Raw genomic sequence first — 575,150 nt, forward strand, 5'->3', positions numbered from 1 at the left:
GTGGAAGATTTCTGAAAACTAGCTTTGATTCCCTTAAAAGTGATCCTAGAAGAGCTATCCTCTAATTTTAAAAACTAAAAAAAGAAAGTGGACACTGGAAAACTTTGTCTTATGAATACTCATTAATGATAAATGTGGTAATGATGTCAGGATCACTGGACTTCAAGTGTTGCTGTGGTTCCATTGCTCTGGAGAAAACGTCTATTGTTTCTCATTTGCGAAAGAATACATTCACAATAATAGGTTAGAGCTGATTGGAGATATTATTTTGAACACATGGATCTTAGGCAAAAATATTCTCTTTGCTAAACTGTAATTCTCAAGAGTTTTGATGTTCTGCACATCCCGTACTGCAACATTCCGTAAACTGTGCATCTGTATTTGCAATTCTAATACTGTATTAGAATGGGTTGATGTTATTACAGAGGGGATATTGCTGGTTAAGCTTTATTTCATTTTGGGAAACTGCTTCTTGAGATCTCAGGTTTTCACTTGTCAGAAACAAATGTAGTACGGAAAACTGCACCTATGGACTTTTGAAAACTAAATGGAATGATCATATTCCGAAATACATGTGTTTATAGTGTAAACGTGATAATACAGAGCGGATTCTAGGTACTGAGGTAAATGTTGAATTTGCCCTATTTCATTAATAGCTATCTCCAAAAATATATTTTGAACTGTTTGATCAGCAATTTAACGCCCCGAAGACCATGCATTAGGACATTTGAAAATCTACAGGAAATCAGAATGACTCATTTTTGAAGAGTGAATTATACAGTATGTGGCTGTAAAACTATCTCTGTGAAAGTTGCTGTTGTAATTGCTTTATTTTTCTTCATCTTTCCCAATGAGAATAGTAGTTTTATCTTTACATTGGCTTCTTTATCCTATCAAGGAAAATGCAGCCTTATAAGAACTTTATTTTGTCTTGTTATGGCTCTTAAGTGCACCAAAATAAATGCAAATGATTTCCCATTGACATAAGAAGTCTTTTCTACTTACTTGTCAAGTAATGTAGAATCACAATCTATTTAAATGTGGTTCTTTCAAATGGTATAAGTTTTGACTCACACACCAAAACAAAATTTCATCCAGTTGGTTATGTGCCATGTCCATACTTTTTAACAAGTGTTGAGCCTGGCACAGATATAATTCATATTTATCCAGGCAGTTACGTTTTTTGCTTCTTCTTATTTTTAATTCCATCTAGATATCACTAAATTAAAATTTAGTTGATTTTGCATGATAACTGTAGAAGAGATAAAGAAATTCTATTATTGTTATGAAATACATGAACAGAAACATTTGCTATTACTCAGTGAAGTCACATAGTTGAACTCTATTACAGTTAATTTTTTGGTTCTTGTAGAATTTTATCTATGGAGCACTAAATCAAGCATTGGACAACTAACTCCTCACACTTGAGTTTTTTAGATCTTCTGGAGGTCAAATTACCCAGAAATTAAGTCCGATTTGACCACAAATAGATATCAGACTCTTACATCATTTCAACATCATAACAATATAGTCAATGTTAGAAATAGAAAAACGTATGCAGGTACCTATATCCTTTATTCTTTAAAAATGCCACTGAATGATATGGGGAGTCTGTATTACCTGATTCAGGGTCCTTTGTGTTTCATGCTAATATTTGTGCTCTCCTGAGAGTTGAGCTCCTTGAACTGGCGGACGTTCTCACAGGTCTTTCCTTTGGGCCCACAGACGCTTTCCTGGTTTACACAGATGCATCATGGCTCAGGGATTTCTCCATTCATCAGCATCTCTTCATCCAGAACATATGCCAGGTGGTGCCCACACTGACTATAGAAATGACTGTTTCTGTCCAAGTCACAGAACTGACCTTCCACATTCCCACATTCTAAGCAGCAACCACATCAATCCAACACGGTCCCAGACAGGCAGTTTGCACGCTGGGAGCAGAGTTCTAAATCACATTTTCCTCAGTCATCACCTGCTTTGAATAACCTCAGCCAGCTGTCATTATGCAAAGTGAGGAGACTTTGCACACCATGCAGCAGGGCTGCAAAGACCACGATGCTCACGAGAGGCTTCATTCAAAGGCAGTGAATGTGAGCCTTGAATGTTTGGTTTTAAGCCAAGAGGGGAAAAAAATCTCAATTTCTTTTTTTCTTTTTTCCTTTTTCCCTCAAAAAAAAAATCAGAAATCTGCCACAGATGATTTCCAGCCAATATTGATATCAGGTTCCAAGTCTAGAGAAGATAAATAGGGTACTTAAAAATCCACAAATACTCTTCTGAGATGCAATTTTGATAAGGACAGCTTTTGGGTTTAAAACAAACTACACTCTTGGCAAAGGAAGTGTAGTTTTTGTCTCCTATTTGTTCTAGAAGCCAAGTCCTGAGACAGTTATTGTATGAGAATAGAATTGTTTTATACCACCTAATATTGAAGCCCAAGAAGTATTAATGAAGAAAAAATTATGTAATGCACAAAGTTTATTATCATGTGTGATTAAAAAAATTTAGGGAAAGACTTTCTACTCTTTCTTTCTTTCCTTCCTTCCTCCCTTCTTTCCTTCTTTCCTTCCATCTTTCCTTCCCTCCTTCCTTCTTTCCCTCCTTCCCTCTTTCCATCCTTCCTTCCTTCTTTCCTTCCCTTTTCTCCTTCCTTCTTTCCTTTCCTCTTTTCTTCCTTCCCTCCTTCCTTCCTTCTTTCCTTCCTTCCCTCCCTTCTTCCTTCCTCCTCCCACCCTCCCTCCCTTCTTTCCTTTCTTCCTTCTGTTCTAGTCATAGGAGTTAGACTAACATGTTCGATACAGCTAGGTTACTATTTTATGAACTACCAGAGAACATCTATGGCCCAGTCTAATTGGCCTTTCTTGATTTGCAGGTCAAATGAGGTTCTAAGCCATTATTTAACTATGTTAAATAATGTTAATCTTTATGTTATATTTTATGTTAATATTTATGTTAATATTTAACAATATTAACTATTATTTAACACTATGATTCTAAAATAACTGCTAAACAAGAATAAAGCAAGGGACTTCTGGTTAAACATGGTAAATGAGTTCTCACATGTATTCCTATTCCTTCTTCAAGTCCCACTAAAAGGATAGTGAATGAATTTGAAAAACACACACTTACAAGGACAGAAGGAACAGAAGAGGGCTCCATAGAAAAGAGGGAAATCAACACAATGTTAAAAGCTAGGAAGCAAATGAACGGGGGGTAACTGATTTAGCAGAGCAGAATAGAAACCTAGATCCCCGTAGTGGGAGAAGGAGATTAGAAGCCAGCCGTATTACGTTGCAGAACTCCAGAACGTCAAGACTTGAAAGCAGTAGGAAACTGTGGAGACAAAGTTGTGGAGTGGGGCTGAAAACAGGGGATGCTTTGAAAGTTAATCTGCAAAACAGTAAGTCCCCTTCCCAAGTACCTGGTTAAAAAAAAACTAGGAGTTTAATTTCTTGTAAAGAGTGCTCAGATGTGGCCAGCAGTGAGATGCTGGACCAGGGGATTTAGTGAAACTCAGCTTACTGAACAGAGAAGCCTCATGCTCATTTTCCCATTGGTCTCCCAGGATGGTGGTGGCCAGGTTTATACCTTCCAAGGAAGAAATAAGAGAATTCTTCTGTGGGGAAACTGACCTACCCAGAAGATATAACCTTTGGATGGTGATTTTGGTTATCAACCAATGAAAAAGCTGACCACGACCTCGTCACCCTTTTATCACTCTCACAAAAAGCTCACCAGTTGGATGTTCTGTCCATGCACAAAGCTTCCTGTGTCATATTTTAGAGTGCCTCAGAGTGATATAGGCTAGAGGAAAGCCTCTAACATGAAAGATGAGAGCCAAATGAATAAATAGAAAAATACTACTTGGAAGAAGTGGAAAATTTAGGGAGCAGAAGAAAACTCTTTTAAAAATATAATTAATATCCTTAGAGAGAGAAAAGAAAAATTTGTGCCCATGGCACAGGCACAGGATGCCATAATAAAGAAATGTTCAGAGAGGAAATAGACGTTGAAAATGAGAAATAAAATACCGCAAATAAAATACCCGTTAGTTGGAAGGAAAAGTTGAAGAAATCACCCAAAATATGAACTAAAAAAGCAAAAAGATTAGCGAGAAAAGATGAGATAGAAGATTTTTTCTGGAGGTCCAACATCTAAATAGTAGGAGTTACAGAAATAGAAAACAGAGAAATCATCAGAGGGAAGGAAATTATCAGAGACACCATATGGAGAACTTTGCAGAACTGAAGGACATGCATCTGTAGGTTGAAAGAGCCTGGTAAGAGCCCAACACAATGAATGAAGCAGGCTTCGAGAGTGATCCATGTGGGTTGGGGCAGTTTAGAGCTCCCGGGTGAATACTGTGGAAAATGATAAATGATAAATCACTTGATGCATTTGACCACACTGAGAGTTTTATGGTTCAGGTAGAGATAGGAAGAGATGGAGATCTGGTAGGGATGAATTAGTTATAGAAACATAAAAATACTAAAGATATGGAATAGTGATGCATTTATTAATTCCAGGAAAAACTGTTGAACAAGAAAAACAAATTATCAAGGTATCCTATTATTGTTGTTCAGCTGTGAATAATATTTGTGTGTCCAAATCAATGTAAACATTGACTATCAATTTAACCAAAAATTCTTATATTTTTATATTGGGAGGAGGGGAGAGAAGAGTTGTGGTGTGGGGAGGGGTGGGGCAAGGCAACCACTGCTGTTAGTTCTAAGTCTTGTGGAACTCTTTAATGTTATGTACACATATTACTTTGCTAAACGTAAATTTTAAGTTAAAAGTAATAGTAACAGAACACAGGTGGATAATCACTTAGGGCTTGGTTTGGATCTTGGCTCTGCCTATCATTAGCTTGTGACTTTGGGCAAGTAATTTCACCAACTTAATCTTAAAATTTCCTCAAAATTGGAAAACCTTTGGCAGAGTTGATGAGGGTGAAATGAGATACAGGTGTAAAAGCTTCTAGGGGGTACAGAAGGCACTTAATAAATAGCAGGGTTTTTTTTTAATTAGTTCATGGCAATCAATAATTATAGAAAAGTAAGTCCTCCTAGAATAATTAATCTACTCTAGCACAGTAACCTTTGGCCGAATATCACTCTGGGCAGAATACTATATTGGCTTTCTTTAGACTCTTGCTAAGTGGCCCGGCTGTTGCCTGAGAAACAGTGAATTAAACTAGGCCTATGGATTTCTGTCTAAGTATGATAGATGAGGTAAGATAACAGCTGGAAAAGGGGGAAGCTCGGGGAAGGGCAGTGGAGGGAATTGATTTTGGTTTTCTTCGAAGGGCTGGTGTCATTTTTCGTAGATTTGTCATGATGTCTTGTTTGATCACTTGAAATGTAGGCATCAAATACCAGTGACATGCTTCACAAAAGCAGCAGGAATTCAAGAGGAATTTGAAAGCTTTGGGAGCTAGAGAGGAAAGGAAGAGATAGTGTCTGATGCCAGTTGCCATCCTGGAGAAGCACCACTATCGTAGGACAGAGGGCATTGAGAGATCCCTAAACAATGAAGTAGGATGACGGGGGCAGCTGGATGTGAGTGTGGAGGGGACTCACATGAAGTGTCCTTTGTTTTCCAAGTCTTGACTAGTCAGCTTACTTTGAAACCTCACAACGCCAACCTTAACCCAATAACTAGCTCATGATATAGCTATTTATGCCCCTCCCCACTGACAAATGAGAAAATTTAAGCAAAGAGGTTAAATAATTTGCCACTGATTGAATATTTAGCAGAGCCAGGATTCGTACCCAGATGAATCTCACTGTAAAGTCCATCTACTTTTTTCACCTATCATTCTCTCTCTCCCCAGATATGAACTGATTTTTTTTTTTTTTTTTTTTTTGGTGAGAAAGATTACCCCTCAGCTAACATCTGTTCCAATCTTCCTCTATTTTGTATGTGGGATCCTGCCACAGCATGGCTTGATACGCGGTGTGTAGGTTTGCACCCAGGATCTGAACTCGCGAACCCCAGGCCACCAAAGCAGAGCACACAAACTTAACCACTATATCACCATGCCAAGCCCCATGAACTGATTTTTATGAAAGAAGTGCATGCAAACGCTTTGTAAGGCATAAAGTATTATATAAATCTGAGACATTTTAGATATTATTTAACATTTGAAAGGCAAAAGACTCCTGAAAATCAGAGAAATGTTTATACTCGTAGAACACTCAGTGTATTTTAGTTTGTGGAACAGGTTGAAAAAAGAGAAGGGAATATGAGGCCAAAAAGGAGAGAAAGTAGAGACAGAGATGAAAAGTGCTGAGTTTTAGTACTTCAAGAGAAAAAGAATACTAAAATTATTTCTGAGTAGTCGAAATTGCTAAGTTTAAACATTTGTTTCTTGCGTGAGAAAATATATAAGTATGATATGAATTTTCTGGGCATAAAAGTAAAGAGGGATTATTTCAAGACTGATCCACAAAATGTTTAGGTTCTTGCTACTCAAAGAGTGGCCTGAGAGCTTGTTGGAAATGCAGAATTTGAGCCCTCCCTGGGGCAGGGCAGGTGTTTTAACAAGATCCCCAAATGATGTGTATGCACATTGTGGTCTCAGAAGTGAAACTGGCAGAGTTAGCCATTGCTGATTAAATATGTAGGTACTAAAGTTTTTTTCCTTTTTGCAACTACTGATTATAGCTTTTAGCTGTTTAACCCACCCATTGTTAACTGTGCCGTTTAGGCAATATGCTATCTGACTCCCACTAGGTTCCTGCAGATAACGTCTCCCTGGAGCCTGGCTTACCATGGTAATGGGTGTGTGAGCTGTTCTTCAGAAATTAGAACCCCTTTGTCCACTCCAGGCTGGTTGAGACCACCAACTCATAACTGGGCCCACGCAGATGTCCAATAGGCTACCTTTTGACATCAAGAGGCCAAAAACTCCACCCTCGGATCACGCTAAGGAAAAGATATCTGGCACCTTGTGAAGAACCCAGCAGTGGGGCAGAAAATGACACTCTTAGGTCTCCTGAGTCCCTTTTGGGGGCTAGATCACATTTCCTGGTAGCCCGTCATCACCATTTATGACCTTTGCACTCTCAGCAGAGCATTATATGGGAGCAACTGGTGGAGGCGAGGCGAGGTGTGAGGCAGGGAGATGGAGATTCAAGGATTCACAGCTATAGCAATGTGTCTCTAACCTAAAGAGAATTACAATCCTTCAGCTCCTCCGGGAGTGAATTAAGAATTTACACTCCTTCAATTAATCAAGGTATTTAGTAAGCACATACTTTGTCAATGCTTCTGTGTAGTATATCAAAGTGCAAGCCATTTTTTTCTAGAATATTTAATTCTCCATGCTGGAAACAGCAGAGTAATTCAGGAAGGGGTGGATGATGCATGTCTGGGTAGGAGGGAGCACTGTAATAATATACTTCCTTTACCTAGGACTTGACAGTGCACAGAGTACATTCAGAATCAGAGGTAATCAGTTTCCCCCTTTTAGAGCTATGGAAACAGGTTTGGAGAGGTTTAATGACCCATCCAAGGTCATTCCCACTGGTAAACTGGCAGAACTGGAAATAAAATCCAGATCTTCCACTGCTCAATTCCATGAGGAAGAATAACCCAGCTGTTGATGGTGATGGTGATGATGATGGTGACAATGATGACAGTGGTGATGATAATGGTGACAATGATGATGATGGTGGTGATCGTGGTGGTGGTGATAGTGGTGGTAAGGAAGGATGAAAGATGAGAAAGGCAATGCTAAGCACTCTCCTCTTTAAACGAAGGGAATGCCAGCTACTCCTTCCACCAATGTTGTTTGTTATGGCTGAAGAGGAAATTTGAGTGGCTTCAAGGGACTGAAACTTAGGACAAAAAGAGGGACTTGGGCATCCCAATGTGATCTTACCACATATGGGGCTTCCCCAAGCTCCAAGAAGTGAATGTAAGTGAATAATCCTCATTGTAACCCACAACTGAGGTTAAAAAAATCAGGAACTTCACTAAATGCATCTGGCAAGCATTTCGTCTTCCCTTAAATAAAATAAATTCCCTTAATAAAGCCAATGGAGGCAGGGTTGGTGGCGGGGGTGGGGGGTGGAGAGGGTGTGTATGATTTATTATGGAGCAAGGAGAGGGCCTTGATGGCTTTGGACTATCTGTTTAGAACTGCTGGCTCTGAAGCCAAGTTGTACATTGGTTTCTCTTTTTGTGCCAATCTTACATTTTTAAAAAAAATATAACTTTTATGAATATCATCATTAGTGCTATAAGCACAGGGAAGTATAAGTTAATTCTACAGTAAAGTGATTATTAAATCCATTAGTCATATACAGGGAATCCATAATTAACTTATTCTCCAGCATCAAGTAAATGATTCTACTGTGTGCTTTAAGAAAGCAATTGTTCACTAATATGCAAAATACAGCAGAACTATTAGATCATAAAGCTATGCAATCTTATAATTAAATTATAAATTTTACATATTTTAATAATGTGCTTTATATACTTTAATTGTTTTCTACTCAAGATTAAAAGGAGATGCCACAGTTTTTTTCAGACACATTATATCTTGACCTGAACCGTGCAATACTTAATAATAACTGATGAGTGTCTACCAGGGATGACAGCAGTCTTTCAGCAGCATCAGATATTTCTTTGGATTATTGCCGAGGACGAAAATGAAGATATGCATTAGTCTTAAGTGGAGTCGCAGCTATACCCTTGGGCTTATCTTTTGTTTTCCCCCTTTTGCTACTATAACAACCACAGGCATCCATGTTCTCTCTTCCCAGGCCACGCGGATGGGCTGGCCCCCATTCCCACTGCCTTTGCTGTATATGTGGATAAAGGCAACACACACATTAAATACTCTGCAGGGGACTTATGGGGTTACATGAGCAATCTATTGTTGTTATTGTATTTTGGATTAAATAATGATGCCATTCTTTTCCACGTGTGCAATTAAATGTGAGTGAAAGACCTGAGCAATACCGTGGATCTGCGCCCTGGGGGTTGTCTCCGTAACTTTCTGTTTCTCCAAATCCTGCTTGCTCCAGTGGGAACTGTAGTGCTGGATTTCTTTATTCTCCCTCAGAGCGAATTAACCTTTCTCTCGGCTGGTTACACCATTCTAGCCCACTTTTCAGTTTTCAGAAGTAAGGTTGTGTTGAAGATGCCTTCCACACGAGCAGAATAAGTGGTTCATTCATTCCTTTGTTCATTCAGAAAACATCTACTGAGAGTTTTCCACAGGCCCAGCCCTGAGCTCAACACTGGAGGTACACAGATAAAAAAAGATGAGGTTTCTTGACTTAGATCCATGAAGCAGGTGTATCAGGCTTACACAGGTTGCTAAGTGTATTCGTTTGCCAGGGCTGCCGTTAACAAAGTGCCACAGACTAAGTGGCTTAAACAATAAAAATTTATTTTTTCCAAGATTTGAAAGCTGGAAGTTCAAGATCAAGGTGTCGGCAGGGTTGGTTTCTTCTGAGACATCTCTCCTTGGCTAGTAGATGGCCACGTTCTGATTGTGTCTTCACATAGTCTTTCTTCTGTGTGTGTCTGTGTCCTAATCTTTTCTTATAAGGATACCAGTCTTATTGGATTAGGGACCACCTAAATGACCTCATTTTAATGTAAGTACCTCTTTAAAGACCCTATCCCGAAATACAGCCCCATTCTGAGGTACCAGGGGTTAGGACTTCAAGATATTAATTTGGGTGGGGGGGACACAATTCAGCCCTTAACATTAAAGGATCATCAAGGGGAAGGACCAAACACAGCCTAGGGTAGGGAAGCCTCCTTGGAGGGTAACTCTAGTCTGAGTGTTGAAAGATAAATAGGAGTTATTCAGGAGAAGTGTGTGAAGGCGGGATAGGCAATCTAGATGGTTAGGGCAACATGAGACAATTCGTCTTGAGTATGGCTGGAGTTGAATGTGAAAGGGGTGGAGGAAGTGATTGACACAATGTTGAATATGGAAGCTAAGCAGAAGGCCAAAGTTGGCGGGCCATGTGAGTCATGCTAAGGGGTTTGGCCTTTATCCTGAAGGCTGAGAGGAACAACTTAAGGATTCTAGGCTGGGGAATGGTGACATCAGTTTTATTTTTCACAAAGAAGATGGTATATTTAGGGGCCCAACAGAAAGGTCACTAATGCCCCCAAATATCTTCCGTATGTGATTTGCCACAGCACTGGAAATGCTCAACACCAAAGAAACATTCCTTTGGGTCATTATCTTATAGATGCAATTCCCTTTATTTTCTTAATGGCACTAATCAGGATCGGTAATTATTTAATTTGTTTACATTTTATCTCTCTGATGGTCTGTTCACTGCATATCCTCTGCACCTAGCACAATGCCTGGCACATAGTGAGTGCTCAGTATATATTCGTTGGAAGAATGAATGAGTCATCCTGGCATGAACAACACATTAAGCTATTAAAGCCAATATATTGACCCAAAGCCCTTGGGAATAAGAAAAGGTCAGACCAGTTTTGGTAGTGGTAAGCAGGGAAGTGTAGGCCAGACCTAGGAGAAGTTAGTAGGGCAGGCCAGCAGGAGGAGCTGGCACACTGGTCACCACCTCACTGTGGGGGCTGAGTGAGTGGGAGACGAGGATTAGTTGAGATAATGTACATGGAAATATTTGCACACTGACTTTGAAGCTGGATGGCCAGTTGGAATTACACCTCCGTCATTAACTAGCCATGTGATCTTGGGTAAGTGGCTTACCCTCTCTGGATCTCCATTTCCTCATCTTGAAATGAGGATAATAATGGTCACCACCTTTTAGAGGATTAAATGAGTTATTATAAGAAGCTTTACAACAAGGCCTAGGACATCATAAGAGTTAGGTCAATCTTGGCTGCTACTATGATATTTTTTTTTAAATTTTAATTAGAGGAGGCCTAATTGGTCCCCTTGACTCTGACCCCTACTCTCTTTTCTCTAGCTTCTAAGTTGCTCCTATTCGTTTTCTAAAACCTGAATTGTGTTACTTCCCTACTTAAAAATCTTAGGCTTGAAAAAAGAATCTTGACTTGAGCCTAGATTCTCATGTGTATTATGTGACTGTCATGTCCCAGGCCTTGGGACACAAGTTGAGAAAAGATAAATGCAGAAGTGCATTCTATTGATGGCTTCACATTGTTTCAAGCAGCGCTTTTCAATACATAGTCCACAGACCTCCCATCAGCGTTTCTGGTACTGAACATTTCTGAACAGAACCACACACTACAGGTGCCTAAGTGCTCAGAGTAGAGTGAGGGCAGAAGTCCAAGGCTTGACACTGTCACAAGGTTATGGAGAAGGTTGTGGAAAAAGAGAGCTAGGAAGTGACACATTGGGAGCTACACTGTTCTTTCTAAAGAATTGGTCGCATCTTTTATATCACCCAAAGAAGAGCTACTGAGCCTGAGAGAGGTCTAAGCTCTTGGCAAAAGGGAAATGCATGAAGAATTCAGACCCTACCAGCCCTCCTTACTCGGACCTCCTACACCGTGGCTACCCAAACCAAACTTGACTCCCTAGAATTGGCTGCCAGAGTAAGAGCCTCTTTAATTTGTGAGTTCTGGACACAAAATCACTCTCTGTGGCAGCTCTGATATTGGCAGATGGGAGATTTAGCTCTGTCCTGTTTATATAACAGCAGTTGATAGATAGTGACTTCATAGTTGGATATTTATGAGAGGTTTCATTTCAAATAATATAGTTTTGGCCTGTGGCAATGCTAAGGCTCTTACCCATTATTACTGAGAAGCTAAATCTTTAGGATATTGTAACTATAACTGCAGGGTCTGTTTGATCTACCCGGAAGAACTGGAGAAGTTAATATTTTTCAAAGCAATGAAAGCTTTATTATAAAACGTCTCATTAGGAAGTTATCTGTCCCTAAAATGCGTCGGCTATCAGAGATCAGGTATAAAAAGAAGAGACTTTTCCTACTTTCCTTTCACCCAGGACTTCTATCACATAACAAGGCAATTAAAAAGAAAAAAATGTCTCCGGCTTTCCATTACAGAAACCAAACACCTTGCCGTGCCCTCCAGCCAGGTCCCAGCTCTGAGGTGAGCTGGTGAAGTCCATTCTTCACTGTTTCAGGACAATGGCCTTTGCTGTGTTAGGTATCGAGGGCTCTGCTGACTTAGTGCTGTCTTTAGCCCTGTAAATTGTCATCAAATCGTGAGTGTCCTCTGTTTCCCCAGTTGTAAAAAAAGACTACCCTCATTTTAACCCACCTGGGCATATCTTCCAGAGTCTGTGGGTTTTAAATCTTTGTAATGTGGTGGGAGGTTGTTGGCAGCTGAGGCAGTGACTGGGTCTGGAAAAGATGGATGGGTAGGGTGGTACAAAGACTTTTTAATGATTGGCACTGGGAGTCATCAGGGAAGCGCCACGTCGCTGCAGCTCTTCTCAAGGACACTGGTTGGCACAAAAGAACCTGAGAAACAGGGCTTCTCTTGGTTTGAGAGTAAGAGCCAAATGGTTGGAGAAAAATTGGGCAAGAAACAAGGGCGATAGATAACTTAGCAGAGGGCTGAAGTGTTTTCTTTTTTGTATTTGTAAGATAGGAAATTGCATAGGACACATAGTACCCCGTCACATTTTTGGAGGCCAGTGAGAGGATTATGCCTGGTGTTATGGGCCAAATTATGTCGCTCCCCAACCCTTGCCCAAAATTCCTATGTTCAAGTCCTAACTCCTCAGTACCTCAGATTGGGACTGTATGTGGAGATAGGGTCTTTAAAGAGATGATTAAGTTAAAATGACGTCATTCAGATGTGTCCTAATCAAGTATGACTGGTGTTTTTATAAGAAGGGGACATAGAAACAGATAGAGGGAAGACATAGGGAGAAGACAGCCACCTGCAAGCCAAGGAGAACCCTGTGGTCACCTTGATTTTGGACTTCCAGCCTCCAGAACCGGAAGAAAATAAATTTCTGTTGTTTAAGCCCCTTAGTCTGTGGCACTTTGTTATGGCAGCCCCAGCAAACTAGTCCAGCTGGGTAAGTCATTTGGGGGAAAAAGGAGAAGGGCAGACTCTAATTTGCAGCTGCATGTCACCATGCACAGTGTGCTTCTTTTCAGAGTGTGAACCACTAAGCAGGCAGCTCTGCCTTTTCTTGCTCCTGGACTCTTCTTCAAGCTGCGCCAGGCTTCAGCTGCAGACTCTGCTCTCAGGTTCTCCAGGGGTCTCTTGCCTTGGCCCAGGTAAAACGTTGGGCTCTAAAAGTTTAATGCTAGATTTTTTTTTCTTGTATTTTATGTCTCATCAATTAGATTTTAAGAAAGAGTAACTTTGTTGCTATAGTCAGTATTTCTTCAATACCTATAGTATCGAAAAATACTTGGTCCCAAATTCTGTTTCTTGCAATTTTGCTACTAAAGAATATAATTCAGCATTTCCCAAAGTGTGTTCCATAGGATATCCATGAGATACTCTAATATATTTTACTCACAAAAAAGATTCTATTGTCAAGTAAAATTTGGAAAACACTGTATATTATGCTCCCCTCTTAGACATTCATGGTGTACACTGGCATATTAAAACCTCTGAGAAGTCCTGCATCAAAGAAAACCCTTTAACTTTATTAATCCAGTATCTTCCAAAATTATTTGACTAAAAATGCCTTTTTATCCCCAGATCATCTAGCCAAAGTGGTGTTTTAAGAAATAGAATAACGGTAGGTTATTTTCACTCAGGCATAGTTATGTGTAGAGCATTGATTTAAGCAATGTGTATATTTTCACTTTATCTTGATAACAACCCAGAGAAGTAAAGACTATTATTATCCCCAATTTGCAGATGAGGCACAAAGAGAAGGGTTAGTTTCATTAAGATCACACAGCTAGTAAATGTCATAGGCAAACTCAAACCCAGTCATTCTGAGGGATGCTTGGGGACATAGTGCTCTAGTCTCCAGGGACAGAAATTGGTTCAATATTTCTGGATTCAGTGAATGTATTCATTCATTCAACAAATGTTCACTGGCACGTTTTATGTGGGAGTTACTCTGGTAGGCACTGTGTTTTCTCAGTAAACAGAAGCAGAATTTTTGCCTGTATGAAATGTAAATCTCATGGAAAGACAGACAGTAACCAATGAATGATTCAAATAGATGTGAAATTACAGCAGCGATCACAGTGATGGGACTTTTAATGAAAGGCATACACGGCTACCGTCTGTGAAACAGGAAGACTTGAGCTGTTCATAGAGGGAGGGAAGGCTTCCCTAGGAAGAGAAAATGAAGCCTACAAGTAACTCTTTAAGGACGCAGCCCTATGGGCGATATTTGGTAAAAACTCCCATAAAGACTTGATTTAGTTTTGCTTATCTGAAACTACGGTTTTCACCTTTACTGCAAAACTTTATGTGGTGCCAGACCTTGGCCAAATGGTCCCATCTGAATCGAAGTCTCACAGCAGTTTCGTTCTCCTTTTCCACTTCCCTGTCCAAGTATCTCCCATCCTGCCCCCATGCTGCGGTACATGATTTAAGGTGCTATCTTCCCAAGGGAACATCTACGTTTTCTTTTGGATTAAGTCATAAGGAATTGGATTAAGCCGTTAAGCAAAAAGACTGGAGTACATCTAGTAAAGAGAGCTTCCTTGAGCAGGACACCTAGCAAGAGGTGGTCCTCATTATTTCAGCTCTATGTGTAGCCAGGCTGCTACTTTATTTTCAGCAATCCTATTTTGGACTTTTTTTTTTTTTTTTTTAGGAGAGAAGAGTTTGGGCATGGTAGAAATGAGAGCTAAAACTTTCTTATGTAAAAATAAGAAAGGATGGGGTGTGCATTTCAGGGACTGTCATATTAACTAGAAAGTCTAGAGACAGTAACTTCACACCCTTAGCAGCATCAATTTCCTGCTTGAACTGGCACGAGAAATCCAATGGGTTCTGTTTTGGGCTGTCTGACTAGACTTCAGTGTTAGCTGAGCTGAAACAAGAGCATCTATTCTTGAAAGTAGTAGAAACCCAGAGCTTGATATCCACTCTTTGTTTTTAAAGCTCTCAGATCAAGAAGTGTAGATTCATTAGTGCCAACAAAAACGAGTTAAACCAGAAACTGTGAATTTTTTTTTTACCAATAATGTATCTTTTATTTTTATACAGCAACCTAACAGCAAAAATTCCGGTAAAAATTAGATAGCATTTATTGAGCATGCGACAATATGCCAGATACTGTGTTAAGCGTACTGCACACTTTGTATTATTCAAGCCTATGAGGATGTTTCCCTATTTTACAGAGAAGGAAATAAGGTTCAAAGAGGTTAAGTGGTCACACAACTAACCAGTAAGCTGCCGAGCCAGGGTTCAAACCCAAGTTGACTCGGGTCAAAGACATAGCCCCTGATCTCTCCAGCGTGCTGCGTGGATTTCTCACGAGGTCAGTCTGCTTCTGATCCTTGTGAGTTACTGGCTTTGGAGATGGAAAGCTCAGTGGATATTTCTAAGGTAAGAAGGTGAAGGAGACGTGTTCTCATTCCTGTGTGTATTTGTTTCTTTCCAATTACTGTCTAACACAGACCCAGATTCTGGAGACTTCTAATAACTTGTTGTAAGAGGGAGGCAGGATGGTGTGGTGGATGAAGCATGGGTCTGGAGACCAAATAGACCCGGATTCAAACCTTAGCTCTGCCACTCACCAGCTGTATAAAGTTGAACCAGCCAGTCAATCTCATTGAACCATTGTTTTTCTCATCTGCAAAACTGGTTGATAGCATTTACCTTAGAGGATTATTTTCAGGATGACAGACAGGATAAGTTAGGTGGTTAGTACACGATTGACACTTAGTAGATCGTAGCTGTTGACTCGCATTTACACACCATGGATTCCTGTCTTTTTATGTGGCTCATAACATCAAGTCTATCTAAAATATCTGGAAGAAGCAAAATGAGAAAACCACTGATAGACTGCATCATGGTGATTATTCTTAATATTTTCCCCCAGAAGACTGAATAAAAGTTATTTTATGCCTATGTTCTATTTGGAAAACATTATAAAACTTTGAGCAGACAACAGTGCTGTGACAGCACAGTGCTTACCGAAGCCCTGTATGCTTTTCTGATAAAGATATAACTTTATTGCCCTTTATGTTCTCTCTTGGTTAATACAGTAGGCAAATGGGAGATAATGTGAAATACATTTACTACCATTCATAGTGTCAGAACATACAACTTACCTTTAAAAAGGCAAAAGATTCATTGCAATGAAAGACATTGCTTATACATACAAATGCATTTTTAAAACAATTCACCTGTGCAGTGCTGAGAGGATTCACAACCTGAGATCTTTCACCTTTGCGGAAATGAAATAGGATTTTCTTGCTAACTGTGTTCCAGGAGCAACTAGCCAGGTCAGATACATTTTGTGGGCAGGATGCCAGCTTTTGTGATCTCTTCTGCAGGGGCTTTTAGAAGGAAATGGTGAAAATCTGGGTCCTGTATGCTAAAAACGACTTTAAAAAGTCCTTTCTGAGGAAGAACAATCTGGTAGCAAAGATTCTGGAGATGCCTGTGCCTCGAATTTCTGGGGGTAGACTAGTCTGGGCAGATTGACAGAGATCTTCAAGATTTCTGCTTTTTGTTTTATTGTAGATGCTGTAACCTTTCAGTGCTGCTTCTGCACAGGCAGAGCACTAAACTGCGTGCACAGAATCCTCTGAGAACATAATGGAATCAGTGAAAAGAACACTGGGCTTGGGAGCCGTGGCTTCTACCCCTGGCTATGTGCTGTGTTTGGTCTCAGATGCATCCTGTGATGCCTCTGACACTTATCTACCATGTCATTGAAGCTGACTGAACTTTGTGATGTCCCAGTTACATCCCAATTCTAATTTTCTAGGCGTATGTAATATGTGCATAGTCATGTATCAAATTAATTAGGACCCTCTTTTATTACATATTTCCAAAATACTTTCACATTTGTAATCTCACTTTTAACCCTATCACAAACCTGTGAGATAGGAAGGGCAAATATTTTTGTTTCATTTGATATATTAGTAAATTTAGGCAAATGGATTTAGTTAATGGCAGAGCCCAGATCTTCCGACTATCGTTCTCGGGCTCCTACACTAAATTAAACTGGATTGACTTTTGGGGCCATGTGTGAAAGGGTATACAACTGGATCCTTTGTAGAAAAAAACAACTAGATAAGTTATGTTAAATTACTGTAGGAGTAGAGAAAAGAAAGTTCTATTTCTCTTGTGGAGAATTTGCCTTTGATTCCCCCTGTGAAACAAATTAGAATGTTTTGTTAGGATTTAAGAAATATACAAACTCAGAAAAGGTACATCTCATATTCTTTTAAATGGATAATTTCTCCTAGGATTTCTTTGCATTCTGAAAATTCACTTCATTATTGCACTCTAAGGTTTGTGGCTTTAAACGCCACAGCATTGGAGTCTAACTTTTATTGGTGATATTTGTGCTTATCACTTTCCGCTGTCATCCTCTCCCATTTCCTTTGTTTTGTTCGACAGATACGATTTGATTTATGAATGAGGGCTTTTTGATGCTTCAAGATATAGTTTGGCGAATTGGTTCAGTAACTCGTTATTGAAAAGCAAAATCCATCAGGGACATATTTGCCTACTTCCCCTACATAGAAATCTCTCATCAAGATCAACTGTTCATTCATCAATCATGTCACGTTTCTGTATGTTAAAAGGACATATCCACATATTTTGTTTGTTAAATATGTCCGTAAAAGTAATCATCCTACAAAGCTAGCTTCAAGACTGCTTCTAAAATTTGGAAATTAAACAAGTGTGTTAATCCATGAGATAATAAGCCCAATGTAATTCAGATTCTGGTTAAACTTGCAAGACCTCTGCCTTTGGTGCAGATGCAGACTAGGTTGGCAGGCTAGACTGAAAGAGGCCCTAAGAATGAGAAAGGAATTTGAGTTTGGAGATGCCCTTTTATGTCACAACTTTGATGATCTCATGCTTCTCAGTAGTCTCCTCCCGCTTCGTCACTTGGAGAGTTCTTAATGAAGCTTTAGGGTCATACCCCTAACCTCCTTGAGAGCTACCTATGAGGCATCATTCAAGCCAAGTGCCCCTCCTACTCATTGCAGAAGCTAAAGTCTTCGGCTGCCTGTAGTCTAACTTTTTGCTTTCCTATGAAGGTTTTTAGTTCCTTTGCATGACTGTTAAGGTTTAGTGTCTCAAGAACTGGGAGTTGCAATGAAGAACTTCTGCATCCTCATACACCTGCCTAACTCTTCATCCACACATTTATCATTGGGTACCTTTCTGTCATGTTGTGGCCATATCAGAAATAGAAGCTGCCCTGTTCCTTCTTGGCACCAACCTAGAAGATTCAATGAGCCAAAGGAAAAAATTTGCTTTGTGTCTGCTGTATACGTTATTCATATTCAATAATCATATTGAATTAGACTCTTTCCTTCTATGTGGCAGACACACCGTGTTATTTGTTCCCCCAGAAAATATAGCTTTCATGCAGCTGTTCTCTTTTTCACCAAGGTATTTGGCAACTGTCTGCCCATTTGTTTTCACATCTGGAGGGCTTTGAAGAATACAGATCTTGAGTCCATAGGTCTAGGGTGAGATTCTGGAATCTGTTGTCTATAAAGCTCAGTGAATCTTATGCTGAGCTGGGTTTGGGATCCACTTTTTGTGGGACACACAAAGCAAGTTTGTCAGGAGTCCCCAAGATTACCCACAGGTTTGATGATTCCCCAGGAGGACTCACAGGGCTCAGCATGTAGTGGTGCTCCTGACTGCGATCTATTACAGCAAAAGGATACAAGGTACAAGCAGCAGAGGGAAGAGTCACATGGGGTGAAGTCTGGAGGAAACCAGGCACGAGCTTCCAAGAATCTTCTCCTGGTGTAGTCGCCCAGTTTGTGCTTAATTCCTCCAGACTGGAATTGTGACAACATGTGTGAAATGTTGTCTACCAAGAAGCTCATTAGAGACTCAGAGTCCAAGACTTTTACTGCAGGCTGATCACAAAGGCACCCTCTGCTTAGCATGATCCAAAAGGCCAGACGCCTAGAAGAGGAGCGAGTGTTCAGCATAAAACACATTGTTTCTACAAACAGTTTAGGCACAGTGAGTCACTCTTACCAATTAGAGAATAATGGGAACTCTCCCCAAATCCAAATCCCCGGATGCCAGCTAAGGGCCAACCTTGCAAACAGACCCCTTTAATGATAGTAGTCTCAGGCCTGTTATGTTAACTTTTTTCTGCATAGTGTGTAATCCAATTTTCTGAGGATTTTAATAAAATTCATGCCCTAACTTGCAGAGGAAGCAGGCCATGAATGCAGGGTATGGACCACCTGACTCTGCAAGACCATTTAGGCCTTGGCTCTAGTCTGGGTTTAGAGAAGAGATAACTGGTTTGTAGATGCAGGTGTCCTGAAAGATCACAGAGACATTGGATCAACATGCAGCTACTCAGTCGCTTTTTATGTTCTATTCCCTCTTTCAGTTTTCCAAATGGGATTGCTTCTTCTCTAATTTCTAGAAAGTCACAATTATAAGTAATGAGATTGGATGATCAAAACCTATTTCACATCCATGTCACTGAAAGCTGTGAATCACATGACTCCCCTTCAAATCCCTAAAAGGAAATCATAATTTTGGAACGCAACCTTGTGGGTCACCAGGAATCTTCTTAGGCATACATTCTTTCTTAGCAATACTTGGTATGACACTTTCATTTTTTGCAGCCAGAGGCATCTCCCAGCATCTACAACCTCCCAAGATTACCTGGCAGAACAGAGCTGTCTGCTTTCGGGCATGTGGATGGCAAAATAAAAGGGGAGAGATGATTGTTTATTCTCATGGGAAATTTCCAGATGGAGACTAGAAGTTCATGTGAGCATTTCATTATTCAGTGGCATTTCATTATTCACCTTGCACATTTTCTTCCTCCTAAACAATTAGACTTTCTTTTAAGTTCGTTCCTGTCGAGTTACTTTTTCAGTTCACTTATTCAGGTGAATAGAGGAACAGCATGTCTCTGTACAAAACCCTTCTTGAGCCTAATAATGACAGTCATTGTCATTCAGCCTTGCTTTTCAAGGTGCAAAAGCTCCTTCTTATTGGACCTGTTTTCCGTGGTTTTAATCACTCTGTCATCTTTCTTTGACTCACTTTCCATTTCTGTACTTACTTCTTAAAAGTGTGGTGGCCAAAATTGGACTTAATGTTTTTCAGCCCAAATATACTATGGTCTGATATATATCTAATTTCTCTACAAAAACCGTTGAAAAGAATGTGTAATACATATGTAATACAATATGTATTATTGTAATATGTACAATAATAAATTGTATATATAGATATTTTTTAATTATTCAAAAAACATGAAACACATATTCAAACATTCTTTCCTTCTTTAAAATCATTGGTACAACATATAAATTACATTAAGTATATATTGGGTATAATTCCCTGTCTGTTAAGACTCACTTTTAAAAATATATATTAAGAAGCAAGGATCTTTGACAGTAAAAGTATTGTAGCCTGATCAAAATTAACTATGTGTCGGGCGCTGAGAAGAACTGCCCTGTTGTGTAAGAGTAACACGCAGTGTTGAAGAAAGACCACGTCTTGATCTTGGTTGTCGAACTCCCCCAAGTACAGATTGTCGCTACACTGGCTTGGCCCTGAAAGGCCACGCAGAACTTTTCTCCTAGCAGTTCTACCCGCGTTGCCAACTCATTTTCAGCTTGGAGTCTAATGTCATCTCTAGCTCTCTTCTGCTGTGCTCATTTCTCCATTCCTCCCTATCTTCCATTTGAAATTAACCCTCTGTCATTTACTTGTTATTGAATGTCTTCACATATATATGACTTCCTATATTGAGAATACTGATATTCTCAATATCAAGGTAATTGAAAATTATATTTGACTTAGTATATTCTCAACTCTACCAAGTCCCTTTGGGAAATTTGATGAGGTGTTAGTCTTGATATTTTCACCCCCAAAACAACTATTTTGAATAAAGTGAGTCCTGGGACTGATCTGGGTAGGTAGGATACACGGGGTAGGTCTAGAACCTTAGGAGGTTTTATTGAGAACGCTAATGTTGTAGCCTACATAAATTTCAGAGTAATACAAAATTCAAGAATTTTTTTCCCAAAGTGTATTCTCAAACTGCAAAAATATCATTTAATGAAAACAAAAGAGAATTCCAAAAACAATAAAGAAGGCTTGGAAGGGGATCCCTGACATTTTCTGAGAACTGGATCTTTGCATATCACCAGGCCCAGCGGCTTAACTGCAAGGAAAGTGTTGAGGTGCAGTGATATCACAGAAAGGCATCAATTGTGTCACCAGTGTTTATCTTCCTTGGCAGGAAACAGTAGCGGGGTGTGTGTGTGTGTGTGTGTGTGTGTGTGTGCACGCATGCGCGCACATATGTATCTGTGTACTGTCTGGGATGGAAGGAGCACAAAGAGTGTGAGCCCACTGAATTTGTACTATGATGTGTATCTTTTCCAAATGGGATCTTACAACCTTCATTCTATAGACGACCACTTGATTTGGTGGGTAGCTAATATGGTATATTTATTTCACAGTTTCACGTCTTTACAGTTTCCTTTATATAATGCTTGAATGGGGCTTCAGAGAACATATTTCATTTTAAATATTTTTTTAAAAATCACAAATATGAATGAAACATACAACCACATTGCATCTTTTTTTTTTTTTTTAAAGATTTTATTTTTTCCTTTTTCTCCCCAAAGCCCCCCGGTACATAGTTGTGTATTCTTCGTTGTGGGTTCTTCTAGTTGTGGCATGTGGGACGCTGCCTCAGCGTGGTCTGATGAGCAGTGCCATGTCCGCGCCCAGGATTCGAACTAACGAAACACTGGGTCGCCTGCAGCGGAGCGTGCGAACTTAACCACTCGGCCACGGGGCCAGCCCCTACATTGCATCTTTTTTAACTCCCCCATTCCCATTAGAAACATTTTGTTAAAAGTTCAGGTGATCAAACCCATAGAAACCGAATTGTGAGAAGTATCATAATGGGAAAAAGAATGAAAGCCTGTAGTACAGGAGTTTACAGAAGAGAGATGATCTTCCAAAGTCATGGTTTATTTCTGAAAGGAAGAGTAAAAGCATACATTTATTAGAAAGGAAGCTAAAGAATTAAAGGTGGCAAGTCTCTTTAAAATGATTGATGCTGAACTGGAAGCATTTATCATGGCACACTTGCAAGTCTCTACCTATGGTGCTGTCGGCTGTGCTTGACCAAGGAGCAGGGAGAGATGCACACTTGTGCTTCTTATGTTAGGGTTAAGAGTGACTGGACGTGGAAAAGGCAGCTCACCTGCAGCCTCAACATACGTTCTGTGACAAGTCCCATGTTACTCAGAAAGTTCAGGACTCAGGGCCAACATTGCCCTGTTCATGCAGGATAAGCCACTCAAAGCAGTCCGGCTAGAAGGATCAGGGATCTGAGCAAAGCCAAGCTTACTTGTGCTAAGCCTCTTGTTTCTGGGTAACGCAGCTCATTGTCTAACAAGCATCATTCCTGGTCATTAGAGCATAGGGATAAAAGCTCCTCTTGGAAAGATGCAGGGGATCTGATGCTGACAAAGCGTCGCTCAGTGTCAGAGCAGCAGATAGAAATGGACTCAGTTCTGCAAGTCTTGATGGCAACAGTCCATATTAAGGCTTCTAGAATAAGTAAAAGAAAAAATTTTCCATTTCCATCCCTGATGTGGAGGAAAGGGCTTTAACATTGTTTAGGACTGGTGCGCATATAACAGCAAAATGATAAGACATGTCAAATGGGAGAATAAAGGCCCAGAGCCCTTCTAGTTTGGGGAATCCATTATATCTCAGAAAAAAGGGATTCATGTTTGAGATTATTGATCTACCAAATTTTTCTTCACTTAAACATTAGATTTTCCAGTGGTAGGACATAATTGGAATTTGGGGACGATTCTGCTCTGGAATGAAACACTGTATTAAAAACTCATCTTGGTATTGAGTTAGTTCAGTGACTTCCAGTGAATTAACTTAGGCCCACATTTTATTTTGATCAAAAGCAAAAAACAGAAAATATTACTCCCTGAATAGGCAACAACACATTTTATAAGCACTGCGAGATTTAGTAAATGGCATGTATGATTAATTTAGAAACAACCCCTAACCCTTGAGGGTTATTCAATACATGTAATGGTCTCTTCACTTGTTATATGAGGTAAATGCAGACCAGGGAGCCACTGTGCAAATAGTCAGCCTTGAGTAAGTTTGTAATCTTGGGCTTCATGGGGATGTCTTTCATAAAGATAAAAAAGGAATGGGCTGATGTTGCTATTACAATTCTCTGTAATGCTAGGACTTCTACACAGCTTAAATAATATCTGAGGGTCCATTCCTTGAGGAGAAATTCTCAAATGTTATTTTAGTCACTTCTAGCACCATGCGGTTAGGGTACACACTCGGCTTAGAATACCATTCACATCATTACCTTGTTGAGTTGAAGACCTATGGCATGCAAACAATTCAACATACTCTCAAAAATACATGTAGTATGCCCAGTAAAATACATTGGCTAGCATAAAAATCAAAGGAAATAGTAGTTTAGAATATCGATCAACATTACTGGGGTTTTGAATTGTGAAATAATCAACAATCCTGCCCATCTTATCTCGGAAGACAAACTTGAACTTGTCACTGGTTTTCATTGTCAGGTCGCTGTAGTCAACATTATCACCAGAAATTTCGATGCTGGCAAAGCTGATCTTCCGTTTAAAGCTGGAGATGGAGCTGTTGATGATGTTAGTAATATTGACTTCTTCCACTTCCTTCGTTGTCCCCTAGTTCATAGACAGTGCAGTTAGTTTGGCAGACTTGATTCAGCACAATAAATGAGTATTTATATACTTAGAGGTCAAAGTATTGAATAATTAGGTTTCATAGAGAGTAGCAGTGAGTGCCTCAGAAATGGGCTGGTAAGCCAGAGTTGGCAGCCCTGTTATCCTGCTTTTAGGCATTCACCCCTAGGCCATCAGCTTGTATAATGGGAAAAATAATCATTGCCCACTCTAGATGTGTAGCGCTGTGTGGTAAATGCTGAATTCTCAGGCTTTGAAGTTAGCTGACCTGGGTTCAAATCCCATTCTGCCTCTCACCATTGTGCAACTCTAGCCATCTTAATCCCTTGAAGACTCGATTTCCTTGCCTGCAAAATCATGATGATATTAATACCTGCCTCATGAGACTCACGGGAAGATTAAATAGTATAAACTATGTAAAGCATTTAGTTGGTGTTTGATGGAATTCCATTCTGTTTCAGGGAGGAGAAAGTAATAGATTATGAAAGTTGACAGAAACCAGCAGTGTCTTAAGGTCTTTGCCACACAAACAGAAATACTGATGCTCCCTGAAATTCCAGAGAGTTGCCATTCTCCAACATGTCTGGGGTGACATAGCATGTGGGGAGTGTAGTGAAGTCAGAGAGAGTGGAGTTTGGATCCTTGACCAGGCCACTTATGAAGTGTGGCATCTTGAATGAGTTACTCACCTTTCTGAGTGGCAGATTCCTCAACAGTAAAATTGGGATAATAATGGTACCCACATGATGGGTTCTTGGGTGGACTAAATGAGATGTCGATAAGTTGTTTAGCACACAGCAAGTACTCTGTAGTGAAGCCATTATTAAACACATGGCAAAATAAGGTCTTTCTGGTGTCTTCAATGAAGGATTTCAGTAAGTCTACAATCCCTTTTTTGCCAATCTACCACATCCAGACTTTTCTTTTCCTTTTTTTTGTAATTAACCATCTTCCCCTTAATGAAGCCCATAGGGAGTAAAATAAATGAAATCCATATTCTTTTTTGGCTAGCACAGATGGACCATTTGCCTTTGGTACTTGGCTAATATGACTGTGTAAAACACTGTTCACAATAGTCAAACACAAGGGAAAAGGCAACTCGACCTCTGGGCTATTCTGATTCCTCATTTCCTCACCATTAAACCCTGTGTAGTCCTGGCATTTTGCTAAAGGTGAGCACCTCTTCTGTGCTGAATCCCTATCATTTTCTTGCTGTTAACATGCGTTTTAGTACATCAAAGTCTATCAAATTGGGCTTCCAAAAACTCCTGGGCTTCCATGGGCCTGTAGAGGATAATAGTAAAGAGCATGGACTATTGCCCACTGCAAGTGGGAATAACAGCTAAGTGTCAGGCTTTGGAGCTAAGCAGATTTAGGTTCAAATCCCAGCTCTACCTCTTACTATCGGTATCACCTGGGATAGGTCATCTACCCTTCCTATACCTCAGATTCCACAACTGCAAAAATGAAGATAGCCTTACTGGGTTGTTATGAGCATTTTAAATGATATAACATTTGCAAAGGGCTTGTGACTGTGTCTGATGCATGTAAATGATCAATAGATAATAACCATTATTATTATTCTGAGAGCTGGACCACAGTGTTTCATGGCTAAATCAGATAATGACAGTCTTTCTCAACTGGCAGAAAAATATGCTCACTGAGAAATTTGCCACAATTTAATTTTGTCCATACATTTTCCAGTAAACCATTATCTGTATAATTTAAGAAAACAAGAATGTAACGAAAGAATTAAATAGTAAAGACATATTAATCTGAAACTTGTAAGCAGCTGATCACATTTGGTTTGATATCGGGTTTTTCAAGCATTAGGTTTTTCTTGTGCTTGCGATTTTATGTTGCTTAACAGATAACGTAGTTATTTTCTGCTGGAAAATTAAACGTATTAATATCTCATTGTATTGGGCAAAAAGAGCAGTCTTCTTCAAAAGACGTCATGACTTCCAGATGCCCTCACCTGAGCAAGAATGAGAATCACTGGAGCGAAGTGAATCACTGTGGGGAAGTTCATCTCTACAGACCAGCACGCGGCACAGGCGATGAATCAAACAGGGCCCTCAAAATTCTTACCCTATCTTTGGCTGCCATCTGCTGTAAGGAGCTGTAGTGGGCAACTGCGTATTCCAGTAGGGCCCCAAACACGAAGCTAAAGCAGATCCCCAGGTACACATCGATGGCCTTTATAAAGCAGTTGGTGTTGGGAAGTGAAGTGCGGGACCCGATCATCAGTGTGGTCATTGACAACACGGTGGTCACTCCTGGGAAAACAGGTAGGCGGTGTTCCCACGTTAGTGGCCAGTGAACCTTCCATCATCATCACCTGGCAGACAGTCTGACTGTCTCCATTCAGGAGTTGGCAGAGTGGGGACACGACTCAGAAATAGAATATAGTTCATTTTGAAAAATCTGTGGTCTTCAGGAACAGGGTGAGTTTGTTCATTTTGTACAGATATGAGTGATACGATGTTCTAAATGTTTTGCTGTCTGTCTTTTTATTGGAGGGGGGTGTTCAGTGCACAGAATAACTGACAACAGGCCATCTAATCACAATTCTCTGTTATCTGTCACTGTGAAACATAAGTATAAAAATGCACTACTCCTGGACCAGTCTCTCTCTATCTCTGTCTATCTCTTTTTCTCTCTCTGTAAAAGAATCTCTCAAGAAACCAACTCCTGGAACTACTCTCTGAATGTCTATGAGAATAATGATTGAAGGAAAAAAAAGGACTTGATAACACAATTCTTAGAAATCTCCTGTTGTTGGGGCTTACCAATGCAGGTTCTTGCAGGAACTGAATCAAGGGAGATCCAAAACGAAACCCAGGATAACACCACCAGGAAAGTGGAAGGAACGTAGGTTTCCAGAATGAAATACAGGACATTCCTCCGAAGTTCAAATTGCAAGACCAATCGCGTATAATTTCCTGATAGGAAAGAGATAGGAAATCCTGTCTGCTCACATAGCAGAGTGGTTTCCCTATGGGAAGTTTAACTTAGCTACATGCACATGAAGCTATCAGTTATTCACCAACACCTAGTTAATCAGGAACTGTCATCACAGTTGCAATGAAAGAAAATGCTTTGCACAGAGCGGGATTTATAGGGGTGCTGATGCCCCCCACCCATGCTCCTTTTCTTCTGCCTTTCTCTTTCACAGTATCGTTGTAGCATTGTAACTGCTGATTTCCTTGGCATCTACCTCACTGGATTGTGAGCCTCTTGAGGACCATTTCGATACTGGGTGTGGAGCGAGTAAATGTGCTGAGTCCAAACTACTGCTCCACCACACTGCGGAGGCATTCCTGGGCCTCGAAGGGATAAAGGGGAGAAAAAAATGGTATTTCGGACTCAGAACGCATCTCGGTTATTTTGCTTTTGTACAGTGTGTCCCATGAGTTACCTGTTTCCTGCTGCGATCTGGTAACTAAGGTGAAATACCGTTGAACGGTGTACTGAGCAAGCCGCAGGTTTTCCAGCCCACGCACAGAATCGTTCCCTCTCAGCCAGGTGAACTCCACGTCATTCCCATCATAGCCCCCTGGCAAATAAAACAGTGCCCTGGTCAGTGCAAGAAGGTTGCAGATTGAACAGGTCTGGAAAATACTACACTATGGAGACAGCATGAGCTTTGTCTTGATGGCGATAAGTCCAAGGATGATTCCATGGAAAACTTGGCATGATTTCTCTGGTGTAATTGCAGTGTCTACTCAGAATGAAGCGACCTGCTGGGGCAATTTGCTGTCAATGGAGAACCAGTTCTATGCCAAGCATTGTATAGAGCTGGTAGATCAGAAGCCTCTAGAAGTGGCTGCTCTCATTATTTAAATGATATTTACTGAACACATATATGTGAACACACAAAGGACTATGCTAGATATTGCCTTTCAGCACAGTCTACCAGCTCTGATGGTGTTCTCAGGGACTTTGCAATTGGTCTGTTCATATTTCCACATTGGCTTAAATGTAAAAACTAAAACAAAACACCTATAGCCAGCCACTTTATTGATGTCTGTAAACATAAGCTTTTGATAAATCTCAAAGCAGTTTTACAAGTATAGTTGATAATAGTAATAATAGCTACCTTTCATTAAATATTTATGTTAAGTCCTTTATATATTGTCTCTAATGTTTTCACAAACTAGCAAGGTGGTTTTTTTTATATTTTCTGAAATTAGGATGGATCTGATAGTTGACTTATATATAGATAAAGTAGAGCTTACATTATTTCCTAAAACATTATTATTCAACAAATGTCCCTTAGAATTGAGGAACTGTAATGTTTTGCCCATTTTATACATGAAAAATCAGATTCAGAGAGGTTACATAACTTTCTCAGGATAACAAAGCAAGTAAGAAACAAAGCCAGGATCGTACCTTAGGAAAGTTTAATCCCAAAGCCCATGGATGATGATAATAATATCTATCATTTAGTTAGTAATTATATTTCTAAGTGCTTTGTAACATTATCATCTCATTTAATCCTCAAAATATCTCTTGGAGAAGAGAGATGAATAGTTAATATGCACATGGAAAGATACTCCATATCATTAGTCATCAGGGAAATGCAAATCAAAGCCACAATAAGATACCACTTCACACCCATAAGAATGGCTATAACAAAAAAGCAGATGATAACAAATGACGAGCATGTGGAGAAGCTGGAACATTGCTGGTGGGGAGGTAAAATGGTACAACCACTTTGGAAAACAGTTTGACAGTTTCTTGAAAACTTAAAAATAAATTTGCCATTTGACCCAGCATTCCACTCCTAAGTATATGCCCAAGAAAAATCAAATTGTGGCCACCAACAGACTTGTACACAAATGCTCACAGCAGCATTATCCATACTAGCTAAAAGGCGGAAACGAGCCCAAGAGACTTGTACTTCTTGTATTCTTTTGTATGGAATCAAAAGGGAGTAAAGCAATAAAAAGGAAGGACGTACTGATACATGCTCCAACATGTATGAACCTCAAAAACATTATGCTAAGTGAAAGAAGCCGGATGCAAAAGACCACATGTTATATTGATCCCATTTATATGAAATATCCAGAAAAGGCCACTGTATAGAGACAGAAAGTAGATTAGTGGTTGCCTGGGGGCTGGCAGTGGCAATGGGAGGTAACTGTAAATGGACAGAGGGGTCTCTTAGGTGCCATGGAAATGTGCTAACGACGGAATGTGGCAACTGTTGTACAACTCGGCAAATTTCCTAAAAATCTTTGAAATGTACAGTTAAAATGGGTGAATTTTATGATATGTAAATTATATCTCAATAAAGCTCTTAAAAAGTAACTCTGAGTCAGGTCCTATTATTTTTCCTACTTCCTTGACGAGGAAACTGAGGTCCAGAGAGGTTAGTTACTCACCCAAAGTCACTCAGCTCGTGACAGGAAAAGCCCAGTGATTCTGGCACCTGTGATCTCAAACCTCTCAGAACTGGGTTGCCTTTGTTTTCAAGGCTGTTGGGGAATGGGGAGCCAGTGCTGGGACTAACATTTTGTTAAGTCCTAGCCTACGGTATCCCCCATCTAGCAGTGGTTATCTTCCGCTTCATGGGGCGGAGAAGCAGTCATGAGCTCTTAGAGGATTTACAGATGACAACTGTCTGCAGGCTTTCCCTTGGAAGCAACGCAAAATTTACTGGACCTAGCTGTCCAAATAGGCCTGGGATCCCAAAGAAATAAAAACTATCCAAAAAAGTGAATAGTACAAGCTCCTACTTGGACATTTTGCTTTTACAGCAAGTAAATGCTCACAATCATGACATTATCACCACTCTGTCCCTGGGTGGATATGTGCAATAATGGGATGGTATCAATTCTTTTCTAGGGACGGTGTTCAGGAAAAAACCCTTGGTGAGGTTTCTGCACCCAAATAAGTGCTAGTAAACATTTCGTGAAGCTTCCTCTGCTCACTGGGGACGGTATCTGTGAAGCAAATGCTGAAGTTTCCAGCAGAATCTCACTCCTGGGATTGAAGATGAGCACAGCCACACAGGGAGGGCAATTACTTTTTTCCATGTGGGACTGAAAATGAGTTCTCTTTTAGATAACTCAAGTTTTATTCTGCCCCCAAACAGCTGTATTGCTTCCAGAAGGTTTCACATGCATTTAATCAATAAGGCAATTAATCTGCCTGTCTGAGTCACTAATTAAATGTCTACCTCTGGAAAATGACTGCTGCCTCATAATGGTTGTGCTTCTTGGATGTTGGCCACTGTGTTCTCCTGTCAGAAGTGCCCACTAGTCTCCAGTGCTTGACTATAGTTTTTCCTCCTCGTATAAGCCATGCTTTCATGCTTTAATGACTCCTATCTGAGGTGTTGTTTTCCCAGGACGCCTATCACACGTGCTACCTCCCCAGGTTTGGTGGGCATTTCGGAGTGGTTTACTAAGGAACGTGGAGATTACTCAACAATACCAGGAATTCATTTGACACACATCAGCTTAGAGTAAATTCTCATTCCTCATCATAAACAACCCCCTAGACTGCAGTTTAGATGCCCTCTTATTGGCATTACTGCATTAAGCTTTATATATATATATCTCTCAAACAATTTTGTTTAGAAGTTGGAAGGAGTCGTGCAATAAATGTCAATGATTGCTTTGTATATTTGCCATTTCTAACCTCTGCTGTGTTCTTTCTGGCTTCCACGCCTTAGCAGATTCTGACTTCCACTCCTAGTCCTATTGACCTTCAATTCCATGGCTGTCTTGTCTACTGTTGGCTGGAAATATCTCGTGCCAATGCACAATGGTCCTCCCCAGAAGATGTAATGTTGGGGGGGCTGGCCCAGTGGTATAGTGGTTAAGTTCATGCACTCCGCTTTGGTGGCCTGGAGTCCCCCAGTTTGTATCCTGGGTGCAGACCTACACACCGCTCATCAAGCCATGTTGTGGCGGCATCCCACATAGAAGAACTACAAGGACTTACAACTACATACTGAGGCTTTGGGGAGAAAAATAAAGAGGAAAGTTGGCAACAGATGTTAGCTCTGGGCCAATCTTCCTCACCAAAACAAAACAAAATAGAACAAAAAAACCGATGTAACGTTGGAAGGTTTGTCTTAGAGCTGTCTCTAAATCTCTCTGTATGTACACTCAGAAGGGCTGAACCCACTGAAATCAACACCAAGAAAAAACAGGACACTCTTCATCAATACACAGCTCTAAGTCACCCAGGAAAATCATCTTAGGGGCCTGTGGGATATATACTCACAGCTTTCCAGTTGCAACTTGCATGTCTGTGTGTCCATGGGGTATTTAGACAGGTCCATATTACATGCAACAGTTGTTGTGATTCTAAGAAAGGAAAAATGCATTCAAAAAGAGTGTTATGAAATGAGATATCACCTTACACCCATCAGAATGGGTTAACAAGACAAGAAGTAACAAACATTGGAGAGGATGTGGAGAAACGGGAACCCTCACACACTGCTGGTGGGAATGCAAACTGGTGCAGCCACTATGGAAAACAGTATGAAGATTTCTCAAAAAATTAAAAATAGAATTACCATATGATTCAGCTATGCTGCTATTGGCTATTTATCCAAAGAACATGAAACCAACAATTCAAAGAGATTTATGCATCCTTATGTTCATTGCAGCATTATTCACAATAGCCAACACATGGAAGCAACCCAAGAGCCCATCAATGGATACATGGATAAAGACGATGTGGTGTATATATCTATATATACACAAAGGAATACTACTCGGCCATAAAAAAGACACAATTGTGCCATTTGTGACAACATAGATGGACCTTGAGGGGATTCTGCCAAGCAAAATAAGCCAGACAGAGAAAGACAAACACAGTATGACTTCACTCATATGTGAAGCACAAACACATGGATAAGGAGAGCAGAATAGTGGTTAGTGGAGGGGAAGGGGGTGGGGGGAGGGTGAAAGGGGTAAAGGAGCACATATGTATAGTGACAGATAAAAACTAGACTATTGGTGGTGAACATGATGCAATCTATACAGAAACTGATATAGAATAATGTACACCTGAAGTTTACATAATGTTACAAGTCAATATGATGTCAATTAAAAAAAAAGAGTGTGGGGTGGCCCAGTGGCACAGCAGTTAAGTTCCCATGTTCCGCTTCGGCAGCCCAGGGTTTGCCAGTTCAGATCCCAGGTGTGGACACGGCACCGCTTGGCACGCCATGCTATGGTAGGCGTCCCACATATAAAGTAGAGGAAGATGGGCATGGATGTTAGCTCAGGGCCAGTCTTCCTCAGCAAAAAGAGGAGGATCGGCAGCATTTAGCTCAGGGTTAATCTTCCTCAAAAAAAAAAAAAAAAAAAAAAAGGAGCGTTATGAGCATGCTATAAAAAATATACATTCTCTTTAAGGGCCACTCCAAGAGGACTTTCACCTTGACTCTTACAGTGAACACATGACTTGGAGCCTGCATTCAAAGCATTCCTGAGGTTTTCTGTGCTAAGCAACAACTGCCAGACTCAGTTAAAGCTGGGATTCAGAGGGGAGGAAGCTGGAATGTTGGCAATTCAGAGGCAAACTTGCAACAGTATTGCAGAACAGAATCACTCATTGGCTTGTTTGTGATGGCTTTGCATCCACTTTTAAAATTTAATCTTCATGACAAAGTCATGAGGAGCCAGAACAGAGATCACTGTCACTACTGTCACCATTTGACAACAGACTTAGGGGCTTGCTTAGGTTCACACAGCTCTTAGTGGCGGAGCTGGGGCTGGAGCCCAGGTCTCCTGGCTGTGCAGGCCAAAAGGCCCCTGCCTCCTGGAGGGGATTGGCATGCAGGGCACGTGGAGGGCATCACAGGGCACTAGGCACTAGGCACTGTGGCTCTTGGGGACCAACACCCAAAGACATTCAATTAAACAGCAGTTAAGCCCTCACAACGGAGATTTCAATTGACAGACATTTATTTTCCTTTTTCTTCAGTGTCACACATTTTTATTAAGCACATTTATTTATTAAGCACTGTGCTGGGTGCTTGGGGCAAGTGGAAATGCTCACAGCACGGTGCCTACTTCGAGGAAGCTCACGCTCCCTTACGGGAGACAGAGACTAACATCAGCTACTCTTTACCGAAGGCTTACCGCTAGCCAGTCCCCATGTGAAGTGCTTCACATACATTATCCCTTTGAATTTCTACAACAGCTTTATGAGGTAGGAAATATTATTCTTCTTTGGCTGCTGAGGAAACTGAGGCTCAGAGAGTTAGGTAATTTGCCTAAGGTCACAGAGCAGGGACTTGCTCCAAACCTGTCTGACTCTAGAGCCAGGCTATTAACCATCATCCATTATTTGTAACCCTTGTACAGGGCAGATTGTGACCTGTGCCATAATACAGACAGACACACACACAGGCACACACACATATGCACCCATACACACATACATGTGCTGTGGGAACACAGGGAAGGAGGACATTAATGTTGACTGGAGTTGGGGGTCAAGGGAGAAGTCTAGTTAGGTTTCTTGAAAGAGGAGTTGGAGTTCTGGTTGGTCTTTGCAAAATTCAGTGCAGCTGAGGAGTGTCAGATGAACAATCCAGAAACTCAGTTTATTGGTTAGCTCAGTCTTTGTTATATAACTTCAGCCTCTAATTTGGGATTAAAGATCAGCTCCATGAATATTTGGTTCCTAGACTTCTCCCCAAGGCTTCTTTGAGCATTAGGTTCGCTCAGTCCTAGCACATCCCTGGCACAGACAGCGCTAAGTCCTCCGCCTGTGGCTGCCTTTCCTGTTCCAGCCAACCTGTGGCTTGATGAACAATTGAGTGGAAGGGATGCTGGGCCTCAGGGATTTGGGGGAGGGGTAGAGGGGAGCCCAAGGCTGCAGGTGGCAGAGGCCTTGGGGCACAGCACTTTGATTCTCTGTACACGCACGGCTCAGACGAGCAGAGAGGCATGGAGCTCCCGCGTGACGGGAAAGCTCCTTGTGCACCTCTGTGTTTGCTCCTGCTATTCCCCTTACTTCTTCCTTTGCTAACTTCCTTCTTCCTCTTTAAAATGCAGCTCAGAGTCCTGTGAAAGCATCTCTAACATCACGCCACACCATTAACCTACTCCCCAACTTGGGCCACCAGCACCCTGAACTTCCTGTGCTTATGTGTCAGGACACCATCTTTTTGGTGTGTGTGCATGAGGAAGATTGGCCCTGAGCTATCATCTGTTGCCAATCTTCCTCTTCTTTTGCTTGAAGAAGATTAGCCCTGAGCTAACATCTGTGCCAAGCTTCCTCTACTTTGTATGTGGGACACTGCCACAGCATGGCTGATGAGTGGAGTAGGTCGGCACCTGGGATCTGAACCCTCAAACCCCAGGCTGAGAAGCAGAGTGCAGGCAACTTTAACCATTTGGCCATGGGGCCGGCCCCAGGACACTGTCTTATTCAGCTGTGTATCCTCATCCTCAGCATCCAGCACGGGCCCATTCACAGAGCAGGCATTCAGTAGGTGCTTGTTGTGCCAAAATGAACTGAGAGAGGGCGCCTCTCCTGTGAGACAAGGACCTGAGAAGGCAGGAGCATGAGAAGGGTGGGACCTCAGTGAGGTTATGAGTGTTCGTCAGAGCTACCCAAGGTGTATCTAGGCCTTTTCTTCCAGCCGTTTCCCCTGGCAGCCTGGGGTTGCAGGTGCCTAGTTACCTGAGAGCATAGAGGACCGTGCCATTGGAGAAGAGGCGGATGAGCCTGTTTCCCACAGTGACTTCGTGGAGGAAGGACTTCTTGGACTCCACGATGTAGGTGTCCGGCACCCAGAGGAACTCCACGAGGCGCGCGTCGAGAGTGAAGCTCGTGTTGCCCTCGAACACCAGCCGCCGGTCCGTCCAGCGCTGTCTGAGGTATATGGTGGCTGTGTAGTCCTGAAGGGGAGCCAGGGCGTGGCAATGGATGAGGGGAGAAAGACTTGAAAACGGAAGGAAGGGGGTCGAGTCTGACTCCCCTCCCCACCTCCACTTAGATCAAGAGCACACGCTACAGTGGACAGTGGTGAGTAGATTTTGTCTTGGGGTGGTGGCCTGTGGCAATGAGAGGACAAAGCAGCTTATTCATTCCAGGTGGTAACTCCCACTGCCAAAAGGGAACCCCATAGGAGCGTGTTCAGCATCTTAACTCACTTGTCCTCCATCACAGAGGCCCCACCAAATTGCGGAAAGGTTTTGGTGAGCTAAGTGCTTAGGCTGTCGAAGATTTCTCCGGAATGCACAGTGGGACCTCTTGGCAAATTGCCATTAGTGTCACCTTGTCTTTAATGTATTGTCTCACGTGAGAGGATGCTTGAGAGCAATGACACGATTGTTGGTTTTCGATGGTGTGTCTCCGGCTCTGTGAGAGGCCGTGTGACCTTCAGCCGTCCCCCCTGCATTTCTGTTCTTTCCCCCATTTCTACCTCTCACCAAGGCACCCACTCCACTCCCTCGTTTCCCACTCCTAGCCTTGGAAGCCACTTTCCTCCTGCTACTCAGAAGATCTGTTTTACGAGAATCTCCCAGGGTCTTGGGTTTCGGGATAGGTGTCCAGCTTCTGGCATTCCCGGTGCAGGAGAGCTGTGAGTCTCTGTTTCTGAGTAGCTAGAAAGCATATCCCCATAAAACACAAGGTGAGGGACTCCTTGGGTGGAGACGAAGGGGCCACACTTACCATGTTACTCTCTGAGATACTAGAAATACTTGCAATGTCCAGAGTCAGTGCTATCTGAACTGGTTCTCCTAAGAATGAAGAAAACATTGGAAAGACTTACATAGAAACACAGACAGAAGGTTTCCTAACATTACATGAGGGCAATTAAAAAATAATCTTAGAAAATTGCAGAAGTAACACTTGCTTGTTGGAACATTTTAAACATTCTAGAAGTATATAAAGTAAAAGGTTCATCTCTATCCTCCCCCTCTCAGGAGGAACCGTCGTGTAGAGCGTGCCTCCCTTTTGCATGAAAAAATGAACAAATATGGAGAGGGGGCGGAGCAAAATGGCGGGGTGAGCTGACCCCAGATTCTCTCCCCTCCAAAATACAACAAAAGATTGGAAGAACTGAATTTCAGAGAACAAAAATAATGCCAGCTCATTAGAGACCTACAATACCAAGAAGGCGGAGATCATAAACTTTGCTTACACCTTCCGAGGCACTGGAACGGTAGGAGAGAACATCGCTCCCTCCCCTAGAGTCTGCGATCGCTGCGGCGCGGGTCGGGAAGGAGCGGGGGAGGGGCCGTGCGACCGGGGGATCATCCAGGACTCCTGCTGCTGACTCAGTGGAGACCCACTGATGGGCGGGGGGGGGGGGGGGGGGGGGGGAGGGGGGGCGGGAAGCTTCCGTCCACGGGGACCCCATAAATCAAGGGCCTTGGGAGACCAGAGAACAGAACTGATCTGAACCCAGACCGGCGCGTGTGAGTAACAGCCCCTCCCCCGCAGCGAAGCCAGTGGGCGCAGCCATCTTGCCCCAAGGCGGAGAGCTCATAACACACCGCTCTCGACCCCCATCTAGTGGCGACAGGCTGTAACTGCAACTGAATTCTACCACCATGAGAAAAAACCGCTCCTCTACCATCCAGCAATTTATAAAAGCCCCAGACCAGAAGGAAAACAATAAAAACACAGAATTAAGTCCTGAGGACTTGGAATTAGGTAAACTAAGTGATAATGAGTTCAGAGCAGCTATAATAAAAAAACTCAATGAGGCAGAGAGAAAGATAGAGAAACAAGCCGAGTTCTGGAGTTACTTCACAAAAGAGATTGAAATCATAAAGAAGAATCAAACAGAATTACTTGAGATGAAAAACACAATGGACCAGATAAAACAGAATACAGATTCCCTGAATGCCGGTGTAGACAACATAGAGGAGAAAATTAGCATAATCGAGGACAGACAGGCTGAATGGCGCCAGACAGAGGAAGAAAGAGAACTAAGAATTTAAAAAAATGAGGAAAATCTCCGAGAGATAATGGATTCAATGAGGAGTAAGAACATAAGGATCATAGGAATTCCCGAGAATATGGAAAAGGAAAATGGAGCAGAAAGTGTGCTTAACGAAATTATTGAAGAGAATTTCCCAAATCTAGGGCTCAATGGAGAAATGTGTGTAGAGGAGGGTTTTAGATCTCCTAGATTTGTCAATGTAAAAAGACCTACTGCAAGGCACATAGTAGTAAAGTTGGCAAATAGGAATGATAAGGAGAGAATACTCAGGGAAGTAAGGAAAAAAAGAGAATAACCTATAAAGGAGCCCCTATCAGACTGTCAGCAGATTTCTCTACAGAAACCCTACAAGCTAGGAGAGAATGGAGTGATATATTCAAAGCTTTAAAGGATAAAAACCTTCAGCCAAGAATACTCTATCCAGCAAGAATTTCCTTCAGATATGAGGGAGAAATTCAATCTTTTCCAGACAAACAAAAGTTAAGGGAATTTGTAACTAAAAGCCCTCCATTACAAGAAAGCCTCAAGAAGGCTCTCATACTTGAAAAAAGAAAAAAGGGAGAGAGGGGACACAAGCCACAGACTAGGGAGACCGATGGATAGAACCAGAACAGGATAGCAAATATTCAATTATAGCATTAGGGTAAAGGTAAGGAAACTACCAAAACAAGGACGATCTTAGCACTCTAACTACAAATGAATAAGACGAGTTGGAATAAAAAATGAAAATAATTATTTAGGAAGGGAAGAGCAAAGGGTCTAAATCAGTATTGGTCAAGTAGGTAAGAGACCACCAGAGAATAGACTATATTATACACGAGATTCTAAATACAAACTTCAAGGCAGACACTAAAATAAAGTACAGAACAGAGTCAGAAATCATAAATAAGGAAAAATCTAAGAAACCCAGCATAAGAAATTGCAGTATTAAATGGGTAGTCTAAAGCACACAGGAAAACAAGATAATGAGTGACTGATTAACAGCACTAAGTCCACATGCATCAATAATCACTCTCAATGTGAACAGATTGAACTCTCCAATAAAAAGACACAGAGTGGCAAAATGGATTAAAGAACAAGATCCAACAATTTGTTGCCTCCAGGAAACACACCTCAGCCCCAAGGACAAACACAGACTCAGGGTGAAGGGGTGGAGGACAATACTTCAAGCAAATAGCAAGGAAAAAAAGGCAGGTGTTGCAATTCTAATATCAGACCAAGTGGATTTCAAAATAAGACAGGTAAAGAGAGACACACAGGGACAATATATAATGATCAAAGGGACACTTCATCAAGAAGAAATAACGCTTATAAATATCTATGCACCCAACACAGGAGCACCAAGATTCATAAAGCAACTGTTAACAGACCTAAAGGAAGATGTTAAAAACAACACAATAATAGTAGGGGACCTCAACACCCCACTCACATCAATGGACAGATCATCCAGACAGAAAATCAACAAGGAAATAGTGGAGCTAAATGAAAAACTAAAACAATTGGACTTAATAGACATATATAGATCACTCCACCCTGAAAGAGCTGAATATACATTCTTCTCAAGTGCACATGGAACATTCTCTAGGATAGACCATATGTTGGGAAACAAGGCAAGCCTCTACAAATTTAAAAAAATTGAAATAATAACAAACATCTTCTCAGATCATAGTGCTATAAGGCTAGAAATTAATTACAAGGAAAAAGCTGAGAAAGGAACAAAGATGTGGAGACTAAACAACACACTACTGAACAAGCAATGGATCACTGAAGAAATTAAAGAAGAAATAAAAAAATACCTGGAAACAAATGAAAATGATAGCATGCCATACCAACTCATATGGGATACAGCAAAAGCTGTTTTAAGAGGAAAATTCATCGCAATACAGGCACATCTTAACAAACAAGAAAAATCCCAAATAAGCAACCTTAAAGCACACCTAACTGAACTAGAGAAAAAAGAACAAATGAAGCCCAAAGTCAGCAGAAGGAGAGAAATAATAAAAATCAGAGCAGAAATAAATACTATTGAAACGAAAAAGGCAGTAGAAAGGATCAATGAGACAAAGAGCTGTTTTTTTTTTTTTAAGATTTTATTTTTTTCCTTTTCCTCCCCAAAGCCCCCCAGTACATAGTTGTATATTCTTTGTTGTTGGTCCTTCTAGTTGTGGCATGTGGGATGCTGCCTCAGCGTGGCTTGATGAGCAGTGCCATGTCCACGCCCAGGATTCGAACCAACGAAACACTGGGCCGCCTGCTGCGGAGCGCACGAACTTAACCACTCAGCCACAGGGCCAGCCCCAAAGAGCTGGTTTTTTGAGAAGATAAATAAAATTGACAAACCACTAGCCAGACTTACAAAGAAAAAAAGGGAGAAAGCTCAAATAAACAAAATCAGAAATGAGCAAGGAGAAATAACAACAGACTCTGCAGAAATACAACAGATTGTAAGAGAATACTACAAAAAACTATATGCCAACAGAATGGATAACCTAGAGGAAATGGATAAATTCCTGGACTCCTACAATCTCCCAAAGCTCACTCAAGAAGAGGCAGACAATTTGAACAGACCAATCACAAGGAAAGAGATTGAAACAGCAATCAAAAACATCCCAAAGAATAAAACCCCAGGACCAGATGGCTTTCCTGGGGAATTCTACCAAACTTTCAGAGAGGATTTAATACCTATCCTTTTCAAGCTATTCCAAAAAATTAGGGAAGATGGAACACTTCCTAACACATTCTATGAGGCCAACATCACGCTGATACCAAAACCTGACAAGGACACCATGAAAAAAGAGAACTACAGGCCAATATCACTGATGAACATAGATGCAAAAATTCTAAACAAAATTTTGGCAACCAGAATTCAGCAATTCATCAAAAGAATCATACATCAGGATCAGGTGGGATTCATACCAGGGACACAGGGATGGTTCAACTCCCACAAATCAATCAACGTGAAACACCACATCAACAAACTGAGGAATAAAAACCACATGATCATCTCAATAGATGCAGAGAAGGCATTTGACAAGATCCAACAGCCATTTATGATAAAAACTCTGAACAAAATGGGCATAGAAGGAAACTACCTCAACATAGTAAAGGCCATATACGACAAACCCATAGCCAACATCATACTCAATGGGCAAAAACTGAACCCCATCCCCCTGAAAACAGGAACGAGACAAGGATGCCCTCTATCACCACTCTTATTTGACATAGTACTGGAGCTCCTGGCCGGAGCAATCAGGCAAGGAAAAGGAATAAAAGGAATCCAAATAGGGAGGGAAGAAGTGAAACTCTCGCTGTTTGCAGATGACATGATCTTATATATAGAAAACCCCAAAGAATCCATTGGAAAACTGTTAGAAGTAATCAACAACTACAGCAAAGTTGCAGGGTATAAAATCAATTTGCATAAATCAGTAGCATTTCTATACTCCAGTAATGAACCAACAGAAAAAGAACTCAAGAATACAATACCATTCACAATCGCAACAAAAAGAATAAAATACCTTGGGGTAAATTTAACTAAGGAAGTGAAGGACCTATATAATGAAAATTACAAGGCCTTTCTGAGAGAATTGTACAACGACATAAGGAGATGGAAAGACATTCCATGTACATGGATTGGAAGAATAAACATAGTTAAAATGTCCATTCTACCTAAAGCAATCTACAGATTTAAGGCTATCCCAATCAGAATCCCAATGACATTCTTTACAGAATTAGAACAAAGAATCCTAAAATTCATATGGGGCAACAAAAGACCCCGAATTGCTAAAGCAATCCTGAGAAAAAAGAACACAACGGGAGGCATCACAATCCCTGACTTCAAAACATACTACAAAGCTACAGTAATCAAAACAGCCTGGTACTGGTACAAAAACAGGTGCACAGATCAATGGAACAGAATTGAAAGCCCAGAAATAAAACCACACATCTATGGACAGCTTATCTTTGACAAAGGAGCTGAGGGCATACAATGGAGAAAAGAAAGTCTTTTCAACAAATGGTGCTGGGAAAACTGGAAAGCCACATGTAAAAGAATGAAAATTGACCATTCTTTTTCACCATTCACCAAAATAAACTCAAAATTGATTAAAGACCTAAAGCTGAGACCTGAAACCATAACGCTTCTGGAAGAAAACGTAGGCAGTACACTCTTTGACATCAGTATTAAAAGGATCTTTTCGGACACCATGCCTTCTCAGAGAAGCGAAACAATAGAAAGAATAAACAAATGGGACTTCATCAGATTAAAGAGCTTCTTTAAGGCAAATGAAAACAGGATTGAAACAAAAAAAACAACCCACTAACTGGGAAAAAATATTTGCAAGTCATATATCTGACAAAAGCTTAATATCCATAATATATAAAGAACTCTCGCAACTCAACAACAAAACATCAAACAACCCAATCAAAAAATGGGCAGGAGACACAAACAGACATTTCTCCAAAGAAGATATACTGATGGCCAATAGGCACATGAAAAGATGCTCATCATCGCTGATCATCAGGGAAACGCAAATCATATCTACACTAAGATATCACCTTACACCTGTTAGAATGACAAAAATATCTAAAACTAATAGCAACAAATGTTGGAGAGGTTGCAGAGAAAAAGGAACCCTCATACACTGCTGGTGGGAATGCAAACTGGTGCAGCCACTATGGAAAACAGTATGGAGATTCCTCAAAAAGTTAAAAATAGAACTACCATACGATCCAGCCATCCCACTACTGGGTATTTATCCAAAGAGCTTGAAGTCAGCAATCCCAAAAGTCCTATGCACCCCAATGTTTATTGCAGCACTGTTTACAATAGCCAAGATGTGGAAGCACCCTAAGTGTCCAGCAACAGACGAATGGATAAAGAAGATGTGGTACATATATACAATGGAATACTACTCAGCTGCAAAACAGAACAAAATCATTCCATTTGCAATAACATGGATGGACCTTGAGAGAATTATGTTAAGTGAAATAAGCCAGCGAGAGAAAGATAATCTGTGTATGACTCCACTCATATGAGGAATTTAAAATTATGGACTAAGAACAGTTTAGTGGATAACAGGGAAAAGGTGGGGTGGGGGGGTGGGCACAAAGGGTGAAGTGGTGCACCTACAACATGACTGACAAACATTAATGTACAAATGAAATTTCACAAGATTGTAACCTGTCAATAACTCAATTAAAAAAAAGAAAAAAAAAAAAGAACAAATATACAGTTAGCTTACTGCCTGAGACAGACCGCGCTATACCCATTAGTCCATGTGATAACGGACGTCATGCATTTGCTATTTCTTACTTGGAGGGTTTTTTCTATGGTGCTTGAAAGGGACTAACTATTTAGAAATGTAATAGACATTTGGGAATTTGTGCACGGATGTCCTTTTAGTTTCTCCCTCAACTAAGTAAATTTACCACAAGATGGCATTCAAGACTGTTCACGTTGAGCTCTTCCCCGCCTCCTGACACTTCCCCTCCTCCCTTTACACTCCAGGAGCCCTGAACTATTTAGAATTCCAGAGCCTTCTCCGCTTGGTCTGGTGTACAGATGTGGGGCCTCAATCCTGGAGTCTCGGCTGACAGGCCACACTCCTGAGAGTGCCAGTCTTACCTCTAGAGACCGAGGCCTCGAGCCACCACTTGCAGAAGCTAGACAAGCCCCGGGACATTTCCCCTCCTTAGACTGCAGATGGGGGAGATAAGCCCAGGCGGCAGAAAGATGTGAGTTTAGATCTGGGAAAAGTTACCACATCTTTCCGAACTGCAGGTTTCTCGCATGCAAGTGGGGATAACGCTAATGACAGCACAGGCTCATGGAGAGGGTTACATGAGATTAGGCGTGTGACAGCTGCTTTGCACGGTGGCAGCAGCAAGAGGGAATGGAAGTGAAGTCCTTGCCCAGACAGAGATCCAGAAGGTGCTCAAAACTAGTCAACTGTACAGAGCTTCTGGCATTGTGTTTGTCACGTAATAACAGGCGCTCAGTAAATAACCTTCCCTTGCCCTCTTCCATAATCCCAGCTAACCGTGGAAAAGGAGCAGCTCCCCTCCCTGGGTTAATAGATGACATAGCATTCTCTTGTGATAAGTAACCAGGGGTGCCTCAGGGGACCGTGACAGTGCATTAACCAGGAAGAGGAGAGGCAGAATTCAAAGGAAGCTTAAAAACATCCACTCGGAAGGAATCAGACAAAGCAACGAATTATTAATCGAAGGAAGCCAAGCCATAGAATATACGTAGGAATTTGGAAATTGAGTTTTAGAGTCAATGCAGTTAAAATAATTAAGTTTATACTTGGTGTTAATACTCGGTGGAAAAAGGGGAGACCTTTGGGGGCAGATCCTGGAAGGTGCTGAAGGGGGCTGGTGATAAGTGCCTTTTGGCCCCTCAAGGCAGCACCGCACAGCGTCAAGAGGAGGAGCTCGGAGTCAGTGTTTGAATTCCATGCTGGCCACTTCATAGCCATGTGACCTTGAGCAAATTGCTAAACCTCTCTGTTCTACAGTTTCTCACCTGTAAAACAGATTGCTAACGCCTACTGTCAAGAGTTGGCCGGGAAGGTCACAGGATCGATTTTAAATGCCTGGAACACAGTGGGCTGTTGGTCAGCGTCAGTTGCCCTCCCTGAGGAATGTGAACAGAAAACACACAAGAGCTCCCATCCTTCTGTGTTTTTTTGTTTAGTTTGTTTCTCGATGGTCTAGTCCAGGCCTTGCCTCAGTCGGCTAATTTATGGACCAGAGCTTGCTCTCTCTTCCCCTCGAGTTATGAAAGTAAGCTGTGCCACCAGAGGGCAGCTTTTTCCTAGGAAAGAGGTCAAAGCCCGTGTTCACTAGGGCCTGCTTACAAACCTGTCTAGCTCAGTCCCTGAAAATCCTGTGGAGGTCTTGTCTCTTAAGGACCTCGAGGTCCTAGGACCTGGGTGGACAGACATTACAGAGAACAATGGCCTCTCCATGGGCCTCCAGGCTGCCACATAAATGTGGGCTTCTTTAGGAGGCAGAGTGCCAAAGCCACATAATAAGAGGTTGTGCGTTGTGCCTTCCCCTCTTTTTGACTGAAGACCCCTTGCCCTATTTTCACTCCAGGTGGTTCTGGGCCTCACGTCCCCTTGGGTCCACCCAGGTTCAGAATGAGCATCTTGCCTGAGGACCCTGCATCTCGTTAGCCAGTGAGCAGGCAACAAGAAGGGCAGTGTCCTGGCTTAACTGTTTGGGATTTCAGAGGCAGAGGAATTGCTGGCTGGACCTAACCAGGGGGTGCAGACTCACATGCCGGTTGTTAGTGTTCAATGAGGCCTGGGGAAACCAGGGGAGGTTGAAGCTCCCTCGGTCCCTTAACATGAGGACCTCAAATCCGAATTGTGTGGCCACAAAAATGCATCTCTCAGATCTCCAACTGAGCGGGTGTGGTTGGCCGAGGGCCCCAGCTGCTATGCTCTGAACTCTGTCATCACACCTGCTCTGGGGCCACACTTCCCATGGCCTGCGCCCTACCAGTGACTGAACACAGCAGGGACACTAAGGCAGGCCTGCTCTTTGGAGGCACAGAGATGAGACACTCCTCTGATGGCAACTTTGGCTCAAGAACTGCTGGTGGCCTTTCCAAACACACTTAGAACTGCGCTGCCCACCAAGCCCTCCACCCAGCCTGCTTTCCTCCCTCTCTCCTTCTCTCTCCTTCCCGGGGCCAGATCTGCATCGCAGTCAGACAGCTCTCCAGCTTCCCTCTTTCCTGCCGCATATCCCTCACATTTACAGCCCCAGTAAAGATATTGCGCAGACAATCCCCTCCCGGTGTCTGCTCCTCAGAGGACCTGGACTAACCCACTGAGCCTCGATCTGACCAGAGACTTTTACCATCTGAAGGGAGGAGCAGGAAGGAAGAAGGATTAAAATGGACTGAACCCTGAGGATGTGGCAGGCACCACGCTTCACGTCTACATACTTCACCTCATTCGGTCTTCCCTGTGAGTTAGACAACATGTCCCCATTTTACAGAAAGGGGAAATGAGGCTCAGAAGCCAGCATGCCTGTCAGGCAGTAGAGTCAGGAGCCAAACTCAGGTTTGCTTAGCTCCAAGGCTCCTTCTACTACTTTCTGCTCTGTGTAAGGGGATGTCAGAGACCACCTGGGTTCAATCTTACGTTTTACAAAGAGAGAGACTGAGACTCGGTGAAGAAGTACATAGTGGTCTCATTCCTTCCCTTCTTACCTTGTTCTTTCAACAAATATTAATTGACAACTTGCTAGATGTCAAGCACTGAGCTGCTGCTGGGGTTAGTGAGGCAAATAAGGCAAGACTGCCCCAAGAGGCTGCAGCCGAGAGCTGAGACAGACAGAAAATCAGTGACAGTGATGGGATCACCAGGTGATGGCTGTGTTTTGGAGTTGTGCTTAAAATAAAGTGTGAAGTGGGGCTGGCCCCGTGGCCGAGTGGTTAAGTTCTCGCGCTCCACTGCAGGCGGCCCAGTGTTTCGTTAGTTCGAATCCTGGGCGCGGACATGGCACTGCTCATCAGACCACGCTGAGGCAGCGTCCCACATGCCACAACTAGAAGAACCCACAACGAAGAATACACAACTACGTACCGGGGGGCTTTGGGGAGAAAAAGGAAAAAATAAAATCTTTAAAAAAAATAATAATAAAAAATAAAGTGTGAAGAAGGGGATGGGGCCTGGAGGAATCAGGGAAGGCTGCTCAGAGGAAGAAGCCTTGGATCTGAAACATGAAGGGAAACTGGCATTTTGTCAGGGAATCAAGTTGGAGGAAGCCATTCTTTGCAGGTAAACAATCTCAGCAAAGGCCTGGAGGCCAGAGAAGCCAAGGAGGTCAGGGAGCGTTCGGGGCACACTTGCTGGAGGGCACGGGGGAGAGCTGGGGCGGGTGAGACGGGCAGACAGATAGAGGCTGGGCTGGGCAGGGCCTGGCATGCCATGCAAGGGGCTCTGGACTCTATGCTGAGGATGCTGGGATGCAGGCAGGTATTTTGAGCAGGCAAAGGACCCAGACGGGTCACCCAGGTGGGGGAGTGGGGCTTAGCTTTCAGGGTGCAGGCTGGAGGCGGGAAGACCAGATGGACTAGAGCTGGTGAGACATGGTGAGTTCCTTGAACTATGACACTGGCAGCGGAGGCGGATGGAAGACAGCGTGTGAGAGGTTGTCTGGGGGCCCTGGTAACCATTTCAATGGGGAAGAGTGTTTATTTACAGAGAAAGGTGGAGAAGGAAAGGGCTTTCTCCAAGGCAGCATGAAAAACCATTGCCAGCAGTCCCCATCCATCATCGCCAATCCATAACAGGCTGCAGATCAGAAAATGGGGTCCACTCAAACCTCCTGAAACCCTCCTCTGCACGTTGCCTCTGTTCCTGTCCTTTTCAACTGATGTCCTGGACAAAAAGGATGACCTACCACCAAAATTGGGCCGGAGAAATTTGTTATATCCTGCTGTGAGATTCTCAAAGCCAGGCAGGGAGAGCTTGTCGCTTCTGCCGACCTCGATGTTGAACCGATTCCCCTGGACGCACATCCTGGAAAAGAAAATGGATTTTGGTGCCCATGCTTGTTTACGTGTGAATAAATGTGTGCGCATAAACTTGAGCTTGTGTTTGCATGCATGCGTGTGTGTGCCCACATACCAGTGATGACTTTCCCAAGAACAAACCTCTAATTTTCAGCTGCTGAATTAGTAGATCCCTATCCCACTCCATTTTATTACTCATTCGCCATACATCAGAATGTGGTAATTTGGACTCTCCAAGTGTCTTCCCAAAAAACACATGGGGTTCATCCACCTATGACCATTTTGGAAGCTTGAGTCGTCCAGATAGAATAAATGGCAGGAAGTTGCATTGTCCGGGTGTGCCAGGGAGGTGAATGGACTAGGTTTTGCCTCCCCACTGTGAGCAGGAAGAGCTGCCTGCCTCCCACCGCATGCGCATGCACAAAGCAGTTCAGACCAGGGCCCTTGTCGGGTAGCAGAGCTCACCTTCCAGTGAAGAGACCCAGACACATGAAGGTCAAGTGGAGACTGTATCTCATGCTGAGGAGCTGCTTGCGCAGAGAGGGGCCGACGTAGGAATCGGGCACCTGGGGAAACAGATGGGGCAGGTGGGAGGCAGACAACCCAGAAGGCTCCCCTCCTCCCAGCCCAGCTTCTCTGTCCTGGGGGTCATCAGTCGCAGCATGTTCTCAAAAGGCATGAGGAGCAGCCTCCTTCCACACCTTCCGGTTACTGCTCCTGCTCTCTGCATGCCATCCAGAAGGACTTCATTTTGGGAGATCACATTTTAAATCCAACCCAAATAAAGGCCGAGACTTTGTTTAGAGAGTGGCTCACCAGCACCAGAAATGCAGCTGGTCCATCCTGGGCTGCGTATTTGGAGAACCCCAAGACTATTCTCACCCTGTCCTTGACCTGACTTTGCCAGGAAGGACACCCCCAACTATACACTCACCCGACCGTGCCATTTATCAGAGGGTGTAGCCCACTAAGCAGGTCTTCTAGACAAGAAATGAAAACTTCCTGAGAACCTTCCATGTATCAGGGAATGTGTTAGGTGCTTTCCCACAGATCTTCTCATTCGAGCCGCACGATGCCCTTGAGGTGGGCGGGTTAATCCCTGTACTGCGATGAGAAAGTAGAGGCTAGAGGCTCCTGGGAAGGTCATCGTGCTAGTGAATGTCAGAGGAGACTTTGGATGCAGGGCTGGCAGCCTCGCCACCCAGTGACACTGGCTGCTCTCCCAACCTCCCAGACCTGCTCCCTGGGGCTCCCAGACATTCAGCTGGTGTGAGTGAGCATCGTGTATGCATGAGGACTGTCAGGATAGGCACAGCCCTGGGGCCCTCCTCAGGTTTGGGAGCTGTTGTTGGCCTGCCCTTTGAGAGAACAGCAGGCAGGCAGGCTGGCGAGCCTGTGACTGCAGAGTAGGTCACACTGACAGCAGAGTAGGATTTCTTGGGCGGGCCTCATCAGGGCCCCAACCCTACCCAGGTAGGCCCAGGACACACTATACCCGCCTCTGTGAACCAGGCCACTTTCTACAGTGTAAACATTCTGGGGCTTAGGGTGCGATTCAGCCATTAATTAGCTAATATTACTTTACTTACAAAACAACAAATGCTCATTGTAGAAATGAAAACAAGATAGAAATGTATAAAGTTAAAAGTGTAAGTCCCAGCGAGGTGTCAGTGTAGGTTCATCGACTTAACAAATGTACCACTCTGGTGGGGGCTGTACCCTATGCGTGGGGGAATCAATTTTGCTGTGAACTTAAAACTTCTCTAAAAAATAAAGTCTATTAAAAAAAAGTGCAGGGGCCGGCCCTGTGGCTGAGTGGGTAAGTTTGAATGCTCCACTTCAGTGGCCCAGGGTTTCACTGGTTTGGATCCTGGGCGCAGACACGGCACCACTCATCAAGCCATGCTGAGGTGGCATCCCATGTAGCATAACCAGAAGGACCTACAACTAGAATACACAACTACGTACCAGGGGGCTTTGAGGAGAAGGAGAAAAATAAAGAAGACGATTGGCAACAGATGTTAGCTCAGGTGCCAATCTTTAAAAAAAAGTCTAAAGTCTTCCCTCACTTCTCTCCAGCCTCCTGCCTCTGAGAGAACAATGGTTAACAGTTGTTTCCACACATGCACACATATAATTGTATACACATACATCTTTGAATGAAGAAAAAGATTTAAAAGCAAAATTGGGGTGATAGCATGCATATCTTTTTGCTATTTACATTTTTTCACTTAACAATAATAATAGCAAATATTTATTGAATACTTAATGCATGCTTGCACTGTGCTAAGAACCTCTGGAATCCTCACAACTTTTCGAAGTAGTTACTACCATTCTCCTCATTTTACAAATGAAAAATTCTGAGGCTTAGAGAGGATAAGAAACAGTCCCAAGGTTACATAGCGAGTGAGTGGCAGAATCGAATCCAGACAAGCTGACCCAAGCACTTTTAATCACTGCACCATGACACATGCTCTCCCAATGTCAGTGACACCTTTCCATGTCACTTCCTATAGATGTGCCTCATTCTTTCTAATGGCTGCAAGATATTTCATAAGATCAATGTACCAACATTTATGTAATATGTGTCCAATTTATGGACACTAAGTTATTCCTAAAACCTTTTTTTTTTTTTTGGTGAGGAAGACTGGTCCTGAGCTAACATCTGTTGCCAATCTTCCTCTTTTTGCTCCAGGAAGATTGTCCCTGAGCTAACATCTGTGGCAATCTTCCTCTATTCATTTATTTTTTTTTTTGAGGAAGATTAGCCCTGAGCTAACATCTGTGCCCATCTTCCTCTACTTTATATGTGGGATGCCTGCCACAGCATGGCTTGACAAGTGGTGCATAGGTCTGCACCTGGGATCTGAACTGGTGACCCCCGGGCCACCGAAGCAGAATGTGTGAACTTAACGGTTGCACCATTGGGCCGGCCCCTTCAATCTTACTCTATTTTGTATGTGGGACGCCACCACAGCATGGCTTGATGAGTGATGTGTAGGTCTGTGCCTGGGATCTGAACCTGTGAACCCTGGGCCATCAAAGCAGAGCACGTGAACTTTAACCACTACGCCACTGGGCTGGCCCCTCCAAATTTTTACTGTTACAAAATCAGCAATGAGCAGCTTTGCACACATATAAGCTCCTGTAATTCTGCACTCTGCCATTTGTCTCTACTTCAGCCCTTCCTTCTCACTCATCAAAAATACCAGCTATGAAATCAGCATTATCAATTCACTAACGATCACATACAAACTTTCTCCCTTTAGTCCATCTCCCCAGTCTCTGTCCTTCCCCCTGTCCCCAGCATCAAGTTTAAGAGGGTCCCTGGAGTGACTCCCATGCGCTCCATCCCTTCATTCAATTTCCCCAAGGCTTCACGAGCTCCTGCTATGAGTCAGACATGTGTGAGGCATCCCCAGAGCACCGATCTAGTAGGGGAGAGAGGAGTGTAAGCAGTGAAAGAACACAATGTTCCCTGTGACTATTCTACGGCAGGGGCCAAGGTAAAGGGCACACGGTGTGCAAAGGCAGTGAGTGGTCAGCTCCATTGCGGAAGGGTGGGACACGGCCAAGAGGAACAGCATTGAGAAGGTCTTCGGATTCTTGAAGAGTGTTTTTGCATTTGCCAAGTGAACAAAGGAGGGCAGGACCTTCTAGATGTTGCACAAAGACGTGGAGGCTTGCCTATGGACGCTCTGCCACCCACTCTGCTTAGTCTCTCCCCCAGCCCATGGCCATCTGTGACTTCTTCCTAGTTTGGCCTGAATCAGCTCCATTCTCATTTTGGGATATTCCTCAATTCTTCCCCCTCCTATAGGAAACTGCCCTTGATGAAGTAAGCTGGGGAACAATCTAGTCTTCAGTTCTGAGACTCCTACTGAATTGTGTTTTCCCTGTGGCCAACCCCATGTTAAAAAGTGGGCACATCTGGGCTCTGGACCTCTGAATCTTCTCCAAGGAAGAAGCTTTGCCTGGGCTAGACCTGGAAATGCGATCCCATCCCAGGCTGCTTGCTCTGCTTAGGTTGCTGAGACATCTCATCTTATAATGAAAGAAAAGATAAGTGGAGAAATCCCTCTAAATGCCTCCTGGGTGCTAGGTGCCATGCTAAGTGCTTCATCTCATTTAATTCTCATGACCAGCTGGCCCGGTAGGTGTTAATGTCTAGGGCTGACTCTCAGATTGGCGGAGAGATTTGGCTGAGGCCACATAGCGATTCAGTGCTCGTGATCTGAAACTAGGTCTTCCAAGCCCCTGTTCTTTGCACTGCGTCTGGGAAGAGGGCCTCCAGCTCCACAAGCTGAACTGGACTCCACTGGGCTCTGGTCCTTCTTACACCAAAGCCATCCCTGGGATGCAGTGCTGCATCCGTGTACCAAGCAGCAAGTGCAGCTGGTGCCTTCTCCCCATGCGGCAGAGGAGCCAACCATTAAGTGATGACTTGTGTATCCACCTGCCTGAATAGCGGCTCTGGCCACATGAATATAAACACTGATGCAAACACTGGGAATCGCATTAGGCAGAGCCGTGCACTGAGCCACCAGAGGGCAGTGCCCTGACGGTTGTCCCTGCAGCCACAACTCAGATTCTGGCTGGAACCATCCAGCCTTTTGCACCTGCAGGAACATGTTTCTCAGGAGGTCCCTGGAGCCTCCTGAGCAGGGCAGCCTATGGAATCTTACCCTTCTCTGAAGGGACCTCTGCCATGATCCCCCCATTTACCGGTGGAAGAGAGCTTGAAATTTAGATTCAGACACACTTGGGTCATTTATGCTCTCAGAGCCTCAGTTTTCCATCTGACAAATGGGAGTAGAAAGCACTCCGTAAACAGTTTTCACTGACCTGTCCCTTCTGTGTCTTCCATGGGGACTTCAGTGATCCCACTATGACTATGAGAACCCAAAGCTCAAGCTCTTTCTAGTACACCCCATGCTGCCACCCAGGGTGTGCACGGACCACGGTGTCATTTTGAGGGCATCAGTTTGGCACCGCCTCAGGAAGGACAGGGTCAGACACAGGATCATCTTTTTCTGGACTCGCTCTGAGAAGCAGAGGTAATTCCAATACATGTGGGTTTCCACTCCTGTTGCCAGAATCTCCATCACATAAATACTGTGACCCCCAAACTTGTCCCACTCTACTCCTTCCTCCTTAGGCACTGTTTCCCCCTCACCAGTCACTTCTGCATCATTTGCTGGGAAGCAGGAGAGGAGCCAGAATTACGCTGAGGTGGGGGAGGCATGATCGCCATGGGTCCTCCTTAAAAAAATCACAGAAAATGAAGTTGTGCGGTGTGAGCCCTGCTTGGCAGCACAGAGAGGAATACCTGTGGCTCTAGTGTCAGACGGGAGCTCTAATCTTGGCTCTGCACTTGCTCTGAGACAGGGTTACTTCTCCCTGAGGTTTAGTTTTCTCCACTGTAAAATGGGACAGTAATCCACAGCTCTTCAGACAAGGGTGAGACCTGATACAAAGAAGGTGCTCAGCAATTCAGGCCCCGTGCCCTTCTCGCAGTCCCAGCAGGGCTTGTACCTGCCACTCTGCTTCCCTCTCCTCCCTCCAAGCGCTAGGAGGCACCAGCAATTCCCTTACCAGACGGCTGCCGAGGCTCTGTTACAGCAGGTTCTTCGGGCCTTCAGGCCGGGCTTTCAGGCTGGGCATGGGCTTCTGGGTCCTGGAGATTCTCCCCATCCTCAGCCCTGAGCCCTCGGATGCCAGCACGGCCACTCTCTCATGGAGCGGCTCTCTCTGTGGGGAAGACGGAGCTGCAGGACCGGCTAAGCAGACTGGTGGGCGGAGCCTCTCGCAGCTCCACCTCTGGGTGGAGCTCCGGCCTGGTCCGGTGTGTCTGTGGGAATCGCCCGGCTCCTACCATGGCTCTCGGCTGCCAGGGGTTTGAGTCTGAGTTGCAGTCTCAGTCATGCTCCTGAACCCAGCCAGAAAACACTCTTGAGATCAAAGACCTATTAAAGTCAAACAAAGCTGGTGACCCACCCATCACACCTGGAAGATGACTCTCAGGTTCTGAATTTGGAGGACACCCCTCTATCCTGGTATAATGGAAGGGGAGTTAGCAGTATGTATGACCTTGGGCAAGCCACTTCACTCACCTCCCTAGTCCTCAGCTTCCCATCCATAAGATAGAACTTGACCATTTCTAAAATCCTGATTCCTGGTTGTGCATTTTAACAGCATCTTTGGGATCAACAGAAAGCCAAACTATGTAAAAGGAGACTTGCAGATCCCGGGATATCGTGCTTCCTTCTGGGCTGGGAAGTTTCAAAAAGAGACCTAGGAGCCAGGAGAATGGAGGATAGAGGCTGAGCAGGCCAACCTAGGAAGAGGTGGGAGAGACTCTGGGAGAAATTTGGCTGGATTTCTAGATTCGCCTCCTTCCCCATCCCTAATCCCCACTCTCACATGCAGCGTTCTTTAACTCCCTGCAAAGGCCCTTTAGGAGCATCCTTCCAGCATGGCCAGTCCAACCTCCTAACAGAAGTGCTTCAACAGTGTTTGCTGAGCCCTGAGTCCTCCCTGTCACCAAAGCCAGGGGACCGAAACTCACTCCTGGCTCCCGCTCCATGGGAGGGCACGAGGAATTCCCTGGAGGCTTGTCTTTGCACCCTGGGAGAGCTGGGAGCCAGGGAGGGAGTCCGATGGAGGGGCCCAGGAGAGAGCTGTGTCTGTGACAATACGCTCCAAGGCACCTTCTACCCTCCTGACATCATGGCCAAGCTCCCACCCAGCCTCCCACCAGTCTTGGAGGTGGGAACGGGGGAGACAGGGAGAGAAGTAGGAGAGGGAGTGAATGGAGCTGCAGAAAGTAAAAGGGGGTAGGAAGGAGGTGTGGGCCTCAGTGTACAATGCCCCACAGATGCCTTTGTCTCCCAACTGGTTTCCTTAGTGTGCCCCTGGAGCCTGGCCAGCCTTGGAAACATTTCTGTGCTGGTTGGTAGGGAGTAGGCGCCTGAAGAGAAAGCTCTATGATTTCTCCTGAGAGGCCTCACTTTCACCTGGGAACCTTGAGGGCGGCTGGAACAGGAATGGCTGAGGAGCCGGTTTCAGGTTCTCAACGAATGGAAAGTGGTTTGGGGCTTTTCTCAGAATTTCCAAGATGTTCTCACATAAAACAAAGGCTCCAAAGTAACAAAGACAATTCAGAGCTGGGGAGTGGGGGTGGGAGAGGGCCGTGTCCTCTGACTCAGGTACAGTGAGACAAAGAACACAGGCCGGCTAGCTGGGTGACTTTGGGCAAGTTACTCAGCCTCTCTGGATCTCAGGTTTCTTTATCTGACAAATGGGGATGATCATTCCTCACAGCATTGCTGCAAGAATTCAGCAATGACAGGTGCGATAGCATATCTGAAACCATCTGGCATATTGCTCCTGGCACATTGTAGGTGCTCAATAAAATGTTCTTTTTATCCTGATGTTGTTACTATTTTCTCCTGTTTGTACTTATCTGTCCAATCCTCCATCCATGTAAAGTACCTATCTATCTATCTATCATCTGTATTTGTCATTAATCTATCATCTCTATCTCTATCATTAATCCATCGTCTATTATCTATCATCTATCTACCTACCTACCCATCTATCCTGTATTTAATCTTCCCAGTCAGATGGTTAGTGCTTTCGCTGCATGTGTTTATATTGTATTCTGTGTAAGCATTCAGTAGATATGTTAATAGACTGATTTTACTGTGGGTCAGGGCAAGCCCGACCTCAAGTTAATAAAGTAGGTAGGATAAGGCATCTTATCTACAACCTTCAAACAGTGCTTCAATCCAGTGCCAACTTTTTCTTTGATTTCTTTCAGATCAATTAAAGAAATGCCCACAGTGAGGAGTTTCAGGGAAGGCGGGCTCTTCTCCAGTGGTCCTGGACAGCCTTGCTCCTTGGCTCCAGAACCCCCAGGGCTTCTGCACCATCCCGACCACCTAATTTCCACGCGTGACCTCTAGTCTCAGGATGCCTGAGGTCAGTGGTATTTCAGGATGCTCAGCTATGCGGACACACTGCCCACGCGTTACTCATCTTGGAGTCCACCTCCTACACCACACGGCTACACACCCTCCTAGAATGTGTCCCAGAAAAACACAAGCCAGAGTGAGTGAGTAAGCTCTGCCCGGTGCCTCGATCACCGTGCATACAGGACACTAAGAAGTCATAATGATACTATGCATTTATACAGTGATTTGAAGTTTTCAGAGCCTTTTCACGTGCCTGTGCCTTGTCTTATTTGAGCCACATAATGATCCTGTGAAGCAGGCAGGATTTGTTCCTTTGTTCTCATTTTGCAGATGAGGAAGCTGTGCCCACAGTCATACAGCTGCTTGGAAGTAGAGCGAGTGTGGACTGGAACCCAGGTCTTAGGATTCCAAGTCAGCTGCTTACCTCACATGTTCATTTACTACTGGTGAGGAGTACAGAGGAACAGAGGTCAAGTGACACAGGGGACAGAGACAGCCTTTGGAGCTTCCCTAGCCTGGGAGGCCATGGTGGGACACAGCCACCCAGCACCTGAGCTTCCCAGAAAATGCTTTCTTTCAGACTGGATACCCCGGGGACCTGCAATCCCAGCTGGAAACTCTAGGTAACCTTGACCCCCTAATTCTCCCTCCCTCCCATCAATATCTGATGCACCGCCACCCCAGACACCTTCTCATTCATTTCATCTGCCAGTGCCTGACTCAGCATCTCCTCATCTCGGAGACCTGGGCCTCCAAAAAGAGGAGATGTGCCAGGCCCTGTGCAAGGTGAGGATCTGGGGTGTGGGAAGAAAATATGAGAACTTCTATGGCTTCGAACAATAGGAAAGATGTTGCACTTTCCTAGTATTTGCTACGTGGATGGATACTGGCCGCTCACTGCTCTGTTGGTGAGACCGTCCAAGGTCACATATGGAGGTCACGTACGGACAGGCCGGGCCACATTAGCCTGAGGATGGAGCAGGGGCTTTAAACAGAGAGGGCTTCCCCCCACTCCTTTGCTTTCAGTGTAACTTGACCTTCTGCAGTGCATGTGAGCCAGGTTAAATGGATTTATGATTTGTTTTCACTACATTAACCATAAAGAAATGGACACATGGCTTAAAAATGAGCCCTGCAAAAAGAAACCACTGGGAAAAGATAGCACTAATAACGGGAACAGAAACAAACAAGAAAATGGTAGTGTTGACCCTTCACCTATCTCAAGCCTAACCTATATAAACATCTTTCAAATGAAGAGTTTTAGTGGTTTTCAAAGCTTTTAGTTAAAACCATAAAAAATGTAATTGACGAGCTTGTAAGAATAATTGACTGACATCAGAGAAGATGGAAAGTTACCAGCTGCATTTAAACAAAAGCCTTTGTACAATTGGTAAGACTGAAAAATTAATATTTTAGTAAGCACAGCCAATGTAGCTCTTTTTCCGTTTGGATCTGTGCACCTAGTGAGGTCTTTTTTTTCCAATTCTGAAAGCTATTAGAACCAAGTATCAAAATAATTTGAACTTAAACCCAGACCTTCTAAATATTGAACTGCAAAATGTTAGTATGAAGATAACACAAACATAATAAAACGTATCAACCACATTGGAATCACAACAAATATCAGTATTCATAATAATTCCTTTCAGCGAAAGTTTTTTTTTGTATGGTTAAGGAAAACAAAAGCTTAAAAAGTAGTGTTATTTCATCTTTATCTCATCCATTTAAATGCCTCTTTTTGTCTGTGTCTTCCCATGATATTGTGATTTATAATAAGAAATACATATTTGATCTTCATGCTTGTTCCGGGTACAAGGTTCCTAAAACCCTTGGAATTTCCTAAGTGACAAGAGCGATCAAGGTGTTTTTTGTTATGTTAATGAGGTAACTTTGGAAAGCCCCAGGGAGGGCAGAGGGGCTGGAGGTTGAATCAGTCATCAACGGCTAACGCTTTAATCAATCATGCTTAAGTAATAAAGCCTCCATAAAACCCAAAAGGACGGGGTTCAGAGAGCTTCTGGGGTGGTGCACACACGGAGAGTGCATGAAGCTCCGCGCCCTTTCCCCACACCTTGCCCTCTGCGTCTCTTCCAAATCTGGCTGTTCCTGACTTATATCCCTTTATAATAAACTGGTAATCTAGTAAGGAAAATGTTCCTCTGAGGCCTGTGAGCGGCTCTAGCAAATTAATTGAACCCAAAGAGGTGGTTGTTGGAACCTATGATCTTTGTGATTGGCATCTGAAGTGTGTGTGTTGGGGGGCAGTCTTGTAGGACTGAGCCGTAGCTGTAACCGTGGGATCTGGTGCTGTGTCCAGGTAGATAGTGTCAGAACTGAGTTGAATTGTAGGACATCCAGCTGGCATCAGAGTTGCTTGTTGGTGTGGGGAAAAAACCCACACATCGGAATTGGGTGCAGAATTGTTACTTACACACATACTATATTAGGATATAAGACATGTATAAGTTTCTAAGCAAATAAATGTATGTATATTAGGCTATGGGATCAAAAAAGTGTGGAGACGGCGGGACAGGCTACTGAGGAAGTTCCTGGCTGTCCTTTCAGCTTCCAGTTGTATTTTGTCTACCACACGTTACCAGACTGATCTTTGTAAAGACCCAGAGGGGAACAAATGACAACTCTGATTTCTGCTCTCTGTTGAGCCCCCAACTCCTACAAAGACTGTCAGCCCTAAATGCCTTCAGGGGCATTTACCTTGCTGTTAAGGTAGGTGGGTAGGTAACGACGTAAGAAGAGGGCTGAGTGTAAGGCACAGTGGAACCATGGCAAACAGGAGAGTTCTTTGCCTAAAAACATAACAATTTTAAAATTTTAAACCCTAGACAGGCAAAAGAATGCTGTGGCCTGGATCCCACTTGTGGGCTGTGATGGGGTTCAGGGCAGGCCGCCCCAAGATGCACCACTCTGGCATGTGGACTATTTCGAGCTGCAGACAATAAAGGCTCAGACTCAGCAAGAAATTTGACCTTTCCCCCCAACTGCCTAAAAGAAATTTGAAATAAAGGCCTGTCCCCAGACGGGTCATCACCATAGATAACTTTGGGTTCCGGTAGACTGGGAGGATCCTTGCTAAGCCCACTCTTATCAAAGTTCTATTTACCAAACATTTGCTTTTCCATTTCCATGTGAGTTGCCTTCCTCCCCTTTGAAGACCCAAACCATGACCCTAAATGTCCTCCTTGTCTGTAGCTGGAGATGCTTAACGAGGCAGCCTCGGCCAGTTGGCTGAGTTGCTCAGTTTGCCTGAGCCTCTCCCATGTATACATGCTGTAAAGCTTTGTTTAATTTTCTCCTGTTATTCTGTCTCATGTGAATTTAATTCGTTGTCCAGCAGAAGGACCCAGAGCGGGTAAAGGAAATGTCTTCCTCCCCTTCAGCTGGCACTTGTAACCCCTGAACAGGTCAAGGCTGACCTTGGGAAACACCATCTACCTCTCCAGAGATGTCTCTTGCTGCTTCCTCCCCAACGCTGCCTACATTGTGGTCATGGCTGATTTGCGCTGAGCTTTGCCTTCTGCTATTCTCTCTTCCTGGCCAAGGAAACCTGATTTAAACAAGCCCAATCCTGATGCCAGCTCCTCTGTGGAGCTCCTCGACTCTCCCTTCCCGGAGCTGCCCTGACACGTTGCTCTCCTTGGGTTTTAATGTTCTCAACACGTCACTGACCTGCCTGTCTCCACCACTAAGCTGAGTGTTCCCGGAGGTCAGATCCTTTGTCTTATTAATTGGCGCTTCCCCAACACCAAGGTCAGTGCCTTGGTCACCAAGTGGGTTCTCAGAAAGTCTGCTGAACCGATGAATGAATGCAAACAGTGGCACCTGCACACTGGTAACAGTGGGGTATTATTAGCTTTAGTATTTGCTTCTAATTTCTAATAATAATATAGACAGACCTTCTCCTGTCACTCCTTTGCCCTCTCTGCAACCCCCTCAGCTTCAAGGCATAAACTTTCAGACTTTTATGCTTAAAGGACTGGAAGAAAAAGAAATGGCAAGTGGTGAAAGTTCCTTTCCTGGCCATGTCTCTGCAGCAGAGACAGCATGTGGCTAAGGCAGGGGCTCCCACAGCGTGCCTGCATCAGGACCACCAGAGGTGCTTGTTAAAAATGCACATTCCCGGGCCTCTTTCCTGACCGACTGAATCAGTCTCAAGAAGTGAGGCCTAGGAATCTGAATTTTGATAAGCTCCCCCAGGTAGTTCTTATTCATTCTAACATTTGAGGACTCTTGCTGTAAGGTAGAGCTCCCATTTCATTCATTCATTGATTCAGTGAATCAATATTACTGAATATCTACCCATCCTGCGCCAGGCACGTGCTCCGTGCTACGTGCTGGTGGGATATTGCTGACTCACTCACTGGTCCTTCCTCTTTTAAAGCTCACAGTTTAGAGGTGGAGACAGACAATAAATAAACTTATTCAACTACAACTTGTGATGAGAGCTCTGAAGGAAATAAACAGGCTGTAAAAACAGAGATTAAGAAGGAGGGCTGGCCATCTTAGATAGAGTGACCCTGGAATGTCCCTTTGAGAGGTGATCCCTGGAGGATGGGAAGGAGTTGGCCCTGTGTCAGGAGGGCTGGGGAGGCAGGGTGGGGGTCGGGGAAGAATGCTCGGGGGCTTGGGAACGCTGTGGGAGCCCCTGGTCCGGGGAAGTGAGTCTTGACCACATGAGGAGCTGAGAGCCGGCCTCGTGCCTCCTCAGGAGGCTTTTCATCACCAACTCTTGGAAACTGTAATGTCTGCAGTAACATAAACCCTAGGTTAGACTCGGACCCTTCACGTCTCCTGGGTTTCAGCCAGACTCCCACAGTCTGAGAATCCTGGAAGCCGGGGGAGGTCTGCACGCACCCGCCAGCCCTTACTCCTTTGTTCTTGTTCTCTCAATCAGCCTTTTCTTCTGAGCTGCTAAGTCACCGGCACCTTTAGAAGATTGTGCCAGAAAGCTGAGAGTATTAAAGATGTTAGACATTCCTCCCAAGCCGCAAACACAATCACTGGCACTGTGGGTTCCAGGGCAGGTGAAGGAAGGTGGGCTGGACTGACCGGGAAACAGGCTGAGTCCCTCCTGAGGGCAGAGCATCCACACCCCTTCCTGTGGACTGGGAACCTGCTCCCAGGAAGGCGGCTGGGTGACGGATTTGTTGCAGAGGGTGTGCTATACCAGCAACGGAGCTTCAGAGCCAGAGGAGGGCAAGCGCCTCACCAGGCCTCCGCCCTCACTTTCCTGGAAAGAACTCATGTCCAGCATCCCCAACCTTACCATATTCCCTCCACTCAAAACAGAAACAAAAACAAAGCCTCAACGTCATTGCCAGAGGGTCGGGCTATACACATTACCTTTATTTGTCAAATGATTCCCCGGTCAGTTTCGGGCACTCCTTGAATCCAGATATTCCTCTGCATTCTCAGCAACGTTGCCTTTGTTCCAGAGCCCGGTGGGGCCTCTCATTGCTCTGAAGGGACCCAGAATACGGTGCTGTGGCACAAAAATTATTTTGAACAGAAGGCATTTGAGTTCTTGAAATCGCTTACCTGCCTAAAAGCGTTGCTTCCCAAAAGAACTAAAAAACTCAGTTGTCATAAAGCCCTTCCCACCCCCCCAGCCCCCACAACAATCAGGAAAGACTGATTCTTATCACCAGAGATGAGAAGTCTCCACCTCGCACCTAAACAGACACTGTCACCAAAACTATCATCTCTCCCATCTGTTCTCCTAGGGGTCATTTGTCTGTCCTAAAACTCACTTGTTTTCCCATAAGTGCCCCCCCTCCGGCCCCCACTTCTAAGAAGTTACTGGTTTTTGTAAGTGCCTTTCTCCCTGTCCCCTCCCCCATTAAGACGGTATATAAGCCTCCAATTTTCACTGCCCCTTCATGTCCCATTTCTTTGTGAACTCTCTACGTACTCGAGGAAAATGTGTCTTTTCTCTTGTTAATCTGTCTTTTGCCAGTTTAATTCGAAGACCCTCAAACTCTTACTTAAGAGGGTAGAATAAAAGTTTTTTCTCCTCAACAGCTTCATTTCATTTCCCAAGTTGCCCCTGCCCAGCTGGATCCCTGGCCTCTTCCTCAGGAGTCAGGAGGCACCTCTGGCTGAGCGGGCTGAGGTCTGCTTGTCGCCAGGCGATGAAACGTCTCTGGGGAGACCAGCAGAGCTCAGGGCCCCGGGTCTGGTTCTGGATTAGAAGTTTCAGTTGGAGGCTGAGGAGAATGGAGCACAGGTACTGGCGTCAAAGCTGGCTTCCAGTATCTTGGCTCTGACGATTCCTACTCTGCGATCTTGGCAATCATCTCAGCACTTTGAGCTTCAGTTTTTCATCTGTAAAATGGGGATAACAGTATCTCCTTTGTGGCGTTAGCATACATAGAGTACCTTGTACTATGCCTGGCACACAGGTGGTGCTTAATAAATATTTTTTATCTGTGATTTCAGACCCAGGGCCCTGAATGGCTGGTTGTACCCTCCCTGGAAGCATTTGGTGTTGTAAGATGCTGGCATGGCATCTGGCGCCAGAAACCTACCAGCCTGCGCCTTTAAGGCTGGCGTCCGTGGATGGATTGGCGCAGGGCCGCATTCTCAGAGTCTGCAGCTTCGTGGGCTGGGCTGCTGGGATGGCTCCAGAGCCTTGGAGTACAGACCTCACGTGCTTGGGGTTCACCGTCCCATTCTGGCTTGCCCCCCTCCAGTTTCATTCCCTCTTGTCAATACTCTTCCTGAAATTCTCATACAACCAGATGACTTCTCTGCTTAAAGATCCTTCAGTGGATTTTTTAAAAATAAACCCTTTCAGCATGGCGTTCAAGAGCCTTCCGGATCTGGCCTCAGAGATACCCACTTTCCATCACCCCTCACTCTGCAATCATCCATCCACACTGAACTGCTCACAGTTCTCCAAACGCCCCCAAGTTCCCAATCTCCCCCTCCCTCTCTCCCCCCCGACTCCACCTGTCTTTGCACATGCTGTTCCCCTGGCTGGAAAGTCTTTTGTCTTCTCCCTAGTATCCATAGGCCAACCCCAACAGGTCCCTCAGAAGCCTTCCTGTCCCCACAAAGCTTTTTCTCCTCTTCTCTGCTGACCTGTCTCATAGCATCTACCACACCATAAACCACAGAATACATAGTTTGTATTCTTGCCTGCCCCCCATGCCAGAAGATGAGCTGCCAGAGAAATTATTTGCGTCCATCCTTAATGCCCAGCATAGAACTGGATACTTAGCAGGTGTTGAATGAATTAATGAATAGGCGAAAAAATCTGTTCTGCTGGTTCTCTGTCTCCTTGTTGAGCCCTTTCCGGCATGGCTTATTTTATTTAGTAAGAAAACCAAATCTGTCCTTCTTCTCCCAAGCAGTGTCTTTTTCTTCCATCTGTCTCCTTAGGGATCCTCTCCACTGTTCTGCCCTTGTTCTCCTACCTTGTGCTGTCTGTCTCCTTTCCTGACTTCTCTGTAGGCCTGTGCCTCCAGTTGCGGCTCTGGGCCTCGGCTCACACACCCACAGCCCTGCTCAGAGTCCTCCCAGCTGACCCAGACCTTTTTTCTGATGACCTAGAGTTCCCCTGGGGTCCCCGGTTTGAGATGGGCTGTGGGTCCTGGTTGGCTAGAACTGAGGCCATTGTAAGTTAGGAGGCATTTGCTAGGCCAGGTGGAGCCGACTTGGAGGCCACCCCAGGCCCACGGACAAAAGCAGACTATGGAGCTTTCCATGTGGCCACGACCCCAGATCCTAAAGAGTCATCTCCATTGACCACACTGACTGGAGACTAGAGGAGCCCTCGGGGATTCCCTGGGCATCCCCTTAAATATGTGACCCTGCTCCACCTTCTGCTGGTATCCATTTTGGACTTGAACTTTAGGAACTCAAACTCTCTGACCTCATGTTTGCTTAATTCACTACTTTCCTTGAACCTGGCGACCAGACTGTCTGACGTCTGTCATTCTCTCAGTGAGAGACCATATTCTCACGCATGCTTTCAGTCATTCAACACACACGTTGGGTTGGGCCCTTTGCTAGGTTCTAGATTAGGAGTCAGCAAATGTCTTCAGTAAGGGGCTGATAGTTCATATTTAAGGCTTTGTGACCACATGGCAATTCCTCTGCCCTGATGCTCCAGCACAGAGGAGCCGTAGATAGTACCTGAAATGAATGGGTGAGGTGATGTTCCAGTGAAACCTGATTTACAAAAACTGGCGTTGGGCAGGATTTGGCCCACGGCCTGGAGTTCGCTGACCTCTGCCTTAGACAGTTGGTAACTCACGAACCGAGTGTGTACCCGGAGCACTGCCCACTGCAGGGACTGGGCCCCTTTGAAAATAAGTGTTTTTAAACTAAATTCATTTCTGTAACTTCCCCCACTGAATCAACACCTGTTTCCTCTTTCTAACTTTCTCTTAAATATAAATTCCCATTAGACTTGTTCCCCAAGAACTTCCAATCAACTTTCCTTATTTCTTTCCTTTACCCCCCTCCCTGCCTCCCTGAGGATACGGTCTCAGGGTTGTTACTTCTCTATTCCATGGACAACCCCTTGCTGGGGCCCTCAGAACTGCCTGCTGGAGTTACTGCAGCTGTGGGGTCCTAACCGGGGCAGTTGGACTTCACCCCTGGGCTCTCAAAGTTGGCCCACCCAAGATGGATGGCAAACCTGAACTGGCTTGAGGGGGGAGGAGGCTGTTCCCCTCTTCCCTGGATGTAGATGCCATCGCCTTTTTGAGGCCAAGCAACCACTCTTCTCCCATCAGAGAGGCAGAAGATAGCATTGGGCTAATCCATGGTCCCCCCTCTCACAGCACACACCTCCAAACCCTCCCGCTCCCGCCTGAAACCCGCATCCTGTGCTTTGCCTTTGCTTCCGCCGCTGTTTTGGAAGGTGTTCATCATTAATTTATTCAAGAGTATTTATCAGGTGACTCTTATGTTCCACGTGCAAAACAGACATGGTCCTTGCCCTTGTGAATATCCAGGTCAGCAGAAGTTTTCTGCAAAAGGACAGATAGTAAATATTTTCAGCTTTGTGGGCCTCATGGTCTCTCTTACAACTACTCAACTCTGCTGCTGTAATGCAAAAGAAGTCACAGACACTACATAAACAAACGCTCATGGATGTGTTCCAATAAAACTTTATCAAAACCAGACAGTGGGCCGGATTTGATACCACAGGTTGTAGTTTGCCAGCTGTGTCTGTTGTACATTTTGCAACTGTTTCATCCCTGTGCTGTCTAAAAACTATGATTCTGTGAAACATTGACACATGAGAACTAAGTACATGATTCCTTCTGAAAACAAAGTAGCACAACACCTTAGGAAAGTATATTTGATGAATAAAAACTAAAATGTTACCCAGTTCAACCAAAACAGAGGTTGGAAGTTTGAGTGGTAGGAGCGAAGGCAGTGGGGGCATGAGTAGGGAAGCACTGCTGGAGTCTATGTGGGATGGGAGCTGGGGTCCAGGGAAGTTTATAGAAGAGGAGACTTGAGCTGAATCTGAAAGGTAAGTAGGTGTCTGAGGGAGGAAGGGCAATCCCAGGGGAGGGAGCAGTTTGACTATTGGCCTGGGGGCTTGACCCTATAGTCTAGCCTGGCATGGGCAAGCTTGGAGAAATAGGCAGGGTGCTTCAGGGTCGTCTAAATGCTGTGCCCAGGAGTTTGGACTTTATTTTACGGGATCTAGGCAGTGAACACAGGGAAACGGCATGATCAAATCTGTGCTGTAGAAAGATCACTCTGGCAGCTGTTGGGTGGAAAGGTTGGAGTTGGAGAAACCAATGGCAGCGGGCTCAGCTAGGAAACCAGGGCAGCGGTCCAGGCAAGCACTGATGTGGGCCTGAGCGAGTGAGTCTGACCTGGGCCAGAAACTTCCCCATCTGTCCCTCAGCTGTTGAGTATATGATCTCTAAGCCTTGTTTGCTTTGCCCAGGATCCTGGGGAGGGTTCATCTTCCTCAGGGGCCTCAAGATACTGGGAGGACACAACATGAAGTCAGGGCTGGGTTAGAGGAGCACCATATTCCTAGGGGGTAATGCTGGGAAATGACTGGAGAGCAGTCAGTCTCCAGGAGGGTTATAGGGTGGCTGGAGACACTGAACAGGTCCCCATGGGCAGAGGGTCCCGTGAGACCTGCATCCTGTCCCTGAGACACTGAGCCAGGCTGGGAGCCTGACCAGCCAGTTAGAACGAGGGTCACTGTTTGAAACTACACAGAACCCTCTGAGTGCCAGGTGCAGCCGTCCCGTGGAATCACTGGATGTCACTCCCGGTCTCAGCCACACCGTCTCCTGCCTGGTTTATGTCAACGTCTTGCTGACTGCTTCTGCCCTGACAGCCATGTTTCATATCACAGTGCTCACCTCCCCAGGCTTTCCACCCCCTACCCTGCTCTTTTCTCTTCTCCATATCTTATCTCCTTCTGTCACCCTCCATAATTCAGTCATTTACTGTATTTATCGTTTATTATCTATTGGGCTCCTCCCTATACAACGTAAGCTCCACACAGGCAGAGGTCTTCATCTACTTTGTTCCCTGATATATGCAAGGGCCTGGCACATAGTATTATGCAAATTTGTTGAATGAACCACAGCGACTCAATGTTGTTGGCATTTTAGGATTCCTGTCTTAGGAAACAGAGAGTCGGGGAGCTGGAATGCCCTGCCCGTGGACACACAGCCAGTGAGTGGCTGACGGCCAAGTCTGTGTCCCCTTCGCCAGGTCCAGCTAAGCCCGGAGCTGAAGTGAGCCGTGTGAGATGGTCTCGGTCTCCCGGCTCCTACTGTCCCTTCCCTCAACTGAACTCCCCTTCTCAGTGTCCTGTTCAGCCTCCCCTCCTCCAGACCAAGGAGGGAGAATCCCTGGCTAAGGAGATCTGCCCTAGTTAGAGCCTGGAGCAAGAAGATGCTGTACTTGGCCATGGTGGTGGGGTTTGGCTGAATTTCTCATGCTCAAGAATATAGAGGTTAGAGACTATTGACCTCGGGTGGGGGTAGTGGAGGTGGGTGGCAGCCAGGGAGGTGATTTGGCAGAGAAGTGAGGTTTGCACAGAGCAGCTGATTCTGGAGGTGCCTTGAAGACCAGGCCCATGAGATTAGAGAAACCAACCCAGCTCATTTTTGCCACAGGCTTCTGGCTTCCTCCCACCCGCCTCTTTCCCTGAATATTGTCAACATGTCACTGCACATGAAGCCTCAGAACGTGGCTTTCTAATCCCTCTACTATGCATTATGCTTTGTGAACATTTGTGCAGCCAGTTCAGGTGTGGCCTTGGTGTGGCCTTGCCAGACCTCCTCCTGGGCCCTCCCAGAGGTGCGAGCCCATTACTGTTGCCATCTCTCCAAAGGCTGGGGCCCCCACCTGGAATCCTGAGAGTGCCGAGCCTCCAGGAAGGCCCTTCTAGTGTGGCCCCAATCAACTCCTCATCTTCTCCCCTTCTCCCTTCTCTGCGCTGCTGCCACCACGCCCTAAACACGCCATGCTCAGTCACATCTCTCTGCCTTTGCACATGCCGTTGTTCCCTCTTCCTGGAACCCTTGCCCTGCTCTCCCCACCCTCTGAACTGAACTGCTCCTCATTCTTCAAGAGCCAGACCCAGGGCTGGCCTCTCGAGGAAGTCTTCCTGCTCGCTGACCCTCTACACAAATACACGGTCACACACACTCTGTACACAAACATATATATATATATACATACCTTCCATATACACACATGCACCCACACAGTCTGTACACAGGTGCATACATACACACTTCCCACACACACAGACACAGACACACAGGTACACACAAAGACATAACATGCTTTACACACACACACACATGCACATACACTGTTCACACATAGACACACACATACGCTTAATAGATACATATATGTCCATAATCCCCTTCCCCTCCATGTGTACACACACCCATATTCCCTCCAAATGTCCCCACTCACACATACACAGACGTAGCCCCCCTCCCCTCCTTCCCACACACATTCCTACAGCCCCAGTTCCCTCTGTCCCCTCCCCCAGACACACACAGCCCCTGCCACGCCCTTCTCTATGCTCTGTGGCACGTTGGGCAGGGCTCTGCTTCAGCAGGTCTTGCGCTGTGCTGTGGTGTGTTCATTCCCCACTCCTCACTCCTTGACGGAGCCCTGTGGGAGCCCCCGTCCCTATGGCGGCGTCTGGCACTCAGCAGGGACTGGGGTTGGCAGTGACTGATGGGGAGGCGCTGAAAGAATCGAAGTGAGCTCCTGGAGGAAGGCGAGGTAGACAGGGGCCCTAGAAATGATTCAGGCCAAGTATTCTTAACCAGGAGCCTTCAACCTGGCTTCAGTCAAGCTGGGTAGGACAAGGGCATCTTTACTTTGAAAAATAAAATAACAGATACTTTGAAAAAAAATCAACAAACATAAAAGAAACAAAACAATACAACAACTCCTCGGTGAGCACCTTGGTTAAGAGCATCTGGTCAAGACCACTAGCACTCTCATTTTCAGAGAATGTGAAGCAATGGCCCCGGGTCAGGCAGCAGGGTGAGGACCTGAGCTCCGGCTTCGTGGTATTGACTGAGCCAGCTTCACAGAGATATGCAAACAAGGTGGAGCTGAGAAAGTGTGCAGGCTCCCGGGATGACAGCTCCATGTCAGTTACTCCGCAAGCACTGTGCATTTGTGGGGATGGGAACCAGTCAAACCTTTGTCTGGGGAGACGGCCTGGTGTGTAGCGGTGCTTCTCAACCAAGGGCGATTGTGGCCCTGCCATGGACATGTGGCAATCAATGTCTGGACACACTGTCACAACTGGGGGAGAGGTGCTACTGGTACCTCCTGGGTAGAGGCCAGGGATGCTGCTGAACATCCTACAATGCACGGGCAGCCCCTCCCGACAAAGAATGATCCAGCCTAAAATGTCAATAGTGCCACTCTTGAGAAACGCTGGTGTAGAGAAAAGAACATGGGGTTTTGAAAGAAGTCTGGATCCCAACTCTGCCACTTCCCGACCACGTGACTGGGGACAAGTCATGTGCCCACTGCTTCTGATGCGCAGTTCTCTCATTTATAAAAGGGGATGATTATGCCTGTGACAAAGGGTTATTGTGAGGATCAGAAGTACACGAAGCTCTTTCCTAGCAGAATTCCGGGGCACAGGGCAGGTGTGTGGTAAGTGATGGCCTCCATTCTCCAGCCACGTGGCCTTCCCAAGCCGGCCTCCTGAACTCACAGGAAACGATTTTACCTTTTCCTCTGCCAGGACCTTTCAGGATCTTGCTCCTAGTGTCTCCCTGATCTCTTGCCTTCACAAGTGTCCCTGTCCTCTTACTGGCCTTCCTCTCTTTGAACTCTGGCATGAGATGGGGTTCTGAGCCCATCATCTTCTTCGGGCCCCCACCTTGAATACGCATACATCTCTGCTTGGGTGGCTGTGTTAGCTCTAGATATCAGCTCGTTCCTTAGATATAAGGTGTAGGGCGTGTGTATGTGTGTGCATGTTGGTGTGCACCTGTACTCTTTCCTTTGTTTTTTGAAAGATTGGCCCTGAGCTACCATCTGTCGCCAACTTTCCTTTTTTTTTCTTCTTCTCCCCAAAGCCCCCCAGTACATACTTGTATATTCTAGTTGTACATCCTTCTGGTTCTGCTATGTGGCACGCTGCCTCAGCATGGCTTGATGAGCGGTGCTAGGTCCACGCCCAGGATCCGAACTGGTGACACCTTGGGCCACTGAAGCAGAGCGCACAAACTTAACCACTCGGCCATCGGGCTGGCCCCTGTACTCTTTCCTAGCTTCTCCTCTAGTGTGATTTTTAGAAAGAAGATGGTAGGGCACGGCATTCGGAGGCACGGCATTCGGCGGCACAGCATTTCATCTCTAAACATGTGTGAATCCACGTCCTTAAGTATGCTCATGATCTAAAAATAATAAGAAAGTCCAAAACAGTAAGTGAAGCTTCCCCGACTTCCCCGAGAATTGCTCGGCCCGGCTTTAGCTTTGAGAGGAATCCGTCATCCTGTTTGGACAGAGAAATGTCAAGGAACTCCAGGAGGGGGCTATAGGGATGCTTACCAGTCCTGAGCTTCTCAGACATTGACACTTTTTTCCCCACAAATATTTAGTCCATAGCACATATTTTATTTAAAAATAATAAACTTGCCTTTTGGTCTCTAAGTCATTTTATGCAGGTATTTTAACTACATGAGTCAGTCACTTATAGATTTATCTTCTCCATACATTGAAAACAGTAACCAAACAGACTTTCTGAAAGGAGATCCAGACTCTTCAACTCAGGATCTAGTAGATATCTCATTTCTCTGTTGAAAGTATTCGCTCAAATGGAACAACTGCTGTCTTTCATCTCTCGTTCCATCGTCTCATCTCTGGGCATTGACACCGTCCTGCCTGCGTCAGGAGTTTCAGACACCCGTGAGGGCTGCCCAGACAGCCTGCCAAACAGCCCAGGTCAGAAGGGAGGTGGATGGAGAGTTGCCCAGCCCAGCTTTCCTCTTCTCCCCTGGAATGAGCTGATCTCTCCCTTGAAGGCACAAACCCACAGCAGGGGTCCCCTTGACCCAGACCCTGCCTGGGGCTGCTCAGAGCACAGCTCTCGTTCAGAAAACTGCCGGCGTCTGCTGAGACTGGACGATCCAGTCCTGGCCATCGTGCTCTGCCTCATCCTCCTGCTCTGGAGCACCACTTCTTGCCCTCGGTTGGCAGAACTTCTGGTTGGAAGTCAGCTGCTGGAGGCAGGCTGGCCACATCCGCCTCCCTCCCCATAGCCCTTCAGCGCCTGGGTGAGGCTGGATGGCAGGGGCCTTGGTGCACACCCTGCCTGCCCGTTAGCTCCTGTCTTCCCTCCACCTGCACAAGATAAATCCTTCCATCACTCACCCTGGGATGCCTCCAGGCCAAAGAGCCCAGCCAGCTCCTACTGCTCCCTTGTCTGGCCAGTGGGCAGGCTGCTTCAGAAAATACTTTAAGGCAAAACCAGAAATGCCCAGAGCCAGCCCTGATGGCCTAGAGGTTAAAGTTCAGCACACTCCCCTTTGGCAGGCCAGGTTCAGCTCCCGGGTGGGGAACCACACCACCCTTCTGTGAGTTGCCATGCTGTGGCAAGCGGCTCACATAGAGAACTAGAAGGACTTACAACTAGGATAGACAGCTATGTACTGGGGCTTTGGGGAGAAAAAAAAGAAGGGGAAGATTGGCAACAGATGTTAGCTCAGGGTGAGTCTTTCCCAGCAAAAAGAAGTTAAATCTAATTTAATTTAATTAAAAAATAAATAAATAAAAATCAAAAACCAGAAATGCCCAGGGAAAATAATTTACCAGAAATATCCTGGCTCAATCTGTCCTCAAGGCATAATGGACACTAAATGAACTTGGATGGATGGATGAAAACCTCTCTTATCCTCAAAGGTCACTTGTATGAGGTCACCAACGTGTTCACTAATTCAAATCCCTACTTCTCCCTGTTGGAGTCTTTCCATAGCTTCCACGTTGATCCTCTTGCCTCCACTTGCTCCCATCTACCACACACGCCCCAGCCCTCTTTCTAAAATGCAGATCTGATTGTCACTCCCTTCCTGAAGAGCTGTCAATGGCTCCCCATTGCCTCTAGCAGAAAGTTCTAGATTCCATACTATGGCATTTCAGGTCCTCCATGGTCTCTCCCAACTGATTTCCCTAGCCTCTGCTCCCACTACAACCTTGATCTCAACACACTGGCTGCACCCTATGTCCCAGCCGCACCAAACACATTCTGCCTTTTCCTCACTCCACTCCGCAGTTTTGCTTTTCTGCTTCCTTCACCTGGAATACCATTCCTTTTCCATTTCACCCTCCGGAAAGCTTATTCCTCCTTTAAGACGCACCTCAAGAGCCAGCCCTGATGGCCTCGTGGTTAAAGTTCAGCGCTCTCACTGCTGCGGTGGCCTGGGTTCGACCACACCTCCCATCTGTCAGTTGCATGATGTGGAAGCAGCTCACGTGGAACTAGAAGGACTTACATCCAGGATGTACAACCATGTACCGGGGCTTTGGGGGGGGGGGTGTGGCGGAGAGGAAGATTGTCACCAGATGTTAGCTCAGGCCAAATTCTTCCCTGAGAAAAAAAAGACACCCCTCAAATGCCTCTCCTTTTCGGGAAACTCCTGGTTGGAGTGAATCTCTCTGTGCCACAGATTCGTCCCTATAATATCATGAAGTGCTGGGTCGATTGGATGCCCGTCTATCTTCCCCAGAATTGAAAGCTCTTTGAAGTCAAGGACTGTGTGTCATTAATCGTGGTGGCAGCCCCCTCCTCCTTCCCTTAGACTAGGAACTAAATAAATGGTGGAATTGAAAGTTTTCCTACAAGCTCTTTTAAGAACCATTGATGCCGACAGATGTGGGTGGGGGCTTGATGACTGCTGGAAATCCCCCCCAGCCAGGCAAACAGGGGCATGGCAGAGCAGTCAGCTTGGAGACCAACCAGGAAAGAGGCTGAGATTTCCTGGAGAACGTGCTCCCATAGTTAGGAACCCGCTCCAGCTGATGCCATATTGTTTCCCATTTGTAAGAGCCAGGAGGCCCCTTTCCTTCCTTAGCCTCCTCCTCTTCTCTCCAGCTCCCATCTCTGGCTGTTCTCCAGGGGGAATTTATGTCTGTAATGGTGGAATAATTAGCTCCCAGTCCTGGCATGCATTAACCTTGAATTGACGGTGTCAGCTAATGCAAGAGGGAGCAGGAGGGCTGGGGCGTTATGGCGCCTCTAACTGTATTCCTTTCTCTGGGGCCTGGCTAATCAGCTCCCAAGCCCTGGGAGAGTCCTCGCACATTTTTTCACTTCCAAGTAAGAGAGATCATTACAGTTTTCCCTCGCTCTACATCCAACATTGGTAATCTCCGTTTTAGTCAAATCTTCACCACTTCCCCAAATAAACTATATAGCATATTTCTTCCCTCAAAGATACCTTTACCTGTGGACTTCTGGTTGCCCTGGCCCAGGGAGATGCAAGCCAAAACCCTTGCTTATTAACTGTGTGACCCTGGACATGCTGCTTGGCTTATTTGAGTGTTTCCTTATTGACAAGATGGAGATAATCATCGAATCGACCTCATGGGGTTGTTGTATGGATTAAACGACCTCATGCCTGCGGGTGCTCTGTCATGGGGCTGCACTCAACAATGTGAGCTCCTGAGATTATTTCTCCGTCTGGGTGAGCACTGGGACCCTGTTCCCTCTCTGGGCCATTCCAGCTCTCAAGCGGAATGGTCAGATGGCGTAGTTCTTAGGTTTCCCCACCACCCTGACTTTTTATAAACCCAATCCTGCTGCTATTTCTTATCACTTAAAGTCTTGCTTGATTTCTTCCACTCACTTCTGTAGAAGACTTCTCCAATAATAATCGTCATAATCCTAGTACCACAACAGTGAAGAGAAGTGACTTATTTTTGCAAGGAAAGATTCGCCCTGAGCTAACATTTGTTGCCAATCTTCCTCTTTTTTTTTTTTTCTCCCCAAAGCCCCAGTGCATGGTTGTATATCCTAGTTGTGAGTGCTTCTAATTCTATGTGAGCCACCGCCACCGCATGGCTACTGACAGATGGGTGGTGTGGTTCTTCATCTGGGAAAGGAACCTGGTCCACCAAAGCAGAATGTGCTGAAGTTTAACCACCAGGCCATCAGGGCTGGCGAGAGAAGTGACTTTCTTAAGAGCTTCAATTAGAGCTGCTCCCTGCAGTTGGCTGGAGCCACTGTACCTCACCAACTTTTTCCTCAGTGGATTTTGTCTCTGGCCACCAATTGCATCAGTTTACTTAACAATCTCTATATCTGTTTAACGTTTCACAGTTACAGAGTTTTCCACCCCAATGGCCTCAAGTCACCCTCCCAATAATCCCATGGGACAGCTGAAGAAAATATTATCAACCCCATTTTATAGATGGGGATGCTCATATATTCGATGAACATGTGTGGAGCACATTCTGTACTAGCTGCCCCAGCTCAGATGATTGGTGTGTGTGGCTGAGGTGACATTGCTCTAAGTAGTGGCTTTGGGTCAGGATTCCAGGGTTCTTGTGCTGGGTCAAGTGTACACTGCACCCGCCCCTCATCCCTCTCCTGGAGTCAGCCCAGTCGCTATCCTGATTCCTGGCACTGAAGCCCTCATGCAATGGTCTCTTCCGAGGGAGTGTTTCAGCCCAGGCAGCCAACCCTACGCCACCTGGTGAATTGCTCTCACCCTCTAAGTTCCAGCTCCTCTTCTGTGGAAACTTCCCCGACTCTGCCCTTCTTCTCCCCTCCCTCCTTTGTGCCAGCATGGATTCAGCTCCATTACCACAGGTATCACATTACAATGTAATGACTTGTGTACACCCTACATGTCTGTACCTGCACCCCACCCCCTCCACATACATCCCCACCCACACACAGAGCCACTCGATGGGCATTCGGGAGGTCAGGGACCCTCCTATCATCCCTGAATCCCCAGAGTCAGGCCCAGCGCCTGGCACAGGCTCAGAAAGTGTTTGTTGAATGCATGGGGTAACTCTGAATGGGTTACTCCTTCCCTGAGTAATCTCAGTATCTTACACCCTCTGGGTGTAGCTGAGTGAGGAAGGAGAGAGGGAGGGGAGGTGGAGAGGACAGAAGTTATTAAAGACAGAAGTAGGACACCAGGCCTGGCACCTCTGTGCTTCTCGGGGTGGATTGTTTTAATATGGGAAGCCTCTTGTTTATAGATGTTAAGTAGCCATTAAAGGCACGTGTGTAAGTATCCCTCCCACTCTGGCCATGCTCTTTCCTCCCACAGATCCTGGATCAGGAAATTAGAGAGGCAAAAAGCAGCCAGGCAACTTGCTTAGAGGAAATGAAAGAGAATTTATGCAGCAGGTCTCCCAAGTGCCAGGCTTTCTTGTTACTCAGTAATATCATCCCCCTTCTGCAGGTGAGCCAATAGCACCAGAGTTCAAGTAACTTACCCAAGTTCACGCGGCAGGTCCCAGGCCAAGGTGAGAATTGATCTGAGAACTCCTGGCCCCCTCTGAAGTCCATGCTTTTCTCCACCCCATGCTGAGAGAGTTTGGAGAAAGATCCAGAGGGAAATGACCCTGTGAGGTGGTGAAGTGAGGGAGCTGAAGGTGTGTGTCCAGCCAAGAACACTGTGAGCGGCTCCAGGCTCCACTGGGGGCCAGGCAGAGGGTCTTAGATAAAAAATAGGTCAGTTGGTGGGAAAGGTCTGGAGCAGGTTGTGTCTACCTGGGAATTCGTTGATGTCTCCATAGGTGGACTCTGCTTTGTGTCTATCTGGTCTTATCTTACCTGTAAACAGTTACTGAGCTGCCGAAAACGGCCAGGAGGTGGGGGCAGTCAGGGTCACTTATCCTGAAGGGACCACCACAAAGGGGCAGATGGAAACTGGTGGCAGTCCTCTGGAGAGAGCCTGATGCCAGAGCCCCGAAGCTCTGGTGAGGGAGACGGCTTCCCTCCCGGGTATGTATGTGTGTGCGTGTGTGTGTGTGTGGACTCTCAGGAGCATAAACTGAGCCCTGTTTGGTGTGGTTCTCTGGGCTGTTGTTCCTGGCATCCCTGAATGTGCCATCCTCAGTAAATCTGCCTCCACCTCAGCTGACTCCTGCTCCCCAGGACCATTTGGGCCACATCCCCCTACTCCACAGGGGCCCCTGTTTGACCAGCTCTCGGGCAAGGTGATTAATTCCATTTTTTCAAAAGTCATGTTGTCCAGAGAAGCAGCTCTGGTTTTTGGGAAAGTGACAGACCTGGGATCTGGTAAAAGGCCACTGGACAGGGATAGTCACCTGAGCACATAGGATGCCAGCTCCCTCCCTCACCTTCTCTGTGCTCAGAAGCTGGATGTGGGCTTAGATGGAGGTTCAGAGCAATGAAATGACCCTCCTGGTCTAGTCCCGTTTCCCCAGCCTCCCAGGATGACTCTAGCACCGCGGGTCCTGGGGCCGGGACTCTGAGGGTGGGACTCTGGGTCTGAGCCTAGAACTGGAGCAGGTTCCCTGCCTGTGTCTCACCGCACTAGGTAGTGTTGACATCGTCCTGCAATTGTACTCTGCTGTGACTTTCTTGTCCCTTCTAACCATTAAGATAATGGTGCCTGTAGGACTCTTCATAGATTATGAACTGCCTCATCCAACAGTTAACTTACAGGCTAGGAAAGACATTATTTGAATTATCTGTGATTTCTTCATTCACTGATTCAGTCAACATTTGCTGGCACCTGCCCGGGCCAAGTGCTGGGGAGGTGCAGATGTATAAGACGTGGTATGTCCCTTGAGGGGTTCACAGTCAGCTGGAGGAGAGGAAGTTCTAAACACACAGCCCCCTCTGCAGGACAGGAAGCGCCATTACAGAGAGAAGAGCCGGATGAGGTGGCAGAAGAGAAGAGAGAGAGTGAGACCGTCTGGGGACTCTAGGAAGACGCCCCCCGGGGAGTGACAACTGAACTGGTTCTTGAAGGCTGAGGAGCAGTTAGCCAGGTGAAAAAGACGAGCAAGGCCCTTCTGGGCAGAGGGAGCAGTTTGTACAAAAGACCAGGGTTGCGCGGGGAAGAGTGCGTCCCAGGAAGACACCCAGAGTAGGGGACGTGAAGGGGAGCATCACACAAGGGGTCTGGGACCTGTTTGAGAAGCCAAGAAGTTTGGACTTTATCAGACAGACAACCAGGAGACAACAGAGGATTAATCCGAGCCACCCACTTGGCATATATGGCACGGGAATATGGCGCGTGCGTTAGAGATGCCCAGAAAGGCAGGGAAACAGGTCTGGAAAACCTCTGCTGGGGCTACAGACTGGTGACTGCTGCCTCGCTCATCACCTCTGCAGATCTGGCGAGAAAGTGTAGATGACAGCAAACTTTGGTCTCTGCAGCTGCAAGGAGAGCGGCGCAGAACGCACATCTTGTTCCATGAAGGACAGCACGGAATAATTAACAGGATAGAGCCTTCATTCTCCAGCCAAAGTGAAAATGCAGACGTGCACTCGTCCAAGCTAGAGTGGGAAGGTCCTCAAACCATCTCTTCGATACATTATATTTTTCTGGTGGGTTTCTGGACTAAAACCCTCCTCCTCTTCCTCCTTCTCATCTAATGATCAAAGACCTTTCTTTGTTTTAAAGGTGGGAAAACTGAGACCCTGAGACTGTAAGTGAATTGCTCCAGATCCCACTTGTGGCCAGTGGCAGAGCAAGTGTTGGAACTCATGGGGTGGTGGGGGTGGAGGCTGTGATTCCCATGAGTATGAAATGACCTATCTATGAAGTACTTAGAGGTGAGGACCCACTGATGCAGTTGCCTAGAGATTGTTTTTGAAACAAGTCAACAAACAAAAGCCAACACCTTTTATCTTCCACTTGAATTATCTGGATCCCAACCTATTAATTTGCCACCCATGTTCCCCAGCTTCTGCAAGATTGGTTTTCACATCCCAGGAGGAGATCACAGCACAGTGGGAGGAGTGGAGAAAGCATCTCCAGTCTTGCCTTGCTGCCTGCACCATCCCAGGAGCCAGGCGAGGCCCCAGGGCAGGCTCTTTGCTCAGAGCATCTTAGCAGAGGTCTCCGTGGAGGGCAGCATAATAAATAATCCAGCCCCTCCCTTTGCTGCCGTTCCATGCCAGAGGGGTTTGCAACGTAGGGGCAGCGATCCCTGCGCCTCATTCCTGACATTCCCTCCTCTGGCTGCCGGCTGCTGCCTCAGTGTGAAGCTTTTGCTATCATCTTGGGGACGTCTCTGTAGATGTGTTTTATATGTAACTCACTAAGAAGGATGAATCAAAAATTTTCTCTTTCACTCCTGTGTAGAGTTTCCAGATTTGGCAAATAAAAATATAGGGTTCCCAGTTAAATTTGAATTCCAGATAAACAATGAATACATTTTTAGTATAAGTGTGTCCCAAACATCACATTATTTGGTGCTTACCTGAAATTTAAGTTTAACTGGGCACCCTGTTATTTTATGTGGCAACTCTACTCCTACCACAAGGAAAATGGCCCCATATCCATTTTCTCTGACCAGAGAGCGATTGCTTACACTTGTTTTTGCCATGGTGATCTGCTTTGAGCTTGTTAAAATAATTGGTCAAAATATACATGCGCCTGGGGAGCTCAGATGTCTGCACTTCCAGAAGAGAGTGGGAAATTGAATCCAAATATTGATATTTCTGATGATTAATCATTAGCGGTGTTTGTGCCTCATGCCGGCTCCTTCTTTTGACTGAACTGATGGATCAGATTAACAACAGTCAGTCACTTGCTTCTACCTGAGCCCACATCATTCAGCATCTCCACTTTTCCACGGGTTGTTTTGGTGTTTGTAACTATTATGGTTAGTGTGTAATGAAACCGCGGAAAATACCCACTTGAGGCCAGAGCCTGTCTCGCTCTGTAAACAGTATCTTTACTGATTGAGCCAAGAAACTGTTCATACCTGAAAGAGGGGCTGTTGCCCTACCCCCACCCCCCGACAATAATTTAGAACTAAGGTAGCCCTTTAAGAGTTACAGAATAAAATGCATGCAAAATAAATGAAAGAAATCATTTATAGACGTTATCCGAAAGGATGACAGCATGTTTTTGGAAAGCTCGAGCTCCAGTCCGGGGACCTGGGGAAAGTCCTGCCGTGGCGTTGTAGCAGAGGAGGCTGACGGTCTCCAGGAGAATCACCTGCTTTCAGAAGGGCATCAGCGTTACCCAGAGCAGAGGGGCAGCCTGGGGCCTTGAAAGAAGGAGCTCACAGAACAAGCACTCAGCAGAGGTTATCCAGGACCTGCCGAGGGAGAGAGGCTGGAATCTGCCAGAAGTGTTTTCAGGTCACTGGAAGGGTGTTATTCTTTGTAGGGGAAGGACAGTTCTTGAGGCCTCAGCGCAGCTCTGGGTGACAACCTTCCCCACCCCACCTCCTTTCTCTTGGCTTTGATTTCAGCCCAAGAAGTGATGTTCTGTTTATAATTTGGTTTCCCTTTTGGCTTTTCTCACAGGGATACCAACACTGACCATGTAGCACAACTATTGTGGCTTCCTTCTTCCCTCCCTCCCTCTCTCTTCCTTCCTTCCCTTCTCTCTCTCTTTTCTTTTTCTCCTTCCTTCTCCTCTCCCTATCTTGCTCTTGTTTTTCTTGTAGAGCTATTTCTCACAATAAGTTAGTAAAGTGGAGTGGCTTCTGGTTTGCACGTGAGCCTCTTCTGAGTGTGGTAATATGCATTGGTTTTGCCAATGCCTGGTCAACTCTCAGCGAATCAGCAAAATCAAGTTGCTAGACTTGTAATGCTGAGGATGAGGCCTCAGAACAAGGCCACCACACCAGGCCCTTCCCCTCGGGGCTCCACTCAACAGTCCACTACCCTTGTCCCTGAGCTCTCTTGAATGGCAACGTCCTTGGGCTAAATATGTTGTCCGTTTTGCTGTTTATAAACAATCCTGACTTTGTTTTCCTTGTGTAAATACTGCCTGTGTTTTTCAAGAGCCTTTTTTATCTTATAGTATGAATTCTTGTAGACAGACACAGCTCTCTTCTGAAGTGGGGGGAGGTATAAACAAACAATGCATCCATGCAACATTGACTGCTAGGCATGGAATGGTGGAAAATATCCAGTTAAATACTATTCTTTAAGGAAACAAAAAAAGGCTAGTCTTTCTCAGGTGAACTGAGGTGACGGAAACAGATGTGACATACAAGGCGATGTTCCCGTGGCTGAAGAATCCAGGCCCCCTGAGCCCTAGAGTTAGCACTGCTGTATGCCAGCTGACTGTTGTCCGTCATGGGAAAAGTGGCCCCCAGGCCTTTACTGTCAGTAGCTATTCACTGCCGCCTTCCCTTGGCCAGAGGCGACCTGGCTGACGTTTCTGCGTTGCTGTGGGAAAGGGGAGCAGCTGTTTGCAGCTGCAAGTGCGTATAGAGCAGGTGCACTTTTGTCATCAGGGTGGACATGGTGTACAGTGTACATAGTGTGTGAGGAAGCTGTCCACGGAGGTGGGGGTTCTCACGGCGGGGGAGGGCTGGTTGTCAGGTCAAACGCCATGGCTCTCCATTCTGGAGATTGCGTTTGCCATGCGGACTCTGAACCAAAAGGAATGTCCAGAGCGACAGTTCAGGGTCCTCTCCTTTCGGCTCTAATTTTGAGTCCTATTGCTCAGAAGGCTGACAATTTAAGAAGGAGGCAATTAATTTAATTTAATTTGTTAAATAAATATTAACAAAGCACCTGCTATGTACCCAGTGCTATGACCCCCTTTCAGTCTAACAGCGGTGAACCTGAGAACAAACGTCTTGTTTGCTGGTTCAGTAGTGACCAGCCATGTGTGGTTTGGTGGCCCGGGCCTATGTCTAGTTGTGCACATTAGAACTACAGGTCACCACTCGGTCAGGAAGATGGGAATGGAGGTGAGGATAGGACAAAGCTGGGAGGGCCGAGCAGGGCTGGTCTGAGAGATGTCCAGACCCAGGCAAGGATCCAAAGTCTCCCAACACTCAAATCCAAGGCCCCAAGACAGAGAGTTTAGGTCTTATTATCTACATCTGATGGTTTCAGCCAGGGAAATAGCTGGCAAGGTAAGTGGTTAAAATATTGGATATGCTATCAGGAGCTGGAGAAGCTGTAAGAAGGGGAGGGGCCATGCTGAGTAAAATTGCCAGGATAACAGAAGAGAAACATCTCTCCATCCCTCCGTTCATTCACTCATTAATTCACTCAGCAAACATTTATTAGGACCTGTTCTGTGAAATACAAGGGTGTATAAAACATGCTGTCTACCCTCAAGGAGCTTAGAACCTCATGGAAAAGAAAGATGAGTAATCATGGTTAGAAATACTAACTGAGCCTTGCTATGTTTTGTGCCAACCCCTAATTTCCTCAGGGTGACAGAAAGAGGTCCAAGTGTCACCAGTACATGCTATGGATTGCCTTACAGGAGAGGAACCCTGAGCTTAAGAAACCTGAAGCTTTTATAGTGGATAGTAAGCCTGCCTGACCTTGGCTTTGGAGGGGTCAGTATCTGTCTTCGTAGGTCATTTGCTGTGCAAACATTTTTGAAAAGAGTCTGTAAGCAAGGCAGTGCCCCTGCTCACAAGGCGTGCAGGAACACGAGAGAGTCTTGGGAAACTGCTTCCCAAGGGTGATCAGCTTCATTTTTTCAGGATGACAGCTTTTATGGAAGCAGCGAGAAGGAGATGCTGAAGGGAGTCCTCAGCCTCGGGATCAAGGCAGACTTTCACCCTCCTCCTGCAGGACTCAGTCCTGGGGTACGGCCATGCTAGACCGAGGGTGGAACAGGTAAACGGGGTCACTAGAAGAAATGGGAAGGGGGTGGTAGAATCGAACACTCTCTCCAATTGGCCAATGGTAAAGGCTTTGCTTTATGAAAAACAAGTGAATTTGTCTTATTAGCGTCACACAGCAGATCTCTAAAGAGAAAGGCAATCTACCCTGGGTAGCCGTGGGGGGACACATTGTATACAAGTCAATGTGATGTTCTGAAGGAAGGAAGGAAATTAAAATCTGTTGAGGATCCAGTGTGTACAGGCTCTGTGATCAACATTCCTATGAGCTTCATTTCATTATAACCTTTTTTCCTTTTTTATTGTGGCAAAATACATATAACATACAATTTACCATTGTAACCTCTTAAAAGTGTACAATTCAGTGGCATTAAGTTCAATCTCAAGGTTGTGCAACCATCACCACTACCTAGGTCCAAAATATTTCCTCACCCCAAACAGAAACCCCAGGCCCATTAAGCGGTCGCTCTCCATTTCTCCCCTCCCCCTCAGCTCCTGGCAGTCATTAGTCTGCTTTCTGCCTCTATGGATTTGCCTACTCTGGACATTTGTAACAACTATTTTTTTTTTTTTTAAAGATTTTATTTTTCCTTTTTCTCCCCAAAGCCCCCTGGTACATAGTTGTGTATTTTCAGTTGTGGGTCCTTCTAGCTGTGGCATGTGGGATGCTGCCTCAGCATGGCTTGATGAGTGGTGCCATGTTGGCGCCCAGGATTTGAACTGGCGAAACCCTGGGCTGCTGTAGCACAGCTTGCGAACTTAACCACTTGGCCACAGGGCCAGCCCCACAACTTTTTGATATAAGTATTGTTATTGCCATTATACAAATGAGGAAGCTGTAGCTCAGAGAAGCTCATATCCCGTCCAAACTCACAGAGCTGGTAGGTGATGGATGTGATTGGTTCTGTATTGAATTCCCCAGGGGGAGGAGAAAGGTCAGTCACTCACATGGCCCTTGGACTCTGCTTAGAAAGGCCCTCAGGAGCATGCCCTCTTAGTGTGTCCGGGGCATAGAGCTGGGCAGAGGGAGGGGAGCAGGAATCCTGCACGCGGGGCCTGAGTCAGAAGGGAGGCAGCAAGGAGAGGCCCTCCAGGTTGATGGAGGAAGGGTCCAAGATGTTGATGTGGGCTGACCAGCCAGCCAATTGAGCTGTGGTAGGAGGCTCTCTCTTGCTAAGGTGGTGTCTGGGGCAAGGGCAGCACCCCTAATTGCAGGGGAACTTCTAGCACAGCAGGCTATGGTCCTCATACTTCAGATCTCACAGCCTTGTCCACTTGGGGGAGCCCAGCAAGAGAGCGCTCAGAGTTCTTTTTCTCCAGGGAAGTGCAGACCTGTCATTGGGTGAAAGTCTCTCTCGTCAGCCGCCAATACCCCCAGGCCATCTGGGGGGCTGAGTGACTGAGCAGGAGTTTATGAACAGCCTCTGGTCAGAGGCAGCTGCCAACTGCCGCCTCCCGGATGGCTGTGTGAGCCTTTTGTTCATTCCCTGGGAACCCATGAGGAGCGGGATCAGGGTGCTGCACACCCACGGCCCCTTTTGCCTCTTCCTTCAGCCTTATGGGGCCACTTTGCGGGCCTTCACCGAAGCCTCTGGGACTCAGGGAGCCCCTTTTCTTGCGTGGAGGTGTATGGCAGGTGTTTGGGTGTGTTCCTTCATTGGTTCCTAAAACTCCAGAGACTCATAGTCTCTCCCTCTGAGGAATGCTGTCCTCCCGCCTTCCCAGTGCTGCCTTCCCCGCCCTGTCACCCTGGCAAGCAGAAGGGGGTAGGGAAAAGTGGGGTTCCTCTAGAGTGCTCTGACTCATCCTCTGTGGAGGGGACCCTCTTCTCTTAAATATCTCTCTCGGGGGTTATGGGATCCGTTGGCCCTGAGAGTCCTCAGAAGCGTTAAGTGTTCAGCAAAAAGAGCCCTTCCAGATGGGCTGCCCTGTAGCAGCTGTCATGAAGGGCCTCTGCCAGCCCCCGAGGGCTTTTGGGACACAATTGTGACTGCATCTGGCTGTGTCTGACTCCAATCAGATGAGCTGGGAGGTGAGGCATGTGGCTTGCTTCTGGCGATGATCTGTCTGTCTGTGAAAGTGATCCAGCAGATGTGGATCTGTCTGCTTCCCTCACCCTGCGCCTCTCTCGAAGGAATTTCCAACAGCAACTTAACCCCGTGGGTGAGCCTGCTCCGTGGAGTTCGGGATGATGACCCTACAGGGCCTGGTTGGGGCTAGTGGGAATGAAGGGGGAAGGGTGGGCACAGGAGACAGCTGGCTGCCCACAAAGATGGATCCTGGGGTGAGTATCCTGGCAGAGCAGGCATGGCGGCAGAACTGACCTGAGTTCACCCAACTCTGCCAAGTGCGGCCACATGAACTTGGGTGAATGCTTCTGCCTCAATGAGCCTTCACCTGCTCATCGGTAAAAGGGGAACACCTACCTCATTGGGTTGGTGTAAGGCTTAAATGAGAGAACTCATGCGAAGTACCCAGTACTTTGGGGGTACTTGGGAAATAAGGTAAGTTTATTTAAGTCTAGTCATTTGAGACTTTGACCTTTCCATTTAGCATTAATGTATCCTAAAAGAATGAGCAGTTTTGCTCAGGACCCCATATCTCTGGGAGAGCCCTGGACCCGTCCCAGCCTTTTCTGGGACATTTCTCTGATCCTCATCGGTATTGACCAGAAAATTCCAGACTGGTTGATTAAGATTACATTTCTGGGGAGGGTCAAAAGTGCAGTTAGGTCAGGTATTAAATCTAGGTTTGGTGTCATGGGCTTTAGCACAAAGGACACCATCTTGGGCCTGTGGGTTTTCTCTTTAACACTGTGCATGCTTTGGAGCCAGATGGCTTGGATTCAAATGCTGGCTCTACTACTGTCTACTGTCTAGGTGACTTTGGGCGAGCATCTTCACCTCTCTCTGCTTAATCTCACCCTTTCTCAGATGCAGATATGGTCATTTACAGATCCACCTCGGGGCTACTGGGAAGATTGGATGAGCTAATACACACACAGGCACTTAGGACAAATCATGGCAGAGGGAAAGGGCTCCCCAGCTTTTTGTTGGTATCAAGACCTTAATTTCTGTGGGTTTGCCCAGAAACCACCTGGGCTCTGGGCCAAGCATGGCTGAGGGGGTCTGCAGCATGTTCTATTCTCTAGTTACGAGAAATAGGGTGATGGTAGAGAGGGAGGAAGAAAAAGATAATCTCTTGGTGCCTGCTGGGTGTCAGCCTGCATCCTCAGTGTCTGTCCTTGTTTATTTACCCTGATAAGAACCCTGAGAGGCAGGGGTCTGTTTCAGTTTGCAGCCCAGGAAGCAGGTCAAGGGAGGCCCAGCACCTTGCCCAGATGTCAGTGAGCGATGAGTCAGGGTTCAACCCCAGGTCTGTCTGAAAAGGGCATTATTCCCCGTTCCCTCTCACCCCTCCCTATTGGCTGAAAGGGACAGTTCCTAAACAGAAGGAGGACTGTTATTTAGGACCTATTCATTGTGCCCCTGCTTGGATATATTTTAAGAGCTGCCATAAGTGATGGTGTGGCAGTCTATAAAGATTAAATACAAATTCGTCATCGCAAGCTGCCCCGGAAGCTTTCAGGTCAAGTTGCCGACATGCTGACACCTACCATCAATCTGTCCCTCTGTTGACCAGGGGATTTGGTTGCACATGGTCATCATTTATGACCACAATGAAGTTAGAAAGATTCACAGCTGGCTCTACGGCATTTGTCACTTAATGTTAACTTCCTTTCATTAAGTGTTACTTTCACCAGACTAAAGTGGAGGCTGTTTCTTTCACGTTACAAGCCATCTAGAATGTTCTTGTGTTTTCTGGGAGCTAAAATCTGCAGAAACAATTAGCACTGCTGTTTTCCTGAACAGCACTTCCACGGAAGTGGGCAGACAAAGCCTCCGTAGTTGAAGCTGTAGAAATGGGAGCTCGGGAGGCAGAGAGGTGGTCCAGGCTGTAAATGGGAGGTGCCATTGGGGTGGGCGCCTTCCTCTATCAGTGATGAGAGTAAGTCCCAGAAGATGGGCAGAGTGGGACAGTCTAGCAGAGTGGTCCGAGTCGGGGGGCTGAGCCAGGAGTCCCTCAGGCTTGAAGACAGGAGTGTTAGGTGGTGGACACTTGGCACAGTTGTCTAGAGCAAGCTGCTTCTGTGAGCAGGGAATCCACATTTTGGGAGCAGAGAGATTCAGAGGAAGGCATAGACCCAGTCCCCTCTCTTGCGAAGCCCCCTGGAAGTGCTGATGTCAGGGAATGGCACTGGAAGGTGAACTACTGTGCTTGGGCCCGCCTGAGCACCCTCTAGGTCAGCAATGCTTACTCTGGAGGAGAGGAGAGGAATAAGAAGGATAACCTTCTATCAGAATGGGGAAGCTTTCCCAGTGCTCATCATAGAAATTACAAGGCCAAAGTAGGTGGAAATGCCTTGCCTTATCCTCCCTCTACAAGCCATCCTTCCAGCCCTTACTCCTAGGTCTGTGCACTGTCATCCCCAGACAACAGAAAGAGAGGCTGGGCCCAGCCCTGACTGACCTTGTGGCCTTCACACACCCAGGTGCCACCTCTCTCAGAGCAGAGCGGGTAACAAGGAAAGACACAGCTGGGGAGTAGGGGGCTGTGTCTGAGGCGAGAGACAGAGGCAAACAGACGTCCTCTCACTAGAATGCTACATTTGGGAGGAACCAAAGAGATCCCCAACCCCCCATTGCCCAAAATCCAGAGAGGAAAATGATCAGACTTGGGTGGGGCTGTCCAATTCTTTGATTCATCAGGGAAGCTAATGTCTCTTTGAACAAGGGTGTGAGCTAATCCTTCAATAAATTCTCTCTGACTTGCAAATATTTGCTGAGGGAGGTCATTTTGGTAGTCTGGCTGAAACTGGCTTAAGGAGAATGAGAAACACCACCTTTGGCCAAGACGACATTTTCTTTGGGCCTGAAAGGGAGCACCACAGGACTGTGCCGTCAGACAGACCTGGGAGTGGAGGGCGTTTGTAGCGACGGGACAGCTAACACTTATGTTGTGCTCACCGTTCTGAGCAGTTTACACAGAGTAACGTGTCAACTCCTCACAACAGCTCTACAAAGTAGGTACTGTTGCCACTTCCTGTGCGGGTTAGGGTCCTTCAAGAAGCAGACACCAAGAAGGGACTAAATGTGGTAGAATGTCTGTGAAGGATAAAGAGGGAGGGTCGAGGTAGGTCTGACAGCTCCAGAGGAGAGAGGGCGGGAAAGCCTGGGCAGGAGTCTTTCAAACAGCGAACAGCAGTGCAGTGCTGAGAACCCCTCAGCCAGGCTGCTGGGAGTCTCTGTGCCGAGGCCATTCCTTGGAAGGATCTGGTGTTCTGCAGGAACAGGTCGTCACCAGTCCCTCCTCCGTGCTCACTGGCTGGCACGGCCTGGAGGATCGTGTGGCCCAGCACAGAAACGGCCATCCCCAGGCCCCTCCTCTCCTGAGGTGGAGTGGATTGGTCACATTCCCATCATTGTCCCCTACTCTGAACACTTACTCATGGGGCGCTAAGGTAGGTTCTCATGAAGGAGCTGTGAAGCAGATGTCCATGGCCACCACACCCCTATTTTACAGATGAGGAAACTGAGGCACAGAAAGACTAAGTCACTTGTCCACCCTCTCACGACTAATATATGGCAGAGCTGGCACCGAAGCTGGCTTGGTGCCAAAGTCCACTCTGTTAACCACCAGGTCATACTGTGGGCTGTAAGATTACTTGTAGGTTTTTAGAGGAAAGTATTATAGTGTAAACCTTGGATTCGGGCAGCCCCGCGTGCACCTTCCCCCTCTGGTATGCGTTAGCTGTGGGCAAACTGAGACTGCAGTTTCTAAAGTGCCTGAACAGTGGCTAGCACACAGTAGGTCTCAGTAAAGATTAACTCTTTACCTCATTCTACCTCCTAGGGGAGGCCACCAGAGGTCACACAATATAAAAAGGGCCGGAAAGAACAAGCAAGTCCCAAAACAGGGTGGTGGTGTTTTCAGTGGAGTTGTTTCCTAGAACTGTCCACCGTTCCCCAGGCTGTCCCCACCTTTTCGCCCAACACCAAACACCTTGGGGTCAGGGCTGGTGTGCTCCGTGTACAAAACTCGGTTATAAACCAAGACTTCCCCGCGCCCCCGTCTGATCTCAGCCCCAGGCTCTAACTCCGTGCTGGGGATGGGGGTGTCAAGATCCAGCTCTCTGGGTTATTGCTGGGAGTCCCAGAAAGACCCAGCGCAGAATCCAGGACCACGACCAGCAGGAAGCGGAAGCTCTTCTGGATGGTTACAAAGACCTGCTTCCTGCCGGCCCTCGTGTGCATGGACTGAAGCCTGGGGGCAGCGGGCTCTGGGGAAGGCCCAGTCATCGACCTGCAGGAGGGAGAGCTGCCAGGTGCTGGCTGTTCAGGTCAACTTTGCAGCGATGTCCATGGTAAGTGCACTTCTCCATGTTGTCCAAACCTCAGTGATGCTGGTGAGAGATGCTCATCCAGCTCATCCGGCAAAGAGTTGCCAAGTGCCTGCTACATGCAGCTGCTGTGTGAGGTGCTGGGCACGTAGGGGAGGCAGATGTGATGTGGGCCTCCCCCTTCAGGAGCCTGCGATCCTGGGGGACGTGGACACAGCGGAGCAGGTGTTCTGATTCGGAACGCTCAATGAAAGGGAAGTCAGGAGTGGGGAAGGCATCTCAGAAGGGGCAACAATTCTATGAGGTCTTGAAGGGCGAGGTGAGGTTTGCCCATGGTCTAGGTGGAAGGAGCATTCTAAGAAGAGGGACAGCACGTGCGACGCCACGGACGCAAGGAAAACTACAGGGGGTGGCTGCCTGGGGTTTAGTTCAGCTGAATATAGAGTCCTGGGAAAGAGGTGTCAGCAGATGGAGGTGGGCAGGAGGTGGGGAGCAGCCGTGAACGGCCTCGTAGGCCTTGCTACGTGGGCGAGATTTTGTTATACACACCGTGTGGGAGCCTTCTTATGGGGCACAACAGAACAGCACCAACAACAATGATAGTAATGACTATTACAGAGATATAATAATAATTATAATTATTATTCTGTGTTTTATAACTGAGTGTTTACTATATGCCAGACCGCTTCTAAGGGTTTTACCTGAGTTAACGTGTTAATCCTTAAATTTGACTCGTAACACTGTGATAGATGTTCTTATTAGCCCCACTTTACTGATGAGGAAACGAAGGCACAGGAAGAGAGTAAGCGGCTGGGTTTGAACCCAGGCCGCCTGACTCCAGGGTACACATTTGCCATTGCTTTTTGCGTGGGAAGAAAAGCAATTGCACGAAGCCCGGAAACGGGATCGATGCACTCCTCACTCCAGCAATTCACAATTCCTGTCCAAGCCTCGCTCCGAGATTTGGTTTACTCCATGTTTTGGTGTCAGGCTGTTGTGAGGAGGAATAAAGGAGCATTTCGAAGGTTCTGAGGTCTTGAGATGAAAGGTTTCTGTCTCTAAGATGCAGATTTCAAATAATTCAGTCTTTCCATTGTTGGTGTCGCCTGGTTAATGTCCCACTCTCTGCATGTCAGCTCTCACGCCCAGAAGGCTGCCCGCTGACAGCAGGAATGCTTCTGAGCTGACTGCTCTGTGGGCATCAGATCTGCCCGGGGCTCTGGGTGGACAGCTGCTGGGGCAGGCCTGGTCCTGGAGAGGCTCTGAGTGGCTCTGTGGCGAAATGCAGCAGCAGCCACCCAGCCTCTCTCTCTCCTGGGGAGATTGACCTCACTATAGACAGGAAGGGTGTCTATTATTTCACTTAATCCCTACAACCTGGGCAGGAGGTCTTAACATCCCCATTTTTCGGAAGAGGAAATTGAGGCTTATGGAAGTGAAGACTCTTGCTCAAGATCATGCAGCCAATAAATGACAGAGCTGGAATGGAACCCAATCCGACTGACTGAAAACTCACTTGCTTTCCCCCACATCATTCTAATCTTGTGAGCTAAGTATTATCATCTTCACTTTATAAATGAGGAAACAGAGGCTCAGAGAAGTGGAGTCACTTACCTGAGGTCACACAGCAAGTTCATGGCAGCAGTGGGGTTGGAGTCCAAGCCTGTCTGATTCCAAAGGCTCTAGGACAAGCTTTCATCCTGGTTTAGCCTGGAATCTCAGGAGGGCACAAGCCCTGGAATTAGGAGACTCTGTTGTTCTCCAGTCCCCAACCCCAGCACCTACTTCTAGCTTTGTGGGTCTGGTAGACCAAGAAACAAAGAGGGTTGTTCAGCCTTTTCTGCCCTTCACCCTGTGGTCCAGGGGCCCTGACTGCAGTGCCCGGGGGAACGCTGAATCCAAAATCAGAAGACTGGGTCAAGTCCTTGTGTCACCCTCTTGATATTGAGCAAGTCACTCATTTGCGAAGTGGGGTTGTGTGTCCTGTTGGCTTCTCAGGGGAGCTGGGAGGAGAATAAAGCAATGTGAAGGACCAGAAAAGTCTCTGAAGCCAGCCCAGGGTTGTATGACCAGATGGGGGCAGCGTGAGTATTATCATCAATTCGTTGTTCTCCTCCTTCCCTCTACCCTCCTGAGTCCCGCAGCCTCTACCAGCACAGAAGGCATCTGCAGGCCTCTCTCCAGACCCACGGCCAGTCGCTCCCCTACGTCTGGCCTGTCCCCTAGTCTGACCTGTTGGACCACATTTCTCACATTTTGCCCGCCCTCCTCCCGCCAACCCTCTCGGAGACCTCTGCCTCCCACCCGGAAGAGCGCTTAATTCCCCAAGGGGGAGATTCCAGAGTGGGTAACCAGATGCTTTTGTGACAAAACCCAAAAGTAAATAAAGGAACATTTACTGGGTGTCTGCAACTCTCCAGGCACTTGAAGTATTTAATCCTCCTAGCAACCCTGAGAATTTTTTCCCTTTTGCTTTTGATGAAAGGGAGGCTCAGAGGGGCCACCTGCTCAGGGGCACCCCACTGGGAAGAAGGGGGGCAGGATTCCACCTCTGGCTGTCCCGTTCCCTGGGAAACCTGACCCTTTCCTCCCTTCCCTTCTGCACACCCCGCTGATGGGCAGGTCCTGCAGATGGCCCAAGTCTGGACTGTCTGTCTGTCTGTCTAGGAGGCAGAAGCCAGGCCAAATGACTTGGGCTAGGAGGGCTGCCTCTTCCTCCAGGCTGCCCCGGATTTTTCAGTCACCAGAAGAAATGGAGACTCAGGGGCAGCTCTGCCCTGGGCCGCTTCACCCCAGCCCTATTCCAGCCTTTGAGCACCAGGCAGGCCTGAAGGAGGCTGCCTGCTGGGCACTGGGAGAGGCCTTTTTCTAGGCCTGCGCGGGGCCCTCACTGTGTGGACAGACCCTGATGTGGGCAGGAAAGGCCGCTGAATGTGGGGTCACAGATGCCGCTTCCAGCGGGCTCCATCAGCAACCAGCGTGCGATCTTAGACAGGTGTCGCACCTCTCTGAGCCTCGGTTTCTTGGTCTATAAAATGGGACCACGTCCTCACCCCGTTGCGGTGTGAGAGGGATAAATGGATCACGGTGTGAAAGCGCTCTAAACAGAAGGCTCTAGGTAGGACCTGCTGCATCACTCGCAGGGCACGGCGCAAAAATGATGTGGGTTCCCTTGTTCGCAAATCAAGAATTTCAAGGCAGTGGTAGCAGAGCATGACACCGGGCGCCGGGCCCTTGGAAGCAGCGGGGCGCTGTGCGTGGGCAGGTGGCGCGCCCCGAAGCCGGCCCCGGCCCTGGGGTCGGGCAGCCGGGCGCTCCCGGCGGCAGCGGCTCGCTCCCGGGCTCTGTCGCGGGCCCGAGCGGCGGGCCGCCTGCTCCATCTAGCGGCGCCGCGGCGAGCAGCACCGCCGTCCCGGCGGGGGCGCGCGGGGGCTTCCGGGGCACGGTCGCCCGCTCCGTTTCATCCTTCATCTCCAATCGTCCACTCTGTCCTCTACATTGTCCTCCAGGGTCTCTCCCATGGGTCTAACCCCGTCCTTAGTTCCCTGGTCCACTCACCCGCCCACTCGCTCCCCATGTTTTGGGGAGGTTCATTGAGGTGCCCACCATCCCTCCCGGAGCAGGTCCCTCTTCGGGCCTCTCCAGGCACCCTCCCTGCACCTCCATTTCAGCCTGCAGCTCCGTCTTTCTTCGCCATCTCTGCCACCTGCAGGGAAAGCCCATGTCCTTAGCCTGGCATTCAAGGACGAGTTCCGTCCCCTCTCCCCGCCTCCTCTAGGCACAGCCTGCCTCTTGCTCACCTCTGTCCTGGCCTGCCCCTTAGCCTTCAGACACATGTCCCTTCCTGACACTGTTTCCCCACTTGGGGCCTCCTCCTGCCTGTCAGTCTCTCCAGGTCCCACCTCAGACGGGAAGCCTTCTAGGACTCCTGGAATCCACAGCGATGCCATCCTCTTTGTGTGAATAGCGGTACGGAGGTGTCGTGGAGACAAACGCTTCTGCCAGAGTCAGAGGCTGCCAGGTCAGGGGGCTCGTAGACTGGTTTTCTGTTGTGAGGACTGCATGAAATGACTTATAGTAGGCATTCAGGATGGCGTCTGTCTCATTATAGGCACTGAGTAAATATTGTTACTGTCATTATTAAACTCTGAATCCATCGGTTAGTAGCAGTGACATTGGGCACGTGATTTCACCTCATTGAACTCCCCCTGTCTGGAAAATGGGAATATGATTTACATTCCTACCCCAGAGGATTGCTATGGTACTAAAGGAGGTGCTGTACAGAAGGTGCTAGGCGTGTAGGAGATGTTTGAAAGAGGCTAGACCTCTCCCTTCCTTCCATGCTCTGGATGCTCGTCAGATAGTCCCCTTTCATGGTTCCTTCTTAGCTATGCAAAATGATTTAACTTTGGTACACTCTCGAGGCAGAACTCCTCCTTCCCAAGGGACTTGAGTCTTTTCTCTTAAGGCCTTCAACTGATTGGATGGGGCCCACCACATTATGGAGAATAATCTGCTTTGCTCAAAGTCTACTGATTTAAATGTTAATCTCATCTATAAAATACCTTCACAACAACATCTAGACTGGCATTTCACCAAAAACTGGGTACCATGGCCTAGCAAGTTAACACATAAAATTAACCATCACGATGGGCTAACATTTATCATGTAAGCACTTCAGAAGCTCACCCATCTTGTTCCTCCTCTGCCTCCCCCCACATCCCCCTGCTTCCTTTTCTCCCTCTTTTACTTTCTTTCTCGATCAGTAGCAAGTTTAGTGCCCTCTGTTGCTCTCCTTGATGGAATCCACAATAGCATATTTTTCTCCATCTCTCCCTAAGCATTCACCTATTCTGCGTCAGCATCGACAGAGAGGGCTTTGGCCCCTTGGAGTGGGCAGGGATCGGGGGGTTAGGTGATGAGAGGACTGGATACTCTTAGTTCCCACCCCCTGCCACAAAACCCTTGCCCCTCTTCCGGTGTTCTAGTCTGGATGAGGGGCCCTGACTGGGCTCTGGGAGGAGGGCAGGAAGGGTGGGACTGAATTTGAAGGGAGTGGTGTGGTGTGGCTGGAGAAACCTGGCTGGGAATGAACTGGCCAGGAGAAACACCAGGGAAGGTAAGATGATGAGGCTTATTAATGGGAAGTGCTTCTTGGGGAGGGGGAGGGCCCAGAAGGGTAGGTAGCCCATGAAAGGTGTTGGCGATGTGCCCTGGGATCCCGGACCAAAATTTTTAACAGCTTTAAGGTATAATTGACATGCAACAAACTACACATGTTTAAAGTGTATAATTTAATATTTTTGACATGAGTATACACTCATGAAACCATCACACAATCAAGATGATAAACACATCCATCACCCCCCAAAGTCTCCTCTTGCCCCTTGTTTATCTTTCTCACCCCTTCTCTCTGCCCTGACCCTCCCATCCCCAGGCAACCAGTGATCTGCTTCCTGTCACTAGAGATTAGTTTGCATTTTCTAGAATTTTATATTAATGGAAATATACAGTATGTCCTATTTTTTGGTCTGGCTTTTTCCATCAACGTGATTAATTTTGAGAGTCACTCATGTCGTGTGTATGGAGAATTCATTCCTCTGTATTGCTGAATTGCGTACTGTGGCGTGGATGTACCACAGTTGGTTTCTCCACCACCTGTTGATGACGATTGACGTTACCCTGATACATTAGCACCACTTGGTAGTATGTAATAGAACGTCGTGCAGGGCTTGCAAATTGATGACCCCGGGCCAAATTCAGCTCTTATACTTGTTAGTTTGGTTTGTCTGGTGTCTTTTAAATATTGAAGTAGTTGTCAGAATGTAAAAATTGGGGGATTTTAGATATAAGTCCAGATTTTCAACTTTACTTGAAAAGTTGTTAGGTCTACCAGCCCTGGACCCACGTTCCAACAACATGGCAGTGATCCCCAGAGCTGGGACAGAGTTGCCCCCTTTACCCTGGACATATATTCTTTGGTTTGCCACTCATTTCTTATCTCTGCGTGGCACCATAAATGCACTGAAGCTGGCAGTTTATGGGTAAGCGATTCAGTGCCACAGTCAGAAAGTCCTAGGGGCAAATCACTCTGCCGCCTATTAGGTATTTGATCACGGTCAAATTCCTTCACCTCTCTGAGCCCCAGTTCCCTCCTTAGCAAATGGGGTTAATAACAGAACCAACCCCAGGATAGTGAAGATTGAATACGTGAGAGCTATTAGCACGCAATAAGTGCTCAGCGAATGATATTAATATTATTATATTATGGTTGCAAAGTACATGGCAGAGCAGTCTAGTGGACATGACGTTAGACTGGATTTCTCACTCACCTCCACCACCACCCAGCTGCTACCACCCCATCTTTCATAGGAAGGAGTGGGGGTGGGGTCAGTTAGCAAGTGTCAAGTTGCAAGTTACAGAAAGTTCAATTCTAACTGCCTTAAATAATAAAAAATTAACTTATTGATACATGCAACCCAAACCACTTGAGGTACATGTAGTTTCAGGTAAAGCTTAATCCAGCAGTTCAAGGAAATCATCAAGAAGTCCATTTGTCTTCATCTCTCTGCCTTGTCTTCTGTGATATTATGTTCATCTATAACTTGGTTTCCTTGCAGGCTACAAAGTGATTGCCTGTATGTCCCATGGCTATGTGCTTTTTCATTCACGTCCAGGAGGAAAATGAACAACTTTGTTTCATTGTCCTCAGTAAAAGCCCTAAAATTCATGCTGTTTGCATTGGCTTAGGTCTTAAGCTTACCCCTAGACCAATCACTACGGCCAGGGGCATGGGAGGTAATGATTAGCCTAGACTAGGTCGTGTGCTCCATTTCTAGAACTGCGAGTGCAGTTAGCTCCCCAGAATCTCATGTGTCTTTGAAAGTCCACTTAGAGGGGCTGGCTCCCCCTGTGGTTTTGCCCTGCTCTTCAACATCTGAGTTTTTTGGTCCCCAGTTAGTCACTGGACCAGGGTGCAGAGGTCTGCCAATTAGATTGGGCCTTATTTTGATGGGGAGGGACATGTTTATTTCAGCTCCTCCAGGAAACCATATGGACATCTTTGCACATGTCCTTGGCATTCTTCCCTTTGGAGGAAGAGTAATTTGGCTTGGATTCATGGACTTGTTTTCATTGCTCTTTACTAATAGTTTTCTTGGCAGCTGTTTTCCAACACCTTCTGGTGTTTGTGTATCATTAGAGCTGGTTTTAGGAATAAGTGGAGGATGGTCTTCGTCTTCTCTAAGAAGTGGGGCTGGGCATGGATTTTGGAGCTTGGCAGGCTTTTAAGCCCATTTCCAGCCACATGTCAAGCTCCCTCCGTGTCTGTGGGCATCCTTTTTTCATCTGAAAAACAGGTGCGTGGGGTACCTACTTCACAGGACTGTTGTGAGATTCAAGTAGGAGGTCACCCATAGAGAAGCTGGCACCGAGCAGGGTCCCCAGTCCCATCTTCCTCCTGGGAGCCTCTCCAGGGGACCTTTCTGGCCTCTGCTCAGAGGATTAATTCAGAGATGTGATATTAGAGAACCACAGGCTTGGTCACCGTGGGCTTCTCCATCTCTATGCCAGATACGATTTCCTTATTGGAATACGAGATGGAATCTCAGATGGCTGACCAAGAAGCGACAGCAGGCCTAGGCCCAGATTTTCTATAAATGCCTGGTGAACCCCCCACCCCTAAGATCACATCAAGCTCGGCTCACAGGAGCCTCCCCAGCCACCCTTCCCTCTCTATCATGTCGCACTTTTTTCCTCTTCCTGCCACTTTAACTATCTAAAATAGTTTTATTTGTTGTCTGTTTCCTCCCACTAGAATGTCAGATTCATGAGAGCAGGACATATGTCTGTCGTATTCGTTGTCTGTTTTAGGTTGGGTTCCTCCAGAGGCAGCCCTGTGACATGGCTGTGGGGTCCAGGAGCTTATCTGGGGAGTGACCCAGGAAGCAATGGTAGGGGCGTGCAGGAAAGAGACAGGGACGGAAAGGAGGTCACTAAGGGTACACTTTAGAGCAGGTTACTGCTGTGGGCGATTGGGGCTCAATCCTACTGGGGAAGTTTGGGAGACAGAAGAGAAGATGCCCCAGAGCCCTTCCTACCTAGAGGAGAGGGGTTTGGGGTACTTGTTCACTGCTCTCGCTAGTCATTGGCTGAGGGCTACTCCAGGCAGGTGTTAGCTAACTGGCTCTTCCTGCCGGTCCTGCCCACAGGCAGAGTGGGGCTGTCCTGGCCAGACTGTCTGTGACAGCCGGAGTCACAGACAAAAAGTCGCAGGCATTTGCAGCTGGCACAGTTGAGTCCACCTGTGCGGTAATGGTGAGGGCCTTCTCAGGAAGGGCAGCCACGGCCTCTGCTACATGGTTGAATTGCCATTGGCAGATGGTGGCAAATGGTGGCATTTGTTGGCTGATTCAGGAGGACAAGTTGGAGATGGTTGTTGCAAGTGGAGAGCCTTGTTTCACCTCTACCCTGGCTGCTGAGAGGTGCATGGATTCACAGAGGCACAGGCCTCTCTCTTTCTCTGCTGCTGTGGAAACACCAGCTTTGATCTTTTCCTTGGTCCTTATTAAAAGCTTTGATGAATGGTGAATTGCTGCAAGAGGTTGTCCTTTTCCCCCACCCCCACGGGACAACCAACTCTCTTTCTGTTGATTATTCATGTTAGAACTGGTTTTGAATCTTCCTTCCATTCTGTCTTCTCTCTGAATATCTCCAGATGCTGATTTTCCCCTCAGTATTGGGCACTCAGGACTGAATTGGGCTTCTCCTTGTGGTCTGGCCAGCAGAGGGAGAAGGGTGCCAGCCTTTCCCCTCTTCCACAACGGGGGCTCCGTGCCCTAGGTGTACACTGGAAATCACCTGGAGAGCTTTTAAAGCCTCCTGATGCTCAGGGCTCCATCTCTAGAGATTCTGATTCAGAACCTGGGATAAGGCCAAAGCATTTGGCACTTTAAAAAATGTCCCCAAATGCTGCTCCCCAGTGATTCTGATATGTAGCCAGGGTGGGAAACACTGGTCTAAACCTTATGTAGGCATTTGACCAAGGCATCTGAAAAGGTCAGCGGTGTGTGTGGCTTCAGGGATGGCTTGATCTAGCAGCTCAATGATCTCATCAAGGGCCCGATTTCTGGTTTATCTTTTAATTTTTTTAAAAAAGCTGTCTGCCTTGCCTTTTGTGGTTCTGGTTTATCTGCCCTTCAGTTCTTGGATAACCTGTCAGAATTCCTAAATTGCTGCCACCATGTCCTAGGACTATATGCTCTCTCATTCATGTCCAGTAGGAGAGAGAACCTTTTGTCCCATTGTTCCCAGCATAAGTCTGGAGATTCATGCCGTGTGGACTGGCTTAGGAAGCAAGCCCAGCTCTGCACCAATCATTGTGGCCAGGGGAATGGCTCGGATCATGGCTCCATTCTTAGCACTGGGTGTGGTAAGTTGCCCATCTTAGCTCTGGGTGCACATTACAACCCCCTGGACAGCTTCTAAAGAATCTCATATCCCGACTCCACCCTCAGAGATTCTACTTCCATTGGTCTGGGGTGGGGTCCAGAACTGGCGTTTTTCAAAGTTCTCCAGTTGATTGTGATGTGTAGCCAGCGTGGCGAACCACGGGCTGGGCATCGTACAGCCTCATGATGCAGGTTCAGACAGCACATGGGAAAGGTCTGCTTGGGGCTAAATGTATGCCTTGCTGGGCGCCGGCCGCATGTCCAGCAGCCTTAGATGGCCACACGGCTGCGCTCGGGAAGCCCAAATAGAGAAACAGAGCTGTGGTCCCTACAATTTCCAACCATGCCAGGCGGCGGCCGATGGGGATCAGATCCGGAGCACTTCATGCATGCACCAGATGTCGTGGCCTGCTCTTGCTAGTGCTCCACAGGTCCTGAGGCTTCCCCCTTCTCTGCGTTTGTGTCCTCATCTGCTGTTTGGATTCAAAGAATTCCTGTGTCTTTCTGACTACAGAGGAATGAGATTCGTGTGAGGTCCCTCAGTTCCTTGGGGCGAGTTCCTTCCTAGTAGGAAGGCTCTAGGGTAGAGAGGGGAGAGTTAACGCGCTCTATGCAGCTGTGCTACCTCAGGCAGATCCCCTTACCTCCCTGAGCTTCAGTGTCCTCACCAGTAAAACTAAGACTCTACCTTCCAGAGTGCTCTACCGTGAGCATGAAATAAGATAATGTATATAAAGCCCCTAGTGCAACACCTGGCACATAAGAGGGGTTCAATAAAGCGCTTTCCTTCACAAATGTCACTGTTAGCTCTTCATCTTTGTCATGTGATGTCAAATGGAGAAACTAAGACTTGTAGTGTCCAACATAAATAATCATTTGCTGCTTATAGGCTGAAGCCGCTTGATCAACCCCTGGACTCCAAGTCCCTCAGCAGGAGGTCCTGACCACCTCTTTATCTCTGTATCCTCAGCCACACCACATGAGGCTCCAGATGTCCACATGACAGGGTCTTGGGAGTGGCGGTCTTGTTGCAAGAGAGGTGTTGTGAAGAGTCTCGTCTTTAAGCTGCATTTCATAAGGTCACAGTATTTGCATTTGAATTGGATGTTTGCTTGGGGGCGGGTGAGGACGATGCACTGCCTGGCACAGGGCCTGGCACCAAGTGAGTACTTAACTGGATGCCAAGTGAATGGACTAGCCTCCCTTTTTCACAATTTACCTCTCCTGCCTAATGGAGTCATGGAAGAAATGACGATTAAGAGTGTAAGAAATAGTTCTGTTTATTGATTAGAACATGGTATAAAATTACAGCAATTTGCAGGCATTCTGGGCTTTCTGGGAGGGACATGCAGTGCTGGGCTCTAGCAGGAGATGGAATGGAGGCATGGACTGCTGGGCATTGGCTCCTTTCCTGGGCATGTTAAGGGACTTGTACTACCAGCACGGATGCTAGTGTGAGAGAGAATTATTGGTCCTTCCCTCTGGAAACAAAGGACATGGGCAGTCTGGGTCATCAGACAATGCCATGCTTAATAATTCAGTCCTATCCTACATATGTTAGGTGCTGACCCTCCCAACCTAGTCATGGTAGATTCTAGTTGTTCTGTATAATGCTCATTCTTCCCACCAAAGGAAGGGCAACAGGCACATTGGTTTGGGAGGCCATCAGAGGATGGTGTGCATTTGGCTCAGGTTGTCTTGCTTCCAGATACATCAAAGTCTGCTGGACTTGGAGGCAGTGGACTGGGGCACGCAAGCAGAAAAGTGTGCACTACTGTTTAAGCTCGAGCAGAGGGACCTTCCATATGGCAGCAGTGTGAAGAGATGAGCATGCTTCCAAAATAAACCCAATTTCTTCTAGTCCCTCTCAAGAAGGGGGACGAGAAAGAGCTGGCAATCAGAGACTGAGCCACGTGATGCTGGGTTCTGTAGAAAGTCTTCAGCAGAGAATTCTTCCAAAGTGTAAAAGGTGTTTCTGTCCCAAGAGTCGGTGTGTAAAATCAGAACGAGGGCAGATCAAGGTGTTAAGGTGTTTAGTACAACGTCTCTGAGAGCCAGATGGCTATGTCCACAGTTACATGACATTTTGAAATAGCTGGAGGGACCTCATGATGTTGTCATCCTGGGAAAGGAGGAGAGAGAAAAGAGAGGACGGTCAGAACTCTGAGGCTCCTCCATGAGAAGCTCTGTGACTGGTGAGCTGACCTCCAGCATGGGTTTCCTATGCAGAGAGAATCTGGCAAGGATGTGAGAAACAGGGAGTAAGGGATGGAGACGTGGAAAGTGGGCAACACAAGGCAAGAAGCACCTTTCCTGACTTTAGAGAGAAATTTGGAAGAAGCACATTATCCAGTAAAACAGTGAGTACTGTATTTTATCAAACAACTTTTCTACATCTACTGAAATGATCACATGATTTTTCTTCTTTATTCTATTATGCCATTAATCACATTCACTAGTTCTTGAATGTTAAGCTAATCTAGCATTCCTGTAATAAGCCCTATCTATTCATGATGTATTATGCTTTCTACCTATGGCTGGATTCGATTTTTGCATCTATGTCCAGGAGGAATATATTAGCCTGAAAAGTTTTTTGTCTTGTAATGCCTTGTCCAGCTTGCATGTTAGGGTCATGATAGCCTCATCAATCAAGCTAAGTTTTCCCTCTTTCTCTGTTCTCTGCTTTTGTATAAGATTAGCGTCATTTTTGTTCTTAAATGTTTGGAATAGTTTACCAGTGAAGACATCTTTGCCTGCCATTTTCTCTGTGGGAAAGTTTTAAATTACAGATTCAGTTTCTTTAACAAACATAGGACTACTCAGACTTTCCATTTCCTTTTGTGTTAGTTTTGATAAATTGTATTTTGCAGGAAATTTGTAGATTTTATATGTTGTCAAATTTTTTGGATAATGAACTAATATCTTTTTAACATCTGTAAAGCCTGCGATTTTTCTCCCCAGCTAGTCCCCTGTAGTCTGGGGAGTGGGTCATCCAGCCAGAGGCAGGTTGAAAATGACGGTGTTGCTGACTTGGGATGTCTGTGGTTTCACAGAGACCCTCTCTGGCTGTGTGAACACCCCCAACACCTCTTCTTAGGCATCTGGCTCAGTCCTGTGCTTGGCCGAGCCCAACCACAGGCCAGTCTGGGGAGTGGAGATAGCTGGACTTTGGAGTTGTTGCTGGTGGTGATGGCTCTCATCTGAGGGGTTGCAGGTTTCTCACTCTCTTCTTTCAGGTCTCCAAGCCCCAGATTTCCTTCCCCAGATTTAGAGGTTTTGTGCCCTCGGATCTCTCCTTACCTCCTGACAGGATTCAAGAAATTCGTCTAAAGTCACGATGCCATCTTTATTTTTGTCCATTTTCTGAAAGACACAACAGGAAGCACTATGAAAGCACTTTAAAGAATCTGGAATCTGCATTCCAAAACTTGCTTTTTGCTAACCAACTTGCCCCAAAATTAGGGTGGTCTTTCGCTGGCCACACACCTCTGCCTAGGCCCTGGTTACAGCTCTCTGACCCCTGTGAGCTTCCTTAAAATTGAAAGACTTGCTGCAGACCCTGATCACCTCATCTCCCGATTGTTCTGCTCACACCCTACGTGTCCTCTGCAGACTCTCTTCTAACCTGTCTCTCTGGCGGAAAGAATACCGGACGTGAGAGGTTCTAGTTCTGTCTCCGTCACTTACTGAGTGCCCTTGAGTGAGTCTTTAAGCCTCTCTGAGCCTCTGCTTTTCCCATCTGCAAAGTGAGAGGATTGGACCAGAATGAGCTCTGACATTCTTTGAAACTCTGCTGTTAGGTTAACTTTTTACTAAAACACCACTATGACCACACCACTCTTCTACTCACAGACGAATAGAAGCCACTCGTCCTTCACCAGAGCGAGGCCAAACTCTTCAGTGTCAAGATCTCACAATCCCCCCACCCTAGTTTCCAGCCTTCTTTCCCCTTCATCCCCAGACATAAATGCTCAACACCCACACAAATGTGCTTAATGCCGTCTTCTCTGTTTACTCTGATCCCCCAAGAATTTTTATGGAACTTAGAGTCCATACTATATCGCTTATATTTAATAATATACTTCCCTGTTCTCTTCTGTAGTGTATGCTTGTCTGCTTAATGAGATCATCTATTCCTAGAGCACAATACATCTCATAATTCTTTTCTGTTTCCCGCAATACTTAGTTCAGGGTTGGACACAAATCACTTGCTCTGATGCTTGTGCGCTGACTGGTCTAAATTGGGCTCAGAGCTCACACACAGGGCGTATGCTCTTACCTGGAAGAAAACATCCACGTGCTGCCTTGGAGTGTCTTCCTTGAGCACAGGATATGTGTATTTCCCCATCATGTCATAGATGGCTTTGACAATGTCCATCATCTCCTGGGAGGGGACATGGAAGCACACAGTGTGGGGACCATGAGGTCAAGCTCTTCTTAGGTGACAGTTTGAGGCTCCTTGTCCCCCTTGCTAATGAAAGTGATTAAAAGGACCCTCTTCAGCTGATGAGAGGGATTTAGAAAACAAGCTGAGGGGGTTATATTCTGGGAGCTTCCTTCTAGAGAGAGGACAGTGGAAAGTTCTCTTTGCCTTCGGAAGCTCTTAGGTAGGTTACCTCTTCTTGAGCATTGTCCGTGAGGGTTATGTGTGGGATCAGGGTGGACATGGCTGTGCCCTGATCAGCCGCCACCCCGGGTTGGAAGACCCTCTCCCCACTCCATAATTCCTTTGAGACGTTGGGCCGGGGTGGCTGTGTTTGTACCACATGACCTGTCCCTGTGACCACAAGTGATGGGAACAAAGGTGGACATCTGACTAAAGCTGAGCTACTCAGTATTTCCCTCTTGAGAGGTTTGAATGAAGAGGCACAGCAACTGTAGGCAGAAGCAGTAGAACCCTGGAGCTCGAAAGTCGTGTGGATTTGGGCCCAGGGCCACGAGAGAGCCATTTCCAGGTTTTAGCTGAGGTGAAGGATAAGCAGAAACCAAAAACCTCTGCAGAAGAGTAGAACTTCTGTAAGGAGTAGAATGAGCAGATGCACAGGAAGTAGAGCGGATGAGAGAAATGCTGGGAGAAAGGGAGAGAAAGAAGAGAAGAGAGGAGAACAGAGGAGCAGAGCGGGGAGAAGGAAGGAGGGGATGGGGGAAAAACAGAAATGTTCACAGGAGCGTGTGAATTTGTGCACACACACACACAGGCTCTCTGAGAAAAGCAACTGAAGAAGAAAGAGGTGTAACACAGACCAAGAGAAGCCACGGAGAGGCGGTGTCTGAGAATGGCTACCCTATAAACTAAAACCTCCTTTTGGGCTTCCCCCACCCCTAGGTTGCTGGCAATTTGAAGCTGTCATTCCTGCAGGGAGAGCGTGGCCATCTTGATCTCAGACAATGCTGGAGTTGGGGGTGGGGTTGTGGGGGCGTGGCAAAGAGAGGAGAAAGAAGAGGAGACACAGAGAGAGAGAGAGAGAGGCTAACAACTTTGTAGTTCCAATGGGGATTAAGTGTGTTCCATCAGACTCCCTATATCCTTACAGGAAATCTCTTTCAACTCAAGCTAGTTTATGTTGATGATTTTCTAGTCTGTAACCAAAAGATCCTTTTCTACAAAGACAATAACTACCCTTCTTGGTTGTTGGGGGTTGATAGATGTTACAAATCCTACCATATTTCTTTCCAATCTGTCGATGCTTCCTGATATAGAGTAAGTGCTTAGTAGATACAAGTTTCCCTTGCTATCCGAAAGTAGAGTGCTTCTTATGAAAAGTCAACACACAGTAAAGTGAAGAAGGAATTACCATTAATTTATATGGGAAAACTTTGGAGCTTTCTTTGACCCCCAAAATAACTTACCAAAATAAATGGAGATAAAGCACAGATGCTTTATCTTAATCACAGACACAGTTCAAGGCCATGGCAGCTTGATGATGAGACGCCGAGTGTAGTTCCCAGGAAAGAGCTTGGCGGGTGGGGGCTGCCTCTGTAATGGCTCGCTGCAAAACGAATGCTGCTACTAATGTAGGTCTTTCATAAAACGGAACTTCCAGATAGTGAGGGAAACCTGTGCTTGTTTAAATAATTAAGTTGTTCCTAATATTAGTTTACAGCTCTGTTTCCCTGAGACTGTGAGCTCTGTGAGGACACGTGTTGGGTCCTTCAGTGCTAAGGCCTCTGCACCTGGCACAGTGCCTACCACGGGCAAAGAGGCCAGCAATAGCTGAGTGGCTCTGTGTTCTTCTCCTATCACACTGGCCGGGCATGGTGTTCTGTGGCTTATCCCGATCCCTGCTCTGCATGGGGGAGAAGAGTGGACGAAGACAGCCTTCTCTGCGGGATGTTTGAAGTAGTGTCTACAGAGACCCAGCCTCTCTCCTGGGTTCTTTGCCTGCTCCTCCTCATTCCATGTGCTTATTTAATTTTTTATTCTGTTTTCAACCTATTATTAATAATTTTAGACTTACACAAAAGTTTCAAAAATACTACAGAGCGTTCATATATAACTTTGACCAAGCTTCCCCTGATGTTAACAACTTAGGACAACGATGAAAACCTGGAAATTGACAATGCTACAATGCTATTAACTAAACTAAGAGCTTATTCAAATTTCATCAGCTTTTTCCCTCGTGTCTTTTTTCTGTTCTAAGTTCCCACATTGCATTTACTTATTGTGTCTCCTTAAGTCTCCTCTAATCTGTGACAGTTTCTCTTTTCTTTTTGTCTTTCAAGATCATGATACTTTTGATATGAGTACTGGTCAGTTATTTTGAAGAATGTCTCTCAGTTTGAGGTGGCCCCTGGTTTTCTTATGATTAAATTGAAGTAATGAATTTCTGACAAGACTATCAGAGAGGTGATGTTATATCCTTCTTGGTGCATCATATCAGAGACGGACATGGTGTTGCTATCTCTTATTACTGGCCACGTTAACCTTGGTCACTGGATTAGGGTGGTGTCTGTCAAGCTTCTCCACTGATTTTAGTATGTGTCAGTGGATATTGCCTGCAAAAAGGATCACTGTGGTGTTTGTCTATTGGTGATTTTGTATTTCCTTTATTTTCCTACATTTATTAATTGGAATTCTTCTTTAAGGAAAAATTGTTACCCCTCCCCATTTATCTGTGTATCCAATTATTTATTTGAATACATAATACATTATTTGAATAGATATATTATTCAGTATGGACTCATGGATATTTAGCGTGTAGGTCATGATCCAATACTATCATTTTTTATTTTTTCCCTCAAATTGTTCTAGCGTTGGCTATTGGCAACTCCTTCAGGTTGACTCCCATAGTGTTTTGACATGCCTCCATCTTTTTTCTTTTTTAGGACTCCCATACTTTTTAAGTACAAGATGCTCCAGGCTCATCTTGCATTTTCTCTTTCCCAGTCCTGGAATCAACCAGTTCTCCAAGGAGACTGGTTCCTTGTCCTGGAGAATGGTATTTAGAAAGCAAGGTCTGGGTGCTGGGTGTGCTCATTGCTACAGGAGTGTTGCTGCTCCTAGGCCCTGTCACTGGATAGAACTAGGGAACATATGTCTCTAGCCACGTGTCTGTTTTAAAATGTGTGCTTTACAAGTCCTTTGCATCTGCCAGCTGTAGGTTTGTTTCCTGAGTATCTTTTATCAGAGAATGGACTTAAAGACCAATTTTGATTGCTGTCTCAGGATTTTCATTGCCCACAATTTTGATGAGCTTATCTCCAAATGACCATCAGGGGAAGATGCAGCTCTGTTTTCTAGGAAGCTGTTTATCTTCACTTTTCTTTTACTTTTAAACTGCCATCCAGAGTGGTCTGACGGGTATTAATGGAGACAATTTTGTCTAGTTTCAAATAAGAAAAAGGGAACCGGAGTTAGTAAAATGATTTAGTGATGAAACAATGGTTGAATTCAGGTTGCAGACCAGTGTTATAAGTCCCATTTTATGGAGTCCTTTCTTTATATATTTTGTGAAGTAGTATGTGAATATTTTGGAGTATCGTATATTTGAGTATGTACAGAAGCATTTAATTATTTACAAAATTGAGATAATATTACATATACTACTTTCTAAAGTGGTTTTTAAAATATAGTATATTATACTAATTTTTACGTCTTATTACTCTTGCATGATTTTAGATGACCAGCTGTTATTCCATTATATGTATTTACTGGAATTCATTTAATGAATCTGCTACTAGTGGATATTAGGATTTTCACACTTTTTGGGATTGTTCACCACTTTATCTTTAGCACCAAGAGCACCTAATTAGCTCTCAAATATGTGTTGAGCAAACACACGACTGAATGAATGAGGAATGGAAGCTGGAGAGAGCCTTTTGGGGTCGAGGTGAAGACTGGAGATGCTATTTGTAACTTCAGGCACTCTGCCTGGCGCGTAGGAGCTCAGGAAGTGGGATGTTCAGGATGCTAGATCCAAGCTTCCACCGAGATACCAGGAGACAGGAGATATCAAAGTGAGTTTTGAGACAGACCTGTGGGCATCTCGCTGCTGGACACCATATGTACTCTAAGATTCTGCAAGTGTCAAGCGGTGAAGATTCAGAAATTACTTGTGATGATTTCTTTAAGGACGGCTGCACCTTCCATCACTTCCTTCTCTGGTTTTATTAGTAGGCAAAGAGGTGTGGCCAATGTGATCCCTTTGGGGTCCCTTCCTCCTCAGAGACACCCTCTTCTCTTCTAGGAGATGCCTGCAATTCTACCATTCCAATTTTGACCTTTAACTCATGGCTGTTAACCTGTTCAAATGCAAGCTCCCCTGGGGGGGGGGGGTAACTCTACACTGATATAAATCACTTATACCTCCTTTGACATGTGCATTGATTACGTGGGACCCAGTGAGAGAGAATGAATCTGCTTAATCCTCTCTTGAATGCCTGAGAACAGGACAGGGTAGGGCAATGGGGGAGGTCAAAGGCCACGACTTTCTTCATTTTGCCAGGAACCAGCTCTGTTAACCCCAAGCCGATCTCTCCTCCTCACTCAGGCAATTTCATTATCACGACTGGGGCTGTTTGCTACTTAATTAGGTGCCTTCATTGCAGATTTCTCATGCCCCTGCCTCAGCTCACTTACCTCTTTGTTTATGTATCCGTCTTTGTTGATGTCATACAAGTTAAATGTCCACCTCAGTTTCTCATGGACGGTTCCTCTCAGCAAGATCGACAGAGCGGTTACAAAGTCCTGAGAAGTGGAAGAGGCATGAGCAGCGTTAACCATCAAGCCATCGGGAAGGGCGGAGCTCTGACCTGGGGTCAGCCTTTGTGACTGCTTTTACAGGATGGCATCTCCCATGTCCTCAGTCCCCTGCAGGCTATGGCCACGCTCAGGGAAGAGCAGCCCCCCTTCCATTCTGTGCCCTGTCCCATTTTGGGGAGGAGCCTCCTTGAAGAAGAATCGAGCTCTGTGTGTGCTGACACCTCCAGACACAGGGGAACACAGCCTCCTCTGGTATTGCCTGATCCCATGGCTGCAGTTTTCATACTGGTGGCAGTACAGTCTAGTGGCTAAGAACGTGGACTCTGGAAACATGGTACCTGAGTTCAAATCCCTCCTGTTCCTCTCACTAGTGTTTGACCTGGGAAAACCACTCAGTCTCTTTGCTTACTTTCCTCTTCTGTAAACTGGTAATAAATAATAGAACCCTACGTTGTAGGGTTATTGTGAGGATTAAATGAGTCAATACGTGCAAAGCACTAAGTACAGACCCTGCCACAAGGAAAGCTCGGAGTGCCTGTGAGCTGTTAAACCATTGTCATTTGTCCCCTCAGGCCCTGAGTTCCGGGAAGGCAGGGGCATTTGTCTTCTCTCTATCTTCAGGAAATGCTTGTTAATGGATAAAAGTTTCTTTGTCTTGACGGAAGCATTTGATGATCCAACCCTTCCCCCCCACCCCCAACGCCCCATGGGTTAGAGGAAGAGGTGATGGGGAGCAGGGGCTCCTGAGACACGCGTACCTCGAACTTCACGGAGCCTGTCTGGGTGGTGTCGAAGGCGTGGAAGAGGTAATGGGCATACGTGCTGGCATCTGCAAGGCAGAGAGGGAAGGCAGGTGACGGGAGCAGGGCCCCGCAGAGGAAGTGAAGTCACTTAAAAACAATGACAAAGAGACGGTGATGCTGGGTGACAGGAAGGTGAAGATGGTGGAGTGGGAAACGCCGCTGGTGTGAATCGGGCCCAGTGTGGCCCTCCTGGAGTTTAGGTGAGAAGTTCTACTAAGAGCCCAGACAGGCCCTTTCTGCCTCCAGCCAGCCATCCCCGGAGAAAGACCCACCTGCCTGTCTGTGTGTATAATTCTTGGTGGATGAATGACACAGTGACTGTGTGAAGATGTTCTTCCGAGTGACAGTGCAGTGCTGTGGAATGAGCACTCACTAGAGAGCACAAACACCTGGGCTTAGATAGCAGCTGTGCCACTGCACAGCTGTGTGACTGCAGGCATCTAACACAACCTCTCTGAGCTTCACTTTCCCGTCTTTGTACAATGGGATGTAGCAAGACCTATTTCTTGACTTTCTTTTTTCTTTTAACTTAATAATGACAAATATGAACATGTGTTTGACCCTCAAGAAACTGTCATAATGTAAAGGGAAGGGTGTGCCACCGCTGGAAGGAGTGTGTGTGCTTAGGGATGAATGGCCTGCTGTTTCTGGATCCAGCCGATATTCAAATATTTCACAGCAACAGATAACAGTAGTCATTTGAATAATTGGAACTTCTTCAAGTACTGGGTCATTTCTTCCTAGGGTAGGGCCAGAAAGCAATGCAAATGGCGATACTCTCTGCCTCTCTGCTGCCTCAGCCACAGCATGTGGTCCATGTTCTGTTGCAGGGTCTCAGCCAGCTCCTTTAGGGGCATCTCCTCTGGGGTCTCGAGGACCACCTTGTGCATGTGCTCTGGCTCCCGGTGGGATAGGCAGCTGTGTGCGGGTGCCTGCAGTGGCTGTGTGACAAGCCTGCTCTACCAACATGTATTTCTTGACATTTTTGAAAAAGCATGTTAAACTTTTCACATAGTCACATCATTGAAACCATCATCAAGGCTCCCACATAGTCAAAACTCAATGAAGAGTGCCCAATAGAACTCGACAAACAGCCAGTCAGGGGCTTGCATGGGACAAAGCTGCCCCGGCTTGGGTAGGGGCCCTGTACTGGATCCCACACCTGGGAAGGCTCCTGTCTGCTGCTGAAGAGGCCCATGGAAATAGAGCCCCAGAGGTGTTTAGTACACTTGCATCTGCATTTCGTCAGGACCCAGGGAACGGATCCTGCAGGAGTTAGCTCCTGAGGACAGGAAGAAGGGTAGCATGTGACACATGGAAGCCACAGGGAAAGCCACTGATGTCACAGGCCCATGGGCCAGACTGGGTTCCTGCAGGAGTCAGGCAGGGCAACAGAGGAGCCGTGGGCCTGGCACACTTGCCAACCTGGATGTATAAGCACAATTTTACGTTCCCTGCATCTTTTTGGATTAGTTTATTTTGATAGTTTCTGATATTTACTAAAGTTCTTTGTCAAAATTCTAGCTTGCCTCAGCTGTTGTAGGGAAAAGAATGGAGAGTGTGTGGCACGATGGTGGGACGAACATGGCAGAGCTTTACATCAGATACTTATGGGGTCTAATCCTGGTCAGCTACTCACTGGCTGTGTGATATTGAGTGAATTGTTTAACCTCTCTGAAACTTAGCTGCCCCATCTGGGATAAAAATATCTGCTTTCTAGAGCTATTATGAGATTTTATGATACTGCTTTATCAATCTCTCCTTCTCTCCTAGCGAGGGTCCATTTTCAGAGCTCTTTTCTGCTAAGGTTTTGGTGAATTCCATGTGTTGTAATAAGGGAGAAATCCTGCTCTGAGTTCTCCCCGACCTTGAGGAGGAGCTGGATTACAAGGGAGTGTGAACTTGGAGGAAGGAAGGCTGCTCACAAGAGGGGGAGCCGGGCAGGATCTTTCTCAAGGTTGGACTCACCTCCATGAGGGAAAAACTGGGCGTAGATCTGCTTGAAGGTTTCCTCGTTGACCACACCGCTGGGGCACTCCTGCGTGAAGGGCGAGAATGGTGGGAGGTGTCTGAGGGCTGCCCCAGGAGGAGCAGATGGGCCCAGCCCTGGGGTCTAGGGTTCCCTGTGATCCCTGGTGGCAGGGACGGGGCAACCACCTGCGCACTTCCATGTCTCCAAGGTGAGTGGTCTGGAGGTATTCCCACCTTAGGACCGAAGCTGCTTTGTAAAATGATGAGACATCATCAGAGGATGGGCACTGTGAGGTAGAAAGAGTTTGGCTTTGGGACTAGAAAGACCTGGGTTTGGATTGTGACTCAGCCCCTTCTAAGACTTGTGATTTTGTGCAAGTGAGCCTGGTTACAGAAGACCCAAATGGCACCAATAAGATCAAGAGTGTGCACGTGTTATGCTAAGGCTGGAACCTGGGTCGGGGTGAATTCTCCAAGGGTATGTCAACCTGTGAAGTGCCTGGGCTGTCAGCACATTTCCCGTCCACTGAGATTGCCTCATCTTTGCCTGGAGTCTTTCTTTCTAGCCTTATGGTCTTGCTTTCATGTCCCCTTGATAGCCTTGGCCTTCCTTTGACAGCTACACATCTGGGAAAGCCCCCTGACGGGCCCCTGTGGCATCTGGCAGAGCTTAGCCCCAAGTGGGAAATCCTGCCTCTGCCTTCGGAGGCCGTGGGGTCTTACGTTTTTGAAGCCTCGATAAAGGACTTGCAGCTCCCTCTTGGTGAAGTTCGTCTGGGCCTCAAGCTGCTCCAACCCCTCAGGCCGATGGCAAACCATAGTCATCTCCAACTCGTCTTCAATCTTATCTGGAACCAGAGGAGATGGATGGAGTGGCTCACCTTGGTGGTCACTTGTCAGACCACAGTCTGGGCTGTTGGAAGAGTGACGTCATGACCTGGGACATAGGGCTTGGGCTGGGGGTCACACTGCAGACGACCTTCCTGTCTTGAACCCTGCATCCCTGCCTGGTCACTGTCTGTCTTACAGTCAGTCCAGCGTCGGACACCACACAGGGAGGGAGTTTTGGCTTTGGAGGTCAACACATTCCAAGTGGAGATGAGGGCAGAAGTGCTAAAAATAAGACCATATGAAAACTTTTCCCTTTCTTTCCAAATAACTTCTTTACATACTCAATTTGCTGCCCACTGAACTATCTGAATATTCCAGAGACACAGGTAAGTGAGTGGAACGTGTAACAGCCTCCAAACAGCAAAGGGAAACAAATCTGTTTAAAAAAACAGAGTTAACTCTCACCATTTGGGACAATTAGAGGAAGGCTAGCATCATTTATCAAAAAGTTCAAATGGTAGCATGTTAAATATTAATTTTAAAAATATGGATGTATTTTTCAGTACTGTTTTGTAATGTTTACTAGATACCCTTAAATAATAGGAAATGACTTAAATGGGAACTACTTTATATAAGAGAAAGCTTCTGAAGCATTTGAGGGGCTCTAAAAGCCATTGTCTTTAGTCGTCTCTCTACCATTCCTCCTATATGTACTACAATGGACTATAATTTTGCAATAGTTGTTTAGAACGCGTCAGTCAATTAAAGTGAGAGATCAGCCTGTCTCCTAGTGAAGGATCACAAACTCCAAATAAGTGGAACTTCCAACGTGTTACCATCACAGAAGGGTCAGTGAGTGTTTTCCTCTGGGCCCTGCCACAATGCTTTCTATAAATTTACTCCAATCAATGGGGCCGGCCCGGTGGTGCAGCGGTTGGGTGCACACGTTCCACTTCTCGGCGGCCCAGGGTTCGCCGATTCGGATCCTGGGTGTGGACATGGCACCGCTTGGCAAGCCATGCTGTGGCAGGCATCCCACATATAAAGTAGAGGAAGATGGGCACTGATGTTAGTTCAGGGCCAGGCTTCCTCAGCAAAAAGAGGAGGACTGGCAGTAGTTAGCTCAGGGCTGATCTTCCTCAAAAAAATAAAATAAAATAGCGTTAAAAAAAATTTACTCCAATCAAGAATCAGTTGCCATCTAACCTTCTCTGCCCATTGTCCCATTGTTGTCACGCAGACATTACCAAATCCATATATTGAACAACTGTAAATCGGGGCTGGCGAGAATAGCAATGAGGGGGACAGGCTGCTGGGAGCGTGCACACCCCCCGTCACACCCAGGATTATGGACTGGGAGGACAGGTGAGTTTCTGTCTGAGAGAACAGGGTGAGCAGGACCATTGCATTGGGTGCATTTCTCTAGTCAGTCCCTTTGCACCAGATTCTCTCTCCAATTGTCACTTTTCCTTTTGAGACTTTGATCTTAATACAAAATAAATCCATCAAAGTGAGTTTTTGTTTTGTACATCTTCCCTAAAGTAGTGGACGTTTGGGTAAGTTTCCAAAGGAGAAGCAGAACTTGGTAACAATTCCCAGTTGTCATCTGCCTTACGTGCTGGGAAACAGGGATCACCTTATCTTGCTGGGAGGAAGGCAGAGCATTCAATATAAATAAGATACTCTGTTTATAAGACATTGCTGCAAGTGGCCAGTTTCCGTATAATTCTTACAGAGCCTTTGATTATTGTTATGTTTGTAGCTAACAAGTGAAGTAGCAATTACCTAAACACTGCAGTGTTTCCATGTAAATCAAAGGGCCCATTCTCAAACAAACAACCCCCACGTAAGTCAGTCTAATTCAGAATACTTACATATCTTTTTAACTCATTTTAAAATGGAAATAAAATTGTTGGTTTAAATCTCCTAGCACTAGATTGAATAACAATTTTATTTGAAAAAAATGCATACATATTTAAAACTGTGAAAAGAGGTGAAAGCCATATTAAAATGTAAATAAGGAAGATGCAAATGTATTTTTGGAGGAAATGATGTCTTTTTGGAGGCATCTAGTATACCTTTCCAAGTTTATCTTACCTAGAAGCTTAAAGGTTTCTTTTGCAGTATTGCCTTATTCTGTTAATCCTCCTGTGACTAAATTCCTCAAAAGCTCAGGGCAATCTCTTTGCAGAAGCTTGAGATAATCTTTCTGATTCAGAAACTATACTTGCTTACCATTTCCTTTACTATAAATGCACTGAGCAATTATTGAAACATCAAGTCTTAAACCCACTTCATTAAGGTAGAACTGAACTTTATTAATAAATGAATTGTTTTGCTGTCTGGGCAGCAGGATCAATTTCCGTATCAAACAGATATTGTAACAGCTGAGTATGTGGATATTGACAGCTGAGATTTTGTTTTGTTTTGCTTTTTCATCACCTTCTAATTCTCACGCCGTGGTAATGTCAGCTTCTGAAGGGAATGCATGTCTTTGGGGCTCAAGGTGCCGGGAAGTCGCCGCATGTGTGCGGTAGGGGCCGAAGCCAGTGGTTCTTGATTTCTTTTTATTAAGTGTGTTTCACAGTAAGAACTACAGTTTTCATCACAATCCAGTATACACATGCAGATAAGCAAAAATTTCACAAAATAATACTCTCTCACTAATTTGGGATGTACTCTATTCTCCATTTTAATCTGTTCCTTTCTAAAAATGTGCTGACTGAGTCCCTGGGCGTTATCCAGGCGGTCTCAGGAATGGGAGGAGGGTGCGCCCGTTCCCTGGTTGGAGAAAGAGGAAGCAGCGTTAACAGGTGGGGAGGCTCCTTGACGGTTTCTTTTGAGGTTTGTTAAGAGTCTCCAAGGCCAAATGTTACTTGTTATTATTATTTTTGTCATTAAAAAGAATAATGAGCCACTCGCCAAATCAGATTAAGTTTGGATGGCAGAGATCAAAATTAACGCAGAGATTTAATACTATGGCAATAACTACATAACAAGAATAAATTAGGTACTTCTGCTTGAAAAGTACTTTTAATCTGTAAAGTGTCTTCATGCCCATGGTCCCACTACAACCTTGCATGTGGCTGGGAGTGGGGGGACTGTTATCCTCTCCATCAGAATATTAGGAAGATGAGTGTCCTAACAGATAAAGAGGTTTTCTAACTGTAAGTACTTTTAAAAGCAATGAACTGTCTCTTACTGGGGGTAGTTAAAGCGAGACAGAATAACCAACTGTTGCGGATGCTACACAGGAAATTCTCAGATTGAAGGGGAGTTGGAGAAGATGATCCAGATTAAGTGGTCCTTGATGTTTTGGGGTCAGAGACTCTACTGAGTGGGGAATGGAAGTTTTAGACCTTGGAAAAGGAAAATGCACCTAATCGTGGCATTTTGCCTGTCCGTTCAGTGAGGTCCTGTTTCTCTGAAACACGTGGAGCCCATGTTACGGGCTTCTACACAGTGCATCTCTTCCAACCTCTGTCACCAACTGACTTTGCCTGAGTCCTAGGTCGCATAGCCAGTTGGTGACAGAACTGGACCTAGAATGCAGCCAATCCAGGGCCTCTTTCATAGATCTGGCTCCCGTGTGCCCCGACAATGGTTTCTGCTTCCCTCAGCACAAATTGCACTTTGGTTTGTAATTAGTCTTGCAATGGTTCTGCTCCTAACATGCTCTGTGCCTGTGTACAAGTTAGACCCTCAGACTACGAATGGTAGGAAGACCCAAGCCTTTGGTCTTTTCCCTAGCAAGGTGTCTCCTCTGTTAGGTCGATGACAATGACCACGACCATGACCAAAGACCATGGTCATGACCATCTCCTTCTTCCTGGACTGGAGAGTACTTTCTCCATCATGGAATCTCTGAGTTGGACTTTACACCCAGCCATCTAGTTTTGAGGTTACAAAATCATGGCCCTGGGCATGAACACAGCCCAAAGATAGGTCTTGTTTGGCCTATAAAATGTGTTTTCATTTTCTTGGGGAATTAATTGCCAGTATTCAAAGACGGGGGATTCACATACAAGTTTGGCTTCCTGTCTTGGAAAATGGGATTATCTGACAACTTTGGTCTCAAATTCTCACAAGGCAACAATGTACTAGAGCTGAGCAGTGGCTGTTCCCTCTGGGCTGTGCTCCCTTCCTGCTCCTCTGGCTCACTGAATGCTTTCGCGCTCCCTGCCTGGCCCTGCAGGCATTTGAGTTTTTGGTTCCTGATCTATGCCTGCTGACTTCTCACCTGTCCTTCTCCTACCTCTCACCAGACAGTCTACCACCCTCTCTCTCCCACTATTTGTTTATTTAAACACATTCAACTTTGTTTCGCAAAGAACTTGAAGCTGGTTGTGTGAAATGAATAGAAAAATAAAAAGAGATAAAGTAAGAAGAAAAACTGCCTCAGAAGATGGTGATTAGATTAGGAGGTCAAGACCACAGGGAAAAGGCGAACAGAGAAATTCAGGCCATTTATTCTAAGCGGTTACTACACTTGAGCCACAAATTGGCTCTGAGCTTTTACATGTATCTTGTTGCCCACAAGAGGAAAACATACCAGTTTCTTCGGGGGAGCAAAGCTCTGCCTATAACTTGTCTCTGAAAGAATGTTCCCAACTGTTTTTGTGTAGGTTGGGTTTGCTAACAAGGGGCACAGAACGTCAGGGCTTGAGAGGACTAATCACAAAGCATATACTTAAGAAGCTCTCCTTTTGAAAGGCATGTGACCACAGTAGTCAAGTCATTTTAAACTTTTTACCTCTCTGATACTGGTAATACCACCAGGCGATGTCTAGGAAAAAGTAAGAAGACATTTTACCAAATCCATTCATCAAAAAAGCAAAACACACTTTTATCTCCATGGAGATTTCACTCTGAGGTGTCCAGGTCACCGTCCAGCTCCACATATGTGAAGAGGTCTCGTAGCAGAGCTGGGGCTGACCTTCTCCCTGTCCTTTTCCCAGGTCAGAACAGGCAAGAGCAATGGGTCACCTCACAGTGCCCACGGCTCCCAGCAGGGGGCTCATTGAGCATGCCCACAGCCATGCAGCCATGCAGCCTGAAGAGAGATGGGATGGCATGGGCAGAGGATGCACAGATGGGCGTGGGCCTTGGACATACCCGCAGGTTTGGTTCAAGAGTGGCTTATAAGATACCCTCCACAATAGAAGTCCCTGCCCCTCTCTGCTACTTTGTGATCTGAAGCTGCACATCTTGTAGGATTCTTTATTTGCTCACTCAACAACTATCAGTGAAGTGTCTACTATGCGTATACGCGTGAATGAAACAGCTCTGGTTCCTGCTCTCCTGGAGCTTACAATCTACAAGTCTTTGCTTCTCTCTTCCCTTCTCAAGCTTAAGAAGTAACACAGATGCAGAAAAGGAAAACGGCTGTCGAAACACTAATTAGCACATTAGGACGCGTGGGCAGAGTGGATGCAGGTGAAGTCCTCTGTTATGCTAAATAGAAAACATAAGACAAAACATCAGACCTGGGAAATCCTCCCTGGCATGGTGGAGCTGCGAGACACAGGTCCCAGAGAGTGGGAGACAGGGGCCCTCTTTGCCGCTCTCCTGCTGGCCTTTTGAGTCTGTTTGGGGGTCAGCCTGGTCTTCCTCTGAGGCTATTATTTGAACTTCCTCCTGTCTTTCCAGTACCCCTGACCAGGAGCGTGTCAGGCAGACCAGCTACCACTCTAAGTGTGTTTTGGTCACTCCCCACTCCCAACCCCAGGCAGGAGGGGTTTATTTTCCTGCCGCCCCTACAGGTGGCGGTATAGGTGGGTATCCATTGGTGTTTTTGCTCTTGTCTCCTGACCTGAATCCCATGGAGAAACTTATTTTGCTGGATTTAGTTGCCCTCTTTTATTACTCTAAGTAGCATTTATATCTATGCATTTTTTTCTAATAGACTTTATTTTTAGAGCAGTTTTAGATTTACAGAAAAATTGCACAAAAAATACAAAGTTTCCGTATACCTCACCCTCACAGTTTTCCCTATTATTAACATCTTGCTTTGATGTGGTATACTGTTACAAGTGACCAACCAACATTCATATACGACTTTTAACTAAAGTCCATAGTTTAAAGTTCACTCTTTGTGTGGTACAGTTCTGTGGGCTGTGACAAATGTATAACATCATGTACCCACCATTACAGTATCCTACAGAATAGTTTCAGTGCCCTGATAATGCTTAGGTAGCATTTTTGTAGAGATATATCTACAAATATGGATTGACCTTCTCTGTCATGCCAGGAATGTGATAAGTATTGGGAGAGAGATGAAAAGATATAAGGTCTGTTCATACGGAGTTCTCACACTGGTAGGGAGACATGCACGTGGACCAGGATTACAAACTCACATGCCAATAGTAGTTGGCAGGTAATTTAGATGAGGCAGGTGATGGGCGTACAACACAGAGAGTGGTGGGGACTGAGAACTGGAGAGTCATTATTGCCCCATGAGAATGAAACATCCAGCTGATGTCATGTAGAATTTAGGCCCAGTGAGTCCAGATCCTTAGATTTTTCAAGAGATACTACAATTAGAAATTGTTTGTGTCCTGATTCTTAGCTGTTATCAATGAGTTTACTGTTTAAAACATACAGTATGGGCCAAATATAATATTCCTGTTTGTAGGATGTTGTGGATTGCTGGTCTGGAACTCTTCACTAGCGAATCTTTTCAATCAAGGTAGACACGGCTGAGACCCTGGGAGCCAAGAGGAAGAAGCCCTCAGCTAATGCGCCTGGATGAGAAGGAACTGGAAGGGGTGGCAGGGATGGCTTCAAGGGGAAGTGATAATTTATTTGAGTCTTGAAGGAAGAGGCGACAAGGGAACAGCATGTGCAAAGACACAGAAACCGAAAAGCCTGAGAATGGTGAGCTTTCTGGTAGCAGAGCTGACCTCTCACTGAGAACAACTAGAAAAGGAGAAATTAAAAGAAAAAAACCCTTGCATCTGTTTGAAGGCATTGGAGAGCTACTAAGGTGGCCTACGCTTTGGAAGCCATGATTCTGGAGGGAAGAAAAACTCATGAAGGTGAGCCTGACAGTTAGTGCTGCTTTTCAACTCACAGTCTATGCGGGTTTATAAGTGCTGGGGGTGATGAGGCTGAGAAACTGAGCAGAAGGCATCTGCTAGAGCAAAGAACATACGCAGAACTTCCAGCAATCTGGGAAGACAAACGTGGGACCAGTCCTACTAAGACATTCAGGACTTGAGGGTGCAGACCAGAGGCCACAGAGAAAGGGAGCACAGAGAAATGAAACTGATCGCCTGAGCTGCTTATTCCCTCAAGGCTTTCGATGATTCCTGAGTGACAGGTCAAGGGAAACTAAGCGACAGCCACAGACAGAAGGCTGCAGAGCAAATCGGAGCTTCTGGCAGGCTCACGGTGCGTGGGGGTGACTCAGGCGCTCAGGCCCTTCAAGGAGGAGAGCTCTGGGGAAACACTCAGGCTACATTCTAGGAGTGAGGGCAAACTAGAAATAGATCGGACCATGCAAACACTGAAATGCAGCCTCCAAACAGCTCACTCCCTATTTGGATTAAGTTTATCTGCCTCTACTCTATTAACTTCCAGAAGCTGAAGGCTCAGCCAGATAGTTTACAAATTTTTTATCCTAATGTCTACCACTGACTGAAAATTTGCCAGGCATATTGAGAGATGGACCAAGAGAAAAAGCTAGAATATGGTGATATAGTAATCGACCTATAGGTGAGTTAGATATTGGACTTATCAAGCATGGACTTTAAATTAATGGTGAAATAGGGGCCAGCCCAATGGCACAGCAGTTAAATTCACACGTTCCGCTTCGGCGGCCCAGGGTTCACCAGTTTGGATCCCGGGTGCGGACCTACACACTGCTTGTCAAGCCATGCTGTGGCAGGTGTCCCACATATAAAGTAGAGGAAGATGGGCATGGATGTTAGCTCAGGGCCAGTCTTCCTCAGCAAAAAGAGGAGGATTGGTGGTAGACGTTAGCTCAGGGATAATCTTCCTCAAAAAAAACAAAAAAAAGGTGAAATATGCTCAAGACAATAGGTAAAAAGATGAATTCCACCACAGAACTAGAATATACATAAAAAATAAGCTAAAAATTCTAGAACTGAAAAATATATTGTTGAAAACTAACAACCAAATAGATCAATTTAACAGCAGGTTAGGCAGAGATGAAGACAAAATAATGATTTGGTAGATAGATCAATAGAAAAATATGCACATGAATGCACAGAGAGAAAAAAATGGAAAATATGGACAAGAGCATAAGAGATATATTGGACATGATGAAAAGTTCTCACACATGTGTAATTGGAGTCCCCAAAAGGGAGGAGACAAAGAATGATGCTGACGCGATATTTGAAGAGATAACAAATGCTAATTTAAGAAACTGGATGAATATATCAAGCCACAGATACCAAGTTCCAGATTCAAGAAGCACTAAAAACCCCAAGCAGATAAACACAAAGAAAATCACATTTAGGAACATCACAGTAAAACTGCTGAAACACAAGACAAATAGAAAATCTTTGACACAAGGGAACAATCTTTAGACAAAAACCAGGCCCTAACTAAATCCCGCTTGCAAACGTAAGGACACAGCAAAGGGAAAAATGAAAGGCTGGAAGAGGCTATAGCAGGCAAACCCGAATCAAGAAAAGCTGGCATGGCTATTTTCACATTGGATAGAGTCAACTGTAAGACAAGAAGCTATGCTGGAGAGAGAGTTTTCATAATGAAAAGGGCCATCTACTAGGAAGATACAACAATTCTAAATTAGGATGCACTAATAATATAGTGTTGAAATACATACAAAACAAAGGCAGACAGAACTAAGAGGAGAAATAGAAAATTCACAATCATACTTGGAGAATTTAGAAATACCTCTCTCAGGAGCTGATAAAACAAAGAATCAATAAAGGAAGAGAAGATACGAGCAATGCAGTTAACAAACTTGGCCTTGTTGACACACAGAGGGCTCTTTACCCAACAATCATAGACTACCACACATTCTTTTCAAGTGCACATAGAACATTGACCAAAATCAACCATTTCTTTGGTCAGAAAGCCAATCTCAACAAAGTTCAAAGAATTGAAATGATTCAGAATGTTTTCTGTCCAGAGTGGACGAAAGCAAGAAATCAAGAGCAAAACGAAAATGAGGAAATCTCCAAATGTTTGGAAATCAAGCAATATGGTTCTAATTCCTAAGGGAGACATGTGTCAGAGAAGAATCTTATGGAAGTTAGAAAGTATTTTGAACTAAATGATAATGAAAACATGACATATCAAAATTTATGGGATGATGTTAAAACTGTACCCAGAGGGAAGTTTAAAAGAGCATGACATCCTGGAACTGCAAATGGCTTACGTGACAGTGTGCCTAAAATCGGATGTGGTGCTTCCTCCTGAAATCGTATTTCTAGTGTTTCCAGTGGTTCATTTTCTTTTTTTTTTTTTTAAAGATTGGCACCTGGGCTAACAACTGTTGCCAACCCTTTTTTTTCTCCCCTGCTTTATCTTCCCAACTCCCCCCGTACATAGTTGTATATCTTAGTTGCAGGTCCTTTTAGTTGTGGGATGTGGGGACCCCGCCTCAACGTGGCCTGATGAGCGGTGCCATGTCCGTGCCCAGGATCTGAACCCTGGGCTGCTGCAGCAGAGCGCGTGAACTCAACCACTTGGCCATGGAGCCGGCCCCATTTAAAAAAAATTTTTTTTTTTTTGAGGAAGATTCGCTCTGAGCTAACAGCTGTGGCCAATCCTCCTCTTTTTGCTGAGGAAGACTGGCCCTGAGCTAACATCTGTGCCCATCTTCCTCTACTTTATATGTGGGATGCCTACCACAGCATGGTTTGACAGGCAGTTTGTGGGTCCACACCCAGGATCCGAACTGGTGAACCCTGGGCCACCAAAGTGGAATGTGTGAACTTAACCGCTGCGCCACTGGGCTGGCCCCTCCAGTGGTTCATTTTCAATGTTGCCTAAGCTATGCTGGTTATGTTAGAGACTATATTAGTGATGGCCTGCAGGCATTGGAAACGTACTCTCTTCTCTCCCCTAACCATGCCCGGTTGGTTTATTCTGGATGAGTTTAGCACCATCTTTCTGATTGACAACCCACCCCATCATGGGTGAAGACCCTTGCCGGTGCCTGCACGGAGCAGAGGGGGAGACAAGTTCCCTTTGGTCCTGACAGGTAATCCTGGAGGCTGGGATTCTCACAGCCGAGGCGTGGAGGTGAGTCATAAACTCGCTCAGACACACAACTCCCCAGCTCTGAATTTTTATAAACTTCCCAATGGGTCCCAGGAGTGCTGGCTGAGGCTTGATAAAGATTTTCTGAGTGTTCCAGACACTTTTTCAGTCTTCTTGGTTCAATAAAACTCAAATCATGTTTTGCTCCAAGCATTTGTTCTCTTAATCTTGAAACCCTCCTGCCCCTTTTAAGCAAGATTGAATTTAGATATTTCTCATTCATTTACACTGCAGTCCTGAAAATGTCCTGAAAAACAGAGTCCTACAAAAAAAAAAAAATCTTTGAGTATTTCTACTTCCATTAGGTGAGAGAGTTTCCAGATCAAATGACTTAGAAAATCGTCCATATGCAATGTATTTCAGCTCTCTGACCTTTCTCCCAAAGGGAGGGTGTTTTAAGCGTGGCCTTCGTTCGTATGGGCACACTGGGAGGGGTGTGGGGGAAAAGAAGTGTCAGGTGCACCTTGCAAGTGCTTGGGAGGGTGGTGGTGGTAGAAATTAACTGTCAGAAATGTAATGCAATTACTAAAAGTCCACAGAGTCACTACACAGATTGTGACATGTCACAATTGTGTTGGTTGTGTGATTGTGTAACATTCACACATTCTTCACCAAGATTGAAAAAACAAAGCAACTCCTGGGAAAGAAATGAATCAGCTAGATCTCAGGGTTGGCAGAAAAAAGGAGCCGTAAACAGTGTTTTGGGACAAAAAGCAAGGCCACATACAGTAGGGACTCTTCTGTCCCCTCACCCTCAAAGCAACATTTCAGTCCAGCTAAGCCCCTGGCCAGGCTGCAAAGGAGAGATGTCAGGTGGACTGTAGTGTCCCTAACAGAGGCAGAAGTCTCTCGATGATGTTTTAAGTGGCCCTGTTTGGAAAAAGTGCCCCGGGATGAAACTCTTGGTGGTAGCTCCAGCAGTCTCCTCAGCGCTAGGGGGCAAATAGACAAAAGAGGCCCCAAATCCTGCCTCCAGCTGGCATTCAGGAGGCTGTGGGAAAACCTCCCACCGTCTCTCCTTTGGTCTCAGCTGTACACTGCCCTGAAGTTCCTGCACATGGAGAGAGCCGGTTAATGAGCGGTGGCAGCCCTGTGTTGGGGACAGAGGGCACGTTGCCCAGGGTGAGTAAGTCTGGAATATTTCTGCAGGAAATAATTGCACGGGTGGGATGTTATTACCCCTCTTGACTGAGAAGCTAAGATGATGACTCACTGGGAACGAAGAGGAGGAGGGGAATTAAGGCCCAGGGAGAAAGGGGGCTTTTAGTTTTGAGATGGAAAAACGAAGGTGTGGGGACAGGTTGAAGAAACTACTCAAAGGAAAAATAGAATTGCCCTGTGAATAGCACTTATCTCTGGTTGGTATAGAATTTTCTCATCCATGGAAACTCATTGGCTCAACGTCAGGCTAAGATGTGGAAAGCCTGTTTTTCCGTCTCCTTTTTGAAGAGTAGGTCACTGCTATCCACTTAAGATAACTTAGCAGATAACTTGCTAAGTGATGGTTTCCAAGCAGAGGGCTTGCTTTCGTGGGCTGGTAAATGTTTAATGACTGGCTCTCGGGGAGGGGAGAAAAGCCTGATTGGTACCATTTCCCACTTTCCCTGGTGTAAACGTCCCTGCCATGGCCGAGTTCAGGCTGTCAGCATGAAGTCACCGAATGTGGATTTGGGAAGTGGAGCACACCACGTGCCAGCATGGCCCGGCTCTATCACGTTACTACTGCTATTGTAGAATAGTGTAAGCATCTCAAACCAGTGTGCTGAAGGCCTGAAAACCAAATTCATAAAGTAGGCTTAGCCCCTGTAATCCAACCAAATAAACACTTTCTTTGTTGTTAGTGTGAAAACAAACTTCTGTACATCATATAGAATTGTCACAAGCTGGGAAATAATGGAGACTGGCCAAGCGAGCTTTTGCTGGAATTCAGCATTAACGTAGCCTCATAGTAAGTGCCTGGCTTGGTGAGCTCAGGGAGCATGGTAATAGTTTTAGAACTGATCTAATCATCTCACTGTCCCCAGGCGGTGTGTGGCTATTAGACTAATTGGAGCTATAATCATACCCTCCTCGTAGCTGTGGGTCTAAAGGAGAGAAGGTATGTAAAGTGCTCTATGCACACAGTAGGTGCTCAAGGCCGAAGTCCCATCTCATAGTGTCTTATGACTGGGATTTTAAGGGTCATTCTCAACAGCAGAACCCAACAATCATGTCGGTTAGACACCTTCTAGGTCGTGATTATGCCTTTTCAGATGGATCTAGTTAATTCAGTGTGCTTTTCTGCGATATAGGAAGATTTTCTTGTTCTGTGATTGACTTTGTCAGAGACGTACTGAATTGCCAGTTCAGGTTGGGCATTAACTGGCTAAAGTGAATATTATCATTCTATATTAACGGCAACGGACATAGACAAACACAAAACCCTGGATGAAAGAGCATCAAGCACCTCGGTCTGCAGGTTGCCACGGCACAGGGCAGAGTGTCTGTGGGGGTGGACGCCAGAAACAGGACCCGGAGTGTCAGTAAGTAGACATAATAACTGACGGTCACTGAACATTTCCTGCCTCTTCTCCCCTGGAGTTATTACATGGCTCCATGTCCTCTGCCCTTAATAATCCAGACAGTCAACGTGTGTATTATTTTGGTCCATTTCTTAGCCGGAGAAGAGAATTGGACATTACCCTCAACTGGAATATGAACTGCCAAATGCAAAGACTGCAGCCAGTTCATCTGAGAATGGATGTCTGCCTGCCCAGAGGCAGGGAGAAGATGGCAAGGTGTCATCTCCAGGACTCAGCTCGGAAGCCTCTTAACTGTGCACTTAATAAATGAGGCCTTGGCAGACACACCTTGAATTATTAATGAAGTTATTCAGCTTTGATTGTTTCCTTCTTTTGGGGAAAGGTTATTCACTCAAATGCCTTTGATTAGACTATACAATACATCACAATTGGGCATATTTTATGTGCAGCTTTATGGTGATAATAGTTCTGTCTCATTTGGAAGCAAATCAGACATTATGAACTTCGTGATTTATTAATGTATTGATTTCTATAAATGTCAGCGCCTCTCACCTCCCATCACAGAGCCCGGGAGCCATCAGTGGAGGGCCAATAAAAATGTAAAATGAAACCATCATAAAAAAGGAAATACTGCCTGTTTCAAAGCCCTGCTGCCTCTCTGAATTGTTTCAGGATCTGGATCATTACCATGAAGGCATCCCCCGACCCCAAAGGAAACACAGCCTGCATGAGGCTGTCTGAGGATGCTCTGTCCCGCTTGTCTATTCTGTGTGGACTGAAATAAACAAGAGGTGAGAGTCGGATCTGGAGTGGCCCGCGGAGCCGGTGCCAGAGAAGGCAGGAGGATGAGGGGGTCCCTCTCCATCAGATTCGCCCCCACTACAACCCAGCCCCTCCCTGCTGAGGAATCTTCAGGATAAAGTCCAGATTCTCCAGCTGACATTGAAGGGTCTACACTGGGGGCCCAGTTTGCCCTTCCATCACTATTTCCCACAAATACTCGGCATGGGTCTTCTGCAGTAGCCGAAGAGTCTACTGGTGTGTGAACGACTGTCTCTGCCACAGCATGAGATCAGCTGACCCCAATCCCGGCCACCCTTTAAACCTGGCTTAAGCGCCATCTCCTCTGGGGAGCTCTTGCAGACCACAATACAGACTGCTCTCTCTCTGTCCAAACCACAGAAGGGCTTATGGTGTCTCACAATCACCCAGCAGATATTAAAGTCTGACTTTGGGTGTTGCAGTTTCCATATACAGGAGTGGGGGTAGGGGGAGGCTCTGTCTATCTATGTTTTTGTTTTGTTTTTATTTTTGGCATCCCACTCAATCCCGCCATGTTGTCTAGTATCCACTCTGCACACAGTAGGTGCTTAGTAAGTGCTCATTATTTGCTAAAAGTGCGTAGAGCTACAAGGAGCTAAATAGGAAACACATTGAGAATCCTGAGACAGCAGCCAAGAGAACATCTGGAAAGTATTTGGCTAATTTAGTGGCTAATTCTGTCGTTTGACAGTTTAGTTCAGAAATCACAATTTGGCAGCCCACAGGGTACAGCTGTCATCTCACTTCTTTCAAATGTGAATTTTACCAACATTTATTTCACATAAAATATGGATTTTGGGTTTCTCTTTAGAAATCTAAAGTTATGGCTATGCAGGCCAGCATTATCACATGGCAACAATTGGCTGGAGCTGAGGAGCAGTTGCTCGCTTTAGACAGGGTGTTTGCTCCCTAGTAAACCACAGCCCCCACCACTCCCTGTTACCTCTCCAACACTAAGACCAAGGGACAGTTGTTATCCATCATCACTCATTTACATTACCTGCTTGAGTCTGTGATCCCTGTTTAACACTCCCTCTCCCCTACCCCATATCATGTTTTTCCAAGTGACTTTTGTGTGTTTTGTGATAGTCTAGAAACATTGTCAATCTGGAAATGACAGAATTTCACTTTGGGGTCCCAAGCAACATGGAGAAAAAAGGATGCCGTGTGATTAGAGAAGAACTCTGTACAGATTCAGGCTCTGTCCTTACACATAGGCTTCTGTGCTGCTGCTATCATGTTATCAAGAATGGGGTAGACTTAACTTACAGATTCTGGTTCAGGACATTTCAGCCTTATGTTTTACAGAGCACTTTTCACATCTCTTAGCTCATTGTGTGATTGACAGATGCTTTCTGGCATAACGGACCATCCAATGGGTCTCTCCTGGGCCAACTCCTGTGTCTTTGTCTTAGTAAAGTCAGGGACCGAATTTCTCTATTCAAGCTTCTCACACTTTCTCCACTTGAGAATTTGCAGAGCCCACTTCAAGGCAGCAGGAGGAGAGACATCAAATAGTTTCAGGGGTCCCTCCCTACCTCCTCCCCTGCCTCAAGCTCCCTGCCATCTCTTTAGCATTTGCAATTTTGTTTCCCTTTTCTGAGCATGAAAGCAGCCTTCGCTCTGGGTGACGATTTGTATAAGTCAGAGAGCGTACCAGTTACAGAGAGATGCTTTTATCCTGCCCTCTAACTTCACAGATACAGCTCCAGGGCCTAGAGAGGGAATCAGATTATCCAGGGTCTCACACTGGATTCCTGGCAGTGTGGCATTAAACTCGGGTCAGTCCTTCCTTCCATCCAGTGTTCTTTTCACAGCACCATTCACTCCTTCATCAAATAATTACTGCATGCCTACTAGGTGCCAGCCACTCTTCCAGGCACTGGGGATGAAGTGGTGAACAGAGGTGGTGACGTGTGCTATGAATGAAAATAAAGCTGGGTTACGGGATGAGAGAGACACAGGCCATGGAAGGCACTATTTTATCCAGTGTGGCCAGGGAAGGCAGTATCCCAATTCAGCACCAGCAAGAAGGGAATGATGGTGAGTTCTGCGGTCAAAATAGTCAGGCTCAAATCCCAGCTCTGCCGCTTAACTGCTGGTGAGCCTGAGTAAGTTGCCTCCAACCTCCAAGACTCAGTGCTCTCCACAGCAAAACGGGCACAGTGGTCCCCATCTCCCAGTCAGTTAGGCTCAAAGGAACCACTGCATAGAGAGCGCCTGGCATGTAGAAGGCACTCAATCAAGTCCCTTCCTCACTTGGTGAGGAGTGCTGGGCTCAGCTTCCTGATGGGTGTCTTTGCTTGGCTGCGAGTGGGTGCAACCTATGGAGAGCCCACACAACACTCCATTAGCCAGGGCAGCAAGCTGGAAGACTTTCGTAGTTTAAGCGGGTGAATGAGCCAGGATTAATTAGCTGAATTAGTTTGTGAATACATTAGCGGGTCACAGGGCTCTGAAACTATTTAATCTGAGGAGTGGTGGGTGGCAATCGCTAAGCCTGGAGTGATGGTTTGATGGAACTTTCCAGATGAGAGCTCTGGCTTCAATTCCCAGGCCTTCTGAATTCTTCACTGTGAGACAGAAGTATTTCTCATCATTTAAGCCTCCCAGTGGCTTACCATAAAGCCTAAGTCGGATCATAGGAGTCTTTGAAAATTAAATATTGTGTATAAGAAACCCAAACAGCTTCCAGTCATGCCTTCTCTGTGAAGACTTCCCAGACCCCTCCAATCTGCGTCTCAAGCTCGTCTATAGTGATCACTTTTGTGGGACGATGGCACGGGGAGATTGGGCGAGGAGGCACGCCTCCCTTTTCACCTTATACCCTTGTATAACTATTGGAAATATTTTTAAAGCTACGTGTATGGATTGCTTTCGTAATTCTAATGTTTCAGTAAAAACATTACATTTTGAGTGGGATAATGTTAGGTAGATCCATGTGTTTCAATATGAAGATGGTCCCAGTAAGTCTGGTCTGGTGTAATTGGTGTTTAGTTGTGTTTGTTTTCTGGAATAAAACTTTTTTCAAACAAAATACAATATTGCGGTGATCATTAGTGCTCGTCACCAACTATTCCCGGTTCTCTTCCTTCCAGGCACGTGCTTGGATGCTCTTCCTGCCCCTTTGAAGTGAGGTGCGATCATGTGACTGGTGCTGGCCAATCAAATGGGAACGGCAGTGATGTGTGTCCCCTGGGGGAGGCAGATGTTATGTGAATATTTTTTGAATTATAATTGAGCAAAGTGCTATGGAGGCAGGGTATGGGTTGCCGTGGGAACTTAAACAGGAAGACCTAACTGTAACACAAGGCTTCTCTGTGGCAGGCCGGAGGCCGAGCCAGAGGGAGGAGAAGGTGCTGGGCAGGTGGAGAGTGAGGGAGAGCCCAATGGGCAGGGGAGGGGACAGCCTTTCCAAGGACCCTGGGGTGGGAAGAGAGGCCGGCTCTCGGAGACGAGAGAAGGCCAGGCTGTCTGGAGTCTAGGACGTGGGCAGAGTGTTAGGCACTTAGGCTCTGTTAACAGCTTTAGGGATGGCAAACAGCAAAACAGGTACAGTACAGAGGGCTTAATTTTTGTGAGAGCCAGTGGAGACTTATGAGTTATAATAAGAATCACCCGAGGAGGTCTGACATTAATCATAAGAGAACTGAGACATACTCGGCCCTTCCCCACCTGTCGGGGTGCATACAGAAGGGTTTTGCAGGGCCAGCTCTCTGCCTGAAGGCTTTCCGTCCCTTCTCTCCTTGCTGGCTCATTGCGGTACAGAGTTTCCAGGAATCAGACAGGCCTGAGACCTTAGCCTCGGTCCCAGGTCTCTGCAAGTGAGGGCAAGGGAAGAAAGTCTATTTCTCCTTCTCGGGTAAAATAACGTACAATTTGAGATATTTGAAGTTTCAGCTGGGATACCGAAGGGCCTGGTGATTCCTAGTTAGAATGCCAAAGGCTGAGTCAGGTTTGGCTGGAGACCTGACACCACCTCCATGGCAGCAAGAACATCATAAGGCGGGCCGGCCTGTGGCGCAATGGTTGTGGTTGCACCTTCCGCTTCAGCGGCCTGGGGTTCGCCAGTTCGGATCCCGGGTGCGGACCTGGCACTGCTTGGTACACCGTGCTGTGGTAGGCATCCCACATGTAGGGTGGAGGAGGATGGGCGTGGATGTTGGCTCGGGGCCAGTCTTCCTCAGCAAAAAAAGAGGAGGATTGGCAGCAGTTAGCTCAGGGCTAATCTTCCTCCAAAAATAAAAATAAAAATAAAAATACCATAAGGCTGGAGAAAATTTCTTGGGACTGTAAGATTTTTTTCTAGCTAATCAGTAACTTCCTCCTCTATCCTTATTTCAGGTAGCCCAGGATTGGCAGGAGGAAACAGATCCTGGTAGTTGTAATTGAAAGGGAGAGATTAAATATGCAAAATAGGCGTGATAATTTTTGAAGGAAAATCTAGGAAGGTGGGAATCAGTAGCATCAGGAGCAGGGATGTGGGTAAACCTGTATGCATTTCAGATTATTTCTCAGAAAAATTCCCAGAAGTGGAAAAAAGCAGGTTTTGTAAAATTTCTATCGATTTGTCTATCTATCTGTCCATCTATCTATCATCTATCTATCTATCTATCTATCTCCAGGATTTCATATACAAAAATTTTAGCAGTGGTTATCTCTGAGGGTTGGGCTTATCAATGGCTGTTATGTTCTTCTTGCTTATGTGTATTTTCTATGTTTTCTGCAATGAGTAAGTACACATTTCTAATAAGAAGAAATCCATAAAGGTTATTTTAAAGTCAACTTAAAGGACAAATGTGGAGCACCTCAGAGGCCCTGCGGTTAGGGGTGGGTGGAGCCCAGAGCCCAGCGGGGCCGTGGGGGCCACCTCCTCTGAGGTGGCGGAGCCTGAAACGCCAGGCAGGTGAGGGTGGAGCGCCTCCCGCTCGGAGATCTTCGTGTAGCCTCGGCAACACGTTATGTTTATCGGTGTTAATTTCAACACTGGGAAATGGTGGGAATAATCCCGACTTTGCAGGGCCTCTTGTGAGATTTAAACAAGATAATAAATGGAAGTGCAACTGGCACGAATTATACGCTCAATAAATGTTAACAATTCCTCATAACTCTCCTCTGACCTGTGAAGAAAAAGAGACACAGCCTGGCTAGAGGCAGTGGGTTAGACAGGATGCCCTCCATCCTGGGGGAGGCATTTCTGAGATGTTGGAGGCTGGGGGTGGGGATGTTGGGGGGTCTTCCACTGATCAGAACAGTAGCTGACGCCGTGGAAGCATTTCCTAGGTCCCAGGCCTGCATCTTGTGCTCCATGTCCCTTATCTCAGGTGACCCTCCGCAGACCCTGTGAGCTCCACACCGCCGCCCTTTAAAGCCAGAGAACCTGAGACTAGCAGGTGTGAGGTAAGCTGCCCAAGGCCGCACAGGTAGTAAACAGACCTGGGACTCAGATCCAGGACTGCCTGACGCCAAAGCCCCTGGTCTTACCGGCTGCATTTTATCACAGGAGCTTTATAACCACGGAGAACTGGATTCAAATTCCACTTGACACCTGGATGCGACCTCACCCACGTCCCATGGGCCTCATGAGGACCAAAGGTGACAAGGCACGTGAAGCGCCTGTAACTTGGCCTAAACCCGTCAGTGCTTGTCACGTGCTGCTTCTCTTGCTCCCTCACCTGATCCCCGAGAGGGCATTCCCACAGCACCTGGGTCTTCTGAGGAAGTGTCTGAAAGCCACGCTGCTGAAAAAGCAATTTTTCGCTGTAGCTGTGTGGATAGATTTTTAATATTTAATTAGGGAGACCTTCCGCTTGGAGAGAGGGCAGGACTTGTTATTAAATTCCTGCTGCTTGGTCTCCCTCACATGCCCCTGGGATTATTCATTCATTTCCAGTCACACAATTTAATATCGCAACAGCTAATGGGGAGATGTTGATAATTTGTAAAACTGGTTGGTCCCGAGGCCATTGGAGAAGCTCCACGCCCGGGCCTGAGGTGGGGCTAAAGCAGATTCTTGGGAGATGACGGCTCCCGAGAGCTTCTTGTTCATTATCTGCAAACATTCATGCACCTTCTCAGTGCCGGATGCCGCGTTGGGAGCCACAAGGATCAGAAAGGCATTCACTGCACATTTGCATCCTCGAGGAGTTAGGACTCTGGGACACCTGAATGCGTTAAAGGGTTTTTGTGTTAAAATTTGTACCTGGGATTTGTTTTAATCAGACAGAGTAAGACATGCAGACCTGGAAATGACTGCCTTGAAGGAAGACGTTTATCCTCACAGATTCCTAGAAACGGGAGGCATTGCATGCTGTGCAGAGCCACACAGGGAAGCACCAGGGTTGGTCAAGAGACAGAGAATGGAGAGGGGACAGCATGGCCCAGAGCCTTTATTGGGGTTTTCATGGGAAGGAATGAGTGAGGCAGGATAGGCATGTTGAGGAAGCTTAGGATTGGAATGCTCGAATAATTTTGGCAACCTCTGGGCTATAGGATTGGTCCCTAGTTGTCTGGTCCCTGGCCCTGGGATGATTTAGGGCAGAGGGAATATTGGCTTGCTGTGCGAGAGTCAGATAGAGGAGATGGTTGGGGTGTGGGCTCTGGATTGGTTGGTTGGTTGATTAAGGCACACTTGCAGGGCAGTCATTTGCTATCCTTAGGAATTAGCTAGCTCTGGGAAGGGCAGTCTCTCCAGGATCAAGGCCCCAGATGCCAGAGCATCAAGAATACAGTAAACAAGAAAATACAGCCAATAGAGTTTGGTTCTGCAGTCAGACAGATGTGGGTTCAAATGCCCACTTTAACATTTCCTGGCTTGGGTATCGGGCACTAACACCCCTGGGACTCAATTTCACATGTTCAGCATCTCTCCCCAAGACTCTGCAAAGCTCCAGCCCCCACCCTGTAGGCTCAACCCTACCGATGGGTTCCCGGTATGAACAGGCAGAAGGACCTTTGTAAAACAGTCATTCTGAGAGCACATAACTATGGAGCATCTAGTACAAGCCAGGCGCTTTGAGACTATGGTTTGGTTCATGAAGGACTTAACCTAAGAATCACAGACACAAATATAAATTTAGACCTGTGAGAAGTGCTGCAGGGGGCAGCCAGTTGGTGCTGTGGGAGGGAGTCACAGGGGGCGCTGGTGTAATGCAGGCTGTCAGGGAAGGCGTCCCTGAGGGAGTGGGGGGGGGGCTGCAATCTAAGGGAGTGGGAGCTTACTAGATGGGGAGGATGGGTGTGTGTGTATGACATTCCAAGTGGGGAGGGAAGACGAGGTGAAGCTTTCCAGGAACCTCCTGTGTAGAGGCTCTGGGGAAGGAGCTAACAAGGTCTTCAAAGGAAATCCATCTGAATATGTCCCTCACTTTAAAGCCTTCCATGGCCCCCCACTGCCTGCAGGAGAAAGGCCATGGTCTTTAAGAAGCATTCAAGGGCTTTCATGAGCTACCCCCTGCTTAGCTTTCAGGTTTTGTCTGTTGCTTCTCTCCTACCCACTGTCACCCTGCTGCACACACACACTCACTCTCTGCAAGTACTTGCTCCTCCCCCAACACGACTTCCTGGGTGACACTTTCATACCTGTGTACATGCTCCTGCCTTCATCTGGGCCCTGATTCCTTCCCTCTCTGCTGGGTCATTTCCTGGGTTTCCTTCAACCCTATCCCATTGCATTGTACACCTCCAGGGGGCACTATTTAGATTACAGTGTGAATGGTGCCTGCTGGAGTTGTACATTGTGCAGCCCTCTATTAAATGTCATTTCAAGAGCTACTTCCTCTGAAAGGGAAGTTTTTCTGTCTTCCACAGACAGCGTCAGTACGACAAGATCCCTCTCCTGCAGCGTCCATCACTTTGCATGGTAGGATACAGAAAGGCTTTTCTGTCTCTCCTGACCATGGGCTCCTTGAGGGTATGGGACGTTCTGTCACTCATTTAACAACTAGATATTGAGCTCCTATTCTGTTCCAGGTGCCAGTAACATGGTCACAAATAAGTTAGGCAAGTCCTCCATTCAGCAAGACTGACACGTTAAACAAATAATTGCACAAAATGAATATGCAGTTATGAATATTCTTAAGTGTCGTGAAGGAAAAGAATGAGGGCAGCATGAAGAAGGAAAATAAGAAGGAATCTAATTTAAGTTCGGGGGGAGGAGAGTTTGCAGACATGTGAGCTGAAGCATAAGGATGAGAAAGAGTGGTAGGGAAGGAGTCTCAGGGAGAGGGAACAGCAGGTGCGAGTATCATGAGAGGAGAGCAAGCTAGCCTTTCGAGGAACCAAGTGGTGGAGCAGAACCCCCAACGGAGGAAGTGTTGTCAGGGAAGATGGTGACAATCAGATCAGTCAAGTTCAGATTTTTATCTTTAAAGCAACAGGAAGCAGAGGTATCAAGTTTATAATTCCCCAAACCCGAAACTCACCCCAGTGTCCATCAACAGTAAAATAAACAACAAATTGTTAGCATATTCATACAATGAAATACTACACAGTGACATGAATGAATTGACTACAAGAGCATCCAACAATATAGACGAATATAGAGTGCAGAACCAAGTAAGATTAATCTGTGCTGTTACAAGTCAGGACAGAAGTTATCCTTGGCAAGGAGTGACTGGAACGCAGCAAACAGGGGGCCTCTGGGATGCTGTCATGGTCGTCCTCTTTTTTTTTTTTTTAATATCTGGGTGTTAGTTACATGGGTTCTGGTGCTTATTATATTTCAATAAGAGTTTTTTGTTTTGTTTTATTTTGTTTTTAGTAGATGCGGAAGAAAGACCTGCTAGAAGAGTGTTGCAACTGGCTGAGCGATGATGTTGACGTTGAGGGAGACAGATGAGAGGCAGATTGTGAATCTGGCAGAGAGAATCCACCAGACTTGCTGACGTAGGGGAGGAGGTGTGAGGGGAAGGAACCGAGAGGTGAGAAGGAAGATTTTCTAGACTTGAGCAGTTGAGTGGATGGGGGAACCGTGTCCTATGGTGGAGAAGGACGAGACACCTGTGTCACACATCTTTCTGTACCCCTGGAACCAGCAATGGGGCTGTTATGGAGAATGAGTTTAGTGAATGCTGACTTACCTTTGGCTATTGTAAGTCAACAACCTGATTATCAGTGCTGGAAGAAGAGCTAGTTACCACCCTTGTAGTCTACACATTTCATCTTCTTAGCATAGTTCAGAATTATTTGTTCTCCAAACTCAGCAGCTTTTTACGGGAGGGCTCGTGGATGTTCGTCAAATGGACAGAACATATTTGTTCTCTTTGTGTGTACAATGCCAGGTTATGTGCATGGGCACGTGTGTGTAACAGCTTCAGACGTTCCTCATGGTTCTAGCTGTTGACAGGAGAGGAAGGGACATCTAAAGAGCCTCTCGGGGCAAGCTGCTGTGTCCAATGCATTTCACACCCTCAGTTACACCCTCCTTAAACAACCTCATGAGGATTATTTTATAAATGCCCATTTGCTAGGCCATTAGGGCTTGGTTATGAGTTTCAAGTGACACAGTTGGAATTTGAACTGTGTTTGGTTTTGATTTTGCCACACGCTTCTGTCTGATCAGGGGTGAAGGTCTGAGGATGAGGAGTGTGTTAGAGGCTGATAGGGGCCATCTCTCCATCTCAGGCTCTGTGATGACAGGAGGAAGTCCTGATGCTCAGAGAGTGCTTGGAGATCTCCAAAAGAGAGCAGTTCTAAGGTTCTGGTTTGCCATTTAAAAAAAAAGCTTACCCATAATGTCTCTTTATGGATAATAAAAATGAACCATCGGTGGTTCATAGGGAAACATGGCTCAGGCTTATTAAAAATATATGATTTTTTTACTTTAAGATGGGATGGCCATATTATTCAAAATGTAAGCCAAAATGTATTATCTATTATTAATTTATTTTTAATAGACATCTTTCTTATAGATTAGCATTCTAATTACTTCTGAAAAAGTGGGCAGCAGCGAGGCGAGGTTTCCAATTAAAATTGTCCTGAAGATAAATTGAGGTCTTTGGCTGAGAGCACTTCAGCCTTTTCCCCATCCGAGAGCAACAGCATCTGTCATCCCGGAGGGGCCAGGCTGGGATTCTTGTTAGTGTTAGATCTGCCCCAAGAGTCTGAAGTTCTCCTCGGGAGTGAACTGGGGTGCTTCCAGCTGTGGTTCCTGCAAAGGCACCAGCCAAGAGCCACACGGTGAAGGTGAAAACCAGCGGGGCAGGACTGGCTCCAGCCTGTCCCCGCCGCCTTCCCTCTTCGCAGCTGCCTGCCCTTCCTAAGGCCCCCTAATTTTCTGCTTGCTAATCCCTCCCCCAAGCAAAAATCAAAAGTGCCCGCTGCAGTCACTGTAACTAGCTGTATATGACAGGAGAATTTATGGGGTCTTTCAAATACTTTATGTAATTGAAAAATCTCAGCATTTATAGTTTGATTGAAGCTCATTCATGTCAATTAAAATCTGGTCATGTTAACTGAGAGCCTTCTGTGGTTAGATGTTTGCATCTGTACAGCTGGGGAAGTGGAAAGATGCAGATGTTTGCATCTGTACAGCTGGAAAAGTAGAAAGATGCAGTTGTTTGTCTGTACAGCTGGAGAAGTGGAAAGATGCAGATGTTTGCATCTGTACAGCTGGAGAAGTAGAAAGAGTTGAATGCTGTGCCCAGGGGGTTTGGCTTGAATTCTATACCAGTCACACAATCGTTGTGTGGCTTCTGTAATTATGTCACTTGCCCAATGTCATTTCCTCGTATGAGAAGGATACCCTTCTCAGGGTCTTCCTGAGGATTAGGTGGACACTCAGGACAAGGCACATAGTAGGTGTGCAGCAGACGTGGCTCCTTTCCTTTCCCCTCCCATGTATTCCTGTGTGAGGATGGTGGGGTGGTCAACTGAGCTCTGGGTCACCTGCCTGGGTGTCAATCTGGCACCATCTTTAAGGGACAATGTGTAGGAGGGCTGGCCTGTCCTCCGGGAGGCCAGTGCAAGGGCAAGAACACTGAGCCGCATCCCTCAAGCCTTGGTTCAGTGTTCTTTGCTGGGCTGGGCATTTCCCTTCTCTGGGCTTCTAGTCTTTCTGCAGGAAAAAGTGGGTGGGAGCAGGGGCACTGGATTTCTGCTTTTTTAGCCTTCGGCAATTCTCTCTGTATTTTTAGTTTATTAATCAATTATGGATCTAGTCTCTAGAAATTTCTCTAAAGCTACCTTGAACCTATGCTATTTTCAATTTATATTAATTTCCTCTTGAGATACCAAGTTTCATTAAGTTTATTAGTTTTGGGTAAGTCAAACTTCTTTTAATTGATCTTCCTTTACTCCTTTTAATTTTCTAATTTCAGTATGTTTAGGATTGGCTCAACATTCATCTTTTTGTTTAACGAGCATATAAGGATGTCCAAGGCCTGCATATTCAGGCAAGAGAAGATTTATAGAAAGAAAGTTTAACGAATTCCTACTATGTAAAGATATGCTAAGTGCTTTCGCATTTGTTAATCTCCGTTTATCTTCCCAGCAAACCCCGGAGGTGGAGGTGGAGGTGATATTAGCATACCCAGTTGGCATCAGACAGGCCGAGTCTCAGAAAGCTTATGCCCCTCTGCTGGGGTCCCACAGAGAGTGAGCGCTTGTCCCGCCGCCCTGGATCTGGACCCAGACCTCCCTTTCTGGAATGCAGTGCTGCTTACATAATGTTGCAACACAATGTTGCAATGTTGCAATGTTGCGCCTGGCTCCTTTCTGCCTTCTCTCTCCCCTTTACATGGCAGAGAGATGGAAGTCATTATTCCTGGAGCTGCTGAGGGTTGATTCTTTGCTTCTTCAGACCTGGAGGGTTTTTAAAAGCCTCCTGGCCTTGTCTGGAAAGGCTTGGAGTGGACACTCGAGAGGAGGGGTCCTCCAAGGCTTCCTCCCAGCAGCCTGCTTCTTTCCTGCTGCACTTGGCCTCGGGGGGCTCCGAGTATAAAGTGCCCTGACCGCTGCAGCTTACTGCAGACCTGGCTGAGCTGCAGCCGGTACCTTTAATACCATGCATGTTTAATTGCATCTGGCCACTGAGTGCGTTGCATGTTTGGGGATCTTTACTTAGGTGGTTCTTGGGGAAAATTGAGGGCATGTATATCAAGCAATTTTTGAATTATGTCTCTATTAGCATCTGTGAATGTCTCCCTCGGGGAAGCCAAGAAAGCTCTATTAGAGGAGCAGTTTAAAACAGGATTGGAGGAAGCAGTGGGGGAATATCCCGTAGGGAGCAATAATTATAAACAGCACTTCCATGTAAACAGGTCTTAATGTGTTTTCTATATTGAATTCCTGCGAGCGAGACTCTCGGGTGGTGTCTCAGCGCCCCCTCCAGGACCGCACCCCTGAAGCACTGGGAACCGAGGCAGAAGCCTCGGGGGCCCCGCTGGCTCCCCAGGCACCAGCGGCCTCTCAGCCCATAGCAGTGCTGAGCTGAGGATAACAGAAGGATAAGGGCACTGGTGTGTGACCTCGTGGAATATTTATAGTGTTGGCTCTGAGCCAAATGCTCTCACAAAATTTCTTTCAACAAATCCTCCCGCATCCTGCAAGGGGGGGTCACATAACCCCATTTTACAGATTAGGAGACTCAGACTCATGGGAGTTAAGTACCTTGCCCAAAGTCATTAGTCAAAAAATGGCAGAGCTGAGGTTTAAATTCTGGCCTGTGACTCCGTTTCCAGGGCTACTTCCATGACACTAGATCACTTCCAAGCCCTTTGAGGTCCTATCCAGCTAAACATTTTATGAAATATGCCTTTTTGATGCCAGGTGCGTGGTGACCTCATCTTGGCTTTTGCGACACATCCTCCACTTACTTAGACTCTAGCAGCCACGTGAACAGGACCATTGCTCGTTAGTTCTATGTTTTATGGCTGCTGCTGGCTCCAGTGTTCTGGGGGTTGTGGCTCAGGACCAGTGCACACATAAGGCCTCTTAACTGATGGTTGGTTGTCATGGTGATGGTGCCATAGAGAAATGCTGTGGCCCTGGCTGGGTCATATCCCTTCTGTCCACCTTGGAAGCAAGTACATCCTAGGTCTTCTTACGTAAAGTGGAATCATGGGATCATGAAAACTTCAAGTCTGGACAGACCTTAGATATCATCCAGTGGTTTTCGAATTTCTATAAAGGCAAGGAATTCTTTAGTCAAGGAAAATTTTGCATGGAGGCTAAGTATGGAAAACAGATGAAAGCAATCAGACGCTGGGGTTAAACTGGGAGGTGAGAAGAATGTCATTTTCCTTTCCAAATCCCATACAGTGGTCCTTAAGGGGATTCTGTAGATCACCATTTGGAAACCACTGATCTAATTCAACTTGCTCATCTCTGGGCCAGAGTGAGCCCAGAGAGGGACGCGGAGGGACTGGCTGAGGCTGGAGTCTAGGTCTGTGGGCATACCTCCCCGGCTCTTTTCCTAACCTCACAGAAATAGCAATGGGGGTGCCCCAGGGTTGGGCTTGAAAGGATGCTCAGGTCCTTTGCTATGAAAAGGATGGTAATTAATTTGTGCATTAATCCATTCACCAGCTTTTGCCGAGTATGTATTTGTTAAGTAGGAGAACTTGCTCTATTCTTGGAATATTCTCTGAAATATCAGGGGATAACCCCAGGGCAGGCCAGAGGGGACGAGCAAGCTTCTGTAAATAATTAGGATGTGTATTAGGAAGGGAGTAGAGAGGTTTGGAGAAGGAGCCTGCTTTGGAGGAAACAAAGGCCCACTGGAGAGGAGCGAGAAGTAACTGTGTGTGAAGCGTGGCATGTGGGTCTTTGCCAGGGATGTGGGAAGTCTTTGTCTTGGGCCCCAAATGCATTCTGCGTTGTCAGGAGGCTTTGGAGATAAACTCCTGGGCCTGTCATTCATTAGTTACTTGTTTATTCATTTGACACTTACTGAGCATCTACCCCCCGCTGGGCATGTGCTGAGCAGAAGGAATCTGTGGTGAACAGGGCAGACACAATCACTGTCTTAGCCCCTCCCCAAGTTTCCACCTTGTCTGCAGGATAAAGGCATTCCTGGATTCATTCGTTCATTCATTCAACAAATGTTTGTTCTTGGGGCCAGAACCAACTCTTCTCTTAAAGTTGATTCCCTCGGGAGGCACAGTTTACAGCGACCCAAGGGGATCACCTCAACCATCTTCTCTCTAGTTTTTAAAATAAGCGAACGTGACAGCAGCTAAGAGTTGAAAGCCAGTATACTATGTTAGCACCATAATTTAAAAAAAGAAGATTTTACTCAGGCTCTTCACACCCCAATTCACTGACAAAATGATTGCCTAAGCAGGGTCTGCTTTCCGGGAGTAAGTTGAGGTCAGTCAGCGTGCAGAAGGAATGGAACACAGGCCGGGTAAGCTTTGATGGAGATGGGTTAAAAGCAGGAAAGTCAGGGAGAGTATTAAGGGGAGGACGAGCTGAGCGGGCATCACAGACAAGGCCTTGAGGAGTGTGAGGGAGGTCTGGGGCCCCGGGGCTGGACAGAGAGAAGACGAGCGGCACGGAGAGAGAAGGTGAGGGTGGGGATGAGGAATCCAGGGACAGCTTTGACTTTTCAATCTTTAAATGTTGCCTTGAGAGCAATACAGGAACAAGACTGCAGTGCTTATGCATTTCAAGGGCATTGGCTCAACGGAGGACTGAACTGACTATGCTAAACAAAACACTGAGCTCTTTATTCTAGAAAACCTCAGACGCCCAGCCCGAGAGATGCCTGAGGAAGTAACCAGACAGACTGTTCTTTACAGCCAGGTTCACGGACCTTGGAGACAAAGGCTGGGTTCCTCCCTGGGGCTGGTTTTGTCTGCAGGGATGGTGTTCTGGCCACAGCTCAAGGGGAGGCAGGCTGCTGTGACTGGCTTTGCGGCATAGAGTGTCTGGAGGCTGAACCACAAAGAGCACTTGGTAAGCTGTTAATTAGCTAAGTCAACTGCAAAGGCCAGCGATTATAGGGTGCAACTCACTGGACACCCAAGTGACCTGGAGAATCAGAACTGGCTGAATGTCCTCCTGTTAGTGCCCCTCTCTGTCCCCATCCCCTCACTGCCACTTCCGTCCATCTCTCTCTTCTCTCCTCTCTTTTTTCCCATCTCTCTCCTTTCTATCTTATTTCTCCTCTTCTCCTTTCTCTCCAGTTTCTTCTATAGTTGAAAATATCATGGACATTCTAAGCAGGTTTATTTTATTCCTTAAATACATTTTGTATTCATGTTTCTTAATATAAAAATTGGGTGGTGATCCTTCTGTGTCAGGACTCGGGAATCTGCATCGTTATCTTTAGCCTCTGAGCACCAGCTCACAGGAGCACATAGCACTGGGGATGAAAGTGGGCAGTCAGCGCAGGCTGCGGGCACTTCACTTCATCTGTATTGTAAGCCACTATTTAAAAAGCAAGCATCCGCTCACGGATTACTTGTGTAATTGAGTGAAAATAAATAGGAAACACGTTTTTACGAATCAGGTGAGTTGATCATTTTGTTTTTCTTCCTCTGAAGAACCTCAAACTAATCATAGACAGTTGCTTTGACTTGTATGTGGGCCTGACTTTTTCTCAGAATCTATGATCTTGGATAGAAAAATAAATTTTTAGAAGTTTATCATGCTTACTATAACAGACTGCAAAATCCTAGCCATGCGACGCCAGCAAATCTGGCCTGCCTTTTGCGCTGGATGGGTTTGGGGAAGGTGGGTAGGGAGCAGAGGGGCCCTGAAGTCAGTGTCCTTTTGTTGATCAGGTTGGGAGCCTTCAGGCTGTGGCTGAGAGAAGGGGTGGCTGCCTAGACCTGGGCACTCTGGATATCCCTTTGAGATCCAAAGGACCGGGAAAGCTTCTCAACACAGAAGCACTCGCCTGGCTGGAGGAGGGGAAACCTGGCTGTCTTCTTGCTGCTCAAACACGTAGAGAAGCTTTAGAGACAGAACTGGGAGCCCACCTGGAGCAGGAGATGGGGTTGTCCTCATGGGGGCTGAGAGATCCGAGGAAACCCCTCCCATCAGCCTGAAAGAGGTGTGTTCCGGGAGCATGATAAACCTTGACGATGTGGAAATGATAAGATAATGAGCAGATTTGGTAGGTGGAGGAAAAGATGAGAGAAGTAGATGAAGTAAAAGTGTCCTTGTCTTCTGATTTTCAGAGAAAGTGGGCAAGAGACACTGCTAAAAGCCAATATTTAAGTAATCAAGGATTAAGGGTACGATTTCAAGTGTATCTACAGAAGAATTACAAATAACTAACCAAATCTGGAGGTAGAAAGAGGAAAAAGAAAAAAGAAACTTTAGGGCTAAGGTTATAGAGGAGTAATCCACCCAGGTTACTTTGTTTATTCAGTGGTGGAAAGGTATATAAACTCTGGAGATTCATATATATACACACACACCACGCACGCATGCACCCACACACACATTTATCAGCAAGGCCATACTCCTCTTCAAGGCGCTAGGGGAGAATCCATTCTTTGCCTCTTCCAGCTTCTGGTGCTGCTAGCACTCCTTGACTTGTGGCCACATCACTCCAATCCCTGCCTCTATCTTCATATCGCCTTCTCCTCTTCTGTCTCTGTCTTATCACTGCCTGCCTGTCTTTTATGATGCTTATGATGGCATACAGGACCCACCCACATAATTCAGGATAATCTCCTCATCTCAAGATCTTTAACTTTATCACACCTGCAAAGAACCTTTTCTTTATAAGGTGGCATTTACAGGTTACAGGATTTAGGACCTGATACCATTGGATGGCCATGATTCAGCCCACGGCAGCCTAACTGTATGAGGTTATGTGTATTTCACCAAGAGGAATAACACAAATATTCAATGAGTAGAAACAGTGATATTCTGATGTTCCAGGCACAGTTTAAGTGCAAGTTTTGCTGCAATTGGACATTGGAAAGTGCTCTGGGGTGGGACTCAGAGGACTTGAATTGAGTCCTGAAATTGTTACTTCCTAGCCATGTGGCCTTGAAGTCAAAGCTCCAGAGCCGCAGTTTTTTTAAAACTATAAAATTAGTTCAATAATAAATAAGCTCTTATATCTCACAAGATTTCTCTGCTGTTCAAGTCAAACACTGGATGGGCAACGGTTTCTTAAACTATAAAGTACTAGACAGGCACTAAGCCCATAAGAAATGCTTAAAGCTGGTTATGTCTGGGTAGTTGGCTTCATATGAACCATATTCCAAATATTTTGCCATCAATTGGATCCAGCAAACCTCCAGAGTAATATCACATGTTTCATACAATTTAGAATACGTAGAAAATTGACTCTCTCTAAAGACCCCCAAAAACACACCTGAATTCTCATGGTTCCCCCAAGAGCTTGTCAAGTTATTATTATTGCTATTATTTTTGGCTGTGGTTCTGGCATAGCCTGTGATATTCCTGATTTTGTGAACATTTTGTGGTCAGAGACATAGCAAAATGACCCTATGTTTAGACAGATATAAGATACGGCAGCAGGAGAACCCACTTTGTGAAATGCTGATGTGTGCCTCGCTGCTTCAGTCGATGCTTGACCTGGAAGAGTGAATCACATCTGAAGTTACCATGGCAGAGCCAGTAGACATGATGCTTTGGGGAAAGAGGACTCTTATCTAATGAGGGTAAAGTTGTATAAGGCTGGCTCAAGAGCAGCAGCTGAGAAGAGAGGTAGAGAATTAACTGGTAATGGTCCCTGAACCTTCTAGGGGGCATTACCTGTGTGTCTCCTCCACGCCCCTGCCTTGATCTTCTCCTCTGTGCAGGCTCTGCTGTCCTTACTTTGGTGGAAGTGGTGATGAGCTCGACTGACTAGCAGGCCCTGGCAGTGAAGGCTGGGTATGTGCGGTGACATAGCATAATGGAGAAAAGCCATCCCAGCCTTCCTAATCTGGAAGTTTCCCTGGCAACTTCCAAATCCAAAGGGAAGGATTATACTGCCCAAGAGGACTGATGGTCTTAAACCAAAGACATAAAGCATGGGTTTTGTCTTTTTTTCCCTGAGGAGTAGTGTATTCATTTGATTGGCATGCTCTAAGGCTGAAAAAGAATTAAGCATTTATGAAGTACCCACTATGCGACAGATAATAAGCTTGGTACTTCCTCATGTGACACTTCATTTAATCCTTACAACAACAACATGCAGCACTACCACTACTGTTATGGGTTGAATTACGTCATCCAAAAAGATAGGTTGAAGTTCTAACCCCTGGTACCTGTGAATGTGACCTTATTGGAAATAGAGGCTTTGCAGATAGAATCAAGTTAAGATGAGGTCATTAAGGTGGGCTTTAATACAATATGACTAGTGTCCTTATAAGAAGAGGGAAATACCGTGTGAAGACAGAGACAGCAGGGAGAAGATGGTCATGTGAAGATGGAGACAGAGGTTGGAGTGATGCTGTCACAAGCCAAGGAACACCTGGGGTTACCAGAAACTGGAAGAGACAAGGAAGGATTCTCCTCTACAGGCTTCGGAGGGAGGATGGCCCTGCCAACACCTTGCTTTTGGACTTCTAGCCTCCAGAGTTGTGAGAGAATAAATTTATGTTGTTTTGAGTCAACCAATTTGAAGTAATTTGTTACAGCATCTCTAGGAGATTGACACAACCATCATTCATATTTCTTTATTTTTACAAATGAGGAAAGTGAAAGCTAGAGAAAAAATGAGACTTGCCCAAGGTTGCACAACTGATAAATGGCACATCCAGGATTGGACCCAGCTCTTTTGACTCTAGGCTCAATATCTATGCTATTTCTAAATTACCACTAAAAGATAAAATAAGAACAAGACAAAAGGCCTAAGAAAGACTACTGATGGGTTCTTCAGAGATGGTCTACCACTCTCTTTAAATTGACCACATCACATTGGTCCCAGCGTATTTAGTAGGAGATAGTATTCTCCCCTTAATAATCAAATGGGTAAACAGAGTTTCCCATATCACATACACATTAAAAATGGCACTTTATATGGTGAGGGCTCTAGCATTAGAGCTTATTTGTGGTATAGACTTAATGACAGACCACAGACCCTATCTGGGTTGGCTTATTGAGGCACTTGGTGTCGAGAACAGAGGGCAAAATTTCAGAGGGAAATACCTCCTTGTTGCTATCGCTGTATCTTTGGAAATTTTATGTAACTCTTCTAAACCTGTCTTCTTCCTTATATAAAAGGAACAATGACATCTACTTTCCAGTGTTGTGTAATTTTCTTCCTTAGAGTGTTATTTTGAGGGTTACATTAGCTCATGTATATAAAAGGACCTAGAAGACTATACCTGGGAAATTGTAGGTGCTGAATAGATATTAATTCCTTCCTTCACCAGGGGTTCCTGGAGGTAGTCTTAAACATACGTTCTTTACATTTCACCTTAACACTCTCATCATTATAATGTCGGATGAATAACTGATATCTTCTGTGGTGATAAAACCAAAAGCTGTAAGTTTGAGAAGATAAAGCAGAGAAGAGAGATGGATACCTCTGAAGATGGAAAGGAAGAGCAGGGTCGTATTTCCACTGCATCTTTAGCCATATAAAGAAGGCGGAAGCTCTTGCATTAATTTGTAATCTCAGTGGGTATCTGCTCTGAAGCTCTGAGCAGGGATGCAACATCATCTCTTGGGATCTGGTGGAAAGCGGGGCTTTGCTCAACTGTGATGGACTGGCAAGCTGAGTTTGGAGTTTTAGAAGGGCACGTCTAAGAGAGTGAGGGCCGGAAAAAGTCTGTATGTGTGCACAGAACTATTCTTCCAGATTGTAGATTTCAGGTGGTTTTTAAGAAAGAAGTTTTCTGAATGTGCTTCCACTTTCAAAATCTCAAGGAAACACGATCATAGACTCATAGATTCACTAAATTTTAGCTGAAGCTTAAAAAGTTCTTACATACAGTGCTAACACATAGAACAGATAAAGTGGAAGTGGTTTTGTTGAAGCAGGGATGAAGCCCTCAGTGACTGCCTTACCACCCCATCACAAAACTGAATATAAAGAAACTTTTGGGTCACTCTAGAATTGCAGGAGGCAGAGATAAAAAATCATCAATATTCTCCTAGGAAACTGAGATCCAGATTAAAAAAATGACTTGGCCAAGGTTAAACAGAGACAGATCATTGATAGAAACCAGGTCTCTTGACTCCTAGTTCAGAGCTCACCCAACAACATCATTCTGCAGTTTAATCTGGTCTAGCTCAGCTTTGGTTGGTACTTTAGCCAGTCTTTTGTCTACTAATGTATTTCATTATGATGTATGGTTACGGCATGTGATACCTCTTGGAAGAGAAATTCTGTCTACGCCATACAGTTATGAAAGAATATACATTGAATGTACATTGTATATACATTGAATATATGTCGTTGGAGGCTGGTCTTGTTTAATGCATGGCTCATCAAAAGTGGAATCTTTCCAGGAGCCTAATTTTATGTGAGAAGAATCATATAGAAAAACTATGTTCTATTTGGAACAAAATCTCACGAGGGGGAAGAAAATACTCTTCATTTCTTGAGCCCTTTTAACTTTGGAAACCAAACCACTAACTTTTTAGTCATAAACAACATAGTTACTCTAAATTTTTAACTGCATTCTTACTAAGGAATGGAAGCTAAAGTCACAGGTGATGAGGTTGTTTTAGAGTATGGGTTCTTAGGAGGGAGGAGGTTAAGGGTTGGGGAAAGGAACTGAGATTTGTTAAATGTCTTCTAATTGTCAGGCACAATGATTAGCATCTTACAAACATTTTTACCACCATAATCTTCCCAGCTACGTCTTAAAGTTAATCAACATAATGTCTTGTAAAAGTCATTGGCTCCTACGAACAATATAAATAGTTATCAGACACTTCGAGAGAGGATTGTGACATATTGTGCTAGTTTCACACAGCTAGTAATCCATCAAGACTCACGCGCACGTAGAGCCGGAAGAGAAGATCCTAACTCCCCTCGCGCTCCCCAACTCTCCAGGAGCCACGTTTCAGAACCACGGACAGCGCACCACTGGGGCGATGTGAGGAGGGCGGGGATCCATATCGCTCTGCTCTAGCCGGGCTTTTTCAAATCTCTCGGGTCTCCGCGCTACTTTACGTGCATTTTCTAAACTACTTTCACAACAACCTAAGCTGAAAAACACGCTAATATAAGACAGGGAAGCTCGAGGGTCCGCTTACCGTCTGACAAGTCAATCAGCCCGAGGTAGTGCAAAAGTTTCAGAGAGGAGCACAGGACCACCACTATTCCCAGTGTTTGCAGCCCCTCGGACTGGCCCTCCGCCCACATCCTCACGGAGCACTGGAGCACCAGCCAGACGCCAGGCGGACATTTAAAGCCAGAAAACCCCGCTTCCAAGCCTCCCTTCCCGCTGTCGTCCTAAGTGCACGGTTTATTTTCCCCAGTCTGTCTTCCTCGCACTCTCTCTCTCCCTGCCTCCCTGCCTTCCACTCCTCCCATCTCCCTCCGCCTTTCTCCTCCTCCTGGCTGGCAATCTCCACGTCGTTCATAGGAATCTTTGCTTTTACTTCCTCTCCTCTCAAGGCAATTTCCCCAAAGATTAACCAGCCCCTAAACATCTGCTACCTGAGTGTAACCATAATTTGGCAACATCTGAGGACATATTCTCTCTGTGACCCAGAGGGAATGTGTGTGAGTGTAGACTATTTGAAAGACATACAGGAAAAGACAAGCTTTCTATCTGAGATAGACTTGGAGGCAAAGGCTATTTTTCAAAAGGACAGCAATTTGTTTTGAATTCTCCAGTGAAAAACCAATCAAGCTCATTTTGGAATACAGGTGGTCCCTGCTTTGATGTCACAAAATGTCCCTGGAAACCATATCACCAAGAAGGTAACTGTACACTGGGCTGAGTCCAAAGTTATGTTTGTGTTTGGGCTCGTTTTGTATCAGTAGCAGAAATTATTAAAAGGGTGGTCAGGCTGACTGAGTGATCATTGGGCAGCACTGAATGAGCAAAACTTCTGGAAATAAAGCAAAAAACAGGGAAGCAAAAGAGAGATGCTGGGGCTGTGTCCTAGGCTTTTGGGCTCTGTGGGGAACTTTACACTCTTCCTGCGCTGGACTGACAGCAGTGAGCCTGGAGCGGATAGGCAGTCAACATGGTAAAGAGGGAGGAGTGGAGACAGGTCACAGAGACCTGTCCTGGGGCAAGTTGCTAGGTCTCCATGAGGCCCAGTTTCCTCTTCTGTGAATAAACCTGCCTGAAATAAGAGAACTCATGCCAAGTATGAGAACAGAGTATGCCCTTAACAAATGCTGGTCTCAGATTTTGAGAATACACTGTGTTGGCACCAATGTGGGGAAAAGACACTCTCATGACTTGTTGGTGGGAATGTAAATTCATATAACCTCTTGGGAGGGAAAAAATCCATCAGAAACAAAAAGGGTATATACCATTTGATCATGAAATTTCACTTATAGGAATGCCTACATGTGTGCACAAATGTATATATACAAGGATATTCATCACATCATTTGTTTATAACAGAAAAGACTGAAAAAACTTACATGCTCATCAGTGAGGAAACTGTTAAAGTATAGCACATACATAGAAGGAACACTATACAGCCATTAAAAGTACATAACGCATTTATGTATCTTTTCCTGGAAGAATAATGTAAATATATTATTAAATGAAAAAGTAAGTTGTTCAGTATATTACCATTTAGTTTTGAAAAGGGACATGCACACACACACACGCTGGCATATACAGAATATATTTCTAAAAGGATACAGTGGTAATTGAGAATTTTAGTTGCTTCTGGAGAGGAGAACTGAGGATCTGGTGTCAGAGGGGGACACGCTGAAATTTTCTCCCATGTATGTGTGTAATTGATTGGAAACAACAATACCTAAATGTGAATGCTGGTCTCTCCTTCCTTTGCTTCTTTGTGAAAGGGGAAAAATATTCTACATATCTGAGTGAGACTCAGGAAACTCTTGCCTTCTCTGCCCTGCACCTCCCTTCTTGGTTCTGTATGTCAATCTCCATTCTCCCTTCTGCCTGGGTAGTGGTGTCCTGGAGTTAGGCCACTCTAGCTTGTGACAGCTGATTGTAAAATTTTCAGGAAATCAGCCAGGCAGGTGTTAAAACTTTGGTGGCTTGAAATCATCCAAAGCAGGAGTATTTACACCATGGAAAGTGGCAAACACTCTAAATGAGTGCTTTCTACCCTCCGTGCCATCACAGGTTTACCAGGACACCACTCTGCCATTCCAGATCCCACCTGCCCCAAGGGAAACCTGACAAATTCACCTGCCCAGAGCTTTTCCTGACTTACTGTGTTTCCTCTCCTCTGGAACCATAGCAAGTGTAACTCTTAACCCAGTGGGCTTAGCGGGATTTTAGGCATTAGCGCAGCCAGACATGAGGAACTAAATTAGGAGCAGAGAGACTTCCAAGTTTCTGGTAAGTCACTACTTTGTTCTCTTGGCTTCTGTAGCCTGTACCTCTCCTGATTTCTACCTGCGCCTTCCTCTCTCTCTACTGCTTCCTTTCCAACAACTCTCTGCCTTGTAAGACTCGTGCTCTCGCTGACTCTGTCTCACCTCTTCATTCTCCCCTTTTGGGAGCTTCCGCATGCTCACAGCTCCAGATGTCAGCTCTGGGGAGAGGCTCTGGTCTCAGCACTTCTCTGTCCCACATTTTCACCTATTGCCCTATTTTACCTCACACACAGCATTCCAAGATCAGTTCCACCAACAGGTATCACTGAGCACCTGTGGGAGGCAAGGCCAGGTGCCAGGAACTAGACTTAGTTCCTTGCCATTTTCTGGCATTTCTGGGAATGAATGACATGAGGAGGAGGAGCAGTAGTTCCCACTTTCTGCCTTGCGGTTGCCATGTAAAGACTGAAATTCTTCCAGAATTCTGGCTTCAAAGACAAGTCCCCTCCTGATTGTCTCCTAACCTTGAACTTCGGGAACACCTGCCCCTCTGGTGAATTATCTCAATGGCAACTAGGCAGACTTAACTACTATTTTCTAGAAATTGTGGGGTACTTTACACAGGCTGTCCCCCTAGATTCTCACAATGTATCTTTGGGGGTATTGCCATTTTTCATCCCCAAGAAGATCAGAGACAAATTCAGGTCTTATAGGTAGTGGGTGTCTGAGTATCAAACCCAGGTCTACCTGTGTCGGAAGTCCATGCTCTCCTGTACATCCAGCTAATGAAAGGCGTATCTGTGGTTTGGTATTTGTGAGAGATACATGAATTATTTATTAGAGAACCTGCCTTTTCCTCACATCACATTTCCATCCAGCATCATGTGGTGTCTGTACAAATCTTTCCTCTACATGTAACCTCCTTTTAAATTTTTATTGAAGTTGCATCTTTCAGGTGATGAAAAATTTTTGCCCAAACTGGAGCTCCTGCAGAATCCATTTCACAAATTGCTCTTCCTTATTTCCATATAGATTGTAAGGTGAATATGTTTGCATTGTAGATATGAGCTTGTACAGAACTGGACACTTCTCTTGCTAATTTGTACCAAATTACTGTTTTTTGGCCAAGAATCTTCATTTTGTTGGCCCTCTTCAATTCTTTATCAGCACTAGCAGGCATTTTTTTCCTCCAAGCTGTTTGCCATAAAGGAACAAAGGTTTGATCATTCATGAGACGTTCTCTCTGGGTGAGGATGGCAGGGGTTGGGGTGGGGTGTGAGGGAGGACGGAGGGTTGAGGGTGGGTGAGTGGTGATCCAACCTCATGTACCAGACACCTGACGTTTGTTCTGACTCACACACCACAAAAGACTGGATTCCAATTCAGACCTTCACATCCTGACAAATGAATACTGGCAATGGTCTTCAAGGTTCCTTGGGAATCTTGGGAACCAAGATGGTCCCACTCACAAATGCCTAGGGTTTTGGTCAGGCTGATATAATCAAATACCATAGACTAGGTGGCTTAAACAACAGGTATTTACTTCTCATGATTCTGGAGGCTGGGAAGTCTGAGATCCTGGTACTAGCACAGTCAGGTTCTGGTGAGAGCCCTCTTTCTGCCTTGTAGATGGTTGCCTTCTTGCTATATCCTTACATGGTGGAAAGAGAGAGAGCTCTAGTCTCCTCCTCTTCTTATAAGGACACTAGTCCAATCTTGAGGGCTCCACCCTCATGACCCATCTAAACCTAATTACCTCCCAAAGGCCCCACCTCCAAATGCCATCGCATTTGGAATTAGGGCTTCAACATATAAATTTTGGGGGGCACACAAACATCAGTCCGTAGGACCTAGTTTCTGCCAAACAATTGCAGGATCACAGAATCTCTGGATTTCAACTTTAGCTCTGCCACCTACTAGCTGTGTGACCTGTGAGGAAGCATTTAAACTTTTGGAGCCAGTTTCCTCATCTGTAAAATGGAGATAATATTGGTATCATAGGATTGTTGCAATAATGAAGTGCAATAATGCCATAACTGCTCAGCATGGTCCCTGACATCCAGGGAATGGCAGTGCAGCACAGAGATTCAGAGCACAGCTTCTGGGGCCAAACTGCCTGCATTGACTCTTAACTCTACTTCTTACATAGCTCTGTGACTACTGGTGAGTTACTTAACTTCTCTGTGCCCGAGTTTTTTCACCTGTAAACAAAGATAATCATAATATCTGCTTAAAAGAGTTGTTGTAAAGATTGAGTTGGCTTAGCAATTATGCTGGAAAGAACTATATTAGTATCATTATCATTATTATTATCCACATGCTCAAGGAGATAATAATGAGCTGGTCCCAAGGAGAAGTCACAGGTTAAGTGTCTATGTTTGGAGGTTTGGATGGGGAGAGGAAGGAACGCTAGAGGAATCAGACTTCTTCTAGAAATTTCTGCCTGTTTCATCTTCGGTTCTTCAGCCACAAATCTTCCTTCCAGACAAATGGTTTCAGCCGAGTATGGTTTGTCGTTGCTTGAACTTGACTTGAGTGTCCGCCCCCAGTGTAAAGAAAATAAAAATCTATTTTAGCTAGCTACTTCTGCTGCTCTCAGCTTGCTCATTGCTGCAGAACCTGAAGTCAGCAGAGGTGTCCTGTGGTGCAGTGTCCCACAAGACCGGAGCTGTCCACTTGTTAACTGAAAACACATGTGCGATGCCATGTCCACATTCACTTGTCTCAGTAGGGCTTGCTGTCGGTGTCTGAGTGGTTCTCCTGGTCAGGTACTGTTTAAATCTCATTTTTATAAACTAATTTGGTAGGAGCCTCATCTTCCAAAATGTTCTGCTGCAGTTAGTATAAAAATAATGCCAATAATTGCATTTAGAGTTTTCTTTTCTTTAAAAGGTGGGAAAGAAATAAAAGAATTCCTCAGAGCACCATCTCCAGGCTCTTGATTCTACCAGAAAGGAAATTATTCAACTGCAAGATGGTTATGGTTCAGAGAGAAAATCATTACTATTCCCATCATTGGTCAAAATGGGGAAATTATTCCTGTTTTCTTTATCCTAGCCCTTATCTTGGTGCCCTTTTGGGGGCACTGGCTGGATTTGTTTAAATTAGTTTTATAATGGTGATGATAATTGTACAATAATAAATGACATATGCTTGCCTTCCTTCTTTCCTTCCTCCCTCCCTTCTTGCCTTTCTTTCTGCCTTCCCTCCCTCTTTTCCTTTTTCTCTCCTTTCTCAGATATTTATTGGGCACGGCTTAGACACTGCGCATAGATGAAAAGAAAAGCCTTTCCCTTTAGGAAGTTCACAGCGTCTAACAAGTCCTCTAGGATTTTTAATTTGCAAAGCTCTTTGTAACCTTTTAAGTCACTTTGCCTATTGCGGTTTCTCAACAAATGCTTATTGAAAAAGTACTATGCCACTCTTCTTGATAAACTTTTAAATTAAGGTACAGCATTATTTTTGTTTTACAGATAAGAGAACACAGGCCAAGAGAGGGAAACCAAATGCTATTAGCATTTTCACCGGCAGGCACTGTGCTGGCCTTTCACGCAGGTTTTTTCCTTTATCTTGATGGCCACAACAGTGGGTACCAACTGACAGAGGAAGCTCAGACAGGGCCAGGTGTCTCCCAGGAGGGGACATAGCTAGTTGGTGGCAGAGCCAAGCCTGGCGTTCGGGTCTCTGTGTTCTTTCATTCAGGACATTCTCTGGCTGCCCAAGGCTCAGATTCCCTGGTCAGGAGTGGTGGGCAATTAGGGATAAGGTTCAGGGTTGGTCCTGGTCCACAATTTTTCTGTTTCTGCTCAGTTCTTTCCTCAGGCTCTCTGCTCTCTCCTCAATAATAGTTACTGCAGTAATAATAGCCACCCCACTCTGCTTTAGATATTTTACAGGTTATCTCATTTAGTCCCAACAGCGATCTGACTTCTTTGCTACTCTTATTGCCCCTGATAGGATATTTACGGGATGGGGCACATGCTGAAAGGCAAACACCTCTCTGCATCTAGCTGGGAGCCCTTCTCTCATAAACACGTCACTGGGAAGAGGTGTACTGCTTCAAGCAGCTTCCTGTGGAACCCAACCTCTGCTGGCTCTCCACTTCCCCGGCCCCAGACCCTCAGCAGTCAGTTCTCAAAGCCAGATCTGTTTATTTGATTTTGATTTACCATCAGCTCCATGGAAACTGGGGGCAAGGGAGACAATGGGAGAGAAGTTTCCTAGTTTTCTTGCTGGATTTTAGAAAACCCTCTGGAAAGATCATCCCACGCACCTTAGGAGGTCAATTTTGTGAGGATCTTGAATGCTGCTTCAAGAATTCTGTGTCCTTTGGCATGAACTTCAGGCCCCCCCTCCTCAAACTTTCAGCCTGCGGGACTCGTTCCTCATGCTCCATCTCACCAACATTCCCCTCCCTTCCCCAGCCACAGTCCCAGGCTGAGGAGGTGGAGATGTGGGTCTCTAGCTTAAAACAGGCTAGAATGCGGGAGTTGACGCTTCCTGGCAGGGATGAGTAACGAGAACATTCATTAATGAGTGCACAATATTTGTGTCGATTGTCAGTGCACATCATTTCTTGGTATGAGCAAAACTTAACGTTGTCAGTGGAAAGTCATTTGTAAACAAAGACAGTGAGTCATGGCATTTATACATCCACTGACGAGTTTCAGTTTTGACTCCCTTTGCTTTCTCAGGAGGGATCCAGGCTCTGCTGGAATTTTAATGGAAATCCTAATTCAATACACACGTTCTTTCCTTCCTTCCCTCCTTGCCTTCACTGCTTTCTTCCTTCCTGCTTTTATACCTTCATCTCTCCATCCCTGTGATGTCGTGTTTCCTGTCTAGCATGCCCCAGCCACCGGGGATTCAACAGTGACCAGGATCAATCTCAGCCCCCCCAGGAGCCTCTGGTCCAGTGACTGTCCTCACAAACAGAACTGCAGACAGGGCACCAGTTCTAAGCAGCTATGTTCCAAACAGAATGCGTTTGATATTGCCTTCCTGCCTCTCAGAATCGGGCTTGCACTGCCCTCCGCCCATTCCCTTGTCTGTTTCCCCACATGGAACACTCTCTTCTTTTCTCTGCTTGGCTAAAACTAACTCAGTCATTTTTCAGGGATTCAGCTCAAGTCTTGACTTTTCACAGCCTTATAACCTGCTCTCCTTTCTCCGAATGCAGAGCACGTATTTGTTTGTCAATCATGTGCTTTTTGGGGAAATCTCTTGCTTTAATTTCTTGCACTGCTAATTAACTCTCAGCTACACCGATGAGAGTTATTATTACTGTAGGAAGGCAGCATGGCATAAACACAAAGAGAGGGGATTTGAAGGCCAACTTGGTTCCATTCACGTCTCTGACACTCACTAGCTGGATGACCTTCAAATGACTTGACCTTGCTGAGCCGTCATTTTTCTATCTGCGAAATGAAGACAGTGGTGCTTCTTGAGTCCCAGGACACCCTTGTTGGCCATGAATACAAGGATGGTTTCAAACACTCTGGTAGGAGCATCTGCTTTCCTCCAGGAAGGTATTCTCCTCCTACCCCCCAGGGATGTGTCTGTGGGGCCCTGTGTAGGGCCCAACATGGGACAGTCCATGGGCTGAACTTTGAAAACTGGAGGGCGGGGGGTGTTTGCTTATGTGTTTATCTGCCTAGTAGACCCCAAATTCATTTCTTTTATGAGATCATGGAATATTAGAGGAGAAGAATAAGTCTGAGGAAGCATCCTCAAGAATTCCGCAGTGCCAGTGATTCTCAGCCCTGCGACACCTGAGGGATGACACATTCCCACGGGGACAGCGGTTGAGGCAGTAGTTCCTGCCTGATGATGTGGGGGGTGGCGAATGGAGAGAGGATTTCAGAATCTCCAAGGGGCAGATTGTGTAATCGGAAGTTCCCCACGTGATTCTTCTGCACGTTCCCCCCCATTAGAACCTGTTCACTCTAACTCCTTTAAAAAGCATTGCGAAATATTTCAGACATAGAAAGAGGTATAAAAATAATCTATGAATACTCATATACCCATCTTAGGAAATAAGGTTATACCAACAGAGGGGAAGCCCATGTGCCCCGCTCTGATTGCACACCCCCTCCCCCAAATAGCCATATCCCGAATTAGGTGATTTCCACTTCCATGCATTTCTTTTTAGTTTTACTACCTATTCATATCTATGTATATTCCGTAAGTAGTATATGGCATCATTTTACACGTCATCACACTTTATATAGATAGAATCATACCACATGTAGGCTTCTGCAATTTGCTTTTACTTTTTTTGCTCAAACCTATGTTTATGAAATTCATCCATGTCGACATATGTAGCTGCAGTTCCTTTATTTTCGGGGTTGTGTTATATTCCATTTGGTGGCTATGCCATGATAAACACACCATTCAGCTCTTGTAGATAGTTAGGTGGTTACCACTTTTCTGCTATTGCCAACTCCATGGCCTGATCATTGTGAATCGTGTCCCTGATGCACATCTGCAGGAGCCCCGTTAGGGCAGTGGTTTTCAATGGCCATTTTTCCCCCCAGGGGACACTTGGCAATATCTGGAGACATTTTTGGTGTCACAACTGGGGGATGCTACTGGAATCTAGTGGATAGAGGCCAGAGATGCTGCTAAATGTCCTAAAATGGGTAGAACATCCCCCACAACAAAGAAATCTCCGCTCCAAAATGTCAAGAGTGTGTAGGTGGAAAAACCCTGCTTTAGGGTAGGAGTGGAATTACTGTATCACAGGATTTGTGCATGTTTCATGTTACTAAGTATTGCTGAGTTGTCTTCCAAGGTGGTTGTACTGATTTATACCCCAACCAGTAGAATGTGTAAGACTCCCATCCACCCCCATTTTACAGATTAAAAACCTGAGGCCTGGGAGGGGTGTGGACTGACTTGAACAAGGTTAGAGAATGACAAGGACATTAATAACATGTTGACAAAGACATAGATGTTATATCCTCCCAGAGAGGACACAGCAAAGGAAGATAAATCTAGATGTCAATCCAAGAGGCATTTACAAAGTGTCTATTACGTGCGAGGAACTATACTTTATACACATTGCCTCTAATCTTCTCACACTGCAGAACTTAGTATCACAGATAGCACAGCTCGCTTAATAGCAGGGGCTTTCAAAACAGATAGACTTGGTGTTGAGTTCCAGAACAATTATTTACTAGCCCTGGGCCTTGGGAAAATTACTTGACGACTCTAAGCTTCAGTTTTTCTCATCTGTAAATGGGACTCATAACAGTATCTACATCATAGTGTTGCTGTGACAGAGATAATGCAACAGGTGATCCACAAATATTACCTGTCATTGTCATCATCGTCACTCTCATTTAATAGATCAGGAATACAGCCTCAAAGTTTCACTAAATTGTAATCATGGCTGGTAAGTGGCAGAACTAGAATTTGAACTCAAGTCTGTCTGATTCCAAAGTTCATCTCATTTTGACTGTGTCATGTTGCCTCCCTGGGAGGGGAGAAGCCATAGCCCCATTCCACTAATTTAGACTTTTTTGCAAGGGGCGGGGGGTGCAGTCAACATAAATTACTAAAAGTCAGACTTCATCAAATGCTTTTAAATAACAAAGTTTAATGGTTTCATGAATATTTAGCACCTCAACTAAGTAAAACAAATGCTTCCAAGCCATCAGTCCCCTGGGGAGCTGCTGTAATAGACAGACAAGAATGATCTGTAATTAGAATATGGACTGCATGCAAATGACGATTCTATAGAGTAGGAAACAACTTACTCTCTTACAAATTATGAATATCTCCTTTGCCATATTACTGCTATTAACCTGCCTCATCCCTGAAGACAAACCAACTAAAACCTACCGCCTCTGCAAAGGATCACAAATTTCGAATTAGTGGTGTCAGAATGAAGGATGCTGGCCTTCCTACACCATGTTTGCAATCATGTCCTCCAATTTCTCCTCCATTTCCCGCCCCCCTCTTTCCTCCTGGGAAGACATTTGTCTTCAGAGGCTGGCAATGAGGTATTTGCCATTATACATATTATGACATATTTTACATATGCTCCAAGAAGCTGGGGCTAAATTACACTGGTGAGTTATTAAAAACAGCTCTCAATGCTATTATTATTTATTGCATTTCCAACTCTCTGCAGCAGCTGATTACACTGCTTAATCTTGTATTTTTTTTTTAATTCCCCACCCTGAAATTAATTCTCCCTGCAATGAATAAGCAAGGTTGGCCACACTGAGCACCCTTTGGAAAGAAAGTTTGGATTCTGGAAAGGAGTTTGATTGACAGCTCTGGGACTGCGCCTCTGTTTCCCCAGAGGAGGAAATCTCTCACTTGAACTAGGAGCACCTCTTCAAAGTGCTTCCAGAGGGAGTTTAAATCACAGGGCTCAGCAGGCCAGTCCCTTCCATTCGGTGTCTGCTGCTATCTTTGGCCTTATTGAAGGCCCTTGATGATCTGTGCCTGCGTACCTCCCAGCCCCACCACTCCCAGCCCCGCCTCTCCATCCAAGGCCTGGGCATCACAGGGACATGGATTTCCTCCAGTGCCAGGCTCCGCCTTCTGAGCCTTCCTACCTCCCAGTCCTTTCACCTCAAATTCTGCCACCACCCTTCTTTCCTTGGCCAACACCTCTTCCTTTCAGACTCGGCTCTGGAACTATCTCCTTTGGGAAGCCTCCCTGGTGGGGAACAGGAGGGTTTCTTTGCTGCTTCTGTGAAACCCTGTGCTTCCATCAGTTGTAGCACTTGACACTCTGTATCGTCACTGTGTATTTATGCATCTGTTTCTTGTCACACTGTGACCTGCTTGAGAGCAAGGGTAGATCTTAGTTGTTTAAGCTCCCAGCATAAGGCCTAGCACAAGTAGGTGCTATAGAAATTAGGAAATCCAAAAGTGGAAGCAGTGTAGTGGAGTCAAAAGAGCCAAAGCTCTTGAATTAGGTGTTTATTCATTCAATTCAACAAGTATTTATTGAGCATCTGTTATGAGCCAGGCACTGTGCTAAGCACTGAAGATACAATGATTAGACATCAATGGTTACAGTGCTAATGACCTAATGAGGGAGAGATACATGACTCAGATAATAGCATAAGCATGTGGGGGCAGCCTGGTGGCACAGCGGTTAAGTTCGCACGTTCTGCTTTGGCGGCCCAGGGTTCGCGGGTTCAGATCCTGGGTGTGGACATGGCACCGCTTGGCAAGCCATGCTGTGGTAGGTATCCCACATATAAAGTAGAGAAAGATGGGCACGGATGTTAGCTCAGGGCCAGTCTTCCTCAGCAAAAAGAGGAGGATTGGCAGCAGATGTTAGCTCAGGGCTAATCTTCCTCAAAAATAAAAAATAAATTAAAATACATAAATAGCATAAGCATATAAGCTGTGACAAGTGCTATAAGGGAAAAATACTCAGGGCTATAACAACATAAACATAGGGCCCAACCCAGGCCAGAATTGGGGTAGGGAGTTTCATCAGGGTTGCCTTCCTTGGGGAAGTGATGCTTGAGCTAAGAGCTGAAGGATGGATAGGTATCAACTAGATGACAGGTGAGGCAAGAGTGTTTAAGGAAAAAGGGACAGCATATGCAAAGATCCTGAGGTGAGTGGGAACCTGAGTGTTGAAGAGGTGTCTGGGAACTGAGTGAAGGCCAGTGCTAGAGCCAGGGAATGGACAGAGTGGAGGGGGCATGGTGACAGATACGCCTGGAAGACACTCAGGGGTCAGGCCATGTAGAATCTTATAGACCACGTTAAGGATTTGTCTAGCCTGGGCACAATGAGTTTTAAGCAAAGGAACAACATTGTGTGTGTGTGTGTGTGTGTGTGTTATGTGTTTTAAAATGTCAGCAATGTAGAGACCAGAATGGAAGGTGAAAAAGGACCCAGAGATTGTGGGGTATATACCCACAGACTGCGTCAGTGGCCAGGGGAGTTAATGACTGAAGCACCACATGGAGGTGGGAAGCCTTCTAGAGGTTCTCGTGGAGACAGCCGGACTGTACGTCACGGTCATAGGCGGGCTCCAGGATGTCCTTCTTCTTCTTTTTGTTTTTTTTTAAAGATTTTATTTTTTTCCTTTTTCTCCACAAAGCCCCCCGGTACATAGTTGTATATTCTCCATTGTGGGTCTTTCTAGTTGTGGCATGTGGGACGCCGCCTCAACGTGGTTTGATGACCAGTGCCATGTCCGCGCCCAGGATTCCAACTGACGAAACACTGGGCCGCCTGCAGCGGAGTGCGCGAACTTCACCACTCGGCCACGGGGCCAGCCCCCAGGATGTCCTTCTTCTAATGCAGAAGCTCATACTGGGGAGGGCACAGCCTTCCCTGGGGTTTGCTGGTTTTGGGGCCTCTGCTTTAGAGTTGAGCTCCCAGGGGCTATCACACCTGAGCTTAGGCTAGCTTTACTAATTAATAGTTTATGCCTCCAGGGTAAATAGGTCAGAGAACTAGACTTTACCCACAAGTTCCACCTCTAACTTCTAGGTCTTGGAAGGGTTAGATCAGCTCCAGACTAGACATAACTTGCTACTTTAGGAAGAATGGGACATTGGGATGTCATCTGGTTCATCTTTCCATTCCATCCATCCATCCCTCCATCCCTCCATCCATCCATCCATCCACCCATCCATATCCAACCATTCATATCCATGCATCCAATATCCATCCATCCATTATCCACCCATCTATCCATCCATCCATTATCCATCCATTCATCCATCCATCCACTATCCATACATCCATGTCCATCCATCCACCATCCATCTATCCATCCATCCATCCATCCATCCATATCCATCCATCTATCTATCCATCTCCATTCATCCATTGTCTATCATCCATCCATCATTTATCCATTCATCCAACAAATATTCACTGAGAAAATGCTGGAGGAGAGTCTAGAACCCGGCCTCCCAATCCCTAATACGGTCCTTGGTCTGCCCTGGTCCACACCTGTCATTATGAGTTAGTGTCTCTCAGCTGTAGCAACGCAGATGGAGTCTGGCCCAGAGGCTGTCACAGAATTTTGTTCTTTCAGTTCTTTGGTTGCTGAATTGGAGCTCCAGGCAAACCCTGCATTCTGCTCTCTTGATTTAATTGGCCCATTATTTTAAACTTTCGTAGATAGGGGAATAAAAAAGTCAGCGGAATATTGTATTCATCACATTCAAATTAATATGCTTCATTATCATAAAGACAAGGAGTGTAGTTGCAATATTTTCTCCAAACTTTTAATTGAACAGAGCATGGGAGGGGGAAAAGCGAGAATGGAAACCACCAAGCTCAGATGTTGTTTTTCACTTTCTCAGAATGTGTGCTGTTGGTGATCCACTCATCTCATTAGTGTTAATTGTGAACTAAAATAAAATGGCATTTAACACTGTGCTGAGACTTTAATTAAAGCCAAACCTTCATACTCAGGGACTCTCTGAAGTCCAAGGTGGTTATTCTAAAATGTATAAATTTCTTCTGAGCCAGTGGTACCCCTAAACCCACTCCATCCCCTGCTGCTGGAAGGCCACTGCTTGTGGAAACCAGCTATCCATCCATCCATCCATCCATCCCTTCAAGAAATAAAGTTTAACTTCAACATTTAGACTTTACTGTAGCTCTGGAAGAAGGAAAACGAATATTTGTCAAGTACAACTGTATATATCACTTCAAATACATTACTTGAAACCTAATACACCACCAGGAACACAGGAACTGTAAGGGTAGTTAGTAGTGCTGTATACATTATCTCATTTAATCACCAAAACAGTCCCACGAGGTGGGGACAGATTATTATTATATTTATTTTACAGAAAGTAAAACTGAGGTCCAGAGAGATCAGATGACTTGCCCAAAGGCATATTCACTTCATGTTTTCCTGCTTTACAATGCTGAACTAGAAAGAGTATTCTGGATTATCTATATTCATTCATTCATTCAACAAACATAGATCACCTCCTATGTGCCAGGGTCTGTGCTAGGGGCTGGGGAGAGCTTAATCCCATTGCTCACAGGTTCAGTGGGGTGGCAGACAATTGGGTGGTGATGACGAGTCAATGTGATGGGTGCAGAGAAAGAGAAGCAGAAGGACTATAGGGGCACCAAGTGCCGCCTGGGAATCTGGGAAGTGTTCTTCAAGGAGGTCAGATTAGTGGAACAATTTCACCCAGGATTCCTACAGAAGGATCAAGTCAGAAGAGTGGCCTAATGGCTTCTCTTCCAGAGACTCTGGCAAACCCAAGCCCAGCTGCCCAGCGGCAAATAGGGCACAGCGCGGACCCAGCCAGACTGCAAGAGGACCTCCACGAAACACCTGGAAATCATCCCCATGTAGCAGGCCACTGACTGACCACAATCATCTGGGCGGCCTGGCATCAGGGTCCATGGATAATGTTGAATCATCAGTGCCTGGTACAGACAAGGCACTAATGCATATTTGCATTCCCTTCCTCACCCGTTATGACTCCCCAACTCTGTCTGCTTACTGGGTTCTGATACCATGATTGTGTTCCTCCTCTGCATGCCTACATTCTTTTTATTTAACGAAAAAATCACTACAAGAGAGCAATCACTGATATGGTCAGGAATTCAGGGACTTCTAGGGCTGCCCATTGACAAGGGAAGAGATGGTGGCCCGCACCAGGGAAGGGCACCTGCCCCACGTCATACAGCATAGCCAGGACTTAGAGCCAGGACTCTTGACCTTACTTTGGTGATATTTTCCTTATCCTGGCCCCGCGCAGTGGGGGACCTTTTAGGAGATGCTCCTGTACCGGTGGGAGGTCAGGATGCTGTAGAAAGTGATTCTTGCCCACAGAGCTTAGCTTCCTGTTTGCCCAAGTCCCCTCCCCTGGCCGGGAGCCTCACTGCACAGGGACCCTGCCTGTCTGTGACCTGTCCTGCCAGCTCAATACCTAACCCCTCACAGGTTTCTCCTCTTAAGCTTCATATTCAGGGAAGAGTGAAGCAGTTTCAAGGAAAAGCACACATTGCTTTTGGCCTCTCCACATCTGTTCCCTGAGATTTCCTTTAGGAGTGAAATCTGTGACTCAAAGTGGCAGTCGGGTCCTAGGATCCCTTCAGTCACAGTCATTAGTTTAAGGATGGGCACACGACTCAATCAGAACCAATGACATCTTATGAAACTTTGGAGTTTGGTTACTTGAATCAACAAATTCCCTTTAGCCTTAGCAACCTGGGGATGGTTTTTCTGTTACCTGCAACCTAAAGAGTCCTGAATGATGAAATCCTGAAAATAGTAACGAATATGAATTGAGTGCTTACTCTGTGCGAGTTACTGTTTTGCATTCTTAATTTTGTGAGGTTATTCAGTACTCACGGGAACCTTACAGACACACAGCACTATCATCGGGGTGAGGTTAAATGTAAGTGAGGGGGCTGGCATTTGAACATTGGCGGCCCAGCTCTGGAGCCTGTGTTCTTGGCAACAAGGCAGTTCTGCCCCTCGGTCTGTCCCCTTTTCAGTTAAAGCCCAAAGGCCCTCTTTTCCATTTGCTGGTCCTGTGGAGAGACAGCTCCTCACCCAGCCTACCCCAATTCTTGGGAAGTGCCTGAGCAATTTTATGAGGTCCCTGTGGGGGAGCAGTTTGCTTGTGCAAACACGTCCCTCCCAGAGGCCCGCCTTCCACGCTAAGCCTGCACTTCTGTCATTGGGACCGTGTTTCTTTGGATTATTAATAATAATTGTAATTATAATAATAGTTTTTACTTGTTTAATATCTGCTAGGCCCTCTTTTAAACACTTCGTACACATTATCTCTTTTGATCCTTAGAAAAGAGGAAAGTAAAGTCAACTCTCAAGCCCAAGGCCACAGAACTAGGAAGCGTTCTCGTCCTCAGAGCCTGCTGGAGGACACAGCCTGACCCCTAGGCCCTCTGCACCTGTGACCACTCAGAGGGAGGAGTGGGCAGGGGCCAGTGAACAGACAGCTCAAGAAAGGCTGGAATGACTGTGTGCTCCAACACAGCTGTGAGCAGCAAGCAACCCAGTTCCTCCCCCGCTGGCAGTAAGAGCCTTTGGTCTGTTGGAGAAGATCAGAGTAAAAGTACAGAAAGGACTTCTCCAGAGCCAGCAATCAGCAAAACGACTAAGTGGAAATGCCCCAAAACATTAACTGTGGCTCTCTCTGCTGTTGAGTTATTAGGGATACTTATCTTCATCCCTATTTTTTCACACAGTTGCTAAATTTTCCACAACGAGCATGACTTATTTTTATACTCATAAAGAAAATGAAACAAACAACAGCCCATTATGAAAATTAACATAGGATTTTCCAATAATAGAAATCAAGATTCCTTAGAGAAATGGATGATCCCAGGGTTGAGGCAGGAAATACACAAAATAAGCCTCGAGCATCTTGTAACACCAGAAAGCAAGGAAGTGCTCAAAAAATGAACAAAACCCCTAAATGATGGGGGCATGTCAAAGAGACACAGACATCAACTGAAAGGGCTCCCAAAGGCCAAGGGTGGAACAATGTGAACAATAAGGAAGAATTCCACACAATTTATGTAGATACTTCTTCACCCTCCAGGAGGTGGAGCGGAACTCCCCACTCCCCAGGTGTGAGCTGTGCACAGTGACTTCCTTCCAAAGTGGACAGGATGGAAAGGGCAAGGGAGAGAAGCTTTACGAAGGAGAAATCTGACGGACCCCACCTCAGCCGGGCCATCAAGGTCAACATCACAGTGAGAAGCCCTGTGGATTGTACGATTCTCGACACGATGTGACGTGGCTGGCTTTACCTCTGTGGTTTTCCTCCCCAGATCCATATCCCTGGTCTAAGCATGAGAAGAACTTTAGCTAAAACCCAACTAAGGGACATTCTACAAAACGTCTTCACAGCAATGCCTCAAGACTGTCTAGGTCATCAACATGGAGGAAAGTCTGAGAAACTGTCACAGCGCAGAGGCGCCCAAGGAGACAGCTGACGGAATATAGTGGGGGTCTTGGATGGAAACTTGGAACAGAACAAGGAATTAGTTAAAAAGCAAAGAAATCTGAATTAAGTCTGGACTTTAGTTAACAATCATGTAGCAACATTGGTTCATTAATTGTGGCAATGCTAAGGTAAGACATTAATAATAAGGGAGCTGGGTGAGGGGTATACGGGAACTCTGTACTATTGTCGCAATTTTTCTCTAAATCTAAATCTATTCTCAAACAAAAAGTTCATTTTAAAAGTTAGATAGGAAAAATAAAAAGGAACAGGGAGAGCCAGAGGTGGCCGATGTATGTCAGAGATGCTTGGATGATCACTCACACCCAGCGGCCACTCGGCTGGAAGGAGAAACGGTTTAACTCCCAGTGACTCTTACTTTGCCTTTTTTGTCTTATAAAAACATAGACTTCTGGAAATAAGTCTGTTTGCTGGACTGGAAGGGAACAAGGTTCTTGCATCTCGCTGGCCTTCCCGGAGTCCCACAGGGTCTCCTAGCAGTTAGATTTATTAACTTGGTATTTTCTAATGATTAACACGGATCAATAATCTGCTGAGTCTGGCCTTAAATCAATTGCCCCATTAATGAGAATGAAAGCACCATTTTATTATCAAGCCCTGGACCTTTCGCAGAAAAGGCTTCTGGGGTTTTGGGCTTCCATTCCCTCTGCTGCATGTCGGGTTAATTAAAACTCCCTCTCAGGTCCCGCACGCCTCATGCTTGGGACTCGGAACAGAATTAGCTGGAGGGAAAGACTTCTGGACAAACAGGTTAGAGTCTTTCACTCAGTCAGACACTCAGTTGGTGAGTCCAACTAAATTTTACTAAGGACCTACTAAGTGCTCAGGTTTCTGCTCAAATGCCGCCTCCTTTGAGAGCCACCCCCCACCCGCCACCCTTACCACCATATCTAAAGTATCAGGGTCCACATGCTCTCTGGCCACTGCTTTAGTTTTCTTCAGAACATTGATTATTACTTGATATTATATTTAATATGTTTGCTTATTGTTTTACTCCCCTACGAAACCGAAACTCCTACGAGGTGCTTGATGCTGAAGGTGATAGTGGGCCACGGAGAGAAGTGGTACAGTGGGACTCATGTTTTGGAGATGACCCTGCCCGGAGAGTGTGGAGGACTGGAGGGTGTGAGGTTGGCTGGTGCTGGTTGGGCGTGGACGGAATGGGCACAGTTGGGGGAGGGTGCTCCGGCTGGTCAGGAGCAGGAAGCCCACCTTGGTGGGACTCGGGGGCCATTTGAGGAGGAAGCAGGAAGACTGATGTCCGCGTGCGTGTGGAACAGGAAAGCTGCAGCCCTGGGGCTGGAGTCCCGACCTCTCCTCACGCTGGGTGTTCAGCTGCCACCCAGCTAGGCTGGGAGGGACATAACGACAAGTGTTCATTAACTGGGCTTCTTGTTACAGCAACTATAACCAAAAGTGTGGCGCTCTGAGCCCCAGCTGGCACGGCCCTGTGATTTACTTTAAGCAGACAAATTAGCGCTTTGTGTAAAAGTCATTCTCCTTTAAATATTAAGAGGAAAAAGTTTTTCATTTTCTTTGGTGTGTTTTTTATTACATCTTGAGGGCAAAGGCTTCCAATTTCAAAATGGAAATCAATGAGAAACATGATTGAATTTCCGGGAACTTGGTATTGCAGCCAACAGTTTTGGACTGGGTCAAAGTTCTGAAGGCTATCATTAGATCAATAATTCATACTAAGAATTGGGGGGTTTGAAAAGTGACTGGGTCTCGCTTTCCAGTGAAGTGAACTTAGAATCCAGTGTCACTTCAAGTCCATAATGTTCTACGTTCTTTTGGGGCTGGTGACATCTTGAGATAAGCTTTCTGCTTCGTACATTTCTCCACACTCCTCCCACCTCAGTGGGTCAGAGTAAGGATTAAATGGGCATGTGCATCAGGAAACTGGCCGGAGCGGGCAGTAATAGTTGGTCTTATAACCATTCTAACCTTGGGAGCCCAAAGGGGCCAAGAAGAAATCCAGGGGGTTGTTAGGAGGTGAACAGTGGAGCTGTGATGAAACGGAAGTTAATTCCAATAGTAAAAGCTCTTCTCTCGAGGTTAAAGTTCTGAAAGGAGATTGAAACACAGAACAATAAGGCAAGGAGCCTGGTCCAGAGCCTGGCTCAGACCCAATGCGGAACGTTCCCTGTGCTGTGTGCGTTAGTTCTTCACTACCCTCCACGCATTTTTGGAATATGCAAGATATTTTCAGACATGCAAGATTCTGAATGAGCCTTCAGAAAAGAACTCTCTAGAGACACAAGGAGAACGGAAGAAGGGAACCCCCCAAGAGTGTCAACAGTGCTTCTCTCTGGGTGTAGAATTCAGGTGGCTTCGTCTTTCTTCTTTCTAGTCCTCTGTATTTCCCACGTTCTCCACAATGAGCAGATATGGCATTCACAGTGAAATCCAGTGTCCCGCACTCTCTCTGTGTCTCCCCTACATCCTCCCACACCTTTGTCATGAGTCCCTTTGAAGTATCTCAATTCAGATGTCCATCTGTTTCTTGTTGGGATCCTGGCGCAGACTCACAGAGAAGGAATTGTAACCATGAAGAAACGAAGGTGAGGCAATGCCATGAAATTCCAGGGGGAGGTGGCTGCTTGCCAAGTGCTAAGATCCCTGCCTGCCTTCTTGTGGTTTTTTAAAAAAAGTGGATGGGGGAAGACTAGCTTACATTTGCGAAGTGTTAAAGGCATGTCGACAAGAAATACAACTTTGTCTTTGAAGTTCACAGAAAGGAAAGAGAACAGAAAAAGAGTAACTTTCTCATCACATGTCCTGATGTTTTTGATGCTGGGCCTGGGCACCACCGAAATGATCTCGTGCCCCACCGGCCCTGTGTTTTTGGAAACCTTGGCTTACGTGGCTGCTTCTGTTCTGTCTGCTGTGAGATTGCTGGAGTTTCTGGGCTCCCAGGGCCCAAACAAGAACATGAGAACTGTCATACCTTCAGACACACCGTGGGGGACATTGTTGGATTGGGAACTGGGGACTGATGCAGCCTTTGCGGTGACCCTGCTCACATGCAAATCTGATCAAGTCACAGCTCCATTCATTTCTTCCTCCATTCACTCACTCACTCATCTAATGTTTCCCACGTGCCCGCTGTGGCCTGGGCGCTAGACTTTGTGGTCTCAGTGGGGCACAAGACAGTCCCTTCCTCAGCATCCCACCACCAACAAGAAGAGAAGGTCTTTATACATGCAGGAGGTCCTCCGTGATCTGCCCCTCCCCACTGCCTCTAAAACCTATCTCCTGACATTTCTAGAAAAGTGATGGCTGGTATGACACCCCATACTCCTTTGACTTCTGTAGAATCCCCCTCCTAGTTTTTTTTTGTCTCTGTGCCTTTGCTTACACTGATCCTTTTGCCTGCAATGCCATTCCTCTAGGCCCAGCTTGGGGGTTACCTCCTCTATCAAGAGCCTCCTTAGAGACCTCTTAGCTGGCCCCTGTGAGGACTCCTATCCCAGCTGTTACAGCATCTGAGGCCCCATCTGTTTCCTTCCTGGGCTGTGAACACTTTGAGGCCAGAGCCTGGGTATCATTCACTTCTCAGGATGTCTGGGGTCTGTCAGAGGGTCTGGCACCCAGTTGGTGTGCAGTAAAGGTTTGCTGAATAACTGAGTGACTGGGAAGAGATGCAGGGCTGCTGCCCAACCTGGAGGGAAAGCCACCCAATTTCTTCCGGTCTGCAGGTGTGCTCTTGCACTCCTGGAGCGGCTGGTTTTGCACGAGTGCTTAAGTCTCTCTCCCTGTTTTTTTTTTTTTTTTTTTAAGATTTTATTTTTTTTCCTTTTTCTCCCCAAAGCCCCCCGGTACATAGTTGTGGGTCCTTCTAGTTGTGGCATGTGGGACGCTGCCCCAGCGTGGTTTGATGAGCAGTGCCATGTCCGCGCCCAGGATCCGAACCAACGAAACACTGGGCCGCCGGCAGCGGAGTGCGCGGACTAAACCACTCGGCCACGGGGCCAGCCCCTCTCTCTCCCTGTTTTTAACTCTGAGTTCCCACCAGCAGTCAGGAGGCTTAGGTGATGCGGCTGGTGGTTTCTGTAAGAGCTGGGAAAGCATGAGGGCTAGAATGATGTGGGGGGACTTGTCTGTCCTTGGGAAGTGGTTAATCTCAGGTGTGGTCAAGGGCATTCGACATGGAGCCACAGAGCTGGAGGACCCATAGAGGCCCACTAATCAACCCCTCACCTTCCATATGGAACCTGAGGCCTGGGTGAGGAGAGGGCCTGGTCCTAAGGAGTGGGTGGCAGAGCTGGGACTCAAATCCAGGCCTCTTACCTTCCACCGCCACCCCCATTTTCCAGGACTCCAGAGCACTGTCCTCGGGTCTCTGCTCTTACTTGAACGTAACTGAAATTGTGGCTGGGGTCCTTTGGGAGACGCCTGTTTAAAACTTTGGGTGTGTGAGTGTCTGTGCTTGTGGATAAGCAGAGGAGTGACGCTGGAGGTGTCCATCATGGGGGACAGGGATGTGGGTGAGCACGTGTGTGGGCTACACTCAGATCTGGGGGCCATCCTTGCCCTTGGCCCTAGGCCCGGGATGGCAGTGGTCTCTGCTCTTGTCAGTCCTGGGGCATTTCCTCTTCCCTTGTCGCCTCTCTTCACCCACTTGCCCCTCTTAAACAACCCCTGCATAAAACTCCCTTGAATTGCCTTTTGATACCTATTTCCTCCCAGGGCCCTGACTGCCACAGAGTCATCTTTTCTACTTGTTTTTCCCCCTCTCCACCTGCCCCGGCTCAAAACACAGAGTTCTCACAGGAGGAGGTATATCAGGGTAGAATGCACGGACATCAGCAATTCTGTCTGGTTGGGTTTTCAAAGGTCCCAAAGCCCCAGATCAGAGAAGGGCATGGAGCTGAGACAAGGCGTCTCAAGCAGAGGCGGGGAGGCCAGAGGCTTGTGTCCCTCCTCCCCTGACAAAGAGAGTCGCTGGGCTTAGGGAAGGAGAGAAAGAGGGAGGAGAAGTTCAGTGGGCTTCCTAGGGTCCTGCGAGAGAACTGCTAGGACCTCAGGGCGAAAATGGTGACATTGTGTGTTCAGGGGCTGGGGACCCAGAGAGGTCCTGTGCTTCACGGAGGGGACAGAAGAGCAGAGAGCGGCCAGCTCAGATGGGAAGCTGATGGGATGGCAGGCATCTTAGCAGAGGTGGGTAACTCAGGATTGGATGAACTCCCAAATGGCTGGGCTCTGTGTGAGCATCCTGGGACCCTGACATCACCCCGAGGGGTGTTTCATGCCCAGGGACTGGGTCACTTGGAGGAAGTCACAACCATGACTGGAGACACTGGGGCCATGAAATGACACAGCTGCTGTCAGATCTGCTGCTCCAGGCAGAGAGGTGAGGGCAAAGAGACCACCTTCTCCCTTCCTCTTACTCTCCCGTATCCCGCCTGAGCCTCTGTGGTAGAATAAAGGTGGCCGCAGACTCAGCAGTCGGGTCTGTGTCCCCTCCCCTTGAATCTGGGCTGCCTGTGACTGCTCTGACCAGTAGGATGCAGTGAAAGTGCCGCTATGCGCATTCTGGGCGTAAGAAGACTTGTAGCTTCTGCCTTGGTCATGGGAAACTTGAGCTGCTCTGTAAGAAGGACTGCTTGACTTGGGGGACTGTTTGGAGCGCCCCTGCCACTATGCAGAGAGGGAGTGGGGTTCAGCTGTGTCTAGCCTCCCAGCCATCCCTGCCCAGGCATTGGATGTGTGAGTAAGCCATCTTGGACTGTCCAGTCTAGACCAAGCACAGCTGAATGCCATCGTGTGACCCTGGTCACCACCGTGCAGAGCAGAAGAATCACTCAGCTGTGTCCTGTGTAAATTCGTGACCTGCAGAACTGAGAGGTGACAATATGATGGTTGCTGTTTCAGTCTGCCTTTGGGGGGTGGCCAGCTAGGCAGCAACAAGATAAGTGGGACAGCTTCCCACAGGGGGACCCCTGGCAGAAGCCAGCTGACAGGGACCCTCAGAAATGCAGGCTGCAGGGTCAGGGCCAGGATTGTCACCAGGACTCAAAATAGAAGTTAATTCTATATTTCTAGCACACCTGAAGCTGTGCACTGGGCCTCATTCCTGGAAGACTGGAAGGCAGCTTTCCACAGGACCCGGCCCACATGCATGCTGCATAAATTGAAGATATTGCCTATTATTAGGACAGGGTTGCAAGGGACTGGGAGAGGCTAATAGGTCGTGTCCTCCCTGGGCACACCACTGAGAGCCTCTCACCTCTGGCTGCTTCAGGAAGGCAGGAAGGCAGGAAGGCCAGAGGCAGAGCTCTGAGCCTTGAGAGCGGGAAAGGACGCTCGGGTCGGTGCCAGGCCTGATCTGCACTCCCTCTTCTCAGCCCCCCAACACCAGCCCTTTGGGGGCCCAAGGCCTTTCCAGGGCCATTGTTCCAACCACCCACAAGCTTTCCCCCAAATGCAGATCTTTTCTCATTTCCTGCCCTGTGGCAGGACCATCGGTCAATGAGCAAGATGACTGATGGGTCTGAGAGGGACTTGCTTCCAGAACAAGATTTTCCCCCACAGCAGGAACGTGGTAATTAAACTTTGCTGTAGCTGGGAGAACCAAGCTTCCCCAAGCAGAACGTCAATTCTCAGAGCACAATGCAAATCAGAGGTGGAGTGGAAACAGGGTTGAGATCCCAGCCATGGAATGTGCTGTTCTTATCACGCTGAGGGCCGGCTTCCTCTTACTCTGACACACCAAGCAGGGCAAAGGCAGTGTGTGTGCCTGAAACCGGGGGAAGAGCCAGCTCTGTAGATCCCTCCACACGCCCACCGGCCATGGGCACACCTGGGAGCTGCTCAGCAAGGGTGGGCTCAGTGACTGTGGTTGGCCTGTCTGGGTGGGGCCACCTCAGACTCTGGTTTTGGTTAGATGCATGGGAATTTAACTAAGTGGGGGTGAAAGTTTTTTAGATGAGAGAGAGAAGTAAAATGGGAGTGGAGAAGAAGAAACTCGGTCTTGCCAGCTAGAGCCACACTCCACAGTGCGTTATGACCTCTCCTGGCTGTGGTCTCCCAAAGGCGCCTCTCCTAGAGAGCATCTCCGCAGGTTCGGCGTGACCTGCACATTAACATACCTCAAATGTGCAATTTTCACATGACACGGCCCTGGATACACGCCAACCTCTTCATCTAATGCACCACTAAACAAAGAGAAATTTCTCCTAATGTTGGAGGAAAAAAAGGGTTTTCTTGGAGGTTGGTCTATTTTCAAATATTATATTTTAATTTCCATATATTACATTATGATTTAGGGAATTTCAAGTGCAATTTTGACTACACCCAATTTTTGTCTTTTGTGCTGACTCCAGAGCCACTGAAGTCATTATTTTATATTCTTCTCTATCTGCTTAACTTGCCAATCCTTATTTTTATAAGTGGTAATGATGCAAACTTGATCCTGGCTCATTTTTGCGTTGTTCCAAATTTCAGATTAGCATGCTCCAAAATAATGCTGTGATAACACACATTATAAACAGAGTTCTGAACCAGATAGTGTTAATATCAACTGACTGTATTTCAAAAAGTCATAAAGAAAATCTCTGTTTGAACCATTAACCAGATAATGTTAGTGCAAGTCATGTGCCTAAATGTGAAACTACTGGCTCCAACAATACTCTGGAAATGAGTTAACATTGTAATTTTTGCCGACAAGTGGCTAACCTAATTTAGACACAGGTAGACTTGAGCTGTATCCAGACGCTTGATATACAGGTAAACCATGGAAAATGTCCACGTAAGAGAGAGGAATGAGCAAATCCAACAGTAGCTGGAACGAGCACTTTGTTTTAAATATGCCTTACCCTCATTAAATGCATTAACATTCACGAGCAAATGATTATATAAACGAATTTCCTATGGTAATGACGCAGATTCAGCCAAACTTCCCCCTTGTTAAATGGATACCCAGATCAAAGTACAGCACAATTTTATTGCAATGAGAGTAATATATACAATTTTAGGAATTTATTACCAATTTGTCGACATGACTGGGAAGTGAGGTCATTCAAGGTTTCAATTGCAATTTACCCTTTGGGGTGTCCCCATGGCAGAGAGCACGGAGCCTGGCACATGGTAGGCACTCGGCAGCATCTGACAAATGGAACAACAGGTGCCCAGGTGAACGGCATGGGTCCTCCACGGCAGAAGAACACAGAGAAAGGCAGGTCAAGGCGGCCACAGGGACCAGGGCAGCCTTCTTGGAGGAGGTGGGACAGAGCTGAACCCCAGAGAAGGGGAGCCCTGGGGATTGGTGGAAAGTTGCTCAGAGGACGTTTCAGAACAAGAGAGGGTGGGGAGACAGACAGAGGTGATGGTGCAGGAAGAGTGAACCGGCGTAGGAAAGTGACAAGGATGGGGCGACTGTTGGAGAAGGTGAATTGTCGGGTAAAGGGGTCACCTGTCAGCTGGTCAGAGCAGCACCCTCTTTCTTAGGAGATGTTCTCCCCCAGTTCAAATGTTTTTAGTGAAAATGGCAATATTCTTACAATATGAGCTGGCTCCCTGGCCACCAGCTATTTGATGGATGGGACTCCTCAGTCTTCTTGCTGGAATGTTGGAGCGGGGATAAGGCTATCAGTTCACTCTCTCTGGGAGGCCAAGCTTTTGATATAAACCCGGAGCTGTTGGGGGATGGCTATACTCTGCCACGTATATTGGAAAAATGACAGCAGGTAAAGAGTCTGTAGGTAAAGAGAGGCAGAGATGAGAGAGACAGAGAGAAGCAGAGGGAGAGAGAGAGAGAGAGAGAAAGAAAGAGAGAGAGAGAGAGAGAGAGAGAGAGAGAGAGAGAGCAAGCTGCCTGGGGATGCTGTGCATTCCAGACCCTGGTTTCACCTGAGGCCCAATTACCACCCTCCATCAGGATGCCTCTGAGAAGCCCTTCCCTTGGCTGAAGATAAATGGAATTACTTTCTGTTACTTGGCACTAAATTAGGGACTTTTATGTGCATCCATAGCGTGAGTCTGGATTGGGCAGAGAGGGCCTCGCAAATTATGGCACAAAATCCCGTCTCAAACCCAGAGGTAGTCTCACAGATCCATATTTTATGACGATGAAGGGGGAGGAGGAAGAAGCAGAGGAGAGGATACGCTCATTTCACTGCTTCCTGCTCTTTGCCAAGGTCATCGGGCTGATCACTTCTGGGCAGCAAAAATACCTCTCCCACTGCCCATGTGCACACAACAAGATGTGAAATTCTCGATCCAGAAAACTCTGACAGATGCCATCCCCCTTGACAGAACAGGGGTCCAGAGCTGGGCTGTCTTTCCTCCACTTACTCCACGGTGGTTCTTCTTCCTGCCCCACACCCCTGTCCTGGCTGCCTGGGACTCTTGCCTCTGACACCCGGCAGTCTCACTTCCTACTCCTCTCCTGGGGAAGGCAGGGGGCACTGAGCACTCTGGATCAGGCCTTCATCCCTGTCAGGTGTGTTTTCTCTCATCCCAAACAAGCAAAACTAAGAATGAAAAGCCGGGCATATTAACTTCCAGAACAAACCTAAATGGCTGTAAGCTTCCGGAAGGAAGGGACTGTGCCTTAGTGTTTTGGGTTTTGGTTTTTCGCAGGGTGTGGAGGGAGAGCCACAGTGATGTCAGAGAACACACTCAGGCTTTACTTAACCACTCTGACCTTCAGCTTCCCCATCTGTAAAATGGGAAAGCAGTGACTATCTTTCCACAGGGATGTTTTAATGATAAAAAGAAAGATGATGTATGCAGAGGCACTAGTGCATGCCTGGCGTGTCATGGGCATATAAATAAATGGAGCCCCTCCCTGCCCCAGCAGGTACCCTCGAGTCTGACATCTAACGTCACTCAGACAAGCACATGTGGCAATCTGAAGCCTTCTCCAATCCAGCCCTCTGCTTTTCATGCTAAGTGGGCAACACCCCTTTCCTCTGTGTCTGGCTACCTCAGATGAGACCCGGTGACTTCAGGCCTTCTATTCACGGCCCCTGGGAGCGCCCTGCCCCCAACACGACTACCTGGCAACCAGGCCCTGCAGCTCTTCCCTGCTCTTTGTCTCCTGAGCTCGCTCCTCCTCCCCCACAGCCAGCCAGCTCCCCCATCACTCACCCTGACAGCCACAAACGCCTATTTATTTGCCGACTAACTTCCTGGTGGTTTAATATCCCCTTGAATTACTGTAAGATCTCTTTCAAGTTATATTTGATTATTTTTCACATTTAAAAACATGAACACAATTACCCAACAATGGCACGTGCCCTTACAGTCAGAAGTAAAATAGCATTGCAATACTATCTATGCATCTTAGACAAGTAGTCAGTCCCTGGAAATTATGTCTCCAGCATGGAGCAAGATCTGCAGTGAGAGGTACCATATAAATGCATATGAGACCATAAACAGTCACAAAGGGAGAGGATGCTGAATAATTAATCCAGCCGCCTCTCCAGGAACGTTCTTTATAAATCTGTCCCAGGCGTTCATTTATTTTTTCTTTACAGAAGCAAATATTTAAAAGTAAAGAATAAGTAATGTCCAGGAAGGAGAGACATAAAAAGAAAAAACCAGTGGGAGGGAGATAGAAGATTATAGATGGTGAGAGTTCCAAGATTGCTGCAACATCGACCTGATGGTGATGTTCAGGAGATAGATGAGCGAGGATAGGATGCGGTTGGTCCATGGGGAGACGAGATTGGTTTGGGTCAGATCTAAGCATTAGGTATTCATGCTGGATGAATGTCATGAACTTTTTACCTGGGTCCAAGCCCATGCATAGTCGGAAAAGGAAAAACCCACAGGGACACGTTTAGAAGGTTCTAGAACTCTCCTCCCTTCCCATGATACCGCTGGATCTCCAAGAGTCTCAGGAGAAGCAAAGGATTTTATGTGACCCAATCCATACTTGGCTTTGATTTGCATCCCTCTATTGAGGGGTGTCTGCTACCTCTCAAGGTGACTTGTCTCATCTCTGGCAGCCCTGACTCTTAGAAAGTTCTTCCTGCGGAGTCCAGAGGCATCTCTCCGAGACCCGCCTTTCCCTAGTTGTCCCGCCAAGAGCCAAGAAGAGCCCAAGCCATTTGGCCCTTCAGATATATTACCAGAAATCAAGTCCCACCCACCCTTCCCCTGGCTACTGGCCCTAAAATTCCTCTGACCTGAGATTCCCTTGGGTTCAGAAGCTCCCTTTTAAAACGTGCTCGTTGTACCTACTATTCATACCTCAGTGGAAAACATGATTGTTGCTCTCTTGGCATATTTCAGATCTACGTTCTTGATCAGATATATGCTTGGCAAATATTTTCTCTCACCCTGTTGCTTGCCTTTTCCTTTTCTTAACAATATCTTTTGGAGCAGAAGTTATGAATTTTGATGAAGTCCAATTTACTAATAGAGTAATGGTAGAATGTAAAATGGTATAACGCCTTTGAAAAATCCCAAGTTGGCAATTTCTTAAAAAGTTTAGCATTCAGCTATGATATGATCCAACAATTCCACTTCTAGCAATTTACCCAAGAGGAATGAAAGCATATGTCCATATAAAGACTTGTACATGAATATCAGAGCAGCTTTATTTGAAATATCCAAAAATTGGAAATTACTCAAATGTCCATCAACAGGTGAATGGATAAACAAACTATGGTGTACCCATACAATGGAACACTACAATACTCTTAGGAATAAAAGGGAACGAAGTATTCAGGTATGCAGCAACATGAGTGAATCTCAAAATAATCACGCTGTGTCAAAGAAGGCAGATAAGAAAGAATACACACTGTATGATTCCATTTCTATGAAACTGTCAAAAATGCAAACTACTCTAGAGTAACAGAAAGCAGATCAGTGTTTGCCTGAGGTGGAGGATGGTAGGGAGGGAGGGACGGAAGAAGGGCGTTACAAAGGGCCGTGGGGGAGCTTTTGTGGGGGATGGCTATATTTACGTCTCAATCGCGGTGGTTTCACAGGTGTAGTCAAAACCAATAACATTTTTCCCTTTAAATATGTACAGTTTTGGGGCTGGCCTGGTCGTGTAGTGGTTAAGTTCGTGTGCTCTGCTTCAGCAGCCCAGGGCTCACTGATTCCGATCCCAGGCACGGCTCTATGCAATGCTTATCAAGCCATGCTGCGGCAGGTGTCCCACATATAAAATAGAGGAAGATGTTGGCTCAGGGCCAATCTTCCTCAGCAAAAAGAAGAGGATTGGCAGTAGCTGTTAGCTCAGGGCGAATCTTCCTCAAAACAAACAAAACTGGAAACTGTTGAAAATAAATAAATAAATATGTACAGTTTCTTGTATTTTGATTATACCTCAATATATCTGTTTTTTTAAAAATAGACTTGAGTCTTTACGTTAAAGGGTATCCAACTTCTAACCTCAGCAATACTTCTTAAAATCCCCTTTTGCCTCCTCTCTTGTTTTCTTCCTTCTCTCAGCTGCTTGGGAGCCTCTCATCGTTAAGCACAGAAAGTGCTCCAGGGCGTGCATCCTCTGTACTTTTCTGGCTCTTTCCTTACTCACCCCTACCTCCTCTTTACTGTGAAGACCAGCGGTGCCTGTCTGGCTTTGTTTTCAGCATTCTTTCACTGCATGGTCCCTTACTTGAATTTTTCAAGACAAAGGAAAGACCAGGAATCCCCTTGCCTTCCTCCTGCCTCTGTCCCTATTTCCCTTGTTGCAGTAACAAGCCTGGGGACCTGCCTAGGCAGGACAGGATTGTACTGAATGGAAAGGGTGGTGAACGGGGCAGGGCTCCTACTGACCTAAAAAGGGTCTTTGTTTGAATTTGAAAACGATGTTCCCTATGAGTGGATAAATTTGAAAAATGTCCTCCACTGGGCAGACCTAGGCTTGTAAGAACCTGGTTTGCAGAACAGACGACACGCTGTGTGAAGTAAAAGGTGCCCCCTTTCTCTGGATAGACATAGCCCTGAACCAGGGTGCATGGCTTGGGGAAAAGAGAATGGCTGATTTCAGTTTCTGCTCACTCCCTCATCAAGATTTTTGTTCAGTGCACAAACTAAACAACAGATAGTGGCAGCTCTGGCAGAGAAGATGCTTTGATAGCAGGCAAAGCCAAAGAGACTTGACAGGTGGGGAAGCTTGAGAACATCACTTGATAATAAATCTTACCCCTATGTGCATTTTTATTTTTTTGCATAAAATGAATTTATTCACTCAACCATTGAGGGACATTTAAGTTGTATCCAGTTTTTGCTGTTGTAAAAGATGCTGCAACAAATATTCTCGCATATGTCTCTTAAATGGCTTGTTCAAGAGTTTCTATAGGGTAAATACCCAATTGTAGCATTTTTGGGTATTTTTGGGGTCATGTTCAATTCTTCAAGGCATTGCCAAACTATTTGACAAAGTGGGTCTACTAATTTACTTTCCCACCAGAAATGTATCAGAGTTCCTGTTGCCCCATGTTCTCACCAATTCTTTATTACATTTCTCAGTTTTTGTCAACCTAGTGGTTATGAAATTGTCTCACTGTGTTTTAATCTGCATTTTTCTGATTACTAATGAGGTTGAGCAACTTTGCATAAAATTGTGGGCCTTTACATACTTTCTCTTCTGTGAAATTCCTTTCTATATCTTTCGCTCATTTTTAGGTTGGGGTGTTTGTATTTTCGACTTAGCTCCTAGACCTCTGTATTTTCTGGATGCTGGTTTTCTCTTGGTGTTATGTGCTGCAAACATCCTCTCCTACTCCGCGGCTTGTACCTTTACCTTCTTTAAAGTGTCTTGTGGTGGACAGACCTCTTAATTTTAATGAAGTCAAGTTCGTTCATCTTTTCCTTTATGGTTTGTAATTTTTGTGTCTTGTGGAAGAAATTCTGTCCTAACTCGAGGCCAAAAATATATTTTCCTACGTCGTCTTCTGAACACTTTAACATTTTTCTTTTCATATTTAGGTATTTAATCCACCTGGAATTGATTTTTATGTAGGGCATGAAGTTGGAGTTCAATTGCATTTTTTTCCATTATAGATTACCAATAGTTCCAGCACAATTATTTAAGTCTGTTATTTTCTCTACTGCTTTGCACGCCATCTCCTCACATATCAAGTATCGATACTCGGGAGTCCCTATACATGGGTGTCTTGTTCTGAGCCCTCTATGTGTGTGTTTCCCTGCTCAACCACATGTCCTCATCACGCTTGCTTCATCCTGAGTCTTCCTGGTTGGTTGGATCAGTCTTCTCATCTCGTTCTTCTCCTGTGAAAGTATTGTCATTCTCGATCATTTGCAGTTTCATAAATATTTTGGGAGTAGCTTTTAAAGTTCTCAAAATGTTGGAATTTTGATCAGAGTTGCATCAAATTCCTCGTTCATTTTGGGATGAATTGACATCTTCACCATGTCGAGTGTTCCAATCCAGGCTCATGGCACACACTTTCCATCTATGGAGGTCTTCTTTAATGCCTTCAGGACGGTTTTATTAATTCCTTCTCACATGTCTGGCATGACTTCTGTGAGATTATTCCTAGATATTTGCAGAAAGAATGGGAGAAGTGTGGCATTCAAGGCCCTTCATCATCTGGCCCCCCTTACTTTTCCCAAGACTCCTCTTCCTTTCCCAGGACTCTCCATGGACTTTCTCCTGTAGCCAAACTTCTCCACAAGGAGAGAGGCAGTGGCCCTGTGCTGGGTCAGCCCTGCCAGATAAAGTTTAGCGCTGATGGTTTAGTGCAGGCGAGGGAGGCAAGGCTCAGAGAAGTTCAGCGACCCATCCAGGGGGCTGGTGAGTGCTGTGTTACCTCCTACACCTCACCTCCCTTTATTCCCAGAACAATTCCAGGAGGGGCTGCTCACGTCCCATTTAGCAGGTGAATGCACAGGGTCCCAGGGGTTGAAGGCCTGGCCCACAGCCACTCAGGCAGCAGGGATCTGACTCCAAAATTGGACTGCAAATCCTGTGCCTCCTACGTGACCACTTTTTCCTACCATGCGGTGGGGGGCGAAGAACATACAGCAGCCACACACTGGAGAGAGTTACATAGGTGGCACCCCTGTCCCAGAGAGGCTGAGAATCTGATGGAAAACTCCCAGCAGTCATGAATGGTTTGGTTCTTAATGCCCCTTCCTGGCATCATGCCAGCCTCTTGCTCCCTTCATTCCGACTCCTCCTCCTCTGTGTCTGATCTCCTTCTGCCTCCCTCTCACGAGGACACTCGTGATGACATTTAGGGCCCACCTTGATGACCCAGGATCATCTGCCCATCTCAAGATCCTGAACTTGATTATATCTGCAAAGTCCCTTTTGTCACATCAGGTAACATTTTGGGGGCCATTATTCAGCCCACCCCACCCGGATCAATCACTCCTTAACCGCTGATCCTGGGTAAGTCCCTTCATCTCTCAGAGCCTCGGTTTCCTCCGGGTTAAATGGAGATAATAATCCCAAATTGCAAGAAGGTCGTGGGTTTGAAAATTAAGTGGATGATATGAGCAAGTAACATGGCATGATGTGCAATATTGCTTGTAATAATTGTATTTGAATTCACGTCGCTCAGATCCACCCTCAGCCCCGCCCCCCGACGGGTTTGAGGCGGACACAGGTAGACATGTTTACAAACAAAATGGAGGGGCCTTGAAGTAAATTCCTTTGAAACTCCCCCAATGGGTCCTCTACACCTGCTGTGGGGCAGGACAACACTGCCCTGTGGGCCCCGAGGCTTCGCCCTGATGACAGTATTTGGAAAGCAGGATCGGAGGCTGATGGAGGCGCCTGCTGCCCCATGTTTATTCAGTGAGCTGGGGCCCTCTAATGACAGTGCCCGTTGGGAGAGGGGCCGGTGGAGGGAGGGGGCATTCCATCCACTTCCACAGGTTTTGGGCAGCTGTGTCACTAGAGATAATGACTGTGAAGTTCCTGGCACTGTGTGTACACAGCGCTCAATACATGCAGGTCCCCTCCCCTTTGTCTTCTCTGTGCTCCCCTGCTTCTTGAGGGCAGCTCCTGGGCTCTTGATGCCCCTTCCCTTCTTAGGTCTAGAAAGCTATGAGCATCAGCCAGGGGTCACCTGCAGCTCTGCCACCTGCTAACCAGTGACCTGGGGCAAGGATGGAGGGAGATGGGGCTGCTCAGCACCCCGGGGCAGCAGGAGGGGAGGCGGGGTAAAGACCCTGCCAGAGGGAGGACGGTCGGAAAGAGGGACCCTTCAGGCATCGGGGAAGACAGAGATGCTTGGGGATGGGGGCTGTGTGACTCAGTGGCGCGCAGAGGACCTGTGAGTCACCTCTTGCAATGGGCACCCTCGTCTGATCTGAGGAGGATCGTCATTCATCCCCACGTCATGGACGGAAGGAGCGGTTCCGGTTCCGGGAGGGTGGAGTGAGCCCGGGGTGGCTGGCGTGGCTTGGAGGGGGAGGGTCCGTGCAGCGGGTGGGGCTGGGTCCTGAAAGAGGCGACACCTTTGAGTGCCTGCTCTGCCTCTTGCTGTGCTGATGTCCCCCTGCCTCTCCTGATGGCTTTTCATCTTAAACATCACAACAATGGATCGCCTTACAATTATTTTAAGAGACTTAGGAAGTGTTTAAAAATGAGCCAGACTTATGCTCACGTGGCTTTCCTGCGAGTGTGGGAACAACGTGAACCCTGAGGAACACCGGGCTCCTGTTATAAGACATGGAGCATTTCCATTACCTGGTTACTCCCTTCCTTCCTCCAAAGGCCTCCTTTATGCCAGAAAAGATTCTGTCCTGGGGAGAGTGGAACGGTTTATGAGCAGAAACATTCCATCCGTTTGATTTTGGGAAAACAAAGCTGATTAGAAGGCTGAAACGTCCCCAAGAAAATGATATTGCTTTGGGGCTCTGAGACAAGGCTGGGACCCAGAGGAGCAGGGCCCCCATCCGGCAGACATGAGGGTCCAGGGTCAGGGATGAGGTGGCCTGGGCCTTAAGGCGAGGGCATGGGGTCTCCCCGGGGAGAGACCAGTGCCGTCTCAGGCGGATCGCTGGCTGAAGTTCGGGGCTGTGTCCTGGAGCTACAGCACCTGTCTGGTCTCAGGAAGGTTTCCCTTACTTCTCAGAGAGGGCAGTCTGGGGCCAAACCCTGGGTTTCCTGCCCCAGACTTCCTTTCTTAAAGCTGAGGGTTTGAAGGCATCTATCCCTTCACCCCTTATTCCCAGTGGATACGGGGCCCCGGGAGTAGCCAGCCCAAAGCACCTTAGGAGCAATTATCTGCAAGTCCCTTGGGAGCACCTCGTCCTGAAGTGTCCTAGGAATAGGAATTTGCATGTTGCTGGCATGTCCCTTTCCCTTAAAATCCAGAGAAAATGAATTTGCATAGCACAACAGTTGGAGAAACTGTCCCAAACTCCCTTCCAGGCAAGAGATGGCCCTGTCCAAATGACCCTGTCATAACAGGGTCCCGAGGCCTGGAAGCATGGGGAAGGTGAAGGGGGTCAGGAGGAGGGCTGCCCACCACGTCCTGGGCTGTGCACACAGGCAGGTGCCCCTCGCACTGCCTTGCACGTGCCTCAGCGGCCTTTGACGTTTCAGTGCCGGAAATCAAACGTCACTTCAGAAACCCAGCCCTACAGATACGTCACAATCCAACCTCCCACACTCGCAGGTGGGTAATTGAAGCCTAAAACTAGCTCCCACTGGCTGCAACCTTGCCGTGAGGTGATGGGTGGGAGACAGTGAGAGGAAGAGGCACAGAGCCAATGGTGAGTGACATGGCTGGTGGGATGCCATGGGTTTGGAAATGGCTGAGGCTGCATGCCACCGCAGATGAGGGTCTTCTGCAGCATCCAGGTGGAATTGATGAGGTCCCGGAAAGCTCCTTGCACCCCTCCATCTCATGCCAGTGGGTCTCAGCCATCTGAAGCTGCCAGAAGAAGCTCCTCAGAGCCAATGTCATAGATCACGGTGGGGTGTCCCCCTTGGAGCAGGCAGCCCAGTGCTAGCCACATGCACAGACCACGGGCCAGGTCCTGGCCTGATGGTACCCAGAAGCCACCATCCCCTCTGCCTCCCCCAACCAAGGTAGGGGTCCTCAGTGGGCCCCCAAGGTTCCGCATCCGTTTTGCAGACCAGAGAAGTCACCTTTGAGAAAGGAGACATCTACATATCAAAGTCCATCCCAGCTGAGAATCGAGAAGCAATGAATCAACTGTGTCTTACTGTGGACGCTTTTGCTCCCAAACTGCCAAATGTGTCATCGCACAGCCCTCCCAGCTGCTCGAGCCAGACTTACCTGCAAGAGAGAACACAGATGGGGATGACAGACACCTTCCCTTGGGATCAGCACGGCCCCCAGGACTGGGCCAGTGCAGCCCCGCACACCAAGGAGAGTCAGCTCTGAGAGAGCCTCCCCAGCAGGGCAGAGCCACCAGGGTAACTGGCAGCTTCTCTTCATGCCTTGACCTTGACCAGTCGACAGCCTGAGAGAAACGTGGTGAGGCACAGAGGTGGGGTCTGCAAAGAGGCTCTTCCTAGGGACCCAGGGTGCCCAGCTGGCCTCACCCACAGGCCTCAAGGAGCACGAATGCATGTCTGGAGGTGACGAAAGAGATCTGCTTTCTGGGCTGCGAGGTGGGGACTCATTTTCTTGAGTCATTTCCTTGTGGAAGGGAACAGTCAATACCAAGATATATTCTTTTTACTTGGCAACCAAGGGCTTTGTGGTCCACTGCAAGCCAAAAGGAATGCACAGCTCTGGGGGATGGGGGGAGTTTGGATTCTCCTTTAAGGATGATGCCACCCATGCCCTGCAGGGAAGCCCACATCCTGGTCATCCCAGGCCAAGCTGCCTTTCCCTGTGTTTCCCTTGCAAGATATCCCCCAGCTTTATAGTTCTCCAGCCTGTGAGGCGTGTTGGGGTCTCAGGCAATGGCAAGACAGGGCTGAGAGTTTAACTCCTGAGGCTTCGCCCCAAACATATATGAACACACCTTGCACACACGAGGAGACTTTAGTAAACATGGTTTATCCCCCCTCAGGTCATGCTCCATTTCTGAGTTTATGTCCTGGTGCGTGGGGAGGAATGGACACTCCTCTGCTGTCAAAAGCCCGAAGAACCAGTCAAACACTTTCACTGTTAGTTTTTCCCTTAACATGATCAGTTTTAACCCAACTCTGGATATCTCCCTGCGGTTTGGGAGCCCCATCATGCAGAGACACACGGCCCAAACCAGAAGGCAAACCTTCACCTGAATCCAAGATGGCAGCTCCAGGCTCAAGCTCACATAGATTTAATTGACTTTCCCCACCTGGCTAATGTCTTTCTAGCACCACCTCCCATAGACAGCTTTCTTCCCTGCATGCTCCTCCCAGCATTGATATGCTAATATACATTGTGACTCTCTGGTGCCTACACCTTCCTGGCCATTGGACCAGTATCCCTGACTCAGGAGACGGGAACAACATCCATCTGGTACTCACATCAGCTGCTCAGGAGTCACCTTTAGCACCTTCTTGGTTCCCATTTCCAAAGTGAATCCATTACCAAGTCCTGTTGACTCTACTCTCTAAATCTGTCTGGAATCCACTGGCGTCATCTTAGACCAAGCCACCACCATCTGTGGAACTGATGGCTGGTGCTTAAGCAGCCATTTTGGACCATGAAGTAGCAGCCACGGACTGATATTAGCACAACAGGAAGACAGAAGGAGCCCGAGTTCCTCATGATTCCTTGAACCTGTCGTACCAGCCCTGCACTAACCACCTCCTGCCTTCTTTGATGTGTGAAAGAAATAAAAGTCATGGTCAAACATAATGTTACTTTGGAATTTGATCACACACAGCTGAACCTAGTTCAACTGAATCACTGAGGAGGAGAGAGGGGATCTGAACAGGTGTACACCAGGTGGAACGTGCATGACTCTTGAATCAGAAGGTTCTTGGAGGGGCAGAGGGGAGGAGAGGAAGGTTCCACAGGTGAGAGTGGGCCAAGAGGACGTGTGAGGGAAGTTACGGCAACCACAGGCAGTTGGGCAATTACTGGGCACTGTGCGTGCACCCGTATCACTTCACTGTCCTCACAGCACACAACCCTGTGAGGCTGGCTCCCCTGTCATTTCCATCTCACAAATGAGAAAAGTGAGTTCAGGGAGTCGAGGCCACAGTCAGTGGTGCACGCGGATTTAATCCCAGGAAGCCGGGCGCCAGCCAGGCCCTCAACCACTGCCTTCTGGTGGGGCGTTTGTTTTACTTAAATAGCCAACAGATGGGTGCTTTTTAAAGGATACACCATTTTTTTGAATTGCTGAACTACAAACAGAATTGACTGGCAGTCTGGAAGGAAACTTAAAGATCATCTAACTAGAAGTCTTTCAGCTTATTATTATTACTAATCAGTACAGAATCTCGTGTGGAACCTTATGAAGAAATAAAAGGTAGGCTGCCCCAGGTGAAGCAGGGTGTTCGAGCCCACAGAAACACCGCTTGCTCTCCCCGTCCCTAGGTCTTGCGGAGGAAACGACTCCCCGCGTGGTGACACCAACGCGCTCTCGGCAGCCCGGGCCTCCTGCCTTCGCCAGGCTGCTGCTGCCCTCTGCTGGCCACATCTGGGATTGGCGGGCATCCCCCAGCGCTGGGGCGGGGCGGGTCCTGCTGAGGCTTCCTCAGGGGCCCGCGGCGCTCCCTCCGCCCCGCCATGATTGTGTGGCGAACGTCCACACGACGTGTCAGGAGCTGAAGGAACAGACCGCTTTCTGTGGAGCCTGGCTGCCCCCAGGAACTGCCCCCAGGAGCTGCCCCCAGGGCTGCTCTGGGCACCTGGACCAGGATGGAGAGGAGGATGAGAGGACCTGGAGTGGGGTGGGGGCCAGGAGGAGGAGAGAGAGGAGGAGGGTTGCCCTCAACTGGAAGGGCTGGGACAACCTCATTATGGCCTTTAAGTGACACTCCTCCAGCCTGGGTTCAGCAATTACTACTCTTATTTTCAGAAACTGCTGCTCCGAATGGTAAAGGAACCTGTGTTCCATAGCTGTGGAGACCTTAGACTATGGGGTCGAACAGTCTGGGTTCAAGTCTGAGACGCCAGCTGTGTGAGCCCTCCAGGGCCGGCCAGGTCTCTGGTGGGGAACTGGGGATGCTGCCGGCTGGAGAGAGGTGGTGAGGGCAAGCCCCGAGCGGATGCAGGCCGAGAGCCAGCACATGCGGGTGCAGGGTGAGGCTCAAAGACACTGAGGGAATACGGTCACTGTCCAGGACACACCGCGACAACAGTGGCGGGGGTTTGAACCTGGTCTGGCTGCTCCTCCCCAGGGCAGACAGCCCTGAGCGGACTGCTGCAGCACACAGGGGCTAAGGTTAGGGTGGTGCTGTCCTTCTCTGAAAGGCAGACTGTCAATCTGGCGACACCAGGGCCCTTGGCAGCCGTCTCAACTCTTGCCTAAAATCCAGGTCTTGGTCATCTCTGAGCATTTCCCCACCTCCGGAGCCACTTTCTTCTTCCTTTGGGCACCTCTGGCTTCTCTCTGCTTTGAGCTGAACACAGAGGGTAGGGAATCGACAAATCTTTCTCCCAGAGTCCTTGCACCATGTTATAATGGGACATTCTTTTATTCAATAAATATTTACTGAATGCCTTCTCTGGGCCCACCACCATTCTGGGGGGAGGGGGATGAGCAGTGAACAAAATGGATGATCACCCGCCCTCATCTATGTGCCCGTACACTTAAGTAGAGGTAAAGGGAGATAGGCAATTGACATGTAAAGAAGTACGACATGTAGTGTGATACAGAACAAAAATGTCAGGAAGAAACAAGAAAGCAGGGGAGGGGGGAGTGTTGTGATCTGAAATGGGGGGGGGGTCAGGGAAGGTTTCCCCAAGGGGACATTTGAACAGAAGAAGGTGAGAGACTGAACCTTGTGGATGTCTGGGGGGAGGAGGCTCCAGACAACAGGAGCAAAGGCCCTGAGGCAGGAGCATGGGTGCCATGTTCATGGAACACCAACGAGGCCCGAGTGGCAGAGGCAGAGGGAGGGAGGGAGGAGGGTAGAGGAACAGAGGTGGCTGGGAATAGTTAGGATTTTGTAGGACCTGCCCTTATCTGGAGTGAGATGGAAAGTACTGGAGGGGTTCTGAGCAGAGGAGGGACATGGGCTGACTTATTTTGTAGAGTATCCCTCTGTCTACTGGCTGAAGAATGGACCACAAGAGTGGGGGCCAAGGGCAGAAGTGGGGAGACCAGCGAGGAGGCTCCCACAACAATCCAGGCCAGAGAGGTGGGGGTGGTGGCTTCCCAATGAGGTTTGAGGAGAAGGGGGCACAGGGCTGCTACAGGGAGGACTGGGCCAGTGCCCCCTGGCCTGTGGGTCTCCAAGGGGGCCAGGGAACAGATGGACAGGACAGAAGAATCCATATTCCCACCAAGTACACACACACACAGGATGTGCCTAGAATACATGATTGTGTCTCTATTCTAATATATGTGGAGGCTGTCGTCATAAAAGTAACGTTCATTGTAAAATGTTGCTGACCTGTTGGTGTTTTGAATGCACTCGTGTTTTCATTTCGTGGCTCCTATTATTCTGTTGCTGGTGTGGATGGGCGGGGGTGGGGGCCAGCCCAGTGCAGACATGGAGCTGGACTTTGGGGTCAGACAGCATGGTTTGCAGGCCTGGCTCTGCCTCTTAAAAGCCGTGACCTCGGGCAGGTCGTTTCACACCTCGGAGCCTCTGCTGGTCCATCTGTGAAGTGAGGACGATGGGACCTGCCTCACAGGGGCAACAATGCGGTCGCGTGCCGTGTGTGTAGGTGTTTACAGGAGGTGCTCCATAGACGCTGGCTCCCATCGCATGTTCTGCCCCGCCTCCTGTCCCCCCAAAGCCAGCCTCTGTTCTTGCTTTAACACTGGCTTGCTGGGTGACCGCGGGGGACCTGTCCATCTCTTTGGCCATTTCCACCATTTCCTCCCCTTTCCAACAGGGATAAATCCAGGATGGAGAATTCCTGTTCAGAGGGCCGGGGCCAGGAAGTGTGACCGTCGTGTTAGTTGAACCGTCGGTCCCCGCATGCAGAAGGTGCTCAATCAACGTTCTCCCCATGGATGAGTGGAGGCTGCTGGCGCAGGGGAGCAGGCGCAGGAGACCTCGTTCCAAGGCCTCAGGCCTCTCCGCATAATCCCCCGAGGTCGGAGCTCTGACCCTAGGAGCAGCTGTCCACTGGCCCTCTGCCCTCTGCCTCCATTGTCCCTCTGTGCGCTTGCTGTCCCCGCAGGGTGACGGGCCGGCCTCCAGGGCTCAGGCCTTCTCCTGCTCCTCTCTGACTCTCACTCCCCCAGGAGGTCCAGCAGCCGCACAGCTTCACCCACCGTCTCTGTGCCAGGACTGATTCCACGATTTCTATCCGCCGCCAGCTCCCCTGCCCTCCAGCCCCGTTTCCAGCTGCTCTCTTCCCCTGTCCACTTTGGGATCTAACGGACCCTCAGACTTCCTAAAACAAGGCTCCTGATAGTCCCCAGCCTGCCCTGCGTCCTCGCAGGGCCTTTGATGGCAACTCTTCCGCAGTCTCTTAGACGGAACTTCCGGGACGTCCCCCCTGGTCCAGCGCATCACTGTCCTGCGGGCCCTCCCTCCAGACCACCCGGGCCCCTCACTCCCGCCCCCCCCCCCCCCCCCGAGGCCGGAGCTGGGAGCTGCGGGGGCTCCCGGCGGCCCCTGCCCCCTCGGCCTGGGCCCCTCACTGCAGCCAGGCATCCTTTATCCTTTCGTAACCCGGAGGCAGAGCGCTTCACAGATCTGATAAACTAAGCCCGCAGGTGTCTGCCCCGAACCCTCAACCGCTCCGACTTCTCGTCAGAATTGCAGAACTGGGCCGGGACAGAGCCCAGACAAGGCGGAGCATTGCCCTCAGAGCTCAGCGCAGGCACAGCTGGAGGCAGGATGAGCCGGGGCGGAGAGCGCGACTGTGATGATCTGGGAAAACCCTGCCCACTCAGCGGAGGGAGACCTTGTCCGGGGTTCAGGGAAGGCCTTGTTTACGATATCAAAGGGACTTAGAGCTGAAAGGGACTTCTAAGACATCTAGTTTAGTAAGTCCTCCTGCCCCATTTGTATGTGGAGGAAAAAGAAGCCCAGAGAGGTGAAGGGACCTGCTCAAGGCCACACAGCATATTACGTACAGAGCTAGAATTCCAAGGCAGGCCTCCTGCCGTCCCCGTCTGTGGTTTATGATTGCTGGCCTCAAGCTGCAATTCCTAACAGGGATGTCTGGGAATGCTATGAGATATTAAACTCCTCTTAAAAGAATGTATATCTTATATTTTTATTGTATTTATTTATATTTATTATATATATTTCATATATTTTTATTATATTATGCATATTTATTTTTAATATATCTCTATATTATTTAAATAATATATATTATACAGTATATAATATAAATATATATTTATTTATTATATAAAATATATAAAATAAGATATATAATATCAGATATATAATATATATTATATTTATAATATAATATATAACATTACTATCATGTATTAATTTACAATATTAATATTTAATATTAACCAATACAATATATATTATATTGTGTAATATAATTATACTATATATTATATAATTACAATATATAATATAGAGATACAGGTAATATACAGCATATAATGTATATCTCCCTTTATTTTTGGATGAGAAAAGAATGACAGAACACATGGTGTTAACTATGAGGCCTGTGACTGAATCCATCGGCCTCATCCGCAGGTGGGACACCACCATCACTCTTCCTTCCTGAAGCCCCTTCTCCTTTGGCTCCCAGGGCACCACCTGGGCCTGGTTTTCCTCCCACTCCACTGGTCTCCTTTGCTGATCCCTCCTCATCTCCCTGAACTCCTACCACTAGAGGCCCAGGGCTCGGACTCGACACCCTTTTCTCTTCCCTCTCTGCACACGCTCCCTTGGAGAGCTCATCCACTCTTGTGGTTTTAAGTGCCAACGACTCCAAAATCCTGTCTCCTGCCAGTATCTCTCTCCTGAACACCAGACTATTTATCCAGTGGCCACAAAGTGTGGTCTGTAGTCCGGCAGCATCAGCACCACTTGGGAACTTGTTAGGAATGCAGAATCTTGGGCCCCAGTCAGACCTCCTGAATCAGCAGCTCGGAGGAGGGCCAGGGGAGTGTCCAGCGTCTGGTTAACACGCTCTCCAGGGGACACCATGCACGCTGAAGTCTGGGAGCATTTTCCTTCTTGACCACTCCACTTGGACGCCTGATAGGCAGCTCACACTTAGCATGTCCAAACCTGAGCTCCTGCCATCTCCTCCCCGTGAGTCCTCCACCAGCCGACCCGCCCAAGCTGATGGTGACTCGGTCCTGCCCTTTGCTCAGATCCAAACCCATGCAGTCATCTGGCCGTCCCTCTGTCCCACCCCCACACCCGGTCTGTCAACTAATCCTGTTGGCTCTGTATCAACACACACCCAGAATCTGACGCCCTCTCACCAGCTTCCCTGCCACCTCCCTGGCGGACCCTCCATCACCCGCACTAGGTCCCTCCCGGGGGCTCCCCTGCTTCCGCCGTGACCCCGACAGTGTGTCCACACATAGCAGCCCAGGGGCCTGTTAAAATGCAGTCAGATCTTGTCTCTTTTTCACTCCAAACCCTCCACCCGCTCCCCTTCTCGTGCAGAAGAAAAGCCACAGCCCTGCCCATGACCTGCAGGCCACACACCTTTGTCCTCTTGTCACCTCCCAGGCCACATCGCCTCTGCTCTCCCTTGGCTCTCTGACGCTGGCACATTCCTGGCCTCGCACTGGCTGTTTCTTCTGCCTGAGCAGCTCTCGTCCTGACGCTGCACTTGGGGCCCTCTCCTCAGGGCACACTGTCGCTCTCAGGCCGACCTCCCCGGGGGAAATGTCAGTTTGCTCTCAGGACTGGCTGCCCTACTTATTTTTCTTATCTTGTCTGTCGTTTGTATCTTCCACAGGCCCTGCGCTCCCCAGAGCGGGGCTTGGGGGCCGCCTCGCTGCCAGAGAACCCGCGCCCCTAAACTGCGCCTGGCTCCCTGTACCGCTCCGCGCACATTCCCCCTCGGGCCTGCCTTGCCCCCTTTGGACACCAGGTGGCGCCCCACACCGCTCCACTCTCCTGGCCTCCCCGCTCCTGCAGGAACGAGACCCTGAGAACCTGCCCGGGGGAGGCCTGGGGCCCCATCCCGCCAGCGACCTCCCCCTGGAAGGAGGATGCTTTTTCTGACTCCACGGTGAGGATGGCTCCTCTTAGACCGGGGGATTCACAATCCTTCCCGGTGGAGGAGGTAGAGGAATGGCCGCTTCCAGGTTCGGTCTGGGCTCAATTGCCCGTCCCCAACCCTGCCAGGAACACGTGTGCCCGGCCCCGTGCTGACTGCTGTGCCTGGTTGTCCCGCTGAATCCTTGCCAGAGCGCTGCAACATCAACGTCATCATCTCCAATTTTTAGACCTTGTAGAGGAGGAAACTGAGACTCAAAGAGGACAATTTCTAGCCTGAGGTCACACAGCTGGTAAGTGCAGAGCTGGGATTCCACCCAGGCCCCGCTGACTCAAAGTCCTGGTTCTTCCACAGTATCACATGTCCCCCCACTGGGCAGGGACTGGTCTGGAGAGAAGCCAAAGCGGGAGGCTGGTCCATCCCGGGGTCATCGCATTTCAGGAGCTAGGGGAGGCAAACGACACTTGTTCGCGCTGGCTACTGTCTTTCGTTTCCTCTTTCCACATCCCTGTGCAAACTGAACCCAGAGAGGTTAGGCAGTCGTCCAGGGTCACGCAGCAGAACTGTGTGCTTTTCCTCGCCTCCCTGTCCGCGGGGCCCGTGCAGGGACGCTGGGGGTGGGGGGCGGGGCTCTGCAGCCTGTGCCTCAGGAGACCGCCCCGCGGAGACTGGCGGCTTCTCTTCAAAGGGTTCTTCAAAGCCTGGCAGGGACGCCGCGGGGCGGGGTGAAGCCCAGCAGGGGCCTCCTTTGGTGGAAAGAGACACAAGATTCAAGGAAAGAATCATAATTACGATTCTTACGTAATTATGTAAATAGAAAGAATTAATAATCCAGCAATCCGCGGGGCTTAGGTGGGCAGGGCTTAAGGTCAGGGGTCTCCTAGTGTTTCTGAGTCTCCTCCACGCCCTGCCCCAGGGTATTTATTTTCCCTCACTACTTTAAGCCTTGATTGAGATGCTTGTTTTTCTGCTCCCCGAATCCAGATGTGCCTGGGCTAGGAAACAGGCAGAAGGACAGAAGGACAGGGGCGGACGAAGGACCTCTGTGCAGGCAGGGCTCAGAGTTGACTGGGCAAACTGCTGTGTGGCAGTCCTGGGCCTGAGGGTGGGCTGTGAAGGGGGGCATGCCGGCCGGGCTGGGACTGTCCCTGTGAGGTGCTGCGTGTGGTCCTAGGACCCGCTGAGGCCATCGTGGCGCCTGCCATCACTGAGATGTGTGGGCAGGCACTGGGCGATGCTACCCTTCCCCTGTTCCCCTGGTCCGGACTCAGGCTGTGAGTGACAGGCCCCGGTCACCAGCTAGACTGGGGTGGAGCTGGGATACCTCCACCCTCTGTGGCCTCGCTGGCCCCCAGGGGTTAGAGCTGGGGAAAGAGGGGTTGGTGGGGAGGGAGACCCCTGGAGAGGAGGCAGGGAGCACCAGTGGCCCCAGCTCCAGCGGGGCATCTGGAGGGGGATGTGCGAGGGGCCGAGCCCCCACTAGAGAGACTTTTCCTCTGCTCCTGATGAACAAGGAAAAGTAAGCAAATAAGTCAGTGAGCAGCTGGGGACGTGGCGGCTCCGTGCTGGGGAAAACGGCTCTCCCTCTGTGCAGGGAGAGAATTCTGTTTTTTTTCTATTTTTTAAAAATTTCATCTGTGAAAGCTCCTGCGTTTCTTATGCCTCCTCTTTGGGTCTCCAGCTGCTGTGGAGAATGGTAGAGACCAGTCGCCAAGGCTCAGACTTGCCCTTGATTCCTGAAGCCTGTTCCCAGGTCCCAGGGGCCACGCAAGAAGATGGCAGCAGCATGCCCTGTGTTTCCTGAGCACCAGGAACTGTGTGCAGGCTGTCACAGCTGCCCTGGGAGGGAGGGATTAGAATGCCTGTCTCACAGATGAGGAAACCGCTTGTCCAGTGTGCTACTGACAGTGAGGCTGGGTACGTCAATAAGAACGTGGTGACCCTTCAGTCTAGTTTCCAGCACAGACAGAGGAAGAGAAGTTCATCTTGTCAATTTGCTATTTTCTGGTTTTACTCTGAGGAGTGACTCAAGAGTCACAAGGATTTATGAGCTTGTTTGCACAAGAAAGAGAATGCCTTCAAGGAAGTTACATCACCAGACAACCAGCTCCCAGCTGCCATTGTCGCTCAGGGGCTTATCTGGAGTGAAAGAAACAAGGGTTACCCCTTTGTTTCTCTGAGACTCCCCAGGCCAAGCCCCTTAGCTCTATAAAGATCCCCTACTTTCTTCTCTTGCTGAGGTGGATTTGAGAGAACCTATCCTCCTGCCTTCTCATTTTGGCCAATTCGAATAAACCTTTCTCCATCTCTGAGCACCAATGTCTCAGTGACTGGCTTATTGTGCCTCAGGCACATGAACTTGAGACTAAGAGGTTCAGTATCAACAGGAGATGCTCTCTCCTGTACAAGGCAATTTCATAGCCATTATCTCACAGAGCTGATTGTCCCCATTCACAGAAGAGGAAACAAGCTCAGAGAGGGATGTCAATTGTCCAAGGTCACAGCAAGTCACTGACAATCTGTACTTGAGCCCCGTCTCCTAATTCCTAACACAATGTTCCCTCCACTGTCCCACACTCAAAGCTGTTCTCAGTTGCTTATACCCTGGTGTGAATGGAAGATGGAGGTAGCCTTGAAGATACTATTATCTGGACCCAGCACCAATTAGAATGGCTCCCTCTGAGCCTCAGTTTTTGGACCTGTAAAATGGGAGTCACGTTGCACTCTGGAATTGTATCTTTAAGATATGGTCTTGCAATCTGTTTCTTTTCTTCCAACCTTCCTCCCCAGGCATTTCCTTCTAGATCACAAGGCTGTGCTTGCTCCCCTGGGAAAAATCATCTCCCCTCTCCCCCCACCCATGATGGTCTCACCATTTCTCACATATGCTGTCCCCATTCAAACCCAGGCTGGTGCTTGCCTAGAGTGTCCTTTTCTTTTCCTGGGCCACATCTCTCCCTTGTTTCAAAACTTACAGTGGCTCCAAATTAGCTGGCGAGGCCCTTTTCTTCTGCCCTCCCCCAAGTCCCAGTGCGCCTGCTCTGTGCCAGTCATACAGGGAACCACACTCTAGATCCCCAGGTGGGCCGGGCTCTTCTTGTCTCTGCCTTTGCACATGCTGCCCCTCTGCTGGGACGGTCTGCTCCCCTTGTGCACTAGATGAACTCCTACTCATCCGTGAGACCCAGCCCAAACATCCCCTCCTTTGGGAAGTCGTCCCTGGTCCTCTGCCCCCCGGTGGTAGAGGTAATTGGGACAGTGACACCTGGATCATTCCTTGTGTTCACTGGCACATAAGAGGAACACGAATCATATGTTGATCGAGTCCTAGCACTCAGCACAGTGAATTATCAGTGTCTGTCCACGGGTCTGTCATCCGTTCACTCGCTCACTAAGTAAACACATATTGAGCCGTCCTGCATGCCTGGTCCTACCTTTAGCCTCTTTTTCTGACACGGCTGTGAGTTTCCTGGGGGAGGGACTGTGCCTGGATCACCTCTGCATCCCCAGAGTTGGCATCTGGCCTCAAAATGGTCAGATACTGTTTATCTAAGGATCGCATTGGACTCATTCCTGCTCTTCACCAGAGGAGCCCAGCTGACCCCTGACCCCAGCTCCCTACCCACCCTCCCCAGGCCCAGACTGGCCCAGGAAGCGGATTCCCCACCTGCAGCCTGGGGAGAGCCAACTCTCAGCACTTGCCTGCCTCCCCTCCTCAGCACCAGCCCCTTTGGAGGGACAGACCCAAGGGCTTACCCTGGGGTGGGGCTGCGTTGGGGACGGTTCATGTCCTTTCACAAAACCTACTGTTTGTGGGGGATCTGAACTGTCTAGTGTTCCTTTTTCAGGTTTAGGTTTAATTCGTTTCACAGATAAGTTTGTGTGTGCATTTGGTGCCCCTACTGGCTGCCCCTGGGCTGGGGATGTGGTGGACCGTGGAGGGTGGGCACTGAATGTGGCAGCCCCGAATGTTCATGTAATCTTGCAGGGAGGGCCAGCCAAGGCCCCGGAGTGGGTGAGCCTGACGTGGCTGTGCAGGCCCCCTCTCAGGACAGAGCATGTTCCTGGGGATGACCCTTGGCCTTCCGAGTTTTGGCCTTACTCATCTCATCTATCTCTTTCCTTCTGGCCTGACCTGGGGCCTCAGCCAGGAGGTCCCTGCCTGGGCAAGTGTCCTCCCCACCCCAGTGACTCCTCCTGTCAGAACCCCAGGCCCGCCTGCACCCTGTCCCTCACAGGCCCTCAACAGGTGCGGGTCAGGAACAGGTGTCTGTTTCCCGGGGCCGTGAGTTTAAGTAGCCAGACTAGCATGACATCGATGCATATATCGGGGCGAAGGAGGGAACAGATGTCTTCTGAACAGCAAATCCACAGATGCCAGAGGTGGGGGAGAGGAAGGAGGGACAGAGTGGCTTTGCGTGCCGGGGTCAGCCTGCGGCGTGACTGATGGACAGAAGTGCTCAGCAGGGGCTGGGAGTGAGGGTAGCTGTTGGAAGGACTGGGTGGTCTGAGTCCAGAGGCCAGAGGCCAGAGCTTCCCCCGGTGCTATGGGCGGCCAGCCTGGGAGGAGGAGAGGCCGGGGGCGGTTTCCATCTGACCCTCAGTGCATGGCCAGAGCTCCCCGCGGGCAGCTGGGGGCCAACCTACTCAGAGATCCCAAACAGAAATCCTGCAAATTAACCTTGGGCTCCCCTTCCTGAGAAACTGCATCACCAGAAATGCAGGCACCGCAGCCGTGTGTGTGTGTGTGTGTGTGTGTGTGTGTATTCGTACATTCATGGGTGTCAGTGGGACAACCAGGCCTGAAGCGAGATCATTAAATCATAGCTTTAGATCTCAGATCCTGGGCATGAAAAATACCCCATGTTGCTTTTTATGACAGTTATGAAGAAATAAGTGCCTTTTTCTTTATTACATATTTTACTGATTCCCTCCCCCCCCCAAAGTTCCCAGCAGTTTCCTCAGAGGGTCTGTGGGGAGCATTATGGCTAGGAAGAAAAAACCCCAAACCTTTGGAGTCAGAGAGCCTGAAGTTGAAATTCCAGCTCTAATACCTGTCCTCAAGCCATTCTGGGGATCGTGGCCTCCGCAGTCTCAGTTTCCCTGCTTGTGACACTGGGGACAGTAATGGGCCTTTTGGCGATGAAGGAGGCAGTGTGCGCGTTTGGGAGGAGGCTGAGGGGAGTGGCTGGCCGTGGGGCCTCACAGATAGGCTGCTTGGGAAGTCGCTGGCCCACACACCCCCGCAGAGACCCTTTGGGCTGCATTCTCATTTCCAGATGCCATCTCTGTGGTGGCGGTGATCCCAGAGGCAGGAAATCCCCACGTGCTTCTCCGCAAAGGCGCAGAGGGAGGAAGAGTGGCCAGGCCAGGGTCCTCGACACCCATGAGATTAGATCCTGCGTGGCGTCCGGAGGAAGACTTTTTAATTAAAGGTTCTGACATTCACTGGAGAGAGAGGCCAGCTGACACTCTCACATGGCTGGCCGGCAGAGCCGAGCTGTTTCCTGGGGCCTCTGGGCTCTGGAACAAGGGGAGCCCCCAGGCCCTTCCTCTCCCACACCATCCCTCCTGCCTGGGTCTCGGGGCTGGGCTGGGAGGGCAGGGGGCTGGCGGGGCTCCCACAAGCTCAGCCTTTTTGTGTCTCCCAGGAACAGCTACGTGCCACAGGCTGGTTCAAAACAGACCCTCCAAGCATGGCCTTCAAGTCAGACTGTGGTGCTGTGGGCTTTGGCAGAGGCTGGGGGCCATGAGTGGCCCCCTGCTCAGGCACCCGGGGCCACGGGGTCAGCTGGGCTCTTGGCAGTGGCAGGAGGACCCGGAGCTTCGCCGTTGTTTCTGGGACTTGCAGTGACCTTAGCCCCTTCCCAGAGCAGTTTGGCATCATGCAAAGCAATAGCCGACTCCTTGGGGGTTGGGGGCAGCAGCCTGGACCACTCCCACCCCAGCCTGAGGCAGACCCGGTGCTGGTTCTGGTGGGGAGTGCAGGGGGTTTGTTGCTGGCAGAGGACATCTGCTAGAGGGAGCTCAAGAAGCAGGGCGAGCTCACGCTTGGAGGCACGGAAGCAGGCAGGCTGCCCCAGGAGGCTTCATCCCCCAGGGCTGGAGGCTGCGAGGACTGGCTGGGGCCCTCAGCCCGGTCTCGGGCTGCTGAAGCAGAAAGGGGATTAATGAACAGCCCTGCGAGGCCCGAGAGCCAGGCCTGGAGACAGATATATTCTCTCTCAATTACAAAATAAATTATTTTCTTTTTTCTCATACTGTTCAGGGCCATGCCAATAACAGCTTGGTCTCAGGTACTATTCTCTGAGAGCCACTGAACAAATGCTGATGGGTTCTGGGGAAGTGCTGGAGACCCAGGTCCTGTTCCTATCTTCCCTGTGAAGTCCAGGACACAAACAAAAACAAGCCATGTCAGACCCCAGGGAGGACCCTGGCCACAGCTCCTGCTGCAGCCACCAGGTCACTGCTTCCCCAGGCAGGTCATCTGCTCTCTGTCTCTGGCTTCCAAGCCCATTGGGTGGAGAACACGCTCACACCCTAGCTGCAAGGGAGGCTGGGAAGGTGAACATCTGACTTTTTGGGCTTCTCGAGAGGCAGGTGGACCCCACCTCCCACCCAACTCATAAGGTGGGGCAGTTTCTTAGACCTGGGAGGGGTTTTCAAATGCTCAAGTAGCCATGCCCAAAAGACAAATGTCACTACATGTACCTTGTGTGACGGCCTCACTGAAGAGGCCCCCAGGCTTCCCAGGCTGTGGCCCTGAGAGGTCCAGCTCCCGACTCCTGCCTGAGCAGCAGCAGAGCGGGGAGCTGGTGGAGGGCTCCTTAGGGCTGTGGAGTCAGCAACAGTGGGCAGCAGACCCGCCCCACTCGGGCCCATTTCTAAGTTGGTGTCCCTGCCCCTGGTCCAGCTGGACATGGAGCTTCTCGTCACCTTGAGCAGTCGCTCAGATCTTCCCTGCCAGCAGCACGAACTCTTTCTCATTTGGTTTCCAGGCCTCCTGGCTGGAGCAGTGACATGGGCACAGCGTGGTGTGGAGGGGGCGGGGCCCTCTCCACCCCCATCAGGAAGCCCGCATGCTCTAACTGGAAGAGCCAAGAGCTAGGAGTCTAAAAGCCTTGGGCTTGAATCTCAGCCTCAGCTTCCCCTTTGTTGAATGCAGGTGCTCAGACCTGGATGACAGGGTTATTCTGAGGACTAAGGGACGTACTGACTCTGACAAGCCTAGCGTGGGGTCCGGCGTGCATACAGCCCCTCCTCCACAACAGCGGCAGGAGTGGCTGCATCCCTCCTCTGCTCCAAACCTTCCAGTGACTTCCAGGGCCTGCAAGGCCCTGAGGCTCGGGGTCCAGCCTCCTCTCCGGCCTTCTCCCATTCCACTCACCCCACCATCACTACACCTCGGGCCCCTTTCATTGGGTTGTGCCCAGTGAGGTGGTTCCCACGTCAGGGCTCTGCCCTCGCTCTCCCAGGTCTGCAAGGCTTGTGCCCAGTCGTGGCCCTGTGGCTCCTTGTCACTCAGGTCTCGCCTCCTCTGTGAGGCCCCGGCACTGGGTCCAGAGGGCGCTGCTGCCCAGTTCCCCTCCCAGCCATGCTCTAACGTGGTATATTTTTATTATATATTACATATTATCATATATTATACTTATGTAATATCAACATTATATATTGATATGTCTTACTGCCTTTTGAAAGCTTTGTGCTCTCTGAAATCATTGTAACAGAAGGTAGAATGAGACATCCTGTTGTCTAGGATTTTGGCTAAAGTTTAAAATCTGGGGACAATGGCTGGGAAGTAGCGCTAGAGAAATAAATAGAACAAAGAAAGAAACAAATAAAGAGATTTTCCAGATGCATGGTAGACTTGCCAGAGACAGTGGGGTTGGTTCTGTGACCACCATCCCATCCCAGAGCCACAAGGGCAGGCTGGAAATCCCCAGGGAGGTGGGTGGAAGGAGATTTATGGCGTAGCGAGCACTCGGGATTTTTCTCCTTCCCTTCTCTGGAGAGGTCTCCCCGGTCACAGCCCAGTGACCGGGAGCCGGGAGCACTCTCCCAGAGAGGAGGGTGCCATGTGAAGGGGAGGCTGGCAGCTCATGCCACAGCCAGGGGTCCTGAGCTGCAGACACACAGTGCAGCCACAGGCCTGAAGCTTGGTGACAGAGCCCTTGAGAGAGAGAGACAGAGAGAGAGAGAGAGAGTGAGCGAGCCTCCTGTGTCCCCGGGCACTCGGGTGGATGTGAGCATAGAGACTGCAGGCTGAATGCCCCTTGAGATTCAGGAGGCTGGGGCTGGCCCGCAGCAGCCTCAGGTGGCCAACGAAAGGGAGAAGCCAGCTGGGCACGCTGCACTTCTGCCATTTGGTCAGGCCAGGTGGGCTCTGAGGAAGGGAAGCAGGCTTGAGGCGTCTGCGTGAGAAATCCTCCCCTCCCTGCTGGGGGGAAGGGGGCCCAGGAGCTGGGGACGCCGCGATGCTGACAACAGCTCAGCTGACAAGGGCACCTGTCTACAAGAGAGGGCAAGGGCCCTCCAGGGAAGAGCCAGCACCCGGCTGCTCACAGCACGCCACGTTGCAGAACATCACACTCGGCCCACGTTGGCCAGGAGAACATCACCAACAGCACCAGCCAAGCCCAAAGACCTTTGTGTCTCTTGTGCCAGGCCTCCCGTGCCCTGGGCCAGAGCAGGAAGGTCAGGACATGGAGGAAAGTGTGGAAGTGCAGGCTGTGACCCCCGTCCCCCCCAGATCTGAGCGCTCAGGCAGGCGAGAAATATTAAACTGTGTGAGATTGAAGCTCTAATTGGATGGCCTTTCTGACACTTGAAAACTGAAATCATGACTGGGATGAGAGCTGAAATGACTGCAAGAGAGGGGGGCCAGGGGAGACCAGAGGGCTGAAGACAGTTTGGAAAAGTGAAGCTCTTTGTTGTCTGTGCCCTTGTTGCGTTTAGCCCAGTCAAGGAGTCTGTTACCTTCTGCCTCACTCATTCCTTCATTTCCTGCCTCCCCATCCTCCTTGGCTCAGGGCTCTTCTCGGTCAGGGTCACTGCCGTGTCCCCAGTACCTACAGCAGTGGCTGGCACATAGCAGATGTTCAGTAAATGCATTTGAATGAGTGAAGAACACAAAGTAGGTACTCAAATACGTTTGTCAATTTTGCTCTGACCTATTTTCCGTTGCTGTTTCATTAAGTTGTTGAATCTATTATTCCATATTGAGTACTGAGTTTGCCGCAGCCAAAGCAGCCCTGAGTCCCCGGGCCCGGAGGGCTGAGAGGTGGGCAAGGGACTGTCCGCCCAGGCCAGGGACCATGACGCTGGAGGCAGGAGGCCCAGAGCTTGGGAGAATCTGGGGTGTGGCCTGAAGGCTCGGCCCGGCCTCAGCTCTGGGGCACGGGTGTCACTCAGCTCCTGCTGAGAATGGCTCTGCGGGGGCTGGTGGCTCAGAGCCCCCAACTGGAGCCCTCCTAATGCAGGAACAAAAACCTTTCCCAAAGCACTAACGTGGGCCTGCACTTGGCTCACCCATCCTGTCAGTGCGCAAGCCACCGCCAGAGGGCGGACTATCACCCAGGTCCTGAGGTCAGCCCCTCCCCGCCGCGCTACCGCCCCTTGCGGGCACACTGCCTGACCTGGGCTTCACGAAGCGGTGTTCACAGCTGTTGCATTTAAGGGGCAGGGTTGGAGCAAGGAGGCTGTTTTCGTTTCCTGAGGCTGCCGTAACAAAGTACCAAGAGCCGGTGGCCTAACACCACAGACGTCTATTCTCTCCCCGTTGTCGAGGCTGGAAGTCTCCAGTCGAGGCGTCAGCAGGGCCGCGCTCCCCGTGAAGGATCTAGGGAAGCATCCTTGCTCGCCTCGTCCAGCTCCTGGTGGCCCTGGGCGTCCCGCGGCTTGTGGCAGCCGAACTCCATCTCTGCCTCTGTCTTCACATGGCCGTCTTCGCTGTGTCTCTCTGTGTCCTCTCTTCTTATGAGGACACCAGCCATTGGACTTAGGGCCCACCCCTAAATCCAGGGGGGATTTCATCTCGGGATCCTTAACTGATTAAATCTGCAAAGACCCTATTTCCAAATGAGGCCACATTCTGAGGTTCCAGGTGGACATGAATTTTGGGAGGCTATCACTCAACCCAACACAGAGGGAGTCTTGATGAAGACCCACTTTGCCCCGGGGACTGTGCAAGCCACTTTCTCTCTTTCTCATTATGTTCAGCAAACTGGGAGAGATGTGTTATTGCTTCCGCTTTTTTCCCAGACAAGGAGGCTGAGGCTCAGGCAGGTTCAATGTTTTACTACAAGTCACACGGCTGCTTAGCAGGGGACCAGGATTGAACTCAGGGCCTCCAGACTCCAAAGCCATCTACACTGGTTTATAAGCAGCTGGAGGACAGGGGTTGTGGTCTTATTCGTGTTTCCATCTCTCTTCTCCCATCATTTCTGGACCTAGTGCTCTGCACATTGATAGCTCTGGAAACTGATAAAAGCAAGGGGGACCATTGACCTTGAGAAAGACCTGGAGTGAGCATGTCACTGACTTGGGTGCTAACCAATGGCTGCTGGGCTGTGTGGCTAACCATCCTCCACTGACATCCCCCAAGCTACGCTCCGTGGTGACAAGCGATGATGCCATCTCTCATTACCTAGCTGCCTCTGCTCCAGCGAGAAGTCTCGCAGCCCCTGTAATCTTAGCTCTACGCTAGCCCTGGACCATGGAAGGGCAGCCATAACGACGACACAAATCTGAACAACAGCGACAAGTGATCAAATGCCTACCACCTTGCAGGCTCTCAGCCAGGCATTCATCCTCGTGAAGTCCTGAAATCTTCGCAACAGTCAGCTACGTGTGTGGCATTCTCCTTTTGCAGATGGGAAAACCGAGGTCAGAGAGGGAATGTGACTTGGAAGCTTGGGAGAATCAGAGCCTGGACTCTGATCTGTGGCTCCCTGACTCTGAAGTTCTTACTGCAGCCCTGTCTTGCTTCTTTCCAGCTTCCCTGCCACTGCCTCCCAGTGTGACCAGAAGACAGACACCTCTGTCCTACAGCAGATTCCCTCTGGAAAGGGAAGAAGCAGAAAGAGGCAAGGAGCAGAGGTCTAGCTTGTCAGTCAAGAGGATTCCTTGGCCCATGAGGAGGGCCCCTCTACTTCTCTGCATTTTAAATGACTTAAGACAGAGCAGAAACCATTCCCTGGGGAGACAATTAGTGCAAGTGAATTGCATATCTAAATTGATTCTTGAAAACTGTGACAAGCTCCCAGTGGAACTGGGGATGGGTTCAGGGGTGTTGAATTTCTGAAGAAGATTTTTGTATTAGTTAAGATGCTTTTTGTTTTATTTCTCCAAAAATTGACTTGATCTGACCTAAAAAAAAAAAAAAAAAAAAAAAAAGAGGGACTTCGCTAGCTTATGGATCCAGACTTCAGGCATAGTTTGATCAAGATGCCAGCATCATTTTCCATGATGCTTGCCCCATCCCCAAGTTAGTTTTGTTGTCATGGCTAATTCCTTCATGGTAGCAAAATGACTGTTAACAGCCCCAGCTCTCACTTTTGCACCAAACTCCTTGCAGAGAAAGCTTTTCTCTTTCTAATCAACAAACTAGATTTCTGAGCTTAAATCTTATTGAACCAACTTAGGTCAGGCCTTCCCTGCACCAGTGGTTAAGGCCAAGGGAACTAATGGGATTAAACTGCTGGGTTCAAGCCCCTTGGAATCCACTCCCAGAGCTGGAGGTGGGATGAGTCCATCTCCGTGGCTACAGGACAGGGGAAGGGAGGGGTGGGTGATGGGAACACAGCCCAACCTCCACTACCAAGGTCTCCAGGGGGAAGGAAGACGGAGCTGACATTCTTCGAGCACCTGCTATGACCCAGGCTGTATGTCAGTTTTAAAGACACACTGCATAGTAGGTGTTTTTATTTTCATTTTCAAGATGACCAAACAGATTCAGAGGTTTGTAGTTCATAACACTCCTATGTTAGTAAGTGGGGGACTTTGGGTCGGAACCTCAGGCTACTTGCCCTTGCTCCTGCCATCTACTGAGGGGGTTCTGGCTCTGTTGCCTCCCCTTCTTCCATCTCCTTCTTCAGACCCCTTCCCTTCCTCCCAGCTGGAGCTCTGTGACTGGGGATGCTGGCACAGAGCTCTGAAGATTCCTAACTGAAAGGTGGACAAAATCCAGCGTTAACAGTGCCAGGAACTTGCAGAATCTTCTAATTTTCCTTCCAGGTATCAACATGCCCATTCTCAGATTATTAGGTAAAGGTGCAGAGAGGGCTAGAGGTTTTATAAAGGTCACACAGCAACTAATGAAGGGGCAAGAACAACAAGAGCCAGAAGGTCTGTGTTCCAATCATCTCGTCTCTCAATTGCAGGCAATTGCTGGTTGGGGCACTAGGAAAAGATTTGAAGGGGAGGTGGCATTTCCTCTGTGCTCTGAAGGATGAGGGTAAAGTTAAGCCATTGAAAGTTCCCCTCATTGGTACAGGGCTTTTCAGATTAGTGTGTTATTGCCCATAGAATCACTCACTCATTCATTCATTCATTTAATCATGCAACCATCCCTTCCACAACGATTTCTTGGGCATCTACTATGTGCCAGGCTCTGTTCCAGTTCCAAGTATGCAGTGATGGCCACGACAGGGTCTCTACCCTACGAGGCTTCTGGTCACGTGATGTCTCAGCCACAGGGAGAGGCAGCCAGATGTCAAATCATCATCCCCATTTGACAGATTAGGAAACTGAGGCTTACCCCAATGATGCGACTGGTCAAGTTCACACACATCAAGCAAGTGACATTACCAGGATTTGAACCCCTCCATTACATTGCCCTGCACACCCATGAGATGGCAAAGGGGAAAATGTCAGTTTTCTTCCTTTTCCTCTCTCGCTCTTTCTCTCTCTCTCTCTCTTTCCCGCGCTTGCTCCCTTCCTTCCTTTCTTGGCATAAAAAGAGAGAACACAGTGCGCTCTTACCAGGCTGTATGTGGAGAGCTGCAGTCACGGGGGACACTGTCGAGGCCTGGGGACCTCCCTGAGCTCCCAGAACTTTGGGACCAAGGTCCTTATAGGAAACTGTTAGCATATGCATGCGAGTCATCGCAGCCAAGCCGGGTTTAATCAGGCAGCATTTCAACTGTCCCATTCGGTCTGTGATTACGCCGGATGTTTACATCATTTGTAATGAGACAAATTGGGACAAATTGCCAAGGACACTTATGTAAATGAAGCCAACAGAAATGCTCCCATCTCCAGTGGCCAGCCAGAGGGCGTCTTTCACTTTCTCTTTCCTTTCTCCTGGGGGATGTTGTGGGGAAGAAATGGTACTTTATATTCCGAAAACCTTCTCCCTGGGCAAACAGCATATTCCCTGTAAGCCAACTGCTTTACATCTGGGGTGTAATTCTCTCCTTCATCTGATTTACTCTCTTGCCCACCTCGAAGGAGAAGTCACTGCGCAGCAAACGGGATGACCTTACTTTCTCTGTCACTCCCTCCCTGCACCAAGGCGGGTAGGTCTGCGCTTCCCTGGGGATCATCTGCAGGACGTCTGGCGAGTCATGAACAGGAAGGCTCATTCAATGACATTTAGGGAGCAGGGCTTAACTAAAGTTAACCAGGGTCTTTCCTGCAGGACTTTTCAGAGCCTTTGATATGCTGACGAGCTATGAGCCTCTCCAAGAGCAGATGTGGCTTGTAGGACCTGGAGGCCCCACGGCAGGAGACCTTTCTGGAATTGGTCAGGAGCAGAAGCAGCTTTGGAGAGAGTCATGGGAACACTGTCTCCAGAAGGGCCTGATAAGAGAGCCTGTCTGGCGGTAGCCCACACCCTCTCTGACCTATTATAATCTGTTTAATTGGGTTTATCATAGCCCAGATTTGGGAGGGTGGGGTCCCAACCGGGCCGGTAGCCTGACTGGGATATATGGGAGCCAGAGGATTGTGGGGGATGGGGCTGGAGGAGCAAATCCTACCCGTGGTCACTTCCAGCCATCTTTACCTGCTGGCCTCAACAAGGATCTGCGCATTCTGGCCTCCTGCCCTTTGCTCTTGCTGGATCCTCTGGCCTATATGCTTTTCTCCTCCCCCCACACTTTGTAGTGAAGGCACATTATTCTGTAACTTCATCTTGTGTTCCCTCCAGACCTGGGGCTGTCAGGGCAGGGACTCTGTGTTCCTGTCTTGAGAGCCTCAATCTCCAGCTCAGGGCAAATATTTGTTATATGCTCACTAGGTATCAGATCCTGGGCCCTGGAGATTCTGAGACAAATAAGATGTGGACCCTGCCCAGAAAGATCATGCTGCTTTGTGGATGCGACAGACAGGAAACCACAGCTCCAACCAGTGTGACCACTGGAGTGATGGGGACAACCAAAGGGTGGAGGCAGGGCAGAGGGGACCCTCCCCAGCTTGGGGTCATCCAGGAACCCTGGATTCCTGAGGACGTTTCATCGAAGCACTGACACAAGGGATAAGTAGGAATTAGTCAAGTGAAGACAGGTGTATGGAAGTATGTTCCAGGCAGATGGAACAGGCTGCTCTAAGGCTCAGAGGCAAGAGACAGCATACTGACTTAAGGAACTGGACAAAGGTCGGTGTGGCTCTGGGGGAGCATGAGAGATGCAGAGACTGATGAATGATGGATAAGGTGTCTCAGGAGGAGAGGCTGAAAAGGGAGCGCCAAACCCTACCTCTTTCACATACAGAGGGAAGCTTGGGGGCAGAGGAAGCACTGGCTTTCAAAGCGAATGCACAGATATGAAAATATAGACCACCGCCCCTTACCCAGCCTCTATCTGGGTACCAGACACAGCAAGGGCCTCCCTCTCATTGGCTCTGGGAAGGAAATTATTTGAAATTACAAAAAAAAAAATGTCAGTGGTGGAAGCATGCTCGAGCTTTCGTACTTGCCGTTCCCTCCCCCTAGAACTCTTCCTAGGATCATCACGTAATGATGGGCTGGCCGTCCCACTAGTAAAACCTCTCCTCGGATGCTCAAGAGACCCTCTCTGCAGAGCCCTTCCAGAAGGCAGCCCAGCCTCCCACCTCCTCACCCACTTTGTTTTCTCTGCACGGTGCTGTCCATCCATCACCGTGGTCGTCGTCTATCTGAGCTACACGGGGCAAAGCTCCACAAAGATGGGGGGCTTTCTGTCTATCCTCTGCTGAGCCCCAGTGCTTAGCTCAGTCCTGGCCCCCAGCAGGTGCTCAATGAAATTTGTTGACTGAATAAATAAACGAAAGCACCTTTCTGAGCGCCAGGTGCTTCCACACGTACGGTCTCTCACTCTCAAAGCTACCCTACAGAATCAAAGATTTCATCCTCTTCTGGGGGCGGGCTTGGAGGGTGGGACTTGTGTAGGGTCCACGATCCGTCACGGTGGAGCCAGAAGGTGGATCCAACTCTGCAGATTTCCACTACTCCAAACCTGATCAAGCCCTATTAAGCAGACTGCTGCCCCTACCGAAAGTCACCCTCTTGCCAAACATCCTAGTTCAGTCTCTTCCAAGGTGATGCGACCCCTGAACTTTTCTGCAGGAGGAATAATAGAACAACCGGATTAAATAAATAATAGGCACTATTTATTGAGCACTTACTACGTGCCGGACGCTGTACTTGCAGTGACTCAATTAATCCTCACAACAACCTCATTTGCTAAATAAAGAAACTGAGGCAGCTGAAGTAGGCCAAGGCCCCAGCAGTAAAGGGTGAGGTCTGGATTCAAGTTCGGGCACAGAGCTGGCTCTCCTGCGTCACCACAGCTGTGCAGGGACCAGGTGTCACAGAACTCCCCCTCTGCCCTTCAGCAACTCTACCCTGGTGGAAAACCCCGGCCGCGGGGATGCTCCCTGCCAGAACTGGCGAGATTGTGATTGTGATGGCGATGGTTTTTTTCCTAGGACAGACAATTAATCAGGAGTATTAATGAAAATGCCAGCTCCATTATTGCAGAAACTTAAGTAATTTATTGGAAATTCAACTCAGACTATTAAAATGTTATTACAGGCTTGTCAGTCGGTGCTCTGTGTGCTTCTGCTAAGGAACCACCGCCTTAATGAAATTGTCTGACGCTCCCAACTCAGACCTGATGCCTCGGCCCTGCTGTGCCAGAGTCAGTGCCAGGCCACAGTGCACCCGGTCTCGAGCCCCCAGGCTGCGGCAAAGCGACTTTCATGTTCGGTCTTGCTTTAACCACGTAAAGCTCCTTCTATTCACCAGGCCCGGAGACGGGGAGTAAACAACAGAAACACAGACTCTGCCCTGAAGTAGCTTGTAAACTCAGGAGGAGAGCATGTATGCAAAGATGGTGGTACGAATGTGCAGGAAAACGGCACCTGCGGTGACCTTAGAGAGCTCAATGGAGGCTCGAGGGGGATGGGAGGCTTCCTGGAAGAGGCGTCACTATGCTAAAAGCATTTCTTTCCTGGTGAGTTGCTTTTCTCCCCTAAAATCTGAGGGGCCTGATTGCAGAAATTGGTTATCTGAGGGTTTAGTGTACAATATGCATCTCTGTGGGGGGGATGCATGAAGAAAAGCTTACTGTTTTTATGTTTAAAGCACAGATATACACATAGTATATAAACAGGCAGAGAGTATATTTCTGGTATTAAAATTTCCTAGTGATTGACACTAATCAGGTGGGAGGGCAGGTGGGGGTCAGAGTGAGGGACAGAGAAGGCTCATGAGAGGGGGAGAGGTTTTGAGAAAAGCAGCTGTTTGCCAGGTGGACACGGGGGAAGAGCACTGAGGACCAAGGGATCAGATGCGAAGTCACGGCAATGTGAGACGTCAGCACAGGTTGGGGAGGAGCGGGGAGCAGGAGAGAGTCATGTTCAAGTGCGAGTTCCAGAAAAATCTCTTTGCTGTGTGAAGAGTGGACGGGACAGGACTCAGCCCAGGACCACGAGGGGGCTGGTGCAAGAATCCAGGGGAGACAGGGGGGACCTTCAGGAGGAAGAACCAGCAGGACCTGCAGCTTGATTGGCCCTAGGGGGCCGGGGAGGGGTCAGCCACAGGTTTCTAGCCCAGCTGGTGGGTAGGGCAGGGACATAGCCATTATCCGAGAGAGGATGCACCATGGGTCAAATCGAGTTCCCTGAATTACGCCAGCCACATTCGCTAAAAGCCAAACCTAATATCCTTAGTCTAGGGCAGGGCAATCCATCTGTTCTCCTCCTGCCACCATGACAACGAGACTCCACTCCATTAAACCAATTTACTCCAGCTCCTTAGACTCAGGAAAATGGGAGCACTCTCTTGGGAGGACCGTCTGATCCCTGACCTCCGGCTCACCCTGGGAAGCAGCGCATTTTCAGCCCTGTAGGCAGGGGGCCTGTTTGTTGTCACTCATGTACGCTGCTATGGAGCTTCCTGGGATGTGTGATTCAGCCTGGGATCTGTATCCTCCTCTCCAGTCACCCCCATTCGTCTCAGAAAGGGAGAGCAAGCACTTCTTACTCTTGAGGGCTTAGTTTTGCTAATTGCACTTAATTCCTCTGCGCTGTGCCCAGCAGGGGCCTGCTGAGGGCTCCTGGCATTCTGCAAGACGGGCTGGCCCGCCCAGGCCACTTGAAAACGAGCCTGTAGCTGTGAAGGAGATCTGCCAAAGGGAAGGGAGGGGAGAGTGGCCCAGGGTTGGGGTACCCTATGTGCCAGGTGTTTTCTGGGGCTCACACGTGCTTTTTCCCTCTTGCCCCGTCTGTGTGGTAACTGGGTGTCTGTGCGTCTGATTTCCCCGTGGGCTGTGAGCTTGCTGAGGGCAGGGATTCTGCTGTGGACCTCTTTGTCTCCAACGCCCATCCAAACCACGCATAAACACCTGTGGATAAATCAGGGGGGTTATTTGCTGGAATGCCAGCTCCGTGAGGCCAGGGGTTGGTGTCTACTTTGGTCACTGCACCAGAGCCAGTATCCAGCATGATGCCTGCCAAGTGTTCAATAAACACACGCTGAACCAATCCGTGAGCAAGTGCTCCCTCCCGACAACACTGCAAGGCGGGTGTGGTAGCTGTCCCACTGGGCTGCAGTCCTTCCCTCCCCCTGCCCTTCCCGGCCCCCAGACCGTGGGCCTGCCGCGTCACTTGTTCTTACATGTTCTTACAATATAATGATTGGGAACCGGGCCTGACTCCAGAGTTGCTGCTAATTCCTCTGAAAACCGTGAGGTCAGGAAGGGGTTACCCTGGGAGGGAGGGTGAGCTGGGCTTGGGAGGCGGCTGCGCCAGGTTCCGGGAAGGCAGCTGTGGCCGTGGACTGCAGGAGGGAAGAGAGACTGGACAGACAGAGGTTCTCTGTGGCTCTGCCCTGAGTGGGTTTATGTGACTCCTCCCCAAAGGGGCGACGTGGATGCTTCCACATCTTCTGACCATTCCTTGCTCTGAGCAGCTGGCCCTGAACTCTCTGCCCTGACACCTCGGACTCTTGCTATACTCTGTTACTCTGTTGTGCAGTGCTTTTCATGGAATTAACTCACCCTTCAAAGATGCTGTGAGGCATGGGGGCAGAGACCTGAGCACCAGACATGGCTGGCTGGAGCACTGGCTCTGCTGAGCACTCACTCAGGGACACCGGGCAAGGGAAGCCCCTTCATAGCTTGGACTTTCACAAGCTTAAACCAGGGGCTCGAACCAGATACGCCCTAAGGCCCAGTCCTGCTCCAGTTCTAAAAAATGCCTCCCTCCCCCCGCCCCCAGCTGGGGCTGAGAGCCATGTGTCCCAGAATCAAAGTTGACTAGCACTGCCATCAGAGAAAGCATGTCAGAGAGCCTCAAGAAATGACTGAAGAATCTCAGTCAAACTGTCAAGTCAGAAGACCTGGAATCAAATCTTACCTTCAGCACTTCTACCTGTATGACTTCAGGAAAGTCAGCCCACTTTGGGGACCTCAGTTTCCTGATGCAGAAAATGGGTTATTATAGCTACAGTGCGGAGCTGCTGAAAAGATGGAAGGATATAATATAAGTGAGAGAACTCTGCACGTGCTATGAGCTCAATAAGTTTGGAATAATGCCTCTAGAATAATCCTCCCGGGGTGGGATGGGGCATGTATCAGGGTTGATGGTGGCAGGAGACATGGATATGGGCTGGTGGCTTGCACGATCACCTGTAAGAAATACACTCTTTCATTTTATACTGACTGCATCATTTATTAAGGACTCAGTAATATATTAATGGTCATACTGAGTATATTGCCCATTGAATTTTTAGAACTCTACAGAATAGGTAGAACAGTTATTCTCATTTTACGCATGAAGAAACTGAGGCATGGGGAGAGAGTTAAGGGAAGTGGCCCAGATCACTCAGTTAATGAAAGGCACAGCCAGGATTCAAATCCGGGTCGGCCTGGCTCCAGAGTCCTGACTCCTAAGGGCTGTGCAAGGATCCTCTCCAGGCTTCCCCCTGCTCGGAGCTGTGAGCCAGTGTGAAGCTAGGCTGTCGGGCTGTGTCTGATGACCCTGCTCGGCCCCTCTGGAAGTGCTCTCATTAAACTGTGCCTTGATAAGATTCCACGGGTCCGTGCTGAGGGGAAACAAGAAGCAGCCCTCCAAAGCTCACGACGGGGTTTACAATAGGGATTTGGCTAAAACCACACCTCACTCCCTCACGCAGGGCTCAGGGGAGATATTTCTCTCAGATTTCACCGTTAGGAGCTGTGTGTTCTCATTCCGAGGTAAGTGGCCCTCAAACTTGCGGGAGGGTCATCATCACCTGGAGGGCTTGTTACAACACAGATGGCTGGGCCTCACCCCCCAATTCTGGGCTGGGGCTGGAGGATTTGTATATCTCACAGGTTTCCAGATGACGCTGAACCTACTGGTCTGGGGACCACATGTTGAGAACTATTCCCGTGGAGATTTGCATAACAGATCAGGTTTCCTTCTTTGCAGGGGCTGCTAGGAAGATTAGAGAAAGATGAGGAACCACTCCAGGAAAAGTTCATGCATTTCCCATTCTAACACAATGCCCAGCTTCTTTTTTTTCCTCACTTGCATTCTCCCATTTGTCACAATTTCCTCACTCCCATAAATGAGCAAGCCAGCATTGGAAAAAATTTGTTCACTTGTGTCTATATACATCACCAAAAAACCCTGTGAAATACACAAAAAATAATTAAGCAAAAGGCTCAATGAAATGGCTAAGTGCTTAGATTCCAGAGTTAGGCTAACGTGGGGTTCAAATTCAACCTCTCTATGCATCAGTGTCCCCAACTGTAAAACAGTAACTCCTGCTTCATGAGTCCTTTGGAAAGATCGCACGCGAGAACGCACGCCAGGAAGTGCTTAGCGTGGAGCCTGACACGCACAGCTCGATAAATGCGAGTGATCATTATAATTAAAATCAGGCAGAAGAATAAATAAATAGCCTTGTGGCTGTCGTTGCTCTCTGCTGACTCTCTCCCACGTGACTGGAAGGAGCGAGGAAGAGCTTTCTCATTCTGTGTGATAAGAAGCCACCGTGGGAAGACAGCTATCTCTTTCCCGTCTTTGCTGTATGTGTTCTGCAGGAGACCCAGTGAACAACACACATCACGGTGAACAGCTTTCCCCGCCCAGAGCGTGACATTGTGGGGAGCACCAGGGGCCCCATTATATTGCTGTCACACTGGGGGAAGCAGACTCTCCCTGCTGGAGAGTGATGAACGGAAATGTTACAGCACAGAATCCAAGGATTTGGAGCCCAGCCCCCGGCCAGAGCAGCCTTCCCCGCCTCCACCCGGATCGTGCTTCCAACCAGGCCCCTAATCCTGAGTTTTCAGCTTTTCCTCCAGCAGAGAAGATTTTACGCAGCACGGAAGGAACAGGATGGCCTTGGGGCTGTCATTTCTCTGAGCCAAGAGCTTTCACATACTAATTTCTCCTTCGAGCTAATTTCATCTCCATTGTGAGTCTACCAGGTATACAGAGTTCTTCCCATTTTAATGGTAGGTAAACTGAGGTTCAGAGAAGCAAAATGCACTGCTGAGGAGGCACGACTGACTGGAGCAACCACTCCACAAAACTACAAGGTGAAACCTGGCAGACTTTCTGCCTCAGGGTTTGAAGCTCCTTCAGCAGGACCTTCCCTTCACTGCTCTTCGTTCTTTTTTATGCATTACCAGCTCCATCAACCTCCGGATTGCTGATCACCACGGATGACAGGTGGTGGACGAGATGGGGTCTCACCTGGAATGACCTTGATGGTGTCCACATTCCTGGAGGGCCTAGGGCCTGGGAGACGGCTGTGGGAGACGGAGGAAGGTGGCAGGATATGGGGTGTGTGTCAAGCAAACAGGCATTGGTGTCAAGTTTGGTGCCCACACTCTCCCTGTCCCCACTGCCCCGGCCCTGGCACGGGCCTTGAGGGGAAAGCCTTTCAGATGGGATCCAGGTGACCCAGACAGGCCCCAAGTCAGGGGCCATTACAGTGGAAGACCCAGGCAGATAAGGGGTGGAAGTGGTGTATTGTGGTGGAGCAAGCTTTGGAGTCGGGTCAAGAGAGCCAGGTTCTAGCCTTCGCTCTGCCATTTGCTGGAGGTAATGTGATCCTGTGTGTGACCTGAGTGTGAAGTCCCTCCCAAGAGCCTGACCTCCAGCTTCACACCCATCTTGAGGCCATACTCCTTCCTTCCATCCTCCCTATAGAGTGCTGAACAAGGCCCCCAGGGTGTCCAAATGCTAATATCTAGAACCTGCAAATGTTACCTTATATGGCAAAGACTTTGCCGATGTGACTAAGTTATGGGTCTTGAGATGGGGACATCATCCAGGATTAGCCAGGGGGGCCCCTAAATGAAATCCCATGTAGTCTTAAAAGAAGGAGGCAGAGCAAGATTTGACAAAGACAAAAGAGGAGAAGGTGATGCGACCAAGCAGGCAGAGATTAGAGGGATGTGGCCACAAGCCGAAGAGTGCTGACAGCACCAGAAGCTGGTAGAGGCGAGGGGCAGACTCTCCCGCAGAGCCTCTGGAGGGAGGGTGGCCATGGCAACACCTCGATTTCCACCCAGTGATACTGATTTTGGACTTCTGACCTTCAGAGTGGTGAGAGAATAAATTTCTGTTGTTTTTAGCCCACCAAGTTGGTGGTAATTTGTTATAACAGCCACAGGAAACTAATATACCCCAAACAAACTCCACTCTAAAAGCACTGGCAAGTCATTAACCAGGCTCTGCATTCAAGATCTCTGTCCTCCAGGATCCCTCCCCCTCAGCTGAGACCCTCATCTTGTCTTCATATAATCCTTCTGCGACCCCAGAGTGTCCTGGGCAGCTCGTGCACCGCCCCCTTGGGCAAACAGAAGGACCCGCCTTGGAACAGAGCCCTCCGGAAATGGAGATGGACCGTACATAAGCAGACATAGTCTTTTGTTTGCCATGAGTGGAACGGCCGTGGACTTTAGAGTCAGCCCCAGCTGGAGTCCTTCCCAGGCTGTCAAGCACTGCTGGGAGATCTTGACCTCTCGGTGCGTGCTCGTGACCTCACTCACTGAGCAGGGGTTGGAATACCTACCTCTTAGGGTAGGAAAGGCACCCAGCCCTGGGTTTGGCACAAAGGCATCACTCAGTAAGTGACCATTTATTTTAGATAATGATGCTTAGATTAATTGAGCACTTCCGTAGGTCAGGCATTATTCTAAGCTTTTTACAGGGATTAACTCATTTATTCCTCACTTCTGCTCTATGAAATAGGAATTATCATCATCCTGTTTCATCCATGAGAAAACGGAGTCACAAGAGGGTCACTCACAAGCTCAAAGTGACTGTGGCTGATAAGTGGATCCAAAAGGCCAGTCCCACTCGAGAGCCACACCCTTAGTTTTTTAGGACCCCAGACGTGAGGTGGATGAGGGTGTCTTGCTGAGAGTCGAGGAGTCCAGTAGATTTGGCATGTCTGGTCGTGCTGGTGAACCAGGACGGTCCATCCACGGGCCATGGCAAGGGGACCGGAGTGTTTCCTGTGAGAGAACACATCCCAGGGATTGCAGCTCGTGGGAGCAGCTGGGCAGTGAGAGGGCAGCCTGGGGCTGACGCTGGCCTCTGGCCCCAGCCTAGGGTGCTGCCTGGTGGGAGGGGGCAGTTTCTCGGACAAAGCTGTGCCTCGGGGAGGGGCGCTGGAGCAGCAGGAGAAAGAAGCAGCCGATGTGGCATTTGCAGCTGAGGTTCTACGAAGAATGAGCAGGAGTATGAGGCAGGCACTTTTGAGTTATAACTGTGAATGTGGCCTCATCGACACTGGCTGGTGAGGCAACAGTTAGTAATTTTAATAAAGTGTTGTTGTGAAGACTAAATGAAGTCATGCATGTGTCCTAGACATGTCTCATGGCCTGCTATGCCTAGGTCCCCAGACTCCCCAATCTACGGCCCCAGAAGAAAGAAAAAAACCCCGAGACGGCCAAGCAGAGGCCGTGGGACTCCAGGCTCCTCCCACCCTGCTGTTCGCCAGCAAGCTGATTGGCCACCAAAGGTTGTCAGTCATTTCATAGGCTGTGGAGAGATTGCTGCCTGGTGAGGTTTAAAAAAATAACAAGATAGACTTCACCCCATGAAGATGGCCATAACTTTAAAAAAAGGAGAATAGCAAGTGTTGGCAAGGATGTGGAGATACTGGTACCCTTGTACATTGCTGGTGGGAATATAAAATGGTGCAGCTGCTGTGGAAAACAGTTTGGTAGTTCCTCAATAAGTTAAACACAGAATTACCATATGACCCAGCAATTCCACTCTTAGGCACATACTCAAAAGAACTGAAAATAACCGTTCAAACAAAAACTTGTACATGAAAGTTCATAGCAGCATTATTCATAATAGTGAAAAGGTGGAAAAATCCCAAAGGTCCATGAATTGATGATTGGGTAAACAAAATGTGGTCTATCCATACCATGGAATATTAGTCAGCCATAAAAAGGAATGAAGAACTGACACGTGCCACAACTTAGAGGACCCTTGAAAGCATGATGCTAAGTGAAAGAAGCCAGACAGGAAAGATCACATATTGCATTATTCCACTGATGTGAAATCTCCAGAGCACGTAAATCTGGAGATAGAAAGCAGACAGGTGGTTGCCAGGGGCTGGGTGGAGGGGGAGAGCGGGAAGTGACTGCTCAATGGGTACTGGGCTTCCATTTGGGGTGATGAAAAGGTGTGGGAACTAGATAGCGGTGAGGATCGGCACAGCATTGTGAACACAATGCCATTGAATTGTACACTTTACAATGGTTGAAATAGTAAATTTTAACCATTATGTGTATTTTGATACAATAAAAAAAAAAATAAAGATGGGCTGGGTCTAACTGATTCTCCCCCTATCTCTCCCAGAAATTGTCAGTGGGAAATAGCAAGAAAATGTGGAAGCTGGAGCAGAGGCTAAAAGATCTTAAGGAAGAAGAGGCCCAGAGGGTTCCTGCGCCTGTTGTAATGAGGAGGACGCAGGGACAGGCTGAGTGGGGACAGGACAGAGAAGGGGGTGGGCGGGCTGGTGCAGAGGGCGTGGCGGAGCACCTGGAATGACCTGTAGCTCCCGCTGCTGTGGCGGCTCACCCCACTCTACGACTTGGGGGAACTCGGGCTCAGAGAGGTGAGCCCACCCCACGCTGCCCACTGACACACAGTAGCGACTCAAACCCAGGGCTTTAAATGCTGCACACCACACTGCGCCCAGGTTGGGTTGACATCCTGCCCAAGTCATTTCCTGAGTTGGAGGAGGGAGACCCACGGCCCAGAGAACCTGTCTGCTCAGGAAAGAGGCACTGCAGGCCCAATGCCAGTGGCCTTTAGTTTTTCTGCTGAAAAACTGTTTGCAAGTTCCGTCCTTGGCTCTGTGGTGCATGTGGAGACATGCCCTGGCCACTCTTCTCCAGGGGGGTGGAACTCATTTGGGGTGCAATTCTTAGTCATTCCAGCTGAATGAGACCCTGAGTCAGTTCCAGGGCAGGGCAGAGCTGAGAAATGCCTAGAAGGACCCCACAGGCAGCACCTGTGGGAGGGTCTCCAACCTCTATTAAGAACCAGAATGCGCAGAGAACGGGTACTTATTTTTCTGTGGCTTCCTCTCCTTAATCCTCTCATCAGGCTGACCATCACCCCTAGGCTTCTTGGGGGCAAACACACTTGCACAAAGCCTTGCCATTCCCAACTTCTCTTTGGTTTCTCCATACAAGTGTGACATGAGTTACTATGAAGGTCAAGATGGGCTCTGGCCCAAGGGTCCTAAGCATCCTGCTCAGCCTCAGTGTGACACGGGCTGTTTCTCCTTCTGCTGCTGCAGACCCTCCAGTGGACTGACTCTGTCCAGCCTGAACTGCTGCCCCCAGGCTTTGGTGTTAGAGAGGGCACCAAGGCCCCAGTGCACCCTACCCCACCTTCCCCAAACGTCATGACTCAACACGCTTCCCAAGCTCCTTCCAGCTGGCTTTCTGTCACTGGCAACAAAAAAATCCTGGTGGATAGAACCCGTGGAAGTTTCCCTAAAATCAGACCCGCCCTTCATCCCACCCTCCCCATTGCAGCAAGTGGCGCACCTGTTGGTCAAGTCACACACTGTGAGGCCCCTCCTGTCCCTCACCCTACAGCCCATCAGTCGCCATGCCCGGTTGATTTCACTTCCCAACATTTCTTGAACTTTTTCCTTTCCTGCCACCTTAGTTCAGGTCTCATCGCCTCTTGCCTTTAGCTGTTTTCTTTAGCAGTTTCCCAGTTGACTTCTGAACCCTCAGTCTCTTCCCCTCCACCTCCTGTGTCCCCTCCAGTCTACCCCCCGACAGTAAAGCCAGAGTGGTTTTCCTGAAGCACAAATCTCATCCCGTCTTCCCTGTCAATAACACCCATGGTCCCTACACTGAAGTCCAGATGCTTCTGCTTGGCACTCAAGACTTTGCCTGCCTGGGCTCCACTTACCCTGCAGCCCTCCAGGAGCCCTTACCCAACCAGACAGGATTCTTGAGTGTGCCAGGCTCTCACCCCTCTGCCCTTGCTCATGCTGGCCCCTCACTGGGACACCCTCCGTCCTCCTCTGTCGGCTGACTGGTCACCTCACATGCCCCCATGGTATCAGTTGCCCTCCTTGGGGCTCCCACCCAGACTCCTGTGCGTACCCTATCCTGTCACATGTCTCTGTTTACTTGTCTGCCTCTGTGAGTTCCCTGCATCTAGAGACGGCATCTGTCTTGTCTCACTGTGTGCCTGGCTCCCAGCACAGGACCTGCCACGTAGTAGGGGCTCAATATTGAATCAGTAAATAAGCTAATGGAAAATGGAAAATGCTCAATGAGCCCAGCTCAAGGCCCTTGACTCTTAGGCGAGGCAAGTGGAAGCTTTCCTTTGGCTCCTCCTTCCCGCCAAAGATGTGATCTGGGCTCCTCTTTGCACCAATTCGGCTCAGCAGAACCTCCAGCGACACTTTGAATTCCTGTAAATTACTTCCCTGCTACGACTTGCAAAGCTGGGTTGCCAAGCAACGAGAGGGGATTTAGTCCTTATCAAAGGGCCTCATCCGCACACTATGCACTTGAAAGATGTCTTAGAGCAGGTCGGGGGCGGCATAGCCCCACTCCCTCAGCCCCTCTGTCCTGCCGGGTACGCCGGCCTCCGCCGGGGTCTCACCCTGGCCCTGAAAGGAGTCAGCCATGTTGGGGGTGCCTGAGACATCTCTTTCTGAGATGCTACCCTGACTGGCTCACTCTGGGGTCAGGAGAGGAGAGAGAGTCGTGAGCTGTGTGACCTGGGGTGAACCCTGAGACCACACGCTCTGAAGTCAGGAAGCTCATGGTTTGTAGCCTAGAACTGGCACTTAGCCATGTGCCCTTGGGAAGGTCCTTCTCCTTGCTGAGTCTGGTTCGCTCATCGGGTCAGTGTAAACATTAAGATCCACTTGCCAGGGCTGTGGGAGGATCAAATGAGATGATATGGCGAGAGCCTGCGGCGATGGCCAGACTGAGTCACAGCACTAGAATGGCCGCTATTGTTCTTGTCCTCGAGGTCTGATGCCCTCCTGGGCTCTAGGAAACCATGGCACTGGGTTGTCAGGCCTCGAGTGAGAGCCACTACTTGTGCCCAGCACTGAGAGAGGGAGCCGCCAGAGGGAACAAAAGAGAAATCGAAGTTGCTGTTGTGGCCCTTTGGGAACATTCTGTCACGCACCCCAAACCGCAGACGGGTGGGTGCTCAAGCTCCGAATTTCCTTTCAGCACTGAGGGTTTTTTCAACTGCCATTTACTGGGCTTCTGCTACAGCCAGGAAGCAGGCCGGGCGCCCCTCCTCACCCTCCCAAAGAGCCTGTGATGAGGTTGTTACCGTCTCCACCTGCATCAGGGCTCGGCTGCGGGGTTTGAATCCAGGCATATCTAGTCTGAAAGTCCTCGTGGCTGAGGAGCAGAGGGGCAGGTGCCGAGTGGTGGAGAGGCGTGAGGCCAGAAGGGAGGGCCCCTTCTGTGCGCCTGGACTTGTGCCAGGGCACAGGGCCCCTCAATAAATATTTGTTGCTCAACTGGCCTTAAAAGCAGAGGATATGCGGGGCTGGCCCCGTGGCCGAGTGGTTAAGTTCGCGCGCTCCGCTGCAGGCGGCCCAGTGTTTCGTTGGTTAGAATCCTGGGCGCGGACATGGCGCTGCTCATCAAACCACGCTGAGGCAGCATCCCACATGCCACAACTAGAAGGACCCACAACGAAGAATATACAACTATGTACCGGGGGGCTTTGGGGAGAAAAAGGAAAAAAATAAAATCTTTAAAAAAAAAAAAAAAAAAGCAGAGGATATGCATGCATTGTGCAGGGGCTGATCTTAAACTTCTCTCAGAGTTCTGTGAATTAAGGGCATGATAGGAAGGTTTGTGTGCGGTGCAGGGTGAGGGCACCTGGCCTTCTAGGGTCTCTGAGTCAGACACACAGGCAGCTGCCTGCCTCACCCAAGAGGGGATAGTCCTGTGTGGGGTCATTTGATGCTGACGTCAGCTTAGTCCTCTGGGAACTAGCTCAGCCTTGGTGTAGCTATTGTCTCCTGCTGCCCGCTTCGCTGCCTTCTGCCAGGGCCAAGGCCCAGGTTAACTTCAGACAGGCTCCACCTCTTCAAGGACACTCTCCCGGATGTCCACAGGCGTTACGATGGTCCATGACTTTGCTGCAATGCCTCCATCACAGCGCAAAGCACGTGTTCCAATTGCTGTCTCCCCCCAGCCTGGCCTGTGAGTTTCCTGAGCACGGGAGCCAGGTCTGCACCGTCTCTGGTCGGCAGCACCCAGCACGGGGCTGGGCACAGAGCAGGTGTCCAGTAGAATTGCTGAGAGGTGGAATGAGTGCAATCTTTTTTTTCCGCTTTCTCCACCACTAACATATTCCTTGTTTCTGCCCCTACCTGCCCTCGAAGTTCATTCCATTTCCTTCTTTCATTTCTCATGATTTTTTAATACAACTTGTGTCCTACTGGAATTAACAACTAAGAGAAGCCCTGGACAGCCAAACTGCCTCATCCTAAGAGAGGGCAGTGGAGCTGCAGCCCTGGGTTTTCAGGGCAGAGCTGAAACCAGGCTGAAGTCTCACAGGATGCTCTAGTCCGGCTCCCAGGCGAGCTCCCATCTTCTGCCTCCATCTCCCCTTCTGTCTCTGGGGATGGCTGGGAGCTGACTGTGGTTTGGATCCATTGCTCCCATAATTACTTCCAAATGTTATTTTCATGAAGCCATATTCTCCTGCACAATGCTGTGACTCTCAGCAGTCCCCGTCACGTGCCCCATGAGCTTCAAACCCAGAGCTGGTATATTTAAAGGGCACTGCAGCCCAGCCTGCAGCCCTGGAATACAAACTGGGTCAGGGCTGCTCTGGAGAGAGAGGGCAGGACACCTATGAAGCATCTTGAACTTGGCCATGACAGGTGTGCTCTTTGCAATGACCTGTGGTGTTGATACTGCATTTACAATCCCTGTTTTAAAGATGGAGGAAGCCGAGGTTCCAAGAGGGGACAACCTGTCCAAGGCCATAAATCAGGTCTGTGGCAGACTTGGGCTTGGCACACGGCTATCTGGTCCCGAGTCTGTGCTTCATCCTCTGCCCACACCTCCTCCCACCTTCCCGTTCAGAAAAGCCCAGGTGACCTGGGATCACCTCTTGGGAAAGGCAGATGTGTAAAACCAAAAGCCCCAGGGGACAGAGGCCCCTTCTTGTCCAGGCAGCTCTGCCCCCTCCCTCCATCCTCACAGAGCCTGCTTTCCCTTTGACTCCTGTAGCTGGGAGCCTGACCCCCCAACAATCTTGTTCTGGGATGGCCCCAGGTCAGCCTCCCTGGTGAAACCTCATGTCACTAAATGTAGAGGTGTGTACCCAGTGCCAAACTCATGGTGGACCTAATTAAAGAGACATGCACGTGTTTGTTTGTTTGGACAATAAACAGGGAACACTGAGCGCTCACTGTGTGCTGGGCACCATGCTAAGCACGAAGCCTCACAGTGGTCTCCTGATTTAAGCCCTAACATTAAGTAAGCCCATTTTCTAGATGAGGAAGCAAAGGCAAGGAGGCTGGCTGACTTGTCCCAGGTCACAAAGACGGAAAGTGGTGGAGCTGGGAAAACTAAGTCTGTCTAATCCCAGCCCAGTTTTGAAGCTTGGTGTTTCCCCACCCTGATTGGCCATCTGCTCACTGCATGCCAGGCTCTATGCTAGTCAATTTACATGAGCCATCTCATTGAACAGGCACAGTGACATTGGAGGCGCATCCCATTTATTATTAAATTGAGGGTATAGAAGGGGAAACTGAGGCTCTGGGCAGCTGGCTGACTTGCCTGGGGTCACACAGCTAACAAATGGTGGAGTGGAGATTTGGCTCAGGCCCTTTTAGTTCCAGAGTTTAAGCTGTAACCATTTGCTGTCCTGCTGCTACAAATAGTACATGCCTACTGAATGCAGGGCACCAAGCTAGGCCCTTGGCAGACAGCAGTGAACCAGACATGCTCCAGGGAAGACAGCAAGGAAGTCCTCAGTTGCCGTGCAGGGTGAGCAGTGTGGTCTGAGGTGTCTCTCCAGGGTGAGGGAGGTGGTGGGGAGGCGTATGGACACACGGAGGTCAAAAACAGCTCCCAAAAGTAGGGGAACCTTAAGCTGGATCTTAAAGGACAAGCAGGATTTGAGCAGGGAAAAAAAAAAACAAAAAAAGAAAGGAATTCCAGGCAGAGAGAACAGCCTGTGCTAAGGCCAATGCCACATGGAATGACCTGCATCTCCCTGAGCACATCACGCTGTATTTTGTGTTCTGCGCCCTCTGTTTCCCTCTTGACCTCCCCCACCACACACACACACACACACACACACGGGTGGGGGGGTCCTGGAGGGAGCACATCAGACATGGTTCTGGCCAGTCTGCACTCTCAATATCTCGTTTCAGCTTTGGCATCTATGATGGCAGGAAGCCCCTTCCCCTTTGGGGCCTCAGCTGACTCATGTCCTCTTGTCCCATGCAGAGCAGGATGGCCCCTTGTTCCTGTGGAGGGGACTTCAGAGGTGTGAAGGGGCCCCCTTGGGAACCTCCCAAGCTCCCATCTCTGGGAAAGACTGGGATCTCTTCTGCAACCTGCGAGCCACCTCACTTCTCGTCTGTGGGTGTCGTTGGCAGTGGCGGTGACTGGGCTGGCAGCGGGCTCTAAGTGTGCATGGTTTTAGTCAGACAAGCTCACCGGATCCCAGGGCCTAGGTATTTACGAGGTTCCTAGTGCTGAAATAACTCTCTGCCTCCCACTTCTAAAACCCCAAGTGTATCCATCTCTCTTGCTCCTTCGAGACTCATAAAACCCTGTGAGGGAGGTCAAGCAGGTATTGCTACCTCTGCTCTACAGATAAGTATTACTGTCCCCATTTTACAGATTGGAAAAATGAGGCTCGGAGAAGTGAAGTGACTTGCTCCCCAAGTGCTGGAGTGAGAAACAGAAGGCAGGTCCGCCTGAGTCCTGGTTCTCCGCTTCTTTCACTCATCATTTCTGTGGTTTGCTTCTACACTCACAGAGATGGGTAACTTGTCTGCGGTCACATGGCTGGGAAACAGCAGTGACGGAATTTGAATGCAGAGACCACGTCAGGTGTCTGGCGCAGGGCAGGCGTTCACCAAACGTGGAATCGGATGACCTCCGTGAGCACCTGTCCAGCCAACCGCCTCCTCCCCTGCAGGTTCCTGCTGGTCCAGGCTCCCCCTGGCAACCTAGCAGGCAGGGGGAGGGCTGGCAACTCCTTCCTTCTCCCAGCTTCCCCCGGTGCCAGAGAGGCAGGTGGCTTCCCCTCCTCTCCCATTCAAAGGGCGTCGAGCTTGCAGAAGGCAGATGAATGAGCTGCTCAGCCAGGCAAGATTCTGTTGCTAAAATACACGGTCTGATTACGAGTGATTGAGGAGCTGGAGAGAGGGAGACAGTGGTTGGCTGTGATTTGTTCTGATTTGAAGTAGTTCTAAACAAGTCACCGTGAGGCGGGAGCGGGGGCCGCAGAGTTCAGGACGCAGGGCACTGGCAACGATGCACTTCCCATGGACGCCAGGGCCCTTTCCGACAATTCCAGACAGGGTTTTCAAACAGTTCTTGAAATCAGATTCAGTACATTTATCTTGTCTCCTTTCCATTTGGCATGAAACCTTCCCCATTTTGTCTTTCTCTCCTCTCTTCCTTCTTTATATATATATTTTTTTCTTTTATTTTTTCTTTTACTTTTTTCCTCTCCAGCATTGAAAGTGAGTGGCAAATTAAGTGCAGGTGGCTTGGGAAACCAAAACCAGCCTGGTGTGGAATAATGATGTTACCTGTGGCCCGAGATCTGTTGCGGCACTGCCTCCCATGTCTGTCTGACAAGGAGACTCTGCTTGTGGGAATTCATCCTGTCAGGACTGAAGGCAGTAATTGGGGCCAGTGATTCATGACCCCTTTATGGGCTCATGAATACATTCATCTTCCAGATTTATCTCATTTCTAAAATCCATGATCATCTGTTTTAGCAGAAGGTGGTGGAGGGGGGGTGTGGTGGTGGGGGTGGGGAAAGCAGCCTCTTTGCCGACAAAGATAAAGGGGGACACTCCGTGTGACGGGAAATGTGGCTCAGTGAAGAGGGTTCAATTAGCTGGTTTGTGAGATGACTGACTCAACCCCGCAATAAGGCCTGACAGCTCTTCCCTCACTGGAGGAGAGGACGAGAGAGTCAGGCCTCCCATTTGTCACTTCTGCCTTGGTTTGAGTCACAGGATTGCCACAGCTGCAAGTGACTGTCCTGCTCTTGTCCCTTAACCAGACTGAGCCAGCCACCCACCATCCGTGGACTCTCTGGGACCTAAATGCTTGTTCAGGGGTGATGGCTTTGGATCGACCCAAACAGAGGCAGGATGACCAGTGGTGAGGAGCATAGTGAGTGAGGAGTTAGGTCAGTCAGTTCAAATCCTGGCTTTTCCCTTTAGTAGCTGCTGCATGAGCTTGAGCATGCTACCTAATTCTCTGTGCCTCAGTTTCCCCATGAAATCCGCCTACTGCCTGACTATGAGGCTGAAAGGAGGGAATATATATTAAACACTGACCACTGCCTGGTACATAGCAAGTGCTCAAGCAGTCTTGGCTAACCCCATGCACTCTCCCTTGCTTTGCCTGCCTGCTTCCCAGAAGCTCTGATCGACATCTGCTTGCAGTCCCATTGGTGGGCGACCCTTGGGGCTTCTAGCATCCCCATTTCCTGTATACATTTCGGCCTTGATCACAGCTCCAGCTCTGGCCCCCCAGAATCCCACTGACTAAGCAGGCCCCAAACTGGAGGGGTGTTCAGACAAGATGAGAGCTTTGAGACTGTTGTCCGAGGGATCTGTTTGCAGGTGGCTGAGGCCCAGAGGGAGGAAGGAAGGCACTTGCCTGGGGTTGCGAATCCAGGGACTGTCAGAGCTGGCAGTACTGGCTCCTAGTCCAGTGCTCTCTCCACTGTTCTATGCTGCTTCTGATGGTGTTTTTTCTGCGATGCTATTTCTCTTATCCCTGGTTCCCAGATACCATCCTGCTCGCAGACCTCCGGAACACACCTCAGAGTCTCTCAGTGACACGTTGGTTGGCATGGATCTCTAAGCAAGGGCTTTCTCCCCCAGCTCTTGGTTCAAGAGGCAGCTGCAAATGGTGACAGGATCTCCACGTGGCAGCTGTGGCCTCACAGCCAGCACCGTGGGTTCGATGGGTGGGCGTGGCACAGGGCGCCAGTATTTGCAGAGCAATGTGCTAACTTACAAACGAACAGATGAGCCTGCCTGTGTGGGGGTGGGGGGCTAGGGGATTCTCATTTTCTAGAACACCTTGTTTGGATTACTGGCTCTTTCTTGTGTACAAGAGAATAAACAAACTCTTTGCATGTTGCTTCCTTTCTCTGCTTTCAAAGCCGTGTTTAAAAGCCTTGAAGCTTCAGAATAACTTTTTGGGTCCCTGCATCTTAACACTGAGAAGGAACCTCGAGTAGCTTGGTATCAGCCCCGCTGGCAGCCCTGTTGTCTGGGCAGGTCTGGAACGAGCTCGGATGAAGCCCACTCATCCCCACACGCCTCCCCTCCCCCACTCCTTCCTTAAGCCTGAGACAGACAACGGCACGTCACCTGTGTTGTCTACTCCTATGATGCAAACTTGTACAGTGTAAAGGGGGGATGGATTGGCTGTAAAGAGTCTGGCTCTTGGGAATCAAAGTACTGGGTTCATAACCAGCCATTTGCTAAGAGTTTGCCCTTGGCAAAATTATCTTTGGACTCTAAGTCTCAGCTTCCCCTTCTGTAAAATGAGATAAAAATACTTATCCTGCAGAGTTCTCCTGAAGATGGACTGAGCTAACACAGGTGCTTAATAGGTGCTGGTTCCTTCTCCTCTCCCCCTCTCTCAACATCCCAAAGCCTGGGCACTCAAGCCCCCCACAGATCACACCCCAGACAGTCAGTTCCAGAGAGGGGCGGGGAATCAGCCCTGAGGGCCGGCAGGGGGAGATGCAGGAGCCTCCCTTCCATAGTCTTGGAGCCCCTATCGGAGCCCTTCCAGGCAAAGTGCTGAGTGCACACACAATGCCCCCTTCTCAGGAGGTCTCGAGCTTTCCCTGGGGGGAGAGCTCAGCTTCTGAAATGGCTCAGGGTGGAGTCTGGGTCCTGTGGGCAGCATGCTGGGTTCTCTGCTTCTTCAGCCAGTCGCACTTGCATGTGTTATTTTTACCGATTCCCCTACTGATGAAATTGCATGGTCCTCTCAGCCACAGCTCCCTGCTCCGAGGGGCCATCCTTGTTGGCTCTGCTTCAGAGCAGACATACGACGGTGGCATCATTGCCTCCCCTTTGACTGCTCCCCTCCTACACTCCATCTCCATCCTTGCCGCCACCCCTCACCCCTCCTATCCCCAGCCCAGCCAAGCCCCACCACAACCAATGAACACCTGTCGCTCAGGACTCTTGGAAAGAGCCAGGCCTGCAGAGCTGCTTGGCAGGATTTTGGTGGCCTTGAAGAGGACTTTTACACGTGCTGCAAGGGAGATAGACTAGGAGACCTGTCTGAAGAAAGGGTGACTCTGTTGCAAAGACGTCATGTTCCCGCCCATCCAGCTGTACACATAGCACTTAAAACCACGTGGTCAAGGGGTACCTGCTGCACTCTCATGAGAAACCCTAGGTGGACAATGGCTAACATTTACCACATGTGAACACCGTGTCTGGCATTGCTTTTCATAACTCACTGAGGAGACTACTGTTATTTCCAATTTATAGAAGGAAACTGCAGTTAGAGAGAGTCTACAGCACACCCAACCCCACAGTAGGGGAGGCTGTCTTTGAACCCTGGCGTTCTGACTTCAAAGTGCTGTTCTCTTAACCACCTAGCTGGACCCCTCTCTTGGAGGGGGAAGAGCCAAAAGCCATCTCTTTCTACCCAAGGCAAGAGCTGATCCAGGATGCTTCCCCAGGTGTCCAGCACACTGTGGCTGGCTCTGTGTATCCTATATAATCCCAATGCCTGTGATTTATTATGAAAGAGGAGGCACCAACAAAAGCAAGGACAGACAGGAACGTTCGCGGACTTCCTACTATATGCTTCATACTATGTTGGGTATTGTTGAGTATTCAAAGATCTTGGTGCAAAGATCAAGACCAAATGTGTCATGTGTCCTTTCTAGCTGTGTCATGAAGGGGAAGTCACCCTTTTGGAGTCTTGGATCCTTTGTCCATGAAATGGCGAGCTCCTCAAACGATGTCAAATGATTCCTCATTGAGCGAGAATTCTATCTTGACTCAATCTCTCAAGAGTAATCTTGTATTTTCTTATACCACAGAGGTCCAGAAAGGTTAATTGACTTGTCTGAGCGCACATCCCTGATGAAGCTGGAGCCCATGTTTGTCTCACCATCTCCAGCCTCCTCTCCTTTTTCTACAGTAATGGCTGGGAAGGGACGGCCCCCACACACGTTCCCAAACTCCAGCCCTCTAGAGGCCCATGCTGCTGCCACAACCCTTTCGTCTCCTTCCACTCTGGGAGACAGTGACTGAGAGTGCCAGGAAGAGGGACCCCCCAGCAGGGGATGATGTCTTGCTTAATGAGGGATTGTGGGAGGGTGGAAAATCACCCGATTTATCTTTGTTGCCTAAATACCTCTTAAATTCTTCCTTGAACACTTCTAATTCAGCAGAATGTGAACAATTATAGCAGGAAGCTATTCATAGGTGGAAGGGGGCTGATGGAATTATTTATCAAAGTGACATTTTAATTATAGTGAAGAATGAGTTTGTTGTCACCGAGATGGAAGGCGGTGTTACCAGGCCTCCACACACCCCTCCAAGAGTAAATTAAAAAAGCTCCCCTCTTCATGATAACTCCATTAGGTCCTGGAGACACAGGAAGCAAATGGCAGGTTCTTTCCGGTAAACATTTCTGGGCGCTGGTGAGGTAAATTCCTGTGAGGGGTTCTGCATCACGCTGGGATGTGTGGGGCTTTTGGACACAGGGGGGTGGCGGGTAGAAGCCAGATGGATTCAGAAAAGTCCCTCTCTGCTCTCATGGGTCCCTTCTGCTCCTACCCTCCTGTGGACTGGGCCCCTTGCCCACACTATCCTGGTGTACACACTGTCTTCCGAAAGGTAGTATATAGTATATGCATGGTAAATCCCAACTGTCCAAAGCGTATAAAAATTAAGCCCCTGGAAGTAAATCAGCCAATTTCCTTACCCTCCCTGACTCCTGGCTCCCCTCCTCTGAGGCGACCAGTGTGCCCAGATCCTCTTGAATTGGTCCTGAGATAATCTACACGTATTCGAGCACAGTTGTAGTCTGTGCTGGCTTCGATTCCCTCCTTTAGTTGTAACTGAGCTATTTTATCTCCCCAACTGGGAGGAAGGCAGGGAGAAGGCTGGAATTATGTGCTAGGCGCCTCTTGAGTTTGCCCAGCCCTCACAGCAGAGCGGTGTTAATGATTTCTACCATTTACTCAGCACCTGGGACACACCAGCCATCATGCTCAGTACTGTGCAGAGTACAAAGTTCAAATCTTCCAAATAGGCCACTGAGGATGGAATTTCTATCCCCACTTTGTCAATGAGGAAACCTTGGTTTGGAGCGGCTGACTTGCATCCCAAGTCACGCTGTGCCACGCTGTCGGGTGGGGCCGTAGGCCTGCATCTACTCGTTCAACACTTCATAGATCCTTACCTGTGCCAGCCATGTGTCAGAGACGGTCCCTGATCTCCAGGCACTCACAGTCTACATGTGGGTGGGACAGAGAGGGGAGCAGGGAAGTAAAGCAACATGATATTATGGTGTGTAATAGTCGGCTTAATGGAACGTGCTTAGTGTGTGAAAAGAGGAATACTGATGCTTAAATACAAGCTCTGTCACCTTCTAGGTCATACATGACCTTGGATAAGTCATTTAGGTTTTTTAGGGCTTCGTTTGTTTAAATATAAAATGATTATAATAATGCCCACTTCACGGGGCTGTTACAAGGATTAGGAATAATATTATGAAGAAGTGGGGGGACTTAAGAGGCATTTCTCCAAACAAGATATACAGGTGGCCAATAAGCACATGTCAAGATGCTCAGCATCACTAATCATTAGGGAAATGCACATCAAAACCACAGTGAGATACCACCTCACATCCATTTAGATGGTTGTTGTCAAAAACCAGAAAATAACTAGCGTTGGCACAGACGTAGAGAAACTGGAACCCTTGTGCACTGGTGGTGGGAATGTAAAATGGTGCAGCTGCTACGGAGAACAGAACGGAGGTTCCTCAAAAAACTAAAAATAGAACTACCATATGATCCAGCAATTCCACTTCTGGGTATCTACCCCAAAGAATTAAACACAGGGACTCAAACAGAGATTTGTACACCCATGTTCATAGCAGCATTATTTACAATGGCCAAAAGGTGGAAGCAACCCAAGCATCCATCCACAGACGAACCGGTAAACAAAATGTGATATATACATACAATGGAATATATTTAGCCCTAAAAAAGAGGGAAATTCTGACCCATGCTACAACACGGATGAATCACGTTAACATTATGCTGAGTGAGTAAGCCAGTCACAAAAAGACAAACATTGTGTGATTCCACTTAGATGAAGTCTCTAAAATCAGCGAAATTCATGGAGAGAGAAAGTAGAAGGATAATTTCCTGGAGCTGGGTGGAGAGCAGAGTGTGGAGTTCTTGCTTAACGGGTTTCAGTTTGAGTTTTGCAAGATGAAAAACGTTCTGGAGATGGATGGTGGGGATGGTTGCCCAACAACGTGAATGTATTTAGTGGCACTGAAAAGTATACTTAAAAATGGTTAAGATGGTAAATTTTATGTTATGTATATTTTACCACAATCAAAAAAAAATTGAGAGACCTCAAAAAGCGTTAATTCTATCTCCTCTTTTCTTTCCCATTTCCGCTTCAACAAACTCAATGGAGCGTCCAGAACAGTCCAGATCCTGGGAACACAGCCCACAGCTCCTGCCTCCACATGGCTCAGACTTTAACGGGAAGAAGGACACAGAGTCAGGCAATTATTACTCCCCGTGATATGTGCTATGCTAGAGGTTAGCACACACACGCGCACACACACGCACGCGCGCGCACACACACACACACGCACCTCTGGTTATCTTGGGAAGGTAGAGGGGCAGAGAAGTCTTCCTAAGAGGTGACAGTTTAGCACACGTTCCATGGATGCGGAGGTCAGCATGACACAGCTGGTAAAGCTCCTCTGCATCCATGTTGTCTTCTATTTCCAGGGTGGGTGCACCCACTTCCAAGCCCGTCCCATACAAATCTCAGGCTCAGTCGAGGCCTTCTTTTCCCATCCAGCAGCAAACGGGAGAGGACTTCGAGGACACGGAAGAAGGAGGAGCCGCAAGATAGAAGGCCTGCATGGAGCAAAGGGCCAGACGCCCCTGTCCACTCCAAGCTGCACTGGCGACAAATAAACTATTACTATCTTCAGTCACTGAAACTTTGGAGCTGTTCATTAGAGCATTTTTACTGTTTTGACTAATACAGTCCAGCAGGGGACCCAATTATTTAAAGCAGAGATGGTCTCAGGAACGGTCAGCATAATAGTGAATCCTTCCGGGTTGGGTTGGGTTGTTGATGTAGGTGGTGGCAGGTGGAGGCACAGGCAGTTCAGTGTGACACTGGAACCTCCCCCATCTCTCCCATCATCTTCCGACCCAGTGACCCCCCAACACTGACCATCACTAAACCATAAACCAGAGCCTAGCCACTAGGCCACTGACAATTGGATGGGAACGTTTCAGCCAGTCAACCACTTCCTTGTCGGATCTTATTTCCGGCTGCAGACGTGCTTGCCGCACTCCCTTTGCCTGCCTCCTGGCCCTCGGGTTTGATGAGCAGGATGTGGCTCCCTGGTCCCCAAGACTTCCTGCTGAGGAGCTCTGCCTGGCAGCTATCACCGTGGTTGATGAAGGCATGGCTAGGAGTGGCCTGGGCCCAAACCAGGTACCAGGATGCTCTGGGACAAGAGTTCCCCTGGTCTCTCTCAGGCAGCCCAGGGAAGTGTGAAAGTTTCCAGCTGCTTCCTCTTCACATTCAAGAGCATCCCTACTTGCTCCAAGTTGCCAAACTGCATCTAATAAAATGAGTATCAGTACTTGCCAGTTATAGAGTATGTGCTCTGTGCCAGCTACTCTGCTCATGCCTCACGTGGCATCTCTTCTAATCCCCAAGCCATTCCTGGGAGTTCTGGGCCATCGCCATCCCCACCCCCAAGTTGCAGAGGAGGAAAGAGACACTCAGAGAGGCAAGGGCACCTTCTCAAAGCCATGCATCTCGAGAGTGGCAGAGCTCAGATTTGGACCCTCAGTTGTGACTGTAAAGCCTGCCACTCTGGGCCAGACTTCAGGACTGATCTGGAGGCCAGTGGGCTCCCAGGCTAGAGTTAGCCCACAAAAGAGAACAATGTATGTCCAGTCATCCAGCACCTACACACGCTCCTCTCATTTGGGTCTGTGCTCCCACGTCACCTCCTCCGAGGGGCCTTCCCTGGACACCTCTTCTAAAATAAACCTACCCCCAGTCCCCAGGCACGATCCACCCTAACTCTGTTTCATTTTCCTTCAGAGCACTTATATGTCTGAACTTATGTTTATCTGTGTCTTGGTCTCTCTGCCACACTAGAATGTGAGCTCCAGGAGGACAGCGATATTGTCTGATTCCCTGCTGAACTCCCAGCGCCTCAGAGTGCCTGGCACAGCATAGGGCCTCACTAAGTATGAAAGTTAATTAACTTGAGACTCTGAATACTTAATTAAATTAGGTCATAACAAATATACTTATTTGGTACCTTTCAGGTGTTGGGAACTGTGCCGATGCTAATATGAAGGTATTATCTCATTTTGTCTGCTGTAGGATGTTGTAGGCCTGAAGAGGTAGACACCACCATTATACTCATCTTATCGGATGAGGAACCTGAGGGTCAGAGAGGAGAAGTGACGTGCCCCAGGCCATCGGCAGAGACAGAACAGGGTGCTGAGCCCTGGCCTGCCCACCTCCCGGGCCTGGATGCTGAGCCTCTGCACTTTACATCCTTCTCCCTTTGGGCTGACCTTGGCCCTCACCTGTGGCCTTTCGCAGGCAGACAGAGGCACAGGAAACAGCCTAGGGAAGTGAAGACTTAGAACAGGTATGGTTTGCTCTGCACAGCTACCGCGCTCCCTTGGCAATGTCTTGCAGCTGCACTCCAGGAGCCGGAGGATTTGGGGAGGAGGTGTGGGGGGCGGGGCTCTCCCTTGGCTCTGCTCTCAGGTGGCCTTTCCCCTGACTCCACTTTGTTAAACAATGACAGGGCATCCCCACAGGCACAAGGGAGTGACAGGCATGACCACAAGCTGATATCTGCTTTTTTAAATCTTGCAAGACTACAAATCATACATAAAATCCAGCAGGGAAATAGGGACTTCCCTTGAGGATAAAGCTGGGCGGCCCCAGGAGCAGGTTTATTAAATGCGTGGGATGGAAATAAGAGGGCTGGCCCCGCAGCCAGGCAGCTGTTGTTGTCTCAGTGGATCTGCACTCACTAGCTGTGTGGCCTCAGGTGAGTGACTGCACCTCTCTGTGCCTCAGCCCTTCATCTGAGGAATGGAGACAACAATGGCTGTTGGAACAGAGGACTGTGGATTAGATAAAGCACCCTGCGTGGGGTCTCAGCACCTGGTTGGTTTCTTAGGTCCCTCCTTGACTTTTGGCTCCAGGGCACCGAGTTTTTTACATTATGAACCTGAAGGGTTTAACTCTCCAGTGGATCTGACCTTTGATGACTGAGGGCGTATCAATGAGCAAAGTAACAGGTTCTCAGGGGAACATTGAGAGCCCAGTTCAAGTCTGGACTGCTTAGGGCAGGCTGGCCTTGTCTCCCTCCCTCTCTCTTTCTTTGCTGTTCATTCGTTTGTTCATTCATTCATTCATTCATGGCGTCTGCTGTACAAAGCACCGAGCTTGGTGATGGTAAGAATGATGCTCCCCAAGGTAGATTTCCCCTGTGCTGGGCTGAATAATGGCCCCCTACAGATGTCCACATCCTACTCTCTGGAACCTGTCAATCTGTTACCTTACCTGGTAAAAGGGACTTTGCAAATATGATTAAGGATTTTGAGATGGGGAGGTTATCTGGAATTATCCGGGTGGGCCCAGCGTAATCAATGGTCCTTCTCAGAGGCAAGAGGATGAGAGTCAGAGAAAGGCGATGTGGTGACAGAAGCAGAGGTTGGAGTGATGCACTTGGAGGACGGAGGAAGGAGCCATGGGACAAGGAATGCAGGCGGCACCCAGAGGCTGGAAAAGGCCAGGAAACACGTTCTCCCCGGAGCCTCCAGAAGGAGCGCAACCCTACAACACTGTGACTTTAGCCCCTAAGACTCACTTCTGATTTCTAACCTCCAGAACTGTAAAATAATAAATGTGTTGTTTTAAGCTACTAAATTAGTGATAATTTGTTACAGCAGCCATAGGAAACTAATACCCGTGCCCCATCCCACACTATTCCCTATCAGGCGACTTGCTGGTTTTCTTCAGAGCATTCATCTCCACTTGTAATTACAAACTTGTCACCCGTCTGTCTTCCCCACTGGACCGTGAGCTCCACGAGGGCAAAGATTCCGTCTGTTCGGTTCCCCAGTGTGTGGCCAGAACTGAGCACGTGGCAGGCAACGAACAGCCATTGGATAAATGCATGGATGGTCTGTCCCTGCCCTCAAGGAGCATGTACACAGCAGTATGCAGCCCTGCTCTCAGGGGAGTGCTGATACCCGGGCTGGGGAGACCCGGAACATACTGACAAGAATAACAGCAGCGCCTACTACAAACTGAGTGTCTGCTAGGCCAGGTACTGCGCTAAGCACTTTATGAGCACGGCTTCATTTACTCCTGCCAACAGCCTGACAGAAGATGAGGGATGGAGGCCCGGACTAAGAGAGATGGAGTAACTTCCCCCGGTCACACAGATGGGTAATAAATTTAAGCACAACTGTCTGGCTCCGAAGTTCATTCCATTTCTATTGTGACAAACTGCTGTTCTGTGATTTCTAAGCCCATTAGGGCTTTTACATTCTCCCCTCTTCTCCTCCTCCCCACTCCACCATCATCATTCTCATCATCACCATCTTAATCACAGCATCTTACTACAGCACCTTATATATGCAAGGCACTGTGAAGGTTACAAAGAAGAAAGCTTTATTATATCATTATTGCTATTATTACTATCGCTTACTGAACACCCACTATGCACCAGGGACCACACCACTCACATACATGATCACATTTAATTCACATGACCCCACCATGGGATAGGTATTAACTATTTCCATTTTACAGATGAGGACACTGAGACTCAGAGAGGTTGACCAGCTTGCTCAGCAGTGAGGGGGTAAGTTGGAACTTGAAAGCAGATTCATTTGACATCAAAGCCTGTGCAATTAACCACGGTGCTCTCCGCCCTCCCCAACGGCAGGGTCAAGGTCGTGTAGTTGAGAGGTGCTGTAGGAGACATGCAGAAACACCAGCTCCTCCCAGGCAGGGCTCAGGAGGGCCAGAGTCTAGGGATGGAGAGCTCTCTGAAGTATGGCTAGACTGGCAGACAGCTCTGCTCCTGAGAGGTGTGAAGGTGGCCCTGCAAGTGGGTTCCCTGTGAACATCTCTCACGGGCCACCCAGTGAATGACTCCATCTACCCTGGGAGGAATATGCGCTGTGAATGCATTCAGCTCTAATTTCCTCCATTCACCATGCCATTATGAGCCAAATTCTAGATACCACTGGGTGCACGGACGGCTCTAGTAATAACAGAACCATCTCTGCACTGGGGATGAGAGGCAGGGCTGATATGCTCACAAGTATCCTGAGCCTGGTAATGGGCAGAAATGGCACGCCTGGGAGACTTGCAGGTGGAGCAGAAGGTCTCTGAGCGAGGGGATGGGAGTCACGGTGGCTGCGGGGCTGGAGACAAGTCATGAATTCAGCCTCGTTAAGGCCTTGTTGAGGAGCTAGGTGTCAGGATGTCAGAATGCACCTGGTCAATACTCAGTGGGGTGAAAGATGGGGGAACGTGCAAGAGGATGTCGACAAGCAACACACAGTAAGTTCTGTGGACTCACGCTTTCTCCTACTGTCGGGTTCAAGTCTCAGCTTATTTTCTAAATCACTGGTGACCTTGGACAAAACACGTCCCCTCTCTGGGCCTCAGATTCCCTAGCTGGAAAGGAAGGGAGTCATTGGATGAGATGTTCTCTAAGGATACTCCCACTTGTGAAATTTTATGGCTTAATTAGGCCAGAGGCGTATAGTTAGAGAGCAAGCTTCCAACTCAGACTTTATTAAAAAATGACTTTTGTTTCTGGATTTACCACTTATTATCAGTGTGAGCTTAGGCAAGTTACTTTGTCTTTCTGAATCTGTTTTTCCACTTGTAAAATATAGACACCAGTAGTTCCTATCTCACAGGGCGGTTGGAGGGTAGAGGGGACAATGCCTGTGAAGGGTCAACCCCGTGCTGGATGCTGAGAGCGCTCAGTAAATGGGGGCCACCCTGATGAAGGTCACGAAGCCCAGGCCCGCTCTGCTCTGGGCTGTCAATTTCTTCTCTCTGGAGTGGGGGGAACATTAGGCTCTGGGAGACCGCAGAGAAGGACGTGGAGCAAGGGAGAGAAAGCACCTGGATTTCTCTATTACCACTGATTGAGCTGAAAATAAAACTGAAATTCAGCTAGACAGGAAGGAGCGTGTGAGTCACTAGGGAAAAGAGCCCTCTGCCAGCCGCCAAGCCCTGTGAGTTGTCCCTCCACGTCTTCCCGTCCTTGTCACTGCGACCTTCCTCTCCTGCGGGCTGGGCACCTCCCCCCACCTCGCACTGATTGCAAAGCTCTTCAGGTTGGTCCTTCAGTTTCCTCAACTCTTTGCTACCAGATCCTGGTGTTAAATGTGGCTTTTCTTACATTATTCCCCTGAGCCAAACCTTTTGTGACTCACAGCTTCCAAGTTTGGTGTTCCAAGCTCTTTCAAGCTCAGGTCCCAATGTCCCCTGCCGTTCTCTCTAACCGTCTAGCCTAGCCTCCCAAGGCTGCTGTGACTGGGGCCATGAGCAGCCTCTCTCACTTCCTGCCGCCAATCCCTTCTTTAAACCCAGCATTAATGAACTGGTTCATGTGTTCATTAATTTATCGAGGCAACAGACGAGAATCAGAATTTCTAAGAAGCACTGTCTAGGGCTTAGCATTGTGTCTATGGCATAGCACTGGTGGCCCATGGGCGGCTGCTCTCCCCTCTGGTGCCCGTGGCAGACATAACTAGTAGATCACAACACTTTTTACTCAGCAGGTGCAGATGCAGCCTCAGAATTCTCCAAGCAAATCCTCAGGCAGCCTCTACTCATCAACTGAGTGGGCCCAACTCATATTCCATCTTCAGGTAGTGGAGTCAGACAGATGGGGGCTCTGGCCCCCTCCCAGTGCCACCACTTAATCCTGGGCGACCTCAGATGAGGCGAATGTCCATTCTGAGCATCCATATCCTCAGTGTTAAATATAGACAATTAGTTTTACCTCACAGGGCTGCTGGGGGATAAGAGCTCATGAATACTGCATGACATCATTACGGGGTTTTCTCTCAGCGACATTCATTGCCCCCGGGGTGGGAAGAGGAGACAGGAGAGCTGAGAAAGACGTTCGGTTTATTGAGCCTCAAGAGCCTAAACCCTGAAGACTATTTTGTGAACCAAACAATAGATTTTGAACAACAGAGGAAGAGGCAGGCTAGTCTGCCCTCAGGCCAGATAAAGCTTCTCCACCAGCGCAAGGAGGAGAAGGAAGAAGAGAACAAAGATGCTGGCAGTCACTGAGAGGGTGGAGAGAAAAAGAGAACTCCCAAATTAGTTTGGAGGTGAGCACACAACTGAAAAACAGGCTGTGCACTGGTTTCTCTGTGTATGGCACGGCCTGGGAGCAGGAGACGTGTCCAGGAAGATGGGCTGAGACAGCACCCTGGTGCCCATGCCCAGGAGTGCTGCCCAGAGTGGCAAACAGCTCCTGCGAGCCATCTGGGGGTGGCCTGGGGAGCAGGCAGCTCTGATGAGGCTTTGCGGGGGCCAGGGAGGAGGCAGTGGTGGCTGCCCAGGAGAATGGGAATGAGGAGGTCTCCACATTCTCTGAGACAGATGAGGACAACTGAGAGCTGGGTATCCTTAATCCCTGCTGATGCATTGACCCCAAATGAGCTCCCCCAGTTCCCTCCCCTTCAGCCCCTGCCCAAAGCTGAGATGCAGCTGCTGGAAAAGAAGTTGGGAGAGAAACTGAAAGGACGGAGATTAAGGTCCTGCTAGCCAAAGGGATGGGGGCTCCAAAGGGAGATGAAATTCAGTGATAGAAAAACAAGTTGACATTTCTTCCACCCCTAAATTTGAGGGCTGCAATTTGTACTCACCATGTATCCAATGCACCTGGTAGCTGTTAGTATTGCAAATTTCACTGCTAATTATTACTGCAAAATGGAAGTATTATTAGTGTCATGGTTGTGAGGATTAAATGAACCAGTGTTATGTAAACCACGTGACACGCAGTAGGTGCTCAGGAAACCCTAGCTCCCTTCCTTCCCCTTCCCCATTAAATCCCTCCACCCACGGATTCTGAGAACCTCCATTTTCGTCCGCGTAGGCACGGTCTCAGGGGCTAGGAGGACTTACGACCTGACCGGCCTGCTGGCTCTGTTGTCAAGTACATTTAATCAGTTCATCAAACGGTCTTTAAAAAACGCTTTGCACTTTGATAAATTTGGGCATAGCAGGCCTGGGAGAGAATGCGCAATCCATCAACATCAAGTTCTCGGTAAACTTCACCTTCATTGTCTCCAGTTCTTCCCCAATTTTTAGGACCGTGGCTGTGGACTTTGAGAACCCCCATGAAGGAGGGCTAGAGGGTGAAGGGTGTTAAGGAGGTAAGAGGGCTACCCTTAGCTTCTCTGGCCTTCCCTCCTGGCTTCCCCTTCTCGGTCAGCTGGAAAGTTGGTTCCAGGATCTCTTTGGGAACATAGGATTCCAAAAACCTGCCCCAGACCAACAATCTGGAGTCGGTGACCTATGTGTCCCTGGCAATCCGTTTCTGAGTGGCCATTGCTGCTGACCCTGTAACAGCCTGGAAAAATGCTAACACAGAGCAGAGAGGAGGGCAGCCGCAATATTATAATGCTAGTACTTGCTACCATTCACTGAGCAACTTTGAAGTGTTAGGTTGTGCTAAGTACTTATATTTTCTCTGTTCCTCATGGCAACCCTATGAGGGAGACCTTACCCTCATTTTAGCAACTAGCAAAACATCTTGGAGAAATACCTGCTCACAACCAACCAACACGTAAGGGGTGGAGCCACCTGTCACCCAGGGCAAAGCACCTTAGTGAGGATGAACTAGTTGTTATTTAGACCATCCACATATCATCTATCATCTGTTGTTGGGGCTTAAGGCAACTGTGCAGCTTTTTCATTCCATAGTTGGGTTTAATCATCATACCAGGATCCTTGAATCATTTTCATGAAAGAGGTGGCTAAGGTGTTATCTCACCTCATAATCTCTTCTGCAATATTCATGTCACTTCTAGAGAGCTCAGTTTGCATATCCTGAAAGTCATCGAGATGGACTAGCTCAAGGATACCAAAACCTTGCCATGCAGGTTGTTACTTCCCCAAGTGTGCCCAAGGCAGCCATCATAAATGATTCACAGATCTCATTTCCACTGAACCCAGATGTGGCCCCAGAATCCTTTTGAAACAGCTTTTCAAGAAACCATGACCAATGAATTAAAAGGTGGTACAGGAAGTGAATCCTACTCGCCTTCGCTGGATGAGAAGATTGCCAAGGATCCTTCACGCTCTGACACTTCATGAGGCTGTGTGGAGTGGGAGTGAACTAGCAGGTGTGAACTGTGGGGAGTGTGGGCTCGTTAGGGAGCCCTGAGTCTGACCCAGCTCGACCACTCGCCAGCTCTGTGACCTGGGGCAGGTTAGCTATTGTCCCCAGGCCTCAGTTTCTTCATCTGTATCATTTAGCTCTGTGGTCCCATCTAGTTCCAATAAACTGTGATTCATGGCAGATCACCTGATGGGGATTGGCTGGGAAGTGATCCCACCGAATTTGCATCCCAGGCCAAGAAGACATCATCTGAGAGTGATAACACCTACCTTGAGGCATATTAAGAAGGTGTCTGTGCTAGGCCTTTTAACGACAGCATGAAGTACTGTTCAGATGGGGCTCCAGTGCATCACAACAGAATCACATATACTCAGGATCAAAAGTGCCTTAAAAGTTATTTGGGTCATTTGTGTCTGACACTTGAGACCCCTTTATACCATGACCAATGAGATGTTGCCAAGTCTCTGCTTTTATGCCTCCTGTGACAGGGAGATTCCTACTTCTCAAGGCAGCCTGACCCTCTTTTGGACACTTCTGAGTATTTGAAGGCTTTTCCTTATGTGCTGGCATTACATCACCTCATTGGACCTTGTGACCCTTGGGCTCATACAAGGCCATCTAATCCTTTTGCCTCTTGATAGATCTTCAGGTATTTGAAGTTAGTTCTCATGTCTTGTGCCTCTTTTCCCCTGCTCAACCTCTGCCAGGAGACTAACTTGTCTTCATGCGATAACATCCTAAGTCCTGCCACTGTTCCTTAGGCAACGCGGTTCTGAGTATCCATGCCCTGGTTATGCCCAGGCTTGTCTACATCAGCAACCAGCCTGAACGCGGCCACGCACGGGTGGTCTGCTCAACGCAGCATGAAGCGGGAGGTGGTGAGGTGGCTGAGGGTTTGGCTCCTGGGGTCAAAGGACTTCGATTTGGACCTCAACTCTGTGTGACCCTGCACAGAGGATTTCTCAGAACCTCAGTTGCTTCATCTAGGGGAAGGGGGTGAGGGGAGGGTGAAAAAAAAGAACCTCAATTGCTTCATCTAGAAGAGTGATAACACTACTTGGCTCACCAAGTTATAAGAGCTAAGTTGGCTAATGCATGCAAAGTACACACAGGAAATGCTCAATTAATATTAGTTATTACCACCCCATCTTTATAGAGATGGTATTTCTGTTCACATAGACTAAAGAAATAATTTTCCAGCAGAGATTCTAAGAAAGCACAGATCCCTGGGAGCAGTTCTGTCATTCTTAGAGTGGGACATGGACGAGTGAGTGTGATGGAGGAGTGGGAGGAGGTTAGCACACCTAAGCAATTAACAGCCAGGAGACCAAGAGCCGTCTCTCCTTAAAGACTCAGAAAATCAAATGTAGAGCAGCGAAGGCTAAACCCTGGCCCGAGAGGAAGCACCAGGCCTATCTGTGAACTTGCAAGAAGCTTGTCATTTTATTTTTTTTCTTTTCTGCTTAAGGCTGTTCATCCCAGGGTTGAACGGCGTTTAAGAGCAGATTCAGGGCAAAGCACGTGAGCCGTTAATGAGCTTTCGGAATGCCTCCTCACACTCAGGCGGGGATCAGAGCAGACGCGGCCGCTCGGGAAAGGCGGAGCGCACCCGCTTTGATTCCCCATGAGCCGCTCTAAGTCCTGGCCCGGTAGGTCTTCCCGCCTCCAAGCAAGGAGCCAAATCCAGCCCTGAGCAGGGGATAAGGAGCCTTCGAATCCCAAGAAATCTCTCAGGGCTGTTTGAAGAACCTCTGACTTCACTTTGTAATGCCAGAGGATCCTGCAGAGTTCAGTGGGGAACAGAGAGCCCTGGGGGAGCTTTGTTACACCCAGCAGATGCCATTAACTCATGATTTTCCCGGCTGCGCCAGCAAGATGGCATCTCAGCCAAGAGATGTGCTTGCTACAAATGCCCAAGTGCACTTCGTAACATTGGCAACTGGGGCAGTCGGGGCCAGTTTCTTATCCCTGAAGGTAAACAGGCAGGGCCATTTTTCTGGCCTGCCTGGGGCTGTCCTTGGTAAGTTTTCCATCAATTTTCCAAGTGTGGTCCATGGACCACCTTCATCATAATTACTTGGAGTGATTATTTTTTCTTTTTAAAGATTGGCCCTGAGCTAACATCTGTCACCAATCTTCTTTTTCCTTTTTTCTTCTTCTTCTCCCCAAAGCCCCCCAGTACATAGTTGTATACTCTAGTGGTAGATCCTTCTGGTTGTGCTATGTGGGACACTGCCTCAGCATGGCTGGATGAGCGGTGCCATGTTTGTGCCCAGGATCCAAACTGGTGAAACCCTGGGCCACCGAAGTTGAGCACATGAACTCAACCACTCAGCCATGGGGCCGGCCCCACTTGGAGTGATTTTTTAAAATGCAGATTCCTGGGGCCTTCCCCAGGCCTGGTAAATCAGACCCTTTGGGGGCGAGGCCTCAGATATTATATTCTTAACCAGCTCAATAGGTATTTCTCAGGCTCATTGGGGTTTGAGAGGCAGTGCATCTAGATGTAGGACTAATTCTTATGTATTCAATCCCTTCTGAGACTGCTGTGGTTTTCAGAGCAGAGAGGTTGTACATAGGGAGGTAGTGAATACGGATGGAAAGGGAATAGAATTTGGAGAGATTCATACCTGCTTTCTAGTCTCAGCTAGGTGTTGTGTGCTGCTGAGTTTTGGGGCAGTTTGTTACACAGCATTACAGTGAGAGTTGCTGACTGATACACTTACTCTGGCCATTTTCAACTTACCTCACAAGCCTCCACTCATGGCTTTCTTTCTGTTCCTCAAACATACCAAGCTTATTCCCACCTCAGGGCGTTTGTTCTTGCTCTTCCTTCTGCCTGGAATCTCACTCTCCCAGTTTATTCACAACTATCTCGTTCTCAGTATTCACATTTTAGTTGAAATATACTCTCCTCAGAGAGATTCTCCTTGACCAGTCTATTTAGTAGACTCCCTTCCCAACTCTCTTTATTTCCTCCATAGCATTGATCTCTTTTTGAAATGTATTTGTATGTTTATTGTCCAACTTCTTCTACTTTAAGGTACCTTATCAGCTATGTTCATTGCTGGGTCCTCATTGCCTGAAACACAGCCTGACACATAAGGTAGGCATTCAATAGATATTTGGTGAATGAGTAAATGTACCACTTTTCCCAGCACCACATGTCTTAGGTAACCGCTGCTAGCCCCAGGGTCACTTTTTCAATGTCCTCCGAACTATGGCACTCAGAGATCCTTGTTTAGCTTTTCCACTGTTCTCAGCCCCCTCCTTAGCATGCACTGCTGTCTGCAACGTTCCTCTAGTTTCCTTTCTTCCCTTTTCACTCTGTTGGCTCCATGAAGGTGGGAACCTCTTTGTCCACCACTGGGCCCCCAGTGTGTGCAGCAGCGCCTGCCTAGCACACAGTGGGCACTCAAGACACTGCTGACTGAGTGAATAAACAATTCCACATCTACCAATCTACCCTAAAGACGTAATCAAACCTGTACGGAACTGTTCACTGAAACATTTTTTTGGATAGCGTTAAACCGTAAACAATTTAAAGTCTATCAAGAGGGAACTGATTAAACAAGTTGTGATGCGGGATAACATGGAACTGGCAGCCGATAAAAATGAAGCTCTGGACATACATGCATTTAGGTGACTTTCAACTTTTTTTTGCTGTTATGAGTAACATGGCATTGAACATTCTTGTTCTCAAACACATGTGCTCATCTCTGATACGTCCTTGGGATAGGTCCCTAGAATCTGAATTATTGGGTCATTTGGTATGAACTTTCTTTTTAAAGTCCTACTCTTTCTGAATTCATCATGCCGTCTCCAAGACGTAATCAACAAAATTACTTAGAGCACCTGAGGGAACACTGTTTCTTCAACCCTTTTTAATCAAACGAAAACAGTATTGGCCTGGAGTCAGAATTAACAAGTGAGACATTCCATATTAAAATATTCAGTTAGAATGAAGACAAAAGCATCATATGAGCTCTGACATTCACATGCAACAGACACATAAATGGATTTCTCATCGGCTCCAGCTTTTGACTCAATGTATCCAGGCAACAGAAGTCTGGATTTAATAACAGATGTTCGCTGCATAGCAATCACCATATAATGCCAGGGTAGACTAAAACAGCATTTTATCAACCAATAAATGTGCTGTTTGCTTTATTTTACCATGTTGTTCTTCAGTTCCCTTCAAAACCGAGAGGACAGATTGAGTCACTCGGCATCTGCTGGGAGCAATATGCTTGGCTTCATTTAAAATGAAAAATCAGATCTGTGTTTACATTTTTCACCAAAGCATGGGATCTGACGTGCTAACACTCCCAACTGGGCTAGCCGGAAGGGCTTTCAGGAAAATCTCAAGAGAACTGGGATCGAAGCGGGGAGTCAGTCACCCTTCTGGGAAAGACATATGGCGGCCCTTCCTTCAATCAGCCCCACCAGAGGGAGGTCCGGATTCCTGCCACCCATAGACTGAGTGTTGGCAAAAGGACCCCTGCTGGGTTCCTGCTCACAGGCAGCAGCTTTGAAAACAAGAGTCTACTTTGAAAAGGCCAATCAGCCAGAAATGTTTGAGTAATGATCTCTGTGTGACCTGTAAGTCTATGAATACACACACATAATTTCCAGAGTGAAAATGCTTCTAAGAGGGTAGCCAAGAAGAATGCCATTTTGAGTCTGTACAGGTTGATTGAGATGAAGTTGGGGAAGAGAGAAAGAAGCTAACATTTGTTATGTGTGAACTGTGCGCCAGGCACCAGGCTAACTTTTTACATATTATCTCATTTAATGATCATAGCATTGCCCTGAGGTAATGCTCATTTGTCTTCACTTTAGTGGAGGAGACACAGGCTTAGAGAGTTGAAGTCACTTGCCCAAGCAGCTAATACATGATGAGGAATGATGGCAGGGTGGAAGGTCAATCCTCTGCTAGCCTTGGGTGTGACTGACTGTGTTTTCCAAAGATGCTTGCAACAATAGCTTCCATCCCACACGCTCTTTTAGAACCTTGCCACTTCTCCATTGAGAGATGGAGTCTATGGCCCCATCTGTGAAACTGAGTGGGATTTCGTTACAATACCAGCCAACAGGGTATGATGGAGGTGACACTATGTGACTTCTGAGGCTAGATCATAAAAGGCAATACAGCTGCTACCTTGCTTGCTGGAATACTTGTTCTTGAAGCCTTTGGCTACCATTTAAGCAGTCTGGATGTCCTGAAGTCACCATCTACTGTGAGGCCCAAACGAGAAGCCTATGGAGAAGCTTATGTAGAAAGGAAACAAGGCCCCTGCCTGTAGCTCCCAGATGACAGCCAGCACCAATTTGCCAGCCATGTGAGTGAGCCATCTTGAAAGTGAATCCTTTCAGGCCCCAGTTGAATTATCCCAGCTGACTCCCCTGGAACAGAGACAAGCCATCCTGGCCAAGCTCTGCACAAATTGCAGACTTGTGAACAAAATAAATAATTTTTATTGTTTTAAAGTATTACATTTGGAGTGATTTGTTACACAGCAATAGCTAACTGATACACTGGGGAACTCAGAAGATGATTAAAAGGGCTCCATTCACACTCTAATCTTCAGTGCCTGGGTAAAACTTTTCAGTAAAAGAAAAAGATGTTTTCTATATCAGTTGTAATAAAGTGAATTATTAAGAAGAAAGACCACCTATTGTTAGTGGTCCTCTCCCACACCACCTCCCAACCCCACACAGGAAAGTCAAGCTAGCATTACATTTCTAAAAGCCTACTGAGAAAAACTGTGCTCCCTTTGTCCAGAAGGAAAGAGGATGAAGGGAAAGTGGGCTGAGTGGTCATAAAGGAAGCAAGTGGGAGGACTAAGCGAGGTGCAATTCTGAGCCACTCTGAGCAGCAGAGCCTAAGGGATGGACAGCGGGGATCAGCACACACAAACGCAGTATCGACAAGGATGCAATATTAAAAAGTGGTCACCTCCCTAACATGAGAACCTGGCTCCAACTTGAGCTTAGGGTTCTTTTCTGAAACTCCCCTCTTCCCTCAGACTGGAGTGGGGACCTCCCAAAATAACTGAGATTGAATTTTCTGCCAGGGTGGCAGGTGGTGACTTAGAGCAGATTACACTGATGTAAAGATATAATGTAACTGATATTTCTTGCATCCATTTTTCCTGCTTAAACTTGACTACCATATGCCCTATTAAGGGGGAAAAAATTTCAAAAAGTGTTGACTTCAATTATTTTTATCATAATGTTACTTAAATAGACAAGCATAAAGCTAGGTATAAAGTCCTTATGCTGATAGCTCTTAGTGAGCTATAAAATGGAAAGAAATTTCCAAATTAAACACAAATAAGACTGCAAAACCAATAAACTTCAAATTAGCAACATTTGCCGAATGTGAGGTGGTTTGGTTGAAAGGGAATCGCAGCTTGCAGCGTGACTGGTGTGGAGCTGACCTTTTTTTACATTTTCCTGTGGCCTGCCTGTCCACCTGGTGCTCTGAAGGTGCCAGTCTCTCACAGCTCCTTGCTCCTGGAAACTACTAGAACATTGTATTCATTCACGTACAGGTGCTCCAGGTACCTAAGTCCTTCTCTATTTTTTCCCTTTATTTGCTCAAGACAATAAAAATAAAAACAAAAAGACAAAATAAACAGGATGTCCAACTCAGTGGGAAACAAATGTAAATACGGACTCTCAAATCACACTGCAAAGATCAGGGGTCAGTGAACTTTTCCTGTCAAGGGCCACATAGTAAATGCTTTTGCTGTGCCGGGCCATATGGTCACTGTGGCAGCTGCTCAATCCTGCTGTCTTATTGCAAAGGCAGCTATAGATAACATGCTGTGTTTCAATAAAACCTTAGTTACAGACATTGAACCTGGAATATCATAAAATTTTCCAGTGTCATGAAATCTTCTTCTTCTTTTGATTTGTTTTCCCCCAATGATTTGAAACTAAAAATCATCCTTAGTTCGCAGGGCGTACAAAAACAGGCTGGGTGTTGATTTGGTCCACAGCTGCAGTTTCAGGACTCCTCACATAGACTGTTACAAGGTGGTTACACCAGATGATCTAGAATATTAAATTGAGGTTTAAATTATTATTATTTAAATGACAAATTTTAAGTTAAAGAAAGAAGTTACCCTTGAGAATTCACAAATCCTGAGAACAGCTCCAAGGATCTGAGCTGGAGAAGCCCTGCTTGGAACATTCCCAGAGAGCAAGCCCAGGCACGTGCAACGGGAAATGGAGAAATGAGAAAGCCGCGGGAGTGGATCTCCACGGTCCTCCACAGCATCTCCCGCCCCAACTCACAAGCAGCGGCAACACATTAGGAGCAAAATAAAAGTACCAGCAGCAGCCCGAGACCATCCACAGAAGCACTGTAGTAATTAGAGTTTCTACAAAAAATTGTTCCTTCCCAGCCAGTTTGGAAAAGATGATGTGGGTCCGTGTGGGGGCTGGGGTAAGACAGCAATGCAGGGGTCTGGACATGGAGCCGGCCTCTGCTCTACTGCTTACCTGCTGTGTGACCTTGGGCTTAACCTCTCTCTGCCTCATTTACTTTGTGTGTAAAATAGTCAAGCTGCCACCACGGTGTCTTGCCCTCTCCCTCTGCAAGTACATTACAAGGTGTTATGCGGCTTCAATAAGATAGTGCATGTGATGTGTTTGGCATGATACCTGGAGTATAGTAATCATTCGGTAGATACTAGCCATGAGTCAAGTCACAGCAGTGATCGTTGTTAGATAGTTGTTTGAGCTTCCCTGAGTCCCGCTGGTAAATGGAGGGGTCTGGGGTGGTCTCACTTAGTCTCAGGGCTGGGCTGAATCCGCCAGCATAAAACCCTGTGCAGCACACATGTGCCACAGGCAATCATCAGCCCCTCCCAGGACTTGCATTTGTTCCAGAAGCAAAGCCTCGAAATGAATATTTCTGTTCCAGTCAATAACATTGTACAATTTGTGGTGAAAACTGAGAGGCGATTCATCACTGAAACTGGAAGCATTTGATCCTCTGGCAGAGAGGAAACAGGAACAATGTGCGGGTGATTTCAGCACTCCGCGAACGCCTTGATCTCTTAAGCGCTGCCTGGTTGGGTTATAAATATTTTTTCTTTGGTGTTGGGCTTTGCTGACACTTCAAGACAGCTCTGTGAGCAGAAGAAGGGACTGTTTTGGGTGCACACAACCATAGGCATTTGGTGGCTTCTGGGTGTCAGGGGTCCCACTTAGGTACATCTGCAAGGAGCTTTTTTCTTCGCAGGAGAAAAAATGTATGCGAAGCAATCTGAGAATCAAAACCTCTCAGCAGGCGTTTTATTTGGCTTGTTTATTTTGCTTCTGTTTGTGCACGCATGTGTGTTCGTGTGTGTTTAATTGAGGCAACTCTTAAAAATTGGGACATTATGCATACAGTCTATTTCCAGTTTCTTTTGAAGTCAGGAGCTCTGGCCACATTCCCTTGGGCAATGACAGACGGGGGGTGAGAAGAAGCTGTCCTTTCAGACGGATCCGAGCCCTCTGTTCACTACAGCCCCCACCACTTCCTTTCATCTTTGCGACAAGCAGATGACTTGGGTCGTCATTTATTACCGTGTGTGGGGTGCTATTTGTCTTATAGCAGAGACATAGTGCTCTGTATTCACATCTCTATTAAATGTGAGGAAATGAAAGATAGATCAAGAGGGATGCATTTTTCAACGAAAATGATGGAAAACATATTTTCTTGTGACGTTGAAGAATACTCTTCCATATTTTGTATGCAAATAGCCAGCTTGGCTCACATGCATGCCTCATCTGGCCCAGAGCTTGCAGAGTCTGCCCTATTCCCTAAGCCTCCAGAAATGCCCACCTTTAAGTACAGTCTCATTATTCACAGAACTCACTCAGCTGGTGTCTACCGAGTGCCTGCTCTGCACTGAGCACCAGGCTTGGCCCTGGACTGCTGCGGTGAATCAGGCAGACATGCCCTCTGTCCTCTTCCAGTGTGGCCAGCCAAAGGAATCCCAGCAATGCAAACAAGCCATCCCAATGAAGGGCTGGTTGCTGTAACAGGAGGAAAGCCATAGCAGTATCAATGGGGGTGGGGGGTGGGGAAGACCTAATAAGGAGTCAGCAATCTTTCCAGGAAGCACTGATGGTCCAGCAGAGACCTGGAGAGAGAGACAGAGTGAGTTGTTTCAGGCAGGGGAAAGCATGTGCACAGGCAAGAGAGAAAGGTGTCTGAGAACTGGAGGCAGCTAAGTCTCCCCGGGGTACGTAGCATGGAGGTCAATGGGTCGGGGGACTGCTCAGAAATGAGTCTGGTGGGGTGAGCGACAGCTGGGATGTGATGCACAGGCCATTGGAAACAGTTCGAGGCTCACTCAGGGTCCGAAATGCACGGATGAATTCCAGTAGCCAGAGGAGAGCAAGAGCCAGCCAGAGGCCACAAGATAACTCTGGGGGGTGGGGGTAGGTGAGCAGACCGCATAGACGGTGGGGGCTGGTGAAGGGAGGCAAGGTTTCTAGGGTTGCAGCCCCTCAGATATCTTTGCAGCAGGCCCTGAGCCCGAGGGAAATGGAAGCACAGAGGACACAGTGCAGGCTTCAGAGCTGGAAAGACTGGTCGTGACAATTGCTGATGGGTCTTGGGACACAACTTAACATTTTTAGCCTCAGTTTCCTCACTTATAAATTGGGATAATGATAAATACCTCCCTGAGTTGCTGTGAGGGTTAAATGAGGCTAAAAGCATCTGGCACTTAAGGAGAACGTAATAAAAGTAAGTTGATTTTCAATTGATTTTGGTGTGCATTTTAAAACCTGATGCCTAACCTGGGCTGACTTAGCTTTATTTCCTCCCAGGAGGCATCTCCTGTTCAGCGCCCCCACCTGGGAGAAGCCCTCGTCAATGCCTGCCATCTGGCGCTGGCACTCCAGTGCTGACCTGGAGCCTGGCACAGGGCCGCGTGGGTAATTACCACTTCTGAATCGATCCTGTTGAGCCCTTTTGAGCGGGCTGAGGAATGCTGTGATTAAAATGATTAAAAACCTGCCTCCTATTTCACAGCTTTTAATATTTGATAAGATTTTGGAGAGAGGGATAAGAGCAAGGCATGAGATCTGGCAGTTTACATTTTCAGCTTCCAGCTCTCTCAGGAACCTACCAGGGCACTCAAACAGGGAGAGTGAGAATGAGAGCCAGGGGGAGAGTGAGAATGAGGGAGGGAGAGAGGGAGAGAGAGAGAGGAGAGAATATACTTTCCCTTTTCCAAGGGGAAAAGCATAGAAAGAAAAGGAGATGAGTTTCTCCTTCTTCCAGACAGTTCATGGTTTGAATACCAGTAATAATTAAGTTAGTAATTGACAAAAATAATGATAAGAAGACTATAGCAGCTATCATTTATCAGGTACCCAATATATGCCAGGCATGTGTGTAAGGAATACATCTCCTTCAGTTTTCCAACGATCTTATACGGGGATATATTTCTTCTTTATTTTATAGAAAATAAAGGTTCAGAGAGATGAAGTGACTTTTTGGGTATCACTCAGCCAGTTAGTGGGAGAGCTGACAGCCACACTGGGTGATCGGACCCTGCACTCCACCATGCACATCAGAGGGGAATCAGGCGCTGCCAATATGCAGACCTTGGACCCCTCCTGTCCCCATCCACCACAGTAGCTCCCTTTGGAGAGAGCCACTCCAATGTCAGCTATCAAATGCCCACAAGTTTTGCTGTTACTGCAGCTCATTCTTAGCCTCTCTTCATGCTAATTTCTTTCCTCTCACCCTAATTTTGATGACTCTGCTGGAGCGTAAATTCACTGAGGACTGCTTCTCTGTCTGGATTAAAATAACCCTAACAAAGCTAACTCTGATCCAGCGCTCTCTAACTGCGAGGCACCATTCCATCTCTTTTCCTGGCTTTTATCTCATTATGCACAACAACCTGACGAGTTAAGGACTATTATTATCTTTATTTGACAGATGAGGAAACTGAGGCTCAGAGGTATTGGAGAGCTTATTCAAATAACCATGATACAAACCTGGACTGCCCCTCTGGTGTGGAAAAGACAGCCTGAGGCTTTCCAGAGCGAGGTATGGGAGGGTCCCACAATGTCAACCAAAAGCGTCAAAGAGTTCTCGTTCTAGAAAAGCTAGTGAAAGGCTCTCTCCTGCTGTGCTGGGGGCAGATTTCTGGGAGTTCAATCAAGCTGGGTCAGAACAGGCTCCTTAGAGAGAGCTTAGGAAGTCACTTTGTTCTCCCTGTTTCAGGAAAGTAAGAGAATGTTGCAGGTTGCTGCTAAAGAGCTCTCCGCATCTGTCTTTCTTTCTGAGGTCTCCTCAGTCCCCTGGAGGCCATGACTGTTGGGGGAAGGGTGCCAGGACCGCAGCCATTGTGTGCTTTCTACCTTGAGAGGGAAGGGATACACTGGAGCCCATTCTGGGGAGGGTCACTCAACATTGTGGGGTCTAAAAACCATACTGATCCAGCAGAGGAGGCTGAGGGGGAGTACGCCAGCCTTTGAGAACTCTGAAGGGGATGCAATGTGGGAAGGGAAATGAGTCCCCGAATCCTAAACCAATTTCTTTTTCTGAATATCCGGTTGGTTGCCACAGACTTTTTGTTCTGCATACTCCATGCCACAGATTCCTTCTCCTTGATTCTTTGTGTTGTTTTCCTCTTTCTCCTGGTTTATGATTTTGCATTTTAATAACCCATTCAATTTCTCAGGTGCTTTGGGTAGGTCATTAATTTCATGGTGCTCCACTCTTGTTAACAGCATTGCCCCTGACAACCAGGGACCCATTTAACCTTCATCCTCTCTCCACTCTGCCTTGTTTTTTGCTTTGATCCAAGCCTTCCTCACTGGTCTAGTCTCTAAGAGAGAAACCAACACTGGCTCAATTATTAATGTAGACAATGAGGTCTCTTAATCATTGCAAATCTGTTTCCTGAGAGGGATGAGGCAGCATAGTGTATGGGGAGAGCATGGGTATTGAAGACAGACAGTTCTGAGCCCTGTCTTGGACCCTCCAATCTTTGTGTGACCTTAGTCCATTCACTGAATCTCTCAAAGGATCAGTTTAAGCCAATCCCTTTTTCTTTAAAAGCATAAATGAAAATACGTAATAATACGGATAGCTCAGGAATGAGAACAGGACAAGTTTCTTCCCATAACTGTCTTCTTTCAGTCTTTATCCTTATACATACATTATTTCCATGTTGTTGCTGACATATATCATGCATCTGTCTCATTTTCTTACAAATTAGGCATCTTAACACTTTGCTATGTCGTGTGGAGATGAGGCACTTGGACATAAATACATTGTCTAACTACTCCTCTCCACAATCCTAGGAGACAGATATTATTTCCTCCCATTTTGTGGATGAAGAATTTGAGGTCACAAGGTCCCACAGGCAGAAAGTGGCAGGGCCAGGATTGAAATCATAGTTTTCCCTACTTAAAACACATGCTTTGAAACAAATAGCACATTTCTTCCCACGTAAAATTAATGGATTTGAATGAGATCATGTGTACGAAATACCTCACTGCCTGGCACACAGTAGGTACTTATCAAATATTAATTCCTTTTCTTACCTATTTTTCAGGGGGAGGTGATAAATAGAAACTATGAGTATTTCAAAAAGAGCAAAGGACATTTGTAAGTTCTTTCCTCTCCCTGGCGACACTCTCCACTGGGCTCCAGGTTCCTTTGGCAGACATAGTGTGTGTCTGTGCTTCCTGCAGCACCTTGGACAAGGCTTAACAAATAGTTATTGATTCAACCATTGACTAAAGCAGCACGGGGGGTGCCAAGTCACCTCCATGGTGGCTCTCTGGGGAGAGGAGGGGCTGGCGTGCTGGCCCATGGCTGCTTTGAGACAGGGGTGTTTGCATAACTGGAACATGCTGTCCCCATCTTTAATAAAGATCCGAATGTCACTAATTGGCAGGCAGTGGCTGTGTTCTCTCTGTGGGAATCAGAAGGGAGCAGAACGTGCCCTGAATGTTAATTTCCTCCGCAGCATGCACTTGGGGGTGGGGGACAAGAAGGGGAGAGGAAAAAGGGCCAAGGGGCACAATACACTCCATACACAGAGCTCTGGTCTCATGGCCATTTCATTAAAATGCCTTGAAGTAAAATTAAAAGGACACAGGATTTGGAGCCAGGTAACTTGAGTTGAGTTTCTGAATCTATTTCTTACAAGCTCTCAGTCTCTCTGGGCCTCAGTTTCTGTATCTTTCAAATGAAAATAAAATGATAATAAGTGTAACTGGTAAAAACATTTATTGAATGAATGAATGAAACCTGATAGATTTTTCAAAGGGATGAGTCATCAGCAATATAAATTGTCTGTTTGTTCTACAAGAGTGTAAACAGGAAAAAAGTCTCATAAAAATAAAACATAATGACAAATCCCCTGCAGGCTTCTGGGTGAGGCTGGACAAGTCACCTGCCTCTCGTGGCAAGGAGCAACACCATTTGTCATGTGGTGCCCACGCCTGGGGTTGGGCCATTACTTGAGGTGTTTTAAAGAGACACTTTCACAGACCACATTGCGAAGAGAGTGTGGCTCAACAGGTCTGGGAGGGCAGGGAGAATCCAGGAATCTGAATTTTTATCTGTGCACCCAGCAATTCACCCTAGAGGCAATGCTGATTCAGGACCATGGTCAGCGCCACCTCACCATGCTTTCTCCTACTACCAACAACTTCTACCATTGGAAAGACCAAATGAGGTATTATAGGAAAGATGCTGTTCAAATAAGTGTTGGTGTCTCCAATTTACCCTCCAGGACCCTTGGGGACATTTTAAGGACATCTGAGCAAGAGTGGGATAATAAGAAGACTACAGCGCTATTTTGAACACCCCCGGAACATGAGTACACTTTTTAATATATTATTAGCATCGGCTACTGTGCTAATATACAGCGTACATTATAAAACATACATAATTATAAAATTAAAATGATAACATAAAAATTTTCAGTGGAAGGCCCAATGGTTTCCTCCTGCATCTGTGATGTGATTTTGTGTACCCCTAGGGTGTGGGCTCCTCATTCTGATGAAGACTGCTGTCAATGATTCAGCAGACCTTTATTGTGTATCCACTCCTTGATGGTTCATGGCAATGGAGGCAGGAGGATAGAGCGTGACGCTGTGTGTGTGGGTATAAGAGTAGGGTTTGGGGGCAGGGATGTGTTGGGATGGGAATCTCCCTGAATATGTCCAAAATCATAAAACCCCTTCTAAACCATGTGGGTATGCCTTCATATTCCTTTACAAGTAAGATATAGGAAAGAGGGAGACGAAGAAAAACTCTTACTGCATGACTTCTGCCAAATATTTAGTGCAGATCTCCTTGCCTTAGAAATCTCAGGCCAGAGTGTGAGATGTTGGAGGAAGAACAGGCTAGAAAGCCCTGTACGTGGGCAGCTGATATCAGGGCTATAAAAATTGAATGTAGGATCATGAGCCTGTGTCCAGCAGGCTCTGGCTACCCCTCCATGTAGTCCCATCAATAGCAGCCACTGGGATCTAAATCCAATAAACTGAGCAACCAATTGATCCAAAGTCAGAACAATCACTAGACTCACTCCTTTCATTGCTGTGCCTGCACGGTTGGGCAGTGTGAACTGTGTCCCAGACAAGGTGGAGAGGAGCAGCGCCTGGCAAATCAATAGGCGAGACAGTCACCTGTGCTCTAGGGGAAGCTTCTAACCTGGAATGGGATGAGTGAATGATAGACTGGTGGATGGAAGATGGGGGAGCTCTGATTTCTTAGGCTTTCCTAGCAAGTCTCCAGCAGTGTCCAAGACAGAAAGGGCAGATGACGAAGGGAACTAGATCTGGGTGTGGAGGGGTGTGGAGGGGGTGAGAAAGGCCTCTAGATACCAAACCAACCGTCTAGAAACTTGGTGCCTCAGGCTGTGGGCTCCCTTCCTAGAGTGGAGGAGAAGATGAACACCTGCCTTGGGGCTGGAGGCTGCAGGGAGCCACAGGACTAGATCTGGTCGCATATGTTATTCTAGGGCATGAATCCCATTCTAGGTACACGTCCTACTTGCTGTGTTTCATTCTCCAGCTGCAGCTTAGAGCCCTGGGCTTGGGTAGACAGATTTGTCTGTACTACAATTCCAGAAACTTCAAATGCAAATTTGCCTCTTGTTGAAAGGACTTTTTTGAGAAAATGGAGCATGTTGTTCTCAGACACGGCAGCTCAGGTGCTGGGAGATGGCATGCAGGGGATGAGGGAATGGGGTTCCCACAGGATGCTAAGCACTGAGAGGGGCTTTTGCAAAATAAATGCACTTGGAGGGACCCACAGGGGTTGGGGAACTGAACAGGGAGAGGGAGACCAGAGAGGAGAGCATTTATTTATTCATCTAACGAATGTGTATCAAGTTCCTGCTATGTGTCCAGCGCTCTTCCTGACACTGGGAATACTGTAGTGAACCAGACAGATGAGGTCCCTGCTCTCACAGAGCTCGTGTGCTGGTGGCAGGCCCCAGGAAGTCACGTGGTCCCTGCACATGGATTTTACAATGAAGCTGTTGTGTCCCTGTCACTGTCCACTCAGTCATCCCTTGCCACAGAACCCTCCTAGGCTCACCCCTGCCTCCACACTTATGCTGGGCCCTCTGCCTAGAATTCTCTCTGCCTCCTACCACCTTGCAAATGCATATTTGTTCTTTGGGTCTCAGCTTTACTGGAGCTCCCCCAGGAAGCGCTCCCTGTCCTCCTTGCTGGGCCAGCTGTCTCTCCTCTTTGCTTCCATCCATCTTTGCATTTGCCTTTGGTGTTTCTCTTTGAAAACATAATACACTCCTTGGGGCCAGGTCTGAGTCCTAATGATTTTTGTAGCCTCAGTTCCTAGGCTAAGGCCTCCTACCCAGTGGGAACTCAATAAGTAAGTATTGCAATGAACTGAATAGACCACTCTTGTGTATCTACTGTGTGCCACGCACTGTGTGCCCTAAGCATCACGGAGAGTGGAGAGATGAATCAGACATGGACCTCAGCTTCAAGAATATCCCAGTCTAGCAGTGGGTGATCAACCGCAGAGGCAGAGACTTCGCACCTAAACAGTCAGTGCACAAGTGAGCTTCAGACAACGCCCTGAAGGGACTGGGAAAAGAGGGGAAGAAGGCAAATGCAGCCTCTGATCGCGCCTCCCACCAGTGCCCTTCATACACACGCCCCAGCCAACCTCCTGCACAGTCCTGTTCCCGGCCTGGCCTCTTTTCTTGCTGTCCTCCATGCCTGGAATGTTCTCGTAGCCACCTCAGTCTGTTCAGACTCTGCCCACCCAAGCTGTCACAGTCACTGTGGCCATGCCATCCACATGCCAATAGCCCCTAGTGGGGTTGGCGACGCAGGCAGGGAGCAATGTTCATCTGAGGATCTAGGGGCCAGCGAAGCAGAACGGGGACTTTTTTATTGACATTTAAATGTCATTGCGCCACATTAAATGTTATGGGTGTTTCATTGCAGCCCGCGAGGAGCATAAACACATCTCCAGCTCCTTAATCACTGCCCACACTAATTACGGATGCCCTTTGGTAAGCAGAAACAAACCCACTGCAGATGCTACACTCCAGCCAGGAGGCTGGGCTCCTGCCTGCCGAAGGGCAAGATGTCCATCTTGTAGTGCTCGGCCTGGACACTGGGCCCCAGAGGGACCTCTTCTTAGCAGAAGGATGGACAGTTAGAGATCTGTAGAGAAGGAGAAGCAGGGGAGTAGGAGTGGGAGAGGTGGAGGGAGAAGCAGGGAAGGGAGAAAGGTGAGCAGTAGAAGGAGGTGGAGAGGAAGAAACACACAGAGTGAAACCCACTGAGAGGAAGTGTGTCAGGGACGGGGGAAACAAGGTGAAGGCAAGAGACAGCTTAGGACAGAAAGAGACAAAGAGAAAGCACAAACGCAGGTAGAGAGGGACCCAGAGAAACTAAGAGAGAGGGAGAAAAAGAGACCATACTGAGATGCATTAACCTGTAAACGGCATTCTAAGAGATGGTCCCAGGAACTTGAATCTCTGGGATACGCACAAGCTGCCTGGTCCTCTCCCAAGACGGAACCCCCTGATCCCTGAAGGTAGGTGGGGGAGACACAACTACTGGCCATCATGACATGGTCCTGGGAGGGAGAGTGTCAGCGAACTCACAACACTGCTGTGTACCGGGGAAGTCCCACGGCTCCCAAGGGACAACGGAGAGCCTAGGCCCAAAGTCATAGGGTGAGATGCCCAAGGTCACAGGCAGAATTGAGCATACAACCCAGGTCTTATTTTTGCCATGAGCCATGAGCCATGCGCCTGTCCAGACATTCTGGTTCTCTCCCTCCATCAGCTCTGAAGCCTGACCCAGTGCTTTTATATGTTTAGCCCAGATCCAGGCTGGGTAACAGGTCTTAGGCCATGCACAGCTTGCTACGTCAAGTCACTGAGAGGAGAACAGAGAATTCTCTTGTGATGCTTTCTGCTGGAAGCCCCGAGGCTGAGAGGGAGAACTGGAGGGTGGGCGATGGGTTGGTTTAATGAGTCTGCCCCACAGAGAGCTTACTGCCCCAAAACCTTGGCTCCTTTGGAGAGTTCCCCACGTGCTGCAGAGCTGGCTCCACAGAAACAGTTTAGGGAACTTCCGGAACCTGTTTTACACTGACCATCTGCTTTATTTATTGATTTTTAAATTTTGTCTCATAATTTTTTTTGTTATAAAGCACAATTGTTCCACAAAATGAACCAATGTAACGCATGCCCGTGTTGCAAAGCATACTACTGAATATCACCGATGCTCCCTACCCTCTCCCCACCCCGGCTTAAGAACAGAACCGTGACCAAGTAGCCAGATGCCTCCTGGGAGATACGGTGGGCCTTATTTATACGGGTGAGGGATAAGGAGGAGGGAACAGGGAGTGAGAAAGGTGTCGGGCTGGAATGGCAATGAAGACCCTGTCTAGGGCTCAGGCTGAGGAGTCCACAGTTCTGGGGTCTTGCTGGCTTGTGGGCATCTGTCCATGTTTAGGTGGTTTTAGTCAGACCCCTGACACACCTGTGTAACAGCCTCGACACTGTCAGGCAATTAAGTTCAGTTTCCCTAATTTGCAGCAAGGCCGTCTCAGATCCTGGCCAAGAACCCTGGGGATGCAGAGGAGAACGTCCAGGGGCCCTTCTTTGAGGAGCTACCGCCTAGAGGGGAGGACTGACAGTGGAGATCCTGGCAGTATACAACGTCCTGGACAGTAGAAAAGGATGGGATGAAGGACCCAAAAGTAAGACTGAGCCTGGAGGAGGCAGAGTTTAACAGGGGAGGGGATTTTTGAATCGGACTTTGAAGGATGAAAAGGAGTCTGCCTAGAGGTCAAGGGGAGGGGAGGGCCATCCCAAACAGTAGCTAGAGAAGATGTGAAGTTACAATTTGAGGAACTAAGACATGTTTGCAAAAGTTCCTATGCTAAGTACTGGGGAGGAAGCCGAAAATAAATAATGTGTGTCCCTGTTTTGTAGGTAATTTGACACATATGCAAATAACTGTGTGTTTATTGTGATAGCTTAAATAAAAATGATATAAACAATGCTTTATACTGTAGAAGTAGAATTTTGAAAACAATGCATTTATCTTTATCAAGTTTGCAAAAGGACTTTAGGTAGTCAGAGAGAAGAATTAATTTCATCTAGAGTGATAGTGGATGCCGCCTTGAGGAGTGATGTTTAAGCTGCAATTGGGAAGAGGATTCTCAAGAGCAGATCAGATAAGATGTCAAATAAAGATACCAGATAGGACTACCACATGATCCAGCTATTCCACTGCTGGGTATTTATCCAAAGAACATGAAAACTCTAAGTCAAAAAGATACTTGCACCCCTATGTTCACTGCAGCATTATTCACAATAGCCAAGACTTGGGTATTGTGAATAATAAGTGTCCATCAATGGAAGAATGGATAAAGAAGATGTGGTATATATGTATGTGTATATATACATACACACACACACACACACACACACACACAATGGAATACTACTCAGCCATAAAGAAAGATGAAGTCTTGTCATTTGCGACAATGTGGCTGGAACTCAAGGGTATTACACTAAGCAAAATAACTCAGATGGAGAAAGACAAATACCATATGATTTCACTCAGATGTGGAAGATAAACAACAACAACAAACACATAGATACAGAGGTTAGATTGGTGGTTACCAGAGGGGAAGGGGGAGGGAAGAAGGAGAAAGGGGTAATAGGGCACATGTGTGTGGTGATGGATGGTAATCAGTCTTGGGGTGGTGAACATGATGTAGTCTACACAGAAATCAAAATTTAATGATGTGCACCTGAAATCTATATAATGTTATAAACCAATGTTAGCACAATTAAAAAAACCCCAAAGATACTTGGTAGCCCAGGGTAGATTTGCACTAAGAAATATTTAGGATCACAGCCTGTCTGCGATGGAAGAGAACATAGGGATCATTGTCTTTTTTAAAATTCTTATATTTTACAGATGGAGGAACTGAGGCTGAGAGGAGATGAGACTTGTTCAAGTTCACACAGCTTATTAGGGGCTAACAAGATACAGCTCCATATGTCGATCTGCAATTTCTGGGTTTTAAACAACTCTTGGTTTTACAAGCACTTTGTTTTATTTTATTAGATTTGTGTGTCACAGCCGATGCCCTTAAGGATTTCTGTTTGTGCTTTTCCAGCTCATTTAAACATAATAATAGACTTGGGGACGATTAGAGTTTCAATTCCCTGAATCGGCACTCGGCTGCCTCTTTCTGGAAAATGCACAGGTGAGTTGCATGGCAGTACTCAGGGTCGTTCCCAGCTGCCCCAGGGGCTGGTCAAGGTGCTGGGGAGGCAGCTTCCCTGACAGCGTGGTCAGGGTCACTCTGAGAGTCCTGCTGTGACCTTGAATGGAGTTGCTCTGTCCACACTGGTCTTTCTCTACAGGTGAGCTCGGTGCCCCATCTGTCCAATGATGCAGCTGGAAGGGATTTTTCCCCGAGGTCCCAGCCACCTTGAGCCTTCTCATCTTAGACAGCAAGAGCAGCTTAGATAACAAGCATCTTTGACTGCGGCACTTTACCTAAGTTCATCGTCACAGCCACTTGGGGCGGGGATGTGGTTTTTATAAAAGCTTAGGGAAGGAAGGGGGCTTGGCTGAGTCACACAGCCAGGGAGCGGCAGAAGTGAGGCTGGCCACCCAAGTCCATGCAGCTTTAAGAAGAGTGCTCTTTCCTAAACCAGAATGTCTGTAATCTGCTGACAGACAAGAGACAGCCTCAGTACTGAGTGTGGAAAGAGGAGGAGCAGCCATAGCAAAGGCTAATAATTATTTAAGGCCTCACTATGCCAGATGCTGTTCCAAGCACTGTACCTGACTCCTCTCACTTAACCTTCATAACAACTTTATACGAGAAAACTCACGTTAAGCCCAAACTTCTCACTGTGGCTGTGAAACCCTCTATAATATGACCCCTGGCTACTTCTCCAACCTTGTTCCTACCTGTCTTCTCTCCCTCACTCCAGCACAGCCACTGTGGCCTCCTTCCTTTCCTCAAATATGTTCCTATCCCAGGGCCTTTGCACAAGCTATTCCCACTGCCTGGAAATGCTCTTCCTTCTAATGGTCATATGGCTCAAACATTACATTCTCAAAGAGGCCTTCCCTGATCCCCAGCAGCACTACCTCACAATCCTGTGATTGTTTGTCCCTGAGAGGACAGGACCCACATTGTCCATTGCCAGGTGCTAACACCACACGCAGGGCTTGGCACACACCAGGGGCCTCAGTAAATGCTGACAGCATGAGCTGCATGAAGAATGCCAGGAGCAGGCAGGAGAGGAGGAAGTAAGAGAAAGAAGGAACAGGTACCAGAACCACCTGCCTGCTGTCACTCCTCCAGGCCACATCTCTTTGAGATGGCTTCACAATGGACTCATCTTCCAGAGAGAAAAGTGTTGAGTGAAGTTTATCCATATTCATTCCAGAAAATGTTTGCCCTGCCCTAATGGTGGCTAACACGTTTGAGTACTTACTATGTGCCAAGTCCTTTCAATGCATGTTTGTTTCATCCTTTGACACCTCCACATGGCGGATATCTGTGGAATCCTATCTTACAGCTCAGGAGAGGGGCCCAAGGGTGTTGAGTCACTTGGCCAAAGTCATACAGTTAGCAAGGGGATTGCACACAGAGCTGGGATGAGAGCTTCAGCAGGCTTGGCTCAGGAGTCTATGCACTTAACTTCTACACTCCACTGCCTCTTAAGGAGGGCGGAGGGACCTGTTCAAGGTCACACAGCTAGTATACAGTAACGCTGGGATATAAATCCGGGTCTGTCCAACTCCTAAGGCAGGACAGCCCAGGAAATCTTTAACAGGCAGCCTCAGCAATTGGAATCCAGACTGCAGATCAGCTAGAATTCCCAGACGTGGCGGTTGAAGTCGACTGCAAGAGGAGGGTCTAGAAATATTTTGGTACATTGAGGGGTGGGTTCCCTAAGTGTCCCTGCCTTTCCTAATCACAGCTCAGATCCTGGAATGAACGCCCAGGGCCTCCCTCACAAAATGAGCCATCCGCACATGGGGCTGAATGGAGACAGTCGGAAGAGAGGCTTCAGCTTGTCAGAGCTGGGCAGCTGGCTCCAGCCTGCTTCCGGGCCCATCTGCCACACACCCCACCCCTCCTGTCCCCTCCCTGTCCCTCTGTCCCTCTTCCCTGCTGACACCAGGCCCTCCCCTGCCTCTGCCCTTGCCTGGGGAGGAGACTCCATCCACAGGGAGCAGGGTCCTGACTGCTGAGGGGAAGGGAAGTGTAGACAGCACCCGAAGGTGCTCAAAAGGGTGAGGCCACCTGGCAGTGAAGCCAGGGCCTGGGTGACAGACGGCACATGGTGCAGGACTTCAGGAATTCTGCGAGCTCAGAGGCATCTTCCCTGCTCTCACCCCCAAACCGTTCCCTGCAGCTCTTCCAAGAAGACCTCTGGCTTTGGGGCCTTCTGGAACACAAGCGGTGTGGAGGCAGCTTTTGTAGCACAGTGGTTTAGACAAGCTGTGAGGCCTGCCGGAGCTTCCCCTCTCATTTGCTGTTTGACTTGGATGAAGTGACTTGCTGAGTCTCACTTTGCTTGTCCATCAAATGGGGATAACAACGCCTGCTTCGTAGGGCCTTGAGAATTAAGTGCATTGATGTATTTCACGTACATAATGCTAAGCGTAGTATGTATTTTTTGCTCAAGAAGCAGTCAAGTTGTTGCTATCGTTACTGAGAGGGCTGAAGGTTCCCAGCAGGCTGGTCTACACTGACACAGCCTTGCCCCAAGCCGGGGCAGGAGGCTGGGGCACAGGGTACCTGGAAGCTGGGCTGGGCTTGAGTGGTGGTGTCATCTCATGAGCCTTTCCTCAGCGACTTCCTTCCCCTGCCTTGTAACCCTTTTGCCCCCAAATTATGGGACAGGCTCAATAACTTGATTCTTCCCAACGCATAAGGCCTTCTGGATCCTCCCAAGACTTTCAAAGATGCCGTCCAAGTTCCTCTCACGAGGACCCTCTGAGGCCCCGTATGACAAGCGAGGACAGCCTCACTACATAACCACTGGGCAGCGTGCCCCTGGGGAAGCATGTGCTCCTGACACGGCTAGAGCTCTCCAGCACCCACCCAAGACTCGTTTGGGGTGGAGCCTGCAGGGGTGGGCGGCATCCCTGGGACACAATGCCATAAAGTAGAAAAAGCAGGAGCTGTGGGGTCAGGGGGCCCTTGGTTAGAGTCCTACGGTCATCACAACTGACTGTGTGGTTTTCCCTTTCAGAGCCTCAGTTTCCCCATCTATAATATGAGATGATAACACCAAGCTGGCAGAGCTGTTGAGAAGGTTAAATTAAACACCAGACAGGCACATAGTGGGTGTTCCACACGTGTTAGCTCCTGGATGGCTAACCTCTGTTCTTTTGGAGGGCACGGTCCCCACCTCAATCCTCCTGCCCCAAAAGACCCTCCTCAGGAGCGGTTTCCCCAGCGCACGGAGCAGGTGCTCCTGGTCACCACGTGGACGCTGTTGACAGTCTTGTCTGCGTGAACCTGAGTGATGGCTGAGCTCCGTCTCGGCCTAACTGGTGAACCTAGGCACGCAGGTGGTCTATTGGTGGAGCAACAAGGAGACTGCGTACTCTTGTTCTAAGAAGATGGGGCTGGAAGGAAAGCCATTCTGCCTCTGCCAGCCAGCGATGCGGCATAATTACAGCGCTTGTCAAAGTAAGAGTGGAGATGGAGCCCATTCCCCGCCAGCCGGCTTCTCCGATCCCCTGGGAATCCCTGGTTTAATTAAATACCTGGTGCAAACGGGCTCAGCGCTGGGTGTCGGCAGCACGCCTGGATTAAAAGTCCACCCCAAACGGAGCCAGGGTGAGCAGGCTCCCCTCCCCTCCTCACAGGCTCCCAGGGGGGCAGAGGAAGGCGGTGGGGGACAAGAAAGAGAAGAGGAGATGGGGAAGGAGACGACGACAAACACGGGAAAGAAACAGATAAAGAGTCTAAGGAAGCTCTGGCTGCAGCAGAAGCGATTAAATGGGACATAAAAAGAATTTCCCAGCTGGGAAGTGTGCCTGCAAAGAAATCTTCTGTCTTGACTAAGAAAACAAAACTCACATCCTTGAGTTTGGCCATGGGTGGGGAACCTCTGTTGGGGAAGGGCAGCTGGGCTGTCAGCCCTGAACCTGGCCTCTAAGACGCCGCAGCGTCGTGAGATTCATCCTCCCATCAAGCCACCTTCCACCATTCCTCTGGCCTCCAAAGCTGCCGCCCTCTCTTTACCACCCTGGCCCAGTTTTGTACACAAGACTCATCCTTTAATCCTCTACAGAGTAGCTGAATTTGGCTGCAACATTAGACAAGACTTAACTAAAATCCTGGGATGACAACCGGAAAATAAACACTGATCATATTTTGAATCTGGATAAGCAGGCATGCAAAATGCAACTTCCTCTCTAGGCTCCTGGGACCCTCTCAGCCTTCTTAATGGTCGCCAACCCAGAGCCCATTCTAGCCCACGCCCTACCAATTATAGACTGGGGGTCTCAAACTAGTGGCCAGTGGGCTTGATCTAGTTAGCACTTAGATATGTTTTCTTTGGGACACACAGTCTTTGAAAAATCAGGTAACTTTTCATGACAACTGTATATCCAGGTTGTCATGAAAAATCAGAAGACTCGGTCAGCCAGGGCCACATTCCCACAGGCTTGAACCATCAGCTGGAGTCGAGGAGCAGCTGTTCCCCTTAGACAGGACACGCCCTTGCAAGCATCTGACATTGTCACACTGGTCTAGAGCCCGGAATGTGAGGGCAAGAGCCATGACATTGCCCACGTGCATTGGAGGAGGTTTAGAGTTGGGTGTCAAAACCTCACAGACTTTCTCACAGGAAGGGTAAGCCTGTGTTCGCGCATTCATCTATCCATCCACTCACTCATCAGGCATTATTGAGCACTTCCTCTGCTCTGGGTACTGTGCCAAGCCTGGAGATAGAGGAGTAGACAAGACAGGTGTCCTGGGGCCGCCTTCTCACTCCGTATTTCCTGTCTGAGGCCTCTCCTTACTTCTAAGGAACCGTAACCGGGAATGACCTCCCCTTCGAGACAGGCCAGCCTTCCTACGAGATATCCTCATCCTCACAGACCCCATCCTCACAAGATGATAACTGTGTCACTGAACAGCTCGGCCACACCACCATGTGTACAGGACATGTGTTAGCCCACTGGGGGTGAGGCGCTGGGGGAAGATACTTCTATTGTGCTAGCTCATGGACGACAGATGCGAGGTGGTATCACGCAGAGTTAAAAAGAATGTGGATTCTGGATTTAAACACTGGCTCAGTGCTACCTTGGGTGAGCGTCTCTGGGCCTCAGTTTTCCTCACCTGTGAAGTGGGGATAAGGATAGTTCCTACCTCATGAAGTTGTTATGAGAATTAATATTTGCTAAGAGATTGGAACATAGGAAGAGTTCTAGTTAAGGGTATGATTAATAAATACATGAGAAACAGGGATACACACAAGTTCTGCGGTAGGAGGACAGTCACATGATTTCCAGGCATCCTTCCCAGTCCAGGATTTAAGGATTCATTTGCAAAACAGAGGTGTCCCTCATGATGCTGCTGTGAGTATTATCCAGAAAGTGCCTATGCTGTTCCACCTGGTGTCTGGGCCACAGGAGGGCTCACTGGGGTGAAGTTTCTTCCTTCCTCTCTCCCTGAGTTGACAGCTCCATGCCGGGTATGTGGCCTCAGCACACCCTTGCAGGAGTTCCCTGCACATCAAGCAGCCCAGAGCTGAGGGTGACGTCATTCCCTGGGAGCCCTCCAGGGCGGCTGGGTTTCGAGGAAGGGGAGGAGGGGGCGGAGGGCTGGCCCCTGCTTCTCACCAGCACCAGCCCTGGGCTGGACAGCTCCTGACTGCCTCTCTGGTCCACCCACCCCCTCTGCAATTCCTTCCCCACACCTAAGCTTTGAAAAGCATAATGGGAGATGTCATTCCTGCTTAAAGCCTTCTAGTGGCCTCCCGTTGCACCTGGAATAAAACCCCAGCTCCTTAGCATGGCCCACAAGGCCCTGCATGGCTTGGTCCTTGCTCATCGTTTAATTGCTTCTTCTGCCACCCTCCCCTCTCAATTACTGTGATCCAATCACAGCTGCCATCCTACTCTTCTCTCTGCCTGGCCTGAAATGGCCTTCCACCTCCTCCCAGACATTTACATATCCGGCCCCTTCCTGTTATTGAAGCCTGAGCACAAACGCTACCTCCTCAGGGAGTCCTCCGGATTTCCACTTTTAAAGCAGCTTTCCACTCCGGCTGCGTTACCCTCCTCCTGTCCTCCTGTTTATTTCCTTTGCAGCCAATTATCTTATTACTTTGTTTCCTTGATTGTTGTCTGCCTCCACCCCCACTAGGAGAGCAGTAGATCTATAAATCTCATGGAAAAAAGCACTTGGTTCTGCTCTTCTTTGTTCGGCTCTGCAACCTCAGCTCCCAGCATGGCGCTTGGTACACAGCAGACTCTCAATAAATATTTGTGGAATCAGTGTGTGAATAAATGGATTCATTCCGTTCAGAGGCCAAGAGATGTATCCTGGTCCCTCCCAGGGTCTGATGCTGCACTGAGACCTCCCGTGTCAAATGGTGCTAATTTTAATAACTTCCTAAAAGCTGAGAGAATGCAGTGTCCTTGATCTACAGAGCAGAGGACTGGTTCTCCCTCCAGCCTATCCTTGACTTTACCATGAACACACACACATATACACACACAAACACCACCTTCATGAGAACAATGATACTGTGTGAATGAAGGGAATGAGAATGGGTTTGGTCTCAGACTCCTCTGGATTCCTAACCTGGTAAAGCCCTGGCCCAACACTGTCAGCAGAAAAGTGTGGGCAACTCAGAACCTGTGAGAAGGCAGGATCCGGTTCTGCACAGTTGTCACTCCGTGGGGGTGCATCTACCCTACACTTTTGCGATGGCTACCCAAGTCTCTCTGGTGTTCTACCCTGTGAGGGGCTAGAATGTACTGCGAGTAGGTGTGGTACATGCCCTCAAGTGGCACCTCCAGAGGTGGACACAGATAAATTACATGGCTCTGGATACAGTGAAGTCATAGAGATAAATGCACAAAGCATTGCAGGAAGCCAGGCAAAGGAACATTTCAGTCCATTCCAGGGTGGAGATCAGACAAAGCCCCGGAGAGGCTCTGACTGTTGAGCCGGACCCTGAAAGATGAGGATGTGTTTTGCTAAAAGACAAGAAGGAGAAAAGACAAAGGGAGGAGCACGAGAAAGGCATGAAAGTATCAACGTGTGCAGTGTGCCTGGGGTGCCATGGGTTGAGTGTGGCTGAGCAGAGGATATACGGTGGTGGGGGGGGACGAGATATGACTAGGGAAGAAGGCTGTGGAGAGCCTTTAATCCCTGCTAAACTTCCTAGGCACCTTCAGTGTAGGCCTTGAGGAAACTTTGGAGGCTGCTTGGCAAGGGACAGCTGTGGTCAGACTTAAGCTTTAGGAAGATTACACTGGTACAGTGTAGGGTATGGACTGGAAGAATGGTAGTTAGGGGTAGGGAAATGAGATAAGGGAGCTGTTGAGAAAGAATCAAGGTCTGTTCCAAGGAAATGGAATTTCAGAGAGAAATGAGAGGATGGATTTAAGAGTTATTTAAGAAGTAGACTCACAGTTCTTAGCGACCAACTGAACACAGTATTGAGTGAAAGGAGTTGAAGATTACTACTATAATCATCATCATTATCATCAACACCATCACTACCATTACCATCATTATCACCATCACCATCAACATGACCATCACTGTCATTACCATTACCATCACTACCATCATCATCACCATCAACATCATTGCCATTGTGATCACCATCATTATCATCATCACCGTCATCGTCACCATCATCATCATCATTACTATCATCGTCACCATCATTTTCATCACCCTCACCACCATCATGATTCCAGCTAACATTTACTTAACTTCAACTATGAATCAGACACTGTTACAGGGCTTATTTTGGGAAGAATCCTCAGATCCATCAGAGATTCCGCAAGCCTTACAACTAGCTACCTGCTTACCTGTCTTTCCTGAACTTCCTTTCCTAGATAAATTCTTCCTGCTGCTCCAGAACCAAGTGTGTTTGTGCTTAGTCTTCCTTATGGTTCTCTTGAGTGGTACAATTATGTCAGTAAGTTTTGCAACTTCTAGGCTAGATGCAATAGCCAAATGCCTGGCCAACTGCCCAGCTCATGGGTGTTTCTATGGCTAGGGTCCAATAACTTAAGGAACAACTGGGTTCTAACCACTTGATATTTCTTTTTTAATGCTTCTCATGACAGCCCAGTGCTCCTATAAACTCCGCAAGATAGAGAACATCTTTGTTTTACTCACCAATGTATACCCACAGTGATAGATATAGTGGACATTCAACAAATATTATTGAATAAATGTTACTTATCTCTATAACTTACTTTTCAATGTTCATTGATGGCCTAGAAATTTCTGTAGCAGAAGTGAATTCTACTAAAAAATGAATTATCACTGTTCCAAGTTCCTTATATTTCTATGGTCAATTACGACTTGAAAACATTGAAAGAACAAACTTTTTTTTTTATTGTAGGACTTCTCAGATCCTTTAATCTTCTTAACATATGCTGTCAATCTCCAACAGAAGATTCAAGTACACAACATTTCTTAAGCTTATTTAAACATAGAGACCCTTGTCATGGTCTAATGTTTCAAGAAACAAGTTTTCAGAAATGCTGGAGTTAAATTAAGTATTCAGTGGTTTCATCAGCAGTAAACCAGCTATCATTATCCCAGATTTCCTTAACTATATTCTTAACATGGTTAAGAGACAGATAATCGATTTTATCAACTAGTTGCATGAATGTCGGTTCCTTAAAACAGGGCAGGTTTTCTTAGCCAAGAACATCATCATGGTCTAAGGTTGGGACTAAAAGTATCTTTGCTTTGATAAGAATCCAGGAATTCAATATTTGAAACTGTCAATGAAAGTCTAGATTAACCAAGCCTGGTATATGGCATATACTCTGTCAGCCCAGGTGAGAGTTCTTTCCATTAAAGTGAATGTAGATTCTGAAGATAGGATCCCTGGCTCTGGGGGACTTACAGTGGACACAGAAGGGCTTACTTTTGGCTGTGCAGAAACAAAGCAGGGACCCCTGTCCCTCATAGTGACCAGGAGTTCCTTAGTGCACTGGCCAGCTTCTCCAGCCTCAGTCCCCATGAGAGGTCCCAGCATTAAGATTCCCCCACCTAGAGAGGGACAGGATGGTTTAGCTCAGGGCAACTGTGAAATCAGTGACTCTGAAAGCAGGTTCATTGCCATTAAATGAGTGATAAAAGAACTAGTTATGTGCTCATGGGCCACTCCTAGCCCCTGAGGTTAACCTCAAACCTTGCTTAGAAACCAGGTGGTAAAACCAAGTAGGTAGAGGCCTCCACATAAAACTTGGAACTCAAAGGGCTAGGCCTTTAATATAAAGGAGAATGAGTGAATTTTTGTGTATAGTGTAAGATAGGGGTCCAGCTTCATTTTCCTGCATGTGGCTGTCCAGTTTTCCCAACATCATTTATTGAGGAGATTGCTCTTTCCCCATTGTATATTCTTCACTCCTCTGTCATAAAACAATTGACCATACATGCGTGGATTTATTTCTGGGCTCTCTATTCTGTTCCATGGATCTGTGTGTGTTTTTATGCCAGTATTACACTGTTTTAATCACTATAGCTTTGTAATATAGTTTGAAATCAGGGATTGTGATGCCTCCAGGTGTGTTCTTCTTTCTCAAGATTGCTTTGACTATTTGGGGTCTTTTATGAATCCATACAAATTTTAGGACTGCTCTATTTCTGTGAAAAATGCAATTGGAATTTTGATAGGGGTTGAATTGAATCTGCATATTGCTCTGAGTAGTATGGATATTTTAACAATATTAATTCTTCCAATCCATGAGCTTGGGATATCTTTCCATTTATTTGTGTCTTCTTCAATTTTTTTTTCATTAATGTCTTGTAGTTTTCATCACCTTGGTTAAATTTATTCCTAGGTATTTTATTCTTTCGATGCAATTGTAAATGGGATTGTTTTCTTATTTTCTCTTTCTGATAGCTTATTATTAGTGTATAGAAATGCAACAGATTTTTGTATCCTGCAACTTTACCGAATTTGTTTATTAGTTCTAATAGTTTTCTGACGGAATCTTCAGGGTTTTCTATATATAGTATCATGTCAGCTGCAAATAGTCACAGTTTTACTTCTTCCTTTCCAATTTGGATAGCTTTATTCATTTTTCTGGCCTAACTGCTCTGACTAGGACTTACAATACAATGCTGGATAAAAGTGGTGAGAGTGGGCATTCTTGTCTTGTTCCTTTCAGCTTTTTAACATGGAGTATGATCTTAGCTGTGGGATTGTCACATATGGCCTTTATTATGTTTAGGTACATACCCTCTACATCCACTTTGTTGAGAATTTTTATCCTAAGTGGATGTTGAATTCTGTTAAATGGTTTTTCTGCATCTATTGAGATGATCATATGATTTTTATCCCCTTTTGGTTAATGCATTGTATTACATTGACTGACTTGAGGATGTTGAGCTATCCTTGCATCCCTGGAATAAATCTCACTTGATCATGGTGTATGATCCTTTTAATGTATTGCTGAATTAAGTTGGCTAATATTTTGCTGAGAACTTTTGCATCTACATTCATCAGGGATATTGGCCTGTAATTTTCTTTTCTTGTGGTGTCCTTGTCTGGTTTTGGTATCAGGGTAATGCTGGCCTCATAAAATGAGTTTGGAAGCGTTCCTTCCTCTTCTATTTTTTGGAAGAGTTTGAGAAGATGGGTATTAATTCTTCTTTGAATGAATGTTTGGTAGAATTCATCAGTGAAGCCACCTGATCCTGGACTTTTGTTTATTGGGAGGTTTTTGATTACTGATTCAATCTCCTGACAACTAATTGGTCTGTTTAGAGTTTCTATTTTATCATTATTCAGTCCTGGTAGGTTGTATTGTATGTTTCTAGGAATTTATCCATTTCTTCTAGGTTGTCCAATTTGTGAGCACATAAGTTTTCATAGTAGTCTCTTATGATTCTTTGTATTTCTGTGGAATCAGTTGTAACATCTCCTCTTCCATTTCTGATTTTATTTATTTGAGTCCTCTCTCTTTTTCTTGATTAGTATAGCTAAAGGTTTGTCAATTTTGTTCATCTTTTCAAAGAACCAGCTTTTAGCTTCATTGACCTTTTGTCTTTTTAGTCTCTTTCATTTATTTCTCCTCTAATATTTCTTACTTCCTTCTTTCTAACTTTGGGCTTCATTTGCTCTTTTTTTCCTAGTTGCTTGATGTGTAAAGTTAGGCTGTTTATTTGAGACTTTTCTTGTTTCTTGGGGTAGGCGTTTATTGCTATGAACTTCTCTCTTAGGCCTGTTTTTGCTGTATCCCATAAGTTTTGACACGTTACATTTCCATTTTCATTTATCTCAAGGTATTTTTTGATATCTCTTTTGATTTCTTCTTTGACCCATTGATTGTTCAGCAGCATGTTGTTTAATTGTCATATATTTGAATTTTCCAGTTTTCTTCCTGTAATTAATTTCTAGTTTCATACTACTGTGATCAGAAAACATGCCTGATAGGATTTCAATCCTCTTAAATTTATTCAGACTTGTTTTGTGGGCTGACATGTGACCTATCTTGGAAAATGTTCTACGTGCACTTGAGAAGAATGTATATTCTGTTGCCTTTGGATGGAAAGTTCTGTAAATATCTGTGAAGTCCATCTGGCCTAAATGTTTCATTTAAGGCCAATGTTTCCTAACTGACTTTCTGTCCAGATGATCTACCCATCGATGTAAGTGGGGTCCTATCATTAATGTATTGCTGTCTATTTCTCCCTTCAGGTCTGTTAATATTTGCCTTATACATTTAGGTGCTCCTATGTTGGGTACATAAATATACAAATGTTCTATCTTCTTGTTGGATGGACCTCTTTATCATTATGTAATGCCCATCTTTGTCTCTTATTACTGTCTTTGTTTCAAAGTCTGTTTTGTCAGACATAAGTGGAGCTACTCTAGCTTTCTTTTGGTTTCCATTTGCATGGAATATCTTTTTCCACCCTTTCACTTTCAGTCTTTGTGTGTCTTTACATCTAAAATGTGTCTCCTGTAGGCAGAATATAGATGGGCCTTGTTTTTATTAACACATTTAGTCACTCCATGTCTTTCGATTAGAGAATTTAGTCTGTGCTTATTGCCATTTTGTTAATTGTTTTCTGGCTGTTTTTGTAGTTCCTCTCTATTCCTTTCCTCTTCTCTTGTTCTTTTCCTTTGTGGTTTGATGACTTTCTTTAGTAGTATGCTTATATTCCTTTTTCTTTATCTTTTGTGTATTTACTACAGGTTTTTGCTTGGTGGTTACACAAGGCTTACACATAACAACTTATATCTATAATAGTTTATTTTAGGGGGCCGGCCCTGAGGTGTAGTGGTTAAGTTCAGCATGCTCCACTTCAGTGGCCCAGGTTCATGGGTTTGGATCCTAGGCACAGACCTACAGTACTTGTCAGCTATGCTGTGGTGGTGATCCACATACAAAGTGGGGGAAGACTGGCAGAGATGTTAGCTCAGGGCTAATCTTCCTCAAGAGAAAAAAGAGGAAGATTGGCAACAGATGTTAGCTTAGGGTTAATCTTCCTCAGCAAAAAGAAAATTATAATACTCTATTTTGAGTTGGTAACAACTTAAGTTTGATCTCATTGTAAAGCTCAACTGTATTACTCCCTTCACCCCCACAGTTTTTGATGTCACATTTTACATCTTTTTATCTTGTGTATCTCTTCACTAATTGTTGTAATCATAGTTATTTTTTACTACTTCTGCCTTTTAATCTTTATGCTAGCTTTATAAGTTGTTAATCCACTACCTTTACTATATATTTACCTTTCCAGTGAGATTTATTATTCCCTTTAACATTTCTTGTAAGGCTGGTTAGTGGTGGTGAACTCCTTTAGCTTTTGCTTGTCTGGAAAACTCTTTATCTCTTCTTCACTTCTGAATTATAACTTTGGTGGGTAGAGTATTCTTGGCTGGCAGTTTTTTTCTTTCAGCACTTTGAATATATCGTGCCAATCCCCTCTGGCCTGTAAAGTTTCTTTTGAAAAATCTGCTCATAGTCTTCAGCGGCAGGAGGCGGGGGGTGGGGGGGGGTTGGTCCCTTGTATGTAACAAGTTATTTTTCTCTTGCTGCTTTCAATACTCTTTCTTTATTTTTTTATTTTTTTTAAAGATTTTATTTTTTTCCTTTTTCTCCCCAAAGCCCCTCTGGTACATAGTTGTATATTCTTCGTTGTGGGTCCTTCTAGTTGTGGTATGTGGGACGCTGCCTCAGCGTGGTTTGATGAGCAATGCCATGTCCACGCCCAGGATTCGAACCAACGAAACACTGGGCCGCCTGCAGCAGAGCGCGTGAACTTAACCACTCGGCCACGGGGCCAGCCCCTCTTTCTTTATTTTTAACTTTTGACATTTTAATTATAATGTGTCTTGGTGTAGTATCTTACACCATACAAAAAAATTAACTCAAAGTAGATTAAAAACTTGAACATAAGACCTGAAACCATAAAACTCCTGGAAGAAAACACAGACAGTAAGCTTCCTGACATAGGTCTTGGTGATGACTGTTTGAAACTGATAGCAAAAGCAACAAAAGCAAAAATAAACAAGTGAGACTACATCTAACTAAAAAGCTTCTACATAACAAAGGAAACCATCAACAGAATGAAAAGGCAACCTCCTGAATGACAAAATATTTGCAAATCAAATATCTGATAAGGGGCTGACATTCCAAATATATAAAGAACTCGTACAACTCAACAACAAAAAAGCACACAACCCAATTAAAGAAATGGGCAGAGGATCTGAATAGACATGCTTTCAAAGAAGACATATGGATGGCCAGCAGGTACATGAAAAGATGCTCATCATTAATCATCAGGAAATACAAATCAAAACCACAATGAGGAGGCTGGCCAGTGGCATAGTGGTTAAGTTCACACACTCTGCTTCTGCAGCCGTAGGTTTGTATCTCAGGTATGGACCTACACACTGCTAGTCAAGCCATGCTGTGGCAGTGTCCCACATATAAAATAGAGGAAGACTGGCACAGATGTTAGCTCAGGGACAATCTTCCTCAATCAAAAAAGAAGACTGGCAACAGATGTTAGCTCAGGGACAATCTTCCTCACCAAACAAAAACAAAAACAAAAAAACCCCACAATGAGATATCACCTCATACCTGTCAGAATGGCTATTATTAAAAAGACTAGAAATAACAAGTGTTGGCAAGGATGTGAAGAAAAGGGAACTTTTATGCCCTGTTGGTGGGAATGCAAATTGTTGCAGCCTCTATGGAAAACAGTATGGAGGTTCTTCAAAAAATTAAAAAATGGAACTACCATTATGATCCAGCACTTGCTTCTGGGTATTTAGCCTAAGAAAATGAAAACTAACTTAAAAAGATATCTACACCCCCATGTTCATTGCAGCATTATTTATAATAGGCAAGATATGGGAACAACCTAGGTGGCCATCAGTGGATGAATGGACCAAGAAATTGTGATATATAGAGATATACATATATATCTCTATATATGTGTACACACATAATGGAATATCTTTTTAATCACTTTTTTTCTTCTCCCCAAAGCCCCCCATTACCTAGTTGTATGTTCTAGTTGTGAGTGCCTCTGGTTGTGCTGTGTGGGATGCCATCTTAGCATGGCTTGAGTGGTGCCATGTCCACACCCAGGATCCAAACCACAGAAACCCCAGGCCACCAAAGTGGAATATGCAAACTTAATCACTTGGCCACATAGTCAGCCCCTGGAATATTATTCAGCCATAAAAAAGAATGAAATCTTGCCATTTGTGACAACCTGGATGGACCTTGAGAGCACTATGCTAAGTGAAATAAGTCAGATAGAGAAAGACAAATACTGTACGATCTCTCTTATATGTGGAATATAAGCACGTGCAGTCATGCTTTGCTTTGCTTAGCAACTAGGATATGTTCTGAGAAATGTGTCATTAGGTGATTTTTTTCATTATGTGAACGAGTGTACTTACCCCCAACCTAGATGGTATAGCCTACCACACACCTAGGCTATCTAGTACTCATGTTATGGGACCACCATCATATATGTGGTCCATCGTTGACTGAAATGTTGTTATGCAGCACGACTGTATATTAAAAAAAAACCAACCAAGCTTATAGAGGCAGAGAACAGACTGGTGGTTGCCAGAGGTGGGGTGTCCTAGAAGTGGATGAATTGTTTCTGTTTTTTTAAGTATAAAAAAAATGAACAATTTTTTTAAAATTAAAAAAAAATAAAAGTGAAGAAGGTGGGGAAAAAAAAGGAGAATGAGGAATTATATCTTAAATATAAAGGTAAATGAGAAAAGAACTAACCCAGAAAAATCTGCCTGCCTTGACTTTGATGCTGGGGTGGAGACGTGAAGGGAGAGGACTCATTTTCCCTGAGAATTTATCACCATCCACTAGCCCTCACTTGCATTTGTGGTCTGAAAAACGTCAAGTAGAAAATTTAATTTAAAGTGATCGTGGATTGGTGGTTCTCCCAGATGAGCAGAAGAAGCAAACATAGTCCTTTCAGGAGAAGTGAAACTTCAATTCAATCTTCAAAGAATTCTCAAAGATAAAGTTGCAAAGAACATTCCCTGTTAAAAACTTATAAAAGGTGCAAGGAAACAAGGCACTATGCGAGACAGCCAGCAGAAAGAACAGACAGCAAAAGCAGATCAGAAAAGCTTCAGCCATTAGAATTTTTATTAGACACAGAATATAAGATGGCAAGGTTTATATGTTTAAAGAAATAAAAGAGAGGCTTGAAAATATGAGCAAGTAATAAGATACTATAAAAATATCTTAGATTTGAGAAAGAATCATATAGAAATGAAAACTATGTTAATTAAAAAATTAAAAGTCTCAATAGATGGATATACATATATATGGGTTAAAGGAGAAATCAGACATAATTAAAGATAGAATTCATAAATAATTAGATAGATATAAATAAAAATTTTCCAGAATTCAGGCTGGAAAGATAAAGATGGAAAAAATGAAGGATGCTTACAAGACATGGAGATAGAACAAGATCTAACACAGAGCCACTGCTCATGGCTATTCGGATAGTATACAGCACAATTCTAGAAGGTGCAGGTAACATTACAACCTATGACAGAGAAATACGAAAAGCAGCCAGGGAGAAAAGTTACACCATCTGCAAATAAACAGCCATTAGGCTAACAGCCATCTTTTCAACAATGACAACGGAAACCAGAATGGAGTGGAATGATGTTTTCAGTGCGTCAAGAGAAAATAATTGACCACCTGCAAATGTATATGCAGAGAAATTGCATTTCAAGAATGACAGCAAACTAACAACATTTTTGGACAAAGAAAAACTGCGAGTTTACCCCCAACAGATACTCACCAAAGGAAATGCTAAAAGATGTAGATTAGTCAGAAGGAATGTTAACCCAAATAGAAGGTTTGAGATTCAAAAAGGAATACTAAGCAAATGTGTGGCTAATATAGGGTAAATTTAAACGAACATTACTGTATAATATAATTAGAATAATGTTTAATTTATTGACTTGAAAATAACAAGATAAAGTACTGCTTTCAGGTAAAATGTAGTAGATCGTGGCAGGCAACTCCCCCATGGCAACAACTATAAAGAAAAAAAAAGCTGCAAAAATAGAAGTTTTGAAGACATCAAAGAGCCATGGAAATGAGGACTAAATGGACCAAAATTGTAGGAAAGGAAGAGCTCTTCCTAGGTAAGCTGATAACTGCTGACAGCTTTCTTCCCTAGGGGCATCTGCGATTCTGGATGTGGGTTGAGGCTTGGCCTTGGCCCAAGCAGAGGCTGTCTACTGGAGAACAAGGAAACCAGCAGAGCTTTGTGCAGTTGTGCAGGGCTGGCAAGATGGACTGGAAACCAGAGGGGCCAGAAGTATAATGCTGAGTGCTAAGGCAGCAGAAGTAACATGGAAGCTGGGATGTAAGGCTGGAAGAAAATTTCTTATAATCTCGGTATTTAGGAGCCAGAGTTCTGCTAGACATAAATGCCTGACTGTTTCCCCTTTTAGGGATGAGGAGACAGAGACCAACTAGGTTCACATTCAACAGCCTTGGAGGGCCAACCAGAGGTGGAAGACTCAGTCTGTTAAAAATTGCAACCCACTGATGATCCACCTCGATTACCGACTGGACTGAGGGAATCAGCCTTTCACCCGGTCCCCCTAACAGAGAAAAGGGGGAAACTCTGACGGAACACACCAGCTGGAGCCTCCACAGTTCTTTAGTCTATGATGTACAGCATGCAGTCAAAGTTACGAGTATGTAAAGAGGCAGGGAGAGGAAGAGGAAATGAAGCAAACAGCAAAAACAGATCACGGGTGGTCCAGATATCGTAGTCATGAGACAAGGATAATTACTATGTCAAAAAAAATAGAGAAAATGATGGACAAAATGGATGAAAATATGTAGCCTTCTGAAGTCTACCATCTGTCAACAGTTACTTGGAATCCATAAAAAGGTACAAACTTAGTGGATAGCTTTAACAGCAGGCAAGACACAACAGAACATAGGATCAGTGATTTAAAGACAGAACAACAGGTAACGGTCAAACTCAAATCAGAGAGAAAAAAGAAGGAAATGTTACAAAACAACACAATATAAGCATCATGTGGGTCACTGTCAAAGGTCTAAAATATACAGAATTGGAGTCCCAGAAGCAAGGAGAGAAAGTGGGGACACCCAATCTTTGGAAAGATAATAGTCAAGAGTTTCCAGAACTGATGAAAGATACCAGCTCACCAATTCAGGAAGCCCAGTAAACCCCCAAAAGGATAAACAAAAAGAAAATCACATCTCCATGCTTCACACACTGCTGAAAACCAAAGACAAAGAGAAATTCTCAAAAGCAATCACAGAGAAAAAAGTCGAATTATCTTCAAAGAAAAACTAATGAATCTGTTAGCTGACTTTTCAACAAAAATGGATGAGCTCTAGAAAACATCTTTAAAGTGCTGAAATTTAAAACATAACAAAACTGCCACTCTAGTATTACATACACAGCAAAAAGTCCTGCCAAAATGACACAAAATAAAGACATTTTCAGATAAACGAAAGCTAAAAATCAGCAAAAATGGAACACCATCAGATCGGCAGGAGAAGATACGTTAAAGCAAGTTTTTCAGACTGAAGGAAATGATTCCAGCCAGAAACACACAATTGTAAGAGGGAATGAAGAACACTACAAAGAAAATATCTGCGTTAATGTGAAAGAATGCTGACTATTTAAAATGACAATATTAATAATGTCTTGTGGAATTTACAACATATGTAGAAGTCAGGCATTTAACAACAATAGAACAAAAATCAAGAAGGAAGTAACAGAGTTCAACAGTCATAAAGTTCTTGCATTGTTCAGGAAGTAGTAAAAGTCCTAACAGAAATAAACTGTCACAGGCTAAGGACGCATGTTGAAATTTGTGGGTTAACTACTGAAAAATGATTCCAGAATGTGAAACAAAAAGCCAGTACAAGAAAAAAATAGCATAATAAAAATATTTCATTTCAAAAAAAGACAGGAAAGAAGAAATAAAGGAGGAAAGAAAAGAAATGACAAATAGAAAACAAATAGCAAGGTGGTAGAATTGAACCCACCATATCAGTAAGTACGTTAAATGTAAATGGACTAAAAATAATAAGACAGAACTGAAAATAATGAACCACAGCATATAAGTTGGGAAGGAGGTAATCAGAGTCCAAACATTATAAGGCCATTATTGCTCAGGAGAAGGGTTCAATGAGATTCAGACTTTGTTAACAGTACACGTTAAAATATCTCGGGTACCCACTTAAAGAACCAACCTACTCTGAGTTCCTATTCTCTATTCTGAATTCCTTTAGAAATTCTTGTCAGTTACTCTGAATTTGACAATTAAGTCATTATTCAAGTCTGCACGGTTACTAACGAGCTGGCCCCTTAAATATTTAGTTCACACTCAAGTATTCCTTCCCATTAACACTATTTTCTATCCTGACTCCTCTCACCTATGTCTGTTGGTTGTTGCAAATGTCTGAAGATAAAATGGAAATGCAAAGATGAAGAGAAAAAGTGCAAATCTCACAACAGATCAGGATTTCAAGAAGTTAGCAAAAGAGTTGGATTCACTCCGTTCACATTTAAATTACAAATGAAATGACAGAGTTAAACTAGTTAACAATCAAAGAAGAGAAAATGGACCAAGATGCCAGATATATCAAAAGAGAATAATTTGATCTTCTAATAATTGGAAGATGCCTTTGGGAAAACTGATAAATCTCTGAAATATCTGCACAAAATGACACTCTTTATTATCAGGCTGTGGAAGTCAAACATAAAATGAAGAATGTTGTATTGTGCTAAGATATAACACTGTCTAAAAATTTATCCCCCGCCCCAGAAAAGACCCAATCAACGTGGTAATTCTTATTTTTAAAGGAAAAAATCAGCACATTCGACATTATAACCTACATTTTGTTAACAGAAGATAAAAAAAGACTTGTTTTCATCCTTTCAGTTTGTTTTACAAGGTATGGCCCCATTCAAAGCTTTTTCCTTCACTATTTACAATGAATACTTTGACCCTTGTCTTAAGCAGATTCTCTTTAAGTGGCATTTTACGGGTACCAATTATCCTTAGAGAAACAGGGACTGCCCGTGTCTACTTCCTTTTTACCCGATGAGCATCTTTTTGTGTATTTATATAGGTACATGCATCTTATTTTCTTTTCCATGAAGGATTGAGTCTTGACCCTTTCTGGTTTTGGACAGTCACCAGGAGCCAGGCACTTTGCTAAGTACATGCCCCATGGGATCCTCCCAGCAACTCCCCGAGACATTTTAGATTTAGAATCTGAGTTCTGGAGAGCCAAAGTGATGAACCTGCCCAGTGCCGCACAGGGAGTTTATGACTCAGTCCAGATCTCCAACCCAGATGTGCCTGACACCCAAACCAAGCTTTCAATTTTGATGCTACCCTTTCTTATCCATCTTCCTCTCTAGGGGCCATCACAGAGCCAGCCACACAGTAGGTGCTTAATGAACGGTGGCACATCTGAATTGTGCCTTAACTCAGGTCCTCAGTTCAGCGTGACATGGCTGAATAACTATTTTTACCATTGTTCAGTTTGACTTCAGGTGTATGGCTAGGAGCCCAGGTGCTATAAATGGGGATGTGTCTTTAGAACAGGAGCTGACAGTGGAGCATCTTTTTCTCATCTCGCTTTAAAAATGATGTCACTGGGGGTTGGCCCCGTGGCCGAGTGGTTGGGTTCGTGCGCTCTGCTGCAGGTGGCCCAGTGTTTCGTTGGTTCGAATCCTGGGCGCGGACATGGCACTGCTCATCAAACCACGCTGAGGCGGGGTCCCACATGCCACAACTAGAAGGACCCACAACTAAAAAAATATACAACTATGTACCAGGGGGGCTTTGGGGAAAAAAAGGAAAAAATAAAATCTAAAAAAAAAAAAAAAAATGATGTCACTGGGATGGAAGAACTGGAAGGGCATCAGCAGGTCTTAAGCTTCTACAAAGTGCCAGGTGTTGTCTGGGATGTTTCAAATTTGTTATCTGAGTCTCCTAAGAACTCTGTGGTAGGTATTAGGGTCTCATTTTTGCAGATGCACAAACTGGACCTCAGAGAGGTGAAGGGACATGCTAAGGCTGCACAGCCTGAAAGTGGCAGAGCCAGGGTTTGAGCTGTCTGACTGCAAACCTCTTTCCCTCGTCACAGCACTACTTGACCATTACGGTTTGGAGCATCTAAACTGCGTCACAAAGTGGAGGGGGGAGCTTTGCTTGGCGGTTCTGCCACTGCTGAGAAGAAGGACAGCAAGGTTCTCAGTGACTTGGGGGGCTGGAGGGTGAGGTCTCAGGCAGAGAGCTCGCTGGTGACAAGGACTGAACAGTCCAGCCCAAGTTTCTGGGGCAAGCCTGAGACTATCATTCATCCAGCCGAGAAAGGGGCGTCCCCCCCCAGGGGGGTCAAAGGAGCCCATAGCACCTGCTGCCTGGGACGGGCTGAAAGCTTGTTCTGAGGTCAGACAGAAGCCTCACCAACAGGGGAACTGAGCAACGATCGTAGCAGACTCAACGGGTCAGGGTGAGTACTGGGGGATGCTTCGGGCCTGGCACATGGAACAGAGGTGGCCACGGCGACCTGCGGAACCTGAGGTCACTTGCAGTGTAGAATCGTATGTAGCAGTAGAAAGGGGTCTCATAAATGGTAAAATTAAGAAGAAAAACAGAGGAATACAGCTGGGAAAGGGAGTGGAAGGAAGGAAGGTACTGGAATATTCTGTTTTCAGCAAGGTAGAGTGTATATAGTGTATTTCTTTTTTATTGCTCTCTAAGCCCATATTCTATAGCTGGAGAAACTGGAATTCAGAAAAGAGAAGCCACTTGCCTAAGCTCACCCTATGAGATCATCTATCCCTATACCCCCATTCTATAGATGGGATCACTGAGGCAGAGATGACACATTTCAGGTCCAGTGCAGAACAGCACAGCGAGTGGCATCAGATCTGCCAGCTTCCACCCACCTTTGGGTGTGGCCACCGAGACCTTCTCCACCAGGGACAGCCAGACGTGTCTGGGGTTCTTATTCCACTGACCACACACTTCAGCCCTGATGCCTGCCAGTGCAGCTGGGGCCTTTCTGGGACCCCATCTCCTGCAGTTGAAGGAGGGTTGGTTTGAAGAAAGAGCTGCTGTCATGCAGCCATTTGGGCAGGCCTGGGAACAGGTAACGGTGTCAGTGTTTTTGGTCTTTCAGATGCCTCAGGGCCTTGTCAGGAGTGGGTCACCATGAGTATCTTATTACTGAGGAGGGGACTGCTCCATCTTCTCAAGCTCTAGTCATCGTGCTGTGCTAAGGAAAGGGCAGGTCTTTGTCACCTAGTGGGTTCTGGGAACGTTCCCGCTGTTATCTGAAACCACTACGGCTGCCAGCGTAACTGTGGATAAACCATAGTCCCCGTGACCCGCACAGCAGCGCCAGGCAATGGTTGTTGCAGCAATAACTCATCACAGGCATGCTGTGTGAGGACCGTGGGTTCATCTTCTACTTGCCAAACCCAGGGCTGTAAGCATGCCTGGGCTCCGGCAGCCTCCTCGCTGTGCCTCAACATACCTTTTGAGACTTTTGCAGGGTGGAGTGAGGGGTGGCTTCTGGGGCGGAGCTCCCTCCAGGAAGCCCAGCTGGTCTCCCTGCAGGAGGTGGGCTGTGGAAGCCACGCCCCGAGAAAGCTCCTGCACCAATTTCCTTGCCCAGAAATCTTGGTTGTCTCACAGGTGAGTTTCCCTGGGCCTGTTGTGAGGCTCGAATTCCTTGGGATCTAGAAGGGAAGCCGCGTGCATCGGAGCTCCATCTTACACAGGAAGAGCCCAGGCCCGGAGAGCGAGAGCCAGCAGGTCAGATCCACACAGCGGAGCCACCGAACCCAGAGTCCAGGTTGAGGGATGATTCCTTTATTGTTATTATTATTTTAAAAATCAAATCTCTTCTCATTTCAGCTCGGTCATGAAGTCACCGGGGAGGATAAACTTTTATTCACCCTGAGTCCTTGATACGCAAGATACTCACCCTGAGAGCGGAGAGACCTGCATTTAGAAGCTGCACTTAAACTTGTAGTGATCGCTGGGACAGTAACCAACAATCTGGCTAAGGGCTTGGCATTTGCTGAGTGCCTGTGCTGTGCCAGGCCCTGTTCCAGGCGCTGGAGACAGCGGCCAACAGGCGGACTAGGTCCCTGCTCTCCTGGGGCCTGAAGTCTAATGGGGGCGACAGACAACAGACAAGCAAACAAACAAATTCACCAGATATGTTCAGTTGGGATAGGCGCTACTGGGGACATAAAATAGGGCGATGAGAGGAGACACTCGGTGAAGGCAGGGGCTACTTCTGACAGAGTGTCAAGGAGGCTCCCACTTTTACTGAGACCCAAATGCCGAGAAGGAGCCGCCAGCCCCTTCTTCCCCTCAGAAGGTCTGGGGCTGAAGGCAGGAAGGAGCCTGGTGTTTGCAGAAGCCCAGGGAAGCCACAGCGGGGGGGGGGGGGGATGGGTTCGGGAGGTCAGCAGGGGCCAGAGCAGGTGCAGTCTTGAGGGCCTGAGTCAGGAGCGTGGTTTTTACTCCAAGTGCCAAAGGAAACCACTGGAAGCTTTTTACACCAGGGAGTGACAACCTGACATATGAATTGACCGTGACTCATAGGAAGCAATCCAGAAACTATCGCAATAGTCCAGGCTAGAGATGAGGTTGGCTTGGACGAGGGAGGCAGGAGAGGAGAGGAAGAGAAGTGGAAGAGTTGAGACATATTTTGGAGGTCACGACCACAGGAACTGCAAATTGCACATGGTGATGTTTAAGGCTAGTAGAAGGGGTAAAGCCACAGTGAGAGGGACAGGGAGGCAGCCCAGAGCCCCAGGGCCAGCCACCAGTTAGTGTGTACCAGTGGAGGAGAATCCACTGAAGGAGGTGAGAAAGAGGGGCCGGAAACTGACTTACTGAATAATATTGGCTAAATGAACGAATGCGTGAAGGGACATGGGCCAAGTGTTGGCTTGCCTTAGAGGAACACTCCGTGAAGGATTGCTCCCTCTGGGCTCCTAGGAAGGAGCACACTGCAGTCATTGCCGCAGGACCATCTCCTCCGTGGACTGGGAGCTTCTGGGGGCAGGACCTGGGTGTCATTTATGCATCTCCTAAGCTAAGGATATGGCTTGGTGCAAAGGAGGCTTTTGAAACTAGGACTGGAGGACACAGCCATGTATGTCATAGGATATGAAGCACTCAGGGCCACCTATCCTAAAAGAGTGTCTCCTACACCCCTCAACTACCCTCACACCTGGTAGCAAGGCCTGAACCTCCAGCATTGAGCTCTCTCCAGGCCTGAGTCTTTCACCCTGAGCAGATGCCCTGTTTCTAAATTAAGTTTTACATCCCCAGAGGGAAGGGGTGGGTGTGCTTTCTCCCACCTCCCTAGGCTTCATGCAGAGGAGGAGAGAAGCAGGAGGTGACAGAGGGTCTCGGAGGCAGGCCTGAGGAAGGGGAGGAACGGAGATGGGAGTGAAAGAGGACCAACAACTGTGTGTGGACAGACGCTCCCTGTGGCCCCCAACCCAACAGGTCCAAAGTCAAAGAGATCCGACTGGTGTGATGAGAACAGGAGCTGGAAAGGCCGTGAGGAAGGAACTGACCTTAGGGGGACTTCCTGCCCCACCCTATTGTAAAAGGGTTTCGGAACAATAATAATAATAGAATATTTACCGTCTATTGTGTATCTTCTTTGTCAGGCCACAGGGGGCTCAAATCACCCCTGCTTAATTATCAGCCTGGATTCCAGACCAGCATGTTCCCCGGGTGATGGGGAGGACACGTCTACTCGAGAGCATGCCTTGGAAGATCGAGCTACACGCTCTCAGAGCTCGTCTGTCTGTGCTACGGGGGTTGTGCAGGATAGTCGTGAAAGGCTCTAGACTTAGCCCCGGCTGAGAACAATTCTTGGAGCCTCAGTCCCATCCCTTGGGATCCCTTCCCATCTGCAAAATGGGAAGAACCATAGGAGCTTCCTCGCAGGGCTATTTGAAAGATTAGGTGATGTTTTGCATGTAAAGGGCGCAGCACAGAGCTGAACTCGGCTGTGTTAATTATTCTTGCTTTCAAAGCCCGAAGGGAAATGGTGCCAGGTCTGTGGCCGGAGGGGCAGCTGCTCAGTCGGGCGGCTCAGCAGGACACAATGGCCCACTCACATTGGTAATTTGAGGGCCCTATAACAAGGCGACTGTTGACAGTGTTCTGAGAAGGCAGGGTGTGGGAAAGCACAGGAAGAGGGCAGGAGCTGGGCCAGGAACACGGGGCCTCTAACACCCGATGTAAAGAGTGGAGGGCAGCTGTCAGCCCCAGAGACAGAAAGATGTGTGTGGGGAGGGCTGTCTGAGGGAGACTTGACCCCCTCTGGAGGGCCAAGCAGCCTACCATAACCCCATGCGGACGGAGCCTGGGAGGAGATACCTTCATGTCACTCTCCTCTTGCCCTCAGACTCCTGCTGGGCCTAGGTTTAGAACAGCCAGAAGCTTCACTGATAGGACCCTCCCACAGGAAGGAGCAGGCAGAGACAGGGACTATCCAGCACAAGGGTCTGCATAAGTGGGAAAAGGAGAAAGCAGACACCCACCCAAGCCCATTACAGACAGAGAAAGTGAGGCTCAGAGGGGTGACATCACTGGCCCAGAATCGCAGAACCGGGGCCACCTGACCCCCAAGTCCCAGCTCTGAACCATTATCCCACATGGCTCCACTCATCAATACCCTGAGTTGGGGGTTACTATCTTCATTTTACAGTTAAAGTAATATGTGCTCAGACAGGTCAGGTGACTAGTCCAAGGTCACACAGCAGAGTCAGGATGGTAGAAACCAGGCCTGAGGGCCCCAATGTCAGGCTGCTTTCATCACTCAGCACAATCCCACCTTGGCAGGAGGAAAGAAGGTTCTGGAAGCAACGTTCAGATCAGAGCTGCTACCTCTCTAAGTCACCAACCCCAAGTGAGGTAGCCAGTGCCAAAGGATGGCTGAAGGTGGCTATCTGGGGAGAGTTGGTTGTTCCTCCATCTCACTTTGCGAAGCCCCATTCTGGTGAAGCCGCAGAGTGTAATCTCCTCAGCAACAGTTTTCCCAGAGCAGAGCTTCACAGGTTTGACTCTCCTCTCCTCACTCCATCTTGTCTAACACCCTGGAGACACTTCCTGCCATCCCGCCCCCCTCCTTTCCTTCCCTCCTTTCCTTCCCTCTCCCTCTTCCCGCCAACAGCAGGTCTCCAGACTTCTGAGTGGGTTTTCTTTGACTTTGTTCTCTGCACTAGACAGATAATACATAAGGCTGTTTGCCAAGGTCATTTTAACTCCGGTGCACGGCAGGTGAGGGCGAGTTCAATCACAGAGAGCCGCCCAGGGCAGCTCCACTTTCCTTAAGGTCTCAGCAGGTACGGAGGGGGGACTCTGGTCCTCCCTCCCCTCACTCTAACTTGACTCAGTGGGCCTGGGCTGGTGGCAGGGAAATGTCTGCCTTCCATCACTTCATCCTCGGAGGGTGGAGAGAGAAGGTCAGAGGAGGAGAGGGTGACTTTGATGACAACAGAGAAAAGTTTCTGGGAATGGTCTGGACAGAAAGTCGTCAGCTCTTGGGGGACGGGGGGCCAGGGCTCTGCCTCTTTCCTAAGGTGGAGGCCTCTCTCTCTTTCTCTCTGATAATACACACATTCTGCTGCTGGGAAAGCTGAGGTCCAGGTGCCCAAGGACACGCAGACAGCAGTAACTGGCAGAATGAGATACAAACCTCATCTGCCCTGGGCTGGTGGAAGGAGCTTCAGGTTGGGACCCAGGAGTCCTCAGTTCGAGTCTGGACTCTGCTCTGACTCGCTGTGTGAGCCGGGCAAGCCGCTGCTGCTCTCTGGGTTTGAGAGTTTGATGGTTTTGTTCTTATTAAGCACCCACCACATGTGAGGCACTGGGACACTGTAGGGAACAAACAAAATCCTGCCTTTATGAGCCTACAGACTGGAGCACACTCTCAGCTGGGCCCTCGGCGGGCAACCTCTCTCACCCTCACGACAACCACCTGAGATGGGTATTAATCCACTACACAGGCGGGAAGACTGACTGCATCTCCACACTGGTGGGACGCAAGGGGACGGCTCCTCAGACAACTCTTTCTCACGCTGACGTCCTCTGGCAGAGAGAAGCAGAGCCCAGTTCACATGGAGCTGCAGATTGTGGAGACTCGGAATTTCATTTATTTGGTCTGGAGATGAGCAATCAGATTCTTTTTCAAAAGTAGATTTACCTTGTTAATTATGTTTGAGTTAGATTTACAAGGATATTAATTTCCACTCCCTGAGTAAACACAGAGGCAAGTGTTTACTTAGGGAAAGGCCTCAGCAAGGTGACGGGCAAGGGGTTGGGCGGGTGGGCTGGGATTTTAGGATTCCTGCAGGTTTTCAGAGGATGACCATTCACGCAGGAGAACAGTGGGGGTTGGGGCCGGGTTTACAAGGAGTTTGGGGCTAAGCAGGAGGGAGCCTCTCAAGGCAGTGCCTTCCCATCTTTTCTCTGGTCCTTTATCAACAGGAGCTGGGTGTTCATTGTGCACCTGCTAGAGGCTGTAGGGGAAGCAAAGAAATGTGGAAAACCCAGTTCCCTATTGCTATGGTCTGAATGTTTGTGTTCCCCCCAAATTCCTATGTTGAAACCTAACCCCCACTGTGATGGTATTAGGAGGTGGGGCCTTTGGGAGGGGATTGGGTCCTGAGGGGGGAGCCCTCCTGAAGGGGATTAGTGCCCTCAAAGAGGAGGCCTCTGAGAGCTCTCCTGTCCCTCCCACTAAGTGAGGACACGGTAAGAAGACAGCCATCCACAAACTAGGAAGTGGGCTGTCACCAAACATCGAATCTGCCGGAGCCTTGATCTTGGGCTTCCCAGCCTCCAGATCTGTGAGAAGGAAATGTTTGCTGTTTACAAGCCACCCATTCCACGGCATTTTGTTATAGCAGCCGGAATGGACTAAGACACCTATCTTTTGGCTTTTTCTGTCCCACAAAAGCTTCCGGCCTCTCTTGGTGGCCTCCAGCTCAGAGTAGCGACATTAAAGAAAGCTCGTGTCATCCCTCCTCTTCCTCTCACCCCCGGGCAGCCCACCACGTTCCACTGAGTTACGAGGCCAGAGGTCAAGGAGAATTTCCACCCCTGCATCCAGTCAGGGAGTGGAGGACACGGCCTCCCCCCCAGAAGTCTCCAAGGACAGGAGCTGACCTGGTCTACGCCCTCCGGACAGAGCCTGGCAGGCACCGCCGCTCCTGACCTCTCCCAGGTCCTTGGGAGGGTGCTGGCACTGCAGCCCGCAGCCCCTGCAGCCCCCACAGCCCCCGTAGCCCCCACAGCCCCGGCTGGCTGAGTCAGCCATCAGAGGGACGATTTAGCAGCTAGTGAGAAATGGAAACTTCGAGAACAAGCAAAGGAAGCAGCTACCGCTGTGGGGGAAACGCGTTCATCAGACTCTCCGAGAAACCGAGGCAGCCGGCACAGGCCACTGCACAGAGGGCGAGGCTTCTGCATCTAACGGACCGTCCTGGGCTGGGAGGCGGCTGCCAAGGCCTGATTCCCCAAAGGCCCGCATCACCCCGGAGGCTCACGTCTCCCAGGCCTCACTCCTGGGCCAGGCAGCCAGTCTCGTCTGGAGCTTCTGCAGGACAGAGACTGCCTGGAGGGATGGGGCTGGGCACATTGTGGGGCCACAGTGAACCGATCCATAGACAGCTACCGTGGAAAACATTTGAGGGCCTGACCCCAGCTAGCCATCCAGTCTACACCATAGCCCTCCTGCCCCCACTCCCTGCTGGAACCAACATTTATTTACCACTTATCAGAGATGTTGGCTATGCCCATTTTATACATCAAGAGATTGGCATTTGGGGAGGGGACCATAACTTCCCTCTCTGGAAGGGCTGTAATCCAGAAGATGAAATTTGATGGGATGCAAAGTTGGAGCCCTCTCCATCAAACAACTTCAACCCAAGCCACTTAGTGTCACAGCAGCCCTTCTGCCAACGGGCGTATTGCTCCCATTTCAAAGATTAGGAAAGTGAGGCTTAGAGGTGTTGAGCCACAGATCCTATGCCCACAACTAGGAAATTACAGAGCCAAGTTCCATGCACTGGGCCCTACCAAGTTCCAGGCACTGTGCCAAGCACTGGGCATATGAGGCAGTACACCCAAGTGGTTAAGGCTCCAGAGGCTTACACAGTCTGGGAGGACTGTAGACCCTGGCGGCACGGCCTCGGGCAAGCTACCCAACGCTCTGTGTTAATTTCCTCAGCTGAAGAATTAAGATAAAAATAGGATTGTGAGATAGTGCGAGAAGAGCAGTGCCGTGCTCACCAGAAACACCCCAGGAAAGTGGGCTGGTACTGAGCCTCACTGCACTACGCCTGGTTTCAGGGATGGAGAGATGAGGGAGGTGTTGCCTTTCCACTCTCTGAGCTCTCTGAGTCTGAGTGTTCTACTTTCTTGCTGTTCTCAACACCCAGAGACCCCCTCCCCAATTCAGGGTGCAGGCAGGGTGCTCCACACGGACCGCCCCCAGAAAGCAGAGAACAAAGAAGCCCTGCTTGACTTCTGGGTCTCTAAACACACTTTGACAACTGCAGTTGTGAGAGAAAAGGCTTTTGATTTCTTGGGCTCTCTGAATTCCAAAGCCTAGAGCCGTGAAGGACTCCTGGAGACAACAGATCTGCAAGGCTGCATGCTCCATCGGAGAAAGCTCTGCCTCAACCCTCCCTCCCCTGCCCTACATCACATGTGCCTGCCCGGAGCGGGGGTGGGGAGGGAATGGAAAGGGAAGCAAGACTAGGTGCTATTGGTGGTCACCTGAAAAGGGACTGTGACCCTCTCCCCCAGCTGAGTCCCCTGGGCAGGGAGGCAGACACTCCCTACTGTCACGGGGGGCTGGTCTGAGAGCAGAGGGCAGCCCCACAGCCTCGTGGCCTGTGATCTGTGTACCACGACACCTTCATGGGTGTCCAGGACAATGTGTCTGAGGTGGTGTCAGAGGACCTCATCCCAGAAAGCCCAATACCTCCATCTGCCCAAGAGGGTCTCAGGAGTATCACAGAGAGAAAGAGAGCGAATGACAGAGCAGGGACTGGACTCAAGAGGCCTTGAGGCTCCGAGGAGGAGAATACCCCAGCATCAGCATGGACCTGTGATCTGAGGCAAGACGGATGAAGGACATACGGGTGGGTGCCAGCACAGACAGAAGACTGAGGTCCAAATGCCCCCGACCCTGCTCCATGCTTTGCCACCCTACCCAAGATGGCAGAAACTGCCTGACATGGAAATTGCAACTCCAGAGAAGCTGGTGGGGAACCTAAGCTAACTAAGATTTCACTTCTTTCATTTGGCAGGATGGGGGCTTGAAGTAAAAAATAAGTTCCAGTACCAAACAATAGAGAAAGCAACATGTCTTGCATACCCAAATCTGTGGTCTGAGTTTGCTGCAGGCCAAGAAAAAGCTTTAAAATGAAGTTCTGATCTCTAGGATTTAGGTCAGTTTAAGGATTAGACTAGAAAGAAGAAAGTCAAGGAAGGCTTCCTAGAGGAGGTGACCCAGGAACTGGGTTTTGAAGGTCATGGAGGAGTTGGCCAGATGGATAAGGGTGGTAGCGGTGAGGGCGTTCTAGGCTTGGGAACTGCCTATGCTAAGGCCAGGCAGAGAGAGACGGCTGTCCTCTTTAGGTAGTTAAGAGTGGCCTGAGGCCACGTGACCAGGGAAAATAGTGTGAGTTGGGTTTGCAAGGAGATGGGGCCAGGTCTTGGATGTGCGTAGCTGGTGAAGAGTTCAGAGGCCATGCTGGCTGCTTCAAGGGCCTGCTCCCCCTGGGTTGGGGGTCTGGGACTCCTGCAGTGCCTCACACACTGTTGGCACTCCCTGGGCTGAGTTAGAGGTAAAAATAGCAAACCACGTTCCTATCATGCTGCACTGTGTGGTAAAGGACCCAATCCTGTAACTTCAACAAAGCAAATTATTAAAATGTCCTCATTAGAAGCAGGAGCGGCATAACAAAGCATGCTAATTATGAGATTTGAGCTCCTGGTGCCTTAGGACTGATATTACCAAAGACAGGAATAATCTTTAGTGGTGGACCTGCCAGGGGAGGAATTGATCTCATTACTTCATGAAATTGAAGTCAGCACTCGTAATGTGCGACATTTGCCTGAGGCCTAAGGGTCACAAGAACCTCACCACCTACTGGTGGTCCTTGGACTACCAGCATCAGAAAACATGGTGGGCAGAGAGGGTGGGTGTTGGAAACGCAGGATCCCAGGTCCCGGCCCAGGCCTCCGGAATCAGAATTTGCATGTTAACAACATCCCCAGGTGATCTGTGCACAAAAGTTTGAAAGCACTGACCAAGAAGGCAAAGGCTTACAACGGCCCATCAGTGTAACAATCCCCCTCTTTAATTTCCCACCCATCTGTCTGTTGTCACATCCTCACCTGGTTCTATAGATAGTCCACAGCTCATGCTGCCTTCCTGCAGGGTCATCCCTAAAACCCACACGCTCCATTGTAGGGGCGTGGGTCCATCTGGCAGTTTTCTTGGTTGCAAACTACAGTATCCACGCTAGTTGGTTTATTCAGAGAAGGAATTTATTAAAATGTATTTGGTAATTCAGAGACTCTCCAAGGAGGTCAAAGTGTTAGGGTTGGAGGCCACTCTACCCAGAACAATATTCAAGCCCTGGCAGGAGGGCCTCTTGAGGAAAGACCCCAACTGCTCTCCTCACTGCTCAACATGGATGCCACGGCCACACTTGGAAGGAGTCACCAGAACGTCCCCACCACTGCCTCCAGAGAGCTGTTTGCCTCCTCTGCCACCCTCGCCAGAAATGGCTTGCGTACTTCATCCACTTCCTCAGGTGGAGCTCTTCCAAATAAAGCCTCAGGTGGCTCCCTTTGTTAACTAAGCCCTCCTGCAAGGGTGGTGGGAAGTCTGAGTGCGAGCTCTTGCCTTGGGGAAGGAGAACTTCTAATGTCAAGAATTCTTCAAACATAGGAAAAGCGTTCACTAGATCCTGGAAAGCCACAAACTGCCTAGAGGCCAGTCCTGCGGGCAGCTCCCTGGGTACGATAGGCAGAAGGGTGTGAGGGAGTCAGGCAGCCCCATCCTTGTCCTTGAAACTCAGCTACATGATGTGCTAAACTTTGGGCAAGTCATCTCACCAACTTGAGCCCCAGTATCCTCACCTACACAATAAGAAGAGTAATATCAGCATCACTGTATTGTTGGGAGGATTAAAAGGAACAGTTTGCAAAGCCCCTGATATAGTCTCTACACATTAGCTATCATTAATATAATACTCACGAGCCAATGAGGTCATCACCAACAATAATGACCCTATCCTGAAGTCCCAGCAAACCTCTGTGCTTTGAGTGTAGCTATTTATGTTGCCATCTCAACAAATATTTGACAAGCACCTACTGTGTGCCAGGCACTATACTAGGCCCTGAAGTGGTAAATGAGAGAGATGGTCTCTGCCTTCCAGAAGTTGGCCATCCAGGAGGAACAAATACATGCAGAGTATTCCGCAATGGGTGACCAGGGTTGTGTAGGAAAGGGTCTCGCCCAGCATTAATTCCAGGGGAAACTATTTGGAAGAGAGCATTCAAGGATGGGTTTGGCAAGTGAGCAAGGAGTGGGAGAAGGGCCTTTACAGTCTAGAGACCGACAAGAACCAAGGCATGGAAGGGCAGAGTTGGAGGCACTTTTGGGAAGACTCTACGACCTCGTGACTAAGAGCCTACACTCTGGAGTCAGACTGTCTAATGTGGGTTCAAATCGTAACTCTGCCATTTATAAACTCTTACCCTGGGCAACTTTGTTACTCTACCCCTAAGTCTGTAGTTTGCCATCTGTTCAATGGGAGTAATGAAAATAGAACCATCTCAGAGGCTCACAAGAAGGTGTATGTTCAGCAGTAAGCGCAGAGACTAAGGTGAAGCAGGCGCCTGGCAAACAAAGGTGACAAGGATTTACGATTATTCAGGCCAGAGCTTAGGGTGAACGGTGCCTCGGCACGAGATTAGTCTTTACCAAAACCTTGCATCCTTTAACAAGGCATCCTAAAACATCTAGCGTCTCTGGTGACCCAGCAGCCATTCCTCTTCTAGGAAGAGCTCCTTGGTTTTCTTACTCCTCCAAATACAGTCCACTTGGTTGTTAAGGCAGAATTCTCCTTCCTCCCAGATCCTAGCCAATCAGAGCATAGCACACGGCCAGTCTAGGCCAATGAGAGCCAGCCCTGGGACTTTTCCTGGAACTACTGAGGAGAAGTCCTTTCCCACCGAGGTTGCAGAGCTGGCAGAGCGCAAATCTGGGGCTGCTGGTGGCTACTCATGGCACCTCAAGGTTAGAGCTCTCCTGAGAATGAAGCCAAAAGAGACAGCAGACCTGAGAAGTGGGAATCAACAGATTCTTGCTGACATTTTCCTTGAGCACTTGGATTCAGCTGTGACTGAAGTTAACCCTCCATTGGCCTTTTTACTAGATGAATCAAGAAACCCCCTTTTTTCCTTAAACACTTGGGTTTCTGTTGTTTGAAGCTGAATCCTGACTGCTGTAGATTATATGCCCACTCACTCTTCATCCTGCAAAGGGGCCACGGGCCATCTCTGAAGCTAACGATTGTCTCCTATTTGCTAGGACTGCCCGGCTCTGTTGAATAGTTGAATGGAGCCCAGTGGGCTCCTTTCTCAAATTCAGAGCATTACCCTGCATGAATGCCATTCCCACATGCCTTCAGAGATGGCATCAGTGAAACCCCTGGGACAAGTTTCCTCCCTCCCACATGAAAAACGGCCCAAAGGCCTTTTAGACCCTTGGATTTCTCTGACTGGGTGTCTATGACCCTGTGACATCTTGAAGTCCCAGATTTCCTGCCTATAAACAGAGAAGGGGTGTGGAGGGTAATGGGCCCTATTAGCTCTGACCTCTCCAAATAGGCCTGGCACAGGCCCCAGCAGCATCCTTACACCCTTAGACAATTGTTTCCAATCATCTTCCAGACCCCTTGGGAGGATGAACTAAGTTTTCTGGAGCTCCTTTTGTGCCCAGACACTAGACACAACACTTCTCATTTATTCCTCATGTGGCCGTATAGGGCAGCCCATTCTACAGATAAGGAAGGTCACCCTGCTAGCAAATAACACAGCAGAACCATCGTCCGGCCTGCAGCTCTTTGCACTAGCCCACACAGTGCCAGGTGGGTCTAACAGGCCTTTGAAACAGCTGTGGATACCCAGAGACAGCCCACTTGCCGCTTACTCCTGAAAAACAGGCCTGCTGTCTGGGCAGGGTACTGGGAGAGCTGCGGGGGCCTGGGGACCAGGGAGCCGCAGCAGCCTCGGTTCCAGAGCAGCTGGCATGCTGAGCCAGAGCAGCTCAGGTGGGACGGGCTGCTGAGATACAGGCTTCCTCCAGGGCAGGTCCCGGGCAGAATTCATCGAGTTCCTACTGGAGTCAATCCTGGATGTTCAGGAAGAGCTCCTGAGGCCTTCCCGAGTTCTCCAGCTCACAAATGCCACCGCGGCATGCCATCTCCCCTGCAAGATGCAGGAAAGGGGAACTGAAAAATAAAGTGACCCCTTTAGAACTGTTGTGTTTGTATAAGCACAGGACAATAGCAGTTTTTGAAACTATTACGATAAACTCTGTCCCCCAAATAAATGCTATGTGGCACTAGACGACATCATTATTTTCAAATCAAAGGTGTTTTATTTTGTTTTTTAAACACTTTCGCTATTACTGAGAACCCACGGACAGACAGAGGAAAATGCAGCTGTTCTGAGATGTACGTGCTGGGTTGGGCACGTTAGTGAGTAAGAACGTGTGCAACCTCCAGCTCATGACCCTCCCACACCTCCAGGCCTCCACGGAGCACCATTCAAGTCTGTACTTTCACAAAACAACCAGTGACCACCTACCATGGGTCTTCAAATCCTTCATGAATAGTTTAAAAAGGCCCACGTCACACTCACGTGCCCGGTTCTCCCACGGCTCTGAGCCGCTGACCTCGGCACGTGGGCTCACACGGCTCCTTACGACATTCGTAGCCCCATTTTATGGGTGAGCTAACTGAGGTTCCGGGAGGTAAAGTGACTTTTCCAAAGTTGTATGGAAGCCACAGGGACAGAGTCAGAATCCTCACCCAGGTCTTCCTAATGTGACACTCACAGAGTTTCTCCTGGGCCAGCACCCTGCCTCAGTCTACTTCAGCCCTGCAAACATTCATTCATTCAGTTGTCTCAAATCTCTTTTGTCATAGGGCCAAATACTAGCAACACAGCCTGGAAAGAGCAGAAAAGCCCAGGCTGGGAGCCCGACAGCCTAGGTTCGAATCTCCCCTGAGCAGTTCTTGACTTCACAGACCTCCCTTTCTCTGCCGGCAGAGATGGGCTACCACGGAATGTCAATGACGACAGTACAGGTGACTTTTACTGAGCGTGTACTACGGGCCAGGCACTGTTCTAAGCACTGCAGACTCGGTTCTCACTTTATAGTCACAACATATACAGTGACTTTTACAAATGACGAACCTGGATTGCCAGGAAGGTGACAGGGGCATGGAAGTTCACCCAGCTGGAAGGTGGAGAAGGCGGGTATTGAACCAACCACAGGTGAACGTGCCTAATGAAGCCAGGCATTACAGTGGGAACCAGGAAGGTGAGACCCAGCAGGGCTGAGCCGGGCCTGGCGCCTGGTAGAAATTCCAAGGGTGGTTGTAAGATGGAATTGCACGGAGCCCCAGGAGAGCAGCCTGGTTGGCTCTGGCAGTCTCAGCAGCCCCGTTTCCCTGGTGACTCTGACACAAGCCCTGTGAGAGATGAGGCAGGACGCGAGGCAGGAGGCACAGCCAACACCCCTGAACTCACCCTCTCCCCCTCGCTGAGGGGACATCAGAGACACTGTTACTGGAATGACTCCCTTCAACCAGGTGGACCCCAGGGAGTCAGATGACTCGCCCCAGCCCCCCACTCTCGTCCTAGGAGAAGCTTCCAGAACACTCCTGCCTCTCCTCAGTTGCCTGGGAAAGGGCTTGTCACCACGTTTGGCTGTCATTGCAATACTGCAGTCTGAGTCAGAGACACACACGGCAGGAAAGGTCAAGGCTCCCGAATTAACTCGAGGAAAAACTGCCAATCAGCGAAGATCCATGTAAGGTTTTCACTGAGGTCCTCCTTCCTCTGCGTTCCAGGGAGGGAATGCACACTGACCATGTGCAGAGATGGGCGCTCTCAGACCCCGGCAGGCTCGGCCGTTCCCACTGGAGATGTGTGCTGACTCTCTGCAAAGTCTCTAGGGGCTTTTACACAGATTACATCCTTTATCCTCAAGACAACCCGATGAGGCAGCTGTTATTATGATCCCCCGTTTTACAGAAAAGCAAACTGAGGCTCAGGGAGGTTAAGTCACTTGCCTGAGGTCACCCAACTGGTAAGTGCTGGAGTCGGGGTTAGGACCCAGGCAGCTTGCAGAGTCCAGGCTCAGCCATCAGAGACCGCAGACAAGATCCCCGCACCGCCCCCCCACAAACACAGCTGCTTCCCAAGCCCCGGCCAGCCTGGCTCTCCGGTGGGGGCTCTTCCCGCCGCCCCTGGGCACACAGGGAGGCCCGGTAACTGGGGCACCTCAGACTGAGCCCAGAGCCTCGTTAAGACTATAATGTCTCGGACAAAGTTCCCCAGGCCTTGGAAGGAAGCCCACCCCTAACCGTACGGCAACCAGATGTCCCCTTATCTGTTTAACCTGGAACAAAACTGATGTGCATGCTTTTCCTCCCACCCCAACCCACTTCTCAGAGGCAGGGGTTCTGCAGGAAGGAAGCCCTCTCATGCCTGGCGAGCCCTCGGAGAACTCCGAGAACTTGACGTCAGAGGGAGCTGTCTGGTCCACACAGGTGGGCCGGGCCTTGGAACAGAGGGCTCCAGGCTGGGCTTCAGGAGTCAGGCTCCTGGGGCCACTGCAGGCAAGGCCCCTCCCCTCTCAGGACCTCAGTTTCTCCCTCTGTAAGATGAAGGTATGGAGTAGTTGCAATCTTTTTTTTTTTCGATGTGCTATTTTGAGAGTCCACCTTGGGACATACAGCAAACACCTGATAAAATAGCTGCTGTGCACTAATTATATTCTGAGTGCTCTACATGAATTACCTAACTGAGTCCTCCTAAGAACCCCATGGCATAGGCTCTATTGTTACTATTATTGCTATGTTATAGATGGGAAGAAAGAAGCACAGAGGGGTCAAGTCACTTGCCCAAAGTCACACAGCTAGCAGGTGATGGAGCCAAGATTCAAACCCAGACAGGCTAGCTCCAGAGCCTGGAACATTCACCATTACATTCTCCCATTCCATACTTATATTTTCAGGCACAGTAAAGACACCTTCGAGGAACCAGAAGTGCACAGTCACATCCAGTAGCACTGGTTGTCATGGGAGTGGCAGAAGATGCAGTGCTGGAGCATGGCCAGATTGGGAAGGGCCTTGAGCACAGCCTTAAGGGGTAAAGTTAGCACTGAGGGTGATGGGAAACCATCGAAGGGCATTAGGCATGGGAAGGTGTAACCAGATTTACATTAAGAGAGACGGATCTGGAGGCAGTGGAAGGATGGTTTCGGGGAGGTGAGGGTGGAGGTAGGCAGGCCAGTGAGGAGGCCACTATCAGAAAGCCAGAGACGACCATGGAACCTGGACCTGGGCTGTGCAAATGGGGCGGGAGAAGACGCAGAAGGCAAGAGACATGTCCGCTGTACAGCTGGCGTGACTTGGCCTCAGAGGACATGAGGATGCTGGAGGAGAAGGGGAGGGTTAGAAGACTCTTGGGCTTCTAGCTGGGGGTCTGGTCTGGGAGGATGGGGTGCTGCTGGCCGAGAGGAGAATATGGGCTGAGGCGCAGGCTGGAGTAAGAGGGCAGAGCTCAGCGTGGAGCGTGATGAGTGGCAGGAGCATCTGAAGTAGAGGCCCAGCAGTATTTGGCGATGCACGGCTGAGGCTCAGAGGGTGACATGGGCGCTGGAAAACGTGACGTCATCGGCATGTAGGTGCTCGTGGGAGGGGATGGGCTCTCCCAGGGAGGCAATGCTTGGAGGGAGTACACAAGAGGGCCTAGGTTAGAACTCTGGGGACCCCCTTGTTGCAGAGGGTGGGCAGAGGAAGAGAGAACTCATCAACTTCCTACCTCTCCTGGCTTTAGGTTTGCCAAGTCCTGGCCCTGCCAGGTAGGATTCTTAGGAAGCCGAATGATTACCCTCCTCTGTCAAACTCAGCTCTGGGAAGCAGTAAGCGGCCACAGTCCCAGAACCCTGCCTCCTTGCTCTGGCACCAGCCCAGGATTCTCCAGCAGGCTCTGAATCGTGTAATTATCCATGCAATAATTATGCCTGGCAGAAAGCTTTGGCTTTCCTGGGGGAAGGCTTCCCAGAGCATCACCTAAGATTCCAATCACTGTCAGCCTGCTCTGAGGATGCTCGCTGCAGCCCAAGCAAGCCCTGCCCAAGATCCGTGCTCAGCCCCTAGCCCGAGGGGGCTGAGACATCCCATGCAGGAGCAGTGGGCACCTGTCAGTCTGCCTCTCTGGGAAAACCAGTCAGCAGCCTCGGTGTGGCTTCCTGGATGTACGTAGCTCCATCTCAGACTGCTCCCACCCAGCGAGCTTCCATCATCTCCCACGGCCCTATTTATGACCCAGAGGGAAAAAAATCTATCAACTTGGAGCAAGCTGCTAATCAGTTTACTCGGTTGCCTCGGGTCTTCCAATGTAATTATAATTCTTACTAAGGCACTGGCGAGTGTCAGACTCATTTCAACTGCTGCAGACACGATCACCAAAGCGCCAGGATTCCTTTGTTCCAAACCCTGTACAGACGAGGCTCACAAGGTATGCTTTGGAGGGAAAACGAAGCATGGGATTTTTTTTTCTCACCTCCTCTCCTTCCTGCTTCCTTCCTTACAGAGATCAGGGAGAAGCTGCCAGAATGTCCCACATGCAGCTGAAAACAGACCCAGACCTATGGGGCTGTGAATGTGGCTCCCACATGCTCACACAGGCCGGCCAGAGAAGCCTCGTGATGAGGCAGGAGTGATGCCCAGGGGAGGCTGCTGGCTGCATCCCAGAGACCTCACAAGGTGGCATTTCCCTTGGCGTATTCCCCAGCCTCTGGTCCCCAGCCTTGGAGACTCGGAAACCTGATTTTGCTGGCACACCCAGAAGGGACCCATCTGTCAGGAGAACACTCCCATTAACCCAGATCATGAGACCAAAATATAAACCACACTGAGAAATGGAACTGCCATGCAGAACAGGACTGCTGAAGTTGTCGTGACCAGCATTCTCTCTCCTTGGAGGCAGAGCTGCTTGGGGAGGCACTTTATAATAATAAAGTTTCCTGGGGAATCTAGAATCATCCAGGATGCCGGCTGAACCACTCGAATATTTAATGGCATCAGGCTCCAACTGTCTGCTGCATCTTCTTCCAAGGAGGGAGACGGTTGATACCAGCATCACTCAGGCCACGCCCCTGGTCAGAGCAGGACTTCCTTGGATAGGTTTGCTGTGGACCTTGCCAGCTGACCTCCGGTCCTTGAGTGCCCTTCTCCACGCCCAAGATGACCAAACAGCAGCTGGACTGAGACTCCTTCCCCAGGCAGGACCCCACCCAGCCAACCTTGTGCTCATCCCTGAACTGCCGTCTGTGGCAGGCCTGGCTGTGGTCTTTTCACTACCCCCATCTTGGGCTTCCCCAAGAGTATAAAGTTGTTGCTGAGCCAGCTGGAGACCATATTTTCTGCCTCCCATCTACCTGTGCATCTGTGTGGTGTTAGAAGCAAGCTTTCCCCAATGAAATTTGAGCATAAGTGATGTTTGTCATGGCTGGGTCACAGTGTTTAAGAAGCAGGGAGTCATCTCTACGCCCTTCACCTGGATGTAAAGAAGGCCCTGGGGTTGGTGGAGTGACAAGACGGAAGGAGGCTGGATCCCTGACCGACGACATAGAAGAGAGCTACTTGCTCACCAGGAACACCCACATTCAACCACTGTATGAATGATAAATAAAATTCTGCGTGTTAAACCATTGAAATATCGGGGTCTGTTTGTTACAGCAGCTAGCATTTCCCTAAAGAATAGGTTGTTCTATTCTAGGCCAACCTCCCTGAGATTACACTCATACGCCAATGGAGTGTTAAGTGTGCTGAGACTTCAGGTTCACGTTCAGCCACCCACTCTTGTGTCACTCCTAAAGGTGGCTGATGGTGAGAGCTGCGTGTGGATTGTCCTTCCCTGAGTTCTAACTTGATTCCCACAAACTTCCCTCCCAGATATGAGCTGATGTTACTTGCAGATCCCAAGCCACAGGCAGGACATGGCAAGTGGGATTCTGAAAGTACAGAGATTTGTACAAATAAACCAACAACAAATTACTGTAATGTTCTTTCAGCCTGGAAGAGCACATACACACACACACACACACACACACACACACACACACAGAAAAATAAACTCATAAAAGCAGACCGGAGACAGACAGCCTGGGCTGTACAGCGGGAACAAAAAATGTGAATTTGGTTAGAAGTGGGATGCAAATAAACTTCATCTATCTCCCACACCAACTGTAATCAATTGGTAGTGACTGCATGGAGTGTTGTGTTAAGAAGGATTCTGAGGTCACATTCTAGCTCACAAGGAAAAAGTACTGTGATGGATGGTCAATGTCTGCCACGCATAGTGGACAAGGGAAAGACAGCACATGCCAGGAATTGTCATACTTGTAGTAGGGACTAGGACTGTGGTGGCAGAGGAGGCTTTATTTATCAAGCCTAAAGCCAGAAACTCACTGGGTCACACCATAACAACCCAAACTGCATCAACCCTCAAATGAGTGCCTATTACGTAGCAGGCATTTTACACAAGCCTTTTCAATTAATCCTCACAGCAACCCTAGAAGGGACCTATTATTTTATTTTACAAAGGATCTGAGGCTCAGAGAGAGTAGGTGACTTACCCAAGATCACACAGCTGAAGAAAGGCAACGCCAGGTTCCAAACCAGGCCTGCCTGGCTTCTAAGTCTGTGCATTAAACCATTACATGGAGCACGCTGAATTAAGTGGGATCTGGATTGAGAGGGGGCAAGTCAGGCGTTTAGTGTGGCTGCTGCCCACTGACATATTAGAGCAACGTGGGGAGGGGGCCATCTCCCAGGCAGCTCAGATGGAAGTGGTATAAAGACTAAATGGGGTTTGGGTTTGAGCTTCCTACAGCCTTTCTCTGTCTCTTGAGTTAGTTTATTCTCCCTCAGAGTTTTGGAAGAAGGCCAAGAAAGGCAAGAAAGAAGGAGAAGGGATGAAATTCTTGTGTTGTCAGTTCCAATGACGTGTGAGCCACCAGGGAGAGACTGCGGAGCTGGCAGGCAGGAGGACGAGGATTTCGTCTTGGGTTGCTTTGAGTTGGCTCTGCCAACTGTGGGAAGCAGCTTCCCTGAGCCTCAACTTCCCCAGATATCAAGTGGAGCTAACACTAGGCAGCAGGTGTAGAATCTGAGGGATGCCACCACAGAGACCTCAGGACAGACTGGCCTGGGTTCAAGGCTGGACCTGCATCTACCACCTGGTGACCTTGGGCCAGTCTCTTCTCCTCTCTGAGCCTCAGCTTTCTCACCTCTAAAACAGAGATAATACCAGTACCTACCTGCTAGGATTGTGTGACAATTAATGAAAGAATTTCGGGGATGTGCCCAGCACAGTGTCTGATGTCTACACAGGGCAACAACACTTTCTCTCTCTCCACAAGTGCGCACACACCAAACGCCCTTCAAAGAGCTCCCCCTGATTGGCGCGTAGAGCAGAGTCGCTGGGTGGTATGAGAAGTTTTAGGAGGCCAGCCTGCCTCAGTTTCCCCCCTTTGCAGATTGCATGTGGTACTTTGTACCCTTGAGCAAATTCACCCGGGTTCTGTCCACCCTCCACGCTCTGGCTCACCCCACGTCTTTGCTTGAGTTCGCTTTCTACCTGGATTCCCTTCTACACCTTTTAACAACAATGACAATTGCAACAATAAAAATGACAACGACCGAAGCATTCTCCCCGCATCGCTGCTTGCTATGGGCAGGCGGCCTCTGCCCGCACTCTACACGTTAACCTTTTCTTCCAGGCTGTTGTTGCCCCCTCCCACCCTTCCTTCATCCCCTTCTTGACTTCGTTCCAGGATTTGGGGGAACAATAAATCAATTCCAGAGCCAGGTAAAGGCTGCAGACAGCTCTAATCTCAAAACCACTTTGGTCTTCCCATTACCTCTTGTCCTGAGCTGCCCAGGAGACAAATCCCGACCTTCACTCCACCTACACTTTATTGTCCACACTCTTCCCAAGGAGCCGATGTGGTCAGTATTACTAACCGGACATATGAAGAAACTAAGGCTCACCTAGTAACTTACACACGGTCACGCAGCCAAAGAGAGACAAGTCTGGGGTTTAAGTCCAAGACTACCTGATTTCCAAATTGTATTCCTTATTCAATGGAACAGCACTTGGACCCAAATGCCTACAGGTCTTCCCCATCTTTCTCGGCAACCCCACCAACAATTTCTGATCCATTCAGGAGACCCCCTCAGGCTCAGAGTTCCAGATCAGGGTATTGAAGGTGGAGCCAAGCCACTTGTGATCCACCAACGTGAGACACACAAAGTCTCTGGTCTATTACTATTCACCCCTTATTATATTCTCTCTCCACTAGTGATAGAAATAATAAATGATACTGACATTAAGAACTGCTACCATGTATTAAGCCCTTACTATGTGTCACATACCTAAGAGCCACAGGAATCCTACAATGTTGGTGTGTGAGCATTTCTTTTCCACAATGAACGGCGGCCCTACAGTTTCCTCTAATGTGCCCTGGGCAGAAGGAGGGCTGTGGAAGCAGTGGACCCGAAGCCACTTGTGTAATCCCTCCCGGGATCAGGGGGAGGACTTGCTGCCAAGAAGAACATCTCCAGAGGCAGGACGTGCCTCTCATTCCCGCTGCACAGAAAGGGTGCTGAGAAGGGAGGTATGGACACTTCAGAAGCAGCTAGTGGGAGATGCCATTTTCTCCACTGGTCCTTGTGCTCAGTGAGTGCAGAATCAGGGCAGAACACGGTCGACCAGGCTGACATCCAGGGGCCCCTGGGTAGTGTAGGTGCTGAGTCTTCCCAGCTCCAGATAAGAAGGGGTGCTGAGATGTCCATGCTGGTCACCGTGTGAGTGCAGGCACATTCTGACGTGATGGAGAGCTGGTGCCTGATAACCCCATATACTTTCAGAGAAGAGACATTTAACTCTGATGAGTCCATTCAAGAGCACAGTCTGTGTCCTTCTGCACGGCTATTCTTTCATTCCACAAATATTTATTGAAGACTGACTATGTACCAGGCACAGCACTATGCAAATGTCAAGAAGGCAGCTTTGTATGAAAATGATTCTGAAAGTACCAACCATGAATAAGAGAAGAAATCTAGAGGCCTGGGCTGATTTGTCTTATTCTTTCCTACTGTTAACAAATACATCTGGGGGATTCAAATTCTGGGGGTTGGAAATCCTTCTGTGTAGCCTAGTCAAAGAAGATGGATTGGACAAAGGGAATGATGGCCTCAAATCCACCAGTGCCACCACCACCATTACCACCATTACCCCACCACCAACACTACTACTAACACCCCTCTATCACCACCACCATCACTAGCATCATCCCTACCATTACCCCACCATCACTAATACCGTCCCTCACTGCACCACCACCATCGCACCTTCATCGCGACCACCACCACCCCTATCATCAACGTTATCCCTACTATAATCATCACCATTACCACTAACATCATCATGCTCCAACACTATGATGAATGGCACCTATCGTCACCGCCATTACTACCATTAACACCCCTAGTATCTTCATTGTCACCCACACCTCTGCCATCATCATTATCCCTACTATAATCATCACTACCACCAATAGCATCGTTCCCTATCACCACCATCATCACTACCACCAACACCACCATCACCACCATGAGTATCATCACCACCACCACCAAAATCATTACTACCACGAAGATGATGATCATCATCTACATATTGATACCCACCATTTATGCATTGCCTTACAGTTTACTAAACACTTAGATTCACGTTATCTCATTTAATCCCCATGATGATCCAATGAGTTGATTTCATGACTGTTGCTATTTAACAGATGAGGAAACTGACATGCAGACAAGGGTTAAACAATTTGCTTAAACCGCACAGCTTGTAAGTGGTAAGCTGGGACTGGCCCTCGGTTCTATTTCACCCAACACTCACACCTTTTTCTCTCCACCAACTCTAAGTAAGCCGTTATGGAATGATCTCTAATGCTCTATGTTTTTGCACTAAACCGTAGTTTCTGACATTCACATCCTGTGGCTATGCTGTGGGGGCCTCAAAGCTGTGCCCAAGCTTCTTTGCTACATTATCCCAATTAGGGCACCCCAAATCCTTGTGCATCTCTGTGAAATGTCAGTTTAAGTCACCAAGCACCAATCCTGTGCCCAGAACTGTGTATGGCTCCTCGGAGGAGCTCAGCAGGGCAGAAAGAAAGGTCCCGGTCCTTGAGGAAAGCGTACTCTTACTGGAGAGTCGGGGACTGTTTACAGGGAGTGATTATGGAGCCATTCAAGGCAATCAATTGCTCAGTCATGCAAGACAAACAGGGAGTGCGCTGGAGAAGGATGGGCAGGGAGTGGAGGTGGGCTGAAGTGATCACTGGAGACTTTTTGGGAGACAGCGGGGGTGAGAGGGGATAGTCCTGCTCCCTACTCACTTCTTCCTTTCCTCATCCTTGCTACCTACTACCTTCCAGGACCTTTCCTCACCTTCCTGTATGTGCACAGCCTGACTGTCTCCGCCTCTGTTCTGTCCCCTCCCATTTCTGATGACAGCCTTCCTATCGATATCCTCCAAGTCACAAAAGTGCAAAACATCACTGTTGTCTTTATTCCCTTTCCTTTGTCTTTATCACCTTCAGTGACCTTGCTCAAGCTATTCCTTCTGCCTGGAACTTCATTAGCCTACAATCCTGCATGGGCCAAGCCCCAGCTCTTTTATCAACCTCAAATACCAGCTCCTTCAGGCATCCTATCGAATTCCCCAGCCCCATCCCTCAGTGAGAGATGCTCTCTCCCTCCCCCGACTCCCCACAGAGCAACACAGTCTGCAGTCTAGTGAAGTTAGGTGCCCAGACACAGGCTAGCCTGGTGACCGAGCGTGCAGGTGCTGGAGTCTCACCATCTGGGTTCAAATCCTGGCTCGGCCACCCACAAGAGGTGAGACACTGCACATTTCCTACAGCCCCTGTTCTTCAGTTTCCTTATCTGTAAAGGGTCTGGTAATAGTGCTGACTTCCTCGCGATGCTGTAAAGCTTAAATAAAACCAAGCTGCTAAAGTGTCCAGCACATACAGCTCTATTGATTTGCTGCCAATATCATTATTGATGTAAAAGTGAAGCACCCAGAGGGCAAAGACAGTGTCCTACATACTTTAATCTCCTTCCAGCAGCTGCTTTTTCGGGGGAAGGCAGATGGGAGCCTAACTTGGCTTCAGTACAGGCTACACGATGTGGATCAATGCACAAAGTGACCACTCTGGAAGGTCAGAAAGAACCACGCACGGCAGGATGGTAGCACAAGCCGAGGACGGACGGAACAGGCAATGGGGAGGGACAGGGTGCCCCCGAAAAAGTCGGGGCAGCATTCAATACTCAACCTTTAGGCCCAGGCCTTCCCACTCCTCCTTATAACGCACCCTGGGGGTATAGCCAATAACAAGGCACTTCTAGGAAATGAGGGGTGCCTGCCTTCGGAGCCAGTCAGAGCTGGTGCGAAGCCTGGTTCTCCCACCAGCCAGCTGGGGGGACTTGGGCAAGTCCTGTCTTCCTGAGCCTCAGTTTCCTCATCTATAAAATGGAAGCTCAGGGCCTGCTTCTTGTAGTGTGAGAGTTCACCCGTGAAATGGGAATAGTCACAGTGCCTACTGCATAGGGTTGTTGTGAGGATTAAATTAGTATAACCTATCAAAAGCACTTAGAATAGTACTTGGCACAAATGCTATTTAAACGTTTCATGTTACTATTCTCCTTCTTATCGCTATTTTAAGAGCTTTGGAAATATGATTTGTGTCACTATTTGTCAACACCTTGCACCATGCCTGGCACACAGTAGGTGCTCAATACAGAAGAGATTTTTCTTTTTCCTGTCCTGTTCCAACTCGTGTTGAAATACTCAACAGGCACACTTAAGAGATGCTTAGAGCATCAGCAAAGTAGAGGCAACAAAATGGTGAAAAAACATGTTTGGAAAGTAGATTATATTTCAAAAAAGATCATCAAAGTAGTCATCATGGGAAAAATCCAAATTTTACCAGACTTCCTTAGACTTATTTTACTGTTTTTGTTTTGACTTGCCTAAGTAGCAATTAGTGGGGCTGGGATGGGGGCGCCTCATCATTTTAGCCTTAGGGCCTTTAGGGCTTAGAGTCCTGCTCCAGCCCAGTGTTGGCCTGGGGGAAAGGAACAGAAGCGAGCCCCCTGCTGCCCACACTAGGTGAGCAGGGAAGCCTTTGTGAGAGGACCCCCTTGCGTGTGCAGTTGGGCCAGTTGGGAGAGTCCTACATGAGTGAGTCCCAGGGACGGAGAGGAAGTGCCGCCTCAGCCACACACAGATGCCAACGCACTGGCTCCCTCATGGCAGCTGTGTGCCATGTGGCCTCCAAACCCTCCTTCAGCCGCTGGCAGAGCGCTCCTCTCGCTGGGGCCCAGGGTCAGCATGGGTGAGGTGCTGACGGGGCCAAGAGGAGGCCAGTGCTGTCATTTTCGGTTCCGGGAGCTCCAATGCAGCAGCAGTGGTTCAGCCTCTTCTTGGGGATGGGAGGGCTGCGTGTCCTGGACGTGCCCTCAGGCTGGAGAGGAGGCCACGTGGCGGGCTGCCTTGGAATCAGACACACTTCAAATCCTTGCTCTCTACTCAGCAGACAATCACAGAACCTCCCAGAACCTCGGTATCCCACTTTGCAAAGTGGGAGTAACGATACAACCACCCCAGGAGGACTGTAAAAATGAAAGGAGATTAGGCAGGCAGAGGGTCTGCGACAGAGCAGGCTCTCAAAAACTCCGCATCCCTCCTCCTCAAGCAATATTTCCCCATCTCTCCAATTTCCGCCCCAAACAAGCCTGGCGACCCTGGATGAGTCCTGCTTAATCGCTTAGTGCAGGAAGCTTTCTACAACAACCAGGAGGATCATTTGATTTTCAACAGAGAGGTCTTCTCGTGTACCCTAAAAAAGGCGTTTGACTCTCATGCTTTAGGCCCTTCCTTCGTCCATTAGATTCCTACTAACTCCTGTCAAATCTTCTGCCTTCAAATCCCACACAAAGGCTTTGCCCATAAACCAGGCTGCCAGGCTGCTCTGGGATTCTGAGCACCATCGGTGCAATCGCTCCTGGAGAGAGGTGTCTGGCCCCCAAGCCTCTGTCCTGCACCCCGTCCCGGCCTATGGTCGTGGAAGCAACTTAGACGAAGACCCAGAATGCCTCCTCATCATATCTTCGGGCAGCATAGGACCTGGAGGGATAGCTCAGGTGACGGCTGGAGGAGTGAAGGGTTAGGATCTCACTCGGCTGGGATAACACTTAAAATTAGTAGATTACACCTTAATGGGCATTTATAGTCCCACACTTTAGTTTTAATGAAAAAAAGAAAGAAAAGCTCAGTTGCAGAAATGCTAATCTGGAGAAATCTGATTTCATAGCAACTCAGATGAAGACAAGCAGGGCTGGGGAGACCTAGAGTTCAGATCCCAGGCCTGACACTCAAGCTGTGTGACTGTGGCCCAACCACTCACCTTCTCTGGACTCCATTTTGTTATCATAAATGAGACTTGAACCAAAAGGCTTTGAAGGTCCCTTCCAGCTTGCTATATAATCTTACAACTATGTGGGTGTATATATATATATATATATATATATATACACACACACACATATATATGTGTGTATATATATATTACATTACGTATTACATTATAATTTAATATTATATTAAATAAATTTAATTTAATGTAATATTACATTATAATTTAATAGGTAATTATAACATCTTATAATTACAAACATATACACACACACACACTATAATCTGTGCTCTAGGTCAGTGCTTCTCAAACTTCAGTGGGCATACAAGCCACCTGGAGTCTAATAAATTGCAGTTTCTGATTCGATGGAGGTCTGAGACTGTGTTTCTAACAAGCTCCCAGGTGATGCCAAGGCTGCTGGTCTGAGGACCGCACTTTGAGTAGCGTGGTTCCAGACGGTAATAACTTACCGCTGGCGCATTCTTGAGGTCTTCTGACCCCTGTACCCTTACATGCCTTATTGCATTTAATCCTCATGACAACCTTGGAGGTAATCGCTATCAATATCCTAATTTTCTAGATGTGGAAATGAAGGTTCATAGAGGCAAGGTGACCTGCCTGAGGTCTCATAGCTAATAAGGTACAGAGCCAGGTTCTGCATCCAGGTATAAGAGCATATGCCCATAACCGCCACACCACATACAGATGTGTACTATGGATTTAGGCCAATGTGTGGCTAAGGACCGAGGGAACTAATAAGAGAGTGGGAGAAAATAACCAGCAAGTTCTTGGTTTGTTTCCTTTGCCGTGATGACCACTCATCCCCTGACTGACCCCTCCCTGCCCCTATGGACCATGTGAAAACACTGACGGATTCTGGTGCCTGATTCCGAAGGTTTGAAATTCTAACATGCTTGGAGATATCTAAGCGCTCGATCCTTCACTGACAGGCAACGATGGCTGTAACAAAGGGAGAAGAATTTAGTTCACAAAGATGATTAGAGCAGAGGAGAGATGTTTAATCCTATTAATGAATTTGCTAATTGGCCTTCTGCCCCCAATCATTTCCTATTCAGGCTTTTGCAGTGACAGATTAAATGGAAACAGATCCAGGGGCAGTTTGAGATGGGGCTGAACGCATTTGCTCAAGGCCTGCAGATGGCTTGGTTGTTCCGTGTGGCTAATGAGGTGCTTCAGTCTATCCCTGAATGCCTTCTCCCCACCCTCCACACTCCCCTTTCAGTTTTATCCTGAGGGGAGGCCAGGAGAGGAAGGGGCTGGTGTGGTGCTTAAGAGCTCAGGCTCTGGGATCAGCCAGAACCAGGTGCTGCTATCTACAAGCTGTGTGACCCTGGGCAAGGCACTTCCCTTCTTAGGGCCTCAGGTTCCACATCTGCAAAATGGGAACTGTAACAGAGTCTGTTCTCCAAGGCTGGGAGGAGGTTAATAAAATAACAGGGGAAAAAAAGCAGAGCAAGGTGCCTGGCACAGAGCGAGGCCAGAGCAATGTCAGTTATTGTTATTACGAACGCTGGCAGATGAGCCATGCTTTCCTATCTCACCACTGGGAATTTCTTTCATCATCTAACATTGACAGCTTCCTATAGGAGTTATCAGAGAAACTGCTGTGGGTTCCAGTGGCCATGGTTGTGATGGCTCTGGGCCTCAGGAGAGAACCAGAGGCCACAGCTCAAAAGGACAGAGATCACCAAGGACCACCCAGTCATTGCAGAGATGGAGCAAGAGAGGAGGGAGGGACCTGCCCTGAGATGGGAAAAACGCAGCAGCAAAGCCAGTCCTACCCGGGGTGCTAAAATCATCTCCCCTATGTGCACGCAGCGCTCGCTGCTTCCTTGACCCCTGACACGGCCCTCTAAGGGAAACACTGTCATTGTCCCCACCTCACAGAGGAGAAAACTGAGGCTCAGAGAGAGCCAGCTAAGAAGTCACAGAGCCAGAGTTCAAACCCAAGTCTGTTACTTTAACTCCGTCGTCCTAAGCATTACACAACGTTACTGCTAGCCCCCAGATTCGAGTCGAGGGCAGGTCCCATTTCCCCACACTGCCTCAGTGAGGTTTTCAGTTTGGCCTGGAATAACAAGAATTAATCCAAAATCCTGCTCCCACGGCTAGAGTATTGGAAGCTAGCGATATCCCAACTGATTACAGCTACTCACCGAAGGTGACCTATTTAAAATACTACCCAGAGGGAGGGAAACATTCAAAGACAAGTCAAGTTTCTCCGGAGGTCCCAGGACCCTGAGTCTCTCCTCTCTCTCTCTCTGCCCCTAGCACTGCTCCCTCTCTGCCTGATGAATGGCAGCATCAGCTCCAGGGCCATTATGTAGAACCATGCAGCTCTTCTTTCCATGAGCAGACCTGAATTTCTTGTCTGCGCCGCTGTGTTCCTGCACTACTCAGAGCCAACAAGAACACACGGCCTGGTCCATCCATCCTTACCTCCGACTCAGCCGACATCCATCAAGTCTAGACCCAAGATCAGGCCTGACAGAGGCCCTGGAATAAGACTCATTCTCTGAGAGCTAATCAGACAGATATATGTGTAAATCCATAACCACATCATGTTCAGGATTGTAGCAAGGGGAACCAGCACCAGCCGTAGGGGAACAGGGGAGGGAGAGATGTGCTCTGCCTGCAGGAGCATGGGAGGGGGTGACACTGAATGAGGTCTTGCAGCACATGTAGGAGTTCACCAGGTGAATGGGGAGGGGGAGGTGGAGGCAGAGTGGGCAAGCCAGAGTGGATCTTGGGCAGAGAGAACATCAGAGAAACAATGTTAAAGGGCACTGAAGCGATTCCTCAGGAAGAAATAAATGCGCAGACAAATACACAGGTTCTTGATCCACCCAGACAAGGTAAAGCTGAACCTGAAATACAAGGAGGCCATTCTGGCTCAGTCCTTGCTTTACTTTCTTGAATGAATCAACAAAAGGGTAAAAGCTTAGAGATACTTTCCATCTTCCCACCTTCCCCAAGGATACCGCACACCTGCTGGCATCCAAAAAGTTACAGGACTCTTCTTGACTGAATTTATCATTTTCAGCTTTTGAAGAAGTATTTGATATAAGTTTACTACTGATTATCTGTACCAGGGCTTCCCATACTGACTCCTTCCAAGTTTGACCGTGAGGGGCTTAGGTCTGGGATTTGCGTAGCATGACGATTAATGCCCTTCATGCAAAGACAGGCTTTCACTACAGCCTTTCTAAGACTTCGTTACTCATTCATTAATTTATGGACATAATCATTCATTCATGCACTCTTTTCTTCACACATTCCTTCTGTCATTTGACACTTCCTTTGCTTCCTTTCAGTCACTCATTTTATCCCCCTACTTACTCACTCCTTCATTCTTCCACTCCCCTGTTAATGTATGCACTCACTTGTTCACATGCATATTTATGAAGCATTCAATGAGCAAAACCCTCCTAGGTACACAAAGAGGGCCGGCCCCTTTCCAGGCACCAGGCGGAAAACCCCACGGATTTTAGCAGTAGTCCCTTTACTTCCATCTTTCTGTCTTTCCATCTCCCTCTTTCTGTTTGCCTTGAGCTCCACTGAGTTCCTTCTGGGACTGAGGGACCAGAACTGTGCCTGGCGCTGGGAGTGGGCTCCCCATGCTTTTTCGACTTCCAGGGGGCTGGGGAGTGGGAACGCTGTCTCTGCACTTGCTTGCTAAACGGTAAACAGATTCAGCACATTTAGTGGACGAAGCCAATTCAAAGCCAGCAGACCAAATAACAGAACCCATTCCAGGCAGAGGGCTGGGAACTGAGATTCCAGCAGGAAGCTAACTTTTCCGCAGGGTCCGCAATTCTAGGAAATAACAGAGAGTGGCCAACCATTCTATTATTTATAATTTCCTCCAGAAAAGATTTACCGAGTACCTACTAAGTACGAGAAACCAAGCTGAGGACTGTGAAGAATGATTCAGACAAGCTCCCCTCCGAGAAGCTGACACTCTGGGGGTGGGGGGAGGGCGTCAACATCTCCATCAATTGCCTAATTCAAAGCATGACTTGAGAGTCATGAGAGTGTACACCTGAAAAGATTTAGGAATTTAAATGGGAGAAGTCACTTCTTTCCAGGCCTTGGGGAAGCCTTCCTGAATGTGGAAACAGTTCAGTGAAGTCTTGGAATGTGGGTAGAATTTTAACTGTTAGACAAGGAGGTGGGAGGAAGGGTAATACAGAGTGAAAAGGCTGGACAAAGACACAGACACAGGTAACGCCCAAGGCACGCACAGCTCTGTAAATCAGTATTCCTCTTTTAGAGATAAGGAAACTGGCATCTCCAAGGTGAAAAGACTTGCCAAAGGTCCCTTGGGCCCAGGCTCTGTGGAGGCAGAGCCACTGCTTCTGTACGCCTCGCTGCCTCTCGTTGGTCTCCCAGATGTCTCTCAGTTGAACAAGCTGCCCCAAGCAACAAACCCCAAAACAGCCTCAACAGGAACCCTCTGCCTCCATCGGTTCCCCAAGGTGCTCACTGATCTAGGAGTCAGGGGACCGGTCCCATTTGTCTCTAACTTGCCATGTGGTCTTAGAAAATGCATCCAATAGCTGTGGGATTTGGTTTGCTCATCTATTCAATGAGCACTCTGGAGATACCAAGGTCGGCCCTTCCTGAAGGTTCTGAATGCCTTCTCTCGGTCATGGAGGACTGATAATCCAGGCACCCGTGCAACAGGGGCTTATTTGCTTATAGGCGATCTCCATGGAGACGGCCTTGGCCCAGTGACGTCTCCCTAAATTCTCTTGCCCTCCACAGGCCCAGCCGCTGCACCTGCATGATCCCCCTGGTAACCCCCACACCTCAACCCCTCTCATTTACCCATTCAAGCCCAGAGCAGTGTCCTTGGCAAAAGGAGCACATGCAGATGACTGGAGCCTGGGGCTGGCACGCAGAGGCTGAATCCCCGGGGCAGGCTCTTCCCTTTCTTACTTAGAGACTAATAAGGATCCCAAACAGAGACGAGGACAGGAAAGGAATGTGACTGTTTTTATTCTGTGACACAGCTCTTAAATTACTTTGGATTTCTGCTGCCCTCAGGAAGCTCTCCCCGCACACCCAGGTTGGGCTAGGGACGTCCCTCTTTCAGCACCAATCATGCGGAGCTTTTGCTCTATTTAAAACATATGTATGTGTTTCCAAATTATATTTTCGAAACGTGCAGGGTATTCGTGGAGCAAGATACGATGTTTTCAGGACCAACCACAAAGCAGAGGTCAGCGGGGCCTGCAGCAACAAGACCAGCATCTGCGCACTTGGGTTTTGGGTCCTAGTTACGTGGGCAGGGCTGGAAGAGGGCTCCAGAAATGAGTGGTTAGGGCTCCCAGAGGCACTGACCACTGCCAGGACGGCCTTACTCTAGGCATTTGGAAGGCCCAAACAGTAGAGCCATGAATTGAATAGCAGCTAAAATGTGCTGACCACTTATTACGGAGCAGAGCTTGTGCTAAGCGTTTGACTTGCATTATCCCTGGAATCCACACAACACAACAGCTATTTTCAGATGGCAACTACTACCGTCCCTGTTTTATAGTTGAGGAAAACAAGGCTTAGTCATCCAGCTAGCAAGTGGTAGAGCCTGGATTTGAACCCGGCAGGGAGACTGACTCCTGAGTCAAAGATGTGCACCACTCTTCTGACTGCTTCTAATTAGATCTGAGCCTGATGCCCCAAAGATCACAGCAGCAGCTCTAGTAAGAGCATCAGCAATAAAAATCTTCCAGTTTGAGAACTGGGTGGAAGCTGAAGAAATGTCTAATGTAACTTCTTCCTTTTGCAAAGGAGAAACTGAGGTCCTGAGATAGGAAGGGACCTGGCCAGGAGGTGATCCCTGACCATTAGCCTCCCCGTCCAGTTTCCAAGCTGCCTCTCTCTGCAAGAAGAATCTTCTGCTGTTTAGCATGCCGTGGAAGAAGCCAGTAAGATAAGACTCTGCTCTGGAGCACATACCTGGAGGAACGTACACAGCCAAAGCGCTGGACAATTCCAGCCAATGTGGTGGGACTCTGTGCAAGAGGGATGACCACTTGGTGCTGGGCAGCTTGTCCTGGCAGCCCGCCCCAAAGCCCTGGACCCACTATGAGCTTCAAGCAGGCACTGTTGTGAGAGTTAAATGAGAGAACGCAGAAAAAGCTCCCAGCACTGCGTCAGGCACACAGTAGGGGTTCACTGAATGCAGGCACCCCCCTCTTCTCTAGAATCCTGGGAGAGAGAAGCAAAGAGCTTTGGCCTCTGGGAATCCTGTGGGAATTCATCCAGGGTGACCTGGAGTTTTGTGTAGGAGAAGGGAATGGTAGACAGTAACGTCTGAGTAATGTCTGAGCTCTTAATCTTTGCCCAGCCCTATGCAAGGAGCTCCATATTCATCGTTCATTTGATCTTTACATCCTTACAACAATCTTCCCTGGGTCCTTGGTGGCTGCAGCCAACACAGTATACGAACTGAGATCTTCCCTCCCTCCACTTCTCACACATCCAGTTTCCAGTGTGAGGTAGTATTCCCAAACATTTTATGGATAAGATAACTGAGGCTTAGAGAGGTGAAGGCACTTGATTGAGGTCACAGAGGGAGGGGGTGATGGAGCCGGAATTCACACCCAGACTCCACTGGACTCTAGAGTCCAAGATCTTTCTGTGACACCTCGCTGCAGGAGTGCCACAGGCACTGAAAATATTTTAAAACAAACTCCTGAGTTTCTTGTTGCCATTGTCCCCTGGCCTCTGGGACTTCATGGTGGTCAGAGAGATGATGGAGGAGAAGACAGGGATTTGGTGCTGAGCTCTGTCCCCAGGCAAGCAGTATCTGAGGAGCTGTGAGAAGCAGGGTTCTGAATGTCAAGGTCCGGGACCAAGGCCTGCAGACCTGTCCTGCCCAGGACTGGTAAAAGGGCAGCCAGTCCCTTCCCTGCCAGAGGATGTGTAACTCAGCTGGACAAATGGGTCAAAGCCTCTTCCCATGTTCTAGGCCATAAACGCCAACCCAGCCTCATCCCCCAGGGTCTCCATCCAGAGATCTCGCTCCTCAGTGTTCAGCCAGCCTGATGTCTCTAGGGGTTGGACCAGACGCCCAGAGCTCTTGAGGACAGGTTACTCATGGGCAACTCTGCGATGCAGACTTCCCCAATGAGTCAGGCGAGACCAACCAAGTCCTAAGAGTAGACTCACTGAGCCCCCTCGGGTCCCACCATCATCCTAAAATAGTTCTAACGACCATCCAGGATAAGGGGTGGGAGCTGCAACCCCCACGGGTAACCTGAACTTGGGCTCCAACGGCCGAACTTGAAGGTTTAAGTGGCAGGTTACTTAAAATTCTTCCACTACTCACAATAATGTTTGAGCATTAAACAAAACAAAACAAAACGAAACCCATCATTTTCTTTTTCCTAACTGCATCCAGTCTCTTTATTCCAACAATCAACTTTGTAACTGCTGGACAGGAGGCCCGCATGGTCCCCCACGGTGCAACACATTTGCCCCAAATTCATATGGACCCATGTGACAGCTGTCCCACTGGTGAGATCCGGCAGGTCTCAGCTGGGGACCAGGCAGGAGGGACTCCAGGATATTATGCTTTCTAATCCTTGCTGTAAGCTCACGTCTCTGCCACACCTTGACAGTGCCCTCAGCTCCTCAGTGGTTCCCAGAGCAGGGCAGCACCCTATGTGAGGCCCTGGCTGCTGAATCCCTGAGACCCCAGGACGTGAGCCCTGGGACTGTTACCACCGGGCACGAGCTGATTCCTTTTGGCTTGCAGAGGTGTACTGGGGTGGGCAGACGGAGCACTCTTTGCCTGAAGATGGGCTCCCAGGTCTGCACCAGCATCGCCGCCCGGGAGGAGTGTGAGAATGTGTGAGCACCCTCGCTAGGTGCCCACAGTTGCACAAATGCCAGCCGTCATGAGAATGAGAAGAGCTTCCCAACATTTCCACCCAGACAATCTAGTCACCCCCACCTGTGAATCTGCCTCTTCCTTCTGCTCCCAGAGATCTCCCTGGGGGGAGGGTCCTGGCATCTGGTGCCCCAGAAGGGTCCGGTTGCCCTTGGGGCCAGAGCCCACTCTGGCTCCCTCCTCTGCATGCTCACACTAACCCTCCCGCCGGTTTGTTACTCCTTTGGATACAGGAATCTGAATCCGCTCCTCATGGAGAGGAGGGCCGGGCCAAGGCAGGCAGGTGGCACACCCCAGCTCAGCACCGAGCACCCCCAAACCCAGCCAGGGGAACAAAAGGAAGAAGGAGATGGCTTACCTTTCGAGGGTCGCCTTTGTTTGGTTTGCAGAGACGAGAAGGTGCCCATGACGGCCCCCATGGCAGCAAAGACTTGTATGCGACTTGGGACCCCGCGCCTTGCCCCTCCCCTCCCCTGGAAAGAAATCAGTGTGTATCGTCTACTCCGAATTGGAGGAGGAAAAAAGCACCGGCAGCTCGTCTGCAGCTTGGTATTCAGCGAGCGTGGAGCTGGGGCGCTGGGAGCCTTTTCTTTCCCTCTTCAGCCCGGCACATGCCCTGACTCACGGGGCCAGCCGCTTCTGGCGAGCTTTCGGAACCCGGCCCGGCGGCTGCCCTCGCCAAGGGCCGAGGACGATGTCCCGCAGGCTGCCTGGCGCTGGACACGGGGCCGGTGCGCTCGGCGGCCGAAGCTCCCGAGGCAGCGCCGCGCGGTGCGGGAGCCGCTCCGCCCGCCCCTCCTGCCGCACGCTCTCCCGCCTCCCCTCCCGGCGCTCGGGCTGGGTCTCGGGGGGCCGAGTACCAATCATGAATGAACAGAGCCGGGCGGCGTGGAGGGAGCCGCGCGCCTGCCTGCCGCCTGCCCGCGCTCGAGGGAGTCGCAGCGGCTCGGAGAGCGGCGGGCGGCCAGCCCGGGAGAGGCGAAGAGGGGCGGGCGGGGCGGGGGCCGGGGCGCGCGGGGGGTGCCTGGCTCTGCCCCCGCCCCCGCGCGCCCCCACGGGCGCGGGCGTGCGGGCTCCGGAAGCTGCGCTCCTGGGCACGCGGACCCGGGGCCCGGCACCGGGCTGATGGGTGGGGTTCCGGGGTAGCAGATTGCTCCCCGGGAGAACGTGTGTGTCCCTGTATGTGGTGCAGTATTTCGTTTGACTTCCAGGGAAATCTTATTTAACCCACCGCCTGAATTCATGGGGTGGGGAAAAAGTCTGCCCCACCCACGGAGGGATGAAAAATATACATCCAACTGGGTCGTCGTGGGAGGGGGGGACTCTCCTGCTCCTCAACGTCAGGGCCCCCTTCTAACGACAGGGAATTGGGGAGGGCAAAGGAGCCCTGTGCCCCTCTGGGCCCTTGCTTTCTCTTTTTTCTGTTTCTCCCCTCCCTCTCTCTCTCCTTCATTCCTCCTCCCCGAAAAAAAATTTATTAACCATCCGCTCTGGGGCGGACTGTGCTGAGGGGTAATGGCTGGATTCAAGAAGCATTCTCCCTGCTGTGAGTTCTCACTCCAGATTACACAGACACCCCACCCCTATCTCCGCTTCTCGTGCAGAAGGGCAAAGTTTGGGTCCACCCCTGGGGATTCTCTTCTGCTCTCAGGGATGCTGAAATGCAAGGTTTGCTTCCTGGAAGCCTGAGGAGCAGCTACCTCTCCCCGAAATCTGAGCCGCTTGGGTTCCCACTATACACCGTGTTTGCAGGACACAGGTCCCCCAACATATGGCCTCATAAACATGCACATGCACATCATCACACAGACATATGGGCCCAGGTCCCTCAAGCCCACATAGACGTTGCTGTTGTACACAAAGACAGACTCATAACCCATCATACACCCATAGGTGCATCCAAAGGTCCCCACACAAGACACAAACACACACACAGTCAGTGTAAACAGCATCGCAGTCACTCACATTCACACAGACTCAAAGCCACAAGCATACAGTCGTACCCCAGGGATACAAGACCCCTCCAGAGCTGCTTCCCCTCATTCCAGCCCATTAGCTGCCCTTTCAGGGACGCAGGTGGCCTGCAACTTGGCCAGGGATCTCGAATAGTTTTGTTCACCTATGCAGCATTCCATGCTTTCTCGAATCCCAGCCCATGTCCTGTTTTGTGCAATGGGCAAGGTGCACTCAATAAGATGCATCCCTTCATTTGCATTGCCCATTGCTGTATAACCTGCATCTCCCACACCCTGCGAGTTAGGCAGGCCAAGTCTAATCATGACCACAGAGAGAAATGGAGGCTTAGCGAGGGTAAGAGATTTGCCTGAAGTGACCCAGCCAAGCTGTGGGAGTCCAGGGATCTGTCATCACCTCCTGGGGATCCTCCTGTTGGCAAATGAGGACACTGGGAGCCACTGAGCTCCAGAGATCTCCTCTGAGTCCCACTGGATTGAAAGCCTCAGGTCTAACTGCCAGTTAAGGGCTTGTCTGTCTGTGTCCTTGAGGCCTGGGATCCTGGTTGATGGAGCAGGACTGGCAGGGGCTGGCCCCTACCTCCCTCCTGACTTCCCTAATAGGGCAGAAGGGCAGGGGGGAGCTGAAGCCCAGGGTCACCCCTTAGCATGGCCAGGACTCAAGGAACAGAGGGGTCTTTGCAGGGGAGAGGGTGGTACAGCTGCCAGCCTTCTCAGACCTCACTGGACGGAGCCCCAGGCCACTTCACACTCTGGCCTCTGCCCATCTCCACACTACCTGAATGACCAGGAGCAGCACTTGAGAGTTTGCAAAAGGCTAGGATGCCATTCTCTCATCTCCCCCTCCCCACAACCATGTGAAGAAGCAGAGTACAGACGAATTGCTCCATTTTACAGATCAGAAACAGTCAAGCGCCTCTGGAGGAGTTCATGACTGGCTGCTTCGGAGCAGTGGCAATAAAACAAAGTCGCCAAGATAAAGTCCAAACTGCTGAGCGGGAATTAGGAGGCCCTTTTGTGGCCTGGCTCCATCTGCCAATCGCCCTGCTCCCTGAAGCTCCTTCTGGGGCTCCCGTCACACAGACCCTCACTAGTCCCCAAATGTGCCCTCCATGGTTGTGTTTCAGGGCCTTTGCAAATGCTGTTCACTCTGCCTTTCTCCATCTGCCAACATGCTGCTCATCCTTAAAGATCTACTTCAAGTATCATTTCCTCCAGGAACCTCTCCCGGGCCCCAAGTTGGTGCCTCGCTTGGGGTTCCCTCAGCGCTTGGGGCCTCTTTCCCATGAGAGCACTCATTTCCTTGGTTTTCATTGTCCCTTTCCTTGTCTGTCTCTCCCTCTGGACTGCAAGTTTCTTAAGAGAAGGGACCACTCCTGATTTAGCTCTACACTGTCTGCTTAACCCCTGGTTTCTGACAGGGGTGCAGTCAGAATGAATGAAAGAATGACTGGATGAATGAGCAAATTAATTTTCTTTGCTCAGTGACCCAATCAGTAAGTAAAAACTGACAAGTACCAGATCATCCTTGCCCTTCAAAGGAAGAAGCACGCTCTCCCAAGTAAAGATTCATTTATTGATTCATTCACAGGTATTTATTCATCTGTCCATCTGCCATGTACCAGATATTTATGTGTACAATAGCTCATTTATTCCTGATGATGCCCTGGGGGGTAGGTATTATCTATAGATAGTACGTGCATGCATTGCACGACGCAGCAGACCCGTGAGGTGCTCACAAAGAACGCACCTAAGTGGGATACACGGTGAGTGTAAGGGGCCAGAGAGAAGGAATACAGCAGACCCATTCCTCACCCCTTGGGGACTTGCAACAGAGGACAGAGAAATGCGTGGGGAGAGAGGAGCCAGTCACCTGGCTCCGGGGCCATTTGTCCTGCTGTTCCAGATGTGATTACCCCCTAAAGCCGTCTTGCCAGCCGCAACCAACCCCGGCTTCCATGGCTGTGGCTCCTTCTACTTTGGAAGGTGAGCTAGCTCATATGCTCTCTCCAGCTCTGACCCCTCCCTCATCCACCTCGTTATGGACTGAATGTTTGCGTCTCCCGCAAATTAGTATGTTGAAGTCCTAAACCCCAGTGGGACTGTATTTGGAGATGGAGCCTCTAAGGAAGTAATTAAGGTTAAATGAGGTCATAAGGGTGGGGCCCTGATCCCATGGGATTGGTGTTCTTAATGTCCTTATAAGAACTGACAGCAGAGAGGTCCCCTGACGCCTGCACACATGAAGAGGCAAGGCCTGTGCGCACACAGGAGCACGGATAAGGCAGCCATCTGCAAACCAGGGGGAGAGTTCTCAGCAGACACCAGCCCTGCTGGCACCTTGATGCAGGAATTTCAGTCTCCAGACTGAGAAAATGAATTTCTGTTGTTAAGCCACCCAGTCTGTGGCATTTTGTTACAGCAGCCTGAGCAGACTCATACACACCCACAGCGCCCATCCATGCCCTCAGAAGGCTCTGGGGGCATGGCCTTCCCTTCCCAGGGACATGGGCGCCCATAGAGGACTCCTTAGGCTACCTCTGGCAGGCTGTTCAGGGGCTAGAGTGAGCTGTCAGCCACCTGCGGGGATCCTGTTAGCGCGTGCACATGTCTGTGTTCATGTCACACACAAACCGTGTTTGCTCCCTCCCTCCCTCCCTCATGATGGCTCACTCGGCCGTGTTTCTTCCCATCCTTTGGGCAAGAGCGGGTCACTGAGGTCCCACTGCACACGGAGGCAGCAGTGTCAGATTAAGGGCTGCTAGATCTGGTTTCAAATCCTAAGGCTGCCCCTTGTTAGCTGTGCGACTTTTGGGCCTGATGAGTACGTTTTCTGAACCCTATTTTCACCTTCTGCGGACGGCATTAGGACCTACCTCGTGTTGCTGTGAGGAGTGGTGAGGTGATGTTCGTGAGGCCCGGCACTAGTGTGGCTGCTGATAGAGGGTGGGCCCCTACTACCACTGTCGCTGAGGGCCAGGCGTGGTGCCGTGCTCGAGCTGTGCAAAAACAAGGAAGCCACAGCCTTCCCCTTGGCTTCCATCTTTGCTCTTCATCTGTTTTATAGGAAATCTATTCTCAGGGTCCCCATCTGGTATTAAAAGACTCAGATTAGTTAAGGAAGGGAATGTGGTTGGCACCTGGTTATGTGCAATTCAGCACTATGCTAGCTGCTGTCTTGTACCATTTCCCAAATGTTCTGCATGCATAACTCTGGCCTCCTCAAATAGACTGTGAGCTTTTAGAAAGCAAAGCATACACCTCCCTCCCCTGCCCCCATCCACCACGGCTCAGCCTGGCCCGGGACATCCTAAGTGTTCCACAAATACTCTCTCTAAGACCATTCGGGGCAGAGGAAAGGGCTCCATCCTTTAGGCCTGGGCTCAAGTCTCACTTCTCTTATTAAATGTGCATCTCGCCCTCAGCTTCCTCATCTTTGAAATGCGAGCAGGACCGCTTCAAGGGTTAGTGTGAGGACTGGGTCAGATAAAGTAAAGGGAAAAGGCTTGGTCCCTCGGTAAAGTGCTCTGCAAATGTCCTTTACCGTTATTTGCTTTGGGGGCTCATTTAGTCATTTCATTCATTCAGTGAATATTTAAGTACCATCTACCTGCCAGGCACTATTCTAGGTATAGGCATCAGTCATGAACAAGAAGAGACGTAGTCCCTGCCCTCAGGCAGCCGGCGGTCCAGGACTGAAGACAGTCAGATCCTCTTACCACCACAAACTGTGATCAGGAAAGCGGGGAGATGAGTTTGGGCGAGGTGGAGGAGGGTGCTCAGAGAAGCCAGGGAGGATAACCTGTTGCAAACTGACATGGAGTCCCAAGTCCACACAGACCCTCGGAGCCCAGGGAGTGGATACAGCTTTTAAGTCAGAGAGATAAGTTTTCGAATGCGGGCTTTGTTCTGTGAACTTGGGCAAGTCATTTGACCTTTGAGAGCCTCAATTTCCCCACATGTGCCAGCAGAACAACCCACCATTGTTGGTTGCAGGGTCAGGCTGAAAGTGATCATGAACAGAAAAGTGCCTGAAACAGGATACCCCTGGCTGGAACATTCCTGGCTCAGCAAATGTTAACTCCATTCCTCAGTTTCCTCTTTGAGTCTGCTTTGCAAGCACCTTCTTTCCCATCTCCCCAGGAGGAAGAAAAGACCTTGGACTAGCACTGTGGCTTGGGAAGAGCCTCCCCTGGGCCACATCCTTGTGCATCAAGCGTGGCCTCATCTGTCGAGGCTGATCATGCCTCTTGAGGAAGCAGGACTGATGCGGGCTTTGGGGGAGGTAGCGAAAGCCAGGACACAGGCTCTGCCTTTCACGTCCTGACGGCTGCACGGCCCCAAGGGTTCCCCCTTCATGCTTCAGCGCTGGAACAGTCTCCACCAGGGGCTGAGATGAGTTCAGACAGAGTGCAGCCACCCACGCAGCCCAGAGGCTGGCAGCAAAGCCACTGCGAGTTACCCAGATGCAGGAAGCGGGGAGTGACATCCCAGAGCACCTCCACTTCCATCATCGGAAGCAATGTTATGGGTCATGGAGACCAGAGAAGTCGTGAGTGCCTCACTAGACCAGGCACAAGGCAGGCACTTCGTGAAACTGACCACAGGGCTCCCTGGGGATGGAGGGAGAGTGTGGGGAGGGAGGAAGGGTGGAGAGGTGGGTGGATTCGAATGTGCTCCAATATTTAAGTATCTGATGACACCTGTGATCCCCTCCTCCAAAATAACCACGCGGGCATGGGCACACATTCATACTTTGCATACAATTTTATGAAGTTCACGACTTCATAAAGCACATCCATGGACACTTGGTTAAGAAAGGAGGGAGGGTTATAGTAAGGGATTTGATCCAGCCGTTTCTTAGCTTGTGACTTCAACTTCTCTGAGTCTTAGTTGTAATATCTGTAAAATGGATGTAATAGTTGTGCCTTTTCTTAGAGTTGTTGTGAGAATTAAATGAGAAGAAGCTTTCAAGTGCTTTCGTGTAGAGCCTGGCCGGTTGCAAGTCTCAGTGAAAGGTCGTTTATTAACCTTCATTCACTCATTCATTCAGTCACAATTTAACGAGTGCATTTAATGAGTGCCTCCTGTTTACCACACCCTGAGCTAGTCTTTGGGGTTGCAGAAGTTTATGCTCACTGGCTCAGGAGCTCACAGTCTAAGGGGCAAAGGGCAGATGAACAACTCACTCTACGACTGCAGACTTCACGAAAAAACAGCGGGCATGACCTCTCCAGCCCTGCAACTGAGGAAACCAACCTCTGACTCTGGCCAGGCTGGGCAGTCCCACCCAAAGTCCTGCGGAGAAATCAAAGTTTGGACTCAGAGAGGTCAGGGGCCTAGGTCAGCTTAGGAGGGCAAAGGTCAGGGTGGAGAGAAAGGGATGGGGCTGGAGGGAGTGAAAGCAAAAGCCAGGGGCAGAGCGGGGCTGAGGTGCGGTGGGGTGGCCCTGGACAATTGCCTTCACAGCGTGGCAGGATGGACAGGTGGTGCTGAAATGGCTGGGACAATGGGGACAGAAACCAGGGGAAGACTTTCCTGTCTTTCTAAAGTGTGTGCAAAATATAGATCTATGACCTCCCTGGGTAAATGTCCAGGAATCAGTCGTGTTCAGTCCTCTCCTTTATTCTCCTTAGGTTATATAATAACTACGTTAACAATGGTAGCCGCCTTTCATGGAGTTCTTTCTATGTGCCAGTCTTGTGCCTGATCTACTTAATCATTTCAATATCCCTAATGCAGATACTCTCATTATCCCCCATTCTATATATGAAGCAACCAAAGCACAGAGAGGTTAAGTGATCTGTCCAAAGCCACTCAGCAATTAAGTGGTGGAGGTGGCCTTAAACTTAGATGATCTGACTCCAGAGCCCACACTCCCCATCTAGCCCCACGTCTTCCTGCTGCTGTTGCAACTGATTTCTTCCAGCGCTATTTCTCTGGGGAGGTAGCAGTTCACTGGGGACTCGTAAGCGCAGGCGTGGTGTGGCTTCTGGGAGCCGAGGGACAGAGCAGAGGGGAGGTGTGAGTCCTGGCCCTCTGAGTGGCAGGTGCTGCTCTCACCCATACCCGTAGTCCCTGCAGGGCTGCACTCAGGGTCTGTTTTCCCTCCGTCACTTCTACAGACCAAAGACCCTGGAGGGAGCAAGCAGGGATGGGAAGAGGGAACAGCGGCCGATCTGTGTGCTGATTAGTAATAATGCCAGCCGTGAGTGTGCCCCTGGTCCTGCACGGCCCACTGAGCCTGTCAGCACAGGCTCCCACACCAGTGCACCACTGCTGCCACAAAGGGAGCCTGCAGTGGGAAGACACCCGGAGCAGGAGGGCGGAGGGCAGGAAGGGGGAACGGGTGGTGGTTGCCATCATGCTGAGGGCTGACTCTGAGACAGGGCTGCAGAAATGGGACAACTTAAAACTACAAGGTATCAATAGATGTTTCTTCTGTTTTTTCCTGTGACCGTGTACCCTGCCCTGCATGCATGCATCTGAGACCTGTGGCATTCACTGCCTGGGGCAAAGATGCCACAGAGACAATGGGGTCACCTTCTTGGATTTTGACTTACAAAGGCGCTGGCTTAAGATCAAACACCTGGAAGAACACGGGCTCAGAGAGAGAGCTGGAGAGGGGTTTGTGTCTGACCCACTTCAGGGAGCACTGTTCAGCACTGAAGCCCCAGACTTTGGGGGAATCTGGGGGCCGAGGAGATCCTGCCCCTTTCCTAAGTAGAGCTGGGAGAGTGGACACAGCCCTCAGTGCCCCTCCTAACCCCGCCAGCCCTCTATGTGGCAGGAATGTTGCACTCTCCACTAGCCTGTCTATCTTTTCTAGGAGTAGAGCTCTGACCAGAATCTCCTGGCCGAGTCTGGCAAGGAGAAAAATCTTGTCCCTGCACCCAGGAGGGGCATGGCCCAGAAAGCCCCAGAGAGCCAGCAAACCTTGGTTCTAGGCTGGGGAGCCCCAGCTGTGACCTGGATGGCACAGTGACCACAGAATGCACAGGAGCCAGGACATCTGGAGGCTGCCTGCCTGGAGAGGTGATAGGCTGCACTCCAGAGGTCGAGCCCACCCCGCACCTCAATGCTTCATAAGCCCCCAGAATATTCAGGCAATGCTGGGGGGATGGGGCATTCTGAGTTTTTTGAGATTTCATTTCTGCCCCCCAAGAAGAATGGGAACTTGGAATAGAATTTAAGTTCAGCGCTTACCCTCATACACTGCTGGTGGGAATGCAAACTGGTGCAGCCACTATGGAAAACAGTATGGAGATTCCTCAAAAAACTAAAAATAGAACTACCATACGATCCAGCCATCCCACTACTGGGTATTTATCCAAAGAGCTTGAAGTCAGCAATCCCAAAAGTCCTGTGCACGGCAATGTTTATTGCAGCCCTGTTTACAATAGCCAAGACGTGGAAGCAACCTAAGTGTCCAGCAACAGACGAATGGATAAAGAAGATGTGGTACATATATACAATGGAATACTACTCAGCTGCAAAACAGAACAAAATCATTCCATTTGCAATAACATGGATGGACCTTGAGAGAATTATGTTAAGTGAAATAAGCCAGCGAGAGAAAGATCATCTGTGTATGACTCCACTCATATGAGGAATTTAAAACTATGGACCAAGAACAGTTTAGTGGATACCAGAGGAAAGGTGGGGTGGGGGGTGGGCACAAAGGGTGAAGTGGTGCACCTACAACACGACTGACAAACATTAATGTACAACTGAAATTTCACAAGATTGTAACCTATCAATAACTCAATAAAAAAAAAAAAGAATTTAAGTTCAGCGCTTAAAGAAACATGCAAAGTAACGTTTCTGGTACACCAAAGGAAGTTGCCTGAAATTCTTAGCTACTCATAAAATGATCCTCACAAACCTCTACGGCAGGTACTGCCCTCTTTTCCATTTTACAGATTAGCAAACTGAGGTCCAAAGAAGTGATGTGATTTGCCCAAGGCCACAAAGCTGGAGTGAGCCTAGAGTGAAGGTTTGAAGCCAGCTCTGTCTGTCTTCAAAGCCCAAGCCTTTACCCACCCAGTGGAGGGAGTGGGGAAGGGAAGGGAAGGAAGTGGGAGGAAACAGAGCAGCGCCAGGAAGAAGAGGCAAAGTGATGGAGAGCCCTCCACTTGTCCCCCTCCTGGGGTGACTGCCCCAGGTCAGAGGAAAGAGGCTGCGAAGAGCCTTTGTCTTGGCACATGGGACATGTGCACCAAAGCTGGCACCCAGGAGGCCTAGCACACAGGTGGTGGGGTGGAGGGGAGGGCTGATGCAACACCTCCAAGATCAGGGACACTGGCCTTCTTCCCAAGCACCCCTAGAATCCCCCTTCCTGAGAGGCCAGGCTGGCCCTCCCCTCCCCCTCACTGTGTGGAGGCTCCCTTCCTGAGCCACCACGAGACACTGCCTTGACAACAGTGGCACTTCAAGATGGTTTCTGTTTCTGTTGTCCCTTCTTGCACTGGGCTGGCCCCTAGTGAGCGAGGGGGTTGGGCACTCCAGCCAGTGCTGGAGGAGCTAATTGACAGTCCAGGGCTCTCTTTCCCTGGGCTGGCATTTGCATGGTACATTAGTATTCGTGCCCACGACTCAGGGCTGTTCTGAATGGAGGATGCTATGCAGATGAGCATCAAGCCTGGTGTGTGATGAGCGCTGGATGCAGTTTGCCAGGAACCAAGGCTCTGAGTTAGAGGATGCTGAGGGAGGCTGCAGGCCAGAGGGGCTCCTCGCCGGGTTCCCACTCTGCCCGCCTGAGAATCTGCTCTCCAGTGCTCCAATGATGTAGCCAGCATCCACTAGCCCTTGCTCTGCCCCCTGTCCCGTGATGGTGCCAGAGATGCAGAGAGAAGTAAGGTGGGCTGGTCCTGGCCCTCAGAAAGCTTCTAGTCCTGTGGGAACAGTGGCACATAAACTACTGGAAGATAAGGAATGGGCCTATGGCAGTCAGCTCCGAGGCCACACCAGCTCAGAGGAGAGACATCAAATTTGACCTGGGGAAGAAGAGTAGTGGAGGGCAGTCAGGGCTTTTCAAAAGAGGAGATGCTGGCGCTGGGTCTTAAAAGACGAATAGGAATTTGCCAGCCAAACACCACTGTAAACACATGGCTTTGTTTGGGGACCTCCTCTTTAACCTGTGGAGTCACAGTCGTGCCCCAAAGGGCAGAGCAACAATGCCTCACCAACCCCATTTATGGATTTCCCAAACCTGCAGCTGGACGAACTTTGAGAAAATAGGTCCAGGCACCATGGGTGGCTTGACTTGATAAAACCTGTGACAGATGATTGAAGTGAGTGACTGAGTCATCCAGAAACAATCGGATCTTCCTAAAGATGCCAAGGGATGGAAATTTCCTGGCTTCTAGGTGCAAACTGATCTAGCATTTTACCATGCCCAGAGCTAGTCTCACCAATGTCTGCTAAAATGAAGAGCACTTACTCTTAATACTCCAGGAAGCAAGGAATGGAATGCTTTGCCCAAGAATGCTTCATGCAAGCTGCCGGAGCCACACGAAGCCCTGAGCGTCCCAAGCTAAGCTCCCAGGTGGGACGCGGAGCTCACGCTGCTGGGGAATACAGGTACTTTCTACAGTGGAAACTGAATGGCTGCAGGGAGGGTTGGGGGGAGCTGAGGGGCCTGACCTGCACCCCAGGCTTTGATTCTGAAGGCGCATCATCTCAAAAACTCAGAGAGATTCTCCCCGGAAAACAAGGTATCTCTTAGAGTTACACTACTCAAAGCTAGAGAGGACTTTATATGCCATATGGCTGGGCCCTCATTTTACAGGTGGCCCAGGGAGGAAAAGAGGTTTGCTCAGGGACACACAGGGAAAAAGCAACAGAGCTGAGACTGTAACCCAGGGCTGCAGAAAGGGTCTTGCATATTTTAAGATGCCAAATTTCTTCTTAACTGTCACAACCTCCCCTCCAGAACCAGGTCCAAAGTTACTCTTGGCTTCCTATGAGGCACAACAACAGGGACACAGGAAGACGCCTCTGTCCCAAAATGTATCTTCCTCTCTTTTACTGAAATTCCCTCAAGATGAAGTAATATCAAATAAAGTTTAAATTACAAATGTCTGGAGGAAGGTGGTACTGATCTGGAATTTAGACTAAAGTATAAATGACTGATATTGTATCCTGAGCCACATGTAGTAGTTTAGTGATGAGGAGGAAATAAGGCAATGGGAGACTTGAACTAACTGGAGGGGTGAGAGATGGGACTAGGAGAGTAGCCTAGGGTCTTCAGTCAATCAGGGAGATGGGGGTGTGTTTAAATAATGGTATGAGTCCTGGCAGAGAACCTCTGCACTAGGTGACTTTCTCTTTACCTCTGCTCAAGTGCTATCTTGTGTGATGCATCCATCCACCCATCCATCTGTCCGTCCATCCGTCCATCTGTCTATTCATTCATTCATCCATCCGTCCATCCATCCATCAATTTATCCATCCATCCATCCATCTACCATTAATTACTTTTCAGTACCCATCTTCACATACCTATCCCTGTTGTAGGTATCAGGATACACCAGTGACCAAGATGGACATTTTTCCTGCCCTCTGGAGCTTCTATTCTCATAGGGAGGGGAGGTCAGGACAGAGCTCACTAGATAAGCAGACCAACATAAGGTCATGTCTGATGATGGTGGGCACTGTGAGGACACTAGATGGGCTCCCCATGGAAAAGCTGGCGGGGTCAACCTGAGACAGAAGGCCTTGATTAGAAAGGGAGATTTATTCTGAAATTTGAATGATATGCAGGAATTACTCATGCTTAGGACTTGGAGTGAGAGAGCTTGAGTTGAAGGAAACAGCAAGGCCAAGGCCCTGCAGAGGGAGTGTGATAGGTGGGCTTGAGGCCCAGAGAGAAGGGCGGTGGGGCTGGGCCGCACAGAGCAGGGGAGGGATCCCAGAGAAGGCCGGAGGCCAGGCTGCACAGGGTCTGTGGTCCTCGCTGCAGAGTTTGGATTTCATTCTAAGAGCAATGAGAGGCTGCAGGAGAATTTGTTTTTCACTTTTTTATTTTGAAAAGATTATAGACCCACAAGAAGTTGCAAAAATAATACAGAAAGGTCCTGTGTACCCTCATCCAGTGACCCCCAATGGTGTCACCTTATGTAACTATAGGCCAATACCCAAACCAGGGGACTGACATCGGTACCATCCCCAGACTGTGTTCAGATTTTACCAGTTTTACAGGCACTCACTTGTGCGTGCATCTGTGTGTGTATGTGTTTCTATGCCGTTCCATCACGTGTACATTGGCATAACTACCACCACAGTCAAGGTACCAAACTGTTCCATTACCACAAAGCAGCTCCCTCGTGCTCCCCCTTTATAGTTGTCCCATCCGCCTGCATCCCACCCCATAGGAGAATTTTAAGGAGGTGAGTGGGAGGACGTGAGAGGTGTCAGCTGGGTCAAGGACATGGCTTATCCAACTCTCAATGCCCTAGAGGCCTCTGGACAAAGCCGGTTTACCGTGAATATAGATTGCTTTGAATGCCTTCACTTTGCACTTGAAGAGCAAGAACAGAAAGCTTAAGCAACTCAAACTATGTCACACAGCACTTCTCATGGCTTGCTGGCTGTCTCTATTTAAACTCTTTGCAGAGCTTGGTGTGTTGATCGCTGGGGGACCATGTGTCGTGGAGAAGAGAGGCCAGGCCTCTGGGTCGAGGTGCTGTGTAGAACCCCGGCCTGCCACTTCAGGGCCTCGTCCCTTAATCTCTTTGCACTTCCCTATCCCCATAAGTGGAATGGCCCATCACCTACCGCAAGCAGTCACAGGAATTGATTAAAAAATACTTAGGAAGTGCCAAGCATAAGGAAAAAACATTTCTGCTCCCAGCATTGACCCAAAAAGTACTGGAGAGAAACTGCTATCCTTTCTCACTCCTGTTTCATCGAGGAAGGTGGAGATGATCTCATTTGGGGATTGGCAAATGACCCTCAGATCTGTAGCTCAGCCCTTCTTAGAGTTGCTGGCTTACGGGTCTCAGCTCATGCCCTGCACGTGGCAGACGTCCCAGGGCCCGCCTGCATGGCTGTGGGGGGAGAGGGACATGTGGGAGATCACCTGCTCTCTGCTTGGGCCCTGGTGGCTAAGTTCACTTTCTGAGGCTAGACACTGGGCATACAATTTGGGTTCGGGCTCCATCCTCCAATGTGGCTCCCAGCAATTACAAAGGAAGTACCTTCACTCACATTCAACATGTCTCCCTATTTCTCAAGTGGTCCACAGGAAACAAGTGGGATTGATGGTTAGCCTTCAAACTGCAAAACCAAGCACAGTTGTGGGCAGAGTCCCTGCCCCAAACAATGCCATGATCTTCTTAACAGCGGTCTGCTCAGAGCTGCCTTCGCTGTGGGTGTGTTTGGAAACCCAGAGGGCAGGGGTTGAAGAGGAGAGGGTTGGGCAACATGGAGAGAGGGTAGGGGTTGGGGTGGCTCTGAGGCCTTCACAGGGCCCTGAGGGACGTTAGAGTGGTCAGCCCCTGCCCTGGGGCCCTCCTGCAGGAGGCTGTCAGCCCAGGTCAGCACCCCCGTCTGCGCTGGCCCAGCGCCTGTCAGCCGGCAGACACTCATTCCTTCTCTGCCCACAACGGCGCAGTCTTGACTTCCTGTAGCTTGGCTTCTCCTCTCTCGAGGGGCACTTCTGCCTGTTTCTGGCAGCCGTTCTCCATCTTTCCGGCTAAGTGCCGAGGTAATGAATGGAGTCCTGTTCTCCTTCCCGCTTCCTTTAGTGCCGGCAGCCTCCCAGGCTCCTCTATCACCACTAAGGGGCCACGGGGTCAGCCTCCCTGCCTGGCCAGCCTCCTGCCCGCCAGCCTCCTGGGGAGCAGGCATATCCTTTCTCTCAACACTAATGAAATCCACCTTTTGCTCGGTGCCCAGCTGGGCTCAGGGTCAGTATTCTCATCCGCTCAGCTCGGCTCTGTGCTCCAGCTCAGTCATTCCACTACACACCTCATCATAGACAGGCCCGGCAGGGCGCAGACCCGGCTTCCCTGCACATCACCTCCCGCAGGCTCAGACAGTCCTCTCTGGGCTGCAGGGAGTGGTGGTGTGTGAATCCTCTCCCTTATCCAGGTCCTTGGTCGGCCTGGGATCTGCTCATAACCATGTCCCCCAACACACATACTCAGGGCACCCTTCCCAGGTCTCTGTTCCATCTGTCCAAATCCTATTCCTCGCTCCTGGCTTCACTCATGTCGCATCTCCCCCAGAAAGCCTTCCCTGATTTTACCACATCGCTGCCTTCTACATCCAGAGGCCCCGGGTACTCACAGTGACTGTTTGCTTCTCTGGGCACTGAATACCTGGCACTGAGCGTGGCTCCTTGTAGGTGCCTAAAGTAAATTGTGAATGGATGGGTGGATGAATGAGTGGATGGATGAATGAACGAGTGTGCGCTTACATGTCTACCCTCCTCCCCTGACGCTTAGCTATATGTATTTTGGTTTTGTTTTTTAACTGCTCCACAGAGAATGATGATGGAAAACCCTTGAAGGAAAGGACCTTTTCCTGGATGTTATTCATTCACAGCTCAGGCACGGCTCGTAAACCTCCTACTGTGCACCAGGCCCAAGGCTGCGGAGGAACCAGTAAAGTGTGTCTGTGCCCTTGAGAAGCTCTGCCTACTGTCATGCTCCTGACTTTCTGGGAGACGTTTGAAAAGCTAATGGAGGGGGCTGGCTCCCTGGCCGAGTGGTTAAGTTCGCACACTCTGCTGCGGCAGCCCAGGGTTTGGATTCTGGGCGCGGACAGGGCACCGCTCGTCAGGCCACGTTGAGGCGGCGTCCCACATGCCACAACTAGAAGGACCTACAACTAGAATATACAACTGTGTACGGGGGGTTTGGGGAGATAAGGCAGAAAAAAAAAAAAAAAAAAGAAAAGAAAAGCTAATGGAATCTGTGGACCCTCTCCTCCAACAGACACACACACACACACACACGCAAATGGGTAAATTATGGGTCAATTTCAAGAACTCCTGAAATCCCTGGCCACAGTTTAATAATCCCTCATAATAATCCCTCCTCTGGTGATAAAGAGAAACAAGTTAGCAGACAATTTTAATATTTTCCGCTGAAGGCTCTGCCAGGAGGCCTGAACAGCTTCTGCTGGGGACCACAGAAGATGAAGCGATTAACTCACCGTGAGTGGGATGAGGTGTCTCAGGGAGGCGGGAATCAAGGAAGAGATTTCAGAAGGGCTGGCTTTTGAGCATCGAATAGAAATTTACTGTGCAGGCAAAGGTGGGGGAGAAGGAAGGTGAACCAGCATGTGCAGAATGTAAGAGCACGTAGCTGCTGCCGGGAGCTGGGGGAGGGAGGACTGCAGAGTGACTGCTAAAGGGTCAGCGTTTCCGTCCGGGGAGATGGCATGTTCTGTGATTAGATAGAAGTGATAGTTGAGCAACTTTGTGAATATGCTAAAAACTACTGAATTGTGGTTTAAAAAGGCTAATTTTATGGTACGTGAATTTCGATGGTTAAATTTACATGCCAATGTGGCTAGGCCATGGTGCCCAGTTGTTTGGTCAAATGCCAGTCTAGATGTTGCTGAAGGCATTTTTTAGATGAGATTAATATTTAAATCAGGAGACTGTGAGTAAAGCAGATTACCCTCTGTAATGTTGGTGGGTCTCATTCAATCAGTTGAAGGTTGTTAAAGAATGAGGTCCCTGGGAAGAGGGAATTCCACCTCCAGACTGCCTTGGAACTCTCTCTTTCCTGAGTCTCCAGCCTCCCCTGCAGATTTCAGACTCGCCAGCTCTCACAGTCATCTGCACGAATTCCTTACAATAAATCACTCTCTTTCTCTCTCTCTCCACATATACACATCCTATTGGTTCTGTTTCCCTGGAGAATCCTGACTAATAGATGAATTACATCTCAATTTAAAAATGTTTGGGGCTGGCCTGGTGGTGTAGTGGTTAGGGTCTCACACTCCCCTTGGCAGCCCAGGGTTTACAGGTTCGGATCCTGGGCATGGACCTGTGTATCACTCATCAAGCCATGCTGTGGTGGTGTTCCACATACAAAAAATAGAGGAAGCTTGGCACAGATGTTAACTCAGCAACTATCTTCCTCAGGCAAAAAGAGGAAGACTGGCAACAGATGTAGCTCAGGGCGAATCCTCCTCTCTCTCTCTCACACACGCACACACACACACACACAAAGTTTGTTAGTAGGGGGCTGATTCAATAAATGATAGCAAAACCATGAAATACTGATGCACAGGCATGAACCAGTGTGGGACACTCGGGGTGGAGCGAGACAGCTCAGCGTGGCAGGCATGGACAAGAGGAAGCTGGTTGGGGCAGGCTAAGGCAGGCCCTGTGGTGGGTGGCATCGATTATCATGCTACAGCTCCCTGTTGCCTGCAGGGTAGTGATATGTTAATTAGGGTTATTTTTGGTTGCGAGCAACAGAAACTGACAACTGGCCAACTTCAGCAAAAAGAAGAAATTATGAGAAGAGTTTGGGAGCTCACACACCTGGAAAATGCTTAGCATCCTAATCCAGGAACTGCGAGGGACCAAGGCAGTTAACAGAAGTCTTGGCAACAAGAACTCACGAGTAGGATTCATTCAGGAGAGATCAATTGCCACAGGTTTTTTGTTCTAGCTTACTCTGCTCAAAAAGCACAGTCTCTGGAAAGAGAAGCCGACTGGCCATGCTTGAGTCCTGTGCCCAACTCTTAAACTGGGAAGGTGAGACCCCTCCTCTGTCCTTCCTGCAGTTGGGTGGTATCTGGGAAGCAGAGTCAGGGTGCTGCTGGTGGAAAAAATGGGGAGCTGGTGCTGGCAGGGAGGTCAGCGGGAGTGCACAGGGCAGGCAGCCAACAAATGGGAGCAGCAGCCTGATGTTCACTGAACCAAATTACTGGGTCTTCATTCCAGCAGTGACATTGCCCCTACCTCTGGCTGTGTCAGTACCATAGACTGCCTGTTGCCAGGGAACAGAGCTATTTAGTGGGAGGATTGGAGCTGGACAGGGACCTGAAGCTTCCAGCTGTGTGGCCTTGGTCGAGTCACTTAGCCTCTCTGAAACACAACAGTCTCATCAGTTTGGGGCAGGCCATTGTACCCACCTTCTAGGCTTCTTAGGAGTAAATGAGAAGCCACATGAAACAAAGCCTGGCCCAGGGTCTGACATATTCCAAGGGCTCTGTTCTTCCTTCCTTCAGGGATGGTCTCCAGTCTTGACAATGATGCTGAGTCTAGAAGAATGACCCAGGGGACCTTGTCTAGTCAGTTTTCAATTAAATTGTGACCAGTCATGATCTGAGGAGGAGCCTGAGGCAAAGATGTGGGTCCTGGGACACGACTCAGTTGTTCTATCTTTGGGCTCCCTGCTGTCTCCTCTTTCACAGGCCAGGTCCAGCGGCAGCCTGGAAGCTGCCCACCTTCATCTGAGGCTGTGTCCTCAGCAGCCGCCTCTCGTCAGCCCCTTAGGGAAGGGAATGAAGGGCGGGGCCTGAGGAGACTCAGACCTGCCCCAGCTCCTTCAAAGATTCCTGGAGGTGGTGCCCAGAATATTCCCTGCAAATCCCACATGGCCCTGAAGGTGGTGTGTGTGGTGGGTGCTGTTGACCCACGGGGCTCAGCTCTGGGCCATCAGCCACCTTCTTTGTTCAGACCCTGGGCCCAGAGCTGGGCCCCTTGAGTTGGGGAGATGTGGTGAGGGAGGAACAAAGCCACCAGCTGGGAGGAGGATGAGATTCTTTTCTAGGCCCAAGGCCAGAGGCCCCGCCCAGGCCAGGAGCTATGCAGGGGTGTGGAGAGTCAGCCCTGTCCCCCACTGGGTATGACTGGAGATGCGGGGTGGGTTGCAAATGGAAGAAGACATGGAGGAAGCAGGAAAGAGAGCCAGAGCCAGGGGGATGGATGGAAAAGGAGACTGAGAGAAGGAGAGAGGAAGGGAGTGCAGACAGCGGGTGGAGACAGAGGAGACAGCTAGAGAGAAGATCCCACTGAGAGAGATTTGAGAGAGGCAGGTAAAGGGAGGGAAGGACAGAGGAGAGAGAGGGAGGGCCAGAAAGGGCAGGAGGGAGAGAGAAAGAAGGAGAGGCATAGAGAAAAAGAGACTGAGAGAAAGAGAAGAGGAAAAGATGACAAGAGAAAGAAGAGGAGAAACAGGTAGACAGATGCAGAACAGAGAGATGGAATGAAGGAAGGAGAGACAGAGAGAAGGGGAAGGAGAGAAGAGGGGGAGAGGGAGAGACACTCAGAGACGGAGCGAGAGAGAAGGAGCACCTTGGAGGAGAGATGGGGCAGGAAGGAGACTCTGTGGCCTCCCGGTTCTCGCCAGCCTCCCCCAGACACGCGGGGCAGAGGGGTGCGCAGGCTGGGACTCCCCAGCCAAGGCTCAAGGCGGGCCGAGTGCTGGCTGGCTTGTTTTCGCTCACAGATATATGACATGCTCTAAATGATCTATTAAAGCAGAGTGCGCTCTACACATGCTTCCACCCACCGCCGCCCCCTGGGGAAACGCACTATATTTGTGGAGGTGACTCATCCTGCTGCCACAACCCCTGGGGATCCGAGGCAGAATGCTCAGCATGAGTTCACCTTCAAAAGGCCACAGGGACAGCGGGGATGAGCCTAGAAAGGGTGACTATTTGTGGAAGGAGAGACTTGGATGAGTGAGTTTGTCGATCCAGTCAGGGCTGATGTTAATTCAAACGACCAGGAAGGCAGGCCAGTGATGGTGGGATTTCGCTGACATGTCTGTGGATGGCTTGAAGTGACTGCTTCCCTGTTGCCTCCTTTAGGCTGAATCCCACCGAGGGACCAGAGAACTTGTTTAGGAGCTTCCTGTTTCTCTTGGAAGCAGAGCGAGGGGGTGGAAAATACCTAATCTTCCTTCCGGTCATAGCTCAACCCCCATTGCATGCTTTGTACCACCTCCCTCTACTTGATGGCGTTTCCCAGAGTCGTGATATGATACATGTTGGTGAGGTATTCTCATGATGCCCAGTAGACTGAAAGCTCCCTGAGAGTACGGATGGTGATGGCCTTGGCTCTGTGTTGTGTCCTCAGCATCGTGGTACCCTCTCAAGAAACACTTACAGAATGAATGGACACAAACGGGCCTATTTTGGAATCTACTGATGCTGAGTTTTCATTCCACGGAGTACTTTTTACAATCCTTTTGCAAATTAGGAAGGTGAAGCTCAGAGACAGGTAGTAGCTGACTTGAGAGACAAAGTAGAAAGAGGAAGAGTGTGGATTTCACCCAAGACTGCCTTATTCCAGAAGCATCCTAGCCATCACTCCAGAACCTTGCGGCCCTGCACATCACCACAGACGGACACTCGCCTGAGTTGTCAGTGATATGTACTCTCCCCTGCATGCTAAATCCGTAAAACAAGGTTGATGACTTTAAAGAAAGGGAAGCGAAAGGGACTGTGGCAGACGGGAGAGGAGGTCTTAAAATGGAGACACTGGTTCAGCCCATTTTACAGGGCCTCGGAAGCTTACCTCATGCAGATCTGGGCCATACCCCAGAGATGGTCACAAGAAAGTGCGACAGTTGCTTTTCCTCCTGGGGCCGAGATTTTGGCTTTTATCCTTTTAGTCAGAAGGCCCCCGGCCTTGGGTCACCCTGGGTTGTTCCCACCACAGCCCAAGTGGCTCCCACCCCACAACCACCTGTCATTTGTGAGTCTGGGTAAGTGAAGCTCTGAATAAACACCTGGCTCGACAGCCTGCAAATGAGCTCTCGCACTGCCCACAGTGTCCAGATTTACAGGCAGGAGACCGGCTTCTGACCCCATTCATCCTTGGAAACAAGACCAGAGCAGACAAAAGTGAACAAAGGCTATTTCTCCCATCTGGTATTTTAAATTTAGATTTTAGGCTTAAGTCTGCCAGGGGACACATGGAATCTAGTTATGGCCTATTTGAAATTCTGTAAGACCAGATAAAACTCAGGACAAAGGGACCGGGACAGCAGTAGCAAAATGCTTCTCTTGATAAATATCTCGAACACGTGGCTGTCAAGGTGACCAGGGCTGGCTGGGTGGGGGCCAGGTGGAAGAGGACTTTGGAAGCTGTTATAATTGGGGAGTTAATAAATCTCTCTCTCCGTCTCCCTCTACCGCTCCTCTCTCGCTCTCTCTCTCTAACAGGCTTAGCCGTGGACGTTGCTTGACTCCCACAGCACACCAGGTAAAGTCTTCCATAATTCTGTCGGGATTCTGGAGGCCTTTAAAATATCACAAAGACAAATTACATCAGAATCTCTGGGGGCTATGGCTCTTGGTAGGGGGCGTGGTTCCTCAAAACACCAACATCACGTACACCTGGTTCTGTTGCTCTTCTTACTAACAAACATTGACTAATCCCCACTAAAAATCCACCCTTCCTTGAACCCTGGGAAAAGTACATGGACTTGACCAGAGTTACAGCAGGTGGGGCAATGCCGGGGGAAGATTAACGGGGTTACACAGGAAGGGTCTTGCTTTCTCTAGTTGGTGGATCTTTGCTCAGAGTGGATTCCAAACAGACAGTGTCTTTTCCTGCTAACAACTCTTTTAAAAGTATTACTGTGTCCTATTTCTCAATTGGCCTCATACCCCGCTGCTAGAGGGAGTGCCAATATGTCATGCTTGGTGGAAGATATAGATTGCAAAGCATAACCACAGCCAACATTCTGCCAACCATGTTGGAGTGAAGCGAAACGCCTTAGCAGCCGAAAAAGGACTGGGCTTCAAAATTTCGCTTTCCTATCTATGTAAACAAAGAATAAGACTCCTAAATAAGGGCTCAGAGGCAAGAAGTGGCAATTGTATTTCAGATATGACCATGGGGACCCCTCAGAAAAGAGCCCACCATGGATTAGGCCCTTCTTTCCGCTACAAAATGAACCCTAAATAGCTATCGTTGTAGAAGGTGGGTAGGGTTATCCTCAAAGTTTCTTTCTGTGATGGTAATAAATCTCATATAAATAAGCCTCTTTAGAAACAGTTGGATGTAGACCTTTGCTACAGCGGACCTGACCTCACTCCTACATTTTACAATCAACCGACTGCAGGTGAAGGAGAAACATCGAGGGTTTTATAAAGGTCAAACAAAAGAAAAACGAGGTACAATTTACAACTTGCGCGAGAGGTTGAACTGTTCAGTATGCCATTGAGAAAATATATTTGGAATTTTTATACGAGAATAACATAATTGAGCAAAGCTAAAGTTAAATTAGAATCACTAATGTGAACTCCTCAACCTGAAGTAAATATTTTCCCACCTCTGCCACTGAAAGTGACCACAGCAAAGCAGCATTTACATCCAACCACCAATGCTCCCTCGTGCCCTGAGGCCTGGGCTGTATCTCGAACACTTTTCTCCACTGGAAGGAGCCAGGGCTCTTTGGAGGGTAGCCTCAGGCAGGAAGGAAGTTCCTTTTGTGGTGAGAAAGCAAGGATGCTCCCTAGAATGTCACTGGATTAGAGAGGCTTGCACCTGTCAAGCTCTGACAATTTGAGTATCAAATGAGACTGATATCTATAATTAATTAAAACCCATGGAATCTGCGAAGGGCCATAAGTTCCTAATGAAGCTCGAAAGAGAAAAGTTGATATAAATTGTACAAAAAGGGTGAACTTGATACAGTTCCATTTTATATTATTTTCAATAGCTGCCTTATCTTATGTATGAGTGATTTACTTTTTCTATTAAATATATGTTGGTTTATTAAGCAGACAGGTACTTTTCTCTATCGTTGTAAGGAGGAAAGAGTGGATTTTGAATACATCTAATAGTCTTGGGGAAAAAATAGAAATCAGTAGTCATGCATGACAATAAGAGGGAACCGATAATGTGGTAGGAGATGCTGAATTGGCCAAATGTCTTCATGAAGACAGCAAACTGCTGATTTTCGATCCCCGGTTTCCTAGGAGATGAAACACTTCACTTTAGGAAAACCCTCTGGTCGCAGAAAAGAAGATCTCTGTGAAAGGAGTGGACTTTCAAATTCTTAGTGAGGCCACATTTAATAATGTGTTATAAGAAGTATAGTAACGTTGGAGGACCCTATTGAGGTCCCAAATAAGAATGAGTAACTCCAAAACTGCTGGCCCGAGATAATATTATTTTTTTTTCGGTTCTGGAAGACGTCTATAATCCTGGGGGAAATTGGATCTTTTTTCTTTTTTATCCTAAGCCTAAGAAACTATTGTAGTAATTCTAAAGAAATTAACTCTGGGAAAGTATGAGTATAAAATAATGAAAAATCTGACATATATGCCTATGATCTTTATACTTTTGTAACCAGTTTAAGGGTAATTATAAGTATCTATTTTTCAATCCTCGTGATGTTTTGTGTGCATTTTGGCTGACTTTTCAGGTATTTAAAGCGTTTAGGAGAGTGACGCATCAAACTTACAGTTTTGTTTTTTTTTTAATTGAGTTATTGATAGGTTACAATCTTGTGAAATTTCAGTTGTACATTAATGTTTGTCAGTCGTGTTGTAGGTGCACCACTTCACCCTTTGTGCCCACCCCCCACCCCACCTTTCCCCTGGTATCCACTAAACTGTTCTTGGTCCATAGTTTTAAATTCCTCATATGAGTGGAGTCATACACAGATGATCTTTCTCTCGCTGGCTTATTTCACTTAACATAATTCTCTCAAGGTCCATCCATGTTATTGCAAATGGAATGATTTGCAGCTGAGTAGTATTCCATTGTATATATGTACCACATCTTCTTTATCCATTCGTCTGTCGATGGGCACTTAGGTTGCTTCCACGTCTTGGCTATTGTAAACAGTGCTGCAATAAACATTGGGGTGCACAGGACTTTTGGGATTGCTGACTTCAGGCTCTTTGGATAAATTAAACTTACAGTTTTAATGAAAAGTTTTGGAGAGTGTGGTTAAATAATTTTGTAACCAACGCTTATAAGTTTGAGAAATTCTAATTTGTTCGATTTTTAATAAGTTTTCGTTTATCAAATATGCAAATAGTGTTTGAATGTCAAGAGAAAAATCGTTTAATAGATTCATAAGGTTGGGAAGTTGAACATTCAACACAGCGCAAATCGGCGTGCGTGTTCCTGCCAGTGACAAATGTCCCACAGGCACTGAGGGACCTATCAATGCATCACAACCAAAATTTCAGAGCCGCTGAGCGGGCCAAAAAACGAGATACTATCCTTACGGAGCTGCACGAAGAACAGAGGGCCGATGACTATTTTTGCCTTGGGGTGTGCCATGCTATGCTTGCATTTTAATGTGGAGATTCTTAGAAACGGAGAAATCAAATCCACAGGAATTGCTTGAATGGAGCTTTTCCAGGTCCTATGCAGAAGGTGAGAGGGGTCTTTTGGGCGGGGGCCCTAACCTCTCACCCAAATGCCTCCAGTGTTTTCTGCCAGCGCCCACCCCACGCCCCTGCTCCCCTCACCTGAAATTCATTTCTTTTTCCCCAGCACTCTGGTATTATTATTATTATTATTTTTTAACCCATAAAAGCAGTATTTTATCATATAGGTAACAATAGACCATAGCCTGCTCAGTGCCTCTAGCTGGTGACTTCTTCAAAATGCCCCCAGGCAACAAGCCAGGCTCTCTTAGCAGCCAAGGGAGAGGGGTCCTCCCGGGAGGCCTGCCCGCTGTGTGGCAGCACCACACATTTTTGGATTCCTCTGGTTTGATGCTTCTGTGACAGATTACTTGCAATCCTCCTTTTCAAAGTCCAAAGAATACGGGACTGAGACATTTAGGGACAAATGCCCTGAAAACATTGCTGGCCCGTTGTTTTCCTTTAAATTTTACTAACTGCCTGGAGAGTCATGCATGAAACTCAGACGCATATCACTGTTTCGTCTGCAAGGCGTATTCAGCTGTCTGGGTCATTTGTATTCACCTAAGCACCTTGAAAGTCCCACTGAACCGTAATCTGGAGAGCTACCGCCTCACAAGAACTTTTTCTTTTTCACTTTAGAGCTCAGAAGTGTGTCCTATTTAAAAGGAACTCAAGATGCCAAAATTCTTACCTAGAATCTCGGAAATGCAGGCATTTGTTCTGACAATGGAAAACCAACCGGGCTTGGTAGGGACATGGATTCTGGGAAACTGTGCATGGGAAACTGGCCTTGGAGTTGCACCGTCTTGCACTAAACTGTCAGGCAAGGGCTGAGACTGGAGTTCCCAAGGTCGTCATGAGTGCCCAGGAGGTAAGACATCCTCCTGAGGACGGTGGAGGGAGCATCCCACAGGCCTGAAGGATTCACACCCTCATCAAGACTGTCATCAACAGGTACCCTCATGGGACTTGAAGGCCAGAGAAGCTTTCCTCCCACCTCGCGTGCCGCTGCATCTCCTAGTCCACTGAAGGAGTCAAATGAGAGGAACTCACAGCCTCTGCCTGTGTCTGTGATATCTTTATGGCCATCATGCCACCAAACTTTATGACAGCTACTGTAAAGTCTATTTGGATAAAGCCGCCATTGTTACCTGCCCAGACCTTGATCATTTAACCCCTGCTGCCTTTCTGGCCATGTCTTCAGCAGCTTCAGGATGCAGGTGACCTGGGTTCAGCCCACTGCTCCAAACCTCCAGGAGGCATGATGACCCAAGCTCCACCCGGAGGACTCTTCTTCTAGGAAGCCCTCCCTGACCCTTCCCCACCAAAAGTTGACTTGTTCCCTCCTCCTTGAATGCATGCTTATTGGAGTTTTTCCCATACTCTATTGCGAATATTAATTGCAAGTCTTTGAAGATGTGAACTCTGAGAACAGAGCCATGCTGGGCTCATCTCTATCTTTCCAGTGGCCTGCTGAGGGCCTGCACACAGCAACACTCAAACACATTTGTTCAATGATTGGACAGTGACTGATAGCTACTAATGACTGCAAACCAGCATATTAGGTAAATAGTTAAGAGCCAACCCATGAAATAAATGTCTTTCGAAGGTGGTTATATCTTAGACTTGTAAAAAGAAATATTTATTTTCCAACAGGCATAAAATACCAGCATGAATTCACATTTCTGGTAACATAGGAAACGTCTTCATCTCTGGGCCCAAGGGACGGCCATTGATAATAAAATATTTTGCATTTCAAAACTGTCTTTGTGCTTTGTAATTTATGTTGAGCATTGCTGCCAGGACATGGTGAGGATATTTTCATTTTTCCTGAATCTGAGGAATTTGAGACTCTTTGCTGCATAGTAGGGAGTACTGTGTTAGCTTGTGGGATAATATTGCTGTTCCCTGAGAACGAATCTCCAAAGCAGAAGTCAGCAGAAACAGCTTATTTTGTTTACTGAAATTTGCTTTACAATAAAGCATTTCAGTGAGTCATATCACTATCCCAAAACTGTAACTTAGAAATAAGACATTATTGAAAGGTCAAAATTCAAGACAAATTGTAACGTAGCTATTTTTTAAAGCTATACATGAATCTTTTCTACTCATTCTGTTTATCAACAGTTTGTCTTTTATGAATTAGCCGTGAGGAGGGAGAAAAGCCCAGAGTGATTGGAACAGAAGAGAAGTCTCCATCTAACATATGACAGTAAGACAGTTATGTCAGAATGTAGAGAAACAGAATCTGTTGGCTCCTGCGGGAATCGACAGGGCCGCTCTGCTCTCTGATATGTCATCTTCTGTTACTGTAATTAATCAAAGATACAAGTGTCGAAAATTTTGGAACTGCAAATTAGAAACAGGTTTAAACCACAACCATCCCAGTGATCAGGAACTCATCTCCTTGACCACAGAAAACACGAGCCACACGACACCTTTAAACCTATCACTGAAAAGATGGGATATGGATCCTTTAGGATTTTGCCCCGAGCTGGGTATAGGGTCAGCTTCCCTCGGGGGTGGACTCCTGAACAAAACAGGTTCTATTAGCAAGGAAGTAGGAGGAGTGGGAGGGAGAAAACGGAAGTGGGGTAGATAATCGATGTCTGTTCCAGCGTTCTTTTAGGGCCCTTGGAACTCTGCGGTTAGAACTCCCCAAAGGGGCCCTTGTCCCACTTGTGTTAGGAGAAGTACACAGAACAGAAAGATATTTTGAGACTTCTTGTAACTTTGTGACTTTCTCCTTTTGTTTTGTTATTTTTATCTCCTCTGTTTCCTTGTCTTACCAGCAGCGAGAGCCCTTAACTTAGAAAAACCTAAGAAAAGCTTCCTGCTTATTCCTGGACGGCAGCGTGGGAGACCGCCTCTCTGGGTCTGAGACGGGAAGCGGGGAGCCCATCCCTGCAGAGACCCTCCTCTTCCTGGAGAGAAGTGAGCAGACCTGCTAGTGAAGACATGTTCAAACAGCACTTTGGCCAGTGCCTCGCACACAGTAGGTGGTCAATATGGTGCTGGAATGAATGTGAAGGAGAAAGGCTTTGAGGTCGGTCAGAGCTGGGTTTGACCTTCAGCACCACTATCACCTGGTTGTGTGACCTTGGGCAAGTCATTTATGCTCTCTGAGCCTCGGTTTCTCCATCAGCAAAACAGAGATAATACCGCTGACCACGGAGGAGTCTTGTGAGAATCAGAAATGACGTATGTAAAGCATCCAGCAGGACAGGCTGGCACTAAATAGGTGCTCAAAAATGGAAGCTGACTTCTCTCCTTCTGGACCTATGTCCTGTAATTATTTTCAAAATTAATACGCCACATCCCAGCCCTGGGTCAGCTGTACCAACACCTCCCTGTCTCCTTGTTCACCCCGATGTGGGGCTGGGAACAAAGAATTGGGAAAGATGCGGGACCATGTTGCTATCATGGGATTTGTGGATGAAGTGTCAAGAGTTGAATCCATCTCACCTGTAAGCACCACAGGTGCCCACATCCCCCACACTGAGCTGCCAGGGCCCCTGGTGCTCAGCTGAACCTCTGCCTCAGGGCGTGAGGTCGCCCTGATTGTAAAAACTCCTGGCCCCTCCCTGATTTCTCCCAGGGCGTTGACCTCATTGGTAAGAAAGGGGACTCTCCTGGCTCCACCATTGACTAGCTTTGTAACTTTGGACACATTGCTTTTGCCTCCCTGTGCCTCAGTTTTCCCATCTGTACAATAGGGATAATACTAATACCAACTTTACAATCCTAGTAACAGTTAGGGCTGGTGTGAAAATTCAGCGAGCTTGTGCACATAAAGCCCTTGGCACAGGGCCTGGAATATACAAAACACTTAATAAACGTCAGCTATCGCTGTGACTTGTGGGGACCCCCAATTTCACTTGGTTCCTTAGCCACACAGGCTGCTGGGGGCGGGTGCCACCATGGTCAGCTTCCACACCTGCAGTCTGGCCTCCATCAGCCTGAGGATGCCTCTCATTCCAAGACCTTACTTCTGACTCACAATGGCCCGGTCAGGTTTGGGTTGAAACTATTTCCATTTTGCAGATGAGAAAGTTGAGGCCCAGAGAGACAGTATACGTCCCTTGAGATCTGTCTGGAAGTCCGTTAACTGAAGCAAGACTTAATCCTAAATCGCCTAAGATTCCATGTCTGATGCTCTTTCTGCCCCACCTCTTGGGTGTGAAGAGTAAAGGAGGTGGGCTGGCAAAGAAATAAAAAAGGTCAGGGACCTTCTCCCCCCCCACCCCCACTCCAGCTCCTGCAGGGCCAGAAAGGCTCTGACACTTCCCGCCCCGCAGCCTCCTCTCCTCCCACCTGGCTGCCAGGAGGCCTCCAACGGAGAAGTGAAAAATGAACCACTAAATGTATTATGACTTGTGAGGCTGTCTTAATAATTAAGTTTTATTAAAACGAACACCAAGAAATTTCCTGACGTGGCCTGCCTGGCGGAGCTCATCAAAAAGTGATAAATGAGTGGGTTCTGGGGAAAGCCAGATATAGAGGGAGAAGCAGGGACGCAGAGAGAGGCCTCAGGGTGGAGGAGCGGGAGGAAGGAGGCGGGAGCACCCTGCCCTGGGTGGGGCAGGGCCAGGCCTGCTTCGTCCCTGCTTCTGTCTGGATTCCTGCCCTGGCTGTGGGCGGACTGGCAGGGTGGCATGGTGAGCGGAGGTTCTCCATCAGAACAGACTTCAAATCGCAGCTGGGCCACTTCTAACCATGGCAGCTAGTCTCTTGGAGACTCCCTTCCTCCCTGAGCCATAAAAGAGGGAGTCGAGTAAACTACTCTCATCTCTAAAGAGAGGTGGGCAGCCATCCATTGTGGGAAAGTTGGCCAACTCTTCCGCAGACATTTGCCAAGATACTCACCAAACTGTGGTTTCTTCTGCAAAAGGCATTGGGGTTAGGGGATGGGGTTATTTAGAGCAATTCTATTATCTGGATCTTCTACAATAAGCATGTATCGCTTTTATACAGAAAACCAACAAACACCTCCATCCCACATACATCCTAGAGAGCCAGGCTGAGATGGGTGCAATGTGGAGGACACAAGACAATCCAGACCTGGGTCCTGCCCTGGGGAAGCCCACAGTGGTGTGGGGAGAGGGGGTAGAGAGGCAAGATGAGATTTACTCATAGACTGCGTGTGCTGGGGCTATGGCAGTGGTGAACCCAGGAGAGCAGGGCAGAGAGGAGCCCAGGAGAGGTTATTTTTCCTGGGCAATGGGACACCTGAGCTGAGTTCAGAGACCTGGACTGTTTAGCAGAAGAAAGGAGGCAGTGGGGGAGGGAAGGGCTCAAGCAAAAGCCCGCAGGTATGAACACACTGGAAATCCAAAGACTTGCAGCTCACTCCGCAGGCATGGGGACGCATCTCTGACGGGCTCTTCAGTGTCCACACAAGGATATCAATTCTCCCATCTGCTTGGCTGATAACTCTGTCCTCAATCAATAGCCCAGAGTAATGGCATTCTGCACCTCACTAGAAAATATAGTCTTGAACCTCTGTTATCCCATCTCTTATTAAGAAAGAAAGGAAAAAGCCCTGTGAAAGGAATTGTCATTTATGGAGGATTGAGTGAAGGACATTCATGCCTCAGAAGAGTCTAGGTTTTATCCTTGAATCAAATCAGGCCATCAGAAAACTTGTACTCAAGGAAAGAGAGCTCAATGGAGCAAAATGAAAAGGCCAGAAATAAACCCCAACGCAAATGGGAATTCAGGGCCAGATAAAGGTGACTTTGCAGTTCAGAGAGGAAGACGGCTCAGCTAGGGGACCCGTCAGGAGAGCTGACTAGGCATCTGGAAATAAAACAAAGCTGGAGCCTCGCACCTCACGACCAAACATTGATCAAACATTTATATGTAAAAAAAAAACAAATGAGAGTACAAAATATAGGAAGAAAACGTGGTAATGTTTCTGTGATATTGGAGTAGGGAAAAATCATTCTTAGAAGAAGACCACTCTCAAAAGCCACAAAAGAAAAAATTGGCCAATTGGATTACAAAAACATAAAAGTGTCTCTACGCTAAAAATAATGTGCAAAATGTAATAAAAAAAAAAAAGATAGCACGGGAAAGAGATTTTCAATGGGGAGGGGCTAAAGGGTTTTAAGCAAAGGACTGTAGGGTAGAGGATGAGGTACGGCATGAGTTATCATAGTTGGGTTTATATTTGGAAGAAATGGCCCTTCTGGCCATATTGGGGATCATAGACAGATGGATGTGGAGAGAAAGGTGGTGTGGGGATCAGAGAGAAAGCTGTTACAATAGGTCAGCTAAGAGATAATGGCCGCTTGTGGTAGGCTGGAGGGGATGGCCCACAGTGGGAGTGGAAATGTACAAGGGGGCTTGGTGGTACACTGGATAAAGGGGCTGTGGGGGAGAGGGAGCATCAAGGATGACTCCCCAGTTTCCAGGCCTGCAAGATGGTGGGGGTGCCATCCACTGAGACAGGAAAGACAAGAAAGGACAGATTTGGTGGTGGGGTAGAAGATGTATGCTTTTTCTTTAGACTTGAATTTGAAATACCTTTCAGCAGGGCCAACAACATGGGTGCAGTCACGTAAGGCCCCACACTTGGTCTAATGCTTTTCCATCAAACTTCATGAAATCCTTAATACATTTTTAACAAGGGAACCTACATTTCCATTTTGCCGTGCACCCAGAGGACTGGGTGCTCCCTTTGAGCCAGCTGGGAGCAGGTGTCCAGATCTCTGAAGATCTTGGAGGGGGCTTCTGGGCTGGACTTGTACAAATGAGTGAGTCAGCTGCACATGGGTGGGAATGGAAGCCCTCAGTGGGGATGCAATCACTTCTGGAAAAGATGTAGGATGGGTGACCAGAGGACACCTAAGGACCAGGTTTTGAAGTACTCGTAGATGCAACGTCTAGGTAGGAGAAGATGTGAGACTAGAAGGAGGCGATGGAGAGGGCAGGAGACTGTGAGAAGCCCAGTAAGGGAGAAGAAAGAGAGGGCAAATCCCAAAAGCCACAGACCAGGACAAAGGAGAGCAGCCCTCTCTGGTGGGTTTGGTAACCTGGAAGCTCTTGGTGCCCTGGATAAGTGCCATTTTTTGTGCACCAAGGGGGTTTGTAGAGTGAGTGGAGAGGGGCTGGAGATGATGAGAGCACCAGCTCTGAGGGAGAACTTTGGCCGTGACCTGGAGAAGAGAGATGAAGCCACAACCCAATAAAGGGGTGAGGGGTGAAGGGAGCCATTTTTATAAGAAGTACGAATATGTTTCTAAGATATATTATTAAACAAAAAAACAGAGCAGAATATTAGACAGAATAAGCCTCTTTTTGTAAAATGGTAGGGTGGGTGGATTACATGTGCACACAAAGAAAATTTCGGGGAGGATACACAAGAAACTCTTAGTAATGGTTACCTAGGGGGAAGGGTCTAGGGACTTCACCTTTTCTCTTCTATTTTGGATGAATTTTTACCGTAACCATATTTTTTAATAATGAAAAACTATTAATTTGATACCTTCAAGGGAAGCTCTTGGGCACTAAAAATATTACTCAAAGGTTTCTTTGGTTTTCAAAATTAATGTTCAATTTATTAAAGTTACTAATTCATACAGACCCAAGTTCTTTCATAAACTTTAAAGTTCAGTGTACAAATCTTATTATTTATTTATAAGTCTGGCAAATTTTAACAATCGCTTTTAAGGGGACCTTTGAGAAATGTTTCTTCTCATTTACTATTTAATGAGTTTAATTAAATTGCTCTAAACATTGTAGACTGCATTTACAGATTTAATGTATTTGAATCTCTCTTTAAACACTTCCATTGTCTAACTAACCTCAACTATTTAAGTAACTATTATAAATCTAATTAATTAAACTTATAAATACAGCAAAGCTTATATTCTTTCACAGGTTCCAATATTTATTTAAATTTAATAAGATTTCCACTTAAAATCTGAAGTCTAAATCAATTGTTCAATTAAACATTTTATATTAGATTGGAAAAGTTAATCCATGACTCTAAAAGTCCACGTGTTCTTAAACATTACAAGTACATAAACACAGCTATTTCAAAAGCATAAATATTTTGATGCAAAGGGCTTGATTCTCTTCTATATTTCTATCCTTAATTCTAAATATTCCCAGGGTTAGAAGATGCTGACCTCCTGTGGGCTGAAGCTCCTACCCCACCACAAACTCTTCTTCCAGTGTCAGTTGGACTACATTTCCCAGGCTCCCTTGCACTTAGGTGTGACCTTGTGACTGAGTTCGAAGCAATTTGAATGTTAAGAGGAAGTGATGTAAGCACCTTCCAAGTCAGGCCCCATAAAAACCTCCCATGTACACGTGTTCCCCTAGAAGTGCAAACCGGCTCAGTCTTTTTTGTCTTTTGCTAGTCCCATTGTTAACAAGCCTAAGAAAACTTAGACTTATGCTCAAGATCAATTCATCTGAGAACTTGACTTCACATATTAAATTTAAAAAGGTAGGTTAAGAGGAGCCGTACTAGCACGTCTAGGATAATCTCTCTCGGGTGTGGTGATTTTCACTTTGCACTTTACACCCTTCTGAATTGTTTTTTCTACATTTTAAATATGAACATGAATTACTTTTATATAAGAAAAACTATGTAACTAAAATATTTTGCCATCGAAACCCTGAAACCCTGGCACTCACTGAATTGTCTGAGGATTATACTCCTGACTTTCATCACTTCCTGAAACCTATCATTACCTTGCACCTTCCTGTCTCCCAAACCCTCCTTCTCCCACTTCTGAAATTGCTGCTCTAAGATCCCAATTTCTCCTGTATTCTCAGCATTTACTCATATGCATTCTCTCCAGCTCCATGCCTTATATTAATTCAAGTTGTCCCGTCAGTAACCACTTCAGCTGTGGCTGAAATCTACGACCCCGCCACTGTCGCTTCCCTCATTCTAAGAAGATGCCCTCCTCGCCTGGACGGTGGGTAGGCTCTCCCTCTGCTCGCTGCCACTGCACCTGCCTACCTGCCCGAGTCTGCACCTGCCTCTCCTTTCTTCCTGTTGGAGTATGGAAGCTGGCCCTCCTCCCAGCGAAGGCCCAAACCGTTGCCTTGTTGTCTCCCAAATCTTGTACTTTCTGAAGTGCCAAATATTCGTCATTTCTCTCTCTCTCCTATTGTGTTCACAGTTCCCTCTCCTCCTGGATACTTCTCACTAGCATTTGAAACATGCTCAAGTCTATCTCAAAAAAAATGAATAAGTGAGAGAACTTTGACTCCCTTGCCCTGCTAGCTACCTTCCTCTACATCTCTTCTAGTTCACAGCCAAACTGCTTTCAGGAGTTGTCTACACGGGGCGGACATCCTCACGTCCTCACCTTCGTCCCGCCCTTAGCACACTCCAGTCAGCCTCTGCCCCATAGCTCTACCACAACTTCTCTCCCGAAGGTTACCAATGACATCCACGTCACCACATCCAGTGGCCATTTTTCTGTCTTGTTTTACTTGACTTCTTAGTAATGTATGACTCAAGACTGTCTTTATTTGAAACATTGTACTCCCTTCCCTTCCATGACATCATCCTTGTCTGATTTTCATCCATCCTTCCTGGCTACTCCTTCTCTGTGTCTAATATTGGATTTTCTTTAAGATTTTCTTGGCCATAGATCATTCACTCTCCTCAATCTTAACTCTTGCCCTGGCCAATTTCATCCTTTCTTTTGATTTCAATCCCATCTTTTTGCAGGTGACTCCCAGGTTATAGCTTCACTCCAGACGTGTCCTCTAAACTCTGGCCTCACGTATTTACCTTCTGACTGGACATATCCACTTGGATATATATCCTTGAGCTCATGCCCTCTCCCCTGCCGACTGCATCCTCCTCTGGGGTGTCCTCTCTCAGGGAATGACACCACCCAAGCCAGATTTGGGTGTCATTCTTAACATGGACTTCTCTCTCCCACTCCATACTTTAGCCATCACTACGCCGTGTCCATTTGCAACTCATAAATATCTCTTAACCCTTCCCACTTGTCTCTATTTCAATTTGGACCACCCTAGTGCCAGCTCCTGTTATCTCCTTCCTGGACCACCACAAGAGCCTACTCGTTGGTCTCCCACGTCTGTCCTGCAAACCCCTTGATTGTCCAAACCACAGTCCATAAAACGCAAGGCTTGTCACTCTATCCACCCCTTCTAAAACCCCTCAGTGCTCTTACATGACTTTTAGGGTAAAATCCAAAATTCACAATGTGACCTTCCTGACCCGCCCCTTCCTGATTCTCCTGCTACTTCCTCCTACTCCTTGTGCCCTGGAGACACTGGTCTTCTTTCGATGGCAGGAATGGACCCTCTCCATCCCTCTAGGGACTTTGCACACATTCTATAACGTTCTCCTGATGGTCCCTCACACCTGACTGTCCAGCAAATTCCTACGCATTTCTCAGATCCCAGTTCAGAAAGCCTTTTTTGTGCTCTGGTCCAGGTGAGATTCAGAGCAGTATCTCCATTTCCAGTTACACACGTATTAGCGTGGTGATTTGATCAAAGTCTGTCTTTCCCAGTGAGCTGTAAGCCCCTCGAGGTCAAGAACCCTACGTTTCTTGTTACTTCAGTATCCCCAGACCTAGCACAGTGCTTGGTACATAGTAGGGGCTCAATAAATAGTGGTTGAGTGGTGAATGCTATGGAGGCTAGTGTTCCTTGTGTCCTTTGGTGCCCTTGAATGAAGAAATTTCTTTGAGAAATAAGAGCTTGGAGAAGTTCCATTTCCTCTGAAGAACTGATATGTGAGAAGGAAGCAGAGGAAGAGGAAGAGAAGAATGGCTGGGGGTGGTTTATGGACTCAAACCAGAGGCAGGCTGGTTTTTTCCCAGGAATTTGCAAAATCGAGTTTACATCCTAGTGAGAACTAATGGGAGTGTCGGATCTACAGTGAAGGTTTGTTGCACAGAAAAATGTCATCCCCTGTCCTCCTCCCAACAAGCCATGTAGCCCGTTAGCTCAGCCGGCTCTGGGGGGCTGCTTGTCTCTCCAGTGCCCAGCATGCCCCAATACTCACGTGCCACAGAGGTCACTCACGTGGCTGGGCACTTGGAAGACTACATGGCAGATGACCAGAAAGGGTGGAGCATGTGTGTGGAGCACTCATGGGCACTCATGTGGCGGCAGAGGTGACTCAAAGATGGCAGCCCTGGGGTTTGCCTCCTGACTACCTGGGCACCCTCACCCACACGGGTGGGATAGGGACAAGAAGGAAGACCATCTGTTGGGTGACACCTCCAGAAATGGGGACTAGGGTGACACATCTTTTCAGGTGACTGCATGAGGTCCCTGCAGGGAGGCGAGGGTGAGGTGAAGACCATGCTATGGCCCCTTTGGGGGTTAGGACTCCGTGACTCCCAAGCTTCACAGGCTGCCTGTCCACAGGTCTTGTGGTAGAGAAGCTTAGGAGTGGCCTGACTGGTGGCTAAGAGAATGAAAAGACTTTACACTCGGGGAAGACCCGAGTGTGCACCCCCATTTGTTGCTTCTCAGCTCTCTGACCTTGGGCAAGTCCCCATACTTCTTTGAGCCTGGGTTCTGCATCTGATATGCCAGGATGGTGATTCCACCTGACTGTGTCCTTGTGAGGTTTCAAGGTGATGAACACACTGCACTCAGCCCAATGCCTATCACATTAAGTGGAAGTTGTCTCTTCCTGAAGATCAGGCTCCATTCCCCAGGTGTCACGCCATCCTCACCTCCTTGACTTCCCCTTTCGAGGGTTTGCAGAGTTTTGTTCTGCACCCTCTCTTTTCTTCAGTCTGTTTTGTGCTGACATCCATGCTATCCTCTCCCCTCTTCTGACTCTGAAAACCCCCAAACTAAAGCTGTCAAATTTGAGTCACAAGTTCATATCGTGTATTAGGCAGAGTATAGATCTGGGAACCAGACAGATCTAGCTGTAAATTCTGTACCTTCCACTGCCTGCTCAGAGACATTGACGAGCGGCTTAACTTTCTAAGCCTCCATTTCCTCATCTGTGCAATGGGGATAACAGTAGATGTTGGGGAGGGAATTTCAGGCAGAGAGGGTAGCATGGGCAGAGGCACAGAGGTTGGGAACGCAGGGAATGCTAGGAAAGCTGGTGTAGTCGAGTGCAGCGGGAATGGAGAGAATGAGTGACACATGGGAGTGACTGGGGTCAGGTGAGTCAGGCAGGTAATGCAGGACCATATAAAGTTGGGCTATATCTTGAGGTCAAGGAGGAGTAAGGGAGTGACATGGTCAGATATGAGTCTGGCAATTCGACAGATGTTTACTGAGTGTCTACTATGTGCCAGGTGTTTGGGATAAATCAGTGAACAAAATAGATTTAAAAACTCCTTCTCCTGTGGAGGTTATATTCCAGTAGAAGGAGATAGACTGCAAACAGACAATCCAAAAATTAATTAAAGAGAATGTTGAAAGAGGTTAAGTGCTAGGGGAAAAGTATAAATAGAGCAAGAAAAGGGGAATTGAGAGTTCCTGGGGTGGGGTGGGGGAGATGGGCACAAGTTATAATTTTAATCAGTGTCCTCAGGGTGAGGCCTTGTTGAGAAGTTGACTTTTGAGCAAAAACTTGAAAGAATGAGGGAATGGAGCACATAGTTATTTGAGGAAGAGGTGGGCCAGGCAGAGGGAAGAGTTAAAGCAAATGTCCTGAGGCAGGAACATGCCTGGTGTGTTGGAGGAAGAGCAAAGGGCCCAGTGTGGCTGGAGTGAAGCAAGCAAGGAGGAGAGAGGAAAGAGATGAGGTCAGAAGTAAAAGGGCCCGATCATGCACAGCCATTGTAATGAAGTTGACTTTGGGGTGAAATGGGGAGGGATGGAGAATTTGGAGCAGAGGAAGGATGTGACCTGCTTTATTGGTTGATTGATTGATGCTTCAGTTACTCTGGTGTGTCCAGAGAGGAGATTGAGGGGGGCAGCTGTAGGCAGGGTGACTGGTGGGGATCCTAGGGATTGATAGTATAGGTTTTCATATAACAGATTTTAAGACATGATTCACCTGCTATACAATTCACCCATTTAAGATGTATAATTCAATGTTTTTTAGTATATTCGCAGAGTTCTGCAACCATTAACACAATCACTTTTAGAACATTTTTTTCACCTCCAAAAGAAATCTGTTCCCACTAGTAGCTGCTCCCCATTTCCCCCCAAACCCTATCCACAGTCCTAGATAACCACTAAATCTACTTTCTCACCACAGATTTGCCTCTTCTAGGCATTTCATGTAAATGGAATCATATTATATGTAGTCTGTTTTCACTTAGCATGTTTGTAAGGTTCATCCATGTTGCAGCATGTATCAGCACTTCATTTTCTTTTTCGTGGATGAGTAATATTCCATTGTAAAGATACATAACTTTTGTTTACCTATTCACTATTTGATGGACATGAGTTGTTTATACCTATTGGCTATTATGAATAGTGCTGTTGTAAATATTCATGTACAGGTTTTTGTTTAGATATCTGTTTTCCAATCTTTTGGGTATATACCCAGGAGAGGGATTGCTGGGCTATATAGTAATTCTATATTTAACCTACTGAGGAACCACCAAACTGTTTTTCATAGAAGCTGCGCTGTTTTACATTTCCATCAGAAGTGTATGAGGGTTCCAGTTTCTCCAGCCTTGCCAACACTTATTATTTCCCATCTTCTAAATAAAATTATAGCTATTCAAGTGGGAGTGAAATGGTATCTCATTGTGATTTGGATTGCATTTTCCCAATTACTGGTGATGTCGAACATCTTTTCATGTGCTTCCTGGCCATTTGTATATTTTCTTTGGAAAAATGTCTATTCAAGTCCTTTGCCCATTTTTAAATTGGGTTATTTGCCTTTTTGTTGTTGTGTTGTAAGAATTCTTTATATATTCTGGATACTAGATCTTTATCAGATGCATGACTTGAAAATATTTTCTCCCAGTCTATGAATTGTCTTTTCTTGCTAATGTCCTTTGATGCACAAAAGTTTTTAATTGTGATGAAGTCCACTTTACCTATTTTGTTTCTTTTGTAGCTTGTGATTTTTGCTGGTATTTAAAAAACCATTACCAAATCTAAGGCCGTGAAGATTTATCCCTATGTTTTCTTGTAAGAGGTTTATTGTGTAAGCTCTAATACTTAGGCCTTTGATCCGTTTTGCATTAATTTTTGTATATGGTGTGAGGTAAGGGTCCAGCTTCATTCGTTTGCGTATGGATGTTCAGTTGTTCCAGTACCATTTGTGGAAGAGACAATTTTTCCCACATTGAGTGATATATGCACCCTTGTCAAAAATCATTTGACCATAGATATATGGGTTTATTTCTGGACATTCAACTCTATTCCATTGGTCTGTATGTCTATCCTTATGCCAGTACCACACTGTTTTGATTACTGTAGCTCTGTAGGAAGATTTGAAATCAGAGAGTGTGAGACTTTGTTCAGATGTGAACTTTGTCCAACTTTATTCTTCTTTATTAAGATTATTTTGGCCATTCAGGGTCCCATGCAATCCATATGAATTTTATGAACAACTTTTCCGTTTCTGCAAACAAAGCCACAGGATTTTGATGGGGATTCCATTGAATTTGTAAACCACTTTGAAGAGTATTACCATCCTAATGTGTCCTCTGATCATGAACATGGACTATCTTTCCATTTACTTAGATCTTCTTTAATTTTTCAACAATGTTTTGTCATTTTTAGAGTATAAATTTTGTACTTCTGTTAAATTTATTCTTAAAGATTTTATCCTTTTGATACTATTGTAAATGAAATTATTTTATTAACTCCATTTTGGGATTGTTCATTACTAGTATATAGAAATACAATTGATTTTGAATATTAATCTTATATCCTGTGACCTTGCTAAACTCATTTTTTAGTTCTGATAGTTCTAATACTGGATTCCTCAGGCTTTTCTGTATATAAGATCAGGTCATCTGAAAATAGAGATAGTTTTACTTCTTTCTTTATAATTGGAATGCCTTTTATTTAGTTTTCTTTAACTGCCCTGGAGAGAACCTCTAATACAATGCTTAACAGAAGTGTTCATAGTGGGCATCCTTGTCTTGTTCCTGATCTTAGGGGGAAAGAATTAAGTCTTTCATCATTATGTACGATATTAGCTTTGTGTTTTTGTAGATGCTTTTTATCAGATTAAGGAAGTTGGTGAAAGTTAAGGAGGAAGGTGCCCTTTCAATCCTAATTTGTTGAATGTTTTTATCATGAAGCGTTGTTGGATTTTGTCAAATGCTTTTTCTGTGACTGTTAAGATGATCATGTGTTTTTTGTCATCTTTTCTATTGAATAATGCATTACATTAATTTTCAGATAATAAACTACCTTGCATTTATGGAATAAGTCCCAATAGGTTACATTGTTAATCTTTTTAATATGCTGCTGGATTTGGTTTGCTGGTATTTCATTAATGATTTTTGTGTCCATACTTATGAGCAATATTGGTCTGCGGTTTTCTTTTCTTGCAATGACTTCATCTGGTTTTGGTATCAGGGTGATGCTGGCCTCATAAAATAAGTTGAGAAGTGTTCCCTCTTGTATTTTTTTGAAGAGTTTTGTGCTCTTTTCTCTTTCTCCTTTCCTTCGGGTACTCCCGTTATATGTATACTGATGTGTTTAGTGATGTCCCACATTGCTCTGAAGCTCTTCATTTCCTTAATTATTTTCCTCACTGTTCTTTGAGCTGTATAATCTCTACTAATCTATTTTCAAATTCACAGATTCTTTCTTCTGCTAGTTGGAATTTACTGTTAAGTTTCTTTAGTAAATTTTTCATTTCAGTTATTCTACTTTTCCAGTCCAGAATTTCCATTTGATTCTTCTTTTAAAAATAATTTTTATCTCTTTATTGATATTCTCTATTTGAAGAGATATTGGGATCATATCTTCTTTTACTTCTTTAATCATGGTTTCCTTTTGTCCTTTGAATATATAATGGCTACTTTGAGGTCTTTGTCTATTAAGTCTGAGATCTGTGTCCTCTCACAGGTAATTTCTGTGTCCTGCTTTATTTTCCTGTGTATGGGTCACACTTTCATGTTTCTTTGCTTATCTTATAATTTTTATTGGAAACTACACATTTCAGGTAATATATTGTAGCAACTCTGGATACTGATTCCCCACTCCATCTCTGCCCCCGTGGCTTGCTTGTTTATTTGTTTGGTGACTTGGCTGGACTATTGTAGTGAAGTCTGTTTCCCCACAGCGTGAAGTCTTTGATATCACTTCTCAGAAGGCTCAGGCTTGGGTGCACATATGGTCACCCTTGGATGATAGTGGTTTTAGAAGGATTCTCTTTGTCTCTTTCCCTGATCTCCCTGTTAAACTGTTTGCCTCTGTTGATATCATACTGTTAGTCTCCAGTAATTGCTCAATAATGGGGCATATATTGATTAACAGTCTGATCGGATTAAATTTGAGCCCCTTGATTCTAAACTGTCTTCTTCCTTCATTATCTCTGGCAAACAGGGTAGCCTGCAGTTTAGCTTGTTGCTCTCAGAAAGCTCCCAACTTCCTCTTAATTGCTTACCACCCAAATCTCCATTGTTTTGGAGTGTCCTTGAGTCTTGAATTTCCACACACTCTGTTCCAAAAACATCAGTTTCTCGGAGAAGTGCTTTGGAGCTCTCCGCCCTTATGGCTGCTTTTCTCCTGGAGCAAAATCTGGCTGCTTCTCTAAGAGTGACGTCCCTGTTTTCTGAGCAGAGTGCTTCGTGGGGCAGTCGTCTCTGGTCATCTTGTTTGCTCCTCCCAGCATGAAACCTCCACCATAGGAGCATGCAGGGGTAAGGCGATCAAGGCCCTCATATTACTGGCCTGCTGACCCTGGAGGAGAGCCTCGCCTGAGGAGCAGAGACTGGGTGGAAGAAGGGAGCCCAATCCTCTCATTCACATGTGCCTGGAACTTAGCTTGGGAGTGGGGGTGCGGTGAGAAATGTTGCTGGCCTGCCCCTCCAGGGGAGATTCCATAGCCTCGAGCCCTTAATCTGGATCTGTGGTGGTGGAGAGCTCCATCTTTTTGGCCACACCCACCTGGTGTGGAGCTTCCATCACACTGAGCTAGGGCAAGGGAGGGAGAGAGTTGGCCAAGGCTTGAGTGCCACGGACTCTCACTGTTCTTATCTAGATATACCAGATTTTCTTGAATAAATGTTTCTTCATTTTCTGTACATCCTTAGGACAATTTCCAAAGACTTTAATTTTTAAAAACATAATTTTCACTGGCTATGGTTGTTTCGCTGTGCAAGGGTCTGCAGAACTACCTCATGCTGACAATCCTGAAGTGGATCTCTGAGGATAGTTAGTGTTTATTAAATCATATATGTCGGGCACTATTCTAATTACTTTCTATAACTGTCTCGTTTAATCCTCATAATTACTTTATGAGCAGGTACTATTATAACCCTGTTTTAAAGATGAGAAGATTGAGGCTCAGAGAGTTGCAGAGACCTGCCCAAGGTCACACAGTGGTGAGTGGTAGGATGAGAGACAGATGAGGACGGTGAGAACTAAGGAAGAAAAGAAGGACATGACTTCCCAGAATTTACACCATAGTGGACCACCCTTCTCCCTGTTCCCGTCATCAACACTAAAATTAGTGGCTTAAAATAACGGCATTTATTTTATTATCTCTCATAGTTACAGTGGGTCAGGAATTCACGGAAGGCTTGTCTGGATGCTGGCTCAGCGTCTCATGCAGTTGCAGTCAGACAGGGGCTGGAGCATTCCAGTGAGCCAAGTGGATGCGGAGTCACCTTCGATGACCTAGCCTTGGGGAATCACACGGGGTCATTTCTGCTGAACTCTATTGGCCAAACAGTCAAGGATGGCCTAGATTTCAGGGGAGGGTACATTCTCCCTGGGAGGACTTCCTGTATGACATTGTAGATGAGGATACGGGATGCAGTCACCCTGGGCAGTACAAGCTGCCACACCCACCCTCAGAGGGGGAGGGCCCCAGGGCCCAGCCTGAGATGGGAGAGGGCACTGTGACCCTGCACTGTACTGTAGGATTTCCTCTGCTCACCTCCTGCCTCCACCCTCCATGCCATCCCAGAGACTAGACCCTGAGGCCCCTGCCAGGCCTCTCCCTGGAGGTCAAGGGTGCAGGAGGCCAGGCTTTGGCCTAAGCTGCTTTGCATGGGACTGGCATCTGGGCAGTTTCTGAGCTCAGTTCCTTTCTGGGGAGTGGACCCGGCTCCAAGAGACATTACATGAAGCTGAGAATGATGGCTAAGTAGAATTCCACTGGCTAATGAGCATCAGGGGAGAAAATTCACAGACATGATCCCCTCGGTGCAACAGGTAGACCCCCCCCAAAGTGAGATCCAGACTGGACTAGATGGTGGTTGCAGAGGGTGAGGAGGGCGGCAGAGAGAAACACATTTATTGGACCTCATTTACAGGCAACACATCATGTAGGCACACCATAGGGATTTATCTCGAGTCACCATCCCAGCAACTTCACGGGACAGGTACTCTGTACTTGTAGAAATGAGGACACAGGCTCAGAGAGGTGAAATAATATCAAAGTCACACAGCTGATAGGAGGCTGAGCCAGGACTGCAAGGAAATCCTTCCAACTTTTGTTGGAGTGCTCCTCGAGAGACATGCCCCAAAGTTACTTTTAGATCCTTTGAAAAGCAAATTGGAATCAGAACGTGGTTCCCTTCTGTGTGGTGCCTGGGAGTGTACCTCCTGTCAGGGGGTGGTATGGTGGCTGCAGATATCCGCAAACTGCCTTCTCGGGTCCTTCAGCACTGATCCAGGATATTGAAAAACACAACAAAGCCCATTATAGTGAAATAGGGGCCACTTCCCCTAATACAGTAACTTTCTTTTAAAGTTAAATTGAGAAACTAAGTGACCGTGCAATATCCTTTTAATGGCTGCTGAGTGTAAATGCATTTTGAGAGCAAATGCTCCTTCAGAAAAGATCATTTCTAATGTTCTTTCAAATTGTCAATTTGGAGGGTGAAAGAGAATGTGATTAGAAGACCAAAAGAATAAAGAATTTTGAGACCAGCAAAAACGTTGACTGCACGAATGTGTAATTTAAACTGCCAAAGCGCGAGCGCATTTTTGATGCCAAATATACTTAATCGGTAATAATCCTGTCCCTCAAGAAAGCTCCTAATTTGCTTTATTGGCTTTTTAGATTTGTCCCCTTTCATTTTCTAAAATATAATCATAGTTCAGCAACTGCATCTGTGAGAGATCCGGCAATGAATTCTGGGTGGTAATGATGTACAACCAACGAATAACAATTCCTTAATCACGCCGTTTCCTCCATTGTTGCCTCATTTGAATTCCTGGTTTTCAGAAAATTCAATTATATTTGCAATTTCATCAAGAAATTACTCAGATAAGTAACTGACAGAGTAACAGTTCACTTATTTGTCAGGAACGAAGCGAAAGTGGGGGCGGGGAGACAAAAACACGGCATAAGACAAATTTCATAAAAAGCATCATAAAGAAGTTTTGCCTTCCTGAGAGGCAAAGGGGAAGGGTGGCAATTTTGCAGCTGCAGATGTCAGCTCGGCCTGGGCGTGGGATGTGACGGGAGCCCGGAAAGGAAACGTCCTCTCAGAGCAGGCCTTGCCTAACGTCCCTCTCTGGAGCTGTCACTGGCTTTTGCTGGCATTTGTGACACCCTGGCCCTCATTGCAAGTAGAAATTTATGATGGGAACTTGTGACCCCCTTGCCACATTTATCATCTGAGTTCCATGTTGGATTTCTACTGCCACGCACTCCAGGTGCTTTCTGAATACTGAGGAGAGGCCTTACCTTGACTTTAGTCTTGTCCATCAAGAGCCTCTGAGTTTCTAAGAAGAAAATTAACCATCATCCACAAGGCAGACCAACATCTGTCGGCTTTCTGCTTCTGTCAGGGTGATTCGGCCCATTACCCGTCTGCTGTCACAGGAGTTCCAATTGCCACATAGTATGGCTCTGACCTGCTCTCAAAGCCCAAATCTGTTCTGTTCTCGCTCCCAGGTGCTACGAGCCAGGCATCTCTCTGGATGTCTCCACTGGGGAATGGAAATGGAGCCACAATGGTGTCTGTTGGATTGTAGTGATGTCACCAGGCATTTTTGAGGCTGGCCTTGCAGACAGTAACCAACCCATGACAAGAGCCACCAGCTCAGGCCCTCCGCAGGGCGGTTCCTGGGACGGAGCGTCTGCTGCGTGGTCTCCTGGAAGCAGGTGCAATCACCCGATGACCATATTCCTTTTTCCAAGGGATGTTGGCTGACGTTCTTCCAGAGGAGTCACACCCCGTCAAAGACACCCAGGGCAGCACGGCTTCGTTCTCCTCCCGCCACATACACGGGGGAGGGGAAGCTGAGGCAACTGCAGAAATGACATATTATATTCAAAGTTCTCTGCTCCGGTGTGTGCTCCCCGTCAGAAATATATTTCTTACCATCAATTAGTTTGCAGATATTTTTAAATTACAATAAGATTTGTCTTTTTAAATAAATTCAGAGTAATAGGAACTAGGTGACGCCAATGCCCTTTAGTCAAAGACTGCCGGGGACACACCTTGCTTGAACAGTTGGGTGTGTTGACTCATTGCAGGGAGGCGGAGCGTGCTCCATGGGGAGCAGTGAGGTGCCTGAGCAAGGGGTGTTAGCAGAGACTCCTTACAGGCCTAGGCTTGTGCTGGGAGATTTTAGGGAGGGTTCGAGGAAGTGGGGCTGTGCTCCGATTGGATGCTGCCAGGCGGCAAGGATAATTCTGCTGTTGGGGAGGTTATGAATCTTCTCCGTAAGGCAGAAGGAATGATACCATCATTGGTAGACACGCAGCAGTCACTCAGGTTAGCCAGAAAAGGGGACTTTGGTCATTTTTAAGGATTGGACAATGTTCTGTTTTTGTGTGTGTTCAGACATGATTATGAAGTGACTTTATTTGTGTCTTGCTTGTCCTGGTCAGCATACTCTTGCCTGATGTCCAAGTTCATGAAATTGTTTATGTTCTGCAGGTGAACACCAGGGCCCAGCTGTGGGTGCCAGGCCGGCTCCTGCCTACCGGGGCTGCTTGTCTCTGTCTCGGTGATACTTTATACCTATGTTCTCGGTGATTTCACACATTCTTCTAAACGTTATCAAGCACCTCCTGTATTGTAAGTGTCAGGTGCCGGGACTGTAGATGCACACAAGTGAGCCACAGCTCAGCCCGCCCAGGTCCTGCAGAGGCGACACTCACAGTGGAGTGTAGCGAGTGCCCTGCTTGAGATTCACAAGGACGTCATCAGCAACGGAATGGAAGGCACCCTGCACAGCCAGGGGACACTTCCTGCAAGAGCTGAGCCTTTGAGGAGCCTTAAAAACAAATAGCAGTTGACCGGGGACAGAGGGAAAAGGAGTTTCTAGTGGGGGAACAGCTGGGCCAAAGCTTAGATCCTTGAGATCTGAGAGCTACAAGTGGCTTAGTGGGGCAGGAGTGAGGGTGAAGCTGGACGGTAGGTGGAGCTGGACCAGGGGAGGCCTCCCAAGCCCTTCAGTGGAGTCTGAGCATCACAGAGCCATGGAAAGTTTTCAGCTGGGAGAGGCGTGGTCCTGTTTATGTTTACTTGAGGAGCTGCTCACAGAGGCACTGGAGAAAGGAAGACAGGCACCAATGGCTGAACCAGGCATCTTGATTTGTGAGTAGAGTCCCCAGGCCCCGTACAGCTGCTTCTAGCCATCAGAACAGAGAGGAAACTGTATGGGCAGGTGGGCCTGAAGGTCAAGTGGAGAGAACTGGCCCATGACTGAGCACTTGGCACCGCTGCTGTTTCTAACACTGGCTCAAGTTCACTTGGCACTTAACACACCTGTATGGCGTTGTTCAAAGCCCCTTCCGTGGATAATTTTATTTTATCCTCACCATGACCCTATGGGGAAGGTGTGTTTTTTTCATCCTAAGTTATAGGTGAGGAAACTGTAGCACAGAGAGGTTAAGCAATTTGCTCAAGATCATCCAGCTACTAAGTGGTTGCTCAAGATCATCCAGCTACTAAGTGATGGAGCTGGAGTTCAACCCTGAGCAGCCATTTCAGGATCTGTGTTCAACTTTCCTCCAGGCTCCCCCAAGCGCTCCCAGTGCCAGGCTCTGCTTTGTGTTCTTTGCCTGCTGTGGCAATCTGGGACTTACAAAACTGGGCACCAAGGGTGTGTGGAGCTCGGGATGGTGAAGTCAGGGCCCGAAGTGCAGCTTGGAAAGGGAAGGCTAACCTCAGGAGTGGAAAAAGGGACTGGAAGCCCAGCAATTATGGAGAAGCTTTTTTGTTTATTTTGCTGAAGAAGATTCACCCTGACCTAACATCTGTGACAATATTCCTCTATTTGTATGTGGGTCGCTGCCACATCATGGCCACCGAGAAGTGGTATAGATCTGTGCCTGGGAACTGAACCTGAGTCACTGAAGCAGAGCGCACAAAACTTAGCCACTAGGCCACAGGGCCGGCCCCTGAGAAGCTTTTTTTAACTTAGCAAGTGTGCCAACATTGGGTCCAAAGTGCCCAGCACAGGGCTTGCTCGTTTTGCACTAAAAGTTTGAAATCATTATATATGTATGAATGAATGAATAAAGAATAAATGAATGAAACAGCCAATAGCCTATCTTTGAAACAGTTGGCAATAGAACACGGTGGAGATAACACTGGAGCCTCATTTCTGAGGAGCTTTCTCATGGAGATGCTGTGACAGTACTAACAGCACAAGGAGGGTTCGCTGCCTTGAATCAGCAGGAACCGAAACGCTGCCTCTGCACTTCCCAGCTGTGCGACCCTGGACAGGTCACTCAAACTCTGAGCCTCAGTTTCCTCATCTGTAAGATGAGAATAATGGCGCTCACTTTGTAAGACTGTTTCCAGGATTAGAAAGTATATTTTAAGTGTCGCTTAGGGTATGTGGCACACAATGGGTGCCATGCAAATGACAGTAAGAATTAAAAACAGTAACTTGATAGCAGTGTTGTAGATTACTGAAAAGTACAGCTTTATTTCTCTGTGATGGGAGTGGAGGAGGAATGAGGGCCAGGCCTTGAATTGGGTGCAGACCAGCTCATGCACTGTCATTTGACTGCAGTGTCTTTTCACTTGTGGCTTTATATCTTGCCCATTCTTGAAAACCGCTCAATAAATAGATGCTTCTTTGGTAACTGTTCCCTTTGGTGGTCAGTGTTCCTCAAGCAACTCTCTCCATTAAAGAGTCACCGTGGCAACCTGCCCACTAGGAGGCTTGCGGCTGGCCCATTCTTCTCCCAGGGAGCAAGCAGCTGCTCCTCCCAGTCCTGGGGCTGGCACAGCTGGGCAGAGGAGGAAGGAGAGTGGCACTGTAAGTGCTCCCACCTGCAGGATCTGAAAGTGGGCGTAAGAGGACACGGGGCCTGGTACACAGTAGATATCCAGGAAATGCCGGTGGAAGTGAAATGAGGCAACCCTTTGGGGGTAGGGGAGGCTCTGGAACAGGGCATTTGCTCTGAGTCCAAAAATTTAAGATGCCCCATGTTGCTAGGAAGTGAAGGTGGGGGCTCCACTGGGAATTATTCTGGCTCCGGATAGTGCCATTGATTCACTCATTCGTTCATTCACTCAACAATATTAATAGGCCAGGCACTATTATACAATGAAACAGGTGCAGTTTCCAGCCTCACAGAGCTCAGAGTAGTGGGGGAGGCAGAGAAATAAAGAGACAAATGCAGTGGGGCAAGGGCTACCAGGAGGAGCATACGAGGTGCTGTGGGAGCCCAGACTTGGGTGATCTTGGAGGGCTTCACAGAGGAAGAGCCATCACGCCTGGCTCTTGGATGGATTTACCAGTCATCCTGAAGCACAGGGTGTGGATGACTGTTCCAGGTGGAAGAGATGACATGTACAAAGGCTTTGGGCTGAGAGGAATCTGGATGACTCTGATTGGAAACTAAAGACCACCTGTCTCAGTCAGGGTCTCATTTGTAAGCAAAAAATGCTAAGCATGGCTCATCTAAGTTGAAAGGGGGTTGATTAAGTGACATTAGTTGGCTCAATGAATCTCTGAGAGACACTAAAATCAACTTGGTGGCTTGGAGGCAGGAGCGACCCCCAGATGATATTGAAGATGCCCCATCCTGGCAGCTGGCACTGAGGTGGTGGCCTGTGTGGCCAACATCACTGAGGCTGAATTCTGGATGCTGCCCCTGGAAACTAGATGTGGCGACTCCTCTGCTACCCCTTCACAAATGGGTCCTGTGTGCTTCCTGGTTCTTCCAGTCCCAGCTTCCAGTTCAGACCTTGGGGCAGGAGGGTTTGATTGACTGGGCCCAGGATGATTGTGCTCACAACAGCTGCAAGGGAAGCTGGGGCAGAGGCTCTATGGCATTCCCAGCTTGGTGGTGGGAGCTGGGCTCTGTCTCATAAGGTGGAGGGGGGGTTTCCAAATGTGATGTGGAGGGATAAGCAATGGCGGTGAACTGATGAGGAAAGCCTCATCATGGAAGACACTGGGCCCAGAGAGGCGAGTAAGACATGCTAATTATCTTCAACCTAATGGAAGTGACAGTCCTCTCCATAAATTACACAAGAGAATGGAGAACGTGCAGGGAAGGAGCAGTGCTGAAGACGGGCAAGGAATAGAATGAGTCAACATCAGGGTTCCGAATGGAAATCTTGGGATTGTGATGTGGTAGGAGCAACTTTGACACCCCGCATGAGTGAAGCCGACCGTGAACCATTCTGCCCTCAACATCCGAGTCCGTGGGACCGGAAGAACACAGTGGCCCTCCAAAAACAGGGCTGTCCTCCAAACATCTCCTTTCCCTTCATCAGCCGTTAATTCTACCCTTCCAGAAACAACTTCTGTTTCCTATTTGTAATGACAAACTCGTGTTGGATACTTGAACCTGGAAGGCTGCAATTTCACACCTGAGTTCCCCGCAAACATCCACTTGAATCTTTGGGCTATTGCCTAACGAATATGGCATAAATCCTTCAAAGTCCCGATGGATTTGGGAGGTTTTCAGCCCTCCGAGGATAGGAGAAAGTGCTGAGGGAGTCCGAGGAGACAATCTCAGTACCTCAGTGGAGGTGGAGAGCTGTCCTGGAGCCTTACACAAAGGATGGAGCGTCTGGCTTCCTATCTCTTTGGACAGGATCTCTGTCCTCCAGGATTGGACAGGCCAAATCCCTTTAAGTCCCTTACCTCTTAATTAGGACCACTGGGGAACATCCGTATTTCTTTTTGTCCTAGAATGTTTTAGTTCCATCTCACCTTTCTCCTTTTAGATAGAATTTATTATGTAGTTATGTAATCCTGCTGCTCTTCTGACTCACTGATGCTGGCCAGGGGTTGAAGAGAAAGTCTACATTCGCCTAGAATTCTTTCAGTGCTTGTAGCTGGTGGAATGATGGCCACCTCAGACATACCCGTGTCCTAATCCTAGAACCTGTGAATATGTTATGTTACACTGCTAGGGCGACTTAAAGTTGCCGGTGGAATTAAGGCTGCTCATCAGCTGACTGTGAAATGAGGAGATTATTCTGGATTATCCAGGTGGACCCAATGCAATTACAAGGGTCTTTTATATGTGGAAGAAGGAACCAGAAGAGTGAGACTCACAAAGAGATTTGAAGATTCTGTGCTGGCTTTTAAGATGGAGGAAGGCAGCCAGGAGCCAAGGAATGAAGGCAACCTTGGGAGATGGGAAAGGCAAGGGAATGGTCCTTAGAGCTTCCAGAAGGAACCCAGCCCTGGTGAAACCTTCCTTTTAGCTTGGTGAGACCTACTTTGGACTTCTGACCTCTGGAACTCTAAGAGAGTAAATGTGTGCTGTTTTAAGCCCCTGAGTGATTGACGTTCGGTTGTTACAGCAGCAATAGGTAGCGGATAAGCGCTTGTTGTCAGGGCTTGACTATCAGGCAGGAAGCCACCGAGAGAAAGCAAGGACAAGACCCTTGAGGGCATAGAGTTCTGAATAAGGAACAAATGCCACTTTTGTAGACTTGCTCCTTCTGAGAAAGGATGATCCCAATTTCTTGTCATGGGATATTCGATTGTTATGGCGATGGGAAGAAGTTAGTCTAAACTGAAAGGAGCTATTTTCATTGTGTGGGGAGCTTAATCTTTAAAAAGGTCCTCCTTTGAACTGGTCCTCAGATGCTACATTACCTATTAGCCTTCATGATGTCAAAATATTCCGTGAGACTTTTGTCAGCCAGATGGGTTTCTGTTTTCTCTCCTCAAGGGGTCATGCCCACTGGTGGGGGTAACGGAACTGACTGGCAGTGGGAAATGGAGGCGAGCTAATGGGGAGGGAGGACTTCTCCACATCTTAATGGAATACTCGGGGTAGGTGCAGCCTGTGGGAGTGGAGAGGCTCCCGCGATTACAGGGGCTCCTCCCAGCTGGGGCCTGTGGGCTGAGCATAGACGAGGGTGGGACTCAGAGGTTAAAATAGACCCTGAGTGAAAATGCAGGGGAATCTGGAGTAAGGAAGCCATTCATAGACATTTGATGAGAACCTAACTGGTAGCAAATGTGGCTATTTTGACAGAAACCAAGAGACTGGAGCAGACACCTTGCTGTTGCATTCCGAGCGTCCATTATTCCCCTTTCTGCTAAGAAATATTTTCCCACTCTCCCTTTGAGAAACTACCCCTCTCCTACTCAGTTTTTTTGATTAAGACGGGGTTAAATGCAGCCCCTACTCCAGGGGCACATGACCTAGAACTGGCCAGTCACAGAATTCCATTCCCCTGGCCACAGTGCTGGGTTCATTGTTGGGCACGTGGCCCAAGCTGGCCAATGACAGCCCTCCTCGCGACTGTTGGGATTGATAAACGAACAGGAGGTAATTTGGGTGCTGCTAACGACTGTCTTGTTACCACAGAGAGGAGAGCCTTCTGGACAGTGACAGCAACTTAGTGGAAAGCAGCCACAGGGAAGGAAAAGGTTCCTGAAGACATGGCTTGAACATCTTGCTCTAGCTGTGCCTGAAGCCCCGTCTAGTCAGTCGTTTGAGTCAATAAACGCATCCCTTCCCTTCCCCTTAGTCCAGTTGGAGGTGGGTTCATCTCCCTTGCGGTAGGAAGCTTTCCCAGATTGGAGCCCAGACACAGTCTCTTCTCTGTGTGCAAGGCATTATGCTAGGCACTGAGGAGTATTCCAACGACTGAGAAGATGGGTCTTCACCTGGACTTCAGGGGTGAAACATCACACGGGAGACACAGCCATCTAAAGAATAAAACTAGACCCAAATTACACCATTGTTAACGCAGGAACACAAATTATGCCTTGGGCACCTAGAGAAAGGAAACGATTCAGTCAGGATCTGGAGCGCTTCACATGTCTTGTCACTGGATCCCAGTGGCGGATGTGAGGGCCTGGCTGGACCCCTTGGTAGAGTGCTGAGGATGAGAAGCAGAGCTCTGGATGTGCCGCGGCTCCTGCCTCCCTAGAACCGGGGCTAGGATAGAAGTGGGAGCGGTGGGATGTCGGAAGCTGCAGCTCAGAACTGCTGCGATTTCTTGGCAGTCAGGTCAAAGGCTGGAGCTCAGATAACTTGCAACAAGACTTGAGCTCAGAGGATGTAATTGCCCAAGCTCACATATCTCTTGGGGGAGTCAACTGACTCCAAACCCAGTGCTCAGTGCACTGCTCCACAGCGGCAGCTGTCAGATATGGATTGTTCCAGCCACGGAGTTTTCTAAGCCTCTCCAAATGAAACAGAAGGGGAGCAAATTCCTGGTTCTCCATCCCCTCTGCCAGTAAAGGTACCCGGACAGCCGCATGGCAGGGACACTTGCTTGGGCTTACTGTAAGGGCTGGCTCCCGCTCAGGGTAATAACGGGGGAGGCGGGAGCTGCTCAGTGCATTTTGATCTGTCAATCTCTAGGTCATGTCGCATGCTTATGGAGGATTGAATGCAACAGACGGTGGGTGGCAATTTTCCTGCTCTTGGTACAAATTTCCTGGAAGCTGCACAAATCAAGCGGTTCTGTCTTTGCTCAGGGAAGGCAGCAGAGTGATGGAGGGAACCGAGTTGGGAGTAAAGGACCTGAATAGCATCACCCCAGCACAGCCCTTTCACATGTCACCCCCCGCAGCGTAGCCTGGCCTTGAGGCCCCCGTAATTCAGGCGCAATGAGATCTCTGGAGACGGGAAGGGACAGGGGTAGTGGGAAGGGAGAGACTAATAGCTACCGGGTGGGATCTGGGGAGACCATATATGTGCCTGTGAGGGAAGGAGGCAAGCTGCTCTCCTCAGTGAGGGCTCGGGTTCAAATCCCGGCTCCCGCGCTCACTCACTGTGTGGTCTTAAGCACGTTTCTCCTTAGTAACTCAGCTTCATTTGTGGAGTGGGAATGATACTAGTTGTCAGCTCATAGGTGGCTGTGTGGATTAATAAAGTCCAGCAAATGCTTTGTAAGCAGCAGTGGGGATCCACCCCAGAACTCCTCCTCCACCCTCTCCCCATGTTCTCTTTCAAGGCCATGGTTACACACCTCGGCCAGTTGTCCCCTTGGCTGGCTCTCTGTTTTTCTGGTTGACCTGGTACAGTCATTAACTGTCAGATCAGGAAGGGCCATTCAGTCACTCAACAAACATTTACTGGACATCTACTATGTTCAAGGCTTTGGGAGAGACAGCAGTGAATAGGAGACGCGAGGGCCCTGTTCTCATAACGGGGCTCTCTATGGGCCATCTGGGCGCTCATGAGATTGATAAGAAAACCGAGACCCCCAGGGAGGAAGGCCTCTGCCCACAGTGAGAGAGTCAGCCAATGAGGGTGGGACACGTGTATTTACTGCCTCTGTCTCCAGCTCCAAGCACCAGGCCTGGCAAGGGTAGGTGTGAAATCAGTGTCAGCTGAACTGGTGAGCATGTGTCAATAACTCCCAGTCTAGTGCCCTTTCTATGTCCTGTCTCCAAATAATTGGGCAGTGAGTGTGTGTAGGGAGGGTAAGGGTTAGTACCCTCCTCTGTGTGGCCCTAGTTTCCTTCTCCCTCTGCAAAGGGTGGGCTGAGAGAGTTGGAGGGGCTTTATCTCTGCTCTTAGGGCATTGCATCAGGAGCTAAAGCAACATAATGATGTCGATCAGAAATGTGGAGCCCATGCCTGGGCCTGCAAGTTGTGTCAGGTGTATAGCCCTGAGGCTAAAGGAAATCAGACTTTGAGGAGAATCGTATTTTTTTAAAAAGAAAGTAATTCTCAGGCTGTAATACTATTCTTTCAGGATTCAACAAATCGTACCCCAAACTTCAGAAGAGTGTGGGACAAGAATACAAATGGAGTCTGTGGTGGACACAATAATGGCCTCTGAAGATGCCCACATCCTAATTCCTAGAAATTGAAATAGGTTAGGTTACATGATAAAGGGGCATTAAGGTTGCTAATCAGCTGACTTCAAGATGGGGAGATTATCCTGGGTTACCTGGGTGGGCCCAAGCAATCCCAAGGGTCCTCATAAGCGGAAGATGGAGGCAGAAGTGAGAGAACCAGAGAGATGGCAGTGTGAGAAAGACTTGGCTGGCTGTTGCTGGCTTTGAAGAGGGAGGAAGGGGCCACGAGCCAAGGAATGCAAGCAGACTAGGAGCTGGAAAAGACAAGGGAGCAGATTCTCCCCTGGAGTTTCCAGCAGGAACGTAGCCCTGCAGACACCTTGATTTTAGCCCAGTGAGACCCATTTGGGCTTCTAACCTCCAGAACTGTAAGATAAGACATTTGCATTGTTTTTGGTCACTAAGTTTGTGGTGCTTTGTTGTAGTAGCAATAGAAAACGAAGGTGGGGGCCCATTACCTTATGTCTAAATAGTTAAAGCTATAAGTCAAGTCAATTACTTCCTAAGTAAAATGTGTTCTATCTTCCTATGTTAACAAATATTCTTCTTAACCTCTAGGTTTGCAGGTTTGAAACTTGTTGGTGCTCCTCCCAGCACGTGGCTGTGCAGGGAAAGCAGGCCCTCGCCCCGACTCCAGACCCGTGGCCTGACCCACTCTCTCTCCCCTCCACTTCTCACCCATACCAGGAGGGTCCTTCTGCTCGTGCATGAGGGCACCCCAGCCTGCTGTCCAAGGCCCTCTGCAGCTCCTACAAACAGCTTCGTCTCAGGAAGACCCACCCAGGAACCAGGCCTGTGCAGGCCCTGTAGGAGTCTCAGGGCCATTTGGACAGGGAAGTGCAGGGTCCTGGGACCCAAGGCATGGTCTAGCTGGAAGGAAGGGTGCATGCTTGGTGGGCAACAACCCCATGACCTTTCTGTCTCCTCTCCCTGTGGGGAGGGCACAGCTTGAGGAGGATCAGGGTGTCCTCCAAACAGGGGTCCCAAGGCAGTCACCTCTCTTGTCCAGACCTAAGGGTGGTCCTGATCCTCAATAAACCTTTATAAACCCAGAGGAATTAGAAGGATAAGTTGAGGGGCAGCTGAGTTTCGTTGCCACTCAAAAATAATTCATTCTTTTCCCCCAAACAATTCTTTCTGGATTGAAATTTCCTTTACCAACAGAGTAAACCACACTGAACTGAGTCCTGCTGTTTCACATTATAGTTCAAGTCTGTGGTGAGGCCTTGAAAACCAGACGGGTCATGGGAGAGGGGACTGCAGAGTCCACGATCAGGACCAATCCACGAAGGGGGAAGAAGGCAGGACTGGCCTCAACCTGAGGCCAATTGGTCTCAATTGGTCTCGACTTTTCAAGAGCCTGCCTTGTAAAGTAGTGAAGCTCTCATGGAAGGGAGCAGTCAAGAGCAGATCAAATGGCTATTTCTCTGGGTTTCATAGAAGGGATTCCTGCACACAAAGGCACAGGATTCTATGCCCCCTGGAGCGTAACCCCATCAGAAATCCTGTTCTAACAGATCGAGTCCCTACCTCCACCCCTTTCCCGTGTTCTGGGCTCTCCTCTGTTACGAAAGATGTCTGGGCTGACATTATTCTATATATGCCGTCGCCTGACAGAGCCCAGAGATCTCCACCCCAGAAGGTGTTGATGAGGACGTGCAATGGCTCAAAGTGGCGATGTGGAGATGCACTTGGCAGAATCGGGAACTGTTCCGAGTGCAGAGCCTGAGTGCCTTAAGAGCCTGGTGTGGACGCTGCAGCCAGACCCGGCAGGGCCGGTGGGGTGAGATATCCTTGGAGACACTCATCCTGCACGCTGAGAGAGGACCGGTCTCCAGTTAACCCAGGGTCGCAGCCCAGGCTCAGGCTGGGTCCTAGAAGGTCAGGTCCAGAGCCCTTTGCCGGCGAGCACAGTGCAGCTGAGAATGGGGGAGGACTGGGCCACGGGCGCCTGTCCAGTTAGCGCCAGAGTTCTTAGCAGGGCTGTGGGCCCCTGAAGATCCGGCTGGCCAGCCTCTCTGACTGCACAGAGGCTCTCAGCCATGTGGCCTCCTCTGTGGCCTCTGAGAGGACCCTGCTTACTCAGCCCCATAGTCCGCAGTGCTGTCTCCCAACAAGGAGCTGCCGGAAGGGAAAGGGACTTACCAAACATCACAGAGCTCGTCAGTGGCCAAGCCGGATGTGACTCCAGCATCCACCCCACTGCACAGGCCTGCAGGTGACAGGGTTTCATAGCAGTTCAGGGATGGGACCCGGGCTCCAGCACCCATGGGTTGCTTCCTCTTGCTAGAGGGGCAGCTGTGCTTACTGTAGAGGACAGGGTCGGCGCTTGCTCGTTCATTAAAGGGCTTCTCATTTGCTCCCAGGAACCAAGCACTGTGATGAGTCCAGGGGTACGGCTCCTGGGGCAGGGCCGGGTGTCTCAGGGCTGCAGACGCCTCTTGCCTCCCGGACGCCTCCATCTCCCACCAGACTCCCTGGCTGGGACAGACACACACAGAGGTGCAAAGTGTGTGCACAGATGCGCTCAAACCCATGCACGTGGACACACCTGCCCCGGAAGCTCACAGGCAGGGAACCTGGTCCCATTATGAGTGTGTGTGTGCGCGCGTGCGTGCGCAGGCTCTGAGGTGTCTCTCCCCACGGGGGATCCTTTGTCCTTGGCTCCCTGGAGCTAGCCCTGTTATCTGAGTCACAAAGGCTTACTACAAAAGCCCTGTGTTCTCTGTGCTTCCAACCAGACAGATTTCAGACAGGGCCGCTGCATGGTATTGGCCTCAGATGAACAAAAGGGGCTTCACATTCTGATCCCACCACTGCAAACGTCCTGTGGCCCTCGGCCCTGCAGAGGCCTGGCTGGCCTGGGATGGTACCTGGAGGAACATTAGCGCAAACTAAAGTTTACTTATGGGATGTACAGGAAGTCACATTTCTTGCACACCTGAGGCTGCAGAATGGAATCCATATCTGTCACACATGCGCAAACTGATTACTGATGAGGAGGGGAAAGCAGGTGGAGAGAGGGAAGCAAGAGCACAGGCCCAGAGAGGAGCTGCTGGGTGCTGGGCTGGCACAGGGAATTGCACTGGGGCGAGAGGGAGAGAGAGACAGAGAGAATGCCCACAGGCCAGCCGCCCTGCCCGCCTGAGAGATTTCCACCTCAGCCTGGCAGACACGTGTCCTCAGCTATGGATGTCTGCCTGATCTTGCTGTCACTGATCTTGCCATGGCCACTGCTCTTTGTCAAGACACCTGATGTTCTTGGGCTAAAATTCCATTCACATTTCTAGGTAGCCCCATCTCTGCCCAAAACTCAGATCACAAAGCCATAGCCACACACACTGGAGAACCCATGAGCTCCCACCCTGGAGAGAGACAGGTTTAGTGGGGATCCTTGGGCCCTGGCTGGGGCAGGGGGAACAGGTACCAGGAACTCCACTCTAGATGCCCAAGACCCCAGGGCCTGACTCTCAGGCCCTCTGTACCATCCCGGGCAGAGGCTCTATCAGGACAAGCTCTTCTCTTGTCCATTGTCTTAGAGTTTAACGAGGGTTTGTGTGTCACCATATCATTCAGTCCTGCCAGCTCCCCTTGGAGGTAGGTACAGTGAATTTCTCTGAGGAGCAAGGTGAGGCTCAGGGTCACACCATATATCTGTGGTCCCGGCATGATTTGAACTCTGGCCCTCCATGTTCTTCCTTTAATACCTTTAATACCACCATCAAGAGGGATTACATATCATATTTCAGTCTGGCTTCTACCCCCATTATTCAACCAAATAAAGCCTTCCTAAGGTCCTGGGTGAGCTCTGTGGTGCTGAATACACTGACTCACGTGGCCTTCGTTTGGTTGGCCTCTCAGCTATGAGACACTCTTGGCCACTTCCTTCTCCTTGAAACACTCATCTTTGGCTTCCATGGCACCACACTTGGGCTGGTTTTTCTCCATTTCCTCCCCTCCCTGATCTATTCTCTGCCTTTTCCTGCCCTGCTCCGGCCCCATGGTCTGCATCCCCCTGGCTGCCTTGCCCTCTGACTCTGGCTGGGTTTGGTCAAGAAGAGAGAGGCACCAGTAGATTGGAGACTGGGAGGAAGAGAGGTCCAGCATTTGCTGCCAACTCCCTCCCTATGCATCTGAGTTCTGGTGGTGGTTGCATCCCTGAGGCCACAACTCCACCCTCACTGGGCTCCAGGAACACTCCCTGCTCCTTGCTCCTTCAGGCCCAGGGATGCCAACAACTCCCTCTGTTGCTGGTCCCTCTGTATGTCCTCACTCCTGCGGTTTCCCTTAACGTTGCCCATGCCTCTATGCATAGTCCTTCATTAAACTCTCTGTCATTAGACTCATTGAGTGTGCCATCTCTTTTCTGCAGGGACCCTGAATGGTACAACAGTCCCAATTTTCCTTCTACTTCTCTGGCCATTCCTGCTCTGCCCTCTTTTAAGGCCCACACCCTTTCTCTGGCTATTAGACTCTGATGATTCTCAAGGCTTGGCCCAAGATACTCTTCTTTTGTCTTTCTATACCATCAACCTGGGGAATCTCATCTGCTCCCAGTGCTGCAATTGCCACCCACCCAGATGACTCGTCAAGGACCCTCTCCAGTCCAGGCTCTTCTGAGCTCCAGCCTGGATAATCCAACTGCCTCCTTGACGTTTCCCCTTGCCTCTCCCCGAGGCATCTCCAACCCAACGTCTTCCAGCCTTCCCTTTCTTAATGAACGATGCCACCATTGACCTAGTTGTGCAAGCTGGCAACTCAGAGGTCACCCTTGACTCCTCCTTCTCACACCCCTCCCACACCTAATCCGTCATCACGTTCTGTCCACCTCTCTCCACCTCCACAGGCACCTGGTCCAGGCAACATCCAAGTCTGTCTTGGTGTTTGCTCCACCCACACTCTTGTTGCCTCTTCTCACTTTTGGCAGCTGCTCTTTGCAGTGTAGTCAGAGAGACCTTCTTACAAGGCAGATTTTGTCACCCCACCCCACTGCTTAAAACCTTTAGTGGCTCCTGGGGGCCCTTCGGTCTTGCATGGTCCTACTCACTGGGCACCCTCCCTCCACAGTGGCATCTTCATGAGTCATTCTTTGCCCCCATCCTCTTCAATTTTTTACCTTCTCCTCATCCTAAAGCTCTCATCTCAGTGGCCACAGTTTCAATCAGCTTCTCTGATCTCCCTGACCAGCCAAATTCCTATTGTGCTGGGCACCTCTCCTGTGCCACTTACTGCAGTCTCAGTTTTATACCTATTTGTATGTTTTATAAATATCTGTTTCCCCACCTATCTTAAGCCCATGAGGGTGGAGGCCACCTGCCCATCTGTCTTGTTATTCACCTGTGTATCCCCATCACCTAGTCCAGTGCCTGGCGCATAGTGGGAACTCAGTATGTGTTGAATGAACGAATGGATAGATGAATGAAAGAAAGCACAGGGGAGTAAAGGGCCAGTTCTACTAAGGCTTCCTTTAAGAGGTGTTCTTTAGGGGCCAGCCCCGTGGCGCAGGGGTTAAGGGCACACTTTCCGTTTTGGTGGCCCGGGGTTCTCAGATTCGGATCCCAGGTGTGGACATGGCACCTCTTGTCAAGCCATGTGGTGGTAGGCTTCCCGCATATAAAGTAGAGGAAGATGGGCATGGATGTTAGCTCAGGGCCAGCCTTCCTCAGCAAAAAGAGGAGGATTGGCAGCAGTTAGCTCAGGGCTAATCTTCCTGAATAAAAAAAAAAAAAAAAGAAAGAGGTGTTTTTTGCACTGTACTGGGCTTTGGAGGATGTATAGGAGTTTTCCATTTGGAGAAGAAGGAAAGGATGTTCTTGTAGAGAAAGACCCTAAGTCATTGGTTGTGCAAGGAAATTTGGTCGGAATTACTTTAGGCAGCGGAACATCTGAGTTTGTCATGACAGATATTTAAATTCACTTTCCTGGTAGATCTTCCAATGCTACAGCCTGGCTCCTAGTGACTCCTCACAAACAGCTCCTTTCTAAGACACCTGTCATGGAATGGAGTCCCATCCTCAGGGTCCTCTGGTCTCAGCTCTGAGCCAGAGAAGGAGGCTCTGCATTGAGACCCCTGGGTCAACCGTGCATGTGTGCCTCCCGCGTATCCATCCTCCCTTCTTGCTGCAGCAGTCTTATGTCAGTGTCTTCCTTTCCCCCATATCTGTTGGCCAGATGTGGAGGGGCTTCACCCCCATTGCAGGGGTGGCCACACGGCCCAGGCCAAAGCCAATCGGTGCGTCTCACTCCCCTGGCCTTAGTAATTAGTTTGAGGTGGACACATGACATAAGCTGTTTGATCAGCGATAAGTCCAGGATGTTTTCAGGAGCTACTGCCAAAGACTCTTGCTTTTTCCCCTGGGACTTGAACCTGATAAGATGTGAGGCTGAGCTGAGAGGCCAGTTTAACCATCTGGAGGGAAAGAGACAGCCAGGAGCCATCATATGAACAAGAAACCCACCCAGGAAAGCAGAGCCAAGAAATGGAGAGAAACCAGTCCTGTCGACATCCTTGGACTTCTGGATCCAGCAGTACCCGAAGTCCTCTCTACCTCTAAACTTTTTAATTACGTGAACCATTAAATCTCTGTGTTACTTATGCCAATTTGAGTTGGAGTTTTCATCACTTGAACACAACAGAGTCCTCCTTGAAACAATCTCTATCTGTCCTCTCAGCAGGCTGATGCCCCCAGAAGCCCCCCAAAGTCTCACGGGAAGGTGTCAGGCAAGGTCCTCACCTGGAATCAGTCTGCTTTGTTTCCTCTTTGCCTCTAATTTGCTGTGTGACCTCAGGTAGGGCCCTTCCCTGGGCCTCAGTTTCCTGATCTGTGAAATAACTGAGCCCCTGCTCTGGGATCTGTGGTACCCTGTGCTTTTTCTTCCAGGGCCTCGTCATTGTTTTCTATTTAATTATTGGAGCCCCCCTGGCAACCTGTGGACAGTCAGGCAGAGCCATGGTTGTAGGAAGGGAGGGATGGACCATGCCTTTGGGCTCTGAGTCCTCTAAGGTTTGCAGGCCTGTCTGCTCTCAAGAGCTCCTAAGCTGCCTGCCTGCCAGGGGCAAAACCACCCCTGCACACCATCCCATGCTGCACTGGGGGCAGGAGCTGCAGGGCCTGGGGAAGGAGAAGGTTGCAGAAGTCTTAAGTGTTCGCCAGGCCCCTGCGGTCTCAGCCTGGAAATACTGAGGCAGAAGTTTCCTCAGGTTAGAACATCCCTCCTAAGGCTAGCTCAGAGGGCCCTGAAAAGTGCTGGAACTCCACACACCCCTCTCCTGCCACAGCAGGCATCAAGTCTCCTTCTTGAGAGGCACCGGAAAGTGACAGAGGGACAGATGCCAAGCTCAGCCTCTCCCCCACCCCATCACGCCTGGCTCTCTTGACACATTTTAGGAATGAGCTGCAGTGGCAGGTGGCAAGGGGACCTTCCTGGAAGGCAGCCTGGGGCCCTGGTGCTCAGCTGAGCCTGCACACTCTTCCTCAGCTGCCCCGCCTGCCAGTTACCCTGTCGAGCTTCACGAACGCTGCAATTTGTGAAATCGAAATGTCCTTCGTATTTGCATCTGGCAGGATGGGAGCAGGGAGCAGAGGAAGGGGTAGGTGGAGGCTAAAGGCTTCCGGCTGGTTCCTGGGCCTGCAGTGGAGATGCTAAATGCCACGGGTCCCTCCTGCCCACCCAACTCCAAGAACAGGGAGCGTCCATGGACCAGGAGGCTCCTCCCAGGGACGGAGGCAGGGGGTGGACACGGGTGAGGAAGGGGGCCGAGGAGCACAGGCTGCAGAGATGGGATGGCAGTGGGAGGAGGCGCCGCACGACAGGAGCTGTTAGAACCACCTCCTCACCGGCCTGGCTTGCTGCCCTCCAGCCATCTCACGTGGCCGGCCAGAGGCAAATTCAGTCCTGACGCTCCCTTTGTCTTAGACCAAGTTTCCCAAAGCAGACCCTGTGATGAGAGGTTGTGTGCAAGAGATTTATCAAGGGAGCGCTTCCAGAGAAACCAGCAAAGGACAGGGAAGAAGACACGTAAGAGGAGGGCAAGGTGCTGGGTGAGGCTGCGCTCAGGCCTAACCCTGTGGGACTCCGGAGGGTCACTCGCACGCCAGGCCAGGGCGCTGGGCTTCCCCACTGCTGCCAACACTGGCCAAGGTCCTGGGGAACGATGGGAGGGAGTGGGACACAAGCTCCCACGTACTTCAGGCTCTGGGCAAGTGAAAAAGCAGCTCCAGCAGCCGGGGACAGAGCTCAGAAGGATGTGACAGTTACGGGCTTGGTGGGACTAGTAACCCGCTAGAATGGCAAGGAGGCAGCCTGGGTCTGAGGCCAAAAGGTAGACCAAGAATTTGAGTACAAGAGTCTTGTCTCCTGTGACCAAAGGTGCTGGAAGGAAGAGCTCAGCGCTGGCTGGGGGAGGGAGGCAAGGGAGAAGGGCCCGGGCCCCCCAGGGACGGAGGGAGAAGCTGGCCAAGTGGGGGCAGGGCGAAAGGGCCCAAGTAATACCCAGAGGAACCAGGAAAGTCACACGATTCTGTGGTGTCCCCTGAGCCTGCTGGGGACCTGTTGGTGGAGCTTGTACCCTGAACAACGAGGCCCTCTGCATTTCTGGAAACACTGAAACTGGTGCCAGGAAGGACCACAGAGGCCTCTTGGAGGGAGCAAGTCCAGGGACGACCAGATGGCGCGGTGCCGGGACATCAGCCTCAGGGTCAGCTCTAGGGAACGGCTTTTCTCAGTGACCCAAGGTTGGCCTGGTCACAAGCTGATGGCACAGGGCTGAGGCACCCAGGGAATCCACTAGGGGGCAGGGTGGCTCTGAAGACTGTGCAAAGGGCCGGAGGTGAGGAAAAACCTGGGTGATTTTGGGTTTTCATCAGTTCCATCAAAGAGTGGCAAGAGGTGAGAGAAAACATGGGGGGGTGGTGGTGGGACCTGCCTGCCTTGGACCCTGTCCAGAGTGGCTGCTCAGGACTCGTGGACTCAGTCCAGCTTTGGAGGGGGATTCGATTCTGCTCATCACTCCATGGCCTCTCTCTGCACTTGCTAATGACACTTGTCCTGCCCTGGGTTCCAAGCCCTGCTTCTCAGACCAGACTGCCCAGGTTCGAATCTCGGCCCGCTTCCTTGGGCAGTTTCCTCGTCTCTCTGAGATGGGCGAGCATAGGTTTGCAGGTTTGCTCTGAGGACAGCGGCAGGTGTACAGAAAGCACACAGATGCATTTTTAACCAGCCCAGCAGGGTTGTTGTGAGGCCTGGAGACAATGGCCTTGAGGGGATTTGTGGATCCTAAGGAGCTGGGCCAGCAGTCACTATTGTTGGTCTAGCCTTGGACTCTGTGGCTGAGAATGGGGCCTATAGGTTGGTTCCCAGTCAGGAAGTCTGAGCTAAAACACTCCAGAAAGCAGAAGAAAACACACACACACACACACACACACACACACACATCCCCTCCCCGCCCTGGGCACTCGTCAGGGCCCCACTGCGGACCTGCTGCATCAGGAGCTCCGGGGGTGAGGCCCAGCCATCAGGGTTTCAGTGAGCCCTCCCAGGGAGATTCTGATGCTTCCTCTAGGTTGAGACCCCTGAGCAGGACAGGTGGACTTCCTGGTCCTGGCCTCATGCCTAGCGGCTGTTCCCTGTTCCCCAGCATGAGGCCTGTCACCCTTGCGGTGGTTGCTGAGAGCTTTCTGTTCTCTGGGTGGAGCAGGAATTGGCCCTGTGGGCGCCACCTCCTGTCTCTGCCTGATATTGCAGGCATTCTTCACCTGGACCCATGTTCTGTCCTGGAAATGAACAGACTCAAATGGCCACATATTTGCATAATGGCTCTCCTGTCCCCTTTGCTAGCCTCAATTAATTGTTTTGGAATACTATTTCCCAACCCATTGCCCAGAACAGGGGTTCTTTACTCTGTGGGTCTCAGAATCCCCTGGGCAGCCTGCAGATGCCCCCCCCCCCACCCCTTCCTGCTTCCAGAATCCTGGGGAGTAGCTGGAAGTGCGTTTGCAGTTTCCATAAAATTGACACCAGGCCAGGTCTAGGCCAGTGAAGGGGTGTGGGGTGGCGGGTGCAGGGCTGTGGTCTGACTGAGTTGAGGCAGCAACCCTACAGAAGCCTGCAGGCACTGGGGGTGTTGGGGCCGCTCAGAGAGTGGGGGCTCCCTGGGCTGGAGACAGGAAGGTGATGGAGGGAAGTGAGAGAAATTGGGTGCTTGGGGACTGGCCCTGTGGCTAAGTGGTTAAGTTCGCGCGATCTGCTTCGGCAGCCCAGGGTTTCACCAGTTTGGATCTTGGGCGTCGACCTGGCACCGCTCATCAGGCCATGCTGAGGCGGCGTCCCACACGCCACAACCAGAAGAACCTACAACTGGGATATACAACTATGTACTGGGTGTCTTTGGGGAGAAACAAAAAAGATTGGCAACAGATGTTAGCTCAGGTGCCGACCTTAAAAAATAAATAAATAAAAAATTGGGTACTGGTACTTGGAGCATCCTCCGGTGGTTGCCCGGGACAGACCCCAAAGAGCGGGAGTTTCCTAAGCGCCGTGCACAAGGTTTCCCATTTGATTCTCCCGTCACCCCCGGGGTAGGGTGGCTAGGGATTTATCTCAGATTTCACAGAGGTAAGTGCTTGTCTGTAATCACACCACTGGTCAGAATTAAGCACAGCCTGGTCCTGTCCCAAGCCTGTGGCTTCAGCACCGGCTTGTACTTCCTTCTCCCGGGAGAGAACATCAAGGACACAGCTCAGTGCCGGCAGAGCGAGCCTGCAGAAAAAGCCAGATTGGCAAACAACCCCTTCCAGTGTCACTTTACAGCGGGAAAGCTGACACTGAGGTTGAGCTGTCTGCACCTGCAGGTGCCGGGCCCTCCGCCCTGGAATGAGAGCTCGAGGACTCGCTCCCTGTGGGTGGTGAGACTGCTCAGCAGGCTAACAGAGTCCAGGAGACTCTGACTTTGGGGATTGCGAGGAGGGCGGTGGGTACCTCCAGCCTGTGAGGAGCATCCAGGACTCCTGCAGCCTGGAGGCAAGAGAAGAGAGACACTGCACCCAAGAGGCTGGACTTTGTACTAAAAGCTCACAGGGAAAAAGCCTGGCTGGTGGGCAGGAGCTGGCCAGCCTGCGGCCTGTGCCGCCCTCTGCTGGTCACTGGTGGTACTGGCCACAGCTGGGGCCGTGTGGGCCTCAGGCCGGGGCCCCAGGGCGAATTCTCTGAGCCCTGACTCTGGCCACTTCCATCCCGGCTCAAGCACGCCCACATGAGCTATGTCCAAGGCCCGGGTTCCATCTTGTTCTCCGAGTGATGGAATGACGGTCATTCTCCTTCCTCGTCAACCCAGGTCCCTGGAGTTGCTCCTCCTGTCAACTGGGGACGGCAAAGATAGTGGCTTCCTGCCTGTACTTCTGTGGTGCACATCCTACTTGAACCAGAATTCTGGGATCTCCTAAAACTGTCCATCCTGGCCTCCTAGGAGGGCTTGATAGCACCCAGGATGCCCCTGATTTGGGCCCTGGGGAAAGCCCCAGGGGCCTGCTCACTTCAGCCCCTGGGATAATATTAACAGTCACTGAGCACTGACTATATTCAGGCGCTTTTCTAAAGAGAATGATATACATATATTCATATACTTAGTTCTCACAACAAACTTGTGAAGGCAGGACTAATATTACCCCCATACTATAGAAGACAAAAACTGAGATGCGAAAAAACTCCACCAACAGCTTGAGGTCCCACAGCCAGCAAGCAGCAGAGCAGGATTTGAACCCAGGATTTGGACCGAGGATTTGGTTTCTCAGTCTTTGCTCTTAAGCATGGCACTGCCCTGCTCAAGGTGGGCATAATCCAGAGGCCCCTCTGTGGCCAGACCCAAGAAGGCAGCCCAAGGCAACCATCCAGGCTGGGGAATGAGAGCTGAAGTGAGCAGAGGCACCTCTGGATGGATGGAGATGCAGAAGTCAGAGGAATGAGTATGATGTCTGTAGCCAGATGGGCCTGGAGAGGGTCCCAGAGCTGCTCTTGATGAGCTGGGAGACTCTGGGCAAATTGGTGCCCTGCTCTGAGCTCAATTTTTTCATCTGTAAAATAGTAATAACATTCCCTTCTCTGAGGGTTTTGGTAAATGTTAAATGGAATAATGTGAAGCATTTAGCAGAGTGCATGGCACACAGTAAGCTCTCAACACAGGTGGTTTCCTTTCTTCCTTTGGAATTGGAGGTAGACTGCCAAGCCATCAGAAGGAGGCAGGGGTGGTAACGATGATAGTGATGACTCTACCTTATAACCACTAACGGCTATCGTCAGTGAGTGTATGAGCTTTGGACTTACTTTTGCTCCATATCAATGGTTCATCCATGAAACTTTTAAAAACACGGGTCCCTGGGTCCCACTGATTTAATTGGATGGGCACAGTATTACGTCATGCTGCTTTCTTCTATGGCTCCCCCAAGTGGTTCAAATTATGCATCTGAGATTAAGAGCCACTGAGAACATTTTCCTCCTGCCTGCTCTTCTCCCATTTAATGCTCACTTACCATTCACGTCTCAGCTCAGATGTCACCTCTTTAAAGAACATTGCTTGACTGCTGAGACCAGGCCCATTTTTTCTATTTGATAGTATCATAAATCCCCATTCCTTTCCTTCAGAGAGAATTTATTTCATTTATGCTTATTTGTGTGGCCATTTCAATAATGTCTGTCTCCCTCACTAGACTGTTTTCCCATCTGTGAAATGGGGAGATTAATTCCCACCTCACAGGGTTGTTGTGAAGATCTAATGACAAAATGCAGGTAAAGAGCCCGAAGTCTAGGTGGCCCCTATGAATGGGGGCTCACTGCACGTTATCCAGGGGTCCCTTGGGGTAATGCTTTGCCATCTTCTAATTTCCAAAAATGAACACTTGCCAGCTTCAGAGCATCGACCTGGCCCACATCTCTCTGGGTTTAGGCCACCAGGTGGTCCTCATGTCACCTGAACTCCCCTGATGATACAAGCTCATATCATAGCTCCCTCAGCCATGAAATTCCATAAGTAACTGAGCCCTCAAGTGCCAGCTCTGAACTACTATTCTCATTTTGTGTGCCCAGCTGGTCTGTCTTTTTAATAATCAGATTATTCACTCGACAAATATTTAACGAGGGCCCAGTTAGGTGCCAGGCCCCACTCCAAATGCTTCACACATAGGATCACATTTCAGCAGTTTTGCTGTTTAAACAAAGCCAGTCCCCCTGCTTCCGGCTGAAACCTGAAATAAATGTCTGCAGGCACAGGAGGTGACGTAACGAGCGCAGGGAGGGTTTGGGGATGTGGGAAGGGTGGCCGTTGGCTGCTGGAAGCCCAGGCCTTATTGAAAGATCCCACTATTCAGCTCCATCTACACAAGCCCAGAACCACCAGTTAGATTGCCCTACTTTTAAAGAGAAACCAGCAGCCTGCATTTTTGTTTGAAAACCTTAGCTTTTAAAAAAATGGGTCAATTTGAAAAAAAAGAAGACAAAACACTGTTGAGGCCAAACGAAACCCAGCTGTCAGATAGGATCGCCCTTGGGGGGCCTTGGGCCTATGATATCCCGGGCACAGGCAGGGCAGGAGCAGGGGCAGCTTGGGGGGAACGGGAGAAAAAAGAGACTGATCTCCATCCGTCCAGCAAGGTGCTGAGCATGCGGCTCCTGCAGGGCAGCTGGCAGAGGCTTGGTGGGGGGACGCTAATTTCACCTGCCACCTTGACTGGCTGGGGTGCTCAGATCGCTGGTAAACATTATTTCCAGGTGTGTCTGTGAGAGAATTTCTAGAAGAGATGAGCATTTGTATTGGTAGACTGACTCAGGAAGATGCCTTCACCAGTGCGGGTGGGCATCATCCAGTCTGTTGAGGGCCTGAATAGGACAAAAAGGCAGAGAAAGGGCGAATTCGCTCTTTTCTCGAATGGGGACTTCTATCTTCCCCTGCCCTGAGACACGGACGCTCCTAGTTCTGGAGCCTTCAAACTCTGACCGAATTACACCCCCGGTTTTCCTGTTTCTCCAGCCTGCAGATATGCAAGATGATGGGAATTCTTGGCCTCCGTCATCACGTGAGCTGATTTCTTATAAGCCTGCTCTTATAGATCTCCATGTGTATCCTACTGGCTCTTTTCCTCTGGAGAACCTGACTAACCAGTGGGAATGCCTGGCCCCAGTGCACGAGGTCCCAGGAGGCCAGTTTCAGCAGAGCCTCGGTGCCCCGCTGACCCCAAACAGCAGAGCCGTGGCTCCCAGGCCCCGGGGGCTGGGACAGCGGGGATCTTGGTGGTGGGCAGGAGGTGTACGGACTGCCGCCCTCTGCCTGTTTTCCCAGCACCACCTAAGTCTCCCAGACTCTTATGAGATGCTACAGAAGACGCAGTGCAAATGCGAGGGAGGAGAGCCCACACCTGCAGGGTCGCATACTTGGTTTTGAGAACAAAAGACCAGCGAGCAGATGGATGACAGACAAACAGACGCGCATTTCTTCCACCGCTGAATTCTGGGTGATTCGTGCACATTCCTCGCTGCTCCACAGACAGCGGTGGGTCGAGCAAAGGAAGGAGATGCCGCACCGCAAGGCTGCAGGCAGCGCTCGGCCTGGGAGGAGGAGCAGCCAGACCGCCTGGTTTCTGCCGAGCTTGTAAACTCCAGGTCGCTTAGATTCACGACCCAATTGCCTGTAAAATGAGGCCGCTGTCGGCAGGTCCCGTAATTGGAATCCATTTCTCTAACTCGGAGCCGAGGCTGACCTGCTCGCCAGCAGCTGTTCAGGGAGAGAGAGGGAGAGTCTGCCCGCAGGGGGCGGGACTCGCAGGCTCGCAGCCCTCCCGCCCCTCCCTCCAGCGGCCGGATCCGCCCCTGTGTTTTCAGCTTGAAGACGAGAGGGCAGTGAGCAAATTCCGGGCGCCAGGAGGCAGGCTGGCCCTGTTCCTTTTGGGACTTGTGAAGACGACTGTTCAAGGGAGGGCTGAGGTCCAGTACGAACAGGACCACGCAGGGCAGCCGTCCTCGCTGCAGCTGCCATTTTCTGGGTCTCTTGTCATGAACTAGGAAACTGCACATCGTCTCACATAAGCCCTGCGACAACTCTTTTCCAGCTCCGTCCTTCACTGGTCCCTGGAAAGGGAAGGGGGCTCCCAAAGCGAGCCTTTGGTTTAGGCAGCATTTACTGAGGGCTTGCTTTAGGCTCAGGACTACAAAGGTGCTTGCCTTACAACTTTCCAGTCCTCAGGTAGACACGAGTATTTAGGAAAGTCACCAAGTACCAAATAATGCTGAGTGCTGCATTAGCCATACACAGTATGACAGGAGCCCAGGAAGTAACATAATCTCATTCAGGTAGAATTATTGCCAGAGAGGGGACAAATGAACTGGGCTTTGAAGGGTGTGTAGGAGTTTGCCAACTAGAGAAAGTAGAAGGGAGTGCTGGGCAAATAGAACAACTTGAATAAAAACATAGAAGCATTGGGGGTATAACAAGCACTTCAGTGTGCTATTACCTCGGGTATAAGAATATATGTGCTGGAGGGAGAAGAATAAGGAAGACAGATGAGGCTGGAGTTGGACAGTAATGAGCCTCTGATGGCACGCCATGAAGGTGGATTTTATCCTATAGGCACTGGGGACTCACTGCAGGGTTTTAGCAAGGAGAATGACATATCCAGGCCAGCTCTGCGTTTTAGAATGTTCCCTCTGGTGGCCGATGTGGAGAATGGGCTGCTGAGGGAAGATGGATGAGGCAGGACTGGGGCTAGGAGGAGAAGCTACCAGGAAATCACACTGGGTCCAGCGGAAGGAGCCTCCTAGCACTTAAGCTGTCACAGGATGGGAAAGGGCGGTGTCCAGAGGTAACAAGCTCCCCGTCAGTGGAGGGATCCAAGCAAGGGGGAGGCCTCCTTCATTGCCTTCTCATCCTGAGACGCCAGAACTGCATGGACCTGAGAAGGACCTTCGTGGCTGGGGTGCGTAGAGAAGCCCCTCTCTGCTCGCTCCCCACCCACTGCCTTGTCACCAGAGGATGCAACCCCTCGGCTGCCCTGCTGCAGGGAGCTCCCTCAGCAGCCACCCCTGCCCCCTGGAGCCGGCAACCCCGACACTTCCTTTCCCACGCTCCCAGCAGGTGGGCAGCAGCCTAGACTCCAAGTCTGATCAGAGGGAAATCAAGGAGAAGAAATTTTTCCTCCGAGTATAAAGGGGAGAAGTTGCAGGAGATACACGCCTTTCCCCTGCCTGACTGTGGATGGGGCTGGTTGTGAGCCTGTGACGCCAGAGCAGATGCGGCCAGCCTGTGACTATTGACGGGACGGCAGAGTCCTAGCAGCCACCCAGAGCTTGGTGTGATGGACCTGCTGACTCAGTGGCCCTAGAATTGTCCACACCCAGACCCCTGCTCCGTAAGACAATAAATATCGGGGCTTAAGCCGTTTTCAAGTCAGATATTGTGTTCCTTGCTGCTAAATTCAGTCCATCAGGAACACTGTTTTCATCGGAAACAGTACAGAATTGCACACGGGTCCAGGTCTGAAAGCACTGATGAGGCCTGTAGATTTTTTTTTTTTTTAAAGATTTTATTTTTTCCTTTTTCTCCCCAAAGCCCCCCAGAACATAGTTGTGTATTCTTCGTTGTGGGTCCTTCTAGTTGTAGCGTGTGGGACGCTGCCTCAGCGTGGTTTGATGAGCAGTGCCATGTCCGTGCCCAGGATTCGAACCAACGAAACACTGGGCCTCCTGCAGCGGAGTGCACAGACTTAACCACTCGGCCACGGGGCCAGCCCCTGAGGCCTGTAGATTTTGACCTGCATTGTGGTGGAGACTGAAGAGGGCCTTGTCTCCTACAGTCTGCACTTTGGAAAAACACCTTGACCGTTTCTGCCCTTTCTCTCAAGTCAAGTCTTTCCCAGCCTCCTCCTGTTTCTGGATTTCCTTTTCATTCTTTTTTCTTATGCAAGCAATTTAGACTTCTCTCGACTTCTCCACTGAGGAAAACAGAGGTTCTCCCAGGACACACCCATGTCAGAAGGAGGGCACGGGAGGGAACGAGTGGGAAGGGAGCGTCTGAGCGTGGCGTTGAAGTATAAATAGGAGTTCACCAGGTGGAAGCGGGAGGAAGGCATTCTGGAAAGGGGGGGCCCACTTCTAATCTAAGAAGACTCTTTTCTTTCTATCATATGCTGAAACTGCTGACTCTGAAGTCAACAGTCTGCCTCATCGGGGGGGGGGCCTGGGCAGCTGGCCAGCTCCAGAGCTGGGGACTAGAGCAGATGCCACAGGGCATGTGGAGGGAGGAGTCGTCTCTGGGCCATCTGGCCCCAGCAGCCTGGCAGCACCCTCTCCCTGGGGAGGAGGACTGGGGAGGTGGTGGCAGACCCCACGGGCGCAGCCTGAGAACAGCCCTGGGGCCTGCAGCAGGCTGGTGAGGTGGAGCCCAGAGGCCTGGCACAGAGGAGGCTGCTCACGTCCCTGTCTACACTGGCTAGGAGCTCCGGGCCTTGGGAGGAGTTCCCTTCCAGACCCCACAGTAGCTGTGCTTATTGGGGTCCAGGTCTTACCAGATACTGGCTGTGCGAGCCTGAGAAGCCATTTTACCTCTCTGTGCCTTTCTCAAAACTGGGGAGGAAGAATGTCTGCTTCACAGGGGCAGCAGTGAGGATTGAGGGAGGTGGTTGTGGCGATAGCGCTCGTGTCAGACTCAAGAAGAGGGTGGCCGCGAGCTACCAGCGCCACTGCTGTCTTCCTTGCACAGTCTGTGGAGGCCACAGGGAGGCTGTGCGTGGAGGGGCCTGGCTGATCACCCTGACGCACCAGAAATACCTGCCTTGGACGTGCGAACGGGTGACTCTCAGCACCTCCTTAAGGTCATGGCTTGGAGAGCAAGGTGATGCCTCCATCTTCCGGTGAACCCACCCAAGCTCTAGGAGGCCACCACCCGCCCTCCCCCCTCCACTGCCGTGGCAGCAGGAAGTGCAGACCCCGCTGTCCTCTCTCGGCCTCTCCCCTGAGGGGAGCCCTCGTCCTCTCAGCCTGGAGATGGCCCTGCGCTCAGTACAAAGCCTGCTTCCTCCTCGCTGAGGCCACCCCACTCTCTGCCTTCATGCAGGGCAGGCTGGTGGGAGAGACCGGCTCTCAGCTGGACCCTCTACCAACCCCTCCTGGGAGCCGGATGGAAGGAGATGCATCCTCAGGAGCGCTCGTGGCTCCTGCAGTGGGAATCAGGTGAGTGTGAAATGCTCCTTCGGGTAAATCAGGCTGCATGGACACTACCTGCTGTGCATTGAGCACCTGCACGCACAGGTGCTGTGTGAGTCTCTGTGCATACTGCCACCCATCCTCACAACGACTCTGGGGTCGAAGCAGTTAACAGTTCCATTTCAGAGATTGTACAACTGAGCCTGAGAGCGCTAATTGGCCTGACTTTGTGACCCGGGTCCATGCCCTTTACTCTGTCCCGCTATCAGCTGCCAGTGGGAGGCACAGCAAGAGAAAGTCAGGCTTCCAAATGAGCTGGAGAATGGAACAAACAAGACATGTGTTTTGTTTTGTTTTGTTTTTTAAAGATTTTGTTTTTTCCTTTTTCTCCCCAAAGCCCCCCGGTACATGGTTGTATATTCTTCGTTGTGGGTCCTTCTAGTTGTGGCATGTGGGATGCTGCCTCAGCGTGGTTTGATGGGCAGTGCCATGTCCGCGCCCAGGATTCAAACCAACGAAACACTGGGCCGCCTGCAGCGGGGAGCGCGAACTTAACCACTCTGCCATGGGGCCAGCCCCACAAGACGCGTGTTTTAACATGGTTGGTCTGGGACAGAGCAGCTGCCCCATTGGGCTGAGGCACCTGATAATGTTAAAAAACTGTGTGTGCGTGTGCGTGTGCCTGTGTGTGTGTGGGGGGGGTGCCTTTTCAGTCACACAGCATTAACAAACACCTCCTCAGGAGTGCTTGCCAGCCCCTGGGGACACAGAGACCAGAGATGGACAAGAACAATTTCCCCCACCTCCCCCCCCCGCCCCCACCCCGGCTGCAGCTCTGCAGCAGAGTCAGAGCAAGAGAGAGGAGCCGCCCAGATGTTTTAAGGAGGAAGGGACTTGCTGAAGGAAGTCGGGGGCCTATGAAAGAACTGGAAGGGCCGGAGAAACGGTTCCAGGGATGACCCCTGGACGCTGCAGAGCTGACCTGCCAGGGGGCCCTGCTCTGAGGCTGCGGCTGAGATTGCTGAGCCCAGGAGCGCGCTGTTGGGGCTGTGGTGCAGGAACTAGGAGCTGCCCCTGCTGCTGCCGCCAGCACAGCAAGCTTCTCTGGCAGCCGGGAAGCTGCAGGACAGACAGTGGACCGGCGCCTCGGGATACCTGTGTCTCCAGGCCTCGCCTACCACAGAAAGCTCCAAGAGGAGTGGGAAGATGGCTTCCGCCCTCGGAATCTTGCTCGAGCTCATCTGATGGACATCCAGAGTCCTCACTCCCAAGGTCTGGGACCGGCTGTGGGCCCCCACTGCAGAGGAAGGGGCATGCCTGGGAGGGAGGGCGGAGTGTGAGCCAACTCAGGGACGTGGCTGAGTCCCTCTCCAGCCAAAATGGGGCGTGGATTCAGGGACACTGGTGCCCCTCCTTCCTGTGCATACAGGGAACCCCAAAGGGCCTCCCAGATTTTCTTCACCAGCTCTCTGCCTTGCCCCATGACCAACATCACCTGCATGGCTGGGATACCTGGAGAGAGGCCAGTTCAGCCCTGCAGGGAGCGTGGGGCCTGGAGGCGACGGCTGGTTTTCAGAATGAGGTTCTCACTGTCTCGGGGCCGGGCTAGGATTAGCCCAGTCTAGACGCAGGGGAAATGGATATGGCAGGTGAATGTGTTTATTCGACTAATATATATTGGGCACCTGCTACGTTCCAGACATTCTTCTAGGGCTGAAGAAACAGGGGTGAACATCTCTCGTGGAGCTTACATTCTAGTGAAGCAGAAAATAGTAAGCAAGTCAGGAAATTGAGAAAGTCATGAGTGCTGTGAAGAAAATGAACAGAGCTGTGGAATGGAAAGGGTCCAGGGTGAGGGGGGTGCAGCTTTCAATGGAGGGCGCAGTGAGGGCCTTTCTGGGGAGGTGACTTTGAGCTTGGGTCTGAATGACAGATTAGAATCAGCCGTGGGAAGATCCGGGGGAAGAGGTTTCTAGTATGTGCAAAGGTCCTGAGGCAGGCATGAGCCTAGTATGTCTGAGGGACAGAAAGAGCCAGGGTGTCCCGACACAGGATAGCGGTAGAGAAGAACAAGCAAATGTCAGCAGAGCTTGTATCATACTGGGCCTTGAGGACCATGGGAGGAGGCTGGGCTTTGTTCCAAGGGTGAGAGGAAGCCATTGGAGGCTTTAACATAGGAGAATGGCATGATCTGATTTATGCTTTTAGAAGCTGACTCAGGCTGCTGGGTGAATGATGGATTGAAGTGGGCAAGAATGGAGGCAGGGAGGCAAGAAGGAGGCTGTCATAGCCAACAGGTGAGAGATGATGAGCACTTGGACTAGGTTGCTGGCCCAGGAAATGGATCAGAATCTCTCCCCTATCACCCCCCCAGCCCTAACCCAAAGGAGTCCCTGGTTCTTTGAGCCCTGCTCTGGACTTCGTTGGTCTTATCGTTACCAAGAGGTGTGAGGTATGTGGAGTCTGAGGGGTGACGCGCCCTTTGTTTTTAGCCTTGTGTGATACGCTGGGGCTCAGACAGACTGATTTCAAATACAGGCCCTACTACTTACTATGGAAACGTGGAGAGGTCCGTCATTTCCATAGGCCTCAATATCCCCATCTATGAAGTGGGAATAATAATGCCTTCTTGTGGGGAGGATGGACGGTGAACATGCCAGCCCAGTGGTACACCCACAAAGCAGGCCTTCATGCCTGCATTTCATTCCACGTCCCCTCACTCAGGCTCCTGCCACCCAGCACATGGAGAAGGAGGGGACCCAAACGGCCTGGCGGAGAAGCCCGCATAATGCAACTGTCAGCAGCAGAAGGAAAGGCGCCTGGAACCGCTCTGACGGCGGAGATGGCAATGAATGATTTATGTCCAGGGTAATGGTTACATAAGCAGCTGTTACATTCTAAGAGCATCATGCAAACAATATGAAACATTTATTTAAGTGGTTCTACACTATGGGGAATTTGATTTAATCAGCCTTTATTTCTGTTCTCATTAGAATGAAGTCTGGCAACTCTAGTAGAAAGCCCTACCTCCGTTCGGTAGCTTCCAGCTACTGAAAGCAAATATTTCGACTGTGCCACAATTAAACATTTATACAGCACCCGGCTCCCCATCTGGCCTGCGGATGGGAGGGGAGGCGCGGGGAACTCACGCCACGAAAGTCTTGCACAGAATGAAGCAAGAAGCACCCTCACGTCTAATGGAGAGTTAATAAACCACATGAAGAGCCCATTTGCAAGTAAAAACAGTTCACCGATTCCTAAGACTTCTCTGATGTGCTGGGGGCCATAGGTAGCTAATCTGAGCTTTCTCTGGGTGGGCCTTGAATCTCTGCTGTTCCAGGCCAGGTGGGACATTTTGCTTTTGTTTTTATTTCTAAGACCATCACAACTTACAAATCACGGAAGATGCTAAGAGGATCCTCTGAAGATGATGTGATTTATTTAAAATTCCAGCAAGATTTCCGTGAATTATGTTACTAAATTCAGGATAGGGGTTCCCCTGGGGAGAGATTCCGGAGGGGTGCCCGAGGGGTCTTTTACCATAGGGGCGATGCTGTATTTCTTAAGCTGGGTGGTGGCACAGCGATATCTCCTGTAATTCTGCAGATCATTTTGTATGTCTTATAGAGTGTTTAGTACAAATAGAAAAAGAGAAAAAGGAATGCACTGGGTATTGGAGTAAAAAAACTGAAATTCCAGTCTTGGCTATGCCACTGTTTTTGTGAACCTTGGACTTGCCTCCTGCCTTTTCTGGGCCTCAGTTTCCCTATCTATACAAAGGCAGAGGTGGATTAGAGCAGTGTTTCTCGAAGTGTGTTCCCTGGATCACTTCTCAAGTGATGTCCCTTTAAAATAAAGGATTCCAAGTTAGTGAAGTCTGGGAAATGCTGTGTACTCCTTACCCTCTGGGAAAATCATAGAATGGTAGAGGTTCTGAGAAATCCTGTGCAAAGAAGTCTGTTCTGTGAAATATCGAATACCACCATGAGGTACCAGCATTCTGTACAACAGTCTTTGGGACCTGTTATTCTGGATTAGTTCAAAGATCCTTTTAAATTCTAGATTCTTTAAGTTAACAATTCAGGCCAGCTTCCTGTCCCAGGACAGGACAACCTCTAACCATCCCAGGAACAGAGAAACCAGACATCCCGGCTCATCGCTTTCCTCTCGGTGAGCCCCTGAGCATCCTTTCTCTCTGCTCCAAGTCTCTCTGTTCCTGCTCCTGGCCTCACCCCCTCCCGCTGCTGGGAAACTCCTCGTCAGCCATTCGCTGGAATTCCTGGGTGTCTGTCTTTCCTTTCTCCTTGGCTGCCCGCCCTAGGGGTATAAACTGTCCAGGCTGTCCATTGCTTCGTATGAGATGATAAAGCTGAGGACCAGAGAGCCGTTGTGTGACTGAGACGTGGTCACACAGCCAGGGGGTGGCAGGGCTGAGACCAGAACCAAGTTCCCTTCTCACTTCCTCAAATGCTCTGCTTTATATCCACTTTACCTGCCACCTTGTGCTGCCATTTAAGCACGTATGTCATTGCGCACTATCACGATGCTGTTTTTCTTATCGTTTATCTCTGATGGTTTTGCACGTCTCCCCAGGGAAGACTATAATCTCCTTACAGGCGGAAGTCACGTACACATCTTCACAAAACCCAGTGCTTTCCCCAGGACAGCGTGGTGTGGAAATGCTCCCAACGCCAAGTCAGCAAGCGCTTCTCCTGCTGCTTCTACCCCTGCCACGCCAGCTCAGCTCCAACCGCTCCACTCTTGAGTCATGTACTACAGTATTTTGTTCACACAAAGCCATGTTTAAAGCTCCACCTCGACCATAGGGTAATTCGGAAGGCTAGGACCACATCAGCCCTTGTCACGGGCTCTTGATCAATTACCTACAATGGTTAACTGGAATCTTCAAATAACCACACACAATGTGAATGAGAAAGGTACAACTTGGAAGAAACCAAGTTTTTACCTTGGATTAAAAGAGAAGCTGTATAATTTCTAAAGAGAAGCCCTTTACACAATTGTACAGTGAAATTAGGCATGAAAGGGAGGACATCTGCTTTTTTGAAGAATTGTTTGTTTGGTTTTGTTTTCTGTGTAAAGAAGATTTGCCCTGAGCTAACATCTGTTGCCAATCCTCCTCTTTTTCTTTTTTTTTTTGCTTGAGGAAGATTAGCCCTGAGCTAACATCTGTGCCAATCCTCCCCTACTTTGTACATAGGATGCCTCCCCAACATGGCTGATGCGTGGAGTGGGTCCCACCTGGGATCCAAACCTGTGAACCCCGGGCCACGGAAGCGGAGAACTTTAACCACTTGGCCACGGGGCCGGCCCCTTGAAGGATTGTTTTAAACATGCATTCTGGAAAACAATATCATTTTCTGCTAAATCATTACGTGACTAGGAAACAGAAAGGAAGCGTGGCTGAGGGTTGCCGGTAGCGTGGTGGCTTGAGTTCGCTTCATGGCTGCGTATCTGCCCTGGGGCCCCACTCAGCAACGACACCCTCTCCCCTACAAGGTCTCGTTTTTGGGGAGCTAATCACCAGGCCGATTGTGCTGTTACCCTAGATGCACACAGTTTTGTTCTAGATGTTTTTGCAGGCGAGGACCATCCGTCCACTAGATGGCAGTGTGCCTGCGATGCGGTCTCGGGGGCCTGCCCCTCAGGCTGTCCACAGGGTGGCCGCCAGCCACATGTGGCACTGAGCCCTTGAAGGGTGGCTAGTGGGAACTGAGATAGGCTGTAAGGGGAAAATGGCCACCAATCTCAAAGACTTAACAGCAAAAAAAAAAAAAAAGTACAATATCTCGTAAATAATTGTTTTCTGTGGATTACATGTTGAATGATACTATTTTAGATGTAGTGGGTTAAATATAATATTAAAATCAATTTTGTCTGTTTCCATTTACTTTTTAATGTGACTACTAGAAAACTTAAAATTACGTATGTGGTCTCGTTATGTTTCTGTCGGCCAGAGAAGAGAGAGCAACGTGTGTAGGAAGGCGGTGACGGGGCGACGGGGCACCTGGGCGGAGCGGGAGTAACGTCTGTGCCAAGTGGAAGCACGTGGGCTTCGGCAGTGCCCGCCCGGGCTCCAGCTGTGGCTCCCTCGCTTATTTTGGTCTCACGACCTACCCATTTGGCCTCCCCATCTACTAAGGGGCACACAAATGTTCCTTCCTCATACGGATGTTGAAGGGGTGAGCTGTAGGACAGCCATGGGTCATGGTTCACTCAGGCCTGCATCCCAGGGCAATTATTAACAGCCCCCCTTCAGTCAGTCCCTAGTTAAATGAGATCACGCATATTGAGCATCTGGCACACTGTAAATGCACAATTTTATGTATGTAAATAGATCACACAACTCAGATATTTAACACAGTGACTTTCTTTTCTATTATTCCATGTTATTTCTGACTCCAAGTCCCACTTCTGCTTGAAGCAGAAACTCAGCCTAGTCATTTTCAGGTAAATTTGGTTATTTCAGAATTATACTTGAATCCAGAGCTCTGTCTCCTTCCTTCTTCCAGGGGTAGCATCTACGTTGGGGGTGGGGAACTAATGGAGGTGTAGGGCGTCGGGCAGGAGGGGATATTGGCTCTTTACTTGCTTTCTTCACCCAACTTTGTCCCTCCACCTCTCTGGTCCCTTCCTCTATGGCTGATGACGCCATGGTCCTTCTGTCGCCCACAGGTGTGCATCCAACTGTGGAACCCCCAAGCCCCTCTGAGGTCTCTGCCTCCACACCCTCCTGGGGCCTGGCCATGGCTGGCCTTTGCAGAGGTTGGCACTGGAGGCTGCCTCTGTCCTGCCCTCTCTGAGTCTGCTCCCTTCCTTCCATTCATTCAGACAATGACTTTACAGTGTAGAGTGGGAAGATCCGTTCGTTCAGTAACCACCTAGACGGCTCTGACCCAGGTGTTTGGCAGAGCTCGTGGGATACAGAGACAAACAAGAAAGGCTGCCAGCCTCAAGGACAGCACAGTCTTAAGCAAGACACTCACCCGAATCACAAGTGGAAAACGATCACTTCCAGAAAAGATGTGCAAATAGAGGACTGTGGGATGGGAGCGGAGGAGCTGGCTCCTTGTGGGAAGGAAAACCAGGGTCGGGAGACATGTCTGGATGAGTTGATGTTGAACAGTCTTTGAAGAACACCTGGAAGAGTGGAGGGACCGTGACCCAGCAGAGGGCCCAGCACGAGCCAAGGCTTGGGGAGGGGACGGCCTTTTTGTGTAAAGACTTGGTGGTTCAGTTTGACTGAAGGGAAGGCTGTTAACGGTGGGGGGAGGGTGAGAAATCAGGCTGAGGTGTTTGGGTTTGGTCCCGTTAGCGCTGGTTTTTGAATTGGGGAGTGGGTAGGATGGGAACTGTATTTCAAGGACGCAGAAGTCACACAGAACACAGACAGAGTGGAGAAGTTGGGGAGGAGATGGGAGGCAAGGGGACCCCGTCAGGAGGCCTGGATGAGGGAGGGGCTGGAGATACGGTGTGAAGGGTTCATTTGAAAAATGCATTGCTGAGGCTGATTTCATAGGCTTTGGGCACTGATAAGATGTGAAAATTTGAAGGAGGGGCAGATAAGATCATTTTGAGGTTTGGAGTGGGTGGGGAGTGAAAGGGCAGGGCTCACAGAAAAGAGAGGATTTAGTTTGGGAATAAAAGTTAAAGTCTTGCTATGGGCATAATGAGTTTACGGGTTTGGTTCCCCAAATGAAGACGTCTGCTGGGCAAGACCAGACATTAGGAGAGAAGATCAAGTTGGACAGGTCAATTTGAGTCAGTTTATTTTAGAGAATTAGGACTGAGGAAAGGAAGAAAAAGCAAATGGGATAAGCCTGTCAGTCAGACTCTCAACCAGAAACAGATGCCACACTAAATTCGGGTAATTCGAGGAGAGTTTATTTACAAAAAGATCAATGATGGAGGTGTCAGTGGGGTGTAGAGAAAGCACAAGAGACGATTCAAGACCAGGGCAAGAGCAGCAGAACTTTCTTTCGCTCTCCCTACACCTGGAGGGAAAGTTTACTAGAACTCAGAAAACAGGAGTGTGTGTGGAGCCAGACTCCTGGAAAGTGCCCTTCTGTCCAGGTGACCTCACAGAGAGGGAACCAGGTGAAAATACACCCGTACCTCTGCTCCCTGCTCCTCTGATCACCTGTGTCATCTCCCCACTGGCCGAGAGGGGATCCTGGGAGACACGGAAGGTTCCGGCAAAGCAGCCATTGCCCCATTGTCAGGGAAGAGGATGCTCACTAATTCCTCAGGAGGGAAAGATGCCTGGCTGTTTATTCTTTTATTCAATAACTTTTATTGGATTTCTTTCTTATTACAGATGTAGTGCATGTTCGTTGTAGGAAAATTAGAGACTATAGACTAGCAAAAAGGGGAAATTAAAAATCATTATGGATCCCACTGCTCAGACAAAATCACTGTTTACAAAAACGCAATTTTTCTGGACTTTCCTGTTAAAATATATAGTGTAAATGTCTTCCTCTGTTGGCACACACGAATGATGTCGTTTTAAACAGCACCTTTTATATGGTGGCACCACCGTGCATTTCAATAACCCCTCTCGATGGCGATGCAGTTGACACATTTTAAGCAATACTCCATCTCTGTAGCTAAAGGCTTGTTCCTCCTAGACTCAGTTCCCAGAAGTGGAATTGCTGAGGCAGAAACACGTATTCATTTAAAAGGATATTGTGACATTTTCTGATACTAATTTAAAAAAGAGAATATAATTTAAGGGTTAGAGTGCAGTTTCTTGGCCAAATCTGGTTTAGAATCCTTAGTGAATCTGGGCAAATTACTCAACACTCTGGGGCTCAGTTTCCTCATCTGTGCAGTGGGGATGATGATCACAGGAGGGGGGGCCGACTTGACGGCACGTAACAAGTGAGGGTCCTCCCCGCCGGCTGTGGTGAGGACCCTGAGAGTCACTGAGCATGACACGCCAAGGATAGAGCTCAGGACATGGCAAGTACTCCAAACAAAGTCAGCTGCAGTTGTTATCAAAAGTCTTCGGACACCGGAGAGACCAAGTGGCCTCAAGTCGTTCATGTTAAATGCGGAAATGCAGCTTTTCCCTTGACGACCTTCGAGCCCAGCCTGGTCACAGCATTGCCACGCAAAGCGGGGAGGGCAGCTCTGACGGGGCGGAGTCAATGCCACCCCAGGGCTCCAGAGGGTTTATCTGCGTGTCATGAGTCCCTTCAACGCTCTTTCCTCAACATCGCTTCTTTAAGCTGAGTTTTGTGAGGAGCCAGAAGGGAGAATCCAGGCCTTGCTTGCCAGGGCCTGGATCTGCGATTTCCCCTGTAGGCGACGCAGGGCAGGCCCGCGGGGTTCTGAGGGTGGCCAGCTTTTGATGAGGGCAGAGCTGTCTAGGCGGCTCGGCCTTGGGGAGGGAAGGGCTGACTCTCTCCCACCCTGAGATGTGGCGTGCGGCCATGGCAGCTCTCACTTCAGCCTCAAGAGTTCAGGCCCGATTTAGGAATCCTCCCAACCTGCCCATCGTGAGGGGGCAGGACAGCGAGAGAGGGGAACGAGGCCGTAGGCCATAGCAGAATTTGGGGGCAACTATGGGGCTCGCACCTTGGCCTCCCAAGCCTCTTAATCAGGCTTTCTTTTTTTTTTTAAAGATTTTGTTTTCTCCTTTTTCTCCCCAAAGCCCCCCGGTACATAGTTGTATATTCCCGTTGTGGCATATGGGACACTGCCTCAGCGTGGTTTGATGAGCAGTGCCGTGTCCGCGCCCAGGATTCGAACAAATGAAACACTGGGCCGCCTGGAGCAGAGCGCGCGAACTTAACCACTCGGCCACGGGGCCAGCCCCAGGCTTTGTTTTTTTTTTTCCTCTCTTTTTGGCTCTTGGCTCTGCCCCTCCTCTCCCCCACTCCCTCTCCTCTCTAACAACCTTCCACGTACCAAGTCTATTCCCATCTATGAGGTTTGCAACCGCTCTTCCCTCTGCTTGGAATGCTCTTCCTCAAACTTCCTGTGGTTGGCAACTTCTTGTCACAGAGATGTCACCTCCAAAGAGAGCCTTCTCTGATCACCTCCTCCTTGCCTTCCTCCATTCAACAAAACTTATTGAGAACTACTAGCGTCAGGCACTGCTAGGCTCCGGGGATAGAGAGGCCATCGAGATAGGCAGGGTCCCTCGTGGAGCTCACATTCCAGGGGGCCCAGGGAGACCGCGAGTAAACCTAGTCTCTGCCAGGAGATTATCAGAGAGATAAGGGTTCAGCAGAGAGATGAACAGGGTGTAGGACGGCGAGTCTCCGGGCTGGTTTGGATCGAGCGAGCGGTCAGAGGGCTCTCTGAGGTGACATTAATGCTGAAATCACTCAAAAAAGAAGAAACCGGCCATGTTCCTGGAGACGCTACAGCAGCGGTTCTTATCTGGGAAGTTTTGTCCCCCTCGAGCCATATGGCAATGTCTGGAGACACTTTTGGTTGTCACAACTTGAGGTGGGGCTGTTGCTACTGGCCTCTAGTGGGTGGAGGTGAGGGATACTGCTCAATGTCACACGATGCGCAGGGCAGTCCCATGACAGAGAAGTACCCCGCCCCAAATGTCGGTCGTGCTGAGGCTGAGAGTCCGGGGCTGGAAGGTTAGGGACCCAAGGATGAGGAACATTCGAGGGGAACCAAGAGGGAGAGGCAGGCAACGGGCAAGCCAATACAACAGTACAAAGGCGGGAACAACTAGCAGGGAAGTCGCTCCATCTGTCCTCCATCCAGCCCATCCCCTCACTCAGAAGAACAAGGAAGCAACGTCCACATGGGCGAGCCTGATTAACAACCATCGCGTCTGCTCACGGAGAAAGTGAAAAATATGACAGTAGCTGACATGCTACATTCCAATTCAGATAAGTGACATTTATGATTCATAAATGAGGAATGAGTTGACACTAGGAGAGGACACTGAATGATACGAGGCCCCCACCCTCTCACTCCACTTCTGCCGTTCGGGGCCAGTTTCTGGCTCCTGTGTGGATGGTTCTAGTGGCCTAAAGCCATGGAGTAGGGCTGGAAACTCTTTTCCACAGGCCCCTCCCAAAAAATGCAAAACGTTGAGAAGGTTTTACTCCCCCCAGGAGATCTGAAGCAGTTCAGCTCTCTGCCTGCACTCAGACCCTGCAGACAAAAACGACGAGGTCAGAGGACTGCCCCTGGCCTGGGTGACTGTGGCCTGGCCAGGCCTGAGGTCGAGAAGCCTCACTCCCTTCCCCCTGCCCCGTCTTCCACTCTCCCCTCACTTTCATCGGTGCCAAACATCCCCTCGTTCCTAGGAGAATCATGGTCAAACCTGTCCTCATTCATACTATAATCATATAATAATTATTTGTGTAACATCGGGTTATGTCTATGTGGTGTTTTTCTGTTTATAAAAATCTCCCATTTTGGTTAATTTGTTGATCTTCACGACACCCTGTGACATAGCTACTATTATTATTCCCGTCTCACAGATGAGGAAACTGAGGCTCAGAGAAGGGCAGGGCCTTGCCCAAGGCAGAGATACACATAGATACTTGGGATGTGAGTCCATCTCTCCGACTTGAGGCCTTGAGTCCTTTCTAGCACAACACAGCTGCTGTGCGAGCTCTGTGACATTTAATTGCGTGTAGCTATGTTTAGAAAGGTTTCATTATGACAGGAAGGGACCCCTGGAGTGCCACGGCCAGGTGTGACACTCTGAAATTGTCCATTGCAGCCCTGCCTCCTGACCCCAGCCCCTGGGCGCTGAGGCTCCCAGGCGCCGCCAGCTGCCGCGCCCCTGTAGTCTGCACGCAGCAAGGTGCTACCCTGGTGCTCAAGCTGCTAGCACGTGTGGGCCACACACCCGCAGATCTGCCCCCATCCTTCATGCATTCACTCAACAAATCCTCACTGAACACTCAGCACGTGCCGGATGCTGCTCTGGCGCTGGGGATCCAGCTGTGTGGCAAACAGACAGCAATCCCACCCGTGTGCCATGTACACATTGATGTCCTTGTGGGTAGGGGATGGTGGAGACAGATAAACAAGGCAAGTAAAATACAGAGTATGTCAGATGCTAAAGCAGGGGTCACGGGGTGGCACGTGTTAGTATTAATGGGCGGTGTGGGAAAATTTAATAGGAGGGTCAAAGAAGGTCTCACTGAGAAGGGGGCATCTGAGCAGAGATGGGAAGGAGTGAGTCACGTAACATGATGAGGGAAGAGCACCGAGACAGAGGGAACAGCTGGTGCGGGGGCCCCAAGGTAGGAGCCAGAGGAGAAAAAGCCAGATTGGGCGGCAGAGCCGCCCACCACTCAATGCTGGAACCTTGGAGAGGGCTGCGTCCTGCTCTTCTCTGTCCTGTGCAGCACTGCCAGAGTCTCTGGAACTTGGTTTTGGCTGCACTTGTTCAGTGATCTCCTTGGGGCAAATGTGCAGAGGTCACATTTCTGGATCAAAGGGTTTGCACGTTCTAAGTGGTCGGAGTTGCTCCCTGAAGCCCTCTCTTACAGCGTTTTTGCTCTTTCCTCCTCCCCGCTTGGTGCACTGTGCTGAGAGAGCTGGATGGATCTTCCCCCAAATGCCTTATCTCCTGCTCCTTGAATGTTCCGAGACCTCGACGCTCCTGCTTGCCACAGGAAAGGCTCACCTTTTGGGCCTGGCCTTCAAGGCTTCCTCTGTCTGCCCGTAGCAGACTTCTCCCACCTTCTCTCCCACTGCTCCCTGCAGAGTCTACTCCCTCTCCAGCAGACATTGCCTCAGGGCCCAGTGTGTGCCTGGCCCTGGAAAAACTGAGAAGCTGAAAACCAAAGGGAGTTCATCTGACTGGTGGGTCCCGAGTCAATTACACTGTGCGCGGTGGGCCGCAGAGGCTCGTGGCCAGCTGTCCCTGCACCCTACAGTCCCTCAGTCCCACTTACCTCTCAACCGTGTATCCTTTATTTCCACCAGACCCAACGCTCATTCATTCAACAAGCACAGGTCACCACCTGCCATAGACAGGCTCTCTGCCAAGTACTGGGGTCCCCAAAATGGGAATGACGAGGCCCAAGCTCTGGTAACTTTCCCTCTGAATTCCTCCAACCCTGCTGGGATTCCACCCACCCTCGGAGTCTCCTCGACCCCCCAGAGCCCAGGCAGCTCCCTCCTCTGACCTCCCACAGGAGGTGGTCTCTGCCTTCCGTTTGGCAAGAGTTTATAGACACTGTCACTAACTGTTTTTTAATAGTTCTGTGTTTCATCTCTCCAACTAGAGTGAAGTTAGGAGAGGCCAAAGACTACATCTTATTTTAGATTTTTGCAATCTTCTCTGCCTAAAAGATTATCTGGCACATAGTACTTGCATTTTAAACATTGGTTTTGAGGGGATATGATCATGCCTCACCTCTGTTTGAAAAACATTTGATAAAATCCAAATTCCTTAGCCTGGCACTCAAGGCCTTTCTTTTAGGACTCCGCTAGACATCACCTCCTCCAGGAAGTTTTCCAGGAATGCTTATCTCAGGTTGATATAGAGCCATTGACGTACATACATGCACGCACGTACACTTAGAGACACACACACATGCACATTCCTCTGCTGTCCTCTATCAGAACAGCTGTCTTCAAGATGGATGAGAATTAGGTCTTCAAAGGTACAGACCCCTGGTTCTAATGTTGGCTCTGCCACGTGTTGGCTGTGTGGCAGTTCCCTTACCTCTTTGGGGTCTAAAATAGGCATTGTAATCACCTTTGCCTCCTGGCACCACAGGCCCATGGAGAGCCGCGGGAAACCAGCATCAGCTTCTCACTGGTCTGCCTGCTCCCCGAGGAAGCCCACAGCTGGCTTTGTCCCCCTCTAAATAGCCAGTGCATGTGGGGGCCCAGGACAGAGAAGATGCTTAATTACTGTGTGTCAGGTGGGTGATCCTGCACGTTCGCCCTGAGAGAAAGTCTGACAGATACAACGGTCTGTCATCCCAGGAAAGCAGCACAAAAGCCACTGACAGGGAGTTGATAAGAGGAACAGGCCCAAGCCAGAGGCTGAACATGCCTCTGTTTGGGGCCCTATTTCATGCCCCTCCCAGGGGTCTTTGTGCAGCTGAGCTATGCCAACCTCAGCATCCTTCTGGCAGATCCGTTCAGACTCCGTTGAGTTCTTCTCTTGTATCCTCATTCGAATAATGTATATTTTCCCATTATGATTTAATTTTCTCCCTTCCTCCCACCCAGAGCGCTTTGCCCACACAGATATGGGCCACAGCTTGCATTTATAGCATCCTTGTTAATCCTGCCCTGACCTCTGGGCTCGGTGCTCAGTCTGGGGAAACCACTTCAGCTCCCTTTCCACAGGGCCTATTAAAACGCCTTTCTTTTAATTGGTCCACAACAGAAGATGAGCTATAAAAAACTTGAAACGCCAGCTTTCCGTTTCCATTTCAGGGTGTAGGAAGGACATGTGGGTGCACCTGTGGTGTGTCTGCAATGTCCTGTGTGAAGGCCTTGGGGGCCTGCCTGGAGCAGGCTGACGAGCCAGGACGGCTGGCAGGGGCTCATGGGCCCTCTGAAGGTTTTTCTGGGTTTCTGATGGTTACACGGAGCTTAGAACAACAACAACAAAATGTAAAATTGGATAAAATCGTAGATTCAAATTTGGCCATCAGCAAAACTGTCCTGTAAAAATGCTGGTCAGACACTATTAAACTTAAAATACTCTTAATCTTAAAAGTTAATCTTTCAGATGCTTACTACATGCCCTTGTGCATTTATTATACTTTAGACACGATTCTAAGTACTTTCCAGGAATTCACCCCTCAAACATGCACAACAACACATTTGAGAAATATATGATTTTTTCCTTTTTTCAGTTGAAGATATTGAGGCATAAGGAGGGCATGCAATTCAACCAAATAACCTAGTGACAAATAGAAATGGCAAGCAATAGGATATGTTGGAGTATATGAGGAAGCCATTTGTTGTAAACCTAATGTGGCCTGACTTTGTTTTTTTCCAAAAGGGCCTGACATGGCCATTGAGTGTGTGTTGTATATCTGCTTTAAACATTTCCCACGGCAAGAACAAATGGCCTTAAGATGAAGGTGCAACTTCCCCCCAACATTGGCATTCCCTTAAGGATAAGCATCTTTCCTTAGGCTAGGAACTGATTGCTGTGCTCACTTGTGACCACCCAGCTCGAGACAACAGACCTGCCACCCTGCTGTGTCCACCGAGACAGCAGACCTACTACCTGCTGTGTGCATCAATCGCTGTGCTGACAGAGCAGTCTCGTGACTACTGTAAAATTCAATCATATCTGAAACATCCTCTTCAAGGATATATAACCACTCTGTACACCCCACTTCTTTGGTGCCCTTTCTTCCTTCAGGAAGAAAGGCCCCGGGCCACAGTCCTCACGTTTTAGCTCAGAATAAACTCACCCAAATTTTCATTTATAGATTGGTTATGGATTATTTTCATTGACGCTAGCTCTAAGCATCGGATGGCCATGGCTAGCATGTGTGTGTCCCTTCAGAAACTGGTGTAAGACACCCTGTTCTCTGGGTGGAGGCCCAGGGACCACAGCGTGGTCACAGGAGCACTGGGGGCCAGCCCCCCTTGCCCTCTTGTATAGGAGCCCTTGCACAGGGCATAACCTACACGGTAACCCTGGTGGCAGAAGTGGGATCTGAACCCAGACTGGCTCTGGAGTCTGTGTGCTAACTCTGGCACAACCTTGCCTCTGCCGAGCTTACTCCTCAGGGCTCTTTTGTCCCTGAGTTACTGACTCTGAGAGCAAGGCTGGGGGCTGGTGAAGTAACTCAGTCTTGTTGGTGTGCTAAGAGCAACTGGTGAGACAAGTTCATGAACGTGTCTAAGTTCACTGCCCTGAGGGCAACTCTTTGGGGTCTGAAGACCCTGAAGGAGTTCCTAGGAGAGTCTCTGTATGGACCCGTGTGGGTTAGGAACACACTCTCACTCAGCCAATCAGGGCAGTGGCTGATGCCGTCAAGTTTGAGATTGCAGCTGGAGGAGATGACCTGGTGGAAAAGGAGATGCATGGTCTTGAGCATGGGACAGACCGGAGTTTCTGTCCGGCTCTGTGTCTCCCTGCCCGAGTGAGCTGGGGTGCATTAGTCACTGCCTGAGTCTGCACATGAGCAGAGTTGTCATTACCGGGTGCCTAGAAAAGAGTCTGTCCCTGCTATGGCTCACACCTCAAAACCTACCTATCTACCTCACCAGCCACCCCTCCTGGCCCCTAGGCCCGCAGCCTCTCATCCGCATGAATGAAAGGGGCTCCCTGAGGCGTTCGTGCACGCCCAAGGCAGCACGTGCTGTTAGCGAGGACAGGCTCGCAGCCTTCCAGCGCCCGCCCTGGTGCTCCAGGAGTGAACGCTTCCAGGCTGCCAGACTCCCCCATCACCTTCCTTTTTATTTAAAACACTCACGCAGAGAGCCCCAGGCTGAATGAAGCGTGGCTCTGCTTCTCTTTTTCTGTATCTTCCTTTTTTCTTTTCAAAGGAAACTTTTTGACAAGGGCTGGGTAACGGCCAAGAAAGCCTTCTCCAGGACGCCAGAGGGCATTTAAAATACAGTTTTTCCTTTGCTCCAGTAAGAGCTATCAAAACAAAACGTTTGGAATTTGACTCCTTCCTCCTTGTCTGGCACACACTGCAGGGCCCTGAGGAAGGGCTAGGGACAAATGTGGTTCTGATGGGGGCGGTTTCTACCCTCCAAGTGTGGGTGCAGAATCATTCTGCTCACACCCGGCTCCTACGGAGTTACATTGCAAAGAGCCCCTTCAGTCAGCAGTTGAGAGCAGGTTACAGGGCGGCCTGGCTGAGCCCTGGAGGGGCCCTGAGGGGTGATGAATGTGCTCACACTCCAGTGACTCATCTCCTTCCTATGGCCCTGCCTTGCCTAGGGAGGCCCCCATAGCCAGCGACTGTCTATGAGCAGTTCTCACCAGCCAATGATTCTAATCTCCTTCCATCATCCGCTGGCCATCAAGGATGAACAATTTCCTCCTCCAATTAACGCTGTCCACCACTGACTACTGGGGGATTTCAAAATGGCAAAGCAACAAAATGACACCAACAGTTGGCATTTGGGTTCTTACCTCACGAATTGTTCTAAGTGCTCTACTCATATGATCTCCCTTGATCTATCTCAGAAGCTAGAATCTGTTATTCTTCCAGTTTATAGATGGGAAAACGGAGGCTCAGAATAATTAAGCCACTTGCCTTAAGTTACGCAGCTGAACAGCTTGGGAGCCAACAGAGCCCGCACCTTTGAGGTGCTACCTCCCAAACTAAGATGCCACCCGTGGAGGTCACTCTCCCCCACCCCGCTGAGGACAAGACAGTGTCCCGAGCAGCAGTGCAGTTTGTATCCTTCAATCCACTACTCTTGAGCAAGAATACGGCCCATTTTCAGAGCGGACTCTCGTCCTGTCAGGGATTTCTGTGAGGTTTACCCTGCCTTCAGGAAGCATGTGCTCTAGGTGAGAAGGCAAGATTAGCAAAAATGAAATGATGAGGGAAACAACACAAGGTGCATCCTGAAATACGTTCCATAAATTATGAATATTATGGGGCCTTCTTTCCAAAATGCATTTTATAGGAATGCAGTTGCTTGGAGTGTTAATATGTCTTCTAAAACACATTCAGGGGTCAGAGTTCATTTGGGAGGCATTGGGCTAAGAACTGTCCATTTTATTTTTCTACTGCAGGACTTCTCAGGACCTTTACTCTCCTAACCTGTGTGAGACTCTCCACACTGCATTTCCTTAATAACGAGACACCATCGGTTCTAAGAGGCACCATTTATTCAGTAACCACTTTCCTAGGAAATAAACATTTCGTGTTTGATAGATATCAACTATAAGACACGTGCTGATTTCCAAAGCATTAATGTGTGGAAATCAAAGAAATGTGTTCTCAGGCAGGTCTTTCCCAAGGCTTTGGAAAGAAATCATCTTATGCAGAATGAGTACTCCTCAGAAAAGGCTTTGGGAACCACAGGATGGAGGCGAGAACTGCCTCTGAGGTTGGGTAGCCATGGAGACATCAGGGGAGGCAACACTGAAGTGGGTCTCAAAACCTGGGCAGGAGGGATGGAGGGGAAAGGGGCAGGCAGGACGGGGAGGGTGCTGGGGCAATAAAAAGCCGCCTCCTCCCGGCATGATGGGGCCCGCAGGGACGAGGAGGATGTTCTCAGGATGTGCCCCACCGCCAGCCGGCCACGCCTGCTGATAGTACAGGACAAGCGGCCGTGGACCCCGCCCTGGGGACCTCAGTGAAACCAACAGCTTCAGCCCTGGCAGGCAGGGCTGTGGCAGGGAAATGCGGGTGCTGAGAGCCCAGAGAGGGGCCCTCCTGGCTGAGGAGTGGTCAAGAAGGCTTTGGGGAGGAAGTAGCCTTTAAGGGGAGGCCTGAAGGGTAGGGAGAGGTGAACAATGTTAGTAACAGCAGCCTAGACGCTGGGGTAGAGAAAAGGGCACTGAACGGCGTCAGGTCAGGCAGTGCCTTGACAACCCTGGGAGGACACATGGATCTCACCTTGCAGGCAGTGGAGACATGGCATGGGGTTAAAGCCCAAGGGCTCTGCAGACAGGCCACACTGAGTGCAAATCCTGCTACAAGCTTCCCAACTGTGTGACCTCGGGCAAGGTGCTTTCCAGCGCTGAGCCTCAGCTTTGTGATCTGTAAAATGGGGAGAGCGACTGTACCTATGGCAGAGTTGTTGTGGATTATATAGGAAAGTGTATGCCAAGTGCCTGGTGTAGAGCAAACTATCGCTATTAATCGGCGTTGGCCCTGGTCCGAGAGTTTGAGTCTGGCTCCATCACATGTTAGTTGGGGGCCTGCTCACCTCACTGCGCCTCCCTTTTCCACCTGTTCAAAGCAGAAGATGATATCTGTTCAACCTCCCAATCTGGGATTTTTAAAAACTAACTTTTCGGTTACACTCAGTACTAAGAGACAAAAAAAGGTGTCAGTCAACGCAGGCATTATCCTGACTCTTTCTTTCTAAATTCCTCCTCTTTCCTAGATCTACAAACCTTCCATCCATTAACATCAATTGTACCCTCCTTAGTTCGGGGAAGCACTTGCAAACCCCATCCTTCTCATCACACAACATGATGGGGAGACAGATGCTGCCCTGGGGTCCTTACCCGCAGTGCCTACGCATCCCCGTCAGCAACACGCGGTCCCGCCCGCGCTCCACCACTATGAGCTGGTCTGTGGTGTGACCACAGGGCAGAGGGCTGCTGCCCTCCAACACAACCTCAGACCCCAGGCCACCTCCCAGCTTCAGCCCCTCAAATTCGTCTCCATGCTCCACGCTGCTCTCAGGACTCCATCAACTGATTATTTCATAGGCTGAGCACCTCGTGAGCAAGAGGAGAACAGCATGAGCTGTTTTTTCTTGAAAAGTCAATGAATTGTTTAAAATACTGCTAGGCTTAGGCGAGTAAGCTGATGGCACTGCCTCACTTGGGGCTTTTATTTGGGGTCTCCAGTCCTGGGACCTCCTGCTGTCGCTCTCTGTAGAGAATCATGGCACAGACTTGGGCACGTGGCCTTCCCTCCTTTCTGGCCTTGGACCTCACAAATGTGGAAGGCCTGGGGTTCTCCAAGCTCTAGCAGGGTCCTCTCTGTCAGGGTCCTCCTGGCTACAGGGGAGGTCCTGGAATCGGAAGGAGGAAGAAGCCTGAGAAAGAGAGAGAGTGAACCCTCTGTTTTCACCCAGCTGGGCCAACAGGAAGAAGAAAGAGATGACGTGTGGGGCTATGGAGCAGGCTTCTCTGCATCTGTGGCCAGCTCGCTGGCTCCGGTCCTCACTGAACACCTTCCAGGCCATGCTGTCTGGGACACGTCACTTCTCTCTTTGTGTCTGAGTCACTTTGTAAACTCAGTACGTGCAATTATTACTCCCTGCCATTTATTGCCAAAATCCTCACAATAACCCTTACGGATTGCTATGTCTATTTTTGAGATGGGAAAACTCAAGCATGGAGAGGTGAAGTGACTTGGCCACATTTACAAGACCAGTAATGGGTGGAGTGGAGATCTGAGCCTGGGTGTGCAAACTCCAGAGCCTGTGAGCTCAGACATGATGCACACAACCTCTCCCACTTACTCCTCCCTGCCTCATCCCAAGGGCCGGTCCCTTTGAGCTCCAGAGAGCCCTTTCAATGTCTAGACCCACATATCTGTGATTTCCCACGAACATACCCCAAATCTCTCTTCCACCAACTCATTAGTCATGGTATCCCAAACTCCCCTAGGTTACGCCCATGTGTTTTAGAAGTCTTCAGTGAAGCTGTAAGTCTGTTATCTCGAGGAAAGCGTTAGTAACCATGAATACACTCATTTATCTGATCAGTTAGCTGGTATTTTAAAAGCACAAGGAACTGAGGAAATAGCAGAGGAGGCAAATAAGTTTTGAGGAAGTGAAAGAGGGTGTCCCTGGCTGAGAGGTTAAGCCCAAGGGAAACGAGGATGGAGGGCGCTTGAACCCCGAGGCTCCAACCGGAAGTAGGACCGACCTCAGTGTTGCCAATGGCTTGGGGTTTCCATGAGGATCACTCGGATTCATGGTTGAGCAGGGGCTTTGTACACAGTTGTGGAAGGGGTTGCCGGAGCCAGGCTGGCACGGGAGCTCGTCTGTGGTCCCACCTGCTGCCCAGCCCAGGTGCAGCTGGTGCAGCTGGTTAGAATTGCTTGTCCAGGAGACACGTTATTCAGTCTCTCGTAGACAACGGAGATTGCAGGGGCCTGACTCAATTGTTATCTGCCACAAGGTTGACCCTCACACTCATTGCGGATGCTAATGTTGCCCAAAGGAGAGCATGCCCAGCCTGTGCTTCGCTCCAGCTCCTTGGCTAATGAACTGGGAAACAAGTGGATCCTAGGGAAGCCAGAATTATACTTTTATATATTTATACTTTTTTGGCTCCATTTCTGGGAGCCTATTCCAATGAAACAATAAAAATTACAGCAATAACTACGAGCATAAAGATGTTCTGTGCAGCCTTATTTATCCCCAAGAGAACTGGAAGTAATCTTGATGTCCAACAATTGAGAGATAGTTGAGTACACTGTAGTCTATCTACCTTCAACCACTATGCAGGCAATATAAACAATGTCACGAAGACTTTGTATGAATAAGGGAAAATGATTATAATGTAATAATAAATTAAAAAATAGAAGAGCACAAAACTTTATGCAATCATGGTAGATTGCAAAAATGGCCACAGTATTTTGTAGATCCTTCATCAAGAGATGACCTTTCCTTACCCCTTGAATCTGGGCTGGCCTCTGGTCAGCTTGGACTGATGGAATATGGTGTCAATGACATGGTACAAGTGCCACACCTGGGCCTTGAGAGGATTTGCAGCTTCCGCTTCTCCTACGGCTCTTGGAACCAGCACCATGAGAACAGACTCACCTAGTCTGCTGAGAAATATATCGTACAGTCACCCCTGTGACCCCAGCTGATGGCCAGCCAAGCATAGGACATGCATGAGTCTTCCAGGGCTAACTGACTTCAGGAAATGAGTGAGCTCAGCTGAGATCAGCCAAGTCCAGATCAGACAGAAAGACCACCTGGCAGAATCACGAGCCATTGTTGTTGCTAGATTTGGGGGTGGTTTGTTACACAGCAATGGAGAACTTGTATACCAGTCTATGATGGTAATTACGTACAGAAAAACCATTTATAATGGGGGAAAAAAAACCCTGGAAGAAAAGATTCCAAAATGCGAATAGTGGGTATATTAAATAGTAGAGTTACAGAAGAATTTTTAAAAAATTATTTCAAATTTTTAAGATTATGCTTAAGCTATTTACAGTGAAAAATACACACACCTTTTAAAACCTGAAAGCAGGAGCTGAATTTTCCTCTGTGGAGGGTTCTAATTCCAACCTCCCTGGCGTGTTTGTATTTAGAGCTGGGACCCCATCATCAGTCTGCCTACACCAGACATAGGAGGAGACTTGAGCTGTGTCCTCCACTGTAGGGCCAGGACAGTGGGCTCCAGAGGGCTGTCCCCAGGCCCACTCGGACTCTCCCTCAGGGGCTCTGCAGTGGGAGCTTGGGAATGGTTCTCTGGTGTTTTCAGCAGCATACGCAGCTGCCCTCTCTGCATCCCTGTGGCACTCAGGGTCCATACAGTGCAGTCAGGCCCACACCCCGGGCAGCCTTTACTTGTTTCACTGAGCTGGCCGAGGAGGATGAGCCTGGCATTAGAGTGTGGAGGCCAGGACCCAAACTACAGCTCCGTTCTTCCTGGTTGCTGCATTCATTTCTTGGTGCCTACTATGCTTCCGGGCCTGCACTGGGCCTGGACATTCAGAGATGAACCAGCCACCGTCTCTGCCCTAAGACAGGACTTAGTCTTGTGGGTGAGACCGGCATGCTCAAAAGCCAAAGTTAGGGTAACCACACAACTTACTGTTTAAACTGGGGCATTTGGGGAGTGAAAGGGTGACGGGAGTAAACAGGGGCTGTCCGGGGCTAACAGGGACCTGGGGTCACATTCCCCAGACTCCAGTCTCCCCACACGGAGTTGCAGTCAAGAAGTGCAGTCCAGCAAACAAAAGGAACTTAAACAAATTCAAAAGAAAATCGCTGCTTTCCTTTCAATGCATGAAAGTGGATAACATTCATAATTCACAGTTATGCTTCTCTGCTTTTCCTCTGCTCCTGAATTTCTCCTAACCAAAGCTGCTCCCAAACCCCTCACACGTCTAGCCGGAGAACATTTTCTAGGACAACAGGCCACGTGGATTTTCTCTCTTTCCGCCACCTCCTCCCTTGTCAGCTCTTGGCTCTCTGTTACCTCTCTGCCTCCTGCCTCTGCAAAGGCAGCCCCCCCACCCTCCAGAGGGACGTGGGGAGGGGGAGGAGGAAAGAGTCAAGGACAAAGGACTGTCTCTTTAGGAGTGGGGAAGGAACAGGGAGGCCCAGGTAGATAAATCTTGTTAATCTTATTCCTGGCACACACACAGACAAATGACATGTAGGTGCCAAGTTCAATGGCAGAACAGGCCCACAAGAATCCAGCTGACCCTTAAGAAATATTTAATGAATGCTCTGTGACTTTAGTCAAATTGCTTCACTCTTCTGAGCCTCAAATTCCTCTTCTGAAAAATAGGTAAATGAAAGAATGAATTTATGTGAGTGAGTGAGTGAGGAATAAATGAATGAATGATACATCCATGTATCCAATGATACAGCAGTCATGGTCTGCTGACCAACAAAGTTTGATGCTTCCACGCTTACCCACCCAACACAATGTGATATTCAGGCCGAGAACCATCTCCTCATCCAGGACTACATTTCCCAGGATCCCTTGCAGCTGGGTGGGACCATGTGACTAATCCTCAATAATGGAATGTGAGGATAGTTGTGCATGTTACTTCCAGGCCAAAGTGGTTAAGTTCGATCATCTATATTCTCTCTCTGCAACCACTCCTTCCCCACATCTACCACCTGGATGACTCTGGGGTGAGCTCAAGGCCACAAGAGAGTGGAGCCACAAGAGGCAAGCAGCCTGATTTCCCTAGCAACCGCCTAATGGAGAGCCGTCCAACCAGAAGCATACATCCTGGACTTCCCACGCGTAAGAAATGCATTGTTACTGGGGAAAGCCATTAAAATCTTGAGGTTGTTGCAGCAGTTAATCCATCCTGGCCGATTCACCTCCTTCTCAGTGTTGTTACTTAGATTAAATAAAGTGAGCGTGGTGGCTTGAGTGGTGGCCCTCCAAAAGATATGTCCATGTCCAAACCCCTGGGACCTGTGAACGTGGCCTTATTAGGAAAAAGGGTCTTTGCAGACGAAATTAGGTTAAGGATCTCAAGATCCTCCTGGATTACCTGGGTGAACCTAAATCCAATGATAACTGTCTTTATGAGACAGAAGAGTGGAAGACACAGGCAAAAGAGGAGAAGGCCATGTGAAGACAGAGCAGAAAGGGGCGGGATGCAGCCAAGCCGAGGAATGCCTGGGGCCACCAGACGCTGGAGGAGGCCAGGGAGGACCCTCTTCTAGAGACTTCATAGGAAACGTGGCCTGCTGACTCCTTGATTTCAGACTTCTGGCCTCTAGAACTGTGAGAGGATGAATTTCTGCTGCTTTAAGCTGCACAGATTGAGGTAGCTTGTTACGGCAGCCACAGGAAGCTCATGCAGTGCGGTCTGTAGGGGGCCTGCTCCGTGCCTGGCTTGAAGAAAATGCTCCGTCAATGTGAGTTAAAAAAACCCACCCTTGACCGCCTCTATGGTTTTCTCCTTGGGGACAGGGTCTTCTGGGAGATGGTGTCCCCTGAGAGCAGGACAGTCCAAATCAATCTTGTCGGCTCCCAGAGAAGGTTCTAGTGAAGCTCATGATGGTATTTGCACTGAGAATAAACATAGATCTTGAGCTTGTGGGAGCAATGTTCTTCTTTATGGAAGACAGACATACATTTTCATTAATTTGTAACAACGGGGATTAAAACGCCTCTCTCTGCAGCAGCGCTTTGTAAACGTGTGCAGGAAGCGGTTGCTGGGACGCCCTCCCTGCGGGCAGCCCAGGAACCAGCCTCAGGTGCAAGGGGCGGCTTCCCCCTGGAGTCCTGGCTCCGAGGGAGTCACTGGCTGAGGCTTGGCCAGGAGCTTCCAGAAGGCCGTTCTGAGTTCCTCCCCAGGCTGAGGAGAAGGTGTCAGGTAAGCCCTCCCAGGACCTGATTCAGAGAGGCCATGACACAGCAAACAGAAGTCACCCCGGGGCAGCAGAGTGGCAAAGGAGTGGGAACACTGCAGCCTCAAAGCCCCTGTCGTGCAGGGAGGTGGAAGCGGGTGGGCCAGGGAAGCTCATTCAGCCCTTGGACCCCGTCCTGATCACTCCAGGGCATCACAGAGCAGCCGATGCAGATTGGGGCCCTGCATCTTGCCAGAGAAAAAGGAGAATCAAAAAGTCCTTAGCAGGGACTTCTCATTCGCTCCTGTTCACACACAGGAGACATGCAATGGACATGCGCCGAATGGCCGGCGAAGGAAGGGATGGATGGAAACCAAGCGCTCGCTATGTGCAGGCACTGGGCGACTTGCTTTCATTGGCTTTCTTCCTTTAAATCTTTAAAAAAGGAAATTTGGGACAAATAAGATGTTTTGCTTCCAATAAGCATATGAAGAACTGTTCAATCTTTGCTGGTAATATAGGCAAAGCAAATTAAAACTGGGACTAAAGATTTTTCACCTAGCCATAGTCAACTATTTCTAAATTTAACAGAGTTAAGTATTGGTGAAGATGTGTGGAATCAACTATCTTATGTACTGGCTGTGTACATATATTTACCGATTGGTATAAATGTTCTGGAAAAAAGTGTACAATAAGAATCAAAATCTTAAAAACTTAGAAACCCTATGCTCTAGAGTTTTTGCTTGAAGCTCTGGTCTTTATTCTAAGGGAATAGTCAGAAATGGGGTAAAATTGCCTGTGAAGAGTACTGAATGCAGCACTGTTTATGTCACCTGAGTTTCCTCAGCTGGAGGCTACAAATGAGCAACATTTATTTTGTTATACGAACGTTTGGGCTCAGAGGCCCCCTCTGTGCAGCTTTAAGATCCCACCGATACTTCTGGGGGTTTGCAGGGAGCCCCCCGTACACTCAAGCACTCTTTGCTGTGACCTACTTGTTGGTTCTCCTGCCCAAAAACCACCTAAGGGAGATGGACTCACGTCTTCCTGTGCGCCCCTCTAGACCTGCTGCCCGCTCTTCTCCAGACTGTTCTCGGGCCTGGAGGCTGACCACACGGACTACAGCAACAGCGTCCCTCCACCAGGTGGATTCAGCCATTGGGGGTCAGGAGATCAGAAGAGGGTCCCCGGACAGTGAGGTCAGCTCTCCATTCTCCAGCTCCCCGGCTGAAGGTCTCCGGCTGGAGGCACCCCCTCTCAAGGAGACTCTCTTTCTCATGGGGGACACAGCTCCCTTTCCTCTCCCACAGCCCAACATTGCTAGCTCCCGGGGTACTACTCTATTCCCTGTTCTTTCCTACTCCCGGTCCACGGCTTTGTCAATAGTTTCTAAAACTTCCTCGATTTTCCCAATTTGAGTGTGCCCTCTGAAGTGGTGTGCTGGACAACCAGCTCTCCAAAAAGCAAAAGCCCTGATTTGCAGTGTTTGTAGGTTTCCGTGGTATAAATACTCCCATTGTGGCCGATTTCCAGCTCCCAGTGGTTTAACGACGGGCTGGCCAAGGCTCTCACAGAGCTGGTGGGAGCAGCTCCAGCTCACCGTGGCCCTGCCTTTCCTGCAGGACCTTCACTGGTGCGGCAGAGTCGGGCCACTGCCTCTGCTGCAGCTGCCCTAAAGGCAGATGCGGACTCCCCTTCTTGGGGACCACTGCGTGGCTGTGAGCCCTCCCTTCTCATCACCCCAGAGTCTGAGTCCCTCAGACTACGGTGTGAAAAGAGCTCCATGAGCTGACATCTACATCTCCCCAGTGCCATCCCCCTCACCCCCTCAAGGCTCAAATCAGGCCCGGGCACGGCTAGGAAACTGACACCTGCTGCCATCTTCCACTTCTACAGTTCTCTCAGCTCTATCCCCAGGTTCTGGCCATCACTTGTGTCCTTATAGATCCGACCTCCCCCGTGCCTGTCAGTTCATGGAAAATAACATGTGGTGCGAGTGAGGGCGAGGATGGGAACGAAACAGGTCTGCTGACAGGCAGAGGGCGACTCTGAGTTCCATCAAACACAAGCAAACAAGCAGGCAGCGTTCCCAAATCTCCAACAACGGGGCTTCAATTAAAGATGTTATGGTTTACTCACACCGTGGAATACTGTACAACCTTTCTGAAAAATGTTTTATGGTATGAGAAAACGATTAACAATATTCTGTTATATTAAAAAGCAGGAGATTTTTTTCTAGTCAAATGCTACAACATCCATGAACCTTGAGGACGTTATGCTAAGTGAAATAAGTCAGTGATAAAAGGACAATTACTGTGTGGTTCCATCTATATGAGGTATCTGAAAGAGCCAGACTCACAGAAACAGAAGGTGGAATGGTGGTTTCCAGGGGCTGGGGGAGGGGAAACGGGGAGATGTCATTTAATGGGTATAAAGTCTCAGTTTTGCAAGATGAAAAAGTTCTAGAGATCTGTTGCACGACGATGTGACTGGAGTTCACTCTACTGAACTGTACACTTAAAAATGGTTAAGGTGGCAGAAATCATTCTAAAAAGCAAGTTTTTTTTAAAATAGCAAACAGCAAAACCCTAATATTCTCTGTTGATTCCTTTGGTGCTAGAGATGCGACAGTGAAGAGGAACAGCTCTCGCCCCGGATCTCAGGGAGCTGTTCTCCAGCGGGGAGACCTGTTGAGGGAGAGCGCACAGGAGTAAGTGTAAAATTACAGAGAGAGGAAGTGCTCTGAGCGTGTGGCATCAGAGCCCTGCCCTGGCCCAGGAGGCGAGGAGAGTGGCTGAGGGAACAGGAAGTGAGGCAGGGCCCCCAGGACTGAGTCCTGTGGAAGGGGAAGAGCTCACTAGCCCTGGGGACAGACGAGGCATGCCCTCTGGAAGGAGAGAACTGGAGCATCCTTTTCGGAGTGTCTGCAAGCACACGTGCCCCTCCCCTTACCAACAATTCCCTCCAAGTGGTGAGGTTATCGTTGTGCCCTGTCTTCCTCCTGCACGTCCCTGTCGTCCAACTTTTCCACGGTGAACTGGATGATTTTGCAGTAAGGAAAAGGCATGAAAACCCCAACTTAGCGCACAGATGGACAGCAGCACTCTTTATTTATTTATGCTCTTCATTGTTTCAAAGACGATTTCAAGCCACTTAGAGTTATGTTAACAATATAGCAGGCTAAAATACCTTGGCACTAAGTAAAAAAAAATGAAGAAAAGAGCCGGAAAAAGGCGCCAGATATCTCTTCACTCACAGCCAGCAACCTCGCTCTGTTCCTCGTCAGCTCTCATCTTGCTGTTTAACTCAAATATTGTCATTTAATTGTCCTGTTTTATACTTTGTCTTCTTAATTCTGTTAAAAAATCTTTCATTGTCATTTCCTCTGCCCTTTATTATTCTCTCTCCCTTAAAATATATCTTTTTGTTTCTTCCCTTGTGCCTTTTTGCAGTTTTACAAATCCATCCTGCCTTCCCCACAGGGAAGGGGCCACGTCTGATCCACCTCAGCACAGTGACATAGTCAGAGCCACCGCACAGTAGGTCCTCAAATGTCTGTGAATGAATGGCTTAGCCAGGACCGAGGGTGACTCACACCAGCTTCCAACCACACACAGGAGGTGACACACCCTCAGCACGGCTCAGGATATGGTTGCCAATTTGATTTATGGGACTTATTATCCAAAGCGGTGGCAGAGAATAGATATTGATTCAAAAGAGTTTAAATAAATAAGTGGATGCACAATCCAGAAAACACTATAGACCGAGGAAAGGGGGTTTGTAAGGCAGCTGAAGCAGATGTCATAAAGAAATGTTGGTCCTCTTGAAAATTGCCTAGGGCAGTCATGGAGGGACAGGATGGGCTATGGAGTCAGCAAGCACGGGTTGACATCCAGGCTCCATCACTTCACATGCCAGGGGAGTGACCTTGGGCAAATGACAGACATAAGAAGATCTCTTATGAGGATTGTGGAGAGGAATGTATGTGCGTATGTGTATGCATACGTGTGAGTATATACACAGGCGTATGTGCATTCATATATGTGTATGTGCACACGTAAATGCGTATGTCTGTGTAAATGCATGTATGCATGTGTGCATGCATATATGTATATATGCACGGTGTACGTATATGCATGCATATGTGCGTGTGCATATGCGGGTGTACATGTGTATGCATATGTGTGCATATGTGTATCTGTGTTTGCATGTATATGCATAAGTGTGTATGTGTATGCATGTGTATATGTATATGTACCTGCACATGCATATGGCTCATGTCCTGGCACACAGTAGATGCTTGATAAAGGAAAATGCCCTTCTCTATCACTGCCCTTCTAGTCCATTGGTACAGCAGTGAGCAACCTGATGTAAAAGTATGTAAAGCATTTCTAAAGCTTCCCACACAACACTTCATATGGTAATCTCAGGCTTTTTAATTCCCACTGATTCAATACTGCCACTATCACCAGCAACAAATACAGTTTCCATTTTAAATCACTTACAACGTGTTCCAGTTTCTATGGCCGCATAGCAAATTCCCCCAGAAGATAGTGGCATAAAACAGCCATATAATTTGCTCATGGATTTTGCAGATGGGGAATTTGGAGAGAGCACATAGTGGGTGCCTGGTGTCTGCTGCGTGATGTCTCAGGCCTCAGCTAGGGGCCTAAAGACCAGGGGCTGGAATCATCTGCAGGTGCCTTTGCTCACACGTCTGGTGGGAGATGCTGGTTGTGGGCTGAGAACTGAGCTGGGCTGTCAGCTGGAACACCCACATTTGGCCTCTTGGCTTCTTCACAGTATGGTGACTGGCTCCAAGGGCAGTGTCCTCAGAGAGGGTGCCCCGTGAAAGCTGTATCACTGATTATCACCTAGCCTTGGAGATCCCCCAGTGTCACTTCCACCACATTCTATCATCAAGGCAGTAACAAAGCTTTGCCCAGGTTGAAGGGGAGAGGACATAGACGCCTGTTCCCAACGGAGGAGTGTTGGTGTCACATAGAAAGAAGAGCACGTGGGATGGGAGGCAGGTTGGTGTGGCCATCTTTGGAAAATACACCCCGCCACACTATGCGTCAGGCAGCTGATGTGATCTCTTCTTCCTCACAAAACACCGAGGGTCTGGGTATAATCATCTCCATTCTAGAGATGGACAAACTGAGGCTCCGGGAGGCAAAGTGACTTGCCTTGGGCAATTTATTTAACCTCTCTGAAACTCGGTTACTCCCTCTGCAAGATGGGTAGAAAAATCTCTCCTGGAGCGGTTGACCGTGAGTCTGCGGGGCCTCTTCCTTGTGGGGTCGTTGGAAGTCTGAAGGAGGGAGGTGTTTTGTGATCACTAACACCTTGTGCTAAAGCAAAGCCCCAGTCTTTATCATCAGAGCATCATTATTCCCTGGTCCTCCATCTACAACCACCTGTCACACACAACCCCACCGCCAGCCGGGTTTTTATTCATGTACCTTCCAGAAAAGAGCTCGTCAAAGAGCTTGGTGGGGCTCACTTGGTGGAGCAGGAGAGCTCACAGGCCCCTTCCCTGCTCTTCCCATCTTCCAAGAGGAAGAGTACCTCAGGAAGAATGCTAGTGTTTGTTTATAAATTCCAAACGTGTGACTCTCAATAACTCATTTAGTCGATTATGAGCAAGTAGCCCCTTGGTCATACTTAATGGCCGGCTGTTGCACCGGGCATCTCGCCCCCAGGGGTGCAGGCGGAAGGACTGGCATTTTTGCATTAGCTCCTGGGCCCCAGCAGGACTCTCCTGGCTCCTGAATGGACCAAGGACCATCTTGGAAAATCACTCCTCTGGGGATTCATTCCAAGCCCTGTGTCCCCCATTGTCAACCCGCCTGCGTGCCCAAGGCTGTGACGATGCCCATTAAACAGACGATTTACTCCACTGTTAGTATGATTCGATTAGAAAAGAAGGGGGAACGGGACTGAGTGCAGGGGAGAGTGTCGAGGAGGCCTGGACAGCTGGCTGGCTGCCTCAATGCAGCGGGAGTTGGGGGGGCGTGGCACTCCAGCAGGCACGGCCCAGCTGCCCCCACCTCCCTGGGGACGGGGGCCCTCGGGGTGACTCCAGATCCTCGGATGGCAGGAGACTGTATAACGGAGGGGAGGTTTTATGTCTCAGAGCAGCACCGGGCTCAGCAGAGACAGTGGGGCTGCGCAACCTGGAAGGGCCAGCTTTGGATCCTGCTCCAGGCCTTGGAGCAGGGCAGCTGCGGACCAGTTACTTAAGGCCTCCGAGCCTCAGTTTCAGTTTCTGCATCTGCCCATCGGGTAAAAGAGAACGGTAGAGACAGGCTAACTGCCAGCATCATGCCTGATGCCCAGGAGAGGCCCAATAGATAGGGTTTGTTGTTGTTGCTGACTTTCAATCCTTACAACAACCACTTTGCAGACGAGGAAACAGAGGGAGATCTAGAAACATGTTTTTACTTGCAAATGCTGATGTTCACTCGCCTTATTAATGGGAACAAATCTCTGCTCATGAGCCCAAACCATACTTCGACAGTCTCTGGCTGGCTGGAAGCAGCCGTGGAGCTCTCACTGCTCCCACCTTCTGCTTGGTTGGTCTTAAAAGGTGGGTTCTCTTCCCCTGCCCCAAATCTCCACCGTCTCTAAGCCTCATCACTACCCGGAACAAAGTAAATTTGAAAAATGCCAATAGCACAGATGAGAAAACCAAGGCTCAGAGACGTGCTGTGACCTACCCAGAGTCACAGAGCATGGAAGTAAGGGCAGGAGAGGTTAGCCGCTCCAGTGGGGATGTGCCAGACTTCAGAGGCTGACAACCCCAACCTCTCAAGCTTCAACTCCTCCTCCCTCCCCCACATCAACAAAAGAAAAAGCATTTCACATTCCTGGCATCTCTGCCAGCCCAGAGAGACTGAGTGAAGAAGAAACGTTTCTAAATATTCCAGGATGGTCTTTCCCGGCTTCTCAGTTTTACTGTCGGTTGCTGTTTGAAGCCTGTTTCCCATGAGACTCTGGAAGATGCAGGTGCAGGGGCCCGGGCAGCAGCTGCCATCCTCTGTCCTCCGGGCTGGGTACCTGCTCCCCCGAGTTTTGTCCCCGGCTGTGTGCTCAGACTTGACCATGTTTGGGCATGGAGACTCGTCCCGGATGGAGACCAAAGGCCGCTTCCCTGGAGACTGGAGACGGGCGGGAGCCCAAGCTTCCTGCTGGAGCTCAGGCGGCCTCTTTTAGGGTGGGGACTGGGGGCCAGGCAAAAGGAAAGTGTCTGCCTGTGGAAGACTCGGGGGCACCCACTGGGGAGACCGTGAGTACTGAGCGGAGAGCACTGGCAAGTGGTTTCTCCAAAGACGGGCTGGAGGGGAGATCTTTGCGTGGGAGGCCATAGCGGGAACTCCCTTCCTCTAGAGGCTGCGTGTCAGGATTCTGGGCTCCAGGGGGGCAGATGTCAGTGTCGCTTGGGACTGGAGATCCTGGTCTCTGGGCCTGTGGTCTGGTGGCCAGCTGGGAGGGGGCCTCTGTGGCTGGGTCGTTCTAGGAACTCCCTGTCTGGCCCTCAGGTCCCAGCTTCCAGAGCAGCCAGAGGGCAGCATCCTGGACATCAGGACCAGTCCTGGCACTTGTCACCTGGCGGGGGCGGGGGAGGGGGTGGAATGGGACAAAAACAGGCTCAACAAGACCACTGGAAACTTCTGCTCCAAACTTTGAGGGATCCCTTTGTTAATAGTAATAGCTAATATTTATTGAGGGTTTGTGCTGGACCAGGCACTGCCGTAAACACATCATATCTAGTACATCACTTGATCTGTCTCAGAACTCTCTGCAGCAGGTACTATTATTCCCGTCTTACAGTCACGTGCTTGTTAAGTGACAAAGCCAGGATTTGATCCCATGTCTGATGACCTCAGAATCCTGCTCCACACACCCTCAAATCCTTAAACACTGTACTCTATGCCCTGCCCTTCTAAGCAAAAGGACGTCAACCCAAATACCAGGTCACACGGTATCTTCCAAAATCCTGCCTTCCTTCACCTTTCTTTGTCTTTTCTGAATCCACCACAGACCCCAAGTGACTTTTCTAAATGGGCTGATATGTCCCAAAAGTCCAGAGATATTTAGCAACTCTCAAAACTGGGAAGTCCTTCTTAGAGTCTAACTGAAATCTCTCCTGCTGTAGTTGCAGCTCATCTCTTCCTGTGTAGGCCTGGGGGGATACCAGCAGTTCCTACCCTTCCTCCTGTGTGAAGGCTCTCACTGCGGATGTTGAATCCCAACTTCTTGCCCAAATCTTTTGTTTAAATAGGACCCCTGGCGTGATCTTAGGGGGATTTATTATGACTCTACAACCCACTCACTTGGTGTAGACAACAACCTCACCAGAGCATTGCAGATGAGTGAGATCTGCCTAAGCTGCAGGTTACAGACTTCTCTGTGACCAGGGAGCGTCTCTTCTCCTTCCCTCCTGAGTTCCCAGACCTGGTGACACCGGGGCCCTGCCTGTTCCAGTCTCGGGAGTGCCGGGGCTGGGAGCAGAGAAGGCAGTGCCCCTGGGACGTGGGGCTGATTAGCCCAGGAGGTAGGAGATGCGCCAAGGGCGACGCCCCGAGTATGCCTGACTCTCCCGGGAGGAGCTGGTTTTGTTGTGGGTACTCAGCCTGCATCCTCCAAGGCGGGATTCCCTGTTGGCCCCAAGTGACTTGTGTTCCTTGTCCCTGGGGTGAGGCCAGCTGCCAGTGACCCTTGGACGGCCCTGAGGAGGCAGGCCACTGGGGCTTTTTGCCCATCTCCAGGTGGTCATGCTCCTTTGCCTGCGAATCTGTGGGTGAGCTTGGTCAGGGGCACCAGGTAAACCATGATGTGGGCTGCCCTGTTCCCGCAGATCAGAGGACAGAGGGAATAGGATGGAAAGGAAAGGAACAGAACGGCCTTCTCCGCCAAGGGAAGATGTTGCTCCCTTGTGGTGTTGTAATGTCTCAGTCAGAAGGTAAAGGAACCCCACTTCTCAGTGCCCCAAATGGGGGAGGAGAAGTTTCATCGAGTATTGAGCCTGTCAGTCATCTTGGAGGGAGTGACAGGATTGTGTCCTTGGTGCCTGACCCTGGACGGGGTGGACAGGGTGGGGCAAGGATCTCTATTGGCCACTTGAAACTGTTCAAAAGTTAGGAGAGAAGCCTGAGAAGAACACAGGCACCTTTTCTGGAAACCCCTTGGGACTAACGGCTCTCTCCTGGACATTCACTAGTTTATAAAGATAACGTGTATGTTACTTTGGGGACCTGGCAGGGAAAATAAAGCCCTCCCTGATAGCTGGCTAAAATTTCTTTAAAACAGGGTATCCTAGAGAAGGAGCCTCCTGGCCCTAGTGTCTTTGGTAGACATGGACTATGGTGACATTAAACAAACCGATAGAAACAACCACAGAGAAATTTACTAGAAGGCAATGGGGCAACTCACAGAAGGGGAGGGGAGACCCACACAAGGGACGGAGGCCCCGCAGCCCTGTGGCTCCGGGCGGCACACAGGGCTCAAGAGTCACGCTCGTAGAGGGCATCTGGGGCGCCAAGCAGGGGCCGCAGGGCTCTGCTTGCGCTGGGTGAGGCAGATCCCCGGGGATAAACTGAGGGGCTGCTGTTGGAAGAAGCAGGAGAGAGGAACTTGCCAGCTACTTCCCCCCATGCTGCTTTGATCTGGGGCGGCCGGGGTGGCCCAAGCCCCCACATCAGAGAGCAGTTGCTGAGGCCACTTGATGCCTCTGCCCTCACTTGAGAGGGAGACGGCCCTTACAGGACCCCAACTGTGGAGACCTCCTGCCACCCCAGTGCCTGTGGCTGCCTTCTGGAGGCCCCGCTGCCCCTCTCTGCACGCTGCCCCCGGCCCAGCCAGCCCTGCCGTGGGACTGTTCCGGCAGAACTGTGAAACGCTCCAAGTTTTTCTGAGACAAGTGTCCCGGGAGAAGGTGCAGGACGTCCCACCTCTGCGGCTTGCTGTCTTAGTTTATCTCGTGGCATTAATGCCCTATTGCTGCGGGAACAACTCACCACAAACTTGGGGGCCCCGAACAACAGAAATCGGCTCCCACACAGTTCTGGAAGCCAGAAGTCCAGAATCAGCGAGGCATTGGCAGGGCTGAAATGAGCGCCAGCCTGCGGACGATAATCCATTGATTCTTGCCTCCTCTGGCTTCTGGTGGCTGCCTGCACTCCCTGGCTTGTGGCCGCATCACTCCAGTCTCTGCCTCCCTGGTCATGTCACCTTCTCTTCCGTGTCTAGTCCCCGTTTGCCTCTCTCTTATAAGGACTCTTATGACTACATTTAGGGTCTATGTGGATAATCCAGGATAGTCTCCTCATCTCAAGATCCTTAACTTAAAGTCTTTGCCACATAGAGCAACTTTCACAGATTCCAGCGCTGAGAACATGGACCTGTTGGGGGCCATTGTTGAGCCTATCATACTCTGCACGATCTTGGGCAAGTCGCTTCATCTCTCTGAGCCACAGGGCCTTCACCTATGAGTGGGGAAGGTAATGCTCGCCTCCTGGAGCTGGTGGGAGGCTTCCGTGGGGTCAAAGACGCCTTCTGAGGCTCAAAGCTCCAGATAAAAACAGGTGATGTTAGTATTTGAGCACCCTGCCCTCTCCTCTGCCCTCCCTTCCATGGATTACCTGTCACCTGTGCCGATCTCACATGTTTGTCTCTGTGGCCCTAGAAATGACTGCTGTCCCCAGCGGACATGGGGAAGAAGCTGGTGATGGCCCAGAAGCGGGGAGAGACTCGAGCCCTCTGCCTGGGGGTGGCCATGGTGGTGTGTGCCGTCATCACCTACTACATCCTGGGCACCACCGTGCTGCCCCTCTACCAGAAAAGGTACCGGGCCCTCCCAGCCTGCCTCCATCCTCTAGCCTCTCTCTAAAGGGTCTGGTCTGTGGGAAACCTCAGCTCTCTTCCTACCCCGCCCCTTGACCCTCACACCAGGAAGGAAGGTCTGGACAGTCCTCATTCTGAGGGTCAAGGGTTCGCGTGCAGCGAGGGTCAGCTGGACCCGGCCCTGCTGGTCTGGGATTCTGGGACTCAGGGGCAACAGACATGGGAGGCCCTTATCACAAGAAACAGCAAAGGATCAGAGCAAATGCTCCCTCCAGTGCGAGCCTGATCCCAGGAGGAATCAGAGTCACGGGGTTTTGTAGCTCATCTGCACATCTGACTCCCCCTCTGAAACCTCCTGGTCAGGTGGGCTTCTAGCCCCCTGTCGAATATCTCAAGTGACGGAGAGCTCACTGCCTCACTGCACACACCATTTCACTTTTGGGCTTTTCTAATGAGTAGGAAGTGTCTGCATTGAGCCAAAATCTGCTCCCCTGGAGCTCTGCTCTGGAATCTCAGAGAATGTTCCATGCCCTTGCTCCCTGACATGTCAACCACTTGAGCTTTTAAAAGAAAAGCTGTGAAATTCCTGATCTCTGTTCTGTTTGGAACAAGCACACTCAGTTCCCTCAGCCTGTTCTTAGGATGAGTCTCAGACCCTTGCCTCTGGGCACGTTCCATCTGCTGACGGCCGCCTCCATATGGCAATGTGTCTCCCACCTGACAAATGGGGGATGGGTTACAATTGTTGGCTTCTGTGTTGAGGAGCCTTTTAGCCAATCCTGGGCCTGCTCCCTTCTTACTTTTCACAAGTCTGGAGCGATTCCAGGCTGGAATCTTACCCGAGTGAGGTACCGCTCAGACGGGCCATGTCCCTCCAACACATTATCTCCAGCTTAGCGCCGTCCCCATCAACTTCCCCACCCTGGCACAGATCAAGCCCCTCATCCATCTATTCTTTTTAGGGAAAAAGGCACAGATTCTGAAGCCACTTAGACCTGGCTTTAGGTCCTGCATGACCTCGGAAAAGCCACTTGACTTTTCTGAGCTTCTCTTCCACCCTCTGCAAGATGAAGATGATATGGATAAGGGGTCTCAGGCCTGGCTGCTCATCAGAATCACTGTGGGGAGCTTTTTAAAACAGACCAGGGCCTGGGCCTGACTCACCTTAGAAATTCTGACTCACTTGTTCTGGAGTGTGGCTTGGACACGGGAATCTTTTTAGAAGCTCCCCATTGTCTTGGGTGAGCAGCGTGTGAACAATTTACATAAATGATGTTCAAGAGGCCAACAAGCCTTGATATTCTGATTCTATGATTCCTCCCCAGGCCCAGGGACGCTGGGGTTGCACTCCTTTAGAGCTGGATGCTTATGGCAAGATAAGGGTACCAGCCCTGGGTCTCTCAAAGGGGTTCAAACTGGGTGCTCTGTGCCACAGCTTCTGAGACGTGTATGTGTGTGCGTGGTCTCCCCAGTGTGTGGACCCAGGAATCCACGTGCTACCTGATTGAGACCAACATCAGGGACCAGGAGGAGCTGGAGGGAAAGAAGGTGCCCCAGTACCCATGCCTGTGGGTCAATGTGTCAGCCGTGGGCCGGTGGGCTGTGCTGTACCACACAGAGGACACTCGGGACCAGAACCAGCAGGTACTGACTGGGGGCATGGGCACGCATCTCCTTAGCCCTGGCAGGTGTGTGGGACTGCAACTAACTGGCTCCCTATCCTCACTCTGGAGAGCAGAGGCTGAGAAAGGTGAGCCCACTTGACCAGGGTCCATAGCTGGCATGGGGTCCAGCCAGACTTAGCTCTTCCATGTTGGAGTCAGACAGACCTGGGTTTGAATCCCTGTTCTGCCGCTAACTGCTACGTGGCCTGGGGCAGGCCATGTAGCCCATCTAAGACTCAGTTTCCCCCTTTGGTGAAGTGCTATTGTGAAGTCAGAGACTGTATACCATGTGCCAATCTTGATGTCGGGTGGATAATGGGCGCTCAAAAAGCAGCAGTTGTTAGTGTCATTACTTCTTTCCATAAAGTGAGTCAGATGAGAGGCCAGACCCAGAGCTGACCCCACAGAGGGGAACCCTGTGACCTTCAAGAACCCAGGCACCCAGGCTGGAGCAACCTCTGGAGGCCAACGCTGGAGGATTTTCCCATCACTGCCTCCCAGCAGCCCCTCTCCAAGCCCACCATGGTTGCTCCTCCTATAGGAAATACTAGTTGGCCCGTATTCATTCACTCATCCACTCATTCATTTGATGGTCATTGAACACTTCCTGTGTCAGGCTTTGGACTCAAGAGGAGAGAGCTCATACATGACAAGTACCTGGTAGGGAGGATTGGTGCCCTAGAGAGGAACAGGGAAAGTTGTGGGGTTAAAGGAAGAAGTGACATTTTCCAGCCAACAGTGAGGTGAGGGTATCAGAAAGGCATTCGGGTCAGGCTTTAAAAATCAGGCAGGTACTGGGGACACAGAAACACGGAGGGGGCATCCGTATCGAGGGCAGGGGGCATAGAATAAGGCACAGCAGAGGGAAGGGCAGGGTAGTGACGTGGATTCGGAGAGCCGCTGCAGAAACTGAGAGGTGGTGGAGCGTGGTGGGGAAAGGCTGCAGAAAGGCACCAAGGTCTGTTCCCAGAAGACCTCCACACTCCCAAAGGGTGCGATTAAAATGCTTTTTTATGGTTGTCTTTTGGCTTTTTGTTTTTTGAGAGAAGCAAAACTTTAATGAAGAATGCTACAAGTTACGAATAATAGTTTCTATATTTTAAAAAAAGATTATGGAAAACACTTCACTGAAGTTCTTTTGCTAAAAACACAGTCTTTAGGGATGTCTGGGAGAGACAGCAACGTAAGAGTAAGAAAGGAGAAGGGATGTTGAATTCCAGTGCAAGACACTAACAGCACACGGCACACCTAGGGAGCAGGGGAAGCAAGCCCACAGACAATGGAGTGAGGCATCTCGATTCAATCAGGATTTTTCTTTTACGCTTTAAAAGTCCAGCATTAGGAAGGGAATTGGAGGAAGGGCTAAGCTTATCTACAATCACCATTTTACCAAAAAACATGTGGCTTCAACCACATGAGACGCAGAGGTTAATCCTGCCGATTCAACAAACATGGAGAGCAGAGGCTGGGGCTGTCAGTCTCTGATTCCACAGGTCTGGTCTCGTCAGAGGGCTCGTGGTGGACAAGTTCATTTGCATCTGCATCGGAAGGCCGGAGCTCTCCCTGGAACAAGTTCATTCTAAACAACGCTCAGTGCTCTCGGTGCTGGTTTTAACAGGGAGCGGAGTCATAACAGGCTCCTAACCGACTCCACCGTTTCCTAGGAGAGGGTTCAACTGATTACCAGGGATTTAAATTCAAGCAAGCCATAAAGAAGGGAAACACTAATGATATTCTGACGCTGTGCAAGCTCCACGCCTGTTGTCTCTGCCAAGAACTACTGAGCTAGGGAGTTAAAATGTGATCGGGAAGCTGGGGCTCCTTGACTCTGGCTGTGCATTAGAACCCCCGGGGACTTAACACAAGCAGGGTCCTATGCCAGACCACCCAAGGCAGGATCTCAGGGCTCTCCAGGAGACTCCAAGGCTGGGAATTACTGCAGCGGGCGGCTGGGAGTCTTTAAAGTGTTCGGGGTCCCGGAAGCATGATTGAGCGGTGCAGAGGCATGTGGGGTTCAGTCACTGGGCGGAGAGGCGGGGCCACTGCAAACCCCCGGGAGGGAGATGGGGCCTGCAGCAGAGACGGGTGCTGACAATCAGTAGTGGGTGGCCGAGCAGAAAGAAAGTCACAGGGTGGGCTCACTGACAGTGCAGGGGGGTCCTGGAGAAGTGGGTCTGGACGTGCAACGTGGCTCAGAGCTGTTCTGTCACCACTAACATGACTCTGCCCCACCATGTGGAGACAGAGCCTCCAAGCCCCCTGCAGTGACCACTGGTGTGAGGGGGATCGGAGCAGGCTGGCGGGCAGGCTGCCGCCCTGATCCTGAGGGTGCCAGCTTGGAGGAGCAAGAGGCCAGATCTTGCCCTGAAATGAGCTGTCCACAGCTTGTGAGATGTGCCTCTGCTGGGCCCTAGGAGGACAGTGCCGGCTGGTAACTGCCAGCTGTGCTATCTTCTCTCCCATCGCACCCTGGCATTGCCAGGAGCAGTGCTAAGGGCAGGCTGCGCTCTAGTGGGACAATGGAAGTGTCCTTTGTGTTTTTACCATGCACTGCACCTTCTACCTGCATTCAGCTCTGGGGTGCAGGGGAGCCCGTGCTCTGGCCAGCTGGGTGTCCTTTGGATTCACGTGTGAAAGGCCAGGCAAGGCTCTTCCCCACCACTACTCACAGGCAGGGGGGCTCCAGTCTGCTCTCAGGTTTTCCCATAAGCCTTAGTCTGAGGCGGTTCTAAGCCCCTTCCCATGGGCTGTGCTGGGGATGGTGATGCCACGGGGCTTGGGGGTGAGGTTCGGTCATTTCAGACCTTTCAGACACTCGGGGGTAGCTTGATCCAAAGCAGGGGAGAGAGGTGCAAACAGGCCCCAGGCTTGTGGGGTTGGCCCTGCAGAGTGAACTCTTGTCCAGTGTCTTGCCAAAAGGCCAGCCAAAAGGATCCAGAGTAACCCCAAGCTGGCAAAAGATACAGTGGGGCCCAGGATGGGCACAAGCCCCCACCTGAGAGCTGGTCCATGGGCCCCTCCTTAAGGACGGAAAGATGGAGCCGTTGTTGCAATTTTATAGCTAAGTCACAATATTATTATTATTAATAATAACAGCATCTCTCATTTATTGAGCACTTACTATGTTCTGGTTTCTGTGCTAAGTACTTCACACGCACCATCTCTTCTAATCGCCGTGATGATTCAACTAGGCAGTCACCATCACAAATCCATTCTCCAAGGCTCAGACAGTCTGTGGTGTGCCAACGTCACACAACTTGGAACTGGTGGTTGAACCCAGGCCTATCTGGCTCCATAGCCACCCACACCTTTGCTCAGTGGGTTAGTTTACCCAAGATCATAGTCAGAGGCATGGGAGAGACTTGGGTGAGGCCCTCAGCTCAGGATTCTGAATCCACCTGCTCCTGGGACCCTGTAGTGTCCAACAACTCTGAATGCCAGGTTCTTTAGGAGCCAGCTTCTCCCCAGCCTCAGCTGCTCCCCGGCTGGCTGGGGCCCTACTTCTGCATGCAGCTCGCCCACTTCTCACGCTGTCAGAACTCTGATGCAACCATCCTTTGCTCTGCTGTACTGAACCCTGACAGGGCAGGCAGCTTTGGGGGCAGGGCCTCATTCAAATCCACGGAGTAGCTGAGGCCTGGGGAGAAGCTGGCTCAACACGTTTATACATTTTAACCTTGGACATGATGCCCTAGGCTAGTGGTCTCAAACTTTCGTGCGTGAAGGAATCGCCTGATTGCTGGGCCCCACCCTCAGTGATTCAGAATGAATAGGAAGCTGTGCTTATGGTCAGCCCTCCAGGTAGTTTCTGCAGATGCTGTGGGGGGACTGCACTTGCAGAACATCTCCCAGGGGTTCACATAAACAACATTCAGACCTCCCGGCACAGAACAGAGATAAACCAGGGTCTCCAGCTTGTGCCTTCTCTGCGGCTCTTTCCAGCTGGACCTCATCTGACCAGGCCAGAAAGTTCCTAATAACAATGATCAGTGTCAGAATTAAATGTTTCCCGTGTTCTGCCTGCACAAAGCTCTTTTAAATGCATTCTCTCTTTCCTTTGAGCCCCAGTGTCAAATACCGGCTTGCCAACATCTTTTGTATGCCTCACACAGGGTTAGATCTCAAAGGGTTTTCAATTAGAACTTTTGCCAATATTTTTAAATTGCGAGTTCACATTAAAATGTGGTTTTCTGGCTTCTCTTGAAATGTCAGAGGTCTGGCTGCACCAGGTCCTCTGGATCGCACGGCGTCCACTGTTGAGAAGGAGCGATGACTGCTAGTCTGGAAGCGTCTGGCTCCCTCCGTTCCCCCACGCCCCACCGCTCCCTCGCAGTTCTCCCTGGCACCAAGACAAGGGTCAGTTGGCACCGGTCATCTATTCCCTCGCCCGCTTCGCTCTGGATGTTACCTGCAGGAGCCCTGTGGGTAACTGAGCAGTGATCTCTACCCTGAATCCTAACACAGAGCCTGGGTCACTCAGCCTGGGTCACTCATGGATCTCCTTAGACAGTTGAGTTTGAAGTCCTTCTTTAACAAATATCCTTTCAAAATCATATTGCTGTTAACCTATTTAAGCGATGACGATATCAAGGCTCAGAAAGGGCTGGCAATTTGCCTAAGGTTTTACAGCCAATGGGAGCAGAGTCAGGACACCAGCTGTGGCCCCTGCCTCCAGGTGTGCAGCGTGGACCCTGAGCAGCTCCAGGGCCACCATCCTACAAAAGACGCTGGGAAGGCACCCTCTAGAACCGTGCAGTGCACAGCCTGCCAAGCTTTAGACAGACTCCTGACTCCCACCCAGGGGCCTGACTCTACAGCAGGCCCTAGGAAACAGGGATTTCCAACCCCATGGGTGCTCTTGCCTCTCCCCCACAGTGCTCCTACATCCCAGGCAGCTTGGACAACTACCAGACGGCCCGGGCCGACGTGGAGAAGGTCAGAGCCAAGTTCCACGAGCACCGGGTTTTCTACTGCTTCTCGACAACTCGGGAGAACGAGAGCAGCGTCCTGTACCGGCGCCTCTACGGGCCACAGACCCTCCTCTTCTCCCTCTTCTGGCCGACGTTCCTGTTGACAGGGGGCCTCCTCGTCATCGCCATGGTGAAGGTCAACCAGTCTCTCTCCATCCTGGCAGCGCAGAAGTAGACCTGTCGATGCCATTTACCTTTCCTGGGCCGTCTTTTAAAATAACCACTTAGAGTTAAGCCCACAAAAAGCTACTTGACCTTCGCCCAACCACCTTATAAGTAATAGGTGCTTGCTACCCTGCTCTCTATCTCCTGCTCCCTTGTGACCTGGGATGGAGGACTGCCCCAGGGACAGAGGACTGCCCTTCTCCTGGCTAATCACCCCTCTCTCCATCCCGTTTCTGGGATCTGTAAGTAATAAATCTTGTGAGTCTGCTTCCTTTGTGTGGGTGTATTGAAACTACAATTCAATCAAAACGACCCCACGGGTTTCACTTCCCCATAGCGGGAGCTCGCATGCGGGGGGAGCCACCACCACCCCTATACCTCCCTCAGCATGTTCTTAATTCAGTCATCAGCTCGGCTTCTCAACACACTAGCGTATCCAGAGGCAGGGTCTCTGTTCTTCCCACACCACACCCTGTGGACATGCAAAGCTCTCCCAGGTTCCATCAGATCCCCACTGGGGCCAAGAGGAGAGCCTGAGCTTTCCCAGTCTCCCCTGGCGCCCAGTTCCCTCTTCCACAGATGGGTTAGTTTATGGAGTATCTTCCTATCCACAGGGGCTTTCTTGGGTCTTCGTTACGTCAATTCAGACACGGAGCCCAGCTTCTCTCTAGACTCCCCAACTCATGTAAGGCACACGTTCATCAGCTGGCTTCCTTGAAGTCTTCAGGAGACAGAGAAGGGACGGATGCAGATGCAGAGCAAACAGCTCCCAAATGAATGTGGACAGAGGTGGTGATGCGTCCCCAGGCTTGCACCTGTGCCCTCAGTTGCAGAGTCAAGGGTGACTTAGAGAGACTTGAATCACCCATAATCTCTGTCATCCCACACCAAGCTCCCGCATTCCTGGTATACATAACAGGAACGGGGGCTTGCTGAGCACATGCCTCCCCACTTCCCATGAGACTGTTGCATGAGCCAACATGCAATTCTGGAGCCTCTGCTATCCGACTCCCTGTTGCTTTCTCATCTTCAATTAAAAGCTCATGTTCTCTGCGGGTCAGCAGTTCTTTAAAGATCATCTAGGGCTGCGCCACTTTCTAATCCAGTGCTTGAATCCTCCCTACAACTGTCCACCTTACTGACAATCTGATGAATAACTCACTGCACCGGGAGGTAGCCACTTCCATTTTGGGATGTATTTCGCGAATCACTGCCCATACAAGAATCTGTCATCCCTGACAGCAAGAAGAACTAACATTTGTTGAGCACCTGTATGCCTGGGTCTGGGCTAAGCTTTTACATATACAGCACACTTAAGCCTAACAATATCTTTCAGGTTACTATTACTATCTGCATTTCGTAGAAAAATCACAGGGGAGGGATTTGACTTGCCCCAGGTCACAAGTTAGTAAATAGCAGAGCTGGAAGCCAAACCTGGACAACATCATTTCAGACTCTATTCTCTAACCACTGTGCATCCTGCCCCTTAGTTCTGGCCCATATCAAAAATGGAAAATGCCGTGCAGGGCAAGGTGGGTCCTGCGAGCCTGTTGGATGCCTTTATGTACCTTCCCACAGAGCCCAGGCTCTCAGGTGGCTCCCTGGAGCCACACCTCTGAAGTCAACAGATGTAGGGTGAGGCTGAAGCTTATGTATCTGAAAAAGCCCTGCAAAGGTTCTGATGAGGGCACTGCCCAGCCTGACGGGGTATGGGGTCAGCTACCATCTGCCTGACTCCACTATCACCCAGCCCACAGCCCATCAGATACCCAGCAGGAACTCAGGCATGCTATGGCCACAGCTATCCTGCGCTGTTACACTATAAGGAAGCAGAACGAAGAGAGGCTGCTCTGACATGGCTGCTTCTCAGGGACCTCACACTTGTCAGTGATCTCTGCTCTTTTTGCCATGTGTTCTCAAACCACTGGTTTAACAGTCCACTCCAGAACCTGTCCGGGAGTTGCTAGCATGCTCACTAATATAGACTTTATAGTCTTCTTTCACTGCCATTAATAAAAACTGACACCTCTTTGGTATCGAACTAATTTTTCTGTGATTTCGTTGGCTATGCAAGTAGTATTTCTAGCAACATCTAGTATACATGAGTCTTTAAACACTGTTTATATGCCCTCTGTTGGTTCCTTCCAACCCCTGGAATTAAAATTCTCTGAGCCACAAGCCCGAAGCTCATTATCTGGAGCAACCAGAGTCCTCTGAGTCCCTGATCCCAGGCAAGCCTCTTAGCCACTGTGGGCCATCACGCCCAGTCCTCAGATCTCGCTTCATGAGGGGAAATGTGAGCGACCCAAAGAGAAGTGGGTGTTGTTTTCTCCAAGCAGACTCAGCCATCAGTTACTCTCACTCTCTCTCAGAATGTGTTTTAAAGGCTTTTTTCCTCATTCTTATGATTTTTGGGGTAAGTTTCAGCTCAGTATGACATTCTTCTTATGGTCTTATACTATGTTTTCGTATTTATCTTTGGAGAAGGAACCTGCATGGAGGAAATCTCAGAAAAGCGAGGATCTGAATCTGGCTTGTCTATGACCTTGGGCGTTTTGTGTAATCTCCCTGGATCTCAGTGTCCTCAGGTGGAGAAGGAGCGCAGCATCGTTGGTTTTATAGGACGCTTGTGATGATTCAGTGCAATCACAAATGTGAAGCGCTCGCCTGGTACCTCAAAGATGCTGCCCAAATGTTCATTCTCTCTGAGCAAACGTGCCTCCGTCCTCTCATTAACAGATTCTCCTCTCTTCGAGCTCAGAGAACTTCCTACTGCCGCCTTTTTCTCATTAGCAACTTCTCACTTCTCTTTCTTGTGAGCATCGTTAAGGATTATTTTTCCTCTCTCTCTTTCAATCCATTTCTAGCTGTATCGCCTCTTAAAAATTTCAGCCACAGATGGCCTGCCTGACTTTGCCTTGAACCTTCTTAAGTCTACTTGCATAAACTTCGTTCCTGAGGAAAAGTGGTACCTGCCCACAGGGGCCACATCCCTGCCTGGCTGAACCATCCAAGAGTCAGAGGACCAGTTTCCTTGAGAGTCCACTTCATGGGAGAACCGTCATCATTGACGACACAGGTCTGGCCAGAATAATCGTCCCAGGGCGAGGCAGGCAAATCCTGCAGCCCAGAAATCAGATTAATTGGAAATTAAATTGCATTTCCATGCCAACTGCAGGATGCCTGTATCCACAGCTAACTTATCAAGGTGATGCCTCATCTCCAGGAAGCCCGTGGGAAGAGAGCAGCTGCATCAGCAAAATTACAAGCTTGTATCTGAGGAGAAGAACTTTATTTGAAGTGCAACTTGAACCCTTCAGTTCCTCATTTTGGATTTGCGCACTTCCTGGCTGCCCCCTCTGCCCCAGGCACTGTGCCAGAGTCTGGAGATATGGTGCCCCTGGGACCCAGCACTAGCTGCTCCAGGGCCAGCAGCAGAAGGAGAATCCTGCAAGCAAAATGTCCCAAGTCCCAGCACTTTACTTGGCCATCCAGGGTTGAGCAGCTCTGGGAGGTAGAGAGTATTGTAAATAACTTCTTGGATAAGAATTGGATTTCTCTAACACTATACTAATCGATCACAGGGGTTGACATGTGCCACACTCTTTGCCAAACCCTTTACGTACATTCAGTCTATCCTCCAGGTGGCTGTAGGAAATATATACACTCTGATTTTCATTATCCTCATTTCACTGATGAATAAACGGAGACCTAGAAAGTCAGTAACTTGCCTACAGTTGTTACTGCTCAATGAACAGGCAGAACCGGGATTTGAACTAAAGTCATTTCATACAGAGCCTATGTCTTTTTTTTTTTTTCTTTTCTGAGGAAGATTAGTACTGAGCTAACTGCTGCCAATCCTCCTCTTTTTGCTGAGGAAGACTGGCCCTGAGCTAACATCCGTGCCCTTTTCCTCTACTTTATATGTGGGATGCCTACCACAGCATGGTGTGCCAAGTGGTGCCATGTCTGCACCCGGGATCCAAACCAGTGAACCCCAGGCCACCAAATAGGAATGTGCGCACTTAACCGCTGAGCCACCGGGCCAGCCCCGAGCCTATGTCATTAAACAGTCTATGATAATGCTCCTTTATCTCCTCCACCTTTTTATTTTGAAAATGTCCAACTACAAAAGAGTTTCAAAATTAGTTCTAGGAGCACACATATTCTTAACCTTAATTCACAAATTATCATCAATATTTTACCATATTTGCACTACTCTCTCTGTCTGTCCCTCCGTGCGTGTGTGTCCTGTCGGTACCTGTGTGTGTTTCTGAACCATTTGAGTGGTAGGTTGAGGGACTTTAAACACAAGGCTGGTTTAGAAACCATGTGGTAACAAGTTTGGCTGGAGGAGAGTGTGCACGTTGGGGAGGGTTGGGGGGTGACCCCAGCAGGAAGTGGGTAGAGACGGCGGGTGCAGCTGTGAGGGCAGGCCTAGCAGTCTGGGGTGTGTGCTAATGTGGACTGGACAGGCAGTGACATAGTGACAGTGAAAGCACAACTTTTATTGAAAGTATTGAGAAGAATTAAAAAATTGAAGATGTGTTTTCAGCAAATGATATGTTTATGGTCTCATTAAACATACACGCTTATTCAAGACGATGCAGACAAGACAGATACGAATCAAGAAGAACTTTAAAAAATAACCCTTACCCCCAACTAACATTCATGCTACTATTAAGCTTATTTCTTTCCTATTTTACTTTTCTCTGTTCACACACCTATTCACAGACTGCAACCTCATTGGACATACAGTTTGTATCTTTCTTTTTTACCCAATAACATGTCGGTAGCATTTCTGCATGTTATTAAGCAGTCCTCAAAACAATTTTTCAAAAATTTAATATTATTCCATTAGATAAATAAACCAAAATTTATTTCACCCACTATTTTTGGAGCAAAGTTAGATCATCTTCAGTTTTTCACTGTTATAGTGTGATTCCATGATGAGCACCCTGAACAAACGTCTTCGTGCACATCTCTGATCATCTGCTTAGAGCAGATTTCTAGAAGCTGGGCTCCCGGGTCAAAGGGCTGGGTGGGCGATCTCTTTGTCTGGCCTCAGTGTGGAGGAGACAGGACGGGAGAAACGGGAAGAGCGCCGCCTGTGCCTGCGGAGCAGGTGCACCGGGTAAGGGCTTGGACTCCAGGGACAGCGCTGAGAAGGGAAGGAGAGTGACAGACAGGAGAAACAATCAAGAGGACTTAGTGAGCAAGACACCTGAAGGGCTCAACACAGGGGCGTATGAAGAGGAACAGCGAAGTCAGGAGAGAGATTTGCTGTGTTGTTCCAAGGGCTGAGTAGAGGCCACAGGAAGACATTCACATAGAAGCGTTTATGATCCCTCCACTCTCCCTCTCTCCTGCCTCCCCCCTCCCTCCCTTCCCTGCTTTATCCGTTCATCCATCCATTGAGCCCCTTCTCTGTACCAGGCTCGTGAGGGGTGCTGGGCATTCTTACACGCATAAAATGTGGCCCCTGTCTCCCATGAGCTCACAGTCCAGCCAGGACTCATCTGTGGGTCTGGAGCCTGAGAGACAAGCTGAGGCAAGGGAGAGAGACGTGGAAGGCCCGCTGGAGGGAGAGTCATGAGGACAGGAGCTCAGGGACACAGATGAAGAAGTGAGGGGCCTTGCCCGGTCTCAGCCTGAGTCGCTGACTGTGTGGACTTGCAGAGGCGTCTGCTGGGTGGCCACAGCTCCAGGAGGGGCCCGACTCACCCTCCATCCCTGTGTGGCCCAGCCCCCCACCGCCAGCCAGAGGAGGCTCTGACTCAAGGTATCTAGTTCAAGGGACTTGCTCGCTCTGGCCTCAGTCTCCCCACCTGTACACTGAGGAGGCTGGGGATGGAGTGTTAGGAGGAGTCTCACGTCAGCGGTCACCTCTGGGCTCTCAGCAGCTCACTTGGGCAGACATCAAAGTCCAAGGCACGATGCATAGGCGCCAGATAATGCTGGGGACTCCCACGTCTGCTTTCTTTCTTTCTTTCTACATCATGGCACCAAGTGAGACAGAGGCCAGCAGGCAGGGGCAGATCCTTTTTAGTTTTTGGCCTTTAGTTCACCAAATGTGGTTCAGTGTCCTGCCAGAACTCACCTGCTCTGGTGGCTTTGTGATTTGGGGCCTGGATCTCCTTCCCGGGGTGGAGGTGCCCTCAGGGGACTCTGACTCAGGACACAGAAGATGTCTGGTCTGCTCATTCCCAGGCGGGCTGTAAGGCTAAGCTTTTACTGCCCCTCTTCCTATTTTTCACCAGGGAGGGAACATTTGCTGTGAACGGGGCTGGGATGGGTGGACTGGAGTGAGTGGTGTGCAGAAGGTTTTGGAGGCTCTGGGCGCTGAGCTCATTCTCTGAACAGAGTGTTTGCCCTCCCATGCCACCTGCCTAGAATAAGACCCTTTGTCACAGACACTCTGACTCCAGGTAGGAAAAGGGAAGCTAAAGAGAATGTTGGAGAAGTCTCTGACTCTTTTCTGGCCTACGTAGGTGATGGCAGTCAATCAGCCACTTTCTGAGACCTGAGAGGTCCCTGGTTTGACTAAAATGCAAATGAGAGGAGATGTAAGCTCAGTCCTTATAGACAGCAATAGCAAATAAAAGCAAAAACACCACATCGTTTGTTGTGCCCTTAATGGGACACAAGCAAAGCACTGCACTGAACACTTTAAGTGCATTCATTCAATAGACCTGCAAGATGGACATTATTATGTCTATTTTCCAGACAGAAAGCAGGGCTCAGAAGAGTGAGGGACCTTCTCAAGTTCATATAGCTTATAAAGAGTGGTGGTTGGCTTTGGGGTAGGATGAACTCCAAAAGTCATGTGTCCAGAAGGTCCTGAATCCTCAAGAGCTAACACACAGGCAGGGGGAGCCAGCAGTGTCCACAGCCCCCAGAGACCATCGCTGGTGAATGGTTGCTTCACACCCTCACAGAGGAGCCTCTTAGCTGAATGCAGCTGAGGGCAGAATGGGAAAGATTGCCAGTCCTTTCCCCCATCTGTGGCAGGATTCTGCTCCCTGCACAGTAACACTAAATCACAGATTAGCCAAATGGTCCACAGCTGCAGTGACTGAGGAGGGGGCCATTCTCAGGATAGGGGACTGATAGATGACTGGCTCAAACCTTCATGTCCAGGATGCAGAGACATCCGTGGCCTTGCCAAGGGTAAGTGTGGATGGACAGATGGACCTGGTAAGGCAGGATACAGAGCCAGGGCCTTTAAAAGGCACACAGGACAGAACCTTCAGGGATGAAAAGAGGATTCGGAGACCCAGGGTCAAAGGCCAGCTTTGCCTGCTGGGTGGTCTTCCTTGGGCCATGGGTTTCTCATCTGCCTGGTTGACCTCTCAGCTTCCACTATGTGTTAGCTCCTGTGCCAGGTTCTGGGAAAGTGGCAATGGCCAGGATAGTCCCTGCCTTTGTTGAGCTCTTAGTGGGAAAGCTGGACCAGAAACGAGTGAATAAATGTGTGATGTAGGTGCTGTGCAGAAAACAAGGCGGCCTCAGGGGGTAGGAAGTACCTGACGTGTGGGGAGGTGAGGGGCTACTGTAGACAGGAGGGGATTTGAATTAAGTGGACAGAGAGCCAGAGGAGAACTGGCAGAAAGTGTCTAGACGGAGGCAGCAATACTGTGAGGACCCTCAGGCAGATGGAGCTGGTGTTCCAGCAAGAGCAACATGGCCTGGTGGCTCGGGTGCACCACTGGGAGAGGATGAGGCCAGAGGAGGCAGACAGAAATGCGGAGCCTGTAGGCCACCGAGAAAAGCCTGCATTGGACTCTCAATGTGTCAAGAAACCCCTGGAGGCAGACTCGTGAGCAAGGGGATTATATGATCCCTGTGTACATTAAAAATATGGGAACAGATGAATAGTGATAGATGAATAAATAAGAAATTATGGTGTATCCATTCAATGGAATGACTCGGCCTTTTAAAAGGAATGAAATTCTGACACAGGCTGCAACATGGATGAACCTTCAGAGATTGTGCTAAGCCAAACACACAAGGACTAATACTGTATGACTCCATGACGTGGGGTACCTAGAATAGTCAAATTCAGAGAGACAGAAAATAGAATGGCGGCTGCCAGTGGCTGGGGGTGGGCAGTGGGGGATTACTGGTAGTGGGTAGGGAGTTTGAGTTTGGGATGATGAAAAGTTCCGTGGATGGATGGAGGTAAGGATTGTGCCACAGTGTGAATGTTCCCAATGCCAGTGAATTGAATTGTACACTTAAAAATGGTTAAAAAGGTAAATTTTATGTTATGCATATTTACTACAATAAAAAAATATGGCAAAGGATGCTATACAGTGAATTGTCTGTGCAGGTGAGTTACTTTCCTAGGGCCTCCATAACAAGATACCACTGTTGGGTGACTTCAACAGCAGACATTTATTTTCTCACATTTCTGAAGGCTGGAAGGCTGAGATCAAGGTGCTGGCAGGGCTGGTTTCTGTGAGGGCTCTGTCTTCAGCTTGCAGAGGCCACTGTGCTCTTCTCAGCACATCCTTGCGTGGCCTCTCCTCTGCTTGAGTGCTCTCCTGGAGTCTCCTCCTCGTCTTTTAAGGACAACAGTCTATCGGATTAGGGCCCCATCTTTATGACCTCATTCTGTCTTCTTTATCTCTCTTAAGGCCTTATCTCCAAACGCAGTCACATCGGGAGTTAGGGCTTCAACATACAAATTGAGGTGGGGGGCACAACCCAGGCCATAGCAGGGGGCAGGGTGCTGAGGGATTTGACTGAGAGCCTTCCTTCAGCTCTGCCTGGGATCCTCAGAGGCACAGTTCTGACTCAGTGACCTCAGGCAAGTTATTCAACCTCTTCCAGCCTCAGCGGGGGAATGGTAAGAGTAGATAACTCATGGGGCTAGGGCTGGATTGAATGCGGGGACCCTTGAAAAGACTCAGCAAGTAAATAGCACTCAACGACGGCGGCGATTATTATTTCTTACTTGGTGCCTGTTGAGTTCAGAATGACAGGCCGCTGTTTCTGGACTTGTGAGGCACGGGTAGGGTTAGCCAGCGCAAGGGTGCTGGGAGCACAGTGCAGCCCAATATGTCTCGTGGCTCAGGAGCATCCCAGGCTCCTGGTGACAGCTGGTTCCCAGCTGATGTTTGCAGATAGCAAGCAGCAAGCCTGGGCTCGGCTCTGCCTGCCAAGCCCAGATGGTTTGAAAAATGTCATCCAAACTGGCCCAGAGTTAATCGAAAGATTACAGAAAGAAAATTGGGGTAGGCTGACCCCAGCCTCTCAGATACAAGCCTCAGAATCACATCTCCCTCCTTGACTCCTGCCTGATTCTCTGCCTCTGCCTCCAACCCACAACGTTGCAGGAAGAGGTGACAACTGGCCAAACTGGAATTCCAATGAGGATGCTGGCTGGGTGACGCTCCCTTTCTTTCCCGTCCCTGTGGTCTTGGCTGTCCGGCCAGCTCTTCCATATGCTTTGCTGTCTGAGTGGAAAAGGTGACCTGTGGATGATGGTTTGCGGTGTAGACTCGGGGGCTCAGGTCTCAGGGGAATTCTCTCGAATTGTGCTGTTCAGTTAGAACGGAGGCCTTGAAAACTTGGTTTCTGAAACAAGAGTACGTGTGGCCTCTTGGCCTAACTGGGCAGTGGTCAGTCTCGTCTCCATTGCTTTCCTATCTTGGATCTGAGTTTAGAAACGGAGGGAGCGTAATGTGGGGGTCCAACCGGAACTTGGAGACAGACAGCTCAGCTTCCAGTTCTAGCTCTGTCCCAGGCCGGCTGTGTGACGCTGAGCCCAGGCCCTGGGCCCTTCGGCCCTTCCCCTTTCTGAAGCTCCGGTCTCCTCATCTGTGATTGGGGTTAACTACTGCCGTCCAGCCCCTGGGGTGCTCGTGTGCACAGTGCTTAGAGCAATGTCGGGCACACCGCAGGTGCTATGGGTAGTGCTGTTACTATTGTTAGTGAATCTGAAAATTCCAAAGCTGAAAGGGAACTTTGAGAACAGCCGCTCCCTCATTTTAGAGATGAAGAAACTGAGGGCCAGAGAAGGCAAGCCACCTGCTCAGTGAGCAAATGTGAGGATTTGGATTCGAACCCAGGCCTGGCCCTAAAGCTGTTGCTCCATGTAGCTCTAAGGACACAAAATGGAAACAGGACCCCCTCATCCAGGGTGGGCTTTTTGTTCACGGGCCTCCCGCCCTCACCCGAGCAGGAGGAAAGCTTTCTTCTGCCTCCAGACCGGGGATCTGCGGGCAGGACAGGGAGAGTGGTCACGGCGGAGGTGAACGCCTTCCCTCGAGTCTTTTCCTGGAGTCCTGGCTTCCCTTTCCTTTCAGGTGACCCAGGGTCCTGTGCCATCTCCTCATCTCTGCTTCCTCTCCCCAGCTCTTTGCCCTCCTGGAGGGCCCTCAGAGGCTGGGTCCTCCCTCCTGCCCTTCCGGTTGGGGTGCAGATGGACGCTGGCCAGCTGTAGGGGACGGGAGATGTGGGCCTGCTGCTGAGAGGGCAATGCCGCAGAGCATGCGGGAACTGGAATGGAAGGGGGACCAGGCGCCTGGTCTTGCTTTCACTGACCCTCCATCTCACCGAGTTCATTCTGGCTGGTCGCTTCTGTCAAATTCTAGCACAGAAATTCAGAATAGGGAGATGGAGAGTGGGAGGCCTCTGAACTAGCCTGACAAAGACCGGGCCTCAAAAAGGGACTCCAGGTGCCAGCCTCATGGCATAGCGGTTGAGTTTGACATGCTCCGCTTCGGTGGCCCAGGTTCACAGGTTCGGATCCCAGGCGTGGACCTACATCACTTGTCAGCTTTGCTGTAGCGGTGACCCACATATAACGTGGAGGAATCTTGGCACAAATGTTAGCTCAGGGCTAATCTTCCTCAGCAAAAAATAAATAAAGGGACTCCAGGTCACACAGCCTGACGTTGCGGGGCTGGGAAAGCCTTTAGCCATCACTTATTCAATGTCCATCAGGGGCTTGGGTCACCAAAAACAAGCCCCACGGTGAATGCTTTTGTAGGGCTCATGTTCTCACGGGGGCCAGAAGGGTGGCCAATAAATATGCAAACCACCAAATAAAAAGGATAATTTCAGCTATTCGCAAGCTCTTGATTACCAAGCTTGCAATGGAGAGTCACCAGGGACAGAGGTGGCCACTCTGGAGGACCAGCACATCTAGAAAGGAGCTGGAAGAAGACTTGCCCCAGGGCCTGTTTCTCCCAGCTCTGCCTCCTTTCTCCTGGCTTCAAGTCCAAGGTTTAATCACAAGAGAAGAGAAGGGCAGAGAACTTGACCTTTATGGGGCAGCTTTTATGTGCTGGGTGCTGTCACATGCACCATCTCTTGGTAGCCCCGTGAAGTGGGAATTACTGGCCCCATTTTCCAGGAAAGGACGTAGATTCAGAATGGAAAATGGCTTGCCCAAGGCTGTCCTGCTAGGAAGTGGCAGGATTTGAACCTAGGACCGTCTGGCTCCAGAGCTGCGCTCTTTCTTTTCCTGCATCCTGCTGCCTTCCGTGGCTACTTCACACGACCACCTCCGTACTTGGGAATCAACAGCTCTCAGGGACTAGGGACCCAGGGTCTGGTGAGAGAGGTAGCCCAGGGGAGATTCTGTGCCTGGAAGATTCTGTAACCCTAAGAGGACTGGGGCAGGTGAGGGTCACACTGGCATGGCAAGAGATCTCTGGGCCTCCGAAGGATGTATAAGACCTGACTTGATCCACTCCACTCATGTCCTGGCGTAGCCCACGGCACCCTCCTGCCTGCCAGAGGGCCCCATTTGCAGCTACTTTTAATTTGGAACAAACTAGCCACTCCCCCGTGGTCCTGAAGTTAATAGGATGTCTGTGGAGCTGTGCCAGGAAAAGCAGCCCTGAGCAAATTACTCTTGCCTAGCATTGGGGTTATCTGGAAGAGGGGCCTGGTGGCCCCAGAGAGGGACAGCCTTAGCAGGTGGGAGCTCCCACTTTCCTCTCTCCCCTCTGTCATGGGACTACAGGGCCCCCAGCGAGCATCTGGCCAGCAAAAACGGATCAGGGAGTGATAGGCCTTCCACAGAGGGGGAGGGGTAAGAGACCTGTAGGCTGGGAAGAGGGCTACTGGGCATCAGGAGAACCAAGGCAAGCACACTCCCCACCCTGGCAGACCCTGGCTTGGGCTGGAGAGGCAGGCAATGCCCCAGAACCCTGGGTAAGTGAACTTTCTGTGACACAGCAGGAGCAGGCAGAGGTGCCTGGACGCAATCAGGGTGTGGGGCTGTCCTAACACGACCCCGGCGCTCGACTGTGCTGCCAGGACAGTGAGCTAGCTGGGGACCTGGGGTGATGCAGACTCTTTCTTCCTCCAGCAAGGGGAAGCTCACGTAAGCTGAGCTTCTCATGGGACAGGTGGCATCCTCCTTTTCTCAGGGGGCACTGGCACGTCTCACAGGTCCCAAGGTCTCCAGTGTCAAGGCTGTTGCTTTCTCAGAGATTTCTAGTAAACAGGTGGTATCTCAATTCCAGACCGGCTGGTGCCTGAAAGCTTGTGTATTTCCCCACTGACAGACCACTTCTCAAGCTCGTCCTATAAGAATGCAGCACAGTGCGGGAGGGTCCCTCATGGGCGCCAAGCCCACTCAGCATCCGGCAGGTGCCCTGGCCCCAGTGCACTGTCCGAGAGATGATCGTGATGCTGGGAGAGCAAGCATGTGGCTGTCTTGTTGACCTTGGCCTGCTGAGTGCTCTCTTTCCCCATAAAGCTTATTCCTCAATCCAGGCCATGCAACACTATGGAATTTGTCACAACCCCTAGCAAGGTGGGTGGCTTCCCTGAAGAGATGCAGCTGGTACAATACTTCTTGACAAACCTACCTATAAAATTAGAGGGAAGCTGGGGGCATTCCCTGCTGGTGACAAGGTGGGGAGCAATGCCTGCAGGGGCGTCTTCTCCAGGCTGTGGAGTGGAGAGGCAAGTGCCTGGTCAGGGCCCAGCGGGACCTGGGTTCTAATCTCAGCTCTGCCACTTGCTACTGGCTGGGCCACCTGGAATAACTAAAGGTCAGTATCTGTTAAAATGATGATTGCTCTTACTTCCAGGGTCGGGACTGGGGCGAGACAAGAGAGGTGCCTAGGGCACACAGTTTCAGGAGGGACTCACCTCAGCTCCCTGCAAGGGCAGGGTTGGCACAGCCTTGCTAGCTGCCAGCCTGTTCCATGTACGATCTTCATTAAATTAAAAAACAGCCTTGTGCAGTTGATGTTATTATTATCTCCAATTAAAAGTGAAGAACCTTGGCTTAGGGAGGTTGTGCAGCTCACCCAAGCTCACACAGCTGGTAGACAACAGAATTGGGACTCAAGCCCAGGCTCATCCTCAAGTTCAAGGTCAGTTTTTGGAGGATCCTGAACAGCAGTGTGGGGGAGGCGAGAGGAACAGCGTGTCTCTGATGGGTCTGAAGCTGAGCACAGAGACAAATAACCAAGGCCGGAGTGGGAGTGGGGCGCTGGGGCTCTAGGACATTGAGATAAATCTTATAAAGTCAGCCCCACACCCACCCTGCAGCCACGCAGGTGGCCAGGACAACTAGAAGCACTCCTGGATTAGATTCCTTTGCCATCTGTGCCTGGGGTGACAGATGGGTTCCCAAAGTGCAGAAGGAAACCGGCTGAGACCTCCCCAGCCAGAGAGGAGCCTGCGTAACGCCTGGCTCCCGTCAGCGGCCCTGGGGTCTCCGTGAGGGGGCTGAGGAGCTGGCTGTGCAGGAAGAGGAAGAGGCAGGTTCCCCAGACCCTGGTTTAACTAGGCATCCAAGCCAGGAGCTGGGCTTCTGCTAAGCTAAAGAGCAGGGGAGGGCCTGGCTCTAGGAGTCGTGCTAATAATTCCTGATAAGGTAATCAGGTGTGGAAAATGGATCACGTGTCAGTCTCAGCACCGGGTGGGGCCTTAGGAAAGCAAACTCAGGATAGGGAAGCAGTGAATGTTCTAGCGACTAGAGAAGCCACTCTCAGAGTCTGTGCCAGGCACTGAAGAAACAAGCAGGGAGGGAGGAGTCCTGCCCTGAGGTGCTCACAGCCTTGAGAGAAGCAGCTAATAACTGCAGCGGCAGCAAGGAACATTTCCTGAGTACTTATGATGCAGGGAGCTTTGTAGACACAATCTCCTTTGATCCTACAAAGAGGGCACTGTGACTCCAGATGAGGACACTGAGGCCAGGGGGTGGGGGACCCAGCATGAGGCTTCCCGGCCAGGGTGCAGAGGACCCAAGGATGTCTCAGTCTGGCAACCACTTGCCCTTTCCACAGCATAATTAGTTTGCCAACTCTTTTTTTTTTTTAAAGCAAAAGAGAATCATTCTTTGAATTTCAGAGAAAGCCAGTATATAAAACACATCAAAGAAGAGCTGAAGGGACAAGAATGAGGGCGCTAGAACTCTCCCCGCCCCACACAGCCTCCCCTTCTGGGGACGATTTAAATGCCCTTCCTGAGACACCAAGAAAGCTCGGGCACAGTTCTGAAAGATTTGTCTGGCACTCTGGCCGCAGACTCAGGTCCTGCAGCTGGACAGAGCTCAGTTCACTGAGCGCCTCCAGGACTGGGCATGCGCGGTGTATCCTAGAAAGCTCCTACCGGAAGCATCATCCAGGGGCCCCTGGCTGGTGTCTGTGGTGGGCAGCGCTGCTTCATTCATTTAATACTAGTGAAGCACCCACTCTGGGCTGGGCACCAGACAGTAGCTCTGGCTAGAGTGCGAGTAGAAATGCATGTGGTCCCTGCCTTCCTAGAGCTTAAGTCTAGTGGGGAAGACAGCCTGTAGCAGACATGTTCCTAAAAGGAACTTGGATCACAGATTGTGAGCAGGGCAACGAAGGAAAAGCTCAAGGTCAAGCAGATGTGAGCAGGAGGACCTGATGAGTTCATCTCTGAACAGGGCACCGATGAGAAATCTGGGCCACCCAGCAGCTTCGACCAATGGGAAAGGGGATTGCTGGCTTCAGGGAGGTGGCCAAGGCCCAGGAATGGACAGGACAGGGAAGGGTGGTCTTGGGCTCTCCCTGTCCCCCAGGTATTCCCAAGGCAGGTCAAAAATAATAAGTTGTGCCCAAACCAGCAGGGGGTACTTGGTCCTATAGCATCTTTATGTTCCTCAATCCTGAAAGTGACAAAGAAAAATCCTTCCAAGGGTTGGATTATTGCAAATCCAGGACTCAGTGCAATGAATAATGAATAAGTGAAATCACAATTAAAACCGGGAATCATTAAGCAGATATAACATGTCCACGTAGGTTCTAATCTAAATTCACCTAGGGCCGGTCCATACACCAGAAAGGGTCTGCTACCCTCCTCCAGGCCTGGCCCGGCTCCCACAGTCATTTATTTAACAAATATTTAGCAAACACCTGGTTTGGGCAGAACACCAGTTTCCCGGCACATGCCTGGCAGAGAGCCAGGGCTGTGTACACACTTGCTGCTCTCTGTGGAGAGGAGAGACGCCATCCCACACCGGTCCTACTGTGGGCCGCCTTGCCGAGCCCCTGCTGTAGAAAACTCACACTGAAGCAGGTCGGAGGAAGGCCAGGCGGCCACTTGGTCCCCAGTGCTGGTCCCTGTGGAGCCCTTTCCTGGGTCACATGGATCCTAGTCTCTGGGATTCTGAGCAGAGAGAGGGGGCTGTCCTGAGCTTCTGGCTGGCTTCTCTGCAGAGGCTGACACCCCAGCGCTGCTCCCTCTGCCTGCCCCAACCTCTCTCCACCTGCCCAGCCCCACCCCTCCTCATCTCAGTCGACACCACTTTCGGAGGAGCCTCTTAATCTGCTCCCAGCTTCTCTTCTCTGTGCTCTTTGGGCCCCATGGCCCCTATCTCAGCACTCAGCGTGGTGTCTTGGGTCTGTGACCCTCCCCCAGAATGCATGTTTCTTGACGGACAGCTTGTGTCTTATTCGTCCATGTAGCCTGTGTCTAGCGATGAGTGTGCAACAGAGGAGGAGCTCAATAAATAAATATTGAGCAAATAATCGTAGGCAGATATGCAGAAGACGATATCTTCATGCTCATCTATTCAAATAGCTGTCTATCCTCTCTTTCTCACACACACACGCACATGCACACACACCTTTGCACACACTCTCTCTCCCTGTCTGATGTACTTTCTCACACTCACCCCTCTAGCTGCATGATGTCCTTCTGTGATCTCTCTCCCCATCTGATGCTGCCTGGGGTGCACAGACCCACCTGCAATCAGCTAAATTAAAGAGCTTTTGACACTGGTCCTGCAGAGGCGATGGCCTGGTCACCCTCTCCAGACACATACCCATCTCGGTCTCTGACCGCTTCTTCACATCTGGTCACTGCAACACATCCTGAAAAGGGACCCCACATCTCAGCGTCCCTGGGTCCTTGTGGCAATGCTGGGAGGTGAACAGGGTCGAAGCAATGGACTCATTTTACAGATGAGGAAACTGAGGCTCAAAGAGGCTGTGGCTTGCAAAGGGACCAAAGCCGGAATTGGGACCTAGGTTCCCTAAGGCCAGGCCAAAGCTCTGGTTGCTGCATTCTGGGAAAGCAGAGCCTGCAATAGGATGCTGCGCCTCACCCACCACCCCAAGATCCCAGTATCCCTGCTGCGGGAAGAAAACCTCAGTTTCTCTCGGAGGATTGAACGGAGGAACTTTGCACGATCCTCTAAGCCCTCTGCTCTCTCCCCATCACCTCAGTCCAGCCCACTAAGGACCCCCAGTGATTCTGCCAGCAGCCCGGCCCTCAGCATTTGGTGTTCGTCCACCTGGGCTTCCCGGGGGGCAGTGCCCTATTTCAGTAGTGGAGTGGGGACAGAACAAGAGTGACGAAAAGGCATGAGAAAGGAGGCAGGCAAAATCTCACCGTTCGCTGTCCCACGCCCACCTTACAATTTGCACCAGGCTGGACCTGCTGGGTAGCCGGGGGACCAGAGCCACTTCATTACAGCTGGCCACACACAGCCTTTATCTTCTCTCACTGTCATTTTAAAAATCCCGATCAAGGGTTTGTGAGCCTCCCTCCTTCGCTGCATACCCTGCCTGCTGTTTCCAGTGCGTCTCCCCCAAAGACTCTTTCCACCTGAACAGAAGCATAAATATTTAAAGACGTTTTTTTTTCAGCCAGTGAAACCACATCATGGTGCTGCTTTCTTTTCAAATTTTATCTCTGGAAAGTTTGCCAGAATGTCTCCGAGCACCTCCCTGTCCCTGGTCCAGAGTGCAATGGGGGCTCCAGAGACAGGGACAGCCCCGGGAAGTTAGCCTCCACTCTGCATTGTGAGGCTGAGCCATGGACACGCAGTCCTATGGCTGGTCCACAACCTCCTTCTGGGCTGCAGAGGGAGTTAAACCTGCCAACTCCCTCCAACCCAGTTCTTGGAGAAGTAAAGAAGACAGACATCAACACAGGCAGGAGATGCGGAGAGACAGGGATACAAGACAGCAGAGTGATGAACCAAGCCGCAGAAATGGAATCCAATGAGAGGAAGCTCTTGCACATCAGACCCAGAGCTGATACGCATCCCGTATTCACCAGCGCACGATGGATTCCAGCCCCGTTGCCACCTCCTGCTGGCCCTCGCAAGCGTCTCTGTTCTGCAGAATTGCTCACAGCCCACCGCATCAAATCTCTCTTATCAACAAGACACAACACTCCGCGGATAACTTCTTGAAACTCTAGTCACGCTCAGCCTCTTCCAGTGCCCTGGGAAGGGTTCTGTTCCTCTGCCCGCCTGTAACCAGTCAGCCACACACCACCAAATCCATTTCCAAAGTTCCAGGCAATTACAGCCGGCTGAGCTCCCTGGCGTAGTGCCCGTCTGCTCAGAGCCAGGACCCAGGTTATCAGCAGCCCTGAATCCCAGGCACCAATTTCCCCCCAGCCTCCTCTGAGACCCAGGTGCACCAGAACGGCCACGCTTGCCACACCAAGGCGCTGTAACCAGCCAGGCCACATCAAGACAGAAAAGGAGGATCAAGGCCAGACTCCCTACCTTTGCTGAGGGTCCCAGTGATGAGCTTAAAGATGGTCTGGGCAAATTTCACGAACCCAAGCTTGCATCTTTTGGAGCAGCCGCTCATGGTGGCAGAGGGAAGGCAGGCTCTGCCGTCAGCGCCCAGAAAGGAAGGCTTCCACCTTGCGTGCCCCCGGAACTTGGAGACTGCCTGGGCAAACCCTGAGAGATGGACGCACCCCAGAAGCTCCGGGAACAGCACAGCTGCCTCTGCAGTGAGTCCGACTTCTGCATCCAGAGAGCCTGCAGGGCAAGATGCTTGCTCCCTTCCCCCTCCCTCCCTCTGCCCCCTCCTGCTGTCCACTCAAGTCCTCGCCACAGGAGGACCTCGGGATGCCAGGGCTGGGCCGGCACTGCCAGGGCACGGGGCGCTCCGAGGGAACGGAGGAGGAGAGCGAAGCTGAACGGAGCGGGGAGGGAGGAGCAGGAGCTCTCCCAGGCTTTGCTGACTGTCTTTCTTACATGGCAGTGGTAATGTAGCAATTAATACTCGAGTCAGAAGGGAGGGGACTGCTACGCAAAACTCTGCTCCGCAGCCTCACGGCTCGCTCTCCCGCTCTTTCCTTCCTGGTTCATCTAACAGATCAATTCTCCGTGCCTTGACCGGGCGCTGGGAGAACTCCCCACAGAGCAGGAGCCGGCCGCTCTGCGCTCAGTGGAAAGTTTGCAGGCAGCTTCTGAGTGGCCTGGTTTGCCTCACGGAGAAGTGGGCTGAGTGGGGAGCCCCGGGGGAGCTGGCCTGGGCAGCTCCCTTGGCACCAGTAGCAGGGGCTGTCTGCCTTCATGACATGGGAGGTTAATACCTCTGATCGCCTCCTGGCTCCAGCTGCCCCTGACTCAAAACCAGCTGTTCCATCCAGCTTCCACCCCGGGAGAGCAGGCAAGGGTCTGTGCTGTCTCATCAGGATAGGAGAGCAAGGCAATTAGGGTTTTTCTCGATGAAGAAAGTATTCCTCAGAAGTGCCACAAAGGAATGACTGAACTTCACACAATTTGACTACAGTTCAATACTCTTTGAAGTAAAACTGCAAGGCAGAATGCAAAGATGAAGTTATTGCTTAATGATGAACGTGTTGCTTAATGAAACACCTGGCTGCCATTCAGTACCATAGACTGTGCGATTGTAAGGGACCTCAGGGGACATCTCCTCCCACCCTGTACACAGGGCATGAACCTCCCCTACGACATCCCTGCTTTGCTCTCCTTCATGATTCAAGAGCTCCTCATGGACCACCACCACGGGCACCACCTGCCAGTGTGCTGCCGCTACAGGGGAGCAGCAGATGTGAAATCCACCTTCAGCTGAACTAAGCTATGCCCTGGGAGAGTCTTTCTCTTCCTCTCCATCAGCCTGTCTCCCTATTATCTGTTTCTCTGGGATGTGTGAGAGGAATAGGTTGCTTAAGACCCAGGGAATGGAGACTACCAGTTGATAAAATGCCAGAGAAGCCAGAAGCCACGCTCCACGTCTGGTTTCTTCCCCATCTTCTGTGAGTCATGTGGAAACGAATCTTCAAATAAACCTCAGCCCTTAGAATGAATGGTCACCAACAAGTTTTAGATCCAAGAGCAGACTCAGAGACAGCCCACAAGCACAGAGCCTTTCGCCAAGCCCCAAAGTGGCCTGAGCTCACCACTGTAGTATGAGTCACAACATGTCCCATGGAAAGGAGCCCTGGCAGAAAACACTCCATTGTGCTTGATGTCTTAGGGCTTGAAATTGCCACACTGTTCACTCTTTGTCTTAAGGCATGGAAGGTCCTGGTCGGAACGCGCATGGTATCTGGGAAGGGCAATGGCACTTAGTTCTTCATTTGCTTATTCGAGTATCCAGTACTTACTGAGCGCCCAGTGTGCAGAAAAGAGCTGAGCAGCCAGGCTGTAGGAAGCACTGAGTGCCCAGGATGCAGAAAATACCGAGCTAGGCAAACTAGACAGACACGGAAAATGCTCCCCTTGACCTTCTGGTGCAATGGAGTCACCAGCAGACACTAAGGGCTTGTTGAGAATCCGTTTATCTGATGAACTTCGTGCACTTTGCAGAATCTTAGTGGGATGGAGACACAGGGCAGGCAGGTGTGAAAAAGAAGCAAAGAATGAGAGCCTGCAACACTACCTGGCAGGCAGGGAGCGGGCAAAGGACAGCACTACCTGGGCACCGAGGGGGAGGGGAAATGTTAGAGAAAGCCTAAAGGAGGCTGTGGTACCCACCTGACTGCTTACCAAGGAGAGTTTGCCCTCGGAATGGAGAATTCACTCCACAGCTCACAGAAACATCAGCGAGGCCCAGTTGCTTCTCTCTTCCATCCCCCATGAAAAAGAGGGATGTGGAGATTGAGAAGCCAGAAGAAACATGGCTCTGACTTTAGCGACATCAGCTGACCCAGAACTGAGTCTCCCGGGCCTGGAAACCTGGCCAGGAAACCTGCTTCAGGAGTGACTCCCAGAAGGCGATCGGGACATCTGTAGGAGATGTGTGGGAGGATTTGCATCTGGGCTCCAGCTCGGGAATCTGGAATCCCAACCTTTGAACACGTTGCGGGAAGAAAGCAACGGCACCCGCTGTTGGAAGGATCTGGCAAATCCAGTGAACCAGTGTGTCACAACTCCTCCAAGAAAGACAGGGACTGGCGAAGAGGGGATCTTTGCACCAGGTATTTAATCACTCATTCATCTATTTCACTCAGATGTGTGTTGAAAACAGGCTGTTACCATGGCCTCTGCTCCAGGCTCTGAGTATACAGTTGTGGGCGAAACAAAGTCCCTGGGCTTATTGAATTCACATCCATGTGGTGCAAGGATGGACACAGTCAATACACGTGTCTATGTACAGGAATGTGCTTTGGAGGAAAAGGAAGCTGAGTGGGTGGAGAGTACCAGGAGCTCCGGATTTACAGGATCATCGAGGAAGGCTTCTCCCTATTGAAATGACATTCAAGCAGCTCCCCCAAACCAGCCATGCAGCATCTGGGGTAGGAACTGTTGGGGCTGAGGGAACAGCAAGCACAGAGCCCAAAGACAGACCTGAGATTCTGGGGTCTGGAACTTAGCAGCTGTTGAGCAAGCAGGCGAGCTCAGTTTTTCTTCTTGAAAATGGCAATAATAATTCTAACCTTATAGGCTTTGGAGGAGTTTTAAATGAAATCAATGTGCTTAATATGGTGTGCGTCATAATGAGCCACCTCGTCTGTGGCAAAGGTCATTATCACCACTCCTACTGCTGCCACTGTTGGTGGTGGTGCCATCACTCCTGGCCCTGTCCCCTAAACCACTCCATAAGTAAGTAGAGGCTGTGTAGGTAAAGCTTCATTATCACCGGAAATCCTGGAGCCAGGCCCCCCTAATAGTAACTCAAACACTGAGCATTTCAGATTCTCCTCTGATCTCAGCAAGGCATCAAGTTTTGAACTCTCAGTCTTAGATAAACGAGGCAGGCCCAGGGAAGGTCAGCAGCATCAAAACCTCACACAGCAAAATCCCCAGAAATGTGGGCAAGGTGTTTAGTGTGCCAAGAACATTCCCAATGAAGGAAGGCAAGTGGTGCCAGGATTAAATTCAAGACAGGAGAGAATCCGTTTCTGCTCAAGGAACACGCTCTTCTGCAAATAAAGAACAGGAGAGGCCACATGGTCACGAAGTCTTCAGGTGGCACCAGGGAAATCAGACCATCAGCGGGTTTGTAATTAGCCAGCCTCCCTGTCACAGATGTGAATTAGCTGAAGGAACTTGGGAAGGCAGAGTTCTCTGCACCTGAACCGTTTACGGGAATCTTCACACGCCAGTCCAGGGGGAAGGAGGAGAGGCAGACGGGGCCCCATACGGCGTCTGGGCCCAGAAGCATGCGCCAACCTCTCTGCATGCAAGGCTAGGAGAGCGAAGTCCCCTAGAAGGTTGACAGGCTGTCCTCACGGTGATAACAGTGGCTGCAGCATTCCCTGAGGGCCATCCACATGCAGGTGGCTGCTCTGAGGACTTCCTTTCCACATATCTAAGCCTCACAATAACCCCACGAGGCAGAGACTATTATGTGACCCATTCTATAGATGGGGAAACAGGCCCAGAGAGAGTAAGTTACTTGTTGATGGCCACACAACCGAGACAGAATTTGAGTCCAAGACCATTTGACGTTTGACTCTAAAATTCATGGAAACATCTCATCCCTCGTGTGGGTTCAAAATTAACGTGATGGGCAGTTTGAGGGAGACATATTTTGCCTCAGTATTGAAAGAAACAAGCAGCTGTCCATTACAGTCAAGCTCCCCGTGCTCGGAAGCCTGGAGAGAGGATGGTAACATCGTCCTGAAAGGAATTCCCTCTACGCCGTGGTTGTGGGGGTGCGAAGGGAGATGGAGAGCAGCACGGTGAGGTGCAGATTCAGTCGCTGTGCAGCCAGGGGACACCAGCCACATCACAAAGGGGGAGAGCGGACAGTGAGGAATTGTGGAGATGGGAACTGTGGGAAGCAGCTGCCAGCTCTAGCACTGGGGGTGAGAGTGGGGGACTGGAGACCAAGGAAAGAACTGGGATCATCAGAACCGAGAAGCCTGGAGGAGGGACCCCAGGAGGCTGAGACCCACACCTCTGAGGAGCAGCTGTGGCTGGCTGGTGCTGGTGTCTCTGAGTGAGAGCTATGAGCGTGATTCTGGGACTTCAAAAATATACATCAGAAACTGGCACCAATTGCTGTGACTGGAGCCTACTGCCACTGCTAGGGTAAAGAGCCGTTGTGGTGAGGACACAGGCAGGAGCGAGAAGCTGCCTGGAAGGAATAAGGCCCCCTCTCCAGCCTGCAGCCTCCCTCTCTCCCTACCAGCAGAGGCTGCTGGCAAAGCAGACACGTGGCTTGCAGAGTCCCAGCCCAGCATCCTTGAGCAGGGCGGAGAGGGGCGCCCTTGAAGCTGGCGGTCAGTACGTTAATAACCAGCCTAGTCTAGGTGTCCTCTCTTCCAAAATTCTAGAGTCCTACTATGTGCCAGACATTAGGGATACATCAGTAAATAAGACAAACTCCCTTCTCACATGGAAATTGCATTTTAGAGATGGAGTGAGGAGGGGTGCTCGTACCATAAACAAGCAAAGAAATTTGTAAGGTGGAGAATTTCAGGGTGTGAAAACAACTCTGCAGCAACTGAGTGACCAGTCTGTGTTTTCTAACCAGCAGGATGGAGCCCTCTCAGACCTCACTGAATAGTTCATAACAGAACAACCACTAAGAGGAAAAGGGCAGACTCCATGGGGGTCATGATCGTTACACAAATAATCACCGTGATTGTTACCCTGTTAGTAGACTCTGTGAAGGGTATTATATTTGGATTATTTGGGGGTTGTAAGAAACTCATCGGGTCGGTATTATTATTTCTTAAACCCATTTCACAGATGGGGAAGTGGAGGCTCAGTCAGATTTGCTGGTTTGTCCCACGGGAGGAGGTCGGGTCAGGGGGACTGATGACTGACTGGAGGAAAGTCTGTGGGATCAGAGGGAGTCAAAGTCGCCAGGAGTTCTAGAAACAGAAACAAGAAAGGTATAAAGAGGACCAGGTCTGAGGAGGGAGATGGTTACAGATTTCGGATGTCTTGCGGAGAGAAACGTCCAGCTGGTAGATGGAAATGAAAGTGAGGAACTCAGGGGAGAGGGTAGGAGCTAGAATCCTCATAAATAAATGATTCTTGCTGCTGCTCAGGAAGAAAATAAATGTGGGATCCCAGCAGGCCAAAAATATTAGCATTTAAATACAGGCTTACACAGGTGGGTAAAAAGGCAATTTCCTAAGAATTAAATCAGATTTTATTTTTCCTCTAAGTCTCAAAAAAATCTGTTCTGCTCAAGTGTGGTCCCCAGAGAGGGATTTGCCTTGCTCTGGTGGCACGCTGGCTCCGAGTCCTCAGTGGGACTGTGTGTCTCCGCCCCCGCTATGAGTATGAGAAAATGATGCTGAAGAGCTGTGGGACATTCATTGGCTCTGTTGACCGGGGGTCCTCAGGCTCATCTGTGTGGAAGACGGGGAGCCTCGTGTTGGGGTCTCAAGGCCCTCCGCACTCAGCTGTGTCGGCAGGTCCACAGGGGACGGCCGGAGGCTGGAGGAACCGCGGATTTCTGCAGAACTGTCAAGAAGAGGGAGTGCGCGGCTGTGGGTGCTTCTAGGGCAAAGATGAGGAGGGACCCAGCTGGTCCTTGAAGCTGCCCCTTTACCCCTGGTGCCTCCAGATACTGCCCCATTGTATCTATTGTCACGTCCTGCCCAATGCTGTCTGCTCCTGCCCCCTTCCACGCTGCTCAGAATGGGGCTCCATCCTGGAGGACCATAGGGCCCCCTTCATTGCGTTGGCTGCTCCAGGCTGGCAGAGAGCCTGCAAGGCAGGCTGGCTAACTTACATCTCAGGCTCCTTCCCCCTCTGCCTCCCAGAGTCACTGAAAGCAAATCACAGCCCCACAAAGGGCAGCGGTTAGGGCTGAGATCACAATTGCCAGATGCAGTTGATTCTGGGTGCTTCTTTTCTCTCACTTTCCCATCAAAATATACACGTCCTGTGTCTTGGGTCCTCAGGGCCCTGCTCTTTGCAAATAGCCCAGACGGCTTCTCCCATCTTCTCTAGCTCAACAAACCACATCAACAGCCTCTCAGAGCACCCAAGTCATGACGCTGGGAGTTTGTCTTGACTCCTTCAGCCTCTCCCTCTCTGTATTAGTTTCTTGTGGCTGCTGTAAAAATTGCTTCAAACTGGATGGCTTAAAGCAACAGAAATTTAGTGTCTCACAGTTCTGGGGGCCAGAAGGCTGAGATCAAGGTGTTGTTAGGGTTGGTTCCTTCTCGTGGCTCTGGGGAGACGTCTTTCCTAGCCTGCGGAGCTAGCCGGCAATCCTTGCATTCCTTGGTTTGTAGACTCGTCACTCCCACCTCTCCTTGATCTGCACTTGGCCCTCTCTCTGCGTCTGTTTCTGTTTTCTTATAAGGACAGCAGTCCTTGGAATAGAGCCCATCCTAATCCAGCACGATCTCAGTTTAACTAACTGTGTCTGCAAAGACCCTATTTCCAAAGTGGGTCACATTCTGAGGTTCTGGGGGGACTTGAATTTTGGGGGTAAAGTATTCATTCAACTTTCCCTCTAGCCAAGCCATCACCAGCCCCTGTCACTTCTACTTCCTTAGTATCTCTCAGACGGACCCATTTCTTGCAGTGAATCTACTTTGTCAGTCCCTCATTTACATTCTACCAACAACTTCCTATTGCCCTCAAAGAAATGCCCAGGCTGGTTGGCAGTGCTTTCCGGGCCCTTTGTGATCGGACCACTCTTCTCTCCGAGCTCACCTTGCATAGAATACACAATAGTATTGATTCGCATATAAATGTGGACTCCTCTGTGTGTCCTTTTGTTTGATATCATCCTCTGTCACTGGATATAAGCTACCGGAGAGAACAGGGAGAGTGTCTCTGTTGTCGGCTCTTCCATCCTCAGGCCTGACACACGCAGGACAGTGAATGAACTCCACTCTCCCTCACAGCCCAGCAGCTTGGTGTTGGCCACGGAGTGTGTGGGGAACTTTGATGATCAGGCAAAAGGCCTCTGACCCTGGAGCGATGCTGAGATGCAGGGGAAGGCAGACCAAGGTTGCCTAGCGACCCCGACCAGGGACCCAGGGAAAGAGGGGGTGGGGGAAAGCTCCTGACGGCTCCACCCACAGCCCTGACTGCAGTGTCCCTGCGTCTGAGCCACCTGAGGTGAGGCATCACCTCCGTGGCTGAGAGGCTGGGGATGGAGAGCAGGATCTGATCTCTGTCACCTCCCACCCACAGTCCTGCCTTTCTCCTGCCCCAAACCCTCCAGCAGCCTCCCTGCAAGGCCTGGGTTCTCAGGCGTGGTGCCTCTCCCTCCTCACTTCCTTCCCTTCCCGTGATGCACTCCTTTCCAGCCTCCCTGGCCTCCTGGCTGTTCCTCACGCAGGCCAGCATGGTCCAGACTCTGAGCTTTTGCATTGGTCTTCTTCGGCCCAAAACATTCTCTCCTCACACAAGTTCATTCTTACTTTGTTCCATGGTCCCCTCTGCAGAGCAGTCCCTCCAACAACTCCATCTCTGGGGAGGGCATCCTGGCCGCCTGCAATTTCCTCATTCACTTCCTCTTTCTTCAGAGCACATACACTTCTCGCCTCTAGGTTGTGTATTTGTCTGCTTTGTGTCTGCCCCGACTGAGACTGAAGATCCCAGACAGCCTGACCTCTTCTGCTCTCTCCGGGTCTGTGCCAAGGACAGCACCTGGCTCTGAGGAGCCGCTCAGTTCTGTAAGTGCGTGTGGGATGGGAGAACGCCCACCTCTCACCCCCTCACTGCTGGAGAGTCGGGCCTGCCCATTTCTTCATGGAGCCAACCCCCCCCGCCTACCCCGCCCCAGGTTCCAGATGTTCCAGCAGCTGAGCTCTTTTAAACAAATTCACCAGAACATGCTTGACATTTTGGTCTGTTCAAGATCTTACCTGGGTTAGAGCAACACTGATGGTGGATAATAAGGGTTTTGGAGCCCATGAGACTTGAATAGAAATGGCCACTGCAACCATCCTTTAGGTCCGTGCACTTAAACCTGTTATTTCAACTCTCTAAACCTCTATTTACTTATCTTTAAAATGGGACTAAGACCTCCTAACTATCAGAATTGATGTCGGCATTAAACAGGCAGGGTGGTCAACTGTCCTGTTTCCCAGGACTGTGGAGTTTCCAGGGACGCGGGACTTTCAGTGCTAAAAACAGGACAACCCTGGGTCACCCTATGGGGCTGGTAGAGACGGACCCCCGGCACAGAGCAGCTGCCTCTCCCAACAGCAGTGATGAAAGAGTGGAGAGCCTGCATTTGTACCCCAAATTCTATACCACCTTCAGATTCTGGGTCACTTGCATTTTACATTTTACTCCATATATTGTCACAAATGACCCCAAATCCTTCATGGCATCAAGGCAGGGTGTCAGAGATAGTAAAGGGGTAATTAGTCATGGGTGCACAGTCCTTTTTGCTTCTACGGTTCCTTCGCCTTCCCCTCACTGGTCAGCGTCTTGTCCTCCCCAGATCCAACGAATAGGGGGGCTACGGAGAATAAGGGGGCTGACCCTGAGTTCACAGCCAGGCCAGACTGACTAGTCCCCTCTACCTTTAAGACCACACACCAAGGTGACACACTTGGTCACCTGACCAAGGCCAAACCACAGGCAGCTCTGGGTCTAAGTCAGAACAATTGTTCTAGAAATCCACCCAGAGACAGTGATGGAGGGAACCTGGAGAGGAAGCATTTACTGGTTAAATGAGTCCCTTTAAATATTCATCCTCCTATTGGTAATGGCATCAGCGCGGGAGGGGCCAGCAGAGTCCTGGCGGCTAATGGGCCAGCAGGAGGTGGGGAGTTTGCAGCGGCCCACAGAGAGGTGCTGAGCAGGGCTCTTTCCCACACCCTGATGTGATGCTCATCGCAGATCCGAGAAAACCGCCGCTTGTCACTGTGCCCAGGGCCTCAGATGGTGAAACCAACTCCACTCTTAGAGGAATCAAGCCCAGTGCCAGGCTAGCAGATTCCGGGAAGGGCAAGAGGCAATAGGCACGCCCCAGGGGACTCTGAGGCTTTTTGGGTGGTTGTGTTGTTTTTCTCCATTTGGCCTGTGAGCTTGCTCCCGACAGGAAAGGTGGCTCTCACTCTGTTTACACACACTCCCGCCCACGCCCCCCACCCACCAGGTCATCTCCCTGCTGCAGGATGTCAGTCTCTTTCTTTTGCCTCCCATCCACCCTCACATTCCTATGAGCAAAGGAGAGGCAGACAGACCCTTCACCAGTGCGAGCCTCGGTTTCCTTGCCTGTGATATGGTTGCAAAATAGCTTCCAGGTTGGGTATACCTAGGTGAGGAGTAAATGAAATAATACATGAGAACTTGATTTCTAAATTGCAAATAGGTCTACAAGCATTAAGTGGAATGCTGGTTAAAGAAGCCATGCCATGTGATGGTAACAGCCCAGTTCCTACAAGTGCTGGCTACGTGGCTTGAGACAAAGTCAACCTTCTACGCCTCAGTTTCCCCATCTGTAAAATGAGGGTAATGATAGCATTTGCATCATTTTTATTAGTTTCTAGGAAGAATGCGTGTAAGGACATGGCACATAATAAGTGCTCAAATAATGGTAGCTACTATTATTTGCAGTTGCTGTTGTTGTTATTGTTATAACGTTGCCCATCAAGCCCACTATACAGATGAAGAACCAGAGACCCACGACTGGCCCCTTCAGGGTGTTCTTATCTCACATGGAATTATCTGGAGTCTGGAAGTACTGCAAGTCTCACCTCCTTACCCACATGCTCCAATCATATCTCTTGCCTCTGTGTCTGGCCAAGAGTCTGAGAGATGGGTGTCCTTGGGCCTCAGAGGTTCCAGAGCAGGGGGACAAAGGACTGGACACAATGGGCTTGGGGGAGTTTCCAAGGCCCCTTTGCTTCTGGGGCTTCAGCTTATGTTAGAAAGGGCATGAGTCCTACATTCCCAAAAGTGTCTGTGAACTATGTCATCACAGGACAAAGCTTTATTAAGACCCTGCCATGGAGATGGGGAATGCTTGAGTTTGATCCGGTGACTTCCAGTTGCGGAGCTAAGACCCTTCAGAAATAACGACGTGACAGAACTTTGAGAGGCGTTGGGGCCCCTCTCTGCAGCCTTCCACATGGCCCCCTGCTGCAGTGTCCCTTCAGCCCTCATTCTTTCCTATCCCTCACCCAGACGAAGGGGAGTCCAGAGAGAAATAAAAACATAGTGGAGAGAAAGAAGTTATTATCCCCCCAGCTGGCACCTGGATTCCTCTTAGGGAAGGGCCTGTCTTTGTGGAGGTATGCGTCCTGAATGTCACCGTGATAAACAACGGTTGACAGAAGACACAGACATCGATATCTAAACTTCTCTGTTGTAGGAACAAGCAGGAATTTGGGATGGGAGAGAGCTGAAGAGGCCGTAGGAAAGAGGAGAGGCAGGCTGGCCTCCAGGTATCGGACCCAGCCAAAGGACGGTTAGGAAGAGGTGTCCTAACATTCAATTTTCAGTCGTCTGCGTGGCTGTGAGGTGAGCTCCCTCTGTCCCCGCAAACCTCCTGTGAAGCTGGCTACACACAAGGGACTTGTCAGATTTTCTTTCTAAGTGAGAATTAGGAGAAGGGACTGAGTTACGAATTTGGATGGATTTGGTGTAGAATAGGACCAGGGCTCATGGAAACCAAGCAGGTCCCTAAATTGGCCTAGTTCAGTGGAAGCAGGTGTCCAGAGGGCTAGGTGACTGGGAAGAGCCCCGGCCCTGTGATGGCCTCTCCCGCCAGTCTACACAGCAGCTGAGAGACTGAGACAGGAAGGGCCCACGACTTGGTGGGGGGACATTCAGGCAAAGCTCATGTGAGTCTTAAGGGATAAGCCATCTCAGCTGACTTCTTGGTTTCAGACATCACAGAAATACTAACAGCAGCTTGTGTATTGTATTTTCCAAAGTGCTTTCTCATTTTTCGTCCCTTTTATCCTCAGCATTGTGTTCCAATTTTCAGACAAGGACACCACAGCCCTGAGAGGTCACAAGGCTCATTTAAAGAGATGCTGGCCAGGGTCTGCTCCCCACTGCTGTTGGGCCCTCTGCTGACTCAGCAGAGCCCAGGCATCTGGTTGCAATAGTCTGCTAATCATTGGCATGCTAAGTGGCTCCAAAAATACTATGGGGTGGCATCCAGGAGGTGAAGCTGAGCCTGGAAATGGGGCTCAGGACTAATCTCTGTCATGGCCCACCCTCGGGTAGGGGTGAGCAGATAGGGGCCAGAGGCAAGCCCAACCCAGCAGGCCCGCAGAGGAGGCAGCACATGCTAGGTGTGGCCAAAGGGATGGTGAGGAGGCCGCCTCCAGAGGGAGGCCTGAGGGGGGCTCCATGGGGTCAGACCCCAGGAATCTGTATGTGCACAGCTGGGGAACATTCAGGTTTGAGATGAGGACCTCAGAAGAGTGAGCGTTCCAGGATGGCTCTGCCAGGAAGCTGTTGCTATCCTTGGCAGCCACGGGAGGGGCCATTTTTGACCAGGACTCATTCAACCTCATCATTGTCTTCTTGGTGGGGAGGAAGTCCTGCAGAGGCTGCACTGTGCCTAGGACTCAGGTGTTTTCTGCCCTGCCCCCACTCCCTCACTAGAGGGAGCCCAAGTTCCCACCGGCTACCTGAGCCCGCCTGGCCAGGTGTGGCTTCCCTTCTGCCCCAAGAGGATGCGGGTCAGGGGGCGGAGGAGAGTAGCCCTCCCTCCAGTGATTGGGAGGTCTCAGACTTTGGAAAATGCTTTCATGAATCACAGGCAGTAAAGTCTAGATTCGACTGTAAAATGAGTCCTGTTTCTACTCATGGTTTTTGAGACCCTACAACCCCCCACCCTGAACCTGGTGGTGTGTATTCCACCCTCAACCTGCTCCCCCCTCCTGCAAGTCCCACCAAGTGCAGAGTCCCAGGAGCCCAGACACGGGGATGGGAGACGGGAGAGGTTCGGCTGTATGCTTGACAGTGATGACAAGACCCATCACCCACCAAGGAGGCAATATGAGTACTGGTCAGAACTGTGGGCTCTGCAGTCGGACGATTTTGTCTCCAGATCTCCCCCAACCAGATGATTGCCAAGAGACCAGGAACCTTGTCATTCTTGGTACCACAAAATCCCCAATGCCTGGAATAGATCCCGGCACTCAGAGGGCAGTCAATACTGTATCACTAAACCACTGTCTCCAACCTGACTGCTTCTTTGACCTTGCACCAGTTCTGCAGCTCCTTGAGTCTCAGTTCCCTCCTCCATAAAATGGGACAAAATCATGCCTACCAGCCAGAGTGGTGGTGAGGATTAAATGAGAAAACCCAGCTACGTCACTCAGCGCTGTGCTTTGTGTATAGTGAGCCATCAGAAATAGCAGCTAATTAGCAGTTCATACGTGCTGGGCATTTTCTGAGGTCCCACGTGTGTGCACACACGCGTACGTATGCATTGGTATTGTGCACGTGTGTCTGTGCATGTGTGTGTAGGTGGTGTTGAGTTATCCTCCCAGGGGGACGGTTGTATTATTATCTGATTTTTACAGTTGAGGACTGAAGCACAGAGAGCTGCGCAGCACATCCAAAGTTGTTTTGTTGGTAAGTGGCGGTGGGAGCATATCTTCAAGCCCAGGCAGTCTGACTCTACTCTTTTGCTCTTATACTTAGAAATTGCTTGCTTAGAGTCCTTTTGGATCTGACACTGACAACAACAAGGTATTGTTTTCTGTCGTTTTGTACAGAGGACAAGGCAAGTCTCCAGCTGTCCTTTTCTGCATCTGACATTCACTTCCAAAGCCTGTAACCATGGGCATCCAAGAGATGGGAGGCTCAGTTCCCCCAAGGAGGCATTGGTCACTTGCTGAGTGTAGGACATGGGGCTCGGCCCCCCTGCATCTTGCTGCCATGTGGAAACAGATTGGGCTCAAGGACTTTACAGCCCATCCAGGGCTCTCAGCCTCCAGCACCTGTCAGACTCTCCCAGGCCGCTAACCAATTGCAGATGCCAGTGCCCACCCCAGCCAGCACATGTTGATTTTGTAGGTCTGGGGTGAGGCTTTGGGGTCTGAATCTTTGATAAGCACCTTGGGTAACTCTGTGCAAGTGTTCTTTCTACTTTTGGAAATGTGGAAAGAAAAATAAAAGATCTACCAAATAGGTATGTACCCTAGGTTATCTGTTAACCAGGAGGGAAGGGGAGAGCAGGCTCTGCTTTGGCTTTTCAAGAAAGAGGGAAATGAAAAGAGAGGTCAGTCTATGGGTACATACCCTATCCAGCGCCAGCACCCCATTTCTCCCCCTATAAGAACCACCCCTGTGGTCTGCCCTCCAAGGGAAGTACTGAGTTGGCTGAGGCAGCCACCCAACCCTGCCAATGGGCAGAGAACATTAAGTCCAGATAAAGGAAGAAGTAGGGGGAATCTGAGCCCCTCCCTGTGACCCTGCTCCTCCGCCTTCCTTTGCTTCCATTGGAGAAAAAAAAAAATTGCCAAGTAATTGCTCCTTGACAACCCCTGCTGGTCCTGGTCATTTCTTTCTTGCTGAGATGATAATTAGGGAGCGAGTAAATTTAAATAGAGAATCTATGAGCAGCACAGAGCCTTCATTGTTCAAACTCCGTTTCCTGCACCCATGAGTGGCTCTGGCACTCAGTTGTGGGCAGTGGTGGCAGGGAGGACCCCAAGTCAGGTGGGGATGGGAAGCCGGGAGCACAGCCTCCGAGCTCCGCACAGAGGTGCCGGATAAGCACTTGCCGTGCGCTGGAGGCTGGAGCAGATGCTTTCTGAGCCTTATCTTACTCCATCCAGCCTTGGAGGTAGCACTGGTTTTATTCCCATTTTACAGAGGAGAAAACTAGGGTGCAGAGAGACAGTGACTTGCTCAAGGTCACACAGCTAGTAAGGGACAGGATAGAGACTTGAAGCCCCAGGCTTCTGAGTCCTCAGCTTGCTTGTTTTATCCTGAAATTTAACTGCTTTTCCAGTGGAACTGGGGCCTAAATCCCAGATTTGAGTAAATTCCAGGCTGTGTGGTCCCTCTTCTTCCCCCACCAAAGTTGGTTGCAGCACAGGCTGGCCTGGGCCTGTCTTCTCCCTTGTGGCCCCAGGGTCCATGGGTCAAAGCAAGACTCCTCGGTGCTGAGAGAGACGAAGAGAACTTTGCCCATCCTGCGCGCCAGGGCTTTTCCCCGGACTAATAATGCGGCCTTCCCACCCTGGGTCTTCCAACCAGCCTGTCTGGCAGGAGGACCCTAGCATCACCTCCATCTCCATTTTAGTGATGAGGCATGAGAGGCTCAGAGAGAGAAAATGACTTTGCTCAAGATGCCTCAGCCAGCTATGCGCTGATGGAGCGGGGACTCAGGCGCCTCTCGACCCCCGGCCAGGGCCCAGCTGCTTCTCCAGGGCTCAGCGGCGACGCAGGGCTGGGCTCCGGCTGCAGGGAACAGGCCGTCCAAACAGAAAACCACAACATTGAAGGGCGGGGGAGGGGAAGGAAGCTCACGTTGCCCGGTCACCTGTGATGTGTTGGCTGCTAAAGGGAAAGAGTTTGAAGCCACCTTGTCAGCAAGAACTTTTGGCTTTGGCTTCCTAAGCATCGTGTAGGAAGTGAGGATGATTGCGGTCCTCATCTGGTGGAGAGGATGTGAAAAGCAACTGGGAACATGAGTGTAAAGTACAGGTCCCGTGTGATGTTCAGTTCGTGCCAGCTATGAGCGGAAACCATTACTTCTTCCCTTGTTTAATAGTATACTAATATTATTGGCAATTCTTGTAATGACCCTGTGAGATATTAATATCTCCATTTTCCAAAGGGAAAGCCGAGGCTCCCAGAGACTGAGAAAGTTGGTTCAGACACGCATCTCATGAGCGGCAGATCCAGGGTTCCACCTGGGGCTGTACGGTGCCCCCTCTAACACAGCATCTTGAGCTTAGGGGCAGCAGTAGGACAGGGATATAGGGGACAGAGGGACATGAGGCAGCCCAGACAGATCAACCCATGACCCATGACTACGGCCTCCACGACAAGCTTCAGCGTCCGGGCTGCTGCAGTCCCCAGCCGCCCTGCACCCCAGAAAAAGCAGAAGGTACAAGTCACCTTGCAGGCCGGCAGTAAAGGCCTGGGACCCTGGTGCTTAACTGGCCGTGTTCTTATGGAAGCTCCCTAGCGGTCGCCTGCTCCTGGGGCTCTATTATTTAGTAGTAAATAAGGAGAAATCCCTCAAAAATGGCAATGTGCATGAAGAAATCTTAAACTCTTTCCCTTCTCTTCAAATTTTATTTGTGATTTTGAAAAATTTTCAAGAACTGTCTCACTTTTCTCTTTCCCCTTAGCCTTTCGACTTTTGGCCTCTCTCCTCTCTGGTCCCTCTTTGTCTCTCTTTGTCTCTCTGTCTCTGTCTTGCCGTGCTTCCCTCTTTCTCTCTGTGCATCTGTCTCTGTTTCTTGGCTTGGGAACATCTGAGTCGGTTAACCCTGAAGTCGGGAGGGACTTTAGAGCTCCTCCCTTCTGACCCTGCCCTCCCCAAGCCCTCCCCTCCAGCTCCTTACCCCTGGGCCCAGCGCCAGCTCGGCACCTTGGTGTGGGCAGCTTTTCCGTGTCACTGTAATCTTCCCCGCCGTCAGAAATACACAGCTAAGCCTCTTTCTTCATGTTCCTAAATGTAAATAAACACTGTCCCCAGCTGGGACGGGCAGGATCATAAATTGGTCGTGTTTCTGCAAAGCAAAACTTCTTAACCAGAAAGAGGCACAGTCTTCATCTTTCCACTGGGAGAGGGCAGAGAGATGACAGAGGACAGAGGACTGGAGAGTGGAAGGAAAAGAGAACAAGCAGGGGAGGAAGAGAGAGGGCAGTCGAGGGGGCGGAGAGGCTGCAGAGAGGCCCCTGAGAGCCACAGCTGGCTCTCTCATACCGTAGGGAAAGTTTAAAATTGGGTCTTCCATTTCACTGGCAGATAAACTGAGGCTGCAGGAAACTCAGTGGCAAGAGGAGGTGAGGGCAGAGTTTTCTCCACGATTAACAACAGGGCAGCAAGGGCAGGCAGAGAGGGAGTTTCGGAACTCCAGAAGCTCCAGGAACTGGAAAACCGCATTCCGCATAGTGTTTCTTCCAGCCGGCGGGACTGACCTGGTCTCCAGGTCCAAACCTGCTGTTCTGCTAATTTAGCTTTGTGTGGCAAATACATTTGGAGCTTCTACAGTTTTCTAGAGCAACAGCACATTTCCTAGGGCGTAAACACCATCACTTGATTCTTGTTCTTTTCAGTTCTGGGGTCCACCCCATGAACAACAGCCAGACCCCGCTTTGCTAAAAGAGGAGAGGTTGTGTGGTGTTGCAGAGATCTCAGATGGAAATGGGGCCAGATAGGATCTCAATGGGGTCAAGGTCACCATATAAGGGATGGAGGAAAGCCCTGGTGAGGGAGGCTTCAGCCCCCGCGCGTGTTCCTATGCACCTCCTGGCACGGTCCCCACTGCTGACGCTTGAAGCACTAACATCAGGATCTTCGTAACACCTAGGGAAGGTCTCGGAATCTAATCAGCCTTTCAGCTTCGCCACCCCTGGAGAAGCCACACTTTTGCTAAGGAGCATTTCCTCTACTGTGGACCTGGAGGTGGGGAGGGGAGGGGAGAGGAGAGAGCGCTACTGCTCTGCCCTCTGCTGGGGTAAACACAGTAAAATCCCGGTCAATCCATGGGCTGAGGAGCAGAGTCTCAGGTTTCTTGGGTTTCAGGTTCTGTGAGTGAAAACCCTTGTTGCTCCATTCCTCGGGCATGGAGGAATCTTTCTGAGATGGCAGCCTGGCTGATACAGCAAAGGGCATCATGGACTCCTGGCACTGGGCTTGGGGATGCCGGTGACCAGGACTCTGGACTCAGAATGACCCCTTGTGTGCCCACCCTGGCACGCATGCTATGAATCATTTTCTCTTCTGATAAACCCTCTCTAAGAAAACTGTTGGTCATGTTCCTTTTCCTCCTAAAAGTCAGGCATAGGCGTCTGCCTCATTTCTGGGTTCAGTCAAGTGTCTTCTGTTTGCTGAATGGCTGTCAATTCCTCTTCTTCCTGTGGTTTGGCTGCCCAGTGCCATTTTGCACCGACCTGCTGTCTTTGTCCTCTTAATCCATTTCAAGGCTGGGGGCAGCCTGCAGGTGGATCACCGGACTGGGAAGCATCATTTCCACCTGAGAAAGGAAAGAGAATGGAAGATGCCTGGCCCGAGCCTTCCTGAAGACTCGTCTTCCTCATCCCCACGAAGCTGTGGGAACCCCTCATGGATCCAGGGGGAGCCCCTCCCCAGCATGCCCTTTCCCCTCCTACCGCCATGATGCGCTGTGGAGGGAGGGCCCCGATGCCACTTCTTTGCTCAGCCCGAGCTGATGGACGGAAAAGGAGAACATTGTGGGAACAGCAGAGCTGACCCTCCTCCCACACGGACTAGGTGCGGGGGGAGCTGGGAGAGGGATGGCGGCAGACAAGTGGGAATGTGCCACGGCGTTCTCTTTATTCTCTTCCCAGAGGCAGCAGCTCCTGGAGGCAAGTTGGAAAGTGCCAGTCACCAGCTGTGGTGCTAATGTTAAAGGTCTCAGTTTCCCTTCCCATTCCTTCCCTTTGCACATAAGTGTGAGTACACACACACTTCCCTCCCCACCCACTGTGTGACCTTGGGCAGACTCCTCTGAGGACCCCACACAATTCAGATTAGGCCTCCTTTCCTGCATTGCCCCCCACAACCGTCCATACACCAGGCCACCTGGCACGAACCCCCAGAGACATCAGCCCGCAGCCGGGGAACTTGGGCCTTAATTAGGAGCAAGGGCATCCTTGCCCTCAAGATTGCTGGGCAAGGAGACCATGGTGTCCCCAAGGCACGGTACAGACGTGGGAATTTCCCTCTAGAGCAGGACCACATCTTTCTCAGCAACCCCTTTTGGCCCCAAGAGGGAGAGGGAGCTCTTATTCCCCAAAACAAAAAGGGGATTGTCTATGACTCATACCCAGGCCTGCCGCTCTGCCGTTGAGAAATCTACTTCCTGAGGTTGGGGTGGGGAAGTGGCGCAGAACTGGGGCCAGGGGATGTGTGTATATGTGCACACGTGTGTGTGTGTGTGTGTGTGTGTTGCTCAGTCAGCCTCCTAGTAAACTTTGTGAGCTGAGCTTTCCCAGGACCAGAGCTTTCAGAAAACCTGCTCCCAAACCATTCCCCCCCTTCCTAGATGGTCTGGTGTGGCCCAAAGTCTGTTTAGACTTTGTTTTTAAAGGAGAAGAAAAAATGAACTAAATGAGAACAAAAAATAATTCAGCCGCATGAAGCTCAATGATCTCTTCCCACGTGAAGCTGGGAAAGAGGAGTGTATCCTAAACGCAGTTCAAGGAGGCTCAGTCGAACTCCCGTCCTGAGTTCGCAGCCCTCTCGTCCGCTTGGGTTTCTAAAGCCTTCGAGAGGCCCTGGTGCCTGCTGCAGGCTCTGCCGTGGTTCTGAGATGCAGCTTTGCCTCCGGAGGGCAATCAGGTTGTCATGCTGGATCCTGAGGGAAGAAGAAATGAGGCAGCTTCTGTTTTTGTTTTGCAATTTTGTTATTGCTGCAAAAGGGAAATATCAACTTGGATATAGACAAAACGGGGAACTGAGACCCACCATGTGATTTGTGCCATTTTCTCAACTGTGGTAGAACAGGAGCGAAGAACAAAGGCACTTTCTAATGGTACAACTTAACTTCTAGGTAACAAGTTTGTTTAAACTTTGTCTAAAGCAAGAAAAGGAGAGCAAATAATGTTTGTTGAAACATACTATATTACCAAACTTTTATTTACTCTTTCCCCGAATCCAGCAACATAGGTACCTGTGTCCCCATGTCATGGTGGGGAAACTGAGGCTGAGAGGTGAAGTGACTTGTCCAAGGTCATACATGTAGAGATGAATAGTAGAAAAAATATTTGAAAACTGGTCTGACTACTGCCGAACTTCCTGGGTTTTCCAAGTTCTCTGGGAACCAGCCGCACTGTCTCTGGCTCTCTTGCTCTCACCTCTACCCCTTGTCTGTGACCTCACTCCTCACCCAGGAGCCTTGAGGGATTGCAAGAGAATCAGTCCTGCACCAGGAGGTGAGGCCTAGCCCTGGGCTGTTTCCAGGCAAGGCACTCTCTGTCCCTCCATCCTGATTCCGAGATGGGGTCTGGAGCCCAGGTGGCCAGTTCAGCCTGTGCAACAGCTTCGAGCCTGGAGCTCAGGGCAAAGGCTGTCTTTCCTGACACCAGGTGGTCAGAGCAGAGGACCAGGTAAAGGCGGTGCTGACGGCTCAATGCAGAGACATGCCACAGACAAACTAAATTCAAAACAATGCACGCACAGGACAGTAGTCCCGTAAGATTAGTACCATACAGCCTAGCTGTGTAGCAGGCTACGCATCTAGGTTTGCTAAGCACACGCTATGATGTTCGCACAAGGACGAAATCACCTAATGACACATTTCTCAGAACATGTCCCCATCTTTAAGTGATGTATGACTGTGCTTATGCATCTAACTCATTTCGAATGAAATCCAGACTCCTCTCCACAGCCCGCAAAAAGCTGTATGATCCTGTCCTTATAGACCTCTCCAGCCTCACCTCCCACTCCGCGCCCCCTCCACGCCCTGCTCACTCTGCTCTTTTCTGTTCCTCAAACACTCAAAGCTGGTTTTCACATCAGGACTTTCTGCCTCTCTTTGCTTGGCTGTTCCTTTTTTACCATTTGGGTCTCATCACAAATGCCACCTTCTCGTAAGGTGACTGACCTGACCATTCCTGCTAAAGTAGCACCCTCAGTGACATCACTCTGGTTAACTTACTTTACAGTGCTTCTCGCTCACCCATCTTGCATGTGTGTTTCTTTTAGTTCCATTGTCCATGCCTCCCGTTAGAATGTAGGGTTACTGAGAACAGGGGGCTCAGCTGTCTTGTTCTTCCCTGTATCCACAGGGCCTGGAGAGACAGCTGGCATACTGAGAACATTTAGAAATATTCATTGGATGGACGGATGGGTGGATGGACGGATGGATGGATGGATGGAAGGTTGGATGGACAGGTGGATGGATGGATGTATAAATAGTCTTTACTACATGCCAGGTCCCAGTGGGGATATAGAGATGATAGAATGCTGTCTCTTTGTTCAAAGAGTTCATTGTGAAGTAAATGAGATCTTTTCATAGTCAGGTAGATGCAACGAGGTAGAATAGGTGCTCTGGGAGAAGAAAGAAGCATGTCTGGGGTAGAAAGAAGGAAGGGATCCATTTTTGCTGGCAGATGATGGTCAGGAAACATCCTGTAAGGGAGGTGGTGCTTTGAGCCATGAAGGATAAATGGAGATTAGTCAGGTGATCAATAAATTTAAGAGCCTTCCCTGGAGCCCAGGAAGAGGCAAAGAGGCCAAACACAGTCTTACACGGTCTAGAAACTGCAAGCTGTTTGGTGTGGCAGGACATAGGTATGGGAGATCTTGTGTTTTTTGCTTAGGCATCTCCAGTGTTTCACGTCTAGTTACTCTATTGTTGGCACTCGATGATAACTGAAGAATAGGTACTCAAGAATTGTTGCTTAAGAAAGGAACAAAAGGAGAACATGGTGAGAAATAGGCCTGTCAAGGCTGACCAGAGTCAGGCAATACCAGGCTAAGGAATTTAGACCTTAGCCAGAGGACAGTGGGGAGTCGTAGGAGAGCTGATGAGATGCGTGTTTCTGATAGGCGCCCTGCTGCAGCACAGGAAATGTGTTGGGGAAAGTCCAGGCTGAAGCTAGAACGGGGCTATAGCATGGCAGTGGTCCAAGTGAGAGATATTGAGGACCTGAGCCATGTCAAGATGGTTTATAGGAGTGGGTAGACAGAGCCCCCAGACATGTAAGGAAGAGAGATTTGATAGGCTGGCATCCTTGATTCCTTATGGATGAGGACGGGAAAGGGGAGGAAACGGAAGGAGAGGAAGGCTCCCAGGTCTCCAGCAGCAGTGACTGGATGCTCGTCACTGGAATCCAGAGTGTATGAGAGGGGTTCGCCATGAAGCTAACGAAGGTTGTGTGTCAGGATCCCTCACTTTCATGGGCCGCTTTTAAGCCCTTGAACCTGATTTTGTATTCACTATTTTCTTTTTATTTGTTTGTTTCTTAAAGAGCCCCTCTCTGTCCAATTATAGAATCTTCAGGCCCCACCGAGCCTGGGGCCTCCTCTGAAAACACAAGAGGAACAATCTGGGGGGGAAAAGATTGTGAGTTCCGTTTAGGGCATGTTGAGTTTGAGGCAGACGAAGAGCCTCCAGGTGGAGATGCTCTGCAAGGATCATAGTGTGGTGGTTACAGCATAGTTCTGAGTTCAAATCCTGGCTTCAAGCTGTGTGAACGTGGGCAAGTTGTTTGACCTCTCTGTGCTCAGTAAAATGGAATGAAAATAATAGTTCCACCCTCCTAGGGTTATTGTAAAGACAAGACGAGACAACTTATGTAAAGTGCTTAAACGATGTCTAGTGCATAGTAGGTCCTCAAAACAAGTTACATGTCAGCTCTTGGTATTACGTAGGGAGGTGCAGATCTGGGAGCTGTCAGGGATGGCGGCCTTGGGAGGAGTTGGCTCATGCGGGAAGAGTGTGTTAGGGTGTAATAAGAAGGTCAGGACAGAGTTCTGATATTTATCAGGGTGACCAGGGGAAAAGGAACCAGCAAGAGAGGTTGACAAGGATCAGCCAAAGGGGTGAAGGGAGGAGAGAGGGTCCTGGGAGCCAGAGGAGGGGAGAATGTCTTGCAGGCACGAGGTCATGAGTGTCACCTGCTGCTGGAAGTCCAGGCTGCTGGTGCCGGCCTTGGGGGGGTTACCCGTAAGCTTGCCAGAGGGTTTTCAGTGCAGAATTGGGCCCTGAGGAAGGAATATGCATACAGATGGCAAGTGTAGACTGCCCCCCGGAGAAGCTTGGCTGTGGGAAAGGAGGGGAGCAGAGGCACAGAGAGGACTTTGTGACGGTTGGCTTGTTTTGCTTTTGGAGGACACGGTTCCTTGCTTAGAGATGACTTTCACAGGCTTTTGGGGCTGTAAAGAAGAGTTGGTGCAGAAGATTTGAAGATTTGGGAAAGAAATGAAATAATTGCTGGAAATGTGAATGTCCTGGAAGAATTAGGAAGAGAGGATAAAGGACAGGGTGAGGCGTCAACCCTGAATAGCTCTGAGTCTGGAAGGAGTGGGGGAGGGTGGGAATGTTATAAATAGGTTTGCAGGTAGGAGGACAGGAAGTGGGTGAGTTCTGTCTGAGAGCCTCAGTTTTTTCTGTGAAATAGGATAATAGGTCATCTGCGGAAATATGTAAATATATAGCACCTCTCTAACTGTGGGGCATTTAGGAGAAATTGTGATTAAGAAACTTAAAATCTCCAGGGGGAAACCAGGGTTGTGGGAACCAAAGTTGATGGTGAAGTTATTAATATCCTTATAAATTATTTTACATTGAGTAATACAAAGAATGAACACAGTGTACCTAGTGAGGACAACCCTGGAGGCAATTTGCATATCCTTATTAGTACTATACAGTTCGTTTTAATTTATAATCCTTTGTTTGCTTGCTAGCTGCTTGAAGCCTTTCAGGATCTTCCAACCCTGCAGTTTAAACAAAACACTTACAAGTTTATTTTTTTAATTATGAATAATTTCAAACACATGATAACGCTGAAAAAATTTTACAGTGCGCACCAATATATCCACCACTTTGGTTCTCCCATTAAGATTTTACTAAGCTTATTTATTTGAATAAATTTTCAATTTTGGATAGTTTTAGATTCACAGAAAAATGGGAAGATAGTGCAGAGTTCCCAGGTACCTAGTCTCCCCTATTACAAACATCATACATTAGTATAGTACATTTGTCACAAGAACTAATGATAATAGCAAATAATGAACCAGCATAGGTGCATGATTTATTAGCTAACATCCACACTCTTTTCAGATTTCCTTAGTTTTTGCCTAATGTCCTTTTTCTGTTCTAGGACCCCATTCAGGACACCACCCTACAATTTGCCGTCCCATCTCCTTAGGCTCCTTTTGGCTGTGACAGTTTCTTAGATTTTCTTTGTATTTAATAACCTCCACAGTGTGAGGAATAATGGTCAGTTATCTTGTAGAATGTCCCTCAATTGGGATTTGTGTGATTCTTTTCTTTTCTTCTTTTAATTAATGAATAATTTATTTTTTCCAGCCTTAGTGAGACGTAATTAACCTATAACATGGTGTAAGTTTAAGATGTACAATGTATTGTTTTGATACACGTATGTATTGTGAAGTGATTGCCACAGTAGTCAACACCTCCATCACCTCACATAATTATCGTTTCTTCTTTGTGGTGGTAACATCCGAGATCTACTCTCTTGGCAATTTTCAAGTATATAATACAGCATTGTTAACTGTAGTCACCATGCTGTGCATTAGCTCTCCAGGACTTATTCATTTTATAACTGGAAGTTTGTACCCTTTGGCCAACATTTCCTCCATCTCCTATCCCCTAACAATGACCATTCTACTCTCTGTTTCTATGAATTTGGCTTTTCTAGATTCTACATATAAGTGATGTCATACAGGATTTGTCTTTCTCTGTCTGACTTATCTCACTTAGCATAATGCCTTCAAGCTCCATCTATGTTGCTGCAAATGTCAGGATTTCCTTCTTTCTCATGGCTGAATAATATTCCATTGTGTATATATGCCTCTTCTTTTTCATCCGTTCATCTGGAGACAGACACTTAGGTTGTTTCCGGATCTTGCCTACTGTGAATATGATGACTTTCTCAGGATTAGATTGGGGTTATGGGTCTTTGGAAGAAAGAACACAGAGGTAAAATGCCATTTACATCACATCTTATCAAGGGTACATACTATCGACATACCTTATCACTGTTGATGTTGGTCTTGATTACCTGGCTGAGATAGTGTTGTCAGGCTAAAGTTACTCTTTCCTCCCTTTCCGCATGTACCCATTGGAAGGAAGTCACCATGCACAGCCCACACGTGAAGAGTGGGGAGTATGCTCCACCTCCTTGAGGGTCTAAATTTGTTTTCATCATATCTATTCACCAATTAATCATCCCTCTATCTATCCATCAATCCATCTTCTTTTTTTAATATACATTTCAAAACAAATCAGCAAATTTATTTTATTTTGTTGCAGGTGGCACACAGTGAAGGAATATGGTTTGTGCCTTGTCTGGTCCTCATCTCAAGTGTCCATTGTATGCAACTTCTGGGTTCTGCCTTCTGGGCCCCACTGGGGTCCCAAAATCACAAAAAAGCCCTGTCAATCACAAAAAGGAAATAAGCATAGGTGTTTAATCCATTTGTTTGCACACTGAATGGACATGTCTCAAGGCTCTTTGCCAGTCTCGAGATCATAGGTCTTGGTTCGGCCATGGCAGCATCTCGTCCAGCACGCGTAGGCAGTGCCCCCACATTTGCTGGCTTGAAGGCCAGCCTTCCTTCTAGAGCTTCAATGCAATAAATAAAGATAAATAAACAAAAAGAATAAACAAGCCTCCACTCTTCCTCTTCTTCTGTTGACCTTCTGTCTCCATTCTCATCTCCCAGTTCCCTTTTTTGCCAATTATCTCTGTAAGAGGGACACCAGCTTCACACACTGAAATTGAAGTTGTCCATTTCCCAGTACAGACGCATACATCAGACTTGCATTTCACATAAAGTCAACTTGCAGTTGAAGACAGATATGTCTTATTTTACAAGGTATATGCAAAATAACGTAACTACTACACATTTTGCAAGTACGCAAAATTAGATATTTTGTGCCAATGTGCAGACAGCTGCATAGGGACAGCCCAAGGGGAAGAATAATTGAAAGCTGTTGGATTTGATATGAATCTGGCAGATTCTGGCCTAAGTGGAAACTGCTTCAGAAATTTTTCCGTCTTTCAGTCATCAACGTACTTCTTTGCTGACACTCATCACACTTTGTCATTTTTTCCACATCTTCCTTCTGCTTCGTGTTGCATATTCCATGAGCACTGGATGTGTGCTCGTCAGAACAACTCATGATGATTGGCTGGTTGGATGGATGGAAGAATGTAAGTTCTAAATGTTTTGTAAGAAATATCTAATCTTTTGCTTGTAGCATTTAGTCTTCTTTCCTCAATTCAGAGGTGTTGGTAGTGGTGGCTGACCACCTTCAAAGTATGCTATTACTTTTGGGATTTAAAATATTTTGTTTCTTAAATTAACATACAGTAATATTGGATTTTTGTGTGTATATAGCTCTATGATTTGTAAGATCTAGGTTTGTGTAATCACCACCACAATCATGATACAGAACAGGTTCTAACATCCGAAAAGCTCCCTCTGCTCTCCCTTTGTAGCCATCCCCTCCCCCATCCCTAGTCCCTGGCAATCACTCATGAGCTCTCCTCCACTGGAGTCTTGTCTTTTTGAGAATGTCACATACATGGAATCTCATAGGACATAACATTTTGAGACTGATTTCTTTCACCCAGAATAACACCTTTGAGATTCATCCAAGTTGCTGCATGTATCAGCAGTTCATTCTAAAAAGAATGCAAGAAAAACAGTGCAGAGTAACATTCCACGGTACGGACGTACAACCATTGGTTATCCATTCACCCGTTGAAAGACATTTGGATTATTTACATTTCTTGACAATTATGAATAGAACTGCTATAAACATTTGTATGCAGGTTTCTTTCTCTAGGTCAAATACCTTAGAATGGGAATGCTAGTTCATATGCTAAGTGAGTATTTAACTTAATCAGAAACTACCAAACTTTTCCAAAGTCGCTGTACCATTTTGCAGTCTCACCGACCATACATGAGAGTTCCGTTGCTTTGCTCTATAGTCCCTGATAATAGAGCGGGCTTTGGATCTGGGATGTCATTTTGCTCCATGCTAGACCAGGGGCGTGGGTCTCCAGGACTGAAGCCGCCTTCGTAGTGTGTACCTCGACGTGGGAGGGCTCTTTGTGATCCAGCCCTACTTCCTTCATCAGCCTCCTGATGCATGAGCTCTTCTAGAAGCACAGCATACTCCCTCTTGCTTCTAGACGTCTTCTGGATTTCTGCACAGGCTTTGCATTTTTATCTGTATTGTTTGGCTGCCACTTTTTGGGTTCTTCTATGTGGCAACGCTGTCTTGAGCACTGTCTTACTCCTAATTATTGTTAAATATTTCAAACATAATATAAGCACTTTCTTTTTCTTAATTATTATTGTTAAATATTTCAAACATAATAGAAGACGATAAATCCCACTCGTCACTCCAATCTCACAAATTAACATTTTGCCCCTTTGGCTTCAGATCCTTTTGTTTTAAGAACTAAAATTTTACAAATATGTTGGAGTCCTCCCCCTAATTCTCTCTCTCTCTTCCTAGAAACAACTGCATGCCAAAGGTTGGTAGGCAGCCGTCCTCCATGTTTTTATACGTTCACTGCAAATGTAAATATTCGTAAAGAATATAAATATTATTTGCTTAAGGCCTTTCCCCTTTTTTTATTGTGATAAGAAACACATAACACGAAATCTATCCTCTTCGCCAGTGTCTAAGTGTACAGGCCAATAGCGTTACTCTCTGCATTTTGCTGGACAGCAGCTCTCTGCACCTTTTTCATCCTGCATGACTGAAACTCGAGACCCATTGAACAGTCACTCCCCATTTTCCATGTCCCAGCCCCCGGCAGCCACCATTCTGCTGTCTGCTTCTACTGAGTAGTACTTACTTCTTCAGATACTGCATGTAAGTGGAATAACACAGTCCTTATCCTTCTGTGACTGGCTTATTTCATTTAGCATAATGCGCATCCCTCAGTGTCCATCCATGCTATAGCGTACGGGATTTCCTTCTTTTTTCAGGTTGAATAATCTGCACTCCCATGTTCTCTCAGGCAGTATTTACAACAGCCAAAAGTAGAAGCAATCTAAATGTCCAACAATGGATGAATGGATAAAGAAAATGTGGTACATACATACAATGAAACGTGTTGAAGCCTTTTCCCTTTTAATACACTATCTAATCGAATCTGGGAGAGTATTTCTAGTCCCATTTTACAAATGAGGAGATAAAGTCCAGTTAAATTAAGTGATTTGCCCAAAGGCAAATAGTAAATGGAGGAGGCTTGCAAATGCCCACTTGGCTTACACACAGCCCCCTCAGCCCCTTCCTTACCTCTGCCTTCGCCCTCCCCAACAATGCGCAGAAAGGTCAGCGTCCCTCTGCGCCTCTGGCCCTGTGCTAACCAGTCCACTGCACCTACACCAGTGAGCCGCAAGGGACAGACTCCTCTCCTGCCTCTCTCAGGAGGATGAGGTCTGGGTGTTGCATTGTGGAGGGCCAGCACACAGCACGATGTCTGGCATTTGATAAGTGGTTAATAAGAAATTTTCAATGAAGTTTGGAAGGAAACAATGAACAGGCAGAAGGTGGCTCAGAAGTGAGCTTTTCCAACACCGGGAGGACGTGCTTTGCCTATGCCCTTGGGTTAATGCCAGCCAGAACTCTGATTTTCTAATCCATGGTCTTCCTGGCACTTCCCTTTATATGATCAGAAAAACCTCAACTTGCCACTATCATTTGCTTATTAGACACTGGACAAGGAAAGCTAGCTCTTGCCCAGGTGTGGTTTTGCTGATACTTGCAGATAAAGGATAGATGGCCAATAGCAAGCAGAAGCTTAAAGATCACCCATCACAATCGGAGAGGTGGTGCCGAGAAGATTCGTCCCTCGGGTTGACACATCCGGGACAAGAATCTGGCCTGACACTCTCCCCAGAGGTTCTTCCCACTCTGCTGGCGTCTCAAATTTCAGACCTTCATGCCTCACCAGCAGGAGTTTTGTCTTTTCTAAGACTAACCACAGTTGTTTCTGTTTATTTACTATTTTATTTTAATTCAATTTATTTTTTTTTGCCTTCAAAAAATCTTTTCCTCTTTCTGAGCAACATCACATGAAATCACGAGTTAGAGGAGCTAACCGTATTTTTCTAACACAGAGCAATATGTGTGTTTGTGTGTGCATGCACACAATACTTACATGTTTAAAATGTGTGTATTCATCTGTGTGCTAACTCAAATCGCTAGTGGAACTCTGCACGATATCAAGCTGCCACTCCGTGTGAACCTGGATTTGGCCATGGTGGATCCACAACTCAGGAACAAACCAGTGTGCAGCCCTCAGTGAGGAAATCAAACCAAAGAGTCATCTTCTTTTTGCATACCAGGGCTCCAGATCCAGCCTCGCCCAGCCTGGACTGGGTGTTTCTTTTTTTTTTTTTTTTTAAGGTATGCTCTTTGGTGAGGAAGCTTGGCCCTGAGCTAACATCTGTTGCTAATCTTCCTCTTTTTTTGTTTTTCTCCCCAAAGCCCCAGGACATAGTTGCATGCCCTGGTTGTAAGTCCTTCTAGTTCTTCTCTGTGGGATGCCGCCACAGCATGGTTTGATGAGTGGCGTGTAGGTCCACACCCAGGATCCAAACCGACATGGAGTATGCAAACTTAACCACTATGCCACCGGGCCAGCCCCATGGGTATTTCTTGATACATGAGTTCTTGAGGAGGAGGGGAACTTTTTGCTTAGAGCTCTAACCCAGAGCTGAACTTCCTTATCTGTAAACTGGGGTCAACAACCCCTGGAGATCAGACTAGGTTCTTGGTTACAAGCAGAAGAAACTCACTCTACATTAAGCAACAAATGACATGCACACAGTTCTTGGGGCTGGGGACTCAAAGAATTCACGGGAATACGAACAGGCTTAGAAAGTGGGCAGCAGCTGTGGGATCACAGAGAGCCAGGCTACAGGACCCACAGAGCAGGGTCTCACCTCTGGAGCCAGGGGATGCACACACATTTGCTCCAGATGTTCCAACTGAGCCCATGTCTCTGTCTGCATTACATGCTCAAAGCTCAAAATCCTGGCCCAGTGTCTGATGGGCCACATTAATAGAGGAAAGGGGTCGTGAAATGAGCCACTCTGGTTCTGCAGTGTAACACACACCCCTCCCCCTGTGACTGCACTGATAGGAGCAACCCCAAGGGACACACAGGGTGCTAATTGGAAGGAGGGTGGTGATGCTGGACAGCCAGAAGTGGCAACCAGCCCCTGCGCGAACCTTGCCAAATTGTTTTAAGAATTTGAAATAATTTGTACGAATGCCTGATAGAGGGCCTGGTACCCAAATAATTAATTCCATGGCTGGGGCAGATATATGGAAACTTTTAAGGAAGAGTAAAACTAGAAACTCTGACTTAAAATAAAATAGAAGGACATAGCTTGATGAAAATTAAATAAAGATAAAATGAAACAGTCCTGGGAGGACCTGAAAGAGCCGGGGTAGAACTCACTTTAAATGCTCTCTCTTTTCCAGACCCAGTGGCCAGTTATGAACAAATGTTTGTAACGCACGACTTCTGCAGTGAGAGCCAGCACTGTGGCCTGCTGTTGCAGGCAACGCCTATATTGCCCAAGGGCATTTAAGTGGGTAACAGCACACCCTCCAGAATGACTGTGTCCTCAGGGGAGGATGTGGAACTCTGGGCTCTACTGTCCAGCCGACACTAGGAACCAGAAGCCTTCATGGGTCCCCTGAGAGGTTGGTCTAGGATGGAAAGAAAAATAGAACATCACAGCAGAATGTGTAAAACTAAGGATTAACCTTCTTAAAAGACCCAAGACCATGTTCTCTTCTGAATGTAATAGAATTGATGCTTCGATTAACGTCCTCACCAGAAGGAAACAAAAATGGCATCCTTTTTTCCAGAAGTCCTCAAATATCCAGTTTATGGTCACCTCCTAGCATTTCCAATGCCAGTTTGCAGTCTGGGGCCCAGCTAGCTATAACAATTACCTGGAGTTTGCTAAAGGACAGACCCCTGGGGCCTACCTGGCCATGTGAGCCAGGGACTCAGTGAGACCCAAGGATCTGCGTTTCCCCATGCTCCCCAGCCAGAAAGTCTCTGACCTGGTGGCCAGGCCTGAGGTTGCTTTTCCCTTGTCATGGTAAAGGCTGGCTAGAGCAAGCTTGATGAAAAGAGGACCTGTTAAGCCAAATAAAACTTTACAAGGAATGTTAAGAAACACTGAATCACGAAACAGAATATAGTAAATATTTAAGGAAATTAGCTCATATGGGCATCTCCTCCCATGAGAACACTTGTTACACTAGTTAGAAATCATTCATAGCAGTTTAACAGGTCTCTTCAAGGCCCTAAATAATAAAAAATTTTGTTATATTGGCTCAAATTATTGTGCTTATTTAATAACAGTTCTAGCTACTGTGTGCTGGGGGCTTACTTGGTACTCTGTGCTGTGGGTTTTACGTAGCTGATTACATTTAATTCTCAAGAACCGCATCAGGATGTGGCGTTATGATTCTGTTTCACAGCTGAGAGGACTGAGGCTCAGCAAGGTCTTGCCCACGTCAAGTTCAGGATTCAGACACAAGTCTGTGTCACCCCAGAGTCTATCACCTCTAAGCTGTGTTGGTAGGGTTGATAGGACTGTCATGGCATTTTTAAATCATTATTCCAACTGTGATACTGATGTCCTCCCGGCCATCCTTAGCATAAACCAGATTATTGAGGTTTCTCTGGCGTTTTTCCCAGGGGGGTACTGGAGGCAACTGCATGGCCCACCATCCATCGTCCCAGTGAAAGCCATTTAAGGGAACATAGAAGGCAGCCTTGGCAGGAGGAGGAGCCACAGAATGACAATACACATCCTCGTGCGCTACTGGCAGGAGCCAAAATGGAAGCTTTGTTGGTAGAGAGCAATGGGGTGAGAAGTAGCAAAATTATACAAGTTTGTGTCCTTGACTCGGCAAGTCTACTTTGCCATTGTCCCAAAGAAATAATCCCGGCTCTGTGCTGCAGTTTAGCTAAAAGAACACTCATTTCTGAGTTGTTTATAATAGAGAAATTGGGAACCAACCTAAATATCCAACCATAGGGAATTATTGAAATAAATACCTGCACACCACAGGACACTCTGCAGCCATTTAAAAAAGCTGCTTTGGGGTGACATTCAACCACATGAAAAGCCGTTCCTAATATGTTGCATGTATTAAAAAGAAAAAGAGCCTATAAAAAATTGTGTGAAGAGTATGATGCCATTTTGACAGTGTGAAAGATTTTTTTTTAAAAAGGAAATAAAATTTTAAAGTGTTTAATTATTTTATTATTCTTTTTTCTTGTTTGTATTCTATTGATCTTTCCATAATGGCTGTGTTTTACCTTTGTAGGTAGAAAAAAGTCACAACTTTCTTCAAACAAAATAAAATATGGAGGTAACAGACAACTTGAAGGGATTTGGGTCGAGCACATGTATGAAGCCACTGTCCCCCTATGGCCCTTCTCAGTATCTCCCCAACCTCTGCCTGCTGACTAGACAGGGACAGAGTCACTTCTTTCTAAACAAGGGTGTCTCAGAGTCTTCCTGGAGAGGCAAAATCCCCGATGCCGTTTCAGTTGTGTCATAGGAAGTCTGGTTTCCTTGCTTGCAATCGAGAGTGCTCTCGACACATGTGTTTCTGATGCTATCAACCCAGGCTGAGGCTACAGATCCCCCAGTCGCTTTTTAGGAGAAATTAGCAAGGAAGCTGAAGAGTCACCAAGTCTGGATAATAAGAAAGGAAAATGCGCATGTGCTGTGGTTTCCCAGGGTTCCTGACAGCAGAGCCTCGTCTTTGGGCCAGGTGGGCCTCATGAGGCTCATTCATTCATGTGTGCCAGGCGCCCTGACACTCCTAGAGACACCGTGTTGACCTGCCCTTAGGGAGACCCCTTCTAGCGGGAGACATGAGCCATCGCGTGGCCACTTCTGGTTGGTGCTACATGAGGGGGAGGTGCAGCACCCCCTGGATGCACTTAGGAGGGACCCCTAAGCCACATTTGGAGGCTCAGGGAAGTTTTCCAAAGAAAGTGATGCTCCACAATGACAGGAATGAGAATGGGAGGGGGTCCCTTACACATTCCCATAGAAAGAACGGATAATGTTCTTAACCTGCACCAAGAGCCATCTGAAGTGATTGTGCAGTCACTTTCCAAGTAAGTGGGGTCTAGGCACTCTGAGTCTGGTCATGGGGCCTTAGCACCCTGGTCAGGTGACCAGACAGGAGCCAGGAGGCATCCATAAGGCTGGGGCAGGGGAGGCAACCAAACTCAAAGCCAGGCATCAGCTCTGACCAAGCCTCAGATCTGAAGGGAGGTGGGAAGAGAGGGAGGAGTGAGGAGCAGGGCTGCAGACAGAGGTGGGGAGGGGTGGGGACCAGCAGCTCAGGGAGCAGTGAGGCTGAGAGAGGCGCAGCTTGGAGAAAGGCCCCAGGAGGCGCTCGCGATAACTGCTGTTGCTGCAGCCCTCTCCCTTGTGACTGCTGCTTTGAGCTTCCGCAGCCTCTGCTGTCAGCAGGAGAAAAACCTGCAAGGGACCCAACCAGGCATAGAGAGAAAAGAGGGATAAGGATAGAAGAAGAACGGTTAGACATTAAACCTAACAGGGGAGAGGGAATATGCTACTTAATAAAGAAGGGCTGGCGAAGAGAAACAAAGATGCTCCTACACGGTGAATAGTTAGAAAGCAGAACCACCCTGTGATTTTATGCAAGGTCAGCCATGCACCTCCCCACCCCGCTGCCAGCCTGCCTCCTTCCATAGCCCCTTCTGACCCGGACCCCCCACCCCCAGGGAAGTGTTTCCTTGCTGCTCTATTTGGCATCCATGAGCACGAGGTAATCTTCTTCAACTGCCCAATCGAGAAGACCCTCTCCGTGCTCATTCTCGCACTGGCTTGTTTCAATGTGTCCGCAGCAATGATCCCGACTGAAATGCCACAGGGCAGCACCTTTATATCGCACTGTGCAGATGGCCCCATTAGAGGAACCATGCTGGGCATCGTGGTTTCCTGTTCTGTTTCTTTCACATGATGTAGATGACTATCTGCCTATTGCAGTTGGGCCAGGCCTGCAGGAAAAGGGAAAGTTCAGCTAAATGGAAGAATACATTCTAGAAAAAATGGGGAAGAGAATAAAGGCACAGCTGGATCAAGGGAAAAACAGTAACTGGGCACAGAGAGAAAAATGCTCATTGAGAGCTCTGAGAATAAAGGGAAAACTTACATGAGGTGATGGGGAGCAGGGGGAGAGTACAGGACCAGGGTCAGGAGACCTGAGTTCTAGTACTGGCTCCGCCCTTAACTGCTGTGTGGGTTTAGGCTGGTGACTTCCCCTCTCTGGGCTTCAGTTTCCTCAATTATCAACCTGTTCTCCTTCCTTCTCTATATCATTCATTCAAAAATATTTCTCAAGCACCTAGCTTGTGCCAGGCACTGCTGTAGCCGTTGGTGATTAAACAATGAGCAAAGCTGACAAAAATCCCACCCTCGTGTTTAGAGTCCACAGTAAATAAAATGAGGAAAATATGCTATAGCTTAGTTTTGGACAAATGCTAAGGAGAAAAACAAAAGTGAGGAAGGCGGACAGGGAGCCTTTTCTGAAAGGGTGACTTCTGAATCAAGACCTAGGGATTTTGTCTGTTCGCTGGTAAATTCCCATTACACAGAACATTCTTGGTACATAGTAGGTACCCCATAAATATTTGTTGAACGAATGAATAAACAAACTGAATTGAATGTGGGACTTGGATAAGGATCAATTGTCACAAACGCGAACTCTTTTGGAGGCTTAGCAAGGAAGAGAAAAGAGTGAAGGCGGTGGTATGACACAATGGGGAGGAGTGGAGACAGCGGCAAACTGAAGAGCACGTGTCCCATGTAAAGGCTTTCAAAACCACTTTCTGGGGGTGAGGATGGTGGGGAGGAGCACAGAACCCCCACAGCAAGAGACACGCATGAGCTGCCACTGTGGGGGACTTTGTCACTTCACAACTGCAGGTCTCTGGTTCCATTTCCCAGAGGTTCAGCTCTACACGGGCCACAGTCTTGACAGCCACCCCTTGTGTGTAAAGCAATCCAGGACCCAGGGCTCAGAAGACCAATGTCATTATCATAGATGGTGCTGCATGAAAACGTTCTTGCTCGTGTTCTTGCTCAGCGCAGACCTTTCTGGGGAAACTGAACAGTGCCTCAGAAATTACGTGCACACACGCAAAAGAAGAAATAATATGCGACTGGCTTGAGAAACAGGAACATCAATCTGGGAAGTAGTGGCTGAGTTGACAGCAATGACAAGGAAAGGGCCCAGCAGAAGGCCCTGTGTCTAGAAGGATGCCTGTTGCTCGCAGCTGCAAAGGGCAAGGAATGACAGGTACCGCCAAGGCTACCTGGTTGTTTAAGCAATCAAAGTTTATTGATAAAGGGAAACAGAATGAGGAGCGGGGATAAAGGGGAACAACAAATCGGTCCTTACAACATCCACACCAGAATCAGCCGGGGAAGTCCCAATAGTTTGTATGGTGGGTGGGAGTGCCGATTGTCCAGGTCTGAGGCAAAGCGTCCTTTCCTCAGCGAGACTTCCAATTGTTCTACGTCTGTGACTCCCTTTTATCCTAAGGTTTCTCTTGGTTCTGACTCAGGGTTTCAGACATTTGGATACTTTGAGTTATTCTTGTTCCCACAGATGGGGTGCTTCTAAAGTCCCGTCAGGTGCCCGTTGGGATGGCCAGCCCAGACAAGAAGCAAGACGCAGGACATATTATTTGTAACTTGTGCCTTAGAGTCAGGGCTGACGTGGCCATCTTTGGCCCCAAGCCCAGACACATTCCTTCATGTAGGGCCCAGGCCCAGTGTTCTTGGAAGGTGGGGAGGTCAATGAACTCTGTAGAACGTCTTTTCTTGGACAGGGTTTGAGTTTTGAAGACAGCACCTGTGGTTGTCCCTTTTTTTTTTTTTTAAAGCAAGATTGGCCCTGAGCTAACACCTGTTGCCAATCTTCCTCTTTGTGCTTGAGGAAGTTTGTTGCTGAGCCAACATCTGTGCCAATCTTCCTCTGTTTTGTATGTGGGATGCCACCACAGCATGGCTTGAGGAGTGGTGCTGGCTCTGCGCCCAGGATCCGAACCCACAAACCCCAGGCTGCCAAAGCTGAGCGCACAAACTTAACCACTATGCCACCAGGCTGGCCCCTGGTTGTCCTTCTTGAGCATCCACTCTGGGACATTCGTTTTTCTTCTTGAACAGAACAGTAGGCAAACGGCCCGCGCCACTTTAATTGCTCTTTCTTTCTCTCCTCCAGCCACGTACGGTTGTGTTAACGTGAGGCATAAATGCATATAACGTGGACTCCACCCTGGCAGGGACTCAGCCAGCATTAGTTCACCTCCATTTGCCTTCTGCCATTGTCTATATGGTGACACGAGCACTGCTCTAAGGGTCAGCATCCCCAGTGTGAGTCACAGCTGAGTGATCTTGGATACCTCCCAGCCACTGATTAGGTCATGGGGTCCTTTATGTATCACATAAAAAGTGATACATCCTTCAGTGATTCTAAACCAGAATGGCTCGCATGGACTCTACAGCCAACAGATGTGGTTGGTTGGGCCCACACGTTTTGTTTTAAAGTTGGTTGATGTATTAGTTTTCTATCGTTCCTGTAACAAATTATCACAGACTTAGTGACTCAAAACAACACAAATTCATTATCTTACACTGCTACAGGTCGAAAATCTGACACAGGTCTCACTGGGCTAAAATAGAGGGCTGCGTTCCTTCCTGAAGGGTCTAGGAGAGAACCCTTTACCTTGCCCTTCCTAGCTGCTAGAGGCGCCCACATTCCTTGGCTCGTGGCCTCCTTCCTCTATTTTCAAACCAGCAATGTCATGTCTCTCTGTGCCTTTCTTCCATAATCACATTTCCCATCGACTCTTTCTTCTTCTGCCTCCCTCTTCTATTAAGAACTCTTGTGACTACATGGGGTCCACCCAGACATTCCAGGATAATCTCCCTATTTTAAGGCCAGCTGATTAGCAACTTTAATTCCCTTTTGCCATGTAACTGAACACATACACAGATTCCAGGACTAGGACATTCACTGTATTCCCCCCCCCTTTTTTTTTACGTAAAATCTAGCTTTACAGCTTTTTCTTAAGCAAAGATTTGGCAACCCAGGGCCCCGTCCTTGCATTAGAAGGCCCTTGTTACAATGTTGCAACACTTAGCTTGAATTGAGCTGCTCCCTGTTTGCCCCAGTCCCCACCCTTCCTTATCATCTTCCTGGCTAACACCCAGAGTAAGTTGCCATTTGTCATTGCATTGGATTATTGTTTTTCCTACCAGGCTTGCTTCACTCACTTGCATTCTCCCCTGCCTTATCAGCCTGTGAGCCTGTAGCGCCTCTTCTGAATTATTACTCTACCACTTTTGCTGTCTGTCTACATCAGACATATTACAGAGTACTGTATACAATGATCCCCACCCAAAGGTGATACAGGAAAGGTGAGCTCAGTGTTATATGCAACCCGAGGAACGCATAGCAATGGAGCACTAACTGCCCCTCTGGGCTAGTCCCTGGGGAGGAATGAGTGAGTCAGATTTGGTCACAACATCGAACAATGCCAGCAAGAATCACTTTCTACGGTGTGCCAGGGACTACGCTCCCTGCTTGCAGTTTTATTTCACTGAATCCTCACAACCACTCAATGAGGTCAATGCTATTATTTAACTTTCCTCATCTCCCTGTGGAAACTGTGGCACAGACAATTTAAGTAAGTTGCCCAAGGTCACCCAGCTGGAGTGTAACAGAGTTGGAATTCAAACATATTATTCTGACTCCAGAATCTGAGTCCTGACTCCTATAGGGTCTGTCCTTAGAGAGAGAGAATCGTCTGTGCTTTTAAGCTTTTCGGGGATTAGACTTTGGAAGAAAAGCTGGACGAGACAGATCAGTCTAGCATGCACTTGAGTCCCTCAGAGTTCCCAGGTTCACACAGGAAGTCACTGAAACAGGAACAAAGGCCCTCTGTCAGAGGATGCTGCAGCTCTGGGGGAAATTCTGGCCTTGAAGTTGCCTAGGCGAGACTTCCTAAATCGTAACCCTGGCAGCCTGGGAGTACAAGATGCTCGTGGAGGGCCTGGAACTCTACAATAGAGAGCGAGGAACAATGGTAGCAGTGGGGGAGGAGGGACAGAAGCTTGTCGTAAGAATCTGGCACTTCTGCTGGCTTTTCACACATTAAATTTAGAGCTGTGAACTTCTATATATAATCTCCCCGGCTTAAAGGTAAAGCAGACCCTCCAGTTGTAGCAAGGGCAGGATAAGGCGATGCCCAGAGGAGGCCCATCAAACGGCTGGGAATTAACAGCTGCTGGGCTCATGGCCGCCTGCTTCAAGATGCCTCCACCTAAGTTACAGTTGGGGCTTCTGCCTGTGGCAAATGGGCTCCTGATTTCTTGCTAAGTGCAAATAGGGTCACCATCAGTCAGAACAAGTAAGGCACAGGGAATTCTGCTTAACTGAGGCAGATAGGACTTTGGGGGAGAAGACCGACAAGGCACGAGTATGACTAGGTGAGAACTCGGTGACCAGGGGGCCCCTACGTTCCCATTCCCAGGGGTGGCCCCAAAGTATGCCTCCTATCCTGGCATATTATTAATAGTGCCCCTTCCTCTTTCAAAAAGTCCCAGTTTGGCTGATAATGTAGATGATCATAGATGAACATAGATGATACTCTGAAAGCTTTTCAGAAGAAATCCTTCACGTCAGTTATCTGTGCCTTGTTTTGTTTCCGTCTCCGAAGAGAAATGGACAGAAAATTAATCAGCTACTGAGAGTGTCATAGAATGCTCGGGCTGAAAGGAAGCTCTAGAAATCATCTAGGGAAAGGAAACAAATGTGCGGCGTGTCTGTTATATGCCAGACACAGTTCAGGCACAGCACATGAGCAACTTCACTTGTCACAGAGGCGCCAAGAGGAATGCTGAGTATTATTAGGCTCTTTTAAAGATGAGGAAACTTTAAAAAGGACTCAAGGTCAGACACCCATTTGGTGGCACCACCAGGATTAGAATCCAAGCCTGGGATCTCCCCACCTCCCAGACCGTGGTTCTCTTCCTTACCTAACCAGGCCACCTCCTTTTCTTCTCCCTGACATTTTGTGGACAAATTAAAGAGGAATGGTCTACGTGTCCTGGGAGAGTTATGGACTTTTTGTTGTGCTATGGTCTGAAAGTTTGTGTCTCCTCAAAATTCACATGTTGAAATCCTAATGCCCAACGTGATGGTGTTCAGGAGGTGGGGCCTCTGGGACATGATTAGATCTTGAGGGTGGAGCCCTCCTGTACGGGATTAGTGCTTTTATAAGGGAGCCCTCACAGAGCTCCCTTGCCCCTTCTGCCTTGTGAGGGCACAACGAGGAGGTGCCCACTATGAGCCAGGAAGAGAGCCCTCACTAGAGCATGACCTTTCTGGCGCCTTGATCTTGGACTTCCAACCTCCAGAGCTGTGAGAAATAAATTTCTGTTGTTTATAAGCCACCCACTCGGTGCTCTTTTGTTACCACAGCCTGTACAGACTAAGGTTGCGGGCAACAGAACTCAACTCTGTGCAACTTGAGCAACAAGGTAACTTATGAGAAGGATACCGGGGCATTCACGTATTCACGAGGATGGTTTTAACAACCAGGCTTGAACAAGAAGCCAAATAACTCCAGGGGTCTCCACAGCAGAGCGATGCAGGCTTCTTCAGGGCCCCAGGCTGGAATGAATGAGGGCCCATCATTTTCTTTCCTTCTCTTACTCTTCTTCTCCACCCCACCTCCCATCTCCTACTCAGCCTGGCCGGGTGGAGCTGTCACCCCAAGTGGGTGTCTCCCTACTTGCAGAGTACTTTCCAGGGACTTGGTGAGCCTGCACCACCAACTCAGCATTAGAATTGCCAAGCCTGTTTTATTATTTATTTATTTTTTTGTGAGGAAGATTGGCCCTGAGCTAACATCTGTGCTAATCTTTCTCTATTTTGTATGTGGGATGCCACCACGGCATGGCTTGATGTGCAGTGTGTAGGTCTGCACCCAGCATCTCAACCGATGAACCCCTGGCCACCCAAGCGTAGCACACGGGCTTAACCACTACACCACCGGGCTGGCCCCGTGGTTTTTTTTTTCCGATTAGAGAAAAGTGTGTTCAAACCAAGAATCATTATTTTAAGAGAACTCAAAGACAAAATATACTTTCTTTCATAGCCTAATAAATATGGTTGGCATGACCTGTTCTAGGTAAATACTGGTTATTCATTTAGCATAATTTCCATCCTTGGAAACTGCATCTTTCAGTGGAGAGAGTCAGCACCAGACAGGTCTGGTTTCAGCTCCCAGATTCTACCTCAGATTATCTGTGAGACCTTAGACGAGCATTTCTTCTCCTCAAGCCTTTCTCTGGAATCTGTAAAATGGGTATGTATGCCTGTCTCCCTTTCACATAGAGCAGGATCACATGAAATAGTACATGTAAGAATATAGCATTCCTTTTCCCCAAACCCATGAGGTCTCATGTAAGGGATGGATAGATGAATTATGTGTTTTCTAGATGCATCCTCTTCTCCCCAAACCCCTAACATACTCATTCTAAGGAATCTATTGTCTGTTCCAGGAAAACACTCACAGAAAAGCTCTGCCACTCGTACACAGCAAGGCATAAAGGTAGGAGAGGCCTAACAAGGGGCCTCTCCCAGGACGGGGTAGTGGAAGATGCACTCTGTCTGTGTCAAAACTCTGGAAGGTCAGGTGTAAACTGGTGGTCAGGGCAATGATATTTTCAAGGCAGGTAATGCAGCCAACATCAGGAGCTCCAGAAATAGTGAGAAGGCCGCAAGCACCAGGGCCACAGGTGAGGCAGGAAAGTCCAGACCGAAAGCCAACAGCTAAGTGACTTGCCAAGATTGGAGGGGCAAGTCATAAGACAGAACAGATGGAAATCCACCTGGCCCTGCCTTGGCATTCCGGCTTCATATTTACTAGCTGTGGGAACGTGGGCAAGTGAATTGCCATCTCTTAGCCTCTGTAAAATGGGAGCATTGCCGTCTATTCATAGGGCTTTTGTGAGGATCAAAGGGCTGAGAACTCTAAACGACTGGATCCGGGCTGGGCTGCTGGTTTCATTTGTTGCAGATCTTTGCTTCGTCTTGGGGTCACACATGCGCTTCTTTGGAAAGGAGCAGCTGGAGAAGGCCACGTTTGCCTTTGCTGGGCTGTGGGGAAAACTGCTTTTGCTTTTCCTGCACCCACCCACCCCGTTCCTCCTCTGCCCTTCTCCAGCTTGCCCCAGGAGGAGGGGGGCAAGGTTTTTTTCTCTTCTATCAAGCTGAGAAGCCTGCCTCCCCGCTCCTGCCCCCTGCCCACACCCCACCCACCTCTGCGGGCACCTGGGGAGTTTCCCTTCGAGGCAGATCTGTCGGGGGTAGGCTGCCAAAGTCAGAACTAGGGCAGACAAGGAAGGGAGGCTTGACAGGAAGTCCAAATAAGCACTTCCTCCCACCCACTTTTGAACTTTTGAGGCACCTCAGCTAAAACAGCAGAGACAGAGAGAGAGGATGAAAAAAAAATATATATATATATTTTGAAAAGAATGAAATTGTCAACTCTGAGGAAGTGGAAAATATTGCTCCTCACTGACTGGCCTGCAGCAGCTGGTTCATGCTTTCCTTATGCGAATCCCAGGCCGGGGAGGTGAGGACTGTGTCCGAACAGGGTGGGGGGTGTTGGGGGGGAGGGGCGGTGGGGAGGAGAGTCTCGGTGGCTGTCTGGACAGAGGGCAGCGTGGCCTGGAGAAGGGTTGCTGTGGGTTCACACGACCTCCTCCCCCTACTTCCCACCCCACAGCCTCCAGGAGCACCAGTGAGGGTGGCCCTGCACATCCAGGGACGGCTGCATGGCAGGCCTGTCCCTCCTGGCACACCCATTCTGAGGCAGGGTCACCAAATTCTGTGTCTCAGTGCATGGCTGCTGGGTGTGTGGAACTGCCCTACCCAAGGAAGCCATCAGGACTCCTTCCTGGCTCTCCTCGCTCCACCCTCCCCTGTTGGTGGAGCCCTCTGCCATCCAAAAGGATCCCACACACACAGTGCTTCCACCGCCAGCCTCTGAGAATGGAGGGGAAAACTGTCCCCTCCCTGTGAAGCTGTCGTTCCTGGTCGCCCTCCAGGCAAACCCACACAGGCCCTGAAGAAAGTCTCAACAGCACGTCACGTCAGCCTCAGGTGGTGCATCGAGCCATAAAGCGCTGGGGGAGGCGAGGCTGGGTGAGCCCCTGCGAGGGCGTTCTGTCCACCACCCGCAGTGCCCCAAGTCAGCACCCTCCCTTGGCCACATGCTACCATCGTTTTCTCCATCCCCTGTCCAAGACCCTCTGCCCAAATCAAATCCAGATGTGTCCTTTCTCCCTCCACCTTCTAACTTCTTAGGCTTCTCTCCTAAGGTCAACACATTCTCCCCCCTGAAGTCCCTACTCACCCTTTTCTCCTGGTGGTCCCTAGGCGAAAACTCCCTCCCCTGCCCCCACGCAGAGAAGCTGCAACTTCTCTTCTAATGAATTGCATGTTTTCCTCACCTCTAAAATTAGCTACGAAGAAAGGCAGTTACCTCCCCCTGATTCTGCTGTGGGTTAGCGGGAAAGGGAGGGAACTTCACATCTGGATGGGGTGGGGTGCAGCAGGGGGAATACTGGGGTGATTCCCCACTCTGGGTTGCAGTGTGCTGCTCCTACATCTACTTTCTGTCCCCAAGATCGAAAAACCTGATACATTGCACCCTGCAAGCTCTGCTTTCTTATCCACAAGCTCAGTGGATGCACGTTTAAGGCTCCTGTTCTGTGAGCCCCCAACCCCATGTGCTCACATGACATTGTTCCTATTGCACTCGGGGACTATTTGCTCCCTTCCTAACATTGAGCTGCAGATTACAAAGCCTAAGAAGGCCTCCACTAACCTTTCAGTTTGCTCCTGCATGAGTTCTGGGTTTCTCCACCAGGCTGGGGGAGAGAGAGAGATGGGAGAGGGTCCTCCTACCCAGGCCATGGCTTTACACCACTGCGCCTTACCTGCTCCCCACTCTCTGCTCTGCTTTATCCTTGAAGCCAAGACCAATGCTCTTTAGAGGATTGGTGTAGGTTGGCCCCAGCCTTCGTCACCGCAGCGTCCCCTCTGCTGTGGGCTGTACCCAGAGGCTGCTATGATGACTGCCCTTTTTACAGGCAAGGATCCTGTGGCTGGGCCAAATGATCCTGCATCTTTTGGGGGCTAACTGACCCTGTCCCTGGAGCTTCTAGAACCCTCGGCCAGAGATGGGAGATGTGAAACTCATAAGTGTTGAGAAATCCCCGAAGACTGGAGAAGAGGAAAGGCTCCAGGCCTGAAGCAACCAGCTTCCCCTTGCGTCACCTCCTGTCTCCTGTCCAGTTGTCCTTTCTGAGGACTGAGCTTGTGGCCCCATGGGATGGGGCACCAAAGGCATGCCTTGTGGAAAGTGCTGTATCCTTTTCTTAACTGGTCCAAATTGACAACCTCACTTGCTCTTCCTGGAAGGCAGACTGATCGAGTGGGAACTGCACAGGCTCTGGGGATGGAGCTGGGTTTGAATCCCTGCTCCACCTTGGGTAATTTATGTAACGTCTCAGAGCCTCGAGGCGGCGGAGGGGTAAAGGACAGAGACTCTGGATTCAGAGAGACTTCTGGATGAGACTCAGTTGTACAACCTACTTGCTGGGTGAAAGGGGGCAAGCAGTTTCACCTCTCTGAGCCTCGATTCTCCCTTCAGTAAAGTAGGAGTGATAATAGTGCCAACAATTAAGACAATTCCTGCAAAGTTCTCAGCCCACTCGCTGGTACATATGAAGGACATTCCATGCGTGGCATTTGTGATTCTTATCGTCATCATCACCATCATCCAGATTTCTCGAGTACTGTATCTCTCTTCTAAATGGTCTCCATGGATTGTCCATCTTGGCCACATTTACTGGATAATTCTTCCAATGGAGCTTAATATTTAGCTATGTCTTAATTCCAACTTCTGCTTTTCTATAGATTTTTATTCTCCTGAGTAGGAATGAACATCATTAAAAAAAATTGCTTCAGCTTTCAAGGGTGATCCTGAATGTTTCTTTCCACAAGTGTACTGCGTTTTGTTTGCTCATGAAGTACACCCCAACACACACAAACACACCCAGATCCAGGATGCCCTCCCTGTGCTCCATCCTCCAAGGCCTGGCTTAAATCCCAGCTAACTCCATGACATCTTCTTTGACTGCCCTACTTGGAAGCTATTTCTCTCTCTCCTTCTCTTCTCAAATGGCTTTTTATCATTTGCCACTGTTCTGATGATTTGAAAACTGAAGTGACCTCTCCCACCAGTGGCGGAGCTTTTGAATGGCAGGGCCGTCCTCTGTGGAGCATGGCGGTTATTGAGAACTCTTAGGTACCAGGCCCTGTGAGGAGGGCTCTGCCTGGACTGCCTTGACTGATGCCCCAGCACCCTTTGAGGTGCGGACCACACCAGCTCAGGTTTATGGACCACGTCTATACAGATACTGGGCCTGGACAGACGCAGATCTCATTCAAGCTCATAACGACCTGGTGAGGCCATGCATTCCAGTGATGGTGGGGCTCCTTAGATTGTGCATAAGATGGAAATGGTGCGTGACCAAAGCAACCCCTGAAAAGCTTTGGGAAGGTACTACCTCAGGGACCAACGTAGCATCACTAAGTTCAACAGAGCTCGGTCCTTTCTTCAAACGTCAAAACAGATGGCCATCTGAGTGTGGATGTGCAGGGAGCACTAGATGAAGCGGTGAAGCGTTTAGAGGCTGCGATGTTGCACAAGTATATTTGCTTTTAGACAGTGGACTCGCCCTCTGCCAACGAGGTGCTCAGACCACGAAAAGAGCACAGGGTCTGAGACTAAGAAAGCAGCAGATTCCCACCTGCTGTCTCAGGGCCACTCCAGGGAATGTGCTCTTAGGATAGAAAATATGGAGGAAGCGGTGGTGAATAGAATATGTGATGGAAACAATAGTGAATATAATATATGGCATCGTCAATAGCAACAGTTATTTTCTTATTTTAATTTTTTTTTTTTGAGGAAGATTAGCCCCGAGCTAACACTTGCTGCCAATCCTCCTCTTTTAGCTGAGGAGACTGGCCCTGAGCTCACATCCGTGCCCATCTTCCTCTACTTTATATGTGGGATGCCTGCCACAGCATTACTTGATAAGTGCTGGGTAAGTCCACACCTGGGATCCAAACCGGGGAACCCTGGACCACCGAAGCAGAAGGTGCGAGCTTAACCGCTGTGCCACCAGGCTGGCTCCTTTTACTTTTAATTTTTTCCCTTCAAGTTTGTCTAGTTGAATGCATCTAAATTTTATGTGCATATGAAGCAATTCCTCTGTTTTCCTATTTTACAGGTAGGGAAACTGAGATTCCTAGATTTGAGTGCTTGCCTGAGGTTGCACAGCATGGAAACACTCATATCAGAAATTAAGCCCAGGTCTGCCCATTGCAGCCGCTTAGTCAGCCCTGGGTGCCTGACTCACTCGCTCACCGAGAGTCCTGTCCTAATAATTATACGGAGACAACTGAAGGCAACCTCAACTTCATCCTTTTGAGAGAGACTGAGGGGTGGTTAGAAAGCGTTAAAAGGTCACACTCCTTCCCCTGGCGGCTCACTGATGTGGGAGATTGTCTATATATTAGGTCAACCGTCAAAATAGATTTTCATCTGCAAAGACCCAGCCAAGCAGGAATGCAGTGTAGACATATGGGTGCCAGGAGTTTTAATGGAAATGTACTTGGACTCACTTTGGAGTGAAGTCCCCTTCATCGTGCCTCCCACTGGGCTGGAGTGGCTGGGGCCAGTGGAGAATTACCAAGCCTGTCACTCTCTCGGTCTCTCCAGCCCCCAGAGCTAGCCTTCCTTGTTTACTTACTTAGAGCCCAGCAGAGGAAGTGGTAAAGGAAACTTGCTGAGTCGTTTTCTGAGAAGAGACCATATTTGTTCGTGGAGGAAGCCGTTGCTTTCTGGGATCTAGTTACAGCAGAAAAGACATCTGCTCTAACAAGGGTGTTCCAGAGGGTGACTGGGAGTTGGAAGAGCCAAGGACGCTTCCACGCTTTTCCACAGATTTGAGGATCTCGGTCAATGGGTGCAGCACTGGGGCTCAGCTGGTGAGCTTCGCCCGGGAGAGCAGCCATGGCGTTGAAGAACGTGCCCTTTCGCTCCGAGGTCCTAGCCTGGGACTCCGACAGCCTTGCAGACTATTTCAAGAAGGTGAGTCTTGCTCTTTGGCTGGTGGAAGGGCTGGCAATGCCCTCGGTGGGCTGGGCAGAGGCTGGAAGATGGAGTCCGGGCAGAATGTGAAAGCTGTAAAACATAGCAGTGGAGCTTCCACCCCCCGGGAACCTCACCATTGAGCCAGTGCCATGTAGACACACATATACCACTGAGCTTTCCTGGCAATGCGTTCTGGAAAGAAGGGAGTATCTGAAGTGACTGTGTACCTACTACGTGCCAGGGTTTGAGTTTGTGTTCTACAGGCACCGTCCCATTTAACACTCTCCAGGATTGTTGTGCCCGGGGCTCAGAGGTTGAATGGCCCAAAGCCCCAGGGACTGCAAATGACAGAGGCGGGATTCCAGTCACGCCTGCCTGGTCTCAAAGTCCATGCTCTGAGACTCAGAACAGCTGTAACCACGAGTAAGATCAAGGCTACTTACTAGAAAGGGGAGAAATGGAGTCATGGGGGTAGAAGAAAGAAAAGCCAGGGTAGGAGGGTTGGAGAGGCTGTGATGATAATGCTGGAGTTGGTGTCTGGGCAGTCAATGCCCATGACCCTGAAAGACAGCTCGTCAAGCCTTTACATGGGACAGAGTCGCATTAGAGCTTTATGAGGGTCTGATGAGGCAGCCAGAAAACTGACATGAGCCCTAGGTTATGGCTTGAGAAACTGAGGCCCCTACAGAAGAGGAGGTTTGCCAGGCAGAGCATTTCTGTCCTGCCTTCCAGCCTTGGGAGAGATGCTCAAGGATCAACATACTTGGTCATCTGTTGGTGGGACTACAGGTCAAACACCTTCTTGGGCAGATCCCAAGCCACATGACTCAGTTATGGAGCCTCTATCACTGTCCAAGGGATGAGAAGTCTTGTGAGGGACATTTGAGCTTCTAACACCCCTCCCCCGGATGCAGGCATCAAATTCAGTTGGCACTCCAGATCGTTATAAAGATGAGATTTTAAAGTCAAGACCTTAGAGGTCACCTAAGTCAACTGTCTGTTTTTTCTGGGGGTGGAATAGGCTCCCCAGGACGCATACGATGTGGGCAAACTAGCTGAACCTGGGTCTACAGAGTACCAAGGTACTTGTAGTCATGACTGTCCTTCCCCAACCTAAAGAAGAAAAATGTGAAAATACTGAATTGGGTGTGACATGACAGAGGCACAGCCCACAGATCCTGTTATTTTCTGCTTTTTGTGCATCTTGTTTCTGTTCTTTTTCCCTCCAAAAGCTCATAATAAACTTAGGTTTCAGCATTGTGGGTGCAAAGATCGTTGAACAACTGACTTCTGAGGATGTTTCTAAATACTTCTCTTAAATGTAGACCAAATAAACTCTGACAACAAGGTGAAATTTGCCAAGATGCTATCAAGTGGCATGTTAGCTCAATAAAGAAGGGAGGAAAGAATTGAGAAATAGGGAGGGAAAGCCAGGGGCAGGCCGAGAGACACAGACAGCCTTCTCCAGTGTGAGATGGAGAGTTACACAGCCCAGTTGAGCAACAGAAGAGCCCCTGGGGAAAGTTCCCCTCAGGCCAGGCAATGGACTATAGGTCGGGGGTGATTCTGGGAGATGGCTCTCTGCCTGAGCTGGGGGAAGGGAGAGCTTTCCTCCTGGAGACCCTAGACCTCGGGACAAGTCCGCAGCACTGGGACAGGTTCCCCCTCCCAGTATAAAAGAAGCGATGGCAGGAACGAAGAGAGTGAGCGAAATCTATGATCTGAGAAGTCCCAGCCCCCCAGAGACCCAGACAGCCTTCAAATCCCAAGTGACTCAGTTCCCCCAGGGAGAAAATGCCAAGTGAACTGATCACGCAGTCATTTGGGGATGGATCTTAACCATCAAATGTCCTGCTTTAAAGAAGCAGGGGGCAGGGGCAATTTCTAATGAAGCAGCGGGATCAGGCCCACCCAGCTCTGGAGTCAGACGCACATTGGTTTGAATCCTGGCTCTGCCACCTGCTAGCTTGGTGACTTTTCCTTAGTTACTTCACCTCTCTGTGCTTCAACTTCCTCATCAGTAAAATAGAGATACCAACAGTAACTACTTCATGTGATTGTTGGGAGAATTAAAGGAAATTACGTGTGTGAAGCATTCAGCAGAGAGAGGGGGCCAATTCACTGTCATGTTCCTTTTTTCCTTCTCTATTAACTGGACCCTAGCTGGGGACACCCTTGCAGCCTGGCAGGCCTTTGTGTCTTATTGTCTCAGATACACGAAGCTCATCCCCTGTCTGGGATGTAAGCCCCTGAGGAAGTTTTTTACATTTCTTTAACCCCTCCAATTCCTTTTGACTTGGCAGGAGAGCATCCCAGGGCCATGCAGTGAAGAGGCACTGGCTCACAGCCATGGGTTCTAATCCCAGCTGTGTTCCCAACTCACTGTGTGACCTTAAGCCAATCTCTTTCCCTCTCTGGACCTCAGTTGTCCCATCTACAACCCCAGGTACCTGCCTTAGACCAGTGACAACCAAAGCTGGGTGCTCATAAGAATCATCTAAGTATTTGCTAAAAATACAGACTCTAGCCTCCAGACCCAGACGCTACTGGGTCAGAATCAAACTTCTAGGCAGGCCCCAGTCTGCAGGGCTGTCTATCTGTCTAGAGTCGAAATCAGCACTTTGCAAAATCAGAGATTCGTCTGATAATGATAACAGTGAAAATGATGAGTTAAAGGCAGTTGAATATCCCAAGAACCATTTCCAGCCCCTGCGTGGAGAGGACAGGGATGCTAAGGGCTCCTCAGACACTTGCTTTCTGCACTGCCCTCTGCATCTGCTTTCCCCAAGCTTTCTAACATTCATCCCACCCTTTCAAGCCAAGAGGTTGCAACAATTGTATTCACTTTTTAGATTTGTTGGCCATAAGAAAAGACCCTGATTTTAAATTTTCCCCAAAAGAAGGCTGCCACAAACTGAGACTCACACGTGATGGGAGCCTAGAATTCTCCAGGACAAATATCCAGCCCGAAACATCAAATTTAGAGATGTTTCCAGTGCAAATGCTAGTGCTGCGGACGGCAAGGCAGGATGGGCTCCTGCTACAGCTGTCGGCTGATGAAACTCTTTGGGAAGGCAACCAAGATCCTAAAAACCGTCATCCTGTTGATCCTATGACTCTATTCTGAGAATCTAGCTCGAACAATTTATCTAAAATAGAAGGAAAAAAACTGTATGCAAAAGAACATCCATGCTGTTCTCTATTTTGATCTGGGTGGTTTGTTAAGCTGCACTTAAATTTGGTCACCCTACTTACTGTACGGAAGTTCTATCGTTATTAACAAAAAAAAGAGAACATTCCTGACAGAGACGTTCCAGCCTGTTCTGAAGCCTAATTGTCACCTCTGTCACCTGCTACCCATGGAACCTCATGAAAGTTACTTAACTTTCTGCACCTTGGACTCTGTCTGAAAAATGTGAGGATTAATGACGGAAGATCGGTTTAAATACTTAGCACGGTGCCCGCCATACAACGAGCATCCAATAGTTATTAGAGTTTCTATTATCATTATTGGAACAGCAGTTTGGTAAACAACCTAAATGTTCAGCATTAAGGAAATTAAATTATAATAACATTTAAAGTAAGTTTCCAACAATATGAGGCAACATTAATGTTTTCATTTTAGGGTAATTTTAAAAGAAAAAGTTGGGATAACAAGATTGAATATAAATCATAAGCTCAATTGTGTTTAGAAATGTGCTTAGAGAAAAGCACTGAAAGAAGCACATCTCAATGTTCTTTCACCGAGGTTGTCTTCGGGTGGCGAGACGATGGATGCTATTTATTTTCTTCTTTTCAGCTGCTCTATGTGCCCAGGGAGCATATGCCTAGCCCTTTGTGGCCTTGAAGGCACTGTCTTTCTGTAGGGTTTGGCCCCACAGCCTTAGACTGAGGCAGTTTCTCCTTCTCAAGAGTCCCAAGGGGCTGGTGAAAGCAGGGCTGAGGTGGGGCCGGGGCCCCTCTGTTAACAGGGGAGGGAAGGGGGAGTCTGGCTAGCCACAATACCACAAATTGCTAAGCTTCTGGGGCAGGCAAGGGAGGGGAACCAAGGCCATGAGTCTGCCTGCCGCTGACAGCACCTTTCCGTCCTGTTTGCAGCTGAACTACAAGGACTGCGAAAAGGCAGTGAAAAAGCATCACATCGACGGGCCACGGTTTTTGGTAAGTGAGGGGCCAGTTTAACACATTGAGACCCAAGCTGTTCTGTACTTTAGCTAATGGTGCAGGGACAACTGGTCTACCCTGGCCCTCGGGCTGTCCAGGGCCAATGCCTGTCTTCAGGATCCCCATGCAGCCCTTTGCCTTCTTCAGAAGTTTTGTATGAACCCCTCTCTCATCACCTCTCAGGATCCTGCTATTTAGGATAGCTCCCAGATCCTTCACTGATAAAAGGCACATTCTAAAGTCAAAGTATAAGGAGGAATCCAAGTAGAGTTACACACACACACCTTGAAAATCTGCTCAAATGCCATCCATACCTTGAGAAAACTAAGGAGAAAAAAAGACCAGATGAGAGAATAGAAGATTCTTTTTTCCCTCCTTTCATTTTGGGGTGTGTACTCACTGAGTGGAATAAACGGTGGAACCACCCTCGTTATTTCAATTACATCCCTCTTTCTCTCTACTAAAGTCACATAGTTGGTTTTGTGCCGAGTAAACACGCAGTGACATGGCTCTCTCCACTCCATTAATTGCTAAAAGCTCTAAGCATGAGACTAATATGCAGTCGTGTATTAAGGACTAAGTCATTAAGTGAAAAGGGAGGTGGCTCTAACGGTGGGGAGAGAGGATTGGGGAGTGGCTGGGGATCATCTGATCATTTCCCCTGAAATGACACCTTTGCCTATGGGGAAGAGAGACCCGACTGCGACAATCCATTCTTCTGATCACGTTTCTTCACCCTTTACAAAAGAAGTGGGAACAAGACTTCGAAGGTCTATGGGGTAGATGTTCCCAGTTTGATTTGAAGTGAGAAGAGCAACTAAGCTGGTTTCCCTGCAAGGCCTGGTCAGCAGCAGCGAGGGAACTGGGTTGGAAGGGGCCAGACATGTCATGTGCTCTAGCTTTCCACCAGCACGCCAATCCATTCCCTATACTGCATCTCTGCCACTGACATCTGCTTGAATTCCTTCAGCAATGGTGAGCTCACTACGACCCATAATCATCTGTCCCTTTCTGGGCAGCTTTGAAGTCTCATGCTGAGACCAAGCTTGTGATGCTTTGGTCTGAGTTCTGCTTTCATGTGCCGTGGAAGACGTGTTTATTCACCGTCCCCCCTAAATCATTCCTTCATTCACCCAGCCCTTCCCTTGACAAGCGTTTTCCTAAGCTCCTTTTACACACTGGCCCGTGCCACGTGTTGGGAATATAGAGATGATAAAGATGCGATTTCTGCCTTCCAGAAGCTTGTTTTATTTCAGAAAGGCTCCAACCACCTCATTTGCAATTGAGGAAACGTGTACAGAGCTGTGATGTGATTTGTTTGACGTCGTGCCCCTAGTAATTGGACTCAAGCACACATGTAATTTAATCTAACACTGCGTGGTTTTTATGATCCTATTTCTTCATACTGAGCTTTGAGCTGATAGAAGTCCTAGAGTTGTTGTTGTTGCTGTTCTTGCAAATTACTGCTGAATGTGGATGTTTCCTTCTGGTGCCTCCAGCACTGAGAAGACACTTAGCAGGGCTGAGTGGAAAGGGAGTAAGACATTTTTCTTGAGGACGGTCCTGGTTGCGGCTCTGATGGCCTGAGTCACCTTGAACAAGCACTTGCCTCTCTGAGCCTCCCCCTGCTCCTTCCTCTACTAACTGAGCGTGAGCACGTCGGGCTGGGTCATAGCAGTTGACAGTCCCTTCCAGCTCTGTGAGTTCCCCCAACACTCCCCGTGCAAGCTTCGTGCCTGTTAGGTCGGGGTTGTTTCCTTGATGGAGAGACGGTTTCCAAGCAGCTTTGTCTCCTCTGCTCCAATATCTGGGACCTGTCAGGCCCTGAGAGAAGACTGCGTGCTCTGCTCATTATATGCAAAGGAGGAAGTGGAAAGAGGGATGTTAGGACCCACGAGAGCAGGGAGCAGAACCTGGGGCCTGGCCTAGCAACTGGCATGTTTAGAGGTAACTTCAGCTGAAACGCACTCCCACCCCAGGGGCTCTGGGTACAATTTAAGCTCTGATCTGAGCTCTAATTTCTCATCTGTTTGATAATATCCAGGACCATTCTGCCGTTGAAGGCAGAAGTGGAAGGCCCTAGTCTGTCATCCTTCCTTCCTTCCGTCCAGCCTTTCCTTCTTCCTCAGTGTAGGAGACAGCAGCTCCCGTGAATCTGTTTTGCTGCCATTTTTGTTTTCCAAAGAGAAGGGTGGGAACTCGTCTGGTGGGGAATGGGGTTGCTATGCTTCCAGAAAGTTGAAGAAGAGGAGGAAATGTGCTCAGAACCTGTGTCAGTTAGGAAGGCGTGTGGCCTCCTGTAACAGAAACCACAGTGGCTTAACCAACTAGGGGTTTATCCTTCTTAAGTGATAAGACATCTAGAGGTGGGCGCTGGGGGCTGGTGAGCCGCTGAAGGAAGTCATCAAGGCCCCATCTGGCCCCTGGAAAAAGCCCGTGGCTTCTGTGCTAGTGTGTGCAAGATGGCTACTCCATCTCTAGGCAACACATCTGCATTCAGGTTGGGGGTGGGGGTAAGGAGGGGAAGGTGCAAAAGTGCGTGGGGAATGCATCGCCCCTTGTTTTCAGGGCAACTTTTCCAGAAGCTCTGTCCTGTAGCCTTCAGGTTAGAACTCACCAGCCGCAACTCAGTCCTGTGACCTCAGCCATCTGCAGGGGAGTCGAGGGTGTCAAATATTTTGAATTGGGCACATTTACTGCCCTGCACAAAATCCAGGTCTTGCCAGTAAGGGTGAAAGAGAGGGTGGATCTTGGGCGGCGAGCAGCGGCGTCTGCCATATTGCCTCTCCTGGCAAGGCCAATTTGCCACTCTCTTCCCTCTCCTGCCCCTCTTGAGGTCACCCTCAGCATATAAACATACTCCTGCAAAGCCACCTGTCTCACTCCAGCCATCGTACGAGTAACCAGAGTTTGCAGCCGGGTTTTGAAGGAGGTAGAGGACACAGCAAAACTCTCCAAAAATCCTGTTTAAACCTCTCTTACCTTTCCTTTCAGTTCCTGTCCCTGTTCTGAAGGCTTTTCTTTTTGCTAACATCCTGTTCCTCTGTGTCTCTGGCCATGCTCACGCCTACCTTCTACTTCACTCTCGTCCCCAAATTCCCTGAGCTTATGTCCTCAACTCAGCAAAACAGAAGGCGGCAGCCAGCTCCCAGTACTCAGCTATCGTCCCTTGGGCAGTCCCCAGGAAGTCCTCACAGGTCATGCCACACACTGAATATGAGTCACAGCACGTCCCTGAGAGGGGCTTGTTCTGGAAGGAGGAGAAGCCACTACTCAGTGATGTTAAAAAAAAAAAAAAAGAAGAAGATATTAAGAAGCTTGACCAAAAGCCTGATTCTCTCAGGACTCTTGGCAGACTCCTGCCCCAACCCGGCCGTAGGTGGTCTGGTATGAGGACTGGGTCAGACACTGCTCCTAAGAGCTGGAACAGATGAGTCCAGCAAGCACATTGCTAAGGTGCCCCAGCCCCAGTGTCGGCTGGGCTCAAAGGGAAGCGTGCCCAGCTCTTCCCAGGGGGCAGCAAACATCCTGCCGGGCAGCTCCCAGTCCAGAGTGGGAAAAGTAAAGACACTGACCTCTGAGAGCTGGCCAGACCCCAGCTGCTCCCCTGGGGTAGTAATCACTCATCTAATTCCCCTGTTTCTCACTCACATGGGATGTGTCCGGCAGGACGCCAAGCACATGATATACACCATCTCGTTCTAGCCTCACGACCCTTGAAAGGTGGCCACTATTATTATAATGATCCCCATTTTACAGATAAGGGAACTGAGGCTCAGAGAGGCTAAGTGTGTGCCCCAAATCAGACAGCTGCTAAGTGAACTAAGATTCAAACCCAGCCTGTCTGCCTCCAGAGCTCCCACCATAAGCACCCAGCCTTCTGGCTGTAATTAGAATGTCAGTGGAACCCCTTCTCTGGCTCAGCATTGGGTCTATGGAAAGTGTGCCCACACTCTTTTCTGTTCCCAATATTGGCCCCCCTACCGCCCCTCCTCCTTCCAAGATGCCTTCTTCTTTCAGCCTCCCCTCCCATGTCCCCTTCAACATAGGCCACCTGGACCCTCAAAGGGCTTGGACAGGGACGATGGATGCTTGGAGGAGAAAAATAGACTGGAGGCCACAGAGCAAGGCTCCAGCCCCAGCTCTGTCACCTAGAAGCTTGAATTCCCTGAACATCCCTGAACCTCAGCTTTCTTCCCTGTGAAATGGGAACACTGACAGTTCCTACACTACACGTTGACGTGAGGCTTAGTTAAGGTGCTGTAAGCAGAGGCCACAGTCAGTTCTTCACAAATACGAGTTTCTTTCCCCTTTCCCCTCAGTTCCCTCAGGAAAGTCTCTTTATTGTAGCCCCACATCTAGAGAATTCTACCAATAACTCTGATTAAGGAGGCTTTTGGGGTGTGATGGTGGCATAAGAGGCACAGATTCCTTCTCCAGGCTGGCTTCTCACAGGTGCCCCATACAGAGACTGAGAGGGGCCTGAGGTCTGGGATGAGATCCCAGGGGAGACGTCCCAACATGGCCAAATGCCGCCCACAAAACAACTTCTCTTTGGTCCCACAATTTAGCTCTCATAGTATTTGTTTTCTTAAGTTAAATCTTTTGTTAATATCTAGAACTTGGGTAACTTCACCCAATATCTAGAATTTAGGATTCCCTTTGAAGAAGTAGATCTGGCAACACCAGGCCCACAGGCTTTTATGCAACATCTAGAAGCTGCTTACTTTGGGTAGGTAGGTATGGGTGCACTCTTCAGTTTGCTGCAGTCCCCACCACTCTCTATTGTTTCGTGCTCTATTCACCTGGCCAAGACCCCTTCTTGTGGGTTGTAACTTGCCTGTGTCTTCATTTCAGAATCTGACAGAAAATGACATCCAGAAGTTCCCTAAGCTCCGGGTGCCGTAAGTATCCCCCCTGATTGCTTGGGTGGTTTGGGGAGCAAAGAGAGGTTGGAATGGGGAGTAATACAGGGGGAGCTGAGTCAGTTATCTATCACTGTTGGTTTGAAATAGGAAAGCGCGCAGGAAGGGTGACGGCAAGGGCAGGGGGTGGGGAAGAGAAGTTATGAGGAAAAGGAAGTAACAGACTAGGCAAGTTGGTGTGTTGGCTGCTCTTGCCAAAGAGAAGCCTGACTCTGGACCATGTTTTCATTTCCTCTCTCCCAAGTGGGGTGGTTTGGGCCTGTGAAAATAGCACCAAAATCAAGAGACCTGAGGTTTCATCATGGTGTCATCACCGACTCAGTGATAGCTTATGTTTTCTGGACCTTAGTTTTCAGCTCAGTAAAATGAGTTGGCCCAGATGAAGGGTGGCAATGGACATCATTTTGTCTGCCAGTACTAACTGCTTGGGAATGTCTGTCAGGGGCGTTGTGTTGAGAAGAGTCCTAGGGAAAGGTGGGCATGATCCATTACTGATGTCTGACATGGGTGCTGAAATGGGAAGCTGCATTGTGCATATCATGCGATGTGTTTTCCATCCCTCTAGTAAAAGTCTCTCATACTCAAATGTTTACAGGAGCCAGGCAGGTGATATAAATGTGCAAAATGGGCCAGGTTGAGAAATACAAAGCCCTATCAATTTTGCTTTCATTTTACCACCTTTGAATAAAACATGGTTATGGGGAAATATTTCTTCACTATAAGAAAAATAATGGCACAATTATGATGATAAAAAAGGTAATCACCACAAAGTGTCATTGTTGGTGAAACAATAAGGAGTAGTGGAGATTGTGGCAAATTAGAAACATATTCTCCATCCAAAGAAATGAGCACCTACTTAGCTCCAGTCAATGTGGACCCAATGCTGCCCAATCTTTAAATTTATCTAAAGCAGCTAGAAATATCAGTTTTATGTGACACATTTGATACAGAAAGTTTCTATGAGTAGAGAACGGTGATTCTCTAGAAAAGGATCACAGGTCTATGTAAAGGAGAGACCTTAACACACAGATCAGATTTGGTGGCAGGTGGGCAAAGCCAACTCGCAGACATGTTAAGTTTGGTCAACATAATGTTTTAAAATGAAGAAATCTTCCAGAAACTCCAGCTTTTCTAGAAACAAATGGAAGATGTGGTAATCCAGGGCTCATAGTCTGTTGTGGGAACATTCAGCTGGATCTGAGTATCTGCCACCCTGTTTAGATGGGCTTTGTGCTCCCCACTTCACATGGTCCACCACTTCCTAAGGGATTATCTTAAGGTGCATCAACCATTCATATCATATGCATGGAGACTTTGGCTTTCTGACCAACAAGAAGTAATAGAGTCCAGATTTACCTCCCATCTGAAGCAACCAAATAACCAGACAGAATACATGAAGCAGCAGTTTTCAAGACACTGGACATCAGATACTAAGACATGGAAAACAAATGAGGTGATCTCTCACAGCTTTGAGAGAGTCTCCAGGCCTTGGCACAAGGAACAGCGTACACAGGTGGAGTCTAGTGAACTCCTTGAGTTGAAGAGACAGCTGAGGGTCAAGGAGTCTAGAGTTCATTCAAGGGGTACCTGAGAGGAGAGAGCTGCATGAGTAAATGTCCTGGACAACTGCAGAGGGTCCCTCTTCAGCAGAGTGCTGATCAGTGCATGTATATAAGGAGACTACCCCCAAAGAACCACCCAACAGGATCTTAGGAAACAGCAGCCAGTCACAGGGCCAGAAATGGTGTCTGTTTCTACCAGGCAGACTGGAAAAACTCCAGATTCACAGTCATTGGGTAGAGTGCACAGAAGGACCTTGCCTCAGTAGGGGAATAATTAGCCCTAGTCTAAAACTGCTCTGGTCCTGCCTAGCGAGTCTTAAGAGAAAAACTGAAAAAAAAAATCAAACTGTTTCCAAGTAACTTAACTACATACCCAAATAACAGCAGATTAGACCCTGCAGAAGAAAGTGTTAGTAAACATGAAGATGCAGCAGTGGAAACTATCCAAAATGAAACACAGAGAGGAAACAATTAAAATAAAACAATGAAAAGAGCATCAGGGAACTTGTAGGGCAGCTTAATACATGTGGAATTAAACTCCAAAGGGGAGGAAAGAGTGTGCATGTGGAGAGGGAGTTGGAGAGACAGATGTAAAATATTTGAAGAAATAGTGGCTGAAAATTGTCCAAGTTGGATGAAAATGATAAGCCCACAGATCCAAGAGGCTCAACAAACTCCAAGCCCAAGAAACTGGCAGGAAACTACCAGATACATCATAGCCCAAGGTACAAAATAATCGAATTGCTCAAAACCAATGATAAAGAGAAAATCTTAAAAGCAGTCAGAGGAAAAAGACATATTACGTACAGAAGAACAGATGAGGATGACAGCAGATTTCTCATCAGAAACAGTGCAAGTGAGAAGATAGTGGAAGGGTGTTTCAAAGCACTGAAGGAAAAATCATCAACCTGGAGTTCAATACCCAGCAAAACACCTTTCAGAAATAAAGGCAAAATAGAGACTTTTTCAGACACACAAAATCTGAAAGAATTCATTACCAGCTGACCTACATGACAACAAATGTTAAAGAAAGTCCTTCAGTCAGAAGGGTCATAATACCATATGTAAATCTGGATCCACACAGAGGAACGACGAGTACCAGAAATGGAAGCTATGTAGGTCTATATATATATACTTGGCCCATGAAGGCATTTGAGTTTGCATCTCCTGGTTCCCATACAATATTAATACTTCATTCATTTAATGAACAGCTACTGGATACATACAATGTGTCAGCCTTTCTTAATTACTCAGGCTACAAAGATAAGAGACAGCATCCCCACCTCAGGACACTCACATTCTAAAGGGAGGGTCAGATATACAAATGAAGCAATTATGCTATAATTACAACAGCGCTGTGCACATGCACGTGCAACTTCAATGGGAGTAGGAAGGTAATTTTTCTCATGGCATTCAGGGAAGACTTCTGGGAGGAAGGGAACCTAAGATAGATCTTGAAATACACCAGGAGTGGTCACATGGGTTGAAGGACATTCCAGGAATGGGGAACATATTGCAAAGGCATCAGAGGGCCATCAGTGTGTTTAATGGAACTGCAAATGGGTCAGAGTGCCTGGGGCATATACGTGGGGTAGTGGAAAGCAAAAAGGATAGAACGAGAGGTCACACTTTAGAAGGGTCCTGTGAGCTGTGCTAAAGGAGTCTGAGGGTGTTAGTGAAGTGTGTGCACCAGGGGGAACATTGAGGTCGATCTTGTGTCTTGGCTCTCTCCACAGCAGTGTACAGATGACCTAGATGAGGGAGCTGGAGGCATGGAAGCAAGTTAGGAGATGGTGGACATGATCCCACTATGGGAGATGGGAGCCTCGCCGAGGGCTGTGGCCATGAAGACACGAAGGAGGAGACTTAATCAGAGCAGTAGAAGGAAAGAGATAAGGAAGTCACTTTCAGCTTGGAAGATCCCTTTTCATCTTAAGGCTGAGCTCAGCTGATGTCTCAAGCTATGTTTGAGTGCCTGGAGAAGGAGGTGGGGTGAGAAGTGGCTGCTAGTTAGTGTAGACCGACGATTGTAAACTCATGTTGTGGGTAGGGTAGGGGTGGGACATTTCTTTAGTTATTTGAAAGCTGAAACCACAACTTGGCCTGTACAATCCCCCTCCAATATGTTTGAATGTGTGCCCCAGACAAGCTATGAGGCCCATGGAACAGGAAGGGTGAACATGAGGAGCAATGAGGGAGGCCTCCAGGGAGAGTCCAGGCTGCCCTGATTGGGTGACTCAGAGCTACCCTCTCTCTCGCAGAGAGGTACAAGGACCCATTCCAGCTCTGCTTCTGATGATCTCTGTGCCTGGGGCAAGTCCGTAGACCAGCCTCAGTTTCCTAGTCTATAAAATGAAGAGTTATAGGGACCCTGGGGGCTTCTCATTTTACAAGTTATTATTGTAGGGACGAACAGGTAGACAGGAGAACTTAGTGAGTAAAAGTGTGAGTTCCGAGGTAGGACTATTTGAGACCCGATTCCTCCACTCACCAGCGTGAGTCTGTGGACAAGCTATCTGAGTTCCCTGAGCCTCAGCTTTCTCATCTGTGAAACGGGGGAAAGTTCGAGGAAATAATGGGGACATCATAATATGCACTGAAGAGGTGTTAGCTATTCTTATTATTTCATGCAAAATCCCAATGAGCACAATCTGAAGTTTTTACTGATTATTCTATCCTGCTACTGAGGGAGCATTGAAGAAGACAAGGCATGGGCTTTGGAGTGAGGGAGCTCCAGGTTCTGAGGTGGGCTCTGCCTCCTCCCAGCTGTGGGAGGCTGGGCAGTCATTTCAACACTCCGAGCCTCAGTTTCCTCCTCTAGAGAGGAGAAAAGAAGTAACTCTCAGGGACCAGTGGATATGAAAGGAGCAGCCCACATAAATTGCCTGACGCTGTCCTTAACGCACATAGATATTCAATATTTATTTGTCTCATTCCCTTGTGCACGGGTTCATTTGCTGTGATCATTACCCTGAAGGGCCATGGAAAAGAAATTGTGTTTATGTACCAGCAGACCAAAACAAGATTATACTCCTCTGAATAGCTCCATTTCCTTCCCCAGTGCAAAAAAAAAAAAAAAAAAAAAAAATCAGTCTTAAATAGATTTTGTAAGAAGGCAGATTCTGGTGAGAAGGGTTTCTGTGTGTGCAGATAGAGTCACTCTCTCAGGACATAGTTCCTCCCACAGAGACCCCAAGTTCTGTAATGAAGGGTTTTTAAATAAAACAACGAAGCCTTCCTTTGGAAGGTCTAGCTTAAGATCCATGGTATAGCTTAGCATGATCTGTTTAAATCAGTGGAATACACGCTAAAATCTGCTGATGCCCATTTGGAGTTTATTTTTTTTGAAAAACGTGTTATAAGTTTTATATTTAAATCTGTGTAACTTTGGAAAACAAGGAAAGGGGAGTGATGGAGCAGCGGCGTAGGCAACAGATAGGCGTTGGTCGATTCTCTTTCTAAGTTCTCGTTGTGCCCATTACCAGTCGTGGAATTAGGCTGGGAAAAGCTAAGACCCAATCAGAGAAGTAATGCAGGAATACCTGTTTATTTGTGTGACCTCCTAACAGCAGAGACGACCTCCTGTCTCATCTACTCAGCGCCTACCTGAGCTAGAAAAGACAGGAAAGGAGGAAGGAAGGAGGGAGGGAGAGACCCAGAGGTAAACAGACATTCTTGTGCCCATTAAAGAACGTGCCCAGCCCTCAGCAGAATCGAAACAGTGACAGGTCTATCTCCCACACGCTCCTTCCGTCTCCCATTCATTGACTAATCTCTGGCCAGGGATTCCCCACATGGAAAGTGCCTCCTCTCTACCAATGGTCCCTCCTTCTCCCCAACACAAGTCCAGAAAATTTGACTTCCTGGCTCAGCTCCTTATTAAAACTTGTCATGTGGCCTTTGACAAATACCTCTCTCAGAGCCTTGCTTGCCTTGTTGGTAAAAATGAGAATAATTCTACTTGTCTACCATACAAAATGATTGTGAAGCACAAGTAAAGTAATACAGGGAAAATTGTAGGGGTGGGGACACAGCTGAGAAGCAGGGAGACCAGGCTAGGCCCTCAAATTCTTATCTCCTGCCCACTCGTGCGTGGTTCTCCGCTGAGGCCTGAGATGATGATGGAAGCTCCCTTCCTGAGTCCCAAGATACAACATCTTGGCTTCTCCCTGTCTTCTCACGCGACAAGGACAGAACTTTGGAAGGTTCGGCTCTTGGTTCAAGGAGGCTGACCTATAAAGGTGGAACACTAACTCTTTTAAAGAAGGATGAAATGCAGAGAAAGAGCCAGAGTGAGAAGGTGTGCTGGGGGGCCTGGAGCAGGGGGTGACAGAGGTGATGTCTGAGGAGAGAGAGGCAGTGCGACAGGAGGGAGAGTTGGAGGAGGGTGTCCGGAGGACAGTGTTAAGCAAAGTCAGACTTCTGCCCAATTCTGGGCCTGGGACAGTTGTGTGTGCGTCATGCCCTCTGAAATTGGAGTTGAGCAAGCAAGCCTCCCACTGTGGGAGAACCTGTAAGAAGGAGAGAAGTAAAGCTGACCTAAAGCCCTGACTATGTGAGCTGTGGTTGAAAATACATTTCACATCATAAGCTGGCACACAACTACACGTGTGACGACACAGGCACTGAAATAGAATGTTCACAAAATAACACCTACCTTTCCTGTGCATTATGAGCTCTGATATTTTCTGCTCTTTCTGTTTCCTTCCTTCCTTCTTCCCTCCCTCCCTACCTCCCTGCCTTCCCTTCCTGCCTGCCAGCCTGTCTTCCTTCCTTATTTCTGCGTGACCAGCAAAGTTGATTTCAAGACCCACTACTGTGCTTCCACCTGCAGTTGGTGAAGCACAAGTGACCGTTGAATGGGAGCCCTGGGTCTCCTGGGAGAATCCTAGGAAACACTTCAAGATAGACTGAGACACCTCATTCTGCTTCCGCTCTCCCTTCATAATTATAAAGTTTCTTCTCCTTCCTCCTCCTCCATCTCCTCGAACTCCTCCTCCATCTTCTCTTCCTCCATCTCCCCCTCCATCTCCTCCATCTCCTCCTCCTCCATCTCCTCCATCTCCCCCTCCATCTCCCCCTCCATCTCCTCCATCTCCCCCTCCATCTCCTCCATCTCCTCCATCTTCTCTTCCTCCATCTCCCCCTCCATCTCCTCCATCTCCTCCATCTCCCCCTCCATCTCCTCCATCTCCTCCTCTTTCTCTTCCATTTCCTCCTCTCCTTCCTCCATCTCCTTCTCCTCTTTCTCCTCCTCTTCCTCCTTCTTTTCCATCTCCTCCTCCTCCTCTTCCTCCTCCATCTCCCCCTTCATTTCTTCCTCCATCTTCTCCTCCTCCTGCTTTTTAATTAAAAAAAAATTACAAGAATAATCAAATTGATTTCACAAACTTTTAACACCACAGGAATCACCCAGGGGACTGTTGTTCCTGCCCCCAGGCCTCTATCCTAAAGATTCTGATGGGTGAAGTCTACGGTGGGCCTGGTGATCTGTGTTTGTAACAGGTGCACCCTTGTAATCACAATGGTCAGGCTGGTCAGGGATTCCCTAACCAGGGCCAACTCCCTTATCTTGCTGGTGAGGAATCAGGGCCTAGGAAGGGCAAATGTGTTGCTTGAAGTCACAGAACAGGCACTGCCCTTGGGGCAGGACGTTGCAGTCATACTTGCGACAAGGACCTGCCCTCTGTGCCTTCTAACATCACCAGTAGAGGCCTTCCATTGAGAAGTCAAAGACTGGTCCCCATCAAGCTATGGATGCAACTGAGCTGGAACCCAGGTCATGGCAGGATTCCACCTTGCTGCCATGACCTGACTTCCTGTTGGCGGATTCAGCCCCACTTCTGGGGCCAGTTCATCCCTAAAACCAGGTGAAGGAGAGGGAACTATGTCGACCAGCTGCCCAGCCCCCTCCACCTCTCTCCCTGGTGCTAAGTGAGGCCTGAGGTTTGTGGGGAGGACGAGAAATGAGTCACCTCCGGCCACTCACTGTCACTTGGTCCTCTGGGGGCGTGGAGGTGGGGACAACTTTGAAGGTTTGCACATGGAGGTAGTAACCACTTCCTTGCCCTGTCTACCAGCGCTGCCACCCTGTCCACTTGCCCCCCAGCAGTGGTCCCTGCTGCCTTGAAAGGTGTTATCTGAGGCCCACTGAAGCAGCAGGTGCCTGGGAGCCCAAGTTTTGCTACAAACCGTGCTACCAGGCCCTGCTCTGTTCTCTCACCTCTTTGCTGCTCCTCTGTTGGGGCCTGTGGTTTGGCATTTCCTTCCTTAGCCAGTTAGAGCCCCAGCAGCCTCCAGCCTGGCTGCTAAAGATACTGGTGAGAAGAGACACCGCAGAGAGCAGGAGGTCCTTTCGGATCAAAGTGGCTTTGTGAGCTGGTCAGAGCCCAGCCATGCTCTGTGGGACGGGGGCGTTGAGGTGCTGCCCAGCACCACCTCTTCAAGGCACTGCTGAAATGTCACCTCCCCACTGAGGCCTGTTCATTTTCAACTGCAACTGCACCGCACCCATGCGCTCCCACACCCCCTTACCCAGCCCCCACCACCATTCGCATGTATGTATACACAGTTCTCACCCAGAATTTCACTTCCTTAAACGTTCATTGTTTATTGTCTCTCTCTCTCCACTAGTGTATAGGCTCTTAGAGAGCAGGGACCTTTTTTGGTTTTGTTCACCGACACACCTTGAGTAGCCAGCAGTTCCTGGCGCTTAGAAGGCCCTTAATGTCTATGGTTGAATGAAGGTGTGACTGAGTGGGGTTGGCTGCTGCAGCCACTTGCCTGACCTGGCCAGGATGCAGGACACCAACAGCTGCCTTGGCGGTGCTGTAGGAGCCCTTCCGTCTCCAATGTCAGAGGAGGGAGGAGAGGGACTCCCATCGGCTTCTCAAAACAATGGCTGGAAGGAATCAAAAAGAACCATGTCACAAGCGTTCTGGTGGTGTGATCAGGAGGCCACTGGGAAGTCCCCACCCCTGCTTTACAGCATCTCGCCCTCTGGGCCATCAGCGAAGTGTGAAAGTCCAATAATGACATTATGATGCAGGATTAAACATTGCCCCCTCTCCTCTGTCCTCTTAAGTCCCCAGCGCGTTTATCAAAGTTCATTTATCCCGTCATTCTAGTGAGGTAGGAGGGCTCCGAGCAGCAGTTCCTTGGGAGTGTGGCGAACTGAGGGCATTGGCGGCTGGGGGAGTGAGGAGGGAAGCAAGAAGTCGTGGGTGCTAAGGACTACCTTTGCTAACTTAGCAAGTTTGTGTTAGGTCAAACTTGTTACCTTGAGATGGCCACTTAACAGAAGGAATGCAGATCCTGGGTCATCCACTGATGGGCATGGGCTCAATAGAGTCCACATCCAGGGAGCTTGCAGCACAAAGGGAATTAACAGAAGGGTGTGGTGTGTTGAAAGTGTGCTGCCCTGGAAATTAGGGAGCCTGGCTTCTGGGGCCGGGCTGTGCTGTGGGGAGAGGGGTGGCCTTCATCACTAACCCTCTCTGTGGGCCAGTCCTTTCCTTTATCTGGGCTTCTGTGGCCTCATCTATAAAATGACATTAGACTAGATCATCTCTGAGGCTCCTCCCAGCTGCCCCAAATCTCTAGGAAACACCCAGTCTGTTTACTAATGAGGGCTCCCTTGGTCTCAGCTATGGGTGCTAAGGGAGGCTGGAGTCTTGTGTCCTGGAGATTCGAGAGAACCCACAGAATGGATGCTTAGTGCTCGGGTGTGCTAGGGGGCAGTCCTGCTCTCCCTGTCCTGGGGTTTGCTACTTCACTGAACCTGGGGACTAAGAGCATCTCCAAGTGTCCTGGTCAAGGCTGGCTTCAGGGCATGAGTGATTCAGGGACTCTCCCCCTCTGCAGTCTGTGCTTGACTGGGAATGCTTCTCCAAGTTTTTATAAGAGCCCACATCACCAAGGAGAAGGCAGGGAGGGGAGAACGAAAGGAGACAACAGGCCAGAGAACAGCCCATTGGAGCTCTTGTCAGGAGTTATGCAACAAGCGGCTGATTCCTCCAGGTCTCAGAGATGCTTTCAGGGTTCCTGGAAGCCAGACATCACCACCAGGATGCTAAACTGAGAGTCAGGGGCCCTCAGCCCCAGGAACACTAATGCAGCAAAATACACAGCAGTCGTATCCAGGTCACAAGGCTGCAGAATTTCAGACAAGGGGGAGCCAGGCGTGAGTTGACAAGTCTTGATGGAGGGAGCCAAGTTAGACTTTGAAGGCTGAGCTGGACATAGATCAGCAAAGAGGAGAGAGGGCTTCCTGGGCAGGAGCAGGGACTGGCAGGGGGATGAAGGTGACAAGTTCCAGGAGGAAGTTAGGAGCAGAGGCCCCACAGAGGGGACTGGCTGGAGGCCAGAGGAGGAGAAGGCTGGCCGAGGTGGGTCCAGGTACCCCAGGTCACACAGATCAGGGAACTTCAGGGCCCAGTGGGAAGGTTGGGGTTGGAGAGAGATGATCGTTTTGTCACCTCATCTGTCTTTTTGTCTTGTAGGATTCTCAGTAAGTTAAGTCAAGAAATCAACAAGAACGAAGAGAGGAGGAGCATTTTCACACGCAAGTGAGTGGGGCCTGGTGTGGCTGTAATGAAATGCAGAGTTTTCAAGCACAGGACTGTTTTTATTTTATTTTATTTTTCTTTTTTTTGAGGAAGATAGTCCTGAGCTAACATCTGTGCTCATCTTCCTCTATTTTATGTGGGACATCTGCCACAGCGTGGCTTGACAAGCTAGCTGTGTATGGGTCTGCACCCAGGATCTGAACTGACGAACCCCAGGCTGCTGAAGTAGAACGTGCGAACTTAACCGCTGCCCCACCAGGCCAGCCCCGGCACGGGACTGTTTTTGCCCCGGTTTTTGATCTTCAACCCTCTTTCAGTCCTGGGGTCTTGAAGCTGGTGCCAAGGAGGAGAGGGGCCTCCTTTTCCCAGCTCTGCATTCTGCCCCTGGGTCTGGACGCCAGTGGAGCTCCCCCCTGAGAGTCAGGCGGTCACAAGCTCCAGTCACTCCACCAATGTGGCTTTGGTGGTTTCCAGAATTTTCGGGCAGCCTGGCTTGAGTTGCCGAGCAACAGTGACACAAGCCCTAGGTGGTGAGACGCAGCCTCGCAGGGGGGCTCCTCCTGCAGGGCTGGATTGAGGAATGAGGGAGAAGCCCTGAAACCAGGAGGGCTGCTCATGCCGTGCTGTTTGCCTTTGCAGACCCCAAGTCCAGCGGTTTCCTGAAGAGACAGGTAAGGCGTCAGCGGTGAGAGGGACGGCTTTGGGAGGCGACAGGTACTTGGGTTCTTCTGTCTGCCGGTTCCTAGGGCTCCTTGGGTGTCATGCTGGTGACCTTATTCATTTGCCTGCCAGCCAATTCTTACCCAGAAAAGGGTTTGGATCCTGCCTGAGGGGAGGAGAGATGTCACTATGCAGGACACCTGGCTCATGGCCCCAGCTTAGCTGGGACCTTCTGCCAAGACACAATGAGGAGCTCCGGGGGCAGTGGGGAAGGACCCAGGCTTTGACTGAGCCCCTGGGTGGAGCCAGCCTCCTACTTCTGAATCTTTAGTTTCTCAGCATTTAAATTGCACATAGTGTTAAAATGCAGATTCCTGGGCCCCTCCCAGTCCTGCTGAATCAGAAGCTCTGGGGCAGGACCCCAGGTATCTGTGTATTTTAAAGCACTGTCAGGGGACTTTATGCACGCAAACGCAGAGAGCCACTGCCACCCTCTGGTAGACTGAGCCCCTCAGGTGTAAATCCTAGAGTGGATACTAAATTGTGAACCACAAGTATGTGGAAGGTAGGATGGAGGCCCGGGATGGGGCGGTGGTGTGGGAGGGCATCAGATGGGGAGCTGCTTTGACCTTCCTTCTAGTGGCTTCTTTTGCTACTGCTGATGGCGTTTTCTTCTTCCACAGAGAGCCATGAAGAAGACAATGGGGGCTGGTCGTCCTTTGTGAGTATGGTGTGGGCTGTTCTTCCATCTTTACAGCAGTTTCCAGATCACCTTTGTAATAAGGGACCAGCATAAGGCCAGAAGGAACAAGGCCTCTAACAAGATGCCAGTATACCCACCCAGGGGCAGAAAATGTGTTCTGTCAAGGCCAAGAGTAAATATTTTCAGCTTTGCGACCCACATAATCTGTCTCATCTTCGCACCTCTGGTATCGTAGCGCAAAATCAGCTGTGGGTGACACCTGAATGACGGGTGTGTGGCTGTGTCTCAGTAAGCCTTCATTTACAAAAATAGATGGCGGGCCGGACTTGGCTGTGGGCTGTAGTTTGCTGACCACACCGTTACCAACCCACAGCAGGGCCTTCCACCAACCCCCTCCCCAACACGGCCTACACTGCAGCAGCTGTAAAGTAGCTTTCCTTGCAGACTTAAGTCCCCACTGGTGACAGAGGGAAAGGGAACTCAGAATCGACTATTAGCCTTGAAAAGACCCCAGGGAAGGTCCAGTCCGATTGGTTTTATATTTGAGGGCTCACAGTGACCCTTGGAGAGGCTGATGAACGCTGTGCATCCTCTCCCCAGAAGGACAGTCACTCCTCGTACTGCCGCTGTGCATGAAGCCAGACTCAGGCTATCACGGATCACAGCCCCATCAGTTAATTTTACAGACGAGGCAGCTGAGCCCAGTGGAGAGCCTGACTGACGCACAGCCCCACAACTAGTCAGAGAGGCCTCGGGCCCAGGGGGTTCACCTTCAGTCCAGGGTCTTCCTGGTAAGCGGCTGCCTTTTGCGCCTTTAAGAAGCAGGCACTAAATCCTTTGTCCTCTTGGGATTCTGGTAAAAGGAATCATTGAATCTGAAAAAGACTCTAGCTAAGTCTGTGCTTTCTATCTGAAAACAAAGGGATAGGACAGATTTATTTTGTGCAAAAAGGAAAATGTTTCTTTTTGAACAGAAGCGTCCCCAGAATTGTTTCCGTGATTGCACAGACGCTGCATCTTGGCCACTGCTCGAAGCGCAGTCCCTTCTGTGTGGGTGCTCAGCCTGAGGGTGCTCTCCTCGCGCCTCTCTAAGCAGAGGGCCCCCTTAGCTGCCGGCTGTAACCCTCGTGGGTTCCACCATGTGCCCAGCACTGCATGAGGCACTAGGGGGCAGGGCGGAGATGAAGAACCCAATCTGGGGAGCATTTTCCAGCACGGATAATACACACACGGCGGAATATGGTTAGGAACAAAAACATGCATACAAATTTAGGAGTCAAATCATCAGGAGAAAATCATTATTCTAGAAGCAGGGAGGAAAAGTCTATTGCCGAGAAAGGCTTATGAGGGTAAAGGCCTGGTGGGAAGTCAGGAGCAACGGGGCCGGGTGGGCCCACTGAGGGAATCTAGAGAGCCCCTGTCAGTCTAGGGGGCAGTCAGCAAGGGCTGGAGAGGGGCTGAGGCCACTGTTCTGAAGGCCCCATCATCAGGGCTTCCACCTTCTGCTCTCGTGATAGGAACACTGATAGTAGAACAAGTCTTTTTCGGAGCTCAGGAAGACACTCAACCCTCCCTTTGCCTTCCAATATTTTAAAAATATATTCCTTGAGTCCAAAATTAACACAGGAATCTTTCAATGGAACAACTTAGGCAGTCTTCCTTAAGCCACCCAGCAAAGCTGTCAGGATTTCTGGGATAGTGGTACATCCCTTTCCTTGCCAAGTTGCAACCTTCCATCGCTTCTTTCAACGCTGCCCTTGACTTGAGGGAAATGCCCTGGCTCGTTTATTACCCTCTGGACTTTGGCATGAGAGTGATAAGCCCCTTATCGCTGGGTGGCTGATGGTGCCACCTCTGCTTGGGAAATTGCCACTGTGACTGTCTACAATTAGGGACTGCTTCAAAGGCAATTGCCCAGCCCCAAGGGCTTACTTTCCCTGAGAGCCACAAAGAAGCAAAGATAAAATATAATAAAAAATTTAAAATGTAGAAAGAGAGTCTTTCCAAGAGTGCAGCTTCAAGCTCAGTGTCACGAATAATGAGCTGTTGTTTCTAGACACTCAACTCTCAGCAAAAAAGAACAGCATAGCCATGACTACCTCCTCTCAGACGCAGCATAATCCGCCTCCTCATGAGCAGGCTTTGGGTATTTGGTTCCCGCATTAGCGTGGCCTTCAACGCCTCACTGGCTTATAACGAGAAGAAATTTTTTGAGCACAGGCACACTGAGAACAGAGCTGACCATTAACTAGGGGCATCACAGCCTCCAGGCAGTTAGTCCTTCTCTGGGTGACGCCTGGAGGAAAAATGTGTTGACTCAAAACAAAGCCACCTCTCCCACCCCTCTACTCCAGCATCCTTCTCATTTATTCTGCTTTTCTCTGTTGGGCAAAAAGATGTAGAGGGAATTGCACTCACCTAGTGGTCCGAAGACCTTGATGGAGGTCCCAAGCCCATGACTTGCTGGCCCCGTGATGTCGCACTCCCCGACCTCAGTGTCCTCATCTGTAAGATGGGAGTAAGCATCCTACTGCTGCCCGCCCCTAAGCCAGTACCATCGTGAGGCTTGGCAGAGTAGACGCAGGTGCGTGGAGTGCCATGGAGCCTCTACCAACTGCACTGTCCCTGTTACTGTGTTGGCAGGAAGAAGATGACTATGAAAGTCCCAATGACGATCAGGATGGGGAGGATGACGGTGACTATGAGTCCCCCAATGAGGAGGACGAGGCGCCTGTGGAAGACGATGCCGACTATGAGCCACCACCCTCCAACGACGAGGAAGCTCTGCAGAACTCCATCCTGCCCGCCAAGCCTTTCTCCAACTCCAACTCCATGTACATCGGTGAGGCCCCTGGCAGCCCCCAGGCCCCAGGCCCCACTGATGCCTGGGCGACCATGACCACACAGCAGAAAGCTTTGCGTGCTGATGCCAGCTCAGCTTCTTCCTAGCTATGTGGCTTTGGGCAAGTGACTTCACTTCTCTGGACCTCAATTTCCTCATCTGTGAAACAGGATAATAATAATACAGCTTGCATAGGTTTGCTGTGAGGGTATTCTTATTGCAGATAATTCATCGCCTATGGTGGCTGATTATCAGCAGTGAACTGCCACTTCAGGGTATTGGCAGTAATAACTCATTTTGTGTATTACTTGGGTATTCAAGAGTACTTTCCTGCTCCTCCGCATCTTTTGACCAATTCATAGTTATGTGGCACCCCCACCCACAGACCGTCAGAATAAACAGGATGATATTGAGTAGGGTTTAACAATAACTTCAACGAGTTTTACATAGTTTTTAAGATTTTCATTTCTATCTGTTCCTGTCAGGCCCATTTCTCCCTCATTCATTCAACAAAAATCATTCATCTCCTATTACAAGCGAGGCATCATTCTAAATGCTGAAATTTGAAATCATCAGGAAAGAAGACCCAGCCCTAGTAGAGGTGGTGACAGAAAATGGGCTCAGGCACATTTGCATAATATAATGTCACAGAGTAAGCTAGAGAGGTGATGCTCGATAGCACAAAAAATTGATACCACTACTCCTTTATGCTGTATAACACTTTGCAATTTTACAGCCCGTTCACAAACGTCAGCATTTTCATTTGTGTTTTTAAGCAAGCTATGTGATAAAGTCAACAATTATCAAGCTTGTTTCATATACAGGGAAACTGAGGCCCAGAGAAGAAACAATAGCTAAGTTGTTGAGTACCCCAGTGTGCCAGTTATGAAGACACAGAGTGAACAAGACAGTCTTCACCCTAAAGAATTCATGATCCAGGGTGTGAGGAAACATCAGACAAATGAGTCACAAAATGATTTAACTGAACGATGATATATACTCAGGAAGACAAGTGTTGGAGATGAGGCTGGGGCGTATGCTTAGTCTGGGCTTGCTTCCCTGAGGATACGATATTTAAGCTGAAACTTAAAAGATAAATAGCAACTGGCCAAGTGAGTGTGGATGTGGGAAGGGAAGAGCATTGTAAGCAGTAGAATTGGCCATGCAAAGGCCCTGAGGCTTGAAGGAGCATGACATATCAGAGGAGCTTAGAGGTGGCCAGTGTTGGTGGAGTGGTATGAGATAAGACCCTGCTTGCCTGACTTCTGAGCCCCATTCTCGGTGGAAGAGCAATGTGTCTCCAGGGCTGGGACTAGGATGAGGCCAAAGAGGCAGGTGGGGCATAAATGTAAGGAGGCCTCCCTCACTCACAGCCCTGGCCTTTCCCTGTCAAAGGGGTGGGACATTGCCAGCCTGTCAACCTGGCCCAGGGTTTCTCCTGTGGGCGATCAGGAGAAAGTGAGTTTCTGTCCAGACCAAGTCCAAGTAACCAGTTAAGAGTCTGTGATTTGGTAACAGGAATTGGTGACCAGCTCCTTCCTTTAAAGGCAGAGATGAGCAAAAAGAGGAAATGGAGGGGGGGGGAACAGCCCACAGCATTTGTGACCGGAAGGAAGGGGACCCAGAACAGGATCCCTGTGACCCACAACAGCCTGCTTAACCGGCCTGGGCAGCTGGGTGTGCCTGTGCGTGTGTGCATGTGTGTCTCTGTGTCCATGTGTTCATGCATAGAGGTGCATACGTGTGTCTGTACACGTGTTTACTTCGTGATAATTCTGTCTGCAAACAGTCTCTTGGTGCGGGCTGAGCTAACCACAAAGAGGCCTTTCTTCACACCTTGATGAACAAAACCTCTGATAAATTTCCCTAGAGATGAGGTGAGAGTTGCTCCTAAGTATAAGCAGAGTAAGACAAACTGGGACAGGCAGGGGGCCAAGGACTCCCCACTCCCAGAAGCCCGAGGTGTGGACAAATCTCTGCCAGGGCCCGGGCCGGCGTTGGTGCTGGGCGGGGTGGAGGTGGGGTGGGCTGCGGGGTCGGTGCCCCCGAGCCGCCGCACAGAGCCGGGCGCGGGATTGGTTCTTGGAGAGCCCTGAGTGTGGCCCACCCTAGCCTTGGCTTAGCCTTCCTCCTCTCATGTAATGCTCTTGTGTTTCCGCAGACCGGCCCCCCTCCGGGAAGGCCCCGCAGCAGCCGCCAGTGCCCCCGCAGAGGCCGATGGCCGCCCTCCCACCGCCCCTCGCCGGCCGGAGTCACGCGGTAGGCCCCTGCTCCCTCTCATGCTACTGTGTGTCCACTCCGAGAATTTCCTCTGCCGGAGAGAAAATAAGACTATAAACACCTTTATCTAATTCTAACTAGTAAGAAAAGATTGTATACAGGCTGGGAAAATGCATACCCAAGTGCTCACAGTGGTTTTCGTTTTGATGACGGGTGTGAAATACTGGTGATTTCTATTCACATCATGATGCTTATCATGTGTATTTTCTTTTTACCATAAACAATATGAACTACCTGTATAATAAAATCTCCTTCCAGTATTCATTGTGCTATTATTTCCCGCTTTTGAAATAAGCGAAAACTGCAGAATAAGCTCTAAGAGGACCCAGATAAGTTAACAGGATTCCAGGGCCGCACGCCGCCTTCTCTCCTGCTAGAAGATTTGCGCCACCTGCCGGCCAAGGCCTGAAATTGCACGGGCAAACAGCTGGAGACCACGGTGTCCGGAGCACAGACCCCCGGAGAGAAAGAAAGGCGCCAACCCCCTTCCTCTCTCTTCAAGCTTACAGTCCCGGGTCCTGAGGGTCTAATTAAGTATCCAGAGAGGCCCGAGAAGTTCAGGCTAAGGAGTCATAGCTGGAAACCGTTCTCTTCTCATGGGACCAGAGCCTTTAACAGCAAATGCCGATGTGGCAGGGCTGGAAGGAGAGGCTGTAGTTTTCCAAAAGCTGGAAATCCAGCCCACACCACAGCTGGGACCTCTCATCTAAGAATAGATGGCTCCCTCCTGCTTGTGCAGTGTTACTGCAAAGGGGTCTCACGGAGCCGAATTTATCCACAGATGTGTTTTGCTTTTGAAACCTGAAGGCTTTCCCCTCCACTATTGGGATGCAGAATTCACTCATTCAATCTACAGGTATATATTGAGCAGCTACCATGTGCCACGCAGTGTTCTAGCTGCTGGGAATAGAGCGTGAACAAGACAAATAAGGTCCCTGCTTTCATAAAGTTTCGATTTGGGTTAGGGGGAGTCACATAATAAACAAGTAAGCAGAGATGCCAAACAGGGTGTGAGCTCGAGATTTTGCAGGAACTGCAAGAAGACACTTACAGTGGGAGCCTGTGGACACTGGAGAGAGGAGTATAAAGAGGGGTGGAAGGGTGGACAGGGCCAGCTCAGGCCGGGCCTTGCAGACCATGCTCAGTTTTTATTTTGTTCCTAATGTGATAGGAGCTATGAAAGGGTTTGGCAGGGAGTGAATGCTCCCTTCACTGTGATGCAGAAAATGACTTGGATGAGAGAGGACAGAACAGGGAGCTCAGATCAGAGGCTGGCATTCAGGTGAGAAATGGAGATGCATGTTTGTGGGTGGAACATGGAAATGGAGAAAAGTGTACAGGTTCAGACATACTTTGGGAGATAAATCCACCAAGGCTTGCTGATGTGTTGAAAATGCTTCCTAATATTTGGATCTTTTTTAAGCAGCCACTGCCGCCACCCCAGCCCAACCACGATGAGCCTAGCAGAAGTAGAAACCACAAAACAGCAAAGCGTAAGTAGAAGGGGCTGCCCTCTCTTCCCCACCAGCCCACCAGTACCCTCACCCCAACCAGCTGCTTTCTTCTTCTTCTTTTTCTTTTCTTTTCTTTTTTTTTTTTTTTGGTGAGGAAGATTGGCCTGAGCTAACATCAGATGCTACTTCCTCTTTTTGCTTGAGGAAAATTGTCCCTGATCTAACAGCTGTGCCAGTCTTTCTCTATTTTGTATGTGGGATGCTGCCACAGCATGGCTTGATGAGCAGTGTGTAGGTTGGTGCCCAGGAGCCAAACCTGTGAGCCCCGAACTTAACTACTATACCACCGGGGTGGCCCCTGCTTTCTTCTTTGAATTGACTTCAGTACTTTCTTCTTTTAATTGACTTCAATCTTCTTCCCTTCCAGTCCCTGCTCCTTCGATAGACAGAAGCACGAAACCTCCCCTAGACCGTTCGTTAGCCCCGTTTGACAGAGAGCCCTTCACACTAGGTTGGTATCATTCTGTTTGATGCATAGTGATGATGGCCAATATTGTGGAGTGCTGACTGCATGCTTTTCACATGCACCATCTCATTCAACTATCACCACAACATTATGAAGGGGGACTGTTAGAATCATCCTCATTTTATGGATGAGGAAACTGAGGCCTGAAGAGATAACTTCCCAAGATCACTCAGCTGCCAAGTGATGGGGGTAGAGACCCAAACCCAGGTCAGCCTGAAGCAGGCCTCCTGCCCTTTGCCTAGTACTGGGCCTGCTTTTTCATAGCTGCAGGCTGTGCACACGTATCTTGATGTCCTCCTGGAGGACGAGGCAGGAGGCATCACGGAGCAGGGGGAGGAAAGGGGCTAAGAGACAAGAAGTCTGGGAGAGCTGCCGTCTGCTGCCTTGGCTGCTACTCAGCAGCTCACTGACTGCAGGGACGATGCTTTTTCAGAGCTGTGTCTTTATTTGTAAGGTGGGTGTTCTGTAAGGAGAAATGCTTTGTAAAACTCTAAGGTGCTAGCCAAACGTCAGGGACGTTTTCTGTTGTACGTGTGCAGTTGACCCAACTGTGGGTGCACCACAGTCCTTCCCCCAGAATCCACCAGAGTGTTCTCGGATTGCAGCTGCCTCCCCATGAAGCTGTTTTCTATTCAATTCTAAAACTTAGTTACCATTTACTGGGCTCCTACTATGGCTCAAGGGCTTTACCTGCCACAGGTAAGTCACCTACATTATCTCTAAACCTCACACTAACCCAGCTAAGTGAGTGTATTATCATCCCCACTTTGCAGATGACAAAACTGAGCTCAGAGAGGTTGAATAATTCCCCCAAATTTGCATAACTAGGTGCAGGATTTGAACTCCTGTCTTTCTGATTCCAAAGTGGGTGCTGTTTTCCACCACATCATGCTGCAGCTGGAGACTCTGGATTTTCCTTGCTGTGGATCGGGAGTTCTGGGGAATCAGCGCCAAGCCTTGAGGGAGAAGGAGCCTGGATTCCCAGCCCCACCCCAGCCCTCCCTTACTGCACCCTGAGCAAGGCGTTCAGCCTTTGTGACCTCAGTCTCCTCGTCTGTCTGTCGGCAAAATGACTTTCAGTTCTTGGATTTGAGGCTGCTGCTTGCTGCCGTTTCCCTGAACTGCATCCCAGCTCTGCTGAATCGTGCCCAGCTGTGGGGCTGTGTTAGTTTAGAGTGGCCCACCGTAAAGGGCTGTATGATTTATGTGGAAATGAAGACAGAGAGAACACACTTTAGATTCCAGCCCTGCTTACGACCATGAGCCAAGGCATCGGGACAGAGGACACTGACAGCACGTCCTCCAGAGTTAACTCCTGAACAACAGCTACCCTCCTAAAAGACTCCTTTTTTTTTCTTTTTTAACTTTTGGAAGACACCGTTTCTTGATAATACCAGCTCTATCCTTGAATTCCTCCCTTGTCCATGATGTTTTGGAAGAACTAACCTCTTACAACGATGCCCAGACTCTTACCAGAAGACTCCTAACATGCCTAGAGAATATGCACAAGTCAGCAAACTCTTTTAAAAGAAAATCTATTCAGGCCTAAAGATACAAATCTAAGTTTTCCCTAAAGTAGGGCTTCCACTCAAAGCCAAAGTTTTATAAATAACTAACATTTTTTTTACCATGCAAACTCTCTCCCACTAAGCAGTGAGCTCTTCACAGTGGGACAAGATTCTTAGGAGCTATCATGGGCCTGGCATGTACTCAGTCCTTAAAGAATAAATTATGTTGTGAAAACGCACCTCTAGGCAGATCATACCACTGTTCACCTTGGGGTGTTAACTTAGCCTGGGGGTAGGAGGGAGGGGAAGAAAAAGGAGCTGTCTAACAGTTGTCAGCATCCATGGAACATGTGCCTGTCCTCGCATATAAATTGTCACCTGATCCTTACAGCAAACCTATGCTGTTTTAACCTGCAATCCCCATTTTACAGGTGAAGAAATTGAGACTCAACGACCTTAAATAACTTGCTCCAAGTCATGCAGGATTTGCTTCTAGACCTGTTTGAATCCAGTTAGTAATCCATCATTACACTGATGACATGGGGCATATCTTCCCTAGGGGACTTCAGACAGGATAAAGAATAAATTGCTTTGAATAACTTTGCAATGCAGAGTTCTCAGGTACACCTAACATTTCTTCAGGAGCCTGCATCTTCCAAGAGAAAAGTGAAAGAAAGAAACAAAAACCAATAAAAATAAAAACAAAATGATTTGCAACTCACAAGAGACTCTCTTAAACCCTCTCCCCCAAGTTAAAAGTTTTTCCAGAAATTGAGTGTAATACTTCCTATAATGTCAAGTGTACCACAGCATTGGAGGAAAACTAACCTCTTCAATGGCAAATGGGTTTATTTCAGATACAGAAATAAACGTAAGCTGTACAAAGAACCTCTTGACCAATGAAAGAGGCATAAAATCCCAAGAAGACATTAATCCTTTTTATAGTCAGTTACATAAAATAAAATACTGAAAAGAATCACAGAATCCAGAATACTGTTTGTAGGAACACAATACTGTGTGACCTTGGGCAAGTCACTTCATTTCTGTGAGCCTGTAAAATTGGGTGCTCTGTAAGGCACCCTCCAGGTCTAAAGTCTGTGATTCCTCAGTGCTTAAGCCCAGGCAGCCCCGCAAGGGGCTCAGATTCACAGTTTCATCAAACTATGGTTTAATGCCTTCTGCTCAGCTGATAAAGCCCTGAATTCAAGCCCTGTCTGCTATTTGTCCTTTACAGGAAAGAAACCGGCACTTTCTGAGAAGGTAAGCTGTTCCCCTGCTTCATTTGCATTTTTGTTTTTTCTGGATCTTTACTCTTTGAAAAGTGCTGAGGACACTCACACGTGCTCTCTTGCTCTCTTGCAGCCCTTGGCCCTGGCAGGAAGGTAAGCGCTCTGCTGTGTCTGTGCGAGGGGTCGCGGTCTATGCTCTAGACCTCTGTGGGGAAGTTAAGGTTGTTTCTCACACACCGTTTCTCTCGACTCTGCAGGCCTCTCGGGGAGCATTTACCCAAGATACAAAAGCCTCCTTTACCACCAACCGCGGAAAGACACGACAGAAGTAGCCCCCTGCTAGCGAAGAAGCCACCTGTGCCAAAGTAACTGTCTTCTGTTGTTTGCACTTGTCGTTCAGAGTGGGTGACAGGAACAACCGGCCTGGTGTTAGCTCAACGTAGGAACTGAAATCCTGGGAGCTCCCGGTGGGAGTGGGCTGGTTGCTGCTGAGGCTTGAGGAACGTTCAGGCTTCTCAGGTGGGAGGTAAAGTAGCTGGGTCCCTTTGAAGAAAATGGCAAGCTAGTGAAGAAAGGAGCAGAGAGATGCTTCGTCGGGTGTATGGGAATGACCATCGTTTGTGGAGACCTTACCCTCAACCAGTCAGATTTGTGGTTGCGTTTTCCTGCCGTCGCAGACCGTGGGGACTGTAGCTTCCATTTTATATTTCCAAACAGGCAGCGAAGAGGAAATAATTAGGGGAGGTTTTGAGGTCACTGCGAGTGTCTTCCTCACTGCTCAACCACATTTTATGAAGGCAGAATCCTGAGGTCTGCTCCAATATGTCTGACTTTCCCATAGTCTTTTGGGGCCTATTTGCCAAAAGGCACAAATGCGTCTGGGCTCAGGCCCAACCCCTCTACTCACGGAGGACATAACCAAGGCTTCTGTTGGTCTCACCTATATAACCAGGATTCCTCACTCTGGCCCTTGCTCGGCTGGTGTGAGGGCTAGGTCAGGGCCAGGGCTAGGGTGTGCCAAAAAAGCCCTAGTAATGAAATTAATATTTTAATGGACTATTTTAAAAAAATCAAAATGAATGCAAAAAATATCGTAACGAACTAAACACCAAAATTTTAAATAAACACAGGATGAGATGATGACACATGAAGCATCCAACAGATAGGAGGCATTCAACAAACTGTCCTCACGTTCCTCTCTCCGAGGAGAATGTGCTGCCGCCCAGGCGTACGGCTGCCTGCCAGAGCGCCAAGGCAGCTGTCACCAAATCTGTTTGACTAGCTCGTGCATCTGGGCAAAGTCCAAAGCAGCAGCACTTTCCAACTGTCTTCCCTTCACACGAAGGGCCAGCCCTGAGACAGGGGTTTTAAAACATCGGCACAGGAGAGCATTGTCTGGAATGTTTTCATTTGCTTGGAGAAGCACCTACTCAGTGAAATTTAATAGCTACTAAAGACTGAGTTTGCTGACTAAACCTTTTCTTTCTCTATATATGTGATCATTTGCTGCAGTAGCTAAACCAAACAGAGGTTTGACTTGCTCAGCTCAAAGTGGTGACAGAACCTTGAGTCACCAGCGACGACTCCCTTCTGCTGCCTCTCTGCTTTCCTGCACGGCTTTTTTGCTTCTCATTTTACCCTGGCTTGTTGGTTTCCATATCTTGTTATTAGATTAAGTAAAACTATCTATATTCTGAGGCCAGCTCTTTGAAACTCTTCACGCTCACTTCTTTTTCTTTGCCCTAATTCACTGCAGGCATGGATGGGGACCAGACAGAAGAGAGAATGTAAGTATGAAATGTCGTTTGGTGAATGCTTAGCACGGGGAAAACAGTGCAGGCTCCATGAGGTCGGGGCTCCATCTGTCTCGGCCTTCACTGAAGGCCAGTACTGGGAGCAAGGCCAACACAGAGTAGGCACTTGAATATTGGTGCCTGTTGGGGCCTCCATCTTTCCCTCCTGGCCACCGTGCTGCACTGATTAGCTCCAGTCTCTCTGAGAGCTCCCCAGGTGACTGGATTAATCACAGCCCCTACCAGGTGGTAATTAGCAAGGTAAAGGGGCAGTGGGTGGAGGGGAGGATAAACTGAGGGATGCCCAAGAGTGTGGGCTTCACAGCAAAGTTTCCAAGGCCTCTGTTTTGTTTTTTAATACCGCCACATCCTGAAAAAGAGGGGAAATAGGATTTATTGAATGCCTATTATGTGCATTTTTCCAAGCTAGCTGTTTTTGTGTGACCAACTGTTTGCCTGGGACTTGGCCGGTTTTAGCACTGAAAACCTCATGTCCCAGGTACGCTGTCAGTTTCAGGCAAATCAGGACCAGGACAGTTGGTCACCCCTAGCTTTACACATTTTGCATTTAATGACCCTATGAGGAATTGTTTCTCTTTTACTAAGAGGAAATTGAAGCTCAGAAGAGGTAAGGTACTCACTGCAAGTTGCACAGCTAGTAAGTAGTCTGGATGGGAGTCCGGGCTGTCTGACTTCCTCTACACTGTAAGCCCTCCGAAGACCATCACACCCTGCCCTGTTCGAGGGCTCAGCCCACAAATGCCTGCTGTTTCCGTAGCTCTGTGCTAGATGCTGTGCTTGTTCAGATGAAGCACTAAGATGTGATGGAGACAGGAAAACCCACATCCAACAAGCTGAACAGCATACAATCACAGAATAAACTATAGAGGTGAAGGGAAAAAAGTGATCCATGGGGCTCAAGGAGCCAGGGGTGACTTCTTAGAGGAGGTGAGATTTGTAATGGTCATTGAATGATGGGGAGGACACAGAATAGTCACCTTAAGAGAAAGCCTGGGTGCATTCCAGCCTCAGGGATGTCCTGAGCAAAGGCAGGTGAGGGCAATGCCCCTGGAGCCTTTTGGGACAGGAGGACAGCAGGTTGGCTGCAGAGTCATAGGGACAAAAAGGAAGCAAGGTGCTTGAAAGCTTGAAAGCAAGGGTAATATCACATTCCTGAGGTTCCCAGTCTCTGGATGTGTTGATGCTTCTGGCATGAGAATCCTCCGGGAGTCATATATTCTTGAACCAAAGGGGACATAGTTGCAACGGTGTTAAAGAGCAATTTCGTTGTGGGGATGCCCTGAGCCCATGTGCGGTTATGGATGCAGCCCTTTGCTGGCACTCCCATTTGGCCAATTGGGATGAATGATTCTGGCTATGATCCTTCTCGCCTTATCTCAATGGCAGGACTAATGACAGCTGATTTTTATTAAGGACTCAATATGTACCAGGCACATCCAGTAACTAATTTCATCCTCAAAACAACACTTTAAGGAAAGGGCTCTTTCATCACCACCGTGCTAACCTAGTCCAGGTTGGCAGTTTTGATCTACTAATCGATGGTGAAATCATTTTTGCCTCTCCACCATCATTTCTTATCTGAGGAGTAAAGCAAATAGTCCCTGCTTTACCTATTCCACAAGGTTGCCCTGAAGATAAATTTTCTGAGCCATGCAGACACAGCTTGTAAATCACGTTATAAATAAGTAAGGCTTTCAAGGGGAGTGTCCATTGCAAAGCAGAATCCAAAAGGCTGAGCTTTGGGTCAGACAGATTGGGGCTTGATCTGTTTCTGTAACCATTAGCAAGTTAGGAGTCGTTCCTGAGCAGTATGTTCCCATTTGTAAAATCAGGATGTTAAATTCTTGAATGATTTCTCGGGCGATTGGATGAAATATCATATATGAATCTTTTTGGTGCACAGTAGATATTGTCACTATTGCTGTATCTTTGGGCCCTTTTAGGCACCTCAGAACCTATTTTATGCTCACGAGAGTCTCAGGTTGGAGTGTCTTAGATGGTTGTATGTATTAAGGAATCATAATACAGAAATCATAAACAGTAGAACCGTTAGCAGGTTCCACTGTTCTCTGCAGTGTATTCGTTATGGAGACACACACAACTGCTAAAGAAAGAAACAGAGACATTTATGTGACGAGAATTGTATGTCTTCTTTTAAGAACTGTGTTTTGATGATAGGTTAATAGCTTTTTTTTCCTTCCCCTTACCAGGATGAAGATGATGGTATGTTCAGAAAAGCTTCCTTACAACTTATACCTCATTCCTTCATTTTTCTGCTTGGGCATTCCAATGGAATTATTTAGTACAGAAACCCCATAGGATCAATGATAATTGTTCAATTAATGTTAAATGGACATACATCAGGTGGTATGCTGCATAACTATAATAAAATGGAATTATTTGGCTGGGTTACCAAAGGGAACTGTTAAGTTCCTGTGTAACAGTGCAAACGACTTAAGAGTACAGCGAAGTTAAACACTGCACGTGCGGTTCGACAGAAAACATGCTAATACTTATGCCCTCTAATGTATGTGGGTAAAGGATCAGAACTGCAGATGAATGAGATAGCATAAAAGTTGGCTCTCATAAAACAAAACCAAACTTGTGAATCATTTCTGAAACTCACATGGTTTCCAATTGACAATTTTCTGCCAAGTTAGCAGTTCAAAAATGAAAAAAATGTGTATTACAGAGAATGATATGAAACGGTATCATTTTAAAAATGCATTCTAAGGTGGTGAATCCTCTAGAAAAACCTTGGGGGTGGAGTTTCATCCTACCACTTCTTAATTACATTTGATCTTTTGTATCTCCCTTTAGATTAGCTATTTCTAGCCAGGGAGCAGTTCTGGAATGTTCCTTGTGACACTTGGATGCTGACAATCACCTTTATTTTTTTCTTCTCCCCCACAGTGCATCAGAGACCTTTGCCCCAGCCGGCACTGCTCCCCATGAGCTCCAACACTTTTCCTTCAAGATCTGCCAAGCCATCACCCAAGCACTCCCTCCCATCATCTCACATGCCCGGAGCATTCTCAGAAAGGTTTGCGGCAAGATCCCTAAAACTGAGCTAATGCCAGATGGGTTGAGGAAGAAAGAAAGGAGCCAGTGGTAGTAGAGTCAGAACATTTTGGGTCTTAAGAAACAAAACCAAGCTGAGCATAAAGAACCACACACGTTAATCCACTGCTGTCCTCTGAGTCTGTGCTTGGGGTCGGAGGGGTACAGAACTGACTGCTCCGTGGGTGCCCCAGAAAGAATGGACCCTTTGGCAAGAAATGGGGAATGTTTTCACTTTGTGAGTTAAAACAAACAAACAAACACTCAAGAAACCTAATTAATTTAAGGACTTGGAGTTCACCCAGCATCTTGGATGGGTAGAAGGAGAAAACATCCCTTGCACTTAGCAGGTGCTAAGCATTCACTGCACAGGCTCTGTTTTCTCAATAGCAATAGTGTTTCTCAGGACCCATGATGAGGCTCTCCAGAGCAGCGGCACAAACAGTGGACAGACTCAGGTCATTTCTCCCTAAACAAGCCCAGAGGCTGCCTCCTGGTGACCTCCAAGGCCTCCAGCCCTTCGGGCTCATTCTCTCCTTTACTAGCCAAAGGGAGATGCCCAGTCCCCAACCTAAATATGGGAGAAAACTCGACCACCAGCATGATCCCTGTGCCCCTGCCAAATATCTGGAAGAATTCTCAAAATTTTTCATTTTCCCTGGGTGCCTCTTGCTCTGATTTTCTACGGCTTCTCATTCTTCCAGCTCTTTTTCTTCTTCTGCCATTTTCTCATGCTGCTTCACCCCACACTGGGCCCCAGCCCTATCCTTCATTCTTGCAAAATACCACTCAGTGAGACTGCTGAGCAGAGCAGAATTGTACGGGAGGTTTGGGCTGATGGCTGGGGGGATTGCTGCTCAGCAGGGAGCAGACAGCATTTCAGGGCCCCCCACAGGCCCTGCCTCTACCACCCTGTCCCTGCAGGCACTGTTTCTGTCTGATGCAGTGCCACCTAGCCCTCTGTTCCTCATCCACGCTACCCTCTCCTTGTAGACAGACCAGTAGGCCCTGGGATTCACTACTCCAAACAACATGCACATTAATATATTCTCAAAATATATTTTCAAAAGAGAAGTCTCTCCCCAGAGGGCTTCTGCCAGTCTCCAAACTCAAAGGCCTCAAATTGCAGCCAACCCTTTAGAGTAACTTTTAAATGTCATTAACACAGATTTTTCATTTTTGCGCTTGTGAAGCTTGTTAGACTTTGGGATGGTCCATCTTGGGACAGTAGTGAAATATGTCCCATTAGTCCCTTCTCTTTGCCCAGCCCCACGGTGTCAGGGAGGGGTGGGAAGTACTAACAGAGGAAATAGCATTTGCAGTCCAGTTTCCCCCACCCAGCCTCCCCATCTGGCCCCTTCACCCCAAACCAACTTCAAACCCGTTCTGTTTGTCTCCGCAGTAACAGCAGTTTTCCGCAGAGCGCCTCCCTGCCGCCATACTTCTCTCAAGGTTCGTCCTCTGGGCTCTGGGGACCCCCTCCAGGCAACATGCCTTCATGACTGGGTTACCAACCTGTCCCAAACCCTCTTGGCCAAGGTTTTGTTTCCTAAAAAGCATCTGACTTCCTCATTCAGCACCTAATTCAGTTTCTTCAGTGTGCTGTTGGGATGATAGGGTACCACATAAAACAACACACACACACACACACACACACACACACTTCTTTGGGAAGGCGGCCTTGGCCGTAACCTTCCCACATAGCACTTTTTGTGCCTGCTGTTTTTATATGGCGCTCAGGGCAGTGCTTGGCTTTCTCTGTAGTTTTAGGTTTCTATAATGAATCTATCTGTGAGTTGTGAGTTGGGGAGCATGTTTGAAATACAGATTAAGAGAATCCAACTCCCAAGGCTCTAATTCAGTAAGTCTGGGTGAGGACCTCCATTTTTAATAATAGCTCCTCTGGGTGTCCATGATAAGGATTTGCTGAGAGTGTTCTCAAAGTTTTACGTGCATACAAATCACCTGGGAATTGTTCAAAGTAGAGATTCTAATTCAGTGGGTCTGAGGTGGGACCTGAGAGTCTGCATTTCCAGCAAGTTCCCATGTGCTGCTGGTATTGTTGGTCCATGACCACTCTGAGTAGCAGCAAAGGTGTACAAGGTAGGACTAGACTGTGATTATTTTTCATCCTTAAAGTGGGTGAGTGGCATATGGTAGGCACTTTTAAAATGTTTGTTGAATGACTGAATGTCTAATGACTGTGGAAAGTTACCCAACTCTGCTAAATAGAGTTTTCCCAAGCCAGGAAACTGGCCAAGTTTTGCCAGATTTTCTGCTATTCTTTTCAGGAAAAACTAGAAATATGGCTTTTAATGTGACATTATCTGATTTGTAAAGGTTGACTTAAAATTTTTAAAAATGCCATAAGGAACAAACCAAACACATTTCTGCAGTCATGGTCCACGTGCAGGAACATGAGTGTGTGTTATAAATAGAAAACTACATTAGTAAGTTTGGATTGTAGCTCAGGAGTAAACACTTTTCTCAGGAGCACTTCTTACATCCCGTGTACGTGTGAAATCCACCGTTCTCAATGATTCCCGAGCATTTGAGGGGATAGTGTGCGTATCCACTCCATGGTTCCCACAGTTGCCCTCACAACCGTCCATTTTCCACAGTGTCCACAACTCACTGTGTCCTATGAACCCACATTGTAGTACCTGCCTGACCCCTGCAGGCATCTGAGCTCCAGCCGCTTCACTTACAGCAATGTCTCCCAAATTGAGTTCCACAGACCCCTGGTTTAAGCGCTGGTGATGGGATTATTAATACAAACAGTTGGTTAATTCTTCCTTGGAATACTACTGTCATCAAAATTGATCCTTTTTCCCCTGAGACTGCCCAGAGCCCCGCTCCTCAGTCTTCTCCACTGGCTGCTTTAACATGGGGAAGGTAAAGGCTGTGTTGCGTATTGTCCAGAAACCTGTCCCAGCTCCCTTGAGGATCAGATAGTAAGGGTGGTGGGCGACTGCAATATAAAGGAGTATGTTGTCTGTCGTGCATAGCGACTTCATGGTACTGGCCTGTAGATGCAGAAGCAGAAGAGAATGATATCTCAACTCTAAAATGGCATGCAGTATAGGCCTTGGTTATATGACTTTGCTATGTGGTTAGATTTCACTACTTCCACAAACATTATAAAAGTGCCTGCCATGGTCGTCTGCAAAGGTGAGGTCAGGGAAGGGCTCTTCAGGTACTGGGAGCCTTCAGAAGGAAGATCAGCAGCTCAGGCCAGGCTGACCTGCTTATTTGGAAACAGTGAATGTCATCGTAAATAATCCTGGTGACACGGTTTAGGAGACTGCAGCCCTTCCCAGGTTACCCTCCTCTCAGTGGCATGGCAGGCAGTTTGCCGCTTGTGCATAGTGTAGATGGAGTAACAACTCCACTACAGAACCGCCTGGAGTGCTTGTTAGATGCAGATTCCCGGGCTCTGGGCAATTCAAAGGCCCCCAGAGATTCTTATTTATGCAGAGTAATGTTTGGGAACCACAGGTTCAAGTCCTGGCCCTGCCAGTAAGAGCACACAATTTGTTTAGGCTCTCTGAGCCTCTATTTCCTCATGTTAAAAAAAAAGATACTACCCACCTGTGGTGTTGCTGCGAGGATTACAGGTAGCACGCATAGGTGCCTTACTCAAGGCCCGGACAGAGTGGTGCTGGATAAATATTTGTTGTATAAATGAATGAATGATACATGAACAATTAAGAGAACACTCAGCTCACAGAACTTTTCAGTTTTTAACAGCTGTTCTGGCACACAGAAAACAGCCTTGGCATCACACCGTTCCTGAGATGAGGAAACACCCTCTCTCAGAAAGTCTCAGGGAACTGTAACCAAGAAAGGAAAGCGTTAGAGTGGGTGAGACACAAGTGCTGGCTACTCTATAGGAACACGGCAAAGACTTCCTGATCCATCAGATAGTTGGTAGGTCCTTCTATGTGAGTTGAACACTTCTGCCTCTTTAGAAAATTTACTAAAGAACAGCAGGTAGCAAATTCTGATTTTAAAAGTTAACAATATTCTCAAGGTGATTTCACCTTGTCTTGGGTAACTTGTGTTTTTTTTGTGAAAACAATGAGAACATAATTACCTTCATTACTCCGTTGTCACCACATCAGCGGTTGGGAATCCATTCTGGGTGTGTTGGAGTCTATGAAAGATCTGTCCCTTGAATATTCTTTTTGATGATCATATTAAAATGACTGTGACTTTTTCATCAATGGATCTAGTCACTTTATATTATGTAACATGCACATTTAAGAAACCACTCAAATTTGTGGTACTGCTCTGAAAATTTCATTGGCATGGCTACAGAGTAACAGGCTGAGCAGCCCTTTGGTTTTGAGCAGGTGAAAATTATTTTGAAGCTATGGTTTCTTGAAATGTTAATTTCTGGGAACAATTGCAAGGGCATTCTGGGGGGAAAATGTGTTATGACAGAAGTGAAAAATGGCTTACAGTAAATTAACTTTCAAAATGCTTTACTTTTGAAGGTCCTAGCAACAGACCACCACCCAGAGCTGAAGGCAGGAACTTTTCCTTGCCAGTTCCAAACAAACCTCGGCCACCATCCCCCGGAGAAGAAGAGGTAATAAAGATATGTTCGCATTTGATTTTTCTCCCCAGCAAACGACTCATCAGAAACTCCCATTGAATGCTCTTTTGTAATTTTATCTTCTATTAAGTTAAAAAAATTAAGGGTAGGATCCAGATGAAAAATAATATGTTCTTTTTCCTTGGTGTTCTTTCAGACTCTTCCAATGGCAAATGTGTATTTTGCATTAAACAATGAGAAAAAATAATCCTATTTTTCATCTGTTTCCCAGCTTATGACCTTGACTAAGTCACTTAACTGATCCTTAAGACAGTTTTTTTCATTAAGTATATTATGCTAAACTGAAGAAATTATTACATCTATTTCCTAATTAGAAGTTCCATTATAAAAGGAATGCTTATGCCAGCTACCTTTGCAACCAGTGTCATGACAAAAAGCAGTTCACACAAAATACCTTCTATTTAGCTCCACCTGAATGATTCTATATTCAAATTAAGAAAACAAATGTTTCAAATCTCATGGAATTGAGGTGGCGATTTACGGAAATGATGACTTGAAGGCTGTTCTTTTCACTTACATATGTAACTGCAAAATTTATTCAGTTTTTAAAAATTTACGTTTTCAGAATTCATTAAATGAAGAGTGGTACGTTTCTTATATTACCCGACCAGAGGCAGAAGCTGCTCTCAGAAGGATAAACCAGGTACTGTGCTAAAGTTTATTTTTAAGTAGTTATAAATATTAACGGAAGGAGAAAAAGACAATTGACTTTTATGGAGTCCCAATTATAGGCTAGGAATTCTACTAGGTGCCATTTGTGTTCATGCTGTTATACCAAGGGGACCCATTAGTGCCAGCTTCACAACCACCAGCATCCACAGCAATGATTCCTAGGACCCTGGGAAAAATCGAAAATAAGGTAGTCATTGGGCTGGCAGAATCTTAGGAGATTTAATTAACGAAAAAGGTCCGTCTTGTTACAGAAATCACACAGTCAAAAGGAGACTCTCTTTTCCCCAAATTTCCAACATCTTATTGATTCCGTCTTCCTCTTAATACACAGTTGCCATCCACATCCATGTGAAGGGAACCGTATCAAGAGAGACAGCAGCAACTTTTTGCCCTTTCCCGTAGAAATTTCTGGCTATCCTTTAATATTATAAGGTCTTGACCAGATTTCCTGCCGTCCTGTGCTTAACCTTAACCTTAAATCTGTACATCAGAAAGGAGAAAGCCAAGATCCTTCATCTTTCACATCTCAAGTCTACAACAGTAGTTCTCAACCTTAGCTGCATATTTAAATCGCCTGGGGAGCTTTAAAAAATTCTAATTCCTGGGTCTCACCTACAGAGGTTCCAGTTTAATTAGTCAGGGGCGCTGTGTGTGCTCTGGGAGTCTTCAGAATTCCCCAAGTGATTCTAAAGTGAAGCCAAGGCTGTGAATCACTGGTCCGTAGGTATATTTGTTCAACAGAGATGTTCTGACAGGAATTTACTCGACTAACTTGGAATAAAAAGAACAAAGGAAAGCCATTATTGCAGATCAATGGCTATCTAAAGCCATCCTGATTTAATAGAAGGGTGCAGGATAAACATGTCCTTCCTAATTAATTCTATTTTAATATTAGATCTTGACAGTATTAATATTATGTAGCAATAATTTATGGAATGAAATTTTAAAGTGCAGGATAAATCACAACATTGTTTGGGTAAATATCAGAAAAAAGGGTGATGAGAACACAGACAGTCCATATTCAATTCTGTTCAGCTCTTTGATGATGAAACATTCTAGCTGGAGAGCATGAGGTTTTAAAATGGGTGAATTTCATAGGCATTTGGGTGTTTTCTGACTTTGGCTGTGGGAAGTAAGAGTTAGGGAATTAGCACCCAGAAGCAGGACGATCTATCTTTAGTTAACCAATAGTCCTTATTTTACCTGGCTACTTACCCACTCAACCACCTATTTTTTGTTTTATTACTGAATGAAAAAGAGATTCCTTTTTAATGGAGAGACTTCAAAGAGGTCTCTTTGAAATTTGGAAATTTCTCTGATACAATCTCTGCTGCCTCTTTCTACAACCAAGAAATCCATGACACGGGACTGTGGCTGTCTGGGGAACTAAATGCTCACTGACTTGTCAGCTGGTAGGTTTCCAGATCCCGAGAGGCTTGTCTACTGCTCTTACAGGCAACACAAATATTGACTTTTACTGCTCTCGTAATAACAAGAATTTATCCTTTTAGGATGGCACTTTTCTGGTTAGAGACAGCTCTAAAAAAACAATAACCAATCCGTATGTCCTCATGGTGTTGTACAAAGATAAAGTCTACAACATCCAGATCCGTTATCAGGAGGAAAACCAAGTTTACTTGTTGGGAACTGGACTCCGAGGGAAAGAGGTAGGAACTTGCAGTTGTAAAGTTTCCCCTAATTCTCTATTTATGCCTCTCTGTGTACCTACCCACATGGAACCTTGCTGTAACATTCTTTGGGGGTCTATACCTTAGAATTAAATCACATTAATGAAGCCTTTCATTTACTGGAAGAAAACAAAACAAAATGTTAAGGGTAGCTATCTCTGCCACAGAGTCTAACTTTCTTAGAGTTTTTATTCCAAATAGTCTAAAATCATGTGTATAATTTTTAAAATAAAAAAAGTTAACATTTAAATGTTTTTAAAAACCCAATTAGATAGTTTCAAAGGCATCTATCTTTCACCTTTGTGACGTAACTTTAATGTAAGATTGCAGCATATTTGTAAGGCTGTATTTTAAATCAACATCTGGAAAAGGGGAAATGATAGCATTCTTGTTGTGATGATTCTTTAGCTACTTGTGTCAACTCTTACTAAAAATGGAGGTTTGGCCAATGAAGGTGGCCAAACTGCCAAAAACATTTTCCTTTGTTGGGCCAAGGTTTAGACTAGTCACTTTCTGGGTGGTCATCAGAACTGGTGTGAAGGAAACCTTTCAGGGCTGCTTTTGCAAAAGAAACTAACAGCTAAACTTAATGCCTCAAACATGTTCTTCAAGTTCAAAGTTCCAGGAGGAGGATCAGCTGAATCAAACATTTTCCAGAATGAGAACAAGCTCACCTATAACTTCTACTTCACTTCAAAAATTTTAAAGTTATGATCATGTAAACGAGTAGAAGAACAAATGATTTTGGTCAAATGTTTCAATCACTGGTTAGGTGTGTATAGAGCTGCACAGGTCCTAAAGAAGCAGAGATGTCCGCCATCCAGGATTTCTGCCATTCCAGTATGGTAAAAACACAAGTACAAACCACTCATTGCAGCTGCCCTGGTGGGAACACCTAGCAGAGTAGTCCTGGAGGAAGTGCACAACCCTGTCTACGGTACCAAGGTGATTCTGACCTATATCTAGAAGGATGGCTGGGGGTTTTCCCAGGCTGGCCATCAGAGATAGGGTGATGCAGGCAGTGGATGCCAAGACTTGGCTGAAGAGCCCTTTTGAGTGTTGAAGTGGCAGTGGGGCACAGCAGAGAGATATCATGAAGGAACTATTGTGCCATGCTATGGATATCACCTCCAGACACTGGGGGCACCATCTGAATTCCTGATTCCTTGTATCTCCACACACCACTAGTGATTGAGAGTGAAATAGGGATACAGAAACCAAAACCAAACCCACAAACAGAGCAATCCTAAGGCAAGGCTATCATAATTAGACTCCCTATGTATATATATGACCCCCATATGAAGTTAAAATACATGTATCTATATATATATAACTATATATATGTCTTTTATCCACGGTTTGTTGGATGTTGGTGAGGAATTTTTTTTTCAAAGTTCTATAGCAGAAATCATTAAAATATTTGCCAAATTTTACATATATTTTTTCCAACAAGCCTCCTAACTTTAAGACGTAGGATACTATGAGGTAAATAAACTGAGGGTGAAATTCATGCTACCCATTCCAATGTTGATTATCTCCCTCTTTCTGACTCTTTCAGGACTTTTTGTCTGTGTCAGATATTATCGACTACTTCAGGAAAATGCCACTTCTGCTCATTGATGGGAAAAACCGAGGCTCCAGATACCAGTGCACATTAACGCACGCTGCAGGTTATCCCTAGCAAGTTAGCCAAGCAAATGAACCTTCCTCTTGCCTCTGTTGCCAGCATGGGAAGATCAGTCACCCTTGGCAAATGGACAAACACCTAGGACTGAATCAAACTCTTCAACATGAACACAAGGGTTTTGTCCTTTTGCTTAAAAATGTGTTTGAAATGAAGACTGTCAAATATCCCATAATTTATTTATTCTTCTTCACTGTTTGTAAAGTGCATGAGCAATAATGTTCACACAGTCTAAGAGTGCACTGTAATAAGTCATATCAAATATATGTATTTTTGAATACCCATTTCAAAGTACAGTAGCTTACACAGCTAAAGAAATATTTTGGGGAAAGTATAAAAACACTTAATAACAGTTTTTGCTATCACATAAAACTGAATTTTTTTAATAGCCAAACCTTTGTCAGTCAGAGGCAATCATCAGTTTTATACATATAATTTGAAAATTACTAAAATTCACTTTCTCAGCAGAATTTAAGAGGCTTTAACGATATTTCATCTTTTATTTGGTGTTTTTTGCTAGGGGGATTTTTGTGTACTTTTTTATGAAAAGATAATGCATGTTGGGATAACTTCCTGGGATTAAAATTAATTTGCCTTTTGCTTTACTTTTGGGTTTCTAAAACAACTTTATTGACTTTACTTTTTAGTCCTATTATTATATTTTTATTTCAAAGCACATTTAAGCTACAAATACCAAAAAACCCCCAAAACATTTTAAGTTCATCACATCCTGACACCCACATCCCACCTCCTCTACACCCCACCCAACTCCAAAACATTTCAAGTGATGCCGATTTTACCAAAGTCTTCCTGGGAAGACGAAAGAGCAATGTGTATACACGGAAAATTTTGATCTGACTTTCTGATTAGATACCTTTCTTCTATCTCTTTTTATCCCCCTTGACAACTCTGTCACAAAGCCCTTCTCCTCATCCTTCCCAAAAAGGCTTTATAAATCCAGCAAAGCAATTCAGCTCTCTCCTTGGTTTTATGTATCTCACTTAAAAAGTAGTAGGCATTTCAAAAAGCAAAAACCCAGCCTTCAGTGGTGCTTCAGGGTGTCCCGCTTTGGGCCCTGGGCTGTTATTCCACAATTTTTATTAGTAACAAAAATTGTTGGCTTCTCTGCTTAATCTACAAGTTTTCTGGGTGTCAAAGAATATCTTGCATCTTCACTTTCATGAGCTAATAGAGAGAACACTGGAAGGGATCTTGGAAGTCACTGATTTAAAACTGACAGCTAAGATGAGTAATGTGGAGACTTTTAACCAATGATGATAAAAATGCTGTTTCACAAAACTTCATCCTTACAAACCAGAAGTTCTCAATTTACAGCCCAGAACTTGGGAATTCTAAAGCTGAAAAACCTGCTTTGACTTATATGTTTATTCAAGAGGATATTCAACAAGCATTTATTGAGTGTTAAACACTAAGTTAGGTGCCAGCTAGTGAGGACAGCAACACTACCCGTTCTGTTATGGACTGAGCTGACCTTGTGTCTTGCTTCATGGTATTCTATCTTTTGTGTTCAAAAATATCTAAAATGAAGGGCATGGTAGATTTTAAAGCAACTATCTGGTAGTGAATCATGTTTACGAGGCAAATCAAAGCCTATTATTTTAAGTCTCCTTTGGTGGAAAGGGACTGAAATTATAAAGTTTTAGGATAAAGGTATCCTGAAACTAAACATGACTTAAGTCGGTGGTGAGTATCTAACGTTTTCATGCCTAGCACGCTTTTTCCCCTTCTTCAGGCCATGGTAACTCCATTCTTCTAACGGGACTTCTCCTTTGGCCACAGACCTGGCATATGACCCCAGCCTCACCAATCACAGTTGCTTAGGACCCTGTTCAGGGATAAACATCTTAACCAAATCTAGGCCGATCAGGGTCTTTCTCTGGAATGTTAAACACAGAGGCTGAGACAGAAGATCTCTTTTTCCTCTGGTATCCCCAAAAGTTAATGTTGTACACCTGGAGGTGTCTGCTGCCATGCCTCTACTCCCTTCTACCTGCCCTTTGGAGGAAACCAGTCTATAACAGGAGCGGATGAGGCCAATGCACAGAAACAGAATCAAGATAGAGACATCAGATGAATTAGTGGAGTCCCTAAAATTTACTCCAACCATGGACTTCCAAGTCACACAACCCAATAAATGCTCGAGCTGACTTGAGTTGTTTTTGGCACTTGCTACCAAGAGAGATCTGATTAATACAAAATCAAACCATCCATTTATAATTCAGTAACTCTCTTTCAACTTGAGCCAAATTCAAGCATAAGGTAAAGGATAAGCAACGCCCCATGGTCAATTTCCTATGTCATACTCTTGCTATTGGTGAAATAAATTAGCCATTCTTTTTAACATTAAAACAGTAATAAAACAGCCTTCAAGAACATGAAATGACTATATACAACTCAATATATTTTCATTTTGTTTTTTATTATATTAAACATATTAGTAAACTCAATTCTCCCAGATGTTTGTTAATTCAACAATAAATAGTTATAAATTCACAACAAACAAATAAGAAATCAGAGAGAAGAACTGTTAGAAGAAAGGGATACATCTGATATTTTAGATTCTTCAGAGAGGAGGTTGGTTGTTTCTGTTTCCTTTAAGGCATCCATCTTCACAGGATGACTAAAGTGTAGGGTAAGATCACAAAGCAGTACCTCGGAGAGCTCTTTGCAAAACAAAATAATAGAAGATACTATATTGTAGCACATATGTCACAGATGACCACTATTACTTTCAGTAGCTATTTCCTAATTCTTAATTTTCTTTTGATTATTGATCAAACCACAATTTAGGTCGTTTTGACGTCAAAGTCAAATTTATGTACTACAAAATAAGCACGACATAAAAATTTACTAGAAGGGCTCTTCAGCCCAACTTGTCAGCTATCTTACTAAAGTGCAACTTGATTTATGCAAATTCGATTTATACTTTAACTTACTATTTTTATCTGCTCTACATCTACACAGTATATAGCATCTATAGAATAGGTCTATGAGGCATGTTACAAAAACTAGCAGTTCCTATCTCCCAGAGGCAACTACTTTTTTTTTTTAGCTCATTTTGTTGTTCTTGTTTTGTGTGTCTGAGTTTTTTTGTTTTTTTGCAGGGGTTGTTATTACCTCCATATCTCTAAATGACATGCATATTTTATTTTTTCAATTTTAGGTATTATCTATCTGCTTCTGACTACAGAGGATTAAGATATAGCTCTTTTCACTCCCCGTACCCCCTTCCACTCCCCTAATATACTTGAGTACAATTTTTTGCTATCTCAATATTTAATGTTTAAAAATTTTTAATTATATAAATATTCTTCACAGCTGAGTCTTGCAGTATGACATTTCCCTTCTCGCAAGCTACTGCCCAACCACAGTTAGGAATTTTCTTTTTTCATTGCTTCATTATCACAAATATATCCCAAATTTCTCCCAGTTGGGTCAATCTCCTCTCCGTATAGTCAAGTGCCTTAGCTATTCTATTGTTCAAAGTCTCTCCTCTCCTAGAGCCTTCTGATCTGCTCTAGTCTGGACTGATTGCTCTCTAGGACTGCGGTACAGTTCACATCTTGGGAACTCCCTTCACCATTATCCCAGGGACTCCTTTCACTGCTCCCTTGTGCGGAGTATGCTTTTTCCAGAATCTCAGGTATTTCTCTTTTTGATTGCTCCCTTGTTTGGTGGAATACAACCTCAGTAACTTCCTGAGGGGGGAAAAACTATATGTCTGAAAATGTCACTCTCTACACCAATGCTTAATAGATTGATTGACTATAGAAATCTAGGTTGGAAAAGATGTTTCTTCAGATTTCCAAAGGCATTACTGCATTTTCTTCTAGCTTTCAGTGTTGCTACTGAGAATTTTCATATGATTCTAACTATTAATTGTTGTTTCTCTTTTGAAGCTTTAAGGATCTTTTTGTTTTTCCAGTGTTCTGAAATTTCATAGTATTGTACTTTTATATAGGCCTTTTTTCATCCATTGTGTTGGGCTCTTTCACTGTAAAAACTCAGACCCTTCAACTCTGGAAAATTTTTCTCAGATTATTTCTTTAAAGAATTCCTTTCCGTCCATTGTCTATGTTCTTTCTTTGTAACACTCCTATTTATTGGATGTTATATTTCCTTGACTGATCTTGTTATTTTTTCTCTCTAAAACTTTCCCTCTCTGCTTTTTTGCTCTACGCTTTAAAGGATTTTCTTCATTTTATCTCTAAATCCTTCTATAGGGTTTATTTCTATTGTCACGCCTTTAATTTCCAAGAGTTCCCTTTTATTCTCTATTTTTTTTACAGTTTCACATTCCTTTTTCATGGACATAGCATCATCTCTTCTCTGTGGATATTAATGATAGTTTCTTAGAGATTTCATTTCCCTTCATAGTTTCTGTTTCTTCCTCATTGACTGAAATCTGTTTGTTTGTCTCTGCTTTTCATTTTAGATGCTATCCTCAAATACCAGTTGCGCCATAGTTGTCTGCTCATATTTAAGACTACGGCACTAAAAAGCAGCTCTATGCCCATGGTAGTCTACGTTGTGGGGTGATCTGGCTGGGTATTTTGTTGGGGGAACCTCTGCTATCAGCATCTTTAGGTCTTTTCTCTTAAGCACGTCAGATTCCTGAAAGAAAAATCTGCTTGAGGGTATAAATCTGGCTGCCAATGTTTTGTAGCCAAGTGGGAAAAGAAAGCTGTAGGTCTTATAATTTAGTAGGTAACCTTTGTCTTAATACCCTTGTTTTTAGTACAGTACTTTTTCCCTCAACTTGTGGCTTAGTGGCTCTAGGCCAGAGATCCCTTGTTTTACCCTGTCAGGGAATAAATCTCAAGTGTTCTATCACAAAGGAGAAACAGTTGCCCAGTTATACAGAGAAGGGAAGAGAACTCAGGGGTCTACAACTTCTTAAACAAACACTAAACCAGTCCTCCTGTTCTTAGCCTCACCTTCACCTCCAATTCTAGAGGATTCTGGTGCCACCATATGTTGAGTCTTTGGGGCTATTTCTTGGGTTTACCCAGCCAGCTCATGGTTCAGATTTTTGGACTTTAGGGTTCAGACTTCTCTGTTTGCTTCCATTTACTTTCTTGTTGTTAACTCTCTTTGAGAGCTCTTTGTCTAGTGAATTTTTATCTCTTTAAAATCACTTTAAATTTAAATCTCAAGTTTACCACTGACTTGAGATAATTGTACGACCTTGGTAAAGTTAGTTAACCTCTTCATGTCTGTTTCTGTATCTGTAAATGCCAATGATAATATTTCCTACCTCACAGGGTTGTCATGACAATTGAGTCCATTGAGTCCATTTATGTAGAGTTCTTGGAAGAGTATCTGGCTTACAGTAAATGTTCTAAGTGTTAAATATAGACATTACTATTTTAGGGAGGATGTGAGTGTTCATTTAATATTCCATGTTTACCAGAAGTCTAGCCTCCCAGTCTAGCTCTACAAGTCCCTTGTATCCTATCTGCCTGCCCTACCCCACAACTTTTCAGGAACACATATATCATATTTATCATTTCTATTTTACTTCATGAAAGAATAATCCCCAAACTAGAACAGTGAGACAATCAAGTTTGGGAGGAATCTAAAGCTTCTCCAATTGTTTTAAATGAGTGCAAGCATCCAGAATCAATTATTCATTTAATAAACATTTTCTAAGAACCTAATATATCAAGGCACTGTGTTAAGTGTTAGGAATACCCTTAAGGAGCTTACAGTTGAGCAGGAATAGGAAAAGTAAGTAAACAAGAAATTACAACACAGTGTAACAAGTGATATGAAAAGGTGGAAGAGAGAACATGTTGGCTTAAAAAAAGTTTTCCAATATAAGTAACTGACTAATAAGTAGCAGTTAACCTGGGGGGGTGCAGGTTGGGGGGCAGCAGTGGGCATTTCAGGAGACGCATGTGTTAAGGCACAAACACAAAAAAGAGCAAATGTGTAGATATGCAAATGGTTCAGTATGGCTGGAACATAGAACTTGCAGGTCAAAAAAGAGCAAGAGACTGGAGAGGTAGGCAGGGGCCTGATGGCAAGAGGTCTTATAGTCCATTCTAGGAGGTTTGTACTTTATCCTGAGGACAATGGTGAGCCGATGAGGGGTTTCAGAAGATTTACATTTTAGAAAGATAATCCTTGCTATAGTGCTGACATTGGTTTTGAGAGATCACGAATTAAGCAAAGCTAATCAGATTTCTTTACATCAGACTCCTCAGTGCCTTTGTTAATATGTACAATGAATCTGTGAGAGAAATATATATCACTTCCCAAACTTATTTGGCCATAAGAACGTGGACTTTGTTTTTACTGCACAGCATCTATTAACATCTCTTGAGACAAGAGGGTTCACAGATCAAAATCTAGAAAATGCTGCCACAGGGAAAATACAAAAAGTATATGGTGCCTAACTAACAGCCACTCCCCTCTCCTTGGTGGCACCATTTGATTTCATGTGAGGTGCTCCTCTCCCCAGGGCCAGCAGTAAGTCCTGACTGGTCCAAACCAGTCTTGGCAACCCCACTCCCCTTGGCAGTGGCTGCTGAAGGCATATGCATGTGATGCAAATCTGGCCAATGAAAGGAAGGGGAAGCGTGCTGGAGGGATCTGGGGAAAGGCTTACATAAAGAGCCACAGGCAGAGACAGTGTCTGTATATGGCCATGTCTGCAGTTAATGATCATGAGAAGGGATAAACAAAATGAACATAACACAGTAGAAAAATAGAACCTGGGACCCAATGAAGCCTTTAAAACTGAATTAACTTTAGGGCTGCCCTCCTTTGGATCTTGTTATTTTCCTTATCCTATAAATCATGTTAAGTTGGTGTTTTGCTGCTTGCAGGAAGGCCCCATAACGGACACAAATGCTATCTTCACATGTCCAAGAGTTGTCATAAAAAGAGTAACTACACATTCAGTGTAGTTTTCATGGTTAGAAATAGGACCAGTGGGTGGAAAGATAGGGGAACAGCTTTCAGCTAGTCCATAAGGAGGAACTCTCTAAAATGGAGTAGGTTAACTGTGGGAAGGGAGTTCCCCAACATAGGAAATGTTTGGTTAGGGGTAGATTATCCCTAGAAATATTCCACCTGGAAATTTTACTTGCCTGGATAAAACAGAATGTATCTGTGAGGTGAGTAGCTAAACATCATGACTTAGCAGGTCTAACCTTACTCTACGAATCTGTATAAAACGAAGAACTCTTAACTCACAGAATCAAACTTATATTTTTAATTTGTAAAGAACCTTAGAAGCTCAGCAAAGATTAATGGATAAAGACACTGAACTTTGAGAATGTGACCCTGTCATGTAATAGTTTGTTGAAGGGAAGGAAGGGAAGTAAATTTAGAGAGGACAGTAAGACAACAAAAGCTTGTTAGCTTCAGGGATGGGCATTCAAGTCAGCTAACTAATGCTCAAATGTAATTTATCTTCAGAGATCTAGTTCATATTACAGTGTAAACATTTCTTAAGAAATACAAAAATCCTAATTAGTGGGCAAAATTCAGTTACACCCCAGCAGCAGCACAAATTGGTTCCACCTGTTTATTGTATAACAGTAATACACAAACATTTTAGTTTATCCATTTCACACTTACCTTTCATCTTCTCTAACTCCAAAGAAATTGTGTTGATGTTTTTAATTATGGCTTCCACGTTCAGCTTATGCTCAGAAACATTAAACATCTGATTTTAAAAGAGAAACAAAAACAACGTACAAATCAGAAGTGTTTATGTATACTTTTAAAATACTTAAGTTTTAATATTTCTAAAAGAAAGATCTGTCATTTCAAAACTGAAATAACTGTGAAATAGTCTTTATAAACGAAGAGAATTCCAGCACAAGAAGGCATCAACTTGTCAATATTCTTCCAACTGAAAACACCTCCAACTGGGCCTCTCAGGACGAGGTTTCTTCTCTAACCAAACCACATCCACAAGATGGGGCCCTTACACGGAAATGCAGGCGCCCCCTTTTCGGGGAGCCTCAGCACTGAGAAACTCCTGGAACGTGCAGCAATCGGGGAAGGTCTTCCCTAATTTTGTTCGTGCAAGTCAGTGTCTAACTCATCCTTGAACGACGGGGTTCATACAAAATTTCTTTAAGTACGCAGTAAAACTCAAGATAAGATTCAATTACAACTAATTGCCTAAGAGGATGGCAACACGGCCGCTTCTACTCTAGCTTTGGGAGTCCGGGCAACACACTTTTTAATTCTGGTTAACGGAAATGTGGAATCAACCCGGCACCGCGTTACACGTACCGTGCACGTTTTTAACCAACCGCGTCGAGACAAATACACAGAGGGGGTCCCCAGAAACTGAGCTCAGCCCTCCAGATCTCTCCCGATGCCTCGAGACAGAGACCGCAGTCAGCCCACGCAGCTCCAGCACTGCGGAGCGCGGGCAGTCACCGTCCGGCCGCTGGTCCCAAACAAGGAAACCAACCTTAGTCAACTTCTTGCCTCGGCCTTCTCCTGAGTGGGGGAATCTATCCTAGTTCTCTCACTCACTTCGGAGCCGCTGTAAAAGAAAGAAAACTTTTTTCCCTGACAATGAATAAAAGAGGGAACAGGGAACGGCAGTCCCCTTTCTGGGTTGGGGATGGCGCACCAGGAGATTCCGTTCGAGGGGAAAGGAAAGATGATGCCAAACAAAGGAGGTGGGGTGGGGATGGTGGAACCGAAAAACTCTAAAATAGAGGAATGAATGTAAAAAAAAACCAAAACAAAAAAACCAAACCCCAAGACAGGGGTAGAAACCAAATGGAGAGAGAAATGCCCCAGAAAGCTGACGCTCCCCACTCTGGGGTCTGGCCACCTGGGGCCCGCGACTGCCCACGGCGGGTGGGTGGGCTCAGGCGGCAGAGCGGGGCGGGAGGGGCCAGAGCCGCATGCGCCTGCCCCAGGGCGCCGGGCGGGCCAGGGCTCAGGGAGGACAGGCCGGACTGCCCTTGCCCAGGAGTGAGGCGAGCAGGCGGCTGCGGGCAAAGGGAATGGTGGGGTCAGAGGCCAAGGTCTCCCAGGCCGAGGGCACGAACCCGGCCACGAGGCGCGCCCGGGCTCGTGACCCCTCCTTCCCGGCCCGACGGCGCCCCGAGGAGCCCCCGTCTTCGAGCCCGGGGTTCAACCCGCCCGCCCAACCGCGCGTGGCCTGAAGATCCGAGCCTGAGGCAGCCTCGAAGTTTCCACAGTCCTCAGGCTCCCAACCCGGATCAGAACATGGTAAGACGCGCTCAGCGTGGCCCCGGCCTGCGGACGACCACCGTCGCTGCCTGGACCCACCCAGCCAACCGCCCTCTCGCCGCCTGACCCAAACGGCCGGGCCCTACCGACGCCATGAGCAGCCCCGGCCCCGGGGAACGCAGGCCAGGCGACCTAGAGGCCCGTCTGCCGGGCGGCTGAAGACGGGGCCTGAGGTGGCCTGGAAAAGTCAAGTCCTCGCCCACCCCAACCGCATTAGGATCATTTAAAACCGAGTAACCTTGGCCTGCCTTCGACCCCACATCCATGACCGTGTCAGGACCCACCTGGCCAACGGTCACCGAACTTCTGACCATGAAGTGGGGTGAGCAGCAGGGAAAGCAAGACTGCGCTTCCTGATTGGCCAGCTTGTCCGCCTAGTGTATCCTGGGAGTTGTAGTCCTAGGCAAGGGCCCAGCGGAGAAAGTTCTAGATGCCAGGCTGAAAGTGACAGGTCCAGCGTCGTGGGCTGAGAGGGAGGGCAGGGAAGGTGATGACACTCCCTGCCTATTATGTGTTGGGTGCTGTGCTACGAGCTTTACCGCCCTTATCTGCATTAATTTTCGCGGTGTAGGCATGTGGATAGGCCAGACTCTGGACTAAAACTGCTTGGATTTGGATCCTGTTCTGCACTTGTTTAGCTATAGCGATGCTGGGAAGCGGTTGGATCTTTCAGCGTCCAAATGTCCTCATCTGTCATATGGGTCTAGTGTTCTTTTGAGGGTTAAGTGAGATAATGCATCAAAGGGCCTTGGCAGATGATGTGCCCAATTAATGTTGGCTATCATTCCTATAAATTTTTACAGTAAAAAACGAGTAAAAATGAGTGGAGAGATGTACGCTGGTTTCTTGCCAAGTGGAGAAGCTGGGATTCAAGCCATCTTTGCTGGATTCCAAGAGGAATCCCCGCCACTGCAACCTCTGGGGCTGACGCAGACACTGTTCTTGGTGCCCCGGGGAATTGCCTTCCGCTGAGTGAGGAGCACAGACCTCCAGCATCAGGTTCTACGCCACTCTTTGTCTTCTCTAAGCCTCCCCTGCAACACACACCAGCCTCCTGAGCCCGTCCTTCCCTGTAAAGCACATGGCCTGTTTATTTTAGATCCAACAACCTTCAGTTTAACGCTGGAATTTGTTGTCTGATGCAGAGTTAGATAGATGAAGAGGGGCACAGGAGAACTGAGCTTCAGTCCTAAGGATAGCTAGCTGTGTAATCATGGAAAAGGTGCCTTCGTGTGCCTGAACTGCAGTTTTCCTCATCAGTTTCCTCATGGGGGATGGGCTAGATCAGTGTCTCCTAAGTGTCACTCATTATTGGGCCACTTTGATGACTGGTAGTCCTAACTGTGTACCACCTATATTATTATTACCTTAATATTTTAAATTTACTTTCCTTTAAAATTTCAATCTTCTTAAAATCCTTATATCACCAATGTAAATGGAATAAAATATAAACAGAAGGTAATAGAAAAAATAAAGACAATGAAAAGAGTATTTTTTCTTTTTTGGCCCTGAGCTAATATCTGTTGCCAATCGTTTTTTCTTTTTCCTTCTTCTCCCCAAAGCCCCCCAGTACATAGTTGTATATTCCAGTTGTGGGTCCTTCTGGGTCTGCTGTGTGGGACCCTGTCTCAGCGTGGCCTGATGCAGTGGTGCTAGGCTGTGCCCAGCATCCAGACCGGTGAAACCTGGGCCACCGAAGCGGAGTGTGCAAACGTAACCTCTCGGCCCCAGAGCCGGCCCCTAAAACAGTATTTTTAATCATCTAGATATTCTTGCCTCTTAATGGCAATGGTCTTGCAGCCCGAATTTCTTTGTTAAAATGGGTTCTTATTAAGTGTTAAACAAGTGCTAAACCGAGACTTTCTTCTTGATATAATCAACAGAATTGAAAGAGTTGGAAGGGGACTAGCTGGACTGCACGTTGGTTAACGCCTGTGTGCCGTGTAGAAACATCTCTCATAGTCCTAGTGGGATGTGTCCCACGCTTTGCCAAGCCTAGGATTGGATGCTGTCCAAAACACCAGTGCTTTCTAAGACTCCTTCATTCTCCGTGTTCTATGGATGCTTTTCAAAACTCACCTCAAGCTTGAAGGGAGTCTTCCTGAATTAACCCTACCCTGCTCTGCAGTTTCGTACCGTCTCTCTGCCAATGCTTTCCTCACTCAACATTTTAACAGTGGACACTCGCTAGTGTCACAGTCTTGTGTTTTCTTATTCTGATATGTGTGCTGAGCATTTTTCATCTAATTCTCTGAGTGCTGAGTAAGGGGGGAAAAAGAGGCACAAAAGGTCAAGGGACACACATTCTTTCAGCACTCCCTGTATATCATGCATTCTGTTAGAAGCTTTCATCTGCTGACAACACTCTGAGGTAGCTGTTACCACCCCAGTTACATGGATAATGAAGCTTGAGCTCAGAGAGCTTAGTGCCTGCTCAGGGGCACAAGAAGCAGATTCAGATCCTATCTGTGCGGACTCCAGAGCCTTCTGTTTTTCCTCTGAGCCAAGTTGTCTCCCAGACCAGGGTACCATCTCTTGAAACAGCAAACAAGTACATCATGGCTCCATAGTGTTTTGGGCTTCACAGATCATTGTACTTAAACACACCTGTAGTGACACATACAAGCATACAAATATGAAGTGATCAACACAGGAAAATAAACAATGTTTACTTTCTGAATTAAGGACATTAACAAAACAAAAATAACTGCCATCACTGTTTTATAAAAGCAGGAATAATTTAACATCAAAAGGAAGGAAGAAAGGAAAAAAAGGAAGGTCATAAGAATTTCAGAATAAGACTCTCAACAAAAAATCTTACTGAATGTGTCTTTTTTCTCCCTTTATGTTGATGCAGACTAGTGAAAACTTCACCTCAGACCTGCATGACTCCATATGTGTGATCGGAAACTCCCCACAGATAACAGTAGGAGAAAATACAATGTCTAAGAGAAGTAGGGTGAAGAATGTAGGTGGGTTGAGATGTAGCATTAAGATTGAGAATCCTGAAAATGAGGTGATGATGGGGCTGGGCTGGGAAGAATGTGGTGTCTCTGGGTCCCCAGTGTCCCAAACACTCTGAACTCATTCACAAGGTCCAGCAGGTGTTTGCAGGGCCTACCTGAGCTCAGATACTTGCAGATTAGGATTCTGCTCCCAGGACTTTCGATAGAATCTAAACCTTCCACCCCTCCACAGTGATTACTTCTTATGAGTAGATTCAAACTACTGCAATTTGGAAAAGATCATTGTTGAGCCTTTCTTTCCTATTTTTTTTTTAAAAGAAGAATCAACTTTGTGTTTCTTTTAAATATGTTGTAAGAGGGAACAAAAGATCTGAACTCAGAAAAAGATATATTGTAATACTGTATTTTCCTCCATGAAAATGTCTTGGAGCAATGATGACTACTTATCGTAGTGTACTTCCTCCTTAAATAACTATAGATTCTGTCTTTTCTTTTTCCTAACAAAATAAAACTTTAAAAACACAGTCTGCTACTTAAGGCTTGAGACTGTTATAGATGAAGCCTTAAAAAGATCTATCTTCCTTAATAAGTTTGCAAATACAACACTTTACGGGAATGCAACACAGGGTGCAGTTGTTGATTCTAATGTTAATCAAATAAAGGAGATTAAAAAGCTGGTAAATTCTCCCATAAAGAGAAAAGCTGTTACAGAACAACAAGGTGATTAAGCGTTTTATGGAGCCGGATGTGAGTGCCTCAGTTAGTTTTATTACAAATTCTTGATGTAAAGTCTTCCTTGCCAGGAAAACAAATTGAGTAGATTATCTCACTTCTTCCACTCGCTCTCAGAGCTCCCATTCCTGTCCTCTCCCTGCTCATTGTCAATTAAAAGTGCTGGTCTCTGTGTCTAGGGACTGGCTCCCTGCTGGATCAACAACCCCTTTCTGAATATTGCTGTGTACAACCCCTGTATACACAAATTTCGGAGGTTATGGGCACATGCTTGGATCATTACCTGAGGAGCATGACTGCTGTCCGAAAGATCAAGGAAGTCCCTGTGCGTCAGAACAACCAATGCTTTTCCCATAGCCAGTCACATAAAGGAAGCGAAGGTGCATAACTTTGGCCACCGTGGCCTGAAGTGAAAGTTGGATTCCCTGTCCACTGCCTTCTTCAAGTAGCTGATGTTACATTGGATAGAACCATTTTCTTTTTCTCTGGAAAAAACACTTCTGAACTACAGCAAGAAGTTATTAACGAAAATCCACATTGCTTGCTAACTAAAATGTTTTCACTTCTAATTAAAACATTACATAAAGAAAGGAAATCCTGCCACTTGTGACAACATGGATGGAACTTGAGGGCATTATGCTAAGTGAAATAAGTCAGAGAAGGACAAATACTATGTGATCTCACTTATGTGGAATCTAAAAGCACTGAACTCATAGAAACAGAGAGCAGAATGGTGGTTGTGAGAGGCTAAAGGGTGGGGAGATGGGGAGAGGTTGGTTTGGGGGTACCAACTTTCAATTATAAGATGAATAAGTTCCAGGGATCTAATGTACAGCATGGTGGCTATAGTTAACAATACTGTATTGTGTACTACAGTAAAGTTGCTGTGAGAGTAGAGCTTAATATTCTCACCTTAACAACAACAACAACAACAAAATGGTGTTATGTGAAGTGAAGGATGTGTTAACCAACCTTAATGAGGTAAACATTTCACAATGTATGCATGTATCAAGTCATCATATAACACACCTTAAACTTACACAATGTTATATGTCAATTATATCTCTATAGAGCTGGAGAAATAAGTAAATTACAGTTCTGTACGAAATTTCCCTCTGAAATAGGAAGCAACCCAAAGAGAACTGCCAGATAAAATATAGGACACCCAATTAAATTTAATTTCAAGTAAACAACAGACAATTTTTTTTAGTATAAGTATGTCCTGAATATTGTATGGCACATACGTATATTAAAAATTTATTCATTTATCTAAGATTCAAGTTTAATTGGTAATCCTGTATTTTTATTTGCTAAATCTGGCAACTCTATGCCCTAAACACTTCAACCATAAAAAAGAAAATCAAACAGTCTGAAGGCTTGTAGATTCAGTAGGTATGGAAGCCAAGAGAATATTGAGGTTTTCCAACTTGATGTCCAAAATAATAAAATACACACACTTACTGTGCCAGAATTTGGCTCTCTTCTTCCTTCAACATTCCTGTAATTCAGGAACTAAGCGAGGTCTTTGAGAAAGCAGATGGATGAAAGCTGGCAATATTCAACATGGTGCTGTTTTTGACAGTTGCTTGCTGTGTCTGTTTGTCTGAAAACTCTTTGCCCTTGGCTTTTTAGAAAGTGCCTTCATCCAGGAAGGTGTATTTGTGACTTAAGCTGTGTTTATTGCCAGAGATCTACCAATCAGAGAAAACCCTCTGTGTCCCAAAATAAAATATGTTTCAAATTCTGTCATGTCAGCCCTCCATCCCCCAACAATGCTTCCCCTGTTTATTAGAGACATAGATCCTGATCAGATGTTTCTCCCTCAAGGCTTTGCCCCAACTCCCACGTCTCACCCTCCTCAGCCAGCAACGTAATGAAAAATGAACATCTCTATGAAGAAACATATTGTGTTCATGAAGTCATTCGCAACAGAATACATGTGTGTACTCACTTTTTGTGATGAAAAAATGTTTATGTGCATAAAAGCAAGTTTGGAAGAATATACACCAAACTGTTAACAATGATTAGCTCTGGGTGGTGAGATTTATGGGTGATTTCACTTCCTGTGTTTATTTGTGTAGAGTAGGCATAACTTTAGTTGCAGCCCTCTCCTCTATATTTCAAACTCTCCAGGGCATTTCTCAGCGTGCTACAACATCAATCACTTTAAAGCAGAGCTTCTCAAACTTTACAGTGCACAACAGTCGCTTAGGGAGCTTGTGAAAATGCAGATTCTGGGGCTCATCCCAAAGACTCTGATTTAGTAAATCTAAGGTGGGGCTCCCTGAATCACTTGTTGAATCCCTCCTCCTTCCGTTTTAACCTCTGCAGACCATACTTTGAGGAATACTGACTTACTGCTTCACTGGGTGTCTTCTACATGTCTCAAATGCATGACCTTAGGTGAAACTTAGTTTGGCTTCTGATGCCAGAATTCGGTGTTTAAAGAAAAAGGTATATATATATATATACACGTATACACACACACACACACGTAAACATATAAGTTTCAGGCCTAAATCAGGTCCACTTAATTTCCAGTTAAAAGAGGAAGGTGTTGGGGGTGGAAGCCCCCGCTTCCTTCTCCAGAAGGTGGTAGACATTCCAGCGTCAAGTTCTTCCTAATTTAGGTCTTCATTTCTTCTGCTTCTAGCCTTTTTGTTTGTTTGCTTCCAGTCTCATTTGCTATCATAATGGAGAGTCCAGTGCCAAAGTCTGAAATTTTACGTGATTTTTAAAATATACACATTTTTATGTGTAACTTTTTGTACTAAAGCTCCCTCTGTTTCCACCTCTGCTGCCATTCCACTGGTCTGGGAAGCCACCTCTCCTGCCTGTGCTGCTTTCCATAGCATCCTCCTTCCTATAGTCCTTAGAAGAAACACGGAACTGCTGACCCACGTCTGTAAGGCCCCCAAGCTCCAGCCTCTCTTTTCCTCACTCTTCTCTCAGTCCTAGCACATGCCAACAACTGTTCTGCAATTGTCTCCTTCTGACCCTCCCAGATTGGCTCCTTTTTATGCTTTTGGGTTCAGAGAGGCCATCTAATATCACCCCATTCTCTATCCCAGCCCCTTGCTTTTTTCCTTATAATACTTGATATAATTTGTAATTTTGAAATTTCTGTTTCTGTTTATCTATCGGTTTTGCTTTGGGTCTGTCTCTTTCACTATCATGTGCCTCTTGCAAGGGCAGGAACTCACCATCATGTTCACAGTTATTTACTCATTGTTGCCTAGCACGATTCCTAGGACAGAATAAGTGCCTAATATGTGTTTGTTCAGTGACAGAATGAATGAATTGGCCTGCCATAGTGGTATTCTCCAGAGACAGAGAAACTCAGGTGTGCATTAGCCCTGGCCGCTCTGCTGGGCTCTCAGCAAAGCTCTGACAGCAGAAATCACACCTTCATGGCTTCTAAGCCCTTCATTGGAGGGATAGCCCTCGTGGTGGCTAAGGAGAAACCACAGCAATCTGAACCCTGGGTATTCTCTCTTAGTTCTGTCTGCTTTCTCATTCTGGTACACAGAACAAAGATCCAAGACAGCGGTGAAAAGCAGACTCCTGGCTCTTCTGGAAGGCAACAACAGGCCCGAGAGCTTCAGAGCAGCCCTGTGTGGGAAGGATGATGAAACTCTGCTCCCTGATAAAGGAACTATCTAGCTTGTGGATCATCATTTGAATAAAAATCAAATGACTTAGGGTCTGTCCAAAATGAAGGATGTTTTAATACTTTGTGGGTAAAAGCACTGATATTTTGCTTCTTTTTTATTAAACAGATTTTATTATTTTTCAGAATCTTGTCAGCATAATCATTTTATGGGTGGATGAAATATTCAGCCCTGCCGCTGTAGGAGTTCTTTCACAGCAATTACCTTGTGGCACTTTCACTGTAATTAGGTTTTCGCCGAGGATTTTTCCCCGGGTCTGTGTAATAAATGAAATATGACCAGAATTTAAATTTGTCAATTACAAGCAAGCATAGTGCGTAAACACACAACAGAGCCATGAATTCCAAACCACGGGCTGTTCCTGGGGGGCAGACGCTCTGAAAATTAAAATGGAAATAAAACTACCGACTGGCAAGCGAAAAGTGGCCCCCAAAGAAAGCAGGTCTCCCCAAACACTCATGCATGATTCCACCCAACAGTGCGAGCTCTTGATTACAAAGTCTTCATCGTGAAACTGACAAATCAAGCAGCAAGCAGTGGATTTGAGTTAAAATAATCTACACAGGGCTCTGATCTCTATGAATTCTTATGTTTCTAGAGGCCTGATCAAAAGAATTTTGGATGTGGCTGGCCAGAGACCCACTGTATTGTGCAGCCTGGTGGTGACGTTCTCTCTGAGCTGCACAAGGACAGACATATTTGCGGGACGGAGTCTGCTGTCTCCCAGCAGCTGCTGTTTTCACTGACCCGCCTTCAATAATTGCTCCTGGGGGGCCCTCTGCTGACCATCTCTTGTACGGGGGGAAATTCTAGGAGTCTGCACGGTCGAGGACTCTGCCAAATCATTTATTTCATTGAAACAACCACAAAACAAATGCAAATCTTTTGAATTTGCTTGTATAAGAAGCCCTAGGCAAGGAAGAAGGAGCTCACATATTTGTAAACTTACTGAGTATCATGCATTTATTCATGCAACAAATCTTTCTTGAGTATCTCTTCCATGTCAGACAACAAGTTTTAGGCGCATAGTGGCAAGCCCAAACCGACTGGTCTCACTATCATAGAGCTCATGGTCTGGAGGAGACCAACTGGAATCCACAAAATGCACACATGCATGTTAAGTGACAATTTAATTAGGCACTGTCCAGGAAGGAGACAAGTCATGGTGGGACATGTGACATGGTGGGAGCAGCTCTCTGGGAGGGCTTCCCTGAAGAAGGGACTTTTGGGCTCAGATCAGAAGGAGAGAAGAGCATTCTAGGGGACAGCATGTTCAAGGGCCGTGTGTCAGGAGACAGCATAGCAGATGGGAGGGCTTGAAAGAATGTCTGGCAAGGTTGGAGTGCAGGGAGTAAGGGGTGGCCAAGGGCAAGTGGAGCCGGGGAAGTGGGCAGGGGCCAGACCATGCCAAGGCCATAGAGGCTGTGTTGGGGATTATGGTCTTTCCTGACACCTGTGGGAAACCACTAAAGGCCCTTAAGCAGGTCGGATATGAGAATGGCGGTGATTGATATGATCATATGTGTGGTTTGGAAAGATGACCCTGGCGTCACCAGGGAGAGCAGACTGAAAGAGGGAAAGCATAGATGCAGGAAGTCCAGTCAGGAGTCTAATGCAGAAGTCCATGTGAAAGATGGCAGGGCCTTGTTTAAAGTGGTGACAGAGGGATGAAAATGAGATTAGAGAGTGTTTAGGAGGTAGAATCAACACGGAATTGATGATTGGTGATACATGGTGATGGAAGGATGGGGATGCTAAACATGGCCTACATCATCTCATTTAATTGTTAGAACTTTGCAAAATAGCATTATCCCGTTTTACACATGAGGAAATTGAGGCTCAGAGAAGCTTATTGTTGGGCTAACATCATTCAGCTGGGAAGAAGCCAGAAGGGCCATATGCCTTCTACTCCCCCATAGTGTCTCTGAGGTTGCGTGGGGGTTTTAGGAACGCATCTCCTCCACTTCCTTTCAGTGTATCCCCTAAATTCCTGAGAGCATCCCAAAATGGTTGCTCTATTTATTTCCTTTTCATTCTCTCCTGCTAGGCTGTGAGCTTGTTGAGGCCTGGGGCCTTATTTGCCTCTTGTATTGCCAGTACTTAGTCCAGAACCTGGCTCAGAGTGGGAGCCAAGGAGTATATGTTGCGCAAATAAGACATTTTCACCAGTCTCCTACAGAAGGAAGCCGGTTGGAGGGCAAAATGTATTTTAAAAAACATTCTCACTGGCCTAATTCTCCCTTGCACCAGGACCACATTTTGGGGATTTTGGCTGGAATGCTCAAAAAGGACTTTCAAGAAGGATCTAGAAGTTTCTAGTAGCCTAGCGTGGTTAAAAGAGCACAGGCTTTGAAATCACATGGCTCTGGATTTAAATGCTAGCTCTTCAGTTTATAAGCTGTGCATCCTAGAGTTACTTATCCTTTCTGAGTATTCAGTGTCCTCAGGTGTAAAATGAAGATAATTTAAGTATTTATTTAATAAGGCTGTTGTGAAGATTGCATTTGATCATCTGTGCAAAGGGCTTGGCTCATCAATATATAAATTCCCAGTTTTTGTAGAATGTCAAAGTTTCATGGCTAACCAAGAAAGCGGATGGGGCTGGGAATTCCTGTCCACTTGGTCTCGAAGATCCTGTTGCTTACTGACTCCTCTTCCTGTGGTTTGTTCTGGAATGAGGAAAGAGGAAGTTGGCTCTCTGGAGGTCCCTGACAAGCTGACAGATGTCCCCTAAGGCAGTTTTCAACAGAGAGCTCTTTATTATTATTATTATTATTCTTTTTGATTTACAGTGTGCGCCTATGAGCCTCTGGGCACGATCACAGAGTCGGATTGGAATTAATACATTGGATCTGTTTCCTGCTTAATTCATGGCTCTGACAAAATTAAAAATGGAGACAGGGAGGAGAGCGTAAGCAAACACAAAGTGCCCCAAAGCCTGGATTCTGGGGCACGTGGGGCTGCGGGAAGAACGCTGCACACAACCTGGACTGCAGCTGGAGCTAGACAGATGCCCAGATGGAGTGGGGGGCCTAGGGACAGCCCAGAAAGCAACAAATCCTTCCAGTCTAAACCCGTTTGATTTAAGGAATCCAGGACTCTGGGATGATATATGAATGGGTTCAAACCCTGATTGTACTGCTTATTTCCATAAGTTGCGCACAGGGCTCAGGGTCACATGGCTAGTTATTTGCAGAACTGGATTCTGATGCAAATCTGAACCCAAGTCTGTGGTTTTTAGCCATTGTAGGGGAGGAACAATAATTTTCCCTCTACCCTTCTGAGTTCTTGGCTGAGTCCTCCTGTGGTGAAAGATAGATTAACAAGAGAAAAACAAACAGAAGTTTTTATTAACGTTGTTAAAAAAACAAAATTCAGTTGAGTAAATTTTTAAGGTCTAATCGACTTTATTCAATGACTTATGAATTGGGCAGCACCTGATCTAGTGGACAGAAAGGAGCTCTGAGGAGCTGTACAAAATGAAAGGCTTTATAGGCAGAAGGGAGCGGGAACGAGGACGTCATACTAGGCAAAAGAGCAGGTTGATTATTGCAGAGTTACTTTCCTTTAGGGGATGGCAGGGGTCCATCAGGCACACCAGCTAACTAGTCCTGATCAGGAGATTCTTGGTTGACTGGTTTGAGATTCCATTTCTGGAAAATCCAAAACTGTAACTAAATCTCAGTTTGGTGATGTGGGGCTTAGCATAAGCAACTCCATTTTGGGCCTCTTGCCTTGTTTTTGTTTTGTTTTGTTTTGTGTGTTTGTATTTGTGAGGAGATTGACCCTGAGCTAACATCTGTTGTCAATCTTCCTCTTTTTGCTTGAGGAAGACTGTCGTTGAGCTAACATCTGCACCAATCTTCCTCTGTTTTGTACGTGGGATGCTGCCACAGCATGGCTTGATGAGTGGCATGTAGGTCTGCGCCCAGGATCTGAACCCATGAACCATGGGCTGCCAAAGCAGAATGCATCAACTTAACCACTATTCCACCTGGCCGGCCCCCTGTTGTCTTATTTTTAACAACATGTATACCTAACTGTACACGGAGATACCCAGAGAAACTAACTCCCCAAGCCATGAGCTTGAATACTATTTTTTGCTAAAGACAAAAGAAAGATGTCGAGGAGGGGAGGGGAGGCCAGTTATGGGAGGTGACCAGGAAAAGTGTGGTAAACAAAGTTAAGGTTTGCTATGCAGATGTAAGTCAGTGCCTTCTCCATTGATAAGAGTTTCTTATGATTTAGAGTCATCCTTCTCTTCCTGGGAGAGGGAGATACTTACAAATGGAGACTTCCTTTGTAAACGTAAATGTCTCTTGCAAAAGGGTAACTTCTACTTTATTTTCAGAGCTTCTCCTGTGTATGCAGTTTCTCAAAAATAATCAGCTCAAAATAATCCTTATGTCAAAGAGGCATATTTTGGCGTGGCATATTCTGCTCCTCTTCACCATTATATCATATTGTTTATGAACATAGTATGGCACATTATGCTTGCTTAAATATTTACTGCACAATTATGAAATCCTTAAAATGCATGCCTAGTATACAGAAGGAGCTCAATAAATGCATGCTGAAAGTTTTGCTTAGATTTTTTCCCCAGAAATTCCTTGCCCCCTCAATACTCCACTTCTACCCCACAAACAATCAATCACTGGAAAAGCATCTTAGAGAAATACATCTTAAGACCTTCATGAATTACCAAAGCCACAATATAAAAATAAATATCTGCACAGCATAGAGCTGTCTTTCAAATCTCATTTTCCTCCAAAATCATGAAACCCCTGGGTAAACTCTCATGCTATTGCACAAAATTGGGATTCACTTGTCTAATGCACATAAACAAGTCAATTAATTATGGTATCAGTCTTTGGGAAAAGAGATAAGCTCTATTCTGTGAGATGGATCTGCAGGGAGAACAGGGGGCATGTGCCCTCAGATCTGTCTCCCTGATTCAGGGTTTGGGGCAAAATATAAGAGGTTGGGGAGAACAGGCTGGCACGCAGAAATGTTGGTGGGACAGGTTTTGATTGGTGGACTTCAAGCATTTGTGGTAAGGTTCTAAACAGTTATGACAGGGTTCTAAATATTTTTGATGAGGTGGGGAAGGAATTCTAACACCAGATCTTCCTGAATGAGGGGCCCCTCGCTTCTGATAAGAGTTCAACCTGCAAGTTCGGGTCGTGTCCTGGTCCTTGGGTTCCATGGGAAGGAGGATCTTTGCTTCCACGGTCATTTCAGGTCACGATTTCTTCTTTTGCGCATGCCCTGGCTATGTGACTATGTAGATTTTCTGAAAGGCAATTCTTAATCACTCTGTTGATAAGAGACGGGGTCAGTTGAACGGGTCTTAGAGGGCCCATGATCACACTCACATCACATATTAAACATTGACTTTTTCTTTTCATTACCCAGTGGCCACTTTTCACAAAGAAACATGATTTTGATCTTAGGAGAACTGTCCCATATGTGCTGCAGAGTCAAATGGTGATGACACGGGGGAGTGGGCAGCTGCGGGGCTCCCTTTCTCTATCCCAAGGACAGCAGGATTCAAATTCTCCCTCAGTAAGATGTCATCTGGCCATGTGTCACTCACTGACCTTTGGGGTGCTTGCCCACAGTCAAAGTCAGCAACACCAGAGGATGGTAGTGTTGTAAAGCCACTATGGGTCATCTCTCCCCCAAGGCCAGGTCCCACCATCTTTCAGGCCACAAACACCCTCTCCTGTTTTGATGCTGAACTTTCAAACATTTCCGGGCTTATGTCTTATCATAGTTGATATATTATTTTTAAATTTTCCCTAGTTACAAAACCAAAACCATCATGGAAGACTCAGAAAAGCTCCCAAAAAGAAAAACAAAAACTCACCCGTAATCTCTCCATGTAGGAAATATAACTGCTAACGTTTTTGTGCAAAGCCTTCCAGTCTTTTTTTCCCCTGCTGTTGTACAGCTTTTGAAAACGGATTATTCCTTCAAAGGTCCTTATGCTTAAGAAAAGGGGAGAAAAAAGTCCTCATGTTATCCCTTCCACAAAGAACCCAAGTAATCTCTGTTATGTAAACTCTTTCAAAGAAAAAGTGTTCAGAACTGTCACTAAGTCATTTGTTGCTATAGCAACGCTTGGCTCTACAGTGCAATAAACAACCATCCTGACTCCAGCCTCTAAACAGCAGAACCATCATCTCCCTCGAGCTCTTCAGGGGGGCTCATTTTGCCAAAGCTATTCATTTAAATTAGCAGCTCCCTTCTTAGTCACTCGAATTTCTTTTGCTTCATGCCAAGCACGCCAGGGGGCTGAGAAAGCAGTTAGGGCAATAAATGGAGATGCTAAGGGTTGGGGGCAGCACTCCCTTGGTTGGTGGCCTTCTGGTGGTCTGAGGGAAATGCAGTTTCTGTTCTGATGTGCTCTCCTCTTGGGCACATAGTCTACCATCTTGGATGCACGTTTCAGGCTTACGGGTGCAATCCTAGTATAGTGAAAACTCTGACAACACCATATTTAACCAACCCTGTGTAACTTTTTTGAACTAGAATTACTGAGAAAATGTCACAGAGAACATTCTGGAAAGCTCTTTTTAATGTTACGTACAGCTGCAGAACATTATAGCTGAAGGGATGAGGGTCGGGAGTGCAGGAAGTGCTTAATATGCATTGTTTCACTTGATTCTGACAGCAATCCTACAGGGGCAGGCAGCATTCTTTTTCCTTTCCTGTTTTACAGAGGAGGAAGCAGAGGCTTAGAGGGATTAAGTGTTTGGCGCAAGGTCCCTGATCAGAAAGTGGTAGAGCCGGTTTCAAACCCCTGCTGTCTACCTGCTCTCTTGACCCTTATGATATATTACCTTGAAGGACAGAAATAGACACATATGGAGCCCCTTCTCTCTGCACAGAATGCTAGAGATTTTATATGCGTTGTGTAAATGTCATGATTGGCCTGGGTAGACATTATCATCCCCATTTGCCAGATAGGGAAGCTGAGCCCCAGAGATGTGGTGTGCCCAAGGTCATCCAGCCAGTTGTGGTACAGAGAGATTTGAACTCACAGCTGCCCGACTTCAAAGCCTGTGCTTCTTCCCCTACACAGCACTGTCTGGCACCTAGAAATCATGAAGCCTACTGCCCTCTTTTTACCAATGAGGAAACAGACTGGAAATGCTAAGTGGCTTGCCCAAGCTCACCTCTGAAGGTCTAGAGACTACCTCCCTCCAGCCTGACAAGGAAGATGGAAGAGAATTCATTTGCTCTAAGCTGGCCTGGTGTGCAAATAGCTCCTCTTCACTGGGCCGAGTCCCAGGGGTGTCTGCAAAAGCAGCTGCCCTTGAAGAGTGTGTCTGTTGTGGGGTTACAATGGAGTCAAGCCACTTTTGCTCTGTGCCTGGCCTTCTCTTCTCCCTAAGCTGGCTTTGTCAAGCTGTGTATCCAGAGAAGGTCATCCTGGAAATGAAGCATCAAAGAGGTTCCCCCCGAACAATTCTATTTATTACTCCTGCCCTCCTCCCACTGCCCAACTGGGTCATTGTGGTTGGTGGTGTCCCTTCCAAAGGTCACAGCTCCTGTCATCTCTGATGACTTCTTGTTCCAGGTTCTGGTAACTGCTCTCACCTTTGCCCCTTCATGCTAGGGGCAGAAAGTGTGTCCCACTGTTTTCAGCTGTAGGGTTACTGCCCCAAAACTTCTTACTTGATCTGATCTGGCCCACAACTTTGTAAACTGTCTCTTTAAGAAGCCTTCTTCAAACTACCCAATTTGACTGTTTCCTTTTGGGACCCTGACTGGTTCACACCCCCAGTTATCCTCTGCCTCATCAACCAATTTATTTCCTTCCCAGTACTTATCACAATCAGTAACTGTTTCATTTATTATGTATTTGCTTTGTTAATGTCTTTCTCCCTGCCGGACTATGATCTTTAAGAGAACCAAGGCTTTATTGATTTATTTTCAAACATTTTCCCCTAAAGTCAGGATGGCCATTTTCCCAGCCCAGCTCAGTTTTGCAGGAAGTCTGCAGGAAGGCCTGTGGAATGACTGGTTGCAATTGGATGTAATTTTGATGCCCGCCTCAGTGGAAAGGTCCCTTCCAAGACCCTTTTAGGGGAAGAGCAAAGGTTGCATTTCAGATCTATATCTGGCCCTGATTGCTATTTGCTTCTCTGGATCTGTGCTCGGTAATTCCCTCTGTGACTATGCTGACTGTCAGGACCATGATTATCACATGCCCAGGTCAGGTTCATCTCATCCACCAGGTTGTGTCCACCTAGGATGTGCCCTGGATAGTGCTGTGGTGCTGTGACCTGTATCTGCTAGGAAGGGAAACACACCCATGCAGAGCATGACCTGCCTTAGGCTACCATCCTGAGGTGGATGTTCTCAGTAGGGCTGAGCACTTTTTGAGGAATCACATGGAACATACACTTGACTGACAAAAGAAATGAACACCCAGGGCCGGCCTGGTGGCGCTGCGGTTAAGTTCGCATGTTCCACTTTGGTAGCTCCAGGTCCTCCGGTTCGGATCCTGGGTACAGACCTCTGTGCTACTTGTCAGGCCATGCTGTGGCAGGCGTCATACATAAAATAGAGGAAGATGGGCATGGATGTCAGCTCAGGACCAGTCTTCCTCAGCAAAAAGAGGAGGATTGGCAGCAGATGTTAGCTCAGGGCTAATCTTCCACAAAAAGAAAAAGAAAAGAAAACCGCACTCATAGATAATGGATGCAGATAATTTCTCGAAGGCCATTCAGGAGGAGCTGTGGGGTCCTCCATTTATTTGATCCCTGAAAGAAGACTCACCATTCAGACACATAAGGACCAGCAATGCCCCACATCAGGGGTCCTAGAGAAGCCCCTGGCTGCCTTCCAGGGATATTCTCACCTCCACTCCACTGGCCAAAGCTTTCAATCTCTCATCAGTTTGAGAGAGGGACAGCACCGAGCTTCAGAGTTCAGGCTCTGGAGTCGGATAACTTGGTTCAAATTCTGGCTTCTTCACTTACTAGCTCTGAGACTCTGACTAATTCTCTTAACTTTCGTAGACCTCAGTTTTTCCTCTGTAAAATGGGAATACTCCAACCTACTTCCTAAACGGAAAGAAATAATACAGGTAAGTCACTGAAAGCTTGCTCAGGGAATGGTAACCCAGCGATTTTAAGGAGATGTCAGATTTTTCCATCTGCCAAGTCTGCTGGGTAATTTTTAAACAATCCAGTTTCCCAGCCACGCATCCTTCCACCCCTTCTGTGTCATCTTACTTTGAGTTCCAGTGTTTTCCTAAAGCAGTCATTTCGATTGTTTTTTTATTTCCATCTCAACCAAAATTTAAAAGGTTTGCTTGTCATCGCTTTTGAATCTTCTATGGTCGAGCTGAGGAAAATGCATTAGTGGTATGAAAGGCTTCCCCACCGGTCCTCCCAGTCCTGCCCTGGGATCTGTGACCACCCCATCTCCCCCAGGTCCCGTGTCACCCAGGTCACCAGCATTGCAGCGTGCCTAGAGTGCGGGATCGTGGTGTGAATTAGTGGAAACAAGCGCAGGATCTGGGTCCAGCCGGGTCTAGGTTGGAGTCTTGTGTCTGCCATTTACTCAGTTGTGTGAATTCAGGTGCCCTATGTGATTGCCCTGTGCCTCAGTTTCCCCATTTATGAATAGAGTGTGAAAAACATTTGGACCCAGGGCTTGGAAGTGGAAGTGATTTCTATTATACTTTGGATTTTCTTCTTTACCTTGGAGGAGCTCCTCATATACTTGGGATGATAAAATGAATATTTCTAAAATATTCGTGATTGGGTCAAATAGTTACTAGCAAGTATAGGGCACTTCTACTGGTTAAAGTTCTTCAGCAACTGCTTTTCTGAGCTTTCTAATCAAATTATGGGTGGCTGCTTTTGACTGAAGTATTGATCTCATCAAAGGCTAATTTCTTTCCTTTTTTTTTTTTGGAGGGAGTATGCTGAGGTTGGCAATCAGATGCGCAAAACAGGACAATTCAAGCAGGTGGAACTGCCCCTGGCTGCTTTACAACACTCAAAAGAGAGCCAGACCCCGGCAGGTGCTTTTGCGATGAGGGTCTGTGCAGTGCAGTTCTTGTGGCTCCATTCTTCAGCACAGCTGAGGCAGCCCTCCAAGCCCTGAGCCTGCCCGCCTGCCAGCCTCTCACCGCTCCAGCCCATCTACCCGATAGCATGCCGTCCTCAGTCGCATCAGGCTGCTTTACATGGCTCTGCCTTTGCCCTCAGTGCCCTCCTCTCTCGTCGCTGTCTCCTGGTCCCCTGGCTGAATGATACTTATTCTTCCAGACGGGAAGACAATGTCTCACTGGGGCTCTAAGCAGCACCTCCCAAAGGGTGGTCCCTGGCAGGCGCTGGTTTGCAAACTCTTACTGCTCCACAGTGAGATAAGCACAAAAACAGCAATTTGACAGAGTCATTTTGTGTCTGTTGAATCTAGTAATCATAAGTTTGTGCTATTATTTTGTATATCTTTGATCTTTTATTTTCGTTTTTATTGTATTTTGCAGAAGTACCGGTGCGTGAGGGAGCAGAGAAACAGAAACGGCCCTTGTGCTTCCCACAGCTGCTTTGAGAAGCGCTGCTCCAGCCCAAGCTCCCAGCCCTTCACTTGGCCCGATGGCCTGTGCCCCTCCCAGTCTTGCCTTGCTCCCCATCTCTCCTTTCCACGGCATACCTGCTCCCACCTGCTCCCTGCCTGGAACCTTCAGATGAGTGCTTCCTCCTGCCAGCGTCTCTTCCATCCTCTCTCCACTCAGCCCTCTGCTCTCCGGCCCTCTGGGGCGGCTCAAATGTGACTTCCTCACCGGGCCTTCCCCACACACCACAGCCTCACTGAGGGTGCTCCTTGTGTTCCTGAGCACCTGCCATTCCTCTTTCCTCCCAGCACCTGATCCCAGTTGAGAGTTTACAGTTTAATGCTAGACCTCCCTTATCCCCCCAGCTCTAGTCTCCACGAAGGCAGGTATCACGCTGCCCCATCCATCACCATCTCCCTGGTTTCCAGTAAGACGCCTAGCACACAGTAGGTGCTCAGTAAACATTGTTTTTGCTCATTGGATAATTGAGCAAATGGGTAATCAACAGAACTCAAAGATTATCAACTGTTTAAGAGAATTATCTGTTTGCCCTTGGGCAGAGTTGCTCATTCCACCTTCCTGACCCCCTCTTAGGCCTTAATAAACCTTTTTAAAAAATAGCATTTCTTCCAATATATACTCTCACAAAGGAAGGCTTTGGCATCAGGGAGAACTGAGTTTAAATCCCAGCTCCTTCACCAAGCAGCTGTGCAACCTTAGGCAAGTCATTTGAACTCCCTGAGACTCAGTTTTTCTCATCTGTACAATGGGTATATAAACACCTACCTTACAGGATTGTCGGAGGATTAGATGAGATAGCGCAATTTAAAACACCAGGCAGAATGGCGCAGAGTAGATGCTCAATCAGTATTAGTTCTTTTCTCCTCTTGCTCCCCCTCCTTCTGTCACGAGTTCGGAAGGCAGAGGCATGCTGTGTTGGTCATGGTGCCTCTGGAGTCTGAGATACAGCGGGTGTTAATACAAGTGTGCTGAGCGAATGAATTATTAAATAATTATCATTATTATTATTAAATAGAAAATAATTATGCCAAGCAATCAAAGTTTTCAGTTTCTTAATGCAAAAATGGGGATAATAACCTTTATTGTTGAGAGAATTAAACAAAATAATATATAAGTGCTTAACAGAAGTGTTTGATAATTAGTAATTGTTATTATTAAATTAATAATTATATATCAGATGGTATCCCCAAATCCTCAAGCACCAAGTTCATTTGAAATAAAGCAAACAAGCAAACAAATAAAGGCAGTGGGCAGCGGTCTGGCTGGACTTCTCTCCAGAAGTGTAGCTCAGGTCAGCTCTAAAGCAAGTCCTGCCGTAGTCAGGAGTGACAGCAGGGGGTGCTGTTTGCTCAATTAAGATGCAGCCAACTCAGCGCGGCTTTGATACAGAACTTGAGAACCGAGTTGCCCTGGAGGTTTAAGGAGCCGGAAGTTCCTTGTGGCAGGAACTGCTTAGGTTCTGAACCGAAATCCGTTGACTGACGCTCTCGAGTCCAGAGCCCAGAATATTAGCCTCTTTTTATCTTTGGCTGGCTTTAGGGCTGCGGGCTAGTCACTTACCCTCTCTTGCATAATCGACTTAACGGGAGGCATCATGTGTATGAACCAACGAGGGAGAGAAGCAGAGAAATAGGACCCGAACACCTCCAGGGGCCCTTCCCCCTGCATTTGGGTCGTGCTCCTCTCAGCAGAGCACATGGGGGCAGGCGGGTGGGGGGCAGTACTGAGGCTGCTGGGGGCTGCCTCTCTCTAATTCCTCTGCCTGGAGCTATGCGACTGTCTCACCTGCGTGAAGGCCCTCTGCGCGCTTGCAGCAACCTTTTAGACCACACCTGGTATTCATCCGGGTGACTTTCTCTCTCCCATGGGAATGGCTCAGCCTTGGTCCTGTCCCCATGAATCTTTACAACTTGGAGGAAGACACAGAAGGGTCGTGTATCACACACAATGATGTACAGTATCTGGTCATCCTCTCTGATCTCAACGCCATTGTCACCTCCTCCGGAAGCCTTCCCTGCCCTCTAGCCTGGTGTAGGTGCCCCTCTGTGAGCTCAGCACCACCATTCTCCTCTGCCGTCACACTCAGCCCATTGAGTTATCATCAACTGTTTGCCCGTGTGTTTCCTCCTTTGGATTACATCATAGATTCTCAAGGGCAGAGACGGGTCATTCATTTCTGTGCCCTCAGCACAGTGTTTGGCTCAGAACAGGTGCTCAGGGAATGTGTGATGAATACATGAATGATTGAAAGAAAGAAAGAAAGAAAGAAAGAAAGAATGAATGAATGAATCAGAACAAGGCTTGGGAAAATAGCTAGTATGCTGAATAATAAATAAGGACCTAAAAAAGATGATACTCAGTGGGAGGAGTTGCTGAAAGAAACAAGACAAAACGTATTCCGATTAAGTATAAAGTTCTGCTCCCAGTCCTAAGAAATCGACTGTAGAAGGATAGGATGGGTGAGTGCTGGCCTGACAGACCCCATGTGTGTATGCGGTGAGGGGTGGAAGGGTAGAGACAGACCCAGGATGGAGAGGGCATGAGTTAGGCGACTAGAAGTGCAATCTTAGAGTTAACAAGAGTATAGTGATCAGAATGTGGAAGATGACAGCCTTTTCCATAGTCTATTCTGGTTTGGTCACATCTAGAGTCTAGGGATGTGAAAGAGGGAGGGACCTTTCTGGGCAGGGGCTAGGGTAAGGCAGGAGAGGCTTCCAGGGGGCCAAGTATAAAAAGGTCCTCACTTCCAGGCTCCTGCAAGCGCAAGAGCACCTGAGAGCTGGTGCTTCTTCCACGTTGCAACCTGGGCGTCTCTCTTCCTCACCCTAGTCCTGACCCTGGGGCCCTTAGAGAAAGTTCTACAAGTGAAGAACATTGACCATGTGAGGGATGTTTACCCTGAAGAAGAGAAAACTGCATGGGGATCTGACAACAACAGTTGGTTAATTAATTAAACAAGTATTTATTGGATACCCACACTGTACGAGGCACCGTGCTATATATCGGAGGGAGGTCTCCAGTACAAAAATGAGTAAGAAAGTGTCGCTGCCTTCAATGACGGCAAAGAGCTGGGCTGGCTCCAGAGTTGCTGAGCACCTATGGTGAAGGTATCTGCACAAAGCTGAGCGGCGCCTGTAAGGGAGGTTTTGTAGTAACTGCTGCACAGGGTAGGAATTTGCACTACATGGTCTCCCCGCTCCCGGGCTTCTCCTCGGCCTCCCCATGTACCGTCCTCTACACATTCCTCTTTTGTGCTCAAAACTCTTGAAGACTTTAGGACAGGGCAGCAAACCTAATGCGCAGTGGGTCATGGCCATGTGTGCAGGGGCAGGAGATGGGGGGTGAGTACCTTCCAACTCACATTCAAGAACAAATCTTGTCAAATTATCAGTCATAACTTCTTTTGCCATTGCTTGGCATGACGGTTTGGAGCTCTGGGGCCTGCCTACCTTGAATCATAACCTCCTCGCCGTGAACATAACAAAGTAACCTTGGGCCAGTTCCCTCCGTTGTGACTGGGGATGAAGGGTCTTCGTGAGGAGGAAATGATGCAATGCCTGAAGTGCAGAAGAGTGTCTTAGGCACGTGGGTGCTCACGCATAATGCCAACTCATTGGTGTTGGCGTTATTATTATTGTTGTTGCTGTTGTTACCTTGGCATCCTAAGTTGTATTTGTTTGGCACTGCTACACTCTGCATCTTAAACGGATCGGGAATAGAGTTGCCTTCACTGCCACAGAGGAATGTGCTCTCTCCAATGTTTTATTGAGATGCACTGGCCTCTGTGAGTACATTTCATTTTCTCACTTTTGATAGAGACAAAGGAATTTCAGGTAAATATTCCCTATTATGAGAGGAGAATCTCCAGCTAAACCGTGGTGATTAACGGCCCTGAGTTTAGGTCTCTTGTGAGGGATGTGACAGGGGATGGAAGTGACTTGATGAACTAAGGAATGCCTGTCTGTTTGCAGAGGGCAACCACCCTTCAGCTCCAGGCCACTGTTGTGTGGGAAAATGCAGGTGCTGCATTACTAAATCTTCCAATTTTTCAACAAATTTAGAAATTCATATTTTTAGATGAAGTCTCTTGAATTTTTTTTTAATTTTAATGTTGGCTCAATTAAAACAAACACAATAACAGTCCAAAGACTTTACATTGGTCCATGCACCATCAGTTTGCCACCCTGGCTTACTTAAAAGTCCATCCTTAGCATGATATTCAAAGACCATCGCTAATTGTCTGTTGCCTAATCTCTTGGACTCTACCTACACGCAGCTGCTTACTCCTCTTAAATATTTCAGGCTTTTTACCTCCCCAGGGCCTCTATCTAGACCACCCTTCCTGCTTCTATTTGCTTGATGAACTTATACTCATCCTTCAAGGCCCAGTTAAATGTTATCCTTCTTCTTCTTCTGGAAGAATTACTTAAACATGCTCACCTGCCCTATTCCTTTTATCCAGTTCTGATGTTGGCTGGCTTTTCTGAGAATAATAAACATCACCCACCAGTGCTGTTCTGTAGGCTGCCTCCTCTTGTCTTCGTTTGGAAAGATTCTCAATATTGCCAGATAAAATCTTAGGTAAAGAATTATGTATCCCATTTAAAAACTTTATTATGGAAAAATTTCAAATACACTCAGAAGTAGAAAGAGAAGTGCAATGAACCCACATGTAGCATCACAGAGATTCGAAAACTATCAACTCATCACCAATCTTCCTTCCTTTATATCCCCCCCACTCCCTTGTTAAAATTATTTCAAAACAAACTTAAAACATAATATATTTTCATCTGTAAACATTTCTATACATCTCTCTAAAATATAAAGCCCTTATGTTATTACGGAAAATTAAAAAAATATACAGAAGTAGGTAGACTACGATAATGAACCTCCATATACTCATTATCTGACTTCAACTATGATCAATTCATGGCAATTTTATATTACCTATATACTCCATTTTTCCCTTACATAGAATATTTTGAAACAAAATTCTAGACAACATATCAATTCATCTGTAAATAAATTTATGTATAAGAACTCTGAAAATTAAATAATCCACAGGTAAAAGGGTCAGGTTGGATCCCTACCTCACACTATATACAAAAATTAACTCACTCAGACTGGATCAATGACCTGACACTATGCTAAGTGAAAAAAGTCGGTCACAAAGGGCAAGTATTATGTGATTCAATTGTATGAAATGGCTGGAATAGGTAAATTCATAAAGACAGGTGAGACAGATGTAGAACGGTACTTGCCAGAGGACATGGGGAAGGAGGACCGGGGAGCAACTGCTCAATGGGTGTGGTGTTTCTTTTTGGTGTCATGAAAACATTTTGAAATTAGATAGAGGTGATGTTGCACAACGTTGTGAATGTACTAAATGCCACTGAATTGTTCACTTTAAAATGGTTAATTTTATATTATATGAATTTCATCTCAATTAAAATAAATAAAATAACCCCAATACCATTTCCATACCTAAAAAACTAACAATAATTCCTTTAATATAGTCAGATATCCAGTCACTATTCAAATTTTCCTTATTTTTTTTTAAACAGATTACTTAAACTGGGATCCAAATAAGGTTTATACATTCTGAATGGTTTATACACTTTTAAGTCTCTTTTAATCTACAGATTCCTCCTCCTTCTCTCTCTCTTGTTCTTTTCAATATCTCTCTCCTTCTTCCAATTTTTTTCATTAAAGAAACTTGAGGGGCCAGCCCCGGTGGCCAAGTGGTTAAGTTCGACATGCTCTGTTTCAGCGGCCCAGGTTTGGTTCCCAGGGTCTTTCTCTAAGGGCCCCAGGGTCAGGACTAGGGTGAGGAAGAGAGACGCCCAGGTTGCAACGTGGAAGAAGCACCAGCTCTCAAGTGCTCATCCTGCACTTTCAAGAGCCTGGAAGTGAGGACTTGTACCACTCGTCTGTCAGTGCCCAAGCTGTGTGGCAAGTCACATACAAAAAGAGGAGATTGACAGCAGATGTTAGCTCAGGATGAATTTTCCGCAGCAAAAGAAAAGAAAAAGCATTAAAACACCTAGTTAAAAAAAACTGGGGCCGGCCCGGTGACGCATTGGTTAAGTTCACACGTTCTGCTTAGGCAGCCCTGGGTTCGCTGGTCCAGATCCCGGGTGCAGACATGGCACCGCTTGGCACGCCATGCTGTGGCAGGCCTCCCACATATAAAGTAGAGGAAGATGGGCACGGATATTAGCTCAGGGCCAGTCTGCCTCAGCAAAAAGAGGAGGATTGGCAGCAGATGTTAGCTCAGGGCTAATCTTCCTAAAAAGAAAAAAAAACAAAGAAACTGGGTTATTTGTCTTGTGGATTCTTAATTTTGCTGGCTGAATCTCTGTGGTGGTGTTGAACATATTCCTTTGCTGTGTTTTCTGTAATCTGATAATTAGACCTAGAAGCTTGGTAAGATTCTGTATTTTTGTTTTGTTTTATTTTGTCTTTTGTTCTCTGAAGGGGCAAGATCACTTCACAGGCACGTAACGTGTGGCCGTGTCTCTCTGGTGATGTGAGCAGCCGTGGCGATCGTGGACTGGATCCACTAAATCATTAGGAGCATGCAGAGTGCGGATGTTCCACCACTCACTCCGCGTTTACTAGCTGGAATCCTCCTAGACAAAGAAACTCCTCATGTTTAACTATCTGATTATGCAAAGGAACAGTTCATATAGGAAAGGCAGGACATATGCTTGATTTCCTCCTTTTTGTTAACCAGTTTTAAAAATAAAGGAGTGGGCTCTCCAGAATCTGCCAAAGCGATCATTTTTCCAGTATCATTTTTAAGCTCATGAATTTGTGCACAGTTGATATTTTTCAATCCTTTGCGGTTATTATCTTTATTGAAGCTTGAGTTGGCTCATTTTTGGCCCGGGGAGCCTCTTCAAGCTGTCCTCTGCATCCTTTTGTCTTTGATGGCTCCCTTGCTGACAAGATGTCCCAGGCTCCTCTCGTACATTTCCTGCCCTGGACTGGGATCAGCCATTTTTCCCACTAAGTCCTGGTTCTTTTTAGCCATCAATAGCATTTAGAGGCTATGATCTGGAAGGATCTCTTTTAAAAACATAACCCTACTGCCATTATCATACTTAGAAATTGAACAATCATTCCTTAAAATATGAATCCTATTTAAAATAATACCCGTCATGTGAAATTTCCAAGGGGTTTTCACTTAACTTGACTTTCGCCTTCTATTCTCATGATCTATCCTTCCAAAAACTTACCACGTGAGTCAATAATACCAACAATATGTGCCAGTCACCATGTGAGGGACTTCACATAGCTCCCTCACTTATGCTTGCAACACACAACGAGGTAGGGAATATTATCCCCATTTCATAGACAGGAGAACTGAGGCCTAGAAACATGAAACCACTTGCTTATGAATAGAAGCTCATTCAGAATAGTATAGGTCACCTAATTCTGGGCCCTGCGCTCTTTATTCTGCAGCACATGAGGAACGGGGCAGATATGGAAGGCAGTAAGGTATGCAAATATGTTTTGAGATCTTTAAAGTGCCGTTTAAGTGTATAGTATTTGTTAGAAGCCCCAGTTGCCTAATGGAGAAGTCACTGACCTCCTAAATGTACAGTATTTTTTGCTGGTTATTGTGACTAATGCTATCTTATTCTATATCTGACCAACACCTCAAAAAATAAATTTCCTTTGACTTGGATGTAGCTGGTTTACCTTTTTAAAAATTATTATTTTTATTGGAAATAACAAAATTTCACTTCCCAGCTTAGACAAAAGTCTGTGTTTATTTTTGTCTTTTTTTTTTATAGAGGACTTGAAAGTCAGGATCTCAGTGGAATCAATTTTAGGGATTTGCTGGAGAGAGTTGCAAGCTGTTTATCAAGTTCTCATTGATTTCTCCCCCATAGGAATTGCCAACTTAGGCAGAACAAAAAAGATTTTCTTTCTGCCTCCTTCCTGTCCTCCTGAACAGATAACCTTTGAAACAAAAATTCAGAAATAAAAATACGCACATCCATGGTCCCTAAGGCTCTGAGATCACAATCTATAATTTTCTCTCTTGTTTGAGTTGCCCACAAAGTACTATCATTTACTTTATTTAACAAACACTTAGTATGAGGCACTATTCAAAGTAGTTTACAAATGCTTGCTATTTAATCCTCTTATGAAACCCTCTGAGGGAGATACCGTCATTAGTCTCATTTTACAGATGAAGAAACTGAGACACAGAGAGGTAACTTGCCCCAGGTGGTACAGTCAGTTAGTAAGGCGTGGGACTGGACTCTGAAGGCTGTGCCTACCCACCGTGCTACACTGCCTCTCCAGCCCTGGGCCTCTCCGGCTGCAACATCCATGCCCACAGGACTGAAGACTGTGCTGGAAGCCCGTTTTCTATTGGTAAATGTACCTGCAAAAAAGTACTTTGAAGACCTAAGAATTATCCTGCCTGACTCAAGGTTTCAGACCAGATTTAACAGAACACGTCTGTCTTAGTTCTGGACCCCAGGGACCAGGAATTTGAAATGATGTGCTTTATTTTTCCCTAATCAAGTTTGAGCTTCACAAAGGAAACAGAAATCTTGTTTGCAGGGGTAGATTCTGCTTGAGGCAAGACCCTCAGATGTACATCCAACATCTGGATGAAAAGTCAGTTACGGTCCAGGTGTTTAGCCAGGTTTCCATGGCAGCAGCCGGCTGAATGTCTGTGTCTGAATCTTTCACTTTTAATACAGCTTTAACAATAACCATCATGATGATAATTATAATAACATCAGCAATCGTAATCATAATGGCCAACATTTATCCAGGGCTTGCCAGGGTCAGGGACAGTGCGAAGAGCTCCAAGGGTCTAATGTTTCATGCTCACAATAAAACCATGAGGCAGCAGCAATGCTCACGTGCATTTTACAGGTGAGAAAACTGAGGTGTGGAGAAGTCAGGTAACTTGCTTAAAGCCACAGAGAGTAGCAGAGCTGGGATTTGAAACCAGTTTGTTTGACCAGGGCCTGAGTTAGTTTTCTAAACTGCCTCTCACATTATGGAATCATGGGCTTAACTCAAAGCCCTCATCAATGCACATGGAGATTCAGTTTAAGATTACTCTTTAGTTCTCCTTCCTTTATTTGTTCACGGACCGAATACTTCCCGAGTGGTTATTCTGTACTAGGCTGTAGCCAATAAATGGGGAACATAACATATTCCCTGCTTCCTGGGACTAAAAAGTGCCTATAAAAGGAGAGAGATGGGCCTTTACAGGGAGATTAAGAAGGATCAAAACAAAGCAAATACCTTGGTGCCTGGAGAGCCCATAGGAGGGGCACTTCCTCTTGTTTAGGATTCAGGGAAGGCTTCCTGGAGGAAGCAACATCTAAACTGGGACAAAAAAGAACAAACCAGAATTTAGTAGGAAACGTTGGAGATAGGAAAAGGGACATTCTGGACTTAGAGAAGAGCATTTGCCCAAATGTGAGACAAAATCAGACACTTTCAGAGAAATGTAAGAAATTTAGTATGATCTGAATGAAGGGTGAAGGGAAGACAATAAGAGACGAAATTGGAAAGTTAAAGACTGATTATTTAGGGGCTTGTGTGCTCTGTATGAGTTTATGCCTGGTTCCCAGAGTGGTGGGGACCCTTCCAAAGTGGGTTCTGTCTTTGGATTCTCACGAGCTGTCAGTAACAGAGGTCAGACTTTTCCAACTCACTTATGAGGATCTGTGGCCGACAGTTGGATGGACTGTTTGACAAGGAGGCCACCTGGGAGAGTCAGAATGGCTGGTGATGATAATGATGGCACCTGAGGACTTGTCAGGGATTTCTAAATTCCCTACAGCTGCTCAGAAGCCGGCTGATGTTCCAAGGCGGGGAACCATTCGTGATATCGTTCTAAAGACACCTCTCTAGAAAATGAAGATTACTCTCCCAGTCAGAGCAGTGCCTGGAACACAGAGTAGAGATTAGGAAATCAGGTGAGCATCACAGGCAGATCGTAAGCTGGTGTCTTCATGGGCATCTAGTTTATTCTTCTGCTGTGAAAGCAAGCTGTTTACTTCTTGGGAATTTCTGCACTTTCATAGAAGTGAAGAGTTTGGGCTTTGGATTCAAGACATGTCTCAGTCCAAACCTGGACTTCGCTGTTTATTTGCTGAGGGCCTTGGGGCCAGTTAAGACACTCTCTGTGCCCAGGTTTCCAGGTCTCTAAAATGAGGACAGTAAGAGTAGCTATGCTTTATGGCATTTGGAACTATTAGGTCAATGAGGTCAGACACGCAGAGAAAGTGCTCACCACTGTGCTTGGCATGTAACACTCGATAAATGACAGTGAGCATTAACATTTCAGATTCACTCTCCTTAAGATCTGAATGACAAATAGCTCTCAAAGGTATGTGCATTTAAAACCTGGATGAATAAAGCTGAAGGACTGGACTAGTAATGGTGGAATTTCAGACAGAGAAGAAGAATTAGGACCAGAAAAGGGTTGAACCATCCTTGGAGGACTCAGGAGACACCTGCAAGCTCCTCATAGCATATCTGGCAATTGTCTTCCTCTCTCCTTCTCTCTTTTTAACTTTATATTTGGAAATAATTTCAAACTTACAGAAAATTAAATATACCAATTAGATTCATTTATTGTTAACGTTTTGACTCATTTACCTTTTTCTCTGTAAGCACAGACACACACACACACATGCATGCACTCACACACACAATTTTTTTCCTGAACCATATGAAGAAGTTGCATATACCACGGCCTTTTACCTCTGAATACTTTATTGTATGTTTCCTAAGGATGAAGATATTCTCTTACATAATCACAGCAGAGTCACCAACATCGTAAATTCGAGATTGATACAACACTTTTATCTAATCTACAATCTACATTCCAATTTTGTCAGTGGACCGCAAAAGGCCCTTTATAGCATTTTTCCCTTCAGTTCAGTTTCCCGTCTAGAATCAGACTTCACATTTAGTTTTCATATCTCTTTGGTCTCTTTTAATATAGAACATTTCCACCTTTCCCTCTCTTGACATCAGTTTCTGTTTCTGGGGGAAAAAAAAAAAAAGGGACATCCAACAATCTGGGTTTGCATCCTGGCTTAACACTTAGGAGCTGAGTGACTCCAGGCAAGCTACCTCACCTGCCTGAGTCTCCATCTTTTCATCTGCTAGACAGAATAGTAATAATACATGGTGAGAATTCAGTGAAATCATGCCTGACCCTAAGGCATCTAACAAGGAGCCTGGGACCTAGCAAATGACCAATACATTTTATTAATGTAATTAATGTAATGCAATCAGTAATGTGTTTATAATTAATGATATTAGTCATGGCTCTGCCACTTCCTTGCTGTGTGACCTTGAGCAAGTTGCTTTGCCTCTCAGAGACCCAATGTCATGGACTGTAAAATTGGGGTGTAATACCTTCTTCTTGGGATTGAAGGAGACAACCCAGGCAAAACATCCAGCTCAGGGCTGGGCCATAGAGGTGTTCAGTTAGTGCCAGCTCCCTTTCCCCTTGCAAATGCCGACTAGCCTCTATCGGGTAAAGCCTGCTGCTTCCATTTCCCCTATCAGCATCCCTTTCATGCAGAATTCTCAAAAGGCAGAGACAGACTTTGTGGAAATTGATTCCAGGGGCAGAGCCCATACAGCAGGTACAATACTCTGAGAAGTTCTGCATCCCCAGAGACAGCAGCTGTGCGAAGGAGACACCGGAGACCTTGCTCTCCCCACCGAGGCTTTTCACCAGGTATGTTTTGGAATCATCTTTTCTCTGTTGGTCAAACAAACCGCCGTCGTGGGTGTGGTGGGTGTGGTGGGGCGAGCGCTGGTGGTGCTGGCAGAGTGATTGTGATTCACTGTTGATGGAAATTAGAGACTGTGGATCCCATGACCTTCCTGTCATTGTGGAAACTGACTTGGTGACTGCCCCAAACAGAGCCCTCCAGGGCTGCCTGGAAGGCCCTGGTCTTCCTAGGGCTGGCTCCTTCCCAGCAGTCAGGGCTCAGCTCAGTGTCACCTCCTCTGGGCAGCCTTCTCTGGCCTCTGCATCTAATGGTGACTCCCCCCCCCACCCCCTGCCCCGATACCACACACCCTATTTTATCGTCTTGACACTTAGCATGATCTGAGAGCTGGTCTGGTTCATCTGTTTACCTGATTCTTCTCTGTTTCCCCACTAGGATGTAAGCCCCAGATATCAGGGAATAAATCTGCTTTGCTCTCAATTGACTCCCCAGCCAATGACATGGTGGTCACCAGTTTCATTGGTCACCAATATTTTTTGCCTGAGTAAATGAGTCCTCTCATGCTCTGACCTCTCTGTGATGATGGGGCCCAGGGAAGGCAAACTGATGGAGTCCACCATGCCTTGGACCGGGTCCTGACTTTAGAGGCACATAGTAGGAGCTGTGACAGGAGGGGAACTGCGATGGATAGGTTAGGACTGAATTAGGAGGATCGTGGCCTTTGAGGCCTGGGAGCAGGAAGACAAACTTCCTCTGTGGGATGGGATTTCCTGTTTTCCTTCCTTAATCGAGTCAGTTGTCTGGATCCCTCTAGCCCATCCTGGATGTGGAAACCCTGGGGACTGCCAAGAATTCCTTTCTCAACCATCTCCTCAGACGTAGGGGACGTTCCTTGTCCAAAGGAGCTACAAGTAAAACAAATATGAATTTGTGGGTGCAAAACGAGGTTACTGACTTGGTTGCTGAAACTCATGAAACTCACCTAACATGCAGGGTGATGTGGAGGGCGGTGTCTGGAAGACGCATAAGCACTGTACCTTCGAGCCCTCATTTTATCCTCTTCAGGATGTGGAATCAGGCTTGGGGTTTGAATCCCAGTCAAACCACATAATATCTGTGTGACTTGGGCGAATGCTTTTCCTCTCTTGAGCATCATTTTCCTCATCTGTGAGTAGGAACAGTAATGCCTGCCTCCCCTGTGAGGACTGAGTGATCTACTGTGTTGGGGTATCTAGGGCACAAGGGCTTTCCTGATGTGGGGGGGTCAGGCAGGTTAGGGTAGAGTTCTGGCCCCGGGCCTCTGAGTCAGACAGACCTGAATTTGTGTCTCAGCTCTCCCTCTTACAAGCTGGGTGGCTGTGGTCATGCTCTTCATTTTTCTCAAGCCTCTGTTTTCTCATCTGTAAAGTGACTACAACAATATCTGCATGTTTCTTAGGGCTATTGGGAGAATCAGCTAGGATGTAGTTTTTACACAAAATTTAGGTAATTATTACTGTTTAAATCCTTATAAATTTAAATACTGCCCTCTCAGACAGAAATGAAACTCTCCCTGTGACCAGGTCTAATATGACACTCAAATTCCTAAATGCAAGAAGGGATTTATTATTCAACCAAATCAACGGGAATAACTGGTCTCATTGGTTACCTGTACACTGTGCCAGAAAAGGGTTGATGGCGTGACCTTCAACATTTGCGTATGCGTGTGCGGGATAATGTCATAGGGGTACATCCTAGAGAAGGATGGGAGTCACCACCTCCTGTCTTCGCTGCCTCTCCTCTTTACCACTTCCTCTTGCTCAGAGCAACACCTCTCATCCATTTACTCATGCTCTCTCATGTCTCCCTTTAGTTCCTCAGGAAGCCAAGTCAGCGACACCTCAGACATCTTATCCTAAGATGTGCTAATCGGGAATGGCCTGCCCCAAAAGCCCTCTCCTTTCCAAATAAATCTATATCGTGGGTGAGGTGGGTAGGTTGTGGCCCAGAGAGGCAGGCTAGAAGTGACCTTCTCTAGCTCAGCTCCACAGGTTTGTTTGCAAGAACACAGACACACGAGTGGCCACCGACAATATGTGTTCCGACATCATATATGGGGCATATTTTGCTCAGAAACATGCCCTGTTAGTTGTTGAAACCTTTTTTGCATTCCCTGAAACAAATGACACTACGGCGTATTTTCTTTTGGGGGGCAGTAAATAAAAGTCTTTTGTGTTGACAATGATAATATTATATTCTACAATCTATTTGCATTTCTCTATTCTGCGGATTTTATTGCTCGGTATAAATCCCCAGGCTGAAGCACATTAAGCTTCACTCAGGGAGAAACAGTGCATTTTATCGTAGGGCAGACTGCTACGTGCAGAAGATGGCACCTGCAGACATTGGTTTTTGCCCAGTGCATAGGGGAGATGCATAGGGAGAAAGAATGTGTACGTGTGTGTGCAGGTTTTGGTGGGAGCACACAAAGCCTGGAAGGATTTTCTTTGGATCCACGATCAAAATGGATTTCCAAGAAAGAGATGGTCTGAGCACACGCCTCTTTCATGTGCTACATATGGCCTCATCCTGCCAGTCAGGGCCTCAGGGAAGTGCTCGGCCCCTGCTTCAGCTCTGGCCGGAGGTTTTTGGCCCATGTGGTGAGCAGAAAACTGAAATGAGGACAGAGAAGCATCTCAGAGACTGGCAGAGGAGATGAGTCTCTCACCACCTTCCTGAAGGTCTCCTGAATACTTCTGAGCATAAGAGCATCTTCTCTCAACAGGCAAGTCAGTAGTTGCTGAGACAAACCAGGAGACAAGCTTGAGCCAGGGTTAATATTAACTGTTTTTTTTTTTGTAAGATTTAAAATTTTTTTTTTCCTTTTTCTCCCCAAAGTTCCCTGGTACATAGTTGTGTATTTTTAGTTGTGGGTCCTTCTTGTTGTGGCATGTGAGATGCCGCCTGATGAGTGGTGCCGTGTCTGCGCCAAGATTTCGAACTGGCGGAACCCTGGGCCACCAAAGCAGAGCGCACGCACTTAACCACTCGGCCACAGGGCCGGCCCCCTAATATTAACTATTGACCCCACTGAGCACTGACTGTGTGCCACGCGTTGTGCTAAGCACTCTCTCATTTAATCCTTATAACACACTTAGGAGGTAGGTGCTACTATTACCCCATTTTACAGATGGGGAACTGAGGCCCGAAGTTCCACAGCCGGTAACTTGCAGAGTAGGAATTCAATGCCTGGGCAGCCTGGTGCCAGCCACAGTTATTCACGGCAGGAGAAGATATGCTCTGTGAGTTTGCCTAGAAAAACCATCAGCAGTGGTCACAAAACCACTCGGTTGGCCTTGACCGGCAGGAATAAAAACATAGAGAAAGAATGAGTGAGTAGTGGTTTTGATAGGGTAGTTGTGTCTGTTTGGTGGTCTGGCAAGTGTTAATTTACTATGTCTTTCTATTTCAACCAAAGCTGACTTCTTTTTTTCTTTGGTAGTAAAGTTTCCTGGGAGTAAGAAGTGGGGGATTATTGGGCAGATCTATCTAAGAGTCTGGCTCTACTAAAGGGTTTGCTTGTAACTTCACCCGAAATTCCTTGGAAGGGCACACAGCCCCTGCTTCAGCTCCGTTTCAAAGAAAACCCCAAACAGTGGTTTCTGGGTCACTAGAATGGTTAGGTTAAGCGAATGGGTCTTCTAAACAGCCAACTTTTAATGGAAAACTTCTGTGGCTTGGATTATTAAAGTCATAAAATTCTTATTGAATTGTATTTCAAGCCCATTTATCTTTTTTGAGACTAAGGAAGATTCACTCAGTCAGAAGGGGTAGATGGAAGGGGATTAATCAATGATTTCTCTTTTTTTCCTTTTTAACTTGGCCTGGGAATCATTTGAATGACTGTTTTCAAATTGAGCTTTCAAGTGGTATGGTATTTGTGAGTGAAATTGCCCCTTTTCTTTTCAAGGTAATTGAATCCCATTTTTCCCTTTCCATTTCCCTCTAGAAAAATCAAAATGTTTTTAGAACTTAGCTTCTCCGTGGGCGATTTTATATGGTGGGAGCTTTAGTATCGTAGAGAGACGGGTCTGCAACGACATTCAGGGCAGGGGCCGTCAGGGCCACCCTCTTCAGCTGAACCAACCCCACCAGCCAGCCTTGGGGAGCGTGTTGATTTCACTGTGTTTGCACTCGAAACACCAAAGGAATGTCCACATCTAGTCCTTGGGCTAGGGCTGGGGCACAGGAGTTCTGGAATTCTGGCCAGAATTTTGTTGTCTGTAGAGCAGCTGAGGCACAACATTACTCAGAGGCAAAGCCTGGAACCATGTGTTAAATCGGCTTAGATCAGGGCCTCTGAAGGTGTTGAACAAATGAGAGCTCTTTTAGGAGCACTTGGAGAGGACTTTAAATGACATTGAATCACAAAGTGACATAACGATTATCTTTCCAGCTCTCTTCCAATACCTCTGATGAGCTCAAGGACAGAGCTTCAGTTTGATGTTCTACGCCTTTAGCATTTTTTTCATCTCTGTTTTTTAAATAAGGAAAGACCAGATCTGAGTCTTTGGCCTTTAGAAGGTAGTAGTTTCTGGTTTGGATCGTTTTGTTTCTATGATAATCTTTGATTCATGGCAATTTTAAAGGCAGGATATAAAGTTTCATTTTAAAACAAACGGGTTTAAGATGCTTTTCACTATTAAGTAAACGATCGTGTTTGTGGATGTGGCAAAACTCACCCGCGTGGCATGTGAACCCTGAAGTTTGGGGTGCACTGGATTAAGTGGCCTGGCAGCAAATGAAAGGAGGTTGGTTTCTCCCAGACTCATGGGTGTTGACGTTTCCTGGAGGGCTGTGTTCTAACAGCAGGGGCACCCCCGTAGAGATCAGAGCCAATTCCAGTCTTCCGTCTGCTCTCACTAGCTGTGCTCCTCCGCTCCCCTGAGCTTCAGTTTTCTCACCTGCAAAATGGGTATTACGGGCAGCTGGAGGAAAGCGAGTGAGCTTCAGTTCCTAAGACAGCCTGTTAGTCACCGGAGAAGCAGAAGAACACAAACTTGAACGCAAACTTGACCCCCGGGCCGAGCCTCGGGAGGGGCAGGTTCCCCCGCTCCGGGTCAGGCATCTTCTCTTTTCTTACTGCCACGTTCTGAGTTTGCCACGGGGGGAGGGAGAGTGGCACATCATTCATATCCCCTGCAGCCCAGTGAAGAAACGTGCTCCTGAGACCAGAAAATCAAAACAAACCCATCCGGCCGAGATGGCTCAGCAGCAGGAAAGTCAAAGTTTTGTGCACAGGCAGGCTTTCTCCTTCTCAGGCTGCAAATCTTGAGCGATTGGAGGCAGCCTCCGAATTAAGCTTAATTAAAATTCACTCTTAATTAGGCCATTACTTAACATCAGCTCTATGTACTGAAGCTGTGTAATCACCATTAAGCCCCAGAAATGGAATTAGGAAGCACAGAATGCGAAAGCTAAACACGAATGGGCCCAGTGCCGTTGGGGACAGCAACAGGACTTCTCGAATCAACAGAATTTTCAAATAGCTGAGGACCAATGATGCGCTGAGAACCCAGTGGCCATCAGGACAGTGAACTCATCAGGAAGAGGATGTGTGATAAACGGAACCCGGGAAGGCAAAGCTTGGGTGGTGTTGCAGGTGAGAGGATGGGGAAGCATCAGGCAGAGGGGCCAACGGGTGGTGGGGGGACCAGCGGCCCTCCCGGGCAGGAGGCCCAAGGCTGGACCCCGAACTTGCAGGTGATGAGGGCAAGTCTACTCTAGACCCTGTTTCCACTGCTGCAAAACCAGGGTGGAGGGTAGCTGTTTCCTGAACAAGGATGTCTCTAATGACTCTGTGAACTCATGCGGGCTCTCTCCAGGGCATCTCCTGGCAGCAAAGTCAGGATCGATGCCGTCTGCTTGTAGCCCCAGAGGGGAACATGTGGGGTTACTTCTGCAGTTGTTGGCACCACTACTGTGGTTGGTGGTGGGTCGGTTTTTAACAGCAGAAGGAAGGGTGAAGTGACAGGGGCGTCTCCTGCTTCTACACGGGTAAGCACGTAGAGATTAGCAGTGGGACTGAGTGAGATGATCAG

At 48.0% G+C, this 575,150-nt stretch overlaps 6 protein-coding genes, 2 long non-coding RNA genes and 1 other non-coding gene across 21 annotated transcripts; 5 read left to right on the forward strand and 4 right to left on the reverse strand.

Moving 5' to 3' along the window:
- Positions 1 to 22,053: 22,053 nt before the first annotated feature.
- Positions 22,054 to 59,779, reverse strand: GABRP (gamma-aminobutyric acid type A receptor subunit pi). 5 transcript variants are annotated; one of them, XM_023617259.2, is made up of 12 exons: positions 59,641 to 59,779; positions 51,899 to 52,269; positions 51,633 to 51,770; positions 46,769 to 46,869; positions 46,192 to 46,310; positions 35,487 to 35,554; positions 34,491 to 34,708; positions 31,068 to 31,150; positions 27,247 to 27,384; positions 26,618 to 26,770; positions 25,917 to 26,104; positions 22,054 to 23,807 (listed from the first exon to the last, which is right to left on the reverse strand). In XM_023617259.2, exons 4-12 carry the CDS (start codon positions 46,819 to 46,821, stop codon positions 23,505 to 23,507), a joined length of 1,323 nt encoding a protein of 440 aa, XP_023473027.2. In that variant the 5' UTR covers positions 46,822 to 46,869; positions 51,633 to 51,770; positions 51,899 to 52,269; positions 59,641 to 59,779; the 3' UTR covers positions 22,054 to 23,504. The 5 variants fall into 5 exon arrangements, with proteins under 5 accessions (XP_023473027.2, XP_070090027.1, XP_070090026.1 ...); XM_070233926.1 differs by lacking the exon at positions 51,633 to 51,770; XM_070233925.1 differs by lacking the exons at positions 51,633 to 51,770; positions 59,641 to 59,779 and adding an exon at positions 52,727 to 52,824.
- A 36,882-nt stretch (positions 59,780 to 96,661) lies between these two features.
- KCNIP1 (potassium voltage-gated channel interacting protein 1) lies at positions 96,662 to 440,930 on the reverse strand. Of its 4 annotated transcripts, XM_070233929.1 has the most exons (9): positions 308,652 to 309,465; positions 112,967 to 112,999; positions 108,106 to 108,230; positions 107,380 to 107,449; positions 105,367 to 105,437; positions 104,486 to 104,593; positions 99,686 to 99,790; positions 98,707 to 98,769; positions 96,662 to 97,528 (listed from the first exon to the last, which is right to left on the reverse strand). In XM_070233929.1, the coding sequence occupies exons 1-9, from the start codon at positions 308,710 to 308,712 to the stop codon at positions 97,481 to 97,483; spliced, it is 684 nt and encodes a 227-aa protein (XP_070090030.1). In that variant the 5' UTR covers positions 308,713 to 309,465; the 3' UTR covers positions 96,662 to 97,480. The 4 variants fall into 4 exon arrangements, with proteins under 4 accessions (XP_070090030.1, XP_001503212.1, XP_003362948.1 ...); XM_001503162.6 differs by lacking the exons at positions 112,967 to 112,999; positions 308,652 to 309,465 and adding an exon at positions 440,337 to 440,930; XM_003362900.5 differs by lacking the exon at positions 112,967 to 112,999 and having other exon boundaries at positions 308,652 to 309,459.
- LOC138917575 (uncharacterized) lies at positions 363,543 to 385,961 on the forward strand. Its single transcript, XM_070234692.1, has 6 exons — positions 363,543 to 363,659; positions 379,267 to 379,750; positions 379,973 to 380,088; positions 381,173 to 382,929; positions 383,055 to 384,231; positions 384,655 to 385,961. The coding sequence occupies exons 1-4, from the start codon at positions 363,543 to 363,545 to the stop codon at positions 381,668 to 381,670; spliced, it is 1,215 nt and encodes a 404-aa protein (XP_070090793.1). The 3' UTR covers positions 381,671 to 382,929; positions 383,055 to 384,231; positions 384,655 to 385,961.
- KCNMB1 (potassium calcium-activated channel subfamily M regulatory beta subunit 1) lies at positions 404,595 to 422,636 on the forward strand. 3 transcript variants are annotated; one of them, XM_070233930.1, is made up of 5 exons: positions 404,595 to 404,747; positions 407,342 to 407,431; positions 415,412 to 415,569; positions 417,042 to 417,213; positions 422,109 to 422,636. In XM_070233930.1, exons 3-5 carry the CDS (start codon positions 415,436 to 415,438, stop codon positions 422,376 to 422,378), a joined length of 576 nt encoding a protein of 191 aa, XP_070090031.1. In that variant the 5' UTR covers positions 404,595 to 404,747; positions 407,342 to 407,431; positions 415,412 to 415,435; the 3' UTR covers positions 422,379 to 422,636. The 3 variants fall into 3 exon arrangements, with proteins under 3 accessions (XP_070090031.1, XP_001503204.1, XP_014586014.1); XM_001503154.6 differs by lacking the exons at positions 404,595 to 404,747; positions 407,342 to 407,431 and adding an exon at positions 411,834 to 412,012; XM_014730528.3 differs by lacking the exons at positions 404,595 to 404,747; positions 407,342 to 407,431 and adding an exon at positions 411,864 to 412,036.
- A 40,480-nt stretch (positions 440,931 to 481,410) lies between the features above and the next one.
- LOC138917443 (uncharacterized) lies at positions 481,411 to 483,953 on the forward strand. The gene is made up of 2 exons (XR_011425473.1): positions 481,411 to 481,544; positions 483,067 to 483,953. It is a non-coding gene; the product is annotated as an uncharacterized lncRNA (long non-coding RNA).
- A 1,578-nt stretch (positions 483,954 to 485,531) lies between these two features.
- LCP2 (lymphocyte cytosolic protein 2) lies at positions 485,532 to 530,704 on the forward strand. Of its 2 annotated transcripts, none has more exons than XM_014730530.3 (21): positions 485,532 to 486,137; positions 490,239 to 490,301; positions 495,162 to 495,208; positions 505,293 to 505,358; positions 505,998 to 506,029; positions 506,702 to 506,739; positions 509,365 to 509,563; positions 511,725 to 511,822; positions 513,267 to 513,336; positions 513,725 to 513,808; positions 516,566 to 516,591; positions 516,694 to 516,713; positions 516,818 to 516,925; positions 518,317 to 518,347; positions 520,585 to 520,597; positions 521,288 to 521,417; positions 522,837 to 522,886; positions 525,934 to 526,028; positions 526,621 to 526,698; positions 528,239 to 528,394; positions 529,974 to 530,704. In XM_014730530.3, exons 1-21 carry the CDS (start codon positions 486,060 to 486,062, stop codon positions 530,094 to 530,096), a joined length of 1,605 nt encoding a protein of 534 aa, XP_014586016.1. In that variant the 5' UTR covers positions 485,532 to 486,059; the 3' UTR covers positions 530,097 to 530,704. The 2 variants fall into 2 exon arrangements, with proteins under 2 accessions (XP_014586016.1, XP_001503246.1); XM_001503196.7 differs by having other exon boundaries at positions 513,270 to 513,336.
- Positions 530,705 to 532,518: 1,814 nt separating this feature from the next.
- Positions 532,519 to 539,803, reverse strand: C14H5orf58 (chromosome 14 C5orf58 homolog). Of its 3 annotated transcripts, none has more exons than XM_023617263.2 (4): positions 539,642 to 539,803; positions 538,561 to 538,635; positions 537,711 to 537,798; positions 532,519 to 532,783 (listed from the first exon to the last, which is right to left on the reverse strand). In XM_023617263.2, the coding sequence occupies exons 3-4, from the start codon at positions 537,796 to 537,798 to the stop codon at positions 532,632 to 532,634; spliced, it is 240 nt and encodes a 79-aa protein (XP_023473031.1). In that variant the 5' UTR covers positions 538,561 to 538,635; positions 539,642 to 539,803; the 3' UTR covers positions 532,519 to 532,631. The 3 variants fall into 3 exon arrangements, with proteins under 3 accessions (XP_023473031.1, XP_014586017.1, XP_014586018.1); XM_014730531.3 differs by having other exon boundaries at positions 539,596 to 539,682; XM_014730532.3 differs by lacking the exons at positions 538,561 to 538,635; positions 539,642 to 539,803 and adding an exon at positions 538,377 to 538,502.
- LOC138917442 (uncharacterized) lies at positions 539,185 to 540,846 on the forward strand. Its single transcript, XR_011425472.1, has 2 exons — positions 539,185 to 539,736; positions 540,161 to 540,846. It is a non-coding gene; the product is annotated as an uncharacterized lncRNA (long non-coding RNA).
- On the reverse strand, positions 539,450 to 539,568 carry MIR9161 (microRNA mir-9161). The gene has a single exon (NR_128235.1). It is a non-coding gene; the product is annotated as a microRNA mir-9161 (primary transcript).
- Positions 540,847 to 575,150: the final 34,304 nt, after the last annotated feature.

The sequence above is a fragment of the Equus caballus genome, chromosome 14 (assembly GCF_041296265.1).
Source record: "Equus caballus isolate H_3958 breed thoroughbred chromosome 14, TB-T2T, whole genome shotgun sequence".
Classification (NCBI taxonomy): Eukaryota; Metazoa; Chordata; class Mammalia; order Perissodactyla; family Equidae; genus Equus; species Equus caballus.

Coding starts and splice junctions, on each gene's coding strand:
- GABRP (XM_070233926.1), bottom strand. CDS start 46,821: ATGAGATACAGTCTCCACTTGACCTTCATGTGTCTGGGTCTCTTCACT. Junction 46,311..46,768: donor CTGGGTCTCTTCACTGGAAG/GTGAGCTCTGCT, acceptor TTTCTTTTCCAG/GATGTGCGTCCAGGGGAATC. Junction 23,808..25,916: donor AGATGGCAGCCAAAGATAGG/GTAAGAATTTTG, acceptor TCTATGAACTAG/GGGACAACGAAGGAAGTGGA.
- KCNIP1 (XM_070233928.1), bottom strand. CDS start 143,049: ATGTGGGCGGAGGGCCAGTCCGAGGGGCTGCAAACACTGGGAATAGTG. Junction 108,231..142,940: donor GCTGATTGACTTGTCAGACG/GTAAGCGGACCC, acceptor CTCTGGTTCCAG/ATAAGATTGAAGACGAGTTG. Junction 97,529..98,706: donor TTCTTGAATCCTGTCAGGAG/GTAAGGAGAGAT, acceptor CTCCTTTCCCAG/GATGACAACATCATGAGGTC.
- LOC138917575 (XM_070234692.1), top strand. CDS start 363,543: ATGGCTCAAAGTGGCGATGTGGAGATGCACTTGGCAGAATCGGGAACT. Junction 363,660..379,266: donor AGCCAGACCCGGCAGGGCCG/GTGGGGTGAGAT, acceptor GCCTGAGAACAG/CCCTGGGGCCTGCAGCAGGC. Junction 379,751..379,972: donor GTCATGGCTTGGAGAGCAAG/GTGATGCCTCCA, acceptor GCCTTCATGCAG/GGCAGGCTGGTGGGAGAGAC.
- KCNMB1 (XM_070233930.1), top strand. CDS start 415,436: ATGGGGAAGAAGCTGGTGATGGCCCAGAAGCGGGGAGAGACTCGAGCC. Junction 415,570..417,041: donor CTGCCCCTCTACCAGAAAAG/GTACCGGGCCCT, acceptor TGGTCTCCCCAG/TGTGTGGACCCAGGAATCCA. Junction 417,214..422,108: donor CTCGGGACCAGAACCAGCAG/GTACTGACTGGG, acceptor TCTCCCCCACAG/TGCTCCTACATCCCAGGCAG.
- LCP2 (XM_014730530.3), top strand. CDS start 486,060: ATGGCGTTGAAGAACGTGCCCTTTCGCTCCGAGGTCCTAGCCTGGGAC. Junction 486,138..490,238: donor TTGCAGACTATTTCAAGAAG/GTGAGTCTTGCT, acceptor TCCTGTTTGCAG/CTGAACTACAAGGACTGCGA. Junction 521,418..522,836: donor CCCGGAGCATTCTCAGAAAG/GTTTGCGGCAAG, acceptor TTGTCTCCGCAG/TAACAGCAGTTTTCCGCAGA.
- C14H5orf58 (XM_023617263.2), bottom strand. CDS start 537,798: ATGTTTAATGTTTCTGAGCATAAGCTGAACGTGGAAGCCATAATTAAA. Junction 532,784..537,710: donor GGAGTTAGAGAAGATGAAAG/GTAAGTGTGAAA, acceptor TGTTTTGCAAAG/AGCTCTCCGAGGTACTGCTT.